The 576,716-nt window shown below is 42.1% G+C and overlaps 5 protein-coding genes across 34 annotated transcripts; 3 read left to right on the top strand and 2 right to left on the bottom strand.

Annotated features, from left to right (window-relative positions):
* Positions 1 to 25,691: 25,691 nt before the first annotated feature.
* DNAJB9 (DnaJ heat shock protein family (Hsp40) member B9) lies at positions 25,692 to 34,766 on the bottom strand. The gene is made up of 3 exons (XM_073328079.1): positions 34,644 to 34,766; positions 29,732 to 29,959; positions 25,692 to 28,184 (listed from the first exon to the last, which is right to left on the bottom strand). The coding sequence occupies exons 2-3, from the start codon at positions 29,946 to 29,948 to the stop codon at positions 27,748 to 27,750; spliced, it is 654 nt and encodes a 217-aa protein (XP_073184180.1). The 5' UTR covers positions 29,949 to 29,959; positions 34,644 to 34,766; the 3' UTR covers positions 25,692 to 27,747.
* A 79-nt stretch (positions 34,767 to 34,845) lies between these two features.
* Positions 34,846 to 43,320, top strand: THAP5 (THAP domain containing 5). Of its 2 annotated transcripts, none has more exons than XM_073328076.1 (3): positions 34,846 to 35,068; positions 36,974 to 37,163; positions 42,341 to 43,320. In XM_073328076.1, exons 1-3 carry the CDS (start codon positions 34,986 to 34,988, stop codon positions 43,295 to 43,297), a joined length of 1,230 nt encoding a protein of 409 aa, XP_073184177.1. In that variant the 5' UTR covers positions 34,846 to 34,985; the 3' UTR covers positions 43,298 to 43,320. The 2 variants fall into 2 exon arrangements, with proteins under 2 accessions (XP_073184177.1, XP_073184178.1); XM_073328077.1 differs by lacking the exon at positions 34,846 to 35,068 and adding an exon at positions 35,128 to 35,507.
* An 88,562-nt stretch (positions 43,321 to 131,882) lies between these two features.
* LOC140906832 (arg8-vasotocin receptor-like) lies at positions 131,883 to 137,524 on the bottom strand. The gene is made up of 3 exons (XM_073331587.1): positions 136,609 to 137,524; positions 133,486 to 133,687; positions 131,883 to 131,934 (listed from the first exon to the last, which is right to left on the bottom strand). The coding sequence occupies exons 1-2, from the start codon at positions 137,522 to 137,524 to the stop codon at positions 133,488 to 133,490; spliced, it is 1,116 nt and encodes a 371-aa protein (XP_073187688.1). The 3' UTR covers positions 131,883 to 131,934; positions 133,486 to 133,487.
* Positions 137,525 to 172,952: 35,428 nt separating this feature from the next.
* On the top strand, positions 172,953 to 246,945 carry PNPLA8 (patatin like domain 8, phospholipase A2). 2 transcript variants are annotated; one of them, XM_073328074.1, is made up of 10 exons: positions 172,954 to 173,234; positions 175,582 to 176,789; positions 177,197 to 177,346; positions 180,911 to 181,062; positions 185,247 to 185,341; positions 189,817 to 189,988; positions 201,104 to 201,161; positions 204,579 to 204,773; positions 243,969 to 244,164; positions 245,675 to 246,945. In XM_073328074.1, the coding sequence occupies exons 2-10, from the start codon at positions 175,671 to 175,673 to the stop codon at positions 245,947 to 245,949; spliced, it is 2,412 nt and encodes an 803-aa protein (XP_073184175.1). In that variant the 5' UTR covers positions 172,954 to 173,234; positions 175,582 to 175,670; the 3' UTR covers positions 245,950 to 246,945. The 2 variants fall into 2 exon arrangements, with proteins under 2 accessions (XP_073184176.1, XP_073184175.1); XM_073328075.1 differs by lacking the exon at positions 204,579 to 204,773 and having other exon boundaries at positions 172,953 to 173,234.
* Positions 246,946 to 277,101: 30,156 nt separating this feature from the next.
* Positions 277,102 to 575,399, top strand: NRCAM (neuronal cell adhesion molecule). Of its 28 annotated transcripts, XR_012156792.1 has the most exons (36): positions 277,102 to 277,231; positions 404,060 to 404,150; positions 455,130 to 455,229; positions 463,816 to 464,013; positions 469,381 to 469,398; positions 472,065 to 472,170; positions 475,751 to 475,947; positions 476,902 to 477,024; positions 477,444 to 477,614; positions 478,164 to 478,220; positions 480,543 to 480,654; positions 491,627 to 491,811; positions 494,021 to 494,152; positions 507,508 to 507,651; positions 508,992 to 509,103; positions 509,444 to 509,610; positions 509,705 to 509,852; positions 513,062 to 513,186; positions 515,398 to 515,427; positions 517,020 to 517,121; positions 518,471 to 518,668; positions 518,782 to 518,852; positions 519,796 to 520,021; positions 520,345 to 520,460; positions 533,042 to 533,246; positions 533,511 to 533,633; positions 539,060 to 539,236; positions 540,460 to 540,495; positions 553,237 to 553,302; positions 553,854 to 553,979; positions 555,569 to 555,721; positions 560,232 to 560,363; positions 561,962 to 562,040; positions 568,592 to 568,653; positions 572,466 to 572,523; positions 573,056 to 573,143. XR_012156792.1 is itself a non-coding variant. In XM_073328049.1 (35 exons), the coding sequence occupies exons 5-35, from the start codon at positions 463,923 to 463,925 to the stop codon at positions 573,291 to 573,293; spliced, it is 3,966 nt and encodes a 1,321-aa protein (XP_073184150.1). In that variant the 5' UTR covers positions 277,102 to 277,231; positions 404,060 to 404,150; positions 434,541 to 434,634; positions 455,130 to 455,229; positions 463,816 to 463,922; the 3' UTR covers positions 573,294 to 575,399. The 28 variants fall into 28 exon arrangements, 26 of the variants coding, with proteins under 26 accessions (XP_073184150.1, XP_073184148.1, XP_073184147.1 ...); XR_012156791.1 differs by lacking the exon at positions 572,466 to 572,523 and having other exon boundaries at positions 573,056 to 573,093; XM_073328049.1 differs by lacking the exons at positions 568,592 to 568,653; positions 572,466 to 572,523 and adding an exon at positions 434,541 to 434,634 and having other exon boundaries at positions 573,056 to 575,399.
* Positions 575,400 to 576,716: the final 1,317 nt, after the last annotated feature.

Here is a 576,716-nt window from a genome sequence, read left to right as displayed (position 1 = left end):
TGTATAACCATGGGCTTAGTTTTCCCAAACAGGAACAGTACTTACCTTCTTCACAGGAGTGCTAGGAGAATAAAATAATTAATCTAAACTGCAACAGATGTGAAAAGTTCTTGCAAAAGTGCATACAAAATGTTATGTGGCAGCCTCAAAGGAGTGTTTTGCCCCTAGGTACCACTCTTATCTCACAGCTGTGAATATAAGTGGTGCTAATATTGGGCCCAGAGAGTGGAAGGAGGAAAGGAAGTACCATGATTGCCCTGAAAATGTTTCTACCATTTTGAAAGATTTCACTGGTTTGCAAGATATTTCCTGTTTGCGCAATGGGGAATACTGACAGCATTGATACTCACACCTAGGCAAGTAGAAACATTTTAAATGCAATCATTGTTGATTTGAGGGGAAAGTGATAATGGAGACAGAGTAGAGCACAAGACATGGAGAGGGAAAGAGAGAAAACAGAATGGGGAACATGGGAGACAAAGTCAGTTTCTAACATTTATTAGCAGACATCCGTTGCCTGCAAAGGCATTTAATCTAGTTTCTTTTTTCAGAAGGGGTAAAGAAATCAGAATGAAGGTTGTGCGCACATTAGACATGCCCAATTGCTGAAATTTGCTGTATTTGCATGAATAATTGTTTCACTTGTTTGTACACAAGTGACAAAATTTGTAAGTTAAACTAACCGCACTTGGGCTGACACATAACATTGCATGCGCTTCCCTCTAGCTGGTTACCTTACCCTACTTGGCAGCTATGGCAAACTCATTAAGCTCTAATGTGGACCAGCCACTAGAAAGGGACAAAGACCCACATTCTCCTAAATCGAGTTACACAATCACAATTTAAATGTTTATGTTAAGAACCAACTGTGTCAAATTCAGCCTCTGGATTTCATGATGAATTTGGCCTGTTAGGAGAATTTATTCCTGATATTCACACAGCTAGAATGTATTAGCGTATGTATCCCTGCTGTTGTGGCATGCAGCCATGATATACACCTTACCTTACTCAGAGTCTAGAGAACACTGACACAACAAAGACATTTCAGCTCCACAGGAGTTGTCCTGGGGAAATAATGCACCACTTTTCATTAGATCAGTAGATAAAACTCTACATAAATTCAAAGCCAAAAATCTTGCAAATACCAGGTATTGAAGTAAAAGGAATAAAAACACATGGGGCTCTTCAGTCAAGGGTCACTTACCACATTCCATCCCCATTCACCACATCCAGCTCAGTGCTAGGGGAAGATGAAGGATGGATGATGGCAGTAGCAGCAGCAAGACACCAGCTAAAAAGCATTCTCCTTCCCATTCATCCCCAAGACGCAGTTCTGCTAACGGCAGTGATGCATGAAGAAAGGGTTGTCAGAGTTTGATATAAAAATGCAGACTGCAGCTTCAGCTGATTATAACATGTTGCATAAATAAATTATATGACTCTGTAAAATAGACTGTTCAGTTTAAATTGGGAAAACTGAGAGCAGTATGTGTTCTCTCATGCAATTATCATATATGCCATGCAGACTACAGATAGATTACAGAAGCTCTGTAGGAGAGAAAGAAGGCAAAAGTTTCTGTTGCGACACTCTGGGACAGAATTTAAGTGTTTGAAACTTAACTAACTGTATTAGAATTAAATATCTAAGACACTAACTAAAAGAGGGAGAGACCAAGTAGATAGATTTTTGGGTCTACACCAATGTACAGTTGAGTTCTCATTAATAAGTCCTCAAGGCCATGAGGAAGCTATATCCAGTGTGACAGACCCAGACCAGTGGGGTACAGGAGTCTGGTCTTATTGGGATCCAGGAAGTGGGAGGGTGAAGCTTGCTCACTGCTAAAGGATCCCCCCCAGCCTAAGGGGGAGATCCACAGGACCTGGGAAGCCAAATAATTACGGGGAACAACTAATGAAAAACAGGGACGGGAGTGCGGTCAAAGGGTCAAACAAAGGGAACTGGACGGGGACACCAAGCAGAGAACCCCGGACAGCGCCCACCGCTCCTCAAAGGCGTCAGTGGATGCCACACAGAGGAACTCTGCCCGGAGGCATGAATGGACGGAGGATCGGAAATAGGCCCTGCAGTCGCAGGAGACTCCATCGGCCAACCTCCTCACGCTGGTTTTATAGATGGCCACTTTAGCCAGGGCCAAGAGGAGGTTGACCAGGAGGTCCCGCGACTTAGTGGGGCCATGGACAGGGAGTGCATAGATAAGAAGGTGAGGAGAAAAGTGCAACCAAAACCTTAACAAAATATTCTTGAGGAGCCGGAATAGGGGCTGCAACCTGGCGCACTCCAGATAGACGTGCACCAGGGTTTCCCTCATGCCGCAAAAGGGGCAGGTGTCTGGGATTGGGGTGAACTGTGCCAAGTACACGCCCGTGCTCACGGCCCAGTGAAGGAGCCGCCAACTAATATCCCCGGCGGGCCTCGGAACTAAGGTAGAACAGAGGCGAGCTCCTCACCCTCTAGAGGTGGCAGGAGGTCCCGCCACTTTGTGTCAGGGCGGGACACGAGGGTGAGGACACGAAGGGTATGGAGCACGAGCATGTAGAGATGTTGTTTTGGCGCGGTCTGGAACCGGACTGGCTGCAGCTCATGCAGCCGGCTCACGGTGAAGGGGTGGGGGGGGGGTCAGTTGGGTCCACGGGGCAGGGACCCGATGAAAAGGTCCAGAGCGCCTGGGGTGGAGGGTGGGTGGGGCGTGCCCTCTTGCAGAACCCGGTCGAGGTAAACCCGAGCAGCGGGCGGCAAAGCGGCCCTCACCTCCTGAAGCACGCGCAGGGCAGTACGAGGTCTGGAGAGCCCCATGCGCTGAGCGAGCGTCAGGGGATCCAGCCAGTCTCCCCAGTCGTAGTCCAGGAGGTCTCCGACTTTGGTGACTTCTGCCAGGACCAGCCTCTGGTGCACCGAGCGGGACTCCGCCGCCTGCACACGGAGCTGGGGGTTGTGTAGCAGGGGCTCCGCGAGGAGATCTTCCCCCACGGAGGCCGCCATGGACCTGGTCGCTGCAAACAGTTTCCAGATCCGGAGGAGGTCCCGGTAGAAGACCGACAGCCCAGAGAGGTCTCGCAGAAGACCCCTCGGATGGAGATAAAGGAGCTGCCGGTCATATCGGAGCCCTCGGAGGCGGCGCAGGAAGGCGTGCGCCAATATGCTCCACACTGGACTACCTGCACCATAAAGGGGCCTCTGCAGGGCCTGGAGGTGGAAGACATGGACCTGAGTGCGGAGACACTTCAGGCCCTGCCCTCCCTCCTCCAGGGGCAGATGGAGAACCCCTGCAGAGACCCAGTGCAGTCCTGACCAAAAGAACTCCAGAATCAATTTCCGGAGGTTGGCCAGGAAATCCGGGGCCGGAACGAGGGTGTTCAGCCGGTACCAGAGCATTGACAGGACTAGTTGATTGAGCACGAGTGCCCGCCCTCGAAAGGACAGACACTGGAGCAGTCCTGTCCATCTCCGGAGCCGCTCTACTACCCTGCCCTCTAAACCGTGCCAGTTCTCCAGCGGAGACGGATGCGTGGCAGAAAGGTAAACGCCGAGATAGAGCAGCGGACCCGCGCTCCACCGGATGGCTTGAAGTGTGGGTGGGAGGGAGCTCGCCTGCCGCCAGTCCCCTACCACCCAGCCAGAGCTCTTGACCCAGTTGACCCAGGCGGAGGAGGCTGCCGAGTACACAGCCTGGCAAGCCTCCACCCGCGCCAAGTCGCCCGGGTCTTGGGCCACGAGGAGTACATCGTCGGTGTATGCTGACAGGACCAGCCGCAGCTCCGGCTCCCGTAGCGCCAACCCTGTCAACCTCCTGTGGAGGAGACGGAGGAAGGGCTTGATCGCCAGATCATACAGCTGGCCTGAAAGGGGGCACCCCTACCGTACTCCTCGCCCGAAGCTGACCAGTTCGGTCAGGGTCCAGTTGAGCCTGACCAGACACTCTGCAGAGGCGTACAGCACCTGGAGAAAACCCACAAACTGGGGACCCAAGCCAAACGCTCACAGAGTGCCCAGGAGATACCCGAGATCCACCCTGTCGAATGCCTTCTCCTGATCCAGGGACAGGAGGGCGAACGACAGACCATCCCTACACCCGAGTTCCAAAAGGTCCCGGACCAGATATATGTTGTCGAAGATGGTACGGCCCGGGACGGTGTAGGTCTGGTCTGGGTGGATCACGTCCACCAGCACAGACCCTAGCCGCAGTGAGATGGCTTTCGCTACGACTTTGTACTCCATGCTGAGGAACGAGACGGGACGCCAATTTCGTAAATTGCGGAGGTCCCCCTTCTTTGGCAATAAGACAAGCACGGCTCGCCTGCACGAAAGAGGGAGGACCCCGCTCTGCAAAAACTCGGCCCAGACGGTAACTAAGTCTGGGCCGAGGACGTCCCAGAACGCGCGGTAGAACTCCACAGTCAGCCCATCCATGCCCAGAGATTTATTGGTGGGCATGTGGCGGAGGGCTTCCGAGAACTCGGCCAGAGTGAAAGGCAGCTCTAGCTGGCCTCAGTTGCCCGCACTGACCGTCGGGAGTTCATCCCAGAGCACTCTGCAAGCGTTAGGATCGGTCGGATCCGGGGAGAAAAGGCCTGCGTAGAAGGCCCTAGCCCTCCCGTACATCTCCACCGGATCCATGAGGGGGGTGCAGTCCTCAGCGAGGAGGCAGGTGACGTGCTTCTTGGCCCCCCTCTTTTTCTCCAGGGCAAAGAAGAAGTGGGAGCCGCGATCCATCTCCCGAAGGAGGCGGATGCGAGATCGAACAAAAGCACCCTGGGCCCGATGGTCCTCAAGGGCCCGGAGCTCCTCCCGCTTCTCCCAGCACGCTCCGCAGAGGGATGGATCCTCAGGGCTGGTGGCCAGACGCCTCTCCAGCTCTAAGACCTCCCGTTCCAACTGCCCTATCGCCGCATCCCTCCGCCAGCTGGCGCCCCGGGTGTAGTCACAGCAGAAGAGCTGGGTGTGTACCTTCCCTAGGTCCCACCACCGCCGCGCTGAGGGAAAGGCATGCCGCTGCCCTCGCCAGGCCAACCAGAACTCCCGGAAGGATGCCATGAAGCCCACGTCCTCCAACAAGCTGTTATTAAAATGCCAATAGGCCAGCCCCGGCCTCTCTGCCCAGAGAGAGACCGTCACGGTGGCCAGGTGATGATCGGAGAATGGGGCTGGCCGGATGCTGGAGGAGTGGGCCTGTGAAAGATGGAGACGTGATAAATAGATGCGGTCCAACCGGGAGTAGCGCGACCGACAGGCCTCCACCCGGACAAAGGTGAACGTCGAGGCGTCGTCCGGGTGGTGGTCGCGCCAGACATCCACCAGGGAGTGATGGATGACTATCTCCCGGAGGATGTCTGCGGTGGCCAGGCACTGCTTGGTCCCCAAGTGGTCCCGCTCCTCGAGGGTTGTATTGAAGTCCCCGCCCAGGACCAGGCACTCTTGAGGATCCAAAGTGCCGAGGAAGGCGGACGCCTGCTGAAAGAAACGTAGCCTCTCCAGGCCCGATGTCGGGGCATAGATGTTGACAAGATTGACCACAAGCCCCTCCAAATGAACCCGGAGGTGCAGCAGGCAGCCCAGCACAGCCTCAGCAACCCCCAGCACCTCAGGCCGTAGGTTGGGGAGAACAGGGTCGCCACTCCAGCCGTACGAACTGTGAGATGGCTAAAGTAGACCCTGTCCCCCCATTCCAGCTGCCAGCTAGCTTCGGCGGCCGGATCCGTATGGGTCTCCTGCAGGAAAATCACAGAGTACCCCCCCTCCCGAAGGAAGGAGAGCACCTGGCACCTGTGGAGACCCATCCTACAGCCCTGGGTATTTAACGTGATGATGGTAAGAGGTTCCATGAGGAGGGCTGGGGGGGATCCTCACCAGCAGGGACGCTTGCGGTTCCCAATGGGCCGCGCAACAATCCATGACCTACCCCGTAGGTAATTAGGGAGTCACGGAAGAGGCGGACCCGCTGGTAAGTCGCAGCAGCCTGCTTCCCAGTCCTTTTACCCTCCCCCATGAGGGCCCTCGCGGCCCGGAGGATGAGACGGAAATCCTCCCATCGCTGCAGGGCGAGCTGCACCTTATTACGGGAGCCCTGGACGTCCTCACGGAACTCCCGCAGCTCCTCCTGCAGCGTATGGGAGGCCGGGGCCACTAGCCCCCAGCTGTCTGCCGGAGGGACTACTGACACAGCCCCGTGGCCCACCGAAACGGGCAAGCAAGGGGCAGACCCCCGATGTGGTGCCCGATGGGCTGGCGCCACGCAGCCCCCCTCAAACCCTGGCTCGAATGGGGGCGGCGGAGGGAAGATAGCAGCCCCTAGTGAGTCGGGACTGGGGAAAACAGACGCCGCTCCCTGGGGGCTATCCTCTAGGAGTGAGGAGATGACTGCCCCAGGGGCGGCAGTGACAACACGGGAGGTGGGGGGAACAGGGGCGGGGTTGACATCAGGGGCAGGGCAGGGATTCAGAATAAGGGCAAGGCAGGGGTTGGGTGCAGAGCCAGGCAGAGGGGCATAGGTAGGATCCTGGGCCCCAGGAGCCGAGCCGTTGAAAATGGCCCCTCTCGATCAGGCTCTGGGAGATGGGGGTGGGGCAGGGGGCCCTCCATGATGCCAGGCTCTGGCACCACGGGCGGCATAGTTGCCACAGCACTGTCAGTGGGGTCCCCGCCCGGGAAGGAGGTCAGTTGCCCCACACCCTCGAGGGGCAACCCGTGGGGCTCGGGTCCCAGCCACAGTGCACCAGCGGTCGCCTCGGTGGCTAACCGCAGGGTGTCACCCACGGCCGGGCAGATGGAGGAGCCCTGGGAACCCTCGGAGGCGGGAGCAAAGGTAGCAGTTAGGGGAAGGGGACATGGGACAGGCGGGGCCGGGGTGAGGTCGCTCAGATCGAGGCCCGCCCTCCCCCTGGGTGACTGGGGTCAGACCCAGGGCCTCGATCTCCTCGTATATGGAGGGGAGCTCTCCTTCCGCCACTTCGGAGGTCTCCCCGCTAGTGCCCAGAGCGACACTCGCCCCGAGGCTCACGGGGGTTGTGGATAGTAACGGGGCAGGTGGGGCTCCATCGGGGTCCTTGGAGGGAAGGGACTCTAAGGGACAGACAGCACTGCCCTCCCGTGCTGCCACATTTTCCCCAGCCGGCACCAGGGGATGGTGTGCACCCGCGGGCAAGGCAGAGGGCTTGGCATCGGCGCCCCCCCTTCTGGTCTTCCGGGGGGGGCTTCCGCATCGGTAGAAAGGGGCGGAGCTCGAGCCTTCCTTTTGCCCCGCTTCCCCTAGACTAGGGCCCAGCCCTCCCTGGCATCATCGGGGGGCTGGCTAACAGGGGTCGGGTCAGGGGGCAAGGATGATGGCTCAGGGACTGTGGGAGGCAGCGGTGGGGCAGAATAAGGGAGGGAAGAGTCCCCCTGGGGCGGGCCCTCTCCCACGCTTGGCGGCATCCCTGCCGCACCCTCCTCTGGGGGCCCCGCTGAATTGCAGGCAGCAGAGGCCGGGCTCTCCCGCTCGTCTGGGCATGCTGGGGGGAGCGCCCCTCGGGCCCGAGCGGGAGCCGTGATGGACTGAGTGGGAGGAGGGGCGGCTTCGGGCGCCGGGCAACCAGGGGCGCCGGCGATGACGGGGCCAGCGCCCTGCTGGGGCTCGGGGGTCCCGGATGCCTCTCCTTGCCGTGCCCCATTGCCCGGCAGAGGTAGCACCGGGCCTCCCCCGTGGAATAATGCACCCGGTAGTGGGCCCCCTGGTAGGGGATCAAAAAGGACCCCTCAAGCACCTTTCCGTCATGCGCCGCCGGCAGCAGTTGCAGCTGCACTTGCTGGCGGAACGAGAGGACGTGATGGAGGGCGGGGTCTTTGCAGCCCAAGGAGAGAGGGCTTAAAACGGAGATGGGCTTCCCCAGGGTAGAGAGGGCAGGTAACAGGGTGGCATTAGGAAGGAACGGAAGTCAGAACCAGGCGGACACCCAGGTCGTCCAGCGACTCGAGGGGGACGAACACGCCCCCCACCGCCAGGGGCTTCTCCACCGCCTCCTGGGCGGTGGCCTCCGATGCCAGGAAGAAGACTACCTTCCTGTACATTTTGGGGGCCGCCACAATGGCTGTGGGCCCCACTGCCCTCGCCAATGCCCACACGTAGGTCTCCATGTGGGGCGAGGCGGGCACCAGGAGGCAACGGACGCCGTGCTTCCTGGTCATGGTGGGAAAGGGGCCCCGGCCACTACTTCTGGTAGCGGAGGCTGCGGGCGGGAGAGATGACGTAACCGTAGGCGGGGGGGCTGCCGCCATCTGGGCGTATGCCCTGGGGGCCAGGGGAGGGATACCCGCAGAGCTGGTGGAAGGAGCAGCGGGGTGGGAGGCCGCGGCCGGTGGCAGGGCCGCGGCAGTGAGGGCAGTCCCTGCCATGGAGGGCCTGGACTTTTTAGCAGGACCCTTCCCCTTCTTCCTACCCTGACCCTTCCCGCCGGCTGGGGGGGCTCCCCCAGAATCTAAGGGGGGGGAGGGACGTGGCAGCAACGGAGGTCACCCCGGTGCCCGCCGCTGCCGGCGCCCCGGCGGGGGCGGTAACAGGTGGTTTGGCAGCGGCGGCTGAGGTAGAGGCTCGGGGTGGTGACGGAGGGGCAGGCAGGGGAGGGGTATCGAGGGCTACTGGAGGGGCCCCACCCGTCGTATCCCCCGCCATAGTGATCAGGGAGGGAGGGAAGGACACCAGAAAGAGGAGGGGAAAGGGGAGGCAGGTCAACCACTCCTCCCCGCTAGGCTGCGGGCAGGGGAGGAGGGCACCAAAAGGGATGGGCTGGACAGGGGGGCCTTCAAGGGCTAGTGGGGGACAGTCACCGACTCAGAGTAGAAAACCGGCTCCTCTAGCTGCAGTAGGGGAGGGAGGTCATAACAAGATTCAGGGAGTACAGTGAGATCGGGGCAAACTCAAACGGGGGAAGGGCACAAGCGCATAGGAGGGGGCATGGGCGCACTGAATAAGGGGCCAAGCAGGGCAGGGCTATCACATGGGGAAGGGGGAGAACCAGGCTGGAGGCAGGACAGGGAACCTAGGGGCTGACTTCAGAGGCAAGGGCGGGGCAAACAAGCAAAGGCTGCAGAGGGAAAAGGGCAGGGCAGGCAAACAAACTGAAGCCAGCAAGATGCTGGGGGAAGGGGAAGGGCAAAAAGGCTGCAAAGGGAAAAATGGGGCAGGGAGCCAGGGACAAAGCTTGCAAAAAAAGTCATTGTGGGCTGGCTGCTGCTGCAGGCCCCAAAGGTGGTGAAAGGAGGCAGCAGGCCGAGCAAGCAGCGGAGTCCCAGAAGCAGGAGCTTGAGGCAGATGGTGAGTGTCCACTGGGGGTGGTGGAGGGGGCAGCACCAATGGTGGTGGTGGGGGGGACACACTAATGGATTAGGGGGCAGGCTCCACACCACACCCCCTGTGTCCCCACGAACACAGTCAAAACCCCCACCACAAGAGCACAGTCCAAAAGTTACTCAGCTTTCTGGCCTCCTCCACAGTGGTCTACAGAGTCCTTGTGCGCTCTCCCAGCAGCAGATGGCCTCATCCCCTCCTCCTTCGGGGTCTGACAGCTCCCAGGCAGCAGCAGCAGCTCCAGGCAGCAGCCCAGGGGCCAGGCAGGCAGAGAGGACCCCTCACAGGTGGTGTTGATGGTGGCAGTGGTATTCACAGCAGCAGTAGCAGCAATGGCTAGGGTAGGGGTCCCTCACTCCCCCCACTCTGGGGAATGGGCCAGCAGCCTCCCCCCCAAGGGGCTGTAGTTGGAACAGTAGCAACAGCACCCAAGGGTGGGGGGGTCCAGTAGCTGGCCAGCAACCAGATAGGGGAGATGGCATCCGGCCCGGCCAGGAGAGCAGCTGGAGTAGGGGCAGTGGTGGCAGCGGCAGCAACAGCAGCAAGGGCCCAAGGCCCAGCAGTAGCAGGAGCAGCAGTCTCCCTCCTTCCTCCAGGCTAGTCAGGTTCAGTAGAGGAGTCAAAGGGAGATCTACTAGCCACTAGATGAACAGGTTTCTGTTCCCTGAGTGACCAGAGCAGGAGCTGCAGTAGAGCAATCAGGAACCTGCCAGAATCAGTTAAGACAGGCAAGCTAATTAAGACACCTGGAGCCAATTAAGAACATACTAGAATCAATTATGGCAGGCAGACTAATCAGGATGCCTGGTTTAAAAAGGACCTCCCATCGGTTGTGGGGGAGGGGGGGTGTGGCCTGGCAGACTGAGGAGTACAAGCGTGATCAGGCTTCAGGAGGATGATCCTGCAGTAAGGGTAAAGAAGGTGTTGGGAGGAGGTCATGGGGAAGTAGCCCAAGGAGTTGCAGCTGTCATGCAGCTGTTACAAGAGACACTGTAGACAGTTGCAATCCCCTGGGCTGGAACCTGGAGTAGAGGGTGGGTCCAGGTTCCCTCCCTCCCTCCCCCCATCTGCCTCAACTCCCTATTTGAGACAAGAAGAGGTGACCTGGACTGTGAGTCCCACCAGATGGGAAGGTCCCTGGCCTATCCCATGACCCACTAGGTGGGTCAGCAGAGGCTGCGGGGATTGTTCTCCTCCCTTTCCCCATGCTGGCCAGTGATAAGGTTACCTGAGTGAATGGCAGGTTTGAGCCACTAGCAAAAGTGGCCCAGCTGAGAGTGGCTGTGAATCTCTGAGGCAAGCAAATCCGCCAATAAGCACAGAACTCACTAAGGCAGAAGAGGAACTTTGTCACACCAGGTATAAACCAAGCCCTGGATCCTGCAGAAATAACCATGCAGGTGGACTCCTGTATCGGCACAGAGTTCACAACCGCCTATGTGCGGTGCAGAAGTCTGTCCATGCAGACTTTTAAAAATATATTAGGAACAATAAGACTCCTGACAATGGTATTGATCCATTACTAGATGGAAAGGATAGAATTATCCATAATCATGCAGAAAAGGCAGAAATATTGAATAAATAATAGTTATTTATTGGAGTTATTTTGAGGGAGTTCTGTGGCCTGTTATACCAGAGGTCAGACTAGATTATCATAATGGTCTCTTCTGGTTTTAAAATCTACGCTCTGTCTAATTTAAGGAAGGTTGGTGGGAGGAGCAATTTCTATAATGCACAAGGCCCCAGATTCTTTAATCTGGCCCTGGGGGAGACCTAGGTTCAACTGTTGCTCTGCTTCACATGGCAAACGGATTTGTACTTGGATCTCCCCTATCCCAGGTGAGTGCCCTAACTGCTGGCTTATGGGGCATTCTTTAATAGGGCCTCTCAAACTCTCTTTGTAAGTTGTTCCACTTTGCATATTTAAATAATTAAATATCCACTGGAGCAAGGGGTCTCTATCCTGGGTCTACTACTTCCCAGGTGAGTGTCCTAACTGCAGGCTATACAGTCACTCTCACTCTGGCCCAGTGCTTACATTGAATTGTAAGATCAGCCCCCACAGGTGAGAGAAGCAAGGGGAGGGATCCTGTTGGGGCTTAGGTGTGAGATAGGTGCCTAGAAAAAGGCAGCTAAGTGCATGCTCACTGTTAGATTTTTAGGTGCCATGGAGACTTTAACGGTGGGAATTTCAGTAGATAGGGACTTGAGCACTTACAGAGTTAGGCAGCAGCTGAGTAGGGGTTCTGAGAATCTCCGTGGCACCTCAATGTTGGACTTAGGTGCCTAAGCTTTTTTGTGCATCTATCCCATAATGATTTTGAGTTCCACAAAGTTTGGGTTCCCAACTTGAGACACCTAAAGGGGCCAAATTTTCAGGGGGGAGGTGCAATGCACATTCTGAAAATCAGACTATTTCTAGGTGTCTCAAGTTGAGCACACTAACACTGAGGCCCTTAAAATCACCAGTGATGTTTGTAAATTTTGGTCCAGGTCTCCTGGCTCCCAACTTCTTCTTCAATCCACTACACCACTGCTATCTAACTGTGCAAGCAAAGCCATACATTCCACTGGTTTTTTATCATTGTTTCTAAAGTGCAACTTCAACTTTCCCAGCTTTCAGAGTTCTTTATTTGTTCTACTTTGAGGTTCTTCTAAGGTCCTCCTTAAATTTAATTCATTTATAACCTTAACTTCAGTTTAAAGATTTTTGTCTGGCAATTTATTTTTAGATTATTGGTCTTCCAATTTTTCTTCCAATGCTGCTCTCTTACCAAGATGATTGGAACACATTAAAAAGTGTAGAAAGGGTATTAATTTATTCCATCTCTGTGTTTCTTTGAAAAATTAATTTTAGGATCAAAATAAATGGTGTAAGTGGTAAGAAAAAATACACTTTATAAATGAAGAAAATGCAAAGACTGAAATATTATCTCCTCAGCTTTGCCTAAGCTTTAAAGCACGTTATTTTAACACAGATTTCAGTTATATCCAAACACACACTTGCGTGCATCAAGCATGGATCTACAACTCTGACTTAGAACTTTGAATCAGACATACCTCCGTAGTAACTGACAGTCTGTTAATCTCACAGCTGCTCAATGGCCTATGCAAAATGAGTTGGACTCAGTCCAGTCCCTAGAAGACAGGTGCCCACATTGCAGAAATCCCCAGCACAGTTGGCATGAATTGGCACCCTTGTGGCAGTTTGGCTAGAGAGGTCAAAGCCTGACTGTGACTAGAGACAGCTGACCCTCTGAACACACTGTTTTTTCAAGACCAGATATGAGGCACCTGCACCTGTAATTCCCCACCGGGGTCCAGCAAGGGCATCCAGTCTAGGCTTCCAGCTCCAAGATATTACCTCTCTTGGGTGGAGACCCTCAGGTCATTCTCTCCTGAGTGGGGAAACTTTAAAGCTGCACAGTTCCCTGCCTACACTGTGATATTCCCAGCCAGCCAGCTTGCCGAAACAGGCTAGTCTCTGAACTTCACTTTCTCTCCAAAGGTTATGAGCAATGTACCTGCCCACAGTTATAAGTTACCACACAGCTCTTTCTAAGCAAGCACATTACAGAGAAAACAATAAAAGACCTTACAGACATGCTAAAACCCCAACTCCAACTTTGGTCTCTGATCTCCAACCTTGGTCTCTGTAGTTAAAGCCCATAATTTGTTTTTCTCCGTGGTTAGACATTCTTAACTGTCTCAGATTCAGAACCAGAACATAAGCTGGGCAGTTCAGCTGTGTCTTTACAACAGCTCAGGCCTTTAATCTACCAGTCTCCTGGAACAGGTAATCAACTGATAATCACTCTTTCCTCAGGGCATAGATTCAAAAAGCTGGGGAATTCACATTAACCTCTACCTAGGGATTCCCCAGGAAATTCACTTACAAAAAGTCTATTCTTTTCTGGCATATTTTTAATATAGCCCTGTCATAAATATAAAGGGAAGGGTAATCACCTTTAAAATCCCTCCTGGCCAGAGGAAAAATTCTTTCACCTGTAAAGGGTTAAGAAGCTAAAGGTAACCTTGCTGGCATCTGACCAAAATGACCAATGAGGAGACAAGATACTTTCAAAAGCTGGGAGGAGGGAGGAAAAACAAAGGGTCTGTGTGACGCTTTTGCTGGGGACAGAACAGGAATGGAGTCTTAGAACTTAGTAAGTAATCTAGCTAGGTACGTGTTAGATTATGATTTCTTTAAATGGCTGAGAAAATAGCTGTGCTGAATAGAATGACTATTCCTGTCTGTGTGTCTTTTTTGTAACTTAAGGTTTTGCCTAGAGGGATTCTCTATGTTTTGAATCCAATTACCCTGTAAGGTATTTACCATCCTGATTTTACAGAGGTGATTCTTTTTTACTTCTATTAAAAGTTTTCTTGTGAGGAAACTGAATGCTTTTTTCATTGTCCTAAGATCCAAGGGTTTGGGTCTGTGGTCACCTATGCAAATTGGTGAGGATTTTTACCAAACCTTCCCCAGGAAGTGGGGTGCAAGGGTTGGGAGGATTTTGGGGGGAAAGACCTTTCCAAACTCCATTTTCTCAGGAACCCAGATAAAGTTTGGTGGTGGCAGTGGAAGTCCAAGGGCAAAGGGTAAAATAGTTTGTACCTTGGGGAAGTTTTAACCTAAGCTGGTAAAAGTAAGCTTAGGAGGTTTTCATGCAGGTCCCCACATCTGTACCCTAGAGTTCAGAGTGGGGAAGGAACCTTGACAAGCCCTTTGAATGGCCAGATCTCACATCTGTCATATCTTTTCCCTAGAGAACATACAATCGTGGCCCCACAACGATATATAAACCATTAATTTAATACAATGGACCCCAAGGATACTTACTTAATTTAGTAAGGTCTCCCAAGAAGGATATGTCAGAACTTTGCCATATCTGTCATATATCCCCCCTAAAGAAATGGGTGTAACTAAAGTGCTTGACTGGCATCCAAGAGAAATTAACAGGTTTATTCCCAAAATGGCATTTAAATCATTACCACCATTTATAATTTCATATTTCAACTATGCATCTAATAAACATTCTGCTAGCAAGCCAACATACATCCTTCAAAAATCCACATTATTATTAGACATCCCATCCTGTACAGAAGCTGATTAAGGTTTCCTGGGGCCCTGGGCCAGAGGAAGTGGGGGCCCCTCCCCCTTTCTGCCCCTTCCACCTGCAGCCCCTGCCCACAGCCCCACCCCTTTCTGCCCTTTCCCCGCAACCCCACCCCTATTCCACCCAGGGCCCCCTCCCCACCTTTTGCCCACCCCACAACCCATTTGCTTCTTTCTGCCCCAACTCCTGCAGCCCCAAAACTGGAGAAGCTCTGTCCCTGTGCCATGGCAAGACCAGAGAAGCTCTGTCCCCACGTCAAGGCCTTGGGGCCATAGCAGGGAGTCAGAGCTCCTCTAGTCCCAGGGCCACAGTGGGGATCCAGGTGCTGGGGCTTCCCCTGCCACTCCCACCCCCTGCCAGCCCTTCTGCAAGGGACCAGGATTCGTGCGCTGGGGTTTCTCCCACCCTGCCCACCTGGCACTTCTGCCAGAGAGCAGGGTCAGGCACGTGGACTTCCCTTGCCACATCACAGCATTTGCGGAGAGAGGGTCGGGGCACTGGGGGCTTCTTCTGCCAGAGTGAAGGTTAGGGTGGTGCAGGGGGGAGGCTTCCCCCGTCCTGTGGCTTCTGCCAGGGTCAGGGACCACTGTGGGGCAGCTTCACCCATCCCATGGCTTCTGCTGTGGATGGAGTCAGGGGGCCATAGAGGGTGGGGTGGACAGCTTCCCCCATCCAGTGGTGAGCTGGAGCTGGTTCGCACCGGTTCGCTAGAACTGGTTGTTAAATTTAGAAGCCCCTTTTAGAACTGGTTGTTCCACAAGGGACAACCAGTTCTAAAAGGGCTTCTAAATTTAACCGGCCAAAAGTGGAGCCTTAGGCGCCGACTCTACAGGTGCTCCACCCCTGGAGCACCCAAGGGGAAAATTTGGTGGGTGCAAAGCACCCACTGGCAGCTCCCCGCCCCAGCTCAGCTCAGCTCACCTCTGCTCTGGCTCCGCCTCCACCTCCTCCCTGAACGCTCTGCCCCGCTCTGCTTCTCTGCCCCAGGCTTCCCGCAAATCAGCTGTTTGCGCGGGGAAGCTGGGGCAGGCTGAGAAGCAAGCCATGGCTTCCCGCTCAGACCCATAGAGGCAGATCGGAGGTGAGCTCGGGCAGGGGGGTCGCGAGGAGGGCTACATGCACCGCAGCAGGTAACCGGGGGGGGGGGGTGAGTGGGCGCGCAGGGGAACCTCTTCCCACCCCAGCTCACCTCCGCCACCCTCGGCCTGAGCGGGAAGCCGCAACCTGCTTCTCAGCCCTCCCAGGCTTCCTGCCGAACAGCTGATTCGCAGGAAGCTGGCAGGGGGTGGGGGCCACGGAGAAGCAGAGCGGGGCGGTGCATTCAGAGGAGGAGGCAGAGCGGAGGTGAGGTGAGCTGGGGCCGGGCGCGGGGTGGGGAGCTGCCGCTGGGTGCCCCACCAATTTTTCCCCATGGGTGCTCCAGCCCCGGATCACCCAGGGAGTCGGCGCCTAAGGCACCACTTTTGATGTGATCGGTGGGGGAAGCGGCTCCCCCCAGCCCTTAGGAGCCAGAGGGACCTGCTGGATGCTTCCTGGGAGCTGCCCCAGGTAAGCACTGCCGGAGACAGAGTCGGGGTGCTGCAGGGTCGCTGCGGGGGCTACCCCCACCTTGCAGCTTCTGCCAGGGTCGGGATTGGAGGGCATCATGAGGGATTGGAGGGCATCAGATGATGAGGGCTCTCTGCTGGTCTGCCCCGATCCTGTATAATTTAGAACCTCTGTTTAGAATGCACAGGGCTGAGCTCTTTCATGACCCCCTCTTACCCATGTTCCCCCAAAACATTTGGGTGTGAACTAGAAGGCATGTGAGGTGTCCCTTTTGTCCCTTACGGGGTTAGCGGCCCCAAAGTGATGGCTTGCGGTTCCCTACTTCCTCTGGAAGTATTCTTTGGACCAAAGGGAAAAAATGAGGCAGGGCTGCTTCCCTGTGAAGTGACTCTTGACCATGGACTCGTTTTAATAGCAGTGAGGTCAAGCAAAGGAGATTCCTCAAGCTCCCTCCATAGCCAAATTCCTTTCTCTGCCCCACCTCCTTGGAGGTCAGGCCAGAGTAGGCATCTAACTCCCCCTGCCCCGAGGTGGTTGTCTGCACATACTGGAAAGATAAGGATTCCTCTGGGATACAGGCAGGGGAACACACATCCTCTACTCCCTGTCAGCTGCCACATTTGCATTTTGACTAACAGTCCCTTGCAGGTCTGGGGCTAACTGAGGGCATCTTTGCCAGCAGGCTGGCTAACCTAGTGAGGAGGGCTTTAAACTAGGTTCACCGGGGGAAGGAGACCAAAGTCCTGAGGTAAGTGGGAAAGCGGGATACCGGGAGGAAGCACAGGCAGGAACGTCTGTGAGGGGAGGGCACCTGCCTCATACTGGGAATGAGGGGCGATCAACAGGTTATCTCAAGTGCTTATATACGAATGCACAAAGCCTTGGAAACAAGCAGGGAGAACTGGAGGTCCTGGTGATGTCAAGGAACTATGAGGTGATTGGAATAACAGAGAGTTGGTGGGATAACTCACATGACTGGAGTACTGTCATGGATGGTTATAAACTGTTCAGGAAGGACAGGCAGGGCAGAAAAGGTGGGGGAGTAGCACTGTATGTAAGGGAGCAGTATGACTGCTCAGAGCTCCGGTACGAAACTGTAGAAAAACCTGAGTGTCTCTGGATTAAGTTTAGAAGTGTGTGCAACAAGAGTGATGTAGTGGTGGGAGTCTGCTATAGACCACCGGACCAGGGGGATGAGGTAGATGAGGCTTTCTTCCGGCAGCTCACGGAAGCTACTAGATCGCATGCCCTGATTCTCATGGGTGACTTTAATTTTCCTGATATCTGCTGGGAGAGCAATACAGCAGTGCATAGACAATCCAGGAAGTTTTTGGAAAGCGTAGGGGACAATTTCCTGGCACAAGTGCTAGAGCACCCAATTAGGGGGGACGCTTTTCTTGACCTGCTGCTCACAAACCGGGTAGAATTAGTGGGGGAAGCAAAAGTGGATGGGAATCTGGGAGGCAGTGACCATGAGTTGGTTGAGTTCAGGATCCTGACGCAGGGAAGAAAGGTAAGCAGCAGGATACGGACCCTGGACTTCAGGAAAGCAGACTTCGACTCCCTCAGGGAACGGATGGCCAGGATTCCCTGGGGGACTAACATGAAGGGGAAAGGAGTCCAGGAGAGCTGGCTGTATTTCAAGGAATCCCTGTTGAGGTTACAGGGACAAACCATCCCGATGAGTCGAAAGAATAGTAAATATGGCAGGCGACCAGCTTGGCTTAATGGTGAAATCCTAGCGGATCTTAAACATAAAAAAGAAGCTTACAAGAAGTGGAAGGTTGGACATATGACCAGGGAAGAGTATAAAAATATTGCTCGGGCATGTAGGAATGATATCAGGAGGGCCAAATCGCACCTGGAGCTGCAGCTAGCAAGAGATGTCAAGAGTAACAAGAAGGGTTTCTTCAGGTATGTTGGCAACAAGAAGAAAGCCAAGGAAAGTGTGGGCCCCTTACTGAATGAGGGAGGCAACCTAGTGACAGAGGATGTGGAAAAAGCTAAGGTACTCAATGCTTTTTTTGCCTCTGTCTTCACTAACAAGGTCAGCTCCCAGACTGCTGCGCTGGGCATCACAAAATGGGGAAGAGATGGCCAGCCCTCTGTGGAGATAGAGGTGGTTAGGGACTATTTAGAAAAGCTGGACGTGCACAAGTCCATGGGGCCGGACGAGTTGCATCCGAGAGTGCTGAAGGAATTGGCAGCTGTGATTGCAGAGCCATTGGCCATTATCTTTGAAAACTCGTGGCGAACGGGGGAAGTCCCGGATGACTGGAAAAAGGCTAATGTAGTGCCAATCTTTAAAAAAGGGAAGAAGGAGGATCCTGGGAACTACAGGCCAGTCAGCCTCACCTCAGTCCCTAGAAAAATCATGGAGCAGGTCCTCAAAGAATCAATCCTGAAGCACTTGCATGAGAGGAAAGTGATCAGGAACAGCCAGCATGGATTCACCAAGGGACTAATCTAATAGTCTTTTATGATGAGATTACTGGTTCTGTGGATGAAGGGAAAGCAGTGGATGTATTGTTTCTTGACTTTAGCAAAGCTTTTGACACAGTCTCCCACAGTATTCTTGTCAGCAAGTTAAGGAAGTATGGGCTGGATGAATGCACTATAAGGTGGGTAGAAAGCTGGCTAGATTGTCGGGCTCAACGGGTAGTAATCAATGGCTCCATGTCTAGTTGGCAGCCGGTGTCAAGTGGAGTGCCCTAGGGGTCGGTCCTGGGGCCGGTTTTGTTCAATATCTTCATAAATGATCTGGAGGATGGTGTAGATTGCACTCTCAGCAAATTTGCGGATGATACTAAACTGGGAGGAGTGGTAGATACGCTGGAGGGGAGGGATAGGATACAGAAGGACCTAGACAAATTGGAGGATTGGGCCAAAAGAAATCTGATGAGGTTCAATAAGGATAAGTGCAGGGTCCTGCACTTAGGACGGAAGAATCCAATGCACCGCTACAGACTAGGGGCCGAATGGCTAGGCAGCAGTTCTGCGGAAAAGGACCTAGGGGTGACAGTGGACGAGAAGCTGGATATGAGTCAGCAGTGTGCCCTTGTTGCCAAGAAGGCCAATGGCATTTGGGGATGTATAAGTAGGGGCATAGCGAGCAGATCGAGGGACGTGATCGTTCCCCTCTATTCGACATTGGTGAGGCCTCATCTGGAGTACTGTGTCCAGTTTTGGGCCCCACACTACAAGAAGGATGTGGATAAATTGGAGAGAGTCCAGCGAAGGGCAACAAAAATGATTAGGGGTCTGGAACACATGACTTATGAGGAGAGGCTGAGGGAGCTGGAATTGTTTAGTCTGCAGAAGAGAAGAATGAGGGGGGATTTGATAGCTGCTTTCAACTACCTGAAAGGGGGTTCCAAAGAGGATGGCTCTAGACTGTTCTCAATGGTAGCAGATGACAGAACGAGGAGTAATGGTCTCAAGTTGCAGTGGGGGAGGTTTAGATTGGATATTAGGAAAAACTTTTTCACTAAGAGAGTGGTGAAACACTGGAATGCGTTACCTAGGGAGGTGGTAGAATCTCCTTCCTTAGAGGTTTTTAAGGTAAGGCTTGACAAAGCCCTGGCTGGGATGATTTAGTCGGGGATCGACCCTGCTCTGAGCAGGGGGTTGGACTAGATGACCTCCTGAGGTCCCTTCCAACCCAGATATTCTATGATTCTGTGATTCTATTTTTTAATTTTAAAGTGATATCATTCATTCCCCCAAAGCAAAGAATTGGAATACCTAACAATATACCTACAACCAGTTACTCTTCCTGGGGCTGCTCTCCCTACAGCACAGATTTCTATACAAAGGCTTTTACACCAGGAACTTTAACCCAGATTTCACACCCAGGGAGCGTTTGATGGGGTTTAATTATATGGGGCCTAACTCTAGTGTTAGCAGTTCCAGTTTCTCTCCCTATTAACTACCACCTTTCTCTCCCACTGGCAGATGATCTGCACCCTGAAGGGTGAAACATGACTTGTGGGCAGTGGTTTTGGGTGTGAGCGGCTCACATGAACACTGTGTGCCATCAATGAAATGACTGTGAGACTTCCTCCCTCTGGTGATTCAGTCACATGGTTAATTCTGTGAGGTTGGGGTGCAGCTAGCCTTTCCAGCACCGCACTGGGGCTTAGTGAGCGGAATGAACAATCCCAGGCAAAGTGACCTTGCTGGCCGCCTACTGAATACCACTTTTCCCCAGATGTCATAGAATCATAGAATATTAGGGTTGGAAGAGACCTCAGAAGATCATCTAGTCCAATCCCCTGCTCAAAGCAGGACCTACACCAACTAAGTCATCCCAGCCAGGGCTTTGTCAAGCTGTGCCTTAAAAACCTTTAAGGATGGAGATTCCACCAACGCCCTAGGTAACCCTTTCCAGTGCTTCACCACCCTCCGAGTGAAAGAGTGTTTCCTAATATCCAACCTAGACCTCCCCCACTGCAACTCAAGACCATTGCTTCTTGTTCTGTCATCTGCCACCACTGAGAACAGCTGAGCTCCATCCTCTTTGGAACCCCCCTTCAGGTAGTTGAAGGCTGCTATCAAATCCTCCCTCACTCTTCTCTTCTGCAGACTAAATAACCCCAGTTCCCTCAGCCTCTCCTCGTAAGTCATGTGCCCCAGCCCCCTAATAATTTTTGTTGCCCTCCGCTGGACTGTCTCCAATTTGTCCACATTCCTTCTGTAGGGGGGGGACCAAAACTGGACACAATACTTCAGGTGTGGCCTCACCAATGTGGAATATAGGGGAATATTCATAGAAGCATAGAATATCAGGGTTGGGAGGGACCTCAGGAGGTCATCCAGTCCAACCCCCTGCTCAAAGCAGGACCAATCCCCAACTAAATCATCCCAGGCAGGGCTTTGTCAAGCCTGACCTTAAAAATATCTAAGGAAGGAGATTCCACCACCTCCCTAGGTAATGCATTCCAGTGTTTCACCACCCTCCTAGTGAAAATTTTTTTCCTAATATCCAACCTAAACCTCCCCCACTGCAACTTGAGACCATTACTCCTTGTTCTGTCATCTGCTACCACTGAGAACAGTCTAGAGCCATCCTCTTTGGAACCCCCTTTCAGGTAGTTGAAAGCAGCTATCAAATCCCTCCCTCATTCTTCTCTTCAGCAGACTAAACAATCCCAGTTCCCTCAGCCTCTCCTCATAAGTCATGTGTTCCAGTCCCCTAATCATTTTTGTTGCCCTCCGCTGGACTCTTTCCAATTTTTCCACATCCTTCTTGTAGTGTGGGGCCCAAAACTGGACACAGTACTCCAGCTGAGGCCTCACCACTGTTGAATAAAGGGGAAACGATCACATCCCTCGATCTGATGGCAATGCCCCTACATATACATCCCAAAATGCCATTGGCCTTCTTGGCAACAAGGGCACACTGTTGACTCATATCCAGATTCTCATCCACTGTAACCCCTAGGTCCTTTTCTGCCAAACTGCTGCCGAGCCATTCTGTCCCTAGTCTGTAGCGGTGCATGGGATTATTCCGTCTTAAGTGCAGGACTCTGCACTTGTCCTTGTTGAACCTCATCAGATTTCTTTTGGCCCAATCCTCTAATTTGTCTAGGGCCCTCTGTATTCTATCCCTACCCTCCAGCATATCTACCTCTCCTCCCACTTTAGTGTCATCTGCAAACTTGCTGAGGGTGCAATCCACACCATCCTCCAGATCATTTATGAAGATATTGAACAAAAAAGATATGTCCCAGGGCTTCTCCAAGGTGACTTCATTCCCCTCAGGGTGGGTCTCCGCATGGGCCTAATCCTTGTTCTCTGATCCCCTTCTATCAAACCCAGGCAGACTATACACATGAGGGTCTGCCAATTTCCCTGCTACAGTTACATCTCTACGATCTTTGTCCATTAACCACAATTTTAGGTTTCAGGGGCAAAAATTTATAGAATTGTTCTAAACATGTTAATGTATAAACCTCATTGATCACGGCACCCCCACAACCAGGTCCCCATTTTCTTATGTCTGGGATTCCCACACTGTGGGGTGTGGCCTAACAAAGTCCCAGGTGGCCTGCCAGGGGCAGAGTTGAGGGTGATGGGGGGGCATTGCACCCCCAAACTGTATATGTTGACAGGGTAGTGCTGTCTCCCGCCCAGGGCCAGAGGAGCCCAAAGCCCCTGGCAGGTGGAAGAGGGTGAAGCGGAGTTGTCAGGTGGTGAGCAAGAAGGAACTGGTGCCAAAAGGTGGTGGCTCCCAAGGTGACCAGAGGAAGCTAGGGGGTTCGAGTCTATTCCCATTCCAAGCCTCCGCACACTACAATTCACAGCTGTCGGGCCCCCTGGAGTATCAGCCCCACACCCACAGAGATTGGGGGTTTGGTGGGGAGTGATTGGGACAATCAAGGTAACACACAGATCCAGCCTGAGCACCTGCCTCTGCCCAGCATTGGTGGTCCCCCAGCCCTTCCCTCGGTCCCAGACAAGGGGTGCCTGTGAGGCACACCAAGGTGCTAGGTTAGTGAATGGGGCAGGGCTGCAAGGTGACCAGCTCAAGGCACTGAGCAGGCTGCTGAAGTGGAGGGTGTCTGCAGGAACTGGCCCCTTCACCCTCTTGCTGGCTCTGGTCCCCACTGAAGTGATAGGTCCTAGGGAGAGTGCACAGCCTTTCTCCCTGATGGACATGTGTTAATAGTGGGCAGCTGCACAGGAAGGCCTTGTAAGCCCTCTTAGATGTCCTCACTTGAGTTGAAGCCACAGTATAGGTCTTATCCCCTTTTTTCAGAACTCCCTGCAACCTTCTCCTATGTACTTCAGGGGTCAGTTGTAAACAAGCGTTGCTGAAAAAGTTTAATCACCCTTAATCTTTATAATCCTCTTTGTCTATAAAGGTGAAAATGTCCCAGACAGTAGTAGAGCTAGGTACCATACCATGTCCTCCTGCCTCCCCTTGTTCAATTCACTCCCCAATTCAAAAGCATTTAGAAACACATCCATCATTCCCGTCCCTGAAGCAAGGAAATAATTTGGATTCTCTGCTACCCTGTGGGACAAGTACATTGCATCTGGCTTCACCTGCCAGATTAGGGTTTTACTGGCAGTCTCTCTCCAGTGGGAGTTGCAGATGTGCCTCATCTCTCAGGATCAGACCCAGAATACATACACGCACAAGCAGGGCAAGACTCAGAGCCTCTGCCACTGTAGATCAGCATGATTGCATTGACAGCTGTTTTGCACAAGCCAAGGATCTTCATATAAAGATCTCCAGCACCCACATGTACACACACGACTACTTATGTGCAAATGGGTCAGAAAAACTCTTAAGCATACAAGAGAGAAATGAGGAGCAGCAGCACTTCCAAAATACATTCCCCTAACCGCAGAACATCTCAGCCTGGTAATCCACCAACAGCTGGAGACTATAGAGCTAAGAAATAGCCTCTTTTCAATGTATGTGCCCTTCCACACTGCATGATTTTACTGGAAATCCATGCACCATTGCAGTTGGTGGAAGCAACAGTAGCTGCCCCTGAGCTTCCAGAGGAGAAAAGTACAGCACAGGCTGCAGGGTACAGAGCCAGTGGAAACAGATTGCCCAAGGAACTGCATTTCTAGCAGGAAAGGAGCTATAGGAATGTTGTGATAGGGCCAGGAGACATCTTCATTTTTCCCTTCCCTTCCCAAGCAGTGGGATGGGAACAATTTATATAATGAGGGTGCTGAAAGCCATTGAACCAAACTGTAAACCACTTCAACGCTGTGCGTGTAGGAGCACGTAAGGTATATAAAAGGATGGAACCTGAATTCCCTGCAAACTCTTTAAACGGAGTGGTTCCTAGTCATGATCCTTTTACTCTAGCGAGAGTACCACGCATATACAAGGGAAGCATACCAAGGGAACTCTGAAGTGAAAAGATCACGGATTTCCCCAACCACTATCCCATAATTTTTTTCTAGGAGAGGAGTATGTCGCCCAATTAAACACACCCATACCATATAAACCATTTCAATCTGACTTTCAGCAAGCACTTTATTTAAAAAAAAAAAAATGCATGCATGAAACTAATATGTTCCCATAGACAATGTAATACCATCCTAAATGTTTACAGTACCTTCATCTCTGTTAGCTATTGTTTTAAAAGTAAAAACTGAAATGAAATTTGAATTTGTGAATAAAGTACTAGCTTTTCACATGAGCTCAAAATGGCAGAGCTTTAAATTTTAAGTGTTCACTTTAAAAAAGATACAAAAATGTAGTTTTCACACTCACATAACACAAATGAATAGATAGATTTTCCATAAGAGACAGAAACCAAGCATAAAAGCTTCAGCCCAAAATGAGAACTGGAGAAACTTCTGAGTAACTAAAGTCAGGGGTTTGTAAGGTTATATCAGGACTTCAGTTACAGAGCATGCCACAAAGCAGATGCTATAATTAAATAGGAAAAGAACGTGCAAGAGCTCTGAATAAGCGATCAGCATGTTTCACAAGCTTCTATTCTGAAAGGCATTGACCTAACAGCAGCCTGGTTGAGGAAGGAGTATGTGCAGGCCTGCCTTAATTGGTTCAGTAAAAAGTCTGAACAATTTACACATGTAAGTCAAATGTAAAGTCCCAGTGGCCACTTCAATACAAATCAGTCCCCCCTTTCCAATATTCTACCAGTGCTTCCCCAATCCATTAGTTCTCTTCCCTATCAATTCTCTTCCATTCCCAATCATCTATGCCCACTCCACCTGTCTGTTAATCCTCTTTTGGGGTTTTTCTTCCCCAAGATCCCAAGTAGGTGACAGACGTTGTTTTGAGAAGTCCTGTAATTATGGGATGTTTGAAGACTTAGACATGCTTCTTAGGACAAGCAGATATGATTTAGTGAATGTGGAATTGAGTAAGCTAAACTAGGCTGTTTTTTTAAAGTGGTATCTACTTGGTGTTAGCAACATCTGTTTTGGTTGATTGTTTCACAAATTGATTTTTGAGAGCTGAGAAAAGTGGACATACTCTAGTTGACCTCAGCAGTTTAGAGTGTCCTCAGAAACTGGAGTCTTAAACCTGGGAGGGAAAGGACCTCTGACCTTCAGCTAAAGGAATCCTGGGAAACAGTACTATAGTTGCTTGCAGTTGGCTACTAAACACTTAAAACAACAACAAAAACCCACCCTAAGAAGGGTAATGAGCTGCCTGTTTCAAGTGTACCACATGCAATTAATCAGGATAGTTTTGGCTTGTTTTATTCTGAGGTAGGTGGAGAATTTTGGGTAAAGGCCTCTCCTTAGCGAGAGGGCTGGGTCAACAGCCAAAAGGAAGAGCTCAGGCCCTGCTAGAGAGAGAAGGAATTTAATGGAAGCTTGGTTCTGGTAGGGAACTTCAAGCCCATGAAAATCAACAGAACCAGAACTTCTTAGAGTGTGATTTCAACATTATTAGTCTTTCCACTAAAAACAAAACAAAAACAAAAACCACACATCATCTCCCACACCTTCCCATCTCCCTTACTAAGATGCCTCTTACCTAGATGAGTTTTAGCAGTCTACACCAGTAATGAGCATTCAGCAATATACAACCTGAATATATTATGCTGGCATGCACTTTTTATGCCAACATTTAATGTGTACAATTTTTCTCCAAGGGAAAAGGAGGCTTTTCCCAAACAGTACGAAGATGTTTGTAATCTTGATGCCGTGGGACAAAATAGTTTACAAGAATGCATTTCAAGTTGTAAATAGTTGTTTACTTACATACCCATGTTGTATGAACGACAGTTGCTATTTTTGCTTAAATGTATCCATAGGATTAATATCCATATAGAGTATGTTATGGAAAAGTGCAGAAATTTACATTAAAGTACACAACAGAATTAAAATCTACTTGCACAAAAAATAAAAGCACATTTCTCTCCACCATAAGAATATTGCACATTCTGATAAGGTTTCACAAATTACTGGCTTTTTATAAAGACAGAATATGAGGTATTAGTCAATTTATAAATAAAGTAGACAAAGAATGAAAGAGAAAAACACAAAAATCCTTTCTAGGCTTCTAGGTGAGTGAAATTTAACAAAAGACAATATTGACAGCCATGGGAAGGTTAGCACGATGAGTGAGGATGTAGCGGCGGAATATTAAATGAGAGCTGAAGGGCAAAGTCTCTTCCTTATAATAAAATTAGTCTAGGGCTTTTTAAAAAGATGAAGCTTATTTAGGACACAGCAACTTACAGAACCCTACATTCAATTTGCTCACTCAATCAACGTGAAAGGTAAGTTTTCACATAAAGTAAGTGAAATGTAATTCTAAACATTAGTTTAAAGTTACAACTGGCAATTCTCAATTGTGGGTGGCAGCCATTTTACTGAAAAGATGCAGTTTGATACAGTGACTACATGGAAGTCCAGTCAGTCCTATATTAATACTCGAAGAAAATCTTCAAGGACTGATGTAGAGATCTATTAGGGTGACATTTGGATATGGAGGGTTTTTCTTCCACTTTATAGTGGCTTATGGACTTCATTGCTGGCTGTATAGCAAATGACAACTTTAGTATGCCACCACCACTACGGCAGACTCAATTGCCAAATGTAACTAAACAAATACCACAAGAAGTTTGACTTTCAATTTTGCTGTTTATTCACTTGGAGAAGAGAGTTTACTTTTCAAGTTGTGAAGCTGGGACAATAATTCTTTTATATGAAGAAATCTGTGATGGAGTTTGCAGATCTATTTACTACAAAAATGTACTTGTTTAACCTACAAGTCACATCAGGCATAGGGATCTAATTTTACTTAGTTTAAGTTCACTATAACATCATGAGGAGAATTTAAAAAGCAATAATTTGAGGATAAAATAAACTTTCACTACCCCATTTTCCAGGGGACATAACTAAATAGTAAGTATGTACTACAATAATACAGGTTCTCATATTTAGTTTTTAGATAGATAATGTCCTGGATCCTACAAAGACTTACACATGTACACAACTTTACACACACAAGTAGTCCCGCTGGAGTCAGACAACTCACATATGCACAGCTATGTTCATGCTAAAGTCTTTACAGGCTTGTGGCCAATGAAAGGACATTTGGAGATACAAACAAACTTCTAAACTCCAGGCAATGGTTCCTTACACTGTTTTAAAGATGTTCTACATTCACATTTCTAGAACTGATCATGCAAGTTAAAATGCAGATGAATTGAATTTTCACTGCTGTATTGTGTGTGAATTATACATAGTTCCCACAACGTAGTCTACAGCAGCTGAATACTGCAAGTTAAGTCTATAAGGATTTTTTTTTAAAAGAAAAAAGAGGAAGTTGTAAGTTTAACACTTCACAATAATTAGTTTAACTCATGTGGCTATACATGCATCAGTAAGTCAAACATCCTACCAGGGGTGTAGACAAAAGTCATATTAAGGTAAGAATATTTAATTAAAAAATAAAACAAAAACAAAAACAAAAAAACACCCACACCCTCCTATGTTAAAAAATTGAAATATATTTCAATTTGGTAAACATTTCTTATTTTATATGGGAAATATTTCCCCCATACACAGCCTTTTCTAGACAGATGAGGCACTCATCTCCCACTTTGCTGCATGTTTTAGCTGCAAGAATTAGTTTAATTAGAATTTCTTTACCGCAATGTTACATACTTTAATAGTTTATGAGACAGTTCAGAGAAGAGTTTTTGTTCCATATTAGCACTAAACAAGAAAATCATCAAGGTGAGGAAACGGGAAGAGAAATATGGAAGAAAAAGGAAATATTATTGTCCAGAACAGTCTGTGTATGTAGTAACCATGTTTCCTCGGCGCTGAGTGACAGTCCTACAATGCTTGCTAGATCCATGGAATCTGCTATCAGTTTGTACTGTGTGCTGGTGTGCATTGTCAAAGCCACTGAAAGAAAACATTTTTTCCATATCTTCAAACACATCATCAAACAGTCCACCTCCAAAGGAGAAATCTTGGAAAGAACGTCTTTGCCTGCTGTGAGCCTCCCGATGACCCCGGAAGTGATTTTCAAAATGCTTCTTTGACCGTGAGTTTTGGTTTTGACCAAACAAGTCAAAATCTTTGAACAAGTCATCAAAGTTGAAATTAAATGACTGTTGGAATGGGCTTCCATTATTTCCTTGTCCTCCACCATGGCCAAATTGGTCATATTCTTTTCGTTTATTCTCATCCGATAATGTTTCATATGCTGTAGAAGTATTGAAATGAGAAATTAGGTCAGAATTTCACATATAGTCAGATTTAAATCTTCCTGTCAAAATCATTCGCCTTTCTTTTTTTAAGCAGCAAGCACATCAGTGATGACAAGAACAGGTGAAAGTGATACTTTCAATATTCACATAATGAAGTTAAGCCACAATTTCGCTAAACATTCATGTAATTCTAAAATAACCACGCAAGTGTTCTCATGCAGTAAGTCAAGACAAAATGTATCCTGTAATTTTATCCTTATAGACTATATTCTATTTAAATAAATTAGTATTTTAACCACCAGGCACTAAAGAACAGCAGTTAAATATTTTCTTTCAAATGGCAGTGAAATGGGGGGAGGGAGGGAAGGAGATGTAAAAAGACTTGGCAAGCCAAGCTTTCCCCTCCCTTTAAACTGTTCAACGCATTCCTATCACAGGAACTCTGTCATCCTGTGATGGTTTTCAGATAAAAACTTTCCATTTGATAATTATTAAAGCAGTAGGAACAAGCTATGTTGCAGAGGTACTGCAGCACACATCTCTAAACCAAACTGTGCTTAATGCAGAACAGTAGGGAAACAAGGTTGGTTTACAAACAAAAGAGTGGTGCTCCACATGAACAAGTTAATGATACATGCAATACACAAATCTAGGTTTATTAGACTAGGAAATGAAGTTTCTACCTGATCTTTGGCCCAGGACCATAGCTTGTAAAAATGTATGGGTCTGTCAGCATTTCTACTTCACAAGAGAACAATGGACTTCAACATGTGTGCCTTGCCCAGTTAGGACAATTTCAACTATATTTCTGTTCCTCTATTTGTTAATTTTTTTTAAAGGGCTTTCAAATACTCTACACAAAGAAAGTTCTAACTCTGCTGTTAGAGAGAAGTGTGACTTGGGCCATTACAATGCACTCTTTTGTCATGACAATGTTCAATAAAGAATCAATAGCAGCACTTACAGAACATGAAAAGAGGAACTACTGATAGCTTCACAGACACAGCTAAGAAGAGTGGAGTTGCAATTACATTTTATGGTATCATAAGGTTACATTTATGACACTGGAAAGGGGGTTTTAAGTATCAGTTATTATTTTGCTCCTTGCCACTCATTTCAATTTTAATACAATTAGCCACTAGTAAATGCATCATGAAAGATCCACTTGAAGACTAAATGTTAAAGTGTTTGTTTCTATCTGAAGTTATTACAGACAGCCACCACTGAAATCATGTCACAATTCAACTGAGGGGGGAATCAAGATAGTAATCAGACATAATATTTTAAGACTAGACACTTCTAGCTACCAGCAGCAGAAATAACATTTCTAGTTCTGGTAGACAAAGATACTGTCACAGGTGCCTTTGACCAGGAGCACTTTTGTGGCCCTATTCTAGAACTGACTAGATATAGCAGGCTGTGTGTCATAAACTGGTGTAATTTTTAACCCAACAGAAAAGTTAAAAGAGTACAGACAGACATTTCAAGCCCAGACTTAAACAATCCATAGCCCTCTTTAATACTACCACATAATTTATATTACCTTCTGCAATTTCTCTGAACTTTGCTTCTGCACTAGGACTCTTATTTTTGTCTGGGTGGTACTTCATGGCCAGTTTGTGAAATGCCTTCTTGATCTGGCGGTCAGATGCATTTTTTGGAACTCCTAAAATGTCATAGTAACTTTCTCTAGCCAATATTAATTCGGTTATCATTAAAATGCAGACAGCAAATGTGAAGACAGACTGTGTGGTAGCCATTTCTGAAGTGCCTAGAAAAGATAGAAAAAGACTTGAATACAAATGGTCACGATTTTTTTCTCTGAAGTAGGGCAGTAACTTAAGACAATTCAATTGCATCTTTGCTAACTAAAACAGGCAAGTCTATAATGTTTAAAAGTAGGAACCATGCAACAATTAGAGATGGAACCATGTTTAATTTCACTTTTGCTCAAGAAGCTCCCTTTTGCAGAATTTTCAGTACCCAGTATGATGGGTTTAGGGATTTGAATTATCTCCACACCACGCTGTCACCTGCAACAGAAATGCCCATAGTTTCTTCTTTTATTCATATTTACACTTGCCTCATCTCCCCCCACCCCAGCACCTGCAGTCCTGGTCCAAACATTTAGTATTCACTAACTAGCCATTTTCATTGCAAGGCCCAGTATTTGCTTTCTGTATTTTGTCCAACAGCTACATATACCATTTTTAGGAATACTTGTCTGTCACCAGATAGCAAGCAGCAGCATTTGAAAGAAAGTGAAAAGAGCTGTGAACATGGAGCTACCCAAAGAGGTTGAGAAGGAACTGGCAAGAACCATTGCCTCTATTGAGCAGAAGGCCCAAGAAAGACATTCTCGTCACACACACTGGGCTGCTACAGGGCCTAGTGCTGATCTTCAAGAAAGAGAAAAGTCTGAATCCCAACCCCCACTCCTAATTTCAAAGGGCCAGTTAAATGGCCTAAGAGACTACTGTGGTGGAGCAAGAGACCACTGGCCACAGAGTCCCATTACAAAGTGCAAATTTGTCCTTTCTCGGTGAAGAAAAACATGGGATGGGCTTGCAGTTAAATGCAGTTTTGATAACTAAAAAGTCTACAATATTCTTGATATAGAGGACTTATAATCAGTATCATTGGGAGTTAGATGTGTAAGCCCCCCATATACCAATAAGAAAAGGAGTACTTGTGGCACCTTAGAGACTAACCAATTTATTTAAGCATAAGCTTTCGTGAGCTACTGTGTACAGTATAAAAACATCTTCACTGTATTTTCCACTTTATGCATCCGATGAAGTGAACTGTAGCTCACGAAAGCTTATGCTCAAATAAATTGGTTCATCTATAAGGTGCCACAAGTACTCCTTTTCTTTTTGCGAATACAGACTAACACGGTTGTTACTCTGAAACCTGCCATATACCAATAGTTAACTGAGCACTTGAAATTCACTCTGGGTTGAAGCTTTCTGTAAGATCCAAAACAGTTTTAGAACATAAGATCAAAGTGCACTGGGGAACTTTCAGCATGTGGCATTTGTGAAGATTAAAATAGTTGATTTATCAGATAGTCGAGAATTGTACAATCTATCAGAGATACAGATAAAAAGTTTGGAGTTAAAAAACAAGCTAGTGCCAGGTTAAGGAAATGATGACCAGTAAATCTGTACACAGTACACATCGTCAGTCATTTAAAAAGAAAAGCTTAATGTTAAACAGACAGTACCAATTACAAAACAGGCACATGCTATATTCAATTAGTCAGCATACTAGGAATCCTTTCAAGAAGAAGCCTAACTATCTAGAACTTGATTGTCCCTTGGAATAAGGAGAAGCTTCCAAGATATGTAGTGAGGACATAGAGTGCCCGAAGATAGAGTTGGACTTCATCCAGCCAGCAGAATGCCAGGGGATTGCACTAAGCATACTCAGAAAAAATAATATATCATCTCAGTGCAGGATTAGGTGAGGGAGTGGACACACTATTTCCCTGGGCATCACTGACTGTAACTCAGCCAGGGAAAATGTTGAATCGGAGCATGGGTCCAATACATTTCTTGCCTTGATGACAGCTCCATTCTACTTCCCCTGAATAAGTCAGAATGCTGAGCTGTAGCTCACGAAAGCTCATGCTCAAATAAATTGGTTAGTCTCTAAGGTGCCACAAGTCCTCCTTTTCTTTTTGCGAATACAGACTAACACGGCTGTTACTCTGAAACCTGTATGGCTTTGATGGCCGTGATTGTTTTTGGAGAATACGGGCCCATAAAACATTTGCTATACACAAATTTTGTTTTGTGGATTTCCTTGATTACAAAAGATTTTAAGAAGAGCATATATCCATAAAAAGAAATTCATGGCTAAAGATCAAACCCAATATTTAGCTGTAACATGACAGGACTTGATTTGTAGGCCCATTTGTATTTAAATAAATAGAGGGCTTCCTTTTGGTTCTGAACTTAAAATCAGACCTATACAGTTTATATCTTTATATCAGTTTATATGAAATAGTTTATATCTTTTCAGTGACTACTAATACTGAAAGTATATTCAATACTATTTGTATGCTCTGACATCCTACCACCCAATCCTTTGGAGACTAGATATATATATATATATATCTAATGCCCTCCTAAACATTTGCTTGGCTGGTAGTATGCCAAGTGTCAGTGTTCTAAGGGCTAGTCTCAAAATGGAACTGTATTTTGATCAGTGTATTTAGCTACGAAGTGTACAATTCATTCTGGCACCTCTCTTCCTCAATACTAAATATATTAGTACAAGTACAGCAAGATTTCTAGACCCTCTTCTTTTTTACATCTAGTCTCTTCCCTTGTTCATACTGAATACTATGAATCTGTACATGTTTTCCCACACTTTCAGTGTTTCCTGCCTGTTCACCCTTCACAGGTATGGACCTGTGGATTTTCATCTCAATTCCATAAAATCAGGAACGCTTTTCTTGAGCATGACAAACATCCACCTCAGTTAACTCCAATTAGTCACTACAGTTCATAACCTTGATTTCATCTTGAACCCCAAACTCCATACCCTGTCTATACATATCTGCCTATGACCATTGGCACTACATTGCTCAGGTAAACCCTTTTATTCCACTTATGCTGAAACATTTGCCCAATCATTTAACACCTTGATCACTAAAATGCCTTCTTCCTCAGACTTCCAAAAATCAGCTTTCCCAAAACCAGCAAGTGTACAACACTGCTGCACTTCTCCCATAAGTAGCCAGAAATCAGAAGTGCATCTGGCCTCTCTCTAAACACCTCCATGGGCTTCCTCTTCATTCTAGTATCCTTTTCAAAACTGACCTCCTTATTTATAAGATTGCCCTATTCTCTCATAGATAGAGTCTATGCACCCCTGCTCATTCTAACATCTGACTTTATCCACTCCCACTAGTGAAGGGCAGTTTGGCCAGAAATGACTCCTGCACCTCCCAAAAACTGCTGCAAACTACCCCCCCCCCCCATTCCTGCCTTCAAATCTTTTCAATCCACCTAAGCTTCTCAACTTCTATGACTTGTATACTGACATTATTACCACATGCACGCATTCCAATTATTTTAAACTACTCTTTCCTGCAAAACAGTTTTATACTACATATTGTCTATTGGCTTGTATAGAAGTTGTAAAGCATTTTAATTTTTATATGAAAAAATAACACTGAAGTTGTGCCATATTTTAAAAGAAACCCCAGTTCAGATTAAACTGGTTGTTCTTCAGAATGTTTTAGACAAAGTTCCCGAAAACACTATTTCTAACAATATAAACCTTATGCAATGTTCAGCTTGTTTCAACATCCCCATGGTATCAGACTTAAGAGCAATGTTGAAAATGGCTAATGTTTAAAAGTACTTTAATTGACAAAAGGCTATCACAAAACACTAGCAAGGCCTGTATATTAGATTAGCTCTAACTATTAATAGCTGACAGTGTATTTTCTTTACTACAATATGAATTTACTAACCTGGCATTATGTAAAATAGATGCATTTTTTTGGCAGCATAAAAAGCTTTATTTAAATCCAACTTAGTATCAGTACCTTTATTATAACAATTATTTTAAAAAAAAACCCACTTGTCACCATTTATTCTGCATATCTTTCTTTTATTTCAGTTCGGAATCTGAAAGACAGATAAGTTTCACTTTCCTTTCCTCATGTGCTCGTTATCAAAATGCTGTCATATCTGGATGAAAACGTTACATGGGAGCATTCAGAGCTTTAAACTGTTTTAAGTATTTCTGGGTTTTTAAGTGTGTTAGAAAAAAATATAGTCAAGTTAATTAAAAAAATCCTTATTAGGCTTTAGCTATCAGACACAATTCCTTAAAAACAGTCTTGTGATTTTGAAAGAGAATCAGTGAGAGAACCTGACCTCAATGCTAGGGGGAACCTGTGAAGTCCACTGCAGTTTGTATGGGGTCATTTAGTTGCTGACCCCCCCAAACCTCACCCATAACGTCCATGTAAATAAAATTATGGGGTTTACTATTATTCTGGAGAATTTATCATGGAGACAAGTGACTGAAGTCTGGGAGGGGAGGCTATTGCCTCTCCCCCTCCCCCCCAGCCCACCTTTCTCACAGCCCTCCTAGCCAAATTAAACCTCATTACACTGACTGGACGCGACCCTGTTTAAAAAAAAAAAAGTTTTACATAAACCCAGTGTCCAAATGCCAAGGCAGCAGCGCAGCACCACACAAGCACAGATGCCCCCACACCGAGGGGAGCTCAGCACTTCACACACCCTCCTCCCGGGGGAAGAGGAGAGAAGAGAATAAAAAGCAGGGCCCGAGAACCTGAGAAACATCAGAGTGACCTGAAACAAAAACATCCCACCCCAAAGAGCAGAGAAATCCCGACACCTTCCCCCCCCCCCCCCAGCCCCAACGCAAAAGCCGGGGCGCTGTCGCCGCCTCACGACTGCGCTCACCTCCCGCCCCGCGCGCGCGCGCGCGCTCCTCTCCTCCTGCTCTGAGCGGACGAACACGGCGGCCGCAACCGTAGATCGAATCCTACACGAAGCGCTACACTATTGGCTGCCCTGTCTCACGTGACACCGCCGCGTTAGTGCACGTGGAAGGGTGTTGTGAACCCTGAAGAGTCACGTTACTTCCGGCTGATGAGCCGATGGGGGGGGGTCAGAGCCCTGGGGAAGCGGAAGTGGGGCGGCGGTCGGGGCGAGCGTCCAGGGGCTGCCGCTGTCTCGGCGATCCCCGCGCCCCGCTGCCTGCGTGTATGGTTCCCCCTCGGGCTGGGTCCTCCAGCGCCCGCTATGCCCCGATACTGCGCCGCGTCCTGCTGCAAGAACCGGGGAGGCCAGAGCGCCAGGGACCAGCGCAAGCTGAGCTTCTACCCGTGAGTGCCGGCCGGCCCGGCGGTCCCGCGGCGGGAGGGGACGCTCCGCTGGAGCCCAGGGCCCTCCCATCCTGAGGCAGCAGCGCCAGGGCGCGCTCGCACCCCCTCGGTGCTGGGCCCGTCGCCCTGGGAGCGGGGCCTCTCCCTTGCCTGCCTCGCCGGGCGCCCTCGCTCAGCCCGCTCCTCGCCCTCCCTCGGGCCCAGGCCGCACCAAGCGTTCGCTGGGGTGTCTCTGTAGCGGGGCGCAGGACCTGCTGTCCATGGGCTCTAGGCCCTGTGCTTCAACCTCCTCATAGCCCCGCTGGGCGGGGGGCTGCTCTGGGAGCTGCAGTGCGCCCCTACCCGCTCCGGTTCCCCAACTCCCTTTCCTCAGCCCCGCTCTGCTCGTTGCCCAGGCCAGCTCGGGGCTTGCTGCGCCTCTGCACAGAGGTTCTACCCGGTCAGTGTTTAGCTAGGGACGGAGTAAAACATTGAACGAACACTAAAGCGTTATTAAAAGCTGCTGGGGGGGGGGGGTAGAAGGGGGTTCGGGGAGTGGGTCTGTGTCAGGGTGAGCCCAAGGAGGCTGGAGATCTGGTTGCCCCCTGGGATTAGGGTATGCTGTGGACTCTGTAAAAAGGCTCCAGGCTAGCTGGGTCTTCAGCAGGTGCCAGGAGGCTCTGATGAATTTTGCCACCAGTCTCCACCCCACTACTGACATCTACAGTACTTTTCACATCCCCCGGACACCCTGTGACCATTTATACCTTAACATCAAACCTCAAGGTTGTGGTTTGAGTGTGACAGTGATTGGATATGTGTATTATAGTTGGCTACATGTCAAAACTAAAGAGATATTTAAGGAGCTGAGAATCCTAACCTTTTTGGCGTCTTGTCGTGTCTTTTTGGTGAGAGATGTGAACTGAGGTTGCGCTGAATGATAATGTTACTGTACGTGGAAATGCTTGACTTTTTTTTAGTGCCATTGATATTTTTCACTGCCATTGATAAGACTGATTTTGATCTATGAACTTGATCTATGAAGGTTGATCTATGAACTTCCAGATGTGATAGGCAGGAAACTGACTCACTAGACAAGTTTCATGGCTTTGCTTACATTGTTTCTGTTTAGCCCTCCCCTACATTCTGTTTCCCCTGGGGTTTGTCTGTCACTTTGCATAACAGTATTTTAAAAACAAATTTTAAAAAAATCCTGCCACTGTTGGTGCTCTCTTTTCCTTTTCACTTAATTTGGATGATAAAAATTACTCTAGTCAGGTTCCTTTTATTAGCTTTTAGTCTTTCACTCTCTAGATCTCATGGACTAATCAGTGTTACTGTTTGGGTTCACATCACTGCAAAAGAACGTTTGGGAAGAGGGAGACAGAAACACTATTATTATTATATTTTATACAATTATTTTTTAACCTAAACTAGTAGAGTGGCTTTTTGAATTAAAAAAAACCCCAAATTTAGGAATGTGCACAACTAGATTAAGAGAAATATAATTAAAACAAAATTAAAGTAATAGGTGGAATCCAATAATTTGAGAATTGCTTGCTTATTTGTTAAAACAAAATAAGGACCACATCCTCCTACTTTTCTACTGAAGCAAGTATTCCCAGGGCCTTCACTGGAAACTGTTTTTTGAACAAGGGTTCCCAGATCAGCCCATATTAGATGTTTTTGGGGCAAGGATGTCACCTTTGATGTCAGTGGGAGTTTTGCCGTTGAGTTCAGTGGAGCCAAGATTTCCCCACACATGATTATCTAGATGTAAGTTTCATGGTTACCAGAATTAGCACTTATAAGCACTATATAAAAACTTAGGATAGATTCTTGTGTAAGGGAAGATTTAGGAGTGAGATGAAGAGATTTTATTTGAAAAAAGTATAAAACTAATTTTGTGCAAATCTTTTAAACCAGGTTTCCACTTCATGATAAAGAGAGACTTGAGAAATGGTTGCGGAATATGAAACGTGACACGTGGACTCCCAGTAAGCACCAACTCCTGTGCAGTGACCATTTTACCCCTGACTCTCTTGATGTGCGATGGGGAATTCGATATTTGAAACATACTGCAATACCAACTATTTTCTCTTTGCCTGATAATCAGGTAATGTGTCACTTTATTATTTAATACAGCGCTGTGTTGGCTGGATATTAGTATAGTATAATTTTCAAAACCATACATACAAAGTAATACTTGGAATTTTTTTCTTTTGAACATCTAATAATTTCATACTTTTGATTGAGACCCAATCTTGGAAGTGTTGCTGTTAGGTAATTTCTGTCCAAATACTAATGTTTCTTTTACAGCTGCTATTTTGTTTCAAATAGCTAATTTTGTCAGGGCCACCTTATTAACAATAAATGTATTCATATGGTATAAAAACATTAGCTTTTTAAAATGTTTTCAGTTTCAGCATGTGTATGTCTTTTCTTTCTTGACTCTCCTCTTTCTAATATAAAATTCACTAAAGGATCAGGAGTCCAGGCTCAAATTATAAAAATATTGCTATTTTTCATGCTGTGTATTTTCATTGGCATATCCCTGCAAAGCAGTTACTGCTTTATACAGTATAATATACCATAATGGGTTATCATCTGCTTCTTCATAAGTTTTTTAGAACTTCAGTATACTTTGTTATACCAATAAAATAAAAACCAGCAGGATCTTATTAAAGGGAATAAGACAAAATGCCACATTTATTGTGAATACAGAAAGAATCATAGTAAGCAGTTAGTTATAGCTATAACATTCCATTCAATTTCATATTGATTCACACACACACACACACACACACACACACAAAATGCCACATTTATTGTGAATACAGAAAGAATCATAGTAAGCAGTTAGTTATAGCTATAACATTCTATTCAATTTCATATTGATACACACACACACACACACACGTTCTGCAAGGCTATTATCATAGTTACCAGACTTAGAGTTGCTCGTGCCAAGCCACTGGCCAGGTGGCCTGGACATGAGGATGGAGCAGGGCCTTGTCAGATGCACATCTGATGCTCCTGGAAGTTGGTTTGCAGAATCAGACCCCAAAGTTCTCACTTTCTAGAGTCTATTTTTATAGGAATTTATTCCTATGCCAGTCTATGGGAATTGTGTCATCATGCTGTTGCTGAATCAGTCAGCAGATGGCACATTCCTGATGGCTCCGTGCTGTCAGAAGTTATCTTGTTCTTCAGTTCTCCCATCCTTGAGACTGTGGGGTGGATTCCAGTCTGCCCTCCTGGGGTCCTCTGGTTGTTTCCACTTGACGCCTTCTTCGGCCTATGGACACTGAATTCTTAGGATGGCACCTCCCTGATCATTCAGTTATTATCCACAGCAAGCATCCATCCACATACATCCGCTATCTCTATTTTAATCACGATTGTCAACAAAGCGAGATGAATACAACAAAAGGGCGGGGAGTCTCTGTGTGCTGTTGTTACAAAGTATCGCTTTGAGTCTCTCTCTTTGTGAGTAGTTGTTGTTACAAAGTATTGCTCTGAGAACAGACTCTGTCTTAGGATGTACTAACACAATTAGCAGCTTGCAAGTTTTACACAGAGAGGGAGAGAAACAGTAAAAATAAGAGACCAAAAACCAAGAGACCTCTTAATAATACCCTGGAATTTAAACTATGGGGAATCAAACTCATTTGTGATTTTAATACAGAACGTCTTTAATATGATCCAACAAAACAACTTCATATACTCTTTCAGAAGTATAATACTCAAATCTTGTTTAGTTAAAATTTTCCAACACGAGTTGCTTTCTCAGGTATTCCTTTTACACAGAAGTATAAAAAATGGTTACATCCTGTAAATGGTAATGGACACAGAATCGTTTTACACTTTGTATGAATAACAACTGGGATCTGCTTTTAAACTATCCAGAGTAAAATTTGTAAGGACTATCAGCCTTCTTTCATCTGATCCCCATGTTGTGTCATGAAGACATTTCCCATTCAACTGGTCAGGTAAAGACCCAGTGCTTCACATATATCGTAGTATTGTTTTTAATATAAATGTTTTGAAGGAGACTACAGGGGTTTACTACTATTTCTCTGAAGCATCCAGTAGAGAGAAGTGTTAGAGGCAGGGTACAAAGATGGATATTTAGTTTCCATCGTAGCTTAATTTATAAAACTGAAATTTGTGTCTATCTAGCTACTTTGATATTGAAAAAGAAAACATTTAACACAGACTTTTGAGATTTAAAATATAATAAATGAATTCCAGAAATAAGTGTGGGTTTCCTTGAATTGCAGGTGAACTTAATATAAACAGGTTTTCAATCTCTAGGATGAAAACTATGAGTTGCTTAAAAATATGGAAAGAAAATCCAGCAGTTCATGACACAGTAATAGTAATTTTTTGGGATGATCTAAAAATCTTTATGGAATTAAATTATTATTTTCTGTATTACCATAGCTGCTAGAAGCCTTACTCATAGGGCAGAACCCCATTATGCTGGGCACAGTACAACACAAAACAAAAAGATGGTTCTTGCCTCAAATAATTATTGCTTAAATATTAGTTTGTTGCTAACTATAGGGAGAGAAAGGTAGTGATTTGCATTTAGCAGAAGCATAACCTTCCTTTTTTACGTCTGTGTTCATAGTCTAATCACAATCTTTACAGAGGAGATGTTACGTAGATAATTGATCTATAAAGCTGTACGAATACTTTGAGGTTATGCTGCCAATATTTTAACAACAGTTTCCCTGTAGCTTCTTCCCAGTCAGCAATACATGAAACATTCCCTGGATGAAACTGTGTTTTGGGAATCCCCAAAACGAGGAGGAGGAAAGCATCAATTTTATATTCCTCTCTTGTCACTGGCAAAAAAAAAAAATTCCACCTCTATTCAAGGCACTATAGCTCTTAATATTGCATGCTTCCTCCTCCTCCTCACCAGCACCTCGTGGAGGCTCATTTCACTGCCTGTATGTGGCAGCTGTTCCGGACACTTACATGACCCCACTTACTGTAGAATCTGAAGGCCAGATCCATAAAGATGCTTAGGCACGTATGTCCTGACTCCCAGACTTTGTTTTTTTTTTTATAGGAGTATCTCACTGGGGTATAGTGTGCATCTCTCATGAACTCCTAGAGATGCAAGGTGATTCTTTAGGACACTTCCCAAACTCAAGTGACCTTTTTACATGAAAAATATATGTGAATGGGAAAATAATTAAGATCCTATGCTGCAGAAATGGAGCCTAGGTGATTGCTCATTTCAACACTAGTGATCATTTTACATTGGCTTGTGTTTGTTTTTAAAGCTATCGTGGAAAAGACAAGGGTTAGGGGGTTTTTTAATGAAAGCCTAGATTCTCCTTCATAGGGTCCAATGCCTAGTTCTACTAACAGGTGTTCTGGCTGAGAGGAAGGCCAGTGTGGCACTAGAACTCTTGAGATGTGTGTTTAGCCTAAGGAAAACATGTATATATGAAGGATATCTCTGCTCCTGTATGGATGCCCACTGCTCAATCAGTCAGCTAGTGATGGGCCTTCATTCCATGCTTTGGAGATTGTGTTTTGAGTTTTTATTCCTTAAACCATAGTACAGCTCCCTTGCTCACATGCTTGAGGTACTGCAGCTACATATTGAGGCTCAGTCTTATGTCTCGGTACAAAACAAATGGGGATTCCTCAAAGCTCTACTTGTGAGTGCTCTACCCTGATGGGATTTTTGTTTTTTGGGTTTTTTTCCCTCCCTCTCTCTGTCCAGCCTAGCTGTGCTTCTGGTAGAACCTTAGGTTAGAATTTCAAGAGAATCTGGGTGTTTTCTCAGTTTTCTCATCTCTGAACAGATGAAGCAGGGCTCAGCAATCAATCAAAGAAGCCCTGTTTCAGCTTCTGGTAGATCAGAGGAAGGGAGCTACCCTGTATTCTTAAATCTCTGAGCATTAGGTACCCACTTTAGAGATGATAGCACTGCAGGTAGGGAAACTACTTTTGCTATTTCCATAACTTTTTCAATCCTTTAAATTTTGAAGTGTGTTACAAAACTAAATTGGAATGCAATGGAACCCATGTCACTCTGCTGAACTCCTACTTAATTCTTATCTATGAAGGACATGGAAAACACTGAACAGGTTGATCAGTCAACAGTATGGGTGGTCTGGAATAGGCATATCTTTATGAATGTACACTTTAGAATGACTTGTCTTTTTTCACCACACACCATTTTTACATCCTGTCCCCACATTCTTATTAATACTTGCCTGTCTTATTTTTATATTTAGTGAGCAAAGTTAAAGTTGCTTACAGGTTTTTGTTTTTTTTTATTCTTAGTCTACTGGCCTAACATGACTACAACTTCTACAGCTTACCCTCTTCAAAATCAAACCTATTGAAAAAATATACCACACAACATTAGTATATTTTTATATTAATGACCAACATATCAAAAAGCTTATGTAGATTTTAATCCTTAACATGGGGGAGAGGTGATTTGTGTAGATGGGGAGAAGAGAGAGTAGCCAGGGAAGCGCAAGCCTTGATGATGATGACAAAAACAGAAGCAGTATCCATGTAAGATCTTTCCCCTTGTTAACTTACCATGAGTCATAAAAGAAATGTCTCCATCCTTATGAAGTGTTCAAACTTTCAACACCATGCTTGCTTGTATATTTAAAATTAAACCTGTGTAGATGTGCATGCTTACCACATATGCATGATTGCACACATACATCCATATAACCCACTTCAGTTACTTATGCACTGAAGATCTAGGTTTCTTTTCTACCATTGTACTAAATTTCTGTAAAAGTAAAGTCGCTTGGCGGTTGTCTGAAAGAACCATCAGTCCACTGAATTACATTAGGTGGAAAAAACAGGATTTTCTGCTTTGCTGCTTCAGTAATGCAAAAGCAGCATACTCAATCATTAATTTGTATCGAATAACATGTTTGGGGATAGAATAGGAGAAGCTAACCAGTTTGTCAGAGAAAGGCAACTTGTTGTTTCTATTGTATGTGTCATCAATTTACATGAAGAATTCTAAAACAATTTCAGGTTTATAAAAGTATTTTACATAGAGTTTTTTAGACCAATACTTGAGAGTGCCTCTGGTGGTATACAGAGTTTAAGGAAAACATTCTATTGGAGATAAATATATGGATTGTTGGCAAATTACTTGTTTAATCTTTGAGCAATATTTTAAAAAATTGTGATTATCCAAAAAATAGTTACTCAATAGCACATTACAGAATGAGGAAACTTTTGTGCATTATATGTAGTTATAGTTAAAAGGTGTCATTTCTCCTCCAGGAAAAAGACCCTTCTCAGCACAAGCCACAAGAGATAAAAACAGAGGATGGGGAGGACATCCATGTGTGTGCAGAGTCAGATAATGTATCTGCATCGTTTGAACCTTGTTCGCCAAAGAAAAGTGTCACAATTGCAGAAAGGCTAGATGAAAACACTGAAGCAATTTGCTTATCAACCCTGAGCAAACCTCCACAAAAGAAAGTGCAGTTTCAGAATACAGAAAACTTACAAGCGGGCACCATAATTCTTAGTTCATCTGAGCGGCATATTCAACAAACACCTGTTTTAATGGCAGAAGCTGTCCAGAACATAGAAGCAAGTAATGTTCCTACATCGGTAGAGAATCTTTTAAGTTGTACAGCCACGGTTCTGCAAGTTACAGACCCTGAATTCCTGGATTCATCTTTGAAATTTAAAAATGCGGGTGGGCCAGTTATTGACCATCTAGCTGAGAATGCTAACTCACATATTGCAGTCTGCTCTGTGGAAGTACAGCCAAGTGAAAACGCAGTTTTTCTCAGTACAATCACACGAACTATCGAACAGTTTAATGGAAATAACGAATCTGTCATTGCTATCATTGTACCTGCTGAGTGTTCTAAAGAGTCTTCGATGGTAAGTAGTTCTTTCATGCCTCTTAAACAGGAGTTCATAGACATGGAAGAAATAGAAATTCAAAAATCTGCATATATAAACAATAATGGTGAAACTGAAGTATTACAAACTGAGCATTCGTATTGCAGACAAGACATAGACAGGGATCATCTCTGGCAAAAAATTGCAAAGCTGCATTCTAAGATAACACTCCTTGAAAAACAGGAAAGAAAAACTTTAGGTAGGCTCAAATCCTTGGAAGCTCTTATTGGACAACTAAAACAGGAAAACCTGCTTTCTGAAGAAAAGCTCAAGATTGTAGAAAATTGTTTCACAACATTTGAAGTGACTATGATTCAATAAAATCTTTAAAATGGGTGTTCTAACATGGCTTTTTTTTAGTCTCTTTGATTATCCTTGTATATAAATGATACATCTTTTTTCCATGATGCCATATTAATGATAACACAAAAATGCTATATAACAGGTGTTCTTGAAAAAGTTATGTCATCCATTCTGCTGAAGCCCAGTGATAGACTATTGCCCACAAACATGAATCATAAATGAGCAGAATAAAAGGAACATCTAAAATAAAATATAAAGTCGTGAAATAAAAATGGGAGGAACTTTCTCAGATTCAAGCTTCTCTAGAATTTATAAGCCTTACAGTTCAGTACAAACCAAGTGGAGATCACAGCTATGTGGGGCACATAATAAATAGTTATAGTCATCTTGTCCCAGTTCACTCTCAAATGAGTAAGAACAGTTTAGAGTTACTGCTTCTTAAACTGGGAGATATAATATACATTGTGTACTGACATCGTGTTTGCTGTTTATATCCTCATTTAGTATTCATTCTAATAGCTTTTGTACAGGTTGACCTTAATTAAAATTGCATTTATACAATAAAACAAAGTTTGCCCTTTCTTCTTCAATAAGAACATTATTTCTAGTTGAACATTAGGGACAATACAGTTCAGCTCCTAATTTTTACGATACTAAAATACGCACAACAATTTGAATAATGGCTTCTATGCTAGTAAAAGACAAAAGTTTTAGATTTTGTTCAGTAAAACAGAAGTTGTCGACGCAAAATACTTTCAACCCTCTATTCAAATACCAGCATCAGACCAGAATCTACCACAGTTATCGTCCTGATTTATACCTTAGCTGTATCTTGAAGAAAAGAAGACTGTATTTGCAGAGTGGATAGTAGTGAGTAAGAGTGGCAGAATGTGGCTTAATGTTCTGCTACACCTTAGGGTTGGTTTGCACTACAGAGTTAGGCTTCTGTAAGGTAACTTATGTCTACCTAACCCTGTAAGTGTCTACAATATAATGTTGCTCCTACTGATATGTCACGTCCTACACCGACCTAATAACTCCACCCCCACAAGAAGCGTAGCTGGAGGCCGCCATGTGGGGAGGGGGCGGGACGGTTCCAGCTGTCAGTGCCCCCACACAGTTAAATTGGTGAAAGCATTTCTGGTGAGGACTCTCACTACCGACAGGGGACATAGTGTGGACGTTAATCAGTGCAGTAATTACTGCAGTGGCTATACTTCAACCTAACTTAGGTCGACTTAATTTTGTAATGTAGACAAGGTCTTACTGTTCAAGGATTAGTGCTACATAAGGTTGGGAATTGGGGGAGATAGAATCCCAGTTTACACTAACTGCTATAATTCTGATACATTGCATTTAACTGCTTTGGGTGATAAAGTTTTTCTAATATAGTTGATTACCCATGGAAATACTGAATAACCTGGTTCACTTAGTGAATAAAATTGTGAGCTACCTCATTGAATGATAATGTATCAGTAACAGTTGCTGAAATAAATAGTGCCCTGTCCAACATATATTGCCCTGATGCACTTTACAGGGAGAAATATTAAGAATTTAAAAACAGTTTGGGAGTGGGGTTTTTTGGGAGGGTGGGGGGAGTGAGTTCTAAAGTAGTTTTATTAGCCCAGTATATATACTGTGTGTACCACTCCTGTTTACTCTTTCGCTTATTGACAGTGGTACTCTAAGGCCATGTCTACACTTACCAGGGGTCAATTTCAGTAGACCTGCTAAATCGACTGCAGAGCGCTCTACGGTTGACTCCGGTACTCCATCGGAATGAGAAGTTTAAGGTAAATCGATGGGAGAGCATCTCCTGTCGACAAAGTGTAGAGTAGGCATCACAGTAGGTTGACCTAAGCTACATCGACTCCAGCTACATTATTCATATAGCTGGAGTAGTGTAACTTAGGTCGACTTACTGCGGTAGTGTAGACAAGGCCTTAGTAAATGTCAAATTAAACTTCTGAAGTACTTGTATACTATTACTTTGCCTCAACCCTTCTTTGTGTTTCTTTATTTTGCTAAGCACTGGAGATATAGGCAATCAGATGTCTGCCCATTGCTGCTTAAATGTATACTGCTGGGGATGTTGTATGCCCAATGAAGCTGTTGATGTTGCCATAGGCATGCAGGAATGAAGTTGGGTGGAGGAAGTGATTTTCTAAATAATCTCCATTGGAGAGATGATGGCTATAAACACAACTGTAAGAGGAAAATATTCAGAACACCTAGGGGGAGTTCCCCTGGGATAGGCTCAGGTTCTGCGTGCGTGCTTCACAGCCTTTTCAGACCACTGTACAAGCAAGAATTGCATATCAGGGTTTATGCAGCTGAATGGGAAGGTGAGCAGCAACAGTGCCACCAGGAACCCACTGCCACACAGGGATCCCTATCAGAGGAGGAGTCTTTCAAAAGTACCAGGCATAATGCCATATACCAGTGGTTGTGATCATATTCCTACACCAGTAAAAGCACCTTTTGCTAACTGATTGGGGATAAGTTAAATCACAGTTGCCAAATTTCACGCAGTAAATAAGCACCCTGACTTTCACAAAAGCCAAAAATCAAGCTAATTCTATTTCAAAACAAGTCAATCCCTAAGAACCCCAGCACTCTGTGATTAGATCCTCTGGCATGCAGTCTGAGACTATGGTGGGCCCACTGTGCACCCCTGACTCTCTCCCTACCCTTGCCCTCCCCTTGCCGGGAGCTGATCAAAAAATAGAAGAAACAAACTACAAGCAAGAAGCTACAAGCCAAAAACTAGCCAACAAGCAACTCACAAGCCAAGTTTCCGCATTTTTTTTCCCACAGGTTTGGCATGTCTGAGTTAAATGTCTGCCTGGCAGGCAGAATGGTGGTGGCATTAGACACTTAACTCAGACATGGCATTTAAATGTCAGACAGGTGTTAACTGTCCTAATGGGGTTGTGACACCTGATTACTCATGTACTGGGTGTATGTTTAATTTTTTCTAAAGCCTGCCAAATGGGTTGTTGTTTATTTGTAGGGAAAGAATTTGTGGGGGAAGAGTAGAGTAGAAGGGAGATGTTTGTTTGTGATTACAGGACCCTAATAGCATAGTTGAGTAGACTGCTGAGACTTGGGTCACTAGCCCTCATTTGTCAGATAATGAGGAAATAATCCTATATATACAGCTGGAAGTCCACTCAGATCACTTCAGGTAGGAGCAAATTAAGCAAAAAGATGGAATCTTATATTACTAAAGAGAGATGATACAAGCATTAATCCAATTTTAGATTTCTGTATTAGCTTACATGATTTAAAATAAGGTCGGCCAACTATTGTAAAGTCAATCCATTGTTATTCATAAGAAAAATTTACAATTACTACCTGGTAAATCACACTTAGCTCTGTACAAAAAAATGATCTCATTAACAATTGCTTTTCAACCTTGAGAGCTCAGTGCTCTTGCTAACATGAAGTGTACAACTAGTTTTCACCACACAATGCTGAAAATGTATTCCTTTCTATGGACTTTTGTTTTATCTTAGTATTTGAGAATACTTCATGTGATTGTCCACATGGAATCCACTCTTGGTGCACATATACTGCAGGCAGGTAAGATCAAATTTGTTTGGTCAGCAGTGTCCTCTGGGGCCATCCTGACATCTAGATGGCCTTCCTCCTCTTCCCCCAAGGTCATAAAGGGTAGAGCAGGCCCAAAGGTCATTCAGTTGGCTCCTTCCTGCCAATGGGAATGAGATGGACTCCTTGTAGAATCCAGCTGCTTCTCTGTCCAATGTGCTAGTGTTAGTCGTACTGTAGTTAATTAGTAATTGGTCTTTTGCCTTTTGTGACCCCTCTCCCCCACCATAAGGTCTGCTGTGCTAACTCCCAGCCCTCACTCGCTCCCCACATCCACCATCCATACTCCTGCTCTCATGCATCAGGAGCATCTCTGACAAAAGTCCTATGATCAGGCCAAATTTATCTACTACAAATTCATTCTCTTTCTAAATTCTGCCATTGTCCTAGCTGAACAACTCTAATTCTCCCATTTAACTGAATCTCATGCCTTTAATCCCAGCTATCTTTTGGTCACCTTTGGCTTACTTCTCAAACTTTCCCCTCCTCCTGCCCCAACTTCTCTCTGTGCAGGAACTTGCAGATTTCTTTCAAGAGAAAACTGACAAACTACAGTGTGACCTTTATCTCCCACCCCCCACGGTTTGCTTTCCCTTCCCCACTGACTATTCTTGCTGATCTCAGATGCAGAAGTTTCTCATCTGCTCTTCTCCTGTAACCCTTCTACTTGCCCCAGTGAACTCATCACATCTCCTGATCTCCCTCACACCCACTCTTATCTCCTCCCTTAATCTTCTCCTTAACCTCACTCTCTCCTTGCTTTCCCCTCACAATGCAAACATGCTTAGTCTTTCCCATCTTTCAAAAAAATACCTTCGACCCCGTTTTGCCTCTCCGGCTGCTGACCCATCTCCCTTCTCCCCTTCATCTTTAAGATTGTTACTGTCTGGAGTTCCTCACCTCCAGTTCCATCCTAGACCTTCTCAAGTCCCACTTCTGCCCCCTTGCATTCCACTCAAACTGCTCTCATCAAAGTCTCCAATGATCTTTTCCTAGCTAAAGCTCAGAACTAATACTCTAACTTCATCCTCCTTGATCCGTCATTCACCTTTGATATGGCTGATAATGCCCGTCTTGAAATCTTTTCTTCTCTGAAGCCTTGGTCCATCTACATCTTATCTCTGGCTAATCTCCACAAATACAAATTCAGCTACCCTCTCCATGCTGATGGCTCACAGACTGACCTACCTACCTATTCCAGACCTGTCTCCTTCTGTCCAAACTAAAATCTTAGACTGTTCCTCTGAGAGCTCATTATTGACGGTTAGCCCCTCAAGCGGAACATAGCTAAAACAACAGTGCCACCTAGTGGCTGAACAGTTTAGTACTATAGCACTCTATTGCAGAGCCCCTAATCTCCCCCTTTCTCAGTCACTGTGAGCAACGCCACCATTTTGCCTGTCACCTGGGCAGCATCTTTGACTCGGACCTCTCTCTAGGCCCTCATCTTGACAGTTATTTCTTAATAATATTTCTAAGATACAGCCATTCCTTTTAATCCAGTCAGCTAAAACTCTTGTCCAAACTAAACATCTCACATCTCAATTACAGCAACATTGTGCTGTCTGGCCTTGACAAACAGTCTTACACTGCTCATATACATTCACAACACTGCTGTAATCATCATGTTCCTAGCGCATTGCTTTGAGCATGTCCCCCCTTCTTTGAATCTTGCCCCTGGCTTTCCCTGCTCTATTGCATCAAACAGAGGGTGCTTGTATTGACTTTCAAGGCCCACCTTGCCTATCATCTTTCTCTTGCTTTTGATGCTCACCTCCATTCAGCCAATGATGCCAGCCTCCACTGCCCATTTGTTAAATTTTCAAACAAGCACCTTTGTGCTTTCTTAGATGCTGCCCCCTCACACTCTCCATAAAAATCCGCAGGTTACCTCATTGTACACTTTTAAATTCTTTCTCAAAACTCTCCTTTGCCATGATGCCTACAAAAAAAATTGACAATGGTTAGGCTGCCAGTGGGCAGAAATCACTGGTAATCACACTGACTAATATTTTTTCATAGTTTATATACACTCCCCAATCTGTCTATATCCATCTGTTGTGACTTGTCTTATACTTCAATTGTAACCTCCTTGAGGCAGGGACATCTCGGGGTGGGGGAAGGGAGTTGTGTACACACAATCCCTAGTTCAATGAGGTCCTGGTCCATAACTTTGGCTCCTAGGCATTACATTAATACAAATAATAATAATAATAAAAAGTATTTAGTTCTATAAGGGTCCACCTAGCGGCAATATCTCCACATCACCCTGCTATTCAGGGCCAGATTCCCGAATGGCCTAATTCATGTTTTTCTCTGAGTTCAGTTTCTCAGTATAGTATTAACAGGGTTGATGGACAATGAAGCCCTTAGTAACCAGTTGGCTGTATCACTGTGTCATACCCAGGGTACAATCTGAACCATGAATAGCTGTTTCCACTCTATTCTCCAACCTGGGGTGCCTCTTACACTGCTTTTCTATGAGTTACCACTCCCGGTCTGCTCCCACACAGCCTCCAGCATGTACGTTACTCCAGGTTATAATGTATGAGTGCTATAGCCTACTACTCATGAATTACACTGCACAGCAAAACCAGTAAATTCTCGGTCCCAGACTTTCCCCAGAAATGTACTCCCAAACCCTCTCCTGGACAATAAAAGCTCATATAAAGTCTGTCGTTTTATAAATAGAAAATGATATGCACAAATCCTATTATCCCAAATGGAGTTACCCAGATATTTCAATCCAAATACACTGGTTTAGATTAAACAATAAAACAAATTTTTATTAATTACAGAAAGGTAGATTTTAAGTGACTACAAGTAATGAGACCTAAAAGTCAGAATTGGTTACAAGAAAATGCAACTAATGCCTAACTTAGTAAGCTAAGTGAATTCAAAGCAAAGGTCTCTCTTGCTACATTTCAGCACTCTTACTGGCTGAATTTCTTTCAGTCAGTATCCCTCCCCCAGTCCAAAGTTGTTTCCTTTGTTGTTCAGTTGCCATGGGTAGAAAGGAAGAGAGGAATAATTTGGGGTGTCTGCTCTCTCATCTTATAGTTCTTTCTCTTCTCTGAGAATCATCTCCAGCTGAGGTTCAGGAGAACCCCCAGCTGTTTCTTTGTCAAGATGTAGATTTTTCACCCATGCCATCTTTCCTGCCAAAGGGTGACCACATAAGCAGGTCCCTTTGATTTTGTTGACACCTGTTAGGTGTTGGCTAGCCTTTTGTCTCTGGGAAACTGCTATGTGACTGCTCTCCAGACTTGGAACATGTCTTTATAATATCATAGAGCAGAATCCTATAACTTTACATACAATGTTGCCACACATATTGTACCAGGACAATAATGATCAGAAAATTACGAGTTTTCAAATTATACCTCACAAGGCATACTTTGTACAAAATTTATCATAGTTCTGTAAAAGGGGTGAGTATACGGGTACAGACTGTCACAATTACCTATTACATAAGATTGCCTTTTTATTACATCCGCTCAAAAAGATAGGGAAGATTCAGGCCCTCATGGTTTGTCTCCATTATTCAGTGTTCTACAAGGACAGGGTTACTCTCAGACCCAATGTTCTTGCCCAGTGTTGTTTCATTATTCATATAGTACTTTTCTTCACTACTCCTGACTCAACCGTGGCTGAAGATAAACTTCATACACTCCATGTAGTAAGGTCATTGTCATGCTACCTTACCAGGACAAAATCAGTCAGGAACACATCTCTATTATCTGTGGTCTTTGCTGATAGGATCAAGGGTCAGGCAGCATCCCTACAGAAACTTATCAAAATGGGTGTCTAACTGTATAAAAACATGTTGCAAGCTAGCCAAGTTAGATCTACCTACCCATGTTAGACCTCATTCCAGTAGAACTTGGGAAGCCTCTGTCTGTCTGAAGAATGTCCCTATTTCTAGGACTTGTACGGCAGCCATGTGGAATTTGATCCACACACTTACAAGATACTTTTTTGAAGAGACTTTCGGATCAGGTTCCCATTATGATAGAGCTGTCCTGCAGTCATTGTTTAAGAACGACTCCTAGTTTCTCCAAGAAAAACACACAACTGCTTGTTAGTCATCAACAGATGAATCCGTGTGGACAATCATTTGCAGAGGAAAGAACTTACCTTATAGTTACTTACCGTGCAATAACTGTGGTTCTTTAAGATATATTGTCTCCTTCCCTGTTGGGATTGCATATTGGTGAAGGAACTGAGGGTTGGTTGAGCCCTTTATGCTTTCAGGTGAGAGAGTGGGGCAAGAACATGTTGGACACATGTTAAGATGACTGCTGGACAAAAGATTCCTATTTCATGCACATCGGACACATGGACCAGGAGTTGGAATCTATGTGGACAGGAAAAGAAATTTCAGAGAGCTACAGTTTACTATAAAGTAAGTGTTCTTTCGTGGAAGTATCCTGTAGAAAGCTGTAGAGTATGAAATTCATCCCATCAGCATTCTGTATCTGAAGTGGCTCTTCAAAATGACAATGATCAGTAAAACACAAAGAATGTCTGCTTAATCCACTTCATAAAATTTAGTTCATCTGAATAATATTCCTTTCAAAGTAATTGGTTGTTGTCACTGTCAAAGCCCATTCCTTAGAAAAAGCACCAGTTTTCTTTTAAACAACGTTAGAGCTGATCTGCAAAGAATTTTTATGCTTTTACCCTTTATTGCCACATTATAGTGTATTAACTCTAAAAGATTTTTAATGGGGTTTCTTTAAATATATTTTATTGGGATTTCTATAAATAACAGGTGCTCACTTTCCTCTTTCGACTGGAAGTCCTTAGGAAGATCCTAGGAAAACATGAATAGTGTTTGCATAAGCCTGTAACCAAACCTGCACAAAGGGGAGAAAGGAATATTGAATCTTAAAGTTGATCTACACACCAATTTGCACCAATAACTGCCAGTTTTCAAATAGATTTGGTTAAACCAGTGCAAACCCATGTATGAACATTTGTTTGTTTTACATCTGAATTTATATTAACTTCATTCTAAATATAGTATCATAGAAATTGCTTCAGTATATCAGACCAGTAGTTCATCTAGTCCAGGTTCCCACCTCCTATAGTGGCCTGCACCAGCTACTTCTGAGAAAGGGATAAATAACCCTGTAGTAGGTGATTTATAGAATACGGTGCCCCAGAGTAAGTCTTCTAACTACCAATGGTCAGATGCTGGATTATAACCTGAAACATGAATGTTTGCAGCCTTTTCAAAACATCTGTTTATTTTGTAATATTTATTATAACAGCTGGATATGCTTGTTATATCAATGTCCTGCTGAGCTCTCAGTTCTCAGCCTTGTGGCAATGAGTTACACAGTCTAATTATGCACGGTGAGAAAAAATAATTCCTTTTACCTGATTTGAATTTACCATACTTCAATTTTGTCAAAATTGCTAAATCCAGCTGCAGTTTCAACCCACCTGGCACAAGGTTTACTGTTCTGCAGGAACGCTTAAGCTCCCATACCATCCTCTACATTCTTTTTGGTTCACAATTTTTGTCCACTAGTAGTTTGGGGTGAAAATTGAAATTGCTCTGCAGTAGAATTTATAGAAATAAGAATATATAGAATACATATAAGAATTTCTTTTTATATCTAGCAAGCTGTTAGTTAAGGCTTAAAGAAGCTAGCTCTATGAAGCAGCTATAGAAGTATTTTGAACTGGTTGGATCTTCATGGTTGTAGCCTAGCCCAGCACACCCTGACTGCCATGTCAGGTTTTGCCTCTCAAAGAGCAGCAAGCTTTGGTAAGACTCATTGATAATGAATCTGCAGCCTTCACTGCTACAAGAAAGGAAATTTCTGAGTAAGTTAAGGTACACTTTCTTATTTCCTATCTCCTGGCCACTTTTATCCATGACAATATGTTGCTTGAACTATGACTGTTTAGGTTCTTTAGTAGTTCTTTTGTGAGGAACTTTGTCAAAGGCCTTGAAAGTCCAAATAACTGAAATTGGTTCTCCTTTATTCACTATTTCATTGATATGTTCAAAGAAATCTAATACATTAGTGAGGCATACAATTATTTTGTGGAAGCAGTGTTGGTTAAACTCCTTCTAGGTGTTTTATAATTCTATTTTGTAATTGTAATTTCAGTCAGTTTACTAAGTACAGAAGTAAGGCTTTTCAAATCACCCCTAGCCCTCTTTTTTCTAAGTATAGGTACAACATTTTGCTGCCCTCCAGTCCTCCGGAATAATAGCTGATTGTAATGAGAGATTGCACATTGTTGCTAGCAGCTGAGCCACTGCATTCTTAAGTTTCTTCAGAATTCTTGGATGTGTGCCAATTGGACGTGTGACTTGCTTTTTAAATACCCACCATAGCTTGTGCTCCTTTCTAGGTGGATTTCCATTTTCAGAAGGAATCCTGCTTGGCTTAAATAACTTCTTGAGGCTTGCCATTTAGCTGGTTTACTTCTTATCTTCCTGCTACTACCCTTTTTATTTAGAGTAATGTACTCAGACAATAAGTGCTTTGGGGCAGGGATGGTCTTTATGTTGGGTTTGTACAGCACCTAGCACAATGGGGTCCTTGTCTGTGACTAGGGCTCCTAGGCACAACAGTAACGTATAGCTTTGTGAACGCTTTTTTTTTTTTAAAGTTACATCTGTGCCAGGTCTAAGCATTTTAATTTCTTTACTTTTGACATTGGGGCCTTTTTGACTAGCTTCCATTTTGTTTTTATGAACTTAGTCATAAAGCAGTACTTATTTCTTGAACTAAGTCCTGCATATTACTTATGACTATGTTAAGTCTCTCCTCTTGTATACCATAATACTCACCATCCCAAAAGCTATTGTTTAAGGTGTTAAGAAATGGCTTCTCTAAACCTTGTCCTGTTGTGACGTTTGATCAATTAATGTGCAAGAAGTTGAAGTTGCCCATTATTGTTTTTTTGGACTTTGCTTCTCTTCTCTTGCTTCCAAGTGTGTTCTCAATATCACTTTCCTGATCTGGAGCCTAGCCGCATAATCCTGTGTCGTCCTCTCCACTCAGAATTTTATCTCACTAAATTCTATGGAATCTTTCAGATACAGTATTATTCCCTGACAGTTGCTCTGATTGGTCCTTCCTGAAGCTGTGAGCTTAAGCTTTCTTCGTATCAAACTAATTTTAGCTTCTAGGACCTCCTATATCTTTTCGCATCACCAATATAGAGTACATCCACAGACTCCTCCCCACCACTCATTAGATGTCTTGTGAGATCTACCACCTTTGCACCAAACAGTTCTCATGGTTATTGTCATGTTCTGGGGTGCAATTCCAGACCAGTGAGAGCTTGTGTCACCGCCTGCCCTGTAACCCTGGGGTGCCTCACAATGCCTTGCTGCTGTAGGTCCCAACCTGGCTCGCTCACGACAAGCCTACCAGCATGGAGGTCATACCTTGAGTGTCTGTGTGCTAAACAGCCCTGGTTCAGCAGCTTTGACCCCAGCAGCCTTTCTACAGTCCCAGTGTTGGTTACAACCAGCAAGATGACCCCAACACACTCCCAATCCTGAAGTATCCAGCCCTCTCCTGGGCAATGTCCTGTAAAGAGACAAAACCACTTACAGCATATTAACTTAACTGGGGGTAAATGCACCATTCCCTTTAAATACAGCACTGAGTTGGTTCATGGTAAAAATGAAATAAGTTTATTAACAAAATATACATAGGATTAAGTGAGTTCAAGTATAAGGAATGAAGATAGAAAAAGTTACAAGTAAAACAAAACAAATTATGCTTCTAAAAGTCTAAAACTTAATCTAGCAAGGTACAATCTTTGTTCAAGATGGTTTCTCTCACCAGTCATTCTTTTTCCCAGCCATGGTTCACTTTCCCTCATTCACAGCCTTCCACAAAAGGTGCTGGCTTCCTTTGCCATCTGAGGTGAAAGATCTTTACCTCAGCAGGTTTCTCACCTATATTCAGTTCCAGAGACTTCAACCCCACTTGGCTGAAGGAGCCATCTCTGAGCTTGCAAGGGCTCTGTTCCTTTGTGTCTGTCTAGTAATTGATGTCTAAAATTGCTTTCTGTCCTTGCTTATATCTCCCAAAGTTCAATGACCTTGCTTCAGGAGGCAGGAAGCCCTCCAGTGTGCTTAGCTTGCTGTGTCCACCAGGAAAGTGAAATATTGTTCTCCCCTTCCTACGGGCTTCCCATCCCCCCACATGATTTCTATGTAAATAGGGCTTCCATTGTTTCTGATTCCACCACGCTTAATTTACAGAGGGGAGAGATAGATGGCCATGACATTCCCTCCTGTCTGGGCAGACTGTACAGTCTAATATCAATGCGTGTCCATAGTTCCTTACATAGTGTTAATACATATATTTCACAATGATGTCAGTCACCGGTATATCATTAGCTTTCAGTAATGACCTCACTTCCTATACTCTTATAATACAGTAATATTGCATACAATCAGTTGATTCAATTGCTTATCACTTGAAGTTCAGACCCTCTAGTCTTTATAAACCAGTAAAACTTTGAAATGGATTCTTCTCAGGGTTGCCCCGCAAAGTAAAGTTTATTCAAGCTGTGAGGAAGGCAACATGGCATCTGGTAGTAAAAGAAGCACCACGCTCTCTCTTCCCCCACTTGATTACTGAAGTGCAAATTTTTCTGTTGCTGCTTATATGTAAATATGGACTTCCACTGTCTTTGTCTGAATGTTGGGCTGGTGAGAGAATGAAATACACATTTCTTTGTCTAAGACAGACCTATTTAACAACTCCCCCAACATACCTGGTTTGCACACATTGTCATAATTCCAGCATATATTCATAACTCTTAATACATGTTGCATGCATACATCACACAACAATATTAATGATCAGTGAGTTATCAGTTTTCAGATGATCCTTCACAAGACCTATTTTGTACAGATATTGCTACAATAGTGTGTAGGGTATGAATACAGTGGTGCTTAGTGTCACAGTCACCACATCAGTTTCTATTCCTGAGGGTCAAATCCTTTACTACCACAGCTTGTCTCCCAACTGTAACACCATCCTTTGGAACAGCCTCCTCAATGTGAAAGCCTCCTCTGTCTCACTCAGAAGCTGTGACTGATATGGGGTGTATTCCTCCATTCCACTTAATTCCCTTCCTATCATGGGACTTGCTCTTTCAAAAGGAGAACTGGAGTAGTTAGTTCTGAGGGGGGTCCCCTATATACCATCCCTATAAATAGTTCTGATTCTCTCTGCTCCTCCATATCACCAATTCTACCCTCAGTATGCTATACTTGGGCTCTGAGAGCCATGATCTGCTTGCACTAGGTTCATACATCTGCTACTTGGCCATTTTAAGATGGGCTTTAACTCTAAATGGACAGAAGATTATACTAGTTTACTTTACATAGAATTGTAGTTGTTTTAGTGTCCTTACAACTAACATAGGAGCCTGTTTCCCCTTAGCACCAGCTCTTACTCTGTCCAAGCTTTCCAGAACCCTTGCTGTCAGTTGCCTCTCTGCTCAGTCTGGGGCCTCTCCTCCCTCAGGAATATGACCTATTGGTTTCTTTACTCCACCATTACGCAATTCTGTTAATAAAAGTGAACATTCGTCTGGGGGGATGTGTTCCTTCATAAACTCATGGAGGTTATTGTTCAAGGTTCTGTTATCCTGTTCAGGTTTAAGAATTTACTAGTGACCAAAGGACATCCTGAGGTTGGCTGAGCTAATAAAGGATACAAATGAAATACTACGCTCATGTCTATGCTTCAGAAACTTAGGACTTGTCTACACTACAGAGTGTTGGCCAGCTTAGTTATGCCAGCAGAGTTGCCAGGATACCTGCAGCGTAAGCCTGCAGAAGGAGTTCATTTGCCACACTACCTCCCAGAATGACATTAGCTGTGTTGACAGAAGTTGTGTTTACAATGGAAGTTTTGCTGACATAGCTAAGGGTTGTGACTTTCCTCTTCCCCACTCTCCCACTCCTATCCAACATAATTATTCTGGAAAAACTTTGTAGTCTAGACCAGATCTATCCCAGCAAACCCAGAAAGTACTGCTAACAGCAGCCTGAATAAATAGCTTGTGAACATCCAGATGGAGCAAAGAAGTTCATATCTGGCTTCAAAGAAAGGTTTAGTATAATGGAAGTTCTATCTTACCTCTACTGTTTTACAAATGCATATCAGAACTTGAATGTAGACTGATCATAGGTACACTTCTCTCTGCTCTGATTACCAGTTAATGTTATTTGTGACCTTCTATAGCTATTTCATTTTATTTCCACAGTCTTGATTGACTCTTCTGAAACAGGAAAATATTTAGTACTTTTGGTCATAAATTCTATCAAATATCAATTTTATTAATTTTTGTTCCTCACTGGAATCAAATGATTGACTTCCCTATATACCAGATTATTTACTATTGTAGTGGTGGTGGTTGTTTCCTGAAATATTTTGCACAGTTAACTAGTTAGGTACTAAAGTATGGTTGGCCCCAAAATATACAAGACTTCTCATTTTGTAAAAATGATATAGCAACGGGTGCAGAATGTAAACCAGAATTTTAAATTTCTACTTTTTCCATATAGGACATTTGGAGTAAAATTTTCAAAAGCACATAAGCAATTTGAGTCTGTCTCATTGACTTTCAATGGGATTTAGGTTCCTTAGTCACCAGGCCCAGCCCGCAACATTTTGGCACCTGAGGCGGGGAGCTCAGATGATGCCCCCTCACTTGGGCCAAAACTTTGAAAGGTCTCAATTCTGCCTTCTTCCTGTTCTACTCCTCTCATGGTACTGCTCTGCTACCTACCCCAATAAAGGAGAACTAACAACTTAAAATGCCTTGTTCAAACATTTTAAGTAACACTGAACTTTCAAACGCCTGAACAGCAAATGTAACTTTTTTTTGTCTGCATAGTAAACACTGGCATTTTTATCTGTTTGAATAATCAAAGTGGTGCTTTCCATGCCTTCTTGGTTGCAAAGATTTGAACTGCTTCCAGAAGGTCCACAGTCTGGGCCAGCTCATGATCTATTGAGATGGTTGCAAGGCCGACCAGCCTCTCCTGTGTCATTGTGGAGCGAAGATGTGTTTTTATTAAATTCAGCTTGGAGAAGCTGCATTCTCCACTGGCAACTGTTACAGGAAGTGTTAGAAGTATGCACAGAGCAACAAAAGCATTTGGAAAGAGGGTGGTCATCTTATTTGTGCACATATATTCCAGAACAGCCTTTGGAGTTGATCCTGCTGAAATGTATCTTGAAAGGGCTTTTAGTTCATCACCTAAATCACTCGCATCAATATCGCGCATGTCATCATGTGTCAACACTGTCTCTAGCGCCCTGCATTGCTGGTGTAGGTCTTCTTCAGGTGTAGTGAGGAGTTTTGGAATATCATACAACATCCCAAATACACTGCTGTGTTCCTTGAGCTGCATGAAACGTTCTTCAACTGACTGGATTGCACAATCTAGCACCTGGTTAAAGAATTCAACTTTGAATTGTTGTTTGGGGTCTCTTGTGGGATTATCCCATGCCTCGTAATCAAAATGTCTTCTTCGGTGACTCTTGTATTCTTGAATGGGTGGGAAAATTCAGTGTGAATTTCCTCTGCCAGCTTCTGTGCACTCTTCAGAACGTTTTGAAATCCCTCTTCTGACTGGTAAGACTGTAGGTATGACTTTGCTTTGTCCAGTTGTTCCATTGCTCCAGATATATCAAGGTCAACACCTTGGAGTCTCTTGCTTACAACATTTATTTCAAACAGTATGTCATGCCACAACACTAAGCCACACAGAAATTTGAAGTTATGTATGTTTCTGGTGATTCCTTTTCCTTCTGCCACTGTTCTCCCACAAACAGTTCCTGCCATAGCATTATCCTCCATAATGGCAACTATGGCATCATTTATCTTCACAATTTGGTGTTTGATAGGCTTTATCACCTCCACTCGACTTTCCCATCTTGTGGAACTCAGTGGTTTCAGTGTCAGAGAGGATGTTTCCAGATGTTGCTTCAAAATTTGCCATTGATGAGTTGATGCAGAGAAAAATACATAGATGCTTTGAATTACATTAAAAAATTCAGCAGCCTTACTAGAAGCTGATACTGCATCACTGACCACCAAGTTCAATGAATGAGAGAACTGCATGGGACAAAAAAAGCTTGAGGGTTTAACTCTTGGATCTGTGTCTGCACTCCTCTGTTCTTTCTTCTCATGTTGGTACCATTATCGTAGCCCTGACCTCTCATGTCAGCTATCATGCTTCTTAAAAAGCTGGAAGATATGGGAATTGCATTTGTCATACCAGCTCCTGTAGTATCATCAAATTCAATAAATTCTAGAAAATGCTCTCTGGAAGTCACCATTGCAGGGACATTTTCACTTGTTACAAAACGTACCATTAAAGTCATTTGTTCTGTACAGCTGATGTTAGGTATGCAATCCAGAATGACAGCATAATATCTTGCTGATTTCAGATCTGCCACAATCTTCTGTTTGACTTTTGTTGCCAGTAACTGTATGATCTCATTTTGAATTGTTTTTCCAAGGTAGTGGTGTGTGTACATTTCTTGGGTGGTGACTCTTCTTAGGTGCTCCTGGAGTACAGCATCAAACCCGGCCATCAGCTCCACAATTTTAAAGAAGTTTCCATTTTTTGGCACATACAGCTGATCTGAAGTGCCACACAGTGCTAGGTTTAGGGTAGCAAGCATTCTCACAATGGCAATGAGCCTTTTCAGAACATTTTGCCAGTAAAGAGACACTGATGCAATCTTCTCTTGATGTTGATCATCTATGGTGGCCTTTAACCTTAGTCTCATCTCAAGCTCTTTCCACCTATGGAATGCTCTCTGGTGATTTGTTGCCTTCTCGTGGCATGCCAGATTTCTAGCCAGATTTTTCCAGTCCTTTGTTCCCTGTAGAACCCAATGTGGCTGGAACATTAGACTGGAAGAGTTTGCAACAAAAACAGTATGCAGCATTATGGGTTTTTAGTACATAAGCCATGCCCTCTCCACTTTGTCACCGTTGGGGATTTCACGCCAGTAACGTGTTGGATGGAAACTTCTATTTTCATTGTCTTTGGGGAACATGAAGTTTTTCACTTGCTGTGGCCCATGCAATACAAGGAAGTCCCTCAGGCTACTGCTCAAATGGGTCCACAATCCTGGATCATCTAGACTTAAGGAACTAAACTCAGCAGCAGCTGTTTCTTGCACCTCCACCACACTCTTCTCTGATCTCCACTTTTCTTCAGGAAGGTGCGATGAGATGGAGATATGGATGCTGCAGTAGCTGCCAGGTCACCTGCACTCTGACTAACTGGAAGATCAGGCATCTCCTCACCACTTACATCCTCACTGGGGCCAGAAGGCTCACCATGAACATTTGTGATTATGTATCTCAGGAGAGCTCCTTCCTGCTTAAATAGAAAAGCTTCCTTTACTTTCTTTTTCTGAATGCTGCCGCAGAGGGGTGTTTTCTTCTTTCACTGATGACTGCTGTTCTGTGCCAGCTATAGTGGCTCTCAACACTCAGTGGAAGGGGACAAATAAGCAGGCTGGTAGCAGGGCCTGAGTGAGGGAAGATATCAGCATCTTAAGGGCCTAACTGGCTCCTACTACTTCAGTTGACTACCTGTTCTCCTCAAGTAGGTTCAGGGAAGCAGCAGGAAACAGGAAGCTCCCTGAGAAGCTGGTGTTAATCAGTCCCGACTCCTGAGGGTGCTAAAGAGGTACATAAGAGGCTCCTCTCTCCTGCTGCTTTCTGTTATTCCCTCTCACCTTTTCTCCTGCCTGCCTGTTATGTCTCTTGTGCCCTCCGCCATCTTTGTGCATCTAGAGCAGAGAGAATACATAGGCACCAGTAGCAGACACAATTTTCTACACTCTGGGTCCTAGGGGCGCCCCCCCACACACACACAGTCTGGGACCTGAGGCGGTGCCTCAGTTCACCTCATGGTAAGGCCAGCCCTGTTAGTCACTCCTTAGAGCTTCTGAAACATTTACCCTTCATAAGCAGAACCAGTGCCTTATATTAACAGTAGATGGAGCTACTGGATCATATTGTAGAAGAAATAGTAGCAAACTGGATTATCCTTTCCCTTTTTTGTGTTTTGAAATTTAAGTACCCAAATTACATTTGCATAGATTATTTTCTTGTATTTCTAAATGTTGCTGATATATACTTCCTGCCCAAGCCAATGGAGGATGCATTCCTTGTTTTTACTCAGACCTTTTGTTTATTGAACTGGGTCAGTGTGATTAAGATTTGAATCCCGTGAACAGTTTAGCAATGCTTATCTGCCTGTTCATCAGGGCAGCTGTGTAAGCATGCAAGCACACACTCATCAAGTATGTCCATCTTTCCTCACCACTCACCCAAATAGTGCGTAAAAGGATTGAGACTGAGCAGATTTAAAGTACTGTAGCTGTTCATATATTTAATCTCCTCTCAAAATTTTGAGCACCAAATTCTACTTAATGCATGCATAGCTTGAAATGACTTGGACAGGATTTGAATGTCCATATATGATGATAGAATTTGGTCCTGTATAGTCAAGTTCGCTCCCAGCTTATTCCAGCAGGTACTACCTAGAAATACAATAGATTGGGAGAGATTAGAGATATAGATGAGAAATGTCTTTGGAGAGTCATCACATTATCATTGGCTGAGTGAATGAGCAAGCTTAAAAATAACAGAGGAGATAAAGGGTCCAAATCATTGAGCTGTAACCCTTTAAGATGGCTTCAGTGACAAAAAGGGATCCCACAGCAGCCCCTTCTTTGGATGCCTGGGGAGTTCTCATGTGGCAACACCTGCTGTATCAGCTCGTCACCAGGACCGCTTTGCAGAGCACGTGTAGGGGCACAGTTTGAGTGCTTCTAGCCTCTCATGGTTACTGGCTACTACAACCGTCTCTTGGAACCATAATAAGCAACAGGATGCAAACTAGGGTAGCTCTGAGGCTGCTCTAACTTGTATTAAGGACACAGTAGCCAGTACCAAGCACAATATTGTCCTGCGTCATGACTCAGGCTCCTTGGTACTATCGCAATGCAAATAATAATAATCTGACCTAAGAATAAAAAATGTCGTTTGCCACCCCTGCTTTGGATCTTATGCTAACAGAGCTTGGTTGCATATGAGAATTAGGGACAGGATGCTTAAGTGATCAAAATCTCTATTAACCGGAGGAGGGGAAGGGACACAATTTAAATGGGCCAGGCATGTCCCCAACAGGGACTAGAATTCAAAAGGTGGTGACCTCCCTTTCTTTACTGCACCCAGAACAGGAAAGGATAACCTGGCCCACTCAGAACTGATTGGGTGAGAACATTCTGCAAGAAGTAAAATATGCAGATATGGGCAAAGAATCAGCATGGAATTATATTTCATTTAGGGAGATTAATTAGGAACAATAAAAACTCCCAATTAGATTTTTAAATTAAAACTACATATTAAAAGTTGACACTTATTTGGTACTGCCATAAAAAGATGAGCTTAGCCACTAGTTGTATTTGAATTGACTAATTTTCACAGCATTAAAATGTATAATTCTCTGCAGTGAGATCACACCCATGAATTAGATAGGATTTTGCATTGCACAGCTGTGTCATTGCAACCATGAATTACATTTTTAAATCCACCCATTTGTGTAATATACAAAGTATCTGTGTAATACATTTGAAGGGCTTCAGGTACTTTATTCTGTAATCAGCATCCTGAGATGAGTTTATAGCTTTGTTCACAGCTTTCCAAGTAGCCATTGTCCTAGCTTCCAAGAGGACAAGAAAAAAATTGGGCTTCTAGATTGGGCTAATTCCTTGTTGGGCGACAATTGCATGGTTGCTGACTCAGGACACTTTTTCCTCCTCTGGTTTATTTACAATGTGCACATAGTTCCAAACACAAAGAAGCAGCAAAATAACTAGTCTTTCTAGCACATCCAACCACATTTCAGGGCTCCAACAAAACAGCTTTCCATTCAAAATATCCAGCCCAACTGTGTCTGTGTCCGCTGATTAACTCAGGCACTGCTTTCTACTAATGTACTTCTCTCTTATCTACACCCCACACATTAAAATGCTGTGGTAAGAACATATACTTGGCTCATAATTTAAAAAGTCATAACTCCTCATGGCCTTGGTTATGTGGTTCTGAGTGCTAGGAAAATGTTGCCGTCCACCTGCTGCAGTCATTCTCTCCGAGATTTTTACTCCCAAACGGGGACCTACTTGAACATATCACATTTGAAGGTACCGACATGTGAGATTGTAAAGGTTCCTAGCTGTAAAAGGCCTACCATTTGTTCAGCATCTCAGCTTCTCATAGACAACACAGCTCTCTCTCTGACATTATTTTACAACAGAACCGAGGATAACATGCTAGACTGATCAGGGAAAACACAAACAGGAGAGTTGACGAAGGCTTCCTTTGATTCATGGTTCCTTCTTCATGGACATCAATTCATCTGAAACACTTTTTCCCTCCTCCAGAAACTGATGCAGGGGTAGTTCTATAATGGCAAGCTCCTGGACCAATCTCTGATAATAGGAGCCCAGATGTGTGGCATACTGAGGCCTATGTTGGAATTGCAAGCTATTGTTTTAAGAGCTTGGGAGGGAGCAGTTCTGGGCCCTGCTTGTTACAGGGCTCTGAACCAAAGCGTGTGAGCCCTCTAGCAAACCTCTTTGAGATGGGGTGTGAACAAGGCAGTTGTGAGAAGGGCCACACGTAAAACAAGGCCTAACAGTCTGCCCAGAAACTAGCACTGTGGGCAGAAGGTCCACTGGGTATTGTGACCAGATCTGGGGGCAAGGGGATGAGGGAAGAAAATGCACAGAAACTGAGAACACAGAGAGAGAAAGAGCCAGATGGAAAGCCAAGCAGCAGTCTATGAGCACAGTGTGACCCTGGAAAAAAGCTAGAGAGAGAGCTTTTGGATCTGTTGACTAAAATGACTTGTAAACTAAGAAACTGCTTCTTTTGTTCTTGGTGCCTCCTGCATTTGGAGAAGCAGCACTTTGTACATTCCTTGTAAATAAACAAGACTGCATCAAAGAAAATATCAGAGTCCATCAATTTCTACTTCCAACTAGAATCATAGAATCATAGAATATCTGGGTTGGAAGGGACCTCAGGAGGTCATCTAGTCCAACCCCCTGCTCAGAGCAGGGTCAATCCCCAACTAAATCATCCCAGCCAGGGCTTTGTCAAGCCTGACCTTAAAAACTTCTAAGGAAGGAGATTCCACCACCTCCCTAGGTAACGCATTCCAGTGTTTCACCACCCTCCTAGTGAAAAAGTTTTTCCTAATATCCATCCTAAACCTCCCCCACTGCAACTTGAGACCATTACTCCTTGTTCTGTCATCTGCTACCACTGAGAACAGTCGAGAGCCATCCTCTTTGAAACCCCCTTTCAGGTAGTTGAAAGCAGCTATCAAATCCCCCCTCATTCTTCTCTTCTGAAGACTAAACAATCCCAGTTCCCTCAGCCTCTCCTCATAAGTCATGAGTTCCAGTGCCCTAATCATTTTTGTTGCCCTCCGCTGGACTCTTTCCAATTTTTCCACATCCTTCTTGTAGTGTGGGGCCCAAAACTGGACACAGTACTCCAGATGAGGCCTCACCAATGTTGAATAGAGGGGAACAATCACATCCCTCAATCTGCTGGCAATGCCCCTACTTATACATCCCAAAATTCTATTGGCCTTCTTGGCAACAAGGGCGCACTGTTGAGTCATATCCAGCTTCTCGTCCACTGTAACCCCTAGGTCCTTTTCTGCCAAACTGCTGCCTAGGCATTCGGTCCCTAGTCTGTAGCGGTGCATGGGATTCTTCCGTCCTTAGTGCAGGACTCTGCACTTGTCCTTGTTGAACCTCATCAGATTTCTTTTGGCCCAATCCTCCAATTTGTCTAGGGCCCTCTGTATCCTATCCTTACCCTCCAGCGTATCTACCACTCCTCCCAGTTTAGTGTCATCTGCAAACTTGCTGAGGGTGCAATCCACACCATCCTCCAGATCATTTATGAAGATATTGAACAAAATCGGCCCCAGGTCCGACCCCGGGGGCACTCCACTTGATACCGGCTGCCAACTAGACATGGAGCCATTGATCACTACCCATTGAGCCCTACAATCTAGCCAGCTTTCTATCCACCTTATAGTCCATTCATCCAGCCCATACTTCTTAACTTGCTGGCAAGAATACTGTGGGAGACCGTGTCAAAAGCTTTGCTAAAGTCAAGGAACAACACGTCCACTGCTTTTCCTTCATCCATAGAGCCAGTTATCTCGTCATAGAAGGCAATTAGATTAGTTAGAACATCCCCAGGGCCCTGACTTTGATTTGCCACTCATGTGAAAAAGAGGCAACAATAGATTTAGTCTTAAGAAACGAAGAACGGATAAGACTTCAAATATGATAAGGGATATTACCAAGAGTTTGATGATCAATTGTACTCCATAGCCACTGAAGGTAGGACAAAAAGTAATTGGCTTAATCAGCAGCTGGAGATTTAGGCTAGATATTAGGAAAAACTTTAACTATAAGGATAGTTAAGCACTGGAATAAGCTTACCAAGGGAAGCTGTGTAAACCTGTGTTTGAGGGTTTTAAGAACAGGTTAGACAAACACCTATTGGATGGTCTAGGTTAACTAGGTCCTGCCTCAGCTCAGGGGGGTGGACAGATGACCTCTCAAGGTCTTTTCCAGCCCTACATTTCTGTGATTCTGTGACATTTATCTAATTTCTGTTTGTATGCTGTGAAACATAACAAGATCAAGGAAGCTTTTCAGCTGCCCTGAAGTGAGAACTCCCCCCCCCCCCAGCTTTTTTTTTTCTAACAGATGCAGGCTTCTGTTGGTTTATGCACACCACTCTCCATGTAATTAGGAGTATCAATATTTAAGCTACTATAATTCTTTTTTTTTAATGAAATTTTCAGAACAAGCCCAAAATTTGATGCTGCTTTTTATCTGCCGGTGTATTGGCTTATGTGTGCTGCCTTACCACTCTTAATGTTAAACATACATTTTAATACTGATAAAGTATCAGTAGGACATGGAGGTTTTAAAATGATGCCTGGTGGATTCTTTGTATCTTGAGGTCTTTAAATCATGCTTTGAGGACTTCAGGAACTCAGCCAGAGGTTATAGGCCTATTACAGGAGTGAGTGGGTGAGGTTTTATGGCCTATGATGTGCAGGAGGTCAGAGGATCATGATGGTCCTTTCTGACCTTCGTCTATGAACGGAGAGCTATGTCCTGACTTTTTTTGCAGAAGATGGGTTAATATTATGGTGCATTTGAAATTACTATTTACAGTGATGTGGAAATGTGTCAATATTGATTACATCAGCTTAAAAAAAATGAGACCATCTTATTAGGAAATAATCCTTTTGCTGTAGTATAACTAACAAAATGACTGTCTTTGGTGCAGTAGGAAAAGGCTGCCTTTCAGGCAAACAGAGCCTGTGAGCTAACACTTTCAAATGGAATAACTATTGATGCGTGTTCAGGAGTTCATGTTTTCTGCCATTTTCTCCAGAGATAAAGCAGAAGCAATTTGCATTTGGAACATTGCAGAGTCATTAAGTGTTAATTGCTTGTTCACTTTGCACTGGAAGCCGGTAACTCTCAAGGGGCATGGCTAGGTGAGCAAAAGTTATATCACAAGCCTCCATAAGTCTGTACTGTAAAGCAACCTTGGTATTTTATCCTAATATACAGTTTTCTGTGCTGTCAGGAGAGGTGGGAACTGCTCCCCGCTCTCCTGAGTTCCAGTCTTAATCATGAGTCCATCCTTCTTCTGTAACTTCAGGTGCAATGAAATTGTCTTAGTGCAGATGTGAGTCAGCGGGAGGCTCAAGAAGGAGGTCTCAGATGTAGCCAGGGCCTAGGGTATTAAGCCAGTAGTGCCAAATTAAAGCATACCTGCTGTTTTACTGACAGCCAGTGTACAAAATACAAGATGGCATAATGTGGTCACAGTTTCTGAACAAGCTGCAGGAACAGATGCGCAATTATAGCCCTACTAAGACAAATTCCAATAAGCAAGAATCAGGTCACAAGAGTACAAACAGCTGTGGGAAGGCCACGCTGCACATGTGGAAAAATCACATACCATGCCCGACACATGGCTTTGTATGGGAAAGGCATGACTAAAACAGGCAAGAGTGGAAGTCTTAGTCTTTTTGAGCCAATCTCCTCAGTAAGAAGGGACCTGTAAAATAGTTAATTATACACCTCTATGGGCCATCTATCCTCCATGTGCCCTGCAGAGAAACCATCGGGGGCGGGGGGAGCAGGCAGGCAATGTTGCCATAGTTTGTGCTCCCTTGGATTTTCTGGTGGAGTAGGACTGCTTTCAGTTATCACTGGAGCCTCCAGGGAACCCTGTCAGCGTAGGCTACTGAGGAGATGTGCCAAATCACTGCTAGTTATTCCCCCATTTTGGCCAGCTCACTGCTGTGCTGCTCTCCTTCTGATCCACCAGCAGAGGGGTGATTGTGACAGCTATCTGTTATTACAACCTCCTGCATTCCACTCCCCCTACAGAGACCCTGTTTTTTATTAGCAGACACCTTTCTTCAGATTCTAGGGTGAATCTGACCCCTTCTTTTCTGCTTTATGCCTGATTCAACGTAGTTTGTGGTCATTAGCAAGTTCAAACCAGATGGAGGGGGTTTTTTAATGCTTTATTAAACATTTTACAGGTCTCCCCACTCTTGCTCTACATATGGATAACAGCAGCAAGCGGAAGTTTTTATTTTATGACCGCTGTATCATCAAAGGAAAGGACAAGAATATGAAATGCGGAGGGCAAGAGCATCCAGGTGACTTTCCGATCTGTCTCCTGACGAGTGTAGGAAAGCTTTCTTGATTAACTTTTATTGTGATTTGGAGAGCTCCCCTGTAGCCTATTGACCTCAGAGGGCTTTGGATCAGCTCCATTAAACAGAAAATTAAAATTCAAAATTAATATATTCTTTGATATAATTCATAAGAGAAATAGAAATATTTTGGCTTGAGTGGTTTATTTTTTTCACTGCATATTTACTTATTTCTTGATTATTTTTCCTAGTTTTCTTCTGAATAACCTCCTGTTAGAAAGAAACCAGATTTGAACTAGGTCAAAGTGTGTGGGGGAACAAGAGGGCAGTAGAGTATTTTCCTTAGGAGGATCTTAAAATATGTAGCCTTTGAAGCTGTGAAGGAATTAGAGACATTCCAGTATTATTCAAGGAAAACTAGGAACATCCGTTTGAATCAATGGTAGTAGAACCAAGTCATTCTACCATAATAAGTCACCCTTTGTTTTCAAGTCATGCTGTTGATCTTGAAAGGTCAATATCACTAGGGGGATGAAAAGAGGCCTGAATATCAGTGGAGACTCCTCAGGGTAAGCATTACCAATTGAGTCAGATACTGTGTGAGCTTCACTCACTGCTATAAGTTGGCTCTGAAGAGGTGCCTTTGTATGTCAGTTTTCCAACCCTCTCTCAGATGTCAACAACAACAACCACAGCTGAATGTTTTTAAACGCACACAAGTTTATTTCCTACACAGTGAACGTGCAGGGAAGTATAAAAACAAAAAGCTAGTCTACTACTTCCTAGAGAGCAGGGGGGACGGTGCCATCACTTTTGGAGCTTTCATTGTTCTGACATACTCCACTGATTTGAATAAAATTTGAACACAATCACTGATTTGAGGTAGTCAGCAGATTCTGATGAAAAGTGTGAAAATATGTTCTCAGGGGCAGGAAAGAAAAAAATAAGGTCAAACCTTTTCCCTAGGGAAACTGAAACTAATTAACAGAGTATTCACTCCGAAATAACTGTGACATACCAGAGACAACTTTAATGAGGGCATGAGGGAGAGAGATCCCATTATTGATAAATCCTTTTCTATTCCAGATGCCATTCCAATTATTTCACTATGCCAAATACCTAAAAATATTATTACATTTTGCTGCTTCTGCTCCCTTGATTTTTTTCAAACAAATATCTGATCTAAGAAGCATGGATATTTTAATATGCAGGTGATCTTATTCAATAGACTCAGAGACCCGTAGTAGGGCTATTATGCTGAAAATAAATGTTTTAGTTAGGGCTGTCAAGCGATTAAAAAAATTAATCGCGATTAATTGTGTGATTAAAAATATTCATCGTGATTAATTGTGCTGTTAAACAATGATAGAATAACATTTATTTAAATATTTTAGATGTTTTCTACATTTTCAAATATATTGATTTCAATTAAAACACAGAATGCAAAGTGTACAGTGCTCACTTTATATTTTTTATTACAAATACTTGCACTGTAAAAAGCAAAAGAACAATGTTTTTCAATTCACCTAATTCTAGTACTGTAGTGCAATCTCTTTATTATGAAAGTTGAACTTACAAATGTAGAATTATGTACAAAAAAAACTGCATTAAAAATAAAACAATGTATCACTTTAGAGCCTACAAGTCCACTCAGTCCTAATTTAGCCAATCGCTCAGACAAATAAGTTTGGTTACAATTTGAAGGAGACAATGCTGCCCGCTTCTTGTTTACAATGTCACCTGAAAGTGAGAACAGGCATTCGCATGGCACTGTTGTAGCTGGCATCACAAGACATCTGGTGCCAGATATGCTAAAGATTCATATGTCCCTTCATGCTTCAACCACCGTTTCAGAGGACATGCGTCCATGCTGATTACAGGTTCTGCTCAATAACAATCCAAAGCAGAATGGACCGATGCATGTTCATTTTCATCATCTGAGTCAGTCAGATGCCACCAGCAGAAGGTTGATTTTCTTTTTTGGTTGTTCAGGTTCTGTAATTTCCACATCTGAGTGTTGCTCTTTTCAGACTTCTGAAAGCATGCTCCACTCCTCGTCCCTCTCAGATTTTGGACGGCACTTCAAATTCTTAAACCTTGGGTCGAGTGCTTTAGCTATCTTTAGAAATCTCACATTAGGACCTTCTTTGCATTTTGTCAAATCTGCTGTGAAAGTGTTCTTAAAACAAACATGTGCTGGGTCATCATCCGTGACTACTATTACATGAAATATATGGCAGAATGCGGGTAAAACAGAGCAGGAAACATACAATTCTCCCACAAGGAGTTCAGTCACAAATTTAATTAATTCATTATTTTTTAACGAGCATCATCAGCATGGAAGCATGTCCTCTGGAATGGTGGCAGAAGCGAGAAGGGGCATATGAATGTTTAGCATATCGGGGACGTAAATACCTTGCAACATCGACTACAAAACTGCCATGCGAATGCCCGTTTTCACTTTCAGGTGACATTGTAAATAAGAAGCAGGCAGCAGTATCTCCTGTAAATGTAAACAAACTTGTTTGTCTTAGTGATTGGCTGAACAAGAAGTAGGACTGAGTGGACTTGTAGGCTCTAAAGGTTTCCATTGTTTTGTTTCTGAGTGCAGTTATGTAACAAAAATCTACATTTGTAAGTTATACTTTCATGATAAAGAGATTGCACTACAGTATTTGTATGAGGGGACATGACCAATACTATTTCTTTTGTTTATCATTTTTACAGGGTAAATATTTGTAATAAAAATAATAATATAAAGTGAACACTGTACACTTTGTATTCTGTGCTGTAATAGAAATCAATATACTTGAAAATGTAGAAACACATCCAAAATATTTAACAAATTTAAATTGGTATTCTATTGTATAACAGTGCAATTAATCGTGATTAATTTTTTGAGGTAATCGTGTGAGTTAACTGTGATTAATTGACAGCCCTACTTTTAGTTTATACTCAGAGACTAAAGGCTGTCTGTCTACTCAAGCAACTTGTCTCAGGCCTCATCAACATGAAGCATCCAGGCTCAGCAGAAAGACAAAAAGGTTCATATGTAAAAGCAGATTAAGCAGAAAGCAACTCAGCACCTTCATCAAGATGAGAGTCCTGTAATGAAACAATGTGCCCGGATCTTAATTTTCAACTCATTTTAGGGTTTAGCTTTTGACAATTTCTAGCCCTACAGGAGGCGATCTGCCGGGGGGGCAGTAGTAATGAGATTACTTTTAGTTTGTAAATAAACCTTTCTCTATAAACATTCTTTCCCCCTTTATAATCTCTCATTTGTTTTGTAATGTCTTATCTGTTCTCCAGCACTAATATTTAAGTGAAGATCAACTTAGATAACATAATGATAGAACGTTACCTTAGAGATGCATATGGTACGCTATTTTTCCCCCCAAATGCTCTCCAGGTTCAAATAAGAATTGCCCATTTGCTAAATCTTACTATATATTTTCAGTTAATCTTCTTATTTGGTTTCCCCAGCTGCCATGATACTCAATAGGATTTAATTTTCGGAGCAACTTGCTTATCTTTGAAGTCAGTGTTATCCCTTCATGCAATCCTTTGTGTGTCAAAGCTTAGGCAAGTCACTCTTTAGCATGTTCAGCTTTCAAAGCCAGCCTAGCTATTTCTAGCTAACCTGTCAGTCTAGGTAGGATCATGTTAATTCTGCCCTGGGAATCAAATATGCCCCTCAGCAGTCCAGTTTATCTGGAAAGGCTGAAATTGAAACAGCTTTGGACACTGCAGATAGCTTAGAAAATGCTTCAGAGTCTGGAGAAAATCAAACTCCATGAAAAAACCAACACACACATATTGCATTATTACAGATCATTCTGATTTTGCACAGTCTGTATTAATTTTACCCCTTACTTGTCTTGGAGATTGTAACAATGGAGTTTAGTTTAATTCCAGGTGGGATATTTCAGAGACATAGGCTCCTGCAGTTGCATTAGCCTGATAGAACTATCGTGAGAGGCTGTAAGAGATATAATGGCATTACTTGTATGATGTATTGCTTTCAGTCTGTTATCTGGGGGACGGATCTAGGTATTAGAAGAGTTATTTTACACCATTGGGACTTTATCATTCTGGTACAGCCAGATAACTTGATATTTGCTAATCAGACTGTAACAGCTGGCAGGTGGCTGCTCATCTTCAAAAGAACCTCTGGCTGCCAGAGAGGTGGTTGTTTCCTTTGTAACTTCCCAGGTGATGAATTAGAGTGTGGCTCAGATAGTAGGCTCAGTGCTCCAAAGGATTTTTCCTTTTACGTTTATTTTTAAAAGACATTTTTTCCATAAGCAAAGAAAAGACTCTTGTGTGTAGGGCTCCCAGGGAAAGGACGTAGCACTGCACCAGGATGCGGGAGATCTGATTTCACTTCATAGCTCAACCCCCAACTTGTTCCCTTGATCAAGTCACTTAGGGCTACATTTAAATTTAACAGACCCAGGGCTGCCCAGGGTCATGCATATAGCATGACAGTCACATCTGACACCTCCGTCATACATTCTGACACCTCTGCTGCAATCTCAAGCATCTGGCTGAGCGGCAAGAAGGCAGCAGGCAGTTGTATGAAGTTGTGCCTTTTGGCCAGTAGAGACTGCTGTGGTGCACGATGAGCACGCAGCCAGGCGCCTCCTTTCCCTATCAAGGCCAGGAACAGCAGCAGCCCAGAGGCGGTGGAAGCAGAACACAGCAGCTGGGGAGGTCGCTCAGGATGCCCGATAGAAGCTCCCTGCAGCCTGCTGCACCAGGTTCTCTCCAACACAACCCCTGACCCTTAAATAGCTCTTTCCTCCCTAGGAGCCCCCAACACCCACCTCCCCACCCCCAGAAGCCTAACCATCAGCAGCCCCTGCACCTTCTTCCCATCCAGGTGTTCCAGAGTCCTGTTACCCCCCCCGCCCCGGCCCTCAAGGAATGCCCCTGCCCCCAGCAGCTCCCACACCCATCTGCTCTCCAATCAGCATGCCACCCAACCAGCTATCGCCACTACATGTTCTTGAGCACTCAACTCAACCTCCACAGCTGCCAAGTTCTGTACAGCTCCACCACCTTCCCATACGCAAGGGGTGTTCACCATAAGCTTATTTATTGTTATAGGCAAATATGCAACTCTGTTCATTAGATCATTTGTATAGCATCATGCAGGGAGCAGAAAAAAGCTTGGCAGCAATTCAAACCAGGAAAATAACTGTGACTCTCAAGAGTCAGAATTCATTCCCCATTCCCCCCCACCCCCAATACAAACACCTGATTCATGAAGGAAGTAATCTACTACCAGTACAGGCTTTGCTAGTAACAGGTCTGGTTCAGCTGTGCTGGCTAGTGCATTGTGGGATGCACAGTCAAGGGTTTGCCTCATGAAATAGAGGAGAAACAGCCCTGCACCAGCTGCTTTCTTGCACCTCATGATGTGAGCCATGAGGTGTGTGGCGTGCACAGGGCAACATGGCCCTTAATCACTGCATCTCAGTTCCCTAAGTGTAAAATGAAGATAATACTCCCCTACCATACAGGGATGTTGCAAGGATAAGTCTATAAATACGTAGGAAGTGCTCTGCTATTACGAGGGCCCTATAAGTATCTAGTGAGATAGTAAATGGTTTTACGTTGGCAAACTGTGCAGATTGTGGTAACAGTACATCTTTGTCTTATAGGTTTGGGTGACTCATCTTTTTTTTTTTTTTTGCCATAGAGGTTACAGCAACCAGATATGCAAATTACCCCTACAGCATACAGGAGAATGTGGGATTACTAAATTTTCTAGCAGGGGAGCCTGACTATTGCAGAGCTCATACATTTCTGACAGCTATTATGGTAACTTGCATTGCTTTTCATTATACTGAACAATTTCATTGGTTCTTTATGAAGAAATGTATTTTATAAGCATGTTCTGACTCACATTAAAATGCCAATGTTCAGTTAACTACAAGGACACTCTTAGCGCGACTTTGTTGGGTGTATTTGTAAGAGTATGTTCGCAGGATCAGGCCATAATTTATTGCACAGAAAATATTCTGTGCCTCACGGTTGTTTTTAATGAAAACCTAACCTCGCCATAAGGTGAATGTCATGTAACACAAAACATCGTGAAGTTCCATTGTTACGGTGCTATGAAACATTTCCAGTTTTCTTCTGTTCAATTTCTTTTTGTAACAAAGAGATGGGCTTGATCCTGTATCCACTCAAATCAGTGGCAAAGCTTTTGTTGACTTCGGTGGGTGCAGAACTGTCCCAATGCATTGTCCCAAGATCTCCTCAAGCTACCAGATCAAATCTCTTTAAAACTGACTCCAAAAAGTCATGATGCTGTGAAATGGAGCTTTAGGGAGCTCATCTTTATCAGTTCTGCTTTAGCTTTCTCTGTTTACTTTGATGCATATCCACTAAGATTAAGATTTTAATCTTTCATACAGAACACACATTTAGATTTTGCTTACAGGGAATAAACACAGTGAACTAAGATACCATAGGAAATGTTCCTGTACCACTTGCATGTTCATTTCACATTGCTGATAGTGCAGCATAAGAATGGAAGGCATTAAAAGGCTATTTCCTAATCTAAATTCATTATCTTGTATCATTCCATTCCCTCAGGACAAAACCTGCAACTTTTGCTGCTAATATATTCCATACATTACTAATTCTTGGTGAAGAAAATAGTCCCTGATATATATACTGTGATTACGGTAATTCCTTTTTCTAATTTCTAGCCTGTGCAGATAATGCTTTCAAAGCCCATCAGTCTCAGGCATCTAAGAAGTGGTCTGATTTCCAAAAGTGATGAGCGCCTAGCAGCTCCTATTACTTCCACCACTCCAGAACCACAGCACAGAATCTGTATAAGCATAGCCCAGATGTCTATCCTCAATGGCCATCTGCCCTCTGATTGTCAAGGTGATACATAGTATCAGGCTCTTTTACACTGTTCATTGCTCCCAAATGGCTTCAATAGCTAGAAATGCCTTTTACCATCTTCTGGGAAGGAAACTGCCCCACTTTTTATTGGCTGTGGGCCTGGCCATAGCAGTCCACACATTCATCTTCTCCAGGTTTGACTACAGCATGGAAAGCGTTCTGGGGACTGCCACAATTCCGTGAAAAAGCTCCAAACAGTACAGCATGCTGCAGCAAACATTCTGATTGTCTTCTGTCAAAGAGAACACCCCATCCTAGTTCCCTCCGACAGCCCTGGCTCCTGGTCTGACACAAAATTGAGTTTAAAGCTCAGGGGCCCTAATTTTCCACTTAATTACACCAAGTTTACACTTTTCAGAGTAACAGCCGTGTTAGTCTGTATTCGCAAAAAGAAAAGGAGTACTTGTGGCACCTTAGAGACTAACCAATTTATTTGAGCATGAGCTTTCGTGAGCTACAGCTCACTTCATCGGATGCATACCGTGGAAACTGCAGCAGACTTTATATACAGAGTTTGTGTGTGTATGGGGGTGGGGGGTGTGTGTGAGAAAACCTGGATTTGTGCTGGAAATGGCCCACCTTGATTATCATGCACATTGTAGGGAGAGTGGTCACTTTGGATGAGCTATTACCAGCAGGATAGTGAGTTTGTGTGTGCGGTTTTTGGGAGGGCGGTGAGGGGGTGAGAGAACCTGGATTTGTGCAGGAAATGGCCCAACTTGATTATCATGCACATTGTGTAAAGAGTTGTCACTTTGGATGGGCTATCACCAGCAGGAGAGTGAATTTGTGTGGGGGGGTGGAGGGTGAGAAAACCTGGATTTGTGCTGGAAATGGCCCAACCTGATGATCACTTTAGATAAGCTATTACCAGCAGGACAGTGGGGTGGGAGGAGGTATTGTTTCATATTCTCTATGTGTATATAAAGTCTGCTGCAGTTTCTACGGTATGCATCCGATGAAGTGAGTTGTAGCTCACGAAAGCTCATGCTCAAATAAATTGGTTAGTCTCTAAGGTGCCACAAGTACTCCTTTTCTTTTTGCAAGTTTACACTGGTATATAACTCTACTGAAGTAAGAGTTCTAATTGCCTGAGCTTCTCTTCTTCATATCAAATGTAGATTTGAAAAGAAGCTTAGTGAATGGGACTGCATTCAGTGGAAACAGAATTAGTCCCCAACTCTTTCTTCCACTTTATTGTCTGTATCATTTCCCTACCTCTCTATTTATTCTTTGCTCATGCTTTTGTCCCTTTTTCCTTACCAGAACAAGTTTTTTAAATTCCTTAATATCCTCTCTAACCGTTTAGCAATCAGTTTATACAACACAAATAGTATCTCTAAGAGAATATTGAAGTATAGATATTATCTCAGCCTCAAAATAATAAGTCAGTCATGTCAAGGAGGGAGTCACTTCATCCCTTCACAGATAAAGATATGATTTAAAAATGTCATCGTTTGTATGAGTTTAATTGCCGTTGTTATGCTGGAGGATGTTGGTATCTGCCACCAAGAGTATCTTTGTTCCATGGCAAGTTGCAAGCCTTGTTGAAGCTGATGGGCATGCTAGCCAGCTTTGACTCTGACTAAATGAGGGAGTAATAAAATGCCCTTTCTTTAGTGAACCCATGGATCAGCACGGCAAGGCTGCTGTAGACACTGGGCCATGCAAGCCTAAGGGGTTCCCAACACTGAATGCAAAATGCAAGAGCTGGTGCATTGATTTGGTTGCAGCTGCATTGTCTGTGTGCATGAGAGGAACAGGAAAGCCAGCAGAGAGACAGAGAAGTGCTAGCAGTGTGGCCCTCAGAAGGATAAAAAAATGAGAGCTTCTTTTGGATACAGAACTGGCTGAAAGTGGACTTGGATTGCTGAACAACTACCTCCTGCTTGTTCCTACTTTACTCAGGGAAATAGGATTTTGTGTACGTAACCCACACATTTCCTGGGTGTCATGTTCTGTCCCTTCTAGTGGAACAGAGACCACTTAAAGAGAAATTACTAAATTTCCTCGACAGCCTTAGCTAAGTACATGGCTTTTAGCTCGTGCAGTAGCGGCTTATACGTTTAGCTCCAAAGGTCCCAAGTTCAATCCCGCCTGCCGACGACCGGGGTCTGTTGGTGTTACAAGTACATTCATTGAAAGTAAACAGAACTGTACTCAAGATACCTGGCTACCATCAATTTCTTCTTCTAATGGAAACAATCCCAGCAGGGCCCTAAATGTTGGCTAACCTTTTGGGTGAAGGGGCAACTCTATCATCAGTCATCCAGAGTTGACTGTATTATTTAGGGATTACTTGAAGTAGATCAGCTGTAGACCTTGTAAACTGGAGTAATAGTAATAGGATGAAATTTAATAGTGAGAAGTATAAGGTCATGCATTTAGGGATTAATAACAAGAATTTTAGTTATAAGCTAGGGATGCATCAATTAGAAGTAACGGAGGAGGAAAAGGACCTTGGAGTATTGATTGATCATAGGATGACTATGAGCTGCCGATGTGATATGGCCGTGAAAAAAGCTAATGTGGTCTTGGGATGCATCAGGAGAGGTATTTCCAGTAGGGATAAGGAGGTTTTAGTACCGTTATACAAGGCACTGGTGAGACCTCACCTGGAATACTGTGTGCAGTTCTGGTCTCCCATGTTTAAGAAGGATGAATTCAAACTGGAACAGGTACATAGAAGGGCTACTGGGATGATCCGAGGAATGGAAAACTTGTCTTATGAGAGGAGACTCAGGGAGCTTGGCTTGTTTAGCCTAACTAAAAGAAGGTTGAGGGGAGATATGATTGTTCTCCATAAATATATCAGAGGGATAAATACCAGAGAGGGAGAGGAATTATTTAAGCTCAGTACCAATGTGGACACAAGAACAAATGGATATAAACTGGCCACTAGGAAATTTAGACTAGAAATTAGACGAAGGTTTTTAACCATCAGAGGAGTGAAGTTTTGGAATAGCCTTCCGAGGGAAGCAGTGGGGGCAAAAGATCTATCTGGCTTTAAGATTAAACTCGATAAGTTTATGGAGCAGATGGTATGATGGGATAACATGGTTTTGGTAATTAAATATTCATGGTAAATAGGCCCAATGGCCTGTGATGGGCTATTAGATGGGGCGAGATCCGAGTTACCCAGGAAAGAATTTTCTGTAGTATCTGGCTGATGAATCTTGTCCATATGCTCAGGGTTTAGCTGATCACCATATTTGGGGTCGGGAAGGAATTTTCCTCCAGGGCAGATTGGAAGAGGCCCTGGAGGTTTTTCGCCTTCCTCTGTAGCATGGGGCATGGGTCACTTGCTGGAGGATTCTCTGCTCCTTGAAGTCTTTAAACTACGATTTGAGGACTTCAATAGCACAGGTAGGAGGTTTTTTTTGTAGGAGTGGTGGGTGAAATTCTGTGGCCTGCGTTGTGCAGGAGGTCAGACTAGATGATCATAATGGTCCCTTCTGACCTAAATATCTATGAAAATACATATCAAAACATTGCAAAAATGTTATTCTCTTTACTAGCCACCTAAGTGGCAAATTTAAATATGGACATATATATTGTTGTGCCATATTTGTTGTTCTTAACTTTACAAAATAGCCTAACACGAGAGCATGCCACAGAACGGTACAGAAGGAGGGATATTTATTTAGGGCGATAATGATTGCATTCCACTAAGGAGTCTACAAGTATATTGCTAAATGTGCAGCCAATTGCTTGACTACACTTGTTTATTATTAAGGATGTTTAAGAGACCAATTAATCAAGCGTAGCCAAACTTCTTGGCTGAAGACAAAGCAGCACAACACAGAAAGGAAAGAGTTAATACATTGTCAATCCTTCTGGGAAGCAGTTCTCTCAGCATTCAGTCCACCTAGCCCAGAAGGGCTGCTCCCCAATATGCATTCAAACCCACCCATGTTTAAGGTAGTTTATGAGCTTAAAACACTTTATATGTCACCCAAGATTAAAATTTACCAATCAGCTTTTTATCTGGTTTCACTGGTACCACTTGTTTCTTTAGCTCTGTTTTGGATACTAGATTCCAAACCAGTTGCCCATTAAGTTCTCCTTCCAGTGAGTAACCAGGGCTGTGGGACACCTCGCTACCACCTGCCCTTAGCGTGAGGACCCTTGCCTGTGCCTGCAGTGGGTCTACTCCCCAACTCCATCAGCCACAGGAAACACCAGCATTCCCCTCTAGACCTCACAGGCCCCACTCTCACTCTGCAAGTTACAATTGGCACACTCCTACCCTGGAGCCCTCTGAGCATTTCCCTGGCGTGCCCAGCCCCTGCTCCAATGGACACTTGCCATATTCACGGATCTGCTGCTTCCAAAGAAATTGTACACCCAGTTTATCAGTTCCACCTCAGATCAAGGCCCCACTTAACACACCGCACTTAAATATGTTTATAGTGAAATCGAGTATAAGTTTATGTAACAAACCCTAAGGATTCAAGTAGTTGCAAGTAGAATTATTGGAAACAAATGGTTAAATAAAAAATAAAACCATAGCATGCATTCTAGAGCCTAGACTTAATTAACAAGATATTCTCATGTCTTGCAGAGGAATGCTCACCCAAAATCCATGCAGCGCTTTACAGCCAGACTTGCTGTGGCCCTCCTTTCATGAGATAGAAACGCTGTCAGTTAGCCTCCTAGGTGAAGGATTCAGTGTGTCTCTTTGCACTCCGAGATATACCAGACCCATCATTTGTCTTTATTCATAAACTGGACAACCCCCGGCTGGTTATTTATTCCTGTAGATTTCCTCTCTTATAGATATTGCAGTCTCTCAGTCCGCATATTACTCTGGATGCAAATAGAATATATTGTGGGGTGTACAATACACAAATGGGAAGACAGGGAGATAAGTGTCAGTTATGTCCCGCCTGAAAGGAACATTTCTGAGGTTTGTCACCTCCTGTTGGCCTGCCCTAATTCCAAGACCTTAAGAACACAATTTTTAGTATCGATACATAGCTCCTTAAATATTATTTGTAGGTACATTTTGCAATGCTTATGATGACCAGTGCTATCGGTACTTGCTCTCACTACAGATTTCACATTCCAACCTTTGGTGACCTATTATGCAGCTCTTCGACCCAGGGGATCCCTGTAAAACCCTATGCACCCTCTGTGTCCTCTGCCAGTTGGCCTCTAGGGTCCGCGGGTTACAATACCTCCCAAGCTTGTACCAGGGCAGAACATTCATGTTTCGTGTCTGTAACTATAGCACCCTCATGGCCAAGATGGAATCCACTCTGCAGGCAGTTCCAGCCAACAAAAGGCACATGCAGAAACGCAGGAGGGAAACTCCCTTCCACCCCAGGGACACTTATTCCAACTACCCCCTGGAGTAAATACACACATGCGGGAATAGTACAATGGATATAGAAGGACCAACAGGCCCAGTACCACAGTATGAAAGGGTTCACACTGAGCAATGCGTCTAGACTCAGACTTCAGGAAACCTGGGCAGAGTTCCAGTCCATCAGTGAGTCTTGGGTGCGCCTGGTCACCTTGGGCATCAGTGAATTTTCCCCCAAAACACCTCTGCTGCCCTCTTCTGCTGCTCTCTCCAAACCCATACCGAGTGAAACCTCCACTCAACTAGCTAACAGCTTCCCGCCATATTCCCAATGCAAAGTCACAAGCCCCAGTATTCACAGTCCCAGACAGCTCTGGGTGACAGTGATAGTGGGTCTAACTCCAGTTTGTCTTTTTCAGGTGAATTCTCCAGGGCAGGGTGCTCCTCCTGGCTCTTGTCCTGGGATGTATCTGGTCCGCCACAATGTCTAGGGTTACCATATTTCCCAAAGAGAAAATGGGACAATGGGTAGAGCTAGCCTGAGCCTCTGCATGGGGCTGGCCCGAGCCACTTGCCTGAGCCCCCCTCCCTATGCAGGGCTGGCATCGCTGCTCACCCAAGCCCTGCCTGGCCCCCACGTGAGGCTGGGCTGATGTCGCTGTTCACTCAAGCTTGGTTTGCCCTCTGCCAGAGCTCTGCCTCCCCCCAGTGAGGAGCTAGCATCCCCGTTCATTCCCCGACCCCCCCACCCCTCCCTGCCAAACATTCATCTGCACCTCCCTTTTTTGACGAAAGTGGGCATTTGTCCCATTTGCCCTTGCCAACTTGATGCAACTTGATGACTGTCCCGACTAAAATGGGACATATGGTCACCCTAGTTCTGTCCCTCACAGGCTTCAGGCTGGTTGTCGGCTGCGTCACTATGTGAGGGCCTGCTTGCTGTAGGCCTTCTTGTCTGGAGTGCCAGATACACACTCCCTTTCACTTTCTCCTTCCCCTATCCTGGAACAATCAGCACTTCCTCTGCCTCTGGACAAGTTTTTAAAGGGGCTATGTTCTCTTAATCCCCAAGGGGGGTTTATGTCTTTGACAGGTTTTGTATTTTCCTATGACTTCAGCTTCGCAGAGTGTTAAGGTTATTGGATACTTAGCACAGCTGAACAGAACTATGGGAAGAGCATAATACATTCAGTAACATAACTTCCCAACACCTAGACATAATGTATTAATACTGCACACCTAATACTTATTAATGGGGGCAGGAGTTGTGCACACCATGTGTGTAGGCTAGCACGGACCAACAGGGGAAAATGGGTAAAACAAAAGTCACATTAAAATTCCTAGAATTGGGAGTGCAAGAAATGTGTTCATGTTATACAACTTGGCCCACCTTCTAATTTCCACTGAATGCATACAACTGTGGCTAAGTGATTTGCTTGCAGTTTTCTGGACAAATTTGAAAGCCTACATCATCAAGGAAAAATGCATTCAGCTGACTAAATTTAGTTCAAATTCAGACCTGATGGAAACGTTCATTAAGGTGGAGTGTGATTGACTGGAACTTACGTTCTAAGAAGGGAAGAAGCCAGAAGGGAAAGCTGTAGCAGGAAAAGTGACCAACCAGAGGGTGTAAAATACACTGGGTAGGGACAGCTTTATCTTATTTTTCTTGTTGCTTGCTTTTTGGGAAACATTTTTTTCACAAAGAAGAAAGTGTTAGCGTGTCATTAAACTTTCAAAATTTGAAATACTTTCCTGCTGTGACCCTGTCTTTAGGCCTATTCAGTATGAAAAGGATTTTCAGCATAGAAAACCAGATCTTTGGCCCTTCTTGCTTTAACTGCTCAAGACTCAGGCTACCAGGAAAGGGAAGCTCAGGGAACATTACAGAGGGCCAGGTCTTCTCTGGGGAGACACTAAGCTCACAAGACAAGAGCCCAATTTCCAATTGAAGCTCAAGATTCTTTAGGACAAATCCAGTGGAGAAAATACTACAGCAACTCCACAAGGTTCTTCTCAGGGGGTGTTCTGAGCAGTTTTTCCCCCTCCTGCAGCCCATTTCCTGGTATGATGCCATCATACTAAATGAACTATTAATTGCACAGTGTATCAGAGAATGCAACATTCTGCCATCTCCCCTTGAGTATTGGTCTGGAGAATATGAACAAGTCTTTCCTTATTTCCCACCATTATATATAGTCTTGTGTTTCTAGGGCTCAGTTCAGCTCTTAGATATGTACATGCAAATCAGCAGTTACCCTGGGAATACACCTACTTAGTTTGTGTATGTCGGCACAGTTGCTGATTCTGGGAGGTACATGGCAATGCATTCCCACATATTGGAGAGAGATACTGAGTTCAAAATGTCTCTCCATTCTCCAGATTAAAGTGTATTTTCCTCTTAGACATAACGAATCACATTCAGCTCTGATGAAAACATGTGTAAGTCCAGTCAAAAGTGAGAATCGTATCCACTTACACCAACCCTGAATTTGGGTTAATGTCACTTTTTGACTTGTTACACATTTCTAACTCACAATTGTCTCCAAGTCTGGCTTTCAGGAAATTTAGCAACATTTTCTCCTTCTCCCCAATTTACCCTGTGTGTTTCTCTAATTTTGTTCCCATTTTTGTGGTGCTTCTCCCCTTTATTTCTAGTTTACAAAACACTGGTAGCTACTTTCCGAATGTATTCAGCTGACTAAGTGAATTATTGTTTTTTGTGTTGCCAGTTCACTAATCCCTAAAGGCAAACCAAAAACCACAGTCAAAGTCATTGCATTGATTCTCCCACAGAATGGGAGTCCAGCAACGTATTGTTCATTATTGTACCTATTCAGGAAGAGCATACAGCCAGCACTTTGAGTCCTTTAGGAGGTTAATGTAGGATACCATGTGACCTGGTTCTGTTTGACAACTTGTCATCCAAACAAATTGCTGCAAAAACCCCCAAACCATTTCATATATAAAAGCATTTGAACAGATTTGTATCTAGGCAACAGTTGTAAGCTTCTAGATAAATTGCTCATTGCTCCTAAATTAGTTGCAGCTAATTTCCCTGAGCAAATGCAGTCTGCAAACCCCTGATAAAGCAAACTGGTGAAAGCAAGTTTTAGGAAGACTGCCCTTGCTGTCTTACTACATTCAGCCATTTCTTTTTCGATGGATTTCAAATCTGAGGAAGACACTAACTGAATCTTCGGCAATGCGTCATATGCACAAACTCTGACTATTACATAGCCATTGACTGAGCAAAGTATTTCTCTTTTCCTCTTGTGTGAATGTTGCCAATTTGCATTACTATAGCATTTTAATGATAACAAAACAAAATATATAAAAGACATTTGCAAGCACAATTTACTATGGTGTGTAACAGGATTAGCTCAAGATCTCAGAGCAACCATGACCACAATGGGACTGTCCCAGGTGACTTCAATTCATATAGCTGGCTACACACTGGATCTTCCTTTTACGCTAGGACTGGAGGTAAAGGGAAGGGATGGTGAAGTTTACGCTTTTGTCATAGATAGACCATTACTTTCTCTGTTTGAGGTCAGGACCTAGTTTGCTGGTGTGTCCTCTCAGAGGCTAATGGAGAACCCCCTGGGTTTCAGAGAGCTCTGAGGAAAGGTACTGTTTTGCTAACTGGGTCACTCTGTTAATGGCCTGGTGGTACTTTATAATGCTTTTGTTGTCTTCAGCCATTGACTCAGCGGTTCCTAAAGGCAGGCTTCCCACTCTCTTTAATAATAATGAGAGGCTTTAATACTCTCAGGTCAGCACAATATTCAAAATGCCTATGACTGAGAGAAAGGGGGTAAAAGTCTAAGGCACGTGAACCAAAAGTCCTGTTGTGAGTCTTACCACTTGGTGATACAGAGTTTTGAAACTTGGCTGTAGATGTAAAGGAGGCAGTGAAAGGTTTCCTAGGCCAATTCATCAGAATTTTGTGGGTCGTAAACAACCTGGATAACCCAGGCTGTTTACATCAGGTGACAGCCAAATGTTCCTTCCATGCGAAATTTTCAAACTATTTTGCTGGTGAGATCAGTGAGATACTGCACTGTTTCCATGATAGCAGGGCTTTACCTTATTGGGAGAAATGCAGAGTCTTCCCTGGTCAAGCTTCAGACCGTGTCTGTCACGCACTGAGGTGCTGGCAGATGCACAGGATATGATATATGCATTAGACTTAGGGCCCCCTTGTCTGGCAAAGGCCAGTAGGAAGGTATTGGAGCCATTACTAGAATATAGTAATTTTCTTATTGGATGAAACCAGTTGGTTCATGTAGATCAGTATCCTGTCTCTGGTAGCAGAGTACCAGAGTGTTTAGAGGAAGGAGTAAGAAGCATGCCATAAGCAACTACTTCCACTCAAAAGCCTTTTTGTCTTGACCTGACATATACGTGAGACTCTATTTTGATCACAAAGAGCACTTTAGTGGGTATGTTTGTATAGTGTATCAATTCATCCTTTTTTCCTCGTGTACTTAGATATTTTTACTTTTGAACTATAATCATGCTAGATGGCTGAAGAAGAGCTCAGTGTAGCTTGAAAGCTTGTCTCTTTCACCAGCAGAAGTTGGTTCAATAACAGTTATTACCTCACCTCCCTTGCCCCTCTCATATCCTGTGACCAACTCAGCTACAACACCACTTCTTTCTATACAGTACTATTGCCAGTTAAAACATACACAGGAATTTATTCTTGAATGTGGTAGGTATACATGAGTTTAAAGTATAATCTCATGAAGTTATGCAATAGGGACCTGATCCAAAATCCATTGACGTCAGTGGGAATCTTTCCATTGACTTTAGTGGGTTTTGGATCAGGCTTAAAGTAAGATAATAGTTTATACAGAATACCTAGTTCTTCCTCATTTCTAGACATTTCTTGGCCTTTCATTCTGACTCAGTGAATAAATGTGTAACGGGACAAAACCACATGTGTCTTAGCTTACTATTATTGTTTGTTAATAAGCACTAGACTAGTGCTGCAGAGGCACTAGATTTTGAAAGGGGATGGGCCAGGCCATGGGCTCAGCTCCATCTGCATGAACCAGCAGAGATAGTTGGATTCAGAGGAGAGTGGATACTGCATCTTCTCCAAGGGTGGCACAGCAGTACCATACTCCACTGAGCTCCAGAAAACACTGAGTGAAATCCTGCTCCATTGAAATCAATGGGAGTTTTGCCATTGACTTAAATGGGGCCAGAATTTCTTCCATTGTGCCTCTGAGTTCGTATTGGGGCAGAGGCCACTACAGACTCCCATTTTAAGGGTACAACTGAATATTTTGCCAAGTGGTTCTGAGAGACTAGAAATAACACCTTTAACTTTACTTGCCCTATTGTGAATAATTTTCTGCAACCAGCAAAATTCAGACTGGTGCTATGGACAATCAATACATAAATATGGGCTATTTTACAAGTAAAATTGACTCTGGTTTACAGCTTATCAGCTGTTACCACTTGCCATGAAAGCATTTCACCCTTTTAGCATATCATCCTTGAGGGCTAGATTTGCCAAATGAGGTGGCCATGAAAAAATAGTCACTTTAAATAAGTCCCATTCTGCTTTGGGGAAAAAATATACTTCTTGCAGTCACATTAATAAATTCCATTCCTTGAGAGCCTTTTCGATTAATCTAGTTTTTTTTCTTTGGTCTGGATTATTTCTGTTGATATTACAAGTTTGTCTTTAATATCTGGCATTACACCTGTAGGGCTTCAATGGCAGTTGTGAAGCCACTTTAGAAAATCCCCACTTGTAAGCCTTCTGCAGACACGTGTGTCATTTCTGGAAATCCTGCCCCCCCCCTTCATATTTTGTCTTAGGACAGAGACAAACATTTTCAGCTTTATTCTGAGTCACAAATGTGTCAAGCAAACGGGTAGATTAATTACCTCCATACTAAACCAAAACTCTGTTTCCTATTAAGAGGCAGTTGTCCAAGTCAAGAAATATAGAGTTTGTAATGGACTGTCTCTGGGAGTAGACTGAGGAAAGCTGGAGAGGGAGGGGAAAAGCAATCAAAACCCCATACAGCATCCAACTAACAAAGCTATATGAGGGATGGAGTGGTTTACTTCCTTGCTTACTTCCTTGATAACAAATTATCTCATCAACTCTACACTACTTGCCATCTCTTTCTTTCCTTTGAGAAAATGTATATATTTCTGAATTGGGCAGGGGGAAACCATCTTCAGCTTCTCCCCCCATACTAAAGATACAGGTAACTAACAGCAGCAGGTGGTAGTTGTCCTGGAAATGTCTCTCTCCTATCCATTGTAGCTATAATCAGCACACACTCAGAGATGCACGTTAGCAAATACCCAGTTGTGGAACCCTCCCTTAACCACAAGTGGTGAGCATTTTAGCAAGTAGTCCCACAGACTTCAGTGCAGCAGCTTGCATGAGTCAGTGCTCACCTATTCTACATCAAGCCCTTTGTAATGATCAGGGCTTGCTTCTGTAACTGTCACTCACACATAGTACCACCTTATACTGGGAGTACTCTCATAATTTTCTTTTTACATTTAATTCTACAGGATCTCTAGATCATTAGCCCCAATGAGCCCCCTCTGACAATATAGAGGGCACATACAGCTGCCCTATGTAAGCAGCTGAAAATTGCCCTGGCATGAGAGTAACCACAGATGGCATCGAGCCAGGTATGACATTCTCTTCCACTCCTCCCCCAGCGTGTGAGGTGTATCATAGCCAGACGACAGCCAGCTCCCACACGCAACAATAGCCCATAGGGGGCTGTTACAAACTGGCACAATTTAGAGAAGATCTTGGGGATGCTTGAGTCTGAACTGGCTTTCAGGGGGGACCATGGGAATCAGTGCAAAGAAAAATGGCCTTTACCCCCTAACTGGTAAGCTATGCGCTGTTCTAGCCCACCTTTCAGTAGCTTTACGCAGCTAGGGAAAACAAACTGGACAATGAAATTTCAGTGATCCCTGCTGACACCCACAGAGTGCAGTAATAACGACTGTCACAGATAGCAGGACTTTGATCGTCCTGTGACAGTTCACTAGACCATTTATTCCAGCCATCCTCCTATACATATCTCTCATGTTCTTTGATTTGTTTTATATTGTCTGAATTGAAATGCATATGCCATAGAAAAAATTAGTTCTATCTAGCCATTTCAAATGATGACAGCATTTTCAGATAATAGTATACCTCAACTCTTGGACACTAACAGCCCTATTTGGGAGACAGTTACTGTCAGAGTGTCACTAAAGGTTTTTAGGAATTGAAGCAAATGCAAGAGCAGACATGTACATAGTTCAATTTTCCCTTGTTCTGTTGGGGGTTGGGTGAAACGTCCTTGAAACTGGTGAGTGTAACAATTGCTTTTTATATTTGTTCGGAATGAAAGGCAATTAAGCACCTGTATGGAATAGATAGCTGAAACAAAAGAAACCACCAAGTAAAAGACACAGGCCACATTCAAGGCTGGTTAGGAATCTGAGCATGTGGGTAGAGGGATTTCACTGGGGGTTTCATAAAATGCAAAGGGCTGGGTATTGTTTGATTGAATTGTGAGTGACAGAGAGAGAAGCAGAAGAAACACCAGAGGCAGCAGGGAAGTACCAGAGGCTGCCAGAGAAGCACTTGTAGAGGAAAAAAAGCTAAGAGAACTAACTAGCCAGCAAGTTTAAAACGAACCAAAGGAAGTATTTCTTCACACAACATACAGTCAACTTGTGGAACTGGTTGCCAGAAGATGTTGTGATGGCAAAAACTATAACTGGATTCAGAAAAGAATTAGATACATTCATGGAGGTAAGTCCATCAATGGCTATTAGCCAAGATGGTCAGGGATGCAACCCCATGCTTTGGGTGTCCCTAGCCTCTGACTGCCAGAAACTGGGACTGGACAGAGGACAGATCACCTGATAATTGTCCTGTTCCGTTCATTCCCTCTGAAACACCTAGCATTGGCCACTTACATTAAAGAGCACTTTTGGGCAGAGTGCTGGATAGAAAGGAGTTTGGAACTGTGAGCAAAGAAGCTGTCTCTTGTTTTATTCCTTCTGTGTTCAGGGAAATAGGACTTTGTGTACACACTGTATCAGAGAAATAGCTGACTCCATCATCAATTCCTCCTCCTAACAGAAACAACCTGAAAGACCCTGGATACTGGCTAACCACTCAGGTCAAAAATACTAGCACCATGTTTGAAAACTCCTTTGGTCTCTGCATACAGAACAGCATCTCATTTGTACAACCTAAAGGTGTTTCATCCCCAAAGATAACTACTGACTGTAACATTTAGGGTATGTCTACACCAGAGAGGGAAGGTGTAATTTCCAGCTCCGGAAGATAAACCCAAACTGGCTGTGATTGATCTAGCATGGTAAAAATACACGGGTGCCACAGCAGTAGAGGGGCTAGCCACCCAAATACATACCTAGGGTCTTAAATGGAATTGTACTCAGGGCCACTAGCTTGTCCTGCTGTGCACACTGCAGCTACCCTTCTATTTTCAGCACACGAGCTTGATCAGAGCTACTGCAGGTATGTCTACTTGATCTGGAAATGACCTTCCAGCTCCAGTGTAGACATGCCCTTACTTAGGCCCAGTCTAGACCTAAATATTAGGCTGACTTAACAACATCACCCAGGGCTGTATGAAATTTTGCACACTCCGCAATGTAGTTAGATTGACATAATCCCAACCGTGGACACAGCTAGAGAGACAGAAGAATCCTTCCATCCACCAATGGCAAAAACCTTTCTGTCATCACAGTAAGTGTCTGCACTATGATGCTGCAGTGATGGAGCTGCAGCTGTGCCCCTGTAGCGTCATAGTGTAGCCGTGCGCTTAGCCGTAGCTGGAACACAGAGCGACTAATGGGCCAGCTGCTGGTCTCAGTTATACCACTGTAAATCTGGAGTAATCCTATTAAAAAATCTGTGGGGCTGCACTCACGTAAATTAGGAGCAACTAAGACCAGAATGTGGCCCTATGTTTGTGAACGCTTACAATATTACTGCAAAATTCTCATATTAGGCAACTGTCATGTTGTATGACACTTTGTAAGACTGCACCGTTGTGAATGACAATCCACACCCACAGACCAACGTGTGTTCTAGATTTATATTTTTGAGGTTACCAAGGAGGGCTAGGGATGGAAATGGGACGTGCCTGATTGGCCCACACACTATTAGCCCAGTGATAGAACAAAGTTAACTTCACAGCTTGTGAGAGACTGACAAGCCTCCAAACTGAAATCCTCTCTTTATTTGTAGACGTAGAAGATGCGTGACAGCAGTGAAGGAGCGGGTTCCGCCCAGACATGGAAGGAACATTATTATTTTTTTAAAAGTTGGCTCATAATTATAAAGAAGAAAGGAAAGGACATTTATCCAGACTAATATTTACTGTAAACAAAGTTATGCAAAAGAGAATTTCTCTGCTGATGGGACACTTTGTCTGGTAAAGAGACATTAGCTTTGAGCACATAGTATCTACTGTACAACACAGGGAAAAATACATGAGAAGATAAATTGATTTTCATTTTGAACAGCTTCAAGAAATAGGGCTAGAATAGCCTAGTCTACCTTCTATTACTGGAGTAAAATGAAGGTGCCCTGCAGTCTAAATTATGTCACTGATGCCCAGCCTGAGAGGCAGCGCACTTTCAGAAGGGTGCAGCCTGTTCCTCCCAGATTACTGCTCCCAGTCTGCTCTGTGGGCTGGTATGGAGGGGAGCAGGGCTACAAGAGCAATTTATAATTGTCCCTAGGGACAGCAATTGTCACTAGCCCATGGGCAAGGTGCACAAGTGGAGGAGAATCCATGCAGCCTCCCCCTCCTGCACAATCAGAGGCTATGCAAAAATTGCCCCTCCATGTAACCCTGATTCAGATTCATTACGCCCTAATGCTATTCTTCTGTCAGACCTTTTGGTTAAACTGTGTTCAGCTAGCTTGTTAAATCAGTTTGCTCTGTGAGAGAGAGAGAAACAGCATAACAGAGAGTTTGGGGGAGAGGGATATGGAGAGGAGAGAGCATGGTAGCATGTGAGAAAGGGTCAGACTGTGAAGGTTTTTCCCCACTCCCTTTCAGATGTCACTGGTTTGAGAAGGGTAGATGGTTCAGATGTGAACACGCTACTCCACGCACTCAGAACTATGCTGATATGTATATCAGACTCCTGCCACTTGGAGCAGGGTATGGGCTGATCTACTCACAGCTTTTGTTCTGCTTTCACTCTATGGGTTTCTAAACCAATAGATACTTAACGTAGTACAAACCACTAGTATGGATGCAGTTATATCAGTGCTTATATGGGTGTAGCAGGCTGACCCTGTGAAAGTACCATCACCTTAAGTGACCCCACACAGGTAAACAGAGACTCAGCAATTTCAATATAAATTCACTTTTACTGAGACAGCAACAGCTCAGCCTAGTATCCTTTCATTATCTGTGTTTATCAGGTGGGCTGGCAAAGGGAAAGATAGATTTCTAGTTCGCTGTGTTGGTCTAAGTCTTCTTCCATACCTGGTAAAGACACTCTGGCCCTTTTATTTTATATCCGCTTCTGTGATCCAGAGCCCTTTAGGACAGCAACCAAATTGGCTTTGACAGCTAGTCCACAAAAGGCAGCAAAATACAACTTCTTGATCCAGCTCTGCTAGACACACTCACTTTAAACCATATAGAAATCTCCCACAATTAAAGGGTGAAATCCACCCCTCTGCTGAGAGCCTGCCAAAGGCCTGTACATCACTTAATTCCTCAAAATAGATTCAATAGCAACGACGAAGAAATTTCACATTTCCTGTCAACAGATCTGCTCTCTATGTGTAGCTATGGAGTTTTGTGACCAAAAAAGCTTGCATTACTTTTATTCCTGTTAGCACCGCCAAGTAGATACAGCTATGGGAGAGTGATATGGATTCTATTCGGTTCATCACTCAGAATTTGTTATTTAGGCCAAGATTTTCAGAACTGAGTGCCGAGAGCACCTAAAATCAACAGGCAGATTTTCAGAAGAGCCAAATCAATGGCAGTGGCTGGGCACTCAGCACTTTAGAAAATCAGGCTTCCAGTTTAGGGAACTACATGTGGCCTTATGAGCCTAACTTTAGGAACTCACTTGTCAGATTCTGTCCTCAGTCACACCTGGGCATCTTCACAATGGACAATGGGGTCATCCAGATGTAACTGAGGGCAAATTTGAAGCCATTGGAGTTGCAAAGCTGAAATTGAGGGCAGAATTTACACTATAGAATGTTCAGTGATAGGTAAAGAAGGGACAGACCCAGCTTATTTTTACATTTTCTATTTTTAAAGGGATGTATTCTATAACTATCCTTATTCTGTCTAGACACACCACAATACACGGGGAAGAGTTTGTTGCTAGGCCAGAGGTGGGCAAACTACGGCCCGCGGGCCACATCCAGCCCACAAAACTGTCCTGCCCAGCCCCTGAGCTCCTGGCCCGGAAGGCTCGTCCCCGGCCCCTCCCCCGCCCCCTCTCCCACAGCCATGCCACCGCATGGGCAGCGCTCTGGGTAGCAGGGCTGCATGCTCATGCAGAGCCGCGCAGCAGTGTGTCTAGCTCCGGCTGGGCAGTGCGGCTCCAGACATGCTGCTCTGAGTGGCATGGTAAGGGGGCCAGGGCAGGGCGGGACGGGCCAGGGTGGGGCAGGGCCGGGGGGTTGGATAAGGGGAAGGGGGTCCCAGGGGGCAGTCAGGCAACAGGGAGCAGGGGGCGGTTGGATGGGGCAGAGGTTCTGAGGGCGGGGGAGTCAGAGATTGGGGAACAAGGGGGGTTGGATAAGCATGGGAGCCCCAGGGGGGCCTGTCAGGGGGTGGGGGTGTGGATAGGGGCCAGGGCAATCAGGGGACAGGGAGTAGGGTGGTTGGATAGGGGGTAGTTAGGGGCAGGGGTCCCAGGAGGGGGTGGTCAGGGGACAAGGAGCAGGGGGGGTTGGATGGGTTAGAAGTTCTAAGGGGAGCAGTTAGGGGGAGGATAGGGGGTGGGGCCAGGCTGTTTGGGGAGGCACAGCCTTCCTTACTCGGCCCTCCGTACAGTTTTGGAACCCCGATGTGGCCCTTGGGCCAAAAAGTTTGCCCATCCCTGTGCTAGGCTGCCACTGGCATAAGAACATAAGAACGGCCATACTGGGTCAGACCAAAGGCCCATCAAGCCCAGTATCCTGTCCTCTGACAGTGGCCAGTGGCAGGTGCCCCAAAGGGAATGAACAAACAAGTTATCACCAAGTGATCCATGCCCTGTCACTCAATCCCAGCTTCTGGCAAACAAAGGCTAGGGACACCATTCCTGCCCATCCTGGCTAATAGCCATTGATGGACCTATCTTCCATGAATCTATCTAGCTCCCTTTTGAACCCTGTTATAGTATTGGCGTTCACAACACCCTCTGGCAACGAGTTCCAGAGGTTGACAGTGTGTTGTGTGAAAAAATACTTTCTTGTGTTTGTTTTACACCTGCTACCTATTAGTTTCATTTGGTGGCCCCTTGTTCTTGTATTACGAGAAGGAGTAAATAACACTTCCTTATTTACTTTCTCTATACCACTCATGATTTTATAGACCTCTATCATATCCCCCCTTAGTTGCCTCTTTTCCAAGCTGAAAAGTCCCAGTCTTATTAATCTCTCCTAATATAGAAGCTATTCTATACCCCCATATAATTTTTGTTGCCCTTTTCTGAACCTTTTCCAGTTCCAGTATATCTTTTTTGAGATGGGGCAACCACATCTGCATGCAGTATTCAAGGTGTGGGAGTACCATGGATTTCTATAGAGGCAATATGATATTTTCTGTCTTGTTATCTATCCCTTTCTTGATGATTCCCAACATTCTGTTCGCTTTTTTGACTGCCGCTGCACATTGAGTGGATGATTTCAGAAAACTATCCACAATGACTCCAAGATCTCTTTCTTGAGTGGTAACAGCTCATTTAGACCCCCATCACTGCATATGTATAGTTGGGATTATGTTTTCCAATGTGCATTACTTTGCATTTATCAACATAAAATTTCATCTGCCATTTTGTTGCCCAGTCACCCAGTTTTGTGAAATCCTTTTGTAGCTCTTCACAGTCTGCCTGGGACTTAACTATCTTGAGTAGTTTTGTATTATCAGCAAATTTTGCCACCTCACTTTTTACCCCTTTTTCCAGATCATTTATGAATATGTTAAATAGGTCTGGGCCCAGTACAGATCCCTGGGAGACACCACTATTTACCTCTCTCCATTCTGAAAACTGATCATTTTTTCCTACCCTTTGTTTCCTATCTTTTAACCAATTACCAATCCATGAGAGAATCTTCCCTCTGATCCCATGACTGCTTATTTTGCTAAAGAGCCTTTGGTGAGGGACCTTGTCAAAGGCTTTCTAAAAATCCAAATATAGTATATCCACTGGATCTCCTTTGTCTGTATGCTTGTTGACCCACTCAAAGAATTCTAGTAGATTAGTGAGGCATGATTTCCCTTTACAAAAACCCCATGTTGACTATTTCCCAAAAAATTATGTTCATCTATGTGTCTGACAATCATAAAATACCATAGAATATCAGGGTTGGAAGGGACCTCAGGAGGTCATCCAGTCCAACCTCCTGCTCAAATCAGGACCAATCCCCAACTAAATCATCCCAGCCAGGGCTTTGTCAAGCCTGATCTTAAAAACTTCAAAGGAAGGAGATTCCACCACCTCCCTAGGTAATGCATTCCAGTGCTTCACCACCCTCCTAGTGAAAAAGTTTTTCCTAATATCCAACCTAAACCTCCCCCACTGCAACTTGAGACCATTACTCCTTGTTCTGTCATCTGCTACCACTGAGAACAGTCTAGATCCATCCTCTTTGAAACTCCCTTTCAGGTAGTTGAAAGCAGCTATCAAATCCCCCCTCATTCTTCTCTTCTGCAAACTAAACAGTTCCCTCAGCCTCTCCTCATAAGTCATGTGTTCCAGTCCCCTAATCATTTTTGTTGCCCTCCGCTGAACGCTTTCCATTTTTTTCACATCCTTTTGTTGTTCTTTACGGTAGTTTCAACCATTTGCCTGGTACTGAAGTCAGACTTACTGGCCTATAGTTGCCAGGGTCACCTCTGAAGACCTTTTTAAAAATTGGCACCACATTAGCTATCCTCCAGTCATTTGGTACAGAAGCTGATTTAAATGATAGGTTACAGATGACAGTTAGTAGTCCTGCAATTTCACATTTTGAGTTCCTTCAGAACTCCTGGGTGAATACCATCTGGTCCTGGTGACTTATTACTGTTTAGTTTATCAATTTGTTCCAAAACCTCCTCTAATGACACCTCAATTTGGGACAGTTCCTCAGATCTGTCACCCAAAAAGAATGGCTGAGGTTTGGGAATCTCCCGCACATCCTCAATAGTGAAGACCAATACAAAGAATTCATTTAGTTTCTCCGCAATGGCCTTAATGTCTTTGAGTGCTCATTTAGTATCTCAATCATCCAGTGGCCCCACTGGTTGTTTAGCCTGCTTCCTGCTTCCGATGTATTTAAAAAAATTTTGCTATTACTTTTGGAGTCTTTGGCTAGCTGTTCTTCAAATTCTTTTTTGGTCTTCTAATTATATTTTTACACTTCATTTGCCAGAATTTATGCTCCTTTCTATTTTCCTCATTAGGATTTATCTTCCACTTTTTAAAGGATGCCTTTTTGCCTCTCACTGCTTCTTTTACTTTGTTGTTTGACCACAGTGGCTCTTTTCTGGTTCTCTTACTATGTTTTTTAAATTGGGGTATACATTTAAGTTGAACCTCTATTATGGTATCTTTAAAAAGTTTCCACTCAGCTTGCAGGGATTTTACTTTTGGCGCTGTTCCTTTTAATTTCTGTTTCACTAACCTCATCATTTTTGTGTAGTTCCCCTTTGCGAAATTAATTGCTACAGTGTTGGGCCGCTGTGGAGTTTTCCCCATCGCAGGGATGTTAAATTTAATTATATTATGGTCACTATTACCAAGCGGTCCAGCTTTGTTCACCTCTTGGACCTGATCCTGTGCTCCACTAAGGACTAAATCAAGAATTGCCTCTCCTCTTGTGGGTTCCAGGACTAGCTGCTCCAAGAAGCAGTCATTTAAGGCGTCAAGAAACTTTATCTCAGCATCTCTTCCTGAGGTGACATGTACCCAATCAATATGGGGACAGTTGAAATCCCCCATTATTATTATTGAGTTTTTTAATTTTAATAGCCTCTCTAATCTCCCTGAGCATTTCAGAGTCAATAACATCATCCTGGTCAGGTGGTCTGTAGTATAGCCCTACTGCTATATCCTTATTTTTCAAGCATGGAATTACTATCCATAGAGATTCTATAGTACAATTTAGTTCATTTAAAATTTTTACTTCATTTGATTCTACGCTTTCTTTCACATATAGTGCCACTCCCCCACCAGCACGACCTGTACTCTCCTTCCGATATATTTTGTACCCTGGTATTACTGTGTCCCCCAGGTTTCTGTAATGCCTATTATATCAGAATTCTCATTTAATACTAGGCACTCTAGTTCACCGATCTTATTATTTAGACTTCTAGCACAGGTATATAAGCATTTTAAAATCTTGTCATTTTTTGGCTGTCCCCTATTGCATGACATAATTGAATGGGATTTTTTTTCATTTGTCTGTTTCTTATCAGATCCTCCCTCTATTTTATAATTTTCCATCCTCTCCTCCTTATTAGGACATAGGGAATCTCCATTTATAGAACCTCCCCTAAGAGATGTCCAAACCACATGCTCCTCTGCACCTGTCGGCTTTCCCTCAGCTCTTAGTTTAAAAACTGTTCTATGACCTTTTTAATTTTAAGCTCCAGCAATCTGGTTCCATTTTGGTTTAGGTGGAGCCCATCCTTCCTGTATAGGCTCCCCCTCTCCCAAAAGCTTCCCCAGATCCTAATAAATCTAAACCCCTCCTCCCTACACCATGGCATGTTCTTTTATTTATCTAAGAATATATTCATCTACTGTTCTTAACAACAATGGTACTCACCTAGCTCTCTGGGTATTTTGAAGCACAGTTAAGGATTGCATAAAACTTTGAGATCCTCGGATGAAAGGTACTCTATTCTGTAGTTACGCAGCCTTGTTGTTAAGATGTGTTGCAGAGATGATAACAGAAAACAAGGTTCCTATTCCCCAAGTTTCTGTTAGGTTTATTCACTGTCTCTCTCTTGGCCATTATGAGCTAAGTGCATGGGAGTTCACTGACTACAGATTTCAAAGTAGCAGCCTTTCAGAGTAGTCTGTGTCCGCAAAAAGAACAGGAGGACTTGTGGCACCTTAGAGATTAACAATTTTATTTGAGCATAAGCTTTCTGATGAAGTGGGCTGTAGCCCACGAAAGCTCATGCTTAAATAAATTGGTTAGTCTCTAAGGTGCCACAAGTCCTCCTGCTCTTTTTAATGACTACAAACAGATTGAGAAGACCATAATGAACAATGGCAAAATTAGGCACCACAAGGCCTTCTTCAATCTACTATAACACTGGTTCCCATACGTGTCCCACCACTTGTGCGGGGAAAGCCCCTGGCGGGCTGCGCCGGGTTTGTTTACCTGCCGCATCCGCAGGTTCGGCCAATTGTGGCTCCAGGCCAATGGGAGCTGCTGGAAGCAGCGGCCAGTACGTCCCTCGGCCCGCGCGGCTTCCAGCAGCTCCCATTGGCCTGGAGAAGCGAACCACGGCCACTGGGAGCCGCGATTGTCCGAACCTGCGGGCGTGGCAGGTAAACAAACCGGTGCGGCCAGCCAGCGGCTTTCCCCGCACAAGTGATGGAACAAGTTTGGGAACCAGTGTCTTAGAGGCATAGCACAAGAATCTCACCACAGGACATTACACCACTTCCTGCTATCCTCTGATACCTTATTAGCAATGTATTTTTGATAGAGAGTCTGTAAGAAACCACCCACTTGCAAATAAAACTGCAGGAATTGTATGAGCAGTGGAAGAACTGTCTCTTCCCATGCAGAGTCCAACATGATCCTTAGTCATTTCTTTTAAACACAAAATGTCTGAAACTTGTTAACTAATTGCCCTTCATATAGTGTTTTGGCCTTCATCTCTGCTGGTGCTTTACTACAAAAGCTGAAACAAAACCTCAAAGAAAGTGATTACTGGAGCTGCCAGAAACAAGAACACTGGAAATAAATTGGATTTCATGGGGTTTTTTGAGTGCTCCCAAAGATGCTACCATCAAAAACAAGCTTCCAAAGCAGTCAGCATTATACTTAATCCAGCAACAACCTCAGTAACGCTCCAGTGTAAATTTACATTAAAAACCTTCTGTTACTCAGGCTGTAGAAAAAAAAAAGACATAAAATATCAACTACCCTTAACAGAAAGGATGATCTGGAACCTGGTGGCATCAATGTAACATGATTCCGCCATCACCAAACCAGGTGTCTGGAGCCTCCTTCAGTCTTTTTTGAATTTTCAAACCTATAATCTCTGTTCCAGACACTAATACCTCTCATAAATAAATATCCGTGGATCTGTTTTGTGAAAAGATAAACAAAACAGGTAAACCATGTGCATAGCTAGCTGTCAGTCATGAGTGGTATAGTGGATGCTGATCTGCAGTTTCTACAGATGAACACTAGATGTCCCTAAGTAGTAATAAATACAGCTGGTTCAAATTGCTTCTTTGTATGTGCAACCACAAAATAAAGTGACTGCTTGCATTCAACATCTGTGCATAACTCCTGTTATGCACCACCTTGGCAGTAAACAAAACAGGCTGTGTATCAACCAGAGGTGGCACCCATTTAAGGGACATGCAAAAGACTTTATGCCCTTGAACCCAGTGCTCTACTCGCTGCTGGGTAGCGCCCCCTTTTGGCAATTCTGGGAGTTAGCTCTACCAGTCTAACACCCCTTCCTGAGGTTGCTCGCTCCATCACTCTCTCAGTCTTTGTCTCTTAGGACTCAACTGCTCCCACTTCATGGCTTGGCCCTCCAGCCAAGTCACTCAGGTTTTTCCCTTCTGGGAAATAGTGTGTACAAGCCTCTCAGGGCCATTGTCCCTGGCAGTTTTCTCTTTCACTGCCCCTTAACCTTGCCACTTCCCCAGTAGCTGGCATGGGAATCCAGGCCTGCCCTCTACAACTGGGCTCCAGCCCAGGGACCCTGCAACAAGCAGTCAAGGTCTGCACTTATCTCTGGGCTACTTCCTACTTTGCCTTCTTTCACCTTCACAATGACTGCAGCCTCTGTCTCTGCAGCCTCTTTCTACTCTCAGCGACTGGGCTTTATACAGGCCCCTCCTGTTCCTGTCCATAAGAACATAAGAACAGCCATACTGGGTCAGACCAAAGATCCTCTAGCCCAGTATCCTGTCTTCCGACAGTGGCCAATGTCAAGTGCCCCAGAGGAAATGAACAGAACAGGTAATCCTTTCCCTGTCATTCATTCCCAGCTTCTGACAAACAGAGGCTAGGGACACCATCCCTGTCCATCCTGGTTAATAGCCATTGATGGACCTATCCTCCATGAATTTATCTAGTTCTTTTTTTAATCCTGTTATAGTCTTGGCCTTCACAACATCCTCTGGAAAAAAGTTTCACAGGTTGACTGTGCATTGTGTGAAGAAATACTTCCTTTTGTTTGTTTTAAACCTGCTGCCTATTAATTTCATTTGGTGACCCCTATGAGAAGGACGAAATAACATTTCTTTATTTACGTTCTCCACACCAGTCATGGTTTTATAGGCCTCAATCACATCCTCCCTTAGTTGTCTCTTTTCCAAGCTAAAAAGTCCCAGTCTTATTAATCTCTCCTCATACGGAAGCCGTTCCATACCCCATATAATTTTTGTTGCCCTTTTCTGAACCTTTTCCAATTCTAAGTCCAGTTGAGCTTCATCTCTATTTAATCCTCTTTGCTCCCTGGCTGCTCCTCCTGGTGCAGCCTAAGTGGTTAACTAGCCCTCTAAACTATCTTACGCCCTTCAGGCCTTGAGTGGGGTGGACACCCCATCACGGCCCTTTTTTACTTCTTTAGGATATACACAGAGGGCTGGAGAGGGACTTTTTTTATGTTGCCCCAAAATGTTTTTTCTTGCTTACTCTTTGACATTAGAAATATTGGGAATGTCAAGTCTGTTTTTCTGTACTTTTGTATGTTGGGAGTTTCAGGTGTTAAGAGGTTAGTTGATATATCAATAAAGCAGAAAACAGGGCGCATACACCTGATCTACATTAAAAGCTGCTCACTTAAACTTCGAGTTTACTTGGTTTTGCTTCTCAGATATTGTAGAACATAGATTTTAACGTTGGGGGGCAAGAATAACATCTTTGCTGTATTATACAGCACTAAGTAACACTCAGTAATAATGCACAATAATAATCTTAAAGCTTATTTCCAACAAACGCAGAGAGTGGATCAGCAGGGCTGAATGAATTGCCTTTGAGCTTACATATTTTTAAAAAGTTGACACTTTTTTTTGTGTAGACTGAAGATATGAATTACTTTAACAATAGACAAGGCTGCCTCGATTTATTTAGATGCACAGAGCAGGTTGACAGATCCAAAATGTAACACCCCAGCAAAAATTACATTTTAAACTTAAGTTGTGTAAATAAAATGTATCCATGCACATGGCATAAGAGTCTCTCCCTGTCCAAAATGAAAACAGCAGCTGTGAATAAAAGGCTGATTCTGCTCCCACTAAAGGCAATGGGAGTTTTTTCCACTGCCATCCTTGGACGCAGTACTGGGCCCAAACCACTGCTGTTCAGAAAGAAACAAATCAGCAGGATGGGTTTGTGAGCAAGAACCTGTGCGTGCACTTCGTGCTGTCACACCATTCCCCTCTGTGGCTCAGTTGACAATGTTATGAGCAAGTAGTGCATTGGAATTGACATTAAACTTGCTTTGAGAGAAGGAATCTTGCCAATTTCAGTCTCCTGTTGTCTCTCATAGCTAGAGCTATTAAAGAGAGTAAAGGGACAGCGTGAAAGTCACATGTGCATTTGCAGTAGCTTCAACATATTGTACTACAGTAGTTTGCAGCTGATGACTCAGTGATGCATGGAAAGGCTGATCACTTTGACTGTAAGGTGTGTATAGACAGAGGAGCAAATGAAGACAGAGGTGAAAATGTAGGGGCCTATTAACTTTGAGTGTCATTTTCACAAATAAAATTTGTAACAGTAACTACCACAGTCAGTGGATACTGACCCATATTGTGCAAAAGGGATATTTGCATTCAGAACCCTGACCCAGGTCACGTGACTGGGGTCAATAAAAGCCCAAATAAATTATCAGCATATTTAGCAATATCTATAAATATTAAGGGTTAATAATCCAAAAGAGAATTTCTCACTGCCACTAAATCTTTGCAGCACTCTTGGCTATCAGCAATAGTTTGCTGCATGCCAGGCAAATGTCTCAAAAGTTCATTTTAAGACTATATGTTTGCCAATTGCCATTACACTGACTAGTCCATTGCATTTGCCCACTTTCTGGTACATTTCCCCTCAGTGACTGATACGTTTAAAAACCATTCCAACTGATCATTATTTTTATTCCAAGGTCACCAAAATGACTGTAGGAGGTGTTTTAGCTTACACAGCCAACATAGTCTCCAAGAATAAGAGCACCATCTTAATGGAGAATATTCTACCCAGGCTGAGTAACAGTGTTAAATGCCCAGTAAGGTTTGTTAACCCTTAACTTGATGTTTAAACATTCTTTCATTAATTCCCAAGTGCTGGTGCTATTCCTTTTCCATTTGAAATGGTAAATTTCCTTTCCATTTCAATCCTTACCTAAATTGTACTAATATTTTAACAAAATTTTAAAGGAATCAAGGCAATATTTTATAATAAATGAATTTTTTTTAAGAAGGATAACTATAGAACAATAGAATCCAGTTCCTCAGAGCAGCATTCAACTGATTTAGCAATGTAGGATTAGAAGGGACTTTCTCAGTCATGAATTCCAGTCCCCTGCTATCTCAGGTAACTCTGTCATATAATCCCATTATAAATGTATGAAGTGCCATCTTAAAACAAGTTAGGTTACTTACTCCCATTACTCTTACTGGAAAGCTGTTCCAAAAGCTGACATCTCTGATAGTTACAAACATTCTTTTAATTTCTGCTCTAAGTTTATTCATGGCCAGTTTATAGCCATTTGTGTTTGTGGCAACACTGTGCTTTAAATAGCTTTAAATAGTGCTTCCCCTGCCTGGTGTTTGCTCCCCTGACATGTGTATAGAGAGCATCCCCTCTCAGCCTTCGTTTGGCTAAGCATTCTGTAGTAGTTGGAGTTTCCTAAGCATTGAATGTTTCATGGCCAAGTATATCATCACACTGCTGTAGTCCAGATGGGAGATGACAAAGATGTATATAACTGAGGCCATGTCATCATCTGCCAGAATGGGATAGAGGCTCTTCGCCAACCGGAGATGGCAGGTGGTATTACTCACAGATTCTGCTATGTGAGAGCCTAGCATCAGTGAGGAATCCAGTGCACTTCTAAACTACTGACTGAATTGACCAATTGTGGGCTGCCAACTTTGCAAAGTGCTTTCCTCTGCTCACCAGTATCACTTCTGTTTTGCTCAGGTTCAGCTTCAGCCAGCTGTTCTTCATCCATGAGCTAATCTTGTCCATGCACTAGGCCATCTTGGTGTTGGTTATCTAGTTGTGTGTGATGAAGGATAAACAGATCTGTGTGCCATCTGAATATTGCTGGCACTTAAGTCCATATCATCCGACTGGTTCATCCAGTGATTGCATGTAGATGCTGCATAGGACGAGAGACAGAACTGATCCTTGTGGGACTCCACAAGTGAGAGGGACTAGTAGCTGAGTTGCAGTTTCCTATCAGTACTTGTTTAGTGCCTCCCTCCGTGAAGGACTTAACTATTTTAGCATGTTACCCTCTATTCCTGCCACCTCTCTCATGTGGAACAGCACTAGTCTGGATCCTGTAGGGCAGGAGAAGTTCTAAAGGGGACAGACACTGAGACAATGACTTCTGATGGACATTCCTTAAATTCGCAGCTCTGTATCTGAGATGAGTGAAGGTGCTGGTACTGGAAGCCATATATGACTGGAGTCTAGGACATTGTTCAGTCCTGTATGCAGGGATAAGTGATTTCCAGACAGAAAGAGCGTAGATAGATGTTAGAGTAAGTCATGAATTGGCAAGATTCTGAGGGACTGTGGGAAAGTACTGGAGAACTAATAGTCATTGATTGTTGTGTCATGGCAGTCACCTGCATTCTCACTGAAAATAGCTTATGATTGTTGCTCACTCAAAGTAACTTGAGGTCTACCCAAGGCCATTGTCCATGCTCGCTGCAACAATTACTGCATAAGAAACATAGGATTGAGGGAGGTTTGTATCTGGACAGGATGCAAGTTAACAGAAACAGTTAGGCCAGACCTCAAGATAAATCTCTGGTGAAAATAAGGCAACAGAGAATGTCCCACCAGGAACCTCATTTTTTTTGTATAGAAGGGGGCTCCAGCTCATTCTCTGAGCTCAGCTGTGTTAGAATGAGGCCACTGTATCCTTAAGCAAATGACAGAACAGGAAGTGCAGCTACCCAAAGTCTGAGAAAAAGATCTTTACAGGTTTGCATGCACCACAGTTGCAAAATGGACTGTTTCCTGCCGAACTGTTAATGAGAGACAAATTACAAAGATGATTTCATGGAATCACTAAAGAGTGGCCTGGTAGTGAGTTATATCTATGATAATGCTCAGGCATTACATACAGCAGATGCCTTACATTTCATCTGATTGCCTATATCCTCAACCCACGGCTCAAAGCAGGACCAACACCAACTAAATCATCCCAGTCAGGGCTTTGTCAAGCCAGGCCTTAAAAACCTCTAAGGAAAGAGATTCCACCACCTTCCTAGGTAACCCATTCCAGTGCTTCACCACCCTCCTAGTGAAATAGTGTTTCTTGGCCAGAAATTCTGCCTCCCAGTCTCTAAATCAATCCTGTCCCCACCCAGCCACATCAGTCCACACCCCACAGCTCAGCCTCCAGCTTCACCTCTGCTCCTTCTAGGATTTTTCAACCCTTTCTCCCAGGCCTGGGGTGGCTGCCGTAGGGTCCCCTTTCCCAGACGGGGTGGAGGCAACTCCAAGAACTCATCGGCACCTTCTAAGTCTAGGTGCTACAGGAGAAGGAGCAGAGGTGCCGTCCTCCCATATCACAGGAGGGAAGCGGGGAAAACAGAACAGAATTGCGCTGGGCTGCTTGGCTCTTTGCTCCCTCTTTTCCGCTCCCCACCTGTGAGAACAAGCAAGTGGAGACAAGGGACTTTGCTGGCTACCAGCAGGGGCTGAACTTTGCAAGAGGGCTGGAGCTGCTCACTTCATCACAAGACAAGCTCCAGCATTCTCTGAAATCTTGTCACTCATAAAAAAAAAATCACAAGAGTTGGCAATACCGTGTATGTCATTGTGACACTGAGCCAGGCTAGCAATTAGCAGGATAAATGACCCAAATTCTACCTTTAAAGACATATTATAAAAGTATGTGAATGGTAATTAGGGCCATTCCTTATTAATAGCCAACATGTTAGATAGACTAGGACTTTGAAATGTAGACTTGTATTGCTAGAGAACTGGAAGAAGATAGTGATTGTAGTGGTCTATGTTTACCTATATCTTGTTAGAGGTTAACAATGTAACCAAAGATTCCTCTCTGTTACTCTATTCTGTTGATTCAGAGATCAAAAAGGGAACATTAACATTTAGATGAAACCTGAATGTAATAATATCATTGTCTATATTTCTTTTTGAAGTTTATAGTAAACTGTATATGAACTGCTTAATGGATAATTACCTTATGCCAGGGGTTCCCAAACTTGGTTCATGGTTTGTTCAGGGTAAGCCCCTGGCAGGCCATGAGATGCTTTGTTTACCTGAGCGTCTGCAGGTACGGCCACTCGCAGCTCCCAGTGGCCGCGGTTCACCATTCCTGGCCAATGGGAGCTGCGGGAAGCGGTGGTCCAGCCTGCACCCCATTCTTTGCAGTTTGCCCTGATTGAGCAATCTTAGCGTGGTCCCCCTGGGACCCTAGTCACAGTCATGACAGGGCATTGTGGGGAATTTTGCCATACTTCTGTTTTGTGGCACAGATTAATAAAGAAGTTAATTCTTTAGGGCTGACAATGCAGCTCAATACACATATTCAAAAAGAAACCCTGACTGGATATTGGTCCATCATTAAGATATATACCAGAATCAGACATCTAGCTTTCTTGATTATTTAGTTGTTTATTCCTAAAATAGGAGAACAATGGTGACACTTTATTACCATGGCTTTATCGTCAGTTCTTAGATATCATGGTGACAAGCCCTTTAGAAATACCATAGATATGAAGAGAAGTAGAACAAATAATTGTTGCTGATTTAGTGTCAACAAATCTAAAAGACTCCAGAATGTTTTTTTAACTAAACACCACATAAAGTTACAGCCCTTTTTTCATTCCTTCATTGCTCTAGAAAAGAGGAACAGACTAAAAGGGGTAGGCACCTTTTAGCACATAAATCACCAATCCTGTTAATATTTAATATTTTAATAAAAGGAAGGTTTAAAATATTTATCCCCCTTCCTTTGTTCACAAATCTTCCCCAAAGCAACCCCAAGGACAAGAAACAATCTGTCAGTTCTGCACTAGTTGTTCAGCGGCTTCCTCCATTTGTAACAATCTAGTCTATGTGACAGATGTCATAGTCATAGAATATCAGGGTTGGAAGGGACCCCAGGAGATCATCTAGTCCAACCCCCTGCTCAAAGCAGGACCAATCCCCAATTTTTGCCCCAGATCCCTAAATGGCCCCCTCAAGGATTGAACTCACAACCCTGGATTTAGCAGGCCAAGTGCATCCACTGAGAAATGATGCAACTTTTTAAACCTGTCTTTCCCACTATTACAGACTTGTCCTAGTCTTGTCTCTTCCATTGAAAATTTCAGGTTTACTCAAACAAGAAGTCCCTGCTGTGTAAGTAGAGGAGGGTTTTATTACCAAGCAGAGTGCCTCTTTTCCTTATACCTGTTAGCCCCCACCCCACCATGCGGTAATGTTGGTTCTATAGCAGATTTTGGAGACAATACTTCTCTTTCGGGAATGATATTCACGGCTACACTACAGCCGGGATTAATGCTCTGAGATCGATCCACCGGCAGTCAATGTAGCAGATCTAGTGAAGACCCACCAAATTGACAGCAGATCGCTCTCCAGTCTACCCCTGTACTCTATCCCCAATGAGAAGAGTGAGGTAAGTCAATGGAAGAGTTTCTCCCATCAACCCTCCACGGTGTAGACCCTGTGGTAACTCGACCTAAGGTACGTCGACTCCAGCTACGTTATTCACGTAGCTGGAGTTGCAAAGCATAGGTCGACTTACCACTGTAGTGTAGACATAGCTTGTGTGTGTGAGAGGGTAGAAGGTTCAGACACACAGGTCAAAGAGAGTTCCTGCAAGGGAAATGGTTATAGGGGTTAATTTCTTTTTACTGACACAGCTCTCAATTCTAGTAATGTATTAAGTGACAACTTAATAATAAAGAATAATAACTAGTTATTATAACAAATATTAAACAATCTACAAATCTTGCATGAATCTAATCTGTCAACTCCATCCCCTCTAAATCGAAACAAACCCCAAGTTCTGACTTCTGATTTTCACATCCACAGCAGCAAAAGGTAAAATAATCAATGTGTTTGAGCAGTTCACAGTAGTTTTTGCACTAAACTATTGGGGTATTGTGGCCTTCCTAAAATATATTTAAAATAATTATAGTTCAGATACTCAAGTACGGCTCAAATTCACTAGAAGATTATAAAAATGAAGCATGAAAAACCCCCAAATGTGGGACGCTTTAGCTTACTTCTGAGATATTTGTACATGCCTGTCTGAAAGTAGTATACCAGGAGCATATTTCATAAATACAATATACAAGTACTATGTAACTGCTGGGATAAACAACACATATCAGCCTCTTCAGATGCATAGTCTACAGGACATGTGTTTTCATGTGACTGGGGTTTCTTTTCCTGCCACACAACACTTTGGGATATCACACTAATAATTATAATCCATACAGCACACCAATGATGTAGATAGTCTTTTTCACTTAATTAATCCAAGTATAATTCAATACAAACTATTAAATTTAGTTTAAAATACTCTTAATGAGAGAACAAACCCAAACACAACTCTCTGATACAAATCAGAGAGAAAATAATTGCATTTAGTAGCACGTGACTTGCCTCTCGGTGCATTAAAATGCATATCACAGTCTGGTGTTTCAAATGAACCATGCCAAATCCTAGGTGGCATTTCACATGTGAAAAGTTGATGTGTGTGTGTGTTTTTTTTTTTTTCATTTCACTGAGACATACTCCGTATGCTAGGAAATGCTATAATCCTAACAGCAAAATCCTGGGGGCTATATATGGGTCAGGTGTAATAAGTGTTAAATTACAGTCTAGATGTGGTATACAATGGAACAAGCAGGAACAGGAAGTAAAAATGAGTCAAGTATATATCTTTCCTGCTCATTCATTCAGATGTGGGTCCAAGCAGTTTTAGCCAAAGTTTATGTTTCACATAATGCTTGTCTCGTCCGCTGTTCTAGTTATTCTGCACCTAACAAAGATATGGCTCAGAAGCCTGTTCTGGGCTGATTCACAAAAAATAGTCATATAAACACATTATAGGGGGCATAGGTTAACACAGACCATGTTTATCTGCAGGACAGACTTAGAACAGAGGGTATGTGGTGTGAGTTGTGTGCTGCTCAGAGGTAAGTACTGTACGGGCTCCAGGCACTAGGCTCTGGCCTTGGGTAGACTGCCATAAATAACAAAGGATTCCTTTACTAGGGCTGCTAGAAATGGAAAATGCAAATACCCTGGGCACAATTTCTTTATCAGTTAAAAGGAAGGGTGAACCAAAAGCTTCCAGCTCAGCCCTGAGAAGCAGCCCAGTATAGAATATGGAGGTAGGGTTTGCCCAGCCTCGTGCCCAGAATATTCACTCCACCACACCCGTCTCCCCAACACAACCATGCACTGGCCTACAGATCCCCCAGCCAGAGTGCAGTCCTTTTGTCCTGTTTGGTCCCATCTGCATGGTCCCCATCTGCAGGCCACTCCCCACTATCAGCCTCTTGCCAGCAGAAGACTGTTTCTCAGCCTTTCAGTCCCAGCTCTCAAGATGCCTGGCCTTCTCTCCACAGCCAGCTTTCAGGCTGCCACCTCCAGCCAACTGCTCCAGCTCCCACACAGCCTCTTGCTCATCCTCATGTCACCCTTTGATTTCTGGTTGTACTTCCCATTCCTATTTGGAGTCCTCTGCTGGTTGGATGTTGAACTGGGGCTAAATATGTTGCCTGGTAATAACTAGCAGGCTCACAACAGCTCCACTCTTCCCACTTGTTCACTTTTTGCAAAGGTTAGAGTCAAGCCCTTAATATATAATTGGATTCTTATTAGTCTGAGGAACCATTATTTATTTAATTGACATGGAACAAGATGGCTATCACATGTTTAACATTAGTGAAAATGCGGAATTCATCAGCATTTCATTATTTAATGCCTAATTAGTTTGCTGTATGCTAGTTTGTGAGAAAATGGAAGTTAGAAATGGGAGAATTTTACAAGATTATAGGTTTTAAGGTTAATAAATTTAGACTCTTAAAAGTTCTAGTAGTTCTTGAAATATTTTGGTAGTCTTTTGGAAATAATTTGTATGGTTTCATTATGAGGAATTTATTAGAATAACACATAACATGCCTTTCTAAATAGAGCATGTTATAAGTACATACATATTAACTTCATTTAAAAGAGAGTTCGTATTCAGGGCTGCTGAGCGAGGTCCATCTCTTGCGTAGGGTTCCCCCTCACTGTTTTTTTTTCTTCTAGTTCATTAAGTTCACTTCTTACTTTCAAACAGCCCTTTAAGCCTTGCTTCCCCTCCTTCTCTGTCCAACCTTATTCCTTACTCTGTCAGCCCCAACTATGGTCACAATTCCACAAGGTAAAGCAATACTGTGTAAGTGACCGTAAGCTCATGAGTAGTACCATTGACTTGTATTTAAAGTTATATACGTGCTTAACTACCTTGCTGAATCAGGACTTACTGCTATCAGCAGTGATTTGATCAACATGTTGCAAGGCCTTTCTTTCAGAGACCTCAGTTTTGTCCTCCTGAGTCTGCATATCCAGATTATCTTCTCCTACTACTGCACGTCCATGCGATCTTAACCTCAGCCACTTAACTATGCATCGTCATTTGTCCATGCTGCTTGCTTGCTCACACGGCCACTTATGAAAGCACAATATTTTAATTATCTGGCTAGGGAGATGACTCAGACCCAGCCTCTACTTTGAATCATCTTTTGAGATCTTACCCTTCAATCTGTGGATGACCTCAGTGCAGTGCAACCCCTTTCTTGGAATCTGTAGCCTAACTGATGGATTTATATATTGAGGATTGGTTAATTTCTTAGACTTCAGTGGTCAACAAAGATTTGGTCTCCTGAACAGCTACAGTACCAGGAAAGTTCACTCCACTATTATTAGAATGAGAGACACAAGGAGCACATGAGAAACAACTGCAATTTATCACAAGTTCCTTTATTATCAAATCCATAAACAGATGAAGAATCCTACAAACATTGAAATACAGCAGCAGACAAAGAGACAGTGCAAAGTGGTTAGCCATAGGGCTGGCATCACTCACATGTCCTGCTGGGAAACACCAGCGTGTCAGTTATTATCTTCCTTATCAGTTATTATCATTGTTGTCACCATCATCACCATTGAGTATCTTCCTGCCATCGACCCAGGCACACGAGCTGGGATACAGCTTTGATAATGTGTTAACGCTGATACCCACTGGGGATTATACATATTTATGAAGGTGGTTACAACCTACTTTTCCTTATCTGTATTTTCACACCATACTCATACATGAGGCCCTGTTTGGCTAAGCTAAATATCTTATAGGCCTGTGGGCGCTATATTACAACGTTAATGAATAAGTATATTTCACTTCTGTATCCTAAATCTACCTGAGCTCTTATCCTTGGCTACAAATCATTTTATAGGTGTTTTTAAATTCTTCATACCTGTTCGCATATTCAAAATCATGTGAACCAGCATAATGGTCAGGTTACATTGTCAGTGAATTGTAACTCAATTCCCTTTCACCAGCAGTCCCAAGGCCCAGCCTAAAGTATGCTTCTTCGGGGGCATGAAGTGTTTAAGGCCAATCAGAGCAGAGGAAGAGGAGGGTAAGGATGATTTTGTGATTAAAGCATGAAACTGGGACACAGATTCCGCTTTCTGCCCCACATTCCCCATGTGACCTTGTGCAAGTCATTCAACGTCTCTGTGCCTCACTTTCACCAGTTGTAAAGTACTTCCCTGGCCCTCACCTGGAATAAATTCATTCCTGTTGTAAGGCACTCAAATTCTAAGGTGATGAGCACGATACAAAAGCCTATAGATTAAAACCAGTATGTGGCTTGAACTGCTGGGTCATTCAGCTCCTGGGTAGTAGAGAATTTTTCCAGCCAGCTAACTGTTCCCAGAAAACAAGTGAATTGAGATTTTCAGTTCTCATTTTAAGTAAGAGTATAGACATCGGGGGGGGGGGAGGATGCAGAAGCCTGTGACACTGTGTCACACTTAGAAATTCTCTCTTATAAGTTCGATGTCCCTCAAAATGCAAATGGTATCCTATAATTCTCTGCACGTTAATGCATGCCACTTATGTGTGCTAGTGACCCTGCCATCTGCTCACCAGCATTAGCTCCTGTCAGATCGCTCTCTTTTTGGAACTGAATAGACTGCAGCTTTCATAAATTTTAGCTTGAAAGAAAAAAGATATCCCATACAAATAGCTACTTTTTGATATACATGCGTCAGGAGTAAAATTCTAAGCTCCTGGGATATACAGTGAGTATATTTTTAGCATCCATGATTGCGTGTGTAAGCTGTATGCAAGCTATTTCTTTGTTAATAGGCCCAAGAGATGAAGTTTCTTTTCCACTTAAGCCTTTCATGCTGGGAGTGGGATTTTCCCAATGCTACACTTGAAAAGGGATAATACCACGCATCATTTGCTGGAGCTCCTAAGGCCTGATACCAACTTACGACATGAAACGTTTGAAAATGACAATGGATTTTTTTAAACTTCAATTTCTTATCTTTTTCAGAATAGAATGAGGTCCTGAAATTCCTTAGAGATATCTCAGTTCCATAAGAATGGCCCTACTGGGTCAGAACAATGGTCCATCTAGTCCAGTATCCCATCTTCCAACAGTGGCCTTAAGGTGCTTCAGAAGGAATGAACAGAATAGGGCAATTTGTCAGGTGATCCATCCCCAGTCATCCAGCCCCAGCTTCTAGCAGTTAGAGGTTCAGAGACACCTAGAGCATGGGTTTGTGACCCTGACCATCTTGGCTAATAGCCACTGATGGACCTATCCTCCATGAACTTATTCAATTCTTTTCTGAAACCAATTATACTTTTTGGCCTCCACAACATGCCTTGGCAACAAATTCCACAGGTTGACTTTGAGCTTTGTCAAGAGATACTTCCTTAAGTTTGTTTTAAACCTGTAGTCTATTAATTTCATTGGGTAACCCGTCAATAGGGTGTTATGTTAGGGGGTAAATAACACTTCCTTATTCACTTTCTCCACACTATTCATGATTTTATAGACCTCTTATCATATAGACCCCTTATCTGTCTCTTTTCCAAACTGAACAGACCCAGTCTTTTTAATTTCTCCTCATATTGAAGCTGTTCCAGACCCCTAATTATTTTTGTTGCCCTTCTCTGTACCTTTTTCCATTTCTAACATATCTTTTATGAGATGGATGACCAGAATTGCATGCAATATTCAAGGTGTGAGAAGGATAATAGAGAGAATCATTCTGCCCCATGCCCTTCACACTCCCACACTTCTGTGGCACAAAGCAGCTGGAAAACCAGAATAACCAGCTACATGGGGGTTTCCCTAGTGTAAGAGCTGGCTGTATATCACTCCTTCCTCCTGACCTCCAGCATAGGGGCTGTGGGCCCCTTGGGAATAGTTGCAACTGGGTGCAACTTAGAGCAGCTCTGAGGCTGCTTTACATTGTCCTGGGGCCTGAACCAGCCACCAGCTTGTTGGGGTGAAAGAGGCCCCGAAGGAAAAGCAGAACAGAGACATCTTTGCACCACCTCACTCCTGTGCTGCACTGGGCACCTCATCAATGTGTTGGAGGATATGGACCTTTCCATACAAATTTAATTTCAGAGCTGGAATTCACAAACTTGAGAAAAAGCAAGGCTGAAAAACAAGCCCTTAGTTACAGCAGCACAGCCAAATACAAACTAGACTAATTTTAAAAGAGGAAAAAGTCCTTTAAGAGGTTTTAGAGCTGAATTCTCCCCAAGCCGAGGAAAAAATGAGAATCTCAGATGGTTGTTTAATAGTCTATACATGCTCACAGCAGGGTAGAGCAAAGTTATTTAGCCCAAGTGCTTCTCTAATTGTGCAATACAATTGGGGAAACATCAACTTTGTTCAATGGCCCTCAAACTCTTACTTTCATCTCCCTGCTACAGGGTGCTGTGCCATAGCATAAGCCCTTGAGAGAGATTGCTTGGATCCTGAGTATTGTCTACAGTCTGCGTTTCCTTTAGCATATTTCTTTGGTAGCAAGACTGTGACGGTGCTAGTCATTTACACAGCAAACAAGAAAATTGGCAAAGCAGGTCAAAATAATGTTAACATTGTGGCCTGTGATGATAGTCCTGATTCTTTCATATATTTATATCCTGAAGCTAGGGCTGTCAAGAAATTAAAAAAAGTAATCATGATTAATCATGCAATTAAAAAATATAATCGTGATTAATCACACTGTTAAACAATAATAGAATACCATTTATTTAAATATTTTGGGATGTTTTCTACATTTTCAAATATATTGATTTGAATTACAACACAGAATACAAAATGTACAGTGCTCACTTTACATTTATTTTTTATTACAATTATTTGCACTGTAAAAAGATAAAAGAAATAGTATTTTTCAATTCACCTAATACAAGTACTGTAGTGCAATCTCTTTATCATGAAAGCTGAACTTACAAATGTAGAATTATGTACAAAAATACTGTATTCAAAAATAAAACAATGTAAAATTTTAGAGCCTGCAAGTCCATTCAGTCCTACTTCTTGTTCAGCCAATCGCTCAGACAAGTTTGTTTACACTTGCAGGAGATAATGCTGTCTGCTTCTTGTTTACAATGTCACCAGAAAGTGAGAACAGGCATTCTCATGGCACTGTTGTAGCCGGCGTCACAAGATATTTATGTGCCAGATGAGCATGCTTCAACCACCATTCCAGGGCACATGCGTCCATGCTGATGACGGGTTCTGCTCAAAAACCATCCAAAGCAGTGCAGACCGATGCAGATTCATTTTCATTAACTGAGTCAGATGCCACCAGCAGAAGGTTGATTTTCTTTTTTGATGGTTTGGGTTCTGTTGTTTCCGCATCGGAGTGTTGCTCCTTTAAGACTTCTGAAAGCCTACTCCCAACCTCACCCTTTTCAGATTTTGGAAGGCACTTCAGATTTGTAAATCTTTGGTCGAGTGCTGTAGCTATCTTTAGAAATCTCACATCGGTACCTTCTTTGCGTTTTGTGAAATCTGCAGTGAAAGTGTTCTTAAAATGAACAACATGTGCTGGGTCATCATCCGGGATGGCTATAACATGAAATGTATGGCAGAATGTGAGTAAAACAGAGCCGGAGACATACAAATCTCCCCCAAGGAGTTTAGTCACAAATTTGGGAGCCATGGGAACCACTGCATCCCTCTCAGACACACTGCGAGCTGTGGGTGGCTGTGCCTGCGGACGGTCAATGTAAACAAACTGTCTCGTGGCCCGCCAGCAGATTACCCTGATGGGCTGCATGCAGAGCTGTGTCTACCAATTATAGTGCCCTATGCAGCCCAAGCACCTGCTTCCCCCCCACCGCCCACGGAGGGTCTGGGCTGCACTCAAGGCCTGTGGGGCCATGGAGGCAGGAGCTGTGGGGGGCCACTTTGGGGGTCCGCACAGGCCCAGAGCAGCCCAGGGGATTAGTGCGGGACCTGGCACTAGCATCAGGAAGCAGAATGACCCAGCCCACTCCGCTCCCCCCACCCCAGCCATGTCACTCAGGGGAGGGGGTTTGGTGGAAAGGGTTCGTCCCCCCCCCCCCGACTCTCCGCACAAACTGGTGGTGGGAAGTGGAGCAATACAGCAGGGAGCCAGCAGAGTGGAGCAGGCTGAGGCTGGGTTGCTCTGCTTCCCACCACTACCAGTGAGTGCGGGGGTAGGCCTGACCCCTGCTGCCATCGCCAGGCCCCCCTGCTAATCCCGTGAGCCGCATCCATCACTGGGGGAGGGGGCTTGGGAAAAGCGGTGGAAAATGGGGGCAGGCTGGGGGCTGGAAGAAGTGGGGCAGGGGCAGAGGGATTTGTCCCGGGCCCCACACCCCTCTAGAATGCACATATGAAGCACACAGGTGCTAATTTCATGGTGCCCTATGTAGCTGTGTATTTTGCATATGCCTAAGTACGGCCCTGGCTGCATGCGGCCCACAGGCCACAGATTGCCCACCACTGGGTTGAAGACACAACCAGCCTCACCAAGCCCTATTAATACCCAACATGGCAACATGCCCAAACTGAGCTACCTGTGTACTGTACCAAAGCCACTAAAGGACATACAGCCAACTCCCCAATTCCCCCCGCCTTGCACCTCTGCAAGGCTACAAACCCAGAATTATGCCGTCTTATACTTCACAGGGATCTGTACAAGATATGCACATTAATAAAGTTTGCCATCCCCTTGATGTGGGAAGGATATGCAACAAGCCTGTGTTAACCAAGCTGAGATTTTTCCTCAGGCACTTCACACAAAGGCACACTGGTTGAGATAAAGCAAAAAACAAATTTCTTTAACTACAAAAGGTAGATCTTAAGTGATTATAAGTGATAGCAAACAGATCAAAGCAGATTACCGAGCAAATAAACAAAACACAAACTAAGCCTAACATAGTAGATAGATTGGAGATGAATTAGCAATTTCTCATCCTGGCTGATGATACAAGCAGTCCACCAGGTTTCCGTACACAGGCTAGAAATCCTTTCAGTCTGGGACCAGCACTTCCCCCAGTTCAGTCTTTGGTCCTCAGGTGTTTCCGGGAGTTCTCTTTTGTGGGAGTGAGGCCCCTAGATGATGTCACACCCCTCCTTATATAGCTTTACCATATAGCGGGAACCATTTGTTCCAAATTCAGTTCCCAGACCAGTCTGTGGAAAAATACAGGTATCAAAATGGAGTTCAGTGTCATTTGGTCTGGTCACATGCCCTTTCATGCCCTGCGGAGTCATAGCAGCCATTACTTACAGGCTGGTTTGAGCATTCTCAGGAAGGCTAAGCTCTTCCATGGTCCATTGTCTTTGCTGATGGGCCATCAGCACTGTCCAGCTTCTTCATTGTTGTACCCGAAAGGCTAGCTGTGGATGTTTTCCAGAGTAAGCACATTTGAAATACAGGTACATAGTCAATATTCATACCTTCAGATACAAAAATGATACATGCACACAAATAGGATAATTGTATTCAGCAAATCATAACTTTTCCAATGACACCTTACATGACCCATCTTCAAGAAATTGCATAATAATTATGACATAATCATTTCAAAATAATACCACTATGACAAATATGGGGTTTACTGTCAAACTCCCATTTGAACAGAATGGGCAGAGCCTGTTTTAGCCATCAAATGCCACAGAAAGAACAGGCATTCCTCAGGGGCCGACTGAAAGGGGCCCCTCACTGGTGGCTGAAAGGAAATCCAGAGAGAGAAACCCAAAAGAGATTTGGGAAGGAATAAAGGTTTTATGTTGGCGATGTGAAACTATCTTGAGAAAGACAGTGTAAATAGTTTGTGACAGGGTCAGGCCAGATTGCTACAGGAGAGTGATACTATTGGGATTCGGGAAGTGGGTGGGCAAAGGATCCCCCCGCAGCCTACGAGGGGGATCCACAGGACCTGGAGGGCAAATAAATAGGGGGGACAACGAAGCCTGGAGAGCCCCATGGCTGAGCAAGCATCAGAGGATCCAGCCAGTCTCCCTGTTCATAGTCCAGGAGGTCTCTGACTCTTGTGACTTCTGCCAGGACCAACCTCTGGTGCACCGAGGGGGACTCCGCCACTTGCACACAGAGCTGCGGGTTGTGTAGAAGGGGCTCCGCGAGGAGATCTGCCCCCACGGTGGCCTCCACGGACCTGGTTGCTGAGAACAGTTTCCAGGTCCGGAGGAGGTCCTGGTAGAAGATCGGCAGCCCGGAGAGGTCTTGCAGAAGTCCTCTCGGATGGAGATAGAACTCCAGAATTGATGTCCGGAGGTTGGCCAGAAAGCTCAGGGCTGGGACCAGGGTGTTGAGCATGTACAGTACCAGAGCATGCACAGGACTAGTTGATTTAGCACCAGCGCTATCCCTCGAAGGGAGAGGCACCGGAGTAGTCCTGTCCATTTCCAGAGCCAATCTATCACCCTGCCCTCTAAATTGTGCCAGTTCTCTGGTGAAGATGGATGCGTGGCAGAAAGATAAATGCTGAGATAGAGCAGCAGACCCCTGCTCCACCAGATGGCCTGAAGCATGGGCAGAAGGGAGCTTGCCTGCCACCCGTCCCCAACCACCAGGCCAGAGCTCTTGACCCAGTTGACCTGGGTGGAGGAGGCTGCCAAGTAGATGGTCTGGCAAGCTTCCACCTGCGCCAAGTTGCCCAGGTCCTGGACCAAAAGGAGCACATCGTCGGCGTACACTGACAGGACCAGCTATGGAGGAGACAGAGGAAGGGATCAATCCCCAGAGCATACAGCTGGCCCGAGAGGGAGCACCCCTGCCATACTCCTCACCTGAAGCTGACCGGTTTGGTCAGGGTCCAGTTGAGCCTGACCAGACACTCTGCGGAGGCATACAGCACCCGGAGAAAACCCACAAACTGGGGTCCAAAGCCAAACGCTTGCAGAGTGCTCAGGAGATACCCGTGGTCCACCCTGTTGAATATCTTCTCCTGATCCAAGGATAGGAGGGCGAACAACAGACAAATCCCTACACCTTGAGTTCTAAGAAGTCCCAGACCAGATACAGGTTGTCGAAGATGGTGCAGTCTGGGACGGAGTAGGTCTGGTCTGGGTGGACCACGTCCGCCAGCACAGACCCTAGCCACAGCAAGATGGCTTTCGCTACGACTTTGTAGTCCATGCTGAGGAGTGAGACGGGACGCCAATTTCGTAAATCGTGGAGGTCCCCCTTCTTCAATAATAAGGCAAGCCCGGCTCGCCTGCACGAAAGAGGGAGGACCCTGCTCTGCAAAGACTCGGCCCAGATGGTGACTAGGTCTGGGCCGAGGACATCCCAGAACACACGATAGAACTCCACAGTCAGCCCGTCCATGCCCGGAGATTTATTGGTGGGCATGCAGCGGAGAGCTCCCAAGAACTCAGCCACAGTGAGAGGCAGCTCTAACCAGTCTCGGTCACCCGCGCGGACTGTAGGGAGTTTGTCCCAGAGCACTTTGCAAGAGTTAGGATCGGTCGGATCTGGGAGGAAAAGGTTTCCGTAGAAGGCCCTGGCCCTCCCACACATCTCCACCGGATCCGTGAGGGGGGTGCCGTCCTCTGCCAGAAGGCAGGTAATGTGCAAACTGTGAGATGGCTAAAGTAGACCCTCTCCCCCCATTCCAGCTGCCAGCTATCTTCGGCAGCCAGATCCGTATGGGTCTCCTGCAGGAAAACCACAGAGTACCCCCCCTCCTGAAGGAAGGAGAGCACCTGGGACCTGCGGAGACCCATCCTACAGCCCCGGGTGTTCAATGTTGCGATGATGATAGGTGCCATGAGGAGGGCTGGGGGGAGCCTCGCTGGCAGGGTCGCTCACGGCCCCCGTCGGGCCGCGCAACAAACCATGAGCTACCCCATAGGTGAGTAAGGAGTCACGGAAGAGGTGGACCCACTGTTAGGCCATGGCGCCCTGCTTCCTGGTCCTTTTACCCTCCCCCATGAGGGCCCTCGCAGCCCAGAGGATTTGATGAAAATCCCCCCATTGCTGGAAAGCCAGCTGCACCTTATTACGGGAGCCGCAGACATCTCCAAGGAACTCCCGCAGCTCTTCTCGCAGCGTATGGGGGGCTGGGGTTACTGGCCCCCGGCTATCCTCTGGTGGGGCCCCTGACACAGCCCCATGGCCCACCGAGACAGGCAGGCAAGGGGCGGACCCCCAACGTGGCACCCGATGGGCCGGCGCCACGCGGCCTGCCTCAAACCCTGGCTCAATTGGGGCTCAATTGGTGAAAGGCAGGGGTCTGGGGCAGGGGCGGGGCAGGGATCAGGAATAGGGGCAGGGAGAGGGGCAGAGACAGGATCCTCTCCCTCCTTCCTCCATCCAGGCCAGAAGGCTACAGGAGAGTGATAGAAGGCAGATATGTTAGCCCCAGGTTAAGTAGGTCCCATTTCTCTGGGTAAGGTAACAAGGAAGGTTCCAGAACAATCAGGAACTTTCTGGAAACAATTAAGACAGACAGGCTGATCAGAATATCTGCAGCCAATCAAGAAGCTGCTAAAATCAATTAAGGCAGGCTAATCAGAGCACCTGGGTTTAAAAAGGAGTTCACTTCAGTTTGTGGTGTGTGTGGAGCTGGGAGCAAGAGGCTCAAGAAGCTGAGAGTGAGAAGGCATACTACTGGAAGACTGAGAAGTACAAGCATTATCAGACATCAGGAGGAAGGTCCTGTGGTGAGAATAAGGGAGGTGTTGGGAGGAGGCCAGGGGGAAGTAGCCCAGGGAGTTGTAGCTGTCACTCAGCTGTTACAGGAGCCACTGTAGACAGCTGCAATCCACAGGGCTCTGGGCTGGTACCTGGAGTAGAGGGCGGGCCCGGGTTCCCCCCATTCCTCCATCCCACTAACTCCCTACTTGATACCAGAGGAGTTGAACTGGACTGTGGATTCCACCAGAGGGGAAGGTCTCTGGCCTGTTCCCCGATCCACTAGATGGATCAGCAGAGACTGCAGGAAATTGTTCTTCTTCCTTTTCCCCATGCTGGCCAGAGATGAGGCTAACTGAGTGAATGGCAGATTTGAGCCATGAAAGTGGCCAAACAGAGGGCTGCCGTGAACCTCTGAGGTGAGCAAATCCGCCAATAAGCGCAGGACCCACCAAGGCGGAGGAGGAACTTTCTCACAAGTTATATTGTATCACTTTTCATTTGTCAAATTATTCCTTTAGTTATTGTTTGGGATGGTTTGGGTGTCCACATTTTAGGTCTCATCAGGATGATGACTGAAACTGAGGTGTGGAATACTGTTAAGTACTAGGTGAAATCTTGTGATGGTTCAGTTAAAATCCCATTGAGATTGGTAGGTTATGTTAACTGAATGGTGAGTTCACGCTTAAGACAATTTAATCTTTGTCAACAGCAGAAATTTGTGTCTCACAAGTCTTTACATTTCTACATTCCCACTATCAAAAGCAAAAATTCTAAAGTGATGATAATACAAAAGCATATAATTCTAAAAACAAGCTTGAGAAAGTGTGGGGGGGAGGACAGTCCTATCCTATTACATTGTGATCTCTTATTATAGTCACTTAACATTTTTAATAAAAGACATTTTACTAAATAGAACGTTTATTACATGTGATTCCTTCAGAGTGCAATGTTAATTAATACGGATGGTCAAAAGATTTTAAAATTTCTGGGGAAAATGGGGAAGAGGCATTTGGGAAAACATTCTCAAATTTTGCTTTCAATTTTCAACCATTAGTGTTGATTGGAATAAAGGTGCCACTTCCATTATTTCATCCTCAGATTCAAGAACATGGTAAACAATTTGAAATTAGTTTGTTAACCATTTAGATGGATATCATCAACTGCACCCTGATAGTTATCTAAGTATTTTTGATATAGTGCATATATCGCATCTATATATTTTCAGTTGGTTGCATACTTAACCCATGGAAAGTAGATACTTCATGTCCAGAGATATCCATTAATTAACATACTCCAGTAGGCTAAAAAAGTGTAAATTGTGCAAACTGTAACAACTCACAAAATTAAATTCAACAAAGAAACACAAAATCAATATTTATTCATGATAGATATGTAATGTTTCATTATAAAATGGACTTACATTACAAACTGATTTGTTCCTCAGTATTTAACAGCATTCTTAGGGCAGCCTTTTTTGCCTCCTAATGTTTTATAGGCAACACACAGCGAAAATACTGTTTTTCTTTTGTTCAACATCTCAGTGAATTCCTTTTCTCACACCAGTGAATTCATTCTAACTAAGAGTATCATCACAGTTTTGAATTCAATAGAATTAGCCTAATTTTGCATTTATGATATTCCACTTGACTACTTTGATTTAAAGAAAAAACCCTTTATTAACTGAAAAACTGAACTGTATGAATTAAAATATAAATCAGCTATTCACTCTAATTGGCTTCTACTTTATTTTCTATTCTATTGAGTGATAAAGATCTGATGAGAATAATGTAACTTTTATGGTATCCTTAATTAACTAAAAACAAAACTCGGTTTATAGTCAAATCTGGTTTAAATTACAAGTGAAAGAGTTTATCTGTCTGACTCTTAACCTATCATAATCCTTAGTAGATGTTCAACAAAATCATCAGACACTGTGGTCCTGGTGTCAGTCTCTATTAGAAAGAATCCAGCTGAAATGGTATACAGGTGTGGGAGGTCAGAAGTGAAGGTCATTTCCACAGCTGTGTTCAGTGGATCTTACATCTGCACAATTATTAATATTATAACAATTAATAATATATATTAATATTATAACAACTAGTTATTAACCTCTGACTTGTGTGTGTATTAAAAGTCCCAAAAAGCCAAGAGCTGGTTTCGTGCCTTTGTGGTAGTGCTTTGTGCTGACATATTTACAACTCCAGGCTTGATTTGCAGTTATATGCTGCCAGCCTTGAGCTGCTCTGATGTTAGAAAGAGGCACTTAGCCAGCAAATGGCTAAGATTATTCAGTACTTCTCCTAACATAAGAGGCATCCCCAATCACACAGAGCTACTGGAGCAGTGCCGTGCCATCCCTGCCTTGTAGTCGCATGGTACAGGGAAGGGGTCAGGGAAAAAGGAAGCTTCACTAGAGTACCTCTTCACTGAGGCTACTCATGGTTGAATAAGTGGCCCTTTAAGGACACTGATAGCCAGATATAACTTAGAGAAGCCCCTGAGTGCCCCTCACTCCTGTCCTGTGAGTAGCATAGCTCTGTTTGACTCAAGAATTGGAACCTGTAGTCATAGGTGCTGACTCCATGGGTGCTCCAGGGCTGGAGCACCCACAGAAAAAAATTAGTGGGCACTTAGCACCCACCAGCAGCCAACTCTCCCCACGAGTGCATCCCGTCCACCTGCAGCCCTGCTGATCAACTCATCCCTCTCCCTCCCAGCCCCTCCCACCCACTGCAATCAGCTGTTCCGCAGCATGCAAGGAGGTGCAGGAGGGGAGGGGGTAGTGGGAGGAGCGAGGGCTGGGCATGCTAAGGGGAGGGGGTGGAACTGAGCAGGGAGACGTGGGGCGGGGTGGAGCAGGGGCAGGGAGAGGTGGGGTGGGGGTGTGGGCTGTTAGGTGGGTGGGGGTGTGGCCTGGGGTGGAGCGGTGGCGGGAAGAGGCAGGTCGGGAGTGGGGGCTTGGAGAAAAGGGGCGAGTGGGGGTGGGGCCTGGGGTGGAGCAGGGTGTTGAGCACCCCCGGGTCCCAGAGGAAGCCAGCGCCTCTGCCTGTAGTTCAATATCCAGTACCGACACCCTTCTTTATTGGGCAGGTCTAGGGAAGGAAGTGTTGCACATTACCTAAAAATGCTTCTCGTTGATTATAGAACGAAAGCATCAATGGGCTCTGAAAGGAATAATATATAGGTGGAGCTGGTAGCACTGCCTGTACTTAAGGTTGCTATTATAAGTATAAAATTTCCCATTTCCTATTATAAGACCCTGTTGTCAGTTGCTTATAGCTTCACTAGACTTTAATCATTCGGGCTGAAATTTTCCATGCTGAATAGCAGACTCAGGCTGAATTTTTTCTGGGAAAGTTTCAGCAAAAATGGTTCAGCTATTTCTGAGACAGAGATTAGAGAAAAAAATAACTTTGTTTTGCTGTGTTAAAAATAGCGTTGCAGTTCTTTCAGCGAGAAGCTCTAGGGCCACCATGTTTTAGAAGGACTTGAGATTTGGCAGGAGAACTGCTCGGGTCTCAGGGCCTTTTTCTGTTCAAGTAAACTAAATTGCTGTTCACCCATGCTCTGTGGAGACTTGTTAGAATTTGGCAGGTAAACTCTCCAAAGATTCCCTGCCAACGGAGCATGCTCCATCCTGGGGCTGCAGGGGCTGAACAGCACTTTCTCTCCAATAGCTGATCCCAGTTGCTGTAGGCCACATACAATTAAAATCTGTGTAATACTGCATATGCTTAAGGGTGCTGAATTAAGGTTGCACAGGAAATCTTAACTCTGGCATTTCCTAACTTTCGAGTGCTTGACTTTGTAACTGTAAATCTCTGTTACAAGTTATCTATGTGTAATTATTACATGCATCTATATAGTCTGTGTGTAAACATAAGAGGCAAAATACCACAATGGAGTTTTTAATCCCCTTTTCTGCAGCAAATGCATCACGCCTCCAGCTATAGTGGCATGTGGAAGAAAATCAGGACTCCTTTACTTTTATTTGCTAGCATATTTTTTTAAAACAGATAGTTCAGCTTCATTATTGCTGAGCACATGCCCGCTCAAAAGCTGATGCTGAATCCTTCTTCTCAACAGAAGACCAAGAATCACATCACCACCAGATTGAAAGTTGGACAGAATGCATCAATAAGTCATGTGTCCAGATTATGACCGTACTCATGGGTGGTGGGTATAATAGGCCAAGGGAAGCTAAGCCTCCCCTAACCCAGCCCGTGGCCCCATGCATGCTCCACCCCGAGGCACCACCCTCATTCACCCTCTCTCCTGAAGGCAGCAGGGGCTCAGCTCAGGCCTGCAGCCTGGATCTCGGGGCTTGGCTGGCCAGCAGCTCAAGCCAACCCAGTGGCCTGGGGTTGTTCAGGCCAGCCTGGGGGTCAGGGTGGCCAACAGCCCAGGGGTCGGGGCCACAGGGGCAGGCAGTTCAGTGCTCTGGGTGGTTCAGCCGGGGCTCCTCCAGCCGTGAGGAGAGGGGGCTCAGGGCTCCAGTGGGTGAGGGGGACAGAAGGGGCGGGTTAGGGGTGAGGCTTCAGGTGGATGAGGTGGAGCAGGGGTCTAACCTCCCCAAAGGGGGGGTTCATGCGCCACCCATGACTATCCTTGCCAGATAGGGTGACCAGATAGCAAGTGTAAAAACTTGGGACAGGGGTGGGAGGTAATAGAAGCCTATATAAGAAAAAGCCCCCAGAATTGGGCTGTCCCTATAAAATCAGGATATGTGGTCACCCTATTGCCAGAAGATTTGTACTTCTCTGTGATAAAGTGCAGATTTTACCTAGGGTAAGGCCTTGTCTCCACTACAGAGTTTTATTGACAAAACAATGTAGGTGTACATACTACAATGCTCCTTCCACTGATTCACTGCTCCTGCTATGCCAACAAACAAAACCACCTCAATGAGAGGTGTAGAGCTTTTTGCGACAAAGTTTGCTCGAAGCAGTGTCAGTGTAGACCCTGCACTTGATTATGTTGCTGTAAATGGCCTCCAGGAGGTGTCCCATAATGCCCTTCCTGAGTGCTCTGGTCAGCAGTTCAAACTCTGCTGCCCCGCACCCAGGCACACAGACATCCACCCCTTCCCCTTTAAAGCCCTGAGAATTTTTAAAATTCCACTTTCTGTTTGCTCAGCGTGGAGAGCTCCCATCATATCTTCCCAGCTGATCATGGTGGTCCACCCTGTCTGAAGCCACATGCATGTAGGAGTTGCATCCTTGTTTACACTAAGGAATGAGATATTGGCTTCATTTACCCTTGCCTGTGGAAAATGGTGGCATAATTTACAATGGCGTCCCTCATCATTTGCCATGATCCCCTTAAAAAAATCTAGATTCTTTTTCCCCATCTTGTATCTTCCCCACCCACCATGTTTAGGGTGCTCACCGAGCTGTGTGCTTGTCAAGAGAGAGTGAGAAAGAGGTGTATTTAATTATGATGATTCAATGCTGTGAGTGCACTCACAATACCACTTCTGTTTCTTGTTGTTCAGTCGTAGTGCCCTTGAGGGGAACCCCTAAACACCAGTAGAGTGCCTCTGTCAGATATGAAGGTGACCCAGGAGGAGTAAGGAGGACATGTTTAAGGAGGTGCTCTAATCGTCTCCACCTCAGATCACGATCACAGGGCCTGGAGAGAGATAATTAATGAAAAATTGAAAATAGCCTGGAGAGGAAGCAGGGCCAGGAGCATATTTTATTGGGCAAGGAGTGAATGATAAAACAGATGGAGGACCAAACAGAGATGCCCAAGTCCCTGTTTGTGCTGTAGTCAGAACAGATGCATGCGCATGTCCCCCTGCAGCCTATATAGAATTGTGTGCCATGCCCTCCCCAAACACATTCCTTGCATGTTCCCAGCCCATAGCAGTACCCCTTTCACTCCACCCCTTCGGACAGGTTCCCTCGTGTCAGCTGGACTTATATACAGCTATGAGAGCCTCCACTAAGAGAAAAAAGAAAAGTAGGACTTGTGGCACCTTAGAGACTAACAAATTTATTTGAGCATAAGCTTTCGTGAGCTACAGCTCACTTCAGGAATGCATCCGATGAAGTGAGCTCTAGCTCACAAAAGCTTACGCTCAAATAAATTTGTTAGTCTCTAAGGTGCCACAAGTCCTCCTTTTCTTTTTGCGGATAAGACAAACACTGCTGCTCCATTAAGAGAGAGCTCCTCAATGTCCTATCCCTTGCAATAAATCGAATTCTCTGTATTGATCACTGTTGTTTAATAAAAAATGTACTCATAAAAGAAAATGAATCTTTATTTTTCTCCTACACACGGTCATTGCTGCTGGAATTCATACACAGTGAGAACTGGCACATTTGCAAACTACAAATCACGTTCAGGAAGGGTCATTCCATGCGGCAAGTAAACAAAGCCTGGCTGAATGCATTACATAAAGACATATTATTGGGATTCATTGTTAAAATGCTGCTTCAAAGCCTGCCTGATTCAAACTCCAAACTGAATCACGACTGACCTGTAGCAGTCTAGAGTTGCCAGCTTCTACACAGTGATCACCGCACAATCTTCCACCAAGAAGGCAGCTCTCATTTTGGCGTCCTTGTGCCACAGGGCAGGGACACGCTCCACACAGAGTTCCAGGCAGGTGGCTTTGCGCATCTGAAAGTTTCACAGCCTCTGCTTGTCATCCCCTACCAGCATAACAGTGCGATCCCACCACTCATTGCCTGTTTCCTGAGCCCAGCAGTGACATGCCTCCATATGTAGCTGCTCCATGAATGTCAAAAGTAATTTGGAATTGTTTCTTTCCATAGCAAACAGCAGGGCAGACACCATGGATTCCTGTTCAAGTTTGCAGCTCATGAAATACTGCATGATCAGCCACGTTCTGTTCAGTGATTTCCCTCTATTCAACTCTTGCAAGACCACAAATCACTATTTAGTTTGGGACATCACAGTGCTATAAAAAGACAATAACAAATTCAAGAGAATCAGAGGAGAGCAAGCAAAATAGGAAAGAGCTTGGAAATAAAACCCATGAGGACAGACAAAGAAAGTTTGAATAAAGATAAGGAAACTAAGTGGAATTAAATGAGTTTCAAACCTCGAATGTAAAGGGATGTTATAATTGGCTGGGGATCAGTTGGTCTCATTAACCAAGGGCAGAACAACAATTAATCGGTTCAAATTGCAGTAGGGAATATTGATATACATTATTAGAAAACTTTGTAACTATGTTGTTACTTAGACAATGTATATGCAGAATAAAATACAGTATTATAGTAAATGCAGGAGAATAGATTGAAATATAAACCTCAGTTTTGAACTCACAGGAAGCTTGTGACTTGTGATGTAACAGTGTTCAGCAAGATACAATAGAACTTGGAATTATTCACATGACATCTCCAAGGCAACACATGGTGGAAATTCCAGACACCTTTTGGGTGGAGTCTCACTCCTTCTCGAGTTTAGGCTGCAGCTGGAAACTGGATTAACATGGTATTTAGTTTGCTGTGATTTACTGGTAGAAGAAAATATTTAGTTGCTTTGTCTAACGGAGTGGTGGTCAGAAAGAATGGAAAGGGAAAATGGCGGTATCCTGCATAGCTTCATTCAGAGCTGGAATCCATAGCAAATCCTCTCTTTCCTTCCTAAAGTGGGAAGCATTGGAAATGTGAGTCACCAGATTCTTGGAAAAATACCTGGAGGCTGTCTTCTGGGTCAACTGAGACATGGTAAGGCCTCTTGTAGCAATAGTTGAGCCAGCAAATAAAATTTAAAGTTGTTTGAGTTTAATATAATTTATGTTTCTCCCCTATGAGACACAAAATGTTTTCAATCCTGTTTTGCTATGTATGTAGTTCATCTTTTTATAATAATGTAAGTTTCTTGTACATACTGATGGCCAACTCCTAGTCCTAGCGAAGAGAACAGAAGGTTGTCATTAAAACAAGATTTTGGCTGTACCCATAATATTTGTTAGACTTAAGTACTGGCTTGTTTATCATCATCCATCACCTTTGTCTGCTGCTCATAACACTAAGGAATGTAATGAAATTGGCAGGAAAGCAGTGTAACCACCTTCAACATAATTTCAAAGAAACATTAGCAACAATCATTAGCACTGAGGAATTACGCACATAAAATAGAGGCTGAGAGGTGACAGCAGTGATCCACTTGAAATGTTCCCTTTAAAAATAAAACTTCAAATTCCTATGTTATGATCAGCTTTAAGGTCTGTGGTTGCCAGCCAGGACAGTCCCTATCAACTGACAATCCTGATTTCAAAAGTGCTTAATTGTGTGTGTGTGGGTGGGGAGCGGGGACCTGGCTGCAATGGGCAGCAGCAGTTGGAACTCTTGCTGGAGTCCTTGCATAGGCCAGGCAGCCATTGATTGTAAGGGAGTTTGTAACCAGGTTGCCTAGGTGGCACCCCTTTGGGGCCCTTCGGGGCACAATTCACCCAGCTGCAAGTCTCAGTTGCTCTGTCTCTGTCAGGTCCAAGATAGCAGTGCTTCCCTCCTCCCCCCGGCCAAGACACACTTCTGTTCTACCTTTTCCAGGGTATTAAGGTCCAAAGGAAATCAGGAACAAACTCTGCCCCCAACCCCATCCCCAATTAAAGCCAGGGCCATGCAATAAACCTTCAGTGTGACCCCACCCTTCTCTTCAGGGTTTGTCTCCTAACAGTCAATACTTCCCCCAGGCTCTGGTTGTTTCTTCTACCAAGGTCTTATCCAACTGGCAAGCTATCTCAGGCTCTCTGCCATAAAGAAAAGAAAAGAACAGAAAAGAAAAACTCTCCCTCCAAGTCAACCTTCAACTAGCCTAGATCTCTTCCTTTTACCTCCCCTCTCCATGCCTGACATTTGCTGCAGGTATAGTAGGGTACGGTCAATTGGGCCCACAGGTTCTCCTTAGCCCTCTTATAGCCAGTATGGGGCCTGTCTGCCCCATCACAGAATTGCTTTAGTGTAGGTCAGAAAATTGGGAATTTTTTCTGTGGAAAATTTCTACTTTGGTGACAAATCAAAAGCCAAACATTTTTCAGCTAAAAACTTTAATCTGAAAACTAAAATTTTGGATCTGAATATGCTGCTGCCATGCCACATGGGAGCTGTAGTTCAGGTATCTCATACCCTACGAGAGAGGTCCACAAAGTGTGGGGCATGCACCCCCAGGGAAGCATGGAAGAACATCCAGGGGTGTATGGTGAGCTCAAGCCAGCCCCCACAGGCCCGGGAGAGAGTGCCACCCAGTCCCTCCCTGCCCACAGCTCTGCTCCAGTCCCCAGCTTCCAGCCCCATGCCTAACCCCATTGTTAGCCTCAGCATGGCTCCGCGTCTGGCCCCACACCATCCCCCAGCCTTGACCACTAGCCATGGCTCTGTTCCCGGCCCGGGCCCAAGGCTGGGGGCAAGGCCAGGAGTAGACTCACACCTGGCCGCCGGCCCAGTGGCTGGCCCCCACTGCAGCCTGGCTTCAGCTCCACTCCCATCCCCCTCCTAGCCTCAGCCCCTGCCCACAGCCCCACTCCCTGTGGTGATTTCCCATATTAACATTAATAATTTAAAATATTATTAATAATTCCAACAGGGTTGGAACAGTTTTTTGAAGAAAAATGGACATTTTCTGCCCAAAGCAGGCACTTTTCATGAAAAAAAATGTTTTGGTGAAAACCCAAATTTCCACTGAAAAATGGTGTTAATTAAATATTTTCAACCAGCCTTAAATTATTTACATATATTGGCTCATACACCTGATAGGTGTATCTGCCAGGATGGGAAACAAAGTAGCAGAGGTGATTCAGCAGCTGATCAGGTCTGTAGAACAGTGCTTTCACACTGTAGGTAGAGCTTTGAAGCAACAGAACACTATGTTTGGCCCCACAAAATCAGAGGTACAGCTTGAAGTCCAGGGGACTAGATGAGGGGTTAAATCAGGTTCCTGATCAAAAGTTAGGTGGGTGAGCACATAAATAGTGAACTGAATCGCAGGGAGAAGTCACTTCAGCATGAGGGTTCAGTGTCACAACCTTTTCATCAGCAAACAGAGTTAATGCCAGTACTTGGGGGGAGATAATGAGGCAGGCTGGAGACTGCAGACCAATCAGATTCCCCAGGAAAAGAGCAGACAACTCTATAAAGCAGCTTCTTAGGAAACAGAAATGGGAGTAATTATAGTTGTAATCTTGACACTTCAGTGCTGATGGAATAACCCAGATTGTTGGTTTTTGTTTTGTTCATTTTGTTTTTTCTGGCAGTGGAAAACTTGATTGTTGTTGGATTTTTTTCGTTTTGTTTTTCTGTTATTTTAGAGATGACATTGATCCTCAGGAAATAAAAACATTGATGGACTATTTTGTTTTACACATTACAAACACTGAATCTTTGTTACCTGCTGTAACGCTGGGCCAGAGAAGGTTAAACAATCAGCAAGCTGGGTGACCTGTAAGCAACCGTTAAGGACATATCTAAAGGGTATTGCAATGGTGAACAGCACCATTCCTTGTAGATAGTTATCAAAGCCATGTTAAGTAAATTAGAATATTTAACCTGTTTGCCTGTATTGTTAGAGAATCAAAGAGTAAGTGCTAAATCTGTTTATGTTTACCTGCATCCTATTAGAAATCTAACAATGTGATCTAATTAGCTGGTAGATGCTAAATCCTGTTCCTGTTTTATAATGTTTCATTACTGTATTCTATTGACTCTGAGATCAAAAGTGGATATCATCATTTAGATGGGACTTGTGGTATAATAATATTATTGTCTTAATCTCTCCTGGAAGTTTGTAATTCCAAAGAGCAAACAATCTGTGAAGTGCATTGATAATTTGAATGGCTATTGCTGAAGGTATTGTCTGAGAAAGGACCCATTGACTAGAGATCACAAACTGTGGGCTCACTTTCATCAAAGCCCACTGTGGTGGAGTTGCCTGTCAGCACTTACCCTGCTTCAACTATAAAAGAAAGCTTTGGGCATGATCCTTTTATCCCAGGTCTGCTTAAACTTTAACAGGGAAGGTTTAAGCCATAGGATTGAGCTCTCCAGGTGGATACCTGGATTACCCTAGAACTCTGATAGAGAAATTCTAACAGATTCTACACCTGAACTGCCTATTGGACTATAATGCATTGAATTGATTCCAGAGAGACTTTTACACACCAGCAGCTACAACATCACTGCTAAAACAACAAGGAATCCTTGTGGCACCTTAGAGACTAACACATTTATTCGGGTATACATGTGTTATAACCCGCTTCATCAGATGCATGGAGTGGAAAATACTGTAGGCACGAAAGCTTATGCCCGAATAAATTTGTTGGTCTCTAAGGTGCCACAAGGATTCCTCGTTGTTTTTGCTGATACACACTAACACGGCTACCCCTCTGAAACATCACTGCTCCGATCCTGATCTATGAACATTGAAAGTCATTTGTATGTATATTGTTCTTTTAACCATTGTAACTCTCTTCTTTCTTTTTCCTTTTCTTAATAAATCTTAGATTTAGTTATTAAGGATTGGCTGTAAGCATATATTTGGGTATGATCTGAAATATTCATTGGCCTGGGGAATAATGCGTCTGATATTTTGGGATTGGGAGAACTTGATTTATGGTGAATAGGTTTTTAATAACCTCTCACTGTGTTAGAGTTGGTTGTCTAGACGGGATTCAAGGCTGGAATGCATAAAGGGAACTGTTTAGCTTCTTGTTAAGCAGTGTGGCAACATAGGAGCACAGTCTTGATACTAGTTGGTGAAGCTAATTGTAATCTGCCAGTTTTGGGGAGCATCTGCCCTGAGTGTGGCAGTCTCCGTGTGTTCCATCCAGGCACTAGGGGCACCTCTGCTCTTAACAAGTTGTGGCAAATTCATTCCCTTTGGGTGATCAGAACATCTGAAATATGAAAAGTTAATATTGCTCCCAAATGGAGGGATAAAAAGGAAGTCTGTTCAACAGGACTCATTGAGTTATTGTAGCTTCGGAAATTTGGTTCCACAGGATTATTTGTAAATCCGGTTATGAATATATGAAATATACAGTAAAGCAGCCATCTGAAGCTATTCTTTCAAATACTGCAGGCTAGATCCTCAGCTGGTGTAAACTGGCACTGCTCCGCTGAATGATCCAGGTGCTATTCTGATTTACACCAGCAAAGGATCTGGCTCAGTATGTGTAATATTTGTGCAGTTTGAATGCTTACTTTAATGTAACTTCCAAAAACAAAAACTTGAGACTTTCGAAGAGATATGTAGCATTTTCAGCGTAGGTTCATAGATTCCAAGGCCAGACGGGACCATTTTGATCATCTAGTCTGACCTCCTGTATAACACAGGCCTGAAAATTCCCCCAAAATAATTCTTAGAGCAGATCATTTAGAAAAATATCCAATCGTGATTTAAAAATTGTCAGTGATGGAGAATCCACTACAACTCTTGGTAAATTGTTCCAATGATTAATTACTCTCACCATTAAAAAGATTAAAAAAGAGATTAATTACTCTCACCTTATTTCCAGTCTGAAATTGTCTAGCTTCATCTTCTAGCCATTGGATCATATTATACTGTTCTCTGCTAGATTGAAAAGTCCATTATTAAATATTTGTTCCCCATGTGGATATGCATAGACCGTAATAAAGTCACACCTTAACCTTCTCTTTGTTAAGCTAAATAGACTCATGGAGTTCAATCTATCATGTTTTCTAATCCTTTAATCTTCTCAGAACCCTCTCCAATTTATCAACCTCCTTCTTGAATTGTGGGCACCAGACATGGACAAAGTATTCCAGCAGCAATCACACCAGTGCCCGATACAGATGTAAAATAACCTCTCTACTCCTATTCAAGACTCCCCTGTTTATGCAGCCAAGGATCACATTAGCCCAGTGGTGGGCAAACTGCATATAACGTGTGGCCCTTTCATTCTTTATTGAGTCCCATAATAGCTGCTCCATTATCTTGCCCAGAATTGATGTCAAGCTGACAGGCCTATAATTCCCTGGGTCATCCCATTTATCCCATTTACTCTTTTAAAAATTGGCACAACAGTAGTTTTATTCCAGTCTTCTGGAACTTCGCCACTGCTCAAAGATTTATTGCAAAGCAACATTGATGCCCCAGTGATCTTCTCAGCCAGCTCTTTTAAAACTCTTGGATACAAGTTATCTGGAACTGCTGACTGAAAAATGTCTAGCATTAGTAACTTTTGTTTAACATCCTCCAGAGACACTAGTGGAATGGAAAGAGTTTGATCATCACTATATGATGAGACTACATAATCTTTTTTCCCCAAATACAGAATGGAAATATTTATTTAACCTTTCTGTCTTTTCTGCATTATTATTGATAATCCTATCATTTCCATCTAGTAATGGGCCAATACCATTGTCAAGATTCTTTTGGTTCCTAATACATTTTAAAAACTCCTTATTGTCTTTAACTCTGTTGACCATAGAGTTTGCTTTGTGTCCTTGTGCTTCCCTTATCAATTTTCTACAATTCCTAATTTCTGATTTGATATTCATTTATATCATCTTCCCCTTTCTTCCATTTTTTTTAAATTATTTTATATCTTCCTTCACTTCTCCTCTAAACCAGGTGTTCTTTTGACCAGTACAATCATCTTCCTTGATTGTGGGATTGTGACTTTTGGGGCATCTAGTGAGGTGTTTTTAAATTATTTCCAATTATTGTTCCCATTTTTTCTTATTAAATTGTTTATCCTTGTGCCTGAGTTTCAAAAACAAACAAAAAGTCAAAAAACAAATAAAAACAACCAAATGTCATTTAGGAATAGATTTTTCAAGATTAATATTTCAGATGTGCAGATTATTATCTATAGTTAATTTAAACTGACTGAATACGATACATGTTTTGCTGAAAATCCAATTGACAAAACTAATATCAGTAATATTTGTAATATTTATTTATATTCATTTGAATATGTTTCTGTTATATGAAATGTAACCAGCTGAAATAAAACCAAACAGAAAAGACAAAAACATGCAACCAAAGGGTTAAATCCTCATGAGAGATCCTCACTGGGAGCTGATTTCATGGAGAGTTGAAGACATTCAGTGGTTGCATAGATAGAAACCCAGTCATCTGTGGAGTCTGAATCCTGGACCTTCACCGCAAAATACTGACATCTGCCATTTGAGATAAATGGGAACACCACTAATTATAAGTAGTACATTGCTATAGTTACTAATGGGAAATACAATCAATACCCCACACATCAAGCCAGTGTACATCAGCTCACTGTATATCAGCACTTGTCAGGATTTGGTCCAGGTGTTTGGTACATTTTGTGCTTAAAATACCCACTATCTCTTAAGATGATTGTGTAATGCATAGTATTTCTCTTTATGTCTTAGAATATTAAAAGAGCAGATGTCAAGTACACTTTTATAGGTTTTTTTCCTGAACATCTGAGAATTTTAGCACTCATGAAAATGAAGAATAGCACTGATTTGGGCTAGACATAATATAGACAGATGATGTGCAATCATCTCCAGAGATTTTTTGCCAATGCATCTCTGTCTTGGCCTGTGACAGACCTACTAATATTCCAGTCCACACTCTCTTGAATAGACTGCAGATATTGAAAAAGGGAAGAAATACCTATCTGCATAGGGTATCCACACATCAGCCAGCAAATAGCAATCTAGGTAAGGATACCGCAGATCTTGGGTAAGTGACTAATTTCTACCACAAAGGTGAAATATTTATTTTCCTCTGCTGCTAAGCCCATAGAGAGCTATATGGTTCAGAAATTACCTGTCAAGCTACCTGTCCTAGATGCACATTCAGTGCTAGCAGATGGGTGCTAGGAGACAGAACAGGTCTGAATGCACTCTGCACAAATATATGCAGAATTCAAAAATGGCTCAAATTTACCCATTATGTCTGTTTCGATAGGGTGCAAATTCACTGCACACCTGTCTGTGCACCAGGTGACTTGATAGAGAATCTAGTCCTATGTGGTTGTTTTGTATTATATATAAATGGGAACTACAATGAAGCCACCATTCTCCTTATACTGGAACATTACCATAGTGCCTGAGCACTTGTGACCCAAGATGTTATTTGAATCTTCAGCAGATGTCCAGAGTTGCAAGGGCAATGTATAAAGACACTGTGACATTTAACTCCCCAGGACCGACACATTTTTATAAAGTGTTTAATTAAAGCTGACAGCAGACTTTAGTGACTTTCTGATGCCTCTCAAGGTTTCTCAAATATTTCCCCCAAATATTTCCAGAACTATTCATGCTTCAATTTCAATATCACACATTCAAATCTAATTATAGGATTCTCCTTTCCAATAATATCGCAATTTGTCATCACTCTTGTAGAAATCTTCTAGTTGGCAATCCAAAATTAGAGACCAGAAAGCAGTTTTTGTAGACAAAAAAGAAGTATATAAAATAGCTCTACATATCTTTTTTATAGTAGCAATAGTTATATGAATTCATTTGTCTTTTATAGCGCAATGTAACTGTTAAAAGTCAGGCTTGCACAACACTGGAATTCTTGTAATGCAGTGTATGCTACGATATTTAAGAAAAATATATTTATACCCTGAAGGACAATTTTTCAACTCACTCCACTCTTCAGATAACAAAGGATAGGGATAAAATATTCCCAAAAAATCTGAATGTAATTAATGTATCAAAGGAACAAAAAAAGAAGTTTACATTTATAAACAAGTTAGGTTTTCTTCTGGTTCCCTGTCTACCAAATTAATGCTTCCTGTGATCCCAGATTCTTCCTGAGCTGAGATGTTTTTTGACTTCTTTTTGGCACAATATGGAATGTGGCCACAAAAATACATGTAAATCCATGGATTGGCACAACTATTCAAATTACCCAGGAGCATGATGATGGTAAATGCTGCACCTAGAATGAAAGAATTGGAGAGAAACCAGTGTAAATAATGACAGGTTTCAGAGTAACAGCCGTGTTAGTCTGTATTCGCAAAAAAAAAAGGAGTACTTGTGGCACCTTAGAGACAAACCAATTTATTTGAGCATAAGCTTTCGTGAGCTACAGTTCACTTCATTGGATGCATACTGTGGAAAATACAGAGGATGTTTTTATACACACAGACCATGAAACACTCTAGAAAGTAGTAATGTTCTTATGAATTGATGCTCTTTGATGTACTTGTTGTTAAATCAATTGACTTAACTGTTGTAGGATCCGTTTAGCATTTTGAATAGAGAAAAAGTTAAAATAACATTAGGAGAGTTCAGTTTATTCAATGGTTATAAAAAATTGTAATTCTGTGGCTATGTACAGTATATAATACATTGTAGCTGCATATGCATACGATGTATTTCAGAGATCAATATTTTTGTATAACTCTTCTTACCCCATATAAATCTAAATGTTAATGTAGTTGCTTATTATCCTAATCTATGTAAATACTGTACCATCTCAGAAATGCATACCTGTAGAAAGATTTTTTAAACCAAAGATCAGAATGTGAGATCTTTTCAGAAGACAAGATTATAGTCTAATTTTATAAATTTATAGCATAATATTGTCTGATTTCTATCCGTATTTGATCTTTCAACAGCTAAACATTAGAAATGAAGTTGATAGGGAGTCTGTTTTAACAAAAGTGTAGCAATATAATTTTGAAATGTTAAAATTGTGTACAGCATTTTATTCTTTTGTATTTTAGTTTGTTTTCATTACAAATATCAACCCTTACACAATTTGTAATTGTTCCATAGTTCACTGAAGATACTTCACTGCTAATAACATTTTAATATTCAAAAACACTTCAGAGGTTTTATAGTGTTGCTGTTATAAATAGTAAACCAGAAATATTTATTTTATTAATTTGAATAATTATTTTATTAATTAAAGTTAAAATGCTATATTGCTTTTAATTTCCCTAATATACAAAAAAGTAACTCCATAATCTCTAAAATCGCTAAATGTATATATTGATCTCTTGCTAGTACAGATAAAAGTTATAACATTTTGACTGTTTTGTTTACTAATAATTAAATGCTAATTAATCTTGGTTAGCCTTCCCTGCAGAAAAAAAGCCTTATTGAAAGCGTATGTTTGTACATGTGTACACACACACACACATTAAGTAACCCCCAAGATTATTTTTGATTATGCTGTGTCATACGTTACCAGCTATTGTACATCGTTAGGGCCCTAACAAATTCATGGCCATGAAAAAAGCCTCACGGACTGTGAAATCTGGTATCCCCTCATAAAAAATGGTCTTTTGTGTGCTTTTACCCTATACTATACAGATTTCATGGGGAGAGACCAGCGTTTCTCAAACTGGGTGTCCTGACCCAAAAGGTGTGTGTGGGGGGGGTGTCGCAAGCTTATTTTAAGGGGGTCGCAGTATTGCCACCTGTACTTCTGCACTGCCTTCGGAGCTGGGCGGCCGGAAAGCAGCAGTTGCTCTGAAGGCAGCTGCGCAAAAATCAGGGTGGCAACACCGTAGCATGCCGTCCTTACTTCTGTGCTGCTGCTGGCGGTGGCTCTACCTTCAGAGCTGGGCTCGTGGCCAGCAGCCGCCGCTCTCCAGCCACCCAGTTCTGAAGGCAGCACCGCCAGCAGCAGCAGCACAGATGTAAGGGTAGCAGAACTGCAATGCCCCTTCAATAACCTTGCAACTCCCTCCCCCCCCCCCCCCCGCCGCACCCCACAACTCCCTTTTCAGTCAGGACCTAAGTTCCCTGTAAGCTACGTGACCGCACAGCGGCCTATTTAGCGACGTGCAGGCGCTCAGGGAACCCGTGCAGCCGACGTGCCGCAGCCAGGGGATAAGCATGCCATAGGCACCAACTTCCCCTCTAGTCTGGGGGGTGCTCAACCCTACCCTCCACCCCAGATCCTGCCCCCACCTCACCCCTTCGCCCCTTCCTGCTCCTGCTCTGCCCCCGTCCCACCTCTTCCCCACCTCCTCCCCCTTCCTCCCAGAGCTTCCTACGTGCTGCGAAACAGCTGTTCATGGTAGGCGGGCGGGAGGCACTGGGAGGGAGGGGGAGGAGTTGATCAGTGGGACCGTGAGCAGGTGAGAGGCGCTCGGGGGTGGGGAAAGCTTGGCTGCTGGTGGGTGCTGTTCACACCCACTAATTTTTCTCTGTGGGTGCTCCAGCCATGGAGCCCCAGCCCAGACCTGCTGCGGCTGGGGGAGGGGCACCTATGCTATGGCTCCAGCCCCAGAGCTGCTGCGGCGTAGAGAGGCACCTCTCCCCCCTAGCCCAAATGCTGCTGCAAGAAGAGAGCTGGTGGGAGTCCTCTCTCTCCCTGCCATTGCCCCAGAGCCCCCTCCTGCAGCCCAAGCCCCTCATCCCTGGCCCCACCCCAGAGCCCGCATGCCCAGCCAGAGCACTCACCCCCCAACACACCCTAACCCTCTGTCCCAGTCCTGAGCCCCCTCCCACACTCCGAAACCCTCGGCCCCACCCACACCACATGAATTTTGTTTTGTGCACCAATATGGAGGTGATGTGTGACACATCACCTCCATATTGGTGCACATAAAAAAATTCATTCCACACATGTGTGGGAAAAATTAGAGGGAACACTGGTCAACTGAAATAATGAAATTTACTATTTTTAAAATCCTATGACTGTGAAATTGACCAAAATGGACCCTGAATTTGGTAGGGCCCTATACATCATTAATACAGTATGCAAACAAACTCGTCCTGCAAATTTAATCATACATAAAATGATTACACATAGTTTAACCTAAATAATATGTATATATAAAGAGGAAATGTAGCAATGTGGTAGTCTACTATAGTTATTGATAAGAAAAAGAAGTATCTTACCTTCAGTAACACCACTGGGGTACCATACAGACCACAACTGTACAATGAAGAAAGGTGCCCAACACAGGATATATGTAATAACTGTCACCACTGTCATTTTTACAGTCTTGATCATAGCCTTTGAAATACAGTTAATACTGCTTGCTTGGCATGGCAGGATTTGCTTCTGATTTATTGCTTCAAATTCATTCCTTTTTTTCACCTGTATGTTCATTTGTATTATTTTGCAGATCTTAACCTGGCAAATAGTAAGGGTAGCTGTGGGAATGAAGAAAATAGCTACAAAAATCCAAGTCACATATGCCTTTAAGCCCCAAGGTTGGATGAACTCACCCCAGCATTCAAAAATATTTGGAGATATTTCAGTCTTAGAAAAGATAAATACTTGTGGAAGACTAAAAATCAGTGATATAGACCAGCTGGTGCAAATGGCAGCATTCCAAAGAGCCCTTTTCTTTTGGAAAGTGACCAAGGGATAGCATACTGCTTGATATCTGTCCACTGTCATAACCACTATCATATAAGTAGAGGCAAACATGCCCAACAACTGCAAATATTTGATAGTTCTGCACAATGCATCTGGCCCTATGAAAACGTCTGTAATATCCCATATTAGTTGGGGAAGGACTTGAAAAAATGCTACCACTAAGTCCGCTATGCTCAGGTGAAGCATGAATACATACATCCTAGACAACTTCTTTCTCCTCCTCCACAATACCAGTATGAGAATAAAATTGCCCACAGATGCTGTCATAAATATTACTCCCAACACAGCAATCTCTAGCTGAGCTAATTGCTCATCTCTTTCTGGTCTTCCAACTGGATCTGACTTATTTGTCAAATTCAGGACAAGCTGAGGAAAAAGATTTTCAGTCTGATATTCATTAGCTTGCACAGGAACTGAAAAATTCTTCATCGTGCACAGAAGCCACTTACAGTAGCTGTTACTCACGACTCAGGTTGATAGCTCTGAAGTATGAGCTAGTAAATATATCAGCACTGGTTCAGGTTTCAGTGTGTCTTGAAACAAAGCTCCATGCATGAATGAACCTGACGCAGCAAACCTGCATCTTGATAGACTTCTCTCTCTTGCTAGAGTGAAAAAAAGGCTTTATATAGTCTTCAAATAGAGTCTTATGTAACTTCATAATCATTTGGTAGGCTGTAGTTATCTTAGCCAATAGGAAAACGACTAATATAATAGGGATAAATATATAAATAAAATGAGAATCACAGAAACTTGAAATAATCAAATCACTTATTTCAGTGTGGCCAAAATCATACTTACATATTTTTACCCATGAGAGCTTTTCCAAATATAAATGTTATGTGAACCAGAACTGTATTCCTCAGTTTAGTAACTAGTAAATATTTACATGTGGATGGAAAAGTTAGGTCCTTGAGTCTGGCTGCAACCACCTTGGATCCCTGAGACAAAGACCATATCCTAAAAGCTGCAAACACAGAGAGAGAGATTTTTTTTCCATTAATTTTTCTGTTTTCAGATCTCAGTCAGCTGATCTAGAAAAGAAGAGACTTAAATGATCCTTTATTGCAAGAAGACTGGATTCTTTTATAAGCAAAAAGAAAAATAACACATGGAATACATTACATCTATTGGGACTGCAAGCCTGCTGATATTTTAATGAGAGGGGATGGGAGGGAGGGCAGGAACATTCTGTGGAAAATCCAGCTGCTGAAGAGATATGAATTACATAGCAGTCTAGAAGACCACTTCTAAACTCCAGTCCTACAACCTGTATAGTTGTTTAAATGTTTTAAAGTAAACTGTCTAATATTTTTCTTTTCTCTACATGGAGTAAATTATTTTGATGATTTGAGGAATCTTGTCTAAGTATAGCTTATGAATTCTGTTTCAGATTGCAAACTCAATTTTGAAAGTCGGGCTTGCTGCCTTTTTTGTTGTCTTTATGCCTCCATCTAGGTCTAAATTCTAAGGGGTGGTGGCACATGGCTAACAAAGACTTAATCTACACTAGCAACTTATATTGATATAACTATGTTGCTCAGGGGTATGGATTTTCCACACCCCTAAGTGACACAGTTACACCAACCTAACTCCTGGTGTTGCCAAAGCTGTGTTGATGGGAGGGCTTCTCCCGTCAGCATAGTTACTATCTCTCGGAGAGGTGGAGTACCTATACCAATGGGAGAAGCCCTCCCTGTCAGTGTAGGTAACTTCTACTCAATGCAGCTGCTTCCCTGTAACCCTTTTAAGTGTAGACAAGCCCAAAGGAAAGTTGTTAAATGTTGATTGTCCATTTAAATGGACAAAGAGATGGATACTGCCCAGGGCAAACCAGTTTTTCAAGTCTGGACTCCAGAAGGTTTGGCAACTAAGAGTTTGTCTTCATGTACAACTCTACAGCAGCACAGCTGCACTGGGGTAGCTGTGCCCCTGTGGCATTTTAGTGAAGATGTTATTATGTTGACGAAAGAGCTTCTCCCATTGGCGTAGTTAATCCACCTCTCCGAGAGATGGTAGCTATGTTGATGGGAAAAGTTGTCCCATGAATGTAGTGCTGTCTACACAGTGGGTTAGGTCGGTAACACTATGTCACTCAGGGGTATAGAATTTTCACACCTCTGAGCAATGTAGATATACCTGTGATGGAATCCCCAGGGTACAACCTGGAACTGTGGGACCACTGTGCCCCCTTAACTCTCCAGCCTGGGCTGCCTTTCACGATGCTCTGCTAGTGACAAGGAGCAAACCTCTTGAACAACGCAAGCTCATTAATTAGTTCACCACTTCATCAAATGATAGTGCACATGAACCAGCCTTTGTAAGCTGAGCAAATTCCCCGAGCACATTAGTCAAACTCACTGGTAAGGAAAAAATATTAAAATAAGTTTACTAACTACACAAAAATAGATTTTAAGTGATTATAAGTGGTAGGCATAAAGGTGAGAGATAGTTACCTTAAGAAAATAAAAAGTAAACACACATTCTAAATCCTAAACTTTTAGGCTAAGCAAGAGTTGAATCAAACAGCTTTTCTCACCCTAACAGGCAGGCAGCTCACAGTTCTTAATACACAGGATAAATTTCCTTCTCAGCCTGGGACCAATCGCCTCAGTTTTCAAAGTCTTTGTCTTCCCAGCGTTCTTGTTGCCATCAGTGTAGGTGGAGGAGGAGAAAGGTGATCTCATGGTGCCACTGTCCCTTATTTTATACTCTCAATTCATGTCCCAGGGAAGATACTGGCCCAGGCATGTCCTGGTGGGCCTTGCTGAGTCACAGAGTTGAGCAATCCCCATTATGTGGTGCTTGGGCAACTGAGTCATACAGCTGAGCAATCCTCATTGTGTGGTGCTTGCACAACTGTCTCTTACAGAAGTGTAAATCTCTTGTTTACAATTCTCCGGCTCGTCAATGGCGCATGATGGTTGCTTAATGCCCATTTGGGTGTGGGTCACCACCTTTGTTGTCATTGGAGAGCTAACTGTGGGCATGTCCCAGACACACAACATATTTCAAAAACAACCGTGTAGCAAAATCTCATAATTTCATACACCATAACAATATATGTATTTTGACAGGACAAGGAGTTTCAGCAGATCATGACAATTCATATGGTACCTTACAAGGCATGTTTTGTATGAAACATCACAACCATATACAAATGAGGAATATGGGGTTTACAGGATGCTATTTTGAGGTACAGCATGTCACAATACCAATATAGGTCTGAAGTGTAGACCGGGCCTAAGCAACAGATCACCTAGTAAGGCTGATCAGTGAGTCACCTGACAAAGGGGGCAGGCAGGAAATTATAAAAGAGAGTCTCTCACTGGCCACTTTGGAGAGAGCGGGAGGAGAGACCAGAGAGACTCCACATTCTTGAGGAGAAGTCATATTTAGGAGGACAGGAAGTAACCTGGATTACTTAGTGACCTGAACCCAAAAAAAATTCAGAGTGGTGCAGAATCTGAGGTAGAGAAATGCATACAGGTATGTTTATTATTCTGTTTAGACCTGTATATTTCTTGTGCTAGCTAATGTAAAGAGTGATTGGTTTTGAGACCCCTTAAAAAGTCTGTGTATTTATTTGCTTTCAACTATAACATGTCTCTAAAGAAGTGAACTGTAAATCTAGAGTGCCTAAAAGATTGGAGCTCTGAGAAAGGTCATGCTCAAGCTCCTAGTGTGTCAGGAGGGTCAGTACTGTACCTGGGGGCCCAGGGCAGATATGCTGTGAGGACCCATTTCTGTGAAGGGGTAACATAGAGAGCCTGTGTCCAGGCAATGTGCCAGAGAGGTAAATTAGAAAGAATGTTGCAGTTTTTGGAGACCAAGGGAAGCTTAAGAGAATGCAGGCGCAGCTTGTGAGGCCCAAATACAGCAGCCTGGTAAGTCTCCAGCTATGGTGAGCTCTGCCAGGGCTTTGTGTGACAGCAGTACTAAGACTGTGATATTTTCCCCCAGTTTCTCTATTTGGTATGAATTTTGCATATAGTTAGTGACAAAAGGGGATAATAATACATTTATTATCGTCTCATCTCCCCAGTCTTTCTTCTCAGTCCCAAAAGACATACGTGGATTTACAAAAAAATTGAACATGAATAGAAACATACATCTTGCCATGGTGTTAGGGTATGCATGTTCTTGTGACTGAAGTATGGAACTGGGAGTCAGGAGTCCTTGTGGAGAAGTACCTGACAAGGGGACACGGGTGTGACTTAGCCCACCTCGCTTAAAGGCCCTGCTCATTATGTGACAGACAGACTCTGCTATCTTTGCCTGACTCTGAAAGTTGTCCTACTGCTATGAAGTTTTACTTCACCTCAGGTATAATTTATTTTGGTACACTTTATTTGTATTTCCTTATGTGGTGGGTGTCAATTAACCTCTGAAGTCTTTTACCCAATGCACAGGAGGAGTTCAGATGAATTAACGAATGGTGAGACGTTAAAGTACATTAAATTTCCGTGTGGACACGCTCATTCAAAAGTAAAGTAGCTTTACTTTATTGTAGCTTCTTCCTGTTTACTTCTGAATGAAAATGTCCACATGAGGGTTTTATGCACTTTAACTTATGCATATTAACTTCACACCCTTAGTTAATTGGTCTTAACTTTCCTGAGTGACCCCATGTAGACAAATCTTCTCTCTATCCTACTCCAGTGGAATCACATTGGGGTACTCTTCTGAAATTGTAGATTCAGTCTTTGAGGATAACTTTGAAAGTCTCTCTCTCTTTGTCACTCCTTAGATGTTTCTTATGAATAAACCTGAGTTTGGTTCTGGACCCTGACTGTATCATATGCACCACTTCATTTATTAAGCACAATTCTGCACAGCTCCTGTCCAGTGTTTTATTCAGTACAGGCCTCCTACCTTCACTATGCGGGGTTTGCAGTGTTAAAGCAGGTCATAGCTTTTAAAAGTCTTAGTCAGATAGTTTCCTCGGTTTATAAGACGACCTTTTCAAATGTTCCCTGGAGACATATCACACACCAAGGTGTAGGGGGTGCAACACAGTGGTCAGAACAGGAGTCAGGTCTCATGGTCAGAGCCGAGCCAGAAGGTAGAACCAGAGTCATAGTCAGGAGACAAGGCAGTGGTCAGAGCCAGGGAGTTTGGAGGAAGGTAGAGACTAGGGCTGGAGTGGGAACAGGCGAAGGTTGGAGCAAGGACTGGTACAGGAAGAAGGTCTGGCACAGCTGGGGGAGTAGAATGCATTGAGAAGCCACTGTGCTACTATTGCTACAAAGCTTAAATGATGGTCTGCTGGCTCTTCTGTCCAGTCACTTAGTGAGAGCTTATTGGGCCCAGCAGAGCTCACTGCATTGCCAGGCCACCGCACCTGGAGCCATCGCCTCCTAAAGGCCATCGGCCCTGGCTTTTCAGGGTATCTTCAGTGAAATTCCTGCAGGAAGCTGGGAGTGAACATTTTCTTCTAGTTCCCAGAATCACTCCTCTGGACCATACATCTTCCTGGCTATCAGATACTGCAGCTTCCCCCAACCTGTTGAGAATCAAGGACCTGATGGACTTCATGTTCCTCCTGCCTTTGGACTTTTACTTAGGGTGGAGGAGAGTCAACCCCATCAGGGAAGGGGTTGTCAATGAACAGCTTGAGGAGGGAAACATACAAGATGGGATAACTCTTAGAGATTCTGGGAGTTGAACCTTGAAGGACACTGGGTTTATTTGTTTGATGATCTGAAAAGGATTCAGGTATTGGTGGTTGAGCTTGGCAGAAGGACAGTCCATTCTCAAGTTCTGCTCAAGAGCCAGACTTTATCTCCTACAGCAAGTCAGGAGTGGCTTGTCACATTTGGTTGGCATTATGCTTATAAATAAAAATTAAGAATAGTTTAAACTAGAAAATACAATAATGGCAGCTGAAGGGTTATGTAATGTAATGGGAAATTCTATAGGAATCTATGAGAGCCCATAGAAATTAATAGGAATGATGCAATCAAGGCACGGTATTGCATCACTTCCTGTGGGGAATGATTCAGCAAAATCCCGTAGAAATACATTATAGTCCATAGAAACAAGAGGGACTTCAAGTCAGGAAGAAGCTAGGGTTCATCTAAAGGTCAGCTGAAAAACCCCATAGGAATGCACTGAGCCCACAGAAGTCTATGGGAGGAGGAGGAGCTTTCTGTATATGTGACCAATTAGCATATGCTAATCTCTGAAAGCTGATTGGCTAAACTTGAGTGTCACATCAGTACACCTGACAAATTAGCATATGCAAATCCCTGAAAGCTGATTCGCTGAATTATAATAAATTAATGAGCTGAAATCAGATATAAAGGTGACAACCACCAGACTAAAACCTTGTAGGGACAGGGACCTGAAGGAAAATGGAATGCTGCAGGACACCTGGAAGGAAGAAGATGCTTATGGAGCTGCGGCAACCACACCAACGGACCGCAGCTGGGGAAGAAAGCTACCTATTGCCTTACAGCAGCAGAAGGCGCTAGCTACACATGATCACAAGCATCAACAGCGCTCACTAGCGGCCAGCGCTCTCAAGGCAGATACTGTGGAAGCAACATCACAAGCCACAAGTAACGTTTTTTGTAAGTAGCTAACGGCCCTGCTACCCTAGCATCTTTAGCAGCACCGCAGCCCACGCTCGCTATCATTGTTCTTAAGCAGCTCTTACCGCAATAGCAGCAATCCACCCAGGGTTCTGAGGTTGCCCTGGCAATGGCCGTTCCTGCCACTCCACCTGCAGGAAGCCACCACAGCAGCTACCATAACAGCTACCAATGGCTTCCGTATCAGTCATCTGAGGAGAAACTTCACCTCAGCAGGAGCAAGCAGCCACCCAATGCAGCCACTATCACCTGCGATCCACCATCTCCGAACTGTGATCTCTAGCTACTGACAGAACAGAAGGACCCTTGTAAGACGACTCAGAGGGACATTTTAAGAAGGCTTCTGTAAGTTTAATTGTCTTTTATCTCAACATGGCGTATGGGTGCGAAGTGTAAATAAAGCTTTGGATGTTCGTGGTCTGAGTGACATCTTTCCCCTACCTATCTAATAATCGCCTGATCAGCACTTGTTGGTTGGTTAGCGTTAAGTATTTAGTATCAAATGTTTAACGGATATAATGTCACATGTTTAATTGTTACATTGGCATAAGGCATAGAGTGTTAACAGTATAATCATTTACTTATGTGCCTTCAAGTTAAACTGAAATGGTTACTGCAGTGTTGTGTTTTTATTTGCCATGCCACTTCATTCCCTTTTAAACTGTAACCCTGTCTTACCTACTCTTTTACTGTAACTACTCACTTCTAAATAAATATTATTTTTGTTTTTGAAAGATTTACTGCTTGACTGTCTATTCTTAATCAGAGAGCTGTATCCATGTCCTTTCAAGGGAAAGTTAGCTAGTCATGACTTAGAATATCAGGGTTGGAAGGGACCCCAGGAGATCATCTAGTCCAACCCCCTGCTCAAAGCAGGACCAATCCCCAATTTGTGCCTCAGATCCCTACATGGCCCCCTCAAGGATTGAACTCACAACCCTGGGTTTAGCAAGCCAATGCTCAAACCACTGAGCTATCACTCCCCCCAGACTTTCCCTGGAACCTCCTTTAGGGAGGGCCATAACCTTAATTACTGGAATAGATAAATTTAAAAATAAAGGTTGTTAATTAAAAACAGCATTTGTAGGCAATATCATTGTCTTAGTACAATTGGTTTCAAATCTTCTGGTAACAAGCTTTCTGGTAGGTGTGGATTAAATTAGGTGAAAATTGAAATTTGATAGAAGGGAATCTTTTAAGTTGAAGAGCGGGTCAAGTTGTTGTACACAAACTTGGCCAACACACTTTTCTGCTGACTTTTTTCGGCAGCTCTATGCTAATTATTTTTGGGAGGGCGGGGGTTTTGCACTTATTTCTTAACTTAGTACATTTTGCCTGCAATGCTGTACTCACTAAATACAGTTCTTGAACAGTGGCTTCTTTTTACTTTGGAATTATACAAATAAGTAACAGACATTGTTTTCCCCCGACCTTTCAGGAATCATTCCTGTTTAGTTTGTTTCCTCCTCTACAACTTTGATTTGCTCCTTGTGTTTTTTGCAATCATCCTTCAAGGTAGTACATTTCATACTCCTGGGAGAATTCATAACAGTTCTGCTCACAATACTTTAAAATCTTGCAAAATTCTGCATATTTTATTTGTCAAAATAACACAATATAATCACACCAGTTTCAATTATTTTGGTAATTTATTTCAAAATATCTGTCAGCAGTATGTCTGTAACAATAAAGACAACAAAAAAGATTCAGGAAATGTTTTTGACAAATAGATTCCTTACTAGGCATGTTAATAGAGAACTCTGAGTAATAATTCATTTAAACTACAATACAGAACCATATTTCCCACACTCTCAGAAGCAGTGCAAAGGCTTGGGGGAGTCAGGGGCAAGAGAGGGGCTGAGGGAGAGGGAAGTAATTGCTGGGAAGGAGCCTGGGTGTGAACTTAGAGGGTTGTTGTATATGGGTGGGAAAAGTATAGAACAGGTTTTTTTTGTGGGGTGGGGCAGGATTGTTAGGGAGCTTCCCCCATGCAGACCTTGGCTGACACCTTGCTTCTCCCATTCAGTCAGGCACTTCTGCCCCTGTCCCCATGTGTCTCTGTGCCCACACTCAGCCATCCCCCTACCCCCATGTAGCTCTGCACCCTCCATCCCCCTACACGCCATCAGCCAGCCTCCTCCCCTCATCCTCCTGAGCCCCCCTCCCCTCTGTGGCTCTGCACCTCCACTCCTATTCAGCCCCTGCCTTACTCTGTCCTCCCCAGCTAGCACTTGTGAGCCTCTGTCTGTGACCCCATGTGCCCCACGCTGTCTGTCTATCTCCCCATATCCCCTTTCTTCTGACCTGGCCTGACAGGTGCTGTGAGGAAGGCACTGCAGGCTCTTTCTGTTCCCTGTGGTAGCTGGGGCTGGCCAGAAGCAGCTGATCTGTTCTAACATCACAGAACCCTCTGGTGGGCAAAAGGCAGAACTGCATCAACTTTCCAGCAGAAGCTATTTTCTGCAGAAAAAAAAAATTATATGGGGCATAAGAATTACACATGCATGCAGTGGCTCAGAATTCCCCCAGGAGTAATTTCATTTGTAAAGTTTTACCCTCCAGAAATAATCCTTCCAAAACTGCTGCCTTGATTTGGTCTTCAATTGCTTTGGTTAAAAACAAAAAAAACCCAAGATACTATTTTTCCCACAGTTGCCAATGGGTCCCATATTTTGAAGATTTCAGTGGCATTCAACAAACCTTTGCTGTGCTCTACCAAGCATTCTGGGTTTGGGGTTTTTTTGTTGTTGTTTTATTTTTTTTATCTAATACCACTCTCTGGAGTTCCTTTTTCACTCAGTCCCAAATACTTCTGTGGGGAGTCCATAAAGTCTACCCTTAGAGTTAACCCATTTCTTCAGCATAGTATTAACTTCCACATATTGAAACTCCTAAACCCTTCCAATGTAATTTCCCTCAATTCTAGGTTATGACCCTCACATTAAGAGGTATATACATTACTGTAGCAAAGCTAGACTCACAAGCATGGAACCTCCTGCTGGTCATCTTGGGAATTAGCTCTTCCAGCCCAGAGTGCCCTCTGCAGGCCAGGTTCTCACCTTCCTTTAGGGCTCCCCATGTCCCTCCCAGACTCCAGTGCCCCTTACCCTGGGGTTCTGCCCACTGCAGTACCCCACAGTCTGGGTCTCCCCTCCCAAGGGAACCCCCAACCCTCAAAACCCACCTTGCCTCAGTGGTAACTACCAGTCATCATCTAGTCCCTGCTCACTGGGGCAGACTTCAGTCCATAATGTCCACTTATCATTGGCAAGGGGGTAGGACCAGCTGCCTCTGCCTATTCCCAGGCTATACCTCTGTAGCCCCAATTCCTTTCCTGGCCTTTAGCAAGGCCTGCAGCTTAGGAGTTTGCCAGGCTAGAGCTCCCCAGCTCCCTTTGCCCTTCCCAACACTGTTCTGTTCTGTTCTGCTCTGCTTCAGGTACCTTACTCCTAAGCGGCTAACCCTTCCTACTCCAGGACTAGAGCGAGACTCTTCCAGCTTCTGACCCACAGCCCTCCTATCAGGGCCAGCTGGGCCCTAATTAAGCTGGCTATAGATGTGGCTGCTTCCCCAATCACCCTAGTTTGGCTGCTTTTAACCCCTGTTTTAGCCGCCCCACTACAATTACCTGCTTCCAATTAGTGTATCTGAGTCATAGCACCACTATATTTGAATTTCCCTGGGATCTCTTCCACTTGGTTTCCTAAGAACTCAGTTCGACTTCAGTCTCATCACTTAGGTTCCTTTATTTGGCACACAGTAAAGCTATGCTGAATTGATTAGACTCAAGCACAGGAGGTGAGTATAGGGCACACCACACAACCAAAGTTACACAGAAACCCTCTTCTTTATTTTTTACACATTTGCACATCACATTGCGTTTACTACATATCACATTACATGTTTTGGGATTGGCTGGGTTACTTCGTAGGAACCAATCCCTGTACAGCATACTTTCTCCATGCATTGTCCATGTACGATTTACTCTTTACCTCATCTTAAATTCCAGGATTATCTTATACGTTTTTATCTTGTTGTGATGAGACATTCACCCCAAACGGGCCTAGAAAGAGTTAATGGGTCTGATGAGAAGCCAATTAACCAGATAGGCCTCACCTGAGGGAACTTAGCTGGCCTACATAATCCCTGAAAAATGATGGAACCCAGCTGAGAAGGAGCAGGTAGAGCTAGGATGAAGCCAGGAAAGTGGTAGTAGAATGGGGCTGCAGTGAGTGAGGGAGGCTATAGCCACTCTCTGGACAGTAGAGAGGGAAAGAAGAGAAATTAGGTAGAGAGGGTCAGGAAGAAAGGCTCAGGGAAAAGGCAGCAAGATTTAAGATGATGTAGGCCTTGGCTGCTGATTGGAGGGTCCTGGAGCTGGAACCTGGCATAGAGAGTGGGCCCAAGTTTCCCTATCAGCCACTGGGGAAGTGGCACAGTCTAGGCAGTGAAAGAAGGAGTGCAATCTTGGAGGGAGAGACTTAGATACCCCAGAAGAGGAAAACACACAGTGACTTGGCTGGAGGGCCATGCCAGAAAGACAGCGCATCCTGAGTAAGAGAGAGAGAGCGCGCAGCAGAAAGGGGCTTCAGGTCATGCCAGTGAGCAGTAGAAAGGGGTTTCAGACCTGGAAAGAGTTAATCCCCAGAGCAATCAGGAAGAGTTACACCTATGGGTGAGAGGACCCTGTGAGACTTGTCCATTGTCAGTGGTTCCCTGGATAGTTCACCCTTATCTTAGCTACTATAGACATTCTGTTTCCAGCCTGCTAATCCACTTACCTTCCTATTCCTTTCTCCCAAGAAATAAGGCCTCACCTTTGTTCAATTACTCATGTCAAGCCGGGTCTACAAATCTTAGCACATAAAGCCAGGAGCTGCCTTCGGGAATGTCAAGGTAATCCCACAATACAGGAGGTCTTGCTGCAGCTAGAACCTTGAATCCAGGGAAACACCAATAGGTCTTAGAGACCAGCAGATTAGGTCTGCAAAAGGATCACCTGGGAGCAGAGATACAACTAGTGGTCCCACTGACAAAGTGGGAGGATTTAAGGACAGTGGTGAGGGCTTCCTGCTCCACTTAACAGTACTGTTCTTAGTTCCTAGATGGTACGTAGCCATAAAGTCAAATCAAGAGAGGAAAAGGGGCCAGCAAATCTGACACTGGTTGAGTGGTCATGTCTGTAGATGTTCCAAATTCTTGTGATTTGTCCAAACTCGGACAGGGGCACGGGCATTCTCAAGGAGGTGATGCCATTCCTCAAAAGTGACAGTGATGGCCAGGATCTCTTTCTCCTACACATCATAATTTCAGTCTGTGGGAGTCAGTTTCTGAGAAAAGAAGGTGCAGGGATGGAGCAGCTGGCAAGGACCTGTGAATACGTAGAGGACTACACCTATCACAAAATCCAAGGCATTGGTCCCTACTATTAAGGCCTTTGTTGGGTCCAGATGAGTCAAAATGAGGGCAGAAGAGAATGCCTTTTTCAAGTAGTCAGAAGCATGTCAGCCCGCTTTTTGAAAAGGGATGTTATATATGTGATATATATCAATCATGTTAGAAAAGCCTTTGATGAATTGCTGGTAAAAATTTGCAAACCTGAAGAACTGCTGCACCCTATGTATGTTCAAGGGCACCTTCCACTCAGTGATAGTGGTAGCCTTATGGAGAGTTTCACTGGTAAGATGGCCCAGCTGAGAAACGCCACACTATCATTGTCAAATTCAAATTTCTTGGGTTTCATATAAAGTTGATTTTGGCAAATCCAATCAATAACAGTGCACACATGGTGGTCATGGAGCTCTTGATTCTCAGGAAAAATGAGAATATTATCTAAGTAGATGATCATGAATCGGTTAAGGGTATTTCTGAAGACATTCATAAAATGCTGGAAGATAGTGGCAGCATTTTATAGACCAAACAGCATAACTAGGTATTCAGAATGGCCATATCTGATTTGAAATACCATCCTCCATTCATCCCCCTGCTGGATTCTGGCCAGGTTGTATGCTCTCTGCTGGTCTAGCTTCATGAAGACCTGGGACAGAGTCTGTCCAGGAGTTTGTTTATGAGTTGAAGGGGTATTCGTTATGGATGATGATCTTGTTTAGGGCTCAATAAATGACCCAAGATCAGAGAGATTGACCCTTGTTAGCCACAAAGAAAATAGGTGCCCCCATTGGAGAAGTTGGAGGGTGGATGAAGATCAGACACAAAGACACTCCCAAAAGACCTGCACCACAGGTTTGTCTATGGTGTAAATATGTCCAAAATGAACCTCTGCTCCTGACTAGAGGTTGATGAGGCAATTGTATCTGCAATGAGGTGGTAAAGTGTCCACCTCCTGTTTGTCAAATACATTGGCATACTCTCAATATTTCACAAGAATTCTGGACACTGCTGATGAACCTACAGTTTGTGCCCTGGATCATTAGGGGTCTGGAACACCCTGCGGAGCTTGACTGATCATCGGATGGGGCTGGGAATGCATGCTCATCAGCACTGTGGGGAACAGAAGAGTATAGACTGTGAGTTGATTCAGGAGTCATTGGTGATGAGCCAGGGGACACCAGGGATGACTGGCGCATGTGGAGCATGGATAACACCAACTGCAAAATCTCATGATAACTAATGAGAATGATCTTCAGGAGGCTCTTTGATGCATGATGGAGCCTGAAGAAAGAGGTGACCCACTGATAACCTCGATGATCTCAGGAAAGTCCTTGTAGAGGTTGGGAATCAAATCTCCTTAAACTCCTGGTCAATGATTGGAGGCACCTGCGTCAGCTAACGCTTCTAAGTGGACATCAGGCATGACAGGATGCTGGAAATGAAGCAGAAGACAAAAAGTGGCGATGTGTGGAATAGAAGCTGCCAAGATTCTGGCAGAGAGGTGGCGATGAGACTTGCTGTGGGGAGGAGTAGGGCATAAGTCCAACCAGAACCCCTTACTGGAGCTGGGCTCTGGAATTTCCCCACCAAGGGGTGGGCCAACCCTTGGTCAGGCAACCTGCTGTAATGTGCCTGTGCATCCCACAGTACAGGCATGATCCGAATATCTCACGATGGCTGTTTTCATCAGCAGAGAGATGGGCTGGACTCAGTCAACTTGCCTCAGTTCAGGGTTTGGTAGGACAACTGAAGTTTGGGAGATGGAGGAGTTCTGACCGAGGGGGATCGGGGAGCACAACATCTTTCTTGGGCCCTCCCCGTTAATTGGTCATCAATCCTAATGCAAAGATCAATTTACAGCTCCCAAGCCAGGCGGAGGTTCCACCCATGATAGTTCATCTTTGACAGAGTAATTGAGCCTGCCCGGCCTAAAGCGGTTTTACTGAACTGCCTCATTCCAGTGGGTGCTCAAAGCCAGAAAGGGACACTTGTTTCATTTTTTTTATAGTACTGTCTTCTACTAGACCTGTCAAGGTTCCTTCCCCACTCTGAACTCTAGGGTACAGATGTGGGGACCTGCATGAAAACTTTCTAAGCTTACTTTTACCAGCTTAGGTTAAAACTTCCCCAAGGTACAAATTAATTTTACCCTTTGCCCTTGGAATTTTCACTGCCACCACCAAACTTTAACTGGGTTTACTGGGAAACGTAGTTTGGACACGTCTTTCCCCCCAAAATCCTCTCAATCCTTGCACCCCACTTCCTGGGGAAGGTTTGGTAAAAATCCTCACCAATTTGCATAGGTGACCACAGACCCAAACCCTTGGATCTGAGAACAATAAAAAAGCATTCAGTTATTTTTACAAGAAGACTTTTAATAGAAGTAAAGGAATCACCTCTGTAAAATCAGGATGGTAGATACCTTACAGGGTAATTAGATTCAAAACATAGAGAATCCCTCTAGGCAAAACCTTAAGTTACAAAAAAGAGACACAGACAGAAATAGTCATTCTATTCAGCACAGTTCTTTTCTCAGCCATTTAAAGAAATCATAATCTAACACATACCTAGCAAGATTACTTACTAAAAGTTCTAAGACTCCATTCCTGTTCTATCCCGGGCAAAAGCAGCATACAGACAGACCCAGACCTTTTGTTTTTCTCCCTCCTCCCAACTTCTGAAAGTATCTTGTCTCCTCATTGGTCATTTTGGTGAGGTGCCAGCGAGGTTACCTTTAGCTGCTTAACCCTTTACAGGTAAGAGGAATTTTCCTCTGGCCAGGAGGGATTTTTAAGGGGTTTACCCTTCCCTTTAAAATTAGATCAGTTCTTATTTTCCCAAGGGTCTTGTCATAAATATAAATAATCTTCCTAATGATAAGAAGTATGTTCTGGGATATTAATATAACTACAGTCATGTAAACACAGTAAGAGTTCCTTCTGAGAGCAGGATAATTGCTAGCAGAGGGATTCTTGTGTATGGGACGTTGGCAAAAAGAGCAAGGACTTAGCGAAATCAAAAGCTGTATAGTTAAAGCACAACCCTTCTAGAATGGAGGGAGTTATAGCAAAAGAAGTGCTTTAACAATTCAAGCATTTAGTATTTAAGTATAGCTTATTTCCCTTCCCTTATAAGAATAAGTTATAAGGCACATTTATACCACTATAACTGCAGCCATGTTAGAGGTTGTACCAGTATAACTATTTTGATTTTAAAAAAAAAAAAACACACCACCATAACTGAAGGAGTTATGCCAGTACAAAAAACTGTAGACCAGGCCTAAGAATTCATTTATAGCTCATACAGCTAGAGCACTGGTGGGGAATGTGTATATAGGTAAAACATCCATATAGTAGTAGCTAGAGCTATGCTGTCTGCATTAAGTAGAAGCAGGCATAATGGCCATGGGTTATTGCATGGAATATACTTAAAAAGCAACATTTAGAACACCTTTAAAATCATGCACCATAGACTGCTGCTGATGCTGGCCTCGAGGCATTAGAAAATGCAGGATGATGAATGTAGGTGACAGTTCCACTCCTTGAACATGATGAATTTTTCTTTTATAGGGGGAAAGCTCATCTGGGCAGGAAACCTGTCTGAGACTATGGAAGAGACTCCCACAGAAACTAAAGGCCATCACAAACATGGGCGGCAGGGGGGACACTCTCTTTGGGGAGGTTAACCCCCAACCCGTCTGGAGGAGCCCCAGGCCAGCCAGAGACCCTGAGTTGCCCCATGGGACAAGCAAAAGCTTTTCCAGAACAACCTGAATTTTTTATATGCACCATGCGGTTCCGGAGCAGCTGAGGAGGCGGTGTGTGCTACTCAGCTTTGTGGGTACATCAGTAAATCTGTCTGGAGTTCAGGGAGATTACTGAAAAATCCAGGAAGATGAGTAGCACACACCGCCTCCTCAGCTGCCCCAGAACCTGCATGGCGCATAATAAAAACGTCCTCCGGCGGAAGCCCGGCCCATGCAAACCGCCAAAACCGACAACCTGGGGTCCAGTGGTGGTGGTTGCACCAGGGGAGGCTTAGCCTCCCCTGGCTTATTATGCCCACCACCACCAAGATCACAAACCTTGCCAAGTTCTGCTCCCAACTGCAAGCACAAGGGCCACTTCTTTGACTGTGCCTTCTCTAACATAAACATACAGCAGCATGTACGTTTTAAAAAACAAAAAGACAGCACTACACATACAATTCTCCCCCTGGGGAGAGAATGAAAGAACAAGCCTCATGTGACAGTCGTTAGTCACATTGCTTAATGCACTATTTGCAAGTGCTCAGTTATGGTGATAAGGTTGGTATAACAATCTGAATAAAAAGGGCTTTGTGGGAGAGGGCTGATATGTCTCCAACCCACTCACTCAGATTTCTTCTGGAATACTTGGTGAATCTTGCAGCACTAGTTACCTCTTTATGCCCAGGGACTTCAAGAAGTAGCACTGAGACTCTCCTACACGAGTGTGCATTTTCCAGTGGTTTAAGGTCCTGAGATCATTTTCCCAAGGAAAAGTTCAATTTTTCATTGAAAAAAATGAAAACTGAAAAATGTTAGGTTGAAAAACCAAAATTTTCTATAGAAAATAGAAAAGTTCCATAGAAAAATTTTGTTCTCAAAAAAAACCCACACAGTTTTTGATAAACATTTTTAACCAACCCTAGACTAGATTCTACTCCCACCTTTGCCATACCATAACACTTTGTGTTTGTGTAGAATTTGACAAACAAACATTATTACTCTAATTTTAAGTGAGATTAAGTGATATGCCCAATGCTACACAGAAAACCACTGCTAGGTCCAGAAATAGAATCAGGTTGTGTGACTTTTGGTCCTATACTTAAATCATAGCATCTCTCAGGCATCACAATCAGTCTCACTGCCTATAAAGGATTTGCCCAGGATCCAGTGTGGTCTAATACTAATGTATTAGGCTCATTACTGAGAGTCAGAAGTACTAGATCTACACCTGGTACTGAGATGTGACTTTGGCAATGTCATAACCTCTGAGACTGTTTTTTTATAGATGGAGAAAGGATCACAATAGTTATTTGCTCAGTAAATTGTTATGTAAGTGTGATGGGGTGTCCACCCTACCCAAGACTTGAAGGGGTTAAGGTGGCCAAGTAATGCCCCAGGCTGCACCTGGAGAAAGAGCCAAAGAACAGGGATTGATTAAATGAGGCTCAGCTGGACAGAAACAGGAGGGGCCTGTATAAAGCCCAGAAGCTGAGAGCAAAAAGGGGATGCAGGAAAGGTCTGCAATCATTCCCTAGGAGAAGGGAAGTGTGTTTGGGGCTATAGAGCTAGGTAGCCTACAGTTACACCCTGGGAGGAGGGATTTGGGGCTGGTGAACTCAGAGAAGAGGGAGAGTAAGAGAGGTAAGAAAGGCTCAGGGGAAAGGGAGCAAGGTGTGGGATAGGGCAGACCTTGGCTGCTAATGACAGCCTTGGGTGCTGAGCTGGAACCTGGAGTAGAGGGCAGGCCTGGGTTCCCCTATCAGCCACTGAGAATGTTTACCTGGGGCCAAATTTGGACTCCAGATTTAAGTGCATGATTTTCATTGACTTCAAAAATATCGACTAAAGTTAATGGGAGCCCCACTTGCACATCTACTGGAGATTTTCCTCTAAGACTGCAACTTTCATGCACAATTGCTACAATTGAATTCCAGTTGTAGAACTCTTTTCCCTCATCTTGTAAATGATTCTTTAAACATCAGTTTCTTTCAGCTGGCCTCAGAAAACTTTGTGAGGTTTTTAAAATATTAGCATTCAAGGTACTGTGCACAGTTTAAGTATGTCTACTATTCCTGCAAGTAACGGTGGGGTCCTTCGCATTCTCCCTTTAGCTGAACCTGAGAAGGGTATCTGATTGAATCACTGCAGTTGCCAGTTGTACTAACAGGCAACAAGTTATCTCTTTCCAGTTATGCCATCCCAGATAGCCCAAAAAGACTTTGCCAACCCACTTGGTGCTGTGAGGAATAGTTGCTAGATAAGGGAGCCACCTACAGGAGCCTGAGGTACCAGGGAGGAGGAAGCAAGGAGGATGGAGAGATACTGGGCTGGAGGGTGGGTTGTTGAAAAGATTGATGGCTTTTGGAAGGGCAGCCTATGGAACTGATGGATTGTTTTCTGTGGGTCAGTGGAAAAAGTGTTTTACCCAGAGCTGTATTGCTGTCTGAGGTGGGAAACTTCTGAAATAGCTCCTTGTTAAATTTTTGGCGTTACATTAATGGCGGAATCTGTTACATACAGAAGTTGTAAACAAAGACATAATAAATGGCAAAGTATTGAGTTGGAGGAAGTACCTAATATGATACCTCAAGGATTGGCAAAAAGTCCAATCTTATTTAACATCCTTATTAAACAGCAATGAATGAAATTCTCAGGCGATACTAAACCAACAGGTTTCAGAGTAACAGCCGTGTTAGTCTGTATTCGCAAAAAGAAAAGGAGGACTTGTGGCACCTTAGAGACTAACCAATTTATTAGAGCATAAGCTTTCGTGAGCTACAGCTCACTTCCTCAGATGCATCTGAGGAAGTGAGCTGTAGCTCACGAAAGCTTATGCTCTAATAAATTGGTTAGTCTCTAAGGTGCCACAAGTCCTCCTTTTCTTTTTACTAAACCAACAGTTTCAAACACCATAGTGAGGACAGGGAAATAATTCAAATGCACCTGGGGAGATTGCTTATTCTGACCCCCATTCATGCCAAACATTGGGCCTTGTCACTTGTATAAACTGTGACAACCCTACTTTCAACCAGCTGCTACCATAATGAAACTCATATCTTGATTATTTGTTGCAGAAAAATGATTATACAACTATTTCAGTCATCACAAATAAGCATAAAAGGAACCATGTATTTTAGCATGGCTATGACTCTTAAATTCTGTATCACATTATTATGATCCTTTATTAAATATAGTGCTGGAGGACACAAAAGGCCCTATCCAGGAAGTTGTACTAACATAAGGAAATAGTCCCTGCCGCTAAGAGCTTTTTTACAGTCTAAAAAATACAGAATATTAAAGGTTGGGGAAAGGAACACAATAGAATCATAATTTACTCCTTAGATGTTAAAACTAGGGCATCCATTACTCACTTACAGAAATAACTGAAATCCAAAAATAAAATATACTATTGTCCAGCCCTAGGCTGTTTGCAAGCAATTATATAGGAAGGGATTTTCAAAAGAGGGTGAGATGCCCAACTCTCTAAGACTTTCAGTAAGAGTAAGGCACCTACCTCTTTCAAGCACTTTGAAAATTCCACCCGTAGAGAGTAAAATAAAATCAGAGAATCGGGTTCTATAATTTTGATAATGGCTGTATGGGCAGAACACTGAATGTTCTCTCAGAAATGAAATAAAGAAAATATTAAACATAAGCTCAGTGTCCTGAAGCCTTGGCCTAGGGGAGTAGGGAGCTCACTACTGGAACCTGTTGGTGAACTGAGAAAAGAGCAGCCCAGACTAGTTTGAGAGCTCCGGGTGAACAAGGGTTCCCTAAGGCAGTGGTTCTGAACCAGGGGTACATATACCCATGGGGGGTATGAAGAGATCTTTCAGGGGATACATCAACTTAGCTAGATATTTGCCTAGTTTTACAACGGGCTACATAAAAAAAACTAGTGAAGTACAAACTAAAATTTCATATAGACAATGACTTGTTTATACTGCTCTATATACTATACACTGAAATGTAAGTACAATATTTATATTCCAATTGATTTATTTTATAATTATATGGTAAAAATGGAAAATAAACAATTTTTCAGTAATAGTGTGCTATGACACTTTTGTATTTTTATGTCTGATTTTATAAGCCAGTGGTTTTTAAGTAAGTTGAAACTTGGGGGCATGCAAGAAAAATCAGACTCCTGACATGGGCACAGTAGTCTGGAAAGGTTGAGAACCACTACCCTCTGGGAGAGAGCTCTCTGCTAGCATCTGTTGGTGAGCACAGAGAAAGGACTGAATAGGCCAGGCTTCATTTGCATTTCTGTTATGTGACAGTTAGGGGCAGTTGTTTTAAATTTGGGGGTAATGAAAGGTGAAGAGAACTGCACCAAATGTACCTGGGGTGAAGCCTCATGCTAACCAAAACAACAGTCTGGTGTGCTTGGGGAACAGCCAGAACAAAGCCAGAGGAGAAAGGGGTTCCTACTCCTTGTCACCCAGGATAAGCTTGCATCAGACCCTGTTCAGCCACTGATCTCTCTGACGACTTTGCAAAGAAGTGATACAGAGGTAGCTTTTGTGAGTGGGGAACAGTGCAGAGATGGATTTGAAGTGGGTAGAGGCAGTGGTGAGCTGGAGCCGGTTCACACTGGTTTGCTGGAACCGGCTGTTAAATTTAGAAGCCCTTTTAGAACCGGTAGTCCCGCGAGGGACAACCGGTTCTAAAAGGGCTTCTAAATTTAGCAACCAGCCAAAAGTGGTGCCTTAGACATCAAGTCCGTGGGTGCTCCGGGGCTGGAGCACCCACGGGGAAAGTTTGGTGGGTGCAGCTCCCCTCTGCCTCCGCCCCGACTTACGCTCCGCCCCTCTCTGCTTCACCCCCCACCCCCAGCTTACCGCAAATCAGCTGTTCGCGTGGGAAGACTGGGAGGGCTGAGAAGCAAGCGGCGGCTTCGTGCTCAGGCCCAAGGAGGTGGAGCGGAGGGGAGCTGGGGTGGGGGGGCACGAGGAGGACCGCCCACACCACAGCAGGTAACCTGGGGGGGCAGAGGCGCGCAGGGGAACCACTCCCCGCCCCAGCTCACCTCCGCCTCCCTGGGCCTAAGCGCAAAGCCGCCGCTTGCTTCTCAGCCCTCCCAGGCTTCTGATTCGCGGGAAGCCGGGGGTCGGGGGGGCCGAGAAGCAGACTGGGCTGGCGCATTCAGGGGTGGAGGCAGAGGCAGAGCAGAGGTGAGCTGGGGCCGGGTATGGGGCGGGGAGCTGCCGGTGGGTGCTCTGCACCCACCAAATTTTCCCCATGGGTGCTCCAGCCCTGGAGCATCCACAGAGTCGGTGCCTAAGGCGCCACTTTTGATGCGATCAGTGGGGGGAGCAGCCGCTTGCCCTGCTCCCCCCCAGCTACGTTACCCCGCCCCTAGGAGCCAGAGGGACCTGCCGGATGCTTCGTGGGAGCCGCCCCAGGTAAGCACCGCTGGGAATCCCCACCTCACCCCCCAGCAGGTCCCTCTGCCTCTTAGGGGTGGGCACCCACTATGGTGGCCAATGAGACCCTCCTGCCTGGATCCAGGGGCAGTCAGGGGACAGGGGAGGGGGCACAACCCCCTCGTGGGGTGAGGAGGGAACTGGTTGTTAAGATTTTGGCAGCTCATCACTGGGCAGAGGTAGCGATGGAGATGACACAAATAGCTGTGCAACCTAAGGCAGTACTGAGGTGATTTTCACTAAAGCCACAGAGGGCAGCCCCCTAGCTGAGGAATTTTGAAGGCCCCCCTACCCAGCAGTCAAAGTTGGAATCAATAGGGTTGCATTAGGTGGTTGGCACCCAGAACAGACCAAGCAGCACTTCCTTTAGTGGCTGAAGATGGATCTGCCCAAACTCTGAACTCTGCCCAATGTGAATGGAGATGCAGCAATGGAAGCAGAAAAGGGAGGTGGCTGTCTCAGAAACACATGGTTTTATTTGCAAAAGGAACAGGAGTATTTGTGGCACCTTAGAGACTAACAAATTTATTTGAACATAAGCTTTCGTGAGCTACAGCTGGTGCCACAAGTACTCCTGTTCTTTTTGCGAATACAGACTAACACGGCTGCTACTCTGAAACCTGTCATGGTTTTATTTGACACACAGAGGAGGACTGAGTTTAAAATTATTGCCAAACCATCCAGGGGGTGGGAATGGAGAGCAAAAGGTTTTACTTAACAGATATGATAGATATTGTCAGTTGATTATTGGTGGTTTTCCAAATTCACTGGGGGGGAGAAGGGATATAGAGTAAAGTTCTTGATTTAAACCTCAGACTAGAGCTTGGGAGTGGAGAACTAGTGTATATCAAGGATACCCAGGGGAGGTAATTTAGTTTTCCCAGGTTTTTTGGGTGAGGGCTTGTGCCAGTGATATGTGTTAATTGTTGAAGGACCCTAGATGTTTCAATCCAGCCCTTTTAGCTGCCAACTGCTCCTGGCAGAAGGTTTACATATTCGCTCCAGCAACTGTAATTCAGAGTCATTTTAGACTTGATTCTGACCAACAGGGAGGAATTAGTTATGAATCTGAAAGTGGAAGGCAATTTGGGTGAATGATAGATTTCACGATACTAAGGAAAGGCAGGGAGGGACAGCAGCAGAATAAGGACAATAGATTTCAAAAAAAGCAGACTTTAACAAACTCAGAACTGGTAGACAAGGTACTGTGGGAAGAAAATTGAAGGGATAAAGGAGCTCAGGAGAGCTGGCATTTTCTCAAGGAGACAATATTAAAGGCACAAACTGCAAGCTATCCCCATGCAAAGGAAAGATAGTAAGAGGCCAGTATTGCACTGTCAAGAACTCTTTAAAGACTGAAAATAAAAAAGGGAATCTTACAAATAGTGGAAACATGAATGAATTGCTAAGGAGGATACTTGCACAAGCATATAGGCACAAAATCAGAAAGGCTAAGGCACAATATGAGTGTAAGCAGACTCTGAATGAGCTCTCCCCTGACATCTAGTGGTGAGCTGTGGAAAAGGACTTCAGGAGCTGATCTCGTTTGCATGGGCACACCCACCCTGCCTAGGTGCTCAGCATGACGCGATTGCTTGCCCAGATGATCACTTGTGGCTGGTGTTGGATCCTCAGTCTCCTTGTTATTGGGGCAGGAGTAATAAATTGTTGTGTGAATCAAGGGCAGCAGAACTGTATCTGGTAGACCCCGATGAAGGGACTCACCCTCAACTGAATGGAACTCGCTAGGAAGGGAATATGGGTTCCAAAGCCCAATGAGAGGAAGGAGAGAATAGAATAGAACAACAAGAACCTCTACCTTCTGTTTAAGGGTTCTAGACACCATTTGACCCTTCCTCTCTCTATAGTATAATAAAAAAGCTAATTTAGACTCACTTAAGAGTCTTATTACATGCTGCAGAGCTGAAATTACTGATATCTAGGTCTAAGTATTGGACCTACCCTGAGATAGCATCTGTATTGCAAGAGACTGCCCAGTGTGCACCAGCTAACAGCTGAAATCACTGAGAGCTGTGTTACGTGGTGGGCCATAAATAAATCTTGGTGAGTGGCCAACCATGTGGCTGGCAGAGAGGTGTGGCCAGCATGGAGGCTGGCGGAGAGGCGCGGCGAGCGGACAGCAGGGCGGCTGCCAGAGAGGGCCAGAGCAGAGCCCCATAGAGAGGTGTGGCAATTGGCCAGCAGGATGGTGAGTGAGTGCCCAAGCAGCCCAGCATGTAAAGTGCCTCCTTACCCCCCTTCCACTCAGAGTGGGAGGTGAACTCTGCGGATGAACCTCTGAACTCTGGGGCTGCACTGGCCAAAGACAGCAACTGTGAGTGGGGTGCAGAGAAGGGTCAGGCACGTTAAAGGGACTTTTGCGCTGCTGGACTTAAGAACCTGAGAGGAAAAGAACACTGCCCAACTTACTTGGGAGTGAGTCTTTTCTCATGGTTTAGGTTTATGAACCCTAGTTGCAGTGTTTTTTCAAATTAATGCTGAATTACTTCCCTCCTTTTATTAAAAGTTTGTGTTACACTCAGACTCTGTGCTTGCAAGAGTGAAAGTATAGCCTCTTAAAGGGGCCCGGGGGTGGTGTTTAATAGTCCCACATCACTGGGTGGGGGCTCGAGCCGGTTTGTGTTGTATTGGTGAAAAAGATACTGAACCAGGCCCTGTTGCTGCTGGCTCCACATGGCAAAAGGGTTACATGAGTTACACCTAGCAAGGGACATAAAAGGCAATAAGAGGTTCTTTAAAAGGCAATAAGAGGTTCTTTAAATACATTGGGAGCAAGAGAAAGACAAAGGCAAGTGTAGGTCCTCTCCTTAGCAGGGAAGGAGAGCTAACAACAGATGACAACTAGAAGGCTGAGATGTTTAATGTTTATTTTGCTTCCGTCTTCACTACAAAGGCTAATTGTGATCAAACACTCAACATAATATTAACAAGGGAGAAGGAATGCCAGACAAAATAGGGAAAGAAAAAGTTAAAAATATTTAGATAAGTTAGATGTCTTAAAGTAAAATATTCAAGTAAAATTCACCATGGAGTACTTACACAACTAGCTAAAGCAATCTCAGAATCATTAGTGATTATCTTTGAGAACTCATGGAGGATGAGTGAGGTGTCAGAGGACTGAAGAAGGGCAAACATAGTACCTATCTCTAGAGGGGAGGGGGGGAGAACCAGGGAATTATAGACCAGTCATCCTCACTTTGATACCTGGAAAGTTAGTGGAACAAATTGTCAAACAATCAGTTTGTAGGCACCTAGATGATAATAGGGTCGTAACAAAATACCCAGAATAGATATGACAGGAACCAATCATGCCAAACTAACTTTGACAGAGTTAGTGGCTTAGTGGATGAGAGGCAGAACACATGATATACCTTGACTTCAGTAAGGCTTTTGAACATAGTCCCACATGACATTCTCATAAGCCAACTAGGGAAATGTGCTCTAAATTATATTACTAAAAGGAGGAACACAACTGGTTGAAAGATAGCACTCGTAGTTATTATTCATTTGCTGTCACTGTGAGGACATATCTAGTGGGGTCCTACAAGGGTTAGTCCTGGGTCTCATATTAGTAAATATTTTTATATAATGGAGTGGAAAATATGCTTATAAAATTTATGGATGATACCAATCTTTGGAGGGGTTGCAGGCACATTGAAAGATAAGATTTGAATTCAAAATGACCTTGACAAATTGGAGAATTGCACTTGTTCTTACTGAATTTCATCTTACTGATTTCAGATCAAAGTCCTTCATTTAGGAAGGAAAAATCAAATGCACAACTACAAAATGTGGAATAACTGGCTAGGTGGTAGTACTGCTGAAAAGGATCTGGGAATTTATCCTGGATCACAAATTGAATATGAGTCAACAATGTGTTGCTGCAAAACAGGCTAATATTCTGGGGTGTATTAAGAAGAGTGGTGTATGTAAAGCATGAAAGGTAATTGTCCCACTCCAGTAGGCATTGGTGAGGACAAGGTGTGTCCAATTCTGGGTGCCACATTTAGGAAAGATGTGGACAAACTGGAGAGAATGCAGAGGAAAACAACAACAACAAATGATAAAAGCTTAACAAAGGTTAGCAAAACTGGGCACATTTAGTCTTGAGAAAAGAAGACTGAGGAGGGACAAAATAATAGTCTTCAAATATGTTAAGGGCTGTTATAAAGAGGACTGTGATCAATTGTTCTCCATGTGCACTGAAGGTAGGACAAGAAGTCATAACCTTAATCTACAGCAAGGGAAGTTTAGGTTAGCTAATAGGAAAACCTTTCTAATTTAAGGGCAGTTAAATTCTGGAACAGGCTTCCAAGGGAGGTTGTGAAGTGCCCACCATTGGAGATTTTAAGAGTAAGTTGAATTAATACCTGTCAGGATGATCTAGGATTACTTGGCCCTGCTCCAACATAGGGGGCTGGACTTGAGGGCCTCTCAAGGTCCCTGTCAGACCTACATTTCTATGATTCTATCATTAAGGGATGAATGTGTCTGTCAAGGTTCCTTCCCCACTCTGAACTCTAGGGTACAGATGTGGGGACCTGCATGAAAACCTCTTAAGCTTACTTTTACCAGCTTAGGTTAAAACTTCCCCAAGGTACAAACTATTTTACCCTTTGCCCTTGGACTTCCACTGCCACCACCAAACATTTATCTGGGTTTATTTATTAGGAAAGCATTGTTTGGAAACATCTTTCCCCCCAAAATCCGCCCAACCCTTGCACCCCACTTCCTGGGGAAGGTTTGGTAAAAATCCTCACCAATTTGCATAGGTGACCACAGACCCAAACCCTTGGATCTTAAGAACAATGAAAAAGCATTCAGTTTCTGAAAAGAAGGATTTTAATAGAAGTAAAAAAGAATCACCTCTGTAAAATCAGGATGGTAAATACCTTACAGGGTAATTAGATTCAAAACATAGAGAATCCCTCTAGGTAAAACCTTAAGTTACAAAAAGACACACAGACAGGAATATCCATTCTATTCAGCACAGCTTAATTTCTCAGCCATTTAAAGAAATCATAATCTAACGCATATCTAGCTAGATTACTTACTAAGTTCTAAGACTCCATTCCTGTTCTGTCCCTGGCAAAAGCATCACACAGACAGACACAGACCCTTTGTTTTTCTCCCTCCTCCCAGCTTTTGACAGTGTCTTGTCTCCACATTGGTCATTTTGGTCAGGTGCCGGCGAGGTTATCCTAGCTTCTTAACCCTTTACAGGTGAAAGGATTTTTCCTCTGGCCAGAAGGGATTTTAAAGGTGTTTACCCCTCCCTTTATATATATATGACAGTGTCCTTATGTGGTTATTGTTCCTTTAAGGCCCCTGACTTTCCTGCTACAGGAATTCCTCAAACCTCTTTTTGAGTATGTGCAGTTGGATTTGGGACAGAGAGGGAAGTGTGTAACTGTTCAGAAAGTTTCTTCTCTTCCTTAAATGGATTGATTTCTGGATGTCTACAACAAGCCCCGGTTTGTAACTTTCTATCAAATTGAACTGCCTTTTCTACAAGTATGTCATTTTAGTCTCTTCTTCTGACAAATTGGGGTTCACTTACAAATGAATATCACATCAAGTCTCCATTTTGTAAGATGCTGAGCACCCTTTATTTTCCATTAAGCTAATGAAAGCTGAAGACACTCAATGTATCACAAAATCAGGTCTCACATCATTTGTTTTCAGAAGCTGAACAAGCACAGCCATGGGGATCATTGTTAATAAAAGTCTTCTCAGTAGGCTTAGTATGTATCTGGCTCAGTTGTTTAAGCCCAAGAATAATAGTTTTTAATTATTCCCTAAAGAGGGGGGGAAATACTGTAGGGATGTGGCTGAGGGAGGAAAAAGCAATGAGGAAGCCTAGCTATAACACAGAAAATGTTCTAGTCAATTAATAGCATCTGTGCCAGAAACCACAGTACTACTGAAAGGAGCTCAAAGCATCTAATGTGATAAGATTATAACTTTTACACCCATCCAATCCTCTCCATTCTTAATATTTTGAGAACTTTAAATGTATAAAACCAAATTGTCAATTAATCCTTACAGAAAAGTTTTGAAAAAAGGGGCTTTTGCCACTTTTGGCTGCCATCTAGTGTTAGGATGCAGAATATATATATATTCTGTATTTAAATATTTTTTTAAAAAATGAAGAATACTATAAAGCTTCTGACTACTGTTAAACTATGTTAATGTGAAAAACAAACAGTATTTTCCCCAAAGCTGAATTTGAGATACTGGAGTCAAGCAGACTGACAATATCCAGTAATATCCTGGACAAACCTTATGGAAAGAAGATAAACTTTAATGAAGTGAGTTAAACCTTATTGGATTATGTTTAATACTTTTGGGGTCCATTATATTAAAAATGCAATTGTGTATGTTATTGTATGTACCTTTTCTACTAGGAGGGTGAGATGATGATATAATTCCTCCATCATTAGACCTTTGAAGTGGTATGCATATACTAGTTCAAACTAGATTATCCAGGGTCCAACAGACAAAAAATGGATTTTTGGATAAACAGCCTGGTTTTAAACTGGCTCAGGGCAAACTGATCCAGCAAACAGACAGGATCTCTGACCTACAGAGGGCCCCAATCCTTAGAGATGGATTGGAAGGACTTGGGCCTATTGAGGCCCATAAGACTGGGTGCTAGCTCTGAGCTATGGCTGTTATGAATTTGTGACTGTAGAAGAGACCCCTTTATGGGGTTTTGAAGGACTGCTCCTGCTAGAGCCTGTTATGGTTTGGGAGATCTCTTGTAAGCTTGTTAACGGGTATAGGTTCTTTTATTGTTTTTAATGCTTCCTCCGTAGCATTTTTACCTTAAGATTAAAACAAGTTTGAATAAAAAGAGCTGTGTGGTATCTGTAACCGTGGGCAGTCACTCTGTTAGCCATCTCTGAAGGGAGAGCAAGCAGGTATACTTGGGCAGCCTGTCTCTGCTGGAAATAACATAGTGAAGGCAGCAAACTGTGCAGTCTGGAAATACCCTGGTCAGAAGGGAGGGAGACACAGATCTCCACCCTAGAAAGGCAACAGCTGGGGAACTGGAAGCCTAAGAGTAGATGCCCTTACTGGACCACTGAAGGGAAATACAGGTGCTGTTGCCCTGAACTATGACAAATGTCAACCCATTTTCACCATTAACTTCATCTGGGAGCAGTCTCATGCTGTTAGGGACTGACAGACACAGACTACTAGGCATAGAATCTAATAGGACTCTTCATGATGCTAAGCAGCATGGTCCAGATCCACAAGAGACTGAACTGTTGTGCACTGAGTGTTGCAGTGCCTAATGTTTAGATGCCTAGAAAATCAGAGGAACAAAACTGTGATCCATAAGTCCTGAGTTAGGTGCCTAGGCTTCTATACAATGAATAGGGAGAAATAAGTTCCTTAGAAAGCAATCCACAAAGCCAGCACGCTAGGCGGGAAGCCGCCTAATCTAGCCAATGGGAGATTCTGGCAGTGGCATATAAGCTGAGGTCCATCCCTCTCTTAGAGTTCGGTGCCCAAATCTGGGCTACAGAGAGGCACCTACCCAGCTAGAGATCCACAAAGTGGGGAAAGATAGGTGTTTGGCTGCCCCGGTTACATGTGGGGCCCAATCTAGTAGGTGTGCGCAGAGGCCACCTAACAGCTCAAAGCAGCTGGGGGTAGGTGGCAGCAGTAGGCCAGTGGTTAGGGTACTCACCTAGGATGTGAAGACCTCTGGTCCAAGCCTCAGCTGCCTGATAAGGACAAAGGTGGTAGACCCCTGGTCAAATCCCATCAGATGAATACCCCAACCACAGGGCTAAAGTCATTCTAACTTTTTTCTGGGTCAATTAATATTTAAATATTCAATTATTTAATTAAAGTGCAACAACTTCAACAGGAGAGATTGAGGAAGCCCCATATCAGAATATCCCATAGCCCAGTAGCTAGGACACTCACCTGAGAGGGTGGTAGATCCAGGGTTTGCCAGGGCTGATTCCCAACACCTCTAGGCTTGGCAATTCATACCACCTCTGGGCTTGCTGTATCAGTTATTAATGTAAAAAAAATGGCTTGAGCCCAGCATTTAATTGCTTGAGCCCTGGCACCTCTTTCATTACAAATTAAACACTGGGTAGATTCTGGTTCACATCCCTTCTCCTCACCAGGCTGCTGGGGGGACTTGAACCTGGGGTCTCCCACAGCCAAGGTGAGTACCCTTACCATTGAGGTAAAGGTTATAAGAGAAGCCAACTTCTCCCTTCCTCCCCCCACCGCTCCTGTGTGGAGTTACATGGCTTGTCTACTGTTAGAAGAGCATGCTTACTGGATCTGGCACTACATCTGACTTAGGCAGAGAAGCACCTATCTTTCCAATGGTTTGTGGATCACTCTGGAGCCTAGGTGGGAGATAGATTGCCCAAGCACCCCAGAGCAGTAGTTCTCAACCCATGGACTTATTGCAGCCCAATCAGTACACAGATGCAGCTCATGTGACATCCTCAGGGCCATACAGGTAGCATATCTATTGTGTGGATGCAGCCCACATAACACGGAGAGCTGCATATGCAGTCCACAATGGTAAGTAGGTTGAGAACCACTGACCTAGAGTGAGGTAGCAGAGTGCATGCTCAGAGGCAGAAACATAGGCACCTAGGGAGCTTTTACTGTAAAAACTTACTCACTGAATAAGTTTAGGTGCCTACAGGGTTAGGTGGCAACTGACTGGGGCTTTTATGGCTCACAGTGACACCCAAAAGCAGGATTTAGGCACCTAAGTATTCTCGTGGATTCTAATTTATCAGTTACAATGTGGAGCTACACAGCAAAGCTTAGGATCTGCCATTTGCAAAGCAAACCCTTGTGCAGGTGAACAGGGCAGTTTAACAGGTAGTTTACAGGAGGAAGTGTGTGGTTCCTTCTGTTTAGGTATGACTATCCCATGTAGCTGATATGAACACCAGGGAACAACTGCTGTGACCTGCCTTGGATGTGTTGTTTTCCTTTCTGCCACAAGCCAGAAGAAGTTTCTGGTACAAGATGGTAGCCATGTTGAAGGAGATGATACAAGGACTGGAAGACCAAGTTCAAACACTGCACAGCATCCAAGAAAAATTTTTTTTGGACAACCAGATTCACAAATGGTTGCCACAGACACCACAAGTAGAAGGTTGGCAATACAGGAACAGGAGAGTAGAAACTAAAAAACCAGACTTACTTATGACTAAGGGGAAAGAACCATGAGGCATTTAACGCAGCTAGAAGTAATGATTTTTTTTATCAGATACTCAGAGTCAACTACCAAGGAACCTCCCCCTGGAGGAATGGAACAGAAAGCTACAACGGACATACCTGATGGGTGTCCTCGTAGTATGAAGCAAGCCTTATAAAAGTCCTGAGTGAGCTCAGTCTGAGAGCTGTTAATGAGGGTCATTAGGAGGCTGGGATGGGAGGAGTACTAGAGCCAGGGCTGACTGTGGAGTGCCATAGAAGATAGTCTTACTTTTTTTGGGGGTGGGGCGGTAACTCCAGAAAATGAAGAAGAGCTTAGTAGAGAGGACAAATGGATACAAAGTAGGAAAAAAGTAGAAGCAGACTGAAATGATGGTGACATAGTCAAAAAAGCAAAGATGAGAAAATAAATAAACCAAAATGTTATAACTAAGGCCACTACCAAAGGAAACAAGAATAGGTGACGTTAGCACTGTGAAAGTAGATATGACTGCTTTTAAGAAAGCATAGGGGATATAGTAAAAGCCAGAAAAATGCAAGATAGGGATATTTTAGCTGCATGTAAATACAAAGAGTAGGCTGATAAATTCCTAAAAAACTAAAAGTTTAGGGAAAGTTAAAATAAGTTGCCATCTACCAAAATGTTTGAGCGAAACAAAGGGGGTAATACATGGGGTACCACTGGAACTGACCAATGAGATAACAAAAAGCCTAGAAGATCATGTTAAAAGTAAGCAGCTAACTAGACTGTGTCTACTATACAAACTTTGATTGATGCAAATTATGTCAGCATAAAGTCGCTGCAATTAGTATATAGCTTGCGTATGTGCACACTTGGCTCCTTGTGTTGGCAGTGCAGGTACTCAACAGGACTGCTTGTATAGATACACAGTGTAGTGCTCCAGGAGTAGGTATTCCAGTGGGCAACCATTCAGCACCTTCTCCTTTGGGAAATTTGGCAACACATGGTGGGGCAGAAACAAGTTGTACAGGGGTGACTGGGATCAAGGTGTGCAACTGTCTCCATCCCATAATTTTCATGTATTTTTTTTTCAAAACCCTACAAAATCCCACATGGCCCTCCTCACTGTTCACCATCTCTTACAAAAGCATGGAGCCTGCACATCTGCACTATTGTCATGAGTTTTGTAAGCACAGGACACACAATCCTCCAGTATTTGCAGAGCTGCAAGAACTGAATCATTGGGGAAAAGGATGATTTCTCTGCCAAGTATAGCATGCAGCTCTTTGTAAAAGCAGCAGGTCTGCAGCTTGGTACTGGATTGACTGTTGGCCTCTCCGGTATTCCTGCCACAGATCCTTCACTTTCACATGGCACTACTGCTGGCCCCTGTTGTACCCCTTTTCCTGCATCCCCAGTTTGCTCATAAATGTCTACATTTCTATGGCTGGTCCATAGCTGTGCTTGCACAGACTCTTCTCCCCTTAGGCCCAGAAGATCCAGTATCTTCTATCTACCCCAAGCTGAAGCACATCTGGAGCAAGTAGCTGGCATGGTCAGCGGGGCAGCTGCACAATGGAGAGCTGTTAGGTTTGCTCACCAACCTGGACAATCAGGAAAAGGCACTTCAAAAATTTGCAGGGCTTTAGAGGGACCTGGGGCCTTCCAGTCTGCATGATTTCTGGGCAGTGGAGTTCAAAATTATGACCAGAGCGGTCAGTGTTGGGCATTGTGGGACAGCTGTTGGAGCACTGTTAGGATCGGCATAGAGAACTCAGTGTTTACACTTGCACGACCTCAGTATATCAACCATGGCTCAATGCCACTCAGAGAGGGGATATTATTATGGTAGCATAATGGGGAGCTTATATTGGTGGGAGACAAATTTAAGTGGACATATGCACAACTAGGTCAATGCAAAGCGGCTTACTTCAGCTAGTAAGTAATATATCTTAATTGACAATATTTCTATTATAACATATAATGGATCCAGTAGGGCTGGCAATTGGGATCCCAGGTGCAGTGGAGCCCTGCGTAAAATGTGGGGGTGCTGTAGCACCACCCACATCCCTAGTTCCCTGCCTATGTTGTGAACTCCTTAATGGTTAAATGTTTAACCGATACAATTTGAATATTTAAATAGTTACTTTTTTTAAACAATATTTACATCCCTATGCATAACATGCATCCTAAAGGGATGCTGCATGGGTGGTGTCTATTCTTTAAAGTTATTAGGGAGCATAAACTGGTTGACATTTTCCCTTTGAAGACCTATAGCCATGCTGCCTTGGTGATCTCATGAGTTTTCTAGAACTGAACAACCAAGCTGGGGCTACACTGCCACTTAAGTCAATGTAAGTTACGTCACTCAGGGGTGTGAAAAAATCACCCTCCTGAGTGACACAGCTTACATCAACCTAATGCAGCATCTATACCGCACGCTGTCAGTGGAATATGCTGTCCTGCCAACTTAGCTTCCGCCTCTCAGGAAGGTGGAGTACTGAAGTCGACAGGAGAGCGCTCTCCCATCGATTTATTGCATCTTCACCAGACCCACTAAATTGATGCCACTGCATCAATAGCAGCGGTGCCAATTTAGTAGGCCAGTGTAGACAAGCCCTGGGTGAAATAATCATTACAAATTTATTCAGCAAATATATCCCTTTTTTTTGTTGTTTGAGAATTTTTTTTGTTTGAGAATTATTGAGAAGGACTTTGATTTTCCTTTCTCTTTAGTTTTAAATGCTAAAAAAGATCCAGATTTCTACAACAAAACTCTGGACTACTGAGAAAAAGAGGAACACTACCACCAACCAACATCACCTCCTTGGTATTTGTTGAGAAAGAGTTTAAGTGCCTATCTCCAGAAGAAGGTTTGCAGCTATGAATCTTACATTGAGATCTGCACCTCCCCCGGTCTGCATTTAGGTACTTAAGTCCCTTTGAAAGGCAGCAGTTTAGCCTTCATCATGCCTTCCCTCCATGCCACCCTTCAGCATTTGATATTGACTAGGTAAGGTAACTCCCTGCTCAACATGCTTGCTTTTGTAGATCCCGTGCAGAGGTGCTTAGCTTTTCCCTATTGTAGGAGCCTGGCCACCTAAGTCAGTGCTATGAATGCCTAACATTTAAGTCCCCTTTGAGTTTACAGTTGAAGGAGACAGTGCCATCTGATCCATGAAAAAAATCATCCACATTTTCATCATGTGTAGGTCAGGTCTGCGCAGGTCAATTTATCTATGACTGAGCACGATCATCATGTGGAAGCTGCATCTGGCACTGCATGCAAAGTGGACGTAGGTAAAAAAACCTGACACACATACCAAATGCCTCAATAGATCCACAGACTCCCCAATGGTCTCCAGCCTGAACTACAACCTTGGTTCTAATCTATAAAGACTTTTCACAGATGAGGCACCTCAGAGGCAAACTGGATGAAACTATAGAAAAGACCAGAATTATCAGACACACAGATGAACACAGTTTGTTGAGGAAGAGTCAACACAACTTTTGTAAAGGGAAACCATGCCTCACTAATCTATTAGAATTCTTTGAGGGAGTCAACAAACACATGGACAAGGGTGATCCAGTGGATATAGTGTATTTGGACTTTCAGGAAGCCTTTGACAAGCTCCATCACCAAAGGCTCTTAAGCATAATAAGAAGTCATGGGAGTAGAGGGAAGGTCCTCTCATGGATCACTAAGTGGTTAAAAGACAGGAAACAAAGGGTATGGATAAATGGTCAGTTTTCAGAATGGAGAGAAGTAAATAGTGATGTCCCCCAGGGATCAGTACTGGGACTAGTGCCGTTCAATATATTCATAAATGATCTGGTAAAAGGGCTAAGCAGCGAGGTAGTATAAGTTGCAGATGATACAAAATTACTCAAGATAGTTAAGCCCAAAACTGACTGCAAAGAGTTACACAGGAATCTTACTAAATTAGATGAGTGGCAACAAAATAGCAGATGAAATTCAATGTTGATAAATGCAAAGTAATGAACACTGGAAAACATAATCTCAATTATACATACAAAATGATGGTATCTAAATTAGCTGTTACCACTCAAGAAAGATCTTTGAATCGTTGTGGATAGTTCTCTGAAAACATCTGCTCAACATGCAGCAGCAGTCAAAAAAGCTAACAGAATGTTAGGACCTATTAGGAAAGATAAGACAAAATATCACAATGCCACTAGGTAAATCCATAGTACGTCCACACCTTGAATACTGTGTGCAGTTTTAGTCACCCTATCACTAAAAAGAACAGGAGTACTTGTAGCACCTTAGAGACTAACAAATTCTTAGAGCATAAGCTTTTGTGGGCTACAGCCCACTTCATCAGATGCATAGAATGGAACATATAGTAAGTACATATATATACACACGCACATACAGATAAGTTGGAAGTTGCCGTACAAACTGTAACCCACGAAAGCTTAGGCTCTAATAAATTTGTTAGTCTCTAAGGTGCCACAAGTACTCCTTTTCTTTTTGCGAATACAGACTAACACGGCTGTTCCTCTGAAACAAGTACTCCTGTTCTTTTTGCGGATACGGAGTAACACAGCTGCTACTCTGAAACCTATCACTAAAAAGATACCTTAAAATTGAAAAAGGTACAGAGAAGGGCTACAAAAATTCACAGCTGGGAAAAACATGTCACAGGCCATGAAATCTGATCTCCTCCATGGGGAGGGGCAGGGGGTGCTGCAGCCAGGGAGAAGTTCCATATGAGAGGGATTAATAAGACTGGAACTTTTCAGCTTGGAAAAGAGACGACTAAGAGGGGATATGATCGAGGTCTATAAAATCATGACTGGTGGGGAGAAAGTGAATAAGGAAGTGTTATTTACTCCTTCTCATAACAACACCGAATGGGTACCCAACAAAATAAATAGGCACAAGTTTAACACAAGCCAAAGGAAGTACTTTTTCACACAACGCACCGTCAACCACGGAACTCGTTGCCACGGGATATTGTGAAGACCAAAAGTGTAACTGGATTTTGAAAGAAGAATGAGACAAATTCCATCAGTGGGTATTAGCCAAGATGGTCAGGGATACAACCCCATGCTGTGAGTGCCAGAAGCTAGGACGGGGGCAGGGGATAGGGCACGGGACAAACTGCCCTGGTCATTCCCTCGAAAACACCAGCCACCGGCCACTGCTAGGAGCCAGGATACTGGACCAGCTGTACCATCGGGCTGACCCAGCATGGCCAGTCTTATGTAACAGAGCCACCGGGGGCTGCCAGGTGGGCTCAGCCTGCACATAGCCCCCGGGGTTTGATCCGCTGGTGGGAGCCCTGGGCGGCTGCGGTTTCTGCCGTTACACCGGCCCTGCGCGGGGCGACGCACCCAGCGTGGGGAAGGAGCGGGCGCTGAGCTCGGCGCCGGGCTGGCGTCCCTCAGCAGCCTCCCGCCCTAGGGCCGGGGCCACTCACGCAGGGCTGGGCGGAAAGGACGACACGCACCGCCCCTCAGCGAGCGAAGCGTCGGCGGGTTCCGGCGCATGCGCGTTGGGGGTGCCTCCGGTTCCTGCCCGTAGCCGTGTTGTTGTTTGGAGCCGGTCTCCAGGCCCCGCCGCCTCCCTCCTTCCCCGCCGCGGCCCGCGCGCCAGGAGGGACGGCCCCGGTGCTGGCCCTGTCTGAGAGGGGCGGCGGCGGCAGCAGATCGCGGGGCCTCCTCAGGGTCTTGCGAGAGGGGAGCGGAGCGAGGCGGGAACGTCGCCCAACAGGTGCCACCCCGCGCCAGCCTGGGGCCGGGTCCCCCCGGGGTAAGTGTCAGCGGGCTCCGCTCAGCGCGGGCCGGGACTCTTGCCGGACCGGCTCCCCGGGCGTGTGTCCCTGGGCCTGGGCGGTCCGCGTCTCGGGGCGGGCGAGAGACTGTGCCAGGCACGTCTGTGGACGGGAGGGCGAACAAGCGAGACTGACAGGCTTGTCTCAGGGTGGGTGTATCCCCAGGGTGTGCCCTGCCCAGCCCCGCGTATCACACTGCGCGTGTATCCCTGGGTGTGCTCTGCCCCCCCCTCCCCCGCCCCGTGTGTCACTCTGTGTGTGTGCGCGCGTGTATCCCTGGCTGTGCCCTCTGTCCCGCCCTGCATGGCACACGGGGTGTATATCCCGAGGTGTGCCCTCTTCCCCGTGTGTCCTCCCTCCGCCCCACGTGTCACGCTACATGTTTATACCACGTGTGGCACTGTGTCTACGTGCGTGTGTCTCATGTTCCTCCGTGCCTATCACTTTGTCCTGCGTTTGTGTGTATCACCGTGTTTAGACCATGTTTATCTTGAGTGTGTGTGATGTCACTGTGTTTAGACTGCATATTTGTGTCCTGTATGTGCATATGCCATGTATCATGTCCTCTGTATATCATGTACGTATGTCTCTGTGTTTATACAATGTGCGTGCCCTGTCTGTATGTTGTGGTGCTTATACCATCAGTGAGTGACTTTTGTTCTTGTCACTGTGTTTGTAGCATGTATTGGGTATGTGATAGCTAAGTAGCACCTATGTGTACCTGTCTCTGTATTTATACTGTGTATGAATGTGTGTACATGTATACCGTATCTCTGTATTCTGTGTACACATAGTCTATGTATCTGTATGCTGTGCATGTAAATCACTTACCTGCCTGCAGCCATGCACCTCAGAATATGGCTTCCTCAGCTTTTGCAAACCATGTCCTGGCTACTTATGGCAGTACTCACAAGAACAGAGGTGTTAAACCCTGATGTTTGGGCCAAATTCTAGTTGGAGTAATGATCTGCCTGCCTAAGTTCTTCCTACAGTTTCAGCTGATATAGCAGCTATTGTATAGTATTTTTTCAAACTGTTGCATTTCACTCCAGAAGTGGTGGTGCTTCAGTGGTGTGTTAAATCTCTGTGTATAGGTTGTATGAGATTTATAAGATTCAGAGTGAAAGGTATTCAATATATTATTTTTATTGGTGGAATCTGCTGGATTTGCAGTACTAAAGTGTAAAGTCAACTATTTATTCACAGAACACATGCAACACCTTGACTGGAAAAATCATTTTTAGGGATGATCGTTCCATGTTACCCTTGGTCTCTGCTCACCTGTCTATTAGAAACTGTATGGGGGCTACCTTGTGATTTCCTAACAACAACAAGGAGAAGTGCAGAGTCCTGCACTTAGGACGGAAGAATCCCATGCACCGCTACAGGCTAGGGACCGAATGGCTAGGCAGCAGTTCTGCGGAAAAGGACCTAGGGGTTACAGTGGACGAGAAGCTGGATATGAGTCAACAGTGCGCCCTTGTTGCCAAGAAGACCAGTGGCATTTTGGGCTGTATAAGTAGGGGCATTGCCAGCAGATCGAGGGACATGATCATTCCCTTCTATTCGGCATTGGTGAGGCGTCATCTGCAGTACTGTGTCCAGTTTTGGGCCCCACACTGCAAAAAAATTGGAAAGCGTCCAGCAGAGGGCAACAAAAATGATTAGGGGACTGGAACACATGACTTATGAGGAGAGGCTGAGGGAACTGGGATTGTTTAGTCTGCAGAAGAGAAGAATGAGGGGGGATTTGATAGCTGCTTTCAACTACCTGAAAGGTGGTTCCAAAGAGGATGGATCTAGACTGTTCTCAGTGGTAGCTGATGACAGAACAAGGAGTAATGGTCTCAAGTTGCGGTGGGAGAGGTTTAGGTTGGATATTAGGAAAAACTTTTTCACTAGGAGGGTGGTGAAGCACTGGAATGCGGTACCAAGGGATGTGGTATAACCTCCTTCCTTAGAAGTTTTTAAGGTCAGGCTTGACAAAGCCCTTGCTGGGATGATTTAGCTGGGGATTGGTCCTGTTTTGAGCAGGGGGTTGGACTAGATGACCTCCTGAAGTCCCTTCCAATCCTGATATTCTATGATAGGCAACCAAATGTTTTGAGTTGCTGTTTATTGCCTTGGGGTGCATTTAAACTAATAACCTAAAGTGGGAAAGTGCTGCCTGTCATTACCAAATACTCTGAGCAATATAGTACCCCTAAGAACTTACCTCATTTCCATATGTTTGTTCCCTATTTAAGTAGAAAGAGAACTAAATTGTATTCATTTGTAAACTACTCCTAATCTTTATTTTAATTTACTAATATTTTTCCATTTCAGGTAACATCATGAAGTGTGACTTTTTTGAGATAAGCTTTCTGGAGTGAAGTAAAGAAGCAACATATGAAATACATAAATATTTATAAGTAATGTCAGTTAATTTGCCTTTAAATGCATATTTTTATCTCCTGATTAACACAAGAAGCCTTTGGGGGAAGCAGAGAAACAAGCAGCTGTACTACTTGTGTAGACCTAAACTTTATTGGAGGATTAGTCATGGTATTTCACTTAGAGTTTTTCATACAGGCAAAACTCAATGTAAATGGACCAGAAGCAAAACACGGAAGTGTAGTAAACACATTTATAGCCATGACTTTTTGTATTATAGAGTTTCTAAACATAGCACTTCTTCTCCCAAGGGACTAACAAAAGTGAATAATCGTATGTCACGAATTAAGAACACTTTCAAATCTGTTTCAAAGGCTGTTTCTGGCACTCACAGTGAACTGCTTGCACGAATAGCTCGATTCAAGCCCAACTCTGGCACGTTGGGGAAAGCATTTGAAAATAATGTTCAGGAAAACAATCTCAAGGTAAACCTAGAAAATGATAAACAAACTACATGTGCTGGAGCTCAGGGAGATTACAACAGCGTAGCTGTAAAGAACTTTGTTCACACAGATGAAAACTCAGAGTCTACATTGATAAGTAGAAGTGGCACTAATCAAGATACTTTAAAAGATTCCGTAGATATTAAAAACAACCTTTTTCATGTAAGCTACTTCATGACAAATTTTGGAGAGACTTACAACTTTTTAGCAAATCATATCAACTGGTACTTTGGGAATAATACTGTTATGGATCAAGAGAAAAAAGGAAATGCTTTTCTACAAGACTCTGAGAACGAACTCAGAAATAAACTTGATTCACCAGAAAGTGACATAATGAGTAATGAAAATAGGATGAGTTCAGCATCTGCTTTAATTTCTGCAGCTGAGATTCAAGGTGCTGACAAGACAAATACTGCTCTTCCAACTTCCACTAAAAAGAGCATTGCAAGCTTCCTTTCATACCCTAGTAACAGTGTACAAGCTTTTGTAGACAGTTATGTAGGCAGTCTGGTCCCCAAGTTGAGATTTGAGACAAAGACTGCTTCAGAAGATAAACTACAAGAACGCGAAGAGTCTTTGAAAGATGAAGAGGATGGCAGCAAAGAGATCAAAACTGCAGAAGGGAAAGAGAAGCGTTTGTCTCTTCAGAGAGAAAAGGCAAGTATTTGCTTAGTGTTTACAAATACCGGGTTTTTTAGCTGCTATAGTTGTCAGAGGCATGTTATAGCCTTATAATGTTATAATTTCAAAGCTATATTGAAATCTCACCTGCATAGGTGAAACATTGAACCAAGATATTTGAAGGACTGTCACTGTGAGCCAGATTTATAGTAGGCTCTTCTAATTTACGTAAATGAAGAACCAGAGATCAGTTCAGTAAAAAAACCCCAAACAAATGAAAAGCCACCTTCCTTGAAGCCTCTAGTGGTATTCTACTATAAGCCATTCATCTCTTCTTGGAGTAATCTAAGAAAACAAAAATTTGAAAAAAGTCATGTCAAGATTTGTATATATCTTCTTGGAGCAGTTTCATATTCTTAATATACATATCTCTTTATCTTTAGATAATTGCAAGAGTGAGTATTGATAACAGAACACGGGCTTTAGTTCAGGCCTTACGAAGATCTTCTAACCGAAGAGTCTCTATTAACAGGATTGAAGAATTGACTTACCATCTTCTGGAATTTCCAGAAACCAGAGGAGTTGCTATTAAGGTACAAATCACTTTCACTCTCAACCTATCAACTACAGATAGATAACAAGTATTTTTTGTAATGACAGATGTTTTATCATAAAATAGATAAATGTATAATCGATCTTTTTTTTTCTTCTTAAACTGTTGTATCTTATACTTGTACTATGTGAGTATCTTCATTTTTTTTTTTATTGCTAATGTATTCCCTCCAAGAGATACATATGTAAGCCATGATGATTGGCAGTCAGTATCTGCTTTGGAGAAAACCTTGGACTTTTAATTCTCCTATACGTTAACTGTTAAGGAATTCTTTAGTTCTCAAAGCAATACAGTGTACAGTGCCCTAACAGAACCCCTGTCCTAACTGGGGTCCTTTGTGTGCTTGTGTAATACAAATAATGAATAGTAGTAATAAACCTAATAGACTATTCAGTACAAAGAAAAGTTTCTGTTCTGTCATACTACTAAAATAATTTGAAGGCTTTTCCTGTCTGAGTGCACCTTATTTTGTCTTAATAAACACCTTAGCTTTTGGCATTGTAGTTTATAACAAACTATGAATACCTGTTCAAAACAAAAGGAAGAATGGCCCAGATTTGTGCATTACTGTGATGCACAAAACTCCCACTTACCCTTCCCCTAACCCTGTAGGCATCTAAACTCAGTAAGTACCTAAGTTTCTCTCTGGTCATGTGTACCACTGCGTCAGGCAGGCTTCCAGATGCCTAATCTCACACCTAAGCCCCAGCACAGTTATCAAACCAGGTGGAGACAGGTGTTCCCCGCCTCTTGTCTGCGGGGCCTGATCCAGAAGGTGTGCTTATAGCACCCTTAACTCCACACAAAATGGTATGGGGGAGAAGGAGGCTACTCTTATAACTAGGACCCTACCAAATTCATCATCCCTTTTGGTCAATTTCATGGTCATAGGATTTTTTAAATAGCCAGTTTCAGATGTTTACATCTGAAATTTCATGGTGGTGTAACCATGGAAGTCCCGACCCAAAAGAGGGTTATGGTGGTGTGTTGGGGGGTCACAGGATAAGGCAGGGTTGCCCCTTTTTTGGGGAGCAGGGCCTGCCTTATGGGTGGGTGACCGCCCATGATCAGGGGGACACTATGGTCCATCCCGCCTCCCTCCCACAGCCAGCAGAAGGCCCCTTGAACTTCTGAGCCCAGAGCTGAGGAGGGACAGGGATGGGTGTGCCCCAGCCAGGGTCTCATACTGTGCTCCAGGCTTCGGCTGCTATTCCCGGCAGGGCTGTGGAGGGACAGGACTTCCTGTTCCCCTGCACAGGCCGCTCCCAGGGCTGGGTCAGATCCACATCCAGGAACCTCCCCTGGCTGCACTAGGAAAAGTGAAAGTCCCATCCCTCTCTAGCCTGGCTGGGACTAGCAGCTGGAGCGCGTTGCACATTAGGAGCCCCCAAATGGGTCATCCCCAGTCCTGCCCCTCCCTTATAATATCTCTGCAGCTGCGCTGCCTTCAGAACCCAGCTCACCAGAGCCCAGAGATGGGTCTGACCGGCCCCAGGAGCTGCCTCTGCAGGTAAAGAGCAAGTACTATCCCTCCGCAACTGAGTTGGGTCTAGCAGCTGGAGCCCAGCACATGATGGGAGTCCCCAGCTGGGGTACCCCCAGCCCTGCCCATCCCATACAATAGCTAGGTATCATGCAGGAGATCAGATTTCAGTCTGTTGTGCGTTATTCATGGCCATGAATTTGGTAGGGTCATACTTATAACCCTTAGTACAATGTATATGGTACTCACCCAGGATGTTGGAAACCCCAGTTCACGTCCTCCCTCTGCTTGAAAAGAACACGATTTAAACAGGGGATTCCTGCTTCTTAGATGAGTGCCTTAGCCACTGAACTGCAGTTGTTCTCTCTAGCCTAATGCATATTTAATTGTTTATCCAAGGTGGAACAGCTTCAACAGGAGACCCACATCAGAATATCCCTGATAGATGGGAAACCCCTGTTCCAATCCCTTTTTTGATCCAGGCCAGGGTCTTCCACATCCTGCAATGAGTATCCTGACCACTGAGCTAAAGGTTATAAGGGGGGACTTCTCCTCTTTCACTTTCCACCCTGACCCCCTGGCTGTTTTGTGTGGAGTTAGCCAGGGGCCGCTGCTGTTCTTTCAAGAAATGGCTTATGCACCTAAGATACCTAATTCCAGGAGAGGGTTCCTAGCTGTGCAATAGGTACGTAGGCAGTGGGTATAATAGGCCAGGGAAGGCGAAGCCACTGCCACAGGACACTGTTAGCGGCTTTTTGTTTATTATTATGTACCATGCAGGTTCCGGGGGCAGCTGAGGAGGCTGTATCTGCTATTCAGCTTCCCGGGTTCATCAGTAATCTCCCTGGACTCCAGAGGGATTACTGATGAACCTGGGAAGCTTAGTAGCAGATACTGCCTCCTCAGCCATCCCGGAACCTGCATGGAGTATATAAAAAGCTCAGCGTTCTTCTGTTGGGTAGCTGTGGAAGGTGCACTGCCTTTCCCATTTTCCGGCTGGTGTAGCTTGGGTCAGCTCTGCGTTTGGGGCTGCTGGGGCTGGCTAAGCCAGGGCTGGGCTGCTCAGGTTGGCACAGCTGGAGCTGGCCCGGGGCTTAGGTCGGTTGGCTGACGTGGCTGGGGCTCGAGTCGGTCAGCCAGTGCAGCTGTGGCCGGCCCAGGGTTGCATGGGTTGCCGGCGCCAGCGTGGTTGGGCTGGGGCCAGCGTAGTTGGGTTGCCAGCACAGCCAGGCCGGTGCTCAGGTAGGCCTGCTGGTGCAGCTCGGGCCGTTCTGGGGCTCCTCCAGTGGCAGGGGGAAGGGGTTCTGATAGGCCCTGGGCTTTTCTGGCTGTGGAAGGCAGGGCAGGGGGTGCCTCAGGGTTCTGCCTTGGGCGTTGTGTAGGGCGGGGCAGAGCCAGGAGGCTAGCCCCTCCAAAGGTGTCCACCCGCTGCCCAGGGATAGGTACCTCCCTCCAGCCCAGAGAGAGGCTCCTAAGTCCCTGAGGGGGGCAGGGCGTAGGATGTTCCCCTCTCCTCAGTGTCTGATATGGGTTAATTTACGCATGTGCCCGCTGAGCATGCTGGTTTTTGTGCATCCCATTTTCAGGCACCTCTCTCTCTTTCCATGCATTGTATAAGGAGCCTAGCTGTCTGGCGCAGGGTTTGCCAATTCCAGTGTGTGGCTAGGTGACTAGAATTCAGGAGTTGCAATGCTGAGGATTGTCATGCTTTGGCCCAGATCCAAAAAGGGACTTATTTAATAACCTGAGCTGCTATTTAGCTAGTATGCCAAAATTGACACCCTAACTCTAAAACCTCTGTAGCTATAGTTGTAGTAGATATTAGAATTTTTTGATAGTTGCACTGTGATATGAAGTTTCCCGTGAATACACAAGACACATAGTATTGGACTTTTTCCTACCATTCCCACCCTGAGATAATAAATCTACTGGGGGGGGAAAAAAAGCTATTTTAAATTAAACTTTGCATTTAAATTTAGATTTTAAAGTAGTAAATTAACAGTGGAAGTTTTTTGGTGTTAACACTTAGTCTAAATACAACTTTTTTCATTTCAACTGTAGGAAAAAATAATTCCATGCTTACTACAGCTGAGACAAGGAATTGATGAAACTCTTCATGCTGCTGTTAGGGAGGCTTTGGCTATAATTGGATATACAGACCCTGTGAAAGCCTGGGGAATTCGAATTCTCACTATTGATGGAGGAGGAACAAGGTATGACAGAAACTCTTTATCTCTTTGTAAACTGCAAATGTAGGTAAAATTGCAGTCAAACTCTAAGCTCTAGAACCTGATTCTACAAACATTTGTGTGTGTGCTTAACTTTACGTATGTGCATGGTCCAGTTGATCCCCCTAAGATAACTCACCTGTGTGAAGTAAACTATGTACATAAGTGTTTGTGGGAATGGGCCCCTAGTTTGTTTATGGAGGCAAGTAAAGGAAACAAATGTAAGATTCTTTTTGTAAAAAGTCTTTCCGTTCTTAATTTATGATTGATCTTAATAGTTCTGATACCTGAGATTAGACATTGTAAAAAAGTCAGTTTAGTTTTTTTAATCTTAAAGGGTTCCATCATGCATTATGCTGTTTAGAGTGTGTAGTTGTTAATTCGTTGGAAGAATCAGCTTACAAAACTTCAAAATTGGTATAAAAATGAAAAATGCCACAAGTTTAGTACCACAAGTATTTGTTTGTGGTACTAAACTCACAGTAAGACAAACAAATTCACATGTAGTTCCTGGAGCAAGGATAACGCAAAAGTACACTACTCTCTCTCAATGGGTATAGCAAGTAGCAGCTTTTCAGGTATTCTGTTTTAGCAGCTCATCTGGTATTGTCCTCTACAGAAGAATGAATGGTGTGGCGAAGAAAGCACTATTTAAAGGCCTACTGATTCATGCATCCTCTTCCACCACCATCACTGATCTTTTTTTTTTTTTTCTTTTCCTCTTCCTAACTTACTTGATTACTAGAGTTCCAATCCTAAAAACACTTATGCACATGCTTAACTTTCCATATGTGAGGCCTCATTGAACTCAGTGAAACTACTAACATGTATGAAGTTAAGCATGTGCACAAGTGTTTGCAGGTTTGGGTCCCAAATTTTTCAAAAAGAACAAGTGTTTTCAAACATGTTCAAAAAAATTGGGTTTCAGATAATCCCCAATGGAAAGTGAAATATTGGGCAGTTGTAGTTCAGTTTCAGTAGCTTATAGATGTAGGTACACAGTATTTCTTACTCCTGTGGGGAATGCTGCACCACTGCACATGCACAGAATTTGTCCACTGCAGATTTCTTTGCTTCCCTGCAAAAAAATGACTTTGTGACGGGAAGCAAAGGGAAACCACAAGAGTGGTTATGTGACCCTCCCAAGCCGTATGTTTCTGGTGTCCAGGGCAGCTAGCAGAGAAGTAAATCACTGTGGGCCAGGGGTGGGACTGGGTAAGACCCAGCCAGTGGCTTCTATCCTGCGCTCAGCTGCTAGTCCCAGCTGGGTTGGGGAGGGCAGGACTTCCTCCTCCTCTGCACAGCATCTGGGGCTGTGTCAGATCCACCCACAGATTTCTCCCTGGCTGTTGGAAGCTCTGAAAACTCTTCCTAACCCCCTTCCCCTGCACCCATTGCTGCTCAGGTGCAGGGGGAGGGATCACTGTACAGGGAGCTACTCCCCCATCCACCCAATCCTGTGTATCCAGACCCCCTCATACTCAGACCCTCCCACCGACCCTCACACCCCTCCCCTGCACCCAGAACCCTGCTGACGAGCCCCACTCCCCCTGCACCTGGACCACCCCGATGAGCCACCCACACCCAAATACCCACCCTGCCGAGCCCCAAACAGTTGCACATGGATCCCCAGTCCTCTACCCCAGCATCTGGACCCTACCCCCACTGAGCCCCCCACACCCAGATTCCCCTGCTGAGCTCCATCCCCCCCACACCCAGATCCCCGCTCTGCTGAGCCTCAGCCACCTTCTCCCACCCCCCCCCTTCAGAGTCCCATTTCCATTGCACACAGTAACCCCCCAGGAGCCCCATGCATCCAGATCCCCCTGTACGTGGATCCACCATTGAGCCGCCCGCACCCAGATTCCCCCACACAGAACCCTCTCAACCCACACCTGGATCCACCCACTCTAAGCCCCTTCACACTTGGATCCTGCCTTGCTGAGCCTGCCTGCTAACACCTGGTGCACTTGGCATGGAGGAGCAGGTCCCCTGGGTGTTTCTGCAGCAGGCCTGGCCTTTGTGCTGTGTCAGGGTTGGATGCAGCTTCACCGTTGAGTCCATGTCCCTGCGGGAGGAGGAGCTGCACAATGATTTCCCACCTCTGTGCAGCTAGTGGCCTGTGTTCCCCAATGCCATGCTGGAGCTTCCACATTTATTTGTCAAATAAAATTTGCAGAATTTTTTCAGAATTTTGAAATATTGTGTGCAGAATTTTTCTTTTTTTTTTTTTTTGGTGCAGAATTTTTAATTTTTTTGGCACAGAATGCCCTCGGGAGTAAAATTTCTTCATTCACATCAAAGACAGTTATTTAGGACTAAGTCCGTGGCAAGTTTTAAGGTCCTGTTTTGGTTACTTGAGTATATATATCATTTTCTTTTTCTTTTTTAGAGGATATGCCTTGTCCCCCCCTTTAGCATAACTCCAAAGCTACTCAGCTGATTTTTGTTAATGTTTTCCTAAAGAAAATCACCATTCCACTTAGAGCATGAAAACTTCAACGGAAAAGGAAAAGCCTTGAGAGAGTTGACATGGTGAAAATAGATTTATATAATGCAGTAGCTCTTTTCAATCCTATATTTAATTTATCTAGCACTGATAGTGTGCTCTAAACTGGACAAACATCTTTGACAAGGTTCATTCCACAAGGAGTTTAGATTCTAAGGACTGTTACTTCAGCCCTTTTTAGCATGAATAAGACTTGCGGGGGTCAAGTCTTAATTCAGACAATTGTAGGTTACTATGGTGCTTTGGCAGAGGACCCGCAAAGCCTGCAGCGCAGGGTCTCAAGATCATAAAGAGGTAGCGATAGGCTCAATCTTCATTAAAAATGTAAATACCAGTGTAGTTTGAACAAAAGGCACTCACTTTTCTGCTTTACAATTATACAAATATTTGAATATTTGCATAGTTTTATTATTTACAAAAGTCAGATTAACTATATTGGAAATTAAAGTCTTTTATGTATCCATAGAGTAGATATACTTGCAGTGGGCATGTGTATTTTTTCATGACATCTTGCCGCATTACTTTAATTCTGCTCTAGAGGGATAATCTTCAGGCTGAAAACTTGTTTCTTCCTATTTATTCTTTAGACGCAGTGGTCAGAGTGCCAAGGGAAGTGCCAGTTGCCTTTTGGGGGGAAATCTGGCTTCCTGCCCACTAGGACCTGAATTTATTTTTACAACCAAGAGCTTAAAAATTATAAAGCTTCCTTCAAGGATTAGTTTCTTTTAATCACTATCATCTTGTCTGGTTTTGAACCAATGAGCTATAAAGGTGAATGACAACAGATTGTTTCCCATTTTATGAGACATTAATCCTACCCAAATAAAATATTCTAGTTTTTGTACTCCGTTTTAATTTTCCGAGGGCTTTACATTTTCACTATGCAGCCTTGACCTTTTTTCCCATGAGTTAGATCTGTGCAGTAGAAACTAAGTTTCTGAAAACCGGGGACTAAATTTCTATTTACTTCAGTATAAAATTATTTGTAAATCCTTTAATTTTTAAGAAATTAGATACTAAGACTTATAGGTCTTCATATTATAATTTTATTTTTTATGGTATGGTTTCTAAAGCAGGGGAATAGAAAATTTGCAAACTTAATTTTATTTGGTGTCTTAAGGCAAATCTGCAAAATTCTTCAACTTTTTAAAGTAAAAGTAAAATGCATTTTCTTATGTAATCAAAATATAAAATCAGTTTTATGGTACCCATTTGTGTTTCATCAACTGATATAATAATTCCTGTACTTTAGTTTCAAGATAATGAAAGTTAGAGATTGCTTCCTGCAGGACACTTTCTAGACAGGTTTTAAATAGTGACTAGTCATTTTGAGTACCTTAATTTGGGTGTCTGGCTCGATTTTCAGAATGTACTGAGCACCATGGAGTACGTCAGGCTCCTTCAAGGGCTCTTAAGTTAGGCACCCAAAATCATTAGTCACTGGTATTTAACCTATACCTTTCCCCTTTCTTATTGCATCATACTACTCCTCATTATAATTGTCAAACTACAAAATTCCTCTTCCTCTCTTGTATTAAAACCTTGTAGACTTATTATGTCCTGTCTTAGTTGTTGCTTATTCAAACTGTATACATGTTTAGTTCTGCGTAAGGCGTAACCAAACCACCATTATCTGTGATGTTCCTTTAATATGTTTCAGGGGTTTAGTAGCACTTCAGACTTTACATAAACTAGAAGAACTTACTGGAAAGCCTGTTCATGAACTTTTTGACTACGTTTGTGGTGTAAGCACAGGTAATTAGTATTCACATGGATTTTTATGTGATAAACTTAATACAAGTAAAAATATGAAAAAATCTTTTTTCCCCAGGAAAACAACTCCATCTTCATAAATGTAAACCAGTTCTTTTGTTGGGGAATGTTTTATTTTTTGGTAACTGGATGCAACTTTGAGAAGTTTGCTTTTGTATTTACAGCGTAATTTAAGACCTAGGTTAAATAGCTATAATTGTTTGCCAAGTAGAAATGTTGGTGACACAAAGAATGCTTGTTTATTACCACATGATTTCCGTCTAATTTTATGTTGAGCCGTGAAACTGAGAGGAATTTATTTTTGAAGAAAGTGCTCTTTAACACCTAGCTATCAAGATATTTGGTGTCCCATAAATACTGATGAGGAATATTGCAGGTTTTGAGCAATACCACAAAGGGTCTATAGAAAAACAAATGTAACAGATGCAATAATATTAATATCTTATGTATGTACACCTTCTTTGATATTTAGCAGGTTTCCTGGGTCTTGCTGTTTTGGGAGGGGGATTGAAATCCACTATCTCTTTGGCATCACATTCCAAGATGCTTAATCAACACATAATTTTATTGATGTGGATCATAATTGTTATAAGGTTTGAGTGATTAAAAATGGGCACCTCAGTATAGAAGAGAGAAGTGGTAAGACTTGTCATGAATATATTAATATATCAGCACAGTATGTATTATGATCATGTGTACATATTATTACCATGGCTTGATGTTCTTTTTAAACATGCTCTTTCTTTAAAAAGTGAGTGTCATAGTAAACATACTTGTAATCTGGGTCTTTTTTTAAAATAGTTTTAATTTTAGCTGTTTGCCTCCCCATGTCCAGGGAAAAGCCTTGCTACTTGCTGAGATTCTTTCCTGTATATCAGCAGGAGTGGGGCTCTAGGCAGCAGATGTCCAAAGTGCCTGAAGGGACAAGGCTGAAGATGTGCAGTGAATTTGAGGCCAGGGGAGGGGAAGCAGTTGTGCTCCTCTTCTAAGATCTGGCAGCTTGTGGGAGGGGGCAGATAAGCAGTTTCCTCTGCAAAAGAGAGAACTATAACAGGGTGCACAACAATTACAGAGAAGTGCTGAGCTCCTATTCTTCCTCTTGTCCCATGCCAATCTGCTGTCCTGGCCTGCTTGTCACTACTCTTCTGGCAACCATTTGATCTGCCACCCACTTGAAGAGGATACAGCACCTATGTTTCCTTCCACCCCTTGTCTTCTCTTCCCTCATAGAATTGGTTTTCCATCAACCAGCCTCTTGATCTCCCCTTTAGTGATCTCCACCATAATCCTCTCATTCTCGGGAGGTGGTATTTCTTGCCTAAGCTGCCATATTCTGTTAAGGGTGGGCACCAAAGCTTCTTTGACCATCCATGCTGTACATCTTAAGCTACTGTTCAAACAGCAGTGTGTTATTTTCAGGAGCTCCTACTACTACCCCATGTGTTGATTTAGAAAACAACCTCAAGAGGTGGGCTGATGCTTCTCCCTAGAAAAGAAGAAAGGTTCCAAACCATTTTTTAGAAGGCCAAAACTGACCAATTAATCACCCTGGTGTTCACTTTTCAAAAAGTAATGTCCAGTCAGTAACAATGTAATACTATTAAGGCTGATGTAAGTGGTCTATTGTAGGTTACAACACAATACAGGTTAGGTTACAAAACAGTACTCTTCACTTTAGAAATTTAAGTACGTCATTTCTCCTGCTCTGTATATATATGTAATCTGTTCCCAAAATACATTAGCAGGCATCACAACTTGAAATATTGCAGTTTAACTTTCCATGAGGAAGTACTGAGTTGAATCATAAATATTAGAGAGAACTTCCAGATCTAATAGGCAGTTTCAAGTAAAGACTATTTATTCATGTCTGAATACTGGTGACATCGTAGCACAATTTTTGGAAGCCTTCTTAATCCATCCCTAACTTCACACTCTGAGCTGACCTCCCATTTGGTGTTTGTAATGACCAGATGATTGGAGCCTTCCTCTCTCATTTTGTAAACAAAGACCATTGTTCCCATTCCTTTTTTAGGACAACATATAGCTCCAATTTTTGCTTTTAAGTTCCCAGTTACAAGGGTGATGTCTTTGCTTGGTGTTTTGAATGAGTGTCTCTTCAAACCATGTGGAGAACTTATGAATTGCGTCGTCAGCTGCTGCTGCTGGGTCATAAACCTGTATGATCGACATATTAACTGGTTTAATTCAAAGGCGAATTATAATGAGTCAGTTGTTTGATGGGTTGTATCGAAGCACACACTTGGATGTCTCCTTGGATAAGATCAATATAATTCCATTTTCTGTTACTCTTCAGGATCCAAGAAAGCATGTGAAATGACCTCTACCATTTATCATCCTGAAATGACCTCTACCATTCCATCATAGCTTTGAGGTTCCACATACAGCTATCTTACATCTTTCCATTTCTTTGGTCACAATAGTAATCCTCCATTTATATATACTTTACTCTGATGATTAGTTTATGAAAGTTCAGGTCATTCTTTACCTTGGAGCAAATATCAGGCACTATTTCCTGAAGGATTTGGTATACCACCATAACTGCAAGCAGTACTCTTTTATATGGTCAGAACCTCTTTCCCACTGTAATTTATCATGCCGTCTGGACCTGTGTATGCGGGGAGTGGGCGGGAGGGAGAGGGGTGTTCCTCACCATCCAGCACCACACATGGATCATGTTACCTTTGTTCTCCCATGATAGTTCTTGTGAGAGAAAATATAAAAGGTGGTTTGCAATTGCCTTACCTCAGGTTTGTGGCTGCACTGGTTAAGTCGTAATTGAATACTTCTGCCTTTAGATGGCATTTCCTCCATCAGCTGTTGCACTACACTCCCAACGTGTTTGTCCATCCAAAGCCATTGGTGCTTCCTGAGACTTTGGCCAGACACTGATGGTACCATCTATTGCCATTATGATAGCAGGCTACAGTACAGCCTGACCTGACCAGGCATTGTGGATAATATTAATTTGTGACTGCAGGATTTTTCCCTATTACATATTTTCTATTACTATGAGAAGTCTAGCTTTTAAATGACTACTAATTAGACATTTCCTAATAAATATCTCAGTTATGTCTAGGACTCTTTTTGGGGGGAATATTGAGCCTACATTTTCTTTTACCCAGTTTAATCTAATTACTCCTAATTTGTACCTTTTTGTCTCTCCTGAACAATTTTTCTCCCTCACCAGCATTGAAACTCTTCAGATATTACTAAATTCTCTCTCCACTATCTTAATTGTCTACTGGTCAAATTAAAATCTGTCTCGTGATTTTTTTTTTATAAAGGAAAATTGTTAACACCCTATCCCTGATACTGTGCCTCTACTCTTTTGGGGGAGGTGGGAGGAGAGGTTCAGTCATAATATCACATTGCCAGTCCATATCTAATCTGTGGTCCTGCTGTTCTTTATATGTATGCATTTTTTTTGACATTACTGGTGTCCCAATATTTCCCCTTTTTTTGAATATCTGTAGTTTTACATTATTTTTTCCTGAACGGCACCAATTTGAGTCTAATTTTATTTTATACCCAGATTCCTAACGTCTATACAGTGTATAGATTATTTGTGTCCTCACCCACATTTGCAGTATCGTCTGGTTTACCGTAGTATAAACTCTGCATCTGACTAGAGCTCAGCTTCACTTCCATACGTCTATGCTTCTCTTTTGTGCTAGCTGCAGAGTGACTCTAGAATAATAATTCCATCTGTCATAGATCCTGGCCCTGCCCTTAAAGCCACTGCTGTGATACACATGTCAGCACTGTCTAAAGTCCATTTGGTGGTACTCTGCAAGCATGCTCTTCAAATATCATTGAACCTTTTTTCTCAGCAGTTCAGGGTCAGGCTATTTTGATACACACTACGTGACACTATGAATGAATGGCTAACTATAAATCAGTTGCAGATAAATATATTACAAAGCTTTTAATTTTTCCGAGCTTTCCTGGAATCTTTACATATTTATTTAGTATCTTTACTGAACTGATGAGTTTGTCAGACATTCTGTATGTAAAGAGTGAAAAATAAACATCATGATTTGATTTTAGGCCGTTACATGTAGCCTAGACTTCACGTATTAGGTTGCCTTCTCAAATAAAAAAAGGGACTTAACTTGTTACAAATATCATATTTATTTTATGTAACTCTTTGCAATAATAAATCACAGTATATTTTATTGTTTCTTTACAAACTTTCCGTAATTTTATTGCTGAAAGTAAAAGCTGTCTCTAGTTATGTCCCTCCAAACAAATTGATATACTCTTTGAACAAAAAAAGAGCCTGTGAAAAGAAAGTCAGTTGATCATACCTTTTAAAGGAAAATATTATAATATGTGAATTACCGTGGCTTCTGAAACTTATTATATTAAAAGAAGTAATACAGCATCATTGTGTCATCCCAAGTTACATATCAAATTTTATTTTATTTTTTTTTCAGGTGCTATATTAGCATTTATGTTGGGGTTGTTTCATATCCCTCTGGATGAATGTGAGGAACTGTATCACAAATTAGGATCAGATGTGTTTAAGCAGAATGTTATTGTTGGGACAATGAAAATGGGCTGGAGCCATGCATTTTATGACAGTGATATCTGGGAAAAGATGCTCAAGTAAGTTAAAATGGACTTTAAATCATTTTTGAAAATATGTGGTCTTGTTGCTGCTTTAATTGTAAGCAAAAGTTTAAAAACACAGCTCTAAAAGGGTAGATACATTATACCAATATCTTTCGAAATAGCTGATGTTTCCATTTAGCCCAAGTATCTGAAAGCATTTAATGCAATCATTCTTCTGTTTCCAGGGAATAAAATGAGCTGTGATATACAGCTTTCTGATTTTATGCCCATATACTTTCCAACTTTGCTCATTCTGTCTCACTACGTGTCTGCTACAAATATTGCTGGCCACATGCTGTGAATTTTCCCTAAGGAAAAGTGCTAAAAGTGAAATAATAGGCTGTGTCAAGCACCCCGCCCCCCATTTTAAATGCTACATTATGTATCTTCCTACCCACTGCCTTTTTCTTTGAAAAGGAAAAAATCCACTAAAACATACTGTGATGAAAAGATGTACCTGCTGCTGTGTAAAATCTGTCTATAAAGTGAGGAGCAGTTGGTTTTCTGTGTGTGTAATAACAGATAACAAGTTAGGAAATCATTTGTTGAAGAAATGCATTTAGTGTTTTTATATATTGATGTCAGGAGGTTTTTTTTTTATTAAATTGCTTCATATTCATATTTAAAATAGTTTTAGTATTCATAATTCATTGTATATTTAGAGTGGCTTGCTTTTTGGAAATAGTAAAGTTAAGAAAACCTATATCAACATTATGGAGGAAAGTTGTTTAAATTTTAAACTTTTGGGCTCTTAATGAGAGACAAATAACATTGATTATCTATCAAACAATAATGGCAAGCTTCCATATGTAGACTTGCCAATACATTTTAATCCTGATTTTTCAATACCTGTTCTGTTTTATTCCTTGTCTCTTTTGAGTAGCTTTTATGTCAGCATCTGAGGTTGGTTATTACAATATTATCTTCCAGTATTTACTGGTGAAAGCACTGAGTATTTGTTTAGAGGACATTTTAAAGCTGAGATGGACTAGACCTCCCTATTCATTACCAGAAAGGATCACATTCACCAGCTGCTAACTCTCTCTCCCTCGATGATAACATTTCCTTGTAGAAAACTCAGCATTGCGTCTGTGTTAAGACAGTTGAGTATTTGTGAGTCAAGTTTCTCTCAAGCAGGCATCTGTAGATGGTAGGGTATACACAAGGTTGGCTGACACATTTGCTTGTCTCAAAAAATTGATGCTCTGGACCGTATCTGCGCTACCAAATAGTATCTACTGACTGCAAGTTTGCAACTGTACATAAAGTAGAAGCAACTTGCTATCCAAACTCAGTAGTATAATGGAGAATTTGCCATGTCTTGCTATTCTGGGAAGTCTGTCTTCCCCACTGTTGCTTTGAAGGTCACGTCTATTAGTAGAAGATTATACCTGAATTGCCTCAGTATCTGGAAAATGATCAGGGACATAGTTTAATCCTTGAAAACAAATGCTGTTTTAACTCCACATTCAATATTTTAAAGAGATGAAAATGTGGAGCAAACATTTTACAATAACTTCTTTCTTCCACAGCCTTGCCTGAAGTGAAAAATATATGCATCTTCAGGGTTGGCCTTGAATTGGCATAAGATGCCTATTCTGAGTGACGAAGTGTTACAGGTCCAGTCTCTCACCAGCTTATGATTTTCTGTGGCTTTAGTGGTCCAAGTCCTGCATATTTTCAGGTTTAGTCAAGATGGAGTCAAGTGACTTTAATCACCTTGGGCTGGGGTATAGGATCACTGCAGAAGCTTTACCCAGGTGGCACATTCTGCATGGAAAGATATCACTAAGAGCTCTTATTTAAGCGATTGCCCATGTGCATTCCACTCTTAGTGTAGGCCCTGGTCTACATTACGAGTTTAGGTCAAATTTAGCAGCATTAGATCAATTTAACCCTGCACCCTTCCACACAACGAAGCCATTTTTGTCAACTTAATGGGCTCTTAAAATCAATATCTGTACTCCTCCCTGACAAGGGGATTAGCACTGAAATTGACATCGCCGGGTCGAATTTGGGTTAGTGTGGACATAATTCGACGGTATTGGCCTCCAGGAGCTATCCCACAGTACTCCATGGTGACCGCTCTGGACAGCACTCTCAACTCAGATGCACTGGCCAGGTAGACAGGAAAAGCCCCACAAACTTTTGAATTTCATTTCCTGTTTGGCAATCAGCAGAGGTGACCATGGAGTTTCAGAATTGCAAAAGAGCTCCAGCATGGACCAAACGGGAGGTACTGGATCTGAACACTGTATGGGGAGATGAATCCGTGCTATCAGAACTCCGTTCCAAAAGATGAAATGCCAAAATATTTGAAAAAATCTCCAAGGGCATGAAAGACAGAGGCTATCACAGGGACCCGCAGCAGTGCTGCATGAAACTTAAGGAGCTTAGGCAAGCTACCAAAAAACCCAAGAGGCAAACACCTGCTCGGGGTCAGAGCCCCAGACATGCCACCTCTATGATGAGCTTCATGCAATTCTAGGGCGTGCCCCTACCACTGCCCCACCCCTGTACATGGACTCCTGTAAGGGGGGAGTCTCACGCAATAGGGATGAGGATTTTGGGGATGAGGAAGATAGCGCACACCAGGCAAGCGGAGAAACCGTTCTCCACTACAGCCAGGAACTGTCACCCTGGATCCAATACCCTCCCAACCCAGGCTCCTGGACCTTGAAGGTTGGAGAAGGCAGCTCTGGTGAGTGTACCTTTCTAAATATAATACATGGTTTAAAAGCAAGCGTGTTTAATGATTAATTTGCCCAGAAGACTTGGGATGCATTCGTGGCCAGTACAGCTACTGGAAAATTCTGTTAACATGTCTGGGGATTGGGCGGAAATCCTCCAGGGACATCTCAATGAAGCTGTCCTGGAGGTACTCCCAAAGCCCTTGCAAAAGGTTTCTGGGGAGGGCAGCCTTATTGCATCCTCCATAGTAGGACACTTTACCATGGCAGGCCAGTAGCACGTAGTCTGGAATCATTGCATAAGAAAGCGTTGCAGCGTGTGGTCCTGGTGTTTGCTGGCATTTAAGCAACATCCGTTCTTTATCTCTCTGTGTTATCCTCAGGAGAGTGATATCATTCATGGTCACCTGCTTGAAATAGGGGAATTTTATTAAGAGGACATCAGAAGTGGCCGTTCCTGCTGGTCTGTTTGCCTGTGGCTAAAAAGAAATCATCCCTGCTGTTAGCAACGTGGTGGGAGAAGGGGTGAAGTGATTATCCCAGAGAATTTGGGGGGGGGGGAGGAGGGGCAGTTAGTTGGGTTTGTGCTGCACGTTAACCTGAAAACATCAGCCCCTCCCTTTAAATGGCCAATGTGTCTTTTTCAATTTTAATCTCCCTTTTTTTCCTCCCACAGCTGCAAATGTTTCAACGCTGCGACTAGCATCTCCTTCCCAGAGGCTAGTGCAGATAAGAAGGCAAAAAAACCGCGCTCACGATGAAATGTTCTCTGAGCTCATGCAGTCCCCCCAAACTGAAAGAACCCAGCAGAATGCGTGGAGGCAGACAATAGCAGAGTCCAGGAAACCACAAAATGAACACAAGGACAGGAGGCTAGAGCAACAGGAGAGGTGGTAGCAGCGTGATGAAAGGAGGCAGGATGCAATGCTGAGACTACTGGAGGATAAAACTGATATGCTCCGGCGTAAGGTTAAGGTGCAGGAAAGGCGCAGACCGCCACTGCGGCCCCTATGTAACAAACCGCTCTCCTCCCCAAGTTCCATAGCCTCCTCACCCAGACGCCCAAGAACGTCGGGGGGAAGCACTCCGGGCACCCATCCACTCCACTCCAGAGGACTGCCCAAGCAACAGAAGGCTGACATTCAATAAGTTTTGAAGTGCAGTGTGGCCTTGTCCTTTCCTCCTCCACCACCTCACCTGGTGCTTCCATCCTCCCCTACCCCTCCCAGGCTACCTTGGCAGTTATCCCCTTATTTGTGTGATGAATTAATAAAGAATGCATGAATGTGAAGCAACAATGACTTTATTGCCTCTGCAAGCAGTGATCGAAGGGAGGAGGGGAGGGTGGTTAGCTTACAGGGAACCAAAGAGTCTCACTGCTGCATTCGTCAGTCGAGCAAAAACTCGACTATCTGCTGCACCTGAAATAGTACAAACTTAGCAGTTTTCCTCTATCGGTGTTTACCTGGCAGCAATATCAGCTTTCTGCCCTCACATGGATAACTGTTCTGTTTTTAATAACAAAATTACAATTAGATTCCTTAAAGGCCTGGAAAAATTTTACCCTCAACTAAAGGAGCCCATTTCCCCTTGGTACTTGAACTTAGTTTTGTGTAAACTTATGGGATCCTCTAGCAATGTGCTTCTTATCATACCTTTCCTGGAATGTGGTTATCCTAATTGCTATCACTTCTGCCAGAAGGGTCTCCAAACTGCACATCATCACATCCAAACCACTGTACAGTCTTCTTTAAAGATAAGATGTATTTACACCCTCATTTGAGGTTTCTCTTTAAGGTAGTTTCAGATTTTCATATCAATCAGTACATTTACTTGCCTGTATTTTACCCCAAACCATATGCAAATAGGGTTGAGCAATGGCTGTGCATACTGGATGTTAAACCAGCACTATTGTTCTACATAAACCAAACTGTTTTGGCAGTCCACCCAACTGTTCGTGGTCATAGCAGACAGAAAGAAAGGTCTCCACACAGAAGATTTAATCTTGGATAACTTCTTGTATCCTTTTGTGTTATGATCTTGCAGGTGTCTCTCCTCCAGGCAAGCTGACTGACCACTTTACACGATCGCAAATATCCTCCAGGGGATCCCTAGCACAGATCCCTATCCATTTGCAAAGCAGCAACCTGGTCATCTGTGCACACTTTCTTCTCCCATTATGCCACCATTCAGTATTCAAGAAATGATGCCAAATTTGCTTGAACTATAGTGCAGTCTTTGTGTACATGAACTCCAGTCCACTTGTTTAACTGTTCGGGAGTCACCAAGAGTGGAATGAACATGTGCAATCACTCAAAGAAGAAAAAACAGTTACAACAGACCCTCTCTAGAGCGCACATTGCTATAGCGCGGATTTGCATATAGCGCGGTCACGGTGATGGATCCCAAATTTAAATGTTTAAAGTGGGATCCATGGTAAAGCAGTCCCCACGTTAACACGATACCGCGCATGGATCCCGAACCCCACGTTCTAGCGAGGGTCCAGTGTATTAACCTTTTGTAACTTGTTCTTCAAGATGTGTTGCACATGCCCCCATTCCACAAACTGACCTCCTACCCCTCTGCATCAGAGTTTCCAGAAGGAAGGAACTGTGGAGACTGGGGGTCAACTGGACCCTTTGTGCCAATGCCGGCAGCAGAGGTGCTCAAGCCACCCTGACGGGTGCCACTGAAGGAGAAGTTTCTGGTGACTGTCCGTGAGGCACACACACGCTAATAGTGGAATGGACATGTGCAGCGCATCTCAAAGAACAACAGTTACAGAAAGTTAGTAATCAACCATCTTAAGCAAAATTGAGATAGGGAATCATTCTACTGAAATAGCTAATGAGGGAGCTTAATGTAAGAGTCTAACTTCTGATATTGTCAAAGTAACTGAAATACTATATGGGAGTAAACACAGTTAAAAAGCATAATGTAGAAAAGTGTTTCACTGTTGAAGTAGAAGAGGAAAACATGGAGTTGGATAATCCTTCAAGTGAGACACGTTCAGCATCACCATTATCCTCAAAACATAGCCGTGATGATATCTTCAGTCATTATTTCAGGCCTCTAAGTAGCTTTTCAGCTTCATTCAGGAGTTGTATTTGTCTTTGACATCCTGAAAATGGTGGACACCAATCTTTGAATATACTATAATATCATAGTGTAAAGGCAAAGAGGTACTCGATTAAAAAAAAGTTTTGTCCTCCTTTTATGCCATCCACACCTACAGTGTATGACAATTTAATAATTGGAGCTCTTTGTCTTGGATATTCTCCAGACAGCTTTAAATTCTCAGGTCCACTATGACATCTGAAAATAAAGAAACACAATATTAAAAAACAAAACAAAAATCCAATGTAAAATGGTTGAATACGAAGAATGATCCGATAATGGTGGCAAGCACCCATTCAGGAAAAATGCATTCCTATTTAGTTATAGTTTCCCTTTCTGAAAGGAAAACCACAGACCTATTGTGTCCAGATGTCTGAAGATGCTATCCAAGAATGCAGAGAAAGGAGTAAGACTTGGAGATCTTTGCCATTTGGTCAGGCAACAAAAAAGAGAAAGATGAGAACTTTCTCATGTGCAGTTATCTGATACATTTGTCCAGTCCTATTTAAACCCCATTTATAAAGAAGCAGCATCTAACACAGTCCAGTGCACGTTTTTAAATTTCAAAAATTCTTCCACATCCACCTTTAGTGTTAGATGGTTGAAAAAGAAGGATTGACCTTCAGCTTCCCAATTATGCTCAACGGAATCTTCTCAGGAAAATTGTCTCACATTTAGGGCAAATGGGTGCAGACCCCTTAGGTTGGTGTAAGTCAAAACCAACTTGTCTGGAAATGCTACACACACACACACTTTTATGAAAATGAAAATTTACTGCAGCTACAAAGAACGCAGGAGGAAGGCAGTGTATTGATTAAGCACTCTAGTACTGTACGCTTTTTGTGATGTGGATAGTGGCAAGGCAATTACTGTCATCTTCATAAAAAGAAAAGGAGTACTTGTGGCACCTTAGAGACTAACCAATTTATTTGAGCATGAGCTTTCATGAGCTACAGCTCACTTCACGAAAGCTCATGCTCAAATAAATTGGTTAGTCTCTAAGGTGCCACAAGTACTCCTTTTCTTTTTGCGAATACAGACTAACACGGCTGTTACTCTGAAACCTGTCATCTTCATGTTACACATTTTGTCTACAAATTAAACTGAAAATTAAAATCCATGAATATTAATATAACTGTTGACCTGATCCTACAATGAGATTTTGGAGGGATCAGGGCAGACTCTATGCCCACACAGTGTTCCACTGAATTCAGTGGGGTTCCACACAGGTCATGATCTAGCAGCTGGGCCTTAAAATGTATACTAAAAAAATATTCATGTTGGATGGCATTTCTCTAAACGCTTCAGTAAGAAAATTCGATTAAGCTCACTTCCAGTCATTGCAGAATATACAAGGCAGTTTAACTTTACATGCCTTGTTGTGCTAACTTGTTCTGTTTAAAATACACAGTCTTCCTTGCTTCAACGTAGGGTTTCCAATATAAAATTTGCCCTAGTATACATTAATAAAAAACACTTTTTGACAGAACAATTCTAATAACCGTAGTAAAGCTAATGTTTTCCCTACAGTGTGGTATAAAGCCTACTTGGGAAATTACAACTAATGTTGGTGAACAATAGCTTTTTGCTGTAAGTAATGCAGAGAATTTGCTTCAGTATTAATCTTATGCATATTTCTTTGCATTTTAATTTTAATTGAGCAGCCTGTTTTGCTTTTCATTTAATTTGATGGCTTCCTATTATAGCATCATTAAGATCATTACATTTATGACATGTAGTTACTTTTACTATTCATTTCCATTTTTTTCCTGCAGAAAGCAAAAGTGACCTTACTTTTTTTATGTAAATCTATTTACATAATACCATATTGAGTTTAATATGCTAGAAAAAATAGGAATATAGTTTTGTTCCATATTGTTGGATTTTGTATTGAATTGAGTTTGAATGTGTGTTTTGTTTTGTTTTGTCCTTGAATAGTGTCTACTATATGCAGAAGACTTATCTGGGAGGGAGCAGCAAAGGGGGTTTGACAAACTAGCCAAAATATTGGTACATTGAGGGGAACTGATTTGTATATGACAGTGGTTCTCAACCTATTTACCATTTTGGGCCACATCCCATACTCTGACAAATGAAACTGAGTGTTGATAAATGCAAAGTAATGCATATTGCAAGGGAAAATGTAACTGCTTCTACAACTTGCAGGTTTCTAATTAACTTTATTACCTCAGGAAAGGGACCTGGTGTCGTTGTGGACAACTCAGTGAAGAAGATCTGTGCACAAAAAAAGCAAACAGGATGTTTGGATGCATAAGAAATAGGATGGATAATAATACAGAAAATATTATGATGGCCATTATATGAATCAGTGGTGCAGCCCTAGTGACGAAACTGTATGCAATACAAGTCACCTCATTTCAGAAATGATAGAAGAGTTAGAGGAGGCTTAGAAAAGGGTGACCTATTATTTATGTCATGGAAAAACTCTTAAAGGAAGAGAGATTGAAAAGATTGGATTTGTTTCCTTTTGAAAGGAGACAAATGAGAGGGGGCATGACAAAAGTATGTAAAATAATGAATAGTATAGAGGAGGTAACCCAAAAACACGAGGACACTCAATTAAATTAAAAGATGGACTAATTCAAAATTAGTAACAGACAATGACTTGTACCATTGGATGAAAATTAGACTGTGGAACTCATTGCCATGGGATGTTGTTGAGGCCATATGTTTAGCAAGATTCAAAAATGAATTGGACACTTACGTGAATGTTAAGAATATCAAGAGTTATAATAAATAATGCTAAAAAATTTGTAGTGGATGCTGGTGCAACAGTAAACTTTCTCTGCCTGAGTTGGTCTTGAAAAATTACCCAACGTCTACTATCCCAAAGGCTCAGCCTACTTTTCCCAAGGGCAGTTCCCTATCTTGAGTCTCGCCCAAGCCATGCACCCCTTTTACTTGGTCTTCCACCGGTCCTCTACTTGGATCCGTACAATCTAGTCCCTATAAACAAATCAATGAATGCCAGCCCCACATAAACAGTCACCTCCCCCGCTCTACTGGCCATGGCCAACACAAGCACTCTCCTTTAAGCATTGCAGTCTCTACAGGTTAGCAGTTGGTACACTCCAGCCCTTGAGCATTTTCCTGGAGTGTCCAGTTCCTGGTCCACTGGACACTCAGGGTATTCAGATCTGCTGCTTCCAAAAGATAGTACACCCCAGCTTACTAGTTCCATCTTAGATCAGTGCCCCACTTAACACACAGCACTTACGTATGTTTATTGTGAAATCAAGTATAAATTTATAGAGATTCAAGTAGTAGCAAGTACAAGTATTGGAAACAAGTGGTTAAATATAAAATAAAATTATAATGTTCACCCTAGGGCCTAGACTGAAATACTGTCATATATAGTAGAGTAATGCTTCCCCAAAATCATTGCAGCACTTTACAGCCAGGTTTGACTGTGATCCATCTCTTCATGAGATACAAATGCTGTCAGCTTGCCTCCTAGATGAAGAACTCCAGTGTTTCTTTGCTTCCCAAAATATACCAGTCCCATCCTGTGTCTTTTATTCATCAACAGGAACACTCCCGATGGTGTTTGTTTCATCTTGTAGATTTCCTTTCTTGTAGAGTTTCACAATCTCTCATTGTATTCTTTCATGCAAATAGGCATACAATACACAATACCCAACTGGCCAGATAGGGAGATAAGTGTCTGCTAGCCTTTGTATGAAAGGAGCATGCCTGAGTATGCCCCCTCCTGGTGACCTGCTTTAATGTCAAGACCTTAAGAACGTAATTTTTGGTATAGAAATGTAACTCCTTAAATGTTATCCGTACATATGTTTCTCAATGATTATAATGACCAGTGGGATACCAGCTCTCAGGACAGACCTTACATGCCACCCTTTGATTATTATGTGTATATCTGACCCAGAGGATCCCTGTAAAGCCCTATGCACTCCCTGTGCCCTCTGCCATTTGGCACCAAGCATTGACTGGGTCACAGAACCACCTTAACTAGTGACTATGGCAGCACTGGAACTGTCTTTGCAGACTTAGGAAGACAGCACCCCACTGCTTTAAACTTGGACTGCATTCAGAAGGGTTTTTTTTGTTATCAGGAGGGCTAGAATTTTTTTTATGTAAATGAAAGCTTGTATTCTGCAGAAGCTGAGGGAATCTGTCTTGGGCAAGAGCCTACTGTCTATAACTGTCCCCACAAGAACTGTCAAGCTGTTATCTATTTTAAGGTGTAAATGAATGTTGTAAGCTGAGAAGAAAGATCAGAGGTATCTTCTGATACAAGGCCTTCTGCACAGTGCTGCTTCCAGGCTTCTGCCGAAACCAGTCTTGGATCGTGTATTGAGGTCGTCTTCTGACTCAGAATATACAAGGGTTATATACAAGATGCAGCACTAACCCTAAAGTTGATGTGATGATCTATTCAGTTTTGGATGATTTGCATGGTTTCTCCTTAGCAGTTGGGAGACTTGTAAAGAATCTACGCAGAATGAAGAATAGATATTTTAACTTCTGTTTTCTTGCTGCATGCTTATAGTCTAAAAAATTCATAATAGTGGGGGGGGGGTTTTCAAGAAAGATGTTTTTATTTCTTGTTTGATAATGGTGTACACCTCAGCAAGAATGACTTTCATTAAAGTAAAACCACTACATTTAAGAGTTCCTTTTTCAAGTCCCAAACAGTCAAAGCACTCTAACATGTTCCTAACTTTAGTTACATGTCCCATTGATTTAAAATTAAGTACATGCTTAAATACTGTGCTGGACTGAGGCCTCAGTCATTCTTTTCAAATCATTTGTATACTGAGTTCATCATTTCCAACCAGTGAGGAGATACAGAGGGTGAAATCTGGGGTCTGTTGAAGTCAATGGCAAAACTCCCATACATTTCAATGTAGCCGGGATTTCACCCTGTATGTTTTAAATAGAAAATACCAGAAGTAAGAGTAGGCATAAATGACTCGTTTTGACTATGCAGTGGTGGGGTAGCCATGTCGCTCCTAAGATATTAGAGAGACAAGGTGGGTGAGATGATAACAGGCCACTTCACCTTGAATGGTCCCTTGAACTATGTGTTAACTACTTATGCTACACAATCTGTTGCATCTTGTGTTTAGCTGTGACACACTGAATAAGTTTCCCAGACCTGAAGAGCTGTGTAAGCTCAAAAACTTGTCTCTCTCATCAACAGAAGTTAGTCTAATAAAAGATATTATTTCACCCTACTTGTCTCTTTGATGTTGACTAATTTATTGTTCTGATGATGCCAAACTGGTGATGCGTTTTCAATTTTTTACCTGTTATATAGAGATAGAATGGGATCGGATCTCATGATTGAAACTGCAAGAAATCCCAAATGTCCTAAGGTAAGTGTAGATTTTCAAAAACTAATATTTTACTGAAAAAAATTAATTAGGAACAAATAGCTTTGGATGATAGTGCCATCACTTGACGAATGTTATTTGTACAACTTGCATGATTTTTTGTAACCTCTACTCTGAAAAGTATCTATAAAAACAATCCCCATTTAAAAATTAAAATTCCACAAGATATCTTAAATATTTGCCAACCCTGCTGCAGTAGTCTTATACTTCTTAGCTGATAAGTGTCCTGATTTTACATACATTAATTCCCATGAGATGATGTTTGTGAACTGACTACGAATACATACTTCTCAACTACCCTTGCTTTTATGTCACATCTTGGATTCTACAGTTTTGCTATTTTGTCCTAGAATCCTTTCAGTGTTTCCTTGCAGTCCTGTGATGTTGGGTGGTGTGAGAGAGCTAGTAGTCTCTCCCCATTTTTTTTTTTCATAGATATTTAGGTCAGAAGGGACCATTATGATCATCTCGTCTGACCTCCTGCACAACGCAGGCCACAGAATTTCACCCACCACTCCTACAAAAAAAAAAAAACGCTCACACCTATATCTGTACTATTGAAGTCCTCAAATCATAGTTTAAAGACTTCAAGGAGCAGAGAATCCTCCAGCAAGTGACCCATGCCCCATGCTACAGAGGAAGGCGAAAAACCTCCGGGGCCTCTTCCAATCTGCCCTGGAGGAAAATTCCTTCCCGACCCCAAATATGGCGATCAGCTAAACCCTGAGCATATGGGCAAGATTCATCAGCCAGATACTACAGAAAATTCTTTCCTGCGTAACTCGGATCCCACCCCATCTAATATCCCATCACAGGCCATTGGGCCTATTTACCATGAATATTTAATTACCAAAACCATGTTATCCCATCATACCATCTCCTCCATCTGCATCACCAGGTTTCCTCTTGTTCTTTTGGTAGGTAGTGATCTCTTTGCCTGTAGCATATGAAGGGCACTAATAAATTGGAGGGGTGTTGTATCTAGCACAGCCCAAGAGTGAAAAATGAGAAAGGAGAGGGTATTTTGTTTCTGTTATTAGGAAGGAGAAGAAATAAAATAGCACATTGTTAAGAACAATTTGGTAATTAACAGGTCTTAGTGTCATTATAGTACTATATTCGGTGTTTTACTATTAAATGGAAAAGATTCAGATTCTTCTGAAAATAGACATGAGCTCAACTGACTCTCCTTATGCTCCTTGTGTAAAAGGAGGACATGGAAAAAGCTGGAACACCATACTACTTTTTGAGGGATTTGATGTCCTATACTGACTTGATTTAAAAGTTATCTTTGAACTGAGATCTTGCCTTTCTAAATTCCTGAGTAATAAAATGAGTATATAAATAGAAATGAAATTGTTAGTTATTCAAAGTAACAGGGCTATAGTATTATCCAATAAAACATAAAACAAATAAAACATGCAACCGTACAAGGTGCTTTATGCTCTCAACTCCTTTTGAATTCCTATTAAGAGTTGGATGCTTAGTGCCTTGCAGGAAGCATTTAGTACTTCACAGATTAGGATTATATCCTGAAGTGAAAAATGTGTAGGTGTTAAAAAAACAAATATGAGCTTTTCAGTGTGATCCTATTCCCATTGAAGTCAATGGAAGTTTTGTCATTGACTTCAATGGGAGCAGAAGACGACCCTTTTGGGGTGAAAAGAAAATTGTTGTACTTCATCATTTGTATCTTAATCACTGTCATATAGAAGTTTTACATGTATTGTTTTTTTCCTGGTAAAGCTATATTTTTTGTGAATACAGTGATTTACTTGTAATTGTGCAACTGAGAGATGGGAGTTAATATGCTGATACCATAACTTCAGCTTCAAGTGCTGATGAGCAATACATTCACAAAAACAAAGACTGCTTTGTAAACTAGTATGCAAATAGTATCACCCACCCACTAATTTGCCAAGATACACTGTTTTAGACAATGCCAGCCATGCACTATGCATCATCAGTTAAAGATCTTGCAAATTCTTACCATGCTGATCATTGCTTCCAGACCTTTCTTTCTGGGAAGGACTACTTTCTGTCTCCCACTTGGAATGACATGCACAATTCTTTTGTTCATGATATTTCAATATCTTTATGGAAAATTCTAGAACTATAAAATGTAGGACAATTTCATACTACTAATCACCTTAGTGATTTTAGTTATATAGTAATTTGATTAATTTTTTGTTGAAATATAGTGAATGTTTTTTATCTCTTTTGTTTTCCTGAGATAAGGAAGCATGCCACAAGTGTAATACAAAGGTGCAGTTTATACATGAATTATTAAGATATGAGCTTCTGTGCTAGACTGGGCAATCTAAAGTTACTTCTGTTGATGCTTGTAACATTAGGTATGTGTTGCACATAATTTTTACTTGGATAGTGCTATTTTTTTTTCTTTTTGAGTGCTCCACTCCGCAGCTTTGACCACATTTTAATGTAGTTCTTTGTGTTGATTAGAAATAACTATTTTATAGTAGCTCCAAGAATCTGTAAATATCCACATAAGTTAAAAATAATAAAACACTTGTTAGACATTGGGATTTGTCTTTAAACAATATTTTTTCTCCAACATTTGCCTTTGCCTGTAACGTACTAAAAAAACCCCAAACATCATTTTATGTCAGGCACCTGACTATTTTCTGTTAAATTTCAGTTGATAGGGCTTGTGAAAAACAGAATAGCAAATGGTGATAATCTCATCATTTCTCTCAGAAAATAACAAGTTCAAGAAAAGATATTTCACTGATTTACAAACTTTCTTAGTTGATATGGAGACCTATTTTCTCTTGACTAATGTAGCATAAGGTGCTGGTAACTCTTGTTGCCTGTTTGGAAGAGGAATAGGGAATTTAAAGTCTGTAGGTTCTTTCTACTACCACCTGCAATTCAAAAACAAACAAAACTTCGTCCTCCGTGCTTTCTTTCCATTGAGTTTTGTTGTATTCTTTTTAAAGATAAAAATAATACAGGATGCTGTCTTTGCCTCAGAGTTTGAGCTTCTCTGGCTTTTATTGGCATGCAGACTCTTGGGGAGAAGGTATCTCCACTCTGCAGCTATGACTCTGGTTGACATGGGAGAAGCGTTGGTGAGCTCCACAGGGAGCAATGTCCATATTTCACAACTAGAAGGGCAATAGAACCTGACATAGGGTTAAAAATGAAGAAGAAAATTTCTTGTACGTTACAGGTATGACAAGGTTGTAGATTACAAGGGATTCATTTTTCTTCAAGCTAGTCATGTGAATTTTATTTTCCCGTTTTACTTGAACGGTTGTCAAGTGTACTTGTACCCACAGCATGATGTACAAAGCTAATATTTAAATCTTGTAACTGTGGGAGGGGAGATATAGTGTGCCGGTATCTGAAATTATCTTTATTTTTCTAATCTACAAGGTAGCTGCAGTAAGCACCATTGTAAACAGAGGAACACCACTGAAAGCATTTGTGTTTAGAAACTACAACCATTTTCCAGGTGTCAAGTCTCACTACATTGGAGGTTGTCAATATAAATTATGGCAAGCCATTAGAGCATCATCTGCTGCACCAGGTTACTTTCAGGAGTATGTGTTGGGTAATGACCTTCATCAGGTAAGTTGACATCTGCATAAATAAATATCCTGTTACATTATATTTGGAGATGAATATGTAAGAACTATTATCATGTTTAATTCTAATCTTAGTAATTATTTATTCTTTAGATTATTAGGAAGTGGCAGCATAGAGAAAATCCAGGAAGGTTATGGGAAGGAAAGGAAACTCTTAGTTTGCTTAGCAATTACAGAAGAGTTAAAAAGTATGAAGAAAGAGAATGTCTGTCTCTCACTGACCAACCCCCTCCACACACACATACCCCACTTTCGCCTTCAAATTCTTCTAATTCTGGAAGGAAACTATACAAGAGTTGCAAATTGCTTCCAAGTTCCTATTTCCAACTGGTAATTCGTTAAGCATTATTTCACTAAGCAGATGTTATAACTAATATTAAACAATAGCATAAAGCATGAAAAATACAAATTAGTACTATTCGTGTTCCCTACACTAGGGAAGAAAATTTATTATTTCAATTTCCCTCACTAACCGTCATACCTCCTAAGAGAATTTCCCTTCCAGTCCAAGACCACATGCTATGTTATGAGAATAGCCTGCTGTTACAGCACCCCTTTTGGCAGCACCCACTTTTAACTGGTTCAACAAAAATGTATAGTTATTAAAACTTGAATAAGCCAATCTCTTATGTCAACAGCCTGTTCCATTTTAAGGTACTGTTACCTTTTAACTGACTTTTGAGAAAGTAGAAAGAGACGCATACATTTCTCTAATAGTTCTCTTCAGTCTTTCTGTGTTGTTTCCTTCCTCCAGTGCTCTCTTTACTGCCAGTCCTGCAGGTCTTCTGATTTTAAAGGGTATTTTTTATAGCATACAGGTAGAATGCACTTAAATCTTTTGTTGCAGACTGGTATTTTTCTGGCTGTCAGAAACAGTTGTCAGTGGAGATTGAACCTGAGATATTCAGCACCAAAAGCACAGGCTTCTATCCCATGAGCTAAAGGAGAAGTTCCATTATGTTGTAACTTTAGTAGGCTCGATCACTGAATGAGGGGCAGCTTCTAGAAGAGAACACAGCACATTTTATCCAACAAGTTACACTGCACTGTCCTCTGAACTTCCTAGTGAGTCATATTTGTGTCTGTTCTTAGGACCTGATCCTGAAAACTTCTGTGCATAGGCCTATCAGCTAACCTTCCTCACAGTGAGAGATCACTAAGGAATTTGGCTGTGGAATAGTCTTCCAAAGAAAGTGGTGGAAGACACTCTTGACATATTTTAAAACTAAATTGGGTGAAACACAAGACTTTGGTGGAGCTATGTACAGAAGTAAAGATGTGCCTGGTAACTGTTTGCAGGATTGGACTCTTAAAATTGTAAGCTCCTCAGAACACTGACTGCTTTTTTTTTAATTTGTGCCATTTGCAGCACCAAGCACATAATTAGCACTTATATAACATAACATAGTAGGAAGAAAAGGAGTACTTGTGGCACCTTAGAGACTAACCAATTTATTAGAGCATAAGCTTTCGTGAGCTACAGCTCACTTCCTCAGATGCATATCGTGGAAACTGCAGCAGGCTTTATATATACACAGAGAATATGAAACAATACCTCCTCCCACCCCACTGTCCTGCTGGTAATAGCTTATCTAAAGTGATCATCAGGTGGGCCATTTCCAGCAGAAATCCAGGTTTTCTCACCCTCCACCCCCGCCCCCCCACAAATTCACTCTCCTGCTGGTGATAGCCCATCCAAAGTGACAACTCTTTACACAATGTGCATGACAATCAAGTTGGGCTATTTCCTGCACAAATCCAGGTTTTCTCACATCCCCCCCACCCCCATACACACACAAACTCACTCTCCTGCTGGTAATAGCTCATCCAAACTGACCACTCTTCAAGTTTAAATCCAAGTTAAACCAGAACATCTGGGGGAGGGGGTAGGAAAAAACAAGAGGAAACAGGCTACCTTGCATAATGACTTAGCCACTCCCAGTCTCTATTTAAGCCTAAATTAATAGTATCCAATTTGCAAATGAATTCCAATTCAGCAGTTTCTCGCTGGAGTCTGGATTTGAAGTTTTTTTGTTTTAAGATAGCGATCTTCATGTCTGTGATTGCGTGACCAGAGAGATTGAAGTGTTCTCCGACTGGTTTATGAATGTTATAATTCTTGACATCTGATTTGTGTCCATTTATTCTTTTACGTAGAGACTGTCCAGTTTGACCAACGTATATGGCAGAGGGGCATTGCTGGCACATGATGGCATATATCACATTGGTGGATGTGCAGGTGAACGAGCCTCTGATAGTGTGGCTGATGTTATTAGGCCCTGTGATGGTGTCCCCTGAATAGATATGTGGGCACAATTGGCAACGGGCTTTGTTGCAAGGATAAGTTCCTGGGTTAGTGGTTCTGTTGTGTGGTATGTGGTTGTTGGTGAGTATTTGCTTCAGGTTGCGGGGCTGTCTGTAGGCAAGGACTGGCCTGTCTCCCAAGATTTGTGAGAGTGTTGGGTCATCCTTTAGGATAGGTTGTAGATCCTTAATAATGCGTTGGAGGGGTTTTAGTTGGGGGCTGAAGGTGACGGCTAGTGGCGTTCTGTTATTTTCTTTGTTAGGCCTGTCCTGTAGTAGGTAACTTCTGGGAACTCTTCTGGCTCTATCTATCTGTTTCTTTACTTCTGCAGGTGGGTATTGTAGTTGTAAGAAAGCTTGACAGAGATCTTGTAGGTGTTTGTCTCTGTCTGAGGGGTTGGAGCAAATGCGGTTGTATCGCAGAGCTTGGCTGTAGACGATGGATCGTGTGGTGTGGTCAGGGTGAAAGCTGGAGGCATGCAGGTAGGAATAGCGGTCAGTAGGTTTCCGGTGGTGTTTATGGGTGACCATTTATAGGGTGGTGTTTATGTGACCATTGTTTATTAGCACTGTAGTGTCCAGGAAGTGGATCTCTTGTGTGGACTGGACCAGGCTGAGGTTGGTGGTGGGATGGAAATTGTTGAAATCATGGTGGAATTCCTCAAGGGCTTCTTTTCCATGGGTCCAGATGATGAAGATGTCATCAATATAGCGCAAGTAGAGTAGGGGCTTTAGGGGACGAGAGCTGAGGAAGCGTTGTTCTAAATCAGCCATAAAAATGTTGGCATACTGTAGGGCCATGCGGGTACCCATAGCAGTGCCGCTGATCTGAAGGTATACATTGTCCCCAAATGTGAAGTAGTTATGGGTAAGGACAAAGTCACAAAGTTCAGCTACCAGGTTAGCCGTGACATTATCGGGGATAGTGTTCTTGACGGCTTGTAGTCCATCTTTGTGTGGAATGTTGGTGTAGAGGGCTTCTACATCCATAGTGGCCAGGATCAGGAAGATCACCGATGGATTGAAGTTTCCTCAGGAAGTCAGTGGTGTCTCGAAGGTAGCTGGGAGTGCTGGTAGCGTAGGGCCTGAGGAGGGAGTCTACATAGCCAGACAATCCTGCTGTCAGGGTGCCAATGCCTGAGATGATGGGGCGCCCAGGATTTCCAGGTTTATGGATCTTGGGTAGTAGATAGAATATCCCAGGTCGGGGTTCCAGGGGTGTGTCTGTGCGGATTTGATCTTGTGCTTTTTCAGGAAGTTTCTTGAGCAAATGCTGTAGTTGCTTTTGGTAACTCTCAGTGGGATCAGAGGGTAATGGCTTGTAGAAAGTGGTGTTGGAGAGCTGCCGAGCAGCCTCTTGTTCATATTCCGACCTATTCATGATGACAACAGCACCTCCTTTATCAGCCTTTTTGATTATGATGTCAGAGTTGTTTCTGAGGCTGTGGATGGCATTGCGTTCCGCATGGCTGAGGTTATGGGGCAAGTGATGCTGCTTTTCCACAATTTCAGCCCGTGCACGTCGGCGGAAGCACTCTATGTAGAAGTCCAGTCTGCTGTTTCGACCTTCAGGAGGAGTCCACCTAGAATCCCTCTTTCTGTAGTGTTGGTAGGGAGAACTCTGTGGATTAGTATGCTGTTCAGAGGTATTTTGGAAATATTCCTTGAGTCGGAGACGTCGAAAATAGGATTCTAGGTCACCACAGAATTGTATCATGTTCGTGGGGGTGGAGGGGCAGAAGGAGAGGACCCCAAGATAGAACAGCTGCTTCTGCTGGGCTGAGAGTATAGTTGGATAGGTTAACAATATTGCTAGGTGGGTTGAGGGAACCATTGCTGTGGCCCCTTGTAGCATGTAGTAGTTTAGAAAGTTTAGTGTCCTTTTTCTTTTGTAGAGAAGCAAAGTATGCGTTGTAAATGGCTTGTCTAGTTTTAATAAAATCCAGCCACGAGGAAGCTTGTGTGGAAGGTTGGTTTTTTATGAGAGTATCCATGTTTGAGAGCTCATTCTTAATCTTTCCCTGTTTGCTGTAGAGGATGTTGATCAGGTGATTCCGCAGTTTCTTTGAGAGCGTGTGGCACAAGCTGTCAGCATAGTCTGTGTGGTATGTAGATTGTAATGGATTTTTTACCTTCAGTCCTTTTGGTACGATGTCCATCTGTTTGCATTTGGAAAGGAAGATGATGTCTGTCTGTATCTGTACAAGTTTTTTCATGCAGTTGATAGATTTCCACTCCATACGGCTAAATGCAGTGCCTTGCATAATGACAGGTTTCAGAGTAGGAATATTCTGGAAGTCCAATTCAGAGAGTCAGCACTATTGAAGGAATGGATCTTAGCCTGATGCTTGAGAGTAGCCACACGGTACCCTATAATACCTTGTTTTGTTTTAAATAAAATAGGAATTGAGGGTATCAAATTATGTTAGTAGAGGTTTTTGAAATGCTGACTTTCTATTTTAAAAAATCATATTTGCATTAGTGCATCTATTATAGGGAGTATGTTTTTTTTAAGGTATATTCAGAGGAAAGACTTATTAGGTGATCCAGCACATCTTCCTACAAGAGAAGGATTATTCCTTATTGTGCACTTTGTTTTTTCCAGTCTTTTAATTTTATATGTGTCAGGCAACGTGTCTTTGTTCATATGTTTGTAGCATGAAATGTGTCTAGTAGTTGGGAAAACAATATATTAAATCCTAATAAATTATGGAATGTTTTAAAATAGTGACTTTACAATTTAAGTAATATTTGAGTATAAACATTTATAAGCCACTTCAGTCAGATCCTGAGAATCCTTCCATTTTCTTAATACGTTATTTTTCATGTGTTTGTTTTGAGGCTGTTTCTTTTTGGGGGTGATATATGTGACTATAACCAGGTACACCCTTTTCATCAGTGCCGACTGAGGTTGTTATTTTATAACAGTTTTATTTTTAAAAGAAAAATGGACACATACATCACATTTATTACCAAGCTGAGCACTGCTTGAGACCCAGCAGTATGTACATCTCCCATCTGGCCAGGAAGGACTGGAAAGGAGGCTGCCTTTGCTTTTGGAGACCTTCCAAGCTGCTCCATAACTGCTTGTTGGGTCACTGTTAAGCGATGTGAAGCACTTTTTCTTCTTCTTTCTTTCCTTCCCCTTTTTCCTTGGGCTGAGAGCACTGTTCACTAAAGTCCATTTCTATATGAAGAATGGTTTAAAAAGTAGAATGATTTTTCCCTCAATAGAATATTTTGATTGTTATTGTTACAGTATGATGGGACTGAGTCTCATTTACACAATGCCCACTTTACACCACAATGTAAAAGGGCCTTAAAGATGATGATATACTCATGATCTACATACTTTAAGGCCCCTTTACGCTGCCAAAGCATGTAAGGGGCCTTGGTGTAACCAAGAATCAGGTCCATTGTCTATAATTATCAAAATCTGCTGATGCCAGACTCAGTACCCTATTCATTCTATTTTTCCGCTCCCATCTCTGTTTTTTCCATTCTGGTCCTTTGTGTGTAAAGTCCTCCCAATTCACAAATCCACCACTCTTTTCTCATTCAGATCTTTCCAAAAACCTCACTTGGTTTATTTTAATTATTAGGAGACAAGAGATGTGAGACGTGGTGGGTTACTCTAAATTATTCCACCTCTGGGTTTCCCATTCTTTCAGTCTAAGCTTTTGGGGGCAGGAACAGTTTTTATTTTTCTGTATTGTAGAGGGCTGAGCATGTTTCCAGTACTAAACGCTGTTTCCTCTAATGGAAAGAAGATGGTAAACTAACAGAATGGAATTTAGAAGACATTATGTCAGACATAATCAATCAGTGCATACAATTTACAACTTTATAGAGTTCTTTTAAAACTGTCAAACCTGCTGTTTCCCATGCATTCCTTTCTCCAAGTTAGCGTAAAGTAATTCTGGTATATAGTCAGCTCAGTGGTTGTTTAGTTTGAAACTTCTCCAGCTCAGGTAGGGAGAACTTGATGGTTTATTTCCTCTCTGCTTTCCTAAGGTCAGCTCTCAACATATCCACTTGCCTACTTATATTTTGAGAGTAAAAAATCATGGATGACAAATGGCATTGGAGAGCAAGCACCAAGGGAGCTCTATCTCTAGAGGGGCAGAAGACTCTCCTGTAGAGTTCTAAAGGATGCAGTCAGAGGGAATCAGTCTTCCCATTGGACTCATCCTGCAAATCTTACTTTGCCAGTGTGTGCAAGGCATATTGGACAAGTGAACTGGTACATGACCTGTCAAGGTTGCCTGGACTCTGGTGGAATTTGGGGAAAATCCTAGTATGCCTCCCTGTACAGTGATGTTGATATCATGGTGATATGTACCTTAGAAAACCCTACGTGGTACAATTTCTGGAGCACTCAGTACTCACATTTTCATTACCTACATCGATCAGTCTCATTGACCAAAATACTGCAGAAAAGGTTTTTTCCTTTTGATTTTTAGTATAAAGAGGAATCATTCTGTTTTGTCACCGGTTACTTTTTTTACATTACATCTGTTCATTTATCAATTTGATGGGGAAAATTGTGGCTATATTTTGGGAGCTTTGAATACTGCATACTCTTAAAGACTCGGCTGGAAATTAAATGCATACTAAAATTTTTATTTTTTTTTTACAGAAATTATATAGAATGCTTACATCAAATAAATGATATAGATATGTTTGCAAAGGGTCTCAGAACCAGGAGGCATTACTTCAGTTGGAAGTAATGGCCTGTGTCAAAGGCTTTAATATTTGTAGTGTTATCTCAGAATGATGACACTTGTTTTTAAAAGAAGAGTTTTTCAAATGGCTTGGAAATTGTCTTCTCACCACTCAGAATAGCTCATCATCATGTCGTCTTTTTTCAAAAATACTAATTCTCTATTCACATGAATAGTATATGGAGACCTGGTTACAATTTTTACAGTTGAAAAAACTTCTGTAGAGGTCCCTGGAGACCCAGTTAAGGTGTCAAGATGGTTGTTAAAGTATCAGTGAAAGTACAGCATTATAACTGAAACATTATCATGTATGGCTTTTGGCCTTTCAGTTTTTGATAAGGGATTACTTAGAGACAGTATGTTGCATCAGTTCGTCAGTCAGTTGCATCCTTCAATTCTGCTTTCAAAAACAGACCTGACTTTAGGGTATCAGGATGAATCTGAAAAATATTTATTCTGACATTTCAAATTTTTTGTAGATTTTTACAGGTAGTCAGCCTGACTGTTTCCCCTACGAATGTTGTCTGATATTTGTTGAAATAGGAGTCTTGTGTGGAACTGTATGAAGTAGTTGGATGAGTGAAGCAAGGCCAGGATTGAGATGCATTGGCCGAGTGGCATAGGGAATGTTGAACAATGCATTCCTGAACTGTGTCTGAATCTAACCATGGCTATCGGTTTCTCATTTAAAAAAATTTTTCTCTCTCTCTCTCTCTCACACAAACAATTTCTAGGAAAACACGTACAAGATGGCTTGCTGAACTGGGTGCTATCAAATTTTGGAAAGGCTCAGAAATGTATTATGCTAATTATTTCTTAAATTTAACTCTCAGTATAAATGTTGACAGAGTATGGGATTGCTACATCTCACAGGCATCAGATGCCTAAATATTTTTCCTATTTGTTGGATGGAGATCAGCTGCTATAAAGTTTATATTGCCAAAAAAACAACTAGCAATGTTTATGTTCGCTCAGTCGTGCGGTGCTATCCTGTTACACCCTAGCAAGTCGGAAAAACAATGCAGCTGTTGGTAGATGAGAGGAGGAGGATTAATGCTCTTTGTGGTTCAAAAGAGGAACACATTAAACATTCAAAGGGATTTTATCCCTCTAGCGTGCTTCAGCAGTAACCATGAAAGTCTAGGGATACCAAGTCATGATGTCAAGATATGGAAGTTATACTACTATCTATATATAAAAAGAAATCTGATATTAAAATCTAGATATAAAACACCCATGATCTGTTAGAATCTCCCAGTCTTCTTGCTACCAATGAATTTTTTTTTTTCCCTTCAGGGGGAAAGCAGTTTCTTAGATCTTCTCCTCCTTTTTTCTTCAGTATGAAAAACATTCACTGTTTGGGATACTCAGTAATGTCTCTTGACTAGGCAGCATAGCATGTTAAGCAATTTGTTAGTTAAATAATAGAGCAGGCTAAGATTTAACCAAAATTATTATGCACATTTCACTTGTTTGATTTCACAGGAAAACGTAACTTGTATCATAAGAATAATTAAAAAATAAAGATTTAAAACAGCAATATATCTTCTTTCATAAGACAAAATATACTCGTTAACACTAATGGTTCCCCTTCACTAGCAAATTTCTTCAGACCTTCCCATCATTGCGCTAATATATTACAACTCCACTTGTGGGAACACTAATGTAGGCAAGCCACTAATGATTTAACCACCGTGTCATCTAGACCTGTTCTGGGCAGGGTTAGATAACATGGTAGTTAAATTGCTGTCAGCTAGTCTACATTAGTACTGCTAATGGTGTAATTTCGCCTGTGAAAGTGGAATAATGGGAAATGTGAAGAAGGCGGCTAGTGAAGATGCAACCTAAAAGATAACAGAAATATCTTCTGTAATATAGAAAAATATTTTAAAATGTCAAAGTAATATACTGAAGTGCCTAGAACTTCAAATGGGCTCTTGATAAAATGAAAGAGAAAACAATATAATTTCCAGTTATTTTCTAGACTTTTTTCTCCTAGCAACTAAAGGCAACAAACCTGCAGAGGTACTCAACATTTGCACCAAATAGAGAGACCCTCAAAGGTGACTTGCTCAGTGAATCCTTACCCCAACTGGTTTTAAACTTGCAGCTTTCAAAATTAAACTCCAGACTGCCTCCCATCTTCTAAGGAGGCGACTTAGAATGTAGGTCATCTCGGCGGTCTTCACATTCATGGGATATACCAGGAGTGGCCAAACTTACTGACCCTCCAAGCCGCATACAATAATCTTCAGAAGTTCAAGAGCCACAAGACACACACAACCTGTCCCACGGGGCAGTGCCTGCCAGGATATGGAGCTTCTTCCCCTCTCTCCCCACACTGGGCTAAAGCCCCTAGTCTTACTACCCCGTTGCAGGGCAGAAGCCCCAAGCTCCCCCCCTGCCCAGTCTTGTAGCCAGACAATAGGAGATGCATGGGGGATTCTGGGAGCCACACTTTCATAGTAAAAGAGCCACGTGGCTCACGAGCTACAGTTTGCCCATGCCTGGGATATACTATGGTGATGGATGTGCAATACAGGCTTAGATAGGATGCAGCATGATAGGTATGTCTTCTCACAATTTTATAAAATTAAACAAATTTTGAAACTAACAACTCCAAATATTTATTTTTATCTCTTGTTTCAGTCCAGTTGTTGTCACATGTACTTTCCTCTAGTCCGACTGGAAATTTCCTTTACTGTTTAGGAGAGGAGGAATTTACCTTTATGCACCAAGTATATGGACGTGTGTAAATTCTTGTTTGTTAGGGCTTCTGGGGAGGTTTGTGAGTATAGTGTGTTTGGGCAAAGTGGAGAGGAAGTATGTCTTGCTGCTATGTTATTGGTGGTTTGTTAATTTTTATGTATTGTGCAGTTGGGTGATATCTTTTTGTAGATGTGAATTTAATTATTGGGGCACTTATAGCTGGTTTATGGTGACTTTTTTGGTATTGTTAGATTAAAATATTTTGTTTAGATTTGTGAATTTGTAGAACTTTATTGATGCAGCTCACCCAGCTAGTTATTCAATACAACACAAATTTACACAAAGCAGAAGAGGGTGGTATAATGAAGAACTAAATCTGAGTCCATTCAGTTGCGTCATAAAGGGTTTGCATGATATCCATGCCATTGTGGAACAGGAGAGTAAAGAATCATGTTCCTTTTCTACCAGGACTTCGGCAAAATATCAGCCTGCAGTACTGATTCAGTTAGTGAGCCATCTAACCAGTCGAGGGCACTGTAGAGTTCCAGACTTAAATGCTACATGCTATGAGAATGCTAAAAGAATCAAGTGTATCAGAGACAATCTCTCCAGCTCTATCAAACGAGCTCGAGATAAAAGGTGAAAAACACTTCACCTTTCCAAACAGACTGTAAGCCAGTGTTTCTAACAGAGGTACTGGAAGCACAGAAGGAAGCATGTGACATGGACTTGTGATTTTCATTGCTAGTAAAAGCCAGAGGAGAATACTTAGAGCCACTATTGACAGCTGTTCCCTCAAGGAAGGTTTATTTCTTCTTCGAGTGCTTGTTCACGTCCATTCCACATTAGGTGTGCGCGCGCTGCGTGCACGAGCATTAGAAACTTTTTCCCTTAGCGGCTCCCGTCGGGCCAGCGGGACCCCCCCGAGTGGCGCCACTGCGCTGTGCATATATACCCCTGCCAGCCTGACCCCCTCCAGTTCCTTCTTACCGTCCATGGCGGCGTTGGAACAACCTCTCTCTCCCTCTCTCTCTCTCTCTCTCTCTCTCGTAGAAGAGCAGTCCCTTAGCTGTTATCAGTTAGTTAACATACCTTTATTGTGGACACTTAAGTGATTAGCTGCTTGAAGGCTTCCAGCACTCGCCGCAGGCCCACGGCTTCAAGGCTTGCGCCATGTGCCACAAACCTATGCCAGTTAGTGACCCCCACGACTCACGTCTACGTTGCCTGGGAGACAGACATCAAACTGAGCGGTGTAGCATTTTGCAAAACATTTAAGCCAAGAACAAGGAAAGAAAGAGACTCGTTTAAAGTAGCTGTTGATGGAAGCCGCATTATAGCTATCGGGCCTGGAGTGCCCGACGCCAGCTCAGGCTTCCTCGGTGCGTAGTGCCCCGCAGCCATCAAGAGACCCGACACCGGCTAAGCACTGTAAACTGTCGGCCCCAGAGCGCCAGACTAGGCCCCGGCACCGCTCGTCCTCCCCGGTGCGGCCCCCCACACAGCCGAAAGGAAGGCACGGTCGTTCCCCGCACAGGAGGCCGGTGCCTCCCAAGGCCCGGATAAGAGCGGGAAGGCCACTGTAACGGCACTGGCAGTCCCAGCAGCACAAGCCCCACTGAGCCCAGACCTAAGCGAACACAGTGCAACTGATGAGCTCGAGGGCATAACTGATCAGCCCTCCATGCCTGGCACCTTTCAGGGTGCACACCGAATTTGGAATGGACGTGAACAACACATCTCGAAGAACAACAGTTACGAGAAAGTAAGTAACCATTTTTTCCATCATCTCTATAACATGCATCAATCTGTCTCATGGTCAAGAAAGAATCATTTAATTCCATCAAGCACGTCAGCTACTCCTCAGTCACTAATCTTTCTCCCTCCTGCGGTAAATTCATTTAAGTTGGTGGCTAGCAAACTCTAGGAACTTGTCACTACTACCAACATTCTAGACCCCTTCCAGTCTGGTTTCAGGTCTTCAACTAGGGTTGTCCCTGCTAAATGCACTGTCAAGTGATCTCAATCCTATGGACAGAGACCATTATTGAATGGGAGAGTTTCTAGTTGGGTTCTGTTGAGATTGGTACTAGTCCCAACACTTTTCAACATTTTTATCAGTGATCTGGAAGTAAATATAATATCGCTGCTGATAAAATTTGCAGATTACATAAAGATTGGCAGAGTGTAAAATAATAATGACAGATAGGGCAGTCATACAGAGTAATCTGGACCCCTTGGTCAGCTGGGCCAATTCAAACAAAATGTGTTTTGATACCGCCAAATGCAAAGTTATACATCTAGAAAGAAGGAATGCAGACCCTGTCTATAGAATGGGGTGTTGGATTCTGGAAAACACTGACGCTGAAAAGGGTCTTGGGGAGTCACAGGGGACAAGCAACTCAACATAAGCACCAGTGCGATGCTGCTGCAAAAACAGCTAGTGATTTTCTTGGATGTATAAACGGGAATAGTGAGGTGATTTTTTCCCTCTGTGTATACAGCATTTATTAGACTGATACTGGACTACTGTGACAGTTGTGATGTCCTCATTTTAAAAAGTATGTTGAAAAATCTCCAGAACAGCCACAAAATTTATTCAAGGGCTAGAAAAATGCCTTAGTGCGAGACTTACAGAATTCAGTCTGTTTACTTTATCAACAAGAAGATTGAGAGGTGACTTGATCACCGTGTATAAGTATCTTCCTGTGGAGAAAATACTGCGTACTAAATTTGGTGTTGGGTTTTAAATCTAGCACAGAGAGGCTGAAGCCAGACAAATTCAGATTAAAAATTGGGCACAGATTTTTGAGAGGGGGTGATTAACCGCTGAAACAAACTTCCAAGGGAAGTGGTGGGTTTGCCATGTCTTGAAGTTTTTAAGTCAAGACTTCATGCCTTTCTGAAAGGTATGTTTTAGCCAAACACAATTTATAGGGCTCTAAACAAATGGAAACTGGGTGGAATTTTATGTCCTGTGATATATAGGAGATTGCACCAGGTGATCTAATAGTCCCTTCTCTTCTTAAGAATTGAACCCTCACAACATCCCAATGAAGCAGGCAAGTTGTATGTTGTATATCACAGTACAGTAGAGCTCCCCAGTTCTGCACACACTGATTTTTATGAACCGCCAGTTACATGAACTATTTTTACCCAACATGAAAAAAAACCCATATCCCTCATCTACGTTCACATATATGTTCTTGGGCAATAAGCAGAGGTCACCCACACTTTGTATGGGTTTATTTACCTTCCCACACTTGGGGGAAGGCACCTTGGTATCAGATGAGTCCTGCTTTGAAAAGGTAGTGTGTGAGCATCTGTGTTCTTCAGTGTTCTCTTTCGTGATAGCCAAGAAACACTGTACATTTTGTTACCCTTTATGTGCATTATCATTGAATGATCCATAAGTTAACTTATGCACAGTACTGACTAATTTTGAGATGTGAAATTTTGTAAACTTTTCATTTAATGAACTCAGTCTCCAATTAGCTCATAAAATAGGAGTTGTATTGTGTATTGTTTGGTGATGTGTGCCTCGGTTCATTAAACAGTGTACAGACTTCAATTTATGATATATATATATATATATATATATAATATACTATGTTTTGTATGAAACATCTAACAGTATATTTTATGACCAATCATTGTTCTTTAATATGCTAGTCAATATTTAGCAAATGTGCATCAGTAGGATATAGGAGTATTTTCTCAATATCTAGTATGCAGCCACTAATTTAGCAGTAACTACCAACCAGCTGAGCATTTCCTGTTGATTAATGAGTGGCTGAGAGGAGTTGATAGCTCAAGATAATCAGCCCATTAACCCCAGCACATCATTAATCCTGAAGAAATGCCCTGAACAAGCATTGCTATTTTAAAAAAAATAAAGTTTTTCAAATGTTTAACTTCTAATAGCAATAGCATTCATATGCCCAGTTAAGAATTTGTAGAGTGACATTTGTGTGTGACATCCATAGATGTTTGTTCATTAGTGTGTTACAGTATCAGCTGAATGGTTTTCAAGACAGGATTTATTATATGGGACAGTATATCATGTTAGTAAGGGAATCAATTTTTATCTGAATAAAATTATTTACATTTTAAATGTAAATATAACAATTATCCTATGAATAAGTGTGTACATGTATTTTACTTCACAAGTATGTTTGGGTGGGTTGGAAAGGACTTTCAAACTTTAGTATATAGTGTTAATTCATGTTTATAAGACCTCTTATTTGTGTATTTTTGAGTGCAATACTGATTAATCATACTTTCCTTAAATATACAGTATGTATGTGAAATTTCAAGAGTTTCAGAAATTCTGTTAATGCTATACTGTGAAACTGTTTCCTTTTCTATACATTGTTACTGTCTGCATAGTTTTCTTCTCAGTCGAAGGTAAAATTGAGAGCAGACGTTATGTCATCCAGCATAAAGTAATCCTGTCTTTGTTCATAATGCAGCTTGTGTGCCATTTACATCCATTTTGTATGATGATTAAAAGTCAGACTAGATAGCAAAGGAGGCTTTTATGCCAGAATTATTTTTGCAACAAGATAAATACATGGAGAGGGAAAATTTTTCCTATTTACATTTTATTTAATTTGTAATGCAAATAATTTTTTTAAATAATTCCGTTAGCCAGTTCTAGTGGCATTAATGTGTTCCATTAAACAGCCAGATTACAGCAATCACTTCTCAAAGCTTGATTTAGCATATTTGTTTCTGGTATTAAACTTTTTAAAATAATAAATTGAACGAAAATCATAGTTTGGTTAATATAATGATGGGTCTTTTACTTATCAATTTACACGGCTACATTTGAGAGCAATTTGAAGGAGGGTCTCTGTCTTTCTGGATGGGAAAAGAATAGATTGATTCTTAAAATGATGGATGCATTCGGTCTATGGAAGGAAAGTATTTGTTATACATCATCAATTAATTCCCCATTTTAGAATATTGCAACACACAGCATACATTATAAATGAATCTGGTGACCTTAGGGCATCTCTATTGTGTAGCAAAAGTGTGTATTCTTTTCAAATAAACTGTGAATGAAATACTTTATTTATATGATAAGGGTTACCTTTAAGCCACAAAATCAATTTTCTATAAAACATAAATTTTATTAAGATTAAAAACTATTTTTCCCCCTTCCCCTTTCCAAATGTAACTTTTAAAATGGAACAGTCCTAACATTAAAATGAAACTGTAAGTAGTTAGTTCCAGAGCCTTATGAAAATATGTATGTGGGGTTTCTGGTTTTAAGATAAAAATATCACCACCCTTGGCTGCCAACCACCATCAAAGCAAAAGTCAGGCAATTCTAGCTCTCCATTATTTAGTGTGTAATTTCCATTTTCCCTACTTTTGAAAATAGCTTACAGAGCAGACTGACAGTCCCTAAGGATTTCAAGTGCCTGTTGGGGAGCTCATATTCGGTAGCGCTTCCAAAGTGGTTAAGTTTTGCTATTTTTTTATTAAAAGAAACATTTTTTAAATTGATTTTTATTCTTATAGAGCACAGTTCACCTAAAATTATACATCACCACAAATTAGAAGTTCTTCACACACATTCAGAATGAATAGGTAAGAATAATCAGCCTGATGACAATTGGATTGTTTTATGCACTTACATCAGAAGTATGTTCCTATTGGGGATAATTCAGGGGTTAGTTTATGGTACTATTGGATTTGGTTTGTTAGACTCCTTTCATATGTAAAAGGAAAATCTTGAATTCAAGCATATCTTTGAAAAAACTAGGATTTAGCAGACCAGTAATAATTGCCTGAACAAATATAAGGGCTAGATTGACAAAGAGATTTAAGCACCTAACTAGCTCTCTAGGTAACTAAAGCCAATATTTAGGCACCACTGGCATTCACAAAACCATACCCAGCTGCTGCTTAACCCTGTAGGCAGCTAAATTTCCCCTGATGGGCATATCAAAAATGCCTAAATCCCAATACCACTGAGATATTCAGCACACTAGTTCACACTTGAACCCTAAAAGCATTCTCAAACTGGACATTTTCCCTATCTGTGTCACCTGCGGAACCCAATCCATTAAGCATGTTCAGATTATGCCTAATCTGCACAAAAGATAGCCGAGGGAGGGGAGTGTGTCCTAACCACCAGGCTATTTGGAGTTCAGGGGTTGGGTCTGTCTCTCTCAGTCTCTTCTGTTGGAGCTGTTCCAATTTGTAAAAATAATATTTCTTGGAGCAGGGACGTGAATCTGCCTCTCCCACCTGCGAGGTGAATGTCATAATCACTGGGCTGTAGAGTCAGTCTCTCACTTTCTCTGTGTGTCTGCCCAAATCAGAAATATTGCACATAGTAAAAGATGCTGCATAAATTTGGCTTCTAAGCTTCGTCCTGCCTTCTGGTCTGAGGACATCCACTGCCACTTATGCAAGCGCATTAACTGAATTTACAGTATACTTGGCAGTGCACACTCACTTATTGGAAACTAGGATAAAGTCTTTAATCTATTTAATTTTTTTAGAAAGTAGTCCATTTTAACAATGTAGAAGCGTTTCATATGCCTCAACCCAAGAACAAGTCTTAACTTTAATCTCTGTTAATTATGTTGATTTTTACGTTTAGACTTGAAAAATACTTTTGAGAAATCCTTTCAAAATCTTGGCTTTGCCTGCAATAGTCTTGTATTAGTTCTGTCTCCACTTTTTCACAAATACAATGAAGGTAAACAACAGAGCAAGTCTGTAAAAGTGAACTAGAAATTCAAAGCATGTCTGCACAAGCAGTGAAGTGAAATGGTTACTATGGAGCCAACAGACTCCGCTCCCAAATATCAGACTTGGCTGTACCAAGTCATATATAATGGTAAATTTTTTCACAGAGCTTAACAGCATTATAGTGAATCTGTGCAGTATACAGGATGCCATAGAAAATTTCAAGGCATAATCTGAATTTAACAAATTTAGGAAATATGATGACTGGCTAGGAACGTACAAACAGCTGGCTGTCAACAGTAAAGTATGACACAATTAAACTGTAATTAAGCTTCTATTGTTAGTACAATATAGAATACTGTAATGTATTTTGATTTGATCCTTACCGATTATTTATATACTCTAAAACCAGGATTATTCAAGTGCAGTCTGTGACCATCAAAGGAACAGAAGACCTCCCGTGAGGTCAACAGTACTTCCTCTGTGCCCCTGTGTTTCTAGTGGGGGGCATAAGATTGCTGTGAATGGGGGGGGTGGAAGGATATGAGGGGGAGCAAGGGGATCTATGGGGACGTCAGCAGGGAGAGCAGCCATCCCCACCCTGGAAAGGGCATCCCAGCAATTCCTATTGCCATTCCTATGGCAATTCCTTGGCAGCTGGTGCCCTGTGGTGGCTGGCACCCTGTGCTCTGATGCTCCACTGCCTGGGTGGCCTGTCCCCCACCCCAACAGTTTGCACATGTGCCTCTGCTGGGACTAGTGGTGGCTAGAAGGCAGAGAGCGGAGATCTGTTCCTAGTAGCCAGCCCAATCCTCATGCACTGTGGTGGCTGCTCCAGTCTCTCCTCTGTGAGATATTGTGGTGGTGGAAAACACTGGGGGCGAGGGGGACATGCATCAGCTGCTGCCCTCCAGTATTTCCATTGTGGGGACACTAGCCTTCTTCTCACCCCATCCCTGTTCCACTGCTTATGATTTCTAGCATGTGTGAGATTTCCCTATGACTTTAGAAGTCTGTGTCTGCCTCCTTTATAATACTTATACATCCCTGCCACAGTTGACTTCCATATCATAATTTTAATTCTTTACCTTTGAAACCAATAGAAGTTGGCTGGTTTCAGTTTTCTGGGGGACGGGGGTTGGAGTGCAGGGCGAATGTTGGTTTTCATTATTTTGGTTTTGTTTGGTTTTTAACTTCACAAAAATTACCTTTTCTTACTGCTGCAAATTAGTCAGTATCTTGCAGGCTGGTCACAAGAAATCATTTTCTAGGCTACTTTGCCGTTACAAAAATCTGTTGGGGTTTTTTGTCTTTTTTTTTTTTTTTTTTTTTTAAAAGCTCTGCAAGAGCCTGAGCCCCCTCAAATCTCCATCAGTGAAACTAAAGAGAGGAATGTTCCACAACTATTAGTTAATCTGTTTTGTAATGTGGAGAGAAGGTGTGAATTTTTGGGTAGGGGGCGAAATGGGCTTAAGAAATTTGAGAACCACTGCTCCAAAGGCCTGGTCCTGAGGAAGACAGAGTGCATGCAAACCCCATCAATTTCAAATATGTTAATTTGACATGTACAAATCAACCAGAAATGCCTACAATTACCCCTTGTGTGTTGGTCTTCAGTGAGACTCAGTATCTTTCAGGATCCATGTATGTTGAATTGTGTGTATTTTCTCTCTCACTTTATGTAAAAGCTTGTACATTTATGTGTATACTGTAAATTTGGGGGAGTGTTATAACCAGCTTTTAAAAACTTGACCATCTCCTTCCAAAAGAATAAATAGGGCAAAACTGCAAATGGCTGCATTTAGAATCTCATCCATTTGATTTCCCACACCCTATTTATTGCATCGTATTTGCTTTTGCATTATAACTGGCACATATCAGTTCCTTTGGCAGTATCAAGTTGTAACTGTGAGTTCTAGTGCTTTAGAAGTAAAATTCTTATCTTTCCCCCAGCCTTGAAATTACTATTCTAACCAAGAGCAGACATTCAAAACTTCAAGGAAAAAAAATCTTATATTGTAATGTTTGTTGTTGAATTTCCATATCACGCTAAATAACACTAGATCTATGAATATATTACTAAATTGCATAAAAATTAAAAGATAGTACTGAATTACTTTTATAAAAGGCTTTGGTAAAATTTGTCACTGTGTGAAAAATTTTATATTGTCCAGTATGACACTAGTTGATTTGCTGTTGAGCAAGGGATGTTAACTTAACACCTGTTAGAAAATCTTTTTCATCACTCATTTACATCCTCTTTCCTTGCTTTATGTTCAGTGTTCTGGCAGCAAAGCGGACTTACATCTGGAGAGGTGTTGCAAAAATCATAATGTTAGGAAGTGTGACTTATTTGCTATCTCACTGACTGCAGCAGCATGACAGGATAGAGCATTGTAAGAATGGAGAAACAGCAAAGGGCAGGGATGACTCTATGTTTGGTTAAGTGAAGAGGGGGACTTGCAGCTGTTGTGAATGTATACAAAGGGAAGAGATGTCAAAATGTAGGTCAAGACAACATAAGAACCAGAGAGAATAAAGGGAATGAGCCACTTGTCAGCTCTGGCCACTCGCCCAGTAGTCTAATAGAACCCTGGACATTTGCACAAACTTTTTATGGATGCTTGTTAACCGAATAGTTATTTGAAGAGTGGCAATACATTGTAGTCACCCTTTTCATCATAAAAAGAAAAGGAGTACTTGTGGCACCTTAGAGACTAACAAATTTATTTGAGCATAAGCTTTTGTGAGCTACAGCTCACTTCATCGGATGCATTCGGTGGAAAATACAGTGGGGAGATTTATATACACAGAGAACATGAAACAATGGGTGTTACCATACACACTGTAACCAGAGTGATCACTTAAGGTGAGCTATTATCAGCAGAAGAGCGGGGGGGGGGGAGGAGGGGGAGCTTTTTGTAGTGATAGTCAAGGTGGGCTATTTCCAGCAGTTGACAAGAACATCTGGATTCATCATGGATTCCAACGTACCAATCCCTATGGGTAATGACCATTCCATTTGTATTATGACATGTGATTTAGGCTGACACTAAAGTTCAGCTAAAAATACGTTTTTTAAACAAGTGTTCACTTTAAATCTAAACTAACTGATTATATATGCTTCCATGGTGTACACCCTATTCCTTATAAATAAATAAATGAGGCTTTATACTGGAATGTGTTCTGTACTTTCTGAGAGGAGTTGATTCTCTTCTCACCTCTCTTCTCCAGGAGTTGAGAAGGCTCAGTTCCCCACACGAGGTGCTCATGAGCTTGGAGAGTTGCGCCTTAAATTGGTCATTTTGTTTGGGATATAATTTAATCTTGATGAAAACATTTTCAGTCTGGTAAAGCAAGAATAGGTTTGTTTGCATTGTTTCTTGATCTTTCCTTAGGATAAGCTGAAAGTTGGGGGAGGCTTTGAGACAGTAGAATGCATATATGCACAGTGGGTCCATGAAATGTGTGTTATAAGTGTAAATCACTATTTTGAAAACATAGAGAGAGGAATGAATATTTGACCTTAAAGGTAGAGATGTCAGAATACATGTTAAAGGCTACATGCTTCTTGTGATACATTCTATACTTCTTGTTGATGCCTTGCATTCACTAATTGTTACACCTAGGAGCATTCAAAAGTTCATCATGGTTTAAGTGCAACTGATTATACATGTAGATGAAAAACAAGCTAGTTCTCCAAAACCTCATCATTATTAATCTGTAGGTTAGAAAATGCAACTTGTCACCACAGCTGGTAGGCTCTTGTACACTATAGTTCCCACATTCTTTTCAGTGATGGCCACTCCACTGTATAATTTATTGTACCTACCAGGGTGTTTCATAGCCTCATTCCATTACTTGATTTCACACAATCATGAACTTGTATTGGTCCATCTCTTCAAGCAAGAGTCAAACATGAATAGCTTGGGTAAGTCTCTTCACATACAGATATACTACCCTTGGCCTGTCATTGTTCTTCTTTGCTGCAGAAGCATGCTGGGAATGGTGATAACAGTTACACCTCCAATATTCAAATAGATGAAATGCTTCAGAAAGGTGATTGATAAAGGCTTCAAAAAGGCAGATACAGTGGAAACTGGGTCTTTAAATCAAACCGACAAACTTGACATAATTGCTTTTTAAAATAAAGGCAGGAAGTCAAGAGCAAACCTTCAGATTTTGGCCCACAAATATGATCCCTGCACCCAGGGATTGGTCAAGTTTATCTATTTGCTCGTCAACTCCTTGCCAATGTAGAACTTTGGCATTTTTACCTGACATTGTTTTAGTACTTCTGCATTTTCTTTAATTTTAGTCTGTCGGATATTCCATAGCACTGAAAGGACGTGAGCCAAACTGAATGATTAGCCTATATTTTGGCTTGTGTCTATTATAGTAATGCCTGACTTTTAGAAGCTAAGAATGCTTACAACTATGGAAAAAAGCATTTAAAATAGTAACAAATATGGAACATGCTCAGCAAATGGAAGAAAGAAACTAAATGAATATTAGCACAAACCTAACTCAAATTGACAATAAAAATAGACGCTCAAATGCCAGCCAAGGATTCGTATGTTGTAAAGAAGATTGTGATAATCTCAATGTGTTTTATAAATACAATTGAATAAGGACTTATTTTTGCAGTGTCTTGTAGAGTCTCAGACAAACATGAAAAGCTCGTCATGATCCTATGAAGTGATCCACTTTATGCAATATTTAAGTCAGTCATTCAGGACTTACGTATTGACTATTTAAAAATATTTTGTTTCAATGAAAACATTTTACAGTTTCCAGTCTTCACCAATATGAAGTGAGGAAACAAGTATTTAGAATCTGATAGATCATTTCATTTGATATAAATGTTTATTATACAATGACATTTGGAAATCCTTCATTGTAACTGCATTGTCTATAGCTAGTGCCCTGTATACAATGAAGATCATAGCAGATAATTATTTAAGTGCTACACAACAGTACTCCACAATCTAGGATTTCATTTTTTTAAAGTATATAACAAAGAACAGTCTCACAATGTGAAACAAATGTAAATGGATATGGTAATGTCTTCCTGAGTCTGCAGAAGGCCTAAAACAATAGCTGTGGTAAGTCTGAACATACCTCACTAATGTCAATAGGAGTTAACTCTGAAGCCAAATGATGACATTAACTGTCAACATTTACTGTTTCAACAGTGTTCATTTTAACAGAAACAGCAATCTATTATGTTTTTGTCTTTGTTTAAATTAGTAGCAGATTGGGAACAGGATGCAGTCAGATAACTAGTTCAAGGGGGGAGAAATAAACCAAACCTCCTCCCCTGCCCCCCATTTGTTTCCTCTGCCCTGGCCCTAGAATCATAAAATATCAGGGTTGGAAGGGACCTCAGGAGGTCATCTAGTCCAACCCCCTGCTCAAAGCAGGACCAATCCCCAACTAAATCATCCCAGCCAGGGCTTTGTCAAGCCTGACCTTAAAAATCTCAAAGGAAGGAGATTCTACCACCTCCCTAGGTAACGCATTCCAGTGTTTCACTACCCTCCTAGTGAAAAAGTTTTTCCTAATATCCAACCTAAACCTCCCCCACTGCAACTTGAGACCATTACTCCTTGTTCTGTCATCAGCTACCACTGAGAACAGTCTAGATCCATCCTCTTTGGAACCTCCTTTCAGGTAGTTGAAAGCAGCTATCAAATCCCCCCTCATTCTTCTCTTCTGCAGACTAAACAATCCCAGTTCCCTCAGCCTCTCCTCATAAGTCATGTGTTCCAGTCCCCTAATCATTTTTGTTGCCTTCCGCTGGACGTTTTCCAATTTTTCCACATCCTTCTTGTAGTTTGGGGTCCAAAACTGGACACAGTACTCCAGATGGGGCCTCACCAATGTCGAATAGAGGGGAACGATCACATCCCTCGAATTGCTGGAGGTGCCCCTACATATACATCCCAAAATGCCATTGGCCGCCTTGGCAACAAGGGCACACTGTTGACTGATATCCAGCTTCTCGTCCACTGTAACCCCTAGGTCCTTTTCTGCCAAACTGCTGCCTAGCCGTTTGGTCCCTAATCTGTAGCGGTGAGTGGGATTCTTCCGTCCTAAGTGCAGGACTCTGCACTTGTCCTTGTTGAACGTCATCAGATTTCTTTTCGCCCAATCCTCTAATTTGTCTAGGGCCCTCTGTATCCTGTCCCTACCCTCCAGCGTATCTACCTCTCCTCCCAGTTTAGTGTCATCTGCAAACTTGCTGAGGGTGCAATCCACACTATCCTCCAGATCATTTATGAAGATATTGAACAAAACCGGCCCGAGGACTGACCTTTGGGGCACTTACTGGCTGCCAACTAGACATGGAGCCATTGATCGCTACCCATTGAGCCTGACAATCTAGCCAACTTTCTATCCACCTTATAGTCCATTCATCCAGCCCATACTTCATTAACTTGCTGGCAAGAATACTGTGGGAGACCGTGTCAAAAGCTTTGCTAAAGTCAAGGAACAACACGTCCACCGCTTTCCCCTCATCCACAGAGCCAGTTATCTCATCATAGAAGGCAATTAGATTAGTCAGGCATGACTTGCCCTTGGTGAATCCACGCTGACGGTTCCTGATCACTTTCCTCTCATCTAAGTGCTTCAGAATTGATTCCTTGAGGACCTGCTCCATGATTTTTCCAGGGACTGAGGTGAGGCTGACTGGCCTGTAGTTCCCAGGATCATCCTCCTTCCCTGTTTTAAAGATGGGCACTACATTAGTCTTTTTCCAGTCGTCCGGGACTTCCCCGGATCGCCATGAGTTTTCAAAGATAATGGCCAATGGCTCTGCAATCACATCCGCCAACTCCTTTAGCACTCTCGGATGCAGCGTATCCGGCCTCATGGACTTGTGCTCATCCAGCTTTTCTAAATAGTCCCGAACCACTTCTTTCTCCACAGAGGGCTGGTCACCTCGTCCCCATGCTGTGCTGCCCAGTGCAGTAGTCTGGGAGCTGACCTTGTTCGTGAAGACAGAGGCAAAAAAAGCATCGAGTACGTTAGCTTTTTCCACATCCTCTGTCACTAGGTTGCCTCCCTCATTCAGTAAGGCGCCCATGCTTTCCTTGACTTCCGTCTTGTTGCTAACATACCTGAAGAAACCCTTCTTGTTACTCTTAAATCTCTTGCTAGCTGCAACTCCAGGTGTGATTTGGCCTTCCTGATTTCACATGTGCATCCCCAAGCAATATTTTCATACTCTTCCCTGGTCATTTGTCCAATCTTCCCTTTCTTGTAAGTTTCTTTTTTGTGTTTAAGATCAGCAAGGATTTCACTGATAAGCCAAGCTGTTCGCCTGCCATATTTACTATTCTTTCTACACATCGGGATGGTTTGTCCCTGTAACCACAATAAGGATTCTTTAAAATACAGCCAGCTCTCCTGGAGTCCTTTCTCCCTCATGTTATTCTCCCAGGGGATCCTGCCCACCAGTTCCCTGAGGGAGTCAAAGTCTGCTTTTCTGAAGTCCAGGGTCCGTACTCTGCTGCTCTCCTTTCTTCCCTGTGTCAGGATCCTGAACTCGACCATCTCATGGTCACTGCCTCCCAGGTTCCCATCCACTTTAGCTTCCCCTGCTAATTCTTCCTGGTTTGTGAGCAGCAGGTCAAGAAGAGCTCTGCCCCTAGTTGGTTCCTCCAGGACTTGCACCAGGAAATTGTCCCCTACCCTTTCCAAAAACAAAAAGGGGAAGGGAAAGAGGAGATGCATTGCTTTCCCCACTACCAACATCCATACTTGCTTAAAGATCTCCAAAACTTCCCATGACTCACCCTCAGCTGTCTGTATTCAGCAATTAACTTCCAGTTTCTCCGCCTCCCCCTCCCCCCCCCCCCACTTCTGTAACTCATTTATTAATTGTCGGTACAAAAATTCACAGAATTTAAAATCAGGGGCAACATAAAATAATTGAATTTATATTAAAATAAACAGCTAGTAGGAATAAGTCTCATGTGCCACATAGGATGCGCGACCTTGTTGATAGTCATGATTACCTTGCCAATTACTTTGATTAGACACAAATAAAATAAAAGATTGTTTATAGAACTTCCCTGTCAATTTTTTCCTCTTCAAGTATTGTAACTCCCATTATTTTTAATAAATAATAATTTAGGCTGTTTTAAATCTTTCCCTGTTATATAATCACTAGTATTTTAAAAGTATGCATTTTCAGATAAGGTGGCATTACATCCTGCTTTTGATATCAGCGCCTGTTTCATGCCCTACCTTTCTTCACTATAGGAGAGATTTTAAAATTTATGTTGAAATCCTGGCCTCATTGAAGTCAGGGGAAAACTCCTATTGACTTCAATGATTTCATCTTTAATATCTCAAATATATAAGAGGTAATTTGGAATCTTTCTTTCTGCTCTAATTTTAACACTTCTTTTGAGAAATGGAAGAGAACCATGTACTGAGCTAAATTTTGGAGAGAATCTTTCTTCGTAAAACTCCCTTTAGAGCTGCAAGGACCCATATTTGGGAAGCACTTCTCTTGAACCTCAGTCCATATCCCACTCATGCCTTCAACTTTAAAAATATGAATTGGAAGCAGTGAACAATTTCTAACTTCATTTGTATGCAGCTGAAATTGGCTTCCCCTTTAAATCAGTATTCTATAAAATCTTTACTCTGTGTGTTCTCATTGCAGGAGCTTTGTAATATAAGTTTTTAGGGGCAGGACAGTGGGTGGGGAGGGAAGGGGTGTGCTTGTACACACACACACACACACACTTTTAAAACTCTTTGCACAGGTCTGTTATCCCTGTGAGATACTTCAGGTGTATGCTGTGCTGGGAACATTCCAGTGGTTGTGTACACTGCACACTCCTTTGGCCTTGGTCATGGCAACATGGCCAGACCTAGTAATATCCCAGCATGCAGTGCACTTCAGCATTATTGCTTTAATGGATTTGCCTACTTTACAGATGGTTATAATTCCATTCAGTTTTTGGTGACAAGTCACATATTCTTCTCTACAGCACATGGGGGATGGGTGTGTGTGTGAAAATCAGAACTGTAATGAAACTTAAATGAAATTCACTAGAATGAGTAGATGTGATTCAGTTAACACACTCTATTCTAAGATTAAGAAAATAAGCAGGCAAAATAGAAATATTGACGTTTTAGATTAAGGTCCTATGAATAATTAGCTTCTTCACGGGCAACACTATACTTTGATTTTTGGGTTGGGATTTTTTTTGTATAGAACACAGATTAACAATAAGTGAGGATACGGTGTACCAAACAAGATTGTTCGTTTCAGCTGCATTTGAGCAAAATGTACTAACCAGTCCAGCAACAGTTCAAAGAGCTTTTGTAGATCCAAATGAAAGCTTAATAAAAAAAAAAAAAAAAACCTCATCAAGCCAATAATCCTGTTTCCACAACATTTATTTATCCATTGCAGCTGTAGTTTTTAAAAAAAAGGTTTCTGTTGAATGTGAATCCACTCTAAATTATTTATTATTCCAAACTAGGCTAGAGTATGAGTGCATCTTTGGTTATATTTGTGATTTGATGGACCAGCTGATATGTTTTTCTTATATTGTACTGTAACTTTAATCTATATTTACATTATTTAAATGTTTTTGGATATGATTTTGTTAGGATTTAAACTACAATAATAAAACCAATCCCAGGCCCTAGACAGCTCTGTCATCCATTAAAAGTGCAGTCCTTATCCACTAAAATCAACTCAAACACCAGCTAAACCTCATACATACAACCACTAATATGCAGAGATAAAATTTCTCCTCAGATTCCAAAAAAAAGCTCCATTTCCTTAGTCTTGCGCAATGCCTACTCAGAATGATGGGCTTTCACCATGCCCAGAAGGAAAGCAGATTTGGGCTGTTTTGAACAAGGGGGAAGTGAAATCCAATTGTGAGTGGCTTTAGGAAAGCACTTGGGCACATTCTTGAGTTGGGGAAAAGGTCCCATAGCTCATCATAGCAGCACATTGGAGAAAGATTGTAGGATAATAGCGATGTAATTTTGACACACATGCATTACTGGACTGCATCTCTACAGTAAGAAGAGATTGTAAGCTACCCTCCTCTGGTATCTGTTTTCACTCTATTCATGTGGTGACTGGGGCTTTGTCTACAATAGCACTTTTGTCGGTAAAACTTTTGTTGGCCAGGGATGTGGAAAAAAAAAAACCACACACGACCGACAAAAGCGCCGGTATGGAGACACTGTCCTGCTGACATAGCTACCGCCACTCATTAGGGGTGGTTTAATTATTCCAGCGGGAGAGCTCTCTCTCCTGCTGGCATAGAGCGGCTACACAGGAGACGTTACAGCAGAGCAGTTGCGGTGGTACAGCTGTGCCTCTGTAAGGTCTGTAGTGTAGACAAAGCCAGAGTATCTGGTCCTGCCCCGATATAGGCCAGTTCATGTTAGTAGAAGCAGAATCAGGCCCTTAAACAGGTCACAATTTGACTGAGCTATTAACTTACTTTGCGTAATGGTTAATTGGGCCAGACACAAATGGAGCCACAATCACAAGAAAAAAAGACTACTTGCCTCGTATCAAAATTCAGCTTTCAGAACGAGGAGGTCCACTTTTATTAAAATAATCTGCCCTCCAACAGGAGAGTTACTGGAGTTTTAAACCATTGGTGTGCATCTTAGCAGTGATATAATTCCAACATTCACACCAGAGTAAAAGGTGTTATTCCAAGATGAGTGTCTGTCTTTCAGCTATAACATCTCTATAAGCTTCAAGGGCAAAATAAATGTACAATAACTGATACATACTTGCAATAAGAAAAGAACTGTTTGGTTAAAAAATAAGTATCAAAATTAGTGGCAAATTGGTCTGTTTTCTCCAGAGGTAACTCAGTTTTACATAGCCAGTGAAAATGATGTTGTTTGGAACTTTTAAATATATCATAAATGCAGAAATATTAAAAACCATACCCCCACCCAAAAGAAGCCTGAAGGTGAAATTTTAAACGGTACATTTCCAAGGAATTCAGATTCAACTGCTGCTTGTTGAACTTGATTATGTTTTCTGTTTTGATTGGGCTACTTCAAACTTTCACGGTATTTTTATTTTTGTGATGTTTTCCCCATGTAGGAAGTCCTTTTCAGCATTTTGGATTTTATATCCAATTCTTTTGGTTGGATTGAAAGATGAAAAATCTGTTTGAGTATGTGTCAAGGTTATTGTAAGGGCTAATTGCTTAGTAAAGGATATTGTGACATCAGCTCCAGTGAAGTAGTTTTCCCAGTGCATAGTGACTCACTAGTCTTGGTAAACTTTTAAAGGTCATTTTACAGTTAGTAGAACACATTTTGGTTCCAGAAAATATGTAGTTCCCCTTTTTTTTTTTTAAATACTGAAACATTTGAAATTGAATGAAATTGTAGCAAGGCTTTTATGTGACCGCTATCTGGAAAAGGCCTTGCATTTTTGGATTGTTACTTAAATGTTTTTAACATAAAATTTAATTACTTCACTGAAATATACATATTAACAGAAACAATCCTGTTAAGAAAAACACCACTGTGGTTGCAGCAAAATTTGCATTGGTTATATGTGTAGTCATATTAGCACTTGAAGAACAACCTTTTGGGGCACCTGAAAGTGAAAGGTGTCTATATCTTGTCTGCTTTTTGAGGACTAGAATGGCTTCAGACATTTTGTGCAGTACATATATTTTATTATAGTATTTTTACAGACAGGACTTTGGTAGTTCCCAAGTGAGTTAATCCTCTTCTCTGAATGCATAAAATATAATGGTCATAAGACATCAGCCATCATATTTTTCTCTATTTATAATAAATTATAGATCACTACAGTCTATAAATGCATCTAGTAGTTATAGTGCCATAATACATATTCATAGCTTTGTAACTAGAACTACAAGCTGTATTAATAGACTGTAATGACATTATATGTTTAATAGTCTTGTAATTCATTTTTCCAACTTTGATTTTGCATAATTTGGTATTTCTGTTATTTAAATAAAAAGGAAAATGCCCCTTTTGCTTCTGCAGTTCTCCATACAGCTCCCCTTTCTCTTTTACTTCCCGTATCACTTTGTTCTCCTTCAAATTTCCTCTCTTTCACTTACACTTCTTCCAAAGCTACACAGCTTTTAACATTCGTCTTTTCTTTAACAAACAAAACTGGGAAGACCTATCATGATCCCTATTTAAAATGCAAGGTTAAGGGTTAGAGACTTGAACAGAATAATATTGGAAGCCACAGCAGCAATGCATAATATGTGGTAAATCTTTATTACATCCTTTGGTGTTCATCATAATAATGATCACAGTGAATTGTTCTGATTTTCCTGTAACTGTAATAAGTAACTCTGTTGATATTTAACATTATTTGATGTCCACTTATTAGAAAGTGGTGTGGGTGCTGAAATAGGAAAGCATCCCAACTCAGGACAGGCACTTAAGTACATGCTTAAATCCCATTAGAATCAATGGAATTTAAGTACATACTTAAAATAATAATGTAATCTTCGAACAGGGTTATGTTAAAGCAAAGTAGGAACCTTTTAGTTCACGCCTGCAGTGGTCACATGGGGGACTTGCAGGGCAGCACTTTTTTGTGTACTTCTGTTCACACCAGCATAGTCTGAACTGCAGGGCTGTGTAGACATGCCCTAAGTGACGGTCCTGAATAGGGGTTGTCATAAATATAAAGGGAAGGGTAAACCCCTTTGAAATCCCTCCTGGACAGGGGAAAGCTCCTCTCACCTGTAAAGGATTAAGAAGCTAAAGGTAACCTCGCTGGCACCTGACCAAAATGACCAATGAGGAGACAAGATACTTTCAAAAGCTGGGAGGAGGGAGAGAAACAAAGGGTCTGTGTCTGTCTGTAGTCGTCTTGGCCAGGGACAGAACAGGAATGGAGTCTTAGAACTTTTAGTAAGTAATCTAGCTAGGTATGTGTTAGATTATGATTTCTTTAAATGGCTGAGAAAAGAATTGTGCTGAATAGAATAACTATTTCTGTCCGTGTGTCTTTTTTGTAACTTAAGGTTTTGCCTAGAGGGGTTCTCTATGTTTTTGAATCTAATTACCCTGTAAGATATCTACCATCCTGATTTTACAGGGGGGATTTCTTTATTTCTATTTACTTCTATTTTTTATTAAAAGTCTTCTTGTAAAACACTGAATGCTTTTCATTGTTCTCAGATCCAAGGGTTTGGGTCTGTGGTCACCTATGCAAATTGGTGAGGCTTTTTATCCAACATTTCCCAGGAAAAGGGGGGTGCAAGTGTTGGGAGGATTGTTCAGTGTTCTTAAGATCCAAGGGTCTGGATCTGTAGTCACCTAAGCAAATTGGTGAGGCTTTTTACCAAACCTTGTCCAGGAAGTGGGGTGCAAGGTTTTGGGAAGTATTTTGGGGGGAAGGACGCGTCCAAACAGCTCTTCCCTAGTAACCAGTATTAGTTTGGTGGTGGTAGCGGCCAGTCCAAGGTGTAATATTTTGTACCTTGGGGAAGTTTTGACCTAAGCTGGTAAAGATAAGCTTAGGAGGTTTTTCATGCAGGTCCCCACATCTGTACCCTAGAGTTCAGAGTGGGGGAGGAACCGTGACATGGTGGCACAGTGGTGGGATTAACCTGAAATCATTTTGAGATCCAGTTGAGATTTTTTGAACTAGAAATACAGATTTTAAAAAGGAATTTTTAGGAAGTCCAGGAAGCAGCTTTGAAACTGAAAGCAGCTTGGTTTCTCTCTGCTTTGTGGCCAAGCAGAGACAAAAGGGGATTATCTTGTGAATTGCAGGTTTTCTTTGCCTGGAGGCAGGGTACTTAACTCCTGCAGGGAAATTCACAGTCTTCCAACCCAGAGGTTTTTTTTTTCTTTTCTTCCTAAAAGTAAATAGGGGGTGTGTGCTCTACCCATTTGCCTGGAGACAAAAGTGGCAGGGTTTTTTTTAGGATTTTGATTTTTTTTTTGTTTTACAAGGAGCACAGGTTTGAAAAGAAAATTTTTTTTTCTTTGGGCTGGGTAAGCAGGTTTCCAAGTAGTTGGAGGTTTTTTGCTTTAATTTGGGCCCAGAGCAGAGACAAGGGAATTGTCTTTTTCTGTAGGCTGACAATCACTATCAGAGAATAGGTATTCTATTCCAGCACAGCAAAATTTTACAGCCAAGTTTTGTTTGTTTATTTCTAAACCTCGGGTGTAAAGTTAGTTAAAAACAGAGAGGTTAGAATGGCCAAATCCTCGGCTCGACTACAGCTGGAATTAGCCAAATTTCAGGCTGAGGAAAAACAAAGGGAACATGAAAGACAGATAGAACTCATGCGGCTGGAGAAGGAGGTACAGGAGGCTGCCCACAAGAGGGAAATGGAGGCAAGGAAGCATGTGGAGGAGATGGAGAGGATAAAGGCCCAGCAGAATATACCAACAAACCCTAGCAATCCTTCTCCAGGTACCACTTCCCATCCCAGAAAGTTCCCCACCTACAAGGCAGGTGATGATACTGAGGCCTTCTTAGAAAACTTCGAAAGGGCCTGCCTTGGGTACAACATCTCTACTGACCAATACATGGTAGAGCTGAGGCCGCAGCTCAGTGGACCCTTAGCTGAGGTGGCAGCTGAAATGCCTAAAGAACATATGAACAAGTATGAACTGTTTAAATCCAAGGCGAGAGTCAGAATGGGGATAACACCCGAGCAGTCTCGTCGGAGGTTCCGAGCCCTAAGGTGGAAACCAGACATGTCATTTACCCGACATGCCTACCACATTGTGAAACATTGGGATGCCTGGATATCAGGAGCAAGTGTTGAATCTCCAGTAAATTTGCCCTTCCTAATGCAAATGGAACAATTCTTAGAGGGTGTTCCTGCGGAAATAGAAAGATACATCCTAGATGGGAAACCCAAAACTGTAATCGAGGCAGGAGAGATTGGAGCCAGATGGGTGGAGGTGGCAGAGAAGAAGAAAACTGGTCGCAGTTGGAACGGAGACCATAAGGGACCACCCCAGACCACACCCTATTACCGGGGGCCGCCCAAAGCCCCACCTACCTCCCAAAGAACCCTCCAGACCCCTTATCGTCCCACCACCCCGTTCTCCAGCAACCCACCTCGCCCCGGTGACCCGTCAGCTGGACGATGTTTTAAATGTAACGAGCTGGGGCATGTAAAGGCCAACTGCCCCAAGAACCCCAACAGATTACAGTTCATTGCACCGGAATCACACTAGAGGTCCACAGGCCCTGATACCTCCCAGATACCCTTGGAGCGGAGGGAAACTGTGAGTGTGGGCGGGAAGAAGGTCACCGCGTGGAGGGACACCAGAGCACAAGTGTCAGCTATCCATGCTTCCTTAGTGGACCCCAATTTAATCAACCCAGAGATCCAAGTGACGATTCAACCCTTCAAGTCCAACTCTTTCAATTTGCCTACAGCCAAGTTGCCTGTCCAGTACAAGGGCTGGTCAGGAATGTGGACTTTTGCAGTCTATGATGATTATCCCATCCCCATGCTGTTGGGGGAAGACTTGGCCAATCACGTGAAGCAGGCCAAGAGGGTGGGAACGGTCACCCGCAGCCAGGCTAAACAAGCCGTGAGGCCTAGCTCTGTTCCAGAAACTTCTATCAGGACCCAGTCAGAGGTGATGGACCCGGACCCCAGGCCAATGTCTGCAACAGCAGTAGTGGATCCAGTCCCAGAGACCCAGACGGAACCAGTCCCAGAACCGGAACCAGCCAAACAACCAACACCAGACCCCGTGCCAGCACTGAATCCAGTACTTGCAACCTCAACACCAGAGGGCCCCACCGAACCTGAACTGGCAGCAGCCGATAACCCTACACAAGAGGCTCAGCCGGAGCCTGAATCCCAACATAGTGCACCAGCGGAGAGCGGTTCACAGTCAACAGAAACAGCTCCATCCCCTATATCGCTTCCAGAGGGACCAAGCCTAGGTCCACAATCCCATGAGGAACTGATGTCTCCAGCATCAAGGGAACAGTTCCAGACCGAACAGGAAGCAGATGAAAGCCTCCAGAGAGCTTGGACAGCGGCACGGAGCAACCCACCGCCTCTCAGCTCTTCTAATCGATCCAGAGAATTAAAGGTTTGTCAGTTTACAGCCCAGGGAGGAGACGACGCTGAGTGGCCTGAAGGTGTTTACTACGAAGGGAAATGTGCTGGTGGTGTGGAAGAGGTGAACCTCTCCATGACCCTTGGGCGTATGCAGCGACAGCAGATCCAGGAGCTGTGCACTAGCTACGCGCCAACGTTCTCAGCCACCCCAGGACTGACTGAACGGGCATACCACTCCATTGACACAGGTAATGCTCACCCAATTAGGGTCCAACCTTACCGGGTGTCTCCTCAAGCTAAAACTGCTATAGAACGGGAGATCCAGGATATGTTACAGATGGGTGTAATCCGCCCCTCTGAAAGTGCATGGGCATCTCCAGTGGTTCTAGTTCCCAAACCAGATGGGGAAATACGTTTTTGCGTGGACTACCGTAAGCTAAATGCTGTAACTCGCCCAGACAACTATCCAATGCCACGCACTGATGAACTATTAGAGAAACTGGGACGGGCCCAGTTCATCTCTACCTTGGACTTAACCAAGGGGTACTGGCAAGTACCGCTAGATGAATCTGCCAAGGAAAGGTCAGCCTTCATCACACATCTCGGGCTGTATGAATTTAATGTACTCCCTTTCGGGCTGCGAAATGCACCCGCCACTTTCCAAAGACTTGTAGATGGTCTCCTAGCGGGATTAGGAGAATATGCAGTCGCCTACCTTGACGATGTGGCCATATTTTCGGATTCCTGGGCAGACCACCTGGAACATCTACAAAAAGTCCTTGAGCGCATAAGGGAGGCAGGACTAACTGTTAAGGCTAAGAAGTGTCAAATAGGCCTAAACAGAGTGACTTACCTTGGACACCAGGTGGGTCAAGGAACTATCAGCCCCTACAGGCCAAAGTGGATGCTATCCAAAAGTGGCCTGTCCCAAAGTCAAAGAAACAGGTTCAATCCTTCTTAGGCTTGGCCGGTTATTACAGACGATTTGTACCGCACTGCAGCCAAATCGCTGCCCCACTGACAGACCTAACCAAAAAGAAACAGCCAAATGCTGTTCAGTGGACCGGAAAGTGTCAGAAGGCCTTTAACAAGCTTAAAGCGACACTCATGTCTGACCCTGTACTAAGGGCCCCAGACTTGGACAAACCGTTCCTAGTAACCACAGATGCATCCGAGCGTGGTGTGGGAGCAGTTTTAATGCAGAAAGGACCTGATCAAGAATTCCACCCTGTAGTGTTTCTCAGCAAAAAACTGTCTGAGAGGGAAAGCAACTGGTCAGTCACTGAAAAAGAATGTTATGCCATTGTCTACGCTCTGGAAAAGCTACGCCCATATGTTTGGGGACGGCGTTTCCACCTGCAAACCGACCATGCTGCACTAAAGTGGCTTCACACCGTCAAAGAAACTAACAAAAAACTTCTTCGGTGGAGTTTAGCTCTCCAAGATTTTGATTTCGACATCCAACACATCTCAGCAGCTTCTAACAAAGTGGCTGATGCACTCTCCCGTGAAAGTTTCCCAGAATCAACTGGTTAAAATCGTCCTTGAGATGTGGAAAATATTGTTAGTCTTTATGTACTTGGTAGTATATTTAGAGATGCATGTGTCTTATTAACTCTGTTTTCCTAGAGCTCCAGGAAGAAATCCCAGCCAGTGTTTCACCCTAGCTGAGATTTGGGGGGCGTGTCATAAATATAAAGGGAAGGGTAAACCCCTTTGAAATCCCTCCTGGCCAGGGGAAAGCTCCTCTCACCTGTAAAGGATTAAGAAGCTAAAGGTAACCTCGCTGGCACCTGACCAAAATGACCAATGAGGAGACAAGATACTTTCAAAAGCTGGGAGGAGGGAGAGAAACAAAGGGTCTGTGTCTGTCTGTAGTCGTCTTGGCCAGGGACAGAACAGGAATGGAGTCTTAGAACTTTTAGTAAGTAATCTAGCTAGGTATGTGTTAGATTATGATTTCTTTAAATGGCTGAGAAAAGAATTGTGCTGAATAGAATAACTATTTCTGTCCGTGTATCTTTTTTGTAACTTAAGGTTTTGCCTAGAGGGGTTCTCTATGTTTTTGAATCTAATTACCCTGTAAGATATCTACCATCCTGATTTTACAGGGGGGATTTCTTTATTTCTATTTACTTCTATTTTTTATTAAAAGTCTTCTTGTAAAACACTGAATGCTTTTCATTGTTCTCAGATCCAAGGGTTTGGGTCTGTGGTCACCTATGCAAATTGGTGAGGCTTTTTATCCAACATTTCCCAGGAAAAGGGGGGTGCAAGTGTTGGGAGGATTGTTCAGTGTTCTTAAGATCCAAGGGTCTGGATCTGTAGTCACCTAAGCAAATTGGTGAGGCTTTTTACCAAACCTTGTCCAGGAAGTGGGGTGCAAGGTTTTGGGAAGTATTTTGGGGGGAAGGACGCGTCCAAACAGCTCTTCCCCAGTAACCAGTATTAGTTTGGTGGTGGTAGCGGCCAGTCCAAGGTGTAATATTTTGTACCTTGGGGAAGTTTTGACCTAAGCTGGTAAAGATAAGCTTAGGAGGTTTTTCATGCAGGTCCCCACATCTGTACCCTAGAGTTCAGAGTGGGGGAGGAACCGTGACGGGGTAGATTAAGCATGTGCTTACATGCTTTTTTGAACAGAGAACCTGATCCAAAAGCCATTGAATTAAATGAAAAAACTCTTTTCCTTCAGTGGGGTTTGGAAGTGGCTAAGGTAAAGTAGAATTGTATAATGGCTATTAAAATTCAGTTACTGCTGACTAGGTAATTACATTACAAAATCCTGTACTGTACATTATCAATTTTTATACTTCCATTAGAATTGAATTGTGATTGCAAATTAACTCTGTGATAGCCGAATGTCCTTGATATGATTATAATAAAAATTCAATATGTAGAGTAACTAAATGCTACACGTGGGGAGACACGTTCCTTTTGGCTATTACACAGAATGCAGGGAGGAAGAGAAAGAGAAGGAGTCTGATTTACTTTGTGGCGGTTGGTATTGTGGTTTTATCAAATTTTTCATTACACCTTTTAAAAAAATCAGAAATTGGAAATGAAGTCTGGTACTCAGTGTCAGGACATGACTAGGTGTCCTATAGAAAAAATATGTTTTTATGACTGATTTTTATAAAGAAACAAACAATACAAAAAGCTAAACAACTTAATTTGTATGTTACCAAATATCATACATTTCACAGTATAGCCAATAAAATTGTGCAATTATACAACATTACAACTTATCAAAGCTGCAAGATCAAACAATATTACACAGAGATAAAATCATAGGTGAGAGTAACAGTTTAAAAAACTCACATGGTACGCCCACATCGTGAATACTGCATGCAGATGTGGTCGCCCCATCTCAAAAAATATATTGGAATTGAAAAGGTTCAGAAAAGGGAAACAAAAATCATTAGGGGTATAAAACGGCTTTTATATGAGGAGAGATTAATAAGACTTCGACTTTTCAGCTTGGAAAAGAGACGCCTAAGGGAGGATATGATTGGGATCTATAAAATCATGACTGGTGTGGAGAAAGTAAATGAGGAAGTGTTATTTACTCCTTCTCAAAGCACAAGAACTAGGGAGTCACCAAATGAAATCAATAGGCAGCAGGTTTAAAACAAACAAAAGGAAGTATTGTTTCTTGACTTTAGCAAAGCTTTTGACACGGTCTCCCACAGTATTCTTGTCAGCAAGTTAAAGAAGTGCGGGCTGGATGAATGCACTATAAGGTGGGTAGAAAATTGGCTAGATTGTCGGGCTCAACGGGTAGTGATCAATGGCTCCATGTCTAGTTGGCAGCCGGTGTCAAGTGGAGTGCCCCAGGGGTCGGTCCTGGGGCCGGTTTTGTTCAATATCTTCATAAATGATCTGGAGGATGGTGTTGATTGCACTCTCAGCAAATTTGCGGATGATACTAAACTGGGAGGAGTGGTAGATACGCTGGAGGGCAGGGATAGGATACAGAGGGACCTAGACAAATTGGAGGATTGGGCCAAAAGAAATCTGATGAGGTTCAATAAGGATAAGTGCAGGGTCCTGCACTTAAGACGGAAGAACCCAATGCACAGCTACAGACTAGGGACCGAATGGCTAGGCAGCAGTTCTGCGGAAAAGGACCTAGGGGTGACAGTGGACGAGAAGCTGGATATGAGTCAGCAGTGTGCCCTTGTTGCCAAGAAGGCCAATGGCATTTTGGGATGTATAAGTAGGGGCATAGCGAGCAGATCGAGGGACATGATCGTCCCCCTCTATTCGACATTGGTGAGGCCTCATCTGGAGTACTGTGTCCAGTTTTGGGCCCCACACTACAAGAAGGATGTGGATAAATTGGAAAGAGTCCAGCGAAGGGCAACAAAAATGATTAGGGGACTGGAACACATGACTTATGAGGAGAGGCTGAGGGAACTGGTATTGTTTAGCCTGCAGAAGAGAAGAATGAGGGGGGATTTGATAGCTGCTTTCAACTACCTGAGAGGTGGTTCCAGAGAGGATGGTTCTAGACTATTCTCAGTGGTAGAAGAGGACAGGACAAGGAGTAATGGTCTCAAGTTGCAGTGGGGGAGGTTTAGATTGGATATTAGGGAAAACTTTTTCACTAGGAGGGTGGTGAAACACTGGAATGCGTTGCCTAGGGAGGTGGTGGAATCTCCTTCCTTAGAAGTTTTTAAGGTCAGGCTTGACAAAGCCCTGGCTGGGATGATTTAATTGGGGATTGGTCCTGCTTTTGAGCAGGGGGTTGGACTAGATGACCTCCTGAGGTCCCTTCCAACCCTGATATTCTATGATTTCTTCACACAACATAGTCAATATGTGGAACTCTTTGCCAGAGGATATTGTGAAGGCCAAGACTATAACAGAGTTCAAAAAAGAACAAGATAAATTCATGGAGGATAGATCCATCAATGGCTATTTGCCAGGATGGGCAGGGATGGTTTCCCTAGCCTCTGTTTGCCAGAAGTTTGGAATGGGGAACAGGGAATGGATCACTTGATGATTACCTGTTCTGTTCATTCCCTCTGGAGTACATGGCATTGGCCACTGTTGGAAGACAGAATACTGGGCATGTTAAAGATATGTGCTTAAGGAGTCCTGTTCTCTAGTGTGATTTTTGGTGGTCTGTAGCAGGCCCCAGTCATCTTGAGTGTTATCCATTAGGACAATGATCCATAAGCATTCAGGATAATTTTGTTTCAGAGTTGTCAGTGACTCAGACAGCCATTTTTGACATAGAGTGCCTCTCCTTCTCCCTGGTTTCTGCTCTCTCTCATTCCTTTGTTAGCACTTCCTTTTCTTTCCTTGAATCTGGGATGGTGATGCTTCCTGAATCTGGCTCTCCAAGTGCTCTTCAGCTTTAATGATGCTCTGCAGAATCAGTATTTGTTCTTCCCAACCACAAATCTTGTCTTCCAGCTCAGCCGCCAACTTGCACTTCATACAGAGTGTCACAGTTTAAAAGCTAGCTGCACCTTTGTCCCCTTCCTGGTTTCTCTGAATATAATCCTTTATGTGTCAGGGCTCGGGCCTTTACCTATCCTGGGATGGAATTCCAATATTCTCCCACTCTTAGACTGTGTCCTGGGCTATGGTTCCCTGTGTATAAACCATGTTTACCCAGCAAGTCTGACTGCATTTAGCACTTGCAGTTCTCCCAATAGAGAGTCTGTGACCAATAATATATAGCATCTGTTATGATCAAATGACCTTATTAAAACCTAAGTATTGCTTATTTTAACAGTAGGGGAAAAGCATTTAGAGAAAGGGATTTTGAAACCATCTACAGATGTCTGTCTTACCCTAAGGGGCTGGTAACCTACCAGGCCCAGCTTCTTCAGACACCACAGCAGGGGCTCTTTCTCACCCTGGTTTCCCCAAACAACTCCCCCGCCCCCCTCTCTCAAGATAGTCCCTTTTTTTAAACTGCTAGTCCTTTGATCTTTTATGCTCCCCAGTTGCTTCCTGGCATTGTCTCTTAACAACCCTCAACTGTTTGCTGAGAAGTAGTTTAACTTGAGCCATTCTCTCGTTTCCTGCTTGTTTTCATTACAGAACTCTTTTAAGCTAAACCACTAAATTCATACAGTAAACATCCCGATAATAGATCAATGTACAGTATTTGTGAATTATGACACAGTATCTCCAATTTCTTCCCATAGAGGAAGTCCCTTTTGGCTTCAGGCAGGAAAGCAAGTACGGCATAGCCCTTGCAGGTCACTACCTCCTCCTTGCCATCGCATTATTACATTTAGAACTGTACCTAGAGAGCCTCTTACATTCCCTTCAAAACTGCCATTTGCCCTTCCTGTATGGTTGTTTAGGAGTTCGCTTAGCAACTGACTTCTGTACTTAGCCTCACTGCTTGAATCCATCCCCTCAAAAAGAGGGAGGGATTAACCACACAAAGACTTCAAACGCAGGGGCTGATCACAGAAGCAAGGTTTCAGACACATGGTCCTAACAGAGATACAAATCAATCCTGTCTCACCTGGCCTATTCAGGTCCTGGAAGCCAAGCCACGTGACCCTCATGGAGACCAAGGAGACCAATCACAATACTCACCAAGTTACCGTGTGTTCTGTTTCATTAATTTGTCATATTTCAGCTGTGCAGTGTTAAATCATAATGAAAATGCAAGCAATTTAATATAAAATTAATTTGCAGGATGGAGGTCTGCTTCTGAATAATCCCACTGCTTTAGCAGTCCATGAGTGCAAATGCCTTTGGCCAAATGTCCCACTGCAGTGTGTAATATCGTTGGGCACTGGTCGATATGAAAGTGAGAGGAAGAACAGCATCACGTACACAAGTTTGAAAACCAAACTTACAAATGTTATCAGCAGCGCAACTGACACAGAAGGTTAGTGTCTAATGATTTGTCATCTTGTTTCTAATTGATTTTAACTATTTATGGTTCTCAGGATGTCACTTGTTATCCTTAGAAATACAGTACGTCAAAAAACATATAATACCATGAAAATATATGCAATAAAGAAAATTTAAATGTATCTTGTCCACTTTTAGTCCAGGGAACGTTTCATGACCTTTTTTCAAATTGGGATTTGATTGTTAATCTCTTTGCCTGCATATGCAGTTGGATTTCAGGTTTAGTTTAGATGAAAAGTCAATTTAGACCAAAGCAGGAAAATGGAGATTTAAAGAATAATGTTTTTTCAGTAATCTGTTTTCACCATACATCGTAAATATTTCCAGTTTTCTTGCTATATTTTAAATTTATCATTTTCCCTCTCTTTATTACCTCTGATATTGGCTTTTTATTTTTATTTGTTATTGTACTGGGTGATTATAGAGCTAGTGAAATATGCATTTAAATTATCTCTCTGAGTCTGCACCTTGAGTATGCTATTACTAAGCTGTCTTTAATTGATGAATACATCACATCAGAGCAGTGTAGCCATAATACTGATGCTGTATTAGGAATACAAAACTACATCAAGAAAGGTTATAAACCTTAGAAATCACAATAAGAATTTGGCTGAGAATTACTGTAGTCAAGCACTGTTTATTTTGTTTGTTTGTTTTAACTTGGTTTTCAGAAGAACAATAATCCTGGAAATCATTTCAGGAGTAAAGGAAATAGGGGACACTTTCTATGTATATAGTTTCAACTTTTCACAGAGAAATATTAAAGCAGTTGATTCAGAATGTTGATTTGTCTTCTGAAACTTGTGACATTTTTTAAAACATCCTCTTCATTCTAAGGACCAAGTTCTGTCAGTCAATCAGTGTGTCTTTCTTTGGTGTCGATGGGAGCCATTCACACACATCTGAGAACAAAATCTCACCTAGGCATGGGAGCACAGTAGAATTACATAATTAGATGGTCATACCTTTCTCCATTTTATAAGCTGCAGAAATGTGAATGTCTGGAATAATGTTTTGTCCGTATCAACACTTATTGGAAACTTATTGGCTCAGAGTGAACTGATACATGTTGATGTAAAAAGTACCCACATGTCTTTATAGTTCTCCTGCTGCTTAGTTCCATGCATGAGTAGAGCAACAATGTGAGACTACTCAGTAAGGCAAGCTGGATTTGGTCTCTTATTACTTTTAGTTTGCCTCCCATCAGTGTAAAATGGTGAAGTGGAGAGGTAGCTGAGTTGTTCACCTTGTGTGGAAGTAGGGAAGGAAGAGAAGCTTAACTAAGCAATTTGGTGATATGGGAGCTACTATGGCTAAGAAATGTGGAGAAGGAGGAGATATTGAAGGAGGTGATTGGTAAGGGTGGAGTTGCTGTGACGTTAATTAGCCTGCAAAAGCAAGCAGAATTTGTAGGACTGCTTCTCTCTTGATTTGTCAGAAACTTCATTATGATTTAACATTTTACTATCTTTGTTTTAAACCAGAAGTCCATACTATGCTGGATGGCCTGTTACCTCCAGACACCTATTTCAGATTTAATCCTCTAATGAATGAAGACATACCTCTGGATGAAAATCGTAAGGAAAAACTCTATCAGTTGCGGACAGATGGAATACGGTATTTAGAACGAAATGAAGAAAAAATTAAAAAAGCTGCCAGAATCCTAACACAAGAAAAAACAGTTTTGCAGAGATTTAATGAGTGGATAAGATTAAAAGCCTACATGTGTGAAGGACTTCCATTTCTTTCCAAACTGTGAATATGTAATTAACGAAAACTTATATATACTGTTCCAGAAAATCCAGCCAATAGTATAAGGGATCTGTGCATACATTGTTACTGTATAATTCTGGATCCCTGTCAAAGTCCAGGGAATGCTAGAGAAAGCAGTTCTCAGTCAAGCACTGGAAAATAGTGCTGCTTGCTTTGTACACACATCCTTGGAATAAGGTTTCATGGTGTTCCTTTTTTGAGCTTTAGGAACATTACTGTTGTACTAGTTAATTTTAGTAAAATACTGGTGTTTTTTGGCTGTTCATGCAGGCCTATTTTAGATTAATTACATCTAGCTCACTTTGTGCTAGCTAAGATTGAAAATTATGAAAAGCAAATATGCTAGACATTTTTGTAAATATATACCATAATCATGTTGACAGTAATACCTTGTTTATTTACCTATTATTGAATTTAAAATAAAAACAAAAATCAAACTCATTTCTAAATAAGTATATTGTAGGCCTGCAATATATAGTACAAGCTGTTTTACTGCCAGCGAAGGTAATATCCTTTCAGTTTATGAAAACCTAAACCTTGGCCTATGTAAATGCACTTTTCCATTTCAAAGATGATGTTAAAATTTGTTTGTAATATGCACTTTTTTGTGTGTAACAATTAATTTTGTCCAGTAAGATGTTTGCTGATTATAAAAAGGTATAAAATACTCAAAATCAACCAGTATTTTTTCTGTAATTTTAAGTTGTGCTGTGCATGAACTTTTATAGGTTCAACTCCAGAATAATTTATTTGTTGTTGGAAAATAACTCTCAAACCTCATCCCAGCAAATATTCTTGTCACATAATAAAGGAAATAAACTCTTGAAATAACCCACTTCTCATGCTGCAATAGTGACTTTCTTAACATATTGAAATCTCAGAACTGGACAGCACCAAACTTTAGAAACCAATGTACAAGAAAAGTATATAAAGATGATGCATGGAGTAAATAAGTTCAAATAAAATGTGTATTTTCTTTTGAGACTCTGTCCACATATTTATTCAAGTGACACCATCGTAGGACCTAATCACATTAGCCACGCCATTAGGGGCTCGTTCACCTGCACATCTACCAATGTGATATATGCCATGTGCCAGCAATGACCCTCTGCCATGTACATTGGCCAAACCGGACAGTCTCTATTCAAAAGAATAAATGGACACAAATCTGACATCAGGAATCATAACATTCAAAAACCGGTAGGAGAACACTTCAACCTCTCTGGCCACTCAGGAAAAGATTTAAGGGTGGCAATTTTGCAACAGAAAAGCTTCAAAAACAGACTCCAAAGATAGGTTTCAGAGTAACAGCCGTGTTAGTCTGTATTCGCAAAAAGAAAAGGAGTACTTGTGGCACCTTAGAGACTAACCAATTTATTTGAGCATGAGCTTTTGTGAGCTACAGCTCACTTCATCGGATGTATATCTTACTATATGTTCCATTCTATGCATCCGATGAAGTGAGCTGTAGCCCACGAAAGCTTATGCTCTAATAAATGTTAGTCTCTAAGGTGCCACACGTCCTCCGGTTCCTTTTGAGGGAGTGTCTAAGGGGATTCAGAGTAGGAAGAGGAAGCTACTTCTGAGATCCTGCATTCCCCTCAGCAGGGTGCCACATATCTCCTGGCTTGATTAGGGTAAAACAAAATCAAGCTTTCAACTTCCACATGAGAGACTCTTGTCACCTCTCTGCCCCACCTGTTCTTCCTTCCTCAGCCATTATAAGACTTTCCATGATTTCCAGGTTTCTTTTTGTCTTTGAAGCTAGTAAATTCTGTTAAGGCCCAAGTGTAACCTTTGGCTGGAGTGTTTTAATGATCTCCATGATGCAAATAAATTCCAGATACCCAAAGGCCAAAGAAGCCTTTCTACTTTGGGGCACCAGAGGGGGAAGGAATGAGGTTGGGTTTTTCCTTGATCTGGGGAAAGATTAGAAAAATAGGGTGTCACAGTAATTGGGTGAAAAAATAAAGTATATTGGTCATTTGTCATTATGAACACTCATGCACCAGAAAGGGTTCCCAGAACAAAGGCTAACGTTAATTCCTTTAAAAGAACATGTCTATAGTCTTTGCTGCAGCCTGGCTTGCCCTGTAAGGCAAGCCGGGCTCAGCCTTGCTGTGACCAGACAGCTATCGCCCAGCTGAGGCTGATGGACTTAATTATATGACTGACCCTAGCTTGAAGGGATCAGAGAGGGGGGTTGCTTAAACAGAGCTGTGGATACAGTCAAAGGAAGTGATCAGGGAAAGAGGAGCAAGGGGTGTTTCTTCTCTGGGAAGAGCCTGGGAAATTCATGCTGGAAGAGACCCTCAGGAAGCACGCTAGGCTCTTGTGGAGGAGGCGGTGAGTGATTGCCTACAGGTAGTAGGGAAAGCCCTGAAGAAAACTGCCATAGTCACTGGGGAAAGGACTGGGAAGACCCAGACAGCAACAGACCACTGCAGGGCCAAGGAAGTGGTCATCAGGGGTCACTAGAGGCTAATTCCCCTGCAATGCCGTCACCGGACACCAAGGAGTGTTTGGTAAGAGCAACCTGTAGAGTTTTGGTGGGGAAAAGAATTATACAACTCCCACCCTTTCTTCAGGATCTTCACCCTCAAGTGTCCTTAAAGCCAAAAGAATGGCAAGAATCTGTTTAGTTCACTGGCAGTCTGTTCTGTGAGCTGTGAAGTAAGTGGGGGGGGGGGTGTTTTAAAAAAAACCTATACACCACTGAAGGAAGCACAGGAGGTGTTTTGTGAAAAGACAAGCCATTCTGTCAGTATCCTTTGGCAAAATGGACATTTTAGGGTAAATAGGGCACAGTGCTTACCTCACTTTTCTCCCTTCCCTGTGGGTTAGATGGCTCTCAACCTTTATTTGTAACACTTGCAAATTCAAATTCAAAGGATGCAAATTCAAAGGGCTTAACTATAACTTCATAAGTTCACAATACCCATGTGTCTTGAGAAAACCTACATTATTTTGCTTGCATACACATGCACAATCAAGGTTGGATTAACTCATCACTGGGCCACTACCTTCTAATATGAATAACAACACTCAGTTACTAAATGGAAAGAAGGGGGGAAAATACACTTCAGTGATATTCCCTCATACATGCCTCTGCAGGAAATCCCCATGCCAGCCTGTTCACTTGTTGCTGTTGGAGCAGGAAGCGATTTGTTTACCCAACGCCCTCTTCTCTCCTTGATTCTGTTGGGAATGGCAAAGGGACTCAGGCCAGGTCAACCCTAAAAAGTTAGGTCAACCTAGCTATGTCACTCAAGGGTGAGAATTTTTCACACCTCTTGAGTGAAATAGTTAAGCCAACCTAACCCCCAGTGTAGACAGTGCTAGGCTGACAGAAGGAGGATGAACTACAGCAATGGGAGAAACTCTCCTGTCACTTTGGTGAATGTCTACATTGAAGCACTACAGGGGCACAGCTGCAGCTGTGCCATTGTCGTGGTTTAAGTGTAGGCATAGCCTCAGCTGTGTATGAGAACTATCTGCCCACTCACCCACTGGTGTGGATTCGCATGTGAACTGAAAGAACTTCACTCACTTGAGTGGCATTGCAAATCTGGTGCATGGGAGCGCAACACCACTCACTCTAGGGAGCGAAGTTCTTTCAGTTTGCACTCAACTCTGCATTGTTTTTTTTTAAAATTGCTGCACCCTGCCCCTGTCCTGCCCCCCAACCCCTGCAAATTTTGACCGAAGGCATCTGCCTAGTTTGCCTTTGCTTTAATCCAGCTCTGTGCACAATAGTGCTAATTTTGGAGTATGCAGTTTTTGAAGTATATGATCACTTAAGAAAGAACTGATTGTCTTATCTGTAAGCTTTTGTTTTGATTTAATTTAAATAACAATAAAACCCCTGAATTTGGAACTTTGAGATATTGGTACGAGCACATGCACTTGGAAGGGTAATGTGTGAACTATTGTCTTTAACGTGGCCTCACCCTCACGGTGTGGTAATGGAACTCTGGTTCAGAGTTAGATAAGTATGACTGTCTGGGACAGAACAGATTCACGTCAGTACACAGGGATACATAGCAAAAATTCCCAGTGTGAAATCCTTCTTCCATGTAGGGAGTGAAGTAGGTCACAAATCAAAGTACTGACCTTAAGCTAGCAAAACGGGGGTCACGAAGAGATAGGCAGAGGAGGCTTTCTTCAGATCCAGATTGGGTGTACGAGAGGGTTCTGGTTTGAGTCAGGATTATTGTCGTTGTTTTGCATGCTGTTCTTTTCAGCTGATTTCCTGCTCCCGAAGGAGCTCTGCTTTTGCTTCCATTGGAGCAGGAGCTGCATTTATTCTATTAAATCTTTTCTGCTGGTAGCCTGTATCTGGTCTTTATTTGTAACACTTTTTCTTCTATTCTTTATAGTGTAACAACTTTATTTACTGTAGCTCTATTTCTCTCATTAGGTGTACTTATAAATTATACGTAAAAGGGAGCTGAGCTGCAGAGTAGAATTAATTCTGACTCTTTCATGCCATTACATGCACACATTTCTAAGACAAATGTACAAAATCCTTTCATAGTAAACACCTTGATCCTCAGGACAAAACACACTGTACAGGCATGGATTAGGAGTACGCTTCCCCTTTGGCCCAGGTGAAAATATACAGCGGCCATACATTCGTGATTACCTATTTAGTTCCTTCAAGAAAAATTGAAACAGTGCATTAGAATCTCATCTGCTGTGGACATGTTCCTACAACCCTACACATAAATTCAGGTGGGGCTTTGGTGCACTTTTGTATGCTCACAGAGGTGCTAGAGAACAGTGGGTTAGATGGCTCTGAACCTTTGCAGACTACTGGACCCCTTTCAGGAGTTTGATTTGTCTTGCATACCCCCAAGTTTCACCTCACTTAAAAACTACTTGCTTACAAAATCAGATATAAACATACAAAAGTGTCCCAGCACGCTATTACTGAAAAATAGCTTACTTTCTCATTTTTACCATATAATTATAAAATAAATCAATTAGAATATAAATATTGTACTTACATTTCAGTGTATAGTATGTAGAGCAATATACACAAGTCATTGTCTGTATGAAATTTTAGTTTGTACTGACTTCGCTAGTGCTTTTTATGTAGCCTGTTGTAAAACGAGGCAAATATCTAGATGAGCTGATATACACCCTGGAAGACCTCTGTGTACCCCAGAGGTACACATACCCCGGGCTGAGAACCACTGAGTTAGATGGAATTGCAGGAAAATTACAATGACTTGGAGGATGGCTTGGAGAATGTGTTAATTAACTGCATAGGTTGCACTGAGCTGGGAGGGATCACAAATACTTTGAACAATGGGATTTAAATGCTTTATGATTTTGGTAAATTGAAGAAATTGGCTAAAACCAATAAAATGAGACTCTAACAAGAACAAATGTAATTTTGATCATGGGAGAAAAATAATGCAAAAGCACAAGCTGGAGGCACACAGCCTTGGTGCAGTACCACAGTGAAAGCTCTGGGAGATATCGCAGTTAACAAATTGAAAAAGTCAACAAAATGACACTGTTGAGGGAAAAATAAACCTCTAGTATCATATCATATCATAGGGTTGTATAAATAGGAATATGTAGATGGAAGAATAAGATTTTAATCTTACTATGCTTAGCATGTAAGCCCTCAAACAACATATTGTAATAGGTTTTGTTACTACATTTAAAAAAAAAAAACCAAACGGGAGAGAATAACAAAGAGTGGGAAAACAAGAAAGATTGAATCAGAAAAGGTAGAGAAGTACTGGAATTTTCAAACTAGAGAAAAGATGGCAAAGCTCAATTTTAGACAGTGGACAAAAATAGATGTCAAACTCAGAGTGATATCCTTGCCATTGATTTCACTGCAGCCAGGATTTCACCTTGTGTGTAGTACAAACTGTGGGACTACTTCCAGAGTAAGGCACTAATCAGAATGAGGGCTGTCAATTAATCGCAGTTAACTCACATGATTAACTCAAAAAAATGAGTTGCGATTAAAAAAATTAATTGCAGTTTTAATCGCACTGTTAAACAATAGAATACCAATGGAAATTTATTAAATATTTTGGATGTTTTTCGACATATATTGTATTTGTATTTGAAATAAAAAAGTATAGAAAACCAACAATGTAAAACTTCAGAGCCTACAAGTACACTCAGTCCTCCTTCTTGTTCAGCCAATCGCTGAGACAAACAAGTTTGTTTACATTTACAGGAAATAATGCTGCCCTCTTTTTAGAATAATAGAAGATTAGGGTTGAAAGAGATTTCAGGGGGTCATCTAGTCCAACCCCCTCCTCAAAGCAGAACCAACCCCAACTAAATCATCCCAGCCAGGGCTTTGTCAAGCCAGGCCTTAAAAACCTCTAAGGATGGAGATTCCACCACCTCCGTAGGTAACCCATTCCAGTGCTTCACCACCCTCTTAGTGAAATAGGTTTTCCTAATGTCCTACCTAGACCTCCCCCACTGCAACTTGAGACCATTGATCCTTGTTCTGTCGTCTGGCACCACTGAGAACAGCCTAGCTTCATCCTCCCTGGAACCCCCCTTCAGATAGTTGAAGGATGCTATCAAATCTCCCCTCACTCTTCCCTTCTGCAGACTAAATAAGCCCAGTTCCCTCAGCCTCTCCTCTTAAGTCATGTGCCTCAGCCCCCTAAACACTTTTGTTGCCCTCCACTGGACTCTCTCCAAATTGTCCATCCTTTCTGTAGTGGGGGGCCCAAAACTGGACACAATACTCCAGATGTGGCCTCACCAGTGCCAAATAGAGGGGAATAATCACTTCCCTTGATCTGCTGGCAGTGCTCCTACTTTTGTAGCTGGCATTGCAAGGTATTTACATGCCAGATGTGCTAAACATTCATTTGCCCCTTTGTGCTTCAGCCACCATTCCAGAGGACATGCTTCCATGCTGCTGATGCTCGTTAGAAAAATAATGCATTAATTAAATTTGTGACTGAACTCCTTGGGGGAGAATTGTATGTCTCCTGCTCTGTTTTGCCCACATTCTGCCATATATTTCATGTTATAGCAGTCTCAGTTGATGACCCAGCACATGTGGTTCATTTTAAGAACATTTTCACTGCAGATTTCACAAAACACAAAGAAGGTACCGATGTGAGATTTCTAAAGATAGCTACAGCACTCAACCCCAGGTTTAAGAATCTGAAGTGCCTTCCAAATTCTGATCAGGACGGGACGTGAAGCATGCTTTCAGACATCTTAAAAGAGCAACACTCCAATGTGGAAACTAGAGAACCTGAACCACCAAAAAAGAAAAATCAACCTTCTGCTGGTGGCATCTGACTCAGACAATGAAAACGAACATGCGTCAGTCCACACTGCTTCGGATTGTTATTGAGTAGAATCCGTCATCAGTATGTGTGCCCTGGAATGGTGGTTGAAGCATGAAGGGACATATGAATCTTTAGCCATCTGGCACGTAAATATCTTGCTACGCAGGCTACAACAGTGCCATGAGAACACCTGTTCTCACTTTCAGGTGACATTGTAAACAAGAAGCAGGCAGCATTATCTCCTCCAAATGTAAACAAACTTGTTTGTCTGAGCGATTGGCTGAACAAGAAGTAGGACTGAGTGGACTTGCAGGCTCTAAAATTTTACATTGTTTTATTTTTGAGTGCAGTTTATTGTGTACATAATTCTACATTTGTAAGTTCAACTTTCATGATAAAGGGATTGTGCTACAGAACTTGTATTAGGTGAATTGCAAAATACTATTTCTTTTTTTTTTACAGTGCAAATACTTGTAATAAAAAATAAATATAAAGTGAGCATTGTACACTTTGTATTATGTGTTGTAATTGAAATCAATTATTTGAAAATGTAGAACCATCCAAAAATATTTATATAAATGATATTATATTAATGTTTAACAGTGCAATTAATCGAGATACATTTTTTTAATCGCTTCACAGCCCTAATCAGAATGAATAAAGGTAGCAAAATCTGTCCCTAAAATAATATAATTTACACAGTACAGTGCATGTGTAAACTTAACATTTACAAATACATTTGAAAAGTAGAGTGAAAGGAATTTTACCTGCCAGAAGTGTGTTCAGAATTCTGTAAAGTAATCAATAATGCCATGGGGGGAAAAAAGTATAACGGATGAAGTTCTCTGCTTAAATTTAGATGAAGATGGTATCGGGTCTTTTGCAGAAGTGACACAGAACTCTGATCTCATCTTGAGAGGCAATAGGAAGGAAAAGCTCAAACAAAAGAAGAAACAGGTATAGATATCTTGTTTATCATGCTTAAGCCTACCCATATAACCACTAAGCACCTTGGATCTCAAAGTCTTTTAAAATCAATAAATATAAATATAACAGGATTTTCTTTATCTTTATGCTACACCAGAGACTTAGGACGTCCACAGGTTATCTGTAACTCTTCAATAATGTGAGTGGAAGGGAATGCGGGGGGAAGTTTCACCTGCCAGGGGAGGGAAATAAAGTTTAAGGCATTAGGTTTTTTTTAAGGTCCTATGCTTGGAGCTTCTTTTATTGTCCTAAGAACACAAGCAAATCAGGCAGGAGATCCCTATTCAAATCCTTTCTCCTCCTCTAGCAAGGAGGGGAGAATTGAACCTGTCTCTCCTACATGCTAGGTGAGTGCGCAAACCACTAGACTAAGAGTTATAAGGTGGGCATCATCTCCTCCAGCTGGATGTTGAATGGGACCTGATCCACTAGATGTGCTCAGAGGCTGCCTACCAGATCAGGTCCCAAATGCGGTAGATTGGCCCAAGTAGCTAGCCAAGTTTAGGGCCCTGCAAAGTTGTTTCCACTAAGATGAGAACATCAGTTATACGAGTCAGGTGTTATTGGTGTAATATTGTTTCTTTACCAAAAAAGAAGTCCTGTTTTCCTGAACACAGTAGAAATAAGCAACAGCAGGCAGTTTCCTTGCTCAGAAACCCTCCATTGTGATTTTTGTGATCTCTGTGCTTAAGAAACTGTCTCCATGTTTCCTCTCGGGGTCATGCTCACAACTCCTCCAGTCTTTTTCTGTTCTAGTACACACAGGCTGTAACCCAGTCTCCTAGTCCATGCCTTTGCAATCAGGTTTCTGGCATGCCACACACCTAGTCTTTGGGTGGTAGCCTCAGTTATTTGTAGCTGTCCTTACTATATAAAGGGGCTTGAGCTTGAAGGAGGGTGATTGACACATCCACTGGCTCTAATAAGGTCTCTGATTATCTTTGGATCCAACACTCTGCTGATGGCAGCCATTGGCATCTTTCAGCACAATAATATATCAAACCAGGAATTTAAATGTTCTTGTAATCACTGGGAGCAAAGTATATTTTAAAATATTCTTTGGTATAATACAGTTTTTGTCTTTTGAATTTTAATTTAATACAGTTTCTTACAAGAATATTTTATAATTATAGCTTAATTTTAGTTCAAGCATTCTAAAAAGGAAACCAAATATCATATAATTGTAGTAACCTAAGAAACATCATCATTGAAATGGAATTTGAAAGCCCTCAATTTTGAGGAGGAAAGACCATACCATTATTTTGATTTTTCTCAGATAACGCCATTTAGGATAGCTAGAGATACAGCTGCTGGCAAGCCAATAAAGTAACATGCTGATCTTAGTAAATCTACAATTTAGGTTTTAAGATTCACTAAGTTGTGAAAACCCAGATAAAGGGGGGAGAAAGGCTTGCATCATGCCTGTATCTATTAACCTAAAGCTAAAATAACCTTATTTGGATCACTCCTTCAGCATCTCCAGATTTTCTCAGAGTTTTGATAGTAAAGTACTAAGTGTGACGTTGTCTGATTAAAATATAATTATGCAAGCCATTATTTCTACCACTATACTGTTGTATACTTGCCACAAATCTTATACAAAGTGTAACTCATGGCCAGAGAGGGTTAAACAGTTTGCAGGCTGCAGTATGCAAAGCCGACCTTTAAAGACATGTTAGAAATGGTAATTAGGGCCATTTTATGGCTAGGTAGGCTAGAACTTATATTATTAGACATTAGAAGTGATACTAATTGTGTATATCTTTAATGCTAGCAGAGAATCATAGAAATGGAAGGGACCTCGAGAGGTCATCTAGTAGTCCAGTCCCCTGCACTCAAGGTAAAACTAAGTATTATCTAGACCAAAGGTGGGGAAACTATGGCCTGGGGGCCACATCTGGCCCTCCAAACGTTTTAATCTGGCCCTCAAGATCCCACCGGGAAGTGGGGTCTGGGGCTTGCCCCGCTCCAGCTGGGGAGTGGGGTCGGGGTCTTGCCCCACTCCGCACAGCTTCCGGAAGCAGTGGTACCTCCCCATTCCAGCTCCTACACGTAGGGGCAGCCAGGGGGCTCCACACGCTTCTCCCACCCCAAGCGCCACCCCCGCAGCTCCCATTGGCAGGGAACTGCAGCCAGTGGGAGCTGCAGGGGCGGCACCTGTGCAAAGGGAAGCATGCAGAGCCACCTGGCCACACCTCCACATAGGAGCCGGAGTGGGGACATGCCGCTGTTTCTGGAAGCTGCTTGAGGTAAGTGCCACCCAGAAACTGACACCTTACCCTGTCCCGTGCCCCAGCCCCCTGCCTCAGCTCTGATCACCCACCTGCCCTCTGAACCCCTTGATCCCAGCCCGGAGCAGCCTCCTGCACCCCCAACTCCTCATCCCCAGACCCATCCCAGAGCTCGCACCCCTAGCCGGAGCCCTCATGCCCTCCTGCACCCCAACCCCCAATTTTGTGAGCATTCATGGCCTGCCAGACAATTTCCATACCCAGATGTGGCCCTTGGGCCAAAAGGTTTGCCCACCCCTGATCTAGACCATCCCTGACAGGTGTTTGTCCAACCTTCTCTTAAAAATCCCCAATGATGGAGATTCCACAGCCTCCCTAGGCAATTTATTCCAGTGCTTAACCACTCTGACAGTTAGGAAGTGTGACGGGCTGGATCACAGAAACCCCCTTGGGGCTGCCAACTGATGTTTCAAGACTACTTCTGTCCCTGCTTTCCCTGCCAGCTTGGGACTGCAGCACCCTGTCTTGTGGAGCCAGACACTCCAGTCTGCTCCAACACAGACCCAGGGTCTGAACCACGTGCCCCAAAGCTGCAGACTAACTGAAAGCAACTTGAGAAGTGTTCCTGTCTTTAACACTCAGATGCCCAACTCCCAATGGAGTCCAAACCCTAAATAAATCTGTTTTACCCTGTATAAACCTTATTATGTTTGCCCCCCACAGGTATTAATACATACTCTGGGTTAATTAATAAGTAAAAAGTGATTTTATTAAATACAGAAAGGAGGATTCAATTGGTTCCAAGGAGTAACAGACAGAACAAAGTGAATTACCAAGCAGAATAAAATAAAACACGCAAGTCTAAGCCTAGTACAGTAATAAAACTGAATACAGATAAAATCTCACCCTCAGAGATGTTTCAATAAGTTTCTTTCACAGACTGGACACCTTTTGAGTCTGGGCACAATTCTTTCCCCTTGTACAGTCCTTGTTCCAGCTCAGGTGGCAGCTAGGGGATTTCTCATGATGGCTGCCCCCTCTGTTCTGTTCCACCCACTTATACATCTTTTGCATAAGGCAGGAATCCTTTGTCCCTCTGGGTTCCCACCCCTCCTTCTCAGTGGAAAAATGTCAGGTTAAATGCCAGGATTCCAGTTCAGGTGACACATGATCACATGTCACTGTAAAACTTCATTACCCACTTGCCAGCACACATGTATACAGGAAGACTTACAAGTAAAACAGAGCCATCTACAGACAATTGTCCTGGTTAATGGGAGCCATTAAGATTCCAAACCACCATTAATGGCCCACACTTTGCGTAATTACAATAGGCCCTCAGAGTTATATTTTATATTTCTAGTTTCAGATACAAGAATGATACATTCATACAAATAGGATGAACACATTCAGTAGATTATAAGCTTTGTAATGATACCTTACACGAGACCTTTTGCATGAAGCATATCCCAGTTACATTATATTCACACACATTAGCATATTTTTATAAAATCATATAGAGTGCAACGTCACAGGAAGTTTTTCCTAATATCCAACCTAAACCACCCTAGCTGCAATTTAAGCCCATTGCTTCTTGTCCTAACCTCAGAGGTTAAGAAGAACAATTTCTCTCCCTCCTCCTTGTAACAACCTTTTATGTACTTGAAAACTGGTATCATGTCCCCTTTCAGACTAAACAAACCCAATTTTTTCAATCTTTCCTCATAGGTCATGTTTTCTAGATCTTTAATCATTTTTGTTGCTCTTCTCTGGACTTTCTCCAATTTGTCCACATCCTTCCTGAAATATGGCACCCAGAACTGGACACAATACTCCAGTTAAGGCCTAATCAACACAGAGTAGAGTGGAAGAATTACTTTTCGTGTCTTGCTTACAATACTCCTGCTAATACATCCCAGAATGATGTTTGCTTTTTTTGCAACAGTGTTACACTGTTGACTCATATTTAGCTTGTGATCCACTATGACCCCCAAATTCCTTTCCACAGTACTTCTTCCTAGGCAGTCGTTTCCCATTTTGTATGTGTGCAACTGATTATTCCTTCCTAAGTGGAGTACTTTGCATTTGTCCTTATTGAATTTCATCCTATTTACTTCAGACCATTTCTCCAGTTTGTCCAGATCATTTTGAATTTTAATCCTATCCTCCAAAGCACTTGCAGCCCCTCCCAGCGTGATATTATCTGCAAAATTTATAAGTGTACTCTCTATGCCATTATCTAAATCATTGATGAAGATATTGAACAGAACCGGACCCAGAACCAATCCCTGCTCGTTATGCCCTTCTAGCATGACTGTCATAAATATAAAGGGAAGGGTAACCACCTTTCTGTATACAGAACTATAAAATCCCTCCTGGCCAGAGGCAAAGCCCTTTAATCTGTAAAGGGTTAAGAAGCTAAGGTAACCCTGCAGGCACCTGACCCAAAATGGCCAATGAGGGGACAAGATTATTTCAAATCTGGATGGGGGAACAAAGTGTTTTGTCTGTCTGTGTGAGACTTTTGCTGGGAACAGATCATGGATGCAAGCCTTCTGACTCCTGTAAAGTTAGTAAGTAATCTAACTAGAAAATGCGCTAGATTTTCTTTTGTTTAATTGCTTGTAAAATTCGCTGTGCTGGAGGGAATGTGTATTCCTGTTTTTGTGTCTTTTTGTAACTTAAGGTTTTGCCTAGAGGGATTCTGTATGTTTTGAATCTGATTGCTCTGTAAAATATTTACCATCCTGATTTAACAGAGGTGGTTCTTTTACCTTTTCTTTAATTAAAATTCTTCTTTTAAGAACCTGATTGATTTTTTCATTGTTCTTAAGATCCAAGCGTTTGGGACTGTGTTCGCCTGTACCAATTGGTGAGGATATTATATCAAGCCTTCCCCAGGAAAGGGGGTTTTGGGCTTGGGGGGATATTTTGGGGGAAGACATCTCCAAGTGGTCCCTTTCCCTGTTCTTTGTTTAAATCGCTTGGTGGTAGCAGCATACTGTTCAAGGACAAGGCAAAGTTTGTACCTTGGGCAAGTTTTTACCCTAGAGTTCAGAGTGGGGAAGGAACCTTGACAGATGGTGAACCACTGATAACTACTCTCTGGGAATGATTTTCCAACCAGTTATGCACCCATCCATCTAGGTTGTGTTTCCCTAGTTTGTTTATGAGAAGGTCATGCGAGACAAGAAGCCTTACTAATGTCAAGATATACCACATCTATCACTTCTCTCCTATCTACAAGGCTTGTTACCCTGTCAAAGAAACCTATCAGGTTGGTTTGACATGATTTGTTCTTGACAAATCCATGCTGACTGTTATTTATCACCTCATTATCTTCTAGGTGTTTGCAAATTGATTGCTTAATTATTTGATCCATTATCTTTCCAGGTACAGAAGTTAAGCTGACTGGTCTGTAATTCCATAGGTTGTCCTTATTTCCCTTTTTATAGATGGACACTATGTTTGCCCTTTTCCAGTCTTCTGGAATGTCTCCCGTCTTCCATGACTTTTCAAAGATAATTGCTAATGACTCCGATATCTCCTCAGTCAGCTCCTTGAGTATTCTAGGATGCATTTCATCAGGCCCTGGTGATTTGAAGAAATCTAACTTGTCTAAGTAATTTTTGACTTGTTCTTCCCCTATTTTAGACTCTGATCCTACCTCATTTTCACTGGCATTCACTATGTTAGAAGTCCAATCACTACCAATCTTCTTGGTGAAAACCGAAACAACAAAGTCATTAAGCACCTCTGCCATTTCCATATTTTCTGTTATTGTCTTTCCTCCCTCATTGAGTAACGGGCCTACTCTGTCCTTGGTCTTCCTCTTGCTTCTAATGTATTTGTAGAATGCTTTCTTGTTTCCTTTTATGTCCCTAGCTACTTTGATCATGTTTTGTGCCTTGGCTTTTCTAATTTTGTCCCTACATACTTCTGTTATTTGTTTATATTCATCCTTTGTAATTTGACTGAGTTTCCACTTTTTGCAGGACTCTTTTTTGAGTTTTAGATCATTGAAGATCTCCTGGTTAAGCCAGGGTGGTCTCTTGCCCTACTTCCTATCTTTCCTATGCTCTGATGGACACTATACCCTTAATAATGTCTCTTTGAAAAACTGCCAACTGTCTTCAATTGTTTTTCCCTTAGACTTGCTTCCCATGAGATTTTACCTACCAACTCCCTAAGTTTGCTAAAGTCTGCCTTCTTGAAATCCATTGTCTTTATAACATGTCTTTATAAATGTAAACAGATAGTTCCTGTCTGTCACTATAACTATTACTTCAGAGATTAAAATGGAATATTAACATTTAGATGAATCTTGGCTTAAATAATGGCATTGTCTATATGCCTCTTTGACGTTTGTAATAGACTGCCTAATGGATAAATTGCCCTATATTAATTTGTGTAACTCATTACTGGTAGTGTTTAGCAAGCAAAAGGTTACATCAAAAGCCTATTTTTTAAGCAGGACTGTGTGGTCAAGTTGATGCTAGAACACTGTATAAAAAGACCCTTGGGTCCTGATCCTGTTCATTTAAGATCAGCTCGAGGTTTCATGCAGGGGAAGCCTAAGCCACAAGGACTGAGATCCCAGTTCTAACTGGATCACCCTGAAATAAAAACATTGGACTATAACCTATGGACTATTTCTGAAAGAACTCTTTGCAACTACAAAGCTCACCATCTCTGCTATGAATCTGAATCTTAAGAATTGAACTTATGTCTGTATGTATATTCATCTTTTAACCATACTGCCTCTCTTTTGTTTTTTAATAAATTTTAGTTTAGTTAATAAAAATTGTCTGTAGCGTGTATTTGGGTAAGATCTGGAATATTCAATAACCTGGGAGGTAATGTGTCCAATCCTTTGGGATTGGTAGAACCTTTTCTTTTATATGATGAAATAAGATTTTCAGAAATCAACATATTTGACTTAGGTACCTGGATGGAGGCCTGAGGCTGGATCAGTTGAAGGGAACTGTGTTGTTTGGACTTCTGAGTACCCAGTAAGGTAATAAAGAAGCTGTTTTATGCTGTCTTGGTATCTAAGTATTGGAATATCCACCAGCTTTTCAGGGATTGTCTGCCCCATTCTTTGCAGTTCACCCTAGTTGAGTGACCACAGCTGGCCCCCACTGGAACCCCAGTTACACTAAAGTAATTGCTTTATAACCTGATAAGAATATATCTCAAGTATATGGTCTTTTTTTTTTCAGCAAAACCGATGGTTTGGTTCCTGTTCGGTCAATTAATGTGACTGCTCAGCTGGAACCAGGAACTCAGTCTTGTCAGTTCAAAGCTGTTTTCTAGACTGTGTCTGGCTTCTTTTTCATCTATGTCAGGCACTGGGAAATAGGGAGATAGAAGAGAGAAAGGCAGATAAGACAAGCAATCATGCAGTCCAATAAACAAGGAGTCAATAGTCACAAGTGTTGCAGAAAAAATATTTTAGAAAGGTTTGATAGTTTGAAAGTTGTATTAGAATTAATTTATATCCTTCTACCTGGAAAATCATGTAGCTCTGTTACCATGAGGTAAGGTTAGGAATAAGAGGGAAATTAAACTTGAAACCTCTGAAAATGACTTAACATAATTTTGCTATGGATAACCTTGTCACAACTTTAAAATCTGAGAACTTAGCTGGAAGCAAGTGCTGTTGTGGCCCATTGATGCTGAAGGGGGATGAATGTTAGAGAGTTCTCTTTTCTAGCTGTACAGGTTAGCTAGATATTAGACTTAAATTTGTCATGGGGCAGTGCTGAATAATGCCTGGCTTTGGGCTATTGCAGATTTGTGTGAATTGCACACATTGGGGTAGAAGGAAAAGGAAACATTTCCCTAGGAGGTTGAATTTTAAAAATAGTGGATGTTTGCAGCAGGCTTGAAATGTTGTAAATCCCTGGGAAAGGGGCTTAGTTGATAGAGTGCAGGTAAGGCAGTCCAGGAGGAGGTATATTTATCCACATGGATAAAAAATACAATATAAAGTGCTGTGTTTATGCCGCTAGTTCTAACCAAAAATCTTCTTTCGTATGGCTTGGGTAGGTAGCAACGATTACAAATGTATATCTAGATTTGATAGCCAGCACACTGCGGAAGCAATGAGCTGGTATATGTCCTTCAGAGTCCCAGCGAGAGAATGAAGGGGATACTCAGATATGATGTGCTCCATTGTTTGTGCCTGGTGACCACCGTCACATACAGGTGTTTGCCTCATTTTCCATTTAAAGAGGGTTTGTCCACATCTCCCTTGAGATGTCCTGATGCGATTCAATCTGCACCAGTCTCTCCAACATAAATCAAAACCCAGTGGTTCCTCTGCATGGTCAATGGTGAGCTGTTTGTTTTGAGCAGTCAGAATGCTCCATGTGGCTCTCCATTGAACCTCAGAGTCAAAGTTGAGTGTAAGGGTCTTGATGCAGTTCCATCCAGGGTTACAGGATTTTAATCTTGTGTTTGGCAGGTTCTGAAGTCATCGTGCAATGGGATCCTTGTGTTTGCATTGACATGGTTGAGAAAGCAAGATGTCTGGGCAACTCTTCAAATCTGTGGAGGCTGGATGCATGATAGGACTGGGAGCCAGTGAACTGGAGTCAATTTGAGCATCCTTGACACTATGCGCATGGTGTTAGTCAGTTGAGTATCAAGGAGTTTAGTGTGACTGCTGTGAGACCACACTGGTGCACAGTATTCACTAAAATCAACATCCCAGACCCATTTTGACCTGGATTCCCAGTTCCTGATCATCCAATGTATTTTGTGTTTTCCCTGTATTATCCATCTACTTCAGACTGTAAGATCTTTGGGGAACTGTCTTTTCCTCTATACTGACTAAGTGCATTGCAGACAGTCAACAAAATGTCTTTTCTCCCCAGTTCAGTACAGCTGCTCTAGGCTTACATTGAGATGACTCAGAGTAAGTAAAAAGAAAAGGAGTACTTGTGGCACCTTAGAGACTGACAAATTTATTTGAGCATAAGCTTTCGTGAGCTACAGCTCACCAGATGAAGTGAGCTGTAGCTCACGAAAGCTTATGCTCAAATAAATTTGTTAGTCTCTAAGGTGCCACAAGTATTCCTTTTCTTTTTGCGGATACAGACTAACACAGCTGCTACTCTGAAACCTGTCAGAGTAAGTAGGAATTATTCATGTAAAACAAAATATTAAAAGAAAAGCAGAATACTGGTTCAAGAATTCAGAATATATCCAGAATCTATTAGTTGAAATCATGTAGCATTGCTCCAGCTTTATACTATTCCAGACCATTGCTGTGTCACTCCTATAGAGCAGAATTACTCACATTCCATTTCTGTTGTTTGCTTATTCATTAAATTGCCACTGCTAGGCTGGCTGATGCCTAACAGCAGCCATATCCAGGGAGTGGCCAACTGCATAACAGATCTACTCCTTCTGAATTAAGGCTACTCTACATCAGTTACCACTCAGTTATCCAGTTAGTCCTTTCACAGGAAAAGGGGTAAAAGAACCATTCTTTTGTTCTGGAGCTTATTAGAAAGACAGATTTGCAATGATCTAGAAGGATGGTTGGATTAGTCATTCACTATTTGTGTCTCTTCTTGCTCAGAGAAATCAAGTAAGAGGATTCCCAGTGCAGAGGAGAAACCAGAAATTAAGTGGGATATGACCAGGGTTGGATAGGGCAGTGAATAGAACTTTTAATCTCCCATTCAGGAGTGTGACCCTCAGGGATCCCTAAACAACAACTCCAAAATATATACCTTATATGACAATCCCTAGACAGCTTTTCCTCCCCAGACACCTGAAAAGAAACAAAAAAGGTAGGTCGCCCTGTCAGGTTGTTTTTTCAAAAGCCAAACACATTGCTCCTTGTAAATCTCATCACCCCAAACAGTAACACAGCAGGTTTTATATTTTCTAATCTGATGTAGATATACTTGAAAAGCTTTACAGTAATATAAGATTGTAAGCCTTCATTTAATTTGAATGAAACAATACCCTTGATGGCTATTCTTTATTTTAAGGTTAACCTCTTGTCTGTAGTCACCTTACCTCATAGGCAGGGATGACATTATAGCAGCTTCAATGTTAATGTTTTACATCTTTGTTTGGCCTTTATTCTGTTAAATATACTACTTATGTGTACTGGTAGGTGTCTGTGTCAGAGAAATATATCTCTAATCTCTACTTAAATGTCTCTATCGTTACTAAACAGGCTGCACTGGTAGTCGCTGGTGAGCAGTCAACTGCTTTCAGGTGCATCTGATCCCTCTTATCTCAGCGAAGATGTCTAATTGCATTAGATCTTCTCAGGTAAGTCATCTTGCCTTGTTGTAGGTCCAGTCTCATCTTACTACCAAAATCTAGGACAACATCTGGTGAAAATCAAGGTCTAGAATGGAAGGTATGCTAGTGTTCCTGTCTGAGTTCAGACACGAGTTTCTCTGTTACTTTAGGTTCTTTATTATCCCTTTACCAGAAAACCTCAGCACTTTCCATGCATTAGCTCCAATTTCTGACAAACTCTCACTAGCTCTGTCTTACAGGCTAACTTCTTGTGGTTTGTACTCTAATGTTGACTCCCTTCCCCAACCTCCTCTTCTAGCACTCTTGTTCGCTTTATAATGTTGTCAGTGCATGAATGCCTACTTTTGAAAGTTAACAGCTACAGCAGCATTAATTGCTAAAAGATTACAGTAATTATCTTTGTCCTCAACTATTTTCCTGTTTATTCAGGGACAAAGTTATATTTGGGTAAGGTAATTCTCTTAGTTACTTTCTGAGTTTGAGTTTGTGCCATTGAACAAAAAATAACACAAAGTGCTATAATAAAACAAGAAATAACCTTGTCTCTTGTGTTCAAAAATGACAATGTTAGGGTATTTCTAAAAGGCTGAGTTGAGCACAAATGTTTCTTGCCTATCTCTTGGAAGATACTTTAAGACATTCAGCAAATAACTGAAACAGTAATATAGCTTTCTCTTTTTCGATGAGAGATAGCTCCTTTTTTAAATCATGTAGCTAAAATAAAGGAAGATAAGTAGTGTTGGAGAATTGGTCAGGGAGGGGGGTTGTTTTTGGAGAGTTGGGGAAGGGTACTTGTATAATAAAAATATAACTTCAGAGAAGTTGGGGCAGGTACTAAACCAGTGACAAAGGGGTTGGATATTGGAGGTAATTTAGTAAGCATATGGGAGACAGACCTAGATGATACAGGAGAGGAGGAAGTAGTTTCCTTAGAAGGTGGATTGACATTAAGAATCTGCTGGGGATAAAAGACAGGGGAACAAAGAAAGTAGAAGAAAAGGGAATTATCATCGGAGAGAGGAAAATACTATAATTAAATGGTGCTATCGTAGATTGAAAGAAATAAAGGAATTCTTTGTAATTCGCTAAGGAATGGGAGTGGGTTGAATAGTGGGAGCTAATATTATAGATGTTTGTACTTGAGTGTATGTAGCTAGTATGCACACCAGGGGATCTTATTCTCTGTCCCCAAGGCTACAATACTTGTTCATGCACTAAACAAGGGGGCTAATATCTTTAGACTCCACCTGGAACTCTGGATGTGGATTTCCAAAGGTCACATGGTGGTGGAGCTAGCTTTGGGTCAATACGTGACAATCCTACTCTCAATATTTTTTTTTCTCGTAACGCTGCTTGCTATAAAACAGGGTAGCTAGCAGCTGGTACTAATACTGCATTTTGCTCTGAAAAGCAAACTAAGTTCATTTAGCATAGAGGTGTTGTAAAGAAGAACTTTATGCGTATAAAAACTGTAGAATTGAACAGCTTACTGCATATTTGGCAAATCTCCCTTTTACAAAGAGCTAGGAAGCTGTTGCTGATAGTCCATAGGCAGCACCATGCTGAATAAGTGAGTGTCAGAGACCAGCATATGTAGGAGAGAGATGGATAAGTGGCCTGAATGGGGAGGACCACTAGTGTAGAGTAAGGAGATTTGAAGAAATCAACATAGGGTTGCCAATTTTGGCTGGATATTTTTCTGAAGATTTCATCATATACATATTATTTAATAAAAGATTAATCTTTAATTCTCACTTAAACTGCTTCAAAGCATCAAAACATATAAGCCTTTAGGGCAACAGCCTGTATGTGATCCAATGGCATCTCCTCTTTGGAAGCTCCAAAGGATTTAGAATAAAGAGTATCTCAGGAAATCAAACTACAAAAGATCTTTAGGGCATCATTCTGGTTAAAGTCCCCGGCATCACTTCCATCTGACTTTTGTTATATGATGCAATTTTTTACTAACATTTTCCCCTCTTTTTTGTAGTTGCTTATGCAAAATCCTTCATTCCCAAACTCCCTCAATCATGAGTCCTAATACATTTAATCATGTGGACAAAGCTGACTTTACAAAATTGTGTTGGGGGGGGGGGAACAAACAAAAAAAGGCAGCACTTATTCCTTGATCATCAATTTGCCTTCTCACCAAATTTACTCTCCCTTCCACCATCCTTAAATCTCACACAATCTCCAATCCTGCAAATACTTAAACACACAATGAACTTTACACACTGCGTAGTTTCACTGAAGTCAGTAAGTCTACTGGTCATATGTAAGGTTAAATCTTTGCTGGATCAGGACATACAGAGTAATGTAAAACTATATCACTAACAAAAATTAGTTCACACGCTAATCAAAATTGACAGTCTTAAAAGGATAATTGCCCCCATGCTCACTTTCTGTTTTGTAAAACTCCAGAGAAAAGGCAAAATCCCTGGATTATATATGATTAACCCAAGAAGTGTTTTAGATAATCTCTCAAGGTTAAGCCTGTCTTTAGGCTTCCTATTTTTAAGAACTTTTGAGTGAGATGTTTTTTACAAGAGAGAAAGGTGAATGATGTAGTCATGTACAAGAAATATTTAAAGTTTGCAGACTACATAACATCTGCCCCTGTACACCGTGGATAAATTCCTGGCTCCAGTGAAGTTAATGGCAAAACACCCATTGACTTCAATGGAGATAAAATTTCATCCAGTTGGATACAAATATAATAAATAAATATAGAGTAGGTAATATTCTTTTGATCTCAATAAGCGTAATTTTGACATCAATAAAAACAACTAGTTTACCATGGAGTATCTGCCATGCAGTATTCTGTGGCATACCCTTCAGTTTAATTTAAAAAAAAAAAGGAATTATCAACTGGACCCATTAAAATATCAGTTAGTGGACAATGAAATTGATATTTATTGTGCACTGACGCCGTAAATTAGATATTAATTATTTTCAATAACCAAGTTCTTCACAACACAGCACAACATGTGCATTCACTCTTTTTCATCTTCAGTGTGATTATTTTCCAGACAAGTTCTCTACATCTTACATCAAAAGAATATATCCTAGATGGCATGCTGTGAAACGTAACCTTGTTACTGTATACCAAACAGTGCAGTTTCTACATTAGATCTTGAGCACTAGAGCTTTTGATCTTCTTTTTTTCTGCTTTGCATTATTTAATTTTCCTATATTTGCATCACAGTTTATCTGATGCCTAGAAATACTAGTTTCCTATGTGCATTAGTACAGCAACCCAGAAATAACCATTAAGGAAAAGTGAATATACTGGATCAGCAGGCCCTCTGAGAGAAATTAGTAATAATAAAAAATTAGTTAGATGAAAATGTACCAAGTTATAAATGTAAAACAATTTGCTAAATCAGTTTGTTGTGTGGCTTATTGTAAAAGAAGAGGTCAGGGGAACACCTGGATTGGCCACTTCCACCTTAAAAGGTAACTAGGATACGGCAGGGATGGCCCCATGATACCCTGGGTAAAATTTTCAAAAGTGCCTGAGTCACTTAGGAGTCTAAGACCTATTTACTTTCAATATAACTCAATAAGTCATTCAGGTGCTTTTGAAATTTTTCTCTCTTATCCTCACTGCGTTCTGCTCCGTACATCAGCACGAGTGACATGAAAGCAACTGGTGGTGTAGAACTTAAACTAACTCACATTACAGTCAGTGGGAGTCTTTCCATTTTCTTTAATGAGAGTTGGATCAGGAGCAAAATGTTTACAATTTTTTTTCAGCTGAAACCATCCTCCTCCCTATATCAACACTCAGCAAATGTTAGCTGATAGCTTCTTCCTACCCATGCTTCACCGGAGTCCATGTCATGACTGATATCCATAATGCACTCTATGCCTATTTACATGGTATATTTCCCTATGCTATAGCACATGAGAAAGCCTTCTATATGTCAATTATCTGAGTGTCATATGCCATATTATATCACCTGACTGGTGTTTAAGTGACCAAAAATCAACAAATATCAAAGGGTTAATAAATGTCGTATTTAATGCAGTACATAAAATGGAAAAAGGTAGTGTTAATGCAGCACAAAGACTTTAGGATGGATTCTCAACTTCCTGGCAGCCTGTGCAGTCACTTACACTCAGCGTGAAAAGTGAGAGTAAAACATTACAAAACCAGAAAGGTAGCAAAACGAATTCATAGAATGCAAAGCTGCAGAGAGTCACTCTGAAAACTTACATGAAGAAAAGTGAAGGTTCCCTCAGAAGCGTAAACTCTGCACATCATAAATAGTTGGTATTTTGTATTATTGTTTATGCTGTTGAATGTCTACATTAGAATGTATACATACTCTGTGTGTATGTAATATATATTCTATCTCACACACAACTTTCGGAGCTTAAATTACTGTGGAAACTATGACTTTGAATGTTGTGACTTGTGTGATTGTATACTTAATATTGTATTAAGATATGTTATGTGCACACAAAAGGGTGTAAAAGAGCAAAAGCTGTACTACGTGCTATCTCTCCTTCAAAGTTTGTAGAAGCTCATTGCTGCAGCTCTGCAGGTCACTCTCAGAATCTGGTGGGAACGCAAGCAGATATCTTTCTGGATGTTAATGCTGCTTTCAGCATTTCATGCGTGTACTTCTTCACTCAGGGAAACAACACATCTCTTAAGAGAACTGTGTCCAATGGGGAGGATAAGTCAGACAGCACCATGGCGTTCTGGGCCCTCTGGTTTCCTCTTGCAGGTTGTTGGGTTTTTAAATTGTATTTTTACTACGCTCATGATAAACAAAAATAAGTTAGATGAGAATTGGAGAATGCTATATCTGAAGGCTGTGTAAGTGCAGAAGTACAAGTAAATTACATCATGGTGTACTATGTGAGTGCTTACTTACCTGATGATCACTTTAGATAAGCTATTACCAGCAGGACAGTGGGGTGGGAGGAGGTATTGTTTCATATTCTCTGTGTATAAATAAAGCCTGCTGCACTTTCCACGGCATGCATCTGATGAAGTGAGCTGTAGCTCATGAAAGCTTATGCTCAAATAAATTGGTTAGTCTCTAAGGTGCCACAAGTACTCCTTTTCTTTTTGCGAATACAGACTAACACGGCTGTTACTCTGAAACCTGAGTGCTTACTGTTTCTTTTTTTTTTTTTAAATGTTAACACAGTTAACTAGTCTAGATAGACTTTCCCTCATCCATCTAATCTTGGACAACAAACTGATAATACCTAATATCTTGCACAACACTGATTGACTTGAACTTAGTACCTATGGAATCTAAAGTGGCGATCAGTTGATTTACTACTTAGTACAATTCTGGATATTTAAACTTGTGCTGCATCATTTCTAGAACCCGTCATTTATCCACTGTGTTTTCAGTAGGTCAGTAGTACAGCTTTAACACTGCCACAGTTGTAATGATGGCTTTGTTGGTACAGTCAGTAGAATTAGGATAAGGTTTTTGCACACTGCAAACATTGTGTTCTGCGCTATTAAGTTAGTGCCATAGAATTCATCTTGTGGATTGATTCATCTTTAGTAGCTATGTCTAGGAAGTTTTCAACTTTCTAGAGCTATGGCAGTATTGAGAATGTAGATTAAATTTACTTGTGAATGGTTTGAAATTCAGTAGTATAGGATTTGGAAAGGTTATTGGCTGTTCTAGACTTGGAGCCCTTTTGGATAGTCCTCAGGACAATTGGAACAAAGAATGAAGTGGGGAAATCAAGGGATTGGTATCAAGAGATGGATGTGGAAGGTGGTCTGCTGAATGAGAATGAAAAACCTTCTAGTCACAGCCTGTAGGAAGAAGCTGTAATGGCTCATCATCATTTTATAGGAAATTCAGCATGTCCCAGAATTTGGCCCCTATTAAGCTTCAGTTGCATGAGTTTGGTATTTTAAAAATGATTTTCTTTATTGCATTGTTGTACAGTGCCAGAGCAAAAGTATTGACTCCAATCCTGCAAATGCTCATGTTTAACTATATGCAGATGAGTAGCGCAGTTGAGTTCAATGGGACTATTTTTGTGAAAAGTTAAGCATATGTAAATATTTTGTGATCAGGACTGTTAATAAGTAATGACTATATTAACTCTGAAAGTCCGCTTCTGGAAGTAAACTAGCTTAAAATTACTTAATTTTAATAGCTTAAAATTATTTAAATTGAAAGCAATACCTAGCACGACAGGGTCATGTACAATGACTAGGGCTCCTCCTAGGTGCTATTATAATACATGTAATAAAGACCAATAATTATCCCTAGCTCCAGTTAGGAACTACTCTAAATTATCTATTTAAAGGGCCACTATGAGATTAAAAATACTGTGTATTTAAAGTAAAGTCTTTGAATTGGACTCTGGGTGTAAAGGTCTGCTTGTGCTGGTCCCTTTGCAGAATCAGGACCTCTGTTCCTGTTAACAATACCTGCCTGTTACCGCAGGAAGAGCATCCACCACCTCTTCCAATGAAGTGGGCTGTAGTCCACGAAAGCTTATGCTCAAATAAATTTGTTAGTCTCTAAGGTTTCACAATTACTCCTGTTCTTTTTGTGGATACAGACTGACACAGCTGCTACTCTGAAACCTTTCTTTTGTGGTACTCATGCTCGTGGTGGGCGTCTTGCATCTCTCTCCTGGGCGAGGGTGCAAACAGACTAGTCTGTGGTTTGCTGTTCACAGCCAGTTTCATAAAGACTGAGCCCTGGTCTACACTAGGAGTTGAGGTCGAATTTAGCAGCGTTAAATCGATTTAACTCTGCCCCCATCCACACGACGAAGCCCTTTTTTTCGACTTAAAGGGCTCTTAAAATCAATTTTCTTACTCCAGCCCCAACAAGGGGATTAGCGCTGAAATCGGTGTTGCCGGGTCGAATTTGGGGTACTGTGGACGCAATTCGACGGTATTGGCCTCCAGGAGCTATCCCAGAGTGCTCCATTGTGATCGCTCTGGACAGCACTGTCAACTCAGATGCACTGGCCAGGTAGACAGGAAAAGGCCCGCGAACTTTTGAATTTTAATTTCCTGTTTGGCCAGCGTGGCAAGCTGCAGGTGAGCGCAGAGCTCATCAGCAGAGGTGACCATGATGGAGTCCCAGAATCGCAAAAGAGCTCCAGCATGGACCGAATGGGAGGTACAGGATCTGATCGCTGTATGGGGAGAGGAATCTGTGCTATCAGAACTCCGTTCCAGTTTTCGAAATGCCAAAACACTTGTCAAAATCTCCCAGGGCATGAAGGACAAAGGCCATAACAGGGACCCGAAGCACTGCCCCATGAAACTTAAGGAGCTGAGGCAAGCGTGCCAGAAAACCAGAGAGGCAAACAGCCGCTCCGGGTCAGAGCCCCAAACATGCCGCTTCTATGATGAGCTGCATGCCATTTTAGGGGGTTCAGCCACCACTACCCCAGCCGTGTTGTTTGACTCCTTCAATGGAGATGGAGGCAACACGGAAGCAGGTTTTGGGGACGAGGAAGATGATGATGAAGTTGTAGATAGCTCAAAGCAAGCAATCAGAGAAACCAGTTTTCCTGACAGCCAGGAACTGTTTCTCACCCTGGACCTGGAGCCAGTACCCCCCAAACCCACTCAAGGCTGCCTCCCGGACCCGCCAGGCGGAGAAGGGACCTCTGGTGAGTGTACCTTTTTAGATAGTATACATGGTTTAAAAGCAAGCATGTTTAATGATTAATTTGCCCTGGCATTTGTGGCTCTCCTGGATGTACTCCCAAAGCCTTTGCAAAAGGTTTCTGGGGAGGGCATCCTTATTCCGTCCACCATGGTAGGATACTTTACCACTCCAGGCCAGTAGCACATACTCGGAAATCATTGTAGAACAAAGCATTGCAGTGTATGTTTGCTGGCATTCAAACAACATCCGTTCTTTATCTCTCTGTGTTATCCTCAGGAGAGTGATATCGTTCATGGTCACCTGATTGAAATAGGGTGCTTTTCTTAAGGGGACATTCAGAGGTGCCCGTTCCTGCTGGGCTGTTTGCTTGTGGCTGAACAGAAATGTTCCCCACTGTTAACCACGGGGAGGTGGGAGGGTAGAGGGGCTAGCCACGCGCTGGGGGAAGGCAAAATGTGACCTTGGAACAAAAGCACATGTGCTATGTATGTAATGTTAACAGCAAGGTTTACCGTGAAACAGTGTACCCATTGTTCTATAAAATGCGTCTTTTTAAATACCACTGTCCCCTTTTTTTTTCTCCACCAGCTGCATGTGTTTCAAGGATCACAGAATCTTCTCCTTCCCAGAGGCTAGTGAAGATCAGAAGGCGAAAAAAATGCACTTGCGATGAAATGTTCTCTGAGCTCATGCTGTCCTGCCACACTGACAGAGCACAGACAAATGCATGGAGGCAGACAATGTCAGAGTGCAGGAAAGCACAAAATGACTGGGAGAAGAGGTGGCGGGCTGAGGACAGTAAGTGGCGGGTTGAAGCTGAAAGGTGGCGGCAGCGTGATGAGAGGAGGCAGGATTCAATGCTGAGGCTGCTGGATTGAAGAGTTCATGTTTAGCTATTCCACCTGGAAGCAGGCAGGGCACACCCTGACTGTTTTGTAGAAGCAATGCACACATTGCTCTATCCAAGGACAAGGGCTAGATATGAACCATGAGAACTTGATTGTTTGGACAGCAACTGTGGGAGGCTTTCTTAGCCTGGGCTCAAGGCCTGAGAACCAGGATTGTAGTAGATAAAGGATGGTAACTAAGTGTATTAATCAACGTCATACATTCCTTTGGGTAGCAGTGTGTAATGCTTAGGGGGAGAAATATAATAAAAGGAGAAGGTGGAAGGCGGGGGGGCAGAACAGCCCATCTCCGCTGACCAGCCTGTTTGCTTGCATAAAGCTGTGTTCTGTCTGATCATTGAACCGCCACACTGGATGATCAAACTAATATGCTCCAGCATATGGCTGAGCTGCAGGAAAGGCAGCTGGAGCACAGACCGCCGCTACAGCCCCTGTGTAACCAACCGCCCTCCTCCCCAAGTTCCATAGCCTCCTCACCCAGACGCTCAAGAACGTGGGGGGAGGGGGAGCCCTCCGGTCACCCAGCCACTCCACCCCAGAGGATTGCCCAAGCAACAGAAGGCTGGCAATCAATAAGTTTTAAAGTTTTAAAGTGCTGTGTGGCCTTGTCTTTCCCTCCTCCACCACCCCTCCCAGTGCTTCTCTCCTCCACCACCCTCTTAGGCTACCTTGGCAGTTATCCCCTTATTTGTGTGATGAATTAATAAAGAATGCATGAATGTGAAGCAACAATGACTTTATTGCCTCTGCAAGCGGTGATCAAAGGGAGGAGGGGAGGGTGGTTAGCTTACAGGGAAGTAGAGTGAACCAAAGAGCGGGGGGTTTCATTAAGGAGAAACAAACAGAACTTTTACACCGTAGCCTGGCCAGTCATGAAACTGGTTTTCAAAGCTTCTCTGATGCGCACCGCGCCCTCCTGTGCTCTTCTAACCGCCCTGGTGTCTGGCTGCGCGTAACCAGTGTCCAGGCAATTTGCCTCAACCTCCCACCCCACCATAAATGTCTTCCCCTTACTCTCACAGATATTGTGGAGTGCACAGCAAGCAGTAATAACAGTGGGAATATTGGTTTCGCTGAGGTCTAAGCGAGTCAGTAAACTGCGCCAGCGCGCCTTTAAACGTCCAAATGCACATTCTACCACCATTCTGCACTTGCTCAGCCTGTAGTTGAACAGCTCCTGACTACTGTCCAGGCTGCCTGTGTATGGCTTCATGAGCCATGGCATTAAGGCGTAGGCTGGGTCCCCAAGGATAACTATAGGCATTTCAACATCCCCCAATGGTTATTTTCTGGTCTAGGAATAAAGTCCCTTCCTGCAGCTTTTGAAACAGACCAGAGTTCCTGAAGATGCAAGCGTCATGTACCTTTCTCGGCCATCCCACGTTGATGTTGGTGAAACGTCCATTGTGATCCACCAGTGCTTGCAGCACTATTGAAAAGTATCCCTTGCGGTTTATGTACTCGCCGGCTTTGTGCTCTGGTGCCAAGAAAGGGATATGGGTTCCATCTATGGCCCCACCACAGTTAGGGAATCCCATTGCAGCAAAGCCATCCACTATGATCTGCATGTTTCCCAGTGTCACTACCCTTGATATCAGCAGATCTTTGATTGTGTTGGCTACTTGCATCACAGCAGCCCCCCACAGTAGATTTACCCACTCCAAATTGATTCCCAATTGACCGGTAGCTGTCTGGCATTGCAAGCTTCCAGAGGGCTATTGCCACTCGCTTATGAACTGTGAGGGCTGCTCTCATCTTGGTTTCATGCGCTTCAGGGCAGGGGAAAGCAAGTCACAAAGTTCCACGAAAGTGCCCTCATGCATGTGAAATTTTCGCAGCCACTGGGAATAGTCCCAGACTCGCAACACTATGCGATCCCCCCAGTCTGTGCTTGTTTCCCGGGCCCAGAATCGGCATTCCACCACCTGAACCTGCCCCATTAGCACCATGATGCCCGCATTGCCAGGGCCCGTGCTTTGAGAGAAGTCTGTGTCCATGTCCTCATCACTCTCGTCACCGCGCTGATGTCACCTACTCGCCCTGTTTCGCTTTGCCAGGTTCTGGTGCTGCATATACCACTAGACAATGTGCATGGTGTTTAATGAGCTCCTAATTGCCAAAGTGATCTGAGCAGGCTCCATGCTTGCCGTGGTATGGCGTCTGCACAGAAAAAAGGCGCGTAACGATTATCTGCCGTTGCCCTGATGGAGGGAGGGGTGACTGATGACATGGCTTACAGGGTTGGCTTACAGGGAATTAAAATCAACGAAGCGGGTGGCTTTACATCAAGAAGAAACAAAAACAACTGTCATACAGAATGGCCCCCTCAAGGATTGAACTCAAAACCCTAGGTTTAGCAGGCGAATGCTCAACCCACTAAGCTATACTTCCCTCTAGTATTTCAGGCAGGATTGAATCTCCATTAAAGTTTTCAAGGTGCCCCTGACAGACCTAACCAAAACCATTGTCAGCTGTTGATTTCAAGGGCGGGGGGAGCAAATAAATACAAAACAAATCTGGTCTATTTCTTGTTTTGATCCACTCCATCTATCTTTTACATCTTTGGCTGGCAGCAGACAGTGCGGTAGGACTGCAAGCCACTCACATCTCCTAGCTGCTCGGCAGAAGATGGTGCAATAGGACTGCTAGCTGTCCTCATCTCCTGCTTGCTCACCATAAGGTGGTACAATAGGACTGCCTGCAGGACTAAAGAGAATGACCTGGTAGAGTCACTCCTAATTTAGTCCCTGGGCCCAGGTCTGCCCAGGCGCTCCTGACCGACCTTACCAAGGCGGCCAGGAGCACCTCGGACACAATGAGGATGGTTTTCAGGCCTATTGCACCGTCTGCTGCCACCAGGCAATGGGTTGCTGCTGCTGTGTAGCAATGCAGTACCACGTCTGCCAGCACCCAGGAGACATACGGTGACAGTGAGCTGAGCGGGCTCCATGCTTGCCATGGTATGGCGTCTGCACAGGTAACTCAGGAAAAAAGGCGTGAAATGATTGTCTGCCATTGCTTTCACGGAGGGAGGGAGGCAAGGAGGGCCTGATGACATGTACCAAGAACCACCCGCGACAATGTTTTTTGCCGCATCAGGCATCAGGATCTCAACCCAGAATTCCACTGGGCGGCGGAGACTGCGGGAACTGTGGGATAGCCACCCACAGTGCAAGGCTCTGGAAGTCAACTAGCCTCTGTACTGTGGAAGCACTCCGCCGAGCTAATGCACGAAGAGCATTTTGTGTGGGGACACACACAATCCACTGTATAAAAACGATTTCTAAAAAACCGACTGCTATACATTCGACCTAATTTCATAGTGTAGACATATAAGAAAAGGCGGTTTGGTTTATTCTTTACTAAACACTGGGGGACGGACTAGTCTGTTTAGAAAAAAAAAATGTTTCAGGTGGAATAGCCCCTCCCCCCAATGTGGGAAATCCTTGTAGCAGCGGTAGATGTCTAGGGTCACCTTTCCTTAGCGCACACGCCTGGGATACGAGTGGCTGTTCTCCGTCTCGCGGGCTGTGACAAGTGGCCGGGACAATTGTATTCACGTATCTGCGCTGCACAACCTCCTGAGCCGAGGCGCGCGCACCGTGGCATTAACGAGCCCAGGCGCCCGGGGCGCGCCGCCTCCCCCCCGGCCAGGTGTGCGGGGCAGAGCAGCAGCTCGTCGCCGGCCGCTGCCGTCTGTCCGGCGGGCACGCGCGCGCGCGCTCCCAGCCTGCTCAGCTCCCTCCAGGCGGGCGGGCGCGCGCCCCGCAGCACTGTCGGGGGCGGTGGGGAGGGGATAGGCTTGGGAGCGCGCCTGCCGGCGCGCTTTGCTCCAGCCTGCCGAGCGGGGAGGAGGGCCAGGGGCTCGCCGCGGGAGGTGCGCGCCGTACCACCACCCCGAGCCGGGCAGCGGGGCCGCAGCCACCCGTGAGTACCGTCCGCGGGGGGAGCCTGGGGAGAGGCCGCCGCCTCGCCGGGCCCTGTGGCAGCGGGGAGAGGTGGCGCCGCTGCAGCGCCGGGCATGGGGAACGCGCGACCCTCCGCCTCCCGGTGTCCTGCGCCGGCTGCCCCCAAATGCCCAGGCAGCCCGGCGGGCGCGCGCCCAGCTGGACCGCCCCCGCCGGGGCTGTGCAGGGCGGGGGCCGGCGGGCACGGAGGGGTCTGCTGGAGCCTTGCTCCGGGGCGGCTGGCGGGCGAGACCGGCGTCCAGTCCCCCAGGGTTTGTGTGCGCGTGAGCAAGGCACCTGCATGGGTGTGCGGTGGCCCCGGGCTGTGTAGGGAGCTGTTTATACACCCACCTCCAGGGACGTGCGCACAGGCGTGTGTGTGTTTCCCTATCGGCGCGCTGCCCGCCGCCCCGGGGTGGGGGTGCCTGTGTGGCTCCCCTGCCTGGCCCTGGCCAGGCTCCTTCCCGCCGGGGCAGCGCTACAGGGGCGGGCTGGGAGGGCTGCCTGGTGCCGGGGCACGGTCTGCCAGCGGCAGGTGGCTGGAGCTGCCTGGGGGCCGGTGTGCGGTGCTCAGTTGGGTGCATGCGGGGGCAGCCTGACCGTGCCGACGCCCGCACTGATGCTGGGACTGGGAGAGTCTCTCCCATCCCTGCTGCCCCCGCCCGGCCACGGCCGGAGACGCTGCGCGCGTCGCGCTCCGTCTCCGCGGACCGGGATCCAGCCCCGCCGGGCTGGCCTCGCACGCGGCGCGCTCCGCTGAGCCGGGGAGGTCGCCATTTCACGCGCAGAGCAGGGGGCAACAGGCTGCCTGCTTGGCGGGGCGCCCGCTTCCCCTGCCTCCCGCAGGCCGCCTTTTCGCACCCTTGCACGTAAGTGGGTTGCAAATGCGCAACGGCGAAGGGAAGGAGCTGCCTCCCTTGGCTCAGGCAGGCCGCTGTAGCTGCTGCCCTGTCCTCCCACCCACGCCACCCCGCCCCCTCCTCCTCCTCCTCCTCCTCCTCCTGTCTCCCTGGCAATACACGGAAGGAGCTGTCTATGCTGAAGTAGCAAACTGCATGGGATTAGGGTTGAAGAGTCCCCTGCACGCTGTTAAACGCTTTTCCTGTCCTTAGAGCAGTTTTCTCATGAGTACTGGACCTATTGCTGGGGGATCATTCGCTGCTACTAAAGCATTAGTGAATTATCATTAGTGCTGTTTTTTCTTTTTAGCTGTATCCTGTTATACAGACAGGTTTCAGAGTAACAGCCGTGTTAGTCTGTATTCGCAAAAAGAAAAGGAGTACTTGTGGCACCTTAGAGACTAACCAATTTATTTGAGCATGAGCTTTCGTGAGCATGAAGTGAGCTGTAGCTCATGAAAGCTCATGCTCAAATACATTGGTTAGTCTCTAAGGTGCCACAAGTCCTCCTTTTCGTTATACAGACGGCCATTCGACCAGCACAATCTAGTTTAATTTGAAACCTGTCAAATGTATCATTGTAGTTTGGGAGTGTACAATGTATTTAGTAGAACCATTTTATTTTTAACCCAAAGATGCCTTTCGGCATTTTCCTTGTGGTTAAATTTATATGCACATACCGGGAAATACAGTATACTGTATGGTTGCAACAACTTAACAGTACATAGATACTGCGGTGTTCATCTGCACCTTTTCTCTGCTTCTTCCCTTTTAATGCTAACTGGCAGAAAATGAACATAAAGTCGGTGTGGCAAAAGTATTTACCTTTTAGTTAAAAAGTAATAATTAACCTGACCTTGATCTGCTACTATACCATCGAGCACAAAAGGTTATTTTTGAAGTGTTGAATGTATTTCAATCAAGGCCTTATAGTTCAATAGTAAGTTATATTTGATTATCAGGAAAAATCACAAGACTTCCAAGCTGTTAAAAATTTAAGACGATATTGTGCTTCTGTCAAATCGCCAGCGCTGATCCCTATTGGCCATCCGATTAAGAAAGGTAGTGCAAAACGTTTCTTTGGTGTTTGTATTGTGAGGTAAAGAACATAACAATAGTGTGAGACTGTAGTTTGGGAGTCTAATACTGTTAGGGATGTGAATTTTTCTGCTTATGTAGCGTCCAATTTTGCACTCTTTACTCAGACAAAACCTTTTGATTGAGGCAGTGAAGATTAGCACTTTCACTGGTGTTCCCATTCTTCAGCCTTGTAGTATTTCCTTCTCTGTTGCTTTGCTGTTTAGACTCAAATTAAAAATGTGTTTAGTACATAGTGTGGAACAGTGGATAAAAGTTTAAAACCTAATCCTGCACTCATTGAAGTCAATGGTAAAACTTCCATTAATTCCAGTAGCCATATGATCAACTTCTTCATCTTTTCCAGTTGTTTGACATAATTAACATTACACTTTAAAACTGAAATTGATAGGGCTAGGCGCAGAGCTGGGCATTACTCAGTATCATTGGGCCTCATTTTAGATTTCAGTTCTCCAGATGTGCTGAGAGAAAAGTCTCAAACTTTGGTCAACAAATATCTATAAATATGTGAGCTGAAAAATGGAAGAAGTTGTTCAGATGGTACAATATTGATATAAAAATTTATTTGAAAACCAATTTGCAGGGGCAACAGACATTCTATTTTTAATTCAAACTATTTTATCTCTTATATTTCCATGTATTTGAGGTAGGTTATATTATAAGCATTTCAGGGAAATCTATATGCAATTAGTTGATGGCTGTACTCATTTTAAAATGTTTAATTACTGAGCAAATGACTTAAATGGTTAAACAAGTGAATATTTTTAATACAAATTACAACAAAAACAAATATTTGAAGTCAGAAATGTCTGAAATTATATCTAATCTATGATGTAAAATTAATGTAAATATAGGATTTTTTTTATGCTGAGGCCATTGAAATAAAATATTACCAGTTGGGAGAATATATGGGGAAAGAGTCTGATGCCCTTACTATGCAGTTAGTCTCACTGACCTCAATGGGAATACTGGCAAAATAAGAGAACACTCCTTGTGAGTAAGGGCATCAGAATCTGACCATTACTTAGCATGCTTTTTCTCTAGTGTGGAAAAGATTGTCTAACTGATATTAATTCTGTTGTTGTTAGAGAGAAGGGTTGTAAGAGAGAAAAGGATAATGGTGTAAACATTCAGGTGGGTGTTTACTACTTTGCTGGTGCTGCTAGTTAGATCCTGCTGTGTTGGGGTATTGCCTTCTACTGTGGACTCTGCAAAGATGACAGCATAAGCTTTAACTACAAGATTATAATTGTTCAGCAGAGTTAATGGGAGAGCGACAGCATCACCCTAATTCACCTGTTTTATTGGTGTGCAGGATTGAAATTTCAATTCAACAAAGGTGATGATTTTTTTTTTTATCCAAAGAAGTGAATCTCTATAGTTACTATTTGAATATAAGAAATACTGAGTCCTAAAAAGGCTAACTGGCCTATTACACAGATTAAACTACAGAATAAATATCAAAAAGCAACGCTAAATAAATCTGTTTTGCATATATGTAGCTACATAGTTTCCCCAAATCACCTTGAATTGAGATATTATTTACCCTGTGTTTTTCTTGGCTGTCAGATAACAAAGCCAAACACAATTGAAGCCGACATTGTTATTAAGTGGCATTAGGACAGGCTGGTAATAGTTCTTACTGCATGTATGTTTATGTTCTGTTTTATGTACAGAGCAGGAAAGAAATGGAAAGTAACACTGAAAAATGCATATCCTAGGAGTGTAAACTGAGGGAATGAAGTAGCAGGTCATCTGCTCTGCAATATGCAGTGGATCTGATATTGCCTTCTTGAGTGGGCTGATAGCATGTAGAAAATTCAGTATATTTTCTTTATAGTGATGATTTGCTGAATTTTAAGATAGCAAGCAAATAGTGCCTATTGTTTGTTAACATTAAAGATATTGTCACTTTATGTATACATGTTTGATTAATATTGTAAATTGTACTATTCCTACTATAATTTAAAAGATGTTCTGAGCTTCAGTACATTGTTCTTTAAGGTTGAAATGATGCTCCCTAAGTTTCATCATACTGTTTGTTGATCAGGAAAGCATAGTTGCAAGCTAGCTATATTGCATTCTTCTGAGCCACTGAAGGCTGGCTGAGCTTTTCAGTTATTTACCTCAATAGAAAACTGAAAGAAAAAAAAGAAGTGAACAAAGGAGGTCTGTTTTGCCTGTCCCACTTGCTGGGTTGTTGTCTTTGCCCTTTTCAGTGAAGGAGTGGGTATAGTTGGGTCAGAGTTGAAGAACACTAGAAAAGGAATTCAGCTCTCATGTCGGAATTTGAATGATAGCTTAGTTTAAGTGCAGAGTGCGTTTGTATGAAGTGAAAAATTTTGTATTTCTGGAAGCTATAAGTGACAGATGGTGGTGGACCAACAGAAAGAGTGCGCTACATAGTATAGCTAGAAATGTGTTCAGTCCCTGATTAAAATGCTCAGTAAAAGTAGAGTTATCTGATGAGATTTTTAAGATTGTTGGTAGTGATGCTAGACACTGTGCAAAACTAGACATTTGATTGTGTAAATTAAGGGCAAGCCCTTGCAGCTGGCATACAGTCAGATTTACTCGTCTAGTCTAACTGCATTGCAAATATTCGTCTTGACCACTCTTCAGCTTTCCTCTTGTAGTGCTTGTTGAATACATATAGAAATGTTCATCTGGATCTTCTGTTACTTCCTGCGTTGTTTCAGTTTTGAAATGGTTCAATTCATAATGTGATTACAGCTTTCTCCTTGTTAACTTTTAGTATGAAGCATAACAGCTTGAATTATAAAATCTTCCTGTAAGAGCTCACAGTACCCTTTTTCTTCTTTGAGCAACTATACTTAGTATTTGATCCAAATCTCTGTGCAAAAAATAAAAAAAGTCAAATGAGGAAAAAGAACAGTTCAGAAATAGACGTGATAATTTTAAAAAACAGCCGCATTAAAAAAGAGTTTGCCTTTCAAATTGTCAGTTAAACAAGACACAATTAAGGCTAACTTGGCTTCTCTTCTGTTTTTTTTATAAATCTAAACATAAGATCTCTGAATTTTGGTGAGGCATAAGGAAGAATAAGTTAGCCCTAATTAGGTGTTGTTTGCCTGCACCATTAAAATATACTGAGACCTTTTTATTTCAGCTATTTCTAAATACAATTATTGCTGTAGTTTAATTTTTGCCTTAGAATAAATAGAGTTGATCTGTAACTTAATTGCTGGATACATTAATACCACTGACCTGTATTCAGGTCCTCAATTTAGACAATGTCCCCAAATATGAATATATTAATTTTAAAACATAATTATCCCAGAAAGGGGTTACCAAGATGCTTATAAAAATTAGCGTACCATGATTTTTCACTATTATAACAATTGTTTCTCATTTTCCCGTCCCCCTCAATATCTCGCCATTCCTGTTTGTTGTCATCCATGCTGTTTGTTTAATTTAGATTGTAAAATACTCTGGGAAGGGACCTGTCTTTTCTTTTTTTTAAAGTGGTCAGTAAGATGCCGTTTACACCAATATGAAGATCAGCAAAACATTTTTTTAGCAAAAACATCAATAAAGAGACATTTAATGGTTTAAATGCATTACATTGATTGAAGAAAAAATCAAAATTTGCTACAGGGTTTGGACAGACTAAGGTACAGTATATGACCAGTAGATGCACAAATTAACTTCACACAACGTTTTGTGACCGAGAACTCAATGGTAGTGTGTTAACTCACCTGTAAGGATGAATCATTTAACAGAAGGCACTGAGTGATGACAACCTCTTCTCCTGCTATTCTCACTGGGGATATTACTGTAGTATGGAAAGTGTATGTGGAAAGGAAAGGCTGTAGAAGTTGGTGGATAGAGAGCAACATCTATTATGTGAAAGGCTATCATGTAAATGAAAGGGTCAAGGGCAAAAAGTATTGGAGACTTGAATAGAAAGTAGCAATGAAAGTGAGAGAATTGAGAATAAAATATGTAAGAGATTTGAGGAGAAAGGACAATAGTTTTTGATGGAGCATTGAGAGTTGAATGGATTGAAGAAGAATGTACACTTTTGGAAACCAATTGGCATGTAAAATTGTGGTATGAATTGGAGAAACAGTGGAAAAGATAGCTAATGAAGGTAAAAGTGAAAAATAGAATAGATCAGGAGGAAAGGTAGAATCCTCAGAAAGAAGTTCAGAAGCAGAAAAGATTAGTTACTTGGGAGAAGAACAGTAAAAGGAATAGAAAGTAGAAAGAGAATTGCTTAGGTATTGGCAGATTTTCAGTTCAGTTATGTGGGGCATTACCAGTGCTTAAAACAGGTCATTTAAAGGTTAACAGTGCATGTTCCTATCATTTCCCTGAGAGTACAATCTGTCAGTTAAAAAAGGGCTGTTAAAAGATGTTTGTAATAATTTAATGCAGCTATTATCCCCTCTGGAAAGGCTGGTAACTCTGGTGGCTGGAGTAGCACATAGTGTAAGTTAGACCAGTGGTTTTCAAACTGCGGGTCGTGACCCAGTACTGCAGGATGTAAGGCACTGGGTCATGGTGGCTCTGGTCAGCATTGCCGACTGGGTCATTAAAAGTCCTGTCGGAAGTGCTACCCGGCTAAGGGAGGCTAATCCCTACCTGTTCTGATGCCACGCTGCGCCCTGGAAGTGGCCAGCAGCAGGTGTGGCTCGTAGGCAGCAGGGGCTATGGGGCTCTGCACCGTGCCCCAAGCACTGGCTGCGCTCTCCCATTGGCTGGTTCCTGGCCAATGGGATCTGGGGGGGGGGTGGCACTGACTGCAGGTGAGAGCCGCGTGGAGCCACTTGTGCGCCTCCACCTAGGAGCCGGAACTGCTGCTGGCCACTTCTGGGGTGCAGCGTGGTCTGCAGTGCCAGGACAGGTAGGAAGACTGCCTTAGTACCCCTGCTGTGCCAGGAGGCCCCCGAGGTAAGCCCACACCCCAATCCTCTGCCCCAGCCCTGAGCTTCTGAAACCCGGAGCCCCTTCCTGCACCCCAAACCCCTCATCCCCGGCCCCACCCCAGAACCTGCACGCCATCCCCCCAACCCTGCCCAGCATCTTCTCCCACACCCTGAACCCCTCATTCCTGACCCCAGCCCTGAGCCTCTCCCACACCCCAAACCCCTCATCCCCAGCTCTGTTGCGTCTCGGACATCAATAATTTTCTTCAAATGGGTCACCAGAAAAAAAGTTTGAAAATGACTGATTTAGACAGTCCCATGTGCTGTCCAGACTCTCCACAGCACTATGTGTGGCCCTGGTCCTGATGCTCTTTTTCCTGCCCCAGCACACTCCTTGGCTAGTTGAGCTTGTGAGGGGGTATTTGGAAGGACAGCCTGCTGCTGTTATCCTCAATTGCTGTATTGGCTGATACTTCCCCATCCAGAGCTGGGACTTTTAGAGACTCTTTACACTGCTCTGGCATTTTTACCTAGTACATAGGGGCTGGAGTGAGGTTGAGGATCTGACTCAAGTCAATGGAATGTTACTAGCAGTACTGACAAATTCAAAAATTATGTTAATCCCCAAGAAATCATGAGATTGAAAAAAAAATGCATTCCTTTTATCTGTCTTTTGGATTTTGTGCTTTCAGGATTCAAATTGTGTCACATATGTTAAGCTTTTCCATGAAAACATGGTGACTAGAAACTTCATCCTTTTAAAATGAAAGCTGAGATTCTCATATAATTGTCTCCAGAAGCTGGAGCTTTAAGTACAGCAATCAGATTGTGAGAGTTGTCAGCATAGCACTAGGGATGGATTTGGTCCAGTATGTACAGCAACAGATATCAAAATTAAAAAAACTGAATGTGTGCATATATATAATTCACATGCACAATGAAGAGGCTTGATTCTCCTGTTTCTCCCATCAGTGTAAATTAGGAGTGACTCCAGTAGAGTTATGCTGGCTTTTGTATCCATGTAAGTGAGAGGAGAAACGTGCATTTCAGTTTTGGTTGCTGCAGAAGTGAGCTGAGAGTTGGTGACTCTTTGTGACTTAAAAATAAAATGCCAGGCCTAGCTCAAAAGTTAATGTCGATAGAAAGATTTGTCTTACATATTTATAGCGTGCCCATCGCTACGGTATATAGGCATCCATATAAGTGTTTTGTCCTTCTGTTTTCGGAAGGGAATTTCAGATATTGTGTGGCACATGTGGACAGGGTTTGCATACTTTTCCCTTCTCAGTTTGATTGGGCTGGAATATTTGAAGCCAACCCCTAATTCAAAGTTATTCTCCCTAGTTTTATCTTTAAATCTTGTAGTGGCAGCAGAGTTTCTCAGACCATGTCTTGGTTACCTTTTATAAACCTAAACGAATAAATGTAGTCTGGTCAGGAAATACAGCCTTAGGTGCCTGTCTTCAGGCAACTGTATTTGAAAAATGCTGACCACTTAGAAAATGTTGTTGTGGAGCAAGCTGTATAGTCCAGCGGTGGGATTAGAATGGAGGAGACAGAATTGAGAAGAAGGTGCCTGTAGCAAACAGAAACTAGAGGGAGGCTGGAAAAAAGCATAGTGGAATCAGGAAGATGGGGTCTTGGAGGAGAAAGAACTGAGAGCAGAGACTACGGGCTTGGAACAGAGAAGATGAAAGTCCAGTTCATAAAGGTGCAGAGGGAGAAGACTGATGAGATGCTGACAGTAGACAAAGGCCAGAAAGGAATATAGTTGAGTTTCATCTATGCTACAGAACAAATTGATATATGTTTAACACATTCTGAGTAATTTCCATTAACTGGTTTGTTTAAATCACTTCTGTATATTGTTAGAACATTTAAAATAATTAGAAATATTTCTTTAGGGTTTCACAAAACCTAAACCCCCGTGATCTTCTGTTTCAAGTGCTGTACCTTTAAAAAGCAAGCATGACAGTAATGGGGACCTACAAGAGGGACATGAATATTCATGTGGGATTTTTTTCTTAGTTGAATTGAAAGATGAGCTAGAAGCATTTTGATGTGCAAAATAGAAAGCTTGCTCTTGGCCAAGGAAGAGTTCAGAGAAACCTTCATAGGGTGGAACATATAACCTGGTTTTATCGTCCCTTCTTGACTGTATCTATTGTAATCCAAGGCCAAATGAAAACATAAAAAAAAAAATAAGGGGAGATTCCTTGTAAAACAGCAGTTGATAAAGGAATATTTTATACAGTAAATGATATAAAATAAATGCAATTAAATAGAAATATGAAATATTCCAAAACTTGTAGGTGATGGATTAAAACCTGGACCCTTTTAGAGTAGGAATTAGAAGCTCATAGGAATGTTTGCAATTTATAATACCAGTTTTATTTACATAGTCAGCAGCAAACCATGTAAACACACATGGCTTCCAAAAATACAAAATGCAAAACTATGATTCTTGTAAAAACATCAAAGCACTGTTTTTATGAATGGCACAATTAACTGCCAATCAGAATTTATCTGGACTGCCAAACAGAGCAAGTTGGTGCAAGATCTCACTGTAGCAGAATAGTACAAGTTCTACTAAATCTCTTAAAAAGCATTTATTTATTTAAAATATAACTTAATCACACATCTGTTGTTCTCTGCAGGTCAATTAACACGAGCTGGCCATTGACTAGTTAGTTTCTTGATCCAGATTGTGATGATTATGCATCACATTCATATTGGGGCTAAGTTTTTGAAAAAAGAACATAGAGTTATGGAGAGATAAAAAGAGCTGTGTAAGAGTAGGGAAGGAGAGCAATTGTTTAGAGTGATCCAAAATGGTATAAGTAGGAGAAACTAGATCAAATTAAGCAAAGGAAAGCTTGTTCTGAATATCAAAAAAATCATATTTGTATTAGACTATAGAATAGTCTCCAAAGGCAAATAATGGAAGTTCTGCCACTTGAGTCATTTACAAATAGCCAGGACAAAACACTCTGAAACAAGTCTATACAGATATGGAGATTGAGAAACTTAATACGAACTATATATTTGTTTTTTCCGCTCTAATTTCTATAATTCTGTGATGATTGAGATGTGTAGCACATGTGCAATCCTGTGATAGCAAAAGGATTTGTGAGTGGCTGCAGTTACAGTCTGCCATCAGACCATTACTCTAATTTGTTCTGTCCTGGCTTCTTGCCTCTGCAGCTTATTCGATTTGGGAATCTTATACCGACTTACTGATTAAAATCTATAGTGTATATTTTGAGTTTGCTGTGTTTTCTTTTTCCTTGGGTCCAGATGGGGCTTGGGGCACACAACACAATATGTTTTTTTTGTTCCATATCTCCAAATCTTTTTTTGAACACATCAGAAAGCAGTCTGGTTGTTTGTATCCTTATTCTTCCGTCTGAGGCTTACACTTGCATCTTGTATGATTGTACTGTGACATTACCAGGGTACAGTCTGGACTGATGGACACCTGTGTCCTCTCAATCCTCTAACCTGGGGTGCCTTTTATACTGTTTCGCTGTGAGAGCAACCACTCCTGAACTGTGCCCACACAACCTCCAGTATGTAAATCACTCCCAGTTATATTGTATGAGTGCTACAGCCAGCCACTCATGAATTACATTGCAGAGTAATACCAGCAAATTCCCAGTCCCCCACTTGCCCCCAGAAATGTGCATCTTACTACTGCCCAGCACTCTCATGGACAATACAAGCTCATATAAAGCCTGTCATTTTATTAATAGAAAATGATATGCACAAACCCTGTTATCTCAGATGGAGTTTCCCAAACACTTCAATCCAAACACTGGTTAAGATAAAACAGTAAAACAAGTTTATTAAGTACAGGAAGAAAAATTTTAAGTGATTACAAGTAATGAGGCATAAAAGTAAGAAGTGGTTACAAGAAAATAAAAGGTAAAAAAACCCTATCGTCTAACTTAACAAGCTAAATGAATTCAAAACAAAGGGTCTCTCTCACCACGTGGTTCAGCAGTCTTGCTGGCTGGAACCCTTTCAGCGAGGACTCCTCCCCCAGTTCAGTGTTACTTTCCTTGTCCTTAAGGTGGTGTTGATGCCATGCGCAGAGAGAAAGGGAAGAGTATTTTGGGTCATCTGTTCCCTTTATCATTCTTTTTTTTTTCTTTGAAAATAATCTCCAGCTGGGGTTTAGGAGACAGAAGGTCAGTGGGGATGGGAACATCCAGCTGTTCCTTTGCCAAGATGTAAATTTCTCGCTCACACCCTTTTCCCTGCCAAAGAATGGCCGGTTAACCAGGTGATTGTCAATTTGATTTTGTTGACACCTGGATGAGGTGTCAGTTTGCCTTTTGTCTCTGAGGAAACTGGTTTATGCCTGCTTTTCTAAACTTGGAACATGTCTCAGTGATATCATACAGTAGAATTTTATAGATTTACATAGAACGTTGCCACAGATATTTTACCAGGACAACAATGATCAGCAGATTGAGTTTTCAGATGATACTTCACGAGGCATCCTTTGTACAAAATTTATCATCTTGTAAAAGGGGAGAACATAGGAATACAGACTGTCACAAATACCATCTTGATCCATGACAGTTTGTGATGCAAAATGTAAATTAGAGGAGGATTCAGTGCAGTTAAGTTAGGGTAGTGCGTATACATGGGGAGTTGAGCCAACATTTTCTGGAATATATTGGTGACTCTATTGGTCAGACTGTCTGATACTACATGAATTCTGGGTTGTCTCAGGTTTGTGCTTTCAGTGTATTTCAGTGTTTAGAAGCTAATTTTGACATAGTGGAGTGAACTGTTAGAGTTACTGAGTTGGCTTTGTTGAACTGTGGTAAGTTCTTTGAGAAAGTGAGAGAAGAAAAGGGAAAGAAGGAACTGTTGCCTTGGAAGATGCACAGTGTTTGCAGTCTGTTACATTGGGACTCTGTACATTTGGTGGAAGGGATTTAGGGAGTCTGTTTAGCTGGAGCAGAGAACATTAAGCCAAGAACATATGAGTAGTGTACTTCAGATAATCATATTTAGTACTGACAGGTTTCAGAGTAGCAGCCGTGTTAGTTGCATCCGATGAAGTGAGCTGTAGCTCATGAAAGTTTATGCTCAAATAAATTTGTTAGTCTCTCTAAGGTGCTACAAGTACTCCTTTTCATATTTAGTACTGTCAATGTTAATGGTGCTCTGTAGGGAAAATAATAGACACAACAGCCTTTGACCAAAAAAGTTTACAACATAGACCAGCCAAGGTAGGATATAACAGTTGAAATAAGGGAGGGGGTGGAGAAATCATTGGTGTGGGAGCCAACATAGGCAGGAATAATGGGAAAAGAGTCACAGATGACAGTAATGGGTACAGTATAAAAACCTAAATAGAATACAGTAAAATGTGAAGATAAATTTGAAAGAGGAGGAAATAGCAGGTAAATGGCAATCAAAAAATAGAAAGACCATAATAAGCTCAAAGGACTGTATAAAAGTAGGTGTGAAGCTAAGAGTGGGTGAGTGTGTGGCCCAAAGGGTATGTCTATGCTGGACTGTTTTTACCTGGAGTTAATTGATTGTCAGTTAGGCTTAGGCTAGGGTAACAAACAATTTTATCCTGGAACTAGTGCTTGTAGATGCTTGTTGTAGACAAGCTCACCATACATGTTAGCATTTGTAGGAGGAAATGAAAGCACTGTGAACACTAATTTGCAAGGGCAGTACAGATCTCAAAAATCCTCTTGCAGCGTGATCTGCTGCACTCAGATTGAGGGAATAGATAGAAGAGGATTTGAAATTAGACTCTATAGCCTAGTTATGCACAGAAATAAATAAAACATAAAATAAACATCCATGAGAGGGGACCCTGCCTTTTAATAACTAGCTAGAATATTGTGTGACCTTTCTTTCATCTTTGGTAAATGTTAAAAACCTCTAAAGGAGTCCGTCTTGCTTAAATAATAGACTGCATAGGTTCTCCAGTGCTTTAATGGTTAGAGTATTTGAAATGACACTGCAGTTTAGCAGAGAAACATGTTCAGTAGTGTAAGGTGCAGAAATAATGCTGATACGTAGATTTATATAGGAAAAGGAGGACTTGTGGCACCTGAGAGACTAACAAATTTATTTGAGCATAAGCTTTCGTGTGCGTGAGCTGTAGCTCGTGAAAGCTTATGCTCAAATAAATTTGTTAGTCTCTAAGGTGCCACAAGTACTCCTTTTCTTTTGCGAATTCAGACTAACACTGCTGCTACTCTGAAACCTGTAGATTTATATGTCTAACATCTACTAGATGATGAAAGGTGGATATCACAATTAATTTTATAAAACATGTACGTAAATTATTTCAATATATTCTTTTATCAGTTGCAGGTTTTAACTGTGGTTGTGTGAATTAATATTCAGAATAACACTGTAGACTGTATCTAAACAATTATCCAATTGTGATGGCTAGAGTATGCAATAAGCTACATTTCTGACCGTACCTTAAATGTGTGTGTGCTTGTTTATTTTGATATATAGTAGTAGTATTTGGAACCCATTTGATGCTGTGAGTGCTCATACACTGAACTACAATTTGCAATACCAAATGCAGTTAGTATATTTAAATAGTCTGCCTTGCAACACTGATCCTTTGATTTTTGGTGTGTAATGTTTAGAGAGCCTTTCAGTTGTTTCTTGAACCACCTATAAGCCCTAAATGTTTGTGAAAACAGATGGGCAAAGCATTTTCTGACTGACCAGGGTTCTTGTGTTTTTTATTTTTAATAATATTTTTGACCTCAAAATAACCCACTGTTTTTCTGAAAGGGAAAAATAAAAACCTTGAAATTATCAGTTGGGAGGTGGGTTGACAAAAATGAACCACCAAACCCAAATTTTGAGATTAACTTTGAGCATTTTCTTCTCGCAAAAGGACACATTGTTCAAAATGGAAAAAAAACTTGCAATGCTGTAAGTAATACTCAGGAACATAGGCCTTACTAGTTAATAGATTGAGGATTTAGCTGTTGCCATTATTCAGTGTTTGCCCTTATTCTCCAAACAAGCACCACTAGTGGCAGAACAGGAGCTTCAGGACAGCATGTGACTGCTTTGGTTTTCCTTCCCCCATAAGCAGAAGGATTAGCACCCCATCATAAGCACATCCTGAGGCTCTTTTTCTTGTCTTTCCCTGGGGGCCTTTGCCTCTCCAATCCTATGCTGGCATTTAACGCAGGTATAAGAAAATAGTTAGACATCTAAATTCTATCTTGTATGCCTGTAATTCAGTGGTCTCCAACCTTTCTATGCCCCAAATCACTTTTTGAATCTAAGGGCAACCCAGCCTCTGTCCCTTCCCCAAAGCTCTGCCCCGCTCACACCATTCTCCTCCCCCCTCCCGGGTCACTTGCTCTCTCCCACGCTCATTAACTTTCACCAGGCTGGGGCAGGGGGCTGGGGTTCAGGAGGGGGTGCAGGCTCTGGGCTGGGGCCAACGGGTTCGCAGTGTGGGAGGGGGCTCTGGGCTGAGCCTGAGGCAGGGGGTTGGGGTGCAGGAGGGGGTGAGGGGTGCAAGCTCTAGGAGGGAGTTCGGGTGCAGGAGGGGACTCTGGGCTGTGGCAGAGTGTTGGGGTGCAGGAGCAAGTACAGGGTGTTGGCTCTGGGAGTGGGGTCAGGGCTGGAGAGGAGGGTTGGGGTACAGGAAGTGGTTTGGGGTGCTGGCTCCAGAAGGGGTCTCAGGGTAGAGTTTGGGGTGCAGAAGAGGGTATGGGGTGCTGGCTCCGGGAGGGGGCTCAGGTAAGGGGATTGGCATGCGGCCTCCAAGCCAGGCAGCACCTGCTTCCGGAAGCTCCCGGTTGGCAGCGCAGTGAGGCTAAGGCAGGCTCCCTGCCTACCTCAGCTCCACCATGCTCCTGAAAGGGACCAATGGGCCCCTGCGGACCCTGTGAGGTATGGGGGCACGTGGCTCTTTGCGCTGTCCCTCTTTGTAAGCACCACCCCCGCAGCTCTCCCAGCCAATGGGAGCTGTGGGGGCTGTGCTAGCAGGCAGGAGAAGTGCGTGGAAAGAGATCCCTGCCCCTGAGGCTGCGCTGGACATTTCCGGGAGTGGCGTGGGGCCAGGGTAGGCCGGGAGTCTCCCTTAGCGGCAGCCACACTGCACTACCGGAGATCGCAATCAACTGGGAGATCCTCTAGGATCTCCCAGTCAATCGCGATTGACTGCTTGGTGACCACTGCTGTAATTGTAGGTGTGTCATTGCAGATGCAAGGTTTAAAAGCCTTCTTAAAAAAAAGTTCCCCATTTTTTCCTAAGACTGTGACCAGTTCAGGAACTCCCCCAGAAGAAATACTCTTTTAAAAAAAATTTGCTGCAAAGATAGATGTTTGTGTATGAAAACAAGAAAATGTTCATATAAACTAGTAATTGCAAATTATTAAATGACTAGTTGCAGTTAAAAAAAATTAAAGTAGGACCTGCCAAATGTTCACATCAGGCATAATAAATACCCTGTTCTTCTGTTGTTTGGCAGATCTTAAATTCTTTTAAAATGCAACATGAAAGAACATGTATTGTTTAAAGTACTTCTTTCTTCAGAAGACCTTTATGTATAATACCTTGCTTGTCAGAAAGTTTTCTGTTTTTTAAAAAAAAGCAGGATTTGTATCTGTTAATATTATTCACTCTTGAGAAAATGAAGGCTTGTATTTATACCCAGCTAGTTTAATTTTTGAATAGAGCTTCAGTGTGCGGGGACTAAGAACTATATTGTCAAGAAGATAAAATGCCCAGCAGCTGGCTTTGTGAGACAGCACCAGTATCCAACTTGAAGGACCAGAACAGCCTTCTTCTCTTAACTAACTTCATCAACAGTCTGAATAAATGATACAACCTATTGTAAATCTAATTATGCAGTAGCTTATTTACAAGTATAAAATTTGGCTCAGGGAGTAAGTGAATGCTGGGATTTAATTCTCTGAAGTTCTGAAGCATCCAAAGTAAAAGAGCTTTCTGTGCACATCTGCTTTTAATGATATTTTAACATCAAATTATTGGAGATTTATGGTGATACAAGAAGCAGCTATTTTGGATGAAGGGAGGGGAGCGAATTCAAAATTCATAGGGCTTTCTTAGAGAGAACGTGGCCAGCAGCCCCTTCTCAATTATATAAGCAGTGCTTGAGCTCAGGTTCCTCTGCTGATCTCAACTTTGGTGTCATGGCACAGGGTGATATTCTCTCAGGTAGATAGAGGTTTAAGCTGTTTAGGATCTAAAAGGTAAGGCCAACACCTTAAACGCCACCCAGAAATACACAGGCAGCCCAGTGCAGGTCATGAAGCACAGGCTCACTATGCTTAAGATGGGATATCTGCTTACTAAACAGCCACTGTGCATCAGGCTCAGATTCCACATCCTTTTAAAGGTGTACCCTATGTAGAGTTCATTGCAGTTGGTTAATCTTGAAGCAACAACAATATGGATAATGGTTCAAGGTATCTATCTGAAAGAATGTGTCACAATCTTTTGGCTGTACAGAAATGATAAGAAGCTGATTTGGCTGCAACTGCTATCTGCTCGAGCAGCTGGCAATTCAATGAGACTCTTAACCTGCAAACCTGTACAACAAATGACAGGTGCGCACCCTCATTTGAATATTCTATATTCTCTCTGTATCCTCCAGCTGCATATGTGAAGACCCAAATAATTTAGATAGTACACATTCACTTCTGTGAACAGTACCCTTTAAAAAAATGTTTAACTATCAAAGTATGTGCATAAACATGGACACTGTCTGTTCGGTTCTAGTGTGTAGGCGTATGTGCAGTTATTTCAAAGTCACTTTAGACTAGAGGTCTGTTACTGATCTGGCACCAGTGTAAATGGAAATTAACAGTGAAGTTAATGTTGAATCAAGGAATCAAGCCTTTGATCTCTTGTTCTTTCATTCATTTATAGTTCGATACTACTTTGACACTATAAATATTTCCATATACTTTAAAGTATTACCCCAGGATGTATTCAGAATGCAATCTGAAGAATAGAAAATAGGCTTATGCATTAAACATGAGTGAAGCAACACCAATGCAGGTTAATTCAACTGATTGTGCCAGTTGAGTTGTTTTGAGGAATAATTTAAATTAACATTTCCCAAAAGGGGAGAATATAGTTTTGTCTCTCCAAACAACATTTTAAGCAGATAGTTTTCTGTCAAACTGTGGTCTAAAAGTTCTCTCCTTATCTTGTTTTTCCTAATGGACAAAGTTGAAAACATTTGTGGGAAAGTGTAGGGACACTATTTTACATTTTTATGTGATGGCATTTTGTATCTTAATTGCAACCTTATCTTGTATTTTTATATGCAGTAAGTGGCAATAATAGATGCACTGTTTTAAATAAGGCAATCATCCAGTTCCTGAATGCAGAGTCTAAAAAGTCAGAAGTCATTATCCTGATGACAGAACCAGAAATCCTAAGTAAAATGTATAATAGTGCCGATATCCCTTTTAATACCGTACATCTTTTTAAAGTGCTTAGAAAGCATAAGACAGTGAAGCAATAGAGCTGAATAGTGCAGAAATTAATTCAAAGCTTGGAAGCAGCCATATTTTGCAAATTTAAAGAGGACACTTTTGATTTGAAAATAAATGGAAGACATTTTGCTAGTGGCTTGAAATTTGTTGGGGCTTTTTCCTGTCCTTTCCCTCATTTTTAGATTGTGTTAACGCTTTACTTTAGATCATTTCACAGAAGAGGCATATAAACACAGCATGGTGTGTATATAGAGGAAGCGCACATGATGGTGTGATGTGGGCTAAAGGTTTAATTTAATTTGCATGAAGTCAGAATGACCACATTACAAATGAGTGGAAAAAAAATTGGCTGAGTTGTACATGTCATTTCAAAAAGTGTGAGTAAAACCTTTAAATCACACCACTGTGTATTCTTTATAAGCCACATATGTTGTGTAAAAAAAACCCAAACAACCTGTTCTAGGAATGTTTTACAGAGGATTTAAAGGTATTATTGGGACATTTTTTTTGACCTTCTTTAGTTACCATCAGTCCAAATGTACAGAGTTCAGAGGAGCCAATCTTTAAAAAAGGGAAGCAGAAGGATCCTGGGAAATACAGGCCAGTCAGCCTCACCTCAGTCCCCGGAAAAATCATGGAGCAGGTCCTCAAGGAATCAATTCTGAAGCACTTAGATGAGAGGGAAGTGATCAGGAACAGTCAGCATGGATTCACCAAGGGAAAGTCATGCCTGACTAACCTAATTGCCTTCTATGATGAGATAACTAGTTCTGTGGATGAAGGGAAAGCAGTGGACGTGTTATTCCTCGACTTTAGCAAAGCTTTTGACACGGTCTCCCACAGTATTCTTGTCAGCAAGTTAAAGAAGTATGGGCTGGATGGATGCACTACAAGGTGGGTAGAAAGTTGGCTAAATTGTCGGGCTCAATGGGTAGTGATCAATGGATCCATGTCTAGTTGGCAGCCGGTATCTAGCGGAGTGCCCCAAGGGTTGGTCCTGGGGCCGGTTTTGTTCAATATCTTCATTAATGATCTGGAGGATGATGTGGATTGCACCCTCAGCAAGTTTGTGGATGACACTAAACTGGGAGGAGTGGTAGATATGCTGGAGGGTAGGGATAGGATACAGAGGGACCTAGACAAATTGGAGGATTGGGCAAAAGATATCTGATGAGGTTCAACAAGGACAAGTGCAGAGTCCTGCACTTAGGACAGAAGAATCCAATGCACCGCTACAGACTAGGGACCGAATGACTAGGCAGCAGCTCTGCAGAGAAGGACCTAGGGGTGACAGTGGACGAGAAGCTGGATATGAGTCAACAGTGTGCCCTTGTTGCCAAGAAGGCCAATGGCATTTTGGGGTGTATAAGTAGGGGCATTGCCAGCAGATTGAGGGACCTGATTGTTCCCATCTATTCGACATTGGTGAGGCCTCATCTGGAGTACTGTGTCCAGTTTTGGGCTCCACACTACAAGAAGGATGTGGACAAATTGGAAAGAGTCCAGCAAAGGGCAACAAAAATGATTAGGGGTCTGGAACACATGACTTATGAGGAGAGGCTGAGGGAACTGGGATTGTTTAGTCTACGGAAGAGAAGAATGAGGGGGGATTTGATAGCTGCTTTTAACTACCTGAAAGGTAGATCCAAAGAGGATGGATCTAGACTATTCTCAGTGATAGCAGATGACAGGACAAGGGGTAATGGTTTCAAGTTGCAGTGGGGGAGATTTAGGTTGGATATTAGGAAAAACTTTTTCACTAGGAGGGTGGTGAAACACTGGAATGCGTTACCTAGGGAGGTGGTGGAATCCCCTTCCTTAGAAGTTTTTAAGTTCAGGCTTGACAAAGCCCTGGCTGGGATGATTTAGTTGGGATTGGTCCTGCTCTGGGCAGGGTGTTGGACTAGATGACCTCCAGAGGTCCCTTCCAACTCTGATATTCTATGATTCTAAGCCACAAAAACTTAAAATGATATAAAATAGCTTTTCTAAACTGAAAATCACTCTGGACACCAAGAGCTAGAAGCAAGTGCTATTTGTTTCTTTGGAAAGCTGGGAAATCTTCTCTTGTCAGTGGTATAAAGCTCGCATTCTAGCCTTGCAGTGACATGAGATACTGTATCTTAAACCTCTCAAGAATCCAGAGAGGTTTAAGATACAGTATCTCATGGAAGGAAAAGAGCTATTCCACATTTGGAAAGAAATTAGGGGAAAAAATTGGTAGATTATTTTAAAAATTTGGAGTTGTTTGAAGGTGCTCAGTGGTTTATTTGTTAAAAATAGTCCTGGAGCAGATGGGCAAAGGGCAGATATTGTGGTAAAAGACACAAATTGCATAATCATGGGATTTTAAAAACATCACTTTAATTAAAAATTTCACATTTATCAGCAGAATATTCCCACCACTAATGTGATGTGTGTGGCTGCATGTCTGTCGGATGTATTTCAAAATATAAAAAGGCATATCCTGATCTCTAGATGCCTTGGACTTAATTTTAAAAACACAGTGACATAAAAACCCAGCAGCAAATATACTGGATGAGAGCAATTCGTGGATTGGATATAACAATAGTGAATTTAATAATCAAATGGATCTGATATTATAAGTATTTTTAACAGGATTACAGGATGCAAATGGCTTTATGTAAGATGGATTACCCGTGCTTTTAATATTTGATCATTTTAGGGGTAGATGCCTGCATTTTATACACAACCTAGTACATTGAGTTTGGAAAGTGGTGTTCTTCTGATTGGAATCCTAGATATATTTTTAGTTCTCTTTTCACAGTTTAAAGCGTTGAATTTAAAACCTGTGAGTAGTTATTTTAATAGCTTTCAAAATGGATAGCCTCTTTGGGTATGTCTGCCTGGCAATTTAAAAACCCATGGCTGGCTTGTGCCAGCTGACTTGGGCTTGTGGGCTCAGGCTAAGGGACTATTTAATTGCAGTGTAGATGCTTGGCCTTAAGCCTGGGCTCAAGGACCATGCAAGGAGGATCCCAGAGCTCAGACTGTAGCCCGAGTCAGATTGTCTACACTGCAGTTAAACATCTCCTTAGCCTGAGCCCTGCAAGCCTGAGTCAGCTGGCACAGGCCAGCACCAGGTGTCTAACTGCAGTATGAATGTACCCTTAGTTTTTGAGTTTCGCTTCAATAGGTATCAGACTATCACTTTGTGTACTTTTCCTAAGGCAAAGAATGTACATGGCCATTCTACATAGTTGTCAAAACAGCACCACAAAACACCTAATGTATGCTGTATACAGGAGACATTTTTGGGATAAAATGTCGTACAATGAACAAGATCAGTGAACTGTTAGTTTTGGACTGAAGTACATGGAAAATGTCATGAGCAATTAAACTCCGAAGAATGTCTGAAAAGTCTCATACTTCCAGTACTGCAAGTTCTTGACCTTTTGGTAAATGAAATTTCAGGAAGCTTGCAGCTGGCACAGAAGGGTTGCTTCATGTGGCACTGCATTGTTGGTGGTGCTTTATTCTGTGAATGCTTATAATATGCCACTCCCTATTAGGGGAAAGGAGAGTTACCTTCTTTTAAGGTAATACAACTCTCTTTGGAAAGCTGAAGACTTTGAAATCCATGGAGGAATCATTTTTTATTAACAAATTTAACTGGAAAGATGCCAAATAGTTGACATTTTTGACTTTTATGCTAGTTTGAACTAATTCTTTTGTCTCTGATTTGTCAGCATTTGTAAGGAGATAACTATGCTCAGAGGAGAACTGTGATACTGCTTCCTAGTGCTAGCATCATGGTCCCTACCAAGCCAGCTATTTATGCTGCTCTACTCCTGTGGAGGAACACTTCTAGTGCACTGCAGTGTGTACCCTTTAGATATAGGCTGACGGAAGGAGGCAGCATTGAGGCTATACAGAAGGTAATGACTTTGACCACTGGGAGCACTTAATGGATATTTATGTAATATTGCACATCAGAAGTGTGCAAGAAAACTATAATTTCAGCTGGTTTTAATTAAAGGGAATCAATACCATTATCTTTCTTTTCTCTTTTTCTTTCAACTGCTAGTAATGCATTCTCATAAGAAATGTGAGCACAAGTTGCAGATTACGATTAATTGCAGCTGACCTGATGGCCAGAATTCTGTTTCACTTGGATCAAAATATGGGTTCTAGTGCTGTCAACCAGGAGTTGAATTGTTATGATGACAGCATAGGCTGCCTCTACAGAAGGGAGTGCCTTGTGTTGCGCTCAATCTACCCCCTCAGTCTGAAGTTCACATTTAGTTATTGAAGGACTCCATACGGAGCAACACTAAAACCGGCAAGACCAGAGGAGGTGGGAATGCTGTGAGTAGGCTCTTTGACAAGTGGTGAAAGTAACAAATGGAAACATCTTAGAAAACCTCCCTTAAAATGGTTAAGTATGGAATTTACACTTTGAAAATCCAGTGTGGTGGGAGGTACCCTGGTTTCATTAAGTAGACCCCAAATTCCAAACCATGTGCCTGAGAACCCTTACCTCCCCCTAGGACCAGATCACCTGGTGGTTCCCTTCAACCCTTGAGGAAAGAGGAATTAACCCCACAAACAGATGGTCCACTGAGTTATGAAACAGCACTTTTATCTGGTTAGCAACAAACCCTTGATTAGTACAAGACAGTATGGGCAGAGGGAAGGAGGTTGGCTATGGGGAGTCTCATATACCTCCAGCCAGTGGTGAGCTGGAGCCGGTTCGGTAGAACCAGTTGTTAAATTTAGAAGCCCTTTTAGAACTGGTTGTTCCGTGAGGGACAACCAGTTCTAAAAGGGCTTCTAAGTTTAACCGGGCAAAAGTGGTGCCTTAGGCGCCAACTCCATGGGTGCTCCAGTCCTGGAGCACCCAAGGGGAAAATTTGGTGGGTGCAGAGCACCCACCGGCAGCTCTCCGCCCCACCCCCAGCCCCAGCTTGCCTCCTCTTCCTCCCCTGAATGCGCCACCCCACTCTGCTTCTCCGCCCCCCCCACCCCGGCTTCCTGCGAATCAGCTGTTCGCGTGGGAAGCTGGGGCGGGCTGAGAAGCCGGCCACGGCTTCCTGCTCAGGTCCAGGGAGGCGGAGGTAAGCTGGGGTGGGGGGGGTGTGAGGAGGGCCGCTCCCCGCCCCAGCTCACCTCCGCCACCCTCGGCCTGAGGGGGAAGCTGCCGCCTGCTTCTCAGCCCTCCCAGGCTTCCCACCAAACAGCTGACTCGCGGGAAGCCGGTGGGGGGCACGGAGAAGCAGAGCGGGGCGGTGCATTCAGGGGAGGAGGCGGAGTGGAAGTGAGGTGAACTGGGGCTGGGCGCGAGGCAGGGAGCTGCCAGTGGGTGCTCTGCACCCACCAAATTTTTCCTGTGGGTGCTTCAGCCCTGGAGCACCCAGGGGGTCGGCACCTAAGGTGACACTTTTGATATGATCAGTGGGGGGAGCGGCCCCCCAGCTACGCTCCCCCACCCCTAGGAGCCAGAGGGACCTGCCGGATGCTTCCTGGGAGCTGCCCCAGGTAAGCACCCCGGGACTCCCCACCTTGCCTCCCGGCAGGTGCCTCTGGCTCTTAGGGGTGGTGTGGTCACCCGCTACGGTGGCCCACGAGACCCTTTTGCCTGGTTTTGAGGGCAGTCGGGACAGGGGAGGGGGGTGGATGGGGCAGGGTGGGTGGGAGTGGGAAAGACCCCCTCATGGGGTGAGGAGGGAACCCATTGTTAATATTTTGGCAGCTCATCACTGCCTCCAGCCCCAGCAGTAGCACAGTGTACTGAGTCCCCAGTGCCTAGCTGTAGAGGAATGCTCTCCAACCTGATAGAGGCCCCTAGCCTTAGTCTCTTAGTCCTAAACAGGGTGCCTCCTACACCATGCACTGGTGCTTGAGTACCATGTGAGCTCAGAGGGTAAAGCCCAGTCTCTGCTGCATTGCTTGGTGTCTGTCTCCATGATTGCTGTGCTGATCAGGACGCCTGTGTTAGGTGCAGACTGGTTATGCCTGTGCACCTGGCCTGTTTCCTGAGCCAGTCCCATAGCCCTGTATTCAGGCTGTGTTTGGGCCTGCTTCCTCTAGCGGCAGCAGCCACATGTACTCAGGCCTGAGCATATTTCCGCCTACCTCTGACTGCTGATATGCCTACAGCCAGTCAATTGGCCTGAAGCCAGTTCCCTGTCCTTGCTTGGGCCAGCTGCAATCCCACTCTGGAATGGGGAATTTCTCCCTTCTAGTGTGGCAATGGGCTGGCAGCAGGAAGTCAGGATGGGATTTCCTCCCAGTCCTCTGTCTACTAACAGTGCTCCAAGGCCAGCTCCCCTCTCTACTTACTCCTTAAGGCTTGTGGGAGTAGGGCTGCTTCTTTCGCACTGCTGCTGATCTGTTGAGTGAGGGCTTCATGCCAGATAAACTGCCAAACCTTCCCAAATCACAGTCTGAGATGATTACCCTGTAACATGGCTGCTCTATGGTAAAGTCCTTACAAAATTTTACATTAAAGATTAAATATGGCTAGCAATTTATGTCTGAAGTTAAAGTCAGTCCCACCAAAATTAGTCAAGAGTCTGCAAAACTTTGCCTACAGGAAAGCATGTGTGTAATCGCATTTAAGTCAGTGAGACTACTTGCAGTGATTAATTAAGCATTTGTGTGTGTTTTATTTTTTTTAAAAAATAATTCTCTCTTCTGAATTGTTTAAGGGAAATTTTGTTTGTTTTTTTCCTCTACACATAAAATAGTGTCTAAGAGTATTTAAACAAATAAAAGGGTCTTGGGTTATTTTACAGATACTATTAACAAAGTGAATACTTAGATTTGTAATAATATTTTCATGAAAAAGTTAAGTTTTTAAAATCTCTCCAAGGCGCATACAGTACAGGCTAAATTGGCTATGTCCTCATCTCAGCTTATATACCATTTTAGGCCTGTATTTTTTACTAATGTCCCATGAAATTCTGTGTTATGGAAGCCCCAGAAGGTCATAAACCTTGACTCCTTGGCAAGTCCAGTCTGTTCATTTTCTTAATTCACTTGGATCTAGGTAATGGAGGATATTTTAATGTGTTTTATAAAACACTTTATTGCCTCTCTCTTTCTTTTTTCAGTTTACATTAAAGAGAATTTTTGGTATTGGGAAATTCACTCCAGTGTACAGGCCAGGAACTTCATGTGTTGAAGCTTGAATTGCCCCCTCCTGTGGTAAAACTCATGGGAGGGGCAAAGTGGGAGAAAAGCTCTGCAAGGTGTTTCTCCCAGCATTCTCCCTGGTGGTTCTGTTGATGAAGCAGGAAATTTTGCTAGCCTGTGTAATGAGTTGCAAGGCCCACATCCACAGTGCTGACCCCAATGGATATAGGAGATAGGGCCATCCATGCAGAGGGTCTGTGCTGGTTCTGTACCCTTGTAGTCTTAGATGGAAGGATCTGGCTACCCATTTTGTGTACCTCAGTTCTGTGCAATCTGGCCCTGTGTTACTAGGGCTCTATGAAGAATGTGAAAATCTTTGTAATGTGTTCATGAAAAGGATGTGTGACTCACTTTCTCTGCTCACTTTGAATTGCTACCCATTTGATGTGAAAGCGTTAATTTCTTCTTCGAGCAGTGCGTCTATGGAGGCTCCACTTCAAGCGTACAGTCGCCTCTTGGGCCCTTTATTGGAGATTTCTAGCCAGCAATGTCCATTTGGCCCATGCACGCACCCTCTACCTCCTTGTGGCGCAGACAGAAGCTATATAGGGGTGTGTGCTCGAATCCCCTTCAGTTCCTTCTGTACCGCCTTGGCCTTAGATGGAACACTGTCTAGAGCGCAGTTGGCCTTTTTTTTTCCTTTATGCAGTTAGGTAGTCTATAGTTGTAGTTAGTATTTAGTGTAGTTAGTCTTATATAAGAGGATTGAGAGTGTTTTTCCTCTCTTTTTTCCTTTTGGGAGACTCATCTTCTCCTGGCAGGGCATGCCTGGCTTGCTAGGCTTCCAGCTCTTCTTTCTTGCCAGGAGGCTGTACTGGTAAGCAACGGGCACTCCAAGTCCCACATGTCCCAGAAGCGTTCCTTCTGTTTGGCCCCAACGTCCAGTGCTAGGAACTACAGGGAGAGAAAGCTCAGACTGTTAGCCACGGAAAGCTCCCTGCGACCACCCTCTGAGTCAGGTCAGGGGACTCCCCCGACCCACACCCATTACATGTGTCTCTGTATAGATCCAGAGCCACGTCAACCAAGGGAAGACAGGGAAGTCCTTGGGGCCCGTTGGGAAGAATCCCAGAAAGAGGAGTGCAGACTCTCAGTCTAAGGAGCTAGCTCCAAAAAAGACCAGTCCCTGTTGAGGTCCTCTGTCTCCTAGGATAAAGTTTGGGCCAAGGACTCTTCCTCCCATACTGGTGCATCCAGAAAGCCCTGGAGCTGCAAGGATGGGAAGCACAGGTCCAGTAGGGCACCATACCTTCCGCCAGTAAGGAGGATAAGCAAGCATTGGTGCCTAACATCTACAGTGACTCCTTTATGTCTGTCATTGTAGGTACCATAAAGTCACATAAGCTTTAACTATGGGGACTCTGTCTACAGTGTTGGTACTGGGGTCCTTTCTGGTACCACAGGAATTCCAATACTCGAGGGACCTCTCGGTGTCGGATGAACCAGTGTCCCTGTTGTTGATGGGTACTGAGCTTCTTTTGGTACTGAGACCTTGCTCTCTGAATGGTCATTTTGTTGGACAGGACTCTCCTCTGTCCTTGCACCTGTTGAAGTACTCCAGGGCTACCCTGTGCACTTACGAGAAAGAAACATTTTAGTAGGTCAGAGAATGCTCAGAGGTTGCACGCCCAGCTCAGTTCTCTGGGTACCATACCTGTGGGAACCCCCCAGAAAGAGAAATAGATTTCAGAGGAAGGCCACCCAACCGCCCTTCACTGCCACTCAGACATCCTCTAAACAGCAGTTTTGAAGGTTGGGTTAAGGATTTGAATCTGCCTGCTCCTCTGGATTTACAGCTGTGTGCTTTAGCCCATCTCCCTCCTTTTGGAGACCACCTTATCCACTTCCACCAGGCTTGGGAGCAGATCACCACAGACCAATGGGTTTTGGAGGTCATAACCTCATGCTACACCATCCAGTTCATGACTCTCTCTCTTCCACCCCTGTTCCTGGTCCCTCAAATACCTATGATTCACCATAGGCCAAGATCATTTCCAGTGTCAAGTGCTCCCCTTCAGCCTATCCTTGACACAAATGATGCTTTCGAAAGCTCTAGCAGTAATGGTGGCTTATCTTCATATGGAAGCATTCCTGGTCTTCTTGTACCTTGATGACTGGCTGCTCAGTGGCCGCTCCTTTGAGGTGGTGTTATCATCCACTCAGAAAGCTCACACTCTGTTTCAAGAGTTGGGCCTACCGCTGAACGTAAAGAAATCCATGCTGGTACCAGTACAAAGAGTACAGTTCATAGGGGTGTCTTAGATTCGTTGATGGCCGGAGCATGCCTCCCTTTAAACAGACTTGTGACCTTGTCCCTACTAGAACTGACAATTCAGGGAAGCCCTCAGACCACAATAAAGAACTGTCTTCAACCCGCAAGCCATATGGCAACTTGGACCTTTGTGACCAATCATGTAAGGCTATGCCTCTACTGCTTTCAGGAATGGCTCAAAATTACATATTCTCTGAACAGGGACACCTTAGACAGGCAGGTGATGGTCCTTTTGTTCATAAAGAACTCCCTAGACTGGTGGGGGAGCAACTCATCATCTGTGCGGGCATCCCTTTCTGTTGCCTAACCTCATCAGTGACTCTAACAACAGACACATCCCTGTTAGGATGGAGAGCCCACTGCAATACTGTCACGATTCAGATCAGATGGACAGCCCACAAAACCAGTCTCCACATGAACTTGACAGAGCTCGGGGTAGGAGTCAGGAATGCTCGTCCTCCGTTTCCTGCCCCTTATTGTGGCAAAGCAATCTGGGTCATGTCAGACAACATGTCCTGCAAGTTTTAGGTCAACAAAGCTTCCCTAGTTACCATCATGTTGGCCTAGAGACTTAGGAGGATTGGAGCCTAGATGGCAGATCACCCATATACAGTGCTCTTTAATGATAGTCTCTTTACGTCCACATCCTAGGTTCCTTCCAAAGATTACATTGGATTTTCATCTTAACCAGTCTATTCGTCTACCAGTATTTTTTTCTGAAACCCCATAGTTCTCCAGAGGATCCTATTTCCATAGCCTGGGCCTTCTATCTGGATAGCACTAACAGTTTAGATCACCTAGATTCTTTGTATCCTTCACAGGTGGCTATAAGGAGGAGCCTATCTCTACTCAGAGACTTTCTAAATGGATATCTGGTTGTATCTCCACCTGTTATGAGTCTGCAGGGGCTCAGCCCCTTGGGGGTGAGAGCACAGTTGGCCAGATCTCAGGTAAAATCTACTGCATTTTTGAAGAATGTTCTGTGTAGCGATATATATTTGGTCCTCGGTCCATACATTTTTGAAACATTATGCCCTGCTCCATGCTGGCAGATTTGATACAGCACTTGGCTTTGCAATACTGTCTTCAGTACTGGACCCTGTACCGAAGCTCCCTCCTCCCTTTAGGGATACTTCGGATGTCACCTAAAATGGAGCAACCATAGGGACACTTCTCAAAGAAGGAAATATTACTCATCCTATGCTGTAACTGTAGTTCTTCAAGATGTGTACCCCTATGGGTGCTCCACTATCTGCCTTCCTTCCCCTCTGCTTTGGTTGTTCCCTTGGGGAAGTCTGGGTACAAAAGGAACTGAGGGCAGTTTGCCCTCATGCCCTATATAGCCTTGGTGTCTGCCATAAGGAGGCATAGGATGCATGTGCAGTCTGAACGGATAATGCTGGCTAGAAACCTCCAGTCGAGGGTTCGAGAGGCACATGCGCACCTGAAGTGGAGCACCCATAGGGGAATACATCTGGAAAAAATAGTTATTGCGCAGAGTAAGTAACGTTTCCTTCTCCCCTGGGACAGGGGAATAAGGGATGGGGTGTTGATGTCATGTAGGCTTTCTAGGTTGGTTTGAATGAACTATCAGAAAAAGTCCACATATGAATGAAGTTGCCTTGACAAACAACTGGATAGTAACTTTTAATGAATTGGAGCCAACAGAAGCAGAATGGTGTGAATACAGTGTGGCAGCAACTGGAGACAAAGGAGTAATGTGAAAGCACACTGTGATATAAGACTCTGTGCTGGCAGGGCGGAATGGGAGAGGGAGATAGAGATGAAGTCCTCGGAGGTTTTGGACTAGAATGGCAAGTAATAGTGCCAACATGGACTCTCATTTTAGCTTTGCTTTTTCATTTAAACCTAACCTCATCATTCTAACCTGAATGCTGTACCGCTACTGACTAACTTGTGCTGGCTTGTTTTGAAGAGGCTGGTCTGCTTTGCTGCAAATACATGCTAGTTGCATTGCTCCCTAAAGGAGTAAGGTTTCTAACAGGGATCTAACTCATTTGGATCTGCTGGAGAGCTGTGGTGAGAACCGGGTGCTGAAGCCAGAGAGCTCAGTTTTGAAGTAGTGGAGCCATGGGTTTTGCCCTTGCTTTGCAAAAAGTGGCACAGTAAGGCCTAGCACAGTAAAGGGAACACTGGCAGGGAGACTATAAAAGCTGGAGGCATGGTACATCCTGTAAATCTGTGGCAGTTTTAAAATCTCACTGTCCTGACACATCACAAAAAAAATTTCTCCTTGTGGGGAGAATCTCCATGCCCAGGATCTCTGATATAGACAAAACATGTATTATTATAGATTTCATAAGTAAAGAAAATATGAAATTGAAAGTACCATATAAATGTCATAAGAGATGTAGATTGAAAAATTAAATATATATCATGAGTAGGAAAAATATTTTCTAAGTTATTATCTTAAAGTTGGGAAAGAAGATTCAGAACAGTATGCATTTGGCTTCAGACTGTCTAGTGGACCAGTCTGTTGTTGTGATATTAGACCCCACATTTAAATGCCATATAAAATGGTAACATGAGGTAGGTTTATTAATTCTAGGTATTATGACTACAATAAGTCCTTGCTTAATGTTGTAGTTATGTTCCTGAAAAATGCGACTTTAAGCGAAACGATGTTAAGTTAATCTAATTTCCCCATAAGAATTAATGTAAATGAGGGGGAGGGGTAATTCCAGGGAAATTTTTTTCACCAGACAAAAAAACTAATATATATATATATATATATATATATATATATATATATATATATATATATATATATATATATATATATATATATATATATATATATATACACACACACACACACGTCATAAATATAAAGGGAAGGGTAACCACCTTTCTGTATACAGTGCTATAAAATCCCTCCTGGCCAGAGGCAAAATCCTTTCTCTGTAAAGGGTTAAGAAGGCAAGGTAACCCCGCTGGCACCTGACGCAAAATGGCCAATGAGGGGACAAGATTCTTTCAAATGGGGGGGGGAGGGGGAACAAAGGGGTCTGTCTGTCTGTGTGATGCTTTTGCCGGGAACAGACCAGGAATGCAGCCTTCCAACTCCTGTAAAGTTAGTAAGTAATCTAGCTAGAAAATGCGTTAGATTTTCTTTTGTTTAATGGCTTGTAAAATAAGCTGTGCTGGAGGGAATGTATATTCCTGTTTTTATGTCTTTTTGCCTAGAGGGATTCTCTGTGTTTTGAATCTGTTTACCCTGTAAGGTATTTACCATCCTGATTTTAGAGAGGTGATTCTTTTACCTTTTCTTTAATTAAAATTATTCTTTTAAGAACCTGATTGATTTTTCATTGTTTTTAAGGTCCAAGGGTTTGGGTCTGTGTTCACTTGTACCAATTGGTGGGGAGTATTATCAAGCCTTCCCCAGGAAAGGGGATGTAGGGCTTGGGGGGGATATTATGGGGGAAGATTCTCCAAGTGGTCTTTTTCCCTGTTTTTGTTTAAAATGCTTGGTGGTGGCAGCATACTGTTAAGGACGAGGCAAAGTTTGTATCTTGGGGAAGTTTTTAACCTAAGCTGGTAAGAATATGCTTAGGGGGTCTTTCATGCAGCTCCAAGGCAGAGGGCAGGAGCAGCACATGGCAGTGGGGGGAGGGACAGCTGAACTGCTGGCAATTGATAGCCTGCTGGGCAGCTGCCACACAGGGAACTTAGGGAAACGGGGAGCTGATATGGGCTGCCTGTCCATCCTGGTTCCAAGCCCACACCAGCTAGCTGCAATGGGCTGCTTTTCCTGCAAGCAGTGGACAAAGCAAGCAGCTGCCAAACAACATTTAAAGTTGCACAATGCTCCATTATAACGAGCACATTCTCTAATTGATCAGCAACGTAACAACGAAACAATGTTAACCAGGATGACTTTAAGTGAGGAGTTACAGTACTGTGTGAATGATCACTCACAAGTAAAATCTTGTTGTGTTTTTAGGAGGTAGCAGAGAAATCCTTTTCTTGCCTTTTTAAATTGTATTTTAATACAACAATACAGGGCTTAGGAATATCTAGCAGCCAAAGGCTGCTAGTATGCACTGATTTTGTTTCCCTAGCTCACTATGCATATATTACCATTTCTTCCCTTCAGCTTCATCAATATTTCGTAGGTGCTGTTTAAGTTAATATTACAAAACCAAATCAGGAGCTGTTAAATGGTCTCAGGATTTTTTTAATAAGGTGAAAGTAACATTTTCAGAGAGGTTGTGCTGCCCCTTAAGGGATCTCTGAGTAACTCTTTCCTCTTTGCTACAATTGGGCCTTGTGTTTCTTTCACTTAGCAAAACTACATTGAGAAATGTTGATGTTGAACTGGAGGTATTCTAGGTGATTTTGGGTATGTGGGGCAAGGAAGAAGAATATGCTTGATTTCTCCCCCTCCCCCCAATCTCTGCCAGGAAATAAAATGCAAATCATTACTCCTCTACTCATCCACCCCCAGACACAAACACATTTATGCAGTGTGAATGTTGATGATGTAAATCTAATAAATTTGGCAATCCAGAAGTTACAGTTCTCCATGGATGGCACATTGCATAGGCTGGGAAAGGCTGTACCTCCTCAAACAGCCTGGCGTGGCCCCGCCCACGCTCCTCCCCGAAGCCCTGCTTGCCCTTCCCCCTTAACCCCAGCCCAGGCATGCTGCTCCTCTTCAGAGAAGTGTTCTGCTGGGGCTGGAGCTAGGGTGGCTGGGACTTGGGTGGCGGGGGCCACCCAGGACTGGGGCCACCCATGCAGTCCTCATAGCAGTATTATATCCATTGAACATACTATATTTTAGTATGTGAAGTATATTAGATAATCTTATTATGAAATTCTTCTGCTTTTCCTGTTTTTTGATAGGCGGATTGGGGTTTTGGTTTATGACTTAAAAGTTGCATCAATACACTGTTTTTCACTTTATTATTATTTGAGGTATTTTAATAATAATATTGTACTAAACTTATTGGCTCGTTACTGGGTACATTCCAGTGGAGGGCACCGTCACCCAGTTCATCATCAACCAGCAGAGGGCTCCATAATTACCTGAGTACAGGAAAAGAAAGTAATATTTTGAAGTCAGAGGGAACTGGACACTGGAGGAAGCCATAGGCAGTGTGTGCAGGAGCAGCAAACAAGAGGTCGCCTGGGAGCTGGGACTAAAAGGCTGAGAGCTGATCAGGGTGTGGGAGGAGGCAAGTGCTCTGGGCTGGGGGTGTGGGCTCTGGGGTGGGACTAGAAATGATGGGTTCAGGCTGTGAGAGGGGACTCTGGGCTGGAGATTGGGGTGCAGAAGGAGGGGTGAGGGCTTCAGCTGCGGGTGTGGGCTTCAGGCTGGGGCAGGGGATTGGGGTATGGGAGGGGGTGTGGGTTCTGGATGATGCTGACCTCAATCGGCTCTTGGAAGCGGCAGCATGTCCATCCTCCAGCTCCTAGGTGCAGGGGCAGCCAGGTGGCTCTGTGCGCTGCTCCTGCCTGCAGCCACTGCTCCCACAGCTCCCATTGGCCGCAATTCCTTGCCAATAGGAGCTGCGGAGCCAGCACTTGGGGTGGGGGCAGCGTGTGGAGTCCCTAGGCTACCCCAATGCCTAGGAGTCAGAGGGACATGCCGGCTGCTTCCAGGAGTTTCACGGAGCTGGGATTTCTACCTGGACTTTTAACGGCCAGGTCAGTGGTGCTGATCGGAGCTGCCAGGGTCGAAAATCTGATGCCTGGCAACCCTATAATTGAGCAGCTCGCTGGATTATTAATGCTTATTTTCAGCAAGTCTTGGAACACTGGGAAAGTTCCAGAAGACTGGAAGAAAGTAAATGTTGTGCCAATATTTAAAAAGAGTAAACGGAATAAGCTGGTGACTATGGGCCTGTCAGTCTGATGTCAATCCTAGGCAAGACAGTGGAGAAGCTGATACAGGACTGGATTAATAAAAAATTAGAGGAGGGTAATGTGACAGACCTTACTATATTAACTTTGTGTCATTGTAGGCCAATGTATGTAATTGCATGGGAGAAGGTGACCACAGCTCCTACAGGAGCAAACAGTGGAGGGTGATTAAGCAAATTCACTCAGGTTGTAATACCTCCAAAGAAGTACCATCACGTGGAGAGGCTTGCATATACTAGTTCAAACTGGTTTCTCCAGAGACCAACAGGCAAAGAAAGGATTTTTGGATAAATACCCTGAGTTTAAACTGACTTGATCTTCTTTCTGATCCAGCAAACTGCCAGAACCTTCTGTCTGAGGAGGCCCCAAATGCTTCCTGGGAAGGCTTGGAAGGACGTTGGGTTACTGAGACCCCATAAGACTGAGGGGAGACCTCTTGTAATCTTTTAGCATGCAAATAAAAACAATAAAAGTTCCTATATGTTTTCTCTGTAATGCTTTCACCTTAATAATAAATATACTTGGTTATAGAGAGAGTTGTGTGACAGCTCATAACTGCTGGTAATTACATTGTTCATTAACCTTCGAAGAGAAAGCAATGTGCAGATGCTGCCTGTTTAGGCAATCTGGCTTGCTGGAAATATCAGTGTAGTCAGGGAACAGGGAGAGAGAGAGACAGGTCTCTGCCCAAGAAAGATGATGACTGAGGAGCTGGGAGCCTAGAGTGCATGCTATCAAGGGACCATACAGGGGGAAATACAGGATGCAGTTGCCCTGATCTTTGGCAGGGCACAGCCATGTAATATAATTGATGACCATTCATAAGGGGTTATGGTAAATAGATCCTGTCAAACTAATTTGATATCATGTTTTCTTATGCAATTGCAGGTTTGATTGATAAAGGCAATAGTATTGATATACTATACTTAGAGCTCTGTCAGGCATTTGACATGATGCCATACCAATGTATTGATTAAAAAACTAAAATGTGACAACATTAATATGACACACGGTCAATTGATTAAAAACTGGCTGTTTGGTCTCCAATTGTAGTTGTAAAAAGGGAATCATCATCTAGCAGCTATGTTTCTAATGGGGTCCCACAAAGAATAGTTCTTGGCCATAAACTATTTAACATTTTTATCAGTGACTGAGAGAAAACATAAAATCATCTCTGATAAAGTTTGCAGATGACTTAAGAATTGAGGGCATGGTAAATAATGAAGAGGACACTGATTCAGAGTTATTTGGATTGCTTTGTAAGCATGATGCAAGCAAACAATATGCATTTTAATATGGCTAAATGTGTACATCTAGGATCAAAGAATGTAGGCCATACTTACACAGTGGGGGCCTCTGTCCTGGGAAGCAGTGACTCTGAAAAAGATTTGGGATTGTGCTGGATAATCAGTTGAACATGAGCTTCCAGTGTGGTGCTGTGCCAAAAGGGCTAATTTGATCCTTAGATACATAAGTAGGAGAATCTCAAGTAGGAATAGAGAGGTTATTTTATCTCTGTATTTGGCATTGGTGTGACTGCTATTGGAATACTGTGTCCAGTTTTGGTGTCCACAGTTCAAGAAGGAAGTTGATAAATTGGAGAGGGTTCAGAGAATGATTAAAGGATTAGAAACCATGCGTTACAGTGATAGACTCAAGGAGCTCCATCTGTTTAGCTTAAACAAGAGAAGGTTAAGGGATGACTTGATTACAGTCTATAGGAACCTATATGGGTAACAAATATTTGATAATGGGGTTTTCGATCTAACAGAGAAAGGTATAACACAATCAAATGGCTAGAAGACAGAGATAGACAAATTGATTGGAAATAAGGTGTAAACTTTTAACAGTGAGGGTAGTTAACAATTGGAACAGTTTACCAAGGGTCATAGTGGATTCTCCATCACTGGCAGTTTTAAAATCAAGATAGTACAGTAGAACCTCAGAGTTACGAATGCCTCTGGAATGGAGGTTGTTCGTAACTGAAATGTTCGTAACTCTGAACAAAACGTTACGGTTCTCTCAAAAGTTTACAACTTAACATTGACTTAATACAGCTTAGAAACTTTACTATACAGAAGAGAAATGGTTAAAAGCACCATCTTAATTTAAATTAAACAAGCACAGAAACAATTTTCTTACCTTGTCAAATCTTTTTTTAAACTTTCCCTTTATTTTTTAATAATTTACATTTAATACAGTACTATGCTGTATTTGCTTTTCTTTTTTTTTTTTTTGTCTCTGATGCTGCCTGTTTGCGTAATTCTGGTGCCAAATGATGTGTGGGGTTGACTGGTCAGTTAATAACTCTGGTGTTCGTAACTCTGAAGTTCTACTGTACATTTTTTCTAAAATATCTGCTCTGGGAATTATTTTGGGGAAGTTCTATGGCCTGTGTTATAGAGGAGGTCCAACTAGATGATCACAGTGGTTCCTCCTGGCTTGGGAACCTATGAGTCTAGGCGGTGGGCTAGCAACTGTTGGTTTGATCGTTGTTGTTGTTGTAATTATTAAAGCAATCGTGCCTAAGGTATGTGCACCTTTTTAGTGTTTGGCAGTCTTAGTGAACATTTATGGGGCTCTTGGAGAGCTAGGGCCTGAAGAACCTAGTACTTGGTGTACCTATAATGCTTGTGTCTGAGCTTGTGGTATACCCAGCATGCAGCCACATATCTAGAGGAACTGTTACGTCAGAACACTCAGCAATGCCCTACAGTGAAGTTAGTAAAAATATGGAAATAGTAATAGAACAGTACCCATGTATAGTGAAATTGCCAGTAGTGATGTGGAGTGCAAGTTTTTCAATGTGGTGCATCAAACAGACTTTTGCTTCACTTTTAGGAACAGATCCAGGACCCCTGTGTGTAGCCTGAATTTCTCTCCCATCCTCAGGTTACAAAATGCCAGCTGTTACCCAACAACTGTTACTGCAGTTGAAGACCTGTGGTAATCCTGCATGCTTTGTGCTAAACTCTAACGGGTAGAGTGGCTGATGGATTTGTGTAGTGATGGATCCACTGGACCTGCACCAGCTTCTTTTCTCCAAACGCGTTGTATGCTAAGGCAGAGGGAGCCCCCTACGGAGCTGACATCTGTGATAGACAGTGGTGCTGCTGGGTCAAGGCCCTCTTTTCCAGGGAAGGAAGGGGCAGGATTTGGCTCTAGTGAATTTCCATTATATTATAAGAGGATTTTACTACACACAGATCCCCTTGGAATGCTGAAGTTAATTGCTGCATTCAATAGGATAACCTCATTACAAAGCATGGGAAGACGGTTAGTAGAAGTTGTCACTATCTCATAGGCCGGGATTAAAAAATTAATACTTGACTCCCAGTCCTGCTAGAGTTACTGCTAGTAAGGAGTAGGAAAAGCTGGGTCAGACTTGGTGCAAGTGTTCTATGCTGGGACTCTGAAAGTGAAGATGTGGCTTTTCATTGTGGCCAGTGCCCTCTGCAGCTATGAGTGAAGGAAGTCTGTCAGCCAGGTAGACCATTTTTCTCTTATAAAAGTGTTGCTATTGAAGCTTTTTTGCATGCTGTCTTCCAATGTATTTCATTCCAAACGATCCCAAACCATACTTCAAACTCTCCAGGTAAAGAAATCTATTACTAGCCACTGAAACAGAGTTGCAGTCACCACTAGGGTGGAATGTAATAAACAGCTGTTTAATGATGCTGAACATCACTATACAATAGTCTTTCATACAGAAAAGTAAATGCATCCATGTGAAATGCAGGAAGAATGTAGTTATACAAAACGCAATTAAGAATGAAAATGCCCCCATGTTCACTGACTTATGTCTGTATTTATAGTGCATACAGCCAAGGTTCAAAATATATTCTAGGTCAGTGATTTATTGATTCAGTGGTTATGTCATCTGAAATAATAATGCCGATTCCTCTTAATCGGCTGGTCTACTTCTAGCTCTGAAGTATCAGTGCAGATTCCTGACTTTGATTACTATTTAATGTAAAATACAAAGCAGACCGTGTGTTATGTTGGTTTGTGCAATTTTTAAAGACACTTATATATAGACTAGTGAGGCTTACCACTTCTCATGTAAGCAAAGATTTTTGTTTTTTTTCATGTAATATGCCCATTTAGGGATGTTACAGTGAATGAAGGCCCAACATGAAGCAGTTCTGTGCAGATTAATTTTACAGGTTTATGTAAAACCCTATATGTGGCTTTCTAGAAAAATATTTTTATTTGGTTTACTGTGATGTACATAGTAAAGATCATACTTTTATCATTGCTTTATGTATCTATGTGTACATTGTCCATTACTTTATAACATTATACACAATTTAAAAAAGCTGTTGATCTGTCATTTTCCAAAAAATAAATGCTTTAAAATTGCTTACATTTAGAGAAGTATATGTTCTTCTGTGGTATTTTGTCCTCTACATTTTCAGTTTTAAAAGTGCATCTATCTCCAGATAATCTAGGAATTTTGACCATATTTTATAATACGACCTTTAAAAATCACTTTCTGTGTAGATGGTGCAAATATTGAGTCCAACATCAAGTTCTGAAATTGGAAAATATATATATATATGTGACACACACACTCTCGCTCTCTCTCTCTCACCACAATATGGAGTCTTGCTATGAGTAAAGCTAATAATACAAATGATTTTTGTTTCTGAATTAATTGTTTCTAGGAAGTTTAATACACAATGTTCTTATGTAGTTTTTATTTTTTTAACAATATCTGATAACACATCATCTTTGTTCAGTAATCATGTGTATGCAAACGTTGTTACTTTTGGTGCATAAAAGTTTGTCATGAGGTTCAGAACTAAAATTTGTCTATATTAATTTTGGATTATGAGATTGTGTAGGCATTTGAATCTCACAATGCTGAAAACAGTATTTAGCACTTACAGATCTTTTTAGTATCTATGCATATGGCTTGACATTCTTCATCTCTTTGATTTCACTTCTCACATCCCTTTTCCATTTGGCATTTATTGGTAAACTTGTTTAATCCTCGGGTTTGATTTATCATGTCATACCTGATGTAACATAAACTTTGGGTTCTTAAAAAAAAATGTGGATTTAGTGCCCCTGCAGCCCTGATGAATGAAGCCCTCTGTTTTTGTACAGAGCATGGTTCCCACTAGCATGACAGAACCCTGATTTGGAGAGGAATTTCCTCCAGGGATAGTTCAGTCTCACTGGCTTATGAAATTCTTGGACTCTTAGCTGTGTCTGCAAAGCATGGTCGTGTGTGTAAGATAGAGGAGCTGGAACTAAGACCTACCAAACTCCTGTCATTTAAGGGCCATCCATTAGATGGGAACAACTTCAAATTCCTACTCCATTGGTATGGATTCAGACTGGTGACTTACAGGCAAAAGGCTCTGAAGCTCGATAGCAGTGTCCTGAGGCTTCCAGTCCCCCACTCCCCATACAAGACCTAATTTCACACTTTATGATACATTTATTAAATCAAGTTCTGTTCTTGTTGTAGCTTACACAGATAGGATCTTCCACTCTCTGCACACACAGGCATCATCCCCCAATCACTGGTCAGTCTTCATAAAATGAACCCCTATAATATGTGCCCCAATTCTGTTCTTAAAGTGACAGCTCCCATTAATCAAAATATTAAATATTAAAATTCAGCAATAGCATATTCAGCAATAACAACAAAGGCAGAGTGACCGAGGGGATGAGACTCAGTCTGTCATGTTAGCAACGGGGATTCTATTTCCCAACTCTCACTTCAGCGACCTTGTACGACTCTCACCCATTTTACAGCAAAGATAACGGAACGATGGTTATCTCCCATAAGGCAAGCTCTGAGGCCTTGAATAATAAGGACTGTGAAATGCTCAGAAATATTAAGAATAGAGAGAGCTGCGACTAGAACTCATGGGTTTTTGGCCTGTAGCTCAGGGCATTTTCCTCTAGTGTATAGGGTATTGTCAGAGTCTCTGTCTTACTCTGTATTTGTGACAGATGGAGCTTCAAAATGCATGAATGCCATGTGAGATGCAGAACCCTTGGCAGGTCTGCTGGAAGGGAGACTGAGTCTTCCCCAAATTCCACTGATCTGGAGAGGGTGTAAAATTATAGATGTAACTACAGTGCTAATTGGGTTGGGTGGGGGATAAAGGCTCTGCCCACTCCCCAGCTCTTTCTGCCCACCTGTAAGGGGGAAGGGAATATAGGCTCTGTGGAGTCTGCTTCCCTCTCTGAGTGGGAACAGTGCAAGAGAGCGGAGGGGGTGCCTTACAGCCCTTCTGCTTCCTTTGTGCAGGATGAGCCATGATTTGATCCTAAGCTGTCTTTAATTCAGAGCTAGTAGGACAGGGAGAAAGGATGTAAGACCTTTCCTCTCCTCTCCCACCCACTTATATGTATCTGCTAGTCTAGAGCTGGGCTTTATGCTGTGGAAAATGGGGGTGAGTTCTACAGTTCTGAGGAGATGGTCTTGACAGTCTGACAGCTTTAAAAAGGCCAGATATTGTGAGAGAATGCAGTGTTCCTGTACTTCCCCCTGACCACAGAAAAGGACTAATAGGGCTCTGTGTGCGCAAATAAGGTTAATAGGAGAATCTGATTGATTTTACCCCATTTATGTGTGAGATGATTTTTAGCCTTGTATACTATACCTTCTCAACTTACATGAAACCATGTTCAGTCCAGTCCAAATTACAGTTTACTCAGCTATTTTTGAGGACCCAAACAGTTAGCTATAGATAATATCAAGATAATATGTTTTGAAATAGAGGTTGTCTACATGGAGCAGCAATGCACACTAGAGGGTTGTGAATTCTAAAGCACACCAGCATGTGGCTCACGTAGGCCTGGTAGTCATGCACTGTGAAAGTTCTCTAGTGCACGTTAATATAGTGGTGTTAATGTGCAGCAGGGAACTTTTAGTGCATGCAAGCAAATCTGCATGGGCTGGTTAATGTGCAGCCTGGTGGTGTACTTTAGAATTCACAACCCTCGAATGTATGTTGCTGTGCCATATGGACAAGCCCAAAGAGAGTGGATCGTGGTAAACTCTCGTGACAAAAGTTGTTTTGCTTAGGATAATGTAAATGTGTCCCTGCCCAGTGAGTAGAGAGCCCTTTACTGGTGCCACAGGTCTTTGTTTTCTTTTCTGACAGACTGCATATTCTTTTATTCAAGTGATTAGTAGAAGTAGTGCAGTTGTCAGTTGGAAATGCCAAATGCATGCCTGGCTGACTTAATTCTCTTTATTGCCCAGAGGAATCCTCTACACAAGCACATTGGACTGTTTTTTTTTTTACTATGCATGGTATCCTAGTGGACAGTAATATGTTACTAGAAGTTGATCTAGGGGTCAGTGCATATACTGTAGCCCTGTAGAGAAAATTTAGCAGCAAAATATATTCAGAGGCAAGAAAGCTACTTAATGATATTAGCTTTGCTATAAATGTTTTGCGGAAGCAAGTTCCAATTTAGTTGATTAATCCTGTTATCTAGTGCAACTTGATGAATAAATAACAGTACTTCAAACTCATAGTGATGCATGTCTAGTATTGTTCAGAACTGGTCCTGCTAAGCCTTTTCCCTCTACTGGTGTGTTCCTCTAATTTCTGATATTAGAGGATAGAATATATCTCTTTGAAAAAGACAACTATAGTACATGAAGAAAGACCAGATAAAACAAATTCCAGTGGTACCAAATTCAGCTTATCTCTTCAAGATTTACCAGCCTAAATAATACACATTTTATATATTAATATTCCCATTTAAAGGTAGTAAATTTAATGTTGTTTTATTTAAGTATTAATTAATACTATGAAAACATTCATTTAGAAATTATTAGTTAACTTCAGCATATGCTACGCAGGGATTTGATAATATTTAAGTCATGGAACAATTGAAAATATATTCATATAGCTGTATTTTTTGGTAAGATGGAATGTAAAGGTTTTTTTAATGGCATTGTTGCAGAATATGCACACCCCATCCTATTTCAGGGTGAGGTGGAGTTGTGATATCACAGCAACTATTGTCTATCAGATTATCCTTAGGCTGAAAGCAGCATGGATCAGTGCTCAGGATCAAGATGGCTGCCCTCGGGCAAAGGGCTGTGCAGCCTAGCGCCAGAGTTGGTATGGCTGCCCTTGGGTTCGGGGCTGTGCGACCTAGTGGTCAGAGTTGGCACGGCTGCCTTTGGGTTTGGGGCTGCACAGCCTAGAGGCTGGAGTTATGGAAGTGGACTGCCACTTAGGTGTGGGTGGGGCTATCGTAGGGGGACCTGGGCCCTCCTTCTTCACCGGGTCCCAGCCCAAGGCCCTGTCGGTAGTAAGTGTGGTCACCACCCAATCAGCGGGGATCCTGCCACACACGCTGACTTTCCTTGGGTGGGCGATACCACTCACCCCACCTCCCTGGGCCACTTCCTATTGTGAGTCCTGAAGCTGGAGTCCATTTGTAGTCTGGGTCTCCAAGCTTTCTGACTCCTGTTGGCTGGCTGTAGGCAACCGGTCTCCTGGCTGTGCCTCAGGGTCTCTGGTTCCTGCAGTCAAGGGCTGAAGCCTCCACCAAGCATCCTTCCTCCCCGACTGTCAGCCCAGAATGAGCTGGGCTGCTCCCTTTTATACTGAGGCAGCAGCTGGAGCTTGCCCAGCATGATCTGAGGGGCGGGACTTTATGCTACCCATAATGTGGAGTTAATCCTATTTCTCCTAGTGCGGGGTATGCTCATCTTGTCACAGGCATATAATAGAAAAATACTGTTTCTGTATTGTCCATGTTCCATTGCATACTTCCAGACAATATATTTGTGATTCTTCAAACAGCCCCTTAAGTCGTGGGTTAGACCGAGGTTCTCTTCTATTCAAGCTTCTCTAGGGTGACCAGACATCCCGATAAAATCGGGACTGTTCCACTATTTAATTCTTTGTCCCACATCCCCACTGATGTACGATCAAGACACCATTTGTCCTAATTTTTTAAGGTTGTCTGGTATCCAGTTGGTGCAGGGCTGGCAGGCTTCCTACCTGGCTCTGTGCAGCTCCCCTTTGGGTCCTAGGCACAGGGACGGCCAGAGGGGCTCTGCGTGCTGCCCCCACCATGAGCGCCTGCTCTGTAGTTCCCATTCACCGGGAACCATGGTCAATGGGAGCTGCAGGAGCTGCAGCATGCAGAGCCCCCTGGCTGCACCTCCGCCTAGGACCCAGAGGGAGATGTCGCCACTTCCAGGGAGCTGCCTGAGGTAAGCGCTGCCTGGAGCCTACACCCCCTCCCGCGCCCCAACCTCCAGCCACCTCCCACACCCAAACTCCCTCCCAGAGTTGGCACCCTGAACCTTCTCCCATGCCCCAACACTCTGCCCCAGCCCTGAGGACCCCCCACTTGAAGTGGGGGCTGGAGATGGAGCTATGTGCTCCCAGCTGATCCTCGGCTTGCGGCGGGGGCCAGAGCTGGGGACATGCACCCCCAATCAACTTGCGGCGGGGCTGTGGACAGGGGCTGCTGTTGGGGCCGTGCGCCCCCAGCTTGCAGCAGGGGCCAGAGCCAGGGCCACTTGCCCCCAACCTGCAGCTTCTTTGGGCTGTGCACCCTCCTCCCCGTTGGCTCTGGTGGGGCTGTGAGCCTGTGGCTCCCCCATATGTGGCCCAATATTTTATTCTTGTGATCTGGTCACCCTAAGCTTCTCCCATCTCATTCTGATTGACAGCAGTAGTAGAACTGCAATTCTGTTTTAATGTTCAAGTCTTTGACTTAAAAATAGGTGGCCACAAAGTCCATTTTGGCATGATTCTTGTTAATTTAATATTAAGAATAAACAAAGGGGTTGCAGCTCACATTTATATGAAAGGGACACGGTCACATTCTGTCCAGAATTTTTATTCACTCTTTTTACAAATAGCCCCTTGAAATGTGCTCACCACAACTGAATGTGATGAGTCTTTGGTTGGCAGGTAAAAGGGCTCCTTTAAGGGTCTCTACTGCATTTCGGTAATGAGGAAGGGGAAAAGGGGATGGACTTGCCTCAGTTAGTTAATTTCTCGTGTTATTTTCACACAGCAGCAGGGAAAGAAAAATATTTTAAAAATTCAAAAAAAGTGACTATAAAATCACAGTAATTGGCAGAGGGACCTAGATGCAGGTGCAGCACCTGAAACTGTTACCTTTTTAAATAATCTGACCAAATATCAACTTGATTGTGTCTCTTTTAACAATGAAATTATTTGAAATGGTGTTTTTCTTTTAATTTTGCTCAACCTAGCAATGCTGTTGCCAAAACATTTCATTCTGATATGCAGCCATCCCAAATGAATCCTTACATTACCTGCATATGTGCTGAATTCCAGCAAGTTAGGCATAGGAGGACAGCTTGGCTTTTAAGCTATTTTTATACTCAAAGCAAATGCTAATATTTCACATATTCATTGCACATAGCTCCAAAATAAACTCTACAGTAAATTAATGTTGGGTTCTTCATTTCTGGATCTGGGAGGTAATGAAAAAGATAACCTTAAAATCTTATTGTGCCTTCTTTTCCTCCTCCTGTTTCATTTCCAGTATGTGTGTTAGCAGATGTCCCTGTTTTATAGGGACAGTCCCGATATTTGGGGCTTTTTCTTATATAGGCACCTATTTACCTCCCACCCCCAGTCCTGATTTTTCACATTTGCTATCTGGTCACCCTAGCAGCAGCACGTAGTGGTATTTCACTAGTGTTGGAGATTAATGAAGCTGTGATTCCACCGTCTTGGTGTAACATGGTGGCTTCTAGCTCTTCTGTTCTAAAGTTACAGGCCACCAAAATTTGATTAGAATGGAAGGGGGAGGAGAGGGAGGAGTAAATGGTAAGAAGAATGACATGATTAAGGTCTGCTATCTCATGACTTACTACAAATACTTTGGAGGAACTGAACAAATGCTTACCGAACCAATAAAAGTTTTGAAGCTCTGATTCTGTATCACTGTTCCAAGCATTTGTATTTATGTAAACAATAAAAGAATAAATGAAAACCTGATTTCAAATTTCCATCATTGTTGATGTTGGTAGGACATCTACATCCGTAATTCATTCTACATAACTGTGACAGCAGTTAACTGTTATGTAACAACCACAGAGATACACGTTTCTAAACAGATTGACATATAAAACTAACTAACCCAGAACCACATGGCATATTTAATTCTTCATGTCTCCAATTTTACAGAAATGTATTCTGCTTCAGTCATGTGAGGGTCTTGCAGTTAACTTGTGTTGACAGTAGTGATATTCAATACCACTCATCTGTGGTGTTTTCTTGGATTCATTAAATTGAAACCAAAATGCTCCATGTGAATTGATGATAGCATTTGTGTTGGTGCCAGACTACACAGCCCTGTACACCTGCTTTGAAGCTCTGCCTTTCTCCATCGGCAGTACTGCCACAGTTGTGATCAGCAGAGGTGCTGAAGCTGGAGTTTCTTTGGTGTGCCTCCTGACATGTAGGAGAGGGTACTACTGGGCTGAAAGTTTTCCATGAAGGTGCTTCAACTTTGGAATTCACTTTGGATCCCACCTTTTAAGTCTTGTCTGCATGGTGGGGTAATGTGCTCTAAAGGGGTGTGATTTGTGAAGGCCACTAACATTGTACATTAATTGGTCCACGTAGATCTTGCTGGTGTGCTTTCATGTAGTGCTATTTCAAACAGCACTATGTTGAAGCACATTTGGGAGCCTTTAGTGTGCACCAGTGGGGTCTACAGAGACCTATTAATGTGCAGTACATTTGTGAACTTTAGAAATCACACTCCTGTAGTGTGTATTTCCTTACCATGTAAACAAGCCCTTTGTTTGAAATAGATTCTACCCAAGATTTTTAGGGCAGGCTGCAATGCCCATCTTTCCATACAGTTGTTTGGGGTATATGTTTTATAGTGGTGATTGGAGGGGTGGAGACTTTTGGTTTAGTAATGTTTGCTGACCAAAAGTGGGCTCGTCTGCTGTTCTGGTTTTATTATGTCTATTGGGATTGTGCTTTTAATCGATGGCAGGGCATCAAGAACTTGAGATAGATGCTACAGACTACGGACTGAGTGGCTAGGCAATAGTTCTGCAGAAAAGGACCTAGGGGTTACAGTGGATGAGAAGTTGGATATGAGTCAACAGTGTGCCCTTGTTGCCAAGAAGGCTAACGGCATTTTGAGCAGTATAAGTAGGAGTATTGCCAGCAGATCAAGGGACGTAATCATTTCTCCTCTATTCGGCATTGGTGAGGCCTCATCTAGAGTACTGTGTACAGTTTGAGCGGCAGAGCCCCGGGGCGGGTGGGGGAAGAGAGCCCCGCGGCGGGTGGGAGGGGCCGGAGAGCCCCCCGGCGGGGCGGTGGGGGGCAGGTGGGGGTGGGGGCAGGAAAAGGCTCCTGCCCTGGCTTGGGGCCCGTGGGTGACACCGTTCCCAGGGCTCGTGGTGCGCATGGCGGGGCCGGTCCGGCTGCCTGGGCAGCCCCGCTCCGGCGCCAGGCTTGCTCCCGTGCTGGCGGGCTCCACAGGTCTGAGATCCGGCGGCTGAGGTGGGGTTCGTGGTGTGTCAGGGGCTCCGGGCTGGTCGCGGGAAGGAGCCGGGCTGCGCATGTGTGCGGAGGGCCCAGGGTTTGTCCCCGCGCTGCGTGGCCAGCCTGGGCACTCGGGCGTTTATTTAAGAAAATCAAGATGGTGAAGCAGCCTCAGTGGGGGAGCTGGCGGCCCGGGGGATTTCCCCCCGGAGCTGGCGCTGAGCGGCTTTCCCCCCGGAGCCGAGTGTGTCCCGGGGCCCGTCCGCGCGGGCGGGGAGCTAGTGGCAATTGCTATTGAAATACAGATCCTGTTAATATGGCCGAAGCATGACTTGCCTGAAGCCCCAGCCATGCCTGCCCTAGATCATTGGGGCCTTTTCAGACTGCTGTTCCCCCTTTCGGGAGTCTGCTTTGGCTTGTGTACCCCAAGTTTCACCAAAATCAGACCTAAAAATGCCAAACTGTCACCATACATGAATACTGAAACATTGTTTCCTTTCTAATTTTGATCATATAGGTATAAAATCAATTGGAATGTAAATATTGTATTTACATTTCAGGGTACAGTATATAGAGTCGTAAAAACAAGTCATTGTATGAAACTTTAGTTTGTACGGACTTTGCTAGTGCTTTTTATGTAGCCTGTTGTAAAACTAGGCAGGTGTCTCGATGAGTGGATGTACCCTCGGAAGATCTCTGTGTACCCTGGGTTGAGAACCACTGCTCTAGAACATGGTTTTTTTAAATAGTTCGTAAAACTTGCATCTGGTGGCCCCTGCCCGGACACAGTGCGGGCAAAAAACCTATCTGGCTTCAAGATTAAACTCGATAAGTTTATGAAGGAGATGATATGATGGGATAACATGATTTTGGCAATTAATTGATCTTTAACTATTCGTGGTAAATAGACCCAATGGCCTGTGATGGGATGTTAGATGGGTTGGGATCTGAGTTACGACAGAGAATTCTTTCCTGGATATCTGGCTGGTGAATCTTGCCCATGTGCTCAGGGTTCAGCTGATTGCCATATTTGGGTTGGGAAGGAATTTTCCTTCAGGGCAGATTGGTAGAGGCCCTGGAGGTTTTTTGCCTTCCTCTGTAGCATGGGGCACGGGTCACTTGCTGGAGGATTCTCTGCACCTTGAAGTCTTTAAACCATGATTTGAGGACTTCAATAGCTCAGACATAGGTGAGAGGTTTATTGCAGGAGTGGGTGGGTGAGATTCTGTGGCTTGTGTTGTGCAGGAGGTCAGACTAGATGATCATAATGGTCCCTTCCGACCTTAATATCTATGAGTCTTGGGGCCCACACTCCAAGAAGGAAGTGGAAAAATTGGAAAGAGTCCAGTGAAGGGCAACAAAAATGATTAGGGGTCTGGAGCACATGACTTATGAGACGAGGCTGAGGGAACTGGGATTGTTTAGTCTGCGGAAGAGAAGAATGAGGGGGGATTTGATAGCTGCTTTCAACTACCTGAAAGGTGGTTCCAAAGAGGATGGATATAGGCTGTTCTCAGTGGTAGCAGATGACAGAACAAGGAGTAATGGTCTCAAGTTGCAGTGGAGGAGGTTTAGGTTGGATATTAGGAAAAAAATTTTCACTAGGAGGGTGGTGAAGCACTGGAATGGGTTACTAGAGAGGTGGTGGAATCTCCTTCCTTAGTGGTTTTTAAGGTCAGGCTTGACAAAGCCCTGGCTGGGATGATTTAGTTGAGGATTGGTCCTGCTTTGAGCAGGGGGTTGGACTAGATGACCTTGTGAGGTCCCTTCCAACCCTGATATTCTATGATTCTATGTCTTTTGTTCTTTTTTAATAAAAATAAATACATATATTGAGCTGCACAGAACAGTGAGGAAAAACATAATTGGAGAGTATCAGAAATAAAATCTGCACAGAACTCTCCAGGGAAATTAACTTTTCTCATCTTCCTGTTACCATTTGCCTCATATCATGTAGCTGTCTTTCAAGGAGGGTTATGTGAAAGAAGCAAAACATTACATTGGTTCTGTTGTATAAGAGAATAAATTTGTGTAACCAATAAAGAAAATGAAGTCAAGAAAGCCACATATGATGACTCTCAATCCCATTCTCACAAGGACAAAGTGAACCCATTAAAGGGAAAACGGGAAAACATAGTAGTAGTTTAGTGTTTATGTTCTCAGTATATTCTATGTGATATTTATTTTCCCACATAATAGAATGGAGTTTACAGACCAGACTTGAGAACAAGATGTCTTGTGTTTCAAGATTCTCTACAATTTCTCCCTTTCACTTGATCAATGAATTAGTGGATGTGCAAACAATTATCACTTTCCATGTATGTAATCAAGAAACAAGTGTAATAGATGTAACAAATTAAATAAATGCTGTAAATGTGAACAAGCCATTAGACATCAGAAAAAGCCTAACAGGTAAACAAAGCCAGGCCTAGAGTGAGTTCCAAAGACTAGTTAGTGTAGAATTAAGATTAGATAGATTTTGTCCAGATTTTGTTAGAATTTGAATCACTGAATGTTTTAAGTAGATGCGAATGAGCTATCAGATAACCATTATAAGCTGGTGAACCCCAAATCTCTGTTTTCAGTAAGTAATCAGGAAAATTTCCCCAGTACCTTATGAGCCAAATTCATCTTGCCCTACATACACAAATAGTTCCACTATTTTCTGTAGGACTGCTCTTTGTGGGTGGGGTGTATAGGATTTCACCCATGTTAGGATTTTAAAATGGCTTTGGATAAAAGATGCACAGGGCCAATTTATAAGTGTCATTTTCTCTTATGGAGGCTCTTATAATGATAACTAGAAACAAACATTAAATTGTTCCTGTTCCTTTCCCTTTCTAGATGATGATCAGAGATATGTAAAAATGTCACTCTAATGTATATTTGATGCACGCACAGTCTCATCCCCAAATGTATTAATAAAATTTTTTAAATGAAGAGATGGACATTTTTCTATGGTTGGTTATTTTCAACCATTATAACAAAGAATAATTAATTACTCAAATATCAATACAAAATTCATTTCAATTCTAATTACTAAGTAACAAATTAATAGGTAACAAACATTAAACAAAAGTAAATATTTTCTTCTCAAACTATTCACTTAAATTTAATTTAATTGTATTCTAATGAATTTCTCTGGATATCTCAATAAGATTGATATGGGTCACTATGCTGAGAAGAACTGCCTCAGGAAAAAAAAGGGAACAGACTAATTCTCAGCAGCACACCCGCAACTATCTCGATCTGTCAGGTCTGTCCTTTATTATCATGTCTGTGATTGGAGAGATGGTGCTCTGATGGTGTACTGCATTTTTCATGATTCTGGCCCAGGAAGAAAATATTTAAGGATCTTCCTTCATTTTATGTTTAATTGCGTACTACTTTGGTAAGAAACAGAGAACTTGTTAACAGCTAGGTTAAAGCCCTAGGGGCAAAGTGGAGACTTTAAATTCTCTTTCAAAGCATGTAAGATTCAGGTTAATGGAACTTGGAGATGTGAAAACACAGCAAATCAGAATGAAACCAAAGAAGGGGAAACAACAACAAAAAGAGACTGAATACAATTTTACATCATTGTGAATAATTTAGTAAGATTCTTACACTAATCTCCCTTCATAATGAGCCACATGTTCTTAAACCTAATTCCAAGTCTATTTTATATCAACCTCATGCTGACATTAAATAGAATTAATAATAATTCTGAAGTACAGGAAATAATAGGTGTGCTTTGCATTGTACCTTTTCACTTAGTTTATAATAAAATATAATTTATTTAAAAAGCCTTCCTTGCCAACATATAATATAATAAATTAAAAATACTAATAACACCTTCATAAAATTAAAAGAAGATAAAATTGAACAAATGGTTCAAACAGAAAAAGAAGAGATGAGGTACTGGGAAGATAATAAATGCAGAGCTGATGGTGTTGCTGACAATAAAAAAATGTTAAAATTAAAAAAGTTATTAATATTACCTAAAATGGATGTTGGTGGGGAGAGAATGGAGGAGGGGAATCTTATTTAAAAAATAATGCTTTTTTGGGGAGATGATTATTGTATTTTATTTAAAAAATAAACAGTTACTGAAACTGGAATTCTTAGGTGGCAGGTCTATCGGAAAATGGAAATTCTATTTCTGGAATTGAAGGCAAGCTAGGAAATAGGGAAGTAGAAAATTAATTGGTTATGAATGTGTAGCTCCAACAAGCTACGAAATATACTTTTTTTCCACAGAACTGTGAGGCCTAAAGGTGAAGGATGGGGGAAAACTGAAAATAATTTTTACAGCACTGTCTTCTCCACTTGCACACATGACAGGATCAGCTTGTTTAACACAGGCCCTTCCATGATTGCAGCATTGTAAAAATTTTTCCAGGGACAATTATCCAAATAAGACATAGGCTTGTGGGCTGCTATACTTCCAGCCACTGGAGAGTTGTACATGAAGTTCCAAGATTGGGGATCTATAGAAGTCCCTCATGATCCTCCATCTGCTGCAAACTTCTACTCCAACCACAGACGTACGTTACCTATGAGTGTCTTCTTGCGAGGAGGATGACAGATCTTTTCTTGTCATGGTATCTTACTGGAAGGATGGCAGACCTTCTTTCTCCTCCTCCATCTCTTATTCTTGGGGAATTCTGCACCAAAATATTAAACATTTTGCACCAAAAAATTAAAAATTCTGTGCACAATATTTAAAAAATCTTCAAAATTCTGCATATTTTATTTGTCAAAATAATACAATATAATCACACCAGTTACAATTATTTTTGTAATTTATTAAACGACAATAGAATGGATTGAGAATGGGCGTCGGGAGCATTGGTGGAAATTCCCAACCTCCCTTTGTCCAGTAATGTAGCTAAGTTTGACCCTTTATTTCTAGTTATTAGTCAACAAATATATGCAGCCATATGCTCAGTGTTACATCATAGGCAACTGAAGAGCAATTGAGGGGTGCGGAATCAAACTCACAATTTATATTGACTACTGACCATCTCCAGAAAGGTCAGTACCAAACAGTCATGAAATGCATTTTGATAGGAATTTTTTTCAGTTCAAAAACTTAGACCAGTTCTTATCACTAAAACACCATGAGCATTTATAAGGCCATACTGTCCTTTACACCACTCTGACAATGTAAAGGAGTCTTAAAACTTTTACATCTGTTTTGTACTCCTGGGGGAATTCACAAAGGCAATGGGAACAATTCACTAAGCAGTCAGGCTTGCTACATTCTGAGGAGATAGGTGTGGGGCGGAGCAGAAATGCCCCAAAGGCCTGCCTCGCCATGCCAAGCATGCTGCAATAGTGAGCAAGAGGGACAGAGTGTCTCTCTCTGTGTCACATTTATGACTGCTCAGCGGGGCCTCCCATCGCAGTGGTGATTTATGTCTCTACTGACTGCTCCGGGCACACAAACCAACCTGCTTGTGCTGCCAGGGAGGAGCACATGACCGCTCTTGCAGGCTTCCCTTTGCTTCCCCATCATTTTCTCTGCAGGGAAGCAAAGAAATCTGTGGGGGACATGAATTCTGTGCATGCAGTGACACAGAATTCCCCCAGGAGTAACCTCTTAGGGTGGTGGACGGGAAGCAGGTTGCAGGACTTCTCCCATCTCCAGAGGATTTTCTTCTGAGTGGCCTTTGGGCTTTTCTTCCTTTCCAACCTTCTCCTAGGAAGAACATAGGGCTTTTCCAGAAGGAAATCCCCATTTTCACTTCTACTCTTGAGCTTTCCTATTTCTCCTGCTCTGAAGATCTTATCTATCTCTCTTCTTTCAGTGTCCCATTTCTTCTGTGAATGTTTTCTCTCTCTCTCCTTCCATTTGTATGATTCTTTGCCTTCCCATTAGGAACCCCCTTCTTCATGTAGCTTATGCTACTGTTGTTGAGGTGTCAGTATTTACACATTAAGCCTAAAATTTCAGGAGTTTATATCTAGGTAGTAGAACTCGCTTGGCACACATTTGACATTTTTGCCAAAATTGGAAACTTGGATAATTTAAAAACAAATTCTGGGCTGTTGTGTACCAATCTATGCACTTGTATTACTCAAAAAAGGTGTTGTTTTTTAACTGAAATGTTGTGGGTGAATTGTCTGATGTGCAGCTCATATGTTTTGTTTTAGGTGGATAGAAGGAAGGAAAACAGACAGAAACAGGGTTATTTTGTGTATGTATGATCATTTCCATTCCATCATTTTCATAAGGATTTTTAGCATGTAGCTTAAGGGCACATGACCTTCAGCTTCTTGATTAACACAACAGACCATAATGACTTCAAATGAGTGTTGAGTCAGTCAGTTAAGTAAAAAAAGATTTACATGAGCTACTATAGTCAATGGGGTCAATAATCCAATTTATAAAACATGGATGGACAATAGCAGATTTATGGTGCTCAGACAGCACTAGTGAGCCAAAGGATGTTTCTGTTTTTCTTGTACATGAGACCTGTTATGTTTTCAAAAGCTCAAAGTAGGTATCAGGCAGCATTAGATATAATTTCACAATTTTATTGCATCAGTAATAAATAGTACTACTACAGAAGAGAACTGACAACATGTATTCATTCATCCTTTTTTAAAATAGGGGTGGGATACAAGAAATTCAGTAAGTTGTATACAAATAAACATAACTCAGCAGCCCACATAATTATATTAAGCAGTTTTTTGTAAAACTGTGTAAAAATGTTAATCTGTATTGAGACGTCTTCTCTTTGTCAGAAGTTGTTCTGTATTTTGAAATTGAACTGGTATGGAAAATTGATACTCTTGTACCAAATGCAAATATTATTAACTAAATGTGCATGCATATATATTAAAAGGTTTTTAATATTGTGCAACTAATTTGCGAAAAATCAGTATGTATCTAAGATGGGGATAAGAAATAGATGTCTTGGTAATCAGAAGGATACTTGTAGGCTAGGTCCCTCCTCATCCTTTCTGTTTTCTCACAAAGGCACCTGTAGCATCAGAAATTGGATTCCACTGTAGTGCCTTCAACCCTGACGAGAGAGATGCAATCTGCCATCCTCCCCCAACTACAGTCTTCCTAGCCTCTTGAAGTGGTCACTGGGCTCTCCTACATGCCCCACAGCATCCACTTGGTTAAGCAAATGGACTGTCTGCTGGGGCTGCTGTGCAGTGCAGCTAACATTCATGCTCCTCAAAGACCCTGAGATCCCAGCTTCTGCAAGCAGAGCTAGATATAAACATGTTTGCTCAAGTAGTGTTATAAACCCTGAGATCCCAGCTTCTGCAAGCAGAGCTAGATATAAACATGTTTCCTGCAGTAGTACCATCACCTACATCCAACACTCACTTCTGTTTTCAGTTCTTAAAAAAGTAAAAAGCCAATAACTAAAGACTGTCTCTTGCAGGAGGAGGGTGAGGGAGAGGAGAAAGAGAGAATAAGAGATGGCTGTCATTCTGACTCTTGGGTGGTTCTTGGATTACCATGGTTATAAGGGCTAATATAAGAACCTCGATGGACAGGTAGACACCGAGGGAAGATTGTTAAGGTGGTATAAACCAGAGTAATGAGAAGAAACCGAGCAAAAGAAAATGTTGGTTAAATGTAGGTTTGGCAGAATTTTATTTTAATTTTTTATAGTTTTGACTGATAATATCAATGTATATTTTAACCATTTTTAAAGACTTTTGTCTATTAAAATTTTCACAATTATGGGAAATTATGTGGGGTCAATTATGAAATTGATGATAGATGTTGAGATTCAAAAAGTTAAATGTGTAAAGCATGTAAAATACAAATTGTCAACATCACCTGTCAAAATATACAAAGTATCCTTAAATCAACAACAAATCATACCTGTTTTTAGCAAGCAAGACTAATTCAAATGTCTACATCACTTGATTTTGACACTAGTAAGGTCCTAGGTTTTCCATGTTGTTCTAGCCATTGTTTTCAGCCACCAGCGGACTGGGCTAGGCAACAGTCTGGAGTGCGAGACGTTGTTGAAAGCAGGCTCAGCAAAATGTGGTTGGTGGGACATGTAGCCCGACTCAGCGACAACAGATGGACGGCAGCTGTATCCGAATGGTATCCATGAGAACAGAAACGGCCACATGGTTGGCCTCCAAAGAGGTGGGATGATTTCCTAACAAGGAGATATGGACAAGCATGGTGAAGGATGGCCAGAGCGAGAGAAGATTGGAAGACGTGTTGTGATCGGCTCAGTCTCAACTGATGAAGGACCGACAGTCTACGCAGCAGTCTACGCAAGGCCCTAAGCAGCATTTTTCTTTCTTTGTCTGTTTGTGAATTTTGATTATCATCTAGAGAAATACTTACTGTCTGTTTGCATGTGTGCAGTGAAATTGACATTTACCACTAAAAATCTAATCCTTCCAAGCCCAGCTAAATGTAAGGAAAGTGTTCGTAGATCAGCGGTCTCTTATACTGTGGAGAGCCAGCTGAGGTAAGTGTGGTTGCCGTATTGCTGTAATCACGAGAGCTAGATTCTGTAAAGCACTTGAGAATATTCTGCAAGGAGCAATGCTACTTTGTCACAAGAGTGATCAAAATGCTCCAATAGGCCTTTTTAAATCCCCCTCTCTGACATCTATGTTTATATTAGGGATGATGGTAATGTATTTTATTTAGCTGGCATTTGTAATAAGTTTCTTGGGGGAAATATTCAATATGGTACATAGGGAATTACCTTAAGAGTAAAATTCATGTTGTTGGTTGTGGGATTTATATTACTAATTTTCTGTGCCATGTGCTGAAAATTGATGCCTGTGTGTTTAGAAATGTTTGTAGGTATGCTGAGTAGCTATTAATAATTATCACACTAAAACAATATTTTGTATTTTCTATGGATCATCATAAAGTTGAGTATTTAAATAAATTGAAATAGTGTAGGTATGCTTTTTGTAGAACACTGGGAAATTATACCTGTACTGTGGGGTGTAGTGAAGCTAAGGTTGGTGTAGTAGGACAGTATAAAATTTACACAGATTTCTTTTCATTGAGGGTTTGATTCAGTTCCCATTACAGTCAGCAAAAGAACTTCCCTTGATGATGATGGAAGGTGAAACTGACCCTTTTTGCTTTAGACAATAGGAACATGGAGATCTGTATATTGCTGAACATAATTCTGTGGGTTGTGTACATTATTAGCCTTTTTAATTTTATCATATTGGGTTTTCATTAAATATAATCCACGGTTATTGTAAGAGAGAACAATGGCATAATTCCTACTGCCACATCTCTCTCATGCTTGAAATGTCAAGAACAATAATAATCTCATTAGTCCCTTGTCATACTCTTAAAATATATCAAATGTAAGGATTGGCAAATTGGGTCATATTCATTTTTCTAGCAGAATTATTTAAAATAAAGATCATTTGTGATTTGTTAATTAAAAATTTTAAAATGTGCATGTAAGATAGGGGAAATTGTACACGAGAGAACACACACATTTTTACTAGTTTCCAGAATTTCATCTGTGTATTGAGCTTGCTGTTTAAATGAACAAATATATGAGCACACTTACAGCAGCTAGGGAATGTATATATTTTCTAATAGGGCTAGATTCTGACAGCTTACTCAAGCTGAATAACACCTTACTGCATGAGAAACCACACTGACAGTGGAATTACTGGTGAAATAAGATAACACTCAACATGAGAAAGTATCAGCATGTGGTTCATAGATTTTTGATATGTGATCTTTTTGCTTGATATTTAAATGTACAAATACAATAAGGATGGCATTTTGGAAACTAGTAAGAATGCAAGTTAATATGATGATGAATTATACACATCTTGCCTAATTGAAGTTTTGTGGTTTATATTTATCTCATATTCAATGAGCATTTCAAAATAAAATAGAATAAAATGGTACTTAATTATTTCATTTAATTTAGGAAAAATGCAATGGGGTCAGATCTTGCAAACATCTACTACTGGGTATAATGCCTACGAATGAGAGTAATTCCATGCCATGCTTGCTACTGAGAGTATCCTTTTGGAATATTCCCTCCAGCAGGCATTGTGGATGGTAGTAGATGTTAGCAAGATCAGGATTATAAAGTATTTTATTTTTTTCTGTAGTTCACAAGCAAAATTCTTCACCAGCTTATATCTCTGATTTTGTTTCTTACCATGTTTTCGCTAGCCCCCTCCATTCTAATAACTGTGCCAGCCTCGATGTTCCATTTGATTCCTTTGCCACTCTCATTTCTATGCTGTCCTCTTATGTGGAATGCAGTTCTCATCTTAGTCTTATGTGATCTCATAGTCTTTATTGGTGGGACAGCACAGTCACAATCAGCAAAATGATAGCTGGTACAAATTCATTATACAAAACCATAGTCAAAGATTTTTAAGATCAGAAGGGACCATTATTATCACATAGTCATACTCAGGCCCTAGAATTTCACCTAGTGATTCCTCTAATTCGATAATTTGAGGTTGAACTAGAACATATGTTTTAGAATCTTTTTAATGCAGGAAGAGGAGTACCCAGGCAGCTCACTTGCTCCTAGTGTTCCTGTTACCTTCACGCTGTAATCGATGCCTCTGCAGGGTGTCTCTCTGAATTGTGGTAAAGCAGTCTCTTGGATGTCTGGTAGCGTATTGAGGGTAGCCCCTGCTATGAAGCAAGTGCTGTAGGTGCTACAAGCATGAGGCTTTTCGGGTTCTAGCCTTCAGTAGTTCCCAAAAGAATCACAGATTCTGGGTAAGTATGGTGGGTCTTGCTGACATGCTCAGGGTCCAACTGATCACCATATTGGGGGTCAGGAAGGAATTTTCCCCTGGGTCATATTGGCAAAGACCCGGTGCAGGGGGTTTGCCTTCCTCTGCAGCAATGGGGCACAGGTCACCTGCAGGTTTAAAATAGAGTAAATGATGGATTCTATGGAACTTGAAATCTTTAAATCCTAAATCAGCTAGAGGCTCAGGGTCTATTACAGGCGTGGGTGAGGTTCTGTGGCCTGCAACATGCAGGAGGTCAGATGAGATGATCACTATGGTCCCTTCTGGCCTTAGGTCTGTGAGTCTATGTGAACTGCTTTATTGAGTCTTTCAGAAATAAACTGTGCAAATGTTCCAGGCACAAACTGACATAAACATAACACTTCTCAATTTAGCCCTTAGGGGCAGTCCAGACCAGGGCATAAAAGTAACTGAGTCCCAGTGAGTCCCAGTCTCTTCATACTGTCCTGCCTACCTGCAGGCCGCAACCTCGTGTTCTCCTGATGTGGCTACTGCCAATCCCAGAGAACAGTGTTGCGCTCTGTCCAGCTGTCCACCCCTGCAGCCACTGCACTGCCTGCTTGTCCTGCTCTCTCTCAGTCTCTGGCTTCTTCCCTCTGAACTCTGATTGTACTTAACTGCTCTGGAGGTTATGGAGCCCTCTGCTGGGTGGTTGTTGAACTGTGCCCAGTAATAAACCAACAAATTCATTACAATACTTTGCCCTTAAAGATGGGAAAACAAACACATTCCTGGTTTCCTCTCAGATTTCTTCTTGAGAAAAGGGTCTTCCGTATATCAGAGGGTCCATAGCCTTGTAAAGGTGGTTGGTTGGGTATGTGCCAAGAAACACTCATCAAATCGGCACCATAGCTCTGTTACAGTAGGCCAGTCTCTGAATCTTCTCCTCATTCAAATCCCTCCTATCACAGTAATTTATGTCAAATGCCATCTTCAACCCTCCAAAGTCATTCACCCCAAGAACCTTCACAGGGATGCAGGAATTGCCATTCTGGGTCAGACTGTTGCTCCATTTAGTCCTCTGGCCAACGGTGGCCAGCACCGGATGCTTGAGAGGAAGGTGCAAAACCTGAATGACTATGCACCCATGGGGAATTTTTTTTTTCAACCCCACTTTTCCTGTTCCACTTTTTGACATTTTTAAACAGTAAATGTGGAATAGTATTCACATCCAAAGATGAAAGCAAGGATTTCTTTTTGCCAAACATACAATGTCCCAGAGACTACTTTGAGCTAAAAGCTCTTTCTGGATAGAGGATTACAGTTTCAACATCTGGTAGAAAAATTAGAAATACTCATATATGGCTCCTTTATAACAATTAAACTTTTCAGAATTAAGAGAATAAAAGTGTTTAGTGAAGGTGTGAAACATATGTCCCCCAGGAAAAATGGTTATTAATAATAATAATAATAATAATTAATAGTTAATGAAAAATGGGGCAAGGAGAAGGAAGAGCAGAGCTTAAATGTCATGCTCAATAGTGATTGTTACAACTTTTCCTCTCATGTTTTACCATGTTTGTGCTTTGTGAAGGTGGGGGAGAGGCAGAGTGTGTTTCTTTACAATGTTCTGTATCATTGCAATGTGGGGGCCTCAGGCAAATGATGTTACCATTCCCTGCCATGTTGTTACTGTGCATTAGTGTGGAGTTATTTCACACTTGTACTATTCCTGGCTCAAAATTCCATTACATCATTTATAATAAATGGTAGTGGTGTTTTTAATATTCCTGTCTACCTTAGATATTGCTCCTGTGCTTTACTGAACATAGTCAAAACCAGACATCTCTTTTGCCTACGTTTGAATTTTTATATACATCTGTGCCTTTCCTAACACCCAGCAAAACAGCCCGTCTCACTTCCAATGCAAACTCAGTGTTTTGGGCTTTGATTCATGTGCCTGATAAACATACTAATTTCTTCATTAAATAGCCATGAATAAATCACAAAATATGCCCCCCCCTTTTTTTTTCTGATGTAGGCTATTTTCAGCCTGGAAGATAATTCAGGTATCTCTAGATATCTATTCTTCAGTTCACAATGCATTTCCGTACACTGCTTTTCCGAGGAACAAAGGTGACTTTTGCAGTTTCCATCGTGTAGTGACAAATAATCGTTAAAACTGACTATTAAATCATAATCAGAAATACAAGAACATAATATTTTCAGTGGTGCAGATCAGCTCATTTTGGCAAGGCTTCTCTTTCTCCCCATTGCTTTAAAGAAACATCTGCATTCATTGGAAATGTCAGAATAGCTTAATAAACACAATGAAGTTCAAGATGATTTATAGAAAACTCCGGGGGCTCTCTTAGTTATTGAAGCGTTATTTGTAATCCCCAGGATGGCTTAACACTGTAGGATAGCCAGTGTGCTGTAAGTTGCTGGGGTGCATATAGTGTGATTCACATGTACTGAAAACGGGCAGTGTCAAAATAGTCTTCTCTTGATTTACTTTCAGAATATATGGGAACTTTCTTTTCACAGATATGGACACTGCTATGGAAACATGACAAACCCTCATTGTTCATGTACTTTCAGTTTAATGTATTGACCCAGCTTGAAGCAGTTCTTGCGACTGTCTGCCACCTTCCCATCTCATGGTAAATGCTTTGACTCATTTAGGGAGATTGGTCTCTGGCACGAAATCACAGAAGCCTTACAAATAAGGATTTTTCCATACCATAAGGCAAATGGTGCACTGAGCACATACAACTTCAGAACTGTAACCTTTTTAATAGCTTCTCTATTAAAACCTGAACTTCAAGGTTGACATATTGAACTGGCAGGGTTTCAATAGGTTTGCAACACAGTTTGAGCTGAAGTGTGTTATCTTTTGCCCTGATGTTACTTATGAGTTTAAAAAATGCAGATTAAATCTACCCATACAGTCCAAGCACTGGTATTAGCAGTTTGTAGTTGTGAGTACAGGACAATAATGACAATAGGCTTCTATTGAGATAACAATTTCAAGTTTATTATCAATAGTAAGAATTTTCTGTATTAGAATTATGTTTTCATTGTCTTGTTGATTTGATAGTTATTAGATTGGACTGGATATGTTTGTGGTAAAGCATAATTAGCTTTTTTGAGCCCTATTATTGGGTAAACTTCTTATCTCAGAATCAGAACAGCGCCTGATGAATTTATGTACGCCTTAGTTTATAAAATGATTTAAATAATGTAATATGAATTAATGATATCTTCTCAAATGTGCAACAGTATTAGGTAGAAATTCTGTTGCCCCTGGGGTCTTGGTCTCAAATTGGTATTTTATAAACTATTCACAGTGGACTCGGACCTCAGGCTTGCTTTTTTTCAAAGCACTATTGTATAAATAATGTATGAACAAAACCAATCTTGATTTTAAACTTAAAAACACTGGGCACTGCACACACAAACAACAAAAAGATTGTCCGTGCCTCAAAAGACCTCACAATCCAAATCTATTTTAAGAGACAATAGGGTGAACACAACAGACAGAGAGGGAGCCGAAGGTAGTAATATGAAGTTTACGATTAGCATAGTGAGCAGGGGTCACAGCACACTAGGTCCCTAAACATGGTCAAGTACTTTGTAGGCATCATGACAGAAGCAAGTGTTAAGAATGAATGTGAAGGAGGAATATATAGTAGGTTTGTGGGTTTTCACAGGAGCTTCTTCTGTGCCTAAGGGGGGATGCACGAGAAAGCACAAATGTGGCTGGGGGAAAATTGGTCTGACAGGTGGTGATGACTGGCAGATTGGAGGTGTTGGTTGAGGGCTTGATAGGGTGGGGCTGAGTCTTCAAGGGACAGAAATAATATTTTGTATTGCATAAAATGGAGATGCTGGATATAGTCAATAGTAATATTTTTCTAATGCTACTCTATATCCTAAATCTTTATTTTAGATCGTTGTGTGGAGTTTTCCTGTGCCTTTTGCTCTGTGGTATTGCTGAGGCTGGGTGCATCCTATAGGCGTACTATCAGCCTCAGTGTTTGGGGAGAGCATAGTTCACTTAGTATTATTGCCTCATATTCTGTGGCAGAGAGAGATTTCTACCGGAGATTGTGCTGGAGTCGCAGCTTTGCATTGAGAGATAATATTGAGACAGGGGAATCTGAGTGGGTGCAAATTAGTCCACGAGGCAAACCTGCCAAGTCTATGGCTTTTCCCAATACACTGCTGCATTTAAACCCTTTTTAGAGGTCTACTAAAATACCCAACAAGTGTAATGTCTCTCTCACTGCTGGCTCCAAGCTCACTGCAGGGAGACTTTATGTGAAATTGGAGTGTGATTTGTGTGCTCACATGTTTAAAACTCTGTCTGTTTCCTTGCCATCTTTAAATTATCTAATATGGATTTCCATTTGACTGTGGTAACTGTCTTAAACAAATATTTTTCATTTTCATCTTCACATTTCTCTGAATTCTCATTTTGTCAATTTCAAGTTTAAAATTTGTTAGAACATTTTGGGGACTATCTTGGAATTGTTAAGGTGAGAGAAAGCACTACTTTGCAGAGGAAAAAAATGGAAATGGATTTTTTTTATTCTGCCCTTTCCAGTGTACAGTCTTAAGCTGTCATTACCATCTCAGAGTTGTTGAAAATAACTAGACATTTCCTTTTGAAATTTTTTGAATTAAGTTAAGTTTGGGGCTAGCGCTAACTAGTATCTGTACTAGTATCCTGGTGATTAATGACAAGGAAAACTGCTAAGATGGGTTACCCCAATGCACTCCAGTCCTGAATTCCCCCCCTCTTACCCTCCCCCCCGCCAATATCTGGACAGTAGTGATATTTTAGGTTTGTTGTCCCTGTAAGGGAAAAATATACAACAACTTGCTCCTTTCAGATGGAGTTACCACACAGCCCAGGTTAACCACAACACTTCATTAGTTTTGATTAAAGACTAAAACAAGTTTATTTAACAAAAGAAGATAGGATTTTGAGTGAGTACAAGTAATGAGGCATTAAAGTCAGAAATGATTACAAGGAAAAAAAGGATAAAACACTTTCTCAACTTAACAAACTAGACTTGGTTTAAGGTGAAGTTTTACCATATGTTTTCAGTATATTGCTGACCAAGTTTCAGATCAGAATCTGCTCCAAAGGTCCAACAGCTGTTTCTTTTGCCGTCTTAGGTGAAAAGAGGGAGATGGGCTGGGAGAGAGAACTTGGGGTGGTTTTGCCTCTCATTTTTATAGTTCAGTAACCCTTTGAAAAGCATTTTCTTGACCATACTCCTAGTTGAAGTTCTTTCCAGCTGAGAACAAGGAGACCTGGAATCTGGTGAAGAAAGGAGGCCTCATGCTGTTTCTTTTCATCTGTGTATGCTGAAATGCAGATTTTTTTTTGTCGTCTTTCTTCCCCTTCACGATGCCTGATTAATCTGTTTACACTTATGTGCAACCTGAGATAAACACATATCCTTTTGTTTAAGATAGGCCTGCTTGAGCAGCTCTACCTAATTGGAGCTATGTGAGTTTGAGAATGTATGTTTGATATCGTACAGGGGGAATTTTATAACTTTACATATAATGGTGCTACATACATTTCACCATGATATTATTGACCAGCAAGTTATTAGTTTTCAAGTGATGCCTCACAAGGCATATTTTGTACAAAGTATTACTATTACAATCATGTGTAGGGTTTGAATACAGGGGTGCATTGGGTCACAGCTTGGGGGGGATTCCACAACCTCCTTTGGAAGCTTATTCCAGAGCTTAACTACCCTTATAGTTAGGAAGTTTTTCCTAATATCTAACCTAAATCTCCCTTGCTGCAGATTAAGCCCATTACTTTGTATCTTATTTTCAGTGGACCTGGAGAACAATTGATCAGTCTTCTTTATAATCCCTTTTCATATTTGAAGACTGTTACTAGCTGCCCCTTCAGTCTTCTTTTCTCAAGACTAAACATGCCCAGTTTTTAAATCTTTTATCATTTTTACTGCTGTCCTCTGGACTCTCCAGGTCTTTTCCGAAGTGTGATGCCCAGAATTAGACACAGTATTCCAGCTGAAGCCTTGCCAGTGTTGAGCAGAGCAGGACAGTTACCGCCCGTGTCTTAATACAACAATCCTGTTAACATTCCCCAGAATATCAGCCTTTTTCACAACTGCATCACATTGTTGACTCATATTCAATTTCTGATCTCCTGTGTTTACCGTATTTTGGCTTCCTTCCTTCCTCACTGTTAATATTAATTGTGTTGAGTATCTGGTTACCATTAAGCTTTTTAGTGAAGAGTGAAGCAAAATAGGCATTAAACACCTCAGCTTTCTGGATGTCATCAGTCATTACTTCTCCTTTCCCGCTAAGTAGAGGACATACACTTTCCTTCATCTTTTTCTTGCTCCTAATGTATTTAAAGAACCTCTCCTTATTGGCTTTTATATCCCTTGCTATGTGTAACCCATTTTGTAGGTTAGCCTTTCTGATTTTTTCCCTACGTGCTTGTGTTTTTCTTCTTTACTCTTCCTTAACATTTTTTCCATGTTTCCTCCTCTTGTAGGATTCCTTTTTAATTTTTATGTCGTTAAAGAGCTCTTGATGGAACCATGTTAGCTCTTATTGTTCTTCCTATTTTTCCTTCTAATGGGATTATTTGCAGTTGTGCCTTTAATATTATCTCCTTGAGAAACTGCCAGCTCTTCTGAACTCGTTTTTCCCTTAGATTTTCTCATGGGACGTTACCTAGCCGTTCTCTGAGTTAGTCTGATTTTTCTAAGCCCATTGTCCTTATTCTGCAGCTCTCACTCTTTCCTTTCCTTAGACTGAAATCTTTCATTTCATGATCGCTTTCACCCAAATTGCCTTCAGCCTTCAGATACTCAAGCAATTCCTCCCTGTTAATCAGAATCAAGTCTAAAATAGCTATGCCTCTGGTTACTTCCTCCACTTTCTGAAATAAAAGGTTGTTCCTAACACCTTCCAAGAATTTATTGGAAATTTTGTGTTTTGACATATTATTTTTCCAACACATGTCTGGGTAGGTAAAGTCCTCTGTTACTACTAGGTCTTGTGTTTTGGGTATTTCTGTTTGTTCAAGAATGGCTTATCCACCTCCTCTTCGTGTTTTGGTGATCTATAGAAGAATGCTACCATGATGTTAGCCCTATTTTCAATCTCTTTTGTCTTTACTCAGAGACCTTCAGCTGTTCTGCTTCTTCTCCTTTGGAACCAGTATATATATTCTTGATGTATAATGCAACAGCTTTTTTATCTTGCCGGACCTTCCTGAACAAGCCATACTCCTCTATAGCAAGATACAGCTTGGCCCAGTTCCACATCCAGGTGGCTGACTTTCACTTCTATTTCTTTATCTCCTTTAGTCCTTGCTGTAACTCATCTTGGTTAACAAGTTTCAAACTGGCTCCTTAGCTGTCTCTTTCAGCTATCTTAAATGAGGGGTGGAGCTCACAACTTTTTAAACAAGATTTATCCTAACCCACAACAATCCTACAGCATCTGTCTTGTAACTACTGATTCTTTCATCAAGTATTTTACATGATAAAAAAAAGAAAAAGATCAGTATTAATACTTGTCAGCATCTAGCTTCATACTTTGATTTATATGGATTGATAAATAAGTAATTTATGTTTTAAGCGTTTTTGTAATAGCCATTTCTAAATACACAGTAACAACCCTAAAAATCTGTTACAGTTTAAGGCTAATTGGATCAGTAATAAGAAATTTTAATAAAGACTCCCTAAGTACATATTTGCCTAATGAATATGGACTCTGAAGGAACTCTTTGGCTCCATGATGTCAGTGATGCTAATTTTTAACTGTCTTCTGTTGCAAACGCTTCCACCCAGCACACCCCGGTCTTTTAATCTGTAACATGTTAGGCTGCCAGCAGTCTGACTCACATCCCATGGCCTTACCCTCATTTGCACATAGACAGTAGTTTTTTGAATCCACTAAAAGGTTTTATAGCATCTCTTTCATTGATGGAAACAGCAAGTTACCACACAATATTTCAGAAAAGAATGTGACCAAATACTTAAATTAATGAGTTCTAAGTATACACTTTATTAATACAAATGTAATAACAAACTAAAATTCTTTTTTAGACACTTCTAGCCAACAAATTCTTAAACTTTGAGAGTTGAAAACTCTCACTTCTAGGTTGTTCCAAAACCTAAGACATAAGCTATTTTAAAAGAGTGATATTATGAGTGATATTACAATTTTTTTAAAATTTGTGAACGCTGTTGGTATTTATAATTTCTGATTATATCTCTGTGTTCATTGTTTAAATTATTATCAGATTAATTGGTCATTGCAATGTATTTTATCATTAACATTTTAGAGTAAAATTGATTTTGTACAAGTTATTTGATGGAGAATGTGTTGCATAATTTATTTCTTCTGTGTAAGTTGTGTATGGTAGGCTGTTGGCGAAAGCATTATTTGTTAAAATGACTGCCTTACAGCTTAGAGATTTATCTAAACACCATTGAAATCAGTGGAAGGACACCCATTAACTTCAATGCCCATTGGATCCAGCCCTTTACAGTATGAACACTGGACAGGGTGTTGGCCAAACTCTGAACAGGGGCAGAAGACACCTACCTAGGACTCAAAGGGTATATCTATGCAATGTAAGACCATGCTCAAGCTTAAGTCCCCTTGTGTATACACTACAGTTGCACTAACCCAGGGTTCCAGGACCCTGTAGGGCTGAAGGGTCCAAGCCTTGCTGCTTTGTAGTGTAGACTCAGCCTTGCATGACCCTGGTCCCAGGAGTCAGCCAGAAGTATCCTACAATTCCATGGGACGATTTTCTTAGTCCTGTCTATCCCAACAATCTGAAATCCACTCTGTTGAAAACAGAAGAAGCCTCCTTTGTGAATGGCAGCTGCTCAGTGAGTCAGTGTTAACCCATTCTCTTCTGGTGACTGAGCTGCAAGCCTGCTACCAGAGAGCCTCCAGGGTTTGCAATGGAGAGCAAACTAATCAAGCCTTTTGCAAAGTGAGCTGCCTCCTGGTCACGGGAGTGCAGCCAGATTTTGGTGAATCTCGGCACGAGGTCAGTAAAACTGTGGACTTCAGTAAATGCACCAGGAATGACCACGTGAACCAGCAGATAGCTAAAAGCTGGCAGGTCTGCAGATTTTCTGGACAGGTGATCAGTGGAGGAAGTGTATTGAGAGGCTGAAGAGCAAGTTTTGGAAGACGAGGGACAAGAACTGCACCTGGGGCAACTTGCCAACCACATGCCCATTTTATAATGACTTTGCCAAGACAGAGCCAACCATTCTTCACGATGACCTGGTCAGCTGGGATGGTGCCCTGCTGGCCTCTGAATCCAGACTGGGGACTGGTGGGAGCCAGCAGCGGGCTCCCAGTCAGGAGCATGAAATGACTCTTTTAATGAAACCAGTCTCAGAGAACAGCGTGGATCAGGATCAATACCAAATTCTCTGTTCTTATACGGAAGAGCTGTTTGATCCACCTCCCCATCCCACAAGGAGCAGCTCACTGCTGATCCTGCAGAGAACTCCGTGGAGACAGAAGCTTCCCCAGAGTCCGGTAAGTGTGTGACTCAAATTAAAAATTTAATACTACGCTAATGGGAGGGATTTCTGCTGAAAGAAAAACTGTAAAAATGATAAGCCCCAGCTACCAGTGGTTGGCCACTGATGGTGGATTGTATCACAGCACCTAGGCATTCCCCACCCCTTCCTGCCCACGTGGAGATTCATAAACAACTGTAAAAGTTATTTTAACTATTAAGTCACAGAGGTTTGCCAGGGTCATTCTTTTTTTCCTTTCAATAATTAGAAATTTGCCACTCTGTAATCACTCCTATGCAGCTGCCTGTAAACAGTGAGTGAGAGAGAGAGAGAGAGAGAGAGTGTGTGTGTGTGTGTGTTTGGGAAACAGGAGTCTGTTTCTAAATCTAGTCCATTTAGAAGTCTGCAGGTCACAAAGTCATTTCTCCCAAGAATGAGTGAGGTGTCCATTTTTTCCCAGAACTGTGCAGGTTCAAGTAAAGCTGCAGATTTCAGTGAATTTGCATATGGCAATAACAGGGTAAGCCATGTGTGAGGAAACACAGCATCATGTTAATTCCCTCGTGGATTCTGACCCAGTCCTGGATGCTGATAGCTGCTGAACAAGGAACTCCAAATAGTTAGTTATACTGTGGGGAAGGACATATTTTCCAGGCCCCCCATATAACTGATTAGTTTGCTCCACTCACAGATGTATTATTTGATCATTATTTCTTTGACTATTTCAGCTATGTACACTGAAAGTTTCCTTCCAGCAGTTTGGAGTAATATCTTCCTTTGCCAATAGGGCATCACAAGGACAGTTATCATGCCAAAATATGAAAGGCTGACATAACAGAAAAAGGCTTTTACAGTGAGAGCACAATACACACCTGCCACCCCTGCATGTGGCAATTATTAACGAAAATTTTATGAAACAGAATAAAGCTTTGCATAATGGCAGGTTTCAGAGTAGCAGCCGTGTTAGTCTGTATCTGCAAAAAGAAAAGGAGGACTTGTGGCACCTTAGAGACTAACAAATTTATTTGAGCATAAGCTTTCGTGAGCTACAGCTCACTTCATCGGATGCGTTCAGTGGAAAATACAGTGGGGAGATTTATATACACAGAGAACATGAAACAATGGGTGTTACCATACACACTGTAATGAGAGTGATCAGGTAAGGTGAGCTATTACCAGAAGAAGAGCAGGGGGGGGGAAAGCCTTTTGTAGTGATAATCAAGGTGGGCCATTTCCAGCAGTTGACAAGAACATCTGAGGAACAGCGGGGGGATAGAGGGGATAAACATGGGGAAATAGTTTTACTTTGTGTAATGACCCATCCACTCCCAGTCTTTATTCAAGCCTAAGTTAATTGTATCCAGTTTGCAAATTAATTCCAATTCAGCAGCCTCTCGTTGGAGTCTGTTTTTGAAGTTTTTTTGTTGAAGAATTGCCACTTTTAGGTCTGTAATCGAGTGACCAGAGAGATTAAAGTGTTCTCTGACTGGTTTTTGAATGTTATAATTCTTGACGTCTGATTTGTGTCCATTTATTCTTTTACATAGAGACTGTACAGTTTGGCCAGTGTACATGGCAGAGGGGCATTGCAGGCACATGATGGCATATATCACATTGGTGGATGTGCAGGTGAACGAGCCTCTGATAGTGTGGCTGATGTGATTAGGCCCTATGATGGTGTCCCCTGAGTAGATATCTGGACACAGTTGGCAACGGGCTTTGTTGCAAGGATAGGTTCCTGGGTTAGTGGTTCTGTCATGTGGTGTGTGGTTGCTGGTGAGTATTTGCTTCAGGTTGGGGGGCTGTCTGTAAGCAAGGACTGGCTTGTCTCCCAAGATCTGTGAGAGTGATGGGTCATCCTTCAGGATAGGTTGTAGATCCTTGATGATGCGTTGGAGAGGTTTTAGTTGGGGGCTGAAGGTGATGGCTAGTGGCGTTCTGTTATTTTCTTTGTTAGGCCTGTCCTGTAGTAGGTGACTTCTGGGTACTCTTCTGGCTCTGTCAGTCTGTTTCTTCACTTCAGCAGGTGGGTATTGTAGTTGTAAGAATGCTTGATAGAGATCTTGTAGGTGTTTTGTCTCTGCCTGAGGGGTTGGAGCAAATGCGGTTGTATCGTAGAGCTTGGCTGTGGACAGTGGATCATGTGGTGTGGTCTGGATGAAAGCTGGAGGCATGTAGGTAGGCATAGCGGTCAGTAGGTCAGTAGGGTGGTGTTCATGTGACCATCGCTTATTAGCACTGTAGTGTCCAGGAAGTGGATCTCTTGTGTGGACTGGTCCAGGCTGAGGTTGATGATGGGAAGGAAATTGTTGAAATCGTGGTGGAATTCCTCAAGGGCTTCTTTTCCATGGGTCCAGATGATGAAGATGTCATCAATGTAGCACAAGTAGAGTAGGGGCACTAGGGGACGAGAGCTGAGGAAGCGTTGTTCTAAGTCAGCCATAAAAATGTTGGCATACTGTGGGGCTGTCAAGGTTCCTCCCCCACTCTGAACTCTAGGGTACAGATGTGGGGATCTGCATGAAAAACCTCCTAAGCTTATCTTTACCAGCTTAGGTCAAAACTTCCCCAAGGTACAAAATATTCCACCCGTTGTCCTTGGACTGGCCGCTACCACCACCAAACTAATACTGGTTACTGGGGAAGAGTTGTTTGGACGCGTCCTTCCCCCCAAAATACTTCCCAAAACCTTGCACCCCACTTCCTGGACAAGGTTTGGTAAAAAGCCTCACCAATTTGCCTAGGTGACTACAGACCCAGACCCTTGGATCTTAAGAACAATAAACAATCCTCCCAACACTTGCACCCCCCCTTTCCTGGGAAATGTTGGATAAAAAGCCTCACCAATTTGCATAGGTGACCACAGACCCAAACCCTTGGATCTGAGAACAATGAAAAAGCATTCAGTTTCTTACAAGAAGACTTTTAATAAAAATAGAAGTAAATAGAAATGAAGAAATCCCCCCTGTAAAATCAGGATGGTAGATATCTTACAGGGTAATTAGATTCAAAAACATAGAGAACCCCTCTAGGCAAAACCTTAAGTTACAAAAAAGATACACAGACAGAAATAGTTATTCTATTCAGCACAATTCTTTTCTCAGCCATTTAAAGAAATCATAATCTAACACATACCTAGCTAGATTACTTACTAAAAGTTCTAAGACTCCATTCCTGGTCTATCCCCGACAGAAACCAGCATATAGACTATAGACAGAACACAGACCCTTTGTTTCTCTCCCTCCTCCCAGCTTTTGAAAGTATCTTGTCTCCTCATTGGTCATTTTGGTCAGGTGCCAGCGAGGTTACCTTTAGCTTCTTAAACCTTTACAGGTGAGAGGAGCTTTCCCCTGGCCAGGAGGGATTTCAAAGGGGTTTACCCTTCCCTTTATATTTATGACAGGGGCCATGCGGGTACCCATAGCAGTGCCGCTGATTTGAAGGAATACATTGTCCCCAAATGTGAAATAGTTATGGGTGAGGACAAAGTCACAAAGTTCAGCCACCAGGTTTGCCGTGACATTGTCGGGGATACTGTTCCTGACAGTTTGAAGTCCATTTTTGTGTGGAATGTTGGTGTAGAGGGCTAGGATGGTGTTTTCAGGAAGATCACCGATGGATTGTAGTTTCCTCAGGAAGTCAGTGGTGTCTCGAAGATAGCTGGGAGTGCTGGTAGCATAGGGCCTGAGGAGGGAGTCTACATAACCAGACAATCCTGCTGTCAGGGTGCCAGTGCCTGAGATGATGGGGCATCCAGGATTTCCACGCTTATGGATCTTTGGTAGCAGATAGAATACCCCTGGTCGGGGTTCTCGGGGTGTGTCTGTGCGGATTTGTTCTTGTGCTTTTTCAGGGAGTTTCTTGAGCAAATGCTGTAGTTTCTTTTGGTAACCCTCAGAGGGTAATGGCTTGTAGAAAGTGGCATTGGAGAGCTGCCAAGCAGCCTCTTGTTCGTATTCCGACCTATTCATGATGACGACAGCACCTCCTTTGTCAGCCTTTTTGATTAGGATGTCAGAGTTGTTTCTGAGGCTGTGGATGACATTGTGTTCTGCATGGTTGAGGTTGTGGGGCAAGTGATGCTGCTTTTCCACAATTTCAGCCCATGCACATTGGCGGAAGCACTCTATGTAGAAGTCCAGTCTGTTGTTTCGACCTTCAGGAGGAGTTGACCCAGAATCCTTCTTTTTGTAGTGTTGGTAGGAAGGCCTCTGTGGGTTAGTATGTTGTTCAGAGGTGTGTTGGAAATATTCCTTGAGTTGGAGACATCGAAAATAGGATTCTAGGTCACCACAGAACTGTATCATGTTCATGGGGGTGGAGGGACAGAAGGAGAGGCCCCGAGATACGACAGATTCTTTTGCTGGGTTAAGAGTATAGTTGGATAGATTAACAATATGGTTGGGTGGGTTAAGGGAACCACTGTTGTGGCCCCTTGTGGCATGTAGTAGTTTACATAGTTTAGTGTCCTTTTTCTTTTGTAGAGAAGGAAAGTGTGTGTTGTAAATAGCTTGTCTAGTTTTTGTAAAGTCCAGCCACGAGGAAGCTTGTGTGGAAGGTTGTTTTTTTATGAGAGTATCCAGTTTTGAGAGCTCATTCTTAATCTTTCCCTGTTTGCTGTAGAGGATGGTGATCAGGTGGTTCCGCAGTTTCTTTGAGAGTGTCTGGCCCAATCTGTCAGCATAGTCTGTGTGGTATGTAGATTGTAATAGATTTTTTACCTTCAGTACTTTTGGTATGATGTCCATCTGTTTGCATTTGGAAAGGAAGATGATGTCTGTCTGTATCTGTACGAGTTTTTTCATGAAGTTGATAGATTTCCACTCCATACGGCTTGTCATAAATATAAAGGGAAGGCTAACCACCTTTAAATCCCTCCTGGCCAGGGGAAAAACCCTTTCACCTGTAAAGGGTTAAGAAGCTAAGATAACCTCTCTGGCACCTGACCAAAATGACCAATGAGGAGACAAGATACTTTCAAAGCTGGAGGAGGGGGAAACAAAGGGTCTGTCTGTGTGATGCTTTTGCCGGGACCAGAGCAGGAATGTATGTCAGAACTCCTGTGAAGAGTTAGTAAGCAATCTAGTTAGATATGCGTTAGATTCTGTTTTGTTTAAATGGCTGATAAAATAAGTTGTGCTGAATGGGATGTATATTCCTGTTTTTGTGTCTTTTTGTAACTTAAGGTTTTGCCTAGAGGGATTCTCTATGTTTTGAATCTGATTACCCTGTAAGATATTTACCATCCTGATTTTACAGAGGTGATTCTTTTACTTTTTCTTCAATTAAAATTCTTCTTTTAAGAACCTGATTGCTTTTTCATTGTTCTTAAGATCCAAGGGTTTGGGTCTGTGTTCACCTATGCAAATTGGTGAGGATTTTTATCAAGCCTTCCCCAGGAAAGGGGGTGTAGTGCTTGGGGGGATTTTTTTTGGGGGGGAGACATTTCCAAGTGGGCACTTCCCCTGTTATTTTTGTTAGACACTTTGGTGGTGGCAGCATAAGGTCCAACATAAGGTCCAAGGACAAAAGGTAAAACAGTTTGTACCTTGGGGAAGTTTTAACCTAAGCTGGTAAAAATAAGCTTAGGGGTCTTTCATGCAGGTCCCCACATCTGTACCCTAGAGTTCAGAGTGGGGAAGGAATCTTGACACGGCTAAATTCAGTGCCTTGCATAATGACAGGTTTCAGTGTTAGTCTGTATCTGCAAAAAGAAAAGGAGGACTTGTGGCACCTTAGAGACTAACAGATTTATTTGAGCATAAGCTTTCATGAGCTACAGCTCACTTCATCGGAATGAAGGATTCAGTGGACAATACAGTGGGGAGATTTATATACCTCCCCTCCCCCCCCCCCCCCCGCTGTTCCTCAGACGTTCTTGTCAACTGCTGGAAATGGCCCACCTTGATTATCACTACAAAAGTTTTTTCCCCCCCGCTCTCCTGCTGGTAATACCTCACCTTACCTGATCACTCTCGTTACAGTGTGTATGGTAACACGCATTGTTTCATGTTCTCTGTGTATGTAAATCTCCCCACTGTATTTTCCACTGAATGCATCCGATGAAGTGAGCTGTATGCTCAAATAAATTTGTTAGTCTCTAAGGTGCCACAAGTCCTCCTGTTCTTTTTACAGAATAAAGCTTATAATTTTAAACTTACCATTGTTTCTGCACTTCTGTAACTGTGGTTAACAAGGCTGGGTCCAGAGGCAGTATGAGGACTGAAGCATCCCCTCCACAATAGGTGTTGGTTCACTTCAGAACTGTTAAATTTTATGTGTTTGAGATTCCACAATAATTAATTCTGTGCTCTTCTGCTTTAGGCAATAACCCTCTGTTTCTTGACTTGTTTTCAGGACCCTCAACATACCCTGCCTGCTGTTCTTCTGGAACTCAGTCTCTTGCCCGACATTCCTTCAAGGACAGTTACAAATGGAAATGTTTCTGTTACAAAGTATTGTTGGTGTTCTTGAGAGGGCGTCACAGCAGGTTCAGTACAAGAAGAAGAGGGATGAGAGACTTAAATAACAGCATGCTGACAGGCAGGAGGAAAGGGTGAGGCTCACCACGCAGATGAAGGCCTATAGGCAGACAGAGTTCAAGAGAGAGCCTATAATGTCTATAATGGCTGCAACAGCACCAGATCCTGCTGCCTCCCCCACACAAGAGCATGAACACCCTGCACCATACCCTCACTCCAGCAGTAACTTGGCTAACTCTGTGTCAGGGCTGCCCAGGCATTCAGGATTCATGAGCAGCTGGGCAGGGCAACTAAATTCTGTGCAGCCTTCCTTCTTCCATCCCTCTTCCTGCCCCTCATCCCCTGCCACCAAGTGAGGGGAAAACGTGTAAAGACAGGAGAACATGGGGCCAGAAGACATGTAGTGGTATGGGTATTGTGTCAGATATGAACTATTTCCTGCCCTTTTTTTTTGGATGTGTGCTTTTGTAATGGCAGCTGTCCTGCCCTAGACCATGTTAGTGGTTTACTGTATTAAGGCATGTTTACAAATAAAGCATGTTATGTTTTTGATAGTTTATTACTAGCAGTGCATCACATCATCCAATCATGATTTGAGATGATAAAGCTAAAAACAAGTTAGGAGCAAATAAACATTAGTAAGCAAATGGTATACCTCTCTTCAGCCAATTACTGGGGGGAAAGCCGGCAGATGCGGAGGAGCATGTGGTTTGGACAGAGACATCGCCTAGGTGAGGGTCTATTAATGGAGAGTCTCTATGTCCTAGTAAGGAGGAAAGGATGGAAGATAATAAAATACAGGTAGGATTTGATGAGAAACAGTCAAATGAAAAAGAGTCCCATTCAGTTACATCATGTAATGGCAGACAGTTAAAAAGTGACAATTTTTGAAGTGCTATTATACAAACTCTAAATAATAAAATGGGTGAACTAGAGTGCCTCGTATTAAATGAGGATATTGATATAATAAGCATCATGGAAACTTGGTGGAATGAGGATAATCAGTGGGACGCAGTAATACCAGGGTACAAAATATATCAGAAGGACAGAACAGGGGCCACTGGATGATTGAGATGCTAAAGGAACTCAAGTATGATAAGGCCATTGTGAAGAAACTAAATGAATTCTTTGCATCAGTCTTCATGGCTGAGGATGTGAGGGAGATTCCCAAATCTGAGCCATTCTTTTTAGGTGACAAATCTGAGAAACTCTCCCAAATTGAGGTGTCATTAGAGGAGGTTTTGGAACAAATTGATAAACTAAACAGTAATAAGTCACCAGGACCAGATGGTATTCACCCAAGAGTTCTGAAGGAACTCAAATGTGAATTGCAGCTTACAAACCACAGTTGGTAGTTCTGTCATTTAAATCAGATTCTGTACCAAATGACTTGAGGATAGCTAATGTGACAGCCTATTTTTAAAAAGGGCTCCAGAGGTGATCCCACCAATTAGAGGCCAGTAAGTCTGATTTCAGTACTGGGGAAACTGGTTGAAACTGTAGTAAAGAACAAAATTCTTTGATGGGATCAACAAGCATGTGGACAAGGGGGATCCAGTAGATATAGTGGTTTTAGATTTTCAGAAAGCCTTTGACAAGGTCCCTCACCAAAGGCTCTTAAACAAAGTAAGCAGTCATGGGATAAGAGGGAAAGTCCTCTCATGGATTGGTAACTGGTTAAAAGATAGGAAACAAATGGCAGAAATAAATGGTCAGTTTTCAGAATGGAGAGAGGGATCTGGGGTCTGTACTGGGACCAGTCCTATTTAATATATTCATAAATGTTCTGGAGAAAGGGGTAAACAGTGAGGTGGCAAAATTTGCAGATAATGTAAAACTACTCAAGATAGTTAAGTCCCAAGCAGACTGTGAAGAGCTACAAAAGGATCTCACAGAACTGGGTGACTGGGCAACAAAATGGCAGATGAAGTTCAATGTTGATAAATGCAAAGTAATGCACATTGGAAAATATAATCCCAACTATACATATAAAATGATAGGGTCTAAATTAGTTATCAGTCAAGAGAGAGATCTTGGAGTCATTGTGGATAGTTCTCTGAAAACATCCACTCAGTGAGCAGGGGAAGTCAAAAAAGCAAGCAGAATGTTGGGAATCATTAAGAAAGGGATAGATAATAAGACAGAAAATATCATATTGTGTCTATATAAATCCATGGTACGCTCATATCTTGAATTCTGGAAAAGGTTCAGAAAAGGGCAACAAAAATGCTTAGGGGTATGGAACAGGTTCCATATGAGGAGAGATTAATAAGACTGGAACTTTTCAGCTTGGAAAACAGATTACTGAGGGGGAATATGATGGAGGTCTATAAAATCATGACTGGTGTGGAGAAAGTAAATAAGGAAGTGTTACTTATTTCATCTCATAACACAAGAACTAGGGATCACCAAATGAAATCAATAGGCAACAGGTTTAAAACAAACCAAAATAAGTTATTTTTTCACACAGCACAGACAATCTGTTGAACTCCTTGCCAGAGGATGTTGTGAAGGCCAAGACTGTAACAGGGTTCAAAACAGAGTTCGATAAAGTCATGGAGGATAGGTCCATCAATGGCTATTAGCCAGGATTGGCAGGGATGGTGTCCTTGGCCTCTGTTTTTCTGATGCTGGGAATGGGTGACAGGAATGGATTACTTGATGATTACCTGTTCTGTTCATTCTCTCTGGGACTCCTGGCATTGGCCACTGTGGGAAGACAGAATGCTGGGCTAGATGGACCTTTGGTCTGATCCAGTATGGCCATTGTTATGTTCTTATGTACAGCAATTCACATTTCAAAGTATTTAATCTGAAATTCACATTTCAAAGTATTTAATATTTAAGTATTACAGCCATTGGAGACCCCACCTTTCCCCACAACCAAATTCATTATTTATCATGACGTTCAGACTTACATTGCATTGGCAATCAAGCCCACCCTCCTCTCAAGCAATGCCCCCCCCAAATAAATGAGACAGTTTCCCCCCACAAGCACATTTGTACAGGTAGTATTCCCCCACTTCCATTGGGCCATGCAATTCCATAATGTGAGAACACAAATCATCCCTGACTTCTGCTGCCTGCGTGCAACCACCTCCTGCAGTGATAGCTGCACTTTCTGGCTGAAAGTCCAGATCCAGTGTCCCCTTGCTGTCACAGGTCCATTTAGGGGGAATTGGCTCATGTGTGGCTTCACAAAGGTTGTGAAGAGCACAGCAACCCCAGTAATGCGGACAGCATTGATGACGTCCAAATGGGTTTGTAGACACCTTCAACATGATTTTAATCTGCCAAAAGCATATTCAACAATCATTCTGCACCTGCTAAGAATGTATTTAAAGTTTTTTTTCCCCCAGGCCCCTGAAATAAGGATACAGTTTCATAAACAAAGGCAAAAGGGAGTACATAGGGTCCCCCAGAATAACAGTGTGAACAGTAACATTGCTTATGTCAATGCCATTTGGTGGAAATAGTGTCCCAGTCTGCCCATGAATGTAGACTGCTGAGCGGTGGAAAACTCCGGTGTCATAAACTTTTCCTGTACAGTCCACATTGACATTCATAAATCTGCCTCGGTGATCCACTAGTGCCTGCATAATAATGGAGTAGTGCCCTTTGTGGTTTATGTACTTGTGCTCCTTGAGGAGGGCAAACTATGGGCATGTGAGTCCCATCAATAGCCCTACCACAGTTCGGACACCCCGTTCTCTCAAAACCAGCAATTACCTCCAAAGTATCTTTAATGCCTGCTGCCTTCGGTAACCACATGCGTGATTGCCTCAGAAACCTCTGCCACCACTTTACCCACAGTCAGCTTTCCAGCTCCAAACTGGTTGGCAGTGGACCTGTAAAAGTCTGGGTTAGCTAGCTTCCAGATGATTGGCTATTTCATTTAATAATGAGTACACACGTGAAGTGTTGTATGTGTGCGTTTCGGGAACATGATGAATAGTTTTGTTTGCTAGCGTATATTATATAGTTGATCTTATTTTTTTAATAAAGTAATCTAAATACATAGCGGAAGTTTTTTTTGTTAAGGGAAAACACTTTGAGTGATTCTCTATCTGGTGTATGGTATGCGGTGATGCTATGATTATAATTGCACTTAAAATGTAGTATTGGAAAGTTTGGCCTTTTCATGTTGTTGTGAAGAAATAACATGAGCAATCTGAAATATAAATTAACAAAGCTTTTTGATTGGGAATAGTATATTATCAGGAGAGGAAATGATGTATGTTTTTTGTATTTGTTGGTATAACAAACACACCCACTTTTAGGTTCTCCAGATATTGGAATAAGATCTTATTTTGTTGCTTTCTCTCGTAAAACTAGGAATCTTCCAATGCTGAAATATCATACAGGTGTTCTAGGCATGTAGAGGCCCATTTGGAATTCACTGCAAACCAGATTCCCAATCTGGTCCCATCTCTGAGGACCAGAAATCTTTTCTCCTTTTAGCAACATCAGGACACTGACCATTCCTTAACATGTCCAGCACTTCAGGTCTAGATGTAGAAGTTAGTGGAACAAACACAAATAATAGTTCAGATGGAAAAATGTATCTTGAGCCGAATGTGTTAAGGGAGTCATCAGTTAGTTGAAAGCGCAGTGGATACGGCTTGGTATTTGAGAGAGGATGCCCTTACCAATCTGGTGCTGCTGTCATCTGATTTTAAAAGCTGAATAGGATGAGCCTAATTAGTACTTGAATGAGTGATCCCATGCACTGCTGAAACCTACAGCTGAAAGATTTGTTACTTCTCCTTTTGTGTGGTGCTCTGACTCCGGCTGTTTTTATTGTGCTCTTTGCTCTATTTCTTTTAGTGGTCAACAGAATTTTTTTGGAAGGGGTGCCAAGTTGACTCTCAGCCCTGAGTATGGGGAGACGTTTAGATTTGCCATCCTAGGAGGAGCTCTGAAACATGCCTTTGAACGTCTGTATTGCACACAGTGGGGAATGTGCTCTGTTATTCCATTAATAAATGTAGCATGCTGTTCTCCCCAGCACTCTTACCCAGCTACCTGTGCTTGCTGGGCCCATGGGTGTGGATTGGGGAGAGCTCTGGCCCAGCCTTGTTCCCATTTGCAGCCACCCTAGCTTCTCCCAACCCACTTGCTCATGGAGTATTGGACATGTAGCACCTGCCTTCCCCCCCAGGCACAGATTCAAAATCTGGGTTGCTGCTGTTCTGGCCATGGGCTAAGGGTGGGCTCTTACGACTCTTGCATGACCATGTAGGGCTGAATACTAATCCAGCTCTTTGAGATATACTGCTTTTAAATTCAAAGCTGTCTTTGCAATGGGACTACTACTGACAGGCAAAGACATTCTTCCTTAGTGCAACAAGGGCCCAATCCATAAGGTTCCATGTACCTTTTTCAAGGCTCTGAGCACCATTTTCTTTTATTTCAGTCAGTAGGAGCTGAGGGATCTGAGCACCTTGCAGGATTAGCCCTCAGTAACCCAGTTGCTTTTGATACCTAGATCTCCAGTTCAGTCCTCTGGTGGAAAGATTCTTTGTACACAAGGATAATCCTTTGTTTGATGTTTATTTCCTTGGTTGCCTTCCTGAATTACAAAATACCCATTTCAGGATTTTTAACTTGTATGCACTTTTGGAGACCCTTGGATGAAAGTTGCTGTTTTCGGTTCAAAGTATTATTTATTCTTGCCAGAATGTAGGTCTACACCAGCAGCTTTATTGTTAATGTGACTGCTACTACACACAAACTGTTGTGCGGTTGGACACTGAACAGTGCTGCTGTTGGGCAAAAACAGTGATAAGTTAACCATTAAGTTCCATAGATCATCTGATACTGTAGTGTATGAAATCATCTCTTTTTCCATCCTTTTATAAAAAAAAAATCAAACAATACTTACACACTTTCAGCTTTTCATATTTTAAAAAATTGTATTCGAGAAAATTATGTAATGCTAAGTTTAAAAGTGGAATCTCTTCCAAATCAGGATATTTTAACTTTTACTTTCTTATTGCATGTATAAATTAGGGTTGAATAATTCATTATGGGATCATACAGAACTCAGCCATGTTGGGGTTATAATGGACCACAAACTGAATTTGAATAGTCAATGTGATGCAGCTGCAAAAAAAAAGGATAATATGATTCTCGGGTATATTAACTGGGAGTGTTGTATGTCAGACACCGGAGGTAATTGTCCTGCTCTACTTAGCACTGGTGAGGCCTGAGCTGGAGTACTGTGTCCAGTTCTGGGCATCACAATTTAGTCATTTATAGCCCAAGTTGAATGTATGTATCATCATTTTGTATTGGTAGAGGTGGGGCTGGTGGCTCTGCCTATTATTAAGGTTGCTTGGCACTTTCCATGATAAGACCCTGTTTTCAGTTGCTTGTAATTTTGCAAAACTTTAGCTGTTTGGGCTGAAATTGTACACACCGGGTATCTGCTTTGGGCTGAATTTCTCTGGAAAATTCCAGTCAGAACAGTTCAGCTGTTTCCACGAATGAAGTTAGAGAAAAGTACATTGTTTTACCCATGTTAAAAAATTCTGGACCCTTTTCTTGGAGAAACTAGGACATACCTATGCTTTGGAGCCTGAACTCAAAACTTGGCCTGCATGTGCCTTTTGCCTCCCATGGGAAAATCTGGTCAAATATGGCTGAGTTAAAAGGTTTTGAGAAATCATAGTTAGCATGTGCCTGGTAGAGTCTTCTTAAAGCTTTGCAGCTACATTTCCTAAAGATTCTGTCTGCCCTGACCGTGGTCCAGATTAGTTCTGCAGGGGGCTGAGTAGGTCTTTTTCTGCAATTGCAGGTCTGTGCTGCTGCAGGCTGGACCAGGCACTGGAACTGAAAGCAAGGAAACTCTCCTGTGCTCTGTGTCCCCCTGCTGATGCCCAGGCAATGTGAAGGCGGAAACTGCCTGATTCAAATGCACAGGGTACAAGAGCTGGACCTGGAAGGGGCAAAAGAAGGAGTAGAGATTGCAATAAGGAGACGGGGATGGGTGTGGGAAACCTGGGCCTGGCCAGAAACGGTGAATGGGAGTCAGTGGGGGAGGAGAGACTGAGATCAGACAGGGAGCTGAAGGTGAGTAGACTGGGGCTGAGATGAGAAGCCTGGGGATTTGGTACTGGGACAAGGAGCCACAGGTGGGGAACAGACATGACTGGGACATAGAAAAGTAGGAGGGAACAAGCTTTTGGGAAATGCACAAGAGTCTCTGCCCCCTAGAAACACTCCAAGCCCCTTCCCTCCAAGCCTGGGTGGAACACAAGATTTCTGAGTCTCACCATTCCTCTGCTGTCAGGAAATTTCCATGAAACATACTGCAAAGTGCACCTCATCCCTGTTTAGTGCGGAATTACACAGGGGATGACAACCTACTACAGCTATCTGTTACTCCATTAGCTCAAGTTGCAAAGGTCTGTGCAGTGGATCTAAAGCAGTGGTCCCCAAACTTTTCAGGATTGTGACCCCCTCCCCCCCTTACCTCTGTCCATACTCACAGGAGCCAGGGCCAGGAGTGGGGCTGTGGCTCCCGGGGCAGAGGGAGGACACAAACAGGGATAAGGGGCTGAGGCTGGGGACTCAACTGGGGGCAGGGCTGGGACCGGAAGCATAGCCAGGGCCGGGAACCAAGCTGCAACCAAGGGCCAAGGCTGGGGGTGGGGCTGGGAGCAGAGCTGTAGCTAGGGGAGGAGTGGGGCTGGGTGGCGCTCTCTCTCCACCCCCCTGTGGGGCTGGTCTGCACCCCTCTGTGCCCCCTACTCTGAAGACAGAATTATTAATTTAATTAATGGGTTTTTGTATGGTGCTCATCACCATAGTAGCTGAGTGCATCAGAAACATTAATTCAGTTTATTGTCACAATATCCTCATGAGATGATAGGTTAGTATTGCCATTTTACAGCTGGGGAACTGAGGCATAAAGATTTAGGTCAAAAATATCCACTAGTTTGAGATGCCTTGGACCTGATTTTTCAGAGTACGTAGCATTATGTAGCGCTTTATATGGTCAAAACACAAATGCCAGTTCCAGCTGTGGGCGCTCAGCAGTTTTGCAAATCAGACCCCAGGGACAAATGTCACATAGAAAATGAGGAACACACAATTAGTGACCATTTGTACATAATTTGGTTTAAGGGACTTCTGCCTAGCCCAGTGTCACGTAGGAACTCTGTGGCAGAGGTAGGGAAGAATTAACCCAGAGTATGTATTAATACTTGTGGAGGACATACTCTGGGTTAATTAATAAGTAAAAAGTGATTTTATTAAATACAGAAAGTAGGATTTAAGTGGTTGCAAGTAGTAGCAGACAGAACAAAGTGAATTACCAAGCAAAATAAGATAAAACATGCAAGTTTATGTCTAATCAAACTGAATACAGATAAAACCTCACCAGTTCCAGTAAGCTTCCTTTTACAGACTAGTCTCCTTCTAGTCTGGGTCCAGCAATCCCTCACATCCCTTGTAGTTACTGTATAGAGGGCGAACAATTTATGTGTTTACCCTGTATAAGCTTTATACAGGGTAAAACGGATTTATTTAGGGTTTGGACCCTATTGGGAGTTGGGCATCTGAGTGTTAAAGGCAAGAACACTTCTTAACTTGCTTTCAGTTAAGTCTGCAGCTTTGGGGTATGTGGTTCAGACTCTGGGTCTGTGTTGGAGCAGACTGGCATGTCTGGCTCAGCAAGACAGGGTGCTGGAGTCCCAAGCTGGCAGGAAAAGCAGGGGCAGAAGTAGTTTTGGCACATCAAGTGACAGTTCCCAGGTGGTTTCTGTGATCCAACCTGTCACAGTTGCTATGGGAAACTTAGTCAGATCATAGAATCATAGAATCATAGAATATCAGGGTTGGAAGGGACCCCAGAAGGTCATCTAGTCCAACCCCCTGCTCAAAGCAGGACCAATTCCCAGTTAAATCATCCCAGCCAGGGCTTTGTCAAGCCTGACCTTAAAAACCTCTAAGGAAGGAGATTCTACCACCTCCCTAGGTAACGCATTCCAGTGTTTCACCACCCTCTTAGTGAAAAAGTTTTTCCTAATATCCAATCTAAACCTCCCCCACTGCAACTTGAGACCATTACTCCTCGTTCTGTCATCTGCTACCATTGAGAACAGTCTAGAGCCATCCTCTTTGGAACCCCCTTTCAGGTAGTTGAAAGCAGCTATCAAATCCCCCCTCATTCTTCTCTTCTGCAGGCTAAACAATCCCAGCTCCCTCAGCCTCTCCTCATAACTCATGTGTTCCAGTCCCCTAATCATTTTTGTTGCCCTTCGCTGGACTCTCTCCAATTTATCCACATCCTTCTTGAAGTGTGGGGCCCAAAACTGGACACAGTACTCCAGATGAGGCCTCACCAATGTCGAATAGAGGGGAACGATCACGTCCCTCGATCTGCTCGCTATGCCCCTACTTATACATCCCAAAATGCCATTGGCCTTCTTGGCAACAAGGGCACACTGCTGACTCATATCCAGCTTCTCGTCCACTGTCACCCCTAGGTCCTTTTCTGCAGAACTGCTGCCTAGCCATTCGGTCCCTAGTCTGTAGCTGTGCATTGGGTTCTTCCGTCCTAAGTGCAGGACCCTGCACTTATCCTTATTGAACCTCATCAGATTCCTTTTGGCCCAATCTTCCAATTGGTCTAGGTCCTTCTGTATCCTATCCCTCCCCTCCAGCGTATCTACCACTCCTCCCAGTTTAGTATCATCCGCAAATTTGCTGAGAGTGCAATCCACACCATCCTCCAGATCATTTATGAAGATATTGAATAAAACCGGCCCCAGGACCGACCCTTGGGGCACTCCACTTGATACCGGCTGCCAACTAGACATGGAGCCATTGATCACTACCCGTTGAGCCCGACAATTTAGCCAGCTTTCTACCCACCTTATAGTGCATTCATCCAGCCCATACTTCCTTAACTTGCTGACAAGAATACTATGGGAGACCGTGTCAAAAGCTTTGCTAAAGTCAAGAAACAATACATCCACTGCTTTCCCTTCATCCACAGAACCAGTAATCTCATCATAAAAGGCGATTAGATTAGTCAGGCATGACCTTCCCTTGGTGAATCCATGCTGGCTGTTCCTGATCACTTTCCTCTCATGCAAGTGCTTCAGGATTGATTCTTTGAGGACCTGCTCCATGATTTTTCCAGGGACTGAGGTGAGGCTGACTGGCCTGTAGTTCCCAGGATTCTCCTTCTTCCCTTTTTTAAAGATTGGCACTACATTAGCCTTTTTCCAGTCATCCGGGACTTCCCCGGTTCGCCACGAGTTTTCAAAGATAATGGCCAGTGGCTCTGCAATCACAGCCGCCAATTCCTTCAGCACTCTCGGATGCAACTCGTCCGGCCCCATGGACTTGTGCACGTCCAGCTTTTCTAAATAGTCCCTAACCGCCTCTATCTCCACAGAGGGCTGGCCATCTCTTCCGCATTTTGTGATGCCCAGCGCAGCAGTCTGGGAGCTGACCTTGTTAGTGAAAACAGAGGCAAAAAAAGCATTGAGTACATTAGCTTTTTCCACATCCTCTGTCACTAGGTTGCCTCCCTCATTCAGTAAGGGGCCCACACATTCCTTGGCTTTCTTCTTGTTGCCAACATACCTGAAGAAACCCTTCTTGTTACTCTTGACATCTCTGGCTAGCTGCAGCTCCAGGTGCGATTTGGCCCTCCTGATAACATTCCTACATGCCCGAGCAATATTTTTATACTCTTCCCTGGTCATATGTCCAACCTTCCACTTCTTGTAAGCTTCTTTTTTATGTTTAAGATCCGCTAGGATTTCACCATTAAGCCAAGTTGGTCGCCTGCCATATTTACTATTCTTTCGACTCATCGGGATGGTTTGTCCCTGTAACCTCAACAGGGATTCCTTGAAATACAGCCAGCTCTCCTGGACTCCTTTCCCCTTCAAGTTAGTCCCCCAGGGGATCCTGGCCATCCGTTCCCTGAGGGAGTCGAAGTCTGCTTTCCTGAAGTCCAGGGTCCGTATCCTGCTGCTTACCTTTGTTCCCTGCGTCAGGATCCTGAACTCAACCAACTCAAGATACCAAGTTCTGTGTGATAAAAATGAACTTTAAGATAGTTTTTCACATATGTAATATGTGTGCAATCGGTATACAAACTGAAATGTAAATTTGAGAAATCAAAATCTATCTGAGAAACATGTTACAGAAATACATTTGTCAGGCTCAAAATCTCCCTCATCTCAGCATGAAACATTTCATTTTTCTATTTTCAAGTATCCTACTGATAGTTTTATAGGGTTATTTTTTCCCTCCACTCTCAGCCCTCCAGCGTGAAGGGTTCTGCAGCATTGTTAAAATCCCAGCTCTTCGTCTTGGTGACACAACACTTTCATTGTTGAGATTGCAAATGTCCTGTCAGCTCTTTTCCTGTAAATCAGTAGGGGATTGAAATTGACAAAAATCCTCCTCTCCAAAGTTTCATAGAGCAAGAACCTTGTCACTTTTAATAACCTGCCAACTCACAAGATCTTGTTTTTGGGTTTTCCAGCCTTGTGGCCAGGATTAGCTTCTTGAAGAGCTAAGTTTTTTCACTAGGAGGGGGACACTTTAGTTATATGTTAAATATATTCTATTTTATATAAATAATTAAAATAAAAATTGCGAGTAAGGAGAATAATATACATTTTTGACTTGTCACCCGGTCCCATGTTTCTTATGGTAGCAGCCATGTGGCCTCTGGATTACTCACCATATCAAGTGGTGAAAATTAATTTCATACGCTGCAGCTTTTGCGGATGTCATCTTTTTGTATCATGCTGCAAACACAGACCCTTGCAAATTCAAATATTTGTTTGTTACTCTTTTATTGTCATTTTATACAGACTATACAATAGTGAGGAGTGAAATGTTACTATTTATAAAGTGGGCATTGTGAGTGGAAGCATATGATTAACTAGAAAATGTTCTGGCTCTCCAGATATCTGATATAATTGCTTAGGTTGAGATGCATTAGCCACTTGCCTTTCAGCATCATTCCACATCCCCAAAATTAAAGGGAAAGAATATTAGTGGATCCTTCTCTGGATATCAAATTTTTATTATTGTTGTTAAGCTCATACAATCTGAAAGAGCATTTCCAGACCTTGGCTGATAGTCAGCAGTTGAACTCTTCAAATGACAAGTCTGACAGTCAGCTGCTATTTCCCCCTTTAAATATAAGTTTGTTCAAAAGGAAGTTAGAAGGGCAAAAATTAAAGTCGAAAGGTAAAAGGAAAGTTGGAGTTCTTCTTTAACTTATTTTTTCTTGCCAATACCTATTTCCACACAAGTGGAACAGGGAATCTGAAAGTAAGTCAGTGCTCCTGACGTCTAAAGTGTCTAATAATTAAAAATTTGAGAAAAAATATTAATTACGAATTGTTTTGGTTTTAAGGGTCTTCATGGTTTTGTAAAATGGAAACAAAGACAGCAAAAAAATATACAGACAAGAATATGGTAAAACCCATTTATCATGTTTCAGATACAATAAAATTTTTAATAAGAGTAGAAACATACTTGAAGCAATGGTACTGCTTCCAGGTGAAATAAATGACAAAACTCCTATTGACTTCAGTGGATGCAGGAAAGGGTCTCTAATGAGAGAGAGTCGCAAAAGAATTGTAAACTCTTTTTGAGGTAGGGATTGTCTTTTTTGCTACACTACCTGACACAGTAGGGCTCCAATCTTGGCTTAGATCTCTAGGAACCACTGTAAGTAATAATAATTTAATAATATGTAGTTGCCTAAGTACAGGACTGGGAGCTCAGATCTTTGGAGTCCTAATCCCATCTTGAACTTTTACTCCCTCCTAGCTTTTAAATGATTTAAACTGTCAGCCTCATCTGTAAAATAAGAATAATACCTTGTGACTAAGGTATCTCAAAGGGTGTTTGTTGTGAGGAAGTTAGTGAAGTGAAAATGAAGTGCCACATCAGTGCCAAGTATTCAGTTATCCTTTTAACTCTCACTTCCCAGGTGAATGAAGGTACTTGGAGTTCAGGTTTTTGTCTCATATCCATATGCCTCAAGTGTGTTATCTCACATGCAGTCCCTCTGGAGAGATTAGGGGAAATGTGCACCCCTTCCTTCCCATGGACAACTTTCCTCTACCACATGATACTGCCCCCATCATCGCAATTTCAGTGGTAGTTATATGATTAAATTCAGAAGGACAGGGCCCGTAGCAGGGATAGAGCAAAACAGTATGAGAGAGGTTTTAATGTGTCACTCTCTCCAGGTTGGAGTTTTATAACACTGGTTTTGATTTAGCCCCATTTCAGGGCCCTAATCGATCCAAAATCTCACCTAATTTCATTACCGTTTTGCAAAAATTTACTTCAAAAGAAATTCTAATGTGCATCTTTTCTGAAGGCAGCTTTAATAAATTGTGTCGGGAATTGTTTGAATAGATTTTGTCAGCTATATGGTAAATATATGGAAAGTAATTTTGTACTGAAATATTTTTGAGGTTTTATTTCTAAATGATGTGAGATTATTTTATGTATTTGAGTTGACACACTGTAACTGTGAAACAAAAAGTATCTTGAAGGCAGAGTTCTTCAAATGTTTTCAAGTATCTGGAAGATGAAAGTTTTGGACTGAATTCATTAAATTTGAGTATGTGCTAAAAGGAAAGTTCAAATGCTCTTTGATGTCACAGTTACTCATACCATGTGTCACATATTTTGATGAAATAGACATCTTGTCCTTTTTTTAAGATAAAGTGACATTCAATATTTTTAATAGCAGCACAATTTCAATATACCATATCATGTTTTAAGTCTAAAAAGTCATCTGATTAGTTCAAACTGAACTGGTTACTGCACACATTACCTTCAAATAACTTAGGAGTGGGGCACCTGTAAATGATTTCTTGAGCAATCCATGCTGACTCTTTCCAGTAATTTTTGTGCGTGACAACGAACGTATAGCTTTTCCTGTAATTCTTGTATATTCTCGATGAAACCAAATCTATTTCATATATTGTTTCACTTTTTAAGTGTAAATAGTTTTGAATTACATTGCTTCTCGTGGTATTTGTTAGAGTATTGCTTTTTTATAATAGAGAGTACAGTACATACATGGCAACACTCTGGGTAGATGAACTACCCAGCACCACAGATTACAAAACCATGGAAACAGGAAAAGAAACCTAATTTTAATTTAGGCAAGGATTCCATAGCAACAGCTGAATGAAATGTAAGTTTGGCAATATTTACTGGGCAGCTATAGTACAGAGTTTAAGTGCTAGACCTGCTGTGTATATAAAAACTCCCTGCGTGTTCACTACTTGTGTTTTCCTTAATCTTGATCATAATTTTTTCTCCTTTAAAAAAACTGTTAGCAACATCAACCAGATCAACCAAGCTTTAAAAGAAATATTAATCAGGAATAAAAAAAAATTAGAAACTTTTAACAATATGTACTTGAAGAAATAGGAAAAGCAAACTATGATTTATCAAGGTGAAGAGGAAGGTTTTTATTCCTACATTTATTTGTTGAACTTTTAAACTGAAAAGAAAAAAAAGCTGTCCACAGAGACATGACACAAACATGTTCATCAAAAGCTGAGTAGATATATGCCTGATTTATGCCTGCCTAACTGTATTAATAGCCCACAAAGCGATAAATACTATGTAGGTTTGTAAGTTTTTCATCTTTGGGATGGAATAGGTGCTGTTTGCAGAGAAGTCTGCAGGAATCCCATAGGTTGGTTTGTATTTGGATGATATATGCCTAATGCCAATGAATGAGTGTTTCTGCTATTTCCCCCCCTCACTGAGGTGCAATGATTAGTCAGTACATAGCAGATTTTAGGCATTTTATGTGGACACAAGCACTCTCTTTGGTGTATACCCTGCAGCTCCCTTACTAGAATTTAGTCCACTGAGGACAGACTTTAGAGCCTATGCTATTAAGAAAATACCCATAGTGGCAATTGTAGCCCTCTTTCCATTGTAGGCTACCCTTTCTTGTGGCTGTCTAACTCTGTCCCTGCTTGTCTGTATGTCCTTACACTGCACTGAGTTCACACTCAGTATGTGAAGTGTTTCGTCAGTCAGCGAGAGGAAATGCTGAGTGTGGCAGATAGTACATGTATCAGTGTGCCACAGCGGAAACTATAATCTAATGTCAGCACTGGACAGAAGTGGGAATTAAGCACTTTTTTGCTGTTCTTTCCCAATGGACATAATTCAGGGGACCAGAGTAGATCTATCCAAATACAAGGGAAACCCATGAGATGTTTTGAAGGATTCTGGATTACATTTTTTCTGAGAAAGAGGCAGCAATGGGAGAAGACTTGAGAGGTCAGCAAAGTATATGTGCAAAAACAATGAGGAGTCCGGTGGCACCTTAAAGACTAGCAGATTTCTTTGGGCATAAGCTTTTGTGGGTAAAAACCCACTTTTTCAGCTGCATGGAGTGAAAATTTGCAGATACAGACATAAATATATATTGGCACATGAAGAGAAGGGAGTTACCTTACAAGTGGAGAACCAGTGTTGACAAGGCCAATGCAGTTATGGTGGATGTGGTCCACTCCCAATAATTGATGAGGAGGTGTCAATACCAAGAAAGGGAAAATTGCTGTTGTAGTGAGCCAGCCACTCCCAGTCCCTATTCAAGCCCAAATTAACGGTGTTAAGTTTGCAAATGAATTGTAGCTCTGCAGTTTCTCTTTGAAATCTGTTTTTGAAGGTTTTTAGTTGAAGGATGGCTACTTTGAAATCTGTTATCGAACGTCCAGGGAGATTGAAGTGTTCTCCTACTGGTTTTTGTATGTTACCATTCCTGATGTCTGATTTGTGTCCATTTACCCTTTAATGTAGAGACTGTCCAGTTTGGCCTATGTACACAGCGTATGTGGAGAGTCAGATCAAGTCTGGGAGGCAGTAGCCTCAGAGAAAGCAGGGGGAGGGCTAAATTTCAGGTTTCAGATTTGGAGGTTGGGGGCAGAATTAATTGCTGGGCAGGGAAGGGGCAAATGTTGGAGTGAGTGCTCCAGCAGTGGAGGCCAAAATCACCTTACTTAAATTTGGAAGAGTGGGCAATGCTAATTGCCTCCACACACCCACCCACTTTGGGGTGAGCAGGGGTGTGGGGTTTCCAAAAATCAAAACAAAATTTAAAAAAAATCTCATGACTTTTGGGGTATGTCTCATGATTTTTGATCTCTTGATTCCATGAACAAAATTGTCTTTAATATTTTCACCAACAGAAAACCTGAAAAGCAGAAATATGGCAAATTATGAGACACTTCTTAACCATACCCTGATGTCCACGTAGCATGTCTCCATTGATGATAATAGATTCTGCATTGTTTCAAAGAACTTCCTTCTGCTTCAGTACTATATGCAACGCATTACTCTCCCTCACTGTACATCATAAAATCTCAGTTATGACCTTCCTGAGAACACCGCACACTTCACACTTAACTTGTGCATGTATGTGAACCCTGAACATAGTGTTGCTAGTATTGTTATGGAGGATTAATTAAAATGTTGTGTTCTACTAAGATGGAGATTCATGTGTTGAGTGTATGTGTTTCTATATTGGTTGGAGATAGAAGGAAGTTCCTTGTGATAGTGCAGAGTCCTTGATCATCAGTAGGAATGTGCTGTGTGTGAGCATTAGAGTACCATTATGAAGTGTGCCAGAACTTGGCACTTTCATGCTTTATTATTATTTATTAGTGTCACTGTAGTGCCTCAGTCATGCATCCGGGCTCTGTTATGCTGGGTGCTATCCAAGTCTATAACAAAATGATAGTCCTTACCTAAGACATCCTTACCTATACTTCCAGCTGGAAGGTGTGAATTCCATCTTGAGGAGATATACCTACACCAGCTCTACTAGCATCTTGGGCAGATACCTATTTGTGGCTGCTAGCCCTTCCTGCCATTTGTGCTGCTGTTGCTACAACTCTATATTTAGCATGTTACCTTGATCAGAGTTAGCATGGATATATCTCCCTGAGCTGGAATTTAAACCTCCAACTGGAAGTATAGATATACTCTAAGAATAAGACGAGACAGTGGTGGATGCAACAAAGAGACAGGGCACAAAGTAACCGTGAGATGATTATCAATATTGATATAATTACCATATTATCATGGTTTTTCTTCGACATCACATCAGAGATGAGTTTTAAGGAGACATTTGAAAGAGGACAATGTGGTAGCTTTGTGGATTTTTATGGAGAGCAATTTCCATGCATAAATGGTGTCATGGAAGAGTGCATTAAGTGGTGTATGGAAAATTTAACAAATGGGCCATCAAGTTTGGCATTGATGGCGGAATAGAGGTGGGAGTCAACATCTCAGTTGCATAAAAGAGATGATAGCTAGGCTGTGGCTTCATTTCCATTGAAAGCAATAGAAATTGAAAGGTGGAGGCCATCTTTATTTGATGCAATGACCCACTATTGCAGTAAAGGCTATTTTTCCTGAAGGCATAAGCAGCTTCTGTCCCAATGGGTATCTTCAGTCCCACTGTACATTTTAGAAAATGTCTGACATTTTGAATATGGAAAAATTGTAAATATTGGTAAGACAGGAAAAAACATCATTAATAATTTTGCTTTATTATAACCTAATTTCTTCAAAGGTAACTGGCAATATATTTTAACTGAATGGAAAGTTTGAAGTATGACAACACACAACATTTTTTAACCAAAAATAATTGAAAAAGTCAGAGATTGGAGAAGAATGTCTTTATTTGTAACTCATAAAATACGGAACAGATTTAATTGACTATCACTAGAAAATTCAATCTTCACCCACGGATTTAAGTTTGGTGAAGGTACTGTGACAGTCGGGCCAGATGGCTATAGGAGAGTATTAGAAGGCAGATATATTAGCCCCAGGCTAAGTAGGTCCCTTTTCCCTGGGTAAGGTAACAGGGAAGGTTTTTTTTTTTTTTTTTTTGAAAACAGAAGGAAAATTTATTGGTAACGCTTACAGAATTACCAAAGAAAACAAAACAACTATGCAACAAAACAACGCAATCAGAAGGTATAACACAGCAGCTTTCAGGAGGGAGAAGTATTCAGGCTAGCCTGGGCCCAGAGCGGGGGGGCTTCTTCGACACTCGTGGTCTTCCACCCTCCTGAGTTACCTGATGGCCTAGAGCGGGGGGGCTTCCTCGACACTCGTGGTCTTCCACCCCCTCGAGTTACCCAGTGCCGCGCCCAGTGTCACCGATCCTCCCTCTCCTGAGAGTGCCTGGTAAGATGGGCACGGCTGCGGGGTGGGCGGTTTAGGGGGGGGGGTAGACACCCATGTATCATAGGACCCCTCCTAGACGACAGGGATGATGGTATCCACAGCGGCAACGGCTGGGGCTGGCGTCTCTCGCTCTTCCCCTCAATCAAAGGGTCAGATGGAGGGAACCGGACGGGGTCACCGAGCAGAGAACCCCAGACAGCGCCCACCGCTCCTCGAAGGCTTCAAGGGAGTCGGTGGACGCCGCCCAGAGGAACTCCGCTCGGATACGTGAGTGTACTGAGGATCGGAAAACGGCCCCACAATCGCAGGACGCTGCATGGGCCAACCTCCTCTCTCTGGTTTTATAAATGGCTGTTTTAGCCAAAGCTAGGAGGAGGTTGACCAGAAGATCCCGCGACTTTGTGGGGCCACGGATGGGAAGTGTATAGATAAAAAGGTGGGGGGAAAAGTGAAGCCAGAAGCGTAATAAAATATTTGTGAGGAGCCGGAAAAGGGGCTGCAATCTGGCACACTCTAAATACACGTGCGCCAGGGTTTCCCTCACATTACAAAAAGGACAAGTGTCCGGAACGGGGGTAAACCGTGTCAAAAACACGCCCGTGCTCACAGCTCCGTGAAGGAGCCGCCAACTGATGTCCCCGACGGGCCTTGGGACCAGGGTGGAATACAGGCTGGCCCACCGAGGTTGCTCACCCTCCAAAGGTGGCAGGAGATCCCGCCACTTTGTATCGGGGCGGGACACCAGGGTGTGGGCGTGAAGGGTGTGAAGCGTAAGTGTATATAAGTATTTCCGTGGAGCAATTTGAAAGCTAACCGGCTGCAGTTCGTGCAGCCGGCTTGCAGTGAAAGGGTGAGGGGTTTGTTGGGATCTACGGGGTGGGGGCCCGATGGAAAGGTCCGGCGGGCCTGGGGTAAGGAATGGGCGGGGTGCGCCCTCGCACAAGGCTCGGCTAACATAAGCCCGAGCAGCGGGGGTCAAAGCGGCCTTCACCTCCTGAAGCACGCGCCGGGGGGTACGAAGGCTGGAGAGCCCCATGCGCCGAGCGAGCGTCAGGGGATCCAGCCAGTCTCTCCGGTCGTAGTCCAGGAGGTCTCCGACCCTCGTGACTTCCGCCAGGACCAACCTCTGGCGCACCGAGCGGGACTCCGCCACCTGCACACGGAGCTGGGGGTTGTGTAGCAGGGGCTCCGTGAGGAGATCTGCCCCCACGGTGGCCGCCACGGACCTGGTTGTTAGAAACAATTTCCAAGTCCGGAGGAGGTCCTGGTAGAAGACCGGCAGCCCGGAGAGGTCTCGCGGAAAACCCCTCGGAGAAAGATAAAAGAGCTGCCGGTCATATCGAAGCCCTTGGAAACGGCGCAGGAAGGCGTGCGCCAGTATGCTCCACGCCGAACTACTTGCACTATAAAAGAGCCTCTGCAGGGCCTGGAGGCGGAAAACGCGGACCTGAGTGTACAGACACTTCAGGCCCTGCCCTCCTTCCTTCAGGGGTAGATGAAGAACTCCAGTGCATTCCCGACCAGAAGAACTCTAGAATCAATCTCCGGAGGTGGGTCAGGAAACCCGGGGCCGGGGCCAGGGTGTTGAGCCGGTACCAGAGCGTGGACAGGACTAGTTGGTTAAGCACCAGTGCTCTCCCTCGGAGGGAGAGACATCGGAGAAGCCTCGTCCATCTCCGGATCCGCTCTATCACCCCGCCCTCTAAATTTTGCCAGTTCTCCGGCGGGGAAGGATGCGTGGCGGAAAGGTAAACGCCGAGATAGAGCAGTGGACCCGCACTCCACCGGATGGTCTGAAGTGCGGGTGGGAGGGAGCTCACCTGCCGCCAGTCCCCCACCGCCAAGCCAGAGCTCTTGACCCAGTTGACTCGGGCGGAGGAGGCTGCCGAATAGATGGCTTGGCATGCCTCCACTCGCGCCAAGTCGCCCGGGTCCTGGACCACGAGGAGTACGTCATCGGCGTACGCCGACAGGACCAGCCGCAGCTCCGGCTCCCGCAGCACCAACCCTGTCATCCTCCTGCAGAGGAGACAGAGGAAAGGCTCGATCGCCAGAGCATACAACTGGCCCGAGAGGGGGCACCCCTGCCGCACTCCTCGCCCGAAGCTGACCGGTTCAGTCAGGGTCCAGTTGAGCCTAACCAAACACTCCACGGAGGCATACAGCACCCGGAGAAAACTCACAAACTGAGGTCCAAATCCAAACGCCTGCAAAGTGCTCAGGAGGTACCCATGATCTACTCTATCGAACGCCTTCTCCTGATCAAGAGACAGGAGGGCGAACGATAGACCATCTCTCCGCCCGAGTTCCAAAAGGTCTCGGACTAGAAAGAGGTTGTCGAAAATGCTGCGACCCGGGACAGTATAGGTCTGGTCTGGGTGGACCACGTCCGCCATCACGGACCCTAGCCGCAGCGAGATTGCTTTCGCTACGATTTTGTAATCCGTGCTAAGGAGTGAGACGGGACGCCAGTTTCGTAGATCGCGGAGGTCCCCCTTCTTCGGCAGCAAAGCGAGCACCGCACGCCTGCATGACAGAGGGAGGACCCCGCTCTGCAAGGACTCAGCCCAGACGGTGACTAGGTCTGGGCCGAGAATGTCCCAGAACGCGCGGTAAAACTCCACGGTCAGCCCGTCCATGCCCGGAGATTTATTGGTGGGCATGCGACGGAGGGCTTCCGAGAACTCGGCCAGGGTGAGAGGCAGCTCTAGTCGGTCTCGGTCGCCCACGCTGACCGTGGGGAGTTCCTCCCAGAGCACCTCGCAAGCGTCAGGATCGGTCGGGTCCGGGGAGAAAAGGCTTGTGTAGAAGTCACGGGCCCTCCCACACATCTCCTCCGGACCCGTGAGGGGGGTGCCGTCTTCCGCAAGGAGGCAGGTGACGTGTTTCTTGGCCCCCCTCGTTTTCTCCAGGGCATAGAAGAAGCGGGAGCCGCGGTCCATCTCCCGAAGGAGGCGGATGCGGGATCGAACGAAGGCACCTCGGGCCCGGTGGTCCTCAAGGGCCCGGAGCTCCTCCCGCTTCTCCCGGCACGCTCCGCAGAGGGACGGGTCCTCGGGATCGGCGGCCAGGCGCCTCTCCATCTCTAAGACCTCCCGTTCCAGCTGCTCTATCGCCGCATTTCGCCGTCGGCTGGTGCCCCGAGTGTAGTCACGGCAGAAGAGCTTGGCGCGCACCTTCCCGAGATCCCACCATCGCCGCACCGAGGGAAAGGCACGCCACTGCTCTCGCCAGGCCAGCCAAAACTCCCGGAAGGACATCACAAAGCTCTCGTCCTCCAACAGGCTGTTATTAAAGTGCCAATAGGCCGGCCCCGGTCTCTCTGCACGGAGGGAAACCGTTACAGCGACTAAATGATGATCGGAGAATGGGGCCGGCCGAATGGCGGAGGAGTGGGCCTGTGAAAGATGGAAACGGGATAAGTAAATACGGTCCAACCGAGAGTGGTGTGACCGATGGGCCTCCACCCGGACAAAGGTGAACGTGGAGGTGTCATCTGGGTGATGGTCGCGCCAGACGTCCACTAGGGAGTGATGGTCGACTATCCCTTGAAGAATATTCGCAGCGGCCGGACTTGGTTCGGCCCCTGAGCGGTCCCGTTCCTCGAGGGTGGTGTTAAAGTCCCCTCCCAGGACCAGGCACTCATGCGAATCCAGGGTGCCGAGAAAGTCGGACACCTGCTGATAAAATTGTGGCCGCCTGGAGCTCATTTGCGGGGCATAGATGTTAACAAGATTAACCACGAGCCCCTCCATACGGACTCGAAGGTGCAGCACGTGGCCCGGCACGGCCTCATTGACCCCTAGCACCTCAGGCCGTAGGTTGGGGGAGAATAGGGTTGCCACTCCAGCCTGCCAGGTCGCAAAGTGGCTAAAGTATACCCCGTCCCCCCACTCCAGCCGCCACCTATCCTCGGCGGCCGGGTCTGTATGGGTCTCCTGCAGGAAAACTACAGAGTACCTCCCCTCCCGAAGGTAAGAGAGCACCTGGGACCTGCGGAGAGCCATCCTACAGCCCCTGGTATTCAGGGTCGCAATAATAAGAGGCGTCATACGGAGGGCTGGGGGGGTGGGGGTCTCGTATTGGCGGGGGGGTTCAGGGCCCCCGGCGGGTTGCACAGCAACCCATGACCCATCCCGTAGGTGAGTAGATCGCTGCGGAAGCTGCGGGCTCGCTCGTAGGCCGCAGCACCGCGCTTTCCTTGCCCCCTGCCCTCCTTTATAAGGGCCTTTGTGGCCTGGAGGAGTTGATCAAAGTCCCCCCATAGCCGAAGAGCCAGCTGTGCCCTATCGCGGGCGCCACGGGAGTGCTCTAGGAACTTCCGTAGCGCATGCCGCAGCTCATGGGGGGGTGGGGTTACAATTCCCAAGGTATTCCCTGATGGGCCTCTTAATACAGCCTCGTGGTCCGCTAAGGCAGGTAAACAGGGTGCGGACCACCGACGGGGCGTCTGACAGGCTGGGGTTATTAAATTCACTTCACGCCTTGGGGTGGAGGGGGATGGCAGGGGAAAAATTGCCACTCCTAACGGGTCGCGACTAGAAAGTGCAAAGACTGCTCCCTGGGGGGAGTCTGCAAAAGGCGGAAAGGAAATAACCCCAGGGGCGGCATTAACATTGCAGGAGGAGGGACCTTGGGCAGGGGCAGGGGTGGGGGCAGGGGCAGGGGTAAGGCTCTGGGGTGCAGGAGGCGAGCAGCTAAAGGAAAGTGCCTCCTGAGCAAAATCAAGGGTTAAGGGGGAAGGGGAGGGGCTCCCAAGAATGCTAGGTGCTGGCTCCATGGTGGTTTTAGCGGTCACGGCATCAGGTGGTGGACCACCTTCTGCAGGGTGCTCACCCGGGAAGGCAAAAAGGGGGAGGGAGCATGGGGAAAGGGAGGCTGGGGTAAGGCTGCCCAGCTCGAGGCCAGCCGGCAGCAAATCATCCCCTCCCTGGGTGACCGGGGTCAAATCTAGGGCCTCAATCTCCGCATACACGGAGGAGAGGCCAACTCCTGCCACCCCGGGGGCCTCTCCTCTAGGGCCCGCCTCAACGGCCGCCTCGGGGTCTGCGGGGGGTTCGGGTAGCGTCCAGGCAGAAGGGGTGTCCTCAGAAGTCTCGGAGGGGAGGGTTTCCCGTGGAGGGGGGATTCTGCCCTCCAATGCCAGTCCGTCTTCCCCTCCCGACACCGGCGGATGGATCTCGCTCGCGGCCGTGGCGGGAGGCTCAATAGCAGTGCCTCCTTTCCTGGTCTTCCGGGGGGCTTCCGCGTCGGGTGGATGCAGCGGAGCTCGAGCCTTCCGCTTGCCTCGCTTCCCCTGGACTAGGGTCCAGCCCTCCATAGCATCATCTGGGGGCTGGTTAGCAGGGGTCGTGTCGGGGGGCGGAGGCGATGGTTTAGGCGTTCGGGGAGGTAGCGGTGGGGCAACATAAGGGGCGGGGGCTTCTCCTTGGGGAGGGCCCTCTCTTATACCCAATAATATCCTTGCCACACCCTCCTCCATGGGCTCTATTGGGTTGGTACTAGCAAGGGTGGAAACCCCTTGCTCGCCCGGGCATTGTAGGGAAGGTATCTCTTGGGCCCGGACGGGAGCAGCGATGGGTCGAGTAGGAGGAGGGTTGGTTTCAGGTACTGGGCAGCCAGGGGCATTGGCAGCGACGGGGCCAATGTCCTGCCGGGTCTCGGGGGTTTCGGGTGCCCCTCCCCCCCGAGCCAAAGGGCAGTCTCTGCGGACATGCCCCGCTGAGCGGCAGAGGTAGCACCGGGCCTCTCCGGTAGAATAAAAGACCCGATAGCGGGCTCCCTCGTAGGGGACTAGAAAGGACCCCTCAAGCGCCTCTCCGTCACGCGCCCCTGCCGGTGGTAGAAGCTGCACTTGCCGGCGGAACGAAAAAATGTGACGGAGGGTGGGGTCCTTGCAGCCCAACGGGAGAGGGCTGATGACAGAAACAAGTTTCCCCAGGGTGGAAAGAGCGGGTAACAGGGCAGCATTGGGTAAGAAGGGAGGAACGGAGGTAAGGACGAGGCGAACGCCCAGGTCTTCTAACGGTTCTAGGGGGACAAACACCCCCCCTACCGTCAGGCCCCTCTCCACCGCCTCCTGGGCGGCAGCCTCCGAGGCTAAGAAGAAAACGACCTTCCCATACATCTTGGAGGCCGCCACAATAGCCGTGGGTCCCACCACCTTCGCCAACGCCTGCACGTATGTCTCCACGTGGGGCGAGGCGGGCACCAGGAGGCAACGGACGCCGTGCTTCCTGGTCAAGGCGGGGAAAGGGCCTCGGCCGCTGGTGATGGTGGCGGAGGCAGGGGGGGGCGAGATGACGAGGTGGCAGGCAGCGGGGAGCCCGCTGCCACCCGGGCATACGTCCTGGGGGCCGGGGGAGGGACAATCGCAGAGCTGGTGGAGGGAAACGCTGGGAGGGGCGCCACGGTTGATGACGAGGCCGCAGCGGTGGGGGCAGCTACCGCCATGGAGGGCTCAGTGGTTTTAGCGGGGCCCTTTCCCTTCCACCCGCCCTGGCCCTTCTTGCGAACCGGGGGGGGTTTCCTAGAATCTGGGGGGGTGGTGGGTGCAGCAGCAGCAGCAGCAATCACCCTGGTGCCTCCTGCTACCGGTGCCCCAGCAGGGGGGGTGGCAAGTACCTTAACAATAGTAGTAGGGGGGGGACCTTGGGGGTTGGGCAGGGGTGGTGGTGGGGAAGGGACAACTAATTTTATTAAAGCAGTCTCGCCCCTCTCGTTCCCCGCCATTGTGAGCAGGGAGAGACAGGGAGACACCGGAAGGAGGAGGGGGGAGGGGAGAAGGCAGAATAGCCCCTCCTTCCGCTGGCTGCGGACGGGAAGGGAAAAAATGCCGAGGGAGGGGGGCTGGGAGGAGGGGGGGGAACAAAATCGGGGTCCAGTAAAAGGGGCAAGTTGTAGGATAAGCAGTCCGGGGGGGGGTGCAGACCCACACACGTTTGTCCAAAGAGTCTCGGTTGGTCGGTTGTTAGGTCCGGTCCGGAAGGCAAAGTTCAAAGCAAACAGCTGGATCCGAAGGGAGATGGCAGATTGCCAGCAGGGACAGACTGCGGGGGGGCCGTGACAGTTGTAATAACGATGGGGGGGTAGGGGCACCGATGGATCGGGGGTGGGGGTCTCCACGCCACACCCCCTGTGCCGCCACAAACGCAAGTAATCACAGTCAAACTCCCCCCCACGAGAGTATAATTCAAAAAGTTACTCAATCTCACGGCCTCCGTCACGATGATTTATATTATTTCTTCTGTAAATCTCCGTCTCCGGCTGTGTTGGCTGTGTTCCAAGTCCTCCGGTATGTTAAGAATGTTGTAAGATCCGAGCTGCTGACACAACGGCTGGGTCTGGGGGTTTCCACTCCCCCCTCCGGACAGCAAAATCGGCAATCTTCCCCCCCCTCCTCCGGGGGCTCAGCTGAGGCAAATAGCTGCGCCCGAAAGCAGGCGTGGGCGGGGGGATGGCCGGCGAAGGACGTAGACGGAAAAAAAACACAAAAAATGAAAAGAAAAAACAAAAAAGCGTCTGGCCCGGTCGGGGGGGGACTAAGGCAGGTGCAAAAAGTAAGAAAAATCCGGGCCAGGGGGCTTTAGGAAAGAATAGAAAGCAGATAGCTGAGGAGCAAGCAAAAGACGTTCCGTTTCCTAACAGGGAAGGTTCCAGAACAATCAGGAACCTTCTGGAGACAATTAAGACAGGCTGATTGGCTGCAGGTGTTCTAATCAAGAAGCTGCTAGAATCAATTAAGGCTGGCTAATCAGGGCACCTGGATTTTAAAAAGGAGCTCGCTTCAGTTTGTGGTGTGCGTGTGAGGAGCTGGGAGCAAGAGGCACTAGGAGCTGAGAGTGAGAACGCGGACTGTTGGAGGACTGAGGTGTACAAGTATTATCAGACACCAGGAAGAAGGTCCTACGGTGAGGATAAAGAAGGTTTTGGGAGGAGGCCATGGGGAAGTATCCCAGAGAGTTTTAGCTGTCGCACAGCTGTTCCAGGAGGCACTCTAGACAGCTGCATTCCACAGGACCCTGGCCTGGAACCCGGAGTAGAGGGCGGGCCCGGGTTCCCCCCAAACCTCCCAACTCCTGGTCAGACACAGGAGGAGTTTACCTGGACTGTGAATTCAGAAAAACGGCCAAGCTGAGGGCTGCCGTGAAGCTCCAAGGCGAGCAAATCCGCCAATAAGTGCAAGACCCACCAAGGTAGAGCAGGAACTTTGTCACGGTACACAATTCTTCATTTAAAGCAAAGAGATTGAATCCCAGCTTTAATGAAAAACTGTACCCAAACTTAATTATGATTTTCATTTATTTATTTATATGCATTTGTGTTTTTATTGTCTCAAAACAGGACTTTTAAGCGTGTAAGTTGATACATTGTGAAATCATATATGCTTTAATAACAATAATAATAAAAAGCATTTTTGGTCATAGAGTCAGTGGTGGTAGATTTTCACCTTTTTAATTTCCTCTTGCTAACTGCTGGCTCCCTTCTTTTGAGTTGTGCATTGTGGTGATGCATAAAGTACCAACTGCCATGTATGCTGATGTTACCTTTCAAGTCATGTGCACTAGTATTAGAATTTTATGGAGATTTCAACAAGAATCTCATTAAAATTTTGTTTATTTGAAAGTAAGAGAAGAGAGAGAGAAGAGGCATTATGCAAAAATAAGGTGACTAATTTTGGTTTAGGTTTTGGAAATAATAATTAAACCTTTTGGGACATTTCCAATGACTGACTTTGGATTAGGTTTTGGAAATAATAATTAAACCTTTTTGGATATTTCCGATACCTTGTTTTGTTTTATTTTATTTTATGTTTGTGATTTACAGAAAAAATTAAGGTCCCAGTCCTACATTCCTTGTGCACCAAAACTCAAATCCAACGAGAGTTTTGGGTGTGAGAGGAATGCAGATTTGTGCACAAAGAGCGAAATGAAATTTCCTGTACAAGTTCCACATTAAATAGTTGTATAATGACTGCATCTCTTCATGAATCAAACCCTTCTTTTCCATCTACTTTTGTATGCCCATACAAATCCTACAGCTTTTTTCCCTCCTCTTATATTTGCAAACTTCATTTACTTGGTGGAAAAGTTTTTGCAGTATGTATGGTTTAATTATTTTTAATCCTTTTTTTCATTATCTGTGCTTCCAAATTGCCTTTGCTGTCTTAATATATATATATTACCAGCAGCATTATCTGTTGCCACAGTGATGAGAAAGATTGCATGCACATAGTTACTTTTTATTGCTCCTTTAGAGGATATTACATGAATGAAATGTTTCCTCTGCATTCAAGTAATGTAAATATGGAAGAGTAAGTTGAAACAACAAAGGTCTGCTTGCCATTATGGCTGCTTACAAAACACAGATAAAGTGTACTTTAAATACAGAAGCTGCTACTAATTTTATTGAATGGGGAAAAATGGTCTTGCTGTTGCCAGCAATGTCAGCTGACGATGGAATGAGTATGAATATCAAATGTCACCTTTCCTTCGGTATTAATTATTTAAGATACATTTAAAATAACAAGACTCTGGGGTAGGGGTGTATGGCTCAGGGATTTGATAATGGAATGTGGAGCCTTTCGTCTCCAGGTCAACAGTTCAAATCCAGTGTCATAGTTCAGGGCAACTGCACCGTATTTCCCTTTGTGGTCCAGTAAGCTCCTCAGCTGTCACCTCTCTTGGGTGGAGACCTGAGTGTCTCTCCTTCCTGACTGGGGTATTTTCAGACTGCAAAGCTCCCTGCCTATACTGTGAACTCCTTGTCTCCTCTGAGATGGCAAACAGGGTACTTGCTACAGTTAAGGTACCGTACAGCTTTCTAAACAAGCACATCTATTCTTAAGGTAAAAGCATTACAGAGGAAACATATTAAAAATAATAAAAGAACCTACATGCATGCTAATAAGCTTACCAGAGATCTCCCCGCCCTCACTTCCACCAAGGGCTCTGGTTGATGATTAGTCCTTCAAACTCCACATGGGATTTTCCTGTGGTCACAAGTTGATCACAGGTTCAGCTCAGAACAAGCACCCTCATTAGTAAGTCAGTTTCTCCATTATACAGATTGTCTTTGAACTGTGCTCATGTCACAGGTGATCAGAACAAAAGGTTCCCCTGCTTAGGGAGAAGCTTCAAACACTGAGTCAGGAAGTGGGAGTTTGCAACTCTTTCTTGTGAAGCTTGGTTGAGGTGGTGGAGACAGAGGGTGGAAGAGGGTGGGATATTTCCCAGGGAAGCCTTACTGCTAAATGATGAACTAGCATTCAGCTGAGCCCTCAAGGGTTAACACATTGTTGTTAATGTAGCCTCACACTCTACGAGGCAGCACGAATGGAGGGAGGAGACACAGCATGGCAGAGAGAGACAGAGACACACACCATGTGTGTGTGAGTGAGAGGGAGAGAGAAACAGAGACACACCGTTCTGTGGAGACGAGGTACAGGGGCAGGAGGAGGACACCCTGACATTAGCACCATTTACCATCAGACTTTCTGTGATGTGAATAATGGTCTCAGACCAGTTCCTGATGATGTACAAGTTTCTGCATCATAGCTGCCATTAACTGGCACTGTTGGTGATGGTCGCAGAATGAGCATGGAGACTGACTTATCCTTTCACCTCCAAACTTGGTCCCTTGAGAACAGGAGGAAGGCATATTGATGGTGGTCTAGAGAAGCTTGCGCTGCTGCTGTTGTGCTGTATTTGGCTGAGTGCTTCAGTCCAGCACCTTTCAAAAGCATTGAATAAACTCAAAAATCATCCTTGGGTGTGGTTTGATGGGACAGCCCCTGTGCAGGAGCATTCTTTTGAAATGTGCGTGGAGTACGGCAACTTCAGGGGGCTTGTCTATGCTAAGAAAATGCACCAGGTTAAGTAACACAATGCTAAATACAAATTTATCACCTCGTGCAGAAAGGGGCATTCATATTTCAAAATGGTCGTGGCTCACCCTAGAGATGTGCCAGGTATGAGAGGCAGCACCAGAAATGTTTTGCTTTTTTAATTCTCATTATCCTCACATCAGTCATTTGTAAAGATGCCAGTTTCTACCCACAGAACTGTGAGTTCCATTAACTCTCTATCTCGCAAATCTAAGTGTTGAGGTACATACTGTATGTTGTACAACCAGGCATTTGAAAGGCCTATACTACCAGCGAACAGCAGGCTAACTTGAAGGTGGAGTGTCAGCCTCAGCTTTCAGCGTCCTTGTGTTTATTGGTTCATGCTGCAACCTTATTGTTACTTAGTAATTCAGTTAATTTTATTATTTAATAAAAGGAGATATTCTTTACAAGCAAGTTTCCTTAGCATTTTTGAAAATATCCACCACATCTTTTATACTAGCGGTTTGTAAACTTTTTGAGCTGAGTCCTTGCTTTGAGTTATAATTTTTGGTTGCACTCTCCCTCCCCACCCAAACAAAACTAGACACATGCAAAAGCTTGATAGCTTACTCATAACCCTAACAGCGATCTTAACATACCTTTAATTACCTTACCTACACCTGTAATTTTCAAATATGTAGATTCTTATCAATGGCACAGCCAAGGCTTCCTCAGCAGTGAGCTGCTTCTACCTTGCAGCCAGGCTGCACGGCTAGGGCAGGGCCGATGCCTGCCCCTCTGCCCCTACCCCCTTGAGTTTTCAGGGTGGGGGAAGGTATGTGCAATGGGTCTCTGGGGGCAGAGCCAGCGCTGGGCGTGGAAATCAGTGCAGACATAGTGGATGTCTAAATCGCCCATTGAGGTAAGTTGGGGTGGAGATGGCCATCTCTCCCCAGTCCCATGTGGGGGGTGGTCTGGGGCTGTGCAGAGCTGCCACGAGCTGCCTGGCATCGCCACTCACCCCCTGGATGTTCCTCCACACACCCCTAGGGGGGTGCGCCACAAAGTGTGAAAACCTCTGTTTTATACTATATTATGTGACTCATGTTTTAGGTCCTTTATATTAACTGCTGTACAGATCACCTAGTGTCAGGTGCTATGGCAACACAAGCCCTACCATATTAGTAGGGGCTCTGCAGCTGTTTGTTATAAAGAGAGAGGACTGCTGACAGGGCAGCTGTTCTCTATGGGTACATCTACAAAGCCTGCAACAGCAAGCCTCCCAGACCAGGCCAATCACTTAGATATTGTGGCTTGGGCTAAAGCTCAGACTGTGAAGCCTAGGGAAGGGGATGGGCTTCAGAGGCTGAAGTCCAGCACAAACTGCAGTTTCACAGTACCATCTACAGAGCTATTTTTAAATCACTAGTGCAAGCCTGAATCTATCAGTCTGGGCTGGGAGGCTTTCTGCCATGGCCTCTGTAGACATATCCTGTGAGGGCTCGGGGACTCTGGAACTTTCTCTTGTCTTTGGTCCACAGTAGCCTGAATTGGTGACCTTCCAGGCATGCTATAAAAGAAATAAGCTTAAAAGGGTTTTCAGAAGGGACTGAGGGATGCTTTCCAGAACAATGAAAGAGTGCAAAGGAGTTTTTGGTAGGTAGCTGGCAAGCAGAGCTCCTGTATGAAATTGTTATTTTAATGCTGCTGGGATTTTATTGTATTACTAGTTACTTGTTAGGGTGCCTGGGGCCTTATTTCGGCATCTTTTTTAATTTAAAAATAAAATAAATAACAAATGCTCTTCACTGCCTCTTCAAGGTCTGGAGAGCAGTTGTTCAACTCCACATCTAAATTAAGTGTTGTTTTGTTTTTTGGTTTCTTGGTGTATCTGCAGCTCTGATGTGGTTGTGTGAAAGGTTGCAGGACTTCAACATTCCTTCCTTCTCCTCCACAAACAAGTCCAAATTCTAAACAAGTGTAGAAACAGCCCTCAAACATTGAAACTGAATGACTGTTTTTGAACAATGTCAGGCTGACATTGAAACTGAAAAATAAGCTTTATTGTATCACCTGCTTTCTGACTGGCATCACGCTCTCACAGTGAGTGTGGAGCAGGAGTAAGAATAAACTGCTTGGGTTTCCTCTCCAAGGGTAATTTTTGTTTTTCAATATACTTCAATTTTGTCTTTGTTTTGAGTCCTATACCTCACTGAGTACCTTGTCAGTGCTCAACAAATAATGAATATTAATAATTGGGGGTGGAGGGGTTCGAATGTGTAATTGCCATTGTCAGGCCAGGATTATACATGCAAAGGTGTGTGGACCAAACTTTCTGATCCTGGCCTCCCAACCAGAATGTCCCTGTGTCTCCTGCCACCAGCAGTCTGTGGAACAGGTTCCCAGCAGATGTTTGGGAAGCCTGAAGGGGGTATAAAACATCCATGTTTACATTTCCCCTGCAGGTGTCTGTGGTGTACTCGTGTACAGATGGAAGCCGGGATTTGGTCCTTGGGATGATTCGATACCTTTGAAGATAAATAAACATGTTGGTGCTCCCCCGAGCCCTTTTCCATTTGGTGCTCCAAGAACGCAGTTCAACTTCAGTCTTGTTGCTTAGGTTTCTTTACTTAGCATACATCATGAGTTGATCAGACTCCAGTGTAGGAGTGGGCATGGGGCATTCCACACATCCAAGGTTACACAGCAAATCTCTTCCTTTATATACATTTATTGTCAAGGTTCCTCCCCCACTCTGAACTCTAGGGTACAGATGTGGGGACCTGCATGAAAACCTCCTAAGCTTACTTTTACCAGCTTAGGTTAAAACTTCCCCAAGGTACAAATTAATCTTATCCTGTGTCCTTGGAGTATCCACTGCCACCACCAAACTCTAACTGGGTTTACTGGGGAACGTAGTTTGGACACGTCTTTCCCCCCAACCCTTGCACCCCACTTCCTGGGAAAGGTTTGATAAAAATCCTCACCAATTTGCATAGGTGACTACAGACCCAAACCCTTGGATCTAAGAACAATGAAAAAGCATTCAGTTTTCTTACAAGAAGACTTTTAATAGAAATAGAAGTAAAGGAATCACCTCTATAAAATCAGGATGGTAGATACCTTACAGGGTAATTAGATTCAAAAAAGGAGAACCCCTCTAGGCAAAACCTTAAGTTACAAAAAAGACGCACAGACAGAAATAGTCATTCTATTCAGCACAGTTCTTTTCTCAGCCATTTAAAGAAATCATAATCTAACACATACCTAGCTAGATTACTTACTAAAAGTTCTAAGACTCCATTCCTGGTCTATCCCCGGCAAAGACCCAGCATACAGACAGACACAGACCCTTTGTTTCTCTCCCTCCTCCCAGCTTTTGAAAGTATCTTGTCTCCTCATTGGTCATTTTGGTGAGGTGCCAGCGAGGTTACCTTTAGCTTCTTAATCCTTTACAGGTGAGATGATTTTTCCTCTGGCCAGGAGGGATTTTAAAGGGGTTTACCCTTCCCTTTATATTTATGACACTCCAGTGTAGGAGTGGGCATGGGGCATTCCACACATCCAAGGTTACACAGCAAATCTCTTCCTTTATATTGCACATTACATTGCATTCACTATACATCGCATCACACATTTTGGAACTAATCCCTGTACAATATGTACTGTCTGTGCACAACTTACTTTTTACCTCACCCAAGCTTATTTTATCCATTATTATCTTGTCCATTGTAAATGGTTCTCTGAGTGTTCCCCTTTATTTTAACTAGTCTAGACATTCTGTTTCCAGCCTGCTGATCCATTTACCTTCCTAATCCTGTCTCCCAATAAATGAGACCTCATCCATGTCCAATTATTCATGTCAAGCGAGGACTACAAAATGTTTTGATTTTTGTATATCCTTCTGTCCCTGTTTAGCCAACTGTCCTCTACACTGTAGAACTGGTCAGAGCACCTCTCTGCTCGAAGATAATGAAAACAGGATGGAGTTTGAGTGTAAGTGAGAGATTTTAGCTGTTTGTCCTATTTACTTTCATTTTTTGTCTGAAACTAGCATATTTTGGGCACATTTCATGAACATGATATATTACTCGAATAAACAAAGCCAACAAGTCCCCTTAGATGTGTAATCAGTAGGGAGTCATCATCTTACATTCAGTAATTTTACACAGCTTTGAGCTAAATCAGATCCAAATGGAAACTCCATCACTCAGGGACATCTTAGGAGTTTGTACATACTCAGGGGACATTTGGATCATAAACCAAAGAATGGATTACACTCACCCATATGTTGTTGTTTTTAATCTTTGACAGATACAATATGGATAATCTTCATTAAATGAGTAATCCAAGTATAATTCAATAAAGATTATTTATCGATTTGTTGTGGCATCTGGGTGCTTTGCATCAGTTGAGTTATCACCACATTAAACAACACATAGATTTTTCATCTTAAATTACTCACATTGGAAAATATTCTTTATTTTAGACCTGATCCTATTTCCCATTTCAGTCCAATGGGAGTTTTGACATTGACTTCAGTGTCTTCAATTACTTTACTTTTTTTGCAATGTTTCCCTGTGGGAGAACACACAACCAGATGGAATGACTTATCTAAATGTGACAAGGGATGGGAGCATTTTGTGATTTTGTGAAATGGCCCACCTCTCAGATAAGGAAAAGCATGACACACTTCTAGGTTAATATATACTTTTCACTTTGCTGAGGGGCATGATACAAGTCACGATTTCTCAGCAACCCCAAGTGCAGTACGTAGTGGGCTGGCGTACATTTTAGCTAACCGCTATACTTAGTGTATTATTGCAACAGTCATGAACAGGATATGAGAAAATGTTGAATAACATATATATTTATGTTTACATATGCATACATTTATTTTTATATCATAACACACATACTCTAGCTTGTTCTTTAAAGCCTACAGTTTCAGTACAGGATTGATTGTTTATCTTCAGACTGTTGTAGATCAAGTTGCTATGCTGGTCTTCGTTATGGCCTGTAAATAAATGGCTAGGAAGTCTGTTACAGATTACATAGCCAAAATATGGAACATAGTAGACTGAATTGCCCAACAAGACCTGTATGTAATCAGAGGTAGAGCTGGGAGAAATATTCCCCATAATAACTTCCAGTGAGTGAGCCTTTTTGAGTTAGTGAAATGGAAATTTACAAAATTCCAAGGTAAATATATTCTGTGCTGTAGATGCATAAAACATTTCAAAGCTGCTATATAGTATGAAAATTCAAAAGTGCAAATTGTGAAAAGTCAAAAAAACTACATAGCCTGGTGGACTGAGCACAAAGTAGTAAGCCAGGAGTTTGAGTTTTGTTGTCACTGCTGCCACTTAATAATTTATAAATGCTGTAATAATGCTTTACAAACAATATTTAGTAGGTACATTATTTTGTTTTACAGATGAGGCTCAGAAAAGTAATTTGCTAAAGTTCCTGTGACATGTCACTATTAGAACCCGTGTCTCGCACCTTACTGTTTTAGGTTTAATCTACAAGACTGCAGAGCCCTCAGGCAAGAAAATTACTACTTAGACACTTTTCCCTATCTGTAGAATGGAGATAGGATATTTACCCACTTAAATATACATTTAATCCTGAATATTTTCATTGTTGCTTATGGTAAATATTACTATTTCGATTTTGCAGAGCAGAAAATTGAGGCTCATGACTCACGGGCTCAGCACTAGGTCTCAGACCCACAGCCAGTATAGCTTTCAGCAACAGTGAGGCAGGAGTTTTTCCTTGGCTATAAATAAGGCTCTACTAAATTCATGGTCCCTTTTGCTCAATTTTATGACCAGGGGTTTTTTTAATTAGTCATTTTACATTTTCAGATGCTTACATCTGAAATGTCAAAGTGTAGTTACCTTGGGGATCCTGACCCAAAAGGCACTCAGAGTAGGGGTAAGTGTTGCAAGGCTATTGTAGGGGGGTCATGGGCTTGCCACCCTTACTTCTGCCCTGCTGCTGGAAGGGACACTGCTTTCAAAGTTGGACAGCCAGAGAGGAAGGGCGCCCAGCTCTAAAGCCAGCACCTTGGCCAGTGGCAGGGCAGAAGTGAGGGTTGCAGGGTCTGGGGGGATGGGTTACCATATGTCTGGTTTTCCCAGCAGTCTCCTGCCTGCCAGGGGGCGGGAGGGGGGACAGCTGGAGCCACCGAGTTTTCTGCGGCTAGGGGAGACTTACTCTAAGAGTGGCCCCTGGAGGGGAAGAGGAAGTCTAATCCCTCCCCATTCCCAGCTGGGACTGGCAGCTGGAGCCCTGCACAAGGTAGGAGCCCCTGGCTGAGTGCCAGATTTCACAGTCCGTGACTTGTTTTTCGTGGCCGTGAATTTGTTGGGACCCTAGCTATAAAGCATAGGAATGGGCAGATTTTGGTGAACAGGCTCTTCCTTGTCCATCCTACATGACTTGTACTGTATATGTACAGTTGGTGTGGTCGCTATCCCCTAAAAATCTAAAGGGAGCAGCACTGTTCCTTCTAGAAAATCCCTGAAAGAGGAGGCAACCAAAAGACGTGAAGCAGCGCAAAAGGTATGCAAGCTGTTGGGCAGCCGCGCCCCCTTCGCCCTCCCCTCCCCGGTCTGTGGTAGGAAGGGATTTCTTGAGGAATATTACCTTTAAGGTGCTAATATATGGAAGTGTGAATATTTTCCTGATTATTAATTTTATTGTGAATGTAAATGTTACTCTACAAGTGTATCCCTACTATATGTTGTTTAATAATTTGCTTTTATTACCAAGAAGAATTGTCATAAAATAAATAATTTTGGCAACTTTCCTAAATAATACCCCTGCAAAAAATGTATCATTCCTGCCTTCTAGTTTACCCAGCACCTAAAGTAGGCTCCTGGTGCACAGTTTATCACATCCCTTCCCATCAGAAAAATAAACACAAAACTCCTTAGACAACTCAGCAGTCTCAAAAGAGTCCTACACATCATAAATAAGAACTCCGCTCTCTTCAACCCACTCTCCCAGGTGGAAAAATACATCTGGATTATTTCTGAACCAGGGGTCCAATTTGAGATAGCAACTGCCTCCTTTTTCTCTGCTGACACAAATGGCTTCCTTCTCAAATGGTTCCTTCTAATGCACATGAGGCCAATCCAACTTACTCCTAAGGGAATTCTGCGCACAGTATTTTAAAATTCTGCATATTTTATTTGGCAAAACAACACAATATAATCGCACCATTTTCAATTATTTTGGTAATTTATTTGAAAATACCTGTCAGTGAGAATGTCTGTAACAATACAGACAACAAAAATAGATTTAGGAAATGTTTTTGACAAATAGTTTCCTTATTAAGTATATTAGCACATCTATATGGCTCCACAGAGCAGATTGCAATACTAATATTTCCAAGGATGTCAAGCACAGAAGACTTTAAGGGTATGTCTACAAAGCAAAGAAAAACTAGTGGCTGGCCCGTGCCAGTCGACTTGGGCAGAGCTTAGACTGAGGGGCTGTTTCATTGCTGTGCAAACTTCTGGGTTTGGACTAGAGCCAGAGCTCTGGGACCTTCCCACCCTGCAGGGTCCTAGAACCCAGGCTCCAGCAATGAAACAGAAAGACCGTAGGGCCCTGTCCCTCTGCACCAAGGGCACCACAGTAGTGACCAAGAAGGACAGAATCTCGCATGCACGCCTAGACCTATCCCCAAATCCAGGTGGTTGGGGCTCAGTACAGGGGTCTGAGTGTGGGAGGAATGGGGCTCAGCATGGAGTGGGTCTGGGTGCTGGGGGAGTGGGGCTTGGTGGGATGGAGTGGGGGTTCAGGTGCAGCGGGTTGGAGCTCAGTGGGGTGGGGGTGCAGGGGCCTGAATAGGGTGGTCCAGGTGTGTGGGGGGGGGGCTCTGCATGGGGTGGTCTGGGTGCGGGACATCTGGATGTGGGAGGGTGTGGCTTGGTGGAGGGGGGTCTGTGTCTGTGGTGTGAGTCGTTCTACCTCACTTGCACGCATGCCCCCCCACCCAGCCTTGCTCCTCACCCCGATTTACGTCTCTGCTGGCTGCTCCAGGCACTCAAACCAATGCTCCCGCACTGCTGGGGAGGAGTGCATGACCACTCCTGCGGCTTCCATTTGCTTTCCAGTCAGAAGTCATTTTTCTGTGGGGAAGCATGTGGGGACATGAATTCTGCATGCGTGTAGTGGCACAGAATTCCGCCAGCAGTACCAGTTGGGCTATGCACTGGATAAATTCTGCAGAGGTTGTGGGAGATAATGTCTCCCCTTCTCTCTGATGGCTGTAGAGCAGCTCTGCTGCTGGTGAACCTCCACATTCAAAGAGGAATAGATGATGGGTTTCACAGGAGCAGAACAACTATTGCACCACACACAGGGCACACTTTTGGCTCCATGTATGCTGTACCTCCACATATTGTGCAGTGAAACTGTGCTTGGTACTACAGTCAGGACCCACCACACACAAGGAGGAAGAGAAAAGGATTTGCCCCTTTGTGAAAAGAGGAAGAAAGAATAACATTGGAGGAAATAAACAGTGTAGTGGAAGCTGATCCTGAGAGACTTAGCATGTACCATGCACTTCAAAAAGTAATATGAAAGCAAAAGAGAAAACATAGTTCTATCAATTTATAGTAGCACTAAGCTATCTTCTTCAGCTGATAAAAAGTGATAGATACAGAGGCATTTGAAGAGAGTACTACTCACTTCAGCACCCTGGAGTCAATCTGAGAATATGTAACTATCCCTAGAGACTCCTCTGTGTGATAAACAGCTTAAGCACCTTAGATGTGGGAACAAAGTCTCTGCCTCTGAAAGAATGAGTGAAATCAAACTAGTAAGTCTGCACTCCTAGAGCATTCTAAAAATAATTTTCTGCTACTGGCAAGCAGCCAGCTTGTCTTGGCCATCTCAATGGATGTTAAGAGGAAAATACACAGAAGAGAGTAGCACCCAGGCATCATAATCACTGCATACATACAGCAGTGAGTGTGGAGAGAGAGAATTTAGTTATTCAGGTATAAATTCCATAGTGTTAGTGTGTTTGGAAAAAAGGAGAATCCCCATCCTAATTCAGACACCATAAAATGCACTGTAGAAGCAAACAATATATTCTAACTGTTCATGTGCTCATTGCTCTGAAACTGTTGTTATATACTAGTCAATATGCTGATTGACTTGCATGTTGTTAGAGCTGTTGGGGAAAAATGGGATAAAAATAACATTTTTCTTTATATCTTGTCACTTTGAAATTATATGATTAACTTTATTTATTATTGACATTTGACATTGGGTAAAAACTAAAATAATATCAGACTGATACCTGACATTTACACTTTTAACATGCAAAACTATTTATAGAATAAAAAGCTAGGAGAAAATTTATATCTACAAACTGAAGACAGTGGTTTTAGTCAAAAATAGGTCCATAGGGTTTCAATTGTGACAGCTATTATTAATTCAACAAAAGCAACTCCATGCTTCATAACTGTTCTTGTGCTTCACTTATATTAAAGTAATTATGTTATCATCTATGGCATCCTATTTTGCATATCTTTGTTTTCATAACCTCAGGACATCTCTACTACCCGATCATTCCCTGTGAATTGTCCTACATTGCAATTTATTTACAACGCAGAAAAACATCTTTTCATTTTTTAAACCTAAATATTTTTAAAAAGATTTTTAAAATAGCCAATATCCAGAATCTGCATATTTCCTATTAATGTATTTTTCATTTGTCACAATATTTTATATTCAACATATAGTATCTTTCTAATTTATTATTAATGCTGAGAGGAGGTAATACAGAAGACGCAACATACCCTTTTCCCCAAGTTACATTTTCCAGTGAATCCAGATTTTTTACATTTTTAATGTCATGTGAGCAACATGGTATAATTGCATTTGAAGTAAGTTAATATTTATTTTTCAAGCCTTACAATCCAAATCCAGTGTCCAATCCAAGTAACTCGGCTGGGCACTCGGGAGCCAAATATATACAAGAAAAAGGAAATGACTTTGGAATGACTCTGGAGCTGTTCCAAAGCTATTACTGCGGTAATAACCCTAATATGGTCCTTACTCTAAGAGGCAGAGTTGGATCTGAGTAGCAGAAATACACCCAAACCTACCCTTGCACCACCTAAATCCCTGTGTTCTGATGTTCTGGAGGCTACTGCAGAGCTGAGCTCTACACTCACAGCAAGTGTACAGCTCCTCTCCTTCCCATCCTGCATTGCTCATTATACTGCTTTCATGGCCAGAAACCCTCTAAGACAAAGGAGGATAGAGGGTGCAACTGTCTGTGACAGCTCAGCTAAAACAAATTCTAACATAAGGCATGCAAATAAGTTGAAGCATATATTTTAATTGTTTAAATGTTAGGCAAAATGTGCTACCTAAATAATTTTGATCATACTCAATCCTTTTTTCACTCATCCTTAAATGTATCATGCATTATCAAGCCCAAGTATTCATACATGATTTCATGCTATTTCCTAATCTGTCTTTAATAATAATCTTATAGTTTAATATACTCTTAGGTTATTTTAACCAAATGTTAAAAATTGCAACATTCATTGATTCAAAGTGGTATTTTAATATCTAAGATGCCTACAATTTAAAGTAGTATCATAGGAACCTTAATTGCCTTTTGCATACATGCTTTTTTTCTTTTTAAATATATTGTTGCATTTTGGACACCATTACTTATTGAAAGCAATCATCCATGTTCACATAAAGGCAGACTCTGCCATCCTTCCTTACTCTACAAATTGCCACACTGAGAATAATGAGACTAAAGATGATAGAATGCAGCCCGTAGTGTAGAGAATTTTCAGCATCTCAGTAGTCTTAAACATTTAGTGATTTAAAATTATCCCAAGGACCTAGAGGGGAATTTTGTAAGTGAAACACATGTCCATATCATGTAATATTGTAACACATACACACTATGTTAAAATAATGTCATTAAGGTTGTAAAGCCAAGCACTAATTAATTAGGAAATGCCAGTATTAAAGTTGCCCATGCAATCTTAATTCAACCCTCCTATTCATATGCATTATGATACAATCTTTAATTACATATCCATATACTATTTTTTTCCACAGGACTCCTCTTTCAGTACACAGAATGGATAGCACTCAGTTAATGTGTGGCCCCATACCTTACTTACAGCACATGATTCAAACCATGCTCTGATGACAGAATTACTGCTTTACTCATTGGTTTTTCTGTGGTACTCATAACTGTAGTATCCAAGTGCTTCACAAACAATTTATTTTCACAACGCTCTTGTGAGATGGGATATTATTATCCCCATTTTACAGATGGGGAAATGAAAAAGAGCGAGATTAAGGTCAAGAATGTCCACTTATTCTGGGTGCTCAATTTGGGACAGTTAGGACCTGATGATTCAGAGTACATAGCATTATGTAGCACTTTATATGTTCAAATCACAGCTTCCATTGACTTCAGTCGCAGCTGTGAGTGCTCAGCATGTCTGCAAATTAAATCTAAGGTCTTATGTCAGACACCAAGAAAATGAGGAACACACAATTGGTGACCATTTGTAAAAAGTTTGATTTCCTAGTGACTTGCTCTGCATCACATAAGAACTCTGCATTAAGGTTGCATGGACAGCCTTAATTCTGGCATTTCCTAACTTTTGAGTGCTTGACTTTGCAATCTTAATAATGTTCTTTCAACATAGTTGTGTGGACTTGTGTGTATGCACATACACAATTTACTAAGTTTTTAATAAAGCTAATTGAAAAAAAAAACCCAGCAATCACATAGACACCCAGGAATCAACAGGGTTGGGATCTTTAGCTCCACTACATAGACCTCTGTCACTTCAACTAATGGAGTAACAAATAGCAGTAGAAGATTGTCATCTTCCCTGTGGACCTATGTGGAGCTATTCGCAGACAGCAGAGGAATGGTGAAATAGGAATTTTTGGCTCCATTTCAAGCTCTGGAGGGGTATGTGCTCTACTGGGAATAAACTCTTCTGCTCATTGTCCCCGTTCTGCAGATTTACTCTTTCTGCCTCATCCTCTCCAAACTAGCCCCAACTTCCAGTCCCGGGCTTCACAGTCGGTCCCAGTCTCATTCTTATTGCACAGCCAGTCTCAGTTCCCTCCATCCTGGCTCATTTTCTGTTCTTTCTCTCCTCCCCTAAACCCCATCTTTAATTGTCGGCCCCTCCTTTCTATCTACTTTCCCTGTTGGCTCTAGCTCACAGTCATAGTCTCCCTCCTTGACCCCTCAAGAGATCCTTCTCTCCTTTCACCCACCTCCTTTCTCCAATTCTACTGTTTCCCAGTCCTGGTCTTCTGTGCTAACTTCTCATTTGCTCTTTCTTTCCCCCACCCACTGGCAAAAAACAAAAACTTTTCTCCCAGAGTGTGTAGCAGACAGTTGTATTAAATACATCTTATCTAAATCCCATACAGCTGGAAACACCCCTATTTTGTTTGAGATTGCACCTCAAATCATATTTCCCATATCTATAAAACCCAGGCTTATACAACAGATCTGCAAGATTCTCAGTTTTACAGAATCATAGATCCACAGTGTGACAGAACTAGAAATTTTCAAACTCTGGAGTCATTGGGCATTACAAAAATCTTTTTGTTCGAATGTTATTCATAGTAGTAGGAAGCATGACTGTTAACATTTTAGTGTAGGTATGGGCATACATATATATACACATACATACACTATTTAAAGCAAAGAAAATGAATAAAAATATTTTAATAAAAATGAAAAATTGTACAATGTGTGCAAGTTCTGTTGATCAGCTATATTAGAATTATTCTAAATAATTCATTATATGAAATAATTGCTAAGTAGCATTATTGGAATGTATGCAATGAAGCTGGGCATTTCTAATGGCCGTATCTGTCAGTAAAAACTTCCCAGGCTGCAAAGATTTGTAAAATAGTAGGCCACAGATGATGATCTGATGACTTAAAAATAAGCATATCTCAGTGAACATTTTCAGAGACATACATAGAGTTGCTTTTGTTGAAGAAGTAATAGATGTCGTGATTAAAAACCTTTTCCTAATAAAAATGTATTGCAAGGTAAGAGAATTAGTTCAAAGGACTCTTTTGTAACTCTCCGTCACAAAGAATCTGTTTTATTATGATAGCTGCCATCCTGGCAATCAAGTGACAGATTTTACTGTGGGTTTTCAAATGTCTGTTAAATATAGCGCCTCCATTTTTTGAATGTTTTGAGTAGCCCACTGTGTAGCTACTGTTTGAAAAGTAACGTGTCACAGTGGGAGGTTGAAAGGGAATGGGCTTCCAGAAGCATTTAGTGCTTAATGGGTCTACTGCTGTAGTGAAGCAGTGTGCAGAAATAATTCTGATTAGGCTTGGTCAATCAAGCTACAAAATCAGACCTGTCCCTTTTCCATTCTGCTCTAAAATACAGAGAACAATCATTGTTTAAAATACAGTTTTTAAAAGTCCTTGCATCTTTAGTTAAAATACCATTTATTTCTTAACATCATATGGCTGATTCTTATACCTCTGGATACTATCAAATGTAGAGGGGATCAAATGGTTAAACTCAGAGAGGAGATTACTTCTTTCATTTGGGATTTCACTTTAAAAGGAATGAATAAAGCTATGAAAATAGTAATTTTGAGAATTGAGTTTTGCATGTATTAAATGATACTAAATGTGAATAATGTCATACCACATTTGTAGTGTAATAAATAGCTAATTATTTACAGTTTCATGTCAGATGGTACCATTAAAAACTCTTGCACAGCCACATATGTGTAATTAAAAAGGAATAACTTTGAATGATAGGATTTTTGCATAAGCATCATTATATTGATTTAAAGATAAATATTTGGATAAAAGACAGACAAGACTTGGCTGTTAACTTTTAATTTCCTTTTTTAAAATGTTTTATATTTTTCAGCTAAATAAGTCATAGCTTTAGTACTGGTGCACCATATGTGCAGAAGGGGCCCAGTTAAGATACTCTGTTAAGTTTAAGAGGTCATATAACTGTGGTCATTGTTGAGCCACACTGACAATATGCTTTGAAGTAGATTATATTACATGTTAGTTGTGCTTTTGTGAAGAAAAGCATTCTTCTGAATGGGTCTTCAGAGCTAAATGGGTTTCAGGGGAATTTGTAAATAGTTATTGTTGTGAACAAACACTATAACTAATGTTGACAGGATTTTTACATTTTTACTTGTAAAATAATAGCAAAAGTCATGATTTTTTTAACTGAAATTCTCTGCAGCTTGCATTGTGTGCTGTTTCAGAAAATAGATGAATGGTATTTAAACATGTTTCTAAGGAATTATAAAGCTTGAAAAAGAATCGCTGTTCTGTACCTATGTTTCCTCAAGGTAATTGCTTGAAAAGCAAAGGTGATTCAGGGATTCATGAGAAGTGACAAACCGTGGCTGCCAACACAATGTATGGTGCAGTCAGCTTTTTTGAACTTTCTTGGTTTATTTTTCAGTATGGATAAATTTGCTTTCTGGCACTGGAATGCCATTTGTCATCATCAATAGAAGGCTTTGCAAGGATCCATATCTCAGGCACGGTGAACAGAAAATTGAGAGCTACTCCATTTGGCAATTCATATAGCCGAATGCAAGGGCAAAGTGAAAGCAGGTCTCTGAGTTAAGAGAAGCAAATCACTATCAGTTGCTTAGGGGAAAATACTGGAGGGGGAAGATCTGGATGGAAATGCTTGTTGACTTAATTGGTTTTAGTATTTATGTACTGTGTAAAAGCAGGAGGAGCTAAAGAGATTCTATTTTTTTAGATAGAATGTCAGTTACTGTTTAACCTTACCTCCACCCACCCCCAAGCAATGCACATCATTTTACTAAAGGTTCAAGCAATTAAACAGATTTTTGCTTGCTTTTAGATAAATACAGGGAAATGTTTAACCCCTATTGTATTGACACAAAGCCTGTGCTGATCACACAGTGAAGCCTGGGAGGTCCAAACACAATGTGATTGGCTGTTTAAAACTGTCCTCTTTTTATACATGTTTCTGCACACAGTCCAGCAACAGCAGGGTTCAGCAGCACACAGTTTTGTCCACAGGATTACAACGTGAGGGGGAGAGTTTTACCAAGTTACCATTTTTTAATAAGAAAATGGAAAGAGGCAAATAATTACATCTGTAAGGTAATATTCTACAGCTACCTTTTGTACACTCTTTTGTTCCTCTTTGATGTTCAGCTTATTAAGATAGATTTGTGCATCTGAGTACTGTATCAGCTAGTTTGGTTTATCAGAATATGAGAAATGTGAGGAAGTTGAGTTTATAGCTCTGAGGATGAGGTTGAAAATCTCTTTTGTGCAATTAATTTTATATATTTGATTAGCTTGGTTAAATGTTCTAAAATTTGAAATCAACACCGCTCTAACTTTGTTAAATTGTGTAGAATGGCTTGAACTGGTAGCACAGTGAAGCCCAGATGTAATTAAATACGGTGTGCTGGAAAGTCTTAGGTTGATTTTAATGCTGATTTCTGGGAAAAGAGATCCATTATTTTAAAGCTTATATCATGTGAGATAGAACTGTTTCTGAACTATCATAAACTTGTTTAATTTTCTTCAAGGATTCACATTGCTGAAAGTTTTCTTTCATGAAAAATTGACATTTTTTTCAGTTACAAATTTATCATATTAGTTTTAAATGAGTTTTGGGGCGTTCCCTGGTTATTATTCTTCCAGAACGAATATTTGACGAGGATCTAAGTAACAGACTACTGTGTGTTCACAAGAAGAAAAAGTGTGATCACTCACTGATTCTTCTGCTCCTGTTTCATTAAACAGAGAAGAGCATGTTCACTCCTCTCTAAACATTGACATGTGACAGTTCTGTGATAAAAATCCCTATAGTGACTGTTAGATTTTTGCATATAACCCTCTTTAGAAAATACTTGGGGGAAAAATTCTGTCAGAAAAATGAATTTTGTTTTTTGGAATCTCAGAGACTACAATGCAGTCTAGGATGCTGTATCTAAGCAATCCTGTTGTATAAACATCTGTACTAGTATATCCCAGAGAAGTATGATCACTCGCACACTCCAAAGCAGATCAAAATATCTTTTAAAAACTAAATTAACAATTTTAGTCTGGCTCACATTTACTATACATTCAGATCCAGATATGCAAAGCTGAATGTCATATTTTAAGATCTTTTCCCCACTGATTTTATCTATGCCTTTTTCACAATCACTTAAATCAGCTGAAATCTTTGATTTTTTTTTCTTTCTTTGTATTTTGGAACTTTAAAACAAGTTTGAGCTTTTGTGTGTGTTTGAGGGGGAATTGAAAAGGAATTGAAATAGATATATTGTGCTATATCTTAGCATTAAAGATCAAATTGCCATCAGCTGATACTAAAATAACTATGAAATGTCATTGAGTTTAACTGGGGTACTGTGTTCTGTCAGTTTCATTACAACCTAATTTATATAATAAAACACCACTATAAATGGTTGGCAACCTATTTTTGAATTGCACAAAGTGTTTAGGAAGTCTTTTGGTCGGCTCATCATATATATTTCACTTAAGTAAAAGCTACCCGTTATAAGAGACTTTCATTTGTAACAGTTTACCATCTGGCTCCTCTGCTTGACCATAGTATGCCTAGCTTTAAAGTCTGTTATGTACCGAGAACTGAAAGCATTGATTTGGTTATTATGTTAATGCATTATGTGCAGATAGACCACTGAAACTTTGAAAACATTTATATTTAAAAAGTCTTTTGGTCGGCTCATCATATATATTTCACTTAAGTAAAAGCTACCCCTTATAAGAGACTTTCATTTGTAACAGTTTACCGTCTGGCTCCTCTGCTTGACCATAGTATGCCTAGCTTTAAAGTCTGTTATGTACCGAGAACCGAAAGCATTGATTTGGTTATTATGTTAATGCATTATGTTCAGATAGACCACTGAAACTTTGAAAACATTTATATTTAAAAAGTCATCATCATCATCAACGTCATACAGAATTTTTAAACTCTGCTATCACACTCCATTGTTGCTCCATTTAATTGAATGGGGAGCATACTCTGTGGTATCTGAGTGCCTTGAAAGTCCAAGATATATACCTTAACATACTTAAAACCACCTTCACCAAACAAGGACACTCCACCAGAGAAGTAGATCGCATCACGGCATGGGCCATCCAACTACCCCCAGAGAACCAGCTTCAATTCAGAAATAAAACCGCACACCCATATGGGGTATCATGAAACAACTATAGCCCATATTTGATGGGGACCCCATCCTGAAAGAAATATTTCCTGAATCCCCACTTCTGGCCTGCAGACAACCCCCACCCTCTTCAAGCTCAACAGCAGAAGCAAACTCCCCTCAGAGTAGGACCACACCAACTCACAGCAGCACCAGATCTTGCTCAAACTACAGATGCAAAACCTGCAGACACATCTCCACTGCTACAGTGGTCAACACCCTCCACAATACACCTTTCAAGATCCATGGGTCTTACACTCGCCTATCACAAAATGTGGTGTACCTCATCCAGTGTGCTAAATGCCCCAACAACAATCATCTGTCTGAAACCAGATAATCATTATGCTCTTGAATGAACTCACACAGGGAGATGGTAGAAGACAAAAATAAGAACACAAAAACACCTGTGTGTGAACACTTTTTATAAAGCTAACCCTCTATACCTGACATACCAGTCCTCATCCTCAAAGGAAATCTGCACAATGCTTTCAAAAGATGAGCCTGGGAGCTTAAATTCATTACTCTGCTGAATATTAAAAATCATGGACTGAAAGAGACACTGGTTTTATGGTTTATTACAACAATTTGTAACCCACTAACCCCTTCTATTTGTCCTAGAGGTGTTAACGAACCACTTTACCTTAAATGGTCCCTTACAGTGTTACTCCCTGTCATTTTCATCCATTTCTAAGTACCACCAGGGCCGGATTAAGGCAGGGGCTTTAGGGGCTGCGGCCAAGTGCCCCAGCTCAAGAGGGGCCCCACAAAAATAAATCACAGGCAGCGATTTCCAGCTCCGGGCCGCTAAAAGTCCTGCGATGCAGTGGGGCGCTCAGGCAGGCTGCTTGCATACCGTGGCTCCAAACCACTCGCGGAAGTGGCTGGCTGTTAGCATGTCTCTGTGGTCCCTGGAGGGGTTGGCGGGAGGCGGCTCTGCATGCTGCCCCCACCCCCAGCACGATCTTTACAGCTCCCATTGGCTGGAAACCAGCCAGTGGGAGCTACAGGGGTGGCGCTTGTGGGCATTGGCAGCACACGGAGACATGTTGTCTCCCTCCTCCTAGGGGCCGCAGAGATGTATTAGCAGCCAGCTGCTTCTGGGAGCAGTGTGGGGTTATGGCAGGCAGGCAGGCAGCCTGCCTGAGGCCTGCTGCACCTCCGGCTGGGAGCCACCTGTGGTAAGCACCTCCCGGCTGGAGCCTACACCTCGTGCCCCCTCCTACAACCCAATCCCCTGCCCCAGCCTGCTCCTGCACCCAACTCCCTCCCAGGAAAAAGTCTTGCACATAGGGCCCCCACAAAATCTAATAGCCCTGGGCCCACAGGAGAGTTAATCCGGCCCTGAGTACCACAATAACAACAATTTTAAAAATTAAATATTTTAACAGAACCAACGTTAGCTGTAGGCCTCAGGAAATTAAATTATATAATTATATAATTAAATTATACTTTTTGATATTGTATATTTTTCTTTATTATTAATGAAATGATCAGAGAATGGTTGTACCAGGCTAGAGCATGTGCTGGTTTGTTATAGTATTTATTTATCTGCCTTATGTCATCATGAATTAACCAATTTACACATAACACACCAAGAAGATGCCATACAAAATGAAGGGATGCTGTTCTACGCTGAGATAAAAACAAACTGTAGCGGACAAAGCTACTGAAGAATCAACTATCACCTCAACCTGTTCTGAATTTGGACTAAAAAGAGAATGTTTGATCCAACAATCCTCTTCTGGAGGGTCTTCCATTGTCCTGGCATGGGTGAAAAAGAAAGTTCAATAGAGGCAAAGAAGTTACTCACCCTTGAGGTGGAATAACTTTCCACTTCAGATGTGGAATCATTAGGCTAATGCTGAAATAAGTAGATCTGCCCATGTACCTGATTTGGTGATAATTACTTGAGAAGCTTAGCATATCACTCCAAAAGCACAATAGTATTTTGGATAAACTTCTGAGGATATCAGTTCCGTAAAAAATGTTAGCATCTTGGAACAAATGAAATCCTGATATCTTATTATTCATTATTGGTTTTATTTACTGTTTATATTGTGAAAACACTCAAAGATCCCAGTTAGAATCAATATTGTTTTAAACAAAAAGAAAGGCACAGGCAGTTCTTGCCCCAAAGATCTCACAATCTAAAATGAGAGGGAGGGTAGAGGATTTAATACTTCTATCTATCCCTCCCTCTCATCTCTCTCCCATTGAAATCAATGGGTGTTAGGCGCTTAGATGCTTTTGAAAATCCCCCTGGGCACCTGTAAATGTTCAGGTGTCTGAATACCTGTAAAAATCTTTCCCTTAGGCACTTTTGAAAATGTTGCCAATTGTGACTCCCATTTAAAAGTAATGGAATGTGGGATAGTTACAGGTAAGTAGGATTGAGTGAGTGTAAGAAGGGAAAGAACACAGGGACACAGATTGGATGGGGAGTGGAGAGAGGAAAGAGGTGTGAGAGGAAGAAGGGGAGGAGAGTAGAGGGCAGGAAGTGTGAAACCAGCATGGGAGGAACTGAGATGAGGAAAAGTAGGAGGATGTTGCAGCAAGCAACAGATCAAAAATCATATCCAGAGTGCAAACTGCAAAAAGCAGCCTTCTGGGAGATGGTAAGAAGCCACAGATCTGAGCCTCTCCACTGCTGCTGTTACTGCTTTCAACTCCAGCTGTTGCTTGAAAAGTTTCTGTTACTGCTGAGGACTGGCTCTCCTCTGGGAGGTTCTGCTGTACTTTCATCACCCCATGTAAGTGAGTAGAGTGAGGAGAATGGAGTTATCCCAGAGGGAGGAGTTCCCACACTGAATCCCGAGTCAGAAGATGAATTAACACACAAACCATGCTTTTTTTTTTTTAAAGGTGTAACGCAATAATTTCACCAATAGTGGCAGATGTAGGGCCCAATCCTGTAAACCCTTAGGTATTTGAATAGTCTTACTGAAGTCATTAGGACTATGTGCATTAGTAACTATATGCACTTGCATATGTGTTTGTAGAATTACCGCCTTTGTACATTGAATTGCCCACATACTTGCCAGGTACTTTTCTTTTGCCTTCTTCAGAACCATCTGGTGTCGGACACTCACAGAGACATGATACTGAACTAGACAGTCTGATCGGATGTGGCAGTTTTTCTACTACTGCTGGTCCCTATGTGTAATTCCACTGTGGGTATGCATATGCTCCATGGAGCTGAGACTGGAGATTTCTAGCAAGTAGTGTCCATTAGTCCGCACCCACATAGTTGTTCTCTTCATGTTCCATACTGAAGGTGTAAGGGGTGGTGCAGACCGATCCCTCTCCCGGTCCTTCTTTCTGCTTCATGGTGCTGACTGGTGAATCATAGGTTTCAGAGTAACAGCCGTGTTGGTCTGTATTCGCAAAAAGAAAAGGAGTACTTGTGGCACCTTAGAGACTAACCAATTTATTCAAACAGAAGCTTTCGTGAGCTAAAGCTCACTTCATCGGATGCATACATACATAGTGGAAAATACAAATGATGTTTTTATACACACAAACCATGAAAAAATGGGTGTTTATCACTATAAATGGGTTTAATGGGTGTTTTCTCTCCCCCCACCCCACTCTTCTGCTGGTAATAGCTTATCTAAAGTGATCACTCTCCTTACAATGTGTATGATAATCAAGGTGGGCCATTTCCAGCACAAATCCAGGGTTTAACAGGAATGTCTGAGGAACGAGGTGGGGGTGAGGAGACATTCTTAGCACACATTCTTAGCACAGTATGCCATTATCTAACCTCTTGTGAATCATCTGCATTGGAAAGGACATGTGCAAGCACTCAAAGAAGAAAGAACGGTTACTAACCTCTCTGTAACTATTGTTCTTTGAGATGTGTTGCACATGTCTTTTCCAAGACCTGCCCACTGTCCCCTCTCTCCGAGGGTTGGTAAGAAGAAACTGATGGGGTGCTCCAGACAGCTCCAGCTGAATTTAAGCCCTTGCTGTAATATATTATAAGGCAGCATTTCTGTAATCATATTCTTTCTTACAAAACAATCTAGTTGTATATTACATGTTTGAAAGTCTTCTTCTGAGCTTTTTAATAAATGCCATCACCCACCCTTACTCAATTATTCATCTACGCTTCAATTGCTCCATAGAATTTCAAAACCAAGAATCAGGTTTTAATTTACATGTTTAAACCTCTAGGGTGTAATCCTGGCCCCTCTGAAATCACTGGCAGTTTCACCATTGACTTCAGTGGGGTGAGGATGTCTCCCCATGTCACTGACATCCTTAATACTGACAACTCTTATTCTTTTTAATGTAGGTTTAATCAAGTATTGGTCTGTAGATGTTTCAAAGATGATCCCATTGCATAATTTACTTGGATCTTCAAGCTTTTGATTAGCTCTCTTATAAGAGACTATTAAGGAAAAAATAAATAACTACACAGTAAAGGGCTAATTCTTGTTATGAATTATAAGTGAGTTCATTAGAAGGGTTCTAGAAGCCTTATTGCAAACAGTTGATCTTCAAAGTAGATGGAAGTTAATACTGACCTAACCAAAGGGTTGACACTTTGACCTTTACCCACATCAGTTCAGAAATTCAGTAGTTTGAGTATGCTCTTGTCTCATTCCTGTTTCTTTTCTCACAATTAAATGGGAAAAACTGAAATGAATTAAAATGGATTACAATGCATACAAGGCTGTAGACCATATTTAGTTTAAAAGGTCATCGTGTGGGAAAACAGAAATCGTTTGGGCAAGATTAAGAAAAAAAGCTTCAAAACTGGTCAGTGAAGCTGCACATGTTTGGCACGCAGAAAATGAACATTCATTTACATCAGTGTCTATATGGTCCAGATTCAGAAAAGCACTTAAGCATCTGTATAACTCCAAGCACAGAAACAGTCCCATTGACTTCACATGCTTCAGTGCATTGCTAGATTGGGAGCTATGTGCATGTAACATTTGAGTGCAAGTCTGGAAGTTGACTTTGGAAAATTAGATCCTCTCTGTTGTAAGTGGTCCAGCTGAAATATATGAACATTTGGGTTTTTTGAACATGGCATCGAAATGGAAGGCTCTCTGTAACCGTGAAACTAAAGACACATATCAGTCTTCCAGAGTTTCTAGACTTGCTTTCTCTCTCTGGTTTTTGATTATGAAGGGACCACAAATTCAGTTTAAAGAACATGTCAAATGGTTACATAGTTGTGAGCAAAGTAAAACACCTCTAGGCTAGTGCTGAGAAATAAATCAAGGTTGTCAGGTCACAGAACAGTGTAACAGCAAAATGGACTTAAACAGGAGGTGAAAGAAATGCAGATGAATTATCATGTGTGACCAATGGTATCAAATTGAATGAAACTAAAACAAATGAACTAAGTCACTGAAAGGAGTTGTGCATAGTTTTAACTTTTTATAAGTCTCTTCTGTTTTAGTCTTCTCATTTGTAATCAGAAATGCAATGAGATGCAGTAAGTTATACATCTGTAATAACCTCTCTAGAAAGGAAATAAAAATTGATATTGTAATTTTAATTATATTAATTGTATCATTTAATTATATTAATGATATTGTATTGTACTGTGACACATGGCCTGATCTTGCAGACATTGCCGTGAATAGGCCTGGCAAGTGGGACTGCTCATAGTTGCAAGCCCAGTTGTGTTTGCAATCTGTAAAGTCACATTTCAGAACTCACTGCACTCACAGTGAGAGGCAGGTAAGCTCATTTCTCACCGTTTCAAACATAATAGATTTGAAAGGTCAACTCAGCTTGTATTTGATTTGATTTCTAGTGAAGAGACACTAGAAAAACAGCAGAAAGAAAACAAATCTGGTCACAGTAGCACCTCCACTTTATGAACTTGTTGGGGATTGAGGAGTGCATAAAACAGAGACATTCATAAAATTAAACATCTCAGAATTACAGTTGGTATAGTGCATACATTGCAGCATGGTGCATTGTTCACTTACTTCTTGACTTTCAGACCCACTGCGCAGTGATTTCCAATGCACTGAGCTCATCGGAATGTGAAGTGATGTTATCTCGTTCTTCATCGACATCACTTTCCTTATGTGATTTCCCTCTCCCCCCCAAATTGGGAAAAATTCATGAAACTTGTTATTCATAAGATTGCTGTTCATAAAATCGAAGTTCTGCAGTAAATTATAGGTTTAAAATTTTGACAAGCAGGTGGAGTGAAAAAATAATACAGAGACTGTGGAAAAAGGATCAGAAAGAAGTAACTGAATTAAAAAAATACTGAACTGGGCTTGCTTTACTCCTGTGACTGAGCGCTCAACAGGACAGGCTGGGGAGACCATCAGGGTGCTGATTACAGCCTCCTCATTCTTTGGGCCAGCTGGGGTCCTGACAAGAGGTAACAGCTCTATATTCCACTGATGAAGGGTCACTGTAAACACCTGTAGAGCACAGGCGTGGAAGCACAGAGCTCTAACACAGCTGCTCCACATCCTGCTTACCGGTGACATGCCCCCTCCTGCCTCCTATGTTGGGAGGGGTTGAGAAGCAATACACTTTTATCAGCAAGAACTTTCCTTCTAACAAGCGAGTTCCCTGCTGGCCAGTTGCATCTACTGTCCAGCCCATCTGCACTTCCGAAGTGGCACAAAGGAGTTGGATCTCATTACGGAATTGTGTGTGTGTGTGTGTGTGTGACCCATTTTTGCCGGTGTAACTTTTAGAAAGTTGTTCTAGCCCTTAGACATAGTATAAGCATCTCTTTAACTTTAAAAAAGTTTGTTTTTCAATTTGGATTGTCATTGGAGGGAGGAGGAAATGGGCTTAAATTATGGGGAGAAATGGGTGAATAATTCTAGTTGAAACATTTGGAATAATTGAATGTGATTTGAAAAAAACCCAATTCTCCCCCCTGTGCCCTCATGCCTAATCACAATCCACATAGCATTACTTCAAGTTTTCACTGTTGAGCCAAAAAGTAACTCTCACAGAACAGCTGTAATTATGAGGTTTTTGATCTACTCATTGAAGTCTTTGAGACAGTATCATTAGTGAGATTAAACTTTTTAGAAAGTTTTGTCTATATTTTACATGCTTCACTAGGTAAAGAAAAGGTTTTAAGCAGGAAAATGCTTTGCAATTCTATGCAGACATTTTTCCCTCTCCAAAACTCCATTTATTGAAGCATTTTACTAATGCACTGTATTACTAAAGGACAGCTGTACTTCCCTCTCCCCTCCAGTATCTGGGATTTCTAGGAAATTATGTATAAATAGTTGAATTCCTGACTTTTAAATTATTTAATTATAGCCTTGTGTGTATCAGAGCTTTCAGTGCAGATGTTAGTCTTTCTTTATTACAGATATTTTGAAAGTAAAGAAGAATTTTTTTTATTTCTTTACCTCAAAATGCTGTCTGCTACCCCAAAATGCCAGAATGTAAAAAAAAGAACAAAACAAAAAGGAATAAAGTTATTTTGGTGTTAAGGTACAGAGTTGAGACGTTGTTGTTATTTATATAGTTCCTAAAGTTTGCTGTTTGCTTTACAAGGTAGTAAAACAGACACAGTCCCTGTCCTGAAACACTTACAACCTAACTATAGTCGTGACGCAAGAGAAAGGAACAAACACCTGGGTATAGGTTTGATGTTTGTGTGTGGGGGGAATAGAAGGCGTATATGCAGGTGATGATAAGATCGCATGGTTATTCAGGTAACATGTATAAATGTCTTATTGGTCTCAGAATATGTATATGGACACATATACATGTGTCAATACACATATTGTGTATATATAAAATATATATAAAAGCACCTCTTCAATGCTTTTAGATCAGTCATTTTCCTGCCAAGACCTTAAATTTTGCCTGATTTTTCTTTATTTTCTTTATTATTTATTATCTCTTTATAGCAGAACCTGATTCCTGAACCCTTTCTGCAGAGCCACTGTTTTTCTAAACACATTACATTGCTCATCATAGATAAAGTGCCGCCATACCTTCAACCAGCCTCATCCTCATTCCACCATGCAACTCTCCTCTTCCCTCCACTTCAGGTGTTGACCACAGTTTTCCTTTCAAGGCCCTCTCCCAACCCACATTCCCTTCTCTCATCTCAAATCTTTCTCCCATTCATAATGAGCCAGTAATACAAGAAATCACAGGGCTGTAGGGAGGCAATTGAAGCTCTAACAAGTAGCTGCTTTATATTGCTGATGAAGCAATCTCTACCTCTTGCGGGCTAACCCCTCACCTGAGACGTAGAGGGTGCACTTCTGCCCCGAGTAGTTGCAAGTGACCATTGGGAATCAGTGCTCCTGTATGAAGGGGAAGAGAAAATCAACAGAAATATTATTAATTCAGTCCTTACTAAAACACAGTTTTGAATATAATTTCAATCCACCTACATTGAACTTATTGTGGCAGGTATGTCAAGATGTATCTCTGACAGGTCTGTCTACTTCTGTACTACAATTCTAATTTCTATTTTGTAGCAGGTTACTATTTAACATGATTCAGTGAGAAGGGATATATACCTATTTAAATGTCTCGTTCTTCAATTTTTTTTCCAGACCAAGCAGTAACATAAAGAAGTCCCAAGAGATAAGAAGGAAAGAAAAACAGAGACACAGATCATTGTGCTCTGAAAGTATTTGTACAAAGGTAGGACAGTTTTTATTTTCTTCCTAAACATTTATCTTCTTTTACCAATTAACACTAGGTGAAATCAGATCTCATGGCATAAAATACCATGATTGTGTTGTGTTCATAAAATGATATATCACATTCTGTATTAAGTTGCATTTTCAAGCTTGGCATAAACAGTTTGTGATAAGTAGAAACTAAAAAATGTAAGTTTTTCTAGTTGATAAAGAGCTCAGATCAAATGTATTAAAAAAGAAAAGCGGACAAACAGTGTCCCATGGCATCTCATGTTTAAGAAATTACACTTAATAAATGATGATGTTCGTAGCTGGGCAAAACAGGGAACAAACTTCAGAACAAGTCATACCAGGAAACAAATGCTCCTCTGAAGATATTGAAGTTTGAAGATTCTTATTATGCGAGTAAATACAATTTTTTCCCCCCTCTTCCACACTCCCTTACAGTTTTTGTTACGGAGCCATCCACTCACGGGTTCTTCAGTCCCACAGTTTTGGTCACAAGAGTAAAAAGCCTGTTTTGGAAGTTTTGAAGTTACTTTGATTCTGCTTTCTGTTCTTTTTGTATTTGCTCTGCACAGGCCTTTCACCACTAAGAAGAGATAGCATTGCTAGAATTCAGCAGTGGCTGCTGAATAGACATCTGTGTTTTAATATATGACTTTTGTGAAAGAAAACTCTTATTTTGGGATCTTGAATACAGTAGTGTCCATCAGAACAGATGCTATCTCTGTTGTGCAGTTCATAGGCATGGGTGGCCGTACAGACATTTCACTTTGATTTGTGTGTTTCAGATTATTTCCCAACTTGATGAACTGTACAGTAGACTTAAAACAATGTAAAGAAAGTGATAGGTAACAAAAAACATTGACGTGAACCAAATGGTGCTGCTGTTCCTAAGAGTCAGCATTCACTGCATCTTTTCTCTCTAAAGGTTTTATTTTGTACAGTTCAAGAATCTTGTCCAAAATGGTACCAAGTCATTCATGAGCTAAATGCAGTTCCATAAAAGTCAACTGTTACCATCATTTTTTGAAGCTAGATTGCTGTCTGAAAAAAAACACTATTAAAGATGCTCAAAAGCTCATTTGGGTGGTAACCAAATTTTCTCTAGGAAGCCTTCAGGTCGTCTGGCTTTGCTGAAGGCTGGTTTGATTCACTAGGGTCTTGAGTTCCTGTCACAGTGCCCTTGCTGCCCAGTTGAGACCCTGTTCTCTTGCTGGGCAATGTTGCCATGCAGCAGATTCCCTGGGGCCATATGGCTGAGTGACAGCCAGCCATACCTAAGCTGACAGCCATTTGAATGTTGAATTGGCTCATGGACAGGTGCCTGCTCCCCAGCAGTGAGGTGGTCTGGCCTTCCTCTGTGACTCTTACTCTCCCTGTGCCTTGCTAGTTGCTTCTATAGTTTGAGCTCTTAAATTTTGATGCTCCTTAGAAACAACTTAGATAGAGAGGGATGATGCATTATCTTCTTTTGGCAGGGACCAGTACCTTACACTCGGACTTGTGACTGTAAAATGCATAGTAGCATGAAGACCTGGGAGAAGGGCAGAATCTGGGGGGAGCATGGGCTGTTATAGCAGAAATAAGGGAGAAACAAGACAGAACTGGTGGGGGTGGGAATCAAATCAGTATCTTAGATGTCTATATACTAATGCAAGAAGTATGGGGAATAAGCAGGAAGAACTCAAAATGCTAGTAAATACACATGACATAGTTGGCATCACGGAGACTTGGTGGGATAATACGCATGACTGGAATATTGGTATAGAAGGATACAGCTTACTTAGGAAGGACAGCAGGGCAAAAAGGAAGGAGGTGTTGTCTTATATATTAAAAATGTATACACTTGGACTGAGGTTGACATAGAAATAAGAGACAGCCCTGGTCTACACTAGGTGTGGGGGGGTCAACCTAAGGTACGCAACTTCAGCTACGCAGATAGCATAGCTGAAGTCGGCGTACCTTAGGTCGACTTACCTGGCGATGAGGATGGCGGCGAGTCGACCACTGCTGCTCCCCTGTCGACTCCGCTTCTGCCTCTCTTGAGCTGGAGTTCCCGATCCGGTGGGTAGTGAAGACCTGCCCACAGACTTGTTGAAAGTCTCTGGGCAAGGATAAAAGGGGTAAAAAACAAGGGTGATGTCATGGTAGGGTCTACTACAGACCACCAAACCAGGAAGAAGAGGTGGATGAGGCTTTTTTTAAACAACTAACAAAATCATCCAAATCACAGGACTTGGTGGTGATGGGGGACTTCAACTACCCAGACAGATGTTGGGAAAATAACATAGCAGGGCACAGATTATCCGACAAGTTCTTGGAATGTGTTGGAGACTATTTATTATTTCAGAAGGTGAAAAAAGCTACTGGGGGTAGGCTGTTCTAGATTTGATTTTGACAAATAGGGAGGAACTGGTTGAGAATTTGAAAGTGGAAGGCACCTTGGGTGAAAGTGATCATGAAATTGTAGAGTTCATGATTCTGAGGAATGGTAGGAGGGAGAACAGCATAATAAAGAATGGATTTCAAGAAGGCAGACTTTAGCAAACTCAGGGAGCTGGTAGGTAAAATCTCATGAGAAGCAAGTCTAAGGGGAAAAACAATTGAAGACGATTGTCAGTTTTTCAAAGAGACATTATTAAGGGTACAAAAGCAAACTATCCCACTGCGCAGGAAAGATAGGAAGTAGGGCAAGAGACCACCCTGGCTTAACCAGGAGATCTTCAATGATCTAAAACTCAAAAAAGAGTCCTGCAAAAAGTGGAAACTCGGTCAAATTACAAAGGATGAATATAAACAAATAACAGAAGTATGTAGGGACAAAATTAGAAAAGCCAAGGCACAAAACATGATCAAAGTAGCTAGGGACATAAAAGGAAACAAGAAAGCATTCTACAAATACATTAGAAGCAAGAGGAAGACCAAGGACAGAGTAGGCCCGTTACTCAATGAGGGCGGAAAAACAATAACAGAAAATGTGGAAATGGCAGAGATGCTTAATGACTTCTTTGTTTCGGTTTTCACCAAGAAGATTGGTAGTGATTGGACGTCTAACATAGTGAATGCCAGTGAAAATGAGGTAGGAACAGAGTCTAAAATAGGGGAAGAACAGGTCAAAAATTACTTAGACAAGTTAGATGTCTTCAAATCACCAGGGCCTGATGAAATGCATCCTAGAATACTCAAAGAGCTGACTGAGGAGATATCGGACTCATTAGCAATTATCTTTGAAAAGTCATGGAAGATGGGAGACATTCCAGAAGACTGGAAAAGGGCAAATATAGTTCCCGTCTATAAAAAGGGAAATAAAGATAACCTGGGGAATTACAGACCAGTCAGCTTAACTTCTGTACCTGGAAAGATATTAAGAGAAAATAATTAAACAATCAATTTACAAACACCTAGAAGATAATGAGGTGATAAGTAACAGTCAGCATGGATTTGTCAAAAACACATCATGTCAAACCAACCTGATAGCTTTCTTTGACAGGGTAACAAGCCTTGTGGATAGGGGGGAAGCGATAGATGTGGTATATCTTGACTTTAGTAAGGCTTTGGATACTGTCTTGCATGACCTTCTCATGAACAAACTAGGGCAGGGATCGGCAACCTTTGGCACGCAGCCCATCAGAGAAATCCGCCGGCGGGCCGGGGCGGTTTGTTTACCTGCAGCATCCACAGGTTCGGCCGATTGCAGCTCCCACTGGCCCTGGTTTGCCATTCCAAGCCAATGTGGGCTGTGGAAAGCGGCATGGGCCGAGGGATGTGCTGGCTGCCACTTCCCGCAGCCCCCATTGGCCTGGAATGGTGAACTGCGGCCAGTGGGAACTGCGATCGGCCGAACCTGCGGACGCTGCAGGTAAACAAACCATCCTGGCCCGCCAGCGGATTTCCCGGATAGGCTGCGTGCCAAAGGTTGCTGATCCCTGAACTAGGGAATTACAACCTAGATGGAGCTACTATAAGGTGGGTGCATAACTGGTTGGAAAATCGTTCCCAGAGAGTAGTTATCAGTGTTTCACAGTCACGCTGGAAGGGCATAACGAGTGGGGTCCTGCAGGGATCGGTTCTGGGTCCGGTTCTGTTCAATATCTTCATTAATGATTTAGATAATGGCTTCATTAATTATTTAGATAATGAGTACACTTATGTAAAGTTTGCAGACGATACAAAGCTGGGAGGATTTGTAAGTGGTTTGGAGGATAGGATTAAAATTCAAAACGATCTGGACAAACTGGAGAAATGGTCTGAAGTAAATAGGATGAAATTTAATAAGGACAAATGCAAAGTTCTCCACTTAGGAAGGAACAATCAGTTGAACACATACAAAATGGGAAATGACTGCCCAGGTAGGAGTACTACAGAAAGAGATTGGGGGTCATAGTGGATCACAAGCTAAATATGAGTCAACAGTGTAATGCTGTTGCAAAAAAAGCAAACATAATGATTAAAGGTCTAGAAAACATGGCCTATGAGGGAAGATTGAAAAAATTGGGTTTGTTTAGTCTGGAGAAGAGAAGACTGAGAGGGGACATGATAACAGTTTTCAAGTACATAAAAGGTTGTTACAAGGAGGAGGGAGAGAAATTGTTCTTCTTAACCTCTGAGGATAGGACAAGAAGCAATGGACTTAAATTGCAGCCAGGGCAGTTTAGGTTAGACATTAGGAAAAACTTCCTAGCTGTCCGAGTGGTTAAGCACTGAAATAAATTGCCTAAGGAGGCTGTGGAATCTCTATCATTGGGGATTTTTAAGAGTAGGATGCACAAATACCTGTCAGGGATGGTCTAGATAATACTTAGTCCTGCCTTGAGTGCAGGGGACTGGACTAGATGACTTCTTGAGGTCCCTTCCAGTTCTGTGATTCTATGACATAGGTATATGATGACATGACTACACAATGAGATGGTTTGATCAGTGTAAACAAAGCTACAATAGATGCAGCACTGAAGCTGCCTATTAGGTACAGAAACACATGGCACTAGTAATGGCTAGACATCAAGAAATAGAACCTTGGGCATCACTATGTACATGGGAGAGGTGGGAATTGATTTCAGTGGAGCTGCAAGACAAAACCACCCTATAAGCTTTAAACAGCTTGACTGTATGCAGTGGGATCCAATCACAGGCAATGGAGAAGGTAGGGGGATCAGAGTTTAGCCCTTTTCCCTCATCAGTCAGCCATGGCAGCCTGCCTTGTGGCCCTTTCCTCTAGCTGGTCTGTCCTAATCTGCATCTTCAAAGAGTGTCTCACCCAGACATACGCCCACTTTTTCTGTCACACTGAATCCTGCTGGCAGTGTCCGTCTGCCTCTGTGAAGGAAACGTTTCTCCATTCAGCATTTATTTAAAGGGACACAGGTTTGTTTTTTTTCAATTGGTTAATTGTAAAAATGCATTTGTCTGGAAGAGCACCTTTTAAATAGGAGCCATTTAAAATAATAAGCATTTAAAATAATCCTTTAAAAATTGTTAAATAGGTTTTTATACTCCCTTATTTATATTTAGAAGGGTCTTTTGAGTGGGTCTAAAATGAGCATATAGTCAGACCTTTTTCCAGCCCCCTTTCTCTTTTTGCATAATGATGTTTGCTGCTGTTGCCCATTTTCATTTTCAGCTATGCTGCTACTATTACTGGTAAACACCTACTTTCAGGGCCTAGAAAGTTCATGTACCATCAGCAAAACAGTAAAACTAACTAAACACAGAGTTTAAACACAAAGCAAACAAACTAAAATAAGAGAGGGAAAATATTTCTCTAAACTATTTAGTTAATAGAAATCTTAATGGCTTACTTGTAGGTACAATAGTAGGTACAAATAGAAATGTGATTTTCAAATCAATAGTATTCCTTTAAAAAGAAATTGAAAATGGTTTCCTGTTCTAACAAACCTGGCTCATGACAAAACCTCTAGATAATTTTCAAAAACTTGACAACAAAAATCCTCTTTTAAAAGTTGTGTATGCATTTTTCAACACTTCTGTAGCAGTGAAAAGTACAGTAGTTCTTAAATTTCAGCAAAAAAGATGGTGAAACGATGCTTTGTGAATCACAAAAAATCTCACTAAGGAACTGTCGGCATTTTGAAAAATGAGAGAAATTGACTGAGGAATGATGATTTTTTTTAAAGAAAAAAAAAGAATCTGAGCTGCCAATCTATCCTTTGTGAAAGCAAAAGTTTATAGAATGAGGAGTACTTTTGGCACCTTAGAGACTAACAAATTTATTTGAGCATAAGCTTTTGTGGGCTAAAGCCCACTTCATCAGATGCATGCAGTGGAAAATACAGTAGGAAGATATATACACACACACACACACAGAGAACATGAAAAAATGGAGGTTGCCATACCAACTCTAACGAGACTAATCGATTAAGGTGGGCTATTATCAACAGGAGAAAAAAAAACTTCAGTGATAATCAGGATGGCCCATTTCAAACAGTTGACAAGAAGGTGTGAGTAACAGTAGGGGGAAAATTAGCATGGGGAAATAGTTTTTAGTTTGTTTAATGACTCATCCACTCCCAGTCTTTATTCAAGCCTAATTTAATGGTGTCCAGTTTGAAAATTAATTCCAGTTCTGCAGTTTCTCGTTGGAGTCGGTTTTTGAAGTTTTTATGTTGAAGAATTGCCACTTTTAGGTCTGTAATTGAGTGTCCAGGGAGGTTGAAGTGTTCTCTGACTGGGATTTTGAATGTTATAATTCTTGACGTCTGATTTGTGTCCATTTATTCTTTTGTGTAGAGACTGTCCGGTTTGGCCAATGTACATGGCAGAGGGGCATTGCTGGCACGTGATGGCATATATCATATTGGTAGATGTGCAGATTAACGAGCCTCTGATAGCATGGCTGATGTGGTTAGGTCCTATGATGGTGTCCCTTGAACAGATATGTGGACAGAGTTGGCAACAGGCTTTGTTGCAAGGATAGGTTCCTGGGTTAGTGCTGGTGTGTGGTTGCTGGTGAGTATTTGCTTCCAGTTGGGGGGCTGTCTGTAAGCAAGAACTGGCTTGTCTCCCAAGATCTGTGAGAGTGATGGGTCATCCTTCAGGATAGGTTGTAGATCCTTGATGATGCGCTGGGTAGGTTTTAGTTGGGGGCTGAAGGTGATGGCTAGTGGCCTTCTGTTGCTTTCTTTGTTGGGCCTGTCCTGTAGTAGGTGACTTCTGGGTACTCTTCTGGCTCTGTCAGTCTGTTTCTTCACTTCTGCAGGTGGGTATTGTAGTGTAAGAACGCTTGATAGAGATCTTGTAGGTGTTTGTCTCTGTCTGAGGGGTTGGAGCAAATGCGGTTGTATCTTAGAACTTGGCTGTAGACAAAGGATCATGTGGTGTAGTCTGGATGAAAGCTGGAGGCATGTAGGTAAGTATAGTGGTCAGTAGGTTTCCAGTATAGGGTGGTGTTTATGTGACCATCGCTTATTAGCACTGTAGTGTCCAGGAAGTGGATCTCTTGTGTGGACTGGTCCAGGCTGAGGTTGATGGTGGGATGGAAATTGTTGAAATCATGGTGGAATTCCTCAAGGGCTTCTTTTCCGTGAGTCCAGATGATGAAGAAGTCATCAATGTAGCTCAAGTAGAGTAGGGGCTGTCAAAGTTCCTTCCCCACTCTGAATTCTAGGCTACAGATGTGGGGACCTGCATGAAAGACCACCTAAGCTTATTTTTACCAGCTTAGGTTAAAAGCTGCCACCACCAAAGTGTTACACAAAGAACAGGGGAAGTGCCCACTTGGAAATGTCTCCCCCCCAAAAAAAATCCCCCCAAGCACTACACCCCCTTTCCTGGGGAGGCTTGATAAAAACCCTCACCAATTTGCATAGGTAAACACAGACCCAAACCCTTGGATCTTAAGAACAATGAAATGCAATCAGGTTCTTAAAAGAAGAATTTTAATTAAAGAAAACGTAAAAGAATCACCTCTGTGAAATCAGGATGGTAAATACCTCACAGGGTAATCAGATTCAAAACATAGAGAATCCCTCTAGGCAAAACCTTAAGTTATAAAAAGACACAAAAACAGGAATATACATTCCATTCAGCACAACTTATTTGATCAGCCATTTAAACAAAACAGAATCTAACGCATATCTAACTAGATTGCTTACTAACTCTTTACAGGAGTTCTGACCTGCATTCCTGCTCTGGTCCCGGCAAAAGCATCACACAGACAAAAACCCTTTGTTTCTCCTCCACTCCAGCTTTGAAAGTATCTTGTCTCCTCATTGGTCATTTTGGTCAGGTGCCAGCGAGGTTATCTTAGCTTCTTAACCCTTTACAGGTGAAAGGGTTTTTCCTCTGGCCAGGAGGGATTTAAAAGTGGTTAGCCTTCCCTTTATATCTATGACAGGGGCGTTAGGGGTCAAAAGCTGAGGTAGCGTTGTTCTAAGTCAGCCATAAAAATGTTGGCATACTGTGGGGCTACACGGGTACCCATAGCAGTGCTGCTGACTTGAAGGTATAGACTTCATAAAAGTTTCATTTATTAAATAATAAAATATATTACAGGGAAAGATGTATCTGAAATTAAAATATTTTTTTCAATAAAAGTACTTGCAGGTTCTGATTTATTTGAGAATCTTGGGTAGTGACATTCTAATGAGCAAAGTGTGACTGATTCTAATGAGCAGAAACTGACTTCAGTTCTTGGGACCACTTGAGTGTGTGTGAAGGATTTTGGATTGATTGGCTTTTTTTTACCTTAAGTGCATGGAAGCATGAAAGCACAGGATTCAGAGACTGTGAAAATAAATTAAATTCACTGGACCGCGTCCTTCAGCTGCTTGCTTGGTAGCTCTGTTGTAACACATTTCTTCAAGATGGTAGATGCTGAAGGAGGAATAAAAGGAATATATTTTACCCTCAGTGGGATGGCTGATACAGTTTTCATAGGTGATAGGCAGTGAATTAGACTTAACGCAATTTTATGCCACAGTTCTGCCAACCCAAACATTCAAAAATCGTGAGTTAACCCCACATCGTGTAAGTGGTGCAAAAAATCTTGAAATTATTTTTTGAAGTTTAAATAGTGTTTTTTGATCTGTCTGCAGATTTTTGAACCCCCTATGCACTCCCCCACTAGGTGTGCATAGTTACAGCATTGACATCGCTCCCAAAATTATTGTGAGTAATGCGATTTTGGCTTCTCTGGCAGGAGCTCTCATTAGAGGTCCCATCCAAGATCAGGATTCTGTTGTACAAATACAAAGAGCCAGTCCCTGCTCTGAAGAACTTATAGTGCTAAGCATAGTGATGGTTGTGTGACATGGGAGCAGGAACTGGGACTTGCCAACCTTCTGTCTTATAGGGACCAACAAATATTTAGTAGAAGGGAACGACTTCTAATCCTTGCTGAGCTTGGAACGGGAGTGTTGTCATTTCTTGTGTTTTTTTGTGAGTGACAGGAGTTTTGCTGTCAAAACTAGCTAGCACCAGTTTCCTGGTGATGCAAACGCTCCAGGCCTGGAACAAATTTGAGCCTTCAGATTGGCTGCATGCCCCACTTGCACACCTCCTGGGACAGAATAATCAATCAGAGCTGCTGTAGGCGGAGCTCCCTCCCTCTCACTGCAGCAACCCAAAGCTGTTCTCACAGGTGCGGGGGAGAGAGCAAAGAGCCAGGCTGCTCCACTGCCACCTCTCCCCCTGTTTTCCCTGGAGACAAGATAGTGCCTCTGCTCCTCCCCCCACGCTCCTCCCTTCCTGCAGCATCCAACCTATGAAGGGGCAGAAAGGACGGGAAAAGCCCTTGGAGTTGTAAACATGTTTTTACCCTACATCAGTGGGACTTAAAGACAGATTTAAAGTTGAGCACCTGATTAACTGTCTGCTTATGCCGAATCACAGCCACAGCATCTGACAAACTTGCTTGACTTGATGTGTAAAGATATTTAAATCAATATTAGTAAAAACACAGTACTACTTAAATCTCAGATAGCCTCTATATTTTTACTTCTTTTTCTTTCCCTGTAACAAACATCTTCCTACCTTTTCCTCCTCAAGCTTTTTCTACTCCTCTGACTCCCACTGAAATGAATGATTTTTGCTGTTAACTTCAGTGGGGCCAGGATTTTGCCGTTGCTGGCTTAGTATGTGAAAAGAATGCAGTCAGGTGCAATAGGTAACTCCTGATTGCATAATTTTAGTACTGCTACCTTGCCTGAGGGGGAAGCAATAGGAACTGAAGAGAGACTGGGGAAAGAGATGTAGATCAGAAGGGTAGCAGGAAAGAAAGGGTGACCAGACAGAGGAAAGGTGAAACACAGGGCGAAGCGTAAGATATAGACTATCTACAACAGCGGAGGTTGTAAACACAGGACAGATGGAACAAAACACGTGGGAGTGAGGATTAGAACAGGAGGAAAAACCGCCCTACTCCTCTCCCTCCCTTTACATTCAGGAGGGTGGAGGGCACGCTTCATATAGAATTTGAAATGCACATTTATTGTGGGAGCCAATGGTTTTAGAAAACCCTCAATTTTGGTTTTTAAGATATTGAATATGGTATATTAATCCCTGTTTAAAGAAGAGCTGCCATTCAGGAACATTTCTAGAGAGGCATTATTGCTCTTTACTTCTTCATTTCACTCTCTCATTTTTTTTAGTTTATTGTATTTCCTAAAATTTATGAATGGCAGATATTTTTATTGCTGAAATTTCTGCAAGCTTGAATGAATTCTTTGTGTCATAAATATCTGAAAGAATCAGGAGATTGTATACTAGACGTAGGATTAATTTTGCCTAGAGGGGAGAGATTGGAGTAAAATATTTTCTAGTTATGCTTGAAATGTGGGAGGAAAATAAAATAATTAGGTGATAAACTTCTCCACTAAGGTGAATTATATCCTAGAATTCCAGTGAAGTACCATATTAAAAAAAACAATCACCATAAAAGGTAGGATTATTTTACCATAGCATAGCAGCCCAGACACAGGCAGGCATCCAAATAGAGGCTTTTTGTTACTCAGTCTTGGCCAGGCATATATTCAATGGAATCTCTTCTCCCTGAGGTACAGATTCTTATATAAAATTAATCCAAATGTCTCTTTGAGCTGCCAGGCCGAAGGCAGGGCTGCCCCTCCCCCACCATCCTATTTCAGTGATCCTAATGGATCCTCTGTGACCACAGGGGCTGGTCCTTGTAGCATAGTAAAACCTTAGTGTCCATAGGGATTGGGTGGCTCATAAACATCTAGATATAGTTAATACCTAGACCTTTGGTAGAGGAAGCTCTGTAAATAGATTTGGATCTATAATACAGAAGATTTGGAAATGCTGAATTTGTTTAGAATAGTCTGCATACGTGTAACTTCATGCATGAGTTTCCTGAAGTGACAAACAAAAGAGAATCAGTGAACCTCATAATTAATCCAAATTTCAGAAAAGCTTTTGATACTATACTACACAAAAGATCAATTTACAAGGTTAGTTAGAAAGGGACCCCTGGAATGGATTATAGCAGCATACAAAAGACAAAGGATCGCAGTTCAAGGTGGAGAGAGAGATGAGCTGGTTTGTGCAAGTGTCTCTATTTTTTTATTATTTTGTTTGTAAATGGGCAAAAAAGGATGCAGTTTCTCCCAGGGCTACATTTTCTGTTTTGAAATTGTAGAAAAGTTAGCAAATATAAATGAAAAGACATGCTAAACTCAGATGATCTGGACTGATTTATACTGCTTGAGTTCATGCAATATAGCATAGAGTAATCTTGGATAATGAGGCTAAAGACTACAAAGAATTTAGTATTTGTGTGTCCCATCAGCATTCAAAGCTGATGTCCTTTCGCATAGAATATAGCTAAACCTTTAACAGCAGGAACATTTTAACAAATTTATATAGTACTGTATGCCTAAATAGGTAGGGAGAATAATACAATACAGTACATTAATTTTAATTCTGAATTAATCTTTTAAGCAAATTGTATCCCAAATTGTTTATGCCTGCAAAAGTCAGTTGTGCATTATAAACTACTGAGCATAGATGGGCTGTAAAGGGCTGATATTTGTAGTGAAACTAGACATTTCTTTAAAAAGCTATTGTTCACAAAATTGACAGTTCAGGTTTAGATCCCTAAAGCTATGTATACACTGGCAATTGAATGACAAAACTTTTGTCTTTCAGAGGTGTTAAATACCCCCCCCCCAAAAAAAGACAAAAGTTTTGCTATGACAAGTGCCAGTATGAACAACGTGTTGTCAGCAGGAGCGTTCTCTTGCCAACAACGCAAATGCCGCTCATTGGAGGTAGACGTTTTTTGTCGGCAGGAGAGCCGACAAACAGCAGCTACACTGCATGACTTTTAGCAGCACAGCTATCACAACACAGCCATGTCGCTAAAAGCTGTGTAGTGTAGATATAGTCTACGTCACACTTTGAGTTGGCTTCACTATGATTCAGAAAACTCCCACCAAACCCTAAACTCACACAGTGCCTACATTTTCAGTGTAAAAGTTCCCTTGGCACCTAAGTTTCTGCCTGTGAGTATGTGCTTTGCTGCCTCACTAGTTGTCCAGGTAGCTCTCTCCCACCAAAGCTCCAGAACAATTCATGAACCAGGGAAGATAGGCAGGGGAAACCTAAATCGAATGTGGGGCCTGATCTGGTAATTGTACTTAGAGGCTGCCTACCAAATTGGGTCCTATTCAAAATCTAGTGGGGTTGGAAGTGGTCACGGTGATGGTGCTGACCTTATAACTTTTAGCACAGTTAGTGCACTCCCCTGGGAGGTGGAAGACCAGTGCTTGATTTGTAATGAAAGATGTGCAGGGGCTCAAGCAATTAGATGCCAGGGCTCAAGCAATTTATATTACATTCATAACTGATGCAGCAACCCCAGAGGTGCCGGCCCTATGAACTGCCAAGCCTAGAGGGAAAGGGGCTCAGCCCTAGCAAGCTGTGACACAAATTAAGCACTGTGGGAGACCCATGTTCAATTTCTCCCCTGTGCCTGGTGGGGAGATAGAGTTTGAATAAGGGTCTACCACCTCTAAGGAGTGTGGGCTGACCACTGAGAAATAGGTTATTAGGATGTGGGTTCCCTTAGTCTCTTATTGAAACTATTCCACTGTGGGTAAATAATTAAAAAGTCATCGGATCAGGGGAACTGGACCCTGGGTCTCTCACCTACCAGGTGGGTGCCCTAACCACTGCTTGACAGAATTGTTCTCTATGGACCAGAGGCTCTCTAATTATATATCCACAGTGCAACAGCTTCACCAGGAGAAGTTGAGGAAACCCCACATCGGAATATCCCCTAGCTCAGTGGTTAGAATACAGACTGGAGAAGTGGAATACCCCTGTTCAAATCCTTTTTCCCCTTCTGCCTGAAGGGGGGCAGAACTGAACTTTGGTCTCCCACATCCCAAGTGAGTACTCTAACCACTGGGCTAAAAGTTGTAGAGTTGGGTGGTGGATGTACTACCACCAGCTGTTATGTGTGGAGTTAGGTGCCTGCTTAAGGTATTATCACAAGAAACACCTTAGGTGCCTAAACTGCCTGACTCCAGGAGATGGGTTCCTGGTTGTGAATTGCAAGCAGCAACATGGGGATGGGTGTCTGAGTGGGGATGGAGGGACACGTGGATGGGGGGTGCAAGGACACATGGGGGTGCAGGGGCTCATGGGGACAGGGGTAGATGTGCCTGACTGCATGGGGGATGCTCCCTAATAATCCCTCCCCCCCCAAAAAAAACCCCCAAACCTGTTCCATACTTTTCCCACCCATACCCAATAGCTCTCCAAGTTCACACCCAGGCTCCTTCCCAGCAATTACTTCCCTCTCCTCCAGCTCCTCCATTACTCCGACTCCCACAAGCCCTTGTACTGCTTCTGAGGGGTGTGGGAAATAGGTTTCTGTATTGTAGTTTAAATGAATTATTACTCAGAGTTCTCTATTAATATGCCTAGTAAGGAATCTATTTGTAAAAAAAAAACATTTCCTGAATCTTTTTTTGTCTGTATTGTTACATACATACTTGCTGACAGGTATTCTGAAATAAATGACCAAAAATAATTGAAACTGGTGTGATTATATTGTGTTATTTTGACAAATAAAATATGCAGAATTTGAAAATGTGTGCAAATTTTTAATTTTTTGTTACAGAATTTTTATTTTTTTGGTGCAGAATCCCCCCAGGATTATTACATATTTGTCATTTATAGCAACTATGGTCTAGAAGCTTTCACTTAGTCTGAGTTCATTGGCTGTTTACTCACCTGTGTTTTGCTGAACCCAGCATTTCAAGACTCATTCATTATACATTAGTAATAAACTGTATCATTGGTGATTAACACTCTGTATTGTAGTAAAGTATTTTTGCTCTGTAAAACAATTATTTCCAAACTAAAAAGGTTACAGGGAGGTTTGTCGTGTCAGGGAATGTTTACAATCCGATTTTGTTACAATTTAAGTTTATGTTCTGTAACTTTTTTTTCTGACATGTTAGTCATGCTTTTGAATTAGCCAAGCTGCATTTTTTTTATAAAGTCTTGCACAATTGTATCAGCTCTTTGTGAGGAACTTTAACTTGATCTTTTACTGCTTTCTGCCTTTTTTTTCCTTAGTTCTGTAGAGTATAACTTTCAAATAATTTTGAAAGACCTCGCTCGTTTTAGTTCCCAGGTTACTTGCATACTTTTGTTACATAAATTTGAAGTCTCTTCACTTTCACTGTGGCAAACTATTTACATCAGAAAGAATGATGTAGCTGAGGGGAAAGAATAATCCAGAGGAAAAATGATGTTCAGATAAGAGTTTTGGCCAAAATTTTCAAACTTTAGTGCTTAACGGTTAGGCACGTAAATCTATATTCAGTCACCTAAATAAGTGGCCTGATTCTCAGAAGTGCTGACCAATTGTCTTCTGTGAGAGTTCCTCCCCTTTAATCCAGGACTGAGTTTAGTTTAGAATCCCAGTTTAGTCAAAATTAGATTCCATCGCTGGTGGCCCACAGAGCCTCTCTACCCACCTTACGGACTGTGAAAGATGTATAAACTATTCCATACTATTCCCCCTGGAGTCTCTAAGGGCTAGCCTCTACCTGAAAGTTTTACTGGGCTGTTATATTCTCAAGAAGTACTTCAAAGGAACTAGAGATAAATGAGGGGTAAAAATAGGCAGGCAGGAATGGACTTTATCCAGCCAGAGAAAAGAAAGAAAGATGTTGCAAGCACAACTTAAAGCCTTCAATGTGGACTGAAGGGAGCTCCTACTTCCTCTTCATCTCTCCCAAAAAAGTCTTTAGGTTTTTTGTTTTTTTTTAATGACCTAGTCTAGCCCACATATTCATCCCCACTTGTCAATAGATGTTTCAATAGGCTTCTCCAGTCCTATAGCTGGAGTAACTCTTTCAGCCTACATCATTTCAGCAAGTACTGAAGGCCCTCAGAATCTGGAGCAGTGTAATGTATGAAGATAACTTACTTGCACAAGTTCACTTCCTCCAAGTAATTGTACAACTTGCAGATGCTCAACTGTGTTTTGGACATGGGGGCACAATAATATACAGCAAGCAAACTGTTCATCTGAGTCTGCTTGCTAGAGCTAGCACCTGGTCTTACAGGATATGCACAGCTCAGGATAGTTTTAATTCATGAAAGACAAATGAATTTAATTAAGAATCATATATTTTAGCATTTTCCCTAGATTCACCACCATTCTTTTTAATATTTAATAGGATCAACATAGCACAATATTTACTAGTGAAGCCACAAGGGATAGTGGATAGTATTTTATTCTGTTTAATGTTTCTTACCATGTACAGCTTACATTTTTTCTTAAATATTTTCTATTTCACCCTCATGTAGGTGGGTCACTGTGTTACAGATCTGTTACTGTCTTGAGTTTGGGATGATTGAATTATTCATGCGGTGCAAAGTTGTGAAAGAGTTAAGTAGGTCATTCATGGAGAGCTGATGAAAACTGTTTACACCGTCATCATATATTGGTTGTATGGTACACATTTTAACAGGAAGTCATTTTAGAATTTTGTTAGTGTGTTTTAAATGCTTTCGTGTGTGTGTGTGTGTGTGTATTTTCTCGTCTCCATTATTTGAGAGTTTACTCTAGTTAAAATTTCACCATATTGAAAACAAAAGACTAAATTAAAAAAATTTAAAAAGCATAACACAAAAGATGCAGCGGAGTAGACTCTTCCCTTGATTCATATGCATGGCTTACATACATTAGAAGGAGTTATCTTGAAGTATTTTGCGTAACACTAAAATCTCTTTCATACATGCTTATTTAGTTTATTATAAATCTAATAAGATGTCTTTGGGATGTTAATATGCCCATTTAGAAGTGAAGTCAGAATCCTGGGTTATGATTTTAGGACCCTATTCAGGAAGGTACTTATGTATGTGTCTGACTTTAAGCATATGAGTATGCCTATTTACTTCAGTAGGCATAGTCACATTATTAGGTAACTTAACAGTTGAAGCCTTAACGATCAGTCAGGATTGAAACATGGTTACATTGTTAAGTTTATTTTTTGTTGATTAAAGTTAGAGTTATATAAGATTAAATCAAATCAATGAGAAGATCCAGGAAGTTAGAGAAGTGTAAAGAAATTCTGTGTTACGCCTTGGATTCTGATCAGTGACACACTTCTGAATTCTGGTCATTCACAAAAACTGCTGGTAGGAAGAAAAGGCCCCTCTGCGTGGTGATGTGAAAAGTGGAGGTGGGGTATAAGGGAAGGCCATGCCTGAATTCTTTTTTTGAGTAAACAATGAAGTTTTGTTCCCTTCTCCCACATGACTCCCCCAAAACAATATCTAGTGTGAAGCACAGATGCAGTTCACAGAACCTTCACAAAGTGTGCTACTTGTCAGCATTTTAACTTACGACCTTGTGAAATGACTGTACTCACTACAAAAATATGCTTTGTTTAGTCAGTTGAAAATTAATCACAGGTTTACGTAGGCTGATTTTGGTTTTGACTGATTTCCAGCACTGATGCAAATGTGACTGGCAACTATACTTAAAACTGCAAGGAAACTGTAGCAACTTCACATATGTTGAAGCCAAAGCATACCCCTGGATATATCTGATATTTGCTCACTGCTCTCTCAGAATTAAGTTATTAGAAATACAGAGCCTGATTCTGCAAACTATTGCTCGCATGAATAGTCTCTAATCGTGCAAGTAGCCCCAGTGAAGTTGATGAGATACATAAGTAAGTACTGCTGAATAGGTTTTGGCCCATGGATTCCAGGGGTAGGCAGCCTATGACACGTGTGCCAAAGGCAGCACACAAGCTGATTTTCAGTGGCACTCACACTGCTCGGGTCCTGGCCACCGGTCCGGGGGGCTCTGCATTTTAATTTAATTTTAAATGAGGCTTCTTAAATATTTTAAAAACCTTATTTACTTTACATACAACAATAGTTTAGTTATATATTATAGACTTACAGAAAGGGACCTTCTAAAAATGTGAAAATGTTTTACCGGCACGTGAAACCTTAAATTAAAGTGAATAAATGAAGACTCGGCACACCACTTCTGAAAGGTTGCAGACCCCTGGATTAGACAGAAACTATCCAAATCATTTTAAAAGCCCACCACAAAGAGTTTTATTATACTTAGTGAAACAGTCATTGCTACCCTTGCAATTACCATTTCCCCTGTATTGATGCAATATTTAATAGTGCACTGCCAAACAGGAATGGATTCACTTGGTCATTTAAAGCATTATTTTTTGAAGAGCTGGAGGAGGGGAAGATGGTGTAGAGAGAAGGTTTTATGCAATTTTATTTTTGCATACCAATGCCCAGGGGTACTTTAAAGGGAAGAGAGACACAAAAAGCTTCTGCAAGAAATATTAATAATCTTTATCGTGCTACATGGAATTAAATATGAGTTTGTTGTTAATAATCATTTGGGTTGCTAGGAAGTTTCAGGAAGAACATTTACAACATCATCTCAAAAAAAGTAGCAGTAGCCAATGGGCCAAATGTTGAGAACTCCATGCAATTCCGTGGGGTAACGAAGCGTGAAAGGTCAATATAATGGAACACCCCACCACCACCACCACCACCAGATTTTAGAGGTAGCGTAGTGTAATTTGGTGCAAGAAGATGAAAACTGCAAGAGCATCAGTGAGAGATTCTGGTAATCTATAAACAGAGTCTTTGTTAAATTAGATATTGAGGTGGTGGAAAAAGGGAATCGAGTGGCAAATGGTATATCACCAGTCCAAAATGGGGCATTGCCTTTTAAATTATTCTATACAGAGGCAGTAAAAGAGTAGCCACACACAACTAAAATTATTTTGCAGATTGAAGCACTGGTACCACTACTTCCAAATGCTCCCTTCCCCCATTAGTCCTCTTGAAGCACAACACTGACACAATTCTTTATCTCCTCACACAAGCCTGTTGTTGGTGCCATAACAGTACGTTCCCACAAACAGGTCTAACACATTAAAAATGCTTGAGGAGCAGGGATATGGCATGGTCAAGTGAGCTTGCTGTGGTGATGTACACTGACATAGGACAGAGCCATTCCGTAAGGGCACTGTATGACATGTGCGTTTGCACCTTGACAGGTGTCTGCATTGATCTCTGTTGTTGTGTATGGTGCAGTTGTGTCTGTTCAGTACGATAACTGCCTCTGACATCTGCTGAGTTTGACAGTATTTTCCCTGGGGGAGTTTGAGATCCAGCCTGCATCAGACCTTGCCTGTCAGTTATATTACTGTGCACTGCCCTGACTTTGCACCCATCACTATGATAGCATTATTTTACACGGTGTTCACTACAGTACTTTTCAGCCGTTTAGCATACCACTATACCTGTTTACATCCTGTGGGTTCATTTTGCATTCACTTTGCAGAATTTGTCCTAATAATGGCTATAGCTAATTAAACATTTGGATTGAGGCAGACATACATTCCCCTGTACAACTGGTGGAAAACACTGGGTGAAATGCTGGCCCCGTTGAAGTCGGTTGCAAAATTCCCTTGATTAGGCCATGCAGGTGAATGAAGATAGACACAGGGATGGATTTAAGTAGCAGGCTTTAACTTTATTAATTTAGCACCCACCCACAGTGTAATCTGCTCCATCTCCCTGACTCTTGCATACCAGGCATTTAAAGTGGGTCAGTTTTCTGGGTTACAAGGTTTTACCATATAACTCAAAACAGGCTCTGCTCCGCTTACCCGTAGGGTTCAGTTCACTCTTCTGAATCCTCCTTCCCTCACGGGGGATGGAGATTACCAAAGAGGGACCTTGCTCTGCAATGACTTAAGGTCTCCCCTTCCCCCATAGCCACGAGTCCACCATCAAACTCCCAGGGCTCTTTTAGATCTGGGAGCTGGATCTTTTAGCCTTTATCCACACTAGACACTATTCACAAGTTGCGACAACTAAACATTCCTACAAATTACTAATATTAATTTCGGAGTCCTGCTCTTATTTAACCTAACTACATGAGGCTGTGGGGAAAGCAAAAAACAAAAACAAAAAAACACAAACCTACCAGGCCACTGCCAATTTAGCCCCACTGGGAAAAATTTCTTCCTGACCCTTGAAACAGGCAATCAGTGAGACCTGCAACATTTTAAAAAACATGCTACAAGTATGGGGAAGGAGAGTGGGGCAGTCTCTAAAAGACCCAGGCAAAGGTTTATATTAATGAGGGGGAAGGAGGAGTGAGGGACCAATCAGCTCTCATGTCCTTTTGGCTGGCCAATGGCAAGTTGAAGAGTCCCTGTGTTAGAATAATAGAATCACAGGGTTAGAGGGGACCTCAGGGGCCATCTAGTCTAAACCCTACATGATTTATTGTGTCTAAACCATCCAAGAGAGATGGCTATCCAGTCTTCTTTTGAAAACCTCCAGTGGAGGAGCTTCCACAACCTCCCTAAGCAATTTGTTCCATTGTCCTGCTGTTCTTACAGTTAGGAAGTTTTTCCTGAGTTTTAATCTAAATCTGAAATGCTGTAGTTTGAACCCATTGCCTCTTGTCCTGCCTGCCCTCTGTGGAAGAGAGAACAACTTTTCTCCATCTTTTTTATCGCAGCCTTTCAAGTATTTGAAGATTGTTATCATGTCTCCCCTTAAATTCCTCTTTTCCAAACTAAATATACCCAGTTCCTTCAGCCTTTTCTTGCTTTCCATCTCTTTGATCATCTTTGTCACTCACCTCTGGATCCTTTCCGGTTTCTCTACATCCTTTCTATACATTGGTGACCAAAACTGGACATATAACTCCAGCTGTGGCCTAACCAGTGCTGTGCAGAGCACTACTATCACCTCCTGTGATCTGCATGCTGTCAAGGTTCCTTCCCCACTCTGAACTCTAGGCTAGAGATCTGGGGACCTGCACGAACCCCCCCCCCCGCCCCAAGCTTATTCTTACCAGCTTAGGTTAAAAACTTCCTCAAGGTACAGACTTTGATTTGTCCTTGAACCCTATGCTGCCACCACCAAGCGTATTAAAGAACAGGGAAAGAGCCCACTTGGAGACGTCTTCCCCCCCAAAATATCCTCCCAAGCCTTACACCCCCTTTCCTGGGGAAGGCTTGATAAAAATCCTCACCAATTTGCATAGGTGAACACAGACCAAAACCCTTGGATCTTAAGAACAATGAAAAAGCAATCAGGTTCTTAAAAGAAGAATTTTAATAAAAGAAAAAGTACAAGAAAAACCTCTATAAAATCAGGATGGTAAATACCTTACAGGATAATCAGATTCAAAACACAGAGAATCCCTCTAGGCAAAACCTTAAGTTACAAAAAGACACAAAAACAGGAATATACATTCCATTCAGCACAAACTATTTTACCAGCCATTTAACAAAAGGAAATCTAACGCATTTCTAACTAGATTACTTACTAACTTAACAGAAGTTCTGATGCTCCATTCCTGTTCTGTTCCTGGCAAAAGCATCACACAGACAGACAGACCCTTTGTTTCTTCCCCGCTCCAGCTTTGAAAGTAACTTGTCTCCTCATTGGTCATTTTGGTCAGGTGCCAGCAAGGTTATCTTAGCTTCTTAACCCTTTACAGGTGAAAGGGTTTTGCCTCTGGCCAGAGGGATTTTATAGTTCTGTATACAGAAAGGTGGTTACCCTTCCCTTTATATTTATGACACATGCAACCTAAAATTGCATTTGCTTTTTTTGCAACAGCATCACATTGTTGGCTCATGTTGAAGCTGTGATCCACCACAACGCCCAGGTCCTTCTCAGCAGTGCTGCTGCCAAGCCAGTTAACCCCCATTCTGTATTTGTGCATTTGGTTTTTCTTCCTGAAGTGTAGCACCTTACATTTCTCTGTGTTGAATTTCACTTTGTTGTCTATAGCAGAGATGCACAAACTTTTCCAGTTGTGCCCCCATACCAGTAACTGACTCTGCCCCCTCGCCCTCCCCCCCCACATTACTGCACAGCCAAGGCTTCCTCAGCAGCAGAGCTTGGGCTGAAGGCGGAGCTGGGGGCAGAACTCAGGATGGGCCAGGAGCTGGGGCTAGATGCGGAGCTGGTCTGGGGGCAGAGAGGAAGTGAGAGCAGAGCTGGGTGGGGGTGGAGTAGGGGGCAGAGTGGAGCTGGGGCTTGGGGAGTAGCAGGGTTGTGGTGGAGCTGGGCTGGAGGCAGAACAGGACTGGGTGCTGAACAGGGTTGGGGGAGGAGCTGCTCTCAGGTGGAGCAGGGCTGTAAGCGTGGCACTCTCTCCACACTCCCTATGGGAGCTGGCCTGGGCTCCACCACACAGGGGTGGCATGAGACACCCAGTGTTGCTGCTTGCCTCCCCTAGGCACCCCACTGGTCTATAGCCCAGTTCTACAGTTTATCAAGATCCCTCTGAATTCTGATTTGTTCTTAGTAAATCCTGCTGGCTGCTGGTGATCATCTCTTCATCCTCCAGGTATTCGCAAATGGAATGTTTTATGCTTTGCTCTAGTAGCTTCCTAAGTATCAAGGTGAGACTCACTGGTCTGTAGTTCTCTTCCGTTTCCCCCTTTTTGAAGATGGGCACTATGTTAACCCTTCTCTAGTCTTCTGGGACCTCACCTGTCGTCCATGGGTTTTCAAACCTTGTTGCCAGTGGCGCCGAGATTTCTTCAGCTAATTCCTTCAGTAACCTGGGGTGAATAGCATCAAGCCCCGCTGATTTGAATTTATTCAAATTGGTCAGAAGATATCCAATATGAGCTCCTTTCCTCCATATCTTTTCTGGGTCTGTCCACCACACAGCAGGTCCAATCTATATCCCACCTGGTGAGATGAGTGGGTGGCAGTTGACTTCAGTTGCTCCAGGATTTCATTCAGTATCTTTTGTGATAAAATCAGAATGACTAGGGAAGTATGAAATTAGAACAGATAGAATGAACGTCAATTACGTGAATTTTCTTTTCCTGTTATATTTTGATTTTCATCAGTCATTTTGATTTGTAATAAGCCAATATAAGGAAGATTACACACAAGGCTGTCTTTGTTTGTTGAAACTTAGTTAAGTTGAAATGAGAATAACAACTGTGCCATGCACAATGGGGGAATTCTCTAAGGAGAGATACCTTGCCCTCGCTGAATACTGTGGTTGCCATTAAACTGTCAGCAGTCATCATACTGTTGTTTTTGAGATCCCACAGTTATTCAGATATACAAATAATAGGAAATAACTGTGGTGTGGTGACTGCTGCCTTTCCAGTGATGACCTTTGTACTTTGGTAGTCTCCTTCTCTGGTACACAGAGCGTTGGTCTATAGGCCCTGGAATCCAGCAGTGGTTTAAAACCTAGTGACCCCAGCTGTATTTTATGGATCCCAATCCAGCATGTCTGATTCTGAGGTAAGAAACCCAACCCAAGTCTTGTGAACAAACTTGCTAGGCAGACCAGCTAGCTTCAGTTTACACTACAGAGTTGATTAAAAGGCTTTATAAACTACTCTCAATAGTGAGTAAAGGAGAGAAAGACTATGGGTATGGGCTAGAGAGGATGCTGTTTATCATGTTTCAATTATACTGTTTGTGCCTTCAGTTGGACTCATTGTTAGTCTGAAATCATCTGCTGTGTTTTATATTCTAAAATGTTGTTAATTGGTTACCTAAAGCTGCAAATCCTGGCTGTTCCACAGTGACCAAAACTAACTTTCTGTGTTTCTGTCCAAAATTCTCTGCTTATGCGAAAGCTACCTAAGCACTTAGTAAAATAGAACAAGCACTAGTGAAGCACCCAAGGGGTGCTGTGTTCGATATGGGAATTCAAAGCAAAAACATGTAAATGATGTATCTTGGTGTAGATGTATTCTGGTTTTTACTGAACAGTGACTTCTGTTCAGGAATTCACGGGCTCTTACGGATTCTCTAAAATTAAGCAGATGTGTGTACTGTAGCTGTTCAATAATGTCATCAGGCATTGGGAACCCTATTTTGCAGGAGCTAAGTGTCTTTTCATATTTGACATGGTCCAGTAATATTGCAGAGCTTTGCTGCTTCACTAGATAGTTGATTACTGTCAGCAGTTTCTAAAGCCTTTTAATACTGCTGAAAGAATAGATAATGAGTGTACAATGCACAGTGCTAGAATGACAAAACAAAGAATGGATATTTAAACGTTGATGCCATTTAGTTTCCAAAATAATTACAATTCATGTGGTTTTATTGGCTTTTACAAGTTTGGAATATAATTCTTTATTGTTCAACCTGTATAAAGTATCATTCAGCATGAACACCTTTCAGCATGAAATCTATCAAATGTTTTAACCACAAAAAGTGAAAACACACATTACTTTGAATATTGTCATCCGTTCATTTGCCAACAAACTCGTTGGTTTATGAAATACTATCAGAAGGAATTAAACAGTGCAAATATTTTGAAAAAGAACATACATTTCTGGTGTTAAAGTTTACACTTGAAATGTTTTAAAGGCTTTGCAAATACAAATAAATTATTAACATACTGTGGTGGCTAAATGAATCAATGAACTACATACAGAGGTGAAAGTAAGCCGGTACACCTCAGTACGGCAAGAACCGGTGCACCGTACTGGGACCGGCTTTCCCAGATGGCAATTTAAAGCCCTGGGGTAGTGGCGGCGGGGCTCCGGCAGGGATTTAAAGGGCCCCGGAGCTCCAGCCCCCGCTACCGCCCCGGCCCTTTAAATCCCCGCTGGAACCCTGCTGCCAAAGCCCTGGATTAGCGGCTGTGGGGCTTCGGTGGGCATTTAAAGGGCCCCAGGGCTCCAGCCCTCTACCACCCCGGGGCCCTTTAAATCACCGCCGGATCCCGCCATCGCTCCCCCAGGGCTCAGGCGGGGATTTAAAGGGCTCAGGGCTCCGGCAGCCACTACCACAGTGGAGCCCCAGGCCCTTTAAAGCTCTGCCAGAGCCCTGGGGTAGTGGTGGCAGCCGGGAGTCCCCAGGGCTCCTCAGTGATTTAAAGGGCCCGGGGCTCTGCTGCGATTGCGGCAGCTGGAGCCCTGGGCCCTTTAAATCACACCTGAGCCCCGGGGCTCCCAGCCCCCTCTGCAGCTAGTGGCTTGGGGGTGATTTAAAGGGCTGGGGGCTCCCAGCCACCACTACTGCAGCTGGATCCCCGGTCCCTTTAAATCTTGATTTAAAGGGCGTGGGGATTTAAGGTCCCGCCTCTTCCGGTTGAGGCCATGCCCCCTGCTTAGGACTCCGGTGTACCGGTAAATCCTTTAACTTACTTTCACCCCTGACTATATATTGTGTTTGGCAAAAATAATATAAAAAGTTACATATAAACAAGCACTGGAGGTTAGCCATTGAAAATAATATTATTTCTTCTAGCTGTGTATATCCTTTGAAAGAATACATGTTTTAAAAGTAGGAAACAATATGAATTTTGGTTACTTATTTTTCATGGAATTCTGTACTAAGTAAAGCAGAGTGTGAACATAAATTTGAGATTTTCATGAAACTTTGAGAAAAGAATAACTTAAAAGTATAGATCACAACAGCTTTTGCAGACAAATTTCTTTTGTGTGTATATATATGTGTGTTTATATAATACATCTCTCTTCTCTGTTGGTATCATAAATTGTTAATGCACTGTAGTATTTACATCTTAAACAGAAACAACACTGATTGACTTTAAAGTATTTCTTCTACAAAGAAAATAGTAATTTACTGTAGCTTTGTTGTGATCAATCAGTGCTTCAGAGAAAAATATTCTTTTCTGTTTCAAATAAAGTATATCAAGAGGTGAAATAGAGTTAGTGGTCACAACTATCTCTGATAAACATTTGTTCTCATGTCAAAACTTTTACGTATTTTGTCAGAGTCAGCGCAATTGATTACCAGCAGGAAAAGGGTGACAGTGATATTACCGGTTATGGCTGAGACACTTGGACTAGTTCTTCCTCTTTTTACCGCATTCCAAACAGAATCTTTTAGTAATGTGTAAGCAGTTCTATCCTTTCCTCTCCTCATCCAGAACCTCTCCTTCATCACTGCTGCAAATGTGATTTGCTATATTCCGTTTTAGCAACTGTTTTAAATTTTGGATCACACCATGGTTTCCAGACTATTTGCACCTTAATGTGTAAACTGAATAGTTTTAGAATTCCAGACATGTTGTATGCTCTGGGGTACAACTAAATGAGGAAGCCAGGAGCGCTAGGAAATTTATTTTTAAAGGAGCAACTGTAGGACCCAGCAGACAAGTCACCAGACCTACAGGACTCTGGTTACAAACCTTCCAGATACTGGGTATCGTGGCACATTGTTTGCTAAGGGCCTGAATGACAGATGACTTATTTACCAAACCGATTTAGATGTGAAAAGAGGTCATTCCCTTATATTGGTATAAGGGAATCGTCAAAGTTTTAGGATTTTTTTTATATTAAAAGGATCAATTTTCACATCTTTGGTTAAAACATTATTTTTCCTCATGACTTAATCTATGGTGTATAATCTTTCTGTACGGTGTATCCTGATACATGTGTCTGAAGGTCAATAAAATGAATTATAGCATATTTACAGAATTATGTGGGGAAAATGTATGCATAATGCTTGCCTGAATCCAAATGAGCTGTAGAAGATACCATACCTTTATGAGCATTGCATTCCACAAATATTTTAGAAATATTAACTGAAAACATCTCAGAATTATGCTCTTGAATGGTGCAACAGTTTTTAAAAAATCAGATGGTTTATTCAAGCTGCTTAGAGTGAATAAGTGCAACAAATAAATGAATTATTATGCTTCTTTCTGAATGAAATATTTTTGAACTAAAGTTAATTCTTACATTATTTTATGTTTTACTAAAATATTTTATTTCTTTTTGACATTCACTTTATACAGGTTGTCTTAGGTTATGCCTATAACTTATTATAGAAATAGATATTTAGTATTTTATAAGGTTGGATAAGGATACACTTTTGTTATTAGATATGCATTACTGGGCATAAACTTTGTTGCACATATCTTTTTTATGAACACTAAAATGTAAAAGGAGAATAAAATAATTCGGTAATAAGGTTGTCTTTTCATGTTTTGGTAAAAAGGGCATCTGTTGTTTTTTTAAATTATATTGTTAGTGACTTATCCTACCCATTTTTATTCTTGAACATAAAAACAAATTTTGTGTAAGCAAACTCTCTTTAGGAAATCCATTGAAGGGTTGAGATTCCTTCTTGCATGATTTATTGTGAATGGCGAATATATCCTATCTTCCTCAGGTGCTGTTTTTCTGCATCTTCTCGGTTCTGATGGAATATACAAGTGGTGCTACAATTCTTGTGAGGAAATATGGAGAAAATGTGTTTTGAATTATAAAGATTGTTTAAAAAAGAGAAGCTAATAATGGAGTTCTTAAGATTATAATGAAATTCAAGAAAACATATCCTCTGATTGTATACAGGAAGTTATAAGAAAAGAGTGAATGTTTAAATTTTGCTGTGCTGTTTCAGAATGGTTGCAGCATAGTTAAAAATGAAGACTGTGAACTTGAGCCTACTCCCACTTTTTCAGTGTAAATTAGGAAGAATTCCATTGAAGTGAATAGAGTTATACCCATATAAAACTGGTGTAAATAAAGATAGAATTGGACCTAAAATTTGAAGCCATCAGTTTAACTGTATTGAGTACAGAAGAGGGCATTCCTAGAAACTGACTTGTCGTTTTGCCTATGAGAAGCAGAAAGGAAGGACAAGTCACATATATTTATGTATTTAAAAGTAACAACCGTAATTGTTTACATTCCTAAGGCTCTGATCCTGCAGATATTCATGTGCATACTTAATTTTAAACATGAGAGGACCCCTTTGAAATCACTGGCAATAGTCAAGCTGAAAGTTAAGTATGTGTCTAAGTGTTTTGCAAGATGCGGTCTAAGTAACTACAAGATAATACTATATTGCAACCCTGTCTTTCTCCCCTTCTCCCCATTCATACATACCTGTTTATTATCTTTCCTTGTTGTTCCATGTTGAATGTACATTATGCACTTTGGGGGGCAGTAGCCTTGTCTTTGTGAGGCACCTAGATCATCCTTTGGCAATTAAGAAACTATTAATAATAATGTGTGGAATTCTCACTATGCATTCCTTCAAATGCTCTTCTCCATCTGAGGGGTGGGGAAGCATGGCCAACTCTTGGGGGGCCAGGGAATGAAAAGCGCTTGATCCCAAATATGCTAGAGCTTAGCCTTTCCTTATCCTCAAGTGCACAGGGATATTTGACCAGCCGGGGGAGCCAAAAGGCTCTCATGGGGGCCCCTCTTCTTAATTTAAAGCCCTTCTGGGTATTCATGGGACATTTTTCCACTATTGCTGCCCTGCTTCATTCCCCGATAGTTGAGGTATTGCTGAGCTGTGTTTCCAGGATGCTGTGGGTCTCACTCATTACCTGTTTTTTGAATAAGGTAAGAATTTTTTTTTATGAGCCAAATTGGCAGGTGTCCAGAGGAAAGCTTTTCTTGTACCATTTTGAAGGTCAAATTTAGGTCAAAAGAGTAAGAATGGGAATCTTAATGGTAGGAGGAGTATAAGAATGTTTAGCTCATTGCAACTTACAGCCAGTGTCCAGTGCAGATAAAGGCTGAAAGGGCCAACTCCCAGAGTTAAATGAGACCTGGAATATGGCTGAGGGATCTTTTTTACCTGTAAAGAGAAGGGGACACATGAAGTCTTCATGGACTGAGATAACCATTGATACCATTTTCCCCATCACAAGGGTAGAGCAAGAGGATTCAGAGGTGATCATAGAATATCAGGGTTGGAAGGGACCTCAGGAGGTCATCTAGTCCAACCCCCTGCTCAAAGCAGGACCAATCCCCAATTAAATCATCCCAGCCAGGGCTTTGTCAAGCCTGACCTTAAAAACTTCTAAGGAAGGAGATTCTACCACCTCCCTAGGTAACGCATTCCAGTGTTTCACTACCATCCTAGTGAAAAAGTTTTTCCTAATATCCAGCCTAAACCTCCCCCACTGCAACTTGAGACCATTACTCCTTGTCCTGTCCTCTTCTACCACTGAGAATAGTCTAGAACCATCCTCTCTGGAACCACCTCTCAGGTAGTTGAAAGCAGCTATCAAATCCCCCCTCATTCTTCCGCAGACTAAACAATCCCAGTTCCCTCAGCCTCTCCTCATAAGTCATGTGTTCTAGACCCCTAATCATTTTTGTTGCCCTTCGCTGGACTCTCTCCAATTTCTCCACATCCTTCTTGTAGTGTGGGGCCCAAAACTGGACACAGTACTCCAGATGAGGCCTCACCAATGTCGAATAGAGGGGGATGATCACGTCCCTCGATCTGCTCACTGTGCCACTACTTATACATCCCAAAATGCCATTGGCCTTCTTGGCAACAAGGGCACACTGCTGACTCATATCCAGCTTCTCGTCCACTGTCACCCCTAGGTCCTTTTCCGCTGAACTGCTGTCTAGCCATTTGGTCCCTAGTCTGTAGCGGTGCATTGGGTTCTTCCGTCCTAAGTGCAGGAGCCTGCACTTATCCTTATTGAACCTCATCAGATTGCTTTTGGCCCAATCCTCCAATTTGTCTAGGTCCCTCTGTATCCTATCCCTGCCCTCCAGCGTATCTACCACTCCTCCTAGTTTAGTATCATCCTCAAATTTGTTGAGAGTGCAATCCACACCATCCTCCAGATCATTTATGAAGATATTGAACAAAACCAGCCCCAGGACTGACCCCTGGGGCACTCCACTTGACACCGGCTGCCAACTAGACATGGAGCCATTGATCACTACCCGTTGAGCCCGACAATCTAGCCAACTTTCTACCCACCTTATAGTACATTCATCCAGCCCATACTTCTTTAACTTGCTGACAAGAATACTGTGGGAGACGTGTCAAAAGCTTTGCTAAAGTCAAGAAACAATACATCCACTGCTTTTGCTTCATCCACAGAACCAGTAATCTCATCATAGAAGGCAATTAGATTAGTCAGGCATGACCTTCCCTTGGTGAATCCATGCTGACTGTTCCTGATCACTTTCCTCTCATGTAAGTGCTTCAGGATTGATTCTTTGAGGACCTGCTCCATGATTTTTCTGGGGACTGAGGTGAGGCTGACTGGCCTATAGTTCCCAGGATCCTCCTTCTTCCCTTTTTTAAAGATTGGCACTACATTAGCCTTTTTCCAGTCATCTGGGACTTCCCCTGTTCGCCACAAGTTTTCAAAGATAATGGCCAATGGCTCTGCAATCACAGCCGCCAATTCCTTTAGCACTCTCGGATGCAACTCGTCCGGCCCCATGGACTTGTGCACGTCCAGCTTTTCTAAATAGTCCCTAACCACCTCTTTCTCCACAGAGGGCTGGCCATCTACTCCCCATGCTGTGATGCCCAGCGCAGCAGTCTGGGAGCTGACCTTGCTAGTGAAAACACGCAAAAAAAGCATTGAGTACATTAGCTTTTTCCACATCCTCTGTCACTAGGTTGCCTCCCTCATTCAGGTGATGTGAGTCCTTGGATTAAGCTGAAGAGGTTCAGCTCTGAAATACTGGTTTTATGGTGTGAGGCCATTTAACCCTGCACTGGACCCAGTTAAATGCTCACTATGGGAGTGAGGGGGCTGGACAGCTCAGATTTGCAGCCCACAATTTAAAATCTATCCCCTCATCTGTGTCTTAATCCCCTGTCTATCCTGAGAAATAGAAAGTGAAAGGAAGTTTGAACTCTGTGTGCTATAAATTTGCTGAATACAGAATAGGAATCCAGCAGTAGTTACATAAAATTGATAAGACATAGTTCTGTAAAAGCAGGTGTCATAGCCATCAGGTGGTTGAGCTGAATAGACTGCTAACATGAAAGATGATATAATGCACAGTATGCATAAAGATTGTGTGTGTCAAAGTTATATCTCAGTGAGAAAAGTGAAGAAATTGTGCCCCTATTGAAAGGAATGAAAAAGAATGACCATACTGTGTAATTATTTGAATAGCATGAATACAAGTGCATAGTACAATGAAGTGTGGAAAACATTCAGTAGCAGTGTGAAGGAAGTCTGTGGGAGATGCAGCAAGCGTGGACTTTTGGTAAGTGACTTTATTTTCCCTACAATAAAAACAAAGCTGGGGGAGGAAATCTATTGTGATGCCATCTCTTCGTAAGGCCCTTTAACTCTTAAACCTTTTTGAATACTGAATGAATTTTGAAGATTGCTGTGTCATTGTTTGTTGTTGATGCCTTGGCACGCCTGTGTGTGAATCAAAAGCAGTGAAGGGGAACAAAAATACTAAGAAGTCTCTTTGGTTAATTTTATTTGTATTTAAAGAACTTTCTTCTGCCTAAATATATATAGCCAAATGTTCCCCTCTACAGCACAGACCCCTTGTTTCCCATCCTTGCAGAGGTGCTCCCGGGGATTGGGCTCCCATAGGAGGGAGGAGTGGAGTTAGAGTTAGGATCATGGGAATGACTTTTCATTGTGGCATTGCTCCCACCTGGTGTCATGAGAATTCTCAGACATGTTGGCTGGGTACTAATTTGTAGTAGTTTCTTCACTGAAGAGTGAAATGCACATACCTCCAAAGGGTTAGAGAGAACTGTTAGGATCATAAACGAGTGAACACATTGCCAGCATGGCTCCTGCAGGAATCTCGCTGTGTGGGATGCTGCAGGCAGAGGGCACGTGACATTTGCTCAGATGGCCCTGGCATCCAGTAGTTTCCTTGAGACCATTTGGTTGGGGAGGAAGTGCAGGGGGCAAACATTGGTAGATGCCATTCTCATCTTATGGAAAAGTGATGATTATGGACCTGATGACTTTTCGGATGTATGAGGCAGATGTCTCATCTTTTACAAATAGGAGCAAATTCAGTTCAGTTTTTGTGTGGTCTCTTTTTTCGTGTCTGTAGTTATTTGCAGACACAATGTAGGTCACTTGGTAGTTCAAATATCTGACTGCACCTTCAGATCAGGTGCTTTGATAACCAAGTGACAGTAATTACAGGTAAGAGAAAAGCCACCCAGCTTTTGAAATTCTGGACCCTAATGTCATTAAAACAGTGAAAGGAAATTGAATAGCTGTCTTTTCTTCTGCTCTGTAAGGATAGTTAGAGTTAGTTAGGGTTTAATTATATTTGTCATAATAATCCACACTTCACTAGGTGCTGTTTTTTGTACAAATCCCATGACCCGAATACACAGAATGGTTCCTTTTAAAACAGTATTTTAATCATCCTTTTTTAATCCTTGTGTGCTCTCTCTCTTTTTCCCTATGGCATTCAATATCTTGGTTAGTCCAGTGCCAGTGGGTGTTCAGTGGCTTGGGTAAACTCTTGCTGATTAAACATTTGGGAAAACGTATGTTTGAAGTTCAGAAAGTCTCAGTCATTCCTCTTGTTAGCTTTGTAGTCAGAAATTCTGCTTTATGATATTGAACATCAGATTTGTTGCAGTTCCCCCAATGAACATTGTAGATATTAACTTACTGCATTTTTAATATTTCAAGACCTATTAGAAGAGAACCATAAGATTAGCAGAGACCAAAGTGTTTCTCATATGCCCTAGTACTCATACAAGGATTCTAAATGTGTCTGCCCAGGAATAAGTCTGTTCCTTATAGACTTGGCGAAAATTGTTTTTCAGTGTTATAGTATTTGTTTATTAATCTTAAAAATTGAAATTATTTCCCTGGATTTAGAAACTTAAATGGTTTTTAAATCCTTTTCTAATGCACATTTAATTCAGGTGGTGAATGAGAATTTAGCACTTTACATGACCTGGTAGGAGCATGTGTTGAGCTGACCTTGATTCTGAAGCATCACTCTGAAATAATTTGTAATTTATGTCAGAAAATTTATAACATGCCATTGGCAAAACACGACAACCCCAATCCAAAGAGAAAGGGCTAAGAAATCTTTGCAATGGTACAGCTTAGAACAAATTCAGAGAGACGGGGGCAGTATGCTTAATTTCACCAAGTAATATCACCACATTTTCTCAAACTGTGGAGCCAGATCCCATGGTTGCAGACTAGCCTATGTATGGGTGGGTCTTAAACTCTTGTCTTAATATTGTATTTACAAACTTGACAATAAGAAAATGCAAATCTCAGCATGAGATGTCCTTTTAGATTTCTTGTACTCTTGTTCCAACTCCCTTATCCAGGATTTCCCCTGTAATGACTGTGTTTGCAGGAAGGTGCTGTAGCACTGGCATTAAGAATATCTCTTCCTCCACTTTCAACATTCTCACTACTGGTGTCCAGACAGCCAGGAGCTGCTGGGAAAGAGAGAGCTGGTTGGAGGAAGAGATAGCAGATGGTAGGGAGGAAAAGTGTCATTTTCTAAAAGCTAAACTGTATTACACTGTTCAGCTACTAGGTGGCACAGTGGATAACACCTTACCTGAGCCGGTAATGGCTACAGGGCGCAGTGTATTAAGATTTCTAACAGGAACACATCTGGTGCGTCTCTGGGATGGAAGCTGTGTAATCAGTCCATATCTGGCACATGTCATGGTGTCAGAAGCGAAGGAAGCCAAACTGATGCCAGAGGAGAACAGAAACAGAAAGAAAGCTGCACCAAATGTTGCAAGCAGAAAAAAAAAACCAACAAAGTTGATGCCATTTTTCAGTGCCCCAGAGTAAATCAGCTTTGGCAGACCTTCAGAATAGACAGATTGGAAGCAACTTTTTGCAAGATTTTGAATTGCTACTAAATTCCACCCATAAACTGAAAACAGGTATGCTCTTTAGTGTATGCTATGGGGATGGGATGCAAGCAGACAGTATCTTTAAATCCTTTCCTTCACTGAAGACAGTCAGAAAGGTGACTATGACAGAGTTCTGGCTATGTTTGAGGCATACTTTATATCTCAAAAAAATGGAGAATTCAAGAACCAGGGGAATCTATGGCATCTTTTATTAGAGCTTTACATGCATTGGCTGACAACTGTGGTTTTGTGCCTGTAAAAGGTGAAAACATTAGAAATAGATTAGTTATTGCCCTTGCAGGTATAGTCTTTCATAACAACTACAGTTAAAACAAACTTAACCCTATATACAGCTATTTAAATAGCAAGACAGTCCAAACTTGTGAAGCAGCAATACAAACTTGCCAAACCAGAAACTAATTTAGAAGAAGTAAACAGACACAGCATGAGTGCTAAAAGTAATTATCATAAAAACCTTGAGGCAAAGAGGTAGAACTCCCAGGCTAATTACAAAGCCTTCCAGATCAACTGCACAAGAAGTGGGAAAACTCATAGCCCAAGAGATGTACGTCCAGCCAAAAGCACAAGATATAATAAATGCACAAAATGTGGACATTTTGCAATTATTTGCTGACTCATATTACAGACAATTCAGAATAGTAGAGGGGAGGCTAACAAGCTCTTATGGGCTCAGCCAGCACTAGCCAGGCACACCTCTAAGGTTTGCTCTGCCTGGAGGGAGGAAGCTTAAAAAGGGAATCCTGCCACAGGATGGGGAGGTGACTACGGTAAGACTGCTTTGCCTCAGAGACTGCTGGCTTCGGGGATAGATCAACAAAGAGGAAAATGGTCACAGATCCTGCCACACCTGAGAATGTATGGACCAGGTATAAACCCGGGGTTACCAAAAGAAGGGGTTGGAGGCAGACCCTAACCTTGATCAGGGACCGTAGAGCTTGCAGATAAGCCAAACCCCAAAGGGGTACCCAAAGGACTGCCTAAAAGATTGAGCACCTTTGTCTTTTTCTTTTACTCTGATTCTCTCTCTCCCAGAAGATGGAGAGGGAAAGGCATCTTTTTTGTTTGGAGAATCCCTTGTATGCCACAAGTCTGGAGAAGGAACCAGCCCAAATTGTGGTCTGGTGGGGACTTGAGAGGCCTCACCCACCACAGCCTGCCTTATTATACTTTTACACTGGACTTCCCAGAGCTTATGTTACGTTCCTTTTTCCTCACTAGGATTTAACTTGCAATTTTTAAAAGATGCCTTTTTGTCTCTAATCGCCTCTTTTACAGTGCTGTTTAGCCATGGTGACGTTTTTTTGGTCCTCTTACTGTTCTTTTTTATTTCTGCTATTTGGGGTATACATTTAGTTTTGAGTCTATTTATGGTGTTTTTAAATAGTCCCCATGCAGTTTGCAGGCAGTTCACCCTTTTTATTTCCATTTAACGAGCTTCCTCATTTTTGTGTACTTCCCCTTTTTGAAGTTAAAGCTGCTGTGGTGGCTTTCTTTAACATTTACCTCTCCTACAAGGATGTTACATTTAATCACATTATGATTACTACTATAGAGCCGTTCAAGAGCCATTGTTTCTGAAATATATCGCGTTTGATGACACACAGCCTTCCTGGAGAGTGAAACTGAATATTCATGGAAAGATTGTTTACTTAAAATTGACTTATCATCAGAAGGGATTATGTCCCATTAAACCATCTTAAAAACTGTGCCTCATGCCCTTGCTCCTTCTCAGTGAGCGACAAGCACACCCTCTACCTGTAATGTCTGGGCGAAGCCCACATATTCTCTCACTGTTCCATTTGCTGCTGTTTTCCATCCCGGACGTAGGCAGCTCGCAAACTTTGGCTCCGAAACTTTCTAATGGAGGAAGCCACGTGCGCAGCAAGATCCAGCTCCGGCGGAACCACCAGAGCGATGCCTGTCACCTACAGTGAGCACCTCACCTGTCCCCTCCCATATGGCACCGTCCAAGCCCCACCGCGTGCACAAGAAGCACAGGCATGGGCACAAGGGTGGCTCCCCAATTGGGACCACCTCAAAGTGCAGCGTTTCCTCCCCAAGCAGGGATCGGTTGGGTGAGAATTTACACGCAATAGCTGAAGATCTGACTTTGACTTCAGCACCAACTTCCAAGAAAGCATGCATAGAGCATCACTCTAAATGCCACTGCTCTCTGCCGGCCCCGTCGATTCCAACACTGGGACTCTCCACATCACTCCTGGCACCGTTGACCGCACCGGGTCCATCAAGCTCAGTGCTCCCAGTCCTGCACACTCCAGGTTGTTTATCCCCTCTTACACCAACAGCAGAGCTAATGTTACCCTATGCTGTACCCCACCACATTCTGGACCACCACTGGGCCTGAGGCTCCCTACTCCATCCAATGAACCCCTCGTAATTTGTTCCTCTGTGCCGGTAGCAACAAGCCAAGCCCCTTCTCCTGGTTGACAGTTGACTGTCCTCTGACATCACTGCTACCATTGGTACCACCTGCACCATCGCCTCCCCGTTCCCGGAACAGTTGGAGTCTGACTGGTCTTCTGAACCGGACACATCTCTCTCACCTTCTCACTCTTAAAGTCCAGACCCTCAGCACTGTGCCTACCCTCAGGACTAGTCACACTGCCAACCCTTGGTTCCGATACTCACGGCCCCTGCCTATGCATGGCAGCCCCTACTCATGGCCGTTTTGGGCCTCATGGGACCCTTACCATCATCGCAATGTGCGTCACCCACACTGCACCTCTCCAGTACATACGGCCACCCTCCAGGAGGAATGGTTGTGACCCAAGAAATCGTTTTGACTCTCAGATTGAGACCCGCAAAACCACTGATAACTCTTATAGACAGACCTCCCGTCATATTCAGGAGTTGTCTAGCACTCTTTGCCTGCACTTTGGAGCTCAATCACCTCCAGCTGCTGGGATACTGTCAGGGATACCTAATCAAATTCCTTTCCTTCCCCCCGGGCCCTTTCCAACTCCACCTTCTCCATAATGAAGCCACCGTCCTCCTCCTCAAGGGCGCCATAGAACCTGTGCCACATAGCCACCATGTCCGTGGCTTCTAGTACCCCTATTTCTTCATTCCAAAGAAAGGGGATGGTATATACCCTATCCTGGACCTCCATGCCTTAAATAAATTCATCCCCTCCCTCCCCCACGGAGCCTCAATCACAGCTCTCGATATGAAAGATGCATACTTTCATATAGACATACATCCTGCTTATCACAAATTCCTTCACTTTGTGGTGGGCGATGCTCATTAACAGTTCCGTGTCCTCCCCTTTTGGGATAGCCACTGCCCCTCGCAAATTTACCAAGGTCTTTGTGAAAGCCTATATGCACCAACTTGGGCACACTCTATTCCCTTACCTAGATGACTGGCTTCTTATGGCACCCTCCTGCTCCCGCCTTTTGACCACCATATGCACCCTGCGCACCCTCTTTCAGAAATTAGGAGTATGCATCAATGAAAAAAAATCAGTCCTCGTCTCTACCTGCAGACTTACCTTTATAGGAGCATGTTTGGACTCCATGGCATCCAAAGCCTTTCTCCCCAGGGACCGCTTCACCACTCTTGTTGCCCTCATTACCATGCTCCGACATCATCCGTGTGCACGTGCCTGCGAATGCCTCTCCATTCTAGGACACATGGAAGCTTAGATTGCTGTTATACCACATGCCCACCTCCATATGTGCAGCCTCCAATATTGGCTCTGCACAGTCTATGATCTAGAGGTAGACTCTCTCACCAATCTGCTGGTCCTCCCCTCCACATACTGACCTCCTTCTGACGATAGTGCAACCCGTCCATGGTCCTGGTGGACATGCCATTCACACCCCCCACAACCACTGCCACCCTCATCACAGACGTGTCCTTAGTGGGCTGGGGCACCCACCTCGACAACTGCACAGCTCAGGGCTTCTGGTCCTCACGAGAAGCACAGATGCACATCAACATCCTTGAGCTCCAAGCCTTTCTAGACTTCCTCCGCTCCTTCCATGTCCAAGTACTTTCAGACAACATGACAGCGGTCATGTATATAAATGTATAGGGTGGTGCCCAGTTCCCCTCTCTGTGCGTGGAAGCCGCCTACCTGTGGAACTGGTGCCTCTGACACCAAATCACCCTACATACTGTACACCTCCCAGGCACCAGCAACTCTTTGGCAGACAGACTCAGCCATTCTTTCCACACCAACCACGAGTTGGAACTCCACGATCCCACTCTCCAGTCCCTCTTCTACCAATGGGGCATGCTCACTGTGATCTCTTTGCAACACCACAGAACAGCAAACTACCCGTGTTCCGCTCCCAAGTAGGCTTGGGCACAGGCTCTCAGGGCCATGCCCTTCTTGTCTCCTGGCCTGCACATCTACTCTATGCATTTCCCCTCATTCACCTTCTCCCCAAGGTCTTATGCAAAATACTCAAGGGTCGAGTGATGGTGATCCTTATAGCCCCCTCATGGCCTCACTAATATTGGTACACTGATCTCCTCCATCTCTCAGCTTGCCCTCACACCCCTCTCCCTGACATTCCCAATCTCCTGACACAGAACCATGGCCGTCTTCAACACCCTATCACGCTCCCTCTTCACCTCACAGCTTGGTATTTGGTTGGGGATCCACTGTAGACCTGGCCTGCTCTACACCTGTCCGCAGCAATGTCACTAATAGCAGAAAACGCTCTACTCAACCTGCTGCTCTGCCAAATGGCGTCGCTTCACAGCCTGGATGAGCCGAAATAACATTCCTACCAACTCTGTTTCCATTCCTACACTCCTAACCTACCTTCTCCATCTCCACCATTTGGGCCTGGCTCATTCCGCTATCTGAGTTAATTTAGCTGCTTTCAGTGCCTTCCTCCCTCCTGTGGATGCCTTCTCCATCTTCTCTCATCCAATGACCTCCAGATTTCTCTGGGGACTTCTCAATGTTTTTCCTCCCGTGAAACAGCCCTTCCCACCTTGGAACTTCAACCTGGTCCTCTCAGCCCTTACCAAACCCCCATTTGAGCCCCTTGTGACCTGTTCCTTTGCCCACCTCTCCATGAAGGTTATCTTCCTGGTCATCACCTCAGCATGTCATGTCAGTGAGCTAGCGGCCATGATGGCAGACCTCCCCCCCGCTACTGTCTTCCACCCCAAATTCCTTCCCAAGATGGCTTCTTCCTTTCACTTCAACCAAAGTATACACCTCCCAGTCTTCTACTCCAAACACCACGCCTCCTCCCTGGAGCACACCTTCCATTCCTTTGCGGTTCAATGGGCACTGACCTTTTACCTCCCCCAAACCCGGGCCTTCCGCACATCTCCGTGACTCTTCGTTGCCATCACTGAACGTTGCCAAGGCTCTGCCTTACCCTCACAATGCCTCTCCAAGTGGGTCTCCCACTGCACTGAAACATGCTATGACCTCTCGGGCACCACTCTTCCATTCAGGATCACAGCCCACTCAACACAGGCTCACATTGCCATGTTTGCCTTCATGGCAGATGTACCTTGGCAGGCCATATGCCAGGCAGCAACCTGGTCCTCTGTACACACCTTCTCCACACATTACACTATCTCACTCCATGACGATGGATGCTGTTGTCGGTCATGCTGTCCTACACAGTTGGTCTTCTTGAAAGCCCTCACGCCCGCCTCCTCCCAAAGTACTGCTTGCTACTCTCCCATGCTTGGAATCAACATAGGGACCAGCCCTTGAAGAAGAGGAGGAGGTTATTTACCATAACTGGAGGTTCTTCGAGATGTGTGGTCCGTATCTGGATTCCAGTCCCGCTCTCTGTCCCCTCTTCTCTGGGCAGAGCCATCCCTTGGGTAGGGCGAATCGGGGCGACCGCTCTGAGCCCAGCGTTTTGGGGGGCCCCACGAGCCGGTGCGATTGGCCAGGACGGTCAGTCTCGGAAGAGACAAATCCGTCACTTCAACCCCAGGCTCCACACCCCTGTAGGGATGGCCCTGGCTCCGGGTTCTCCTACCACCTGGTAAGAGGGAACTGGAGTGGCGTCGACCCATGCAGCCTCTTAAAGCCTCGGACGCACCGTGTGCTCGATGTGTGCGCAGGTCAACAGACACTACTATGAACAATTCCAGCTCTGGCGCATGGTGTGCATGCACGCCCATGCTTTGAATCCAGATAGGGACCACACATCTTGAAGAATCTCCAGTTATAGTAAGTAACCTTTGCTTACATGGGATAGTCAAGTCCAAACATGACAGATGAAACAAACATTTTGTCAACAAAATGGCAGATGAAATTCAGTGTTGATAAATGCAAAGTAGTGCATACTGGAAAACATAATCTCAACTATATGTAAAAATTAAGTTCTAAATTAGTTGTTAGTACTCAAGAAAGAGATCTTGGAGTCATCATGGATTGTTGTCTGAAAATATCCGCTCAATGTGCAGCAGCAGTCAAAAAAGCTAACAATGTTGAGCATCATTAAGAAAGGGATAGATAATAAGACAGAAAATATCATATTGCCTCTATATAAATCCATGATATGCCCACATCTGGAATACCGTGTGCAGATATGGTCACCCCATCTCAAAAAAGATATATTGGAAAAGATTCAGAAAAGTACAACAAAAATTATTAGGGGTATGGAACAACTTCCGTACGAGGAGAAAAGAGTTTGGAACAGAGACGACTTAGGGGGGATATGATTGAGGTCTATAAAAATCATGATTGGTGTGGAGAAAGAAAATAAGAAAGTGTTATTTACTCCTTCTCATAACAAAAGAACTAGGGGTCACCAAATGAAATTAATAGGCAGCACGTTTAAAACAAACAAAAGGAAGTACTTCTTTACACAATGCACAGTCAACCTGTGGAACTCCTTGCCAGAATATGTTGTGAAGGCCAAGACTATAACAGGGTTCAAAAAAGAACTAGATAAATTCATGGAGGATAGGTCCATCAATGGCTTTTAGCCAGGATGGGCAGCGATGATCCCTTAAGGATGAGAGGGGCTCAAGAGGAAGTAGGCTGATGGGGAGTGTGTCTTTACTTTCCCCAAAACAGTGGCTACCAGAGCTCCTACTTAGAATTCTTGCATCTGGTAGGAGATTTTTATAAACCCTTCCCCTGAATCCCCACCTCCCCCCATTACACCTGCAAACTCTCATAAATGTACACAATTGTCATCCCCTTGGCCCTTCCCCCAATCACCTTTCCACACATTTCCCTGATCTCTGTTTTTGGCTACAGCAGTTTCCCCTGCAGGGCCATAGGGAAAATTGGCAACAACCCCAAGTCTTGACATATTGCTTGCCACCATTACTGCTTTGGGATGTAGGTCCTGTAAGGAAGTCTGGGTGAGGATGAAGTTGTGAAGGCTGTGGGAGGCAGCGTCCTTTAGACTGATGAGAGAGCAAAGATGGAAATAAACCAGTGGATGATTTTTGGAGGTTTAGGAAAACAAGGCCAGGAGAGGAAGTCAAACAGTGCTGAAGTAGTTTGCTCATTCTGTCCAACCCCTCATTACAATGCATATAAGAAATCACAGTTTTAAATAATTCCATACATGTGGGTGAATTATACTGAAAAACCATGGAATTGTAATTTTGCCTTAAAGATTAAGGGCTTCAGTCTGTTCTTACTGAAATTAGTGTTAATCTGGAGTAACTGCAATAAAGCAACTCTGTACAGAATCAAAGTTCTGTGTTCAGTGGAGTTACTCTGGATTAGTTCAACTGGTGTCGTTCAGAACAGAATTTGACCTTTAACATTTGAGGTGTCAGCAGCTGAACACTGTTTACAATTAGAAATCCTGAATAGTGAAATCCAGCACATCTCTGTCATCTCCAGGTCTCACTTCAGACCGGGAAATAGCTGTCTGTCTGAAGTACCATTATTCTGATTATAATTGGGTTGACTAAAGTTATTGATTCATTCTAAAAATAAGGTAAGAGTGAGAGAATTTTAAAGCATAGCAAAGCATATGATCAAAACCATTAAAAAATCTTCTATATATTTTTAGGAAGTGTGTTGCTTTACGGTGTTGTTTGTGCTGGAACTTACACACTATGGAATATAGTATATATATATAATAAAGAAAGTACACATGGAATTCCACAATTGCAGTTTTTTAAAAAAGTATTTTATAAAACATAATTTCCAATAACTTTGATACCAGAAATTACACACAATACAATTTAGTACTACTAGAATGGGGAACTGTATTTACAGCGTTACCTGCATATTTATTTAGAAATGCAGGGCTACAACTTGGGTGAGAAGACAAAAGTTAAGAGTGTGGGGTTTCAGTGCTGATGGTCATAATAGAAGCATAATTATGGAACTGTATATTTTCTGATTGGGTTCAAATTGTACTCTACTGGCCTTCTCCAGAGATAGTATTCTCTCACTGTATAGTTTAAAATATTTTCACATTTTTGAAGTTCAGTCTTAATTTTTCTTCTGTTTCCATAAATCAGTTCTCCAATTTGGAAAATAACAATGTGCCTACCCATGAGCTACACTTACCAATACATGCTCCAGGTAGAAGTTTGTAATCAGTTGCTTTGGCAGTAGCATCTGAATAGTCCCAAATGGCATTTTTCTTGGGTTTCTTATATGCAGCAGCATTTATCCGCTTCTCTTTTGTGGTGCTACGGAGCTGTATTTCCTTTTCACATTATATTCTTTGGATTCAATACTTACTATGCATTTTGTGAGAATCTATAGTATATGCTTGGCATAAGTTTTATATGATGTGGAAGCAAGTATTTTATAGTAGAAAAATCCTTTCCCATCTGTTTGATGGAGAAATATACTGATCTTCATTTCAATAACTAAAATATAGACGGCAATAAATTCTGTATGTATGCATACCCTTGGAGAATAAAATTGAAACATACCCTTGTTCAAAAGCTTGATTTACAAGGAAAAAATAGGAGTTCTCATCAAAACAATAATGTATGCAGAAAATATCCTGAGGAAAATAGCAGTCAAGCAAATTAGCATTAAACAAGTCTGTTTAGTGGAATTGTGGATCTGTATCTCTGTGAATTGGAAGTTCATGTTTGCATCTTTTAAATTATTACATCAAAGTGTAATGTTTGCCCAGGGCTGGATTTAGGGGCAGGAGTGACCACCTAGAGTGCCAGGATTGGGGGGTGTCAGCTCGGGGTGGTGTTTCTGTTGTTAACAACAAAAGAGAAAATAAAATGTTGGAAGTAACATGTTTCAGGTATTCCATACGTGGATTCATTTTTCACTAGCCTCCTAGAATGTTCTGGACTTTTGTAGAATTTCATGGAACCTTCTAGTCTTTCTGAAAACTACAATCAGCCCCATGTGATGACAGAAACAGCAGTGAGAAAAATTGCATACCACAAATAGATATTGATCGAACAATTTTGAATAGGCCTGGGCAAAACTGACATTTCCAGAAAATGAGGAGATGTGATACTTCTCAAAATCATACTGTGAAAGAGTGCTCAAGAATGGTGAGAAACTGAATCAGCGTTGGCTAGTTTACTGTAAATCAACTGACAAAATGTTCTATTTTTGTTGCAAAATATTTGACAAAGATGCCAAATCATTGCTTGCACTTTCCAGGTACAATTACTGGCATAATTTAGCTGATGTTCTGAAGCAACCAGAAAAGTGACCCAGCCATTTTACAGCCCACTCCAAATGGATGGGGGCTGAGCCCAGGCTCAAGCTGAATAAATGCATAGACGCAGATAAACAGCACATTGTTAATGTAGAAACCCAGCACTGGAGGAACGTGCTCAAGCATCTGATCTTTATCATCCTCTTCCTTGCAAAGAATAATTTGGCTTTCTGGGGCTCATCGGATAAGTTGTTCCCAGACAGTAATTTCCCCAGTTTGGTAGAGCTCCTTGGGAAATATGCCACTGTCATGAGTGAGCACCTATGTTGAATATTTCATAAAGAAGCTAGGAGCCATTACTGCAGCAAAACAATTAAAAATGAATTGGTTGGCTTTATGGCAAGGAAGGTGCTTAAAAACATAATGATGTGGCTTGGAAAAGCAAAGTACTACAACTTAATAATGGACTGCACTCCCAGCATTAGTCACAGTGAAAAGATGTCATTTACAGTAAGGTTTGTTGCCAAAGAGGATCGCTGTGTCCAACTAAAGGAACACTTTATCTGTTTCCGGTCTGTGGACGACTCTACTGGAGAAGGCCAAACAGGATTGTTTAGGAACATATTGAATGAGAATAAAATAAAGGTTCAGGACTGCTGCAGCCCAGGCTTCAACAACGGCACGAACATGAAGGGAAGAAGCAGTTGCGTCCAGGAAAGGATCCTTGTGCTGAATCCAAGAGCTTTCTTCATGCCTTGTGGATGCCATTCCCTCAACCTGGTTGTGTCAGATGCAGTGTCATCTTCTTTAGATTCAGGATCTCCATTCGGAGTACTGCAAAGGATACACGTCCTGTTTTCAACATCAACAATCAGGTGGAAGATCCTCACTTACAATGTTACAAATCTGACAGTGAAGCCTCTCAGTGACTCTTTCTGGGAAAGTCACATTGACAGAGTAAGGCCAGTGAGGTACCAGGTGACTGAGATTTATGAAGCCCTGATGGAAGTGGCACAGTCAAGGAAAGCCAAGGCTGGAATCCAACACAAGGTGCACGGCCTGGCAAACCAGATCACTGACTTCAAATTTCTGGTCGCAATTGTGGTTTGACAAGATATCCTGTTTCAAGTAAATGTTATAAGCAAGGCATTACAAACTCAGTCGATGGACATTGCGACTGCTACTACTTTGATGAGAAGCTGTCTTGATTTTGTTGTGGCCTACAGAGACAACATAGTGAAGATGCCATCACTGCTGCCAAAGAAATGGCGGAAACTTAGGAGCTGAGCCTGTCTACTAGGAAGCTCGTATTCATTGAAAAAAGAAACAGCTTGGTTAAGAGGGTGGAGGTGAGGTTATGGGAAGCTCAGAAGAAAAATTCAAAAGGGAGTTTTTTTGCTTGATCAATGACACTGTTCGAGTATACATTGAAGAAAGGTTCGGACAAATGAAGCATGACAAAAAGACTTGTGTTTTTTTGTGAAACCTTAGTAAGCTTCTGGCGGACAAGAAAACACTTTTAAGCAATTGTATGGACCTTCACTGGATGTTGACACCTAGGGAATGTTCGGACATCAATGATAAAGACCTCAAAGTCAAATTGGACAACATCCATCACATTTTGCCACACTGGAAGCACTGTACTCTCCAAATTCTCCAATTCATTCATGATGCAGAGCTGAAGGACACTTTTCCTAATATGTGGATAGCATTGAGAATTCTGCTCATGCTACCAGTCACAGTTGCGAGTGGTGAGCGCAGCTTTTCGAAGCTCAGGCTCATTAAAACATATCTTCAATTGACAATGGCCGACAAGAGACTGAGATCACTTGCTATTCTGTTACTTGAAAATGCCATTGGCCCGTCTTTGGATCTCTCTGACACTGTGCTTCAGTTTGTGAGGGCAAAGGCAAGAAAAGCAACTTTTTGAACTAAAGGACTAGGGTTAACATTCTAAGGCTGTCACCGACTGCAACACTATTTAATACTGGTCCTCTGAATGTTGGTGCACAGTTCAATTTCTTGATATTAATACATTTCAGTTATTCTTAAAATTAAAAAGGTTCTATAAGCTTAGAGGAAATGAATTTTTTTAATTGTTTATATATGGGATGAATAGGTACAGATTTACAGATCCTAGAGTGCAAATTTATCCTCTTATATGATAGGGATAAATCACACATGCAAATCGTGCATCAAAATCACGAAAATAGCGATAAATACAATACAAATAAGGTATTTAAAAGTTTAACAAATGGGATGGAGGCGCCGAAGACATTCGTCATTACGGCGCCATTTGCTCTAGGGCCAGGCTTTGGTTTACCTAGATAATATTTATGTACTTCTGAATAAGTATGGATAATTATTTTTGTCTAAGTAAAATATAGCATTTCCTTCTTCACTCCCCCACCCCCCACATGCCATGGATAAAGTAAGTTAGAGAACAGAGTGGATTTACCTCTTGATGAATAAATGAATCCTTTCTTACCCTAAAGCTTTGAATTAATGACTTGTGTCACTTAGACAGATCATAGTAATTGGCATTGTCCTAGTGATGAGCTGCTTGATGATATTGCACCTAAAACTGTATTATTCTAATGGTTTTAAATGACCTTCTCTGATTTTTGAAAACAGAAAATATCATATAAACTAAGTTTAAAATAAGCTTTAACTGAAAGGGAAGCACATTGGGAAAGGATGTTAGCATTTTCTCTTTTAGAGGGATTAGTTTGTGATAATGATATTTTTAAAATTCCATTAGATATGCAAGATTAACATGTCAGAGAATTAAGCTTTGGTTTTATTTTTGATGCATTAAAAATAGGCATGTTAATCCTTTCAAATTGCTCAAGTCACAGAAAATATCCACATTTACCTGGGTATGAAACACATATAAAAATTAACTCATTCATATTTTGGGATTTTTTGGAAGGAGGAAATGAAGGGGTGAAACCAATTTTGATGCAAGTTTGTGTGTTGCCCTTTCCTTACACCGTGAGTTCTTTGGGGCAGGCACTGTCTCTTACCACATGTTTGCACAGTGCATAATACAATAGGGCTGTGACCTGTTTGAAACCTGTAGGCACTAATGCAATATACATGCTTAATATTAACATTCTTTTATCACCTAATCCTGTAGCTTCTTCCTGTGCAATATCTCTATTATCCATCTTTTCCTTTCTAATCCTAGAGCTAAAATGTAAGTCAAAGTATTAGTCATCTGTCATCTAAACTATTGCAACTTGTTCACTGTGGATCTCCCAGATTCTGTCCTTGTTCCTCTCTGGTCTGTCCAGAATGTTGCTGCAAATATCGTTTTTCTGTCCACAGCTCTGATCACTTGCTTCTTTCTTTGAATCTCTCTACTAACTCCCTCTCACTTTCCACATCAAGTTTTAGCTTGTACTGTCCACTGTTAAGGCTCTAAAATCTCTACAACTCCTCTTTCTTCTGTTCTGTCCTCACTCCTGTAACTCATAAAAGATACCATTCTTTTTGTATTTTCTCCCCCTCTCATCTCCATCTTTTCATCCAAGCTGCCCCCTACACCTAGAATAGTCTCTCCATTCTGCTATTGCAACTACACACCCTCTCCTCTATAAGGGTCAGTCTGCCACCTAATGAAGGGCTGCTAATTATTTTTATTTTATTTTATTTTATTTTAAACACCACACAAAACATATAGACTACTCTGTGCTGTATCCACCCCAGGGGGCAAGGAGGAGGTTGCTCTGTGTTTGAATTATTGTCTGTTTGGTTCCTTTGTAAGCTCCTCACGGCAGGCAGGCTCTTCTACATTCTCTAGTGCCAAGCAGATAGTCAATACTCAACACAATAACATGAATGCGCAATGAAGTGCCTTTGTTGTTAGCAGTTCATTGTTCTGAGACAAATATGTTTATTTTGTTTTCAGCTTTCTGTTTGCATTTGCACCATTTGTGCTCTCTCTTTGTCCTATTACACATGCTGAATGTTTTTCTCTGTCTAGAAATCTGGAAGACTTTACTTTGCACTTTATGATTTAAAAAAACTGAAAGAATTAACAGTAATTCCCCCACCTCCAGTGTCCTTTTCTATGCATACCTGAGACCACCAAAAGCAGACAATCCCCATTGATGCATACGTCAAGTAAACCATTCTTGCTTACACCCACCCTTTTACCTTCTCATCACTCATTGCTCCACTGCCAGTTATGTATGCTTTCCATAGTGTAAGCTTTCCTTCAAGCAAAGGTACAACAGTTAGTTATAAAGTTCCAGAGACCTATTGTGGTGTCACAGTTTACTGGACATCCTTGAAATAATGCATCTACATTTTTCTCTGGAGCGTAACCTGACCGGGGGTCTGGTTAGTGAACCCATCATGGCTGGGATATCTGTTGACAAGTATTTCTCTTGATATCTTTCCTCACTGTGCAGTGGCAGTATGACTAGTCTCATTTGTTAAAGTAGAGATGGGCTTGATTTACAAGCTTGCTCACTCTGTATTGTAACCAATATTAGAATGAAACATTGGGAATCCCTTTTCTAAGACACTTGTCTCTCCCCATTCATATTGCAGGAGCCTAGGCATTTAATTCAGGCTTTGGTGATCACAGTGTTCCTGTGATTTTCTAAGCACCTGAAAGTTAGGTACCATGATGCTCAGCATAATCTTTGTGAATCTGGGCCTAATGTAGTTAGGTACCAGTCGAAAAAAATATTGTAACAATGGTATGATGGGGCTGCCTGTGTATTATATGTCAATGACTTTTAGAACAAGCATGCTTAGTTTACAAATAAAAATATTGTTTTCCTAACTACCAGTCTTGCAAACTCCCACTCCATCTTGAGGGTCAAGCTGTGTTCTTTCCTCCTTCCCCATCTGTAAGAAATGCTAAATTATGTCTCACTTACACCTGTGCAAGTTGTATTCGCGGTGTTAACAATGCATTGTCATTGCGTTTGGTGAATTTGTATTGGTGTAATCAACTGAAACTTTGTAAGCAATTCTTTGACACACAAGAAGGAGCATGCTTTCTTGAGTTGTACAGACTCTGCAGAACTAACCAAAGTAAAAAGCAGTATTATTTTTATCACAAAAGTCAGCAGAGATGACTGAATATACAATGATGGGTGAGAGATCGCAAAGCTGCTGAATAAGAAGGCGCCATTTTTACATAGTCACTTTTCAGAGTAGAACTGCAGAGACTCTTGGGAGGACAGGAAAACCAAGCAAACTAAAAGCTTTGGGTTCTTGACACCACTTGCCCCTACTCCGGCAGTGTGGAGCAGCTGTAAGAAGAGGAACTGACATCCATTTTTTATTTTTAAGCCAAAGGCCCAATTGTTTCCCCTGGTCTCCAACTCCATGCAGAAACGCCCACAGGAGAGAGAGGATCTATTGAAAAGAGCCTCCTTGTGGAGTTCCTCAGTCTTGTCTTGAAACTACATCAACAGTTACACCTGTGCAACCCAATCCTGTAATTAACTCCAGGCAGATGGAAACCCAGCACCTATGTAGATAGAGCTCAACTGAGTTTAGACTGTATTGGTCCAGAGTGCTCAGCCTATTGCAGGAGTAAGCCCATGGAGAAGAGAGTAAATTACAGGAAAAGCTGTGTTATTCGGCACTTTACAGACCGAAAAACTCTATAAACCGGCATTTCAGGAGGGGGTGCTGGGCGTGGACTCTGGGATGAGGTTTGGGTATGGGAGGGGTCTTGGGGCAAGGAACTGGGGTACGGGAGGGGGCTCGGGGTACCAGATCCAGGCAGCGCTCACCTTGGGCCACTCCCCACAAGCAGCAACATGTACGGAGAGGCGCAGCTGGCTGCAGCTCCCATTGGTTGTGGTCAATGCTCCTAGGTGGAGGAATGGCCACGGGGGCTCCGTGCACTGCCACTGCCCCAAGCATTGGTTCCGCAGCTTCCATTGGCCGGGGACTATGCCCCCGATCCCTCCTGCACTCCAACCCTCAAGCCTGAGCCCCCTCCCATACTCAAACTCCCTCCCTCTTATCTTACCGAAATTTTTAACTTACCGGCACCTCCCATTCCCCCAACATGCCTGATAACAAAGCTTTTACTGTACGTTGTCGCAATCAGAGTTATCAGTTACAACAGAATGATACAGAACACAAACAGAATGGGCATATAGGTAATAAAACTGGTTTACTTTTATTATTATTTTACCCTTATATTATGGTAGCCCCTAGAAGCAGTCAGATCAGGGGTCCATTTTGCTGGGGGCTGTACAAATCTATAGTAAATGACAGTCCCTGCCTCAAAATACTTTCACTCTAAAGGAAAATAATGTTTTCATCATTGCTGTGAAGGAAGTGGTAAGTAACATGTTTATGTATATTTTTGTGACTTGTTCATTATGAATAAGACTATTTTCTTGAGACTTCAACACAGAGATATTCAGCTTGCAATGGTTTTTGAGTTGTATGATATTTCATAAATTTGTTTTTTATTCTGTTAATGCTAATTTTATGGTTTTAACTGCAATGATAAAGACAATGTAAATATTGTTCATACTGAAAATGCATAATTTGGAGGAAGCATAATAGTTCTAGAAACACGTCAATATTCGTATGTCTCATAGGAAGTTATGCAGTTTATATCTTATAAATTTATTATAATGTTCGTGTTTTACAGTAACACTTAAGAAGCCCCAACTAAGACTGGGTCTCGACTGTGCTAGGGATTGTATAAAAACACAGTGGGTGACAGTTCCTGCCTGGAGTGCATATGTCTAAACTGACAAGACCGACAAAAGGTGGGATGGTTTCAGAGTAGCAGCTGTGTTAGTCTGTATCCGTAAAAAGAAAAGGAGTACTTGTGGCACCTTAGAGACTAACAGATTTATTAGAGCATAAGCTTTTGTGAGCTACAGCTAACTAGCTCACGAAAGCTTATGCTCTAATAAATTTGTTAGTCTCTAAGGTGCCACAAGTACTCCTTTTTAAAAGGTGGGATAGCACAAAGGCCCAGGGAGGTGAAGTGTCTTGCCCAAAGTCACTCACTGAGTTACTGGCAGGTTTCCTGAATCCCAATCCAGTGGAATCATGCTGTCCTCCATAAAAATATTCTGTCACTAATGGCTGAAATAGTCATCAGATTGTGTTAGCTTTTTTTTATTTGTTTTTAAGATTTTGGATTATAATTGTTTCTAACTGGAATTTTTATTTTAACTTTATCATTTCAATACTAGGTAATAGTAAATGTTGCATTTCTTTACGATATAGACTTGTTTTTAAAAAACGCTCACATCATAAAAGTATATTTTCTATTAAAAATTCTGACGGTTTCATAATTGCTGTGTAAAACACAGAAAGAAACCCTGCAAAGATCTGGACTTGACTGATAAGGGAGTTGCTATAATCACAAAAAGAGAATATTTTGATTAAACTTTTTTTCCCCAGAAAATACTATGTGCGCCATAAAATGAATATTTATAACATATAAGCTTTTTATGTACAAATCATTGAATGCTTCTATTTATTAACTCCCTTTTCCCTCACGTGGAAATGTTTCTCTTCATTGTTTCCCTGGGAACCTATATACTGCTGCTCAAAACAGATGAATTTCCCTGAAAAAGCCTCATTGTCCTCTGTAGTAAAATATTCATCTATTTGTCTACATGAAGAATACAGATATTAGACTGAGGGGGGAAAGAAAAGTTTCATACTCTACCAGTTTACTTGTAATTTTGCTTGGATTTGCAGTATCTGACCTGACCTCCAGTATTCATAAGTAAATGTAATAGATTGCACATTTTCCTAAAACCCATTCATTTTTTTATTATTCCTTTCTTGCAATGTCATAGTCTTTCCACATTTCTAACTTTGTTTGACTTTAATGTGAATACTCTAGAATGATGTAAACAGGTAGGGCTGTATGCGTGATGTTATGTGCATATTTGTACATCAAAACTATATTGGCCAGATTTACTAGGCATAGCTCCTGTACCTTGCCACCAGCCAGCAATATATGGCACATATCAGACATTCTCCTAAAAAGATGGCACAGCAGCTGCATTTAATGGGAGATCAGGGGTGTGTTGTACCTATTCAGCATGGGACTACATTCAAGGTGGTGTGTGGCTGCCCCACCCCAATAGCATCTATGGAAGGCATTGAGTCTCTTTGGTTAGATGGGGACTTGTTCCATAAAACACTGAGGTGTCCATCCAGATTTTACCTCCCAGTTTACCCCTTCCTTATATGTACTCTTCCTCCCACCCCCCACCCCTCCTTTCAGAGGGATTATTTGCTTTTTTCTTTTCTTTTCCCAGGTGAAGCAACCCAGACCCTTGAATCCTTGTGAGCAGGTGGCTAGCTGGAACCATCACTGTGTGCTGTGCCAATACCTAGTGCTCTGCTCCTGCGTCATTGGTACGTCCAGAGCCCTTACTCTAGTCCTGTTCTCCAAATTTAATTATGCCTTACTTCAAAAGGAACAGACATTTCCCCCTTGATTTTAAATATTATTCTTTTTTTCTAAGCATACTTTAAAAAAAACTTCCTTTCAGACTCTCAGATTGTATTTTGCTTGCTTGCATATGTCTCCCTTAACCCATGTTTAACATACACATGTTTGAGCTCACTCACAATTAACACATCAGCAAGAAATACAGGAAATACCACCGTAAGTTAGTTTTAGTGGTGTATATACAATCTTTTGTATAATCTGAAAATCTATTGAATGGCTCCTGAACCGGCTCTTCCTGCCAAATTTTACTCTGAAAGATTGTTTTCATGTGTTTTCTTGTAAAGAATCTAGGTTGGAGACACTGGTTTATGAGATATTTGATAAAAAGGTTAAGGGAAAAGGAAATTTGTTGTACCAAAATTGGAGATCTGAAACTGAACCATTTATACTGACCTGTATTTAAGGACACATCTTATTTTGTAGTGGCTGACTTTATGACATAATATAACAACATTCAGCAGCTGTTGTATTCATATAGTATTAAATTATAGCAAATTGCATTTTGAATATGTTGAACAAGAACACCAAGTTGTGCTGACGGACATACTGGAGTAATTAGTTAAATACATTCTATCGTAAACCATTTGGGCATCTTCTCTTTATAAAATATGACACTTAATAACATATGGAGTGCAAATTCAGCATTAATTTTCCCAATGCTACTTCCCCCATAGCATACCAGAGTACTTCAGCATTCTATATTGTATTAAAGCATTGCAGTAATAAAGATAGAAAACCGGAGGTATTTTTGCATGATGCCAATTTCACACTAGTTTTAATTGTATTTACAGTCCAGGGACCTCATTCGTCATGGCCCAATGCCTTGTGGAGTCATTTACATGTGCACAAAGTGAATGCAATGTAGGTGTAAAATGCTATCAAATCAATGCACGAGTGTGTTATACTCACTTTGCACAGGAATAAATACACCATAAGATGCCATGCAGTGAAGAATCGAGTGCTGGGCATTTCCCTGAAGGGAGAGTGAAGTTAGCCGAAGCTATCTGGGTGGAAGCTTTGCGGGGAGTGGAATCAATGAAGGCCAAAACTCATCTGGGGTGTGGTCCCATAGCACTGAGAGATTTTTCTAAATCATGGATGTCACACTCATTCTGTGAGGAGGGCCAAATTTCACTTCTAGTTGTGGTTTGGAATATAAATTTCAGTTCACAACAGACCTCACACTAATGTCAAGATGAAGCTTGAACAAAAATCAAGGGTAAAGTATGCAGATCTGGATAAATGCACAGGCAAACTAAGCATGTGCCTAGGGCCCAAATGCATTGGTGGGGTGCCCGGTGCCCCCCAAACAGCCATACAGTCTGCTCACCATAGCCGGGCTGGCCATGTTGTGGGACCAGCTGTTTGTCCTGCTGCTGCTTGGGGCACTCACCTGCCATGACGGTGGGGTGATCAGACCAAATTTGACTGAGTGGCACTGCGACCCGTGTCATGATAAGCAGCCCCCCGAACAACAGGAACATGAGCAAATGGTCTAGCAGATCCACAGCGTGGCCAACCCAACTGCAGAGAATGTACTGAATGGCTGTTTGTCATTATTCATGAGAAGGTAGGGGCCAAAAAGTGTATTTTGCTTCTGGACCCCTGGTGGATTAATCTGGCCCTGAGAGTACAGCCCTGTGTAATAACTTAAAATGTAGTCATTATTATTTGTTATTTAATCAATTAGCCTTGTGCAAGTGATAAAGCAATTATAATTATCATCTAATATTTTTATTGCAGTAGCCCTTAGGGTCCCTGATCCTGAAAGAGGCCTCCTCGTGCTAAGTGCTGTACAAATATTTAGAAATGTACTTTCCAGTTTAATCAGAAATACTGTTAGGATGCAAACAAAGAAAAGTATTTCCCTTATTTTCCTCCACCATGTAAAAAGTTCACTGCAGTCAGGAGTCCTTGTGAGCTGTTTTGCCCAAAAAGGCAAGTCCAAGAAATTCTCCCAGGAGGAGCTACGTTTAGGCATAAGATGTTTTTGCAGTTATACAAGATCCCGTGTCCCATCTTATTTTATGTAATCTTAGCTAGTTGCTCTTTGTAACGTCGTTGCTATCTTACTACCTTTGCTCCAAACACATTTATCTAAAAAAACAAACATTTCCAAGAGATTTTCCTCTTTTTGAGGTTTAATGTTATTTTCTGTGTATGTGTGATGCTTCCCAGAGTTGTGAGGCACCCTGCTACCACTTGCCTTTAGCATGGGGAAGTCTTGTCTGTGCCATCTGTGGGTCAGATCCCCAACACCACCAGCCTCTGGAAACACAAGCAGTGACTTTCAGACCTATGTAGGTCCCACTCTCTCTTTACAGGTTAACTATGGGCACATTCCAATTCCTGTGTCCTTTGAGCATCTCCCTGGAATGTCCAGGCCCTGATCCACTGGACACTTACAGAATTCACAGATCCTCTGTTCCTGTCAAACCTGGCCATGGATGGCCTGTGTACACCAGTCAGGAGATGAATAGCAAAGTCAGAGTTGAGCTGGGTCAGGATACCAGGGCGTCACAGTCAGGCACCAAGTTACAGACAGTAGGCAAGTAGCAGAGTCAGAGACAAATGAGGGTCAGCAGCCAGAGTCTAGTGTCCACAGAAAGGCACAGTCTGGAGCGGAAGCAAGCAGGTGGTCTGTCTAATTGCTCAGACATCTCCCCATGAGGGGTTCCTGGTTTATATACTAACATGAGCCAATCAGTGGGCTGTGGTGGACCACACTCAGACCCTGCTGGGTGGTACTTCCGGCATTATCTAACTTCACTAGGTCCTCCAGCAGAAACCCAGGCTAAGCTTCCAGTGGAGATGTGGAAGCATCAGCAGCCCAGAACCACCATGGTCCCAGATTCTAGTCCTGCAGGTTCTTGCATCATTCCTCCCCCTTCAGGCTCCTCTTTGGGGTGTTGCCAGTCCAGGATTGTTGTGGTGAGTTTTCAAAAGTAGAATGCACATGGGTGCAAAACTGATTAGGTTCTGAGCCGCTGCAAGGGTACTACCCTGAGGCCATGTTGGATGCATCCGCTTCCACTATAAATGGACAAGTCAGGTCAGTGTGTGCCAGAACTGGGGCTATGGCGAAGGAGATCTTACGCTGGTCAAAAGCAAGGTGGGCTTCAGGTGACTAACTGAACTGAATGGCTTTATGAAGGAGGGAAGTCAGGAGGGCTGTTTGTTCAGAAAAGTTGGTGATGAATCGCCTATAAAAAGTCATGAAGCCCAAGAAGCACTGAAGTTCTTGGCAGGTCCGGGATGCTGTCCAGTTGCAGATGGCTTCCAACTTCTGCGGGTCCATCTGAATGCCCTTCAGGGAGATGATGTAACCTAAAAATTCAGTGGTGGCCTCGTCAGAGGTGCACTTCTCTAGTTTGGCATGCAAATCATGCTTCTGTAATCTCTCCAAGACAGACTGGACATGATAGCAGTGCTGCTCAGGTGTCTTAGAATACACCAGTATATCGTCAAGGTGGATGATCATGTACTGGTCCAGGATGTGCTTGAACACATTATTTATGAAATGTTTAAATGTTTGCAGTGGCATTGGTTAAGCCAAATGGCATTGCTAAGTATCCAAAGTCTTCCATTTATTCCCAGGTCTTATGAACACTAGATTTTATGCCCCCACAAAGATCTAGAGTAGTGAAGATCTTAATAGTCCTTCAGTGGTCCAACAATTCCAGAACAAGGGGTGACCCAACTTTTTTTTTTTTTTTTGTGCACAACTGGCACCCCTGCTGAAGAGGTGAATCTCCAAATGAACCCCTTGGCAAAATTTTAATGGATATGTGTGCGTAGCACCTCCAGCTCTGGTTCAGACATGGTGTATATCTGTCTGTAAGGCACCTTTACCCCAGGTTGTATGTCTATAGGACAGTCATAGTCTCTGTGTGGAGGTAGTAAATCCTCATTTTTCTTTTCAAACACATCCAGATAGTCTTGGCACTTTTCAGGGAGACTGAGGTTCTGGTCTGGAGCCACTCCCTTCTGGTTAGCCGCCACCATTTGGGGTCTTGCTTCCGAGGGTCTTATCCAACTCCTGGAGCCCTGGGTGTGGGTCACCTGGGGACTGGTCAGTTTTGTTGGAGGCAAGCTTTTGGCAATAGCCAGAGAAGAAGTTAATACTCCTGTGCCATTAGGAGATACATGGGTTATGCAGCTTCAACCAAGTGTTGGGAGTACAAATTGGGGAACTGAGTCACAAATCCACTCAATGTAGGCTTAATGTTTGCCTTTATTTATATAATTTCAGACAGAATTATTGTCATTTATAGTGTATCTGGACATATATTTATGCCAGACACACTATATTGGTAAATGGGCCCAAGTTACCACATTCTGGAGCACCAAGAAGTTCTTCCACCTTCCATGACAGTCACTCCCTTCATTAATCCCCTGGTCTGGTCCTTCAGTCACATTCTTCAGTTTCTGTGCTGGTGTTTCTCCACGTTGGGCCCATGTTTACTTCAGTCTTTTATACATTTCTGCATTGCAGATTAAGTAATCTTGATCCTATTGTCTTTTAGCACATCAACTCTGGGTTTTAGGTAACCTATACATTATGCATGAGCAAGCCACAATTACTCAACTTCTGTATTTTTCCTTATGGTTTTGCAGTTTCTGGTCATGTTGTTTTGTGTCACTCTGCCCTGGGTCTTCCCAGAAGAAGGGTTTTTTTATTTATCATTACATTTTTATGTATCTCTTACTTACATCTTCCAATATGTTACCTTTGTTCTGTCGGCCTTAACATTTTAAACAGATTAGCAGTCTATGTAAAAGAAGAACTGGCAAAACCATACTTATGCCACCAAAGCCTTAGCCTGTTACTCCTCATCTGTACTCATTCACTATACATAGCTATGTTTTTAATGACTTGTAATTATCAAAGCTCTGAATCTTAACCGTTAACAATTTTTCATTTTATATTTCAAAGTTATACATCAGTATATGTTATTTTTTGCTACCCTTAATCTATTAGAAAGGGAAGGAGGAATTACAGAAAACATAATTATTCGTAAAATCAACATTTCTTATCTCCTTTACTCTTGGGGTGTTTTTTTTTTCTTCATTTAAAGTCCAGTTTTATTTGAGAATCATTGCAAAGAAACTTCATTAGAGATTTTTCTGTGAATGCATTTCGAGGGGTGTATCAATTTTAGAGCCTTGATATTTATTTACTTTTAATGATACCACTCCACAAGGAATGCCAATAATTATTGGAAAGAATGAAGAGCAGATCACATCAAAGCATATTATTTCCTGGATCCTTTCCATTACTGCCCCTGCGGGGACGGTCTCTTGGGTCATCGGTCCTGCTATAGAAGTGACCCATCTGTTGCCTCCACCAGTGTGTGCCCTGCTACCAGGCCTGTGCTGGTTTGTTTCTCAAGCTCTTTCAGGTTGGACAGGAGTGGAGGATATGTCTTTGTGCCCCACAGTAAAAGCAGAGGTTCAGCTGCCATTAACATTGTTTCTCCTCTGGGACCAGGCATCAGTGACCTGCATGGGTTCAGGACTTGGTTCTACAGGTTTTGGTGTGGTGGGCAGGCATGGGGTCATTGGGCTATCCCTTCTTCCCTCCTTCTGCAAGCACAGCTGAAAGTCAGTGCACAGGGTGAGATAAATAAAGGCCTCTAGGTGGGTGAGGTTTTCAGTGTGGGCTAGCTCTTCTTTTACATCCTCACTGAGTCCCCTCCAGAGCTGGTATAGATGAGCTGCCACATTCCATGTGATATCACCTGTAAGCCATCGGAAATAAATGATGTAGGAGATGGCCAGCCCTTGCCCCTGGCAAAGCTTCCAGAGGGAAGACTCTGTGGAGTGGACGCCATGCAGGTCATCAACGATAGTTGGGAAGGCTTTCAGGAAGGTGTCCCAATTGGAGAGCACTGGGCTGTTTGTGCTCCAACGGGGGAAACCCAATAGAGCGCTTCGCCAGTAGGAGGGTAGACTGCTAGCTTCACCTGTGACTGCTTTGCTGGGGTATATTTGAGGGCAGGCAGGAAGAGCAGCCTGCATTGGTTCAGGAACCCCCGGAATTTCTGACGGTCCCCATCAAACTGGTTGGGCAGTGGCACCATGGGAACCAGTTCAAGTGATGAGTGATCTGTTTGGTCACATAGCATAGCTGCTTCTCCCTGTTAGTGTGCTAGTTACTTGCATGAGGTCTATGCTTTGGCAGCAGGCTGTGCCACTTGGGCCTGTAGCATGATATTCTCCACCTGCTGGTCAGTGACTTGGTCCTGCAAGTCCTGGGCCCTTGGGGACCTCATTGCCGGAGGGTAACCCACCCCTTTCATCATCTGTGGAGGGGTTGGATGGGAGGGTAGAGCTGAAAGTGGTCTGAGCAAACTGTCACAGCTGGGTTGTGGGTGGCCTGTGTGCATCAGTCAGTTACCAAGTTGAGTTCAGGAGATGAGTGGTGGAATCAGAGTTGAGCTGGGTCAGGATACTAGGAAGTCAGGGTTCAGGCAGCAGCTTACAGGCAGCAGGCAAGTAGTGGAGTTGGCGATGAATGAAGTTCAGAAACCGGAGTCTAGTGTCCACAGTAAGGGAAGGTCTGGAGCAGAAGAAAGCAGATGGTCTGCATCATTGCTCAGATAGCTCCCCATAATGGCTTAATATACCAATGTGAGCCAAATGCTGGGCTGTGCGGGGCCACCACTCAGACCCTGCTGGATGGTTCTTCCAGCAGTGTCTAGCTTCACCAGGTCCTCCAGTGAAAACCTGGCCTGAGCTTCCAATGATGATGCAGTAGTGTCAGCAATGCTAAACCACCATGTTCCCAGATTATAGTCCCTTAAATTCTTACAGTTCCCAAAGGAACAGTACACCACAGCTTACCAGTTGCACCTTAGATCACAGCTCTGCTTCCAAACCACTTGAATGTTGTGGTAAAAAGACTCAAAGATGCAGATCTCACAGAAAAAGGGTTCAAGTGTAAGATAGAGGCAGCTAAAGTCCCGAGGTGCAGGAGACAGTCAAATTTGCCCAAATCTCTTGAAAGTGGAATCCACAGTTAACTGGTCTGTGTCTAAAACAAAAAGTCCAGTCTTTTATAGGTTTGGCTAATTATTACCACATTATTATACCATATAAATTATTATTTGTCGGGGATTTAGTGACATTGTGTCTGCTATTACAATCTGAGTGTTGTGAGATGTTATTGATAAGATAGGCCTTCTCTTAATGCTGAATGCTATGAGGTTTCTGTTCAGTCTGACCTCTGGAAAGTAGTTTCTCAGCTGGAGTCACACCACAGAGAATCCTCTGCCACAAGCACCTAACAGTTTTATCCTGGCTTTTTCAAGCTACATTGTCCATGTGGATCTTGGTGGGTTACAGATGATGTTGGAGCTAAGAGGTAACTAGGTCTCAACCCATTAAAGTCACTTTAGATTAGAACCAGGACTTGAATTTAGATAAAAAGGAGCCACTGTAGTTCTTTGAGCATGGGTTTGAGGTGATCCCATCAACCTTTGATGCCAGAGAGGTGGACTACTAAGAAGGACTGAGGAAATTTTTGGAGGACAGTTTCCATTGGGCCTTCATTGCCACCACTATGTCAATGACCTTCATAAGAAAAGGGGGTTTGGAAACTGGGCATTAATTGGTAAGGTTGCAGACACTTAGTGTAGACTTTTTCAAAATTAGCTAGACTGCAGAGGGTTTGTCTTTCTTGGAGGAGGCATTGATGTTTTCAGTTAATAAAGGGCCCAGTTAAAAAAGGGTATTAGCATCCACTAGTAATGAGGGAAAAGCACCAGGTTCATATATCACGTGTAAGGCTAAGTTTTTGTCATGGTTATTTTTAGTAGAAGTCACGGACATGTCATGAGCAATAAACAAAAATTCACAGAAGCCGTGACCTGTCTGTGACTTTTGCTGCTGAGGCTCCATGGCTCCCCCCTGCCACCGTGGTGGCTGGGAGCTGTGGGGTTCCCCCTCTGCCCGCAGCAGCTGGAAGCTGCAAGGGGGGCCCCCCTCTGCCCATGGTGGCTGGGAGCTGCAGTATGACCATTTTTTCAAAAGAGAAAATGGGACACCCCCAGCCGCTCGCCCGAGGCATCCCTCTGTGCAAGGCTGTTGCCCGTCGCTGAAACCCTGAGGAGGGCCCCCTCAGGAGTCTGTCACCTGTCGCTGGAACCTTGCAGGGGGTCCCTTGTCCCTGCTGTCTCCTGTTACTGGAATCCTGCCAAGGCCCTGCTGGCTGCCAGCTCCAGAGTCCTGCAGCCCCTTGGACTGAAGCAGAGAATATCACAGATTCTGTGACTTTCATGACCTTCATGACAAAAAGTAGCTTTAATCATGAGCTAAGTCTTCCTTGCAGCTTTTAGGTCTGATTTGATGAGTGGCTTAAATTTCACCAAGGCCAAAAGATTTGGCACTGTTCTTAGTCCTAAGTATAATATATGAACTAATTCTCTACTGATGGAACATCTCTGTAGTATTGTTACATCAATTATTCTCTTATTCTTCTCTTCCAGCTTTCTTGGTTACATTTACATACCTATTCCAACATCTAGTTTGGTAAGAAGAAAAGAAAGTTGGGCAGGTTTGTCTCAGTGGGAGTTAACTAATCCATCTTAAAATAATGATGACAAAAAAGACCATATCTGCGAGCAGAGCTTCCTTGATTCTCTTTCTGTGCCAGATGATTACTGCATTGGAAGTACCTCTTGATCGTAAGTATTAACTTGTGAAATAAGCATGTTATAATGGAAGATAAGGACAACATCTAAAACCAAACATTGAGAATGTATTAGCCAATGAAGGAGAATCTATGTATCAAAGCATTTTAATCATTAAGTGTTTACTTTCAATTTATAATGTTTTAAAAGAACTGTATAAATAAAATGGCCTGCATAATTAGCCTGAGAATGGCTGATGGAAGATTTCCATAATTATGACAAATTTCTAAAAGTATCTATTATAGGCCGGGATGGTATTGTTAAGGTTGCCCAACACTTCCCATTATAAGACCCTGTGTTCAGTAGTTTATAATTTTGCTGAACTTTGACCATTTTGCCTGAAATTTTCCATTCCATGTTCAATGCCTGGTGTCTGCCTTAGGTTGGATTTTTTTTGGAAAAATTTCAACCAAAACAGTTCAGTCATTTTCAGGAACAGACTAGAGAAAAATACATTGTTTCTCCCATGGATCATTCCAGGAAGGAAGTCCAGGCCCAGGACTGGCAAAGATAATTAAGAGCCCTAGGTGGCATAGGGGGACAGCTTCCCTAGGGCCGATCCTCCCCTTCTCCCTGTTTCCAGGTTTGGGGGTCGGGGTGCAACAAGGGAGGGCCAGGGGGCTCAGATCTCCGCGCTTTGGCCATAAACAGAGAGGTGAGGAAAGCTGGGGGGAGGAGGTCCTGGTTTCTTCAGGGAGCTGGGAGGGAGATGAGAGGGTAGCGGGGGAGAAAGAGCTGCAAACCACCTCCTTAATTCCTACCTAATTTTTTTCATAAATATCCAAGGTTAGCATCTCTGCCCCAGGTCACCTGACACTCCAGGGAGCAGGTCACCCTTTTATAGTGGCATTTCCTAAATTTGGAATGGTTGACTTTGCGACTTAAATAATGTTCTTGTAACAAAGTTGTGTGTGTGTGTGTGTGTGTGTGTAATACTAAAAATAAACTACATAAAAGTGAAAGTATCAATTCACTAAAGAGACCTAAGTGTTATGTAGATATCTCAATGAAGATCTCTGCTCAATGTGCAGATGCAGTCAAAAGAGCAAACAAGATGCTACGATACATAAAGAATAGGATGGAGAATAATACATAAAATATTATAATGCCATTGTAGAAATCAGCGGTGCAGCTTCATCCACAGTACTGTGCAGTACTATTCACACTATCTCACAGGGGTATTTCAGAATTATAGAGGGTTCAGAAATAGGTAATGAGAATGGTTGGGGACATGAGAACACTCTTACATGTTGAGATATTGAAAAGGCTGGGATTGTTTACCTTCGAAAGAAAACAAATTAAAAGGGGCATAATACAACTATATAAAATAATGAATGGTACAAAGAAAGTAGATCTTGAGCTTCTGTTCTCCCTGTCTCCTAACCCGAATAAGGAGATGTTCAATTAAATTAAAAATGGCAAATTTAAAAGTGATAAAAGGAAATGCTGTTTACTCCTGGGGCATTCTATGCCAAAAAATTGAAAATTCTGCACACAATATTGCAAAATTCTGCAAATTTTATTTGTCAAAATAACACTATATAATCACACCAGTTTCAATTATTTTGGTAATTTATTTCAAAATGCCTGTCAGAAAGTATGTCTGTAACAATACAGACACACACAAAAATTCCCCCAAGAGTAGAGAGTTAAAGAAACCCCTATGAAAACTCAGTTCCAGTTTCTCTGCCCCCTTCCCCCCCCACAGCCCAAGCCCAGCCCGGGGGGGGGCAGACACCCACAACCCCCTTCCCCTCAGAGTCCAGCCATGGTGCCCCTTCAGCCAATACTCTCTTCCCCCCAGAGCCCAGACATCCACCCTCTCTCCCCCACCAGAGCCAAGCCATGTCTCCTCCAGCCCAGACACCTGCCCCAGAGCCCAGGAATCTAGAGGGAGAAACAGCCTAATGCTTGGTCCCAGGCTTGCATGGAGCTTCCTGCGCGCTGCCGTCTCCTTCCCTCAGGGTGTGCTGATAATTGCAGCTGCCAGGAATCCTCTAGCTCCCTCGCCCTCCACCCAGCAGTGTCTTCGGTGTGTGAGCTGGGCTCTGTCTGGGTCAGTGGCCCCTAGTGGCCCCCAGTAGCATTGCATCCCATTTCTGTGGGGGAAAGAAAATTCTGCGTGCACAATGTTAGTTTCTGCAAAATTCTGCATTGTGCAGTGGTACAGAATTCTCCCGGGAGTAACTGTGCCACATATGTAATTAGACTGTGGAACTCACTGCTGCAGGAAGTTTCTAAGGCTAAGAATTTAACAAGATTTAAAAAGGAATTGGATAAGAATAATATCCAGAGTTGTTGTAGATAACGCTAATGACAATTCTGAAAGGGGTATGAAAACTCCATGCTTCTGGGTTTAAGATAATCTCTAATCATTATAGACTGCGTTGAGATGTAATGTGGGGGTGCAGATTACTCTACATCTAGCTACTGTGGAGTTCTTACACCTGCCTCTAAAACATCTGGTGTGGGTCATTGTTGGAGACAGAACATTGGACTAGATGGACCACCGGTCTGGTCCAGTGCAGCAATTGCTATGTTCCTATATTGAACACTTCCATTGATTATAACCACTGTGACAGAGTCAGGCCAGATGGCTACAGGAGAGTGATCGAAGGGAGATATATTAGCCCCAGATTAAGCAGGTCCCTTTTCCCTGGGTAAGGTAACAGGGGCAGTTCCAGCATAATCAGGAACTTGCTGGAACCAATTAAGGCAGGCAGGCTAATTAGGACACCTGGAGCCAATTAAGGAGCTGCTAGAATCAATTAAGACAGGCAGGCTAATCAGGGCACCTGGTTTAAAAAGGACCTCACTTCAGTCAGTGAGGGGCGTGCAAGGAGCAGGGAGTGAGAGAGTGTGCTGGTGGAGGACTGAGGAGTACAAACGCTATCTGGCATCAGGAAGAAGGTCCTGTGGCAAGGATAAAAAAGGTGTGGGGAGGAGGCCATGGGGAAGTAGCCCAGGGAGTTGTAGCTGTCGCACAGCTGTTACAAGAAATGCTGTAGACAGCTGTGATCCACAGGGCCCTGGGCTGGAACCAGAGTAGAGGGCGTGCCCAGTTTCCCCCGCATCCCCCTTCTCCCATTGGATATAAGAGCAGTTGACCTGGACTGTGGGTCCCACCAGAGGGAAAAGTCCCTGGCCTGTCTCCCAACCCACTAGGTGGATCAACAGAGGCTGTGGGGTTTGTTCTCCTTCCTTTTCTCCGTGCTGGCCAGCGATGAGGTTAGCTGAGTGAATGGCAGGTTTGAGCCACAAGCAAGGGCTACTGTGAATCTGTGAGGAGAGCAAATCCGCCAATAAGTGTAAGACCCACCAAGGCAGAGAAGGAACTTTATCACACCACGTAGAACAGGGAAACCCAGTTTAAATCTAGTCATATTTAACAGAAGTTAATTTTAAGACAGGGAAACTCAAACTTTGCTACACCAAGGGTTATGTAGGCAATTTGCTGGAAGTCTGAGGTGGATTCCTAATTGGTGTAAAACAGCCTCCTTCATCTTCGAGCCAGTGGTGTAGCCTGCAGGGACTAAAAGGCCAGCAGGTAGCTCTGCAACTTTATCGGGGCATTCAAGGCATCTGGCTTCACTCCCATTTTGAAGATCAGTATGGTCATGGGCCATGTTTCAGAATTCTGAGCCACAAGTTCCCCCTTAGGTGCTATGCCTGTCTTAAACCAATTGTCTGAAAGGACAATTTAGGACCACTGATAACTGCAGGTTTAATACATGAGCAAATTCACTGATGTCTCTAATCTGCATGGTTTCCTTTACCACAGTTTTGTCTGTAATAAACGATTATCTACTGTAATCATCTTGGGGTTCATTAAGCAACAAAGCAGTGAATGAGAAAGGAATAAAACGTTTAATAAAACAAAGTAGAGTGATTCTGTGGTGAACTGCTGTACACAGCTACACTGTGTTCTCAATGCTAGCGTCCAGCGCACATCTCTAAATTCCTATATTCATAATATTGTCCCTTATGAGGGAGCGTCTCTAAATTATAATCTTCCACAAACATATGTCTGCATCCACTACTGTAAATGCTTATTTTTCTTTAATAACAATACACCTAAATTGCAAGTATTTGTAGTTTTCCCCTACACGTTTCCCAGATATTTCAAACTAATGACCTTCATTTCTATAACAAGATCAATATATCTAAATGAGACTGAACTTGTAAATGCCCTTACAGCACTACATTACTAAACTGCCGTTCTGTGATTTTTAAAGTCTGAGGTGCAAATGCCTGTGTTTTCTAAGTAGAACTTGTTTCCCAGGCTCTTTAATTTTACACAATAAAAAGAAAAGTAATTCAAGCCCCTTCATAGGTTTGAAATGTATATAGTTTATTTGAATGATTTTAATGTGCCCATTACAGTGGTATCTGGGCACATGAAAGACCATAAAAGCAACGCTTTAGATTAGATTAACCTGCCTTCAATAGACAGCAAAAATGGACCTCCTACCTGTACCATGCCAGCTCTTAAATTATTAGCTAAATAATTGTTGTTATAAATAATGGTAAAAACAATCAGAACATATATTAATTATTTCAGTGTGACCAAGGGATGATCAACAGTTTAGGTAATAAAAGGTAGTTTTAGTCTTTTCATTCTTTGAAATATTATTGAAGATGGGACCATATGCAAAGTAAACAGTATGAGGATGAGATCATATAGTATAGCATGTGACAGGGAAGATTAATTATACTTTTCAGTTATTTTTCAAATTGAAATTAATTGCATGTCTGTGGAATAGAGTTAGATACTTTTGTCTTTGCATCCAATGAAGTGAGCTGTAGCTCACGAAAGCTTATGCTCAAATAAATTTGTTAGGCTCTAAGGTGCCACAAGTACTCCTTTTCTTTTGTGAATACAGACTAACACGGCTGCTACTCTGAAACCTGTCTTTGTAAGAGTTATTTTAGCCTTAAGCATTTCCTTTGTACTTCCATATGGTCATATGGGTAGATTGATTTTGGCTGCAGCATGAGAGCAATGTACTCTATTAATTCTGATTTCCTGCCTCCTCAATACTTCCGAATCAATGTTCTATGTCCCTTTTAGGTCAATGCCACATACCAGGGTTGCCATTAAAAAGTGAGCATTTCAGAGCAGTTTCCTATACAGTGGAATCTGAGATACTGTAGTATTTCCTGACACAATGGCAAATGTTTTTAGTATTTCAGATATTACTGTGTGGTAACTGTTGATAAATGTTCTCTTTATAGACGTCCACGTATTTGTCAGAGATACTTACCTTCCCTCTCTAAGATGCTAAGTTTCTTCTTACTAACAAATGATTCTCTTTAATCTCTGTTTGCCCATTCACCTGCTGATTCTGATGGGGGGAAAAGCAATACTTCTCAAAGAATGTAAGTTTCTGTCCACAAAAAATAGATAGTGAAAAATAAAATGTGTGCTGCTTAAAATTAATACTTATTTTGTTGAGCATTGAGTGTAAAGTCCAAATAATGTGGATCAGGTATTTGTTCACAATTGTGTTTGCTGTGGCTAAATGTTTTGTGCATGCAGTGTTAAGAAAACACTATTGTATATGTGTCAGCTTGAAGGTGTTTTTATAAAATAAAACATTCAAACACAGTTTAATTTTACTTTACCTGAACAATAAGAGTCTTACAATTTTTTTAAAGCAATTTGCTATTGCTACTTTCAGGAGTAAACACATTTGGTGAAACTGAATTCATTGAGAGGTGTGTATGCATAAGGCAGGGACAATATGATCCACTCATTTTTTATAACTCTGAAGGTGGAGACATTTTTATTTATTTTTAAACAGTGCATACAGTGAATTAACTAGGTCCAGTCTTCCTTCAGGATGCACTAACATGGCCATTGTGCCCATCTTGAATCCAATGAATTCAAATACAACGGGACTCCACATAGGTTTGAATGTTTTCAGATCTTGATGCAGGATTGAGATCTTATATGTGCATCAGGTGCTATCAATATATTGTATTACAGAAGTGCTCAAATTGTACCCCTTTTCAGACAGCACTTTTGCCATCTTAGAACATTGGGTGTACTGGCCCCAGGAACTGTTCCCCAGAGGGGAAAAGAACTAGCCTCTGACTGCTTCTCTACAGGAACATGTGAAGAGTCATATCCTGGGAAGAAAACCTCCCAATCACTTTCCTGTATGCAGTGAGGGAGGAAAGGACATGCTAATCCTGAAGGACCCGTTCTGTTCTATTTAGGGGATTATACCACGCCATGATACAATGGTATTTGAACGTATCCACCTTGCTATTCCAGGAGATGAGCATGTGCAACTCCCACTGCAGCCCACTGGGAAGTATCTCCTGGAATGGTTGGTCCCTTGTGAAACCATTTCTCTTTCTCTTTTCAAGATACGTAATAACTAGTCAAATATGGAAATATGCATTTGCAATGAGTTAATGAAAAAATTCCAAAATTTGTAAAAAAAAAAAAAAAGGTTGGCTCTGAGAATTTCAGTACCTTCCTGTTAGTGTGACAGTTATGGCCCAGTACTGTGAGGCACTTGAGCACCGCCTGTGAGATGGTGTGCACTCTCAACTCCCATTGATAGGATCAGGACCCTTGTTACTAAGACTTCTTCTAATTTTAAGGTACTAACCAACTTCTAGCTGGAAAATCTTGCACAGTTTTATGATTCCTTAGCAGCATGTTTAGAGCAATCTTAGGTCCCCGTTCTACAATCCTTACACACAGAAGTGTCCCAGAGGAACTTTATGGTGAATATTTTTGTCAGTGAACATTTTTTTACCCGTGTAAGGGTTTCAGGATGATACCCTTACAGATCAGGTCAGATAATTCAGTGGTTAAGTGAATACTGGGGTATACATGCTTACGTGCACAATAATTTACATTTGATTTCAGAGGAATTTACTCTGGAAAAAAGCAGCATATGTGAGGAAGGGTCATAGGCCAAGGGATTTAATGGACTTTATTTATTTAAAGCTGAACATATTCAGGGATAGCACTCTGAACTACTGTAATGATACTCTGGCTGCCACTGAAGTGTAAAACAGATTGGGAGTGAGAAATGCAGTAAGACATTGACTGGCACTGTCTGCAACTCCTTCTTCTGTCAGGAAATTTTGCATTCCTTTCTGTGCAAAGAGAGGTGCAATCAATGGTAAATGATTGCAAATTACTTTATGTAGATTGGCACCAACTCCTTCACCAGGGGAATGAGTGTCAAACCATGCCAATCATTCTTGAGCACTTGACTGACCCTGACATCTCTTGTTCATCCTTGGACAATTCAGCAAAATGGCTATTCCTTATTAGTTTATGGAAAAGATAGAAAATGCAAAATCCATTTTAGGTTTGTTCAGTACTAGGAGAAAAAAATGTAGAATTTTTCCAAGTACTACTTTTGATACAGAATTCCTAAATGTCAGTATCTGTCTTATTCCATCCTTAGTGGATATATTTATTTTTCTAAAAACTTAAGCTGTAGTCAAACTTTCAGGTACACATTTATGCAAAAATTATTTTACTCCTGAAATGTAGCTGTCCTTAAATCATACCTCAAGTGTGAATTAGTCATGTTATGACTGAAATTTTGAACAAACTGGACTCCTACTTGGAGTGTTTGAAACACATCCAATATTTATAAAATGAAAACAACGTACATCACTTTTGATTGGTTTATGTAGACTGAAGAGAGCTCTTTTCAAGTGTAAATTAGGGCTCTTGTTTGTTTGTTTTGAAATATTTGTTGATTTTAAGGATTCGGGTGTCCTTTGACTTCACAAATATTGAATGAGATCTGTAGTATATTAAACAAGGAATACCCATTAAAACCTCTTTTGAAGGGTCTTCCGTTGTGGTAAATCAGCACAGCTTCATTGAAGTGAATAGAGCTAACCTGATTTACAATAGAAGACCATCTTGCCTTTTGAATGCAAAGGATACTTTGATACCAGTCTTTTGTTGCTAATTTTGTCTTTTTTGCCTATAAAACTGGTGTGTTGGTACCTTGAAAATATCATTGTTTCTTAATGTTTCTTAATTATGTTCTGCAATAAAGTATCACAGCCTCCAACAATAACTCAGCAATCTCCAAAAGACTACATTGTTGACCCTCGAGAGAATATTGTAATACAATGTGAAGCAAAAGGAAAGCCACCTCCTAGGTTAGTACTACTTCTATTGCTTTTGCTGCTACAGAAAAATGTAGAAAAGCTAGAATAACAAATATGAAAACTAAGAGGAAATGAAGTAATTTTCTAGACTAATACACATAGCTTTAATCTAAACTAGTGACATCAAATCAGTATGAAGTCTTATGTTTACCATCCTTGTTATTTTTATAATATTAATAATATCTGCATTAAGTGAGTCCTTCCCGTAGAAGTGCTGAGGAGACTGAACTGAACAACAGTACCATAGAAACATTCTAAAAATGTATAGTGTTACAATGTTGAAAGATCCTCTTAAAGTTTTCAATAGGAAAATCAGTAAAGGGGATCATTACAGTAAAAGGAGGGGGGCACTTCAAAGAATACCATAGCACTGGTCTGCTCACCTTCTACCCTTGGGTATCCTGGTGGAATTTCTACAATGCAGGTGGCGTATGAGCACACATAACTGCTAGAACAAGGCTGAAAGTGGAGGTCTCAAATTCATCCATGGTCTGCACCATTATTTGCTTGATTGATGTATTCTATGATTGCTAAATTGTACAATTTTGTGAGCAAAATGCAATGAGCTAAGGAATGTGTGTCAGCTTAAACTTGAGTGCCCTTGATTTTCTAGGCTTATTTTATAGCTTTCACATTACTCACCGTATATTAGGGGCACAGGTGGTGGTGTGCCTATAGTTACGGTTCCCCAATAATTCCATTGTAAGACCATGTTTTCAGTTGCTTGTAACTTTACCAATTTTTAATAATTCTGGCTGAAATTTTCTGTGCCACATGTCTGCGTGTTAGGCTGAATTGTCTGGAAAGTTTCAGCAGAAAGAGTTCAGCTGCTTTCTAGAATGAGGGTAAGGGAAAATATATTGTTTTGCCAATATTTAAAAAAAATCTTACAGCTTTTGTTGAGAAGCTCTAATTCCCTCCAGTTTTTAGAGTTGGGTCTTGAAAATATTCAGGGATGTGACTATGGGATCAAAGAGAGGTTCTTTTTGGTGTCTTCATGAAAATCCACCTGAATTTGTTCAACTTATAAACATCTAAAAATTACCATTTGTATATGTTCAGTAGAGGTTTGATAGAGGCTGGAAGTAAAGTTCACCAAACATTTTGTGTACTGAGCATGCGCCACTCACACAATGCTCTATGCAAACTACACTGAGCATGCTTCACCCCCACAGAGCTCATTGACATATGCCAATCCATGGCTGAGCAATTGTTCCTTCTGGCATCTGGGGGCAGTTCTGATGCTGGACACCAGAACTGAGAGCAGGGAGATTTTCCCTCCTGTGCTCTCAAATTTTTTATTGTAGGATGTTTTTAATGTCACACGTCTGTTATAGAGGTGCGGTAGCATCTCTAGTGTTAATGCTGCACCAGGATTTCTATTTCAACAGAGGTAATGACATTCTCTAAAAACTCCGTGTTGAGTGAGGTGATGAATTCGTAATGCTTTCTGTAGTTTGTGAAGTGCTTGAATTTTCTAGTGCAATTTCCAAAGGGAAGTGGGGGGAACGGACAAGACGGGGACAGCCTGAGTTTATTTATGCCTATTTTCATAAGCACTATGTGACCAAATATTTTTTTTGATTGAGCTAATTGACTTGATTCATTTGGTCAAGCAGTAGAGGCTCATCTTTTAGATCAAGTGGTTCTGGGTTAGATCCCTTCAGACACAAGTGGGAATTAGCATGGCTATGGAACTCTAAAGTTTGCTAGAGAGAGGGTTAATGCAATGTGCCTCTTTGTCCCCTGCTATTGAATAAACCAGGGGTTCTCAAACTGTGGGTCGGAACCCCAAAGTGGGTGCCAGGGCTGGTGTTAGACTTGCTGGAGCCTAGGACCAAAGCCTGATGGCTTCAGCTCTGGGTGGTGGGGCTCAGGTTACAGCCCCCCCCTCCTCAGGCTGATGCCCTTGGGCTTTGCCCCCCTCCCCCCCAATCAGGGGTAATGGGGCTCAAGCGTTGGCTTTGGCCCTCCCCGCCAGTGCGGCGGGGCTTGGATTTTGCCTCCCACTCCCTGGCCCGGTGGAGCTCAGGTGGGCTCAGGCTTTGGTCCCCTCTCCTGGTCATGTAGTAATTTTTATTGTCAAAAGGGGGTCACGGTGCAATGAAGTTTGAGAACCCCTGGACTAAACCATAGATTGAGGCTTATGAATATGCTACTGCTTCTAACCAGCAAGCTGTCTTTTTAGCTTGAGCAACAGAGCTCATGCTTTTATTCCAAGTTCAGTCTCCTACATTGCCCATTCCGCACCTATCTATCTGAAGCTAAAGTTGAGCCACTCATGGTGCTCATGGATTACAGAAACTCTCCTGCACTGTCCAACCATAGGAGGACATACCACAATTTAAGCTGTGTGAACCCTGCTGAGTTGGTTGAATTTCACTTGTACTACATGTATTTAGATTTATATGTAAAAATCTCACTAGTTTTCAAATGTAAATGTTTAAGGTCTGATCCTGAGAGGTAATGAGTATCAGCAACACCCTCTAACTACACTAGGGGTTGTATGTGCTCAGCACCTCATGAGGTGCTGCCATACAGTCACGATCCTAGCATTGTATCAATGTATTTTTGGAAGTAAGAGAATATATCTTATGAATGCATTTTTAGAGCAGTAGGATTGGCATACTATGGATCTATTTTTTTTCCCAAAAAATAAATCTTTATGAATTGTAATACTGTAAATTCTCAGCAGCTACTTTACAAAATATCAGTTGTTTTGGGTAACACCAAAAGGAACCTAATAGATTGGTTATGGCCTACCCGAATGCAAAATTTAATATATAGAATCACAACTGTTTGCATTAGAGTAGTGAAAAGCAATCAAACCCACAATATTACCTTTTTATTCACTCTGGTAACTTAAAAAATGGACAAACCGAGTAAAAGACATGATCTCCTGCTGAGAACTTATATGACACATTTCAGCCCAGAGCAAATTCTTACAGGCCAGTTATAAACTCTTTGAATAATGGGGTTTATAATGGAAATGCTAATGAAGCTTTAACAGTATCAGTGCTAGCAGATTTTGCTGTATCATCTTTAGTGGAAAATGAAAGCATTTTTTCCTCTGTGATTAGCTTATCAATCCTTCTGTGTAATTTTATAATATAAATATTATAAACAATAATTTATCTTTTGTAATTTTTAATAATATAAATAATATATAGCAAAACTGCTGACCCTAAAAATGGCACCTATTAACAAATATAACCAAGTCTTTTGTCTCAAAGCATGTTTGTTTATTACTTATTTCTCAGTTAAATAATTCAAATATATTATTCTTAAGCCACATTTTTATGGTATACACAAAAATCTGTTTCAGAGTAACAGCCGTGTTAGTCTGTATTCGCAAAAAGAAAAGGAGTACTTGTGGCACCTTAGAGACTAACCAATTTATTTCAGCATAAGCTTATGCTCAGACAAATTGGTTAGTCTCTAAGGTGCCACAAGTACTCCTTTTCTTTTTACAAAAATCTGTGTGGTGTTAAGAGATTTTTCTAAAGTTATTTTTCTTGTTTTTTCCAAATCTTTAGTAATTAGTTTCCTATTCTTGTATTTATGATTCTAGTTTCTCATGGACACGTAATGGAACTCATTTTGATATAGATAAAGATGCAAGGGTAACAGTGAAGCCAAACTCAGGAACCCTTGTAATAAACATTATGAATGGCGGAAAGGCAGAAGCGTATGAAGGAGTGTATCAGTGTACAGCAAGGAATGAACGTGGAGCAGCAATTTCCAATAACATTGTTATACGCCCGTCCAGTAAGTGTAACTCTAACATTCATCAAACCTGAAACATTTGTACTTATTTGTTTTGTTGTGAACTTTTTGGTTTAATTATTTTCTTTTTTCCTTTCCTTAAAAAAAAAAAAAAGACATCTTTTTAATCATCAAAGCGATCTTATTAGAAGGTAATTGTACAGTTTCTGATATTCTGGTTTAGTGCTGTACTGCATGAAAAAGCTGCCAATTTTCTCCAAAGTTCCTTAGTAAGTTAAACACCCAATATGTTTTCCTGGTTTTCAGTATGTCTGACTCATTTGTCATGTTTAAAATTGGACAGTGTATAAAACATTACAATTAGAAAAAAGAATTGTAAATCTTTAACATATTTCTTTGGTGTGGAGTACTCTTTTTAAAAAAAATCCATTCTTGCAAAGCAATTACTTTAAAAAAGAAAAAAAAAAAAGCCCTAACATGGAGTATATTGAGACAAACACATATATCCCTCCTGTCCCCAAATCTTAGAATTTATTGTGGTATTATATTGGCTTACTTTTCAAACGTCACAGCTCTTGAGCTCAAATGTATTTTCTTGAGCTGCTCTTATTTTTACCATAGTCTTTGATAAATCTCTCCACATGGAATGCCATTTTAGAACTGTCTCACTTTGTTTTTTTCTAATTGTATGCATTGCTTTTCTACATGATCCAGAATCAAACTTGTCAAATGTTAGTGATTACCCAGAAGAATCCCTTTCTGTTTGATTGCGTAGAGTAAAGCAATGATTCTCTAAAACGTATAAACAAAAAAATTACGAAACCTTTCTTTTTCCCAAAGACAACACAACTACTCAGAAGTAGAAGTTATAATCCATGTACAGTAAATGTCAGAAGACCGTTCCTTTTAAATTATGTGACACATATCGTTCTTTCGTGGGGTTCTGTAACTTTATCAATCCAGAGTGTATATGAATGTGAAAATTATCTTCTACAGGATCCCCCTTGTGGACTAAAGAAAAAGTAGAACCAAAATATGTCAGAGAAGGTGATCCTCTAGTACTTCACTGCAGCCCTCCAGTTGGCTTACCACCACCTATAATATTTTGGATGGATAATTGTAAGTTTATATTAAATCTGCATAAAGAACATATTTCTTGACAATTTTGATTACTGTTCTAAATAATTTATAATTACTTATGAAAAATTGCAGGAGACAGTGTAGTTGCTCAGTGAGGATAAAATCTAGTCTCTGCTTGTGCAAGGCTGCACAGTTCCACAGAACAGGAAGGGCCATGCCTGCAGAGAGGCTGCTCATGTGCAGTGCGTGCAAAGAGGGTTGGGGCTGTCTTCATGAGTCTTGTGGTTTTATATTTGTTGACGTATTTTTGAGGGGAGATAAGGAAGCAGCTGAGAGCACTTACAAAGAGATGAGACATTACAAAAGGCAGAAGGTAGGTCACATCTGGGGTCCACAGATCACTAATGTATTTTTTTATGTATTATAATGAAAATAAATGTGTCCTTGTTTTTACTTAGCTTTCCAAAGACTGCCTCAAAATGAAAGGGTTTCCCAAGGTCTGAATGGAGACCTTTATTTTTCTAATGTAAAACCAGAGGACACTCGTGAGGACTATATTTGTTATGCGAGATTTAATCACACTCAGACTATACAGCAGAAGCAACCTATTTCTGTGAAGGTTTTTTCAAGTAAGTATTATTTTTCTTAATTATACACTTACATTGTATTTATCTGGATTTTTCACTTGCTGGCCTACAATTAAGTAGTTGTATGTGAGAGAGAAATTGTAATCTTCATCACAATAAGTAAGAAATAATTCTATACAACTTTAAAATATTAATGTCCAGTTTTCTTTATAAATACTTTACAAAAACATGAGTAGTCCTAAATCATACATGCTGTTTTACTTTCCATGTTCGCCTTTAAAGTCTTACGTTAAATACTGATTTTTTCTTTTTCAGTAATATCTCACTCAAATCACCTATATTTTGTAACATTTTACTTATTTAAAAATTATAATGTGATAAATACTGAATTTAAGTTGGCACTCCTATGTGCATACACCAGTTTATAATGCTCATGACTGTTCAAATGAATTAATCAGCAGACATCTGCAATAACATACTGCTCTCTGCTTGTATTGTTAAATCAACTTGTCCATAGTGATTCACGTTTGATGCCCAATAATCTGATTTACCCACTTGTATGCATTCTTCATGATATTCTGTTTATTTCAGTGGATTCATTGAATGAAACTATATCTGCTAATTTGAGTGACACTGATTTTTATGGTGGTGAGTTATGGGATGGTGATCCCCACTGGTATTCCCTCTTTCATAGTAGAATTTAGTTAACTAACTTTCACCTCCATGGCTACTTACCTTTGACTCCCCTTTCCAATTTCTAATAAATATATCCATTAGTACTGGTGATAATATACACTTTACAAAGGGATGCCACAGTGTGAGCCTTTAAAAATACTTAAATAATTTTGATGTAATGTCAACAATATGACACACAACAAAAATCTCAGCTTTTACAGCAAATGAATCCAGTCACACTGGCAGATTTTACAGATTATTTGTCTACTTGCTTCTGTATTATGCTGTTCATTTATGTTTTTCCTCTAATTTAATTGATAAGTGGAAACCTTCATTATCACTGGAACTAGTCAATATCACATGCTATATTATAAGCATTATTAGTAACCTTAAATAATTTAACAGATGCTCTTAATATTTAATAATTCACGTAATATACCATTCATTTTTAATCTGTTTTATAAATGTAAAACTAGATTGAATTAAAGACTTTTGAATTAAATTAAAGAATCTAAGACTTTGAAATGTATTTGAAAAGTAACTTAAAAGAAACAAAATTCTGGATATTTTTGTTTTAATTAACTTTAATTCAGTCCATTTTGAATGGTCTATTTTTCTATATTGTGGGCCATATCCTCAACTGGTATAAAACTCCTTAGCTCAGTTGACTTTGATCGAGGTACACAATTTTACATCAGCTGAGGATCTGGCCCCACAATTTTACTTTCTATGTGATGGGTAGAAAATAGATAAAAAATATATTATTATTTTATTGTATTTATCTTGAGGTCTTTTCCATAACTGAAGTTCTATAGGCACTAATCTTCAATTACTGAAAACTAAAATATAGCAGGAGCATGACAACTTTTCATTGTCTACATAAAAGTTAAGTTTAGTTAGCGAACCATAATGGTGGGTTTTCTGTAATAGGGTAATAATGACCTGCAAATAGAATGACATATCGAGTACAGTTATTAAAAACCCATTCAATTGGCACATGACACAAGGCTGCAGAAATCAATTTTTCAGGATTTTTCACAGCCTTGAGTGGGTTTTTGCAGTGCATGAAATGGGCAGATTGTTTATTGTAGTGTGGCCTTTTTCTATGTTCTCCTTTATCTTTATCTTCTGAAGAGGCACATTTCATATACTCACATTTGAGGTGCTCTAGGTACATCCTAAAATTATTGTAATGTGTTCTTTATGACTTAATTTAGCAATAAATCCTATGTCCAGATAAACAAGGCATATACATCTTTATATTGCTGTCCATATAAAAAAAATACCACAGCAGACTACTATGTTTTAAGCTATTATAGTAGAATACTAAAGTGTTTTATAATGTTTATTTCCAGAAAACAGTCTGATCCAATTTCATTATCATCAATATTTTAAAATGGAGTTATGAAATACTGTAATAGACTTTGAATTAAATCAAGAAGTTCCAAAGGTTTTGGAAGCAGATATAGTAATCTGTGTATAAATTTGGGTTTAGTTTTAGGTCTATATATTGGCCATGTTATATAATTTTTATTACTGTGGAGAAAGCAGTTGATCATACAGTTCAGGTTTGCCAAAATATTCAAATTAAAATTATGTTTTAAAGGGACAAGACATGGCTGAGGTTTATGAGAAAAGTCCTTTGTAGACTGGAAGATGCTGAGCAAAGCATATTTTAAACTGCAATATATCCTGTCACTCATGTTTTTGAATACAACAGGTTTACATTGGCTCCATTTTTTTCTATGTCTTATTTGTGGTGTTAGTGGAAGTACAGAAAACATCAGATGTTGAATATGATTCCTGCAATATGATCCATGTAGATGGATCCCTGCACCTATGCAGAGCCTAACTGAAGTGTGTGGGGCTCTGCACAGATGTACGTGTCCATATGAACCCATCATATTGCAGAATCAGGGCCTAAGCAAGTACAATATTGAACAGGTTGGCTGTTTTTAATGTATGTGTCCAAAATTACAATGTTTCTTATGTCCAGATAGGACTCTAGCGTGCTGGGCAAAACCCTAACCCTTTGTAGCTGTGCAAATTCTTACAAAAGGATTTTTGAATTAAATGAACAATACACAGAAAAAACTCCTGTGCTAAATTCTGAAATGCCCATATGCATGAAACTGGGCCTTCATTTTAATATTAATATATACGCTATCACCAGACCTGACTATAAATATATTTACTGTCACTGTTTGGAAGCAGATGGATTTTTGCTGGGTTGGGAAATATGTTTGAAATATATCTTTCTGATTGTTTTCATTATTCTAATTTTTTTTTAATCAGCCAAGCCATTGACAGAGAGACGACCAACTCTTTTAACTCCAGTGGGGAGCACAAGTAATAAAGTGGAACTAAGGGGAAATGTCCTTTTGCTGGAGTGCATTGCAGAAGGATTGTGAGTTGCTTTTTAAGTCAAAATGTTCTTTAAATACAAATGTAGAAATACTGAGAAATATTTCAGAAAGAAATCAATGCCGTAGAAAGTACTCATAGCATAATGCTAGATGTCATAATGATAGACATTGTTAGATGCACAGAGACAAGCAGATAGAAACTAAAAACCGAGGTGTTTGTTTTCAAAACATGACACATATATTTGGATAGTGATTGATTAAACACATATTTAGGACATAAATGAAACAACCATTATTATGCTGGCCAACCCTTGCACATCACAAAACTGCTGCACAAACTCAGTAGTATTGATTGTTTATGTACAAGAGAGGCCAGGTAGTAGAATAGCATGGGTGCTTCAGGCTACACTTGGGATGCATCTGCAGAGGTGTAGGGAAGGAAGAGTTTGTTGTCATGTTCCCGCTCCATGCCTGAATCAAGCCAATGCTCGTGTTCCCTCACATTTGTGATAACTAAACTCTCTGAAACTATAGAAACAAGTAAGAACCTGCTGACTTGATCTTCATCTACTGACAATAGCTGGCAAATCACTTGTGTGGGGAACCTTAGGACCACATTCTATCCTGCCTCTGTCTTTTCTTTGTAAATTAATTTGTTAATTGGTATGTATTTATGTTCCGTTAATATTGTGTTTGGTTGCCCCCACTGGTATCTGTATGCACAGGAAATCACAAAATACTTTTATCATTGAGTCTACCAATTTGATAAATGAATTTTACCTAACACATCCGTTTTTAACTCTTAATAAGCAATTGGCAGAGAAGGGTGCAGAACTGATTTGGTGCAGAACTAGAAACATTCTATCACTCGTTGAGACTTCTGTGGTTCCCTAAGATAAAAAAAAACAGTCCGTGGCCCATGTTAGCATAAAGTACACATGATTGCATCAAATGGGGTAAAATTTTGAAATATTAACCAGGTACACTGTGTCTTGTCTATTTCCATGGTGGTTATTTATTAGTAGATAACAGTGCATGTGGAGCCAAATTCTGCTCTGTTATGCTGGTGTAAACCAGTTACTTCTAGTTAACACCATCATTACTGAGAGCACATCTTACTGTATATAATTTTGGATATTAGATTTCTAAATGGCTATCTGCTTTGAATTATTTATATTTGAGAGGTGACATTCTACTGGAGAAACAAATATAATTTTTTACGTTTATACTTTTAAAAATAGTTCTCCATAAGTTTGGTCAGCTCAGATGTGGTGTTAAAACAAACAATTTGCTATTAGCATTTCAAAATCTCAGTACACTACAGATCATCTGATATTTTAGATGTGGGCCCAGAACTTCAACTGCAGCCAAAGAGCACTGAGTGCAGCTGAAAAGAAGGGGTGGTTGGCCTCCCCGAATACAGGGGCTGCTCTGCGATGGGCTCATCCCCAGCACATTTAGGCCTGGTCTACACTACAAAGTTAGGTCAATGTAAGTCACCTCGTGTCAACCTATTTGTGCATGTGTCTATGAACAAATTTATTTCTGGATGATGTAAGTGCCCTGCTACAGTGAAGCAGTAAAACTGCCTCCCTGAACAGTGTGGAGTCCTGGCTGACCTACTGAGGTTGACAGTGTGAGTGTAGACAATATGTGACCTGTGTCGACACTAACGGATCTCCAGCAGCTGTACCACAATGCCCCATTCCCTGCGGCAGTGACTGGTCTGGTTTCAATTGTAAACTCTACTGCCCAGGAGTCACAGAGACGGCAAGTCATTCCCCTGCCCCTCCTTTAAAACTTCAAATGTTTTTGATATGCCTTTTCCTGATTGCCCACCTTTGCAATACACCTATCGGCTCATCCTTGTTGTATGCAACTGCCCAAGTTACTGTGTTGGCTCCATGCCCTGCTACTTGGAGTAGGCAGGAGATATTGAATCTCCTGGCCCTGTGGGGAGAAGAGGTTGTGCAAGCACAGCTGTGGACCAGCCACAGAAACCCTGACCGATACAAACAGATGACAGGGGGGATGCTGGCAAAGGGGTACAGCAGGGGTCAGCCACTGTGCCCTGTGAAAGCAAAGAAACGTCTCCGGGGATATAACAAGGCCAGGGTGCACAACATTTGATCTGATGGCGCCCTGCAGACCTGCCCCTTTTACAATGAGCTGCATGCCCTACTTGGTGGAGACCCCACTAGCGCTCCACAGACCACCACGGATACCTCAGACAAGGCTGATACAGAAACCCCTACTGTGAACATCGAGGAGGAGGAGGAGGGGGATATGCAGTGGGGGGCTCCAACCATGCTGGAAGCCAGGACCTGTTTGAGACTCCGCCTCAAGTCTAGCCAGTCCTACCAGGCAAGCACAGATGAGCATGATGAAGGGGAAGGGAACTCAGGTAAGCGTGTGCATGCATCTTTCCTCACAGTGTTTAAATTTAAAGATGGAGCCCAGCCCAGCCCCAAATTAATAAGTCACAGGTATCAACTTTCCATTGATTTACTCACATGCGAAGAGGTAGCGGTACAACAAACAAGTTGAGTTGGCAGCTGCTTTTTCATTCCCCGGTTGGCTGAGGCAAGTGGGAAAGGGCAGGATGCAGAGCACTTTGTTTACGTACGTAGGGATGTCCATTTTATCCTCCTGAGAGATCTCAATGAAACTTCCAGGGAGCTACTCTGCAGTCCTCTCCCAAAGGTTTCTAGGATGGCTGCGTTATTCCTTCCTCTACAGTAGAACACTTCCCCGTTCCACTCTGCAGTGAGTTTTGCAGGCACCACTGGAGTAAACAGGCTAGAGGCACAGGGGCCAGGCAGCTTCTGGACCCCAGTAGTAGCTGTGCTTTCTGTGCCTCTGTTACCCGAAGAAGTAAGATATCAGCTAAAATCACCACCTCCTGTGGAAAATCGTGCCAATATTCAGTGCCATTGCCCTGTACTCAGTACCCATGGAATAGGGACTGAAATGTTATAGCTTCGAGTATCAGAAAATCCTTTCCCCCGGTCCCTAATAGGCAATATTCACCGTGGCTAGGGCTGTGCCAAGGCACTCCAAAGCTGAAGTGTCAATATGCATTTCTTATTAAAATTGTTTATGGGATTGAGGGAAGGGAATTTAGAAACTTATCTTTTCCTTTCTGTTGTGACTGTAAATCCATTGGTACATCTCGGTTTTTATCAGCAGCTTCTGCTATGATGGCCTTGAGGAGTGCCTTCTCCACAGCCCCAGAACTCTTGCCCCTGAGGAGGAGGAGAAAGAAGACATGTTCAGAGAGATCTTACAAACCACTGCTGCATCAGACTATGAACAAAGGGCTTGGAGGGCCAATATGACTGGCAGTATGGAGAAGGAAAGAGGACAGGGGAAAGGCCCAGGAATTCCAGCAGAAAAAGGAAAGGGAAATGTACCAGGACATAATGTCCAATAAGTGCAATTATATGAGGAGCTTGATTCTGATGATGACAGGGTTCTACAGTCCTAAGGTTCATTTCCAATTTATTTCTTATGTTCCTAAAGCTCATGCTTCAGGATTCAGACAGCCACCAGGAGAGGTCAGGAAGATCCCCCCATCCAACATATGCAAGGAGGGTTTTTTTAATCTTCTTCCTCTAAAGCAGTAGGGATGGCCATAGCTGGAGGTGGGGCATTGAGTAGGGTAGGCCAGGGATCTGAAGTGGCACAGTGCATTCTCTCTATCTCAGGTGCTTGGCTGACTGATCCTTGCTCACGTTCTCAGGGTCTAACTGACTGCCATATGTGGTGTTGAGAATGAATTTTCCCTCAGGTCAGTTTGACAGTGACCTTGTGGGGTTTTCGCCTGCCTCTATAGCATGTGAGTGTGGGTCACTTGCCAGGATTGTCTGGGTATATCTCACTTAACCATTTCCTTGTCATTGTGGGGGCTCAATTGGTGCCCCTTGGTGCCTCCTATTCTCTGCCTGTGGCTCATAATAGTCTAGTCTCCTGTGGGTTGTAATACTTTGGTCTCGTTTTGATTGTTGGGTTTGGAGTGTGGGTGCTGAGTGATGTTGGTGGCCTGTGAGAGTCATGAGCTCACATTAGATGATCTAGTAGTCTCTTCTGGCCCTCAATTCTAAGTCTCTAAGTTTTTGGAATATATTGGGGACAACTTTTTGTTTCAGAAGGTGGAGGAACGGGTTGTGCTTCTGAAGGTGGAAGGCAATTTGCATAAAAGTGACCATGAAATGATAAATTTCATGATTCTCAGGAAAGGGGACCGAGATCAGCAGAGTAAGGACAATGGACTTCAAAAAAGCAGATTTTAACAAACTCAGAGAACTGGTAGGTAAGGTCCCCAGAGAAGAAAAGCTAAAGGATAAAGGAATTCAAGACAGCTGGCAATTTCTCAAGGAAACAGTATTAAAGGCACAACTGCTAACTACAGTATTCCGATGTGAAGCAAAGATAGGAAGAATAGTAAGAAGCCATAATGGCTCAATCAGGAGCTCTTTAATGACCTGAAAATCAAAAGGGAATCTTACAAAAGGTGGACAAATAAGAAGGAGTACAAAACTGTAGTACAAGCATATAGGGAGAAATTCAGAAAAGCTAAGGCACAAAATGAGTTACATCCAGCAAGGGACATAAAAGGCAGTAAGAAGAGGTTTTTAAAATATATTAGGAACAAGAAAAAGATTAAGGAAAGTGTAGATCCTCTACTTAGCAGGGAAGGAGAGTTAATAACTGATAACATCAGGGCTGTGGTGTTTAATGCCTATTTTGCTTTAGTCTTCACTAAAAAGTTTAATGGTGACCAGATACCATTAATGGATACTCAGCACAATTGATATGAACAAGAAAAGAGAAGGAACACAACCCAAAATAGGGAAAAGAACAGGTTAAAGAATATTTAGATAAGTTAGATGGTTTCAAGTTGACAGGGCCTGATGGAATTCGTCCTAGGGTACTTAAGGAATTAGCTGAAGCAACCTCAGAACTATTAACTGTTATCTTCAAGACCTCTTGGAGGACAGGTCAGGTCCCAGAGGCCTGGAGGGCAAACATAATACCTCTCTTTAAAAAAGGGGAACAAAGAGGACCCTAGGAACTGTGGACCAGTCAGCCTACTTCAATCCCTGAAAAGATATTGGAATAAATTATTAAACAATCAGTTTGTAAGCTCCTAGAGTATAATAGGAATAGCTAGTATGGATTGGTCAAGTACAAATGAGTGCCAAACCAACCTAATTTCCTTCTTTGAGAGGGTTACTGGCCTTTTGGATATAAGGGAAGCAGTAAACATATCTTGATTAAAATAAAGCTTTCGACACAGTCCCACATTATATTATCATAAGCAAAGTAGGGAAGTGCTGTCTAGTTGAAATAACTGTAAGGCAAATGCACAACTGATTGAAAAACTATATTCAAAAAGTAGTTATCTATGGTTCAAAGTGAAATTGGCAGGGCATATTTATTTAGTGGGATCCTGCAGAGTTTGGTCCTGTGTCCACTACTGTTTTTAATTAATGCCTTAGATAATGGAGTGGAAAGTATGCTTATAAAATTTTCAGATGACACCAAGATGGAAGGGGTTGCAAGCACTCGGGAGGAAAGGTTAGCATTCAAAACAACCTTGATAAATTGGAGAATTGGTCTGAAATCAACAAGATGAAATTTAATAAAGATAAGTGCAAAGTACTTCACTTATGAAGGAAAAATTCAATGTACAACTGCAAAACAGGGAATAACTGGCTTAGGTGTAGTATTCCAGAAAAGGATCTAAGGGCTATATTGGATCACAAATTGAATATGAGTCAACAGTGTGATGTAGTTGCAAAAAAGACTAATATCATTCTGGGATATATCAATAAGAGTGTTCGAAATGGCGATAATTGTCCTGCTCTACTCGTCACGGGTGAGGCCTCAGCTGGAGTACTGTGTCCAAGTTTGGGCGCCACACTTTAGGAAAGATGTGAACAAATTGGAAAGAGTCCAGAGAAGAGCAACCAAAATTATTAAAGGTTTAAAAAACTTGAACTATGAGGAACTTGAACTATGAGTTTAACGAAACTGGGCATGGTTAGTCTTGAAAAAATAACACTGAGGGGGACCTAATAACAATCTTCAAATACATTATGGGCTGTTATAAAGAGGACAGTGATCAATTGTTCTCCTTGTCCACTGAAGTTAGGTCAAGAAGTAATGGCCTTAATCTACAGCAAGGGAGATTTAAGTTAGATACTAGGAAAAACTCTCTAACTAAGAGGATAGTTAAGTTCTGAAATAGGCTTCCAAGGGATGTTGTAGAATTCCCATCATTGGAGGTTCTAAGAACAAGTTGGACAAACTCCTGTCAGGGATGTTCTAGGTTTACTTGAGCCTTCCTTAGTGCAAGGGGCTGGACTAGATGACCTCTCAAGATCCCTTCCAGCCCTACATTTCTATGATTCTATGGTGGGTCTTCTCAGGTAGCAAACTCAAATGCTGCAGACCTTGGCTGACCTGCAGGTCCAAAAGTCCAAGATTCCCCACCCTAGGTAGTCCTTGGAGAACTCTAGAGTCACTGCTCCCTGCACCCCGCACATGGCATCACGGGCCTCATATTTACCCGTACCACTCCAAGCTAGGGGACAGCAAGAAAAATCACAGTTGTTTTTGTTTCAACTCAAAATGGCATTTCATTTTTGCTATTTGGCTTAAAATCATAAACAATTATGTTTTAAGTCAAAATGAAATGAACATTTTCGAAGATTTTTGTTTTGGAAATTTCTTGTGTGAAAAATTTCAGGTTTCTGGCCTGCTATACTATAATTTATAAAGTACAAAAAATAATATGGGTTTGCTTAATATAAGGTGACCAAATGGCAAGTGTGAAAAATCGGAACAGAGGATTGGGGATAATAGGCCTCTGTATAAGGAAAAGCCCCAAATATCGGGACTTTCCCTATAAAATCGGGACATCTGGTCACCCTAGCTTAAGAAGACAGATGCTGCATATATGTGACATTGACCTGTGAGAACCATGGTTGGTGTTGTATAGCCACAACAGACTGCATGTGTGCACTCAAATGGACAGAAATGTTACCTCCTTTTCCAATGTTAAAGTTCCACCCCTTTAATTTATGTTAAACATTTGTGTTACATTGTCAGGGTTTTTTTCCCCCCACATTGTTTTTCTATAATGTTTTTCTCACTCAATAAAGTTCTATTTTTGGATAATAAAATTATCTTTATTAGTTCACAACACATATTACAGAATGCATGCTGAAAGCAATCAGTACTTGTAGATTTACAGCATGTGCCATTTAATTCATAGCTACAGGAAAACACACTGTCATGCTTATAAATGTACAGCCAGTGCTACACAATTCTTAGCAGCACTCAAAGCTCTAGGACCAGAGAACACTTCAGCACAGAACACAACTGTGCCTGACCATTAAAGTGCTCTTTCAAAGCCTTCCTCAAACATATCAGTCCACACTGGGCTCTTGTAAAGGCCCTTGTGTCTGGCTGTTCAAACTCAGCAGAGAGCCACTCAACCTCCACCTTCTACCCTGGCAGCAGCTTTTCCCCTTCGCCTCACAGATATTATGCAGGACACAATAGAGAGCTATAACCATTGGGATGTTTCCCTCACTGAGACCCAATCTATGATTAAACACCACCAGGGTCCCTTCAGTCTACCAAAAGCACATTCAGTTGTCATTCTGTACCTGCTGAGCCAGTAGTTGAATCCGTGAGGCTGTCAAGATGGCCAGTGTGCAGCTTCGTGAACCAGGAGAGCAAGGAGTAGGCTGGGCCCCCCAGAATCGCTGTTGGCATTTCAATATCACCAATGATAATCTGCCAGTCAAGAAAACAAAAAGTCCCTGCTTGCAGCTCTCTGAACAGTCCTGTGTCTTTAAAGATGGAAGCGTCATACACCTTCTCTGACCAGCCCACATTGATATCAGTGAAGCTTCCCTGATGATTCACCAATGCTTGCATAACCATAGAAAAGTAGCCCTTTCTGTTATACACTGTGGCAAGGTAGGCTGATACCAAAATAGGGCCATGCATGCTCTGTATTGCTCCACTGCAGTCAGGAACCTCATTGCTTCAGTGGTGGGAAGTTGACCCCTGTCTCCCAGAGATGCCTGAGCCAGTCATTTCTATCCCACAACATGAAGCAAAAATTTCCTAAAAGGTATTGCACTGGATAGCGGTATGTGGCACACTGGGATACCTACTCATGGAGCACCACACTTTGCATTGACACAAGCATTCCTGGTGAGTATGTGCAATAACCGACATAAGCAGCCAAGTATGTACTCACCCAAATGATATACAAACTTCAACGGCTGTATGCCAAAGTAACTTGTATCGACCAAAGTTTGTAGTGTAGACATGGCCTTGTTGGGGCACAGGAATGGCCTGGTATGTCTCCTTTGCTCTGTCCATTTCCTCTAAACCAGCTTTCGAGGAGTGGATGATATCAAAACTAATATTGTGGCTCTGTACTATTCGAAGATCCTCCCTCTATTGATGATAAATCCTTTGGTGAGCCAGATCTGTCTGGTAGGGCACAAAGTGTCTGGAGTACAACCAAGTATTGAAGCTATGGTCCCTATCCAGAGTAATGCTGGTTGTGATCTGATCAGCTCTCACAAACTAAGCAAGAATGATATGGCCTGGTCAGTGCTCAGATGGGAGACCTACAAGAAGTAAGTGTCTCTCTTCCTTCTGAGTCAGTTGTGACTCAGTGCCCTTTAATGTTGTTAGATGATATAGTTGTGCTACAGTTGTAGTCTTTAGGATGAGATTTAAAACTGAAGCCCTCCCCAGTTAAAATTATGTGACACTTTTTACAGAAGATAAGGGTGTTAATATTTCTTTTTGGCCAGGACAAATTTAGGGTTATGTAACTTCATTTGGCCTACCTATATTCTTTCTGCACTTTCAGTAAGATACAATATTCCTGGTAAAACTTGTGCAGATACTTGCACTGTGCTGTTAGGCCTACTCCTAACAACTCCCGTTGAAGTCAATGGTAGTTTTGCCAAACATTTCCTGTGGAATTGGGGCCTTAAAGAGCTGTCACAAACCACCCCAGAGGTACCTTAATTTCAATATCAATGAAGTGATTCCTGGGTGTACACAGTAGTTGAATTTTTTTCCTCAGAAAAATACAGTTTTGTCAAAATAGACATTTTTTACACGAAAATATAAATTCTGATGAAAAATTTCTACCTTCCTATGGGAAAAGTCAAAATGAACATTTTTTGTTTTGAATTGACATTTATGAAATCAATTTTTTTGTTTCAACTCAAAATGGCATTTCATTTTTGCTATTTGGCTTAAAAACATAGACAATTATGTTTTAAGTCAAAATGAAATGAACATTTTCAAAGATTTTTTGTTTTGGAAATTTCTTGTGTGACAAATTTCAGGTTTCTAGCCTGCTATAGTATAATTTATAAAGTACAAAAAATAATATGGGTTTGCTTAATATAAGGTGACCAGATGGCAAGTGTGAAAAATCAGGACAGAGGATTGGGGGTAATAGGCTTCTGTATAAGAAAAAGCCCCAACCATCGGGACTGTCCCTATAAAATCGGGACATCTGGTCACCCTAGCTTAAGAAGACAGATGCTGCATATAGGTGATATTATTATTGAAAGCTACCTTCTTCTTTGAGTAGTGTCCCTATGGATGCTCCACTGTAGGTGTGCTTGCGTCTCTGCACTGCTGATCGGAGACCTTTGGTAGCAGTATCTGTTAGGCCTGAACATGTCCTATCTCTTCTCATGCCCCACCACGAGGCGACCCCCCCTTAGTTCCTTTTCAGCCATCCCTGGCTAGAGATGGTGCCATTTGCAGCCCGTTTGCTATCATTAATTTCTTTAGCATTCCTAGTAGTTAGTCTCCTTAGTCTTAGCTGTAGTCTTTCTTTTTGTTTTCTATACCCTAGTCAAAAAAGGAGACTCTATTTTCCCCCTTTTTCATTGGGGACCCCAGCAGCCCGGAGACTCTCTAAGTCAGTCTCAGGCTGCATTAGACAATGTTATCAGATTGGCAACATGACATCTCCAGATACTATTTGTGCGTATGCCATGAGGTCAATCTCTTCATTCGTCACCTTCTTCAGGAATGTCCCTATCTCAGAGATTTGTAGAGCGGCAACGTGGCCGTCAGTTTATACCTTCACAGAACACTATGCAATCACTGGGGACTCTGGCCTCCAATGCCATCTTCGGTTCCACGGTACTATCATCAGTAACTGACCTGACTCTGAAGCCCCAGCCCTTGTGGGATACTGCTCAGGAGTCACCTACAGTGGAATACCCATAGGGACGCCACTCAAAGAAGAAGTAGAACAACAACAACAAGAATTTACTCACCTTCTGCAGTAATGATGGTTCTTCAAGATGTGTGTCCCTATGGGTGTTCCACAACTCACCCTCCTCCCCTCTACTTTGGAGTTCTTGTCAATGACTCTGCAGTAGAGAAGGAACTGAGGTGGGTTAGCCCAAGTGCACTAGTTGGCCTCAAGACGGGGCATGAGGGGAGATGGTGCATGTGTGGACCTAATGGATACTGCTGCCAAAGTTCTCTGATCAACAGTGCAGGGACGCAAGCACACCTACTGTGGAGCACCCATAGGGACACACATCTTGAAGAACCATCACTACAAGGTGAGTAAATTCTTCTAAAGTAACATGAACATCAAGTTGCCACCACAAATAAATAATCATAATTTAGATAAAGAACATTCACGTATGTATTTGAAACTTTTATTAGAGTCATTAAGGTTGTAAATTGCAATTGATTCAACATTATTCTGTAATTATTAAATCAAGGAAGTTTATTGATGTTAGTGAATTTACTGGAAATGACAGAGTAATGCTGGACCATTTTCCACATTTGTTGGTTATCCCCAAAAACCTGGGTTGAAGTTCTCAGTACAATAATTATCTTCACAATACAAACATGAAAAATTAATGGATTGAACTCTTAACCTCGCTTTTACCCCAGCTCTTTAATCTCATCTGTTTTTTCTTTCTCCAGACCCACACCAGTTATCCGCTGGATTAAAGAAGGTGGAGAACTGCCCATCAACAGGACATTTTTTGAAAACTTTAAGAAAACTCTCAAGATCATAGAGGTTTCCGAAGCTGATTCTGGAAAATACAAATGTGTAGCAAGAAATCTATTAGGTTCCACTCACCATACCATTACAGTAACTGTCAAAGGTAATGCTAAAATAACCCCAAATTTTACAATGTCAGCATCCCAATGCAAGGTTATATAGTAATATATTTTATCAGGAAAATATATTTCAGTAAATCGTATTTACAAGGATGAATGATAAATGTAAAATGAACTGAACATTAAATCGACTAAGGTTTCCCACAAGACAGACTTTAGCATGTCTAGTCTTTAATTTTTATGATGGCCTCATGTTAGTATGTGGTGGTGGTTTTTTGCCAAACAGCTCTGTGGTGCTAACTTGAAGCTATCACTTAGAACACTGGTTCTCAAACTTTTGTACTGGTGACCCCTTTCAAATAGCAGGCCCCCTTATAAATTAAAAACATTTTTTAATATATTTAACACCATTATAAATACTGGATGCAAAGCGGGGTTTGGGGTGGAGGCTGACAGCTCGCAACCCCCTATGTAATAACCTCGCAACCCCCTAAGGGGTCATGACCTCCCAGTTTGAGAAGCCCTGCCTTAGAAAGAAGTCCATTAATGCAATACTAACTGGTACCTATGGTGAATTTGGTCTAGGCTTTCTTTCAGTGTCATAAGAGACTGCTCCCCCACTTCCTCTGCTGCTCCTTTCCCTTCTGATGCTCCTCGTCCTTCTCTCTTCCTTTCTCTCTTTTCCAGGGGTGAAGGTAACTGAGGACGCTTACCGGTACAGGGCCGGGGCGGCTTTGGCCCCCGGAAGGGACGGGGCCTCAGGTGGAAGGGGCAGGGCTGATGGGTCAGCATCCCCCAGCCAGCCCTTCCAGACTGCGTGGCCCACGCTGCCCGGGGCTCCCGTGTTGATTTAAAGGGCCCGGGGCTCCGGGCGCCGCTGCTGCGATGGGGGAGGGGGAGGGAGTGCATCGGTGTCAAAGTGCTGCTGCAGCAAAGGACCCTCCTTAAAGCACTGCCACGGCAGCACTGTAATATCCTGCCCCTTCCCCCCGCGCCGTCAGTGGCAAAAGGGGCAGGGACTTTACTGTGGGCTGGGTATGGGCCGTGCGGGTTCTTACCGGTACACAGTACCGGCCCCTACCAGCTCACTTTCACCCCTGCTCTTTTCTTTCTCTTCATCCTCCTCTGCCTCCCATCCCCATTCTCCTTCTCTTTTCCCTTATCAGCCCTTCCCATCTTCCCTCCTTCTTTTTTCGTATCCCCTTCTGGTTCTACCGAACTAATTTTTACTAGGTTTTATCTGTCCAGTGGTATTAAAGACACTTCAAATAAATTGGTATTTGAAGTGTGCCTGATGGCTCTTGTTTGAATTAGCTAATGATAGTTGATTATTCCTCACCTGGCAAATCAGTCACTTCTTTTAAGTAACCTTGCAGTGTTTGTTAACAACTCTTGATACCAGTTTACATTGATGTTGACTTTGTTTGGTTCAAGATGGTTCTGTGGGTATCAACCACTTCCTTTTTAAAAAATAAAAAGATAAATTTTCCATGCACCTGTGTCCACGAATACAAACACATTATTTATTTATTTTTATACAAAATGTGAAAAAATATGCTGTTTGCATAGACTTACTGCAAAGGATCTGCTGATAGGCACACAGAAGTTATTTTTTCTTGTAAAGAAATCATCTCTTGTCCATTTTGTCTCTCTCTCTCTCTCTCTCTCTCTCTCTCTCTGTCTCTTTGTGTTTGTCAGCCAACCCCATTAAAATCACTGGAGTTTTTCCATTGATTCAGTGGGGCCAGGTTTTCACCCTAAATCTGTTTCTCCTCCCCTACCTGCGAAAGTCACTCAAACTTACTCTTCCCCATTATCAGTCCCTCTCTTCCTCTTCTATGGATAGCCTGAGGACCAGGGATGCCTCAAAAGTTATTAGAAAGGCTACTGTACTAATCCTTTTACAGAAGCCAGAGTCTGTTATCTTTTGCTGACTTTAGAAATACAGATTAGGATTAAAGCCATTGATGTGTATTAATCGAATTTACTTAAATTCAGTTAAGAATCACATTTTGTTTACTTGAAAATTTTGATGCAGACAGCTATGCATGCTTTATGATTTATTGTCCATCTATTTGACAGCCTAATGGCTTGTGTCACTTGTAACCTGAGCTAATCAAAACATGATTTTACCTGTAAAATATTCAGATATAAAAATCAGCATTTTTGCCAGTTATAGCTACTGGGCTGTATGACCTTCTGAAAGGAGACCTGTAACATTAATGATTGTTGTGTTTTCTTTCCTCACCAAAGCTGCTCCATACTGGATCACAGCACCTAGAAACCTTGTATTGTCTCCTGGAGAGGATGGAACCCTGATCTGCAGAGCTAATGGCAACCCCAAACCTAATATTAGCTGGCTAACAAATGGTGTGCCTATAGCAAGTAAGACTTTTAATAATCTTAATGGAGGATGAATAAAAACACAAACCAATAAAGATTAGGGACACATAAGGGATATGAAACTTGTTCACATATGAATAATTATTCCATATTTAAGGATGTTTTTCCTGACATTGAATAATAAATGCATATGTCATGAAAGAAAAATGCTACTGTGCATGAAGATGAAACAGCAGAAATTACCTCTAATGTGCCCCAATGTGCTGAAGCTTCCAAATATTACTGTTTTGAAGTGGGCAACTCAGTATCCTGTTACGCTGTCTGCTAGTGTAATACTCATGGAGATGAGGTCTTAGTAATGAGACTGTGATGTGTTCCACTGATTGGAGATATCAGAGGGATAGAACTGCTAATCGTATTGCCATTGCAATATGTATTAGATCTCTTAAGATTCATATCTACTCAGTTGCATCCCCACAGGAAAGTTGGTTCTGTGTAAGAACTGAAAAGAGGGTAGGAGGTCAGAAATAAACCTCTGTGGTTGTATTACGCACCTCTGTAGGGGTTAGAATTTGGAATATGTACTAGCCTTCCAGCTCTCAGCAGTCAAAGGCTGTAGTAAGGCTGTGTGAATGAATCAGCAGCTGTCTGGAAATCAGCTTGTGGCAAGTAGGTGTCAGAGGAGATGAACCCCTAAGGCAATGAAACAACTAATTCTGTGTATGTGGATAAGAAAAGCTCTGTGAATTGATGCCCCAGTCACTCATTTGTTAGCAGTGTTATGACTGGCAGCACAATATGACCGATGCAAGACAACCGCTATCTATAGCACATCTGTTCTTGAGGAAGACTTATACACCAATATTGCAATATGCTGTCAATTCTTCTTATATTCAGCTTATATTATATCATATAATCACTGCTGGTCCTTCACCCTTTTTTCCTCATCTTTCCCAATGTAACACTGAAGATAAAGCCAGACAACCTAACCAGCTGCTTTGTCAGAAATGATGATATTGTTCTGAAATTCTGCCGTCTTGTGCTGGCACTTTAAAGATTTGAAAGTGTAGTATGAAAGGGAAATTGCTGAAGAAGTTGAAAAAAGGTAAGAAGTAGTTCAAGTAAAGATCAGTGAAAGAGTCAGCAGGGCTTCCAGGAGTCAGAGTTCATCCCAGGAAGTTGCAAAAGAGAAAAGTAAAACCTTACCAGATAGGTGTGAAACCTCTTGGAAAATGAAGAGAGACAGCTGGTCTGAGGAAAACAGCTAATAATGTGACTAAAATGGAGACTATCAGGAGAAGCTGAGGGATAATGCTGTAAGCCAGACATCTGCGTGAGAGAAGGTAGAAAAACTCACCAGGGAAGTGGTGTGGGACATGTAGATAAATATGATTTGATTAAGATTGTAACATAGGTTTTAAAATGCTGGGTCATGATGGCTTACTCAGTCACATAACCTTGAGGTTAAATGGTAAATCTCAAAGCGTTCATAAGTGTGCTCGATACACTCAAATAGGTCGACAGCTGATAAAATAACAAATACATTTTTATACCCATTTCATAATTTTCTTCCTTTACTTTCTCCTGCAGTTTCGTTTCCTTTTCTGCCCTATATTTATGTAGATTTTTTGTCCTGTCAGCCCTTACAATTCATCTGGCCCCTCCCACTGCAGCCTCCACTCTCACCCAGTTGTTCAACTTTCTCTTCTGTCCTTCTTGATTATTCCAGTCTTCCTCCTCTGGTAATCAGGATCCACCTCTATTGCATACTGATGTGTCACTGGTATCTTTGGAAGTTCGAGATCTCTCTCACTCCTTAGCAGGGTTCTGTCCCCCCTCCACCATCCCTCTTTCCTTAGCAGCTGCAAATATTTAACTGGGAGTTTAGCTGACTGCTGCAGTGCAAAGTGTAACTAAATGACAGGGCATCTGAGGGAGTGCAGGAGATAAAGGGAGGCAAGTGACAGAGTGCTATACTTGTGAATTCTGCAGCTTCTAAAAGGAAAATGTTCCAGTTTAAAATAGCTGAAGCCAGTCTGTGGGATTTGCAAATGCACCATGCCCTCTTTTTCACTTGGCATAGAAAATACTCATGTGGGCAGGGTCCCACTTGCTTCAAGTTGAATTTTTAATGTATCATTGTAAAATGATGAAACTAAAGCAGCTGGTTGGGCTGCAGGGCAGTGCTGGAAGAGCTACACCCGTGGCACCATTTCAAAGCGAAACTGCTATGTTTGAATTTCAAAGAGCTTCTGTCACCAGAGATCCCACAATGCACCTTCTGTGGCCCAATAATCTGTTTGCAATACTTTTAGTTTTCTATTCGAAAACACATCTGGGAGATGGTTAATGCTTCCGGTTTTGTTTTCCTATTATATTCAGACAAGGGATGGGGCAGTGTTGAAGAGAAAGCCACTCACCCATGTTTCAATTAAAGGAAAGGTCCTAACATCCAGGAGAGGGAGGGGGAGAGGGAGAAAGTTGAAAGGCAACATCATGCAAAAAAGGGGGAAAATAGTGGGCACTTAAAAAAATTAATTAAAAAAGAGTAGTGGCTAAAATAATCACCCTCCCCCCCCGCCACCAGAGTCTGTTACCTGGTATGAACATCTTTTTTAAAAGAAATAAATTTTAGTTCATTTTTAGTTAATGATCACATTTTTAAAAGGAAAACAATTTTATAATTACAGTAATTTGCTGGAATGATAAGGGCCTAATCTTGCAATCCTTACTCACATGAGTAATCTTTATATGAGTGGTCCAGTTGAGGTCAATTACGATAATTCACATGAGTAAGGGTGTCCAGTTCAGACCCTGACTCTGCTTTGCCTTGTGCTTCAATTAACACTTGAGTTCTGCATCATTCATACTTCTGCACAATCTTTAGGTTTTATGGTTTAAATGTTCAACATGGGTTTACAAAAGGGAAATCTTGCATAAAGTGCCTAAACTTTTAAGGAAGTAATTATCCAAATTAATTGGAAGGGGAACCACTGACATAACTGGACTTTAGAAAGGTACTTGTGATACTGCACAAAAGACTAATTTATTGGTTCAGTGGTTTATAGTACAGGCTGAGCTATTAAATATTAAACACACACATTTCAAAATTAGAGGACGAAGTATACTGAAAGAAACTGATGATCTTCACTTGATATGCTCTTTACATGCTTATATCATTTTTCACATTAAAGTGATATTTTTATTCAGTCTCTCTTTGTAATCACATAATACATTGAATTGAAGACAGAAAGGATAACCCTTTGATCTCTGTTCATGAGAATGTTTCATAATCCTTGGTTAGGAAAATTCTTAGTTCTTATTATTTTCCCTGAATTTTTACACACACACATGCACTCTGCTGGTCCCAGCCACATGAGTGTAGGATGGAGGCTACTGGGCTCTGATATTCTGGAGGAGACCAGTCCCATAAGAGAATGAGATGGGCTGTCAGTGCCAGCATGCACTCACCATCCCAGCCATCATTCCTGCTGGAGTTGTGCAGATGGGCCAGGATCTGGCCTAATGAATATAGCATGGATGAAATCCATTGAAGCTGGGTTTTATTTAGTGCATACAGTGTACCCAATGGACAGTGGTTGCTGGTGCCCAAAATACGTGGTGGGGCTGCAAGTAACAATCTGTCACCCTATAGCCTCCACCTCCTACCATTCCCTGTAGGTTGACCCTATTTTCAGAGTGAGAACCTGGAGTACCAGTTAGGGAGGTCTCAGGCAGCTGGTTTTCAGGCAAATAAGAAAGGGTTGGTGGAGGAAGAAAAGAGAAAATAAAGGGGCACTCTCTTCTGTCTTCTGTCCTCTCTCTCTTGGAGAATGAAAAATTGTGCTGGCTTACAATAAAGGGCAAGATGAGAGAAAACAGTATTCATTCTTCTTAACATTGTGTCCCCTCGTTGTTCTTTCCGAGTCCCAACTTCTGCTCCTCCAATCTAGCTCATACCAAATCACCTCTCAGCTACTGTCTTCGCCACCACGCACACCAACTCCCAGTTCACCCACACCCTCATTGACCAAATGACTTCTTTACTCCCTTCGCTCAACCCTGCAAACCTGGCCCTTCCACTGCCCAGTTCAGAACTTCTCCAAGCCCTGCTTAGTTACCTTTAACACTTCCCCTACTCCTCCAAAGTACACAATCCAACTGCAGGCCAAGAGTCCCAGCTTTTCTCTCCTAGTTTTTCCCCACAGAACATATGTGATTAAACAACACCTTGACTAAACCCACCAGAAAGACTCTAGTCCCATAAAATAGTGTAAATACATAATGTGACGTTTAGCCACTTTGATCAAAGGTCTGAGAAAGTAGATCTGCACAAAGCCCTGAGGACCTACAGATTTTGGTTATGATGGACACTCGGGGCCCTCAACCATCAGCCCCTAGACATTTAAATCTAGGCACCATTACTCAGAACCATCAGTCTTAAACCTTGGGATAGCATATAGAAAAGAGGCAGCCTTTCAAGTTTCCAGGCCCAAAACTATGTAGAGTGAATTATACATTGTCACAGGGTCCACTCCTGGCAGGTGGCACCTGCCCCTGGTGGCTTTGGGGATTAGCTCCTTCCAGGTATGGTTTGCCTTGGAGGACTTTGATACCCCAGAATGGGAGGACTAGAGTGACCTGGCCGGAGGGCAAGTCACGAAGAGGAAGCTGCAGCTCCTGGAGTAAGATTGTCCTCTCTCACCCTGCGACCTATGTGTGAAGAGACCTCTGGCTGTCTTTTCACATGTAGGCCACAGGGTGAGAGAGGACCATCTCACTTCAGGAGCTGCAGCTTTCTCTTCATGACTTGCCCTCCGGCCAGGTCACTCTGGTCCCCCCGTTCTGGGGTATCAAAGTCCTCCAAGGCAAACTATCCCAGGCAGTCCACTCTCTGCTGTCTGGTCCATGCCACCTCCCCAGTGGCTAGTAGGAGAACCTGGGCCTGCAACTCTCATCAGCAACCAAGGTGTGCCTACCCCATACCTTGTAGCATTTTCCATGAGCCTTTCCTGTCTTTCTCATTCTCCCCGATCTCTGGTTTGCAAGCCCAAACTCCCTCCTCCTAGGGAGTAACTGCAGGCTACTCTCTATAGGCCAAACACACCTCCCTTCTCCCAGGAAGTGACTGCAGACTACCTCCCTGCAGTTCATTTTTGCTCTTAGATCCTGGGCTTTATACAGTGTTTGTGTGAGGTGGACACCCCATCACAATCACTCCTCCTCAAGACTGCATCCCTGGAAGACACGGGTGTCTCCTGCCTGGCATCTGCCATAACTGGGCCCATAAGTCATCCATCTCTTGCTCAAGGTCCCCCACCATGAGGAGCAATCTGCCTTTCTCCTCGATGGTGTCCTGATACTCACTTCACTGCAATTCTAAATCTTCTACAGCTTCTTGTAAGGCATGCTTGGCTGCTCCTAATTTCTTCTGCAGCATCTTTACTTGCTGCACAGAATCCCCCAGCTCCCTTTCCCTCAGGGTCTGAGTTCCCATCATAGCCTCCCTCACTTCTGTGTTCGTTCCTGTGTCTATTTGGGCCTTCTCCATCCCAATCATTTTATCTTCTGATCCCTTTTTTCCTATCTCATTCGGGTCCATGCTATCCTGTTTGCGACCCCGTCCTTTCTTAAGAGGGCAGTGCCTTCTTATATGGCCGATCTTGTTGAACCCAAAACAAACCTTTTTCTGTGCCTTGTCAGCTGGCCATGCTTTGACCTTCTCTTGTCTAGTCCCCTCTCCTGGGCTCACCTTCACCTTACAACTCATATATGTCCTCCTTAGGTGCCCCTGCTGACCGCAGGCAAAACATGCCCCTCCCTTTCCTGTTCTCCACACAGGTTGGACTCTTTGGGGGTTCTTTGTTTTTCTGCATTCTGGGTGAGGCTTCTCTCCCCCATACAGGTAGGGGCACTCTCTTTTTCAGGTGTCCCCTTCACCTGGAGGCATAACACTCCTTTGGCCTTGCTTCTGCCCTCCTGGCCCTAGTACCTCTTTTCCACTCTCTGCAGTCTCTGCTAATTTCTTCCTGCATGAGCTTAAATAAATACAGTGCTTTGAGCCAGCTGTGTCAAATAGTTTTGCAGGTACCAATGTGCCTCCCACTGTCTCTGATCATACTTCAGCAGGATCTGGATCCGTTCTGGCTGTTTGCCAGTCCCCATCTGCAGGGGCGAAGACTCTGGAGTCCAGGCTGGGAGCGTATAAGTGCCTTCAGCAGAAAAGGCTTCCACCTACTGTGACTCCATTTTCTCTTTCCCTTTTTTCTGTTATTGCCTTCCATGCTCCTCTTGTATCAGGTGTGACCACCTTATACTGTCCCTCATGGTCCACCACAATCTCTTAGACTCCCCTTTTATAAGGAGTAATCGCCTGTCCGCATTCTCCACCACGTCACGAGTCCACTCATTGCAGGTGACACCTCCTCCTGGTGGCTCTGGGGATTAGCTCCTTCCAGGTGCTGTGCCCTCCTCTGTCAGTCTCTTCACCCGTCATTATCTCCCACCCTCTGGCATCTCTCATTCCAGGAGTTGCAGCTTCCTCTTAGTGACTCAGCCCTCTGGCCAAATCACTGAGGTCCTCCCCTTCCAGGGTATCAAAGTCTTCCAAGACAAGCTGTCCCAGGCAGTCCACTCTCTGCTGCCTGGTCCACGCTACTTCCCCAGGGGCCTGCAGGGGAACCCAGGCCTTTGCTCTACTCCAGGTTCTAGCTCAGTGCCCTTTCATCAGCAGCCAGGGTCTGCCCTATCTCATACCTTGTTGCATTTCCCCTGAGCCTTTCCTGCCTTTCTGGCTCTCCCACCTCTCTGGTTTACCAGCCCAAACTCCCTCCAACCAGGGAGTAACTGTAGGTTTCCTATCTCTATACCCTAAACACACCCTCTTCTCCCAGGAAGTGACAGCAGACTATCTCCCTGCCATCCCTTTGTGCTCTCGGATCTTGGGCTTTATACAGGCCCCTCCTCTTCCTGTCCAGCTGAACCTCAGGTCTAATTAATCCCATCTCCCTGGCTTCTCCAGGTGTAGCCTAGGCAGCTAATTGGCCTACCTGGCCACCTTGACCCTTTCAGGCCTTATGTGGGGTGGATACCCCATCATACACCTGTGTCGTGTCTTGAATCACAAGTACAGTCTTTACATAATATAAGTGTAACATGTTCATTGCAGCTAAAACCTATATGCAGGAGAACAGCCATATCCAGCACTATCTGTAGCTTTTGGATGTTCTTCAAGATTAGTTTCAGGTAGAGCATGTGAGAAACGTGGAGGTCACAAAGATATGGATTATTCCGGTTATGATGCCATCTTGATTCAGCCAGTTACCAACAGAATTTACTTAAATCTAATAAGCACTAGGACATTCTTCTCTTACTCTGTCCTTTATTTTATATTTACTGTCTTGTCCCCATTCTAGACTTTCAACTATAGCTAATAAAAGGCATAGTGTCACCACAATTATGCAAATAATTAACTATGATCTTATTTGACTTTTATGGTTTCAGCTCCCTTCAGCAATACTGGATCATACATTTATAACTTTAAGTAGGGAAATGACTGACAAGTAATGGATATGATCACAACTTTTACATATTGGTTATGAATGTGATCCTCTGGAGGAAGAGGCATGTAGGATGAAATAAATAGCATTACTTTTAGCATTATTGGCTGTAAGACAGATGATACTTTGGTCATTCCAAAATTTGCAAACCCTACATGAGGACTAACAGCATTCTGCATGAAGGCTAGACAATGGCCAAGTATTTCAATTTATGTCAATAAGAAAGACTGCTTATCATTATTATATTATCTCATCAGAAACAACAACAGGATCTACTATGTCTTCAGAATATTGCTCATGTTTTAGTTATCTCTGAAGTTGGTCTTAAGCACCATCTGCTAGGGATCACATATATAAGAGCTATGATTGACATGCGCCATAGTGTTTACATTCACTGCAAAATGTGCATAATCTATGAGAAATATTTTTGACAATCTGGGCTCTACAGTTATGATGAAATATGTTCAGTGTCAACATTCATATCAAGTATTTGTTTCTTTGAATGATTAATTTTCTACCCTGTTGCAAAATGATACCATAACAGCTTTTTAAAAAAGATGAACAAGAGATTGTGAATTATCACAGTTTAACGACATTTCCTTCTGTTGCTCTGATAGTATCAAGCATCGAGTATAAGTACACTATTATGTGTCCCAACACTATCTTATTGGCCTCTATTTGGGGGTTGAAAAAATAAAAATTTATTTCTGAAAGGTTTATCAGAAATCATACCTGCTCGCTTTAAAAGCATGGAAGAAATTATTGCTCTTGATTCATAAGTGTACTGTGTTAAAGAAGATATTGGCATCTAAAGGCAATTAGAGTAATTAATGTTGCTATTCTGTCCCAAAGAGAAATTCTTCTCCACTTCTACTCTGTGTTTTTTATGACATCTTATTGATCAAAGTAAGATTACGCTCCAAGATGAGCAGAACGACAAGGTGTACGTTTTGTCAACAATATGTGAAAAAGCAGCTTGGTTACTGTGTTTATTTCCTTTCTAGTATACTGGGTTAGCTTTTAGTTCAAGGGAGTCTGCCACACAGCATCTGAGCATGTCATCAACATACTTGTTATCACCTTCACTATCAAACAGAAACACAGTTAACAGCCTACCCTACAAAATATGGTTCTGTTCCAAGTAGCATATTTCTGAGAATAATTTGTTTAGTATCCTGGGCCTGCATTGCACTTTATGGGCAAATAAAGACACGGTCCCTGCCCTGTGGGTCTAACAGTTTAAATAAATATAGCTGAGAACATTTAATACCGGCTGTTGTGTGATATTAATATTTGGTGGCTTCTTCATTTCAGACGTGGAAATAATTTGAGGAAGTCACTCAGTGATTCTAGGAGCACTCAACGGCTTGACCATTATCATAATAATAATAATAATAATAATAATTAATACATCATAAATTCATAGAAACCAGAGATGGAAAAATACATCTTAGGCCATCCAGCCCATCTTCATTCTCGGGGTTATTCTCTAATGGACATCTATTACATGTTTGACTAGTCGAATGTTAAACATGTCAGGCAATGTAACTTCCCCCCTTTCCTTGGCAAGACTATTCAACAGCATTTTAGGGCCTGATCCAAAGCCCATTGAAATCAGTGGACAGACTTCAATTAACTTCAGTGGGCTTTTGTTCAGGCCCTAATATTTTATTGTCAGGGATTTTTTCTTGGTAATCAGGGTACATTTTTCTTCTTTTCTTCTTTTGACTGCTAGTTATCTATGTTTATATGCAATGTACTCAACTAACTGTTGCTCTGAGAATCATAAATTTGAACTTCCTGAATTTTGTACGTATACAATCTAAAGAGTAAATACATCTCATCAGAAAAGTTAGAAATTTCAATGAGAAATGGCAAAAACAATTCTGTGGAATTTTTTTTCCATTTTTCACCCAAGTCTAACCATAATGTTGCTTTTAATCAGTTGTATCTATAATGTTGCATTTACTTTTTTTACAAGAAAATAGAACGGTGCTACTAAGTCCAATCAAATAAATATATTATTGTAAGAAATGTCCAGTGCTATCCAGTGGGGGATATCATGCAAAACTAGAACTGGATGTGCAGTCTAATGATGATGATAGATTCAGATCAACATAGGGGAGACTTACGGTGCGGAATGACTAGCTAAGATAAAGGAAGTGTCTGACATAGTATATAGCTTTCTTTGTATTTGAACATGCTGTATTTATTTGCATATTTGGAGAAGCACATAGAAAGCTGATTCAACATACAGAAAGCAAATGTGCACCTAAGGGTGTTGCAAATATTGGGAGTGGCAAAGCATTCAGGTCTCAGTTCTGCAAATACGTAATCACGTGTGTAAGTATTTTCAGGATTAGGGTTTCAGTAACGTTGTGGAACCAAATGTGGGCTTGTCGGGACAGATATTTACAAGTTTGTCTAGAGCAACAGAATTCCTTGAGCAAGTCCTGATCATTCCTTTAGCAGAAAGTTGCACACTGTGTTTAAACAATATGCAGCTTCCTGCTGCTTTTGCTATCAATGTTTCTAACTCAAATTTTGTCTAACATGCCAGTAGTCCATGTTCTGAACAAAAGTCATGATTCTCACTCTGATCATCTACATGGGCAGGTCCCTTATGCACAGAGTCAGCTGAGCTCTGCTTGAGTTCAGGGGTCTGTCCACATGGATCAGATTGCAGGATTGGGGCTTAAGTCCATAGATTCACTGAAGTTCTAAAAAGTAGCCAGCTTTTAGATAGGATTGCAAAAAGCAGTCAGATTTGACTGTTCTTTCCATACACTGACATCTCAAACACAGCTGAATGGAATTTTGACAACCTGCCTCCCCTCACCTCACCACACCTTCCCCACACAAGTTAACTTTTGAACTGAGTCTTAATGTGAGAAATTTCATCCCAAAAAGTAATTTGTTGGAGAAAGTTATAAGCAACAGAAAATGGCACATATATTAAAAGTGGCTTTTCAATGCTACCTATAGCATCATTATCATAAACATGTAAAAATGAGCTCATTTTCAGTTGCTTCCTTCCACAGAGGTCAATGTGACTTACAAATTATCAAATATGTCACAAAACAGGTCTTAGAAGGCAAATCCTTCCTGTTGCTTGCAAAAAATAGTCCATTTCCAAAAATAATGTCATCACTTTTATGTGCTACTGGTACATCTTTGTAAGTCTGTGGTAATTGCCCAAAGTCAGTTAACTGTTGATGAACACAGTAAAAGAATCATAAGTCTTATGAATATTACAGAAACTCCTAAATTGTATTCCAGTAGAGTCAACTCAAAGTACTTCATCCTGTAAAAGGGATCTACACTGGCAGAAATATGTGCCTGGAAAAGTTCTTTTGCAAGATCAGGGCCTAGCACAGTAAATATGCCCTCAGAGATTATATTGAGACCTTGATTTAGTATTTAATTTCAGGGGCTGGAAGGATCTGTTTCACTTCGTGAGTATGAAATGTCATCATAAAATTAAGATCTTTGACATAGCATGTGAACATGTGAAACAACATGACTCCTTCACATTTTTAGTAGGGCCAGTATTGGCGACCACTGTTGCCAACGTTCACTTGGTAAATAAGCGCCCTGACTTCCACAATAAGCCAAAAATCAAGCTAATCCCATTTCAAAACAAGGCCAAAATGAGCCAATCCCTAAGAACCCTAACACTCTATGTGACTAGACTCCCTGGTGTGCAGTCTGGGACTCTGGTGAGCTTGCTGTGCATCCCTGACTGTCTCCCCTGCTTGCCCCACCTTGCCCCTGCTTGCCGGGAGCCAATCAAAAAAAAGAAACAACAAGCTACAAGCCAAAAACTAGCCAACAAGCAACTCACAAGGCAATTAAGCCAAAAACAAGCCAAATTTCTGTGGGTTTTTTTGCGGGTTTGGCATGTCTGTTGGCAACAGGTTTTGAACCAGGCATACGTAAAGAGAGGAGGATTCTCTGAAGTAGAGGCAAGTGTTGATGTTGTGACCAGCCAAGCAGCCAGGTAGTTAAGCCAGTTGAAAGATAGGTGATGGGCAGAATTAAGGCAAAATGGGTCTTGAAACAGAATATGAGAAGACCAGAAACCTTTGATACAAAAGGGAAGCAAAGCAAATTTGATTACCCCCTCAGCAACAGAGTGATGGTGGCCCAGAAATAGGAATGGAGGTGGACTGGACTTGAAAAGGAAACCATTCTTGAGCCTGGAATTGGATAGGAAAAAATGTATTTAGAAAATGATTTAGTTAAATTGGTGAAATTTCTTCGTGAAAACTAAGCCTTGCAATCAGAGTGAGATGAGAGCCATTTGAGCAGAGGAAAGGGGGTCACACTGAGAAACAGAACTGGACCAGAGATATTTCTAGTCCACTATCTTGTCTGTCACAGTTGTCAGTACCAGATGTTTTAGTATAAGGTTCAAGGAAAACAACCCATAATAGGCAGTTGTGAAATAACGTATATGGGAAATTAATTCCTAATTCCTCTCAGTTAGAATTTAGGTTATGCCTTGAAGCATGAAGATTTATATCATTTAAAAAAAATCCTTGCTAATTTGGCAGTGGATGTTCTTATTATCCATATAAATGGTTACTTTTTTTTTACTTCTCCTCAGCTCTTGGTCTGAATTATATCTTTGGCAATGCGTTCTGCAGGCTTAATTATGCTCTCAAATTCACAGATAATATCAGGGGATGCAGACCCAGGAGATATCGTCAAAAATATGATGTCTGCAAATACATTAAACTGTATTTTGGTGTATTTATATGCAACAAAATTTGACAGGCTAGATTCTATTTTCAGTTTCACCTTCAACTCCTCCCAATTTATTGTGGTCGTGCAGGGATAACTGAGCAATATTTGGCCCAGTAACTTCAATAATATCTCTGTCTTTTACTCAGCATTGTATATTTCATCCCAAAGCATCCCATGCCACTTCTAGAACTCAGCAGCTGTTTAATCACATGCAGCAGCACTACAGAACAGTTTTGAACTGGCAGTGCTCATTCAGAGGAAAGAGTGCCACCTACTGAATCACTAACACCACTTCCATAAATGCTCCTAGCTTGTTGACAAAGAACTCCTTCCCAGTAATGCATCTGACCTGTTACAGTTTCATTTGAGGTAATTTTCACATGGGGAAAGCTATTTTTTATTTTATGTTTTTAGACATATTTACGTTTAAGAATAGCAGAACATGGGAACAGTTTGAGTTCTTAGAATATTCTAAAGTTCCCCCATCTTTATAAATTCATTTTCTTTTGGCATTAAGAAGAAGGTTTTTTCTTATCCCACTCATTACATATCTGTGTCTGTATCTTTGTTTGTCTGAATCATACATACATCAGTATATTTTTGTATGTTTTCCTCTTCAAATTACATGGATCATATGCCTTTGGCATTAATCATAAAAGAACAGTGAAGGTATCCAGTTTGCACTGAATAAGTATAGAATCTGGATAACTTCCTAAATCACAAAAACAACAAGGAGTCTGATGGCACCTTAAAGACTAATAGATTTATTTGGGCATAAGCTTTAAAAGCCCACTTCTTCTGTGCATTTTTTACCCAGGAAAGCTTATGCCCAAATAAATCTGTTAGTCTTTAAGGTGCCACCGGACTCCTTGTTGTTTTTGTGGGTACAGACTAACACGGCTACCCCCTGATACTTGACACCTTCTAAATCACGTCATGATATAATGGTGAACCACTGAAGGGAAGTCTGGGAAGATGGAATCAAGAAATACTTCTGTCTTTCATAATATTTCATTCCCTTCACAAATATAGTACTCATCTTAATAACAATTTAAGAAAGAATAAATGCACTTTTTTTAACCCATATAGTTGCCCCAGAAGATCCTAGCAGAAAAGTAGATGGTGATACCATAATTTTCTCTGATGTGCAAGAAAGATCAAGTGCTGTTTATCAATGCAATGCCTCTAATGAATATGGATACTTGCTGGCAAATGCATTTGTGAATGTTTTGGGTAAGATCAATCTTTCATTTTTCATCTGTAACTTAATTAAGAGTTGTTGACTAGTAAATTTTCCTGATATTGTTTAATCTAATCCAGACTTTCTGCAATGCTAAGTAACAGAAAAATATTGCTGGTTAAATCAACAAAAAAGTTAATAAAATAAATCTTTTATATTGCAAGTGATTATGAGTACTGATCAAACCCCTATATAACACAGTTCTTTCTTCTCCTTCATATATGGTCTCCACAGAGCCCCACTGAAGGGGTTGCATGCCCAGCCATATAGCTACAGAACTTTTTTGAGTAGAGTGTGAGCATATCCCTTGAGCCCTCACGCTACAGATGAAGAGCATAGATACCCCACTCTCTCTAACTTCCTCCCTCCCCTTTGCTGATGCAGGCAAGAAAGCATCTTGTCCCCTTTCTCTGTTAGTTCAGGCCAACAGAAATAGCTGTAAAGAGTTAATTAGTACTAGGTTTAAACTAATGTTTCATTTTAATTTTTTAATGTTCCATTAAAAAAAATTATCTTGATCCACATAAAAACCAGGTCTTCAGATAGTCATGAAAAAGGTAAAGGACACGCAGCTAAAGCCTGCAACACCTTTAAGATTTTCTCAGAAATTATCCAAAAGGATTTTAAGACGCTGTTTCAGGATCTGCTCTTGCAAGATGATCTTGTTATGCTTGAGTCAGGGAGACTTTCTTCTAAGAAAGTATCTCCAGCCATGAGTAGTATGGCCTTCAGTGCCTCCCTGTGAGCTTAAGCCTGCTGTAAAATCCTAGTTGGAAAGAGGTCACCTTGTAAAGCCTCCGCACGAGGAACCAAAATAATTAGTTCCAAAGATCCGAGTTCAGTGGATGGAGCCGAGGAAAGACCCTCTTTCATTGCAAGATGTTCCAGAGGAAAGGAGAGGTGCTCCACCAAAGAGTCTGACCCCAGATCCTGGAGTGTGCAGCTTCCTTGCACCCAGGAGTTGTAGAACCGCCTGGTAATTGTGTGGTCAAATCAGTCATCTGCACTGGGGCAAAGATATTGTGTACCTTGCTTCTTCTTCTTTTTTTTTTTTTTAGCATTTTCTGACTTGAATTCTTCCAGTGAAGTCACATACTTCAGTGCTTATCACTATTGCTCACTGAAAAACAAGAAGGAAGTATTTACTTGTAACAGGAAGATTCCCCTGTATTACAGCTTCTACAGACTACCAGCAGCAGAGCTAGATAGAGCCCCTAAGTCACATTAGAGAGAGATGTAAATGTGTAATTTTATAGGCTACTCCTGATCGTCGTAATCAAACATGCCTTATATATAGATAAATAAAATAAAATGTGTTGTGTTGTCTTTTTAGCTGAGCCACCAAGAATTCTGACGCCTGCTAATAAATTATATCAAATCATTGCAAACAATCCTGCATTGCTAGATTGTGCTTTTTTTGGTTCACCTGTGCCTGAAATTGAATGGTAAGTTGTAGTCATTGTGTATAAGTACTTCTGAAGAGGCATTAACTTTCCTTGAAAGCAATCATTTAAATGTTTTTTGTTATTCTATATTTCTTTTTCTAAAAATAAAATAGGGCTCTCTTTTTTTTTAGCATGCACTGATTACAATATTGATACATTAAATTATTTATGTAATTTAACATTTAATTAAATTACTGATCGATTCCATTTAAATTTCACTGCATGGGTTTGCTTGACATCTGTATTTTCTTATGCAGTACTCTAAAATTTGCTTTTCTAACACTAGATGTGATTGAATTAGTGCATGATATTGGATAATGATACAATTTTTAATATAAAGGTTTAAGGGAGTAAAAGGGAGCATCCTGCATGGAGATCTTTATGTTTTTCATGACAATGGAACTCTGGAAATTCCTGTGGCACAAAAGGATAGTACTGGCACATATACCTGCGTAGCAAGGAATAAATTAGGAAAGGTACAAAATGAGGTCCATCTAGAAGTCAAAGGTAAGAAACCAATCATTGTTGTAAACCATTTTAATCACAGTGTAACCCAGAATTTCAAACAATTTAAATGTCTAATAGCAACTCTAAATTTCAGATCCAACAATGATTATTAAACAGCCTGAATATAAAATCATTCAAAAGGGTGGCCAGGTTTCCTTTGAGTGTACTATAAAGCATGATCGTACCTTAATGCCAACTATTACATGGTTGAAGGATAATGGTGAACTGCCAGTTGATGAAAGGTACAGATAAATTATTTATTTTGTTTTTTGTAATTGTACTTTTAAACTCATTTTTGTTCATGTTTCTCCTGTTCATCTGAAATGTTGGGTAACTCTTCCACAAGAAGACTACTCAATAACAACATCAGACCCATGTTTGTCTTTGCCTAAAAGCCCATCCTAGTACAGTGGCAAAGTGAAGGCAGCAATTAGAAATGCAAAAGCAACATTTAAACAATGGAAAAAATGGGAAATAGATAGCAATCAAAATAAATTAGAAGTATGAATAGTAGAAATTTGATAAAGGAAGCTAAAGACATCAGGGAAAAATCCATGGTTAGTGCTAAGAACAATAAGAAAGAGTTTTTAAAAGTATATTAGGAGCAAAAGAATTCATAGCAATGGTATATGCCCATTAATAGATAGAGATGATAAAATTGTTTGTGATGCAGGCAAGGCAGAAGTGTTCAATAAATATTTCTATTCTGTATCTGGAAAGAAGCAGAATGATGTACTTGTATCACATCAGGATGATGAAGTAATTTCTAGTCCATTAATAAGCAAGGCTTTCATTAAACAATATCTGCTAGATATAAACATTTTAAACTGAATAGATCCAGAAAAGTTGCACCCAGGAATATTGAAAGAGCTGTGTGAGGAGATCTCTAGCCTGCTGATATTAATTTTAATAAATCTTGAAATACAAGGGAAATTTCAGAAAACTGGAAGAGTGCTAATGTGCTGATATTCAAAACGAGCAAACAGGTTGACCCACATAACTATAGGTCAGTAAGCCTGACTTCAATCCTGGGGAAAATAATGGAAGAGCTGATACAGGATTCAATTGATAAAAAATAGGAATATAAATAATGCCAGTCAATATGGTTTTATGGAAAATGAATTATGTCAAACAAACTTGATTTCATTCTTGGATGAGATTACAATTTTGACTGATGAAATTAACTGTAGATGTAATATACTTAAACTTTTGTAAGACATTTGATTTAGTACCACATGACATTCTGAGTAAAAAAAATAGCATTGTACAATATTAAGACAGCACATATTAAATGGGTTAAGAAAGGGGTAGCTGACAGATTTTTAAAAGTAGTTGTACATGGGGAGTCATCATCATGGTGGTGTTTCTAGTGGGGTTTCTCAAGGATCACTATTAGGCTTCATTCTATTTATCATTTTCATAAATAATCTGGAAGTAAATATAAAAACACAGCTAATTAAATTTACTGATGACACAAAGATTGGTAAAGTGGTAAATGATAGGGCAGACAGGGCAGTCATACAGAGTGATCTGGATTGCTTGGTAATCTTCAAACAAAATGTGTTTTAATATAGCCAAATGCTAAGTTATACATCTAGAAACAAGGAATGCAGACCAAATCTAAGGAATGGGGGCCTGTATGCTGGAAAGCAGTGACTGAAAAATATCTTGGGGTCATAATGTACCCTGAACTGAACATGAGTTTCCAGTGTGATGCTGTGGCAAAAGGGGTAATGCGATCCTTGAATGTATAACCAGGGGAGTGGTGAGTAGGAACAGGGAAGTGATTTGACTTCTGTATATGGGTTGGTGAGACTGGTACTGGAATATTGTATACAGTTCTGGTGTGCACATTTTAATAAGTATGTTGAAAAATTGGGAAGGGTGCAGAAAAGAGCCACAAAAAACATTTGAGGGCAGGAGAAAATGCCTCATAGTGTGAGACTGAGAACTGAATCTCTTTAGGTTTTCAGAAATAAGATTGAGGCATCCTTTGATTACAACGTATAAGTACTTTAGCAGGGAAAAAAATACCTGGTACTATAAGGCTCTTTAATCTAGAAGAGAAAGGAATCCCAAGAACCAATGGCTGGATGCTGGTGCCCAACAAATTCCAATTAGAAATAAGGCACAAAGTTTTAGCAGTGGGAGTGATTAACTATTGGAACGAACTACCAAGGGAAGTGAAGGATTCTCCTTCTCTTGGTGGCATCCATTGAAGATTGGATGTCTTTCTGGAATATGTGCTTTGGCCAAACACAAGTTATGTTTTAGTCAAACAAAGGTTATTGGGTTCAATGCAGAAGTAACTGGATGAAATGTAAAGGCCTGCGATATACAGGAGGTCATATTAAGTGATGTTATGGTCCCTTCTGGCCTAAAATTCTAAATCACAGAGAGAGTACTTTTTCTGTTCTTGATCTAGAAAACACTAGAGCTTTGTAATTATGTGGCCGACTTTAACAACTTGTATGAGAATGCAGGACTTTTCTGTTGAGGGCATCCTAGGCTAAAACTCTACATTTAACTGCAAGGTAACTACTGTTAAATCAAACTGGCAGATGGGTGGGAGAAGGAGCTTGGGAGCTAGGAGAGAGGAGGTCCTGTAGGGAAGCCCTAGCAACAGTCAAGCTTGGGTAGGATTCTTAGGCTGAAGTTTATATTGTGCTAATGTTAACCTGCCAATACAGCCAAATTCAACAAAGTAAGTTCTTTGTTCCAAAAGTGAAAAGCATATCTCTGTATGGATTTGGTTGTGGGGGAAGGAGGGGGGGGCTGCTTATTAATGTTTCTAGCAGATTCTGTCAGTGTTTACCCTACATTCATGACCATGCATGGGTGAATCATTTCTAGGCTTCCAACTGTAATTTTGGGCAGAAACGTTGAAAGGTTTTATTTTAAAAAGTTAAGGCAAATAGTATGCAAATATTCCACAGTTAGGCATATTACACAAGTACACATAAGACTTTGCAATTTACTTTCTTTTATTCCAGTAAAACTGGATCAAACAAATGTTTGAAGAAAGCAGCTACAAAAGGTTAGCAAACTCAGAATAAGTGAATTCGTTATAAATCTGATCAGATGTTCACAGCTCTAGTTGTGTGTTGGTGATGTGTCCTGCCTTGTCTTTTGGAGGACATCAGTATCCTGTTGCAGCAACGGTTAGGATTGAAGACTTCTGCTAGCTTCTGAGATGCAAAAGCAACACTTTTGCTGATCAGAGGTCGAATCAACTGCTAAGCGAGGTGTCGTTCAGAAAAGAAAACACATTTGAATACTGATGTTACCTATCAGTGAAAATGTAGTTGTAGTCCAAATGTTGAAGTTACATTAAGTCATGGAGATGTTGCTGGTACCCACAAAAATATTAAGCCATCATTAGGATTTGGTAATTTTATACACAACTTTATTATAACAATGAAAAATCCACTATTGAATGTATTATTTACAGGTTTATTATTCATAAAGATAGTTTGGCCATTATGAATGTAACTGATAAGGATGATGGAACCTATACATGTGTAGCAAATACTACCCTGGACAGCGTTTCTGCAAGTGCCATACTCACTGTTGTTGGTAAGATTGCTTTTAAAATGTTGTAAGGGCAAAGCTGTGTTTGTTTTGTATAAATTGTTAAAGCAGTATTAGATTTGATATGACAGGCACTAACAGAGTTTGATAAAATAAAAACACCCGAACACATATATGCTCTTTGGGCATTCAGTTAAATTTTAAGATAAAAAATAAATGATATTCAATCTTGCCTATATTGTCTGATATTTTTTAAGGTAGTGTATGAAGCAGAAGGTAAAATATGAACCAGCTGCTTAATAGAAAGTGTTCAAGCAGCAAGTAGTGTTTCCAATGGGACAAGGTCAATCTCATGCTAGATGCTCTCCTACATTGTACTTGAGCTGGTGCAGTCGACCAATGACTCTGCAGAGTATTTCAGCACCAGCACCGGTTGTCTTGAGGTTCTTGCCAGCTTCTACAGTTGCATTCTGCTTCAAACAAGTTGAACAACATGCTTGTTTAACTTTCACTCTTACTTCCAGGATTTTTCTTAGTCTAGTTTTCTTTCAGTTTAGCTAGGCTTCCTGTAATTAAGAAATAGCTATGAAGTCCACCAGCCAGGAACTGCTGGACCACAGTGTACTGTGCATATGCCTCCAGCACATGCCTTCTGCTGACTGGGGACACCAATTGTGGAGGGAATCAATACCCAGATGAGGAGATCCTGCTGCTTACCAGCACTCTTGTTGAATCATATTAAAGAAGTTCTGTATTAAAATCACAAATGAGTTTGATTCCCCATAGTTTAAATTCCAGGGTATTATTAATTAAGAAGTCTCTTGGTTTTTGGTCTCTTATTTTTACTGTTTCTCTCCCTCTCTGTGTGAAACTTGCAAGCTGCTAATTGTGTTAGTACATCCTAAGACAGAGTCTGTTCTCAAAGCAATTCTTTGTAACAACTACTCACAGAGAGAGAGACTCAAAGCAATAGTCTCTAACAACAGAAACAGCACCCAGAGACTCCCCGCCCTTTTGTTGTATTCATCTAGCTTTGTTAACAATTGTGATTACAATAGAGATAGAGGATGTATGTGGATGGATGCTTGGTGTGGATAATAACTGAATGATCCGGGAGATGCCAGCCTAAGAATCCAGTGTCCATCGGCTGAAGAAGGCATCAAGTGGAAATAACCAGAGTACTCCCGGAGGGCAGACTGGAATCCACCCAACAGCCTCAAGGATGGGAGAACTGAAGAACAAGATAACATCTTGCAGCACGGAGCCATCAGGAATGTGCCATCTGCTGACTGATTCAGAAACAGCATGATGAAGCAATTCCTATAGACTGGCATAGGAATAAATTCCTATAAAAATGGACTCTAGAAAGTGAGAACTTTGGGGTCTGATTCTGCAAACCAACTTCCAGGAGCATCAGATGTGCATCTGACAAGGCCCTGCTCCCTCCTCATGTCCAGGACACCTGGCCAGTGGCTTGGCATGAGCAACTCTAAGGCTGGTAACTATGATAACAACCTTGCAGAACCTGTGTATGTGTTGTATGAATGAATGAATGTGTGAATAAATATGAAATTGAATGGAATGTTATAGCTATAACTAACTGCTTACTATGATTCTGTCTGTATTCACAGTAAATGTGGCATTTTGCCTTTTCCCCTTTAATAAGATCCTGCTGGTTTTTATTTTATTGGTATAACATTGTCCAGCTCAGAATCAGTCCCCAGGAGTTTAAACTCTTCTAGTAGCTATTGCCTCTGCTCACTGAGTGAGAAGGCAGCCCTACTTCCTTTATTTCTCTAACCAGCTTTACTTCAGTCCGGTGTCTTATCATCTCCCGCCTTGTAAGTATATTTTCAATGTGATCCTTAGCTAGAGAAGCTGGCAGGAATCTCCAACCAAAATCTACTGGTGCTCTAAAATTCTGCAGTGGTCTTAATAACTATTCAAGGGTGAGATAAGCAAAATGTTAGTTTTGTCCATATGAAAAATAAGGTTAAAAACATTTGTCTAGTTTGTGTAAGAGTCATTTCTGTATTTATTTTCTTGATTTAATTTTTCATTTAAAAAAATTGGATACTTTATCTTTCTTGCAAAAAATTAAAACTAATCAATGCATGATTTAAAATTGACCCTTTCTTGTAGCAAAAATAACTTAACTTTATTATCTCTAATAAATATAATCTTTAACTATGTGTAAAATCATGTTTCTTTGGCTACTAATTTTGATTAAATCCTTTATATTAATGTCCTTTTCAGCTGCTACCCCAACTCCAGCTATCATTTACGGTAAACTAATACAAAATTTGTCTGCATCATCCACCAAACATATTCACACTTTTGCCTATTGCAAATTGTGTCATCTTTGGTTTTAATTTCCATTTCATGTCTTTTTACCAACTTTTTTTTTTTTTAAAGCAGAAGAGAATTCTGTGCAATCATACCATTTTCTTATTAGCTATTTGTTCAGACTGTTTCATTACTATATTATTAGCCTTTAGAATTTTACACCAAGGCTATTTTAAATTATTTGGGAGTATACAATTTATAGAAAATGAAGTTTTTAAGCAATTTTTTAAGTTTGTTGTTTACAGTATTATTAAATTTCTTTATACTAAGTACAGTAATGCAATATATTTTCTGTAATAATATGTAATACAGAACAAATACTTGAAGAACAAAGTTCAGCAGTGTCCTGAAGGCCCACATCAAAAACAAGTATAGGTCTGATCTTGCACCATTTAAATTAAAGGGAGTTTTGCTGTTGACTTCACTGAGAGAAGCATCAAGGCCTTTAATTCTAGCTTCCACAGTACAGAAGCATAAGCTAAACGAGGCCTGAAAATCTAATTGTAGCAGTTTACATGGCCCTATATAGGTATTTGCAATGTCAAAAGCCATCCTGTTTTCTCAGTTGAAAGGGGTCCTTAAAAGTGGCCAAATAATTGATCTCATAAATGTCTTGATTTTACTCCACACTGGAAATGAAATAGGACTTTATTATCAAGGTTCTTTTCTGCTTCTCATTAACATTTTACATTAATTTTAATGTTATGGCATAAGAGAGTGTAGATTTTAATCTTTTACAATATCCTGAATAAGGCTTTTTCATATTTCATATTCTCTGAATTTATATTGCAAGGCAAAATATGGTACTATGGACCTGATACTGCAAACACTTTAAAATATGAATAACTTTATTCACTTTAATAAGTCCCATTGACCTTAATGGACCTACTCTGGTCTTTCATTCCAAATGCTTATTAATATAATGAATGATTTTCAGCAATTCGGGATGAACAATTTCATAATTATGAATTCAGAGTATTGTAAATTAACAGTTTAGTTTATATTTTCAGGCTTCTTAAAATGTGTAGGTTAAAAGTAAAATGCCTTTGTTTTTCTTATTGCAGAGCATCTTTCTTAAATTGACGCATGAAATATTTGTACTAATTCTGAAACAGTTTCTTTTTAATATCTGCACTTCTTTATTTTTCACGACCAAAGATTTTATTTCGTGTATAATAGTTAGCTACTCATATTCATTAGTCATTAACTGAACATGATGCTGAACCATGCATTTCATATTTCTTTGCTTTTCATTACAGTAGCTTTTATATTGCAAAACAATCAGGCATAGAGTTTCTGTCAGTAGCGTTTGCTTGTTACAAATGTATTTAGAAAGTTCCCAGCAACATCAGTTCTTATGCATTCCATTACAATTGCATGCAAATAGCCACTAAATCATATCGGCATAATGGAAGTAGATCTCTTTATTGTTGTGCTTTTGGAAAAGTTTTGGTTGAAATGTGAGAATTGTTGCCAAGAAGAAACTGTTTAATCTGTTATATTTAGTTACTATGTATTTATTTGGCTTATAGATCGTCCTGATCCACCCTTTGATTTAGAATTAACAGATCAGCTAGAAAGAAGCATACAGCTGTCCTGGATACCAGGATATGACAATAACAGCCCCATTACAAGTATGTTTGGTTGTATTTACTGGAACAAAAATTCATTGTTTTACTTTTTCAGATTCCAAAGAGTTTTGAAATATACCTTTGTCTAGTAAGCTTAGCAAATACATTCTTTCATTGTTATTATTATTTACCGGTATTACAGTGGTGCCCAAAACATGTTGCATGCGGTTCAAACATATGGAAGGACACATTCCCTGCCCCACAGAGTTCAGTCAAAAGCCCCTAATCCTGCAGTCACAACCAGTAGCACAGACACTTGCATCCATGTGAAACCCCTTTTAAGGGCTCAATCCTGCAAATACATACAGGAGTAAATTTTTAATCACATGCGCAGCCCCACTGAAATAAACTTACTCCCAGACATTTTTTGACAGTGTTAAAATCTTAAACTAACCTGAATGTGCGACAGTTGAATTTGAAAGCTCATTGGCAGCAATACCTTTATGTGTTATTTATCTTTGTTGACAGAAAAGCTTTAACTTCCTCAAAATTATAAACCAGATGGTTTTTCTGATCTTTTCAAAGCCAAACTTTTGATAGAGGTAAACATCGAAAGCAGTTCATTCAGGCCTAGTGCTTGGGGTGTGCTGTCCAGTCCAGTCTCTATTCCAGCAAACAGGAGTTTGCAGGTTCCAGGCCGGCTCTGTTAGTGTCTCTCATTGGGGCCCTTCTGCAGTGGCTCCCTCCCCAGCCGCTGCTGCTCCCCCATAAGTCCCACCCAGCTTGCACTCAGCTGTAAGGTCCAGCAGTCACAGTCTGTTCCACACGTGGAGCTGTGTTCAGTTCCCACAGATTCCTCTCTGCATCTGATTTCTCTGCAGCTCCTGGCTTGTCAAGCAGCCACCGCTTCCCAGTTGAGCCCGGCCACTTCCTCATGCAGGACCCTTCCCCTTACCTGTCCAAGAGGAAGGGGACATGCAGTGAGGAGGGCTGACGGGAGTTATAACCCCTGCTTAGCAGGTCCATCACAGTACATATACAATTTCAAATGTTTTCTCTCACTGCTTATTTCTGTGCTGAAACTTCATCTATTGTGTCTTTCTCTCAGTACGGTATTTCTAAGGCTCCTGTTGTGGCAGTATCCAAGCAGCTAAGACAGTTACAATAGAATTATGCTTACTTACAGTTAGAATGCCAAAGAGTTATGTTTCCATTACATTTCTTGCTAAGGACTACTTATTCAGTTGTATTCTCTAACTTATTTATTATAATTTCAAGTTTATTTTAAAAATATTTAGTGTAGATCGGATTGCTGACTTATGATTATTTCATTCATAAATGACTGTGCTAGTCTCTGATGCCTAGGAATGTTATAGATCTGACATATAATTGAACTCAATTTTTGTTGATAGATTTTGTCATTGAATATGAAGATGGAATGCGTGAACCAGGGGTATGGCATTACCAGACAGAAGTCCATGGGACTCAGACAACTGTACAGTTAAAGCTGTCTCCGTATGTTAACTATTCGTTCCGTGTAATAGCTGTCAATGAGATTGGTAGAAGTCAGCCAAGTGAAGCATCTGAACAATACCTAACAAAAGCTGCAAGTAAATAAACACTACCATTTACCAGTAATCAGTTTACTCTTTAGACGCCATTGAATTATTTAGAACTCAAAGAACAGTCGGGCCTTACTCAATTATAAATATTTAACTTTTAGAGCCAGATGAAAATCCTTCTGGTGTTCAAGGGATAGGATCAGAACCCGATAATTTGGTGATTATATGGGAGGTAAGTTTTTTAGCCTATAAGCAACATTTTCTAGAAAATAAAAATATAAACTTTGAACAAATTAATAGATGTTACAGTTGGTGCTTGTTTGAGACAAAATAAAAATCCACTAATTTGTCTGAACCTTTCCCCTTCCTTAAATAGGGGGAAAATGTAAATGAATACTCACAGTGAGAAACATACTTTCAAAGGACTGTTTTCTCTTTTGTTTATTAGTGGTTTCTCCCTCTTCCTGACAAACTCATTAATTTAGGATAACTTGAAGTGTTTTCATGCATTAAGATTAAAAAATATATATAGTATCTTAGATCAGTTAGCCTCATAATTTTAGAATGGATTCCAATTTAAATCCTAACTCTTCACTAAACTTTATTATAAACTAAATTATCATTATACCTTCCTACTTAAAGCTGTTTGTGGATGCATTGTACTGACACTTACAAGGCACGAATTCTGATTCTCTTTCTAAACACAGATTCCCAACTACTCATTACTGCAAAGTCAGCTTCCCATTACAGCTTTGAAAAGATTCCAACTCTCTGGGAAATATGATTTATAATAACTTATTTTAGCTTTTTCGTAGTATCTGTCTTCAACGACTGACGAAAACTAACAAGAATATATTTACATCAGTTAGCTTGCATGATTAAAACACTTGGTGATTAGGTTCTCTGCTTTTCAAAATGTTCAGGGTGATATACGAATGTATTATTTCACTTTGATGCCAGTGTAACTGAAATTACAGCAGCGTAAAAATGAAACAGAAGTTTCAATATCATTACACTGGTATAAAACTGGGGGAACCACATGGTGAACCAGGCTCATTTTTACACCTTCCTTCTTCTTTAGAAGTCTATGATTTTGTTATTATCCTGGATTGCTCTTCTTTGCAAATGTTATAAAATAATTTTAAAATATTAATTTCATTTTTTTTTCATTTTAGCCTTTAAAAGGTTTTCAGTCCAATGGACCAGGTCTTCAATACAAAGTCAGTTGGCGTCAGAAAGATGTTGGTGATGAGTGGACTTCTGTTATAGTTGCAAATGTTTCAAAATATATTGTATCTGGTACACCGACCTTTGTTCCATATGAGATAAAAGTACAGGCTTTAAATGACCTAGGATATGCACCAGAACCTGCAGAGGTGATTGGACATTCTGGGGAAGACTGTAAGTTGCTCAGACTGACTGACTTGTATTAATTAAAAATATCCAAATGCAAAGTCACAGAGGGATTTAAAAAAAGCTATTGAAAATTTGTGGGAGGGAATTTTTCTCTCATGTAATAAATGAAAATTGTAAACTTCAAATCTTTGGAGGATAGTTAGAGGCTTCATAAACCTCAGCGGTATGAATATTGAGGCCCACTTCAACAAACAATTGTTAAACGAGATAATAGTGTGACCCATTTCTTTATGAGTGTTCATATAGTTTATCTGTTCATATAGTCTCTGATTATCATCTGGGATTTGTTAAATCTCTCTCCCACACAGTACCAATGGTTGCTCCAGGCAACGTGCAGGTGCACATTGTTAACAGCACATTAGCCAAGGTGCACTGGGACCCTGTTCCACTAAAAACTGTCCGAGGACACCTTCAAGGATACAGGGTAAGTAACGGTAGAAGCTTTTATATCCTCATCTATCAAAATAAAATATTCCTAATGTGTATATGTGTTTGGGAGGGAGGTAACTGCTATTTTAAATGAGTATTTTCGGTTCTTTATTATACCACAATTTTGGTTGATAATTTGTTGACATAATATACTTAAGGCAAATATGTAAGGCAATTAACTTATTCTTGCATGGCATTTTGGTTAAAAATAATTATCACTGTGCAAAATCAATATAGCCCATATTACAAGGATTAAAATCTGATTATCTAAGAGATCACAAAAAGTATTATAGATTGGAAATTTTTATCCTGTGGAAGTACTTTTAGTGGGGTTTTTCTGTTCTTAGCCCAATGCTATTTGTTATCTTTATCAATGATTTGTGTCACAGAGTGACTGGCCCTTTAAGGAGGAGATGGGGCCAGTCCCACTTAATGACTGGTTAGCTGCCTCTCAGCTGTGGCTCAGTAAAGGCTCAGTTTAAAAAGGGAGAATATAGGGAGTGGGGCGGAGGGGCTCCTGTGGTAATAGGCCTTGGAGCAGGGTAGTAGTATGGAGGAGAACTGAAGAGGATCTGTGGGGAGCAGGGGAACTTCAGGTAGGGAGACATCAGGTTGCAGAAGGACACCAGGGAAAGAGACCCTGGATGGATCTTACATCTAGTTGGCACTCTTGAAAGAGTGGGAAAAGCTTGAGCAAAGTCCAGGAGAGTTGAAGAGTGTTAGCAAGAGAGGACAGACCCTGAGAGGAAGGGCTGTCACCAGCTAAAGAGTGGGTCAGAAGACTCTGGTTTTTATGTGGGTTTTTTTGGACTTATGTACCCCAGAAGTCAGACTTTACATGACTCATTGGGATCATCCAAAAAATTGCACAGTGTTGGAAGCTGTGAGGCACAGGAAACCCAGGATAGAAAACTGAGGCAGGGTGTCTCCAGTAGCATGCCATAAGGGGTGCAGCAATCTGGAAGAAAATATAAAATCATAACTGGTAAAATTTGAAGATGGCACAAAATAAATGGAGTGGCGGTCAGGAGTAAGACTTTTGGATAAACACTGCATTGCATGGTAATACTTCCCAATAGGCCTAGTCCAACTCCCATTGAAATCAATGGAAAGCCTCACATTGACTTCAATGCGGGTTGGAGTAGGCCCAATCTGAATAACTACTTCACAAAGACAGTGCACTTCAGATGTCATAGTCTATGGTTTACAAAGTAGTCAATTATCTTTCATGAAACAATAGCAAAGTCCTAACGCCAAATTCAGGCCTTTCTGGAAAACAAAATGACTTCTATATTAGGATTACTGCATGTATTTACTGGAACTGGATTTCAAACCTTTTGGTCATTGGATGTGCAGCATTACATTAGAAATGCATACGCGGCTCAATGGAGAAGATGTGCCCAGGTGTCACATGACTGAGAACCAGCCAGAGAATAGAAAAGGAATACTTGTGGCACCTTAGAGACTAACAAATTTATTTAAGCATAAGCTTTCGTGAGCTACAGCTCACTTCATCGGATGCATTCAGTGGAAAATACAGTGGGGAGATTTATATACATAGAGAACATGAAACAATGGGTGTTACCATACAGACTGTAACCAGAGTGATCACTTAAGGTGAGCTATTACCAGCAGGAGAGCGGGGGGGACCTTTTGTAGTGATAATCAAGGTGGACCATTTCTAGCAGTTGACAAGAACGTCTGAGGAACAGTGGTGGGTGGGGGTGGGGAATAAACATGGGGAAATAGTTTTACTTTGTGTAATGACCCATCCACTCCCAGTCTCTATTCAAGCCTAAGTTAATTGTATCCAGTTTGCAAATTAATTCCAATTCAGCAGTCTCTCGTTGGAGTCTGTTTCTGAAGTTTTTTTGTTGAAGAATTGCCACTTTTAGGTCTGTAATCGAGTGACCAGAGAGATTGAAGTATTCTCCAACTGGTTTTTGAATGTTATAATTCATGACATCTGATTTGTGTCCATTTATTCTTTTACGTAGAGACTGTCCAGTTTGACCAATGTACATGGCAAAGGGCATTGCTGGCACATGATGGCATATAATAGAAAGTCATGTGGGTAGCTGCAGAATGAAGCAGGTTACACCCAGCTCACCCTTGCACATTTGCAAAATGGCACATAGATCAGGCCCCTAGTTTATACCACTGAGTGCAGTGAATCATTCTGGTTAAAAACAAACACACACATTGTTTTCAGTGGTGCTGCTCCCCTTCTTCCTATTACTTTAATTCATTTTCCTGGCTGAACTATAAATTATGTGACTAACATAACATATTCTCTTTGAACTTCATATTCCCCTACCAAATCATCTTTTCTTCACCGATCAGAGTTCTGGCACGTTGTATTGCAGAGCCAGCACTGGTATGAAGTAGTGATCCTGTCAGTTTCCAGATGAATAGACCACTTATTTGATCTGTTCTTAGTAAGGTTGTTTTGCATCACCTGGTAGGATGTCCTCCAAGTTCATTTCAGTCAGAGACAATTTTCAGTCTGACTGCTGACATTCCCTTACTAAAGTGCTTTCTGAAAAGTTTGTGACTTCAACATTTCTGAAAATTAACATGGCATGGTTTAGCTTTGATTCTACTAGTAACACCAGGAGTTCAAGCTAAACTGGTCAGGAGTGCGAAAGTTACCAGCATTTTTTAACACTGAAGCTGTGTGGAAGGCTCTTGTGAACCGAAATATTAGTATATCCTTGTTTGTTTTTTTTTCTTCTTCTTTTTACTCTAAGTATTTTTATTTCATTTCTTCCTCATAGCAGATTTGATAACATGTGTAACTCTCCTTCTCTTGACCAATCTTTTTAGGGTCACATTTGCCACATAATCTACATGCCATGGTTCTCATTTCTTTCCTTTTCTGTTACCTAATAAACTTTGGATTTGTAAAAATGCTTCCAAGCTCTTCAGAACAGATGCGAAATCCAAACTGAGTCCAATCCAAAATACAAGCTCGCCACAGGCTAAATATTGATTGATTTACTCATTCTGATCATAATACTTTTGTAGGAATACTACAGAACGGAAGAAGTTTCAAGGTGTTTCAAGAAATGGTGTTGCATGAATCTGGTCAACCAGGATGCAGTTTGTTGTTTGTCTGACTCAAATTTTGCCAACTGCGTCTGTTCAAAACTGAAGGGCATAAAGAGTTATCCTTTCTATTGAAAACCAATAGAACCAATCTCTTTCTTTCAGAAGGAAGCCTCTTGCTCTGTAGATACTTTTTTTATATTGTAGGTTTTCCCACAATATCTTATGCTGGAATAATAAACAACAATATGAAAAGGAGTATTTGTGGCACCTTAGAGACTAACCAATTTATTTGAGCATAAGCTTTCGTGAGCTACAGCTCACTTCATCGGATCATTCTGTATGCATCCGATGAAGTGAGCTGTAGCTCACGAAAGCTTATGCTCAAATGAATTGGTTAATCTCTAAGGTGCCACAAGTACTCCTTTTCTTTTTGCGAATACAGACTAACACGGCTGTTACTCTGAAACCTGTCAAACAACAATATCACATGCAAAGTAATAAAAACAAGTAGATCCTGTTATTACTATAATTGAAATCCTTCCATCATTTACAATTGATGTAATTGAAACCGAGATCAAGCTACATGAGCCTGATAAACTTAAAATCCTGATAGCAATATGTATAACCCAACCCCTGACAGGAGAGTATGACATTAACACCTTTAAGTATACCCCCTAAATAAACTAAAACAAATTAGAAGTCACAATGACAAGAATAAGATTGTTAACCAAAGGCAGCTGGTGTTTGCATAACAGATTTCTTTAGGTCTAAATGGGCTTTCCAGTACTAACAAAGTCCCTCTTTTCATATTCTTAATGGTAAAATCCTGGCTCCATTAAATTCAATGGGAATCTTGCCACTGACATCACTGGAGCTAGGATTTTACCCCATATACCTTACTCTAGTAATTTTAGTGTGGGATCACAGTCACAGTGGCCCTGCAAAATAAATGTTGATATATTTGAGGGTGACGTTCCTTTAACCGTGTATTAAAGATACAGAAAAGGAAAAACAGTTAAAGTATTTGGAATGTAAAAAAAATAACTAAGACTTTCATTTTAACAACCTCCCTTGTTCCTGTTCTCTTTCCCTGTAGCTGGAGTGTTTTTTAATAAGGAAAGGTTTCAGAGTAACAGCCATGTTAGTCTGTATTCACAAAAAGAAAAGGAGTATTTGTGGCACCTTAGAGACTAACCATTTATTTGAGCATAAGCTTTCGTGAGCTACAGTATGCATCCGATAAAGTGAGCTGTAGCTCACGAAAGCTTATGCTCAAATAAATTGGTTAGTCTCTAAGGTGCCACAAGTACTCCTTTTCTTTTTAATAAGGAAAAAGTCCTTGTTTTACCATCTCTTAGATGGTATTAAAGATATGATAACTGTCCTTTTGGGAAAAAAATAAGTTTGGGGGGGAAAAGAGTTGAGCTGGAGCTTTTGTTATTGCTGCTATTGTTAAAGTCCAATTCTGTTTTGTAGAAGCAACCCAAGACAAATACACACAATAGGGAAGAGAAAAGAACAGCAAAGATAGAATATGCAGCTTATGTCTCTCGTGTTGACTCTCATTTGCATCCTCTTTGCTGGAGAAACACAGGCACAAAATGTGGCGTTACCAGCCACTCCGAGACCTGACAAACTTGTACCAGCATTGGCCTGTTCAGGCATTGCTTTTAGCTGTCTTTCTGGTCACGAGCTTACAGCAGTGTTGCAAAAATATAGTCTTTGCTGGCTAAGACAGAAGGCAATAGGAGAAGGATAAGAAAGAGAAGAAATAAGGTGGGGAAGTAAAAGGACAAACAAGGGACAAAGTAACAGTCTCACATCCCAGGTGTTGTTCAGGATTCAGCCAAAGCCAGTGGAGGTGGTGATGTCATCTGGGACTCTCTCTCCAGCCTGGGCTGATCAGAACATCTCTCAGGATCAGGATGACAAAGGCCCAAAAGTGTAACAGTAGATCCCAGGATCCCAGGAGCTGTAGGAGTGGCAGCCATGATGGTGAAGCTTACCCCTTTCCTTTTTTCAGTTAGTAATTGTTACATTTGCTTTGATTTTCTCCCCTAAATCTTTTTTTTTAGGACACCAAAAGAGAGTGATGAGCAGACGAGCCTGTTCCCTCATAATTTTTTCCAGCAATTAAAGCTAGTTTCTGACATACCAATTTTGGTTACTTTTCGAGTAGATGCAGACATGTATTCCAAGTACAAGTGTGCATGCCCCGTGTGCCAGAGCTGGACACTTTTGCCTAACACTACCCATAGAGGGGAAGCGCTTGCACCTAGCGTCCTCAGCCCCTCTCCTTGTTATATGAGGCAGCACCACCTGACCCCCCCCCCCCCCACTCCTCCTGGAAGTTCCTTCTCACCACCTGACGGTTGGAGTTGGAGCTCCACATGGTTGTTGTTTTCACAACCTCACAATTTCTCCTCTTAGCCTAGTTAATTGTACATAGTTAATAGTTAGTTAGTGTTAGTGGAAAAGTTATAGAGTATAATACAGTGGTAGTGCTCCCTGGTGATGCCCTCACCGGGGTACAGACATTGACCTTCGTGGAGGGGCAATTCCTAACAGTGACCCCCATGCAAGATGCTGGCTCTGCCCACCTTAAGGAGCTCTGTTCAATCTGTAGATTGTTCAAGAAGAGGACTCAAGTGGTGCAGGACCTTCAGCTTAAGCAGCACCTGCTTGAACAGGCCATGCGGCCTGACCCAGTACCAAGGCCTTCCTCAGGCTGCCGATGGCCATCCAGCTTGGAAAAGGCTGCTGCCTCCTGTTCCAGGGCAGGGGCCTCGCCGAAGGGGCACAGGAGTCGTTCTCTGTCATTGGTGCCAAAGAAGAGGTCTCATAAGAATAAATCATGAGCACTCCAGGTCCTGAGGCAACTCTTCTGCCTCCCGTAAAAGAAGCACAGACCAGCACGAGACCGACTCCAGCACATGGGATGGCATGGGTACCTCTGACACTCCCTTGGTACAGGTAGGGAGGGCAGACACCCTGTACCATTGACTCCAGTTCCAGCCTCCAGGTGTCTGTTGAGTCTGGTGCTGACGGGAATAGCGTACAAGGCTGCAGCAGATCTTCTTTGCCTTTCAGTCCCGTCTTTGTCACCGGTCCAGGACTTTGTGAGGCTGGCGCCCACGATGGATCCCCGGTTCGAGTGTGCTGCCGAACTCTCAGGCCTCTCAGCACTGCACTAGGAAGCACGCCTCCCGGGGGTTGGAATTGACTCTGCACCAGAGTACAAAGTTCTTTAGTATCAGGTTCCGTGGAGGTTGTTGCCACTCTTGACATCGAGATGCTCAGGCGCTCCAGTACCACTGTTTGCACTGGAACTGTCCTGGCCTGCAGCACAGGCATTTTCAGCACCAATGGTGCTGACCTCATTCTGGGCTATGGATGAGTTGGATCGCCTGTTGGCTCCCTTTGGAGTCGCTCCCCCCTGCAAAGTCTCCAAGGTGTCAGGACTCTTCTCTTTCTGAATTGGGATCCTTATCATCCCACTCCACTTGGTCTGAGGAGGACCGAAGGCCACCGGTAGAGCAGTGTGGCTACGAGGGTTGGCATTTGCCCCAAGGCCAGGATGGACACGTGTGGCCCCATGCCTACTGGCCACCAATGTCTTACCCATACCAGTAGCCCCTTGGGCTCAGTGGGAAGCTCCTTTGTCCAAGTCAAAACCAAGATTGCCTGCTCGTATGACTTTGTGGGCTGCAGATCAACCGCAAGTCCAGACACCCACAGTTCCCCTTCCTGTGGAGCCACCAGAGTTTCCCCACCTGGAGATGCTAACTCAGGAGTGACCCATCTGTGGCTCAGCCAACAGCCTCATCCTTGCCCCCAGACAATGCTGTGCTGCCTGGTTTATCCTCCCCTTCCATCCTGGAGGGCTTCCAGGCATACCAGTACCGTTTACGCTGTGTGGCTGCATCCCTTGGTATTCAAGCAGAGTTTCTCCAGGAGAATACTCATAAACTAATGGACATTTTCCAGCCCTCTGTCCCTGGGAGGGTGGCCCTTCCAATTAAAGAGGCATTCCTCAAGCCTGCAAGAGATTTTTGGGGTACACTGGCCTCAGTACCGCCATTGGCCAAGCGTTTGGAGAAGTACTGTTTTATGCCTGTTCATGAATACATGTGGTTCTGTTCCCATCTGGCCTAGAACTTCCTGGTGGTCAAGGCGATGAATGATCACCCAGCAGAGCAGATTCAAGTCCACTCCCAAGGACAGAGACTCTAAGTGCCTGGACGTTTTGGAAAGAGAGATATACATCTCCTCTTCACTGTAGATGAGGATCACAAACAAGCAAGCTTTGCTGCCGGGTATGACTTTCTTAATTGGTCAGCTGTGGCCAAATTTGAGGAGCAATTGCCCAAGGCTTCACATGAGGCATTTCGGGCATTTGTCTTTGAGGGCTGCTTGGTGGCCAAAATATCTCTGTAATCCACCTGTGATGTTGCAGGGACTTCAGCCAGGGACAATTATCATGAAGAGGGCTTCCTGGCTCCAAAACTCGGGGATCACTCTGGATGTCCACCAAGTGATTGAGGACTTGCCTTTTGATGGCCAAACCTTGTTTCCGGACAAGACTGATGAAACCCTGAATTCCTTTAAGGGCTACTTTTAGGTATTTGGGGGTATATGCGCCATCCTCGCAGAGGTGCCACTGCGGGGCACTGCAACAACAGCTGTACAGGCTGCAACATCCGTTTGTGCAGCCCTTCCCCCTCAAAACAGCAAGACTACTCCAGGAAGAGGGACAAGTCTCATAAGAGGAAACACTCGGTCTTGAGGCCCAGCCGGTGTGCGTGCCCTCCTTTGGTGCCTGCTAATCAGCCATTTTGACTTGTTGGACCAGAGCACTGTTCCAGTTGTTCTTCCTCCCTTGTCATCCCCCATTCCTCTGAGGACATGCTGGCCCATTTTTACAATTCCTGGGTCTTGATTACCTCAGACAGCGGGGTCCTAGACACTGTGAGATCAGGCTGTGCCATCCAGTTCTTCTCCATGCCCCTTGCCACCCTCCTTCTCCATCCTTCTTCAGGGACCCCCTCTCATGAGACACTGCTCTTTGAGTAGGTCGGCTCTCTGCTAGTGTTGGGAGCAGTGGAGGAGGTATCCCCCCTGCTTTGTGTCAGAACAACTTGTTCACTGCTCTGGACCTTCAAGATGCTTATTTTCCTGTGGCCATTCTGCTGAGTCATAAGAAGCTTCTTCACTTCATGGTAGGAGACTACCACTTTCAGTACACAGTTCTCCTGTTTGTCCTCTCTTCTCTCCCCCTCGCCCGCGACCCCGAGTCTTCACCAAATGCATGGCCGTAGTCATGGAAGAAAATCCATATCTTCCCCTACCTCAACGACTGGCTGCTGAAGGGTGGTTCCAGAAAGGAGGTTCTTGCCCATATTGTCAACGTGCTATGTTTATTCAACCTTTTTAGACTCATTTTAAACACCGTGAAGTCAACCTTGGCTCCCACACAGAAAACAGAGTTCATTGGACCCTGCTAGATTCCACAAGGTTAAGGTCATTTCTGCTGACTGACCACTTCCAGGCAATTTGACAGATGTGTCTTGATCTGCAATCACAACCGTTTACAACAGTTGGCATATATCTGAGCCTGTTGGGCCAGGTGGTACAACTTACCAGGTTGTGTGTTTGCCCTCTTCATATGTGGCTCAGGATGGTTTACTGCCCTGCCCTACAGTTAGTTTATTGCCCTGCCCTGCCTCTGGACAGGTTGGTTCACCTTCCTCGATCATTCCTGGAGTCCCTATGCTGGTGGGAGTCCCCATGCAATGTGTGCAAGGCATCCCCTTCACTTAGCCCTCTCCAACCAAGTCAAGGCTACCAATGCATCGTTTCTGGTTGGGGGAGCATCGGAACTTGTTGAGGGTGCAGGTCTCTGGTTGGAACAGGAGGTCTTAGTCCACATCAACATGCTGGAGCTTTGGGCCATCCACAATGTGGGTCGTGCCTTCTGGGACCATATCAGATGTTCAGTGGTTCACATACTCAGCAATGATATGACCGCAACATACTGTGTGAACAAACAAGGGGGAGTCCACTCCAGATCACTCTGCCTGGAGGAGATCAACCTGTGGCAGTTCTGCATCGAAGAAGAAATCACTCCAATAGCTGTCTACTTACCAGGGATCCAGAACCACCTTGCAGATCGTCTCAGCAGGGTTTTCTCCCTGAGCTGCGAATGGTCCCTAAGGGTGGAGGCCCTTTGGATGGTTTCACAATGTGGGGCATCCCCACGATCAACCTCTTTACAGTGAGGGAAAACAGGAAGTGTCACCTGTTCTGCTCTTGAAGGGACTCAGCCTGGACTCCCTCTCCGATGCTTTGCACTACAGCTGGCAGTTGACTCTGCCATACTTATTCCCCAGGTTATTGCCAAGCTCAAGGTGGATCGAGCCAGGCTCATCCTGATCACTCCATCATGGCTGAGATCGTGCTTGTTTTGGGACCTCCTCACTCAGTTCAGCATCCCATGCCGCTTCCTTTCCTTCCCAACATCCTCACACAGTACTGCAGGTGCACCTGGCATCTGGTGATCAGCCCCTTGCACCTTATGGTGTGGCTACTGCATGACTGAACAAGGAGGAAAAGTGTTGCTTGGAGGCCGTCCAACAGGTCCTACTTAACAGTCAGAAGCCTTCCACTAGAACAGTCTACTTGGCGAAGTGCAAGAGGTTTTCCATGTGGTCTTTGGCCTGTGGTGCCATTCAGCAGAAACTTCTGCCCAGGACATATTGGAGTACCTGCTACACCTTCAGGAATCTGGTTCAGCACTCAGTTCTCTAAGAATGCACTTGACAGCAATATTGGCATTTCATCCACCTATCCAAGGAAAATTGATTTTCTCCAGTGCCATGGTGATGAGTTTTCTGAAAGAACTTCTCCACCTGCATCCTCCAGTCCAAGAGCCAGTTTTGGGACCTGAACACAGTTTTATCAGCTCTACTGGGGCTTCCATTCAAGCGCCTTGCTTCCAATCCACTACATTTCCTGTCTTAGAAAACAGCATTCTTGATGGCCATTACTGCTGCCGGGAGGGTAGGTGAGTTGCTGGCGCTAATGGCAGGGCCTCCTTACACATATTTCTCCAAGGATAAGGTTATGCTCTGTCCACATCCGAAGTTTGTATGCCAGGTGGTCTCTCAGTTTCATTTGAACCAGGCGGTGTATTTACCTGTATTTTCCCCCAAGCTGCATTCCTCCCCAGAGGAGCAATGCCTTTAGATGTTAGATGCTGTCTAGCCTTTTATCTGACCAGGACCAAACAATTTCATGCTTTGCCTGGCCTGTTTTGTATCATTTGTGGACCGCAGGAAGGGACAAGCAATCTCTTTGCAGACCATCTCTAGATGGACAATATCTTATATCAAGATTACATATGAGATAGCATCAGCTACGCCTCCTCAACAGATATGGGCATGTCTGACTAGAGCTTATGCAATGTCTGTAGCATTACTCAATGACATTTCCATATCGGACATTTATAGGGCACCCTCATGGACGTCCATACATACACTTACGGATCATTACATGATCACTGCTTCTTCCAGAATGGACACTAATGTCAGAAGAGCAGTCCTGTGATCCTTACTCAGATAAACTCCAAGCCCCACCTCCAGATGGGGGTACTGCTCACTGATCACCTAGTCGAAATACATGTCTATATCTACTCGAAGAATGTCTATATCTACTCGAAGAATAATAATAAATGGTTACTTACTGTAATTGGGTTCTTTGAGATGTGACGCAGATGTATATTCCACAACCCACCCTTCATCCCCTGTGCTTCAGAGTCTTCCCTGGATGTTCAGTGTGAAGGAACGGAGAGTGATTGGGGCAGTGTTGCCTTATATAGGGGAGGGACTGTGGACACAAGGCGTGAGCTTTACAGGTACTGGTCCCAAGGCAAAAATCTCCGGCTCTGGCACATGGGGCTCACACACCTACTTGGAATACCTGTCTCCATCACATCTCAAAGAGCCAGAGTTACATTAAGTAGCCATTTCTTCATTGATTTCTGGTCCCACACATCTCTTGTTTATTGGACAAGATCTTAACATAGTCTTGAGTAATATCAGCAAGCCTTTTTGTTTGGACTAATTCAATCTTTCTTTCTCCTTTTTGCAGCCTTTTCCATCAACATTTATTGTTATATGTGATTGGACCCATTTGTAAACTTTTGTCAGTGTTCCCACAGTTGGGTTCACAATAAGGGTATATTTGTCGGGTGAATTGTTACAACTGGGGGCTACCCTCTGCCAGGTCTGCTGCCTTTTCATTGGCTGGACATGGGGGAATGGACTCACTGGTTAGTTATTTAATATTGATGCTGTAGGTCTGACTAAGTGCCCATTTTGGGATCAGGAAGGAATTTTTCCCATTGAACCAAATTGGTAAGAGGGTCTGGTCTGGTGGGTTTCTTTGCCTTCCTTGCAACATCTTGGAGGCACAGTTAGGTTCCAGCATTAAGACTTAAAAAGGTTTAACATTAGGAAAGTAAGACGGCTTAGCTTGCCACAACTTGTGGCTGGTGTCCAATGTGGATAAGGATAAAAGGGATCAGATCCCAGGGGTAAATGAGACCTGGGATTGTGGTGGTGGACCTTTCACTGATGGGAAAAGGGGAGACCTGAAGTCCTTCCTTGGGAGCCTCTGACCCCTCCATATGGGGGAGGTGGAGAGTATTCAAAAATTAGCTGAGTCCTAGGGATGAGCCTAGTTATTAGTTCTATAGTGTGAGTTCTGAACACCACAATGTTAAATGCTTGGTATAAGTGCACGGGAGGCAGGGCACATAATCCCCCTCTTCACTGTTAAATAAAATGTCCGTCTGCTTAAAATTCATCCCAAGTGTCTGTTCATTCACTTTCATGTATCTATCCCTTATTAAAGAGGGCTAAGCATTCAGAAGCAAAAGAACATGGATAAACATGTGAAGAAAGAACAGCCTCCACAAGAGCTCGGGGAAAGTTCCTTTTTTTAAAAAATGATTTATATGTAAAATGGACTGCAAAAGAAGCTTCATTTGGTCATCCTCAGCCTGTCTCAGACTGAGATCCAGATCCTGCAGTGAGATGAAGGGAGGCAGACTCCTGCACCTGTGTGGATTTCATTGCAGGCCTGAATTATAGGTCTCCTTTGATAATTTACCTATCATTCCAGACTAGAAAAATCCCTATGTGTCCTTCACATACAAACATGTCTTCAAGATTCTGAAAGTCACATCCGATGAAGTGGGCTGTAGCCCACGAAAGCTTATGCTCAAATAAATTTGTTAGTCTCTAAGGTGCCACAAGTACTCCTGTTCTTTTTGCGGATACAGACTAACATGGCTGCTACTCTGAAATCTGATCCTTGGTCTGCTTCTGGGATAGTGCAACTATGCACTGCCCCTTACATGGAGCTTGTAAAATGTAGTTAGGTATTCATGAAAAAATCAGAGATACCAGTTTTCTAAACTGGAATACCAAAATACTCACTACAGATTTTTTTTTTAATGCTTAGATTTACTATTGGAAAGTCCAGAGTTTATCTAAACGAAGGCGGCGGCATGTGGAGAAAAAGATTCTGACATTCAGTGGAAACAAGACACATGGAATGTTGCCAGGACTGGAGCCTTATAGTTCCTACAAGCTGAATGTTAGAGTTGTTAATGGTAAAGGGGAAGGACCAGCAAGCCCTGACAAATTATTTAAGACTCCTGAAGGAGGTATGAAATGAGAAAATTAAGGTATAAAAGCTAAGCTTAGTAAGTTCAAAAATAGCATGTTGTAAGATTGTTATTAAATTTTAAACTTTCTTGGGTAGTTTAGAAATAAAATTGGGGGTTTATAGTAGGCACAATATTAAACATTATGTTTTTATGTACAAAAGTGAAAGCAAATGTAAAGATGATACAGAAGTTATGCCAAAGTATTTTATAAGACATTCTAGTGCAATATACTTAGCATTTACCATTTTTTCTTCTTACAAGTTCCCAGCTCACCTTCCTTTTTGAAGATTTCTAATCCAACACTGGACTCTCTGACTTTGGAATGGGGTCCGCCTACTCACCCAAATGGTGTTTTGATAGCATATACAATAAAGTTTCAACCAAGTAAGTAAATAATGGTAACATCAAAAACCTGTCTCAGACCACCCACCTGTGGAATACTAATTTATACCTTTAATTCAGTAGTTATTTCACAATTTACAACAACTGTGTGGTATACCTTTATAAATTACAAATAAATCATGCTGAATTTTATATTTGTTAAAATATGGTAAAGGTTGATCTACATTGACAATAGTCCCAAGTGGAAGAGTTCATCCTCTGGGCTACAACTGTGGGATTTTTGGTTTTTTATTTATCTGTACTTCTCTACAATGAATTGATCCATGCTTCATCCCAAAATGCAAGTAAAAGCTGATGTGTAATTGTCAGCTAAGCAATAAACAAGTCATGAAATACCCTCTCAATCTAGACTGGAAAGCCACTAGCCTGTCCTCCTTCAGATCCCCACTTCTACCATGATGTCTACAGTAAATAGCCAACTGATCATAGTTAGGCAGGTAGCTGGTGTTATCAAGATTTTTATTTTATTTACATCTTAGAACTAAACCCCTCAAAAACCAAAAACTTTTGAATGACTCAAATCCATAGAATCATAGAATCATGGAATATCAGGGTTGGAAGGGACCTCAGGAGGTCATCTAGTCTAACCCCCTGCTCAAAGCAGAACCAATCCCCAACTAAATCATCTCAGCCAGGGCTTTGTCAAGCCTGACCTTAAAAGCTTCAAAGGAAGGAGATTCCACCACCTCCCTAGGTAACGCATTCCAGTGTTTCACCACCCTCCTAGTGAAAAAGTTTTTCCTAATATCCAACCTAAACCTCCCCCACTGCAACTTGAGACTATTACTCCTCGTTCTGTCATCTGATACCACTGAGAACAGTCTAGATCCATCCTCTTTGGAACCCCCTTTCAGCTAGTTGAAAGCAGGTATCAAATCCCCCCTCATTCTTCTCTTCTGCAGACTAAACAATCCCAGTTCCCTCAGCCTTTCCTCATAAGTCATGTGTTCCAGTTCCCTAATCATTTTTGTTGCCCTCTGCTGGACATTTTCCAATTTTTTGCAGCATGTGACCCAAAACAGGACCCAGTACTCCAGATGATGCCTCACCAATGTCAAATAGAGGGGAACGATCATGTCCCTCGATCTGCTGGCAATGCCCCTGCTTATACATCCCAAAATGCCATTGGCCTTCTTGGCAACAAGGGCATACTGTTGACTCATATCCAGCTTCTCGTCCACTGTCATCCCTAGGTCCTTTTCTGCAGAACTGCTGCCTACCCATTCGGTCCCTAGCCTGTAGCAGTGCACGGGATTCTTCCTCCTAAGTGCAGGACTCTCCACTTGTCCTTGTTGAACCTCATCAGATTTCTTTTGGCCCAATCCTCTAATTTGTCTAGGTCCCTCTGTATCCTATCCCTACCCTCCAGCATATCTACCACTCCTCCCAGTTTAGTGTCATCTGCAAACTTGCTGATGATGCAATCCACGCCATCCTCCAGATCATTAATGAAGATATTGAACAAAACCGACCCGAGAACCGACCCTTGGGGCACTCCACTTGATACAGGCTGCCAACTAGACATGGAGCCATTGATCACTACCCTTTGAGCCCGACAATCTAGCCAGCTTTCTATCCACCTTATAGTCCATTCATCCAGCCCATAGTTCTTTAACTTGCTGGCAAGAATACTGTGGGAGACCGTGTCAAAAGCTTTGCTAAAGTCAAGGAACAACACGTCCACTGCTTTCCCCTCATCCACAGAACCAGTTATCTCGTCATGGAAGGCAATTAGATTAGTCAGGCATGACTTGCCTTTGGTGAATCCATGCTGACTGTTCCTGATCACTTTCGTCTCCTCTAAGTGCTTCAGAATTGTTTTCTTGAGGACCTGCTCCGTGATTTTTCCAGGGACTGAGGTGAGGCTGACTGGCCTGTAGTTCCCAGGATTCTCCTTCTTCCCTTTTTTAAAGATGGGCACTACATTAGCCTTTTTCCAGTCATCTGGGACTTCCCCCGATCGCCATGAGTTTTCAAAGAAAATGGCCAGTGGCTCTGCAGTCACATCCACCAACTCCTTTAGCACTCTTGGATGTAGCGCATCCGGCCCATAGGCTTGTGCTCGTCCATCTAATTGTCCTCCCCCCTGCATTCTTTCCATTTATTTGTCACATCTACTTCATATGTTTCTGTCTTAAATTAGATGTTAAGTTTTTTGTGGCAGGAACTGTTTCTCTGTATGTACGATATGTGCTTGACACTGCCTTGGGCTCCTGGGAGCAATGTAATTCTTATAAATGATAGCAGAAATACAGTATTGTTACTCTAATGAATATATTTAGGGTGACCAGACAGAAAGTGTGAAAAATCGGGACCGGGATGGGGGGTAATAGGAACCTATATAAGAAAAAGACCACAAAATCGGGACGAACCCTATAAAATCGGGACATCTGGTCACTCTAAATACAGTTGAGCTTTCTGCTGTGGTCATGATAAATATCTGACATGTAGCATATATCATACACTTGGATCCCTTTATAAAATTTACTAACTGATTTTACATCAAATGTATAGGTTTCAGAGTAACAGCCGTGTTAGTCTGTATTCGCAAAAAGAAAAGGAGTACTTGTGGCACCTTAGAGACTAACCAATTTATTTGAGCATAAACTTTCGTGAGCTACAGCTCACTTCATCCGATGAAGCTCGGATGTAGCTCACGAAAGCTTAAGCTCAAATAAATTGGTTAGTCTCTAAGGTGCCACAAGTACTCCTTTTCTTTTTATCAAATGTACAGTAATCACTTCATCCACCACTGGAGAGCAGAGAGCTCTGTGATAAAATGTAACAACAGTGGTTCAACAGAACACGGTACAGTTACACAACACTTACAGGATAGAAAGTACTCTGCCCAGTTGACGCGTATGGGGAATATAGGTAGACAGAATATAATTTTACAAAAATTGTCAGATTTATCATGACTACAAATGGTCTAGAACTGTTTCATATATTTTCTGAAAGACTGAGCCCCTAAGAGTCATTTTGTTTGTCTTTCAAGTACAGTTGAAAAGTAACGACCATTTTTACTATTTGCGTACAAACATGTGTATGGCTGGCATCTGTGATTTAGGGCGGGGCACTGGGAGACCCTGCCCGCAGTGGTCTGACTATGGCACTTGCCGAGAGGCAAGAACGGGAGCTGGACACCCTCCTCAGGCAAAGCAGTCCGCGGTGACTTTGCATAAAAATATATAGTTCTCTGGGGGGCCACCTCTGCTTGGCAAGAGATAAATAGGAGAGTGAAGGGAGAAACCTGTACAGCAGGGGGTAGCACCCATGACCCCACCCTGTCCTGGGGCAGGAGGCAGACCCCAGGAGAGGGGCACCTTGATGATGATCCAGTGCTCCCCCAAGCAAGGAGGTGGCATGGTTAGAAGCCTAGGGATGGGAAAGGCCCAGGTTGACATATTCAAACTTGTGGCAGCAGTGATGAGCTCCTCAGTGGGGACCTGCAGGTTGCAGCTGGCCAGGACTTCCGGGACAGGGCAGGCTATTCTGGGCAAACCAGGTGATTTCTGGCTTGATTAAGGGGGGATTGGAAGGGGCTGAGGCAGAGAAGCTGGGAAGTAGTGGAGCCCTGCCCCCCTTGCAAACTGTTCTGGAGAGAAACTGGGGGTCCCCACAGCTGGGTTTGAGGCGGGCTAAGCCACAGATCACCCCACATGGCTGCATGAGGCTCCGGCAGCCAGAAAAGATAGTCAGCTCAACCCTACGAGCTGTGAGGCTATGATGGAGGGGCCCTTACCCCCCTACCCTCCAAGCATGGGGATCAGAAAGAGGGCCTGGCAGGAGGGTGCGGGGGTTACAGCAACTGGCATGAGTTCTTCCTGTACGTGCACTTGGTCTGCAGGAGAGCCCACTTGGCCATCTCAAACACCTTGTGCACCCCATCCTTCGTCCTGGTTGAGCACTCCAGGTTGCCAAAGGCATATTTAATTCATTATCAATGTGAAGAGAAGACTTCCATCTGCTGCATCACAAACACTCCTTCATGTACAGCCGGAGTTTTCTTTGCTGATATCTCCTAGAGCAACAGCCTACGCCTGACCCTGCATAGCTAATGTAATATGAAAAGATGTCAGTATTGAGGGACTCTAGCTGCAGGTTCATCTGAGTGTTTTTTTATTGTTTAGTTGATAATTGCACATACATACCTTTTTATTATCTTTTGAAAGGAAGCATGGATCAGTTGTCAAAAAATAAAAAACTTGTTGGACCATATATAACATTCACATATGTTCATATATTTACAGTTTATGAATGTTCAGGTAAAATATGGTTAATATAAAAAAACCCCTAGTGGCAACATGATGCTTGTCCTATTTGGAATATTTTATTCTCTGCCTGGTAACAGTATGGGGTTCATTTGACTGTGAAATACATGTGGGTGTGTGGGCAATTTATCAGTATTAAAATAAAAATGCACTAGATATATGTATAGAATATGTATTTTACTTGACTATTGATAAATTACAAATGTGTGCTTCAATAATGACAGTAATGAGGACCTTTAATCACATAATCATCTACTGATATCAGAAAGTATCTTAACTTTGAATTCATCTCCAAGATTGCTTCTCACTCAGCCCTGCCGTTGGGATGCACTTGTCTCAGGCGGTGCACCTAGAACCATTTTGAGCCATATGTCCCTCCCACATAAAAAACTCCCAGCTGCCTCAATTTCTGTTCAACTGCTGCAGTAGTTTGGCACCAGTTAGCAATCATTTAACTATTTTTGTCCCAACATTTGGTGTGTTTTATTCTTAGGTAGTTAATTTAGCATATGCATTAGCTTTTAGCAGTTTTTTAGGATAAATTTTTCAAAAGCATGTAAGTCCCATTTTCAGAAATGACACAGGTGTCCCAGTTTCATAAGTGACTTTCAAAGTGACTTAAACTCCTAAGTGCCTGAAGGTCAGATTGTTCAAAGGCATTTAGGCACCTAACCTACGTGGACATTTTTGAAAATCCCACTAGACAACTATCTTCATCCCTAGGCCCTTAAATACCTTTGAAAATCTGGCGCAAAGTCATTTTTCAAAATGGGGCTTAAGCTCCTAAGTCACTTAGGTGCTTTGGAAAATGTTGCCCTTAGTCTTTTTACTGGTAAAAATACCTCCCTGTCTCCCTGCCATTCTCAGGAGGGAGTAAACTGAACCTTATGCCCCATTACACAGCCACGCAAGCCTAGCCTCTGTCCAGCATATAGCTGATTTAGCAAGTCAGATAGCAGAAGTTACAGTATTTATCATTTCTGGAATCCGAAAATGAACAGCACTGTAGAGAAATTTGAAAAGAAGGTCAGTACCTGGTTATAAAAGTTTTTAATTTACACAACTGTAATATAGTTGAATATCTTCAATATTCAAAGATAAACCATCTAACTCTTTATGCTTTTTTCACAATGACAGTTAACAGCACTCATGAATTAGGCCCCTTGATAGAGATCAGAATTCCTGCAAACGAGACCAGCTTGATATTAAGTAATTTAAATTACAGCACACGATACAAGTTTTACTTTTATGCACAAACATCAGTTGGATCTGGAAGTCAAATAACTGAGGAAGCAGTAACAATTATGGATGAAGGTAAGCTGGGTATGTATAAAGAAAGTCCATTTAAGTTTAAAGAATCCTACATGTTTTATTCAAAATGTTAGTACTTTTTCCTTGCTGAAGCAATCTTTATTAAAAATTATTTAGTGAATACCTAGTTTTACTGTGTACTAATATAAACTATTTAAAACAGATTTTAAAGAAAAGATGTGCCAAAAATTTCTACCACAACTGACATTTAAAATAATTGGTATAAAAAGCCACATCTGTATATCACTTTCCTTAGAAGATCTAGACTACTTGCTTTTCTGGGCTAGGCTGTGCCTTTCAAAATTTCATGCAACTTTACATACTCTTAAGTGCCTTCCCCCAGTCATCTATACTATATCTATATTATTCTGCTTCCATGACCTCTTCTGGTCACAGGTAAAATACTTTGTTCTGGTGGTTATCCTTCGTCCAGTGATAAAGTCATGAAATGCTGCCTGCTACAGTTTGGCTAGTAGAAAATCTATAAAGTCTAAAACAATACAAATCTCTAAGTCACAATAACTTATATGTAGTCTAAACATTTTGTCATGGGCCTAATAGGAACATGGGTGTACTGTAAATGTAGTACCACAGCTAAGACCAAGACTAGCCCAGTATATGGTCACCAGTTAAAGAGTCTGGTGTTAATTTAGGAGTGAGAGTATCTCTTCACAAGCTTATGTTGTTTCAGGAATTTTATATTTAGGATCTGGTACAGAATTCTTCTGTTGGGAGTGCTATCCTTAAAAATATTATGGAAATTCAATTTAAATAATTAAAATCACTCTGGAAACTTTGTGATGTGGCCTTTGATAATTTTGCACACCTCTAATATTAAATTCTGTTTTATTGCAAGCTTTAGATTTACTTGTTTCATACTTGGTAAGCTTATAGTTTGTTGAAACTGCCATAAATTGGTTGGTATGAAACTCAGTAGATCTAGTAGGTGTATTCTGGTTATATCATAAAATGTACCTTTTTTAAAAAAGTGAATGTTAACAAGCATGAACAGTAAAAATTAATAAATGCATGTATATTAACTTTTAGAATAATCTATCAATGTTCAGCATAAGTATGTATTTAATTTCTTACTCCATTGATAATACATTTCACTTACTGCATGCTTTTATGACAATTTATATTTATATATATATTTATATATATATGTTCCCTCTGGTGTTGTATCTAATTATATAGTGTCCTATTTTTATTTTCCCCCATTAAAGCTGGTATTCTCCCTCCTGCTCTAGGTGCAGGCAAAGGTAAAATAAAACTCTGCATGATTTTGTAAGTGTGTGGATTTTTGCGGTGTTATAAATGGGGAAATTTCTGCTGGTAAGGAGAGAAAACACTGACCTATATTTTGTTGTATTAACTATTAATTGATATTGGGGGAACGGTTTATTTAATAGGCTGCCTTTCTGATAAAGATGCACCCTACATATTTTGCATATTTTGCTACAACATTCCAGAGGAATTTGTTAGCTTTACTTCAGCAAAGTCTAATTCTTTCTCTGCATTATGAAGTTGTATAGCACTGTCCTGTGTGTTCAGGGTCTAGGCGCAGTTTCACCCTCTTACTAGCATGGGGTAAACAGGCATTCTTTCACGCAAGCTTACCTACCTTATAGAGGTGAGCCTTTATGGGTACGTTTGTACAGACCATGGCGGGCTCTCTGAGCCCAGCTCGACAGACTCAGGCTTGCAGGGCTTGCACTACAGTGCTAAAAACGGCTGTGTAGTGATTTGTGGAGGGCTGGAGCCAAGCCCCATCCCTCTGCCTAAGCTTCAGAGCCTGAACTCCAGCCCAGGCCCCGACACAGCTATTTTTAGCGCAAGCCTGAGTCTGTCAACCTGGGCTCTGAGACTCACTGCTGCTTGCTGTGTAGATGTACCCAACAACTGATATTGAAAGGACTCTGCCGAGCATAGGTACTCAAACTAGGGATGCTGGGGGTGCTTCTGCACCCTCTGGTTTGAAGTGGTTTCCATCACATACAGGGTTTACAGTATGGTTCAACGGCTTTCAGCATCCCCACTATAAAAACTGTTCTAGCACCTATGCTGCCAAGTTTATGTTGTCTGGGAAGAGGAACATCCTTTACTCCTGGGGGAATTCTGCTGACTTTCTGATGGGGAAGTAATAAGAGTGGTCATGCGACCCTCCTGAGCAGTATGTTCTGGGTTCCCAGGGAAGCTGGCAGAGAGAGAAATCACTGTAGGGCAGTGGGAAAGACCCGGCTGGTGGCTCCCACCCTGTGCTGGGCTCAGCTTCTAGTCCTGGCTGGACTCGGGAGGACAGGAATTCCTCTTCCCCTGCATGGCACCCCCAGATTTCTCCCTCTGCTGCAGGAAGCTCTGCAACCTCCCCACCATCACCACCCCGCTTCCTGCATGCATCGCTCCTCAGCTGCAGGAGGAAGGATCCCAGTATGGTACCCCCATCCACCCAACCCCCATGCATCCAGATCCCCTCATACCAGACCCTCCTGCTGAACCTCACCCCCCCCACACTCAGAACCTCCCCCCAATGAGCCCCGCTCCCCCTGCACCTGAACAAGACCGACGAGTCACCCATACCCGGATCCCCACCCCACCAAGCCCCAAGCAGCTGCACCTGGATCCCCACTCCCTCAGAATCTGGACCCCCCCTCCACTAAGCTCTCCACACCCGGACACCCCTGCTGAGCTCTATCCCCCCCCACTCTGAGACCCAACTGCCTTCACCTGGAACCCCCCTGCAGAGTCCCACTACCATTGCACCCAGAACTCCCCAACAACCCCCTGTGCATCCAGATCCCCCCCACAACTGAATCCACTACTGAGCTGCCTGCACCTAGATTGCCCCACACGGAACCCTCTCAACCCACACCTGCATTCCCCCCACTAAAGCCTTCCACACTTGGATCCTGCCTTGCTGAGCCTGCCTGCCCACACAGAGGGGCAGGGCCCTGGGGTGTTTCTGGAACAGGCCCGGTCCTTACACTGTCTCAGGGTTGGGTGCAGCCTCAACATTGAGTCCATGTCCTGGGGGTGGAAGGGAAAGGAGCTGCACAGTGATCTCCCTTTGTGCACCCTCTGTGCAGCCAGTGGCCTCTGTTCCCCAATGCCATGCTGGAGCCTCCACATTTATTTGACAAATAAAATTTGCAGAATTTAAAAATATTGTGCGCAGAATTTTTATTTTTTGGCACAGAATGCCCTCAGGAGTAATCCTTGTTCTGAACCCTGGTCACTGTTGTCCATTTGGTCAACTTTCATTCACTTACAAATTAAATATGGATAGGAGGTAGATTACTGACAGCACCTTAAGTGACCTTCTCTTCTGCTATATGTCTGTTCACAGAAAGAGGGCATAGAGGAGGTATCAGGTTGAACATATAGGCAACAGCTTTCTTTGTCTCCCTTTTCTTCTCTTTCTCAGGCACACAAATCTTATGACTGAGCATTCAGGGCTATTTTCTTCAGTTGTTGATCTACTGCTTGAGGCACATGTTCATCTTTGGCCTTGGATTCAGCTCTATTTATTCCTTAGTGAGGTAGCTGATCCCTTTGTCAGACACAGGATTGCCTTTGTGCAGAGTTCTTGAAGATAATACCTTCCTATTCTGTGCATTTTCGCATGTATAGTTCTTGTAATAGCTTTGGAAAAGGGAAGCAATTGAGACAGTAGATAAGAGCAGATCCCATTGTATGCATTTTTAATAAGCAGCTCTAAACATTTTAATGTAGTTATGAGTCGTAAAGATGTCTGTGTATATGAGTGATTTAACTATACAGTTTACTGTGAAGACATAATTAACCCTGATGAAACATCCCTTTTTCCTAAGGAAAAGTAAGTAGATACTCAGAATATGGGAGTCATAAATACCTATGTGTGCAGTATCCTATCAAGCATTTTCATACATTTGACAATATAAAGACATTGTTCAGTGGAAACTATATCTAAAGCAATCAGATATGTTAAATGATGTCCATTAGTGAAGAACATACTTCAATTCTAATCCAGGATCAGTAAACCAGACAAACTTGACCAGACAAAACTAAACCAGACAAATTTGATTTAAAGTATTTATACTCTGAAATCAGATTTATAAACATGGTATCTTCGTACAACAGGTGTGTTCCTGTTGTGTATACAGCTTACTTTAACAACAGTTTCTTTTTGCTGCTTTTTTACTCCATTTATCACTGAAAGGTCAACACAGCTGGGAGCAAGGGAATTGGATTCTTGTTCTTCTAGGTCATTATAAACTAAGTCCCAAGGAGTTCCCACTGTACAAACCCACTGAAGGAAAATTAGATTCCACATGTATAACTGCGGGTCTAATTTCAATGTTACTTTGAAAAAAAGTCTCTAGTTCTTATGATTTCAACAAAAACTTTGAAAACATGAACCAAATATAACAGAAGCCAAGACATCCAACTAAGTTCTCAGACAACCTGAAATGACAGCTGTGAAATGTTAGCTGCCCCTTTCATCTCAATGGGCATTAACTCAGATAGTAATGATGATGATTGGTATGTCAACGTGGTTAACTGTTTCCACAGCTGAGACAGCAACACTTGTTTTTTCCCCCCATCAAGGAGGAGCTAACCCCAAGGAGCCCAGCAATGCATTGAACCCCAGTGATGTAGAGCCAAGCCCCAGTAGACCATGTGATCCAGTTTTCAGCATCTGCACAGTCTTTTGAAAACAGCATCTCATTTTCTCATCTCAAGTGGGTGGAGCTTATTTTCCGAGCAGAGCTTGGAAAAGTACAACTATTCTTTGTTTTTCCTACTTGACCCCCTGAAGACAAGCACATTTGTGGTGCAAGTCAATGGGACAAGTCCCATGATTCCATATTCCATCCCATGAACCACACCTTAAAATGCAGAATCAAGCAAAGCTATAGTAAACTAAGGATCTTTACAATTCCTCAAACTTTTTACCATAGTCTCAAAATAAATCCTCTGCCTTCTGAGCCAATACTTCTCTTACTGTCTCTCCAAGCAGAAGTGAAGTCTGAAATGGACTGTATACTACTGTTTCTAATCTTTTAAACAACCACAGTATCCTTGTTTTCTCCGTTTCTCTTAGCTGTTGATTGCTAAACTTGAGATTCTTTAAATTACCTCTAGCTGGATTGGTCAGATCTGAATGGTAGTGCGTGTCAGGGGAAGATGACTGCTTCAGGCATCCCAGAATTTTTTAGATCAAAACTAAGAGAAGCTATTGCTCTGCAATTTTCACATAAGGTAAAATAGACCTTTTAAATAGAAAAAAAGAAAAAAAGGAGGGTTGGGGAAGAGATGTTTTCCTCACCCTGCTGTGAGAAGTTAGAAAGACAGAATAGTGCAGCAATTTAGAGAAAGTAAAAGGGAGAAGAATTGTTCAAACTTAATATACTGTACATATGAACTCCCATAACCAGATTCTCAGGGCTGGATAGACTATTACATTAAGTAGGCAGCCTTGGCAGAGCATACATAATTGAGCTCTCATTCCCTTCAATATTTCCACTCTCAAGAATCCTTAAACAAAAACCAAACAAAACAAGGGAGAGGCAGGAGATTCAACAACCCCTTTGTCATGCAAATCTGCCTTTCCCCCCACCTGCCCAGATCACTGAAGAAGGAAACATAGTCTTCACTTAACTGGATAAATCACGCTGTCACACTCGGTTTACTTTCAAATTTACACTTACATGATCTTTGTCTTCCTAACCCTGTTCTGTTTGACCTTCTCCATGACTTCTGTTTACTCAGAATATGCAGCTCCTTATAAAGGTGATTTTTTTTTAGCAACAGCTGGTTAAAATGCATGCATCTAAAAACTGCATATATAAAACACACACACACCACATAAAATATTGGCACTTAGGAGGTAGGTAACTACATAAATGTATAATTGATGCTTCTTTTGCAATCCATCAACTGGCTGGACTTGAGGCTACTGAAATAAAAGAGAAGATTATCGACGGAGAAGCTGGATACATATACATTATTGAAGCAACCTGAAATAAATCATTGTATTTACTTGACTTCAGTCCCACCGAGCACCTTCTATCATCAGGTCATATAAATAGGTCATTAAGGAAGGGAGAGAGAATGAGATTTGAGGAACCAGCAAGATAAATACTACCAGAGCATATGGGATACTGACTTAACATTCACAGAGAGGCACAATTATTTGCATAATCTTCAGCATCATTAGCATTAAATACGAACACTTCTAATCAAACAAATACATTAGGATAGTATCTTATTTTCTGTATTAATCCCAAATGATGATCATTTTTTAAAATATTACTTCTGTTGTTGCAAAAAGATAACGTGGGCACTGAGTCTGAAACTACCCCTTTTTGATTGTATCACTTGCATATACAATATGTAGCTGTTTGCTGTGGACTAAAAATCATTCTCAGCAGCAGTCCTGTCTCCTACTTTCAGCTAGAGTGTTGGTCATCTCAGGAGAAGCATCAGCAAATTTGTGCTTGCAGTAGGAGAAGAGACCACTTATTAAGGATGGTCCTGTTGTTAGGGCACTTGTCTGGGGCTCAGGAGACCCAAGTATGATTCCCTGCTTTCCCACAGGCTTCCTGCCTGACACTGGGCAAGTCACTTAGTTTCTCTGTGCCTCAGTTCCCCATTTGAAAAAAAAATGGGGCTAATGGTACTTCCCTACCTGAGAGGGTTCTTATGAGGAGACAATACACTGAAAAATTATGCAGTGCTCAGGTACCAGGATAAGTACTTAAGACAGATTTCCTGCACACTCAGCCTTTTCTCCAATATGACTTGTTATTGCTAGTTGTTTTCTCCTCAGACCCCAAATCAGGAGGTATTTAGTATATAGAGAAGAGCACCAGTCTGGCCCGGATAAAAAGCCACTTATGAGCCCTTAGCTCACATGTGGAGTACTGTAGTGGAATTGCCTTTACAGGAGCTTGTGAAACCATAAAAGAATGCCTGATTAGTCAGACAGTTTGGTCTGTAAAATTAGTTATGCCTTAATTACTTTGTTTTTCCTTCAGCTAAACTCTATATTCAGACCCTTATCATCTCCTATCTTGATTACTGTAGCATCCTCCTTCTCTTTGGCTTCCCAGACACCATTGTAGTCTACCTCCTTTATTCCATATAAAATGCTTCAGCTAAGATCATGTTCCCTGCTCCCTCTTTCAGTCCCTTCAGGGGGCTCCCCCTCCTTTGCCATATCAAGTGCAAGTTTCTTGTCCTTGTCTTCAAGGCTCTGCATAACTCTGTCCTAGTATCTTTTTGTATTACTCCCTGTCCACTGGTTCCATCAATGAGGCCAGATTTAACGCACTGTTAATGTCTCTATGCTTTTCTCCATCCAGTCCCTATGTGTTGAACACCCATCAGGAGCTGGTCAATAAGGCAACTTCATTCTCCTTATTCAAATCCCCCTTGAATACTCATAATAATTGGGAGAGTAGACTAGAGAAGACAGTAATGACTTCTTGGTAATAGCATGCAATCATTGCTTCCTTGCCATAACTTTTCATGGTCCAGAAATCAGACAATTTTCATATGAAACTAGTTAGACGTGTAACAGGAAGGTGACTTTCCTGCGGCTCTCTACTAGTAGAATATCATCTCAGCAACTCACATAGCATGAGAGTAGCTTAATACTTGCATCTCCTAATTCTAAAAAGCAATGCACTCTTGTTGTTGCACAGGGAAATGAGTTTCATTGTGCAATAGCTGTCTTTTAACAAAAATTCACTTTCACACAATTCTTTGCCCAGTCAATTCGTGGCAGAATCTACTACCTGTCATCTTTTCTTGCTTTATATTCTTGAGGCTATTCCTCATCTACCTATAATTTTGCAACAGTGCCTCATAAAAGGCAGGTCTTATCAACAGGGCAATAAACAAAAATAGCATGATGCAGTTGTATAGACATATTCAACATAATTTCACTCTACAGAAGTCTGGAGATGTATATTTCCTTCTCAACCCAGCACTTTCTTCATGGAGTAGTAGTGTACTACTACAGGACTTAGGGATTTGAGGATCCATCTGAAGTCATGTTTGATGGTGAGTTTGTCACATGATTGGATCATTCCTGTGGGAATTTAATTAGCTATTCAGTTGAACTAAATATTGAAGAAATTATCCGCCTCAGTTTAAAACTTTGTTTTATCTCATTACTAATCTTACCGACTGTATATTCTATGTGTAGGTTAGTTATCTAGAGGAACAGTGTTAGTGAATGGCTTGAACGTTATACATGGCTATGCAGAGAGATTAAAAACAGTGGTTGTCATTGATTTTAAGAAGAGATTATTATTAGTTAGGTCCTATTATTTAGGTCCTCTGATCCTACAATTAGATCCAAGCAGGTGAATGTTTGTACCCAAGAGAGTTCCATTGAAACTAGTGGGGCTCCAGACCGTGCTTCCCATTGCAGGATTGGAGCCATGGTCACTGATTGATGCCAGCTATATTTTAGCATCATATCACTGCTACAGAGTGGTTAACAGAGATTAATTTGTTGGAGGTAGCTGAACAATAACCAATCAGCCTGTGTAAACTGGTTCACTTCATAGTAATCCAGTTTCTTCTTTGTGGCGCGAATGGACTATCAAATTACTGCTTGTACAGCACTATTGTATAGTTGCAGTGGCACAGAATTTAATGCACATTTACTCTCTTACTGAATAGGCATTTCTTCACAAGAGTACTAAGCTTTTTTTTTTTAACCCATTGGCACCAGTACCGTTTCAGAGCTCCTGCCAATTGTTTTTTATGCATTGGTGATGAGTGCTGAGAAACCTCCGTTTTCAGAGCCAAAGGTTAATTGCCATTAGAGGTGTGCTGACCCAGAAAGCTAGAATTTGGGTAGATTTACGACAGACTCTGGGTGTTCAACCACACAGACCCCTGGCTTTCATCACCTCAGGCTGCAGAAATCATATTGAATTATGTAACATGCAGTATCATACACCATGAGAACATGGTGCATGAGACAGACTTTAAAAAACAAACAAATCCCCCCAATTTTTCTAAAACGTACGAAAAAATATGTCAATTAATTAAAAAAAGGATGGGTATAAAATTAATGATCCTGTGTAACTGAACTCTTTCTTCAAAATACTGTCTTCAGTAAGAAAAACCTAGAAAAGAAATCTGAACAATTAGTAAGCAAGGAAGACCATGTAAAAATAACCATTTATAAGAATCAGATGAGAGTATATGTGGAGAATTTGAACATAAATCAGACAGCTGGGTTGATATTGAACCTAAAGTACAAAGAGAATGAAGAATAGAGGCAACTTGGCCACTGTCTACAATTACATATACAAGGAGAATTTACCAATGCCAGAGGGAATTTAACCTAGCAGTTCTAGCAGTCTAATTAGATCAAAAGCTCTAAACTGAAGTTGGAGAAGTTCAAAAAGGAAGAAAGATGCAAATTTTTTACAGGGAATGTAATTAGCGATTGGAATAGTCTGCCAAGTGATATAGTAGATTCTTTATCATTTGGAGTCTTTAAATCAAGATTAGAAATCTCTAAAAGACATGGTCTAGTTCAGCCACAAGTTATAAGACTTGATGAAGGGTTTATTAGGTGAAATTCTGTGGCCATTATATGCAGAAGGTCGAAGTATTTGACCATAATCAACACTTCTGCCCTTAAAACCTACGAAAAAACTTACTGTTCCTTTGACAATTATATTTAAAAAATCATTGACAACTTTAGAGAGACCAGAATATTGCAGGAAAAAAAAGAGGTACCATTTTACCCGCACCCCCCCACCAAAGAGTGCCATCGTGACAATTGCCATCCTGTAAGTCTTTTATCCCAGTATATGAATGAAACAAATACTAAGGACCAGACTGTGGCTGACCCATGTTTGAGTGCGCAAATGAGTAAGGACCATTATGTATCTTGCATGCTGCCAGTGCCAGGCACAGTCCCAGTCGCTGCACTCTCCTAAGTTCAAAGACTGCTCAGTATTAGCTCACTATATGCTCTAGCTACCTCAAAGTGGGTATGGAAGAGTCAGGACTGCAGCCTAATGTCCTTATGTATATGCATCATGATGGTATGTGATCATGTAATTAAAAACTGTTTCCCCAGGCAACAATAGATCTGGCATTTACTAACTTTTGACTACTTGATTTTGAAATCTAAATTTCCTTTTTTAATGTAGATTTTTTGGGTTGGGGTTTGGTTTGGGATGTAATATATACAGTATAGCGTGGCTGAGAGATGCTTTGGGAAGGCACGATAAAAGTCAACCAAAACTTTAATGAGGTAAACAAGAAGTATGGGAGGAAGGAGAGTAATGATGTGGTTTGATAGTGTGCTGAGGGATTTAACTAGAAGTAGTCTGATGAAATGAAGACAATAAAACAGTAATATAAATACAGTATCAGGAAAAATTCCTGACATGGAAATTATTAGGCTGTGGAATAATCTCATGAGAGAATGAGAATAAACCCCCTCATTATACTGGATTTAACAGCTGTAAATGAATTGCAAGGAACTCTCCTGCATTGTGAGGTAGAGGGACTGGCTCATCTTTTATCACAAGAATCTTTCTCTCTTCAATAGTTGTATGATTAAAAGGATCTTGCCAAAAGGGTGGCTTAAAGAAAAAGACTATTTTAAACCACTGTTGTAATTACTGTAAAAATGTTTTTTAAATCATTTAGTTACTTTGTACATCTTTGAGAGATTTACAGAAAGAATGATCCCAAAGGAGTTTATATGTAATTTTCCCTCTCACCTTGCAGCTAGAAGTACTGTATGAAATGGTTTCAGAATAGCAGCCGTGTTAGTCTGTATTCGCAAAAAGAAAAGGAGTACTTGTGGCACCTTAGCGACTAACCAATTTATTTGAGCATAAGCTTTCGTGAGCTACAGCTCACTTCATAGGATGTATGAAATGGGTATTTCAGATTTCAAGCCCCTCTAATTTAACAACCTGACTTGATACCCATGGAAGTCAATGGGCTTCTTTCCATTGACTTCAGTGGTCATTGGATCAAGTCCTAAATGAGTTCATCTGTTATTGCAGAGTTATGGTGCAGCAGATAATTACAAGTTCTTGCAGTAGCTATTCAGGTGTTTATTTCACATTAGTGAATTAAGTGTTTTACTAAAGTGATATTTAAGGAGAGACTGCAGGTGTTACTTCTGCTCTAAACTGAATAAATGTATGGTCTTGCTTTAATGGAATAGTTTTTGTCCGTTTATGAATAGGTGTAAGACGTGAATTTCAGTTAGGAATCCTGTGTTGTAAGCTCTTTCTTGTTCCTTTGTATACTTTTATGATGCAAACAAGGTTCTGTAGTAGTAGTTTCTTGTGTTTTTTAGAGATACTAAGATGTGGAAAGGACATAGAAGGGTAAGAATGTTAGCCCAGTAAACAAAGAACAAACAAAGAAGCAGCAAGAAGATACAGATGATACTTTTTAATTGACTAAATTAAACTCAAATTGGCCAGCCATTAAGAACCACAGTGACTTCTGCAGACTATGGAAAATAACAGATGTAGTTTTAGGGTGTAATTTGAACCTTACAATGAAACTGTGTGAGAGAGTGAAACAAAGGGGAGCTGCTTTTTGGTTTGGTTTTGTTGTTTTTTTTAATTATTTTGGTGTGTGGGGGCAGAAGGAGAGTTAAAAATATATTTAAATACTGGACATCAGATCATGTTTTCCTGGGATTACTTGCACAAGTCAGATGAACAGGATTTTGCTGCAGGGTTGGGTGTGGAATGTCAGTGTGTTACATGTGATCATGTATCTTTCAACAATGAACTTTAAAAATATTAATAACTTTTCAGAGAAAATAATTAATTTAAATTTTCTGTGCCTTAAAGGATGGTAATATTTTCTTACCAGTTTCACTATTATTTTCACTCTGAACAGATCATCCACAAACATATTCCTCATAAGTGTATTGCTGGAATGAGGCATTTTCTCTTTAGATTTAAGTTGGGGAATTAATTTCACAAACTAAGAGAGAAAACTTAGAATGAGATTTTCATAAACATGTTTAATATTATGAATATTTTTAGAAATTGGCTACCTGCAGCACATTTTGAATGAATTGCATTATTCTTCAAGATGTAGAAAGCAACTCCATAAATATTAGATCCTCTGAGTTAACAGAGTTATGAACATGGGAAAATAATAAACTTGGCAGGATTTTTAAAAATGTGTGATAGCACCTGAGAATTGCACCATCAAGATCTTTTGGCCTGTTTGCAAAACAAATTTCAGACATATTGTCATTTACAATTTAATAATATTAATTTGGCAAAGATTGAGTGCCCTCATATTTGTGAATCTAATTTGTAGAGTATTAGACTGTCTGGTTCCACATGAGGGGTGAAATCCTGGCCCTAATGAAGTCAATGGGAGTTTTTCTATTGACTTCACTTGGGCTAGGATTTCACCGATGGTATTTTGTTGGTCTTTGAGAAGCATTCTTGGTATTATATCTGAGAGAGAGAAAGTGCCTTTTTACTAGATGTGGAAACCTCAGTGACAAATAATACTACAATAGCAGAATATCAGCACAGAAACGCAATTTCATGCATTGTTCTGTGAAGGAAAACCGCTTAGTGAATGAATTGCTCTGGATTTCTATTTAGATGGATTTCAGGATGACATATGTCGTGAAAAAGAATCTATTTACTTAATAGCATTGGGTACACAAGAATACTAAAACCAGTTTCTATTTATGAACAGCCCAATTGAAGAACTATAAAGTAAACATACTGATTTAAAAGAAGTGAGCCAAAATATAGCTATTTAAGGGTCCACAAGAAACTGGTCCTACTCATTGCAATCAAATGCCTTCTCCTCATCCAGGAAAATGCCACATGTTGAAGGGAACATCTTTTTGGCAGTGTTTATAAGATAATACCATAATATCCATAATTCTTATCCATGAATCTTTCTTGGCTATGCAAAATATTGATTTCTACCCTTCACACCAGAATATTTTGGTAGTGGTTACACCAATATGTGGTTCTTCCTGTTTTTTTCCAGTAGTACAGTCATTTTCATGCGGTAGTGAGCTTTTGAAGTGTTGGGCCTCTGTTTCTCTTTTTTGTTTAACCACCCACTTTATATTTTTCAAAAACAGAAACAAAAAACATCCACTTTCGACTGGGTCCAGATTTACTATATAAGGTCTGAATTAACACCTGGATGCTATAACCTACGATTTCAGAAGTGTCCACTTATTTTGGGTACCTCAATTTTAGGGTTATCAACTTGAAACATGAAGGGCCTGATTTACTGAGATGCTCAGCACTGCAACTTCCACTGAAGTCAGTTGGAGTTGTGGATGCTAAGTGCCTCAAAAATCAAGTTCCTAGGTATTTTGAGGCTGGACAACAAAAATTGAGCTATCCAAACTAAATGGATAATTGAAAATGTAGGTCTCCACCTCCTAAATCATAGAAATTAGAGAGAGAAAAGTATAATATCTCCCAAAGATTCTCAAGGGGTGTGTAGGATTGTCAAACCTCACTCAATTTTCCAGAACCAGAAAAAGATTGTATGGCTCTTGTTTTTTTCCCTTGAAGTTAGTGTCTGCATACTGATTACTTGCTTTTCAAGAATGGGTTAGAATTAATACAGATTAACTAGAATCTAAAAATAGTTAATTGCTTTTTTTGGTGCAGGAGAGTTACTATTGATGGCTAAATTGTCAATAGAGTATTTAAAATAAAAGTCTGAAATGTTAATTATGATTATTTAAGAAATGTTCTTCTATAAATGTTAGGGTTTAGCACATCTGTAATCTGGCTTGCTTTCAGAGTAATTTACATTACCCTGTCCTTTTCATATTTTATCAAGTAAAATTATTTGTAAAGAAACCTGCATGAACTTAGAGTATGCATGCGTTGGTTCACTTAACAGGTAAGCTTCTGTTATCTGCTGTGTTGCTTAAACATTTTCCTATGTAAAACTGTTTTTACTCTTTTTATGTTTCTTCTTTTCTATTATCTCTGGTGATGAAGGATACTCAGAAACCCTTTTTGCAACATCCCCTGTCATACATACTGTCCATCCAACATTCTATAAGGGTATTGTGATCCTTTTTATCATTATAAATTCAGTAGAGATAGTTGAAAAGCAAAATTCTATGCAGGGCCAGCAGTGAGGAATTTGCAAAGTCTGTGAAATACCACATGGAATCAAGGAAATTGTGTACCTGCATTACAATATATCCTCTCCTGCAGTTCCCAGTACTGAGTGACCTGTAGAATGCTCTTCACTTTTCAGCTGTCTGCATTGTACTTCAAGAGATTTAAACTATAGTATTTTCCAGGGCTTTGGCAATTTGGTATTTTAAAGGGTTTGGCAATTTTAGTGGTCTAGGCCATGCCAGTAGAGTTCATAGACTTAGTTCTCCTTTCTAATTTAATAGTGTAGTGGCTACCTGCTGTTCAACTACCGCATGTGCTAATGCTGTAATTTAGTCACTAATTTTCAATAATGGAAACAATGAGTATGTATGAACCGTACATTCCATATATGTGGTCCAAATTTGCATAGTGGTTTCTTAAGATAGATTTTATTATATGCATGGAGCCACAATTTCATATTTTGCTTTGTTTTTCTATTGTGTATTCAGTGCGACCAGTTTACCCAAGGATCAGAAATGTTACGGCATCTGCTGCTGAGACCTATGCCAATATCAGTTGGGAGTATGAGGGACCAGATCATGTGAACTTTTATGTTGAATATGGTGTAGCAGGCAGTAAGAAGTCATTTCGTTTAATTATTCTAAGTGCTGAGATACATTTTAAAATATTTTAATAACTGAATTTGGCATATATAGATCTAGCTTTATTGATAGCTTTTTAAATGTCTAGAAAAAATATCTTTTAATTTGATCTAGCAGATTGTGTCATATTAATATAGTAATAAAAATTCCTGCTCTTCAGGATACATGATGCTTAGAAAATAAGCCTTTGTTCCCTTGTGTTACTTTATCAACTCTTGTGAACAAGAACCATTACTACCTTTAACTGCCTGAAGCTGTTGATCATACAGTGATTACAATCCTGCAGTGAAAATATATTGTAGTGGTTCTATTAAATGTCCTAAGAATATTACAGTGACAAAAATACACATATCAAAATAGAAAAGAATCAAACAAAAACAAATCTTGTTAAGTTATCCCTTAAAATAGCAGCAGACAAATAGCATATTAGGAACAACAAACTTCTACCTACACATTAGCATGTAGTTAATAACAAAAATAAAGCTCCAACCCTCTGTAAAAGCAATTTGATTTAGTTCTCATTATGCATTAACATTAAGATGCTGAGTTGATAAAATGGAGATACTTCCAGTACACTGTCCTTATTAAGTGGTGAATAAATGCCAGAGACAGTGTACAGTGGAACCTCAGAGTTACAAACACCAGTGTTACAAACTGACCAGTCAATCACACAGCTCATTGAGAACCAGAAGCATGCAATCAGGCAGCAGCAGAGAAAAAAAAAAGCAAATACAGTACAGTACTGTGTTAAATTTAAACTACTGAAAAAAAAGGATTGTTTAAAAAAAGATTAGAGAGGTTAAGGAAACTGTTTCTGTGCTTGTTTCATTTAAATTAAGATGGTTAAAAGCAGAATTTTTCTTCTACATAGAAAAGTTTCAAGTTTCAATATTAAGTTTCAATGTTCAGTTGTAAACTTTTGAAAGAACAACCATAACATTTTATTCAGAGTTACGAACATTTCAGAGTAATGAACAACCTCCATCCGCGAGATGTTTGTAACCCTGAGGTTCGACTGTAATTGTAAGTCTTCTTATGAAAAGGTATAAGTTTTGTTCTGAACTTTGCTCAGCGTCACTTGAGATGATTTTAGAAAAAGATGTACACAAACATGAGGAAAACATTCAGAACAATCGGGAACTATTTCCACATCATCTTCAGCATTTAAAGAGAATTTCTCAACAAAAGTAAATGCTGATTAAAAGTGCAAGCAGTATTATCAAATTCAGTGAATAAATGTTTTCTTTATAATTTATAATTTGTAATTGCAAATTCAAACACATTTCTGTAAATAGATGCAAAATAATTATCTGTAATGCAGTGGAACAAAAGTATAAAATAAGCATTCTTATTTAGATAGTATTTTTTCTTGATATTGCATGCAGTATAGTACTGAAAATCATTATTTTGCCTAAAATTATATTCTTTTTGGAGAAAGCAGTTATTTGTTCAACAAATCCAAGTTTAGCCAACTGACTATAGAAAGTGTTCTGACTATAACTTAGAGTAGCAGATAGTAACTTAAAATATTCCAACTTGTTGTTTTCCTAAAATTTTTATAGGCAAAGAAGATTGGAAAAAAGAAATTGTAAATGGTTCTCGGAGCTTCTTTGTGTTAAAGGGTTTAACACCAGGAACATCATATAAAGTCCGGGTTGGTGCTGAGGGTCTGTCTGGTTTTGTGAGTTCAGAGGATGTGTTTGAGACAGGTCCAGGTGAGGCACACCATACCAATTCTGTCTCACATTCAGAATTGTGATATGCCAAGTGCTGAAACATTGAATTGCTGCTAGTGGGGAGATATTTTAGCTAAAACATTTTGATATCATTTTCTTCAGTGGTGCTAAACTACTTTGTAAACTTCTAGACATGCCAGCCTATCTACTTTGTAGACTATGAATGTTTTCCTTCTTTCAGTTCACTTTGTTTCCCTGCCATTTATGTTATGGGAAAAAACACTTACTGTTCACATTCGGTCTGTATTCTGTGCACTTAAGCTGAAATATTTTGTTTGTTTCTAATTCATCTTTGAATTGAATTAGAACCTATTGTTCAATATTTAAATAACGTGGTGTACTGTAACACAGCAGAATACCTATTTTTAAAACTAACAATCTCAATATCAGCAGTTTAGTTTCCAGAAGCATGATGTAAAATTGTAATCCATTATTACATCCATATCCATATTATGTGCCAAATAAGAAGATCTCTAGTTATAAATGTTTCTTTTTCCATCAAACATTGGCTTCCAGATGATTTTTATATCACTTAAACTACAAAATACTCTCATTAATAAAACAGCTTAAGAATTTTAAGTGTTCCATAGCTATTTTTCCATAGAAAAATAATAGATTTTAGTGCAAGAAAGTTTGAAGCAGTTGTGACTTCATACAAGAATAAGTAATGCCTGTTCATTTAACTCAGAGAAAGGGTTTTGTTGGAAATGTATTAATGTCATGATGAATATGGTGTTGCAATATCAGCATGTTCTTGATGAAGTGTTATTGTCTGGTCTGTGTTTGCCAGGCACTCTTACTCATTCCAAGCAATGTGGCCCATGAACAGTTATCCAGTAGATCTTACTTTGGTCTCACCTACTACACAAACATTATGATTTAAGAAAATAGATTGCTAATATGTAAAGTAGTTTGAGCAATATGAAACAATGATCCTTCAGATAACAAAGCAAGTGATTAGCATGCCAGTTTGAAAAAGCGTTCACTTTCTAAAGTCATAATGTTTTTGTTTTGTTTCATGTTTATAGTACATTAATGCTCATAGTGTTACAATGTTGCTATAGGAAAGCTTTTGAAACCTAATGCTAAATAGCAGTGCCTCACAAACATTTGCAGTTTCAGAAAAAAAGGTTTTTGTTAGTGACCTTTTAGCCAGAGGAGGCTAGTGATACCAGAAAACGGATATGCAAAATTATATATGTAGGTGTGTTCAGAACCAGTAGGCAGCAGAGCGCAAAGATTGTTTTGTAATGCACTCAAAGCGGCAGGGGAGGGGAAGACCAAAACCTTCCCAGTCAACGTTCTGCTTAACAGTAAAACTTCAGTAGATCAAAAAGTCAAGACTCCTATATGTATCTGTGAGTAAGTTAAACACCTTGGCTCCATTCCTTGAGTCTTTCAAGGCTGGGAACACTAGAGGCAATGTTCTCTCTTTCTGGCAAAGGTTCAGTATAAAGTATTGCTTTAGAGTCCCCCATCAGATAATTTGTACAGCAAATTTTCTTTTTAAAAGAATCTAGCTATGTCACTTTCTGAAATCTGGGCTAATGCTGCTAAACATTGGGGATGGGGACAAAAGAGCAAGATACCTTTTTCGAGTACTCCTTTGCAAGGAAGGAAAACCCTAGACTGGGTATGTGAGGTCTCTACCAGAAATTGTCTATTTGTTCTAGCAAGCATTCCTATAGAGCATCTTCATAATGTGCAATTTTCTCTTCTTGAGTATGTCCAGTATAGTGGGTTATGTTTTTTCTCACATATTAGCAGCTTCTGTGTTCATCAGGAGTAAATATCTTTCTGCCAGAAGCAGATAATTTGTTTAGAGTAAACAGGAAATTTTATGCCATTTTTTAAAGTTATACTGGGCTTTAGAAACCCCTCTTTATTGGATATACACTAAGTCAAAGAATACAAGAAGCTGCATAAGTAAGTTTTCATCTTTACTCCTATCATCTCTCTTGCATGTTTTTATGCATGGATTGTTTTGTTTGATACTATTTTCTTACTACATTTGAATGTTAAATGTGCTTGTGTGTTTTGCTATAGCATTTGCTACTAAAAATTTAATGCCTTATTATATATGCATGTTTACAAAAAGCAAAATCGCTCTAACGTAAATGTAGACCCAAAAAGAAAACTACTGGTATAGGTTTATTTATAATTCAAAGCGGGATCACCTTTCTGCTTCTATTTCTTTTTTCTTGTAAATATTATCCTGACATTTTTATATATTTAAGGTTTTTAACGTCCACTTTATGTAAAAAAGAGAGAAAATGGGTTTGTTTTATTTTGTTATGTGTATTAGTAGAAGTGTTGGGATCAATTCCGTAAGAAATATTATTCAACTTCTAAAAATCAGAATACAGATGCCCCACCAAAGGCTGTGAAAGCTGCAAAAATCAATCCCACACCGATCAGACTCATCCAACCATGAAGAAATTAAGTGAAGGGCAAATCATACCCTCCCCCAGTAAAACCAACAGGAGGGTACTAAGAAACAGGCAAACTCATCCCCAGAATTTCTAGTGGGAACAGGACTTGCACTCTAGGTGGAATGAGCAGCAGGTCCTGCCTCCAAACTTCAAAGATACCCTGAGTTTGCCTACAGATCCTGGGAATCCACATAGGGTGACCAGATGGTAAGTGTGAAAAATCGGGACAGAGGGTGGGAGGTAATTGGCACCTATATAAGAAAAAGCCCCAAATATTGGGACTGTCCCTATAAAATCGGGACATCTGGTCACCCTAAATCCACAAGAATCCAGGGCCATCCCGAGGTTGTGCTTTCACATTGGCTCAGGAACCCCAGTGTCTCCTTCGACTTCTGGCTGCAAGGAGTTGCTGCTCCAATGGAGCTGCACTACCAGGGATTTGTCTGGCCAGAGCTGTCCCCAGGACTTTCCTTAAAGATGGATCTCCTTTGAGGAGGAGTGGTAATCTCCCCGGTCATCTCTGCAGGGCTGTTGGGGGAAAGGTATGTGTTTCATTGAACCCATCCCCTACCTAAGCACAGCTACTTGTTCCTCCTCTCCTCTTTCTTCTTCCTGGAGTCAAGTGCACAGAGCACCCTCTTCAGAATCTGGAGAGGGAGACTGTGCCATAGAGGTGGCTGATCCTCTCTCATACAGAGGCAGAGCAAGGGAGATTCATGTATGGATCTTAAGACATAAACTACTCTTACGTAGAATTTCTACTGAGATTGGATGTGAGATGCCACTGATCTCAATAGAAATTCTGGGTAACCTCCCTGGCACATGGGCTCATTTGAAACGGAGCAGAGGAATCTGGAAATTCTGGACAAAAATATCCCATCTGTGCAGAGAGGGGATTTTGTGCCTGTGGGTTTTCCCCATCCCTGTGGATCTGTTGTCTCTATCAACCCCTACAGACCCAAATCTCCTGGACTGCTCTTCACAGGCCAGGGGTTCTATGAGTGAGGAGTGGCAGGGAGCGGACAGGCTGGTGGCAGGTGGATGCACTCCTCCTCTTCTTCTCTCAACTGTCTTCTCCTCTATTGTCCTCCTTCAAGGGTTCCCTCTCCCTTTAAGGGGAGTCCTCAGGGCAGCTGGCTCCACAATTTTCACATGTGAGAGTGGGAAAACACTGCGTTCACTAGGAAAACTCATCCTGTGTAACACAATAGGAAACAGGGGCACAGCACCCAAACCACACAGATTTCTGGGATGCACAAGAAATGGAAGCTCCAACCCTGCATAAAGGCCCTCAGTATCTGCTCTATAATTGATGTCTCTTCTGAATGTCACTTTCCAAAGTCATGATAGACAGTCAGAGGAAACTAGGTCAGAGAGAGACCCAGGGAGGGGCTGCCCAGTCAAATGCCACTTAGTCCTTCAAAAGCTAAAATAGGTTGTTAAATCATGGCAATCAAGATGGACTGTATGATAATAGTTGGCCTGGAAGAAAGCAGAATCCTAATAAGGCTTTACATGGTGCTCAAATGCTGATTTCTTGTTCTAATTGAATGGTGGGGTCTTGAATGACCTACCTTCTCCCTTGTTTCAGTGGAATTGGCCTGTGCTAGCCAAAGAGTATTTGCTTTTTTAAGAATGTAATCCAGATGTTTATAAGTTATAAAACACAATTCCTTTTTTTACTTGTATCAGTGTGAGTTTGAGAACAATTTTAACATTTGTAAAAAGTGTATATGTGTAGGACATGTACATGCTTTACAATGAATTTTTAAACTTAAATGATAAATTAGTAAAATACAGGAATGTTAGAGATATTCAAGAGTCAGTTCTAAGCTTTTTTACTTTTACTAAGCTTTACTAAGCTTTTTAAAAACCTACAATTTTTAAATTTAAACAACTACAAACTACAGTGTTGCTATATCCCTCATGATTGCTAACTGCCACATTGTTACTATTGCTGCATTAATAAATGATATGTTATTTATGTGAATAATAATATAAAACACATTTAAATGTGTATCAGATAATCTAATATTTCTTTCCCTTTCATTCTTCAGCAATGGCAAGCCGGCAGGTTGACATTGCTACTCAAGGATGGTTCATTGGTCTTATGTGTGCTGTTGCTCTTCTTATCTTGATTTTGCTGATTGTTTGCTTCATAAGGAGGAATAAGGGTGGCAAATATCCAGGTAGGATATACATCAATGTAAACTAAAATAATAACATGCAGGAGAAGTCATACCTGTTCATCAGCTAGTCATAGTGGACATTGACTGCATAACATCATGTGCTAATAGCCAGTTAGAAAGCTTTCTTTGTGCCAATTGTTCTACAGCTATTTCAGAATAAATTTTACTCAGTGCATTACTCATCCACAGATGTGTCTGGATAGTCACTATGATGTAGTTTTCCAACAGTAAGTATAGTTCCATAAATAAACTGAGATATACGTAGCACACAATTACTAACAATTTTGTGTGTTTTGATTTTAGCATGTCATGTTGAGCTGGCTTGTGGCAAAAGAAATCAGTTATTTCAATATGTAATTATAAGAGCCAGAAGTGACTACTCAAGATGACATGCATTATCATAATTTTACTGCCAAAGATGATTCACATCACCTTGAATAATGGAATATAAACTAAATTTGTACGAACCAAGTATGAAAATTGTTACTAGTGTAAAAATGTGATACTATAAACCACATACCCATAACTACTATATCAGGATAACATATTAGAATAATAACTAGCAAAACAGTAATGAAAAGACACAAACAATATTTTTTTAAAAAACTTGTAAGATTCATAATATAATTTCCCACAATTTATTGGCATATGTACTATATTCACAATTTATTGGCATATGTACTATTTAAATATCTATCTTCTATCTTAGTTATTCCTAGGGTTCTGTCACCTTGGTATCAAACGTCCCAATATTGTAAATACATGTTAATATCTTTACATGAGTTAAATAGCACTAGTCACATGCGTAAAGTTAGTTAAATCTCTGAGTGCTCCGAGGATTGCAGCCTCAGTATACAAAGAAGATGTATTTAATTGAAAATAGTATTTGTAGGAAAAATATTTTGAAAAATACAGTTAACTTTAAGAGAGACAAGATTATGTCATATTTATCCCCAAATATAGGAGATTTTTTGGTTTGGTTTTGGTTAGTTTTAAAAAAAAAATAGTTACAACAACAAAAATTCTTCCTGTAGTTAAAAAAAATCCATGGAAACCATTTTTAAAATAAAAATAAACATTCCCTATGTATTGTTTGTAACCCAGGCATTCCTGCAATTGTACCAGTGGATAAGAAGATGAAAGCAAATTTGCTAGAAACTGGTTATAATCAAAAGCAAAATGAACTAATCATTTTCCTTTATTAGTATGAGTGAAATGCAGTCAACTAACAGCATAAATAAAACTAACGTATTTAAATTTTAATACTCTGACTTTTGTATTAATCTAAAAAAGTAATGCATTTTTAAAATAGAATTTTAAATCTGCAAGTGTCCCTTTTAAATCATGTTCAAAAATGGCTGCAACAAAGGACTTTCACTACTGCCAAATGATGTACAGTATCTTGTCCTTCAGTAAAGATATTTTTAAGCTACCACATATGCATTTTATTTAGAAGTAACAATCTAAGGCCCCGGTTTTACAAAGTGATCCTGCCCAATCCATAGTACTCACATCCAAATAGGTCATTTTGCAGGATCAGGGCCTTAAATATTTAGTCCTAAAATTTAATGATTAAATCCCAATTTCAAATATTATAGTGAAGGAAAAGGAAGATGCACATGCTGATCCAGAAATTCAGCCTATGAAAGAAGATGATGGAACATTTGGTGAATACAGGTAAGCAGTTAACACATAGTTTTCCTTATGTTTCCTTCTCTTGTTAATTTTTAGATTTAGGAATAAAATATAGTTTATAGAACATGACACTTATTTTATGAAAATGAAATTACAACCTTTTGTAATGGTGCAAATTACTTTGCATTTAATGTTTTACATAATTAATTATAAATATATCTTTAATGAGACTGGTAGAAAAATGTAAAACATCAAGAATTAGGATTTGCAGGATTATGCTAATTTTATCCTATATTTTAGCGATGGGCCATCACTGTAAAATTCAGATCCAAATTTGAATTTTGATGTCTCAAAATTAAGGGCATTTCCATACAGAGTTTAGTCTCTGGCCCATCTTTAATATACTGAAAATCTCAAATACTTGGGAGCACTTTTGCCCTGTCCTGCAGCACATACAAAATACTTTGTCTTGGAAATGTGCTTCTCATATAAACAGAGACAGTAGTAACCTGTATCCCATTCACTGGAATGCGGGTTCTTTTAAAATTGCTGCCAGTACCAATACAGAAACAGCAAAAAAATTAATTACACGACAGAGAAGAGGAACTATCACTTAAGAAAAACACACCACTCCAGAGAATTCAGTGCATGAGATACAGCAGACTGCTTCAGACCATGTCACTGAGCTGACTGTCATTCTTGCATGCCATTTTTGACTGTCATTCTTGCAGAAACATGTGAGCTGAATCTCCTTGCAGCACAAAAAAGATACTCTTTAAAGAAGTCTTTTCATAATAGTTACATATGGTGTGTTTTAAAGAGAGCTGTACCATTATATTAAATACATTTTGATTTAGTACAGAAAAGGATTTTATTATTTCTTTCACAGGTCAGTGTTACATTTATTTTTCCATAGGTAATATATTCTTTATAGTATATTCCTATGTAAATAACAATTTAAAAGACTTTAATTTTTATATGTAATCAATTCTAGTGCATGGAAAATCTGTTCTTTCAAATGGGGTTCACTGGACTGTTGTAACATTTTTTTGTGTAGCGGAATGTGCATCTCATCTGGCTGGAATAATTTCTATATTTTTTCACTGTTCTGAATGCCAAAGAGCAGTTTCTGTTTACTCCTGCAGCTATTAAAATTATTCTAACCCCTCATAATATTTACCAAGTCAGTATAAAAATATTTTAAACTTGGTGTTTGTTTTTAATTTGAAATGCCTATTGGGTTAATTTAGTTGATTTTAGCTGACAAAAATGAGAGACTGAAAGCATTGGCTGGGAACAGGCACAGTACAAACAAGTGCTATACAATCTTCTCTATACAGCCCAGCTATTGTACCTGAATTCTAATTTACAGCCCCTCTGCTTTTCTATTCCTGGACATTTCCTTAGCAGAAACTGACATTGATGCAGAACTGTGCCAAATTATGTGATGGCTTTGTGATTTTGACAAATATTCAGTCAGGTCTAGGATGAGACCAGTGAATTTGCTTTTTATGTGTTGACATGTACCAGGGTTTGAATGTATGTATCCATATTTAAATGGCTTGTGTGTTAACCCACAGAACCATCTATTGCTTTGTTAAATGGTTTTATAATGCATTTTAAGAAAGATATTACCAACCCATTATGTGGTGAATATGGAGAACAACATCTGCAACTTCTATAATTGTTCACAGGAAAGGAGTTGCTCATCTAAGTCACCATGCAGAAAACTCCTTTCTAAAATGAATTTCTGAGGCATTAGCCTATGATGGGCTTTCCTTTTTTTCTCCTTAGAGACAGGGCATCTCCAGCTATCAGTCAAACTGCAGAAGATGTTTTGGCACCCTCTCTGCAGCTCAGCATCAGTGCAGCCAATTAGTTCCCAGTTTCATTCCACCTCACACAGCTCTGGTCATGGTGCAATGCTTCTTTGAGGAAAGGTGGTTTAGGTTCTTTCTAAAAATTTCTCTAAGAATTCGAGTATTTTGAATTTTTTTATCACTTCAGGTCCATGTCTATGTGGACAATAAAGACATTGGACAAAGACAGGAAGAGAAAACTGTGCCATCAAAACTCATGACGCAGACCCTGGCTTTACCAAAGCAGTGTCTGTGAAATCTGAGCAATCCAACTTGTCCAGAAGATCAGCAGATGAATCCTCCAGTACCAGATCAGAAGCCCCCTCATCCAGGAGCAGGGCTAAGCAGTCTTCAAAGCTCTCAAGGATTAGTTCCCTCTCGTGTTCCCTCTGTCAGGAGGTAAAGCAATCAGATGAGTGGAAATCCAGGGATGGCTCTGGACATCATGTTTTTCAGCAATGGCTAATGGGGACAGAGAAAGTATGGGGTCTCTCGATCCTTTTGTGCCAACTACATAAGGGAGCCTGGTTTTCAGGGAGACAATAGATCCATTAAGAGGAGCCTTCTGACTTCATAGGGCTGTTTCCCAATCTTTCAAGGGCCAAAATAGGTGGAAGAAGTTGACATATTCAGTGACTGGACTATGATACTAGACATGTAGATCCTTTTGATAGCCCTAATGGGATACAGCACAGAATTTGTAGAAATGCTCTCCCTTCCTACTGAATTCCCTCTCTGTTCCACAGGAAAAAGCAGTGCGTTTTTGTTATCAGCCAAGGCTGTGATTTCAAGCCCTACTGAATAAAAAGTATAGGTGTCTACTCTCTGAATTTCATAGTCTTCAAAGAGAGACCAGCTCTGGACTTCAGGTGACCCAATCTATTCGTAATAAATTAAAAATTGAGTAATCCAGAACTCTCCTCACAGAGTAGAGCCAGGAGATATCAGTAGACCCACAAGATGCTTACGTACTATGGACATCACTACAGATCACCAGTATCTCAGTTCTTATTTTATCAGTCTTCAGTATCAGCCCTTCCATTCACTTTGATTTCTGGCCCTAAAGTGTTCTCAAAGGTCATGGCAGAAGTGTCTCTAAGAAGGCACAATCCCATACCGAAAGAAATAGCTGTCTCAAAGCAAGGTGCAAAGGATTCTACCACAAATTAATACTTTCCAGAAAGGTTACAATATCAGATTTAAGAAGATTCATTGTCCCATTCACATTCCAGTCTTCCTAGTATCCTGTACAGATGTGATGTCTTGGACTGTTTTCAGTTTAGACCTCTTCAATTGTGATTTCTCCATGTGAAGGCACACATGAGCTGGTTTAGCCTCTTCAGCTGGTGAATGTATTTCTTGACAGATTCATGCAATGAAGGAAATGTCACTTCAGGAAACCCAGAAGCACACAGTGACTGGAGATGCATGCCTGTTCTGATGGGGAGCATACCTGGACCATCACAAAGTAGAAATGAAATTGAGTCCCTCCAGAAAGCTATTTTATATCAACATGCTGTTGTTATGAGCAATCAGTAAAGCCCTGTGCCTCTTCTGAGTCTTGGAAGAAGATTAGTCTAGGCCAGTATGCTGGAAACAGAAAATGTCTTAGTAGTGACACAAGCAACTAAGCAGGAGACTGTGACTGTGTAAAGAGACCTGAAATCAGAGACTATACAAGGAGCTCCTGTTCCCCTCAGTGCAAAAGTACCAAAGAGGTGTCAACCCTGTTCACCTTGCAGGAGAAGCCAAATTTCTATCCTAGGCAGAATATTCATTACTCCAGGGAAGTGGGAATTTTATCCACATCTACAAACCTGCTGATCCACAGTTGGGGAGAGGTCATAAATGCACATTCATCACTGAAGACAATAGAAAACTTCAAAGCTTCTTCAGTCAGTACAACTGTTTGATTTTTTTCTGTTCTCTGGAACCAGAGATTTCTGTAGCATATATTTCCACCAATCCCAATTCTGTAAAAGGTGTTCAAGAAGACTATACAGGACAAGGCCTATACAGTAGTAAGAGTGCCAGTGTGATCATCCCAGGGATGGTCTGCAGATATACATCTTAGTGTTCCTCTGCCTGTTTTCCACAACATCTTGACCCACAAGCAAGTGTTTCAATCAGAAATCCACATCTGGACTGTGAGAGACTTGCTTAGGAATGGTTGACTCTGAGTGCTTTGTTTTATTAGATAAGGCATTGCAATCCTTCTTTATTCTGCATGATGGTCAGCATCAGGGATATATTTTAAGGCTTACAATATCATTTTCCTCTGTTGTAGTTTCAGAGTTTTCAGTTAAGAAGATGTCTTTTGTATCCTGGATTTCTTGATAAATGGAGCAGCTTTTGACCTTGTAGCTTAAGGGGTATTTTATAGAATTCCCAGTGGGGAATTATCTCTGCATATTCTAATTGTTTTTGGTGGGTCTTGCTTTGTCCCCACTTACATTTACTTTGAGGGGTCTTAATTTGAATCTTCAATTTCTTTGTCACTTTTCTTTTGGGTCACTGCTTTTGACTCCTCTGTTAGAAGTCTTTTTTTCCCGAGTAGTCATAGCATCAGGTGGGAGGGTCAGTGAATTGTCTGCTATTTCTTGTAAACTTCCCTGATATTTTTTTTTCACAAAGAGGAAGTCATGAATGGTTCCTTGACACTTGTCAAATGTTTCATCTGATCTTGTCTTAGAACAAGAGCTTAAACTTCCAATTTTTTTCCTGCTTCTGCCACAGTTGAAAGAAAGCCCTGGTATTGCTGAGATGCTAAGAAAACATATCTAGACAAAACCTTTTTTTTATTTAGTGAGATTAAGGAAAGGTAGTAAAATCTCTAAAATCTGCATAGGCTTCTGGATTGATTTATACACTTCTAGTGTACAGAGAAGGAATTCCTTATCCCTTTCATCTTCAGACCCACTTGACTTGGGATTATGAGCAGAAGGGTTCGGAAGTGTTTTCAGGTCAGGTTTACAGAGAGGCCATATGTATCTAAGATATTTATATGGCCTCTTATACCCAATCATTTCAGGCTGTTGATCTGAGAGCACAGAAAAAGTAATTTATTCCCTACAAACTTCATTTTCTGCATCCTCATATCCATCAGCCCAGAATGTCTCCCCCTTCTAGTCAGAGTTATGCTAGAAGTGAAAGAAGTTGCGTGTTACCAACTGGATGGTGCTAACCATATTTTGAGTTATTTTGCATGTCTGTGACTATGGAAGAATCTACTGGGAATTGGTTGGCTGCTGAGCTGTACAGAGAGCACAAAAACCTCTTCTGCATTCTGACTGGTTGTTGCATGTACCTATCTCTAGGGAGGAATGACTAATATGTAGACACAGAAAAGATTTGCAGGTAATACATTCCTTTAAAAATTGTGATGAACTTGTAAAGCTGTTCTGCGCACTCCACCTTTCTAATGTGTTTTCTTCAAATATTCTTAAATTCACTACAGTTAAGCTCTTCATTCTCACCTCCTCACTTTTTCACTCATCTCAACCATCAGCTACAAGTTTGCTATTTGTTTCATGAAACCAGGAAGAAAAATGAATTAGTTTTGTTACATGATTGTTGCCATTTTATTCAAGATATTTAATTCATGTCTCCAAAATATGTCTTTTAATTTCAATGAGCAAAGGTTCCTAATATAAGATAATAGGGAAAAATGTCTAGCCATCCATTAGTATCAGTCTTTATTAAACAGCTAGGAACTTAAGGTTTGGTTCTAGCACAGCAAATAGCAAGCATGTCATTGGACTTACTATGATAACAACCTCATCTCAGTGCAAAATCCATACATGTTCACACCTATTATTTTGTTCCTGGTAGTTATTGTCTCAATGTTAATTATATGTAGTGTGTGTGCAAAACATTTCAAAATACTGGTTTTAAATTTTTCACTACAAATTTTTTCAGTAAATTTGTAATTTATTTTCCTGTTAAAAATTACAATAGGTAAGTATAAGTCAGTGAATAAAATCATGAGTAAAGAAAGAAAAAGGGATTTTATGATCTGTCATGCATGTATTTTGGAAAAGTTTTATGAAGCTCCATAAACAAGAAGAGCAAGCCTCACAGATACTACATCAGAATTTCTGGCTTTAGCAATCTGGTTTTGCAGTGAGTTATTAAACATTCTAAAGCTGATATTCTACAGCTCTTTGGGCTTCAGAATTCATAATGAGACAATTCAGCTGTTTTGTGCAATATGCTTCTTGGCAACACATTGAAAACTCATTCATTTCCCCCAGAGCACCAGGGTCCCTTCTCTGTTTTGCACCCCCAGGGATATAAAAGCACTGTATGAAACGTGAGTGTTCTCATGTCCTCTCCGTCTACCCCTTCATCTCTCCTTTTCCCTTCGTTCCTTCCTTTTTTCACTCCCTCACCCTCACTTTCTTTCCCTTCCTCCAAAAATTTAGTAGTTGCTCATCTAAGCACACAAGTCTTAACCATAATCCGGGTTGATAAAAATCACGTTATTCTTACTTTCCCTCCTCCCAAATGAGGAGTGGGAGGCTCCCTGGGTATCCCAACTGCTTTTTCCACTGCCAGCACTTTGGCAGAACTTCTTACTGTACTTCTGTGGTGCAAAAAGGGAGGGAATCCCCATGCCCAGATTTGATTTTTGCATATGCTGTAACTGTGCATTCGCGCCAGCATCCACCTCCATGCAGGTACACTCCTGTGTAAATCTGCAGTTTTGTTTGTTTGTTTGTTTTAATTATACAGACAATAGAATCTGCATCCTTACTAGCATATAGAAAAATCACAGACCCAATGCAACCAACTGTGTAAGTATTTTTTCATTATTTAGATTATAAATAAATTTTGTAACCCCCTCCCCAATAAAATAAAATAAATATAAGTTACATAAAGGAACTTGGAAGTAAAAAGATTCTGTTTTGTTTTGTAGAAAGTACAATAATTGTATGAAGTCAGTGCTGTTACAAATGTTTCTGATACAATTATAAAGTATTTCTTATTTACTTGTATACCCTAAAGTAATGAACTGAGCTACCTGTGCTCACGTGTTGTTCTGCACAGAGAACTTCTCCAGTTAAGTCCAAATATTTTGTTATCATGGAATTTTAAGTAAAAAGTGTTACAGTAGAATAGGAAGCAATAGTTTCTCCATGAGCTTTCTTTGCTGCTTATTGTACCAGGCTGTGTAAAATTCAGTACCATAAATACCATCGTTGCTCATTGCCAGTTGTCATCCCACAGTGAGTACATTTAAACAAAACAAAAGATTCAGAAACTTTGGCAAAGTATTAAGTTAACTGAAGCACAGCTCACAAAATATTTGGATCTTTTGGTAAGCAAGATTCTTACTAGGTAACAGGTTTGTTGTTTCAGTGTAAGAATTAAATTGATCATACGCTGTATAGTACAGAACTTTTAAATGATTTACATTCTGAACTCTTGAGAAGGAAATTATATTTTTGTCATTTTTAAATTGGACAGAATTTCTGGAACAACTGAAGACTTTTGTGCAGTGCTTATCAGCATTAACAAAACAAAATAGTTACATATGCAGTAACAATTTGGTTACATTTTTAAAGGTTTGTTGTGTTATATGGATTGTTTTATCCTGAAAATATTGCAGTTGACATGATCATGTAAATGTTGACCAAGATTTTCACAAATGGGTGCTGAAAGTTAGGATACATGGTAAGCACTTTCTGAAAATCAGTTCCCTTTAATATGTCTCAAGCTAAATGTCCAAAATTTGAGAGACCTCCAAATCACGAATCATTTTGAAAAATTTAGGAGCCTGTGTACAAGAGGTGACCTGATTTCTAAAGGAGCTGAATGCCTAGATTCAGTGAAAACTGCTGGCTGCTCAGCACCTTTGAAAATCAAACCACTTATTTAGATGTCTAAATATACACTTGCGAGCCTACCTTCAGGCATCTCTATTTGTAAATCTTGGCAGCAATTCTTACTCACCCAAATCTTTATTCAGGTGAATTCCCAGTACAATTAGCTTACTGTACCTCACTGTTCTCACCGTATTAAATGCACATGTATATATGCACAAAATATATTTTGTTGTGGTGACTCAATAGCTATTTAAAGACATTACAATAAGCAAGTTCACATGCTTCACTGAAAACCTCACAAAAGCATGTAATATTTTCTGACTGAGTAGCTCAATTTTACATTAGTATAAAATGACTGCTGTCCCTTCTGCTGGTACTATACCATGTATTTTAATTTATATCTTTGTATATTGTAACTGTAACCCTGTTTTTTGCATTGCAGCATGTATGTCAAAAGTTTAAATTATATTATGTGTTTTATTACATTTCATCCAAGATTATCTGAACATTTGGAAACACAAAATTGTGCAGGCTCTCATTTTGCACTTGTAAAATATCAAACTAGAAATGAATTGAGCTGCCTAATATTTATGGAGCAGTCACTATACGTGACTAACAACTTGTTAGATCTGAGTGTGATGCAAGAAACTCTTTTTTTTTGTTTTTGTTTTTTTTTCTGTTTTCACACCACACGTTATATAGCAAGTGGTGGTTATGGATTTAATGCTTTAGAATTAATCAAGAATTAATCAGGAAGATCACACATGCAGTATTAATTGCTAACTGCAGTTACATACAGACCACTGCAAACTCCACAACTGAATTTCAGGAAAAAAACATGTTCCTTAAAATTGAAGTGGTGAATGTATCCGTCTCCTAGGCAGCAGTTCTAATGCAAACCTTTTTAACCACATTCACAAGTGTGAGCTATATGTCATGAGAGAATGGAACAAGCAGAGTGAAGAGATAGTCTCCCATATGGGTACTCAACAGATTTAAAATATATATATGTTTGTTTCAGCAGATATAGTAATATTACCAGGAGAGATGAGGCTGACTAGAAGCTCCAGCCATATAAGGCTTAATTATGCTGTAGTTTGTCTGACTGTGGATCTGTCGCTTGCATTCAGATATTTGACTGAAATGGAAAAGATTAATACAGTATTATTGCAGCATGATATAGTGCTACTCAGAAGTGATGTGTTTCATCTTAAGTTGATTCAGATCATACATATGTAGTGTTTGGTGAAAACAGTGAAAATGGCTAAATCACATTATTCTTAGCTAGCTAAAAGGATATTCAAGCATAAGATGTGTAAATACATTGTTCCCTCCTCATCCTGACAAATATAATGCCCTGCCAAAATGAAAGCTCTTCTGAGAGATCCAACAAGAAACAACTCAGGATGCTGGCTGTGTATGTAATTACAGGCGCTTGCATGCATGATGTACCATGAGCCCACCACACTCCCTGCCAACTCTGTTTTTGTGAGCAGTCCTGCTGTTCAAATTGTAGAGTAGAATTCTTGTCATTGTTAATACCTTGTATGCTCATGACACCAAAGCAGGCAGAGAAGATGAGGATATTGTTTGTATCCTCGTGCCATGTATGCCTAGGTAGCCACAAACAAAACTCCTTTGTCACTTGACTTTTTTATTCAAACATTAAATCCTTAAATGCACATATATGATACAATAGCACACCTTCTCTCTGTCTATGTGTAGATATAAAAACATATACAGTGATGTATTTATTTGTAAATATAGGTCTGCCTATAGATAACAGATTTTCTTAAGGTCCAGCCATTTGGGATGTTCTGAAGCCTAAAAAGAGGAGGTGATAATGTAAAAAGTAGCTCGTGTGATAGAAAGTTGGCTTAATGGTTTGTAATGACGTTAAAGTGCATTTCAGAATATTAATCAAGAGAATCAATATCTGTGTGCTCTTGTGCATGCTGGACAACAGTAAATTCTTGATTATTATATGATGATATCCCTTCAAATAAGAATGGAAAACAGATATTGTGAACAATTAAAGAATTTACTAACAGGAATTATGCAGCTAATTCAAAACACTCAGTGCTGAATATATGTCTAAAGTTAACAAGCCGTTCTGGGTTAGTATGACACAATGTAAGTTTTGCTTTTCCTAATACAAAATTATTTTCACCCCCATAATTTGTGAATCTGTGAATAAATAAATAAAACACGTTTGTGGACCCCTTCTATGCCCTATATGCATATGGGCTTGAGTGTTTTATTATACCTACAAGTTAGATATTTGCATTTGAATGTGCAGCTTAACCCAATGGTTACTAAATGGGAAGCCACAGCTTGAACTATTGCTGAAGTCTTCAGCTTCAAGGTCATTCACAGCCTGTTTGTTTAATAGAAGAAAAAAAAATCTAAACACAGCCCAGCAAAGTCTGCTGCACTAGATTTGGACCCTATCATATGTAGATTGTATTTGAGTCAGGAGTATAATAGAGAGCTAACCGTCTAAACAATGAAAACAGTCTTTTTCTATGTGCATACACCCACAGGGTGGTGGTAGCAAAGATAAAAGAAATCGGGCAAAGCATTTCTTCCATAACTAAAAAAAAAAAAGTCTAAAATACTTCTAAGATCTTTAGCATGCTTGAAACTGACCTGTGTTACCAATATTCAACTAAAGAGATTCTGTGTCTGAACATATTGAATGTTTTAGCAATTATAAGCTCAAATTCCTATTAAATGAATACTGATCATGATCAGGATATGGACTCTGCTTTTCTTCTTAGGCTATTTTCATTTGTTTCTTCTGCACCCTTTTAATGGACTATATAGGTCTCTTGAAAGGTAAGGTTGAAAATTGCAAGCCTAGCCTGCATAATGTAACAAATTATTTGAAATGTCCCACTTTTTTTTCTTTTTTACTAGCAGAAAGAATCAATATATTTCATTTAACCGAATTCATTCTTCATTCATATTCAAGGAATCAATGAATTATGAAGTTTAACAGACTAACTTCATGGCACAGCATAAGCTTTTTCTTTGAAGAACAAAGAACTTGCTCTTATAATGTTAACAACCCCCTTTTTAATGCTTGCCGTTCTTTTGCTTCCAAATCAAGAGCAGAATATCTTATCATTGAAAAACCATGCACGGTGGGAAAACTGCACTCCCTCTACTGAAGACATTATATGTTTAAACCATTTCTACACCATGTATTTATCACATCAGTTTGTTTCTACAATGTGATTGCATTTACTAAAGGATTGTAGGACTGGGCACATGCTTTTTAAAAATCTGCATGCATGGTTTGTTTTGGTTTTGCTTTTGTAAATTATGATATGTCTCTTAATTATTTGAATTTCCTGTATTTTTCCAGTGATGCAGAGGATCATAAACCTCTAAAGAAAGGAAGCCGAACGCCTTCAGACAGGACTGTGAAAAAGGAGGACAGTGATGATAGTTTAGTTGACTATGGCGAAGGTGTAAATGGTCAGTTCAATGAGGATGGCTCCTTTATTGGACAATACAGTGGTAAAAAAGAGAAAGAACCTGCAGAAGGAAATGAAAGTTCTGAGGCTCCTTCTCCTGTCAATGCCATGAATTCCTTTGTTTAATCAAAAAACTCAATTCCCTTCCTAGAATATTTTCCATTGTGTTTAAAGCACTTGTGCATCCTCCTTCTCATACTAAGAACATACAGGTGACAATGCTCCTAGCAACAAAATGTTTATACGATGAGAACATATAGGTCAATACAGTTATACACTATAAAAACACAGTAAGTGATATGTTAGTATGAATCAAAGTGAAAAACTCAATAATTTTGCTCTGAACTTGAGTATTTTTGCTTTTTTTAAAAAGGAACTGACACAAATAATATAACATCATCTGCTAATGTTATTTCCTGTTGAAAGTACAGTATAATGCATGAAAAATGCTACACATTTCACAGATAAACCCGTGTATGCTATTAAAATCTGGTTTGATACTTTGTTATGCAGTCCTCAGCTGAATTCCTGGATATGAATTCCGTTTTCATTGTCAGAGTGTTATAGTAGTATTATATAGAACTTCAATGTCTTTGTGGACATTGTTGTGAAATTGGTGACTTAATGTCTAGGTATCATATGTCTTTTTGCAAGACAATTAGGAACAGTATGTATGGTATATAATTGCTAAATGATTTAATTATGACACTTGCATTTGCTGATGCTTACTGAGATCCTGTTATCTGCTCTTTGTTCCTATTACTTTATAGCCTTCCTAATCTATCAAGTATTACAGCACTACAGTGTTCTATTTTTACATCGTGTGTATGTTGGATTGATTTTAAGACATAAACCAATATCCATTGCAATGCATTTTGGAATTTGTACAGTCACTGAAGTGAAATTTTAAAATGAGACAAAATATTCCAGAAGACACAGGGCAAAATACATTCAGTGCCTTTATAGAATATGCATTCCATAATGCACTGTACTACTAAGTTGGTGCAATAAACTGTGATTAGTGAACTACTATCATTGCCAAACAAAGTAACTGGTAAAAAGCAGAGATGTTCCTAAAGTGTTGAGCTGCAAAAGGCAAGGAGTTAACATGTTTTAAATTACACAAAGCACAATATGATTTTTCCCTTGAAGATAAAATAACAGTTTTTAGACCGTTAGAGCACAACACGATTTCATTGCCTTACACAGTTTATACAAAAATGGCTGAATTCAGATATTTGAATAATGCTGCAAAACCTAAAACGCTCTTGCAAAATACGTTAAAAAATGCCATGCCAGCAACAGCAAATTTTCCTCTGAGTCATTGCTTGACCCGTGTGGCAACTTTTGAAATTATCTCCAGCATGAAAGCAGCGTGTAGATTACTGCTCAAACCGCAGAATTCAAGGAATCTGACAAATGCTAACAAGGTTTAGTGGTAAAGGATTACTCTTATCAGTTACAAAAATATCCTTTCACATACTAGATCAATCAAACGGTTTACCTCCAAATATGAAATTTTATAGCAACCTATGGTTGAAGGAATGCTCAGTTTCATTTGCCAATAAATTGGTTTTTCATAACTTGCATCAAGTTTAATTTTAAGTATGCTTTTTATATGTAGATATTTGTTGAATTTGTAAATACACTTAAAGTGTAGATGCTATATGCTTCTAGGTGTTACAAACAAATAAACAGAACAAAAAAAGCCTACGTTGTACTGTGTAAGAAGTACTGTAGCCAATGGAGTTCATGGTATTTTAAAGCATCTACTTAAACATATATTTTTTTGCTGTGAAAATGAAATAGTGAACTGTTCTACTTATTTACTGCAGATTTTTAGATATTATCTTAAGAGCTTGTGTCCGTGGATTACATTAGACCATAGTACACTTTACAGCTTTTATGTATTTATTGTAGGTAAAGCACAATTTGAAGTAATCACAAATGGAAGTCAGCTGAACAAGCTTCTTTTGCACCATTAAGCTTTCCATAATCCATTTTCCTTATGGAAACAAAAACAAAAAATGAACCATATAACACTGATTACAAAGCACAAAGAGAGTTTCTTAATAAGAGTTCCCAATGGTATTGGTAACAATGACGTGAAATTTTACTCTTCTTTAATTGTAGATGCTGAATTTATCTGTGCATGTAAGGGTATACATACAGGCTCACTTCTGTAATAGTGCAACAGATTTTGTATTAAAAATAAATGTGGTTTTAAAATTTCATTGTTTGTTCTGTTCACAAAATATTTAAAATCTGATCTGATTTACCACATATTTAAGAACTTTTAAAGTGAAAAAACATCATAAATGAACTGCAACCCGGTTATTTTCAGGATGTTGCACTTCATCATTTCTGTAATATCAGTTGAAAAATATTAATTATGGGCCTGATCCTTTCCCACTGAAATCAAGTACTATTCAAGTTGCTTCACTGTTGTCTTTCCCTACAAACATTATTTGATCAAAACTGAGGGCATGCTGCAAAAGACAAAATTACATCCCCACATTCACCCAAAAAGAGAGACATTCCATACTCACTTGGGCCACTCCTAAATACAGATTTGGGCTCCTAAATAAATTATCTTATTTTCAAAAGTCCCATTAACTGTTGAAATCTAGGCAGTTTTAAGTAGAATAATGTACAGTAGACAAGAGCCATTGCAATGCACACTTCATACCTGGTCTGGACTGGATGTGTATAGAAACAGATTAGATAGGTGCATGCCTAAGAGTTGTTATGGAGAAAGGTGTGGATTTCATGGGTGACAGGAAATAAAGAAAATCTATGATTCTTGGCTAGGCTAATTTGGAAAAATGATTCTGCTGGTGAGCCATAAGTTCCTTTACCAGTCTTCTCAACCAGGTATGTTGTTTGATTACCTGTGGATATTCCAGTTTCCAGTATATGTGCACAGTCACAATTCTGGCACATACAGGTCAGAACTGAGGTGCATAATTGTGCTCCTTTTTCTGTAAAGGGGCCTGTTCTTTTGCCAAGCAGTAAGCATTCTGGATACATGCAAGGGCAAATTTAGGTACAAGCAAGATAGCTATTTCTGTTTTGATTTAAGTGTAATTCCTGGAAACAGCTGTGGATCTTTGAATTGTGTTGTTTGAACAAGAGATCTCTTTTTATGAGTTTGGTTTTTTGTTTTGTTTTATTTGGATGCTTGCAGAAATTTGTGTTCAAACAAAGAAAGTTTTAGTATTTTACCTTTTCTTTTGGCTGTGTTTTTTATTGAAATTGTGGTAATTAGGGAGATAATTAGGGAAGATTACCCCTATGTATTTCCTTTTGTTGAAGTCTCCTCTCCTGCTGCCTATCCTAAGAAGAAATATTCAGGATGGATTCTTTTTTGGCTCCACCTACCGAAGGAAAAGTGACAAAAGATCTGACAAAAGATCTATCAACCAAACTTTCTGTATAAGCATCTGGCCTGCCTCAGTCTTTCCAAACAGAGAATTCCAGAGCTAAAGAAAGACAGTAGTATGAGACATCATGGACTTCAGTAAAAGAGATGAAAGCATATTGCCCCAG

Source organism: Lepidochelys kempii, chromosome 1 (assembly GCF_965140265.1).
Source record: "Lepidochelys kempii isolate rLepKem1 chromosome 1, rLepKem1.hap2, whole genome shotgun sequence".
Classification (NCBI taxonomy): Eukaryota; Metazoa; Chordata; order Testudines; family Cheloniidae; genus Lepidochelys; species Lepidochelys kempii.
The sequence above is the reverse complement of the archived record's forward strand: the minus strand, read 5'-3'. Positions and strand labels throughout refer to the sequence as shown.

Excerpts from the sequence above, each read along its gene's own strand:
- NRCAM (XM_073328046.1), top strand. The coding sequence starts at position 463,923 with ATGATGACAAAAAAGACCATATCTGCGAGCAGAGCTTCCTTGATTCTC. Across the intron at positions 513,187-515,397 it reads TGCCATACTCACTGTTGTTG|CTGCTACCCCAACTCCAGCT; the intron begins GTAAGATTGCTT and ends TGTCCTTTTCAG. Across the intron at positions 540,496-553,236 it reads TGCTCTAGGTGCAGGCAAAG|GATACTCAGAAACCCTTTTT; the intron begins GTAAAATAAAAC and ends CTGGTGATGAAG.
- THAP5 (XM_073328076.1), top strand. The coding sequence starts at position 34,986 with ATGCCCCGATACTGCGCCGCGTCCTGCTGCAAGAACCGGGGAGGCCAG. Across the intron at positions 35,069-36,973 it reads CGCAAGCTGAGCTTCTACCC|GTTTCCACTTCATGATAAAG; the intron begins GTGAGTGCCGGC and ends CTTTTAAACCAG. Across the intron at positions 37,164-42,340 it reads TCTCTTTGCCTGATAATCAG|GAAAAAGACCCTTCTCAGCA; the intron begins GTAATGTGTCAC and ends TTTCTCCTCCAG.
- DNAJB9 (XM_073328079.1), bottom strand. The coding sequence starts at position 29,948 with ATGGCTACCACACAGTCTGTCTTCACATTTGCTGTCTGCATTTTAATG. Across the intron at positions 28,185-29,731 it reads GTTCAGAGAAATTGCAGAAG|CATATGAAACATTATCGGAT; the intron begins GTAATATAAATT and ends ATACTTCTACAG.
- LOC140906832 (XM_073331587.1), bottom strand. The coding sequence starts at position 137,524 with ATGAAGAATTTTTCAGTTCCTGTGCAAGCTAATGAATATCAGACTGAA. Across the intron at positions 133,688-136,608 it reads CCCCAGTGGTGTTACTGAAG|GTGCAGCATTTACCATCATC; the intron begins GTAAGATACTTC and ends CTTTCATTCTAG.
- PNPLA8 (XM_073328074.1), top strand. The coding sequence starts at position 175,671 with ATGTCAGTTAATTTGCCTTTAAATGCATATTTTTATCTCCTGATTAAC. Across the intron at positions 181,063-185,246 it reads ATTGATGGAGGAGGAACAAG|GGGTTTAGTAGCACTTCAGA; the intron begins GTATGACAGAAA and ends AATATGTTTCAG. Across the intron at positions 189,989-201,103 it reads ATCTGGGAAAAGATGCTCAA|AGATAGAATGGGATCGGATC; the intron begins GTAAGTTAAAAT and ends CCTGTTATATAG.